The 512694-nt window shown below is 39.0% G+C and overlaps 8 protein-coding genes across 44 annotated transcripts; 6 read left to right on the plus strand and 2 right to left on the minus strand.

The window, feature by feature from the left end:
- The first annotated feature begins 234 nt into the window (after nt 1-234).
- On the plus strand, nt 235-155141 carry LOC113433351 (phosphofurin acidic cluster sorting protein 2-like). 4 transcript variants are annotated; one of them, XM_087931919.1, is made up of 25 exons: nt 236-541; nt 101940-102027; nt 127622-127711; nt 128117-128242; nt 128428-128590; nt 129495-129586; nt 130510-130590; nt 131536-131595; nt 133963-134114; nt 136871-136964; nt 137534-137605; nt 139891-140018; nt 140568-140700; nt 141151-141255; nt 141749-141855; nt 142225-142379; nt 142659-142769; nt 142892-142994; nt 147125-147157; nt 147805-147847; nt 148312-148354; nt 151119-151260; nt 152145-152368; nt 152572-152685; nt 153043-155141. In XM_087931919.1, exons 1-25 carry the CDS (start codon nt 336-338, stop codon nt 153156-153158), a joined length of 2781 nt encoding a protein of 926 aa, XP_087788045.1. In that variant the 5' UTR covers nt 236-335; the 3' UTR covers nt 153159-155141. The 4 variants fall into 4 exon arrangements, with proteins under 4 accessions (XP_026551683.1, XP_087788045.1, XP_026551681.1 ...); XM_026695896.2 differs by lacking the exon at nt 147125-147157 and having other exon boundaries at nt 242-541; XM_087931906.1 differs by lacking the exons at nt 136871-136964; nt 137534-137605; nt 139891-140018 and having other exon boundaries at nt 242-541.
- Nucleotides 155142-157174: 2033 nt separating this feature from the next.
- Nucleotides 157175-189909, minus strand: LOC113433350 (cullin-9-like). Of its 4 annotated transcripts, none has more exons than XM_087931876.1 (31): nt 189781-189909; nt 186953-187561; nt 184667-184821; nt 183579-184076; nt 183100-183235; nt 181589-181773; nt 180628-181003; nt 177216-177414; nt 175736-175943; nt 174913-175112; nt 174448-174656; nt 174251-174328; nt 173917-174142; nt 172548-172653; nt 171576-171803; nt 171091-171181; nt 170811-170982; nt 170380-170485; nt 167280-167375; nt 166968-167143; nt 166330-166463; nt 166045-166221; nt 165613-165728; nt 164353-164535; nt 162904-163061; nt 161946-162171; nt 161622-161793; nt 160462-160607; nt 159694-159802; nt 159270-159466; nt 157175-158608 (listed from the first exon to the last, which is right to left on the minus strand). In XM_087931876.1, the coding sequence occupies exons 2-31, from the start codon at nt 187542-187544 to the stop codon at nt 158324-158326; spliced, it is 5940 nt and encodes a 1979-aa protein (XP_087788002.1). In that variant the 5' UTR covers nt 187545-187561; nt 189781-189909; the 3' UTR covers nt 157175-158323. The 4 variants fall into 4 exon arrangements, 3 of the variants coding, with proteins under 3 accessions (XP_087788002.1, XP_087788010.1, XP_026551680.1); XM_087931884.1 differs by having other exon boundaries at nt 186953-187558; nt 189781-189900; XR_015743344.1 differs by having other exon boundaries at nt 158081-158608; nt 160493-160607.
- Nucleotides 189910-191471: 1562 nt separating this feature from the next.
- MRPL2 (mitochondrial ribosomal protein L2) lies at nt 191472-206249 on the minus strand. Of its 4 annotated transcripts, none has more exons than XM_087932060.1 (8): nt 206139-206249; nt 203956-204047; nt 203061-203226; nt 196930-197071; nt 196085-196200; nt 193478-193588; nt 192292-192365; nt 191472-191734 (listed from the first exon to the last, which is right to left on the minus strand). In XM_087932060.1, the coding sequence occupies exons 2-8, from the start codon at nt 204022-204024 to the stop codon at nt 191522-191524; spliced, it is 891 nt and encodes a 296-aa protein (XP_087788186.1). In that variant the 5' UTR covers nt 204025-204047; nt 206139-206249; the 3' UTR covers nt 191472-191521. The 4 variants fall into 4 exon arrangements, with proteins under 4 accessions (XP_087788186.1, XP_087788185.1, XP_087788184.1 ...); XM_087932059.1 differs by lacking the exon at nt 206139-206249 and adding an exon at nt 205656-205675; XM_087932058.1 differs by lacking the exon at nt 206139-206249 and adding an exon at nt 204730-204806 and having other exon boundaries at nt 203956-204044.
- Nucleotides 206250-206356: 107 nt separating this feature from the next.
- On the plus strand, nt 206357-263193 carry KLC4 (kinesin light chain 4). Of its 21 annotated transcripts, none has more exons than XM_087931960.1 (18): nt 206357-206439; nt 207988-208067; nt 230140-230235; nt 231455-231719; nt 232596-232826; nt 233113-233191; nt 233395-233620; nt 233854-233941; nt 234593-234694; nt 235934-236107; nt 236228-236327; nt 236740-236792; nt 242658-242725; nt 243945-244053; nt 245838-245996; nt 260204-260328; nt 261096-261153; nt 262322-263193. In XM_087931960.1, exons 4-18 carry the CDS (start codon nt 231471-231473, stop codon nt 262397-262399), a joined length of 1899 nt encoding a protein of 632 aa, XP_087788086.1. In that variant the 5' UTR covers nt 206357-206439; nt 207988-208067; nt 230140-230235; nt 231455-231470; the 3' UTR covers nt 262400-263193. The 21 variants fall into 21 exon arrangements, with proteins under 21 accessions (XP_087788086.1, XP_087788120.1, XP_087788069.1 ...); XM_087931994.1 differs by having other exon boundaries at nt 245838-245969; XM_087931943.1 differs by lacking the exon at nt 207988-208067 and adding an exon at nt 209919-210054.
- Nucleotides 263194-267544: 4351 nt separating this feature from the next.
- On the plus strand, nt 267545-278243 carry LOC113433348 (heme-binding protein 1-like). Of its 5 annotated transcripts, none has more exons than XM_087932061.1 (7): nt 267545-267646; nt 269736-269880; nt 272557-272717; nt 275021-275106; nt 276188-276329; nt 276464-276647; nt 276988-278243. In XM_087932061.1, the coding sequence occupies exons 3-7, from the start codon at nt 272573-272575 to the stop codon at nt 277160-277162; spliced, it is 732 nt and encodes a 243-aa protein (XP_087788187.1). In that variant the 5' UTR covers nt 267545-267646; nt 269736-269880; nt 272557-272572; the 3' UTR covers nt 277163-278243. The 5 variants fall into 5 exon arrangements, with proteins under 5 accessions (XP_087788187.1, XP_087788193.1, XP_026551673.1 ...); XM_087932067.1 differs by having other exon boundaries at nt 277907-278243; XM_026695888.2 differs by having other exon boundaries at nt 269736-269812.
- Nucleotides 278244-286122: 7879 nt separating this feature from the next.
- Nucleotides 286123-373293, plus strand: PTK7 (protein tyrosine kinase 7 (inactive)). Its single transcript, XM_026695877.2, has 20 exons — nt 286123-286305; nt 340138-340431; nt 342833-342935; nt 343914-344104; nt 344746-344896; nt 345298-345428; nt 345667-345936; nt 346292-346425; nt 348125-348260; nt 348825-348944; nt 351510-351659; nt 352516-352666; nt 359457-359584; nt 360024-360227; nt 362835-362990; nt 365686-365918; nt 367002-367082; nt 369664-369815; nt 369912-370090; nt 371916-373293. Exons 1-20 carry the CDS (start codon nt 286272-286274, stop codon nt 372074-372076), a joined length of 3159 nt encoding a protein of 1052 aa, XP_026551662.1. The 5' UTR covers nt 286123-286271; the 3' UTR covers nt 372077-373293.
- Nucleotides 373294-382886: 9593 nt separating this feature from the next.
- On the plus strand, nt 382887-453198 carry SRF (serum response factor). 3 transcript variants are annotated; one of them, XM_026695875.2, is made up of 8 exons: nt 382937-383651; nt 411092-411358; nt 430241-430502; nt 431109-431294; nt 444130-444249; nt 446870-447061; nt 448511-448587; nt 449303-453198. In XM_026695875.2, exons 1-8 carry the CDS (start codon nt 383127-383129, stop codon nt 449396-449398), a joined length of 1725 nt encoding a protein of 574 aa, XP_026551660.1. In that variant the 5' UTR covers nt 382937-383126; the 3' UTR covers nt 449399-453198. The 3 variants fall into 3 exon arrangements, with proteins under 3 accessions (XP_026551661.1, XP_026551660.1, XP_087788207.1); XM_087932081.1 differs by having other exon boundaries at nt 431112-431294; XM_026695876.2 differs by lacking the exon at nt 431109-431294 and having other exon boundaries at nt 382887-383651.
- Nucleotides 453199-457589: 4391 nt separating this feature from the next.
- Nucleotides 457590-510044, plus strand: LOC113433344 (cullin-9-like). 2 transcript variants are annotated; one of them, XM_026695874.2, is made up of 41 exons: nt 457590-457681; nt 460656-461255; nt 462677-462831; nt 468990-469523; nt 471590-471728; nt 472773-472963; nt 473799-474171; nt 474352-474544; nt 475113-475320; nt 477539-477732; nt 478082-478290; nt 478776-479013; nt 479789-479894; nt 481986-482213; nt 482606-482696; nt 482791-482962; nt 483565-483670; nt 486576-486671; nt 487336-487511; nt 488190-488323; nt 488422-488607; nt 489241-489356; nt 490839-491021; nt 491165-491322; nt 492026-492275; nt 492426-492597; nt 494633-494778; nt 495637-495745; nt 496048-496244; nt 496331-496590; nt 496687-497050; nt 497365-497505; nt 499186-499350; nt 499440-499603; nt 500780-500873; nt 501208-501282; nt 501704-501814; nt 504441-504558; nt 506823-506956; nt 507123-507214; nt 508542-510044. In XM_026695874.2, the coding sequence occupies exons 2-41, from the start codon at nt 460670-460672 to the stop codon at nt 508747-508749; spliced, it is 7572 nt and encodes a 2523-aa protein (XP_026551659.1). In that variant the 5' UTR covers nt 457590-457681; nt 460656-460669; the 3' UTR covers nt 508750-510044. The 2 variants fall into 2 exon arrangements, with proteins under 2 accessions (XP_026551659.1, XP_087788218.1); XM_087932092.1 differs by having other exon boundaries at nt 457604-457660.
- The last annotated feature ends 2650 nt before the right edge of the window (nt 510045-512694 follow it).

Here is a 512694-nt window from a genome sequence, read left to right on the forward strand (position 1 = left end):
GTGTCACTCAAGTTCTTTCCAATCCTTAAAGTCTGTTTCCCCTCCCTTATTTAAACTCTTCTTTCCCCAGGCCACGCCTCGTCAAGCCTTCCCCTTTTTCAAAGCCTGCCCCTCGCGTCGGAATTGGCTGATGCTGTGGAAACAGTTTCTCCCCTCCACGCTGATTGGCCTACCGGCGCGGCAAGGTTTGGCTCCGTCGTTCCCGATTGGCTGCTTCGTTAGAGGCTCCGCCCCATTCGTGCTGTAAGGAGGGGATCGGGGCTGGGCCGAGGGTCCCGGCCGCCCCCCACCTTCCCTCCCACCGCACCCAGTTTAGGTTCCAGGGTAGCGGCGCGATGGCGGCGGCGGCGGCGACGACGACGACAGCGGGCTCGCTGGGGTCCGGGTCAGGGCCCGGGGGGGCGGCCAGTAATGCTTTCCCCCCGATGGGCACTTGCGCGGCGGCATCGGGGGTCTCTGGGGGGCTCGGGCCGGTCCCGGTGCCCATGAACCTCTTCGCCACCTGGGAAATCGATCGCTCAGCGCCCAGCTGCGTGCCCAGGTAAGATGGGCGGGATCCGCGGGGGGGTCCTCGCATCTGGAAGGAAGGGATGTGCGGTGCGGGGTCCGGGAAGGGGACGGATGCAGAGGAGAAGCCGGGCCGTGGCGGGCTTCACGGTTTGGGGGAGATGAACATGCTATGGAGGCGTGGCGCGGTGCGGCGCTGACATAACGGGGTGTTGGAAAGCGGGTGGAGGGGAAATGAGGAGAGCATCATCTCGGATCTTCGTGGGATAGGTGGGAAGCATGGATGCAGCAGATGTGGACTGGGTGGGGTGGACTTTAGATGTGAACTCAGGGGGCACGCTTCCAGGGCTTTTCCTTTAAAAACACACACACGCACACAGACACACACACGCGCGCGCGCGCGCACCACACATCACTGGAAAAAGAACGTGCACGTTGTACTTGCCCAATGGAAAGCTGAAGCTTCATTCTGATCTTTTGGGGTTCTTCAGGAAGTTTGGGTAGGGTTGGGTCTCTCTCGAGGAAGACAGCACCCTGGTGTGTTCCAGCCTTCTCCAAAGCTTAGTATCTTTTATACATGTTAGACTCCCCCTCCTATGCAAATGTAGTTGAACATATCTGGGAAGACCACCATGTGGGAACTCAATGTGAGAAGTAAATAGTTTGGGTGTTTTCAATCAGTTGTTTTGTCTTGAAGAGACTTCATGGATTCCTGCCTCGGATTCCAATGAATGTGAGAAAATCCTGACTCTAAAGTGGTGGTATATGACCCAGAATTATTCTAAAGACAAAACAATAGTGTGGATCAGCAGTTAGACTTTGTGATACTCCATTGGATGTTGGCTTATAATTCTCAACACTTTGTCAGAGCAGCTGCCCAAAAAATCTGGTAGCAGACAATAACGTTTCAAGTAATATTTCAAAACCTTGACTGGAATAGAGAGGCATTTTGAAAAGTTCTCTTATATTCAGTATTGATCCTTAATTCCATTCCATTTTTTCCCCTTATGATTCCCTAATCATCTGCTTTAAATTGGCTTTTCCTAACTTTTATGTGAGACTACAGAATTAGACATTCTTGCCCAAGGAACACATGCTGCTAATAAATATTGGTGTAAATTATGTAGATTGGAAGTGGAGGAGGTGATATTACTGCATAATACTCATGTGTTCAAATAGTTAATTTTGCGCAGCATATTCTATTTTTGTATTGGATATCCCACCTCCTTGTGCTTCCTTATTGGTATGAAGAAGGCCCTGATGTCAATAAAATTGTTTCTTACAAGAGAAAATATTTTCATAAACATTTTGGTTGCTCAGTTTGTCTGAAAGAGAAAACATGACATCTATAAGTTCTTTCTCCAATGTTTCAGCAGAATGAATGAGCATGTGTTTAAACATAAAAACGCTTTAGACACACCTAAGTCTGCATTAGGAAACTAGGGTATTTGGAGTTCCTGTCAGGTTGCTTGGCCATTTACTTGAAAGACAGCAACTGTTGTGGCTGTTCTAAGATCAGCTGTGTGCACATTGGGGATTCATTTGGATGATTAACATAGCTACAAGTCTGTTTGAGCTGTCCATAGCTGTACTATATTCGTTGTAAGAGAGTCGCAAACTGGATAAGGTGTATCTGACTATATAGGAAGTAGCCTTTTATAAACCTGTTAGAAAAGTAGAATCCTGTGTTTCTCTTGGATTGGTATATACAAGTCTGCTACCATTAATGATAAAAAGAATTTTTCTTCTTCCATATTGTTTGCTATTAACTAGATACATTTTTGGAGGAAACAAGTGAATAATAACAACAATAATAACAATAACCAACTAATTTTATTATGAGACAGAAATGAGCGAGAAAGGACTAAGTGGGTAAACAAGTGCTCATGTAAATGCAGAAGAGGGTAAGCTACTAAGGCAAGCTGCTTCTGAAAGGGTTTGTGTATCCATGGGCTCTGTGTCATTCCATGGCAACTGATGGCAACTGTCTCTAAGCAAAAGAAATCATGACTTGGAATCCTGCTTGTAATAGCAGTGTGAATTGTTATACTCTTGACTTGCTTTTCAGTCAGTGTGTCCTGTTTCGTAGTTTCCCTTTATACAAAGGAAATACTTTTTTAAAATTAATGTGTTGTATGCTTTGTTACTGTCTTTGTTAAGAGAATTAAAGTCATGAAAAGTAGAAAAAACCCCCAAGAAGATATCCATCTAAAGTTTTGTTATTCAACACGCTACAGCTTCCTTCAACTTCTTAAGCTTCTGGGAAGGATGTGAGGTCCTTCATGTAGATTAATTTAGCTCAGTTTTGGACAGGCAATTTATTTACATGAATGTACTTTATAAATATTTGAATGATATTTGGTCTTTATAATTTATGCTTTCATTAATGGATCTGGAAAGTGCATGTTTGAGCCTCATTGCTGTAGTTTCAGTGAACAGTTTGCAGTGGTCTATACTTGATGAAATAGCTGTTCCTGTTTCTACAGCAGTTAGCTGTTTGGCAGGTAAACATGTGTCACAACATAAATCTGCATGCTTACTTGCTTACTGTTTTGTCCCAATATTTGTTTTTGGAACTATAGGAGACTTCTCTAAACTGTTATCCTCCAAATATATTGGGATTATAGGAAACCTAGGTGTTACCAGAGAAGAAAGCCAAGCTTGAGAACTGGGTCTGCTTTTGCAGAAGATTGAAGACGTTGTTTACCACTAAGCTGGTGCCTAAGCATCTGACCTCTTACAATGTGTTCTCTTTCTTCTTCTTGTTGAAAGATACAATGATACGTTGCTTTGAATTGTACGTGAGAACAGATTCCTTTTTATTGTGGTGGGTAAATGAGTCTTTTCTTGCTTTTGGGGGCCTTTTTGTCCAATCTTTTGTGATCAAATTATATTTGTTTGTTTTGTTTTATCAGGTGCTATTCCAGTGCTTGAATTAACACAAACTGTGATGTTTGAAGTACTGATATATTGGAGCACTTCAGGTTCCTTAGAAACAGGAGAAAAGAAGACCAAGAAAGAGTAGGGGGTGTCATATTTTTTTCAGGGAAGACAATCTTTTCTGCAGTCCAAGACAAAGCCAATATTAAGTAGCCTGTTGAGGTGATCCACACACCATTGGAGGAAAACATCTTCATCCATCCTTGCATAACATGAAAGCATATCCTTCCACTTCTTCTTTAGCTTCCCCATTTCCTCCTCTCTAAAAGCTCAGGATTGGAATCATTGCTTAAACTTTTGCAGAGGAATTCAGAAGAGGAAAGGGTTATATTGAGAATGAAACTGGAGAGGAAAGAGATGTCGTCAGAAACCCTTTTTATATTGTGGAATACATAAGTATGTAGACTAATAAAAATTTGGGAACATGAATGAAAGGAACTTGTGGGGAAGGGTCAATTGTTTTGAGGTTGTCCACAAAGTATGTGACACTATTAATCCAGTCTGGCATTATATAGTGCTGTAATTTCCCAGAATCTTGCTATCCAATCCTTCATCTGCGTAGTTTGGAGACTTCCCTGAGTCTTTTGTTTAACATGGGCATTTTCTTATTATTATGGAATGGTGCAGAATAATGGATGGATGGAGCTGGTCCTTTGTGATCTATGTGAGTTTTCTGTGTCTTCTTTCATTAGCCCTATTCCTGTATTAATCTGTGTTTTTTATTTTTTTAAAAAATCTCTGACAATTCAGATATTAGTGTATAAAGCTGAAAACTGCAACACATCAGTTGGAGAAATGTTGAATTGTTAGGATAATTGTGTTCTATGCATCGTTAGGAATGTATGGGTTATGTTAGTATCCTTTCAAAATGAGGACCTAATTAAATTCAATTTTTTGTCTGTGGCTCATATGATACATAGCTACTCAAAAAGATCATTGGATATAGAATAATATTTAATGATTATTACTAGTGAAGGTTCCAAAATATTACTCTAAAGTTCTTTTATAAAAAGATAGTTGAGCAAGTTGTTGAGGTAATTCCCCATTAGGAGAATGAGCGCATACAGGGAGACGTATAGAGAGTAGTGTTTGAATAATACACACACAGTACACAGATACACTGTACAGTAAATGTAAGTTTTTACTTCCAGACAGTTTAAGCAAAGTTCAAGATAAGCAATCCAAAATCATTCACAGGTAGATCAGTCAGTTTTTTTCAATCCAGGGATAATTCAATAACAAAGCCCAGTGTCAAAAAAACCAGTATCAGACTTACATCAAATCCAGTAATAGCAGTCAATTAGGAAAAATGGAGGAACAGTAATACTTTCCAACAGAAGGAAACAGAGACTTACTCACACTCTCTTCTGAGACTAAGACCAAAACAACCCAGGTTTCTGGCTCCATTTTATGGCAGTTTGAGTAACCACACCCAATTGCAGTTTTTAGCATGCTCTTAAAGAGACAGTATTAAAATGTCTATCCTGGTTTATATATTTCTAACCCAAATAGCTGTTAGGTGACTCATATTCCTAACACAAGTGCTGAAATTTCAAATTATTTTTTTAGCTTAGTATAGAAAGCAGTATATATTGTTTGTAGGAATGAGGATAAGTTTGTTCAATTTTCACTTTAACATAAAGTGATTCAATTTGTATATCTCTAACCAGTGTGTAAGCTATAGCACAATTATTGTTCACATTTTAGCATATTTCTGCATTTCATAGTACACTTTTCCAGAATCAAAAGTACACCAAATTCTTATGGTAAAAGTACCACACATTTACAAAAGCAAAAATACAACTATTAACAGGTATTAGAAAAATGCATTGGGCTATACTATATATTATGATAAATGTGTAAAAACTATATTTTTGTGACCACTTCAAAGCTAAGGTAATATTTGAAAAGCATAACTTAATGAATGAAATGAAAGAAAAAAGGTGTGTTCTGAGTCTATGAAAGTAAGAAAAGGATTATTAATTAAGATGATCTGCTTTTGAGTGGAGTTGATGAATTTATGAAAAGTCAAGATGTACATTTAATGATAAATGAAAAAACTAAAATATATGCTAGAAAGTAAGTATTGATAGATAACCTAGGTTAACTTTTCATATGTTTGTTATGCTCAGGTGAATAGTGTAATAGAAAAAATAGAGAAGATTTTTTGGGAAAAAACAACCAATATTTTGAGCAAATGTTAGGGGAGATGAATAGATGGTTGATAATAAGGTGAGAATAGTAAGGGAATGTGATTGAACTTTATGAAGACCAAAAATTAATGAGAATGAATATTGATAAATATCTATAAATATAATCCTTAGAAAAAGGATTATCTCTTTCAAGTATATGGCTTAAACACAGGTCTATTAATATGTGCACATGACAAAGGAATGAATATAAATCCAAATGAGCAATTGATTTGATAGTTTAATCATGAAAAATTAGAGAATTAGTGAGCAAGCTATACAATATAAAAGCATGAGTTTTTCTGAATATGAGGCATATTATTTCTTAGTAGCGTCAAAAGTGGATGTTGGGAAAATGGACACGGAAAAATGTGAAAATAGAAGGACTACAGAAAGAGAAGGTAATATGGCAAATTTTTAAGAAACTAGATTAATCTCAAAATGAAAAAAAAAAGGGAATGTGGAAAATGCCTGGAAAAGGTGAAAAGAATTATGTAATAGTGTCACAGATTGTGTTGAATTATTTAATTGGAAATATATAAAAGGATACTTCATGGAGTGATAAAAAAGCCAAATAATTATTGCTGTAGAAAAGGTGAATAAAATAAGTTGGTTAATATAGAGATGAAACATAGTTTCAAAGAATATAGTCAAAGCAAGGAATAGCTAAGATTACACTCCGATTTTAATAGAAACAAAATTGTTTGATGGAAAAATGTTGATTTTGATTGGAAATACTTATTTTGATGGAAACAAAAAATGGACTGGATAAGCAGGGAGTCTTGCAAAATGAGTGGAAACATGAATAAAGATCAATATAGAATTTTAGATGAAATTGAAGTGAAGGAATGTTGGGAGGAGTGTTGTAGAGATCTATTTTGGAATGTTAGTGATATTTTTAAAAGAATTGAAACAAATGCCCTGAAGATATTATTAACAGCAGTCATAAATGCTATGAAAATGGTAAAGCTACAGGTGCAGGTGGTTTAACTGAAGAAATACTAAAAGTAGGATGGAAAAGTAGATAGGATTTTCCTGTAGGGTAGCCATGAAATTTGTTCAATGTGTGAGAACATTGAATCTGTTGAAGAATGCCATTATTGTTCCCTGTACAAATTGAAAGGCAACAAGAATGAATGCAATAATTACAGTGGGGTTAGTTTCTTAAGTATGCCTGAGAAGGTGTTTGTCAGGCTTCTTGTGGAAAGAGTACAAGAAATGGGCAAAATTGGAGAAAACATCCTAGTTTATTTCTGCTCTTCTTCATATCGAGACATGTAATACATGAGCATTGGATATGTCCAGAGAAATATTAAAGCTAAATGCCATAGGGATGAGATGCTTATGTGTCTGTGGTAAAACATGATTTATATTTCAGAATGAATGGATGCTAAATAAATGCAAACAGAATGGGAGTTGAGAGCATTATGCTGGATGAACAGGATGAAATCCTCAGAAAGGACAGGGAGCCATAAATGAAGCAGCGTGTGAACATTGTGAAAGAAAAAAGTACTTTGCTAATACAGAAATGTTGAGGTACAATGAAAAGTGTACTAAATTATTTTTAACTATTTTTTAAAAATATTGTGCCTTTGATTTCTTAGATTTAGTATTTAGCCCAGAGTCATTGATAGTTAACATACAAGTGACATACAAGTTTATTTATTATTCCTTTTCTGTGCTATGCATATTGCTTATCCCAAAAAGGAATAGAATGATACATATGTAAGTATGTCTTTCATATTTCATATTATAGTCCTCAGCAGTTTTGATAGAATCTTCTCTTGATTTTCAGCATTGAATAATTTTCTGGTGGTAACAGGTAAGAGAGGTATATCTCCGTTTATTTGAATAGTAAGCACTCCTGAGGAAGATTTTTTTAAAAAATAATCAGTTATTTTGCTTAAATATGGGCAATGGATGGCCAGATGTTTATAATTGGTTTGTTCATTTCTCTTTGAGTCTGATGACTTCTTGTTTTTTGCTGCTAGAACAGTTTTGACCTAGATTTAAGTTTAGATATTGTTAGAGTTCCTTTGCTTGTAAGCTCTTTTACTATATTTTTAAATATATATCTAATTCAAAGCTCTGCCTGTTAATGAATCTTGGGGAGCATAAATATTAAGCTTACCTGAATGTCTTAAGTGTAGAAAGAAGGAAGGCGTTTGACCAGAATTTAGCACTGTTTATAGAACTATAATTCCAAGATCCAACATTGCCAAATACTATTTGGTCCTTATCTGACTACTTATATCAATGTTGACAATTAATGGAGAGAATATTCAGATGATATTTGATATATTTCAATTTTCTTGACTGGGTTCATGTTTGTACTAAATTGCAGTGTAGCAATCTCATTTTTATACAATTGGACAGTGAATAAACTATTACCTTTTTAGGGAAGTAATCATACTTTGATTAAATTGTTGACTTGGTATTATATGCACAGAATCTAATCTCTCTGCAATTTTCTGGCTTATTTTGTTTTGTTTTTTAATATTCTGCCAAAGATCCTGAGGAATTCCAGAATTTCAGGTTAAGAGCACCTAAACAAAAGAAGGGAAACAAACTAGAAATTAACAAGTAATCTTTGAATACTTTGCTTGCCTACAAAACGTACTTAGGTGGGTTTCTAATTTGTTTGACATATTGCAATCAAACAAGCCATGCTTAATGTGTTGCTCTGCAAGAAATCAACTGTCAACTGACTTTAATTCATCTATGTTGTTGCAAAACCTTGGCATTTGTCTTTCAAGATCGTTCATATGCCTTTGATTAAATGCATCCAGATTTTTCTCCAAATAATTTTCTGTGAGGGGAAGGGTCAGCTAAGCCACTTACATTTGCTAAGAACATACCAAATAAAAAACCCATTGAAAGTGAAGCAACTTGTGAATTGCAAATAAATGGTGACATCTTACTGCAAAGCTTGAATGCCTTTGAAGATTAAGACGATTATTTACTGCTGCTTGGAAAAGACTGTTTACCTGGTGAATCTAACTCTTTTTGTAATGTTTAAGCAGAGCTTCTCTTCCTACTGTAGCATTTGCTTCCTTTTATTATTATTCTTTGTTTTTTCTGCTGGAAAGAGAGAGTTAAATACATGTATTGGTTTCTGCTGGGGGTTTTTTTGGCTTAAGGCTTCTAGCAGAAAAAAAAGTCACGCACCTGGCCCTTACAGTACAGGTATACATACACATTCCTTGAGGGAGGAGGAATTCTCCAGCACTATTTTCCTTTGTCATTGACAACCCAAAATTAAGAAAGCTGGAGGGCACTGTGCAGGATTCTTGTCTCCTTATATTTTCCCCCCTTTACTCTTCTTTATTAGGGGAGATTTCCTAAATTCTAGGTTCCCTACTTTCTGGATAAAAGTGATACTTCAGTTAAATACTATTATTGGCTGCTGTTTTAGATCCACTAAATTGCAATGTAGCTTTCTGTCTGCCCCTCCCCCTTTTTTTCAGTGCCTGGTACTTCTCGTATTTATTGTTTCTAGTTCTTCATTTTCTTCACATCTTGTCCAGAATGTAAGGAGTGAATATTAAAGTAATTATCTCATGACAGAGAAACTTACTTCAATTTTAAAGCTTGATAAAGCCAATGGTTTTACCTGTGACCACACATTAACACATCAGGTGTGATTCAGTGATTGATGGATGGATAGCAATAGCACTTAGACGTATATACCGCTTTATAGTGCTTTACAGCCCTCTCTAAGTGGTTTTACAAAGTCAGCATATTGCCCCCAACAATCTGGGTCCTCATTTTACCCACCTCGGAAGGATGGAAGGCTGAGTCAACCTTGAGCCTGGTTGGATTTGAACTGCCAAATTGCAGGCAGCCGGTCATCAGAGAAGTGGCCTGCAATACAGCACTCTAACCACTGCACCACCAGGATGAAGTATAAATAATATTCAGAGGCAGAGGACTATTAAAAACCTATTGTATTTTAGTTAGCTATCACACACTATCACACTCCATGAGCTGGCATACACTATACAGGTAGTCCTCAACTTACAACAGTTCATTTAGTGACGGTTCAAAGTTACAACAGCACTGAAAATAGTGACTTATGACCATTTTTCACAGTTACGAAGTTTGCAATATCCCCATGATCATGTCATCAAAATTCAGATGCTTGGCAAGTGGTTCATATTTATGACTAAAGTGAAAAGGGGATTTCATCCTGAGGTTTTTAGAAGTTATTTTTAAAATATTAAAAATCCACTGGATCCGAGCGTGTTAAAAGAAAATATTGCTGGGAAAGGCAGTTGGAGAAATGCCATCTTTCTCAAACATGCTTGTATTCCTCCATTCTTTTCTCCTCTCCGCCTGCCAGCTCTCATTCAAAGTAATATGCATGGTAGGTGTAAGTAGATTAGGTTGAGACATTTGTAGTGACGAACACAACTCTGACTAGAAACAAAACTCAACAATCTTAAAAAAAACTGTGAGATACGGTATTTTAGTACAGAAAGTTATGTGGCAAAAATAAATATTTCAGAAATTAGGAACTAAAGAACAGAAAGCTGTAAGGATGTACTATGATTATAAACAGAAAATTCTGCTGACTGTGAAGTTGAAAAGCAGAAATTGTCCTTGGTTCCTTTTAACAGTGCTATTGGGTGGGAGGGAATGTTGAGGATCAAGCTATCTCATTTAAAAGATGAGGGGGATTACATTAACATGACTTCATTGTTTCATTGAGCTCTATTCTTGTTAAAGGCATTAAAAACTTTGTATTCAGAAATGGGCACAAAGGAAGAAGTGAGAGGGGGGAATGCCAGGAAACTATGAATCTGTGTGATTTTTTTTTTTTTTTTTGATCATATGAATCAACCCCTTCTTTAGAAACTCTTGGGATTTTAAAAAATGGACTAAATCCCATCTAACCTTATACACGTCAACTTATAACCACAATGGAGCCCACAATTTATGTTGCTAAGTAACATTTGTTAAGTGAGTTTTGCTCCATTTTACAGAATTTCTTGCCATGCTGGTTAAGTGAATCACCACAGTTGTTAAATTTGTACACAATTATTAAGTGAATCTGGTTTCCCCATTGACTTTGCTTGTCAGAAGGTCACAAAAGGGGATTACATGGCTCTGGGACACTGCAACTGTCATAAATGTGAGTCAGTTGTCAAGCATCTGAATGTAAATCACATAACCATGAGGATGCTGCAACAGTCATAAGTGTGAAAAAATGGTCATAAGTTCCTTTTTCAGTGTCATCATAACTTTGAACGGTCACTAAGTGAACTGTTGTAAATTGAGAACAAACTCTTCTTTCTGTCTTTTGTTATTTGTTCTTTCTAAGAAGTGCCCATCCAACAGTCTCCAGGCTAATCCACAAGACTCCAATCTTTTGGGCCCAATCAACAACTTTGGAGTTTTGAGAAACAATTGAGAGCCATCACAAAGTGATGCCATGGGATAATGCTACTTTACAAAATACCTGTTGTGGTACCTGCAGCCGGTTGCAAAATACCTAACATTCATTTCATAGAAAAACAAGCTGGTAATACTAGAAAGCATACAGTATAATTAATTACTCAGAACAAAAACCCTGAACAAAAAGCAGAACTAGAGTCAGATCCAAAACAGAAAAAAATGCCTTTGAATCAACATTTCTTCTTGCTTATATAAGCAGGTTGGTTGTTGTTTTTTTCTTCTTTTGGCTACACTCTGGAGTACAAAACACACTTGTGTTAGTTATATTTTCCTCTACAACTTCCATTTTTTAGAACACTCCCTTGGTATCTCTCCCATCCCTTTTTAAATTTTCTTACACAGCTAGTATCTAGTATTTTAATATTGTCTTCAGCAAAACTCTTCTTTTTTCTTCATGGCCAGTATGAAAAAGAAGCGTACCAACCTTTTTTACTAAGCTAATCAAAAGAAGCAAAAAGAAGCTGACAACTATGCAAGCTTGGTGGTATGTGGAATTATTTACAAAGCAATGTTACATTTTAAACAAAGAATGATGGTACAAAAAAAGCTTTGGAGAAAAATAAATATAAAATGTTATCTTCAGTCTAAAGAATGTATGGCATTAGAGGATTTATTATTGGAAGAGATATATATTTGAAACATTTTTCTCTCTATTGAATCATATAGCACCTGAAGATCTGAAATTCTTATGCTTCTCCCCAATAAATGCAGGGTCCTCTTTTTTTCAGATCAACTAAGTATTGATCTATTGGTTGCAACAAAATTGACTGTCCAGCTTGTCACCGGAACCTGACATCATGGATTGAGAGAAAGTGATTGGCCCAAGTCACTCAGCTAAGGCTGGACTAGAGTTTATAGTCTCCTGGCTTCTAGCCTGATGCCTTAGCCACTAGACCAAACTGGCTCAAGATCTTTACAATCGGAGAATATTCAAAAGAATAAGGACTTTACTCCTATTGATTTTGTACTTTTATTTGTATAGTGGGATTTTAAAAGTAAGTAAAATTATTTAGGGTTATTTTACTCAAACTTTGGTATTTGAAACAAAAGTCCTGGCCTCTGTGGGAGATGTATTTCATGAGAAGTACAAGTTTGTTGATTCTCTTGGACCTGTTAGTAGCTTTAGTAGCTACCTCTGTCAAGGTATTCCTCTAGAATCTGGATCAGTTGTTGGAATGGGTAGTGAAGAGCACAGCTTTATTTAATTTACTGCTTCCTTAGGAGGGTGGTAGAAGATGATAACTTTGCATCATGGTAGTTGTGTCATAGAATGCCTCAAAATTCATTATTTTCCATGCTATTTGATATCTGCATGAAACTAGTGGGATTGTGCTGAGTAGTCATCAATAGGAGGATGAAATTTATCTGTCCTTTTCATTAAATGAAGCAATGGATATCCAAGGCATTAGGATTGCAAACAGCCAAAAAAAATGAAGAAAAATATGAAATGATCCAGCTAAGTAGTATTGTTGAAAAACTATACTTACCTTGAAAGACCTGGAATCTTGTTTAGAAGTACTTCTGTATCCATCACTGACATAGGAGACATGAAGCCTTGGTGACTAAGACTGTATTTTTATCAACTTGATATACTAGCAGCAACAGAATATCAGTATATTTCAGAGTAGGGATAACTAGACTGATATAGCCTGTTATACATGCTTTGGCAAGCTCTCAATTGCATTACTGCAATCCTTGCATGGCAGCTACCGTACAGTATAGTGTAGAAATTAATTCAGAAGGGAACTGTGAAGCTAACTGAGATTGCCAAGATGATAAAACTACCAACGTGGTTCTTGATTTGACGCTGCTTTTAAATCCATTCTCAAGAATTGCCTTAGCATAGAATCATTTTCATGGGGGGATTAAGATGTTTTTAGCAATATTGTAATTCTGTCGGGGTCATTCGGGTGAAGAGAGGAGGAAACTACCTTCTTATGCATATTACTGAATTACTAGGTTGGTATTTTCCTTTATACTGTTTTTTTGGTGAATAAGACCCTGGCCAAATTCATATATGTTAAGTCATAAATCATGATTTACATCCCACAATAGCAAGTTTGCACATACGACAATAGCAAGTTCATACAACATTTCTAACTAAATGAAATTATTCTAAATAAAAATTACAATATGGCTTAATGTAACGTGTGCTCTTAGCTAATGAATCTTAGATTGTGCACTATAGCTATAAATACTTTCAAATGTCTCCTTGGCAGCCCAATTTGAATTTTCTCTTTGTAGTATTTTATTCAAGTACATTTTCACAGCATGAAGGTATTAACACATTGGAAAACATTCTTCACAAAGACAATTGCTTTTGTTGTGTAAAATTTGCCAATAATTCAACATTACAAATTTAGCAAATGCAAGGGTGATCCATTATAAATACTGAAATCTTAATTGGTTTCTCGGAGTCCTTATGAACTCAACTGTTTGCTTGCATTGCAGTGCGATCGACAGTTATATATACTTGAATGTGGAATCTGGTTTTATTAATGGTTTTATCACTTCGCTCATACTTAATTCAGCTTTTTTCTTTGCCAAATAACACATGCATATTTTTAATAATTCATCATCTTATTAATTAGTTTTGGTAATACCTATGTTTTTAAGATCTATTCTAATTATGTGGGAGGAAGAACCTTTTTAATAACTTAAGGGAGAACAGCCAATTTATGCCTTTTGACAGCCAATTTCTCCTTCAAAGTTACCGTTTAGTTTTCTCCAAAGGTGCAGCTACCATCATTCTCAACTTTCGTTCTGAAGGAGAAAAATGCATTTGTCTTCAACATGCATAGCTTTAATGTGGCATGAGCCCTTCCAAATTTGTCCTACTCCTCTCCATTTTTTTGCCTCCATCTTCACTTAAAAGGGAAGAAGAAAGCCCTGTCCACTTTTATGCTATCCGAATGCCAGATTTTGCACTTTTTATGTCAGACTTCAGTTTTTGTGCATGGCGCTTTAAAAGACAGTGCAGTTCACCCCTAGAGGCCCTGAAGAACTGGGAGTTGCCCTCTTGGAAAGGTCAGTTATCTCATCTATTCCAGGACTGCATAGGGTGTGTATTTGTGAACTAATCATTGCATCTCAGTCGTTAAATGTAAGCCTTCACTTGCAAATGCAACTAATCAAAAAGAGCTTTTTGTCGAATTGTTACACTGCCTGTAGTTTGAAAGGGTCCTTGCTCTCACACAAATGAATGGGGTGAACATCTGTAAGGACTTTTCTCCAACTTTAGTGGACTGACTCAGCCTGGAGAAGATGTCCAGCCCTTTTTCTCTCAGGCTGATTCTCCCATGCTGCAATTCTTTTGTCTTTTTAATGGAAAGCTTAAAATTTTATTTTAAAGCAGAAATGAACAAGTTACGTAATTTTGGACCACATAAAGATCTTGTCGTGTTCAGTGTAGTGTGTGTGAATTGTCAGTTCAAACATCCAGCACGAATGATAATATTTCTCTCCCCACTTCAGGCCAGTGGAACTCTAGAAGGACGTGATTCTAGCCCCAGTTGCTCTTTACCTCCACCAGCTAAATGACTTCCTGAACCACAGGCAGCATATTTGAAATACCAGCTGCTGAGGAGATCTATTGTCCTCTTGTTCTTCTTTATGAGCTTCTCATATACTATGTGTGGTAAAGAATTCTGATCCAAGTGAGCATTTGGCTTGATCCCATAGGAGAGCTGATGTTTATTCTGAAAGACAAAAAGTGTAGATGAAGCCAACATAATTTAACAGGCATTTGTATTTATTCTGCTATTCAACTTGAAAAGCTCTTCAAAGCAGCTTTGTAGATTAATAAGCATGAACCACTGGACACAAGACTTCCAATACTCAATACAAGAGGAAAAGAAAGAGGAAACTTGAAGACACATATTTAATTTTAAGGTTATTATAACTAGCTGAGATGGAAATACATTGTTCACAGTTCTGAAACAGGCCCCTGAAAAATAGTTTGGCCTTTCTAAAAATTTGAGATAGAGTTCTTGGCTTTAGAATCATAGAAATTTCAATTCTTCACCCTTGAGCCCAACTGTCTGCTTTAGGAGTGAAAATTAAAGCATACATCTTTAACTGCTTTTTTAAATAATAAGTAAAAGAAAAAAAAACAAAAGTTGCAGAATACAAAAATACATATATGATAATATATAATTGTACTAGAAATGAATACACACACATATACAGATATCTATACATACTTGCAAAATGTTTGCATTAGAAATATAGAATTTACTGTAATGACATATAATTTATATTTTGTTTTTTTTCTGTGCATTTTTTGCTTGATTTTAAGAACTTGTTATTTTTTTATTTTGTATGCATTTTTGTTATTTATCTGAAAATTAAAAGATGCCTGCCAAGCCATTGTCTCCCTTTCAGTTGCATACATCCAGAGAAGGGGAGCATTGAAATATTTTTTGGACACTTACATTTCATTTTGTTACCTTCAGCCTATAATCTAATCTGTCAAAATCACTGTTTTATGTCATGTATAAATTAGATATATTTTACCTTTCCTTCATTGTAAATTGAAGTGTTGAAGAGTACTGGCCAGGTCTAAGGTTTGTTACACCTCATTGGATACCTCCCTTCAGTTTGATGAAGATCTACAAGGAGCACTCTATTGATAAGTATAATTTTTGAGCCTGCTGTCAGGCATAAGAAACCAGGAACCAGGGTAGAGTTCAGAAGCACTGCAAGTTAATTCCATGCAACATATATATAAGAATCTGATCGACTAACAGTCAGGCCAAATTGGTGCTAGATAAAAGTCAACAGATTTTTGGGTGGCGCGTGGGGACTCCAGACTGACGTTGCATGTGACCTGCCCTCTTGGGCTCCGCCTGGCCATCCCCTATATCTGTATGTGATATGCTACTGAATTGTCATGTTCTCCAGCCCACATCAATTTAACAAATGCAATGTCACAAATAATTTTGTCCATGAGTTATAGAAAGATATATTATATACATATCATTTCTACAATCTATTAAATGTTGTCCAAGATCAGGTTAGTCTGGCAAGATTTGTTCTTGACAAATACATGCTATTTTCTGGAAATCTTGGCATTTTTTTCACTGTCTGATTACTGTATAATCTGCTGCAGAGTGTTTCTAAATATTAACTTCAGGCTGAGTATTCTGTAATGTTGAAGGATTTATTTCTTTCCTCTTTTAGAAGATGAAAGATATGGTTTGTCTTCCTCTAGTCATCTGGCATTTAATCTGTTCTCCAAGATTTCTAAGAGATGATCGTTTACTCAGACCATTAGATAGTATCTTCAAGATAGTAGGATGCAGTTTATGTGGTTTTCTATATTCTGCACAGTAGTGGATTTTTAAGCTGTGCAGATGCATGCCTTGTAGTAAAAGATGGTTATCTCCTAACCCATCTCATAGCGATAGAAAGCAGCTGCCATGAGTTAGAAAGTTCAGGCAAAAGTGAGGAAAACTCCCCCCAACCCATGGAGGGTTAAATTAGTGACCAATTGGGATAACAGATGAGGCCACTTGACATGAACTACATTTCCCAGGATAACTTTAACTACATTTACCATGATGCATTCCCTTAAGGGGACCGCTCATAATTCCTAAGTAACTATCCAATTCCCATAGACTGGCTGGGACAGCACATGTGGCCTTGGAGATTTAAACTTGTTCAAAGTAATTAATTTTTCCCTGACTGCATGTTTCTGTCAGTTCCAAGCTTCAATTTTTTCTTTGTTTTATTCTGTTCTTCACAACTGTATATATTATTGGAGATGACTGAGATGAAACGGGAATTAAACTTGCTGTTATAATTTTTTTTGCACTTGAGCAGCTGGTATATAGCTTCTTTTCATCTTTTATACATATCTGAAGAAGCCTTTTTTTTCTTGTCATTCTGCACCACTGTGAGTTTAAACTGCTGATGTTCTGTCTAGAATTCTGGAGATATGTATTTACATGCATGAATGCACAAATGCGCATGTACACATTTCTATTGTAACCCTCTTTTTATGCTCTATGTGTGAATTTGTTTTCCTACTTTTATTTTTTTTCCTCACTAGGTTGTTGGCAATCATGCTTTTAGTTTTTTCAAGTTTTAGGTGCTGTAACTCAGCTTGAGCTCCTTTACTCATTAGTTTTTCCTGCCTCTATTGGTGGTGTCCTATTTATTGCTCTGAGAATATTAACATCTTTTGAAGTCTAAAATTCACATTTGACTTCACTGATCTTTTCTTCAGCGTTACGTGGTCACTTTTTCCTAGTTCATTTTTTATACTACTTCCATTTTATTAACTTTTCTGGTGGACTATATTAAGTTAAGGATAAATGATTTGCTTGTGCCTTTCCTTCATTCTCTGATGGATAAAAACATTGGCAAAACAAATCAGGAATTCCTTGAGAAAACCATGTTTTGCAAAGTTTATTTCATAGATATTGGGTCAATTAAAGTCTTCTCCGTTATTATTACAAGTGTTATTTGGTTTTGGAAGGCATCATTTATCTAATCTCTGGAGTAAAATGAGCTTTGGTAAGCAGCAACAGAAGTCAGTAATTCTCAATGGCAGCCCATATTCTGTGAAACAACTTGCCCACCCTCCCAAAACCATATGATACTCTCCCACTATGTAAGCAGGCAGTATAAATGATGCTGTTCAGGATGGTTAGATCTTATTGTTGGGAGACAGCTCTGCTTTATAATTTTGCTAATTTAAGGTATTGCTAAATGTTTGGTGCTGTTTTCTGAGAATGCAAGAGAAATGCCGCAACAGAAAAATAAAATTAGGGTGTTGACTAAGGCCATGATTTTTCATTGTGTGAATAATAGTAACTCACTTCCTTCCTCACATAGAGAACAGATCTTTAACTAACTCCCTTACTTTAGGGAAGGCTACACCAGGTATTCCTTTGGGGCCTACAATTATTTTTAATTTATCAAGTTGTGGGAGCCTACTTTAGGTTATTCATTTCTAACCTCTAAAGATCATGATTAGAAGACTCTCATGTTCTACAAGTGGTCCATCACTGAGATAACTTAGAACTGCTGAAACATTGTCAGAAATAAATCTAGACACATTTCTCACAAATCTGGACATCGCAAGTAAGAGCAAAGAGAGATGAAATTAGCATTACCTCCTGAGGAAATTGTTTTCTTGTTCTTCTTTATCAGGCAACCTAACTAGTAGAAACAGCAACAAATGGAGATACTGGGGCTTGCTATTGCTTTTGCTCTTTTGTGCAAGGCAGTTGGTTCAAGCAACCTTCCACAGTGGTGTCAAGCATCTCTGACTTGCAATTTGGGGAATTGAAGTTCAAAACCTCAGGAAATCTCCAGGCTGGGATAAGCTGACTCAAGGCATTTACCAGCTCCTCTTCCTATTATGTCCCAGTGCACAGCACTGGCAGTTATGTTTTTGATGCATTAATATTTTATGTTAACTCTGAAAAATGAGGGGGAAAAGAAATGTCAAGTGTTGACTTTAAAAATTAAATTGTAATCATAAAAGTAATTGGCAGAATTGATTGACAATCTGATATGAGTCCCGTGCAATAAACTTGGGTTGTAAAAACTCCTAAATGTCTAGATGTTTGTTTTAGAATGAGGAAAGAAACAATGAACTCTATCTTTAATTATAGAGTTGCTATCACACCTCCTGTAAAAATACATTATAGCCTTAATTAAAGGCTGTAAAATTTAAATTCTTGGAGTTAGGGATTTCCAGGAGTGGAACAGCGAGGAAGTGAGAGAAAACATTGTGAAAGCTACTATTCCTTGGAAGTGCTTCAACAGTGATGATTGTAAAGTGCTTGGCTGTTTAATTTAGTAATTAATAAATTATAGGATTCTTGAATCCAGGCAAGAAAGCCTGTCCTTAATAATAGAATTGCTAAGAGCAAATTATAGATTAAATACTGAGTTTTTCAGTACTGCTCGTTTGATGAGTATAGAAATGCTAAAAAATGCAAATACATTTTTTATGATAGAGAAACTCAGCTTATGACTTGAGATGTAACTAATTTGTAAATTATAGTTGGTATACTGTTTTTCTGGTCGCTTGTATCTTTTTTATATGCATTATTTTCTTTTTATTTTTAAGTCACTCAGAGTCAGCAGAGTTGAGTTGCTTCACAATTTGATAGGTAAAGAAAAATAAGAATGCAGTGTTCTCGTTCAGATTTGTCTAAATGGGGCAGCTCTTGAAAATCATCTGAAACCTTTGATATATGTAGCATGCAGCAATCCAGATAGCTAGAAGTATGCCTGGATTAACCTACGTAACACCATAAGAGATTGTATTAACTGTCAGTCCACTTCTAGATACAACTCAGATGCCAGTTGTCATCATGAAAACCATACTTGCCTCAGGGCCTGGATATCTTTGAAACTACCTGCTCTGGGATGAGTATGCCTGTTCCAATAAGAGCTGAGATCTGCTGAGATCTCTTCTCCAAAGGAGTGCCATTGACTGGGGCCCCATAGCAGAGCCTTCTTGTGATAGCACCTCTTCCATGAAACAGTTTCTCTTGATATCCAAACTACCCTATTTCTTGGCGCTTCTGAAGAGCTTTCAAGATATGACGCTTCAGGAAATCATTTGAGGACAACGAGAATTAATGTATTCCAGTTGGGTTGCATTTAGGGAATATTTTATGATTTCATCAGCATGGTTCTGTTTTTCATTTTGTTGTTTGATGTAAGCCTCTCACAGCTGTTGGGAATTGAGCAGTATATAACAATAAATTAGGATGCATTTTGGTTATTGCAATCTGGGGATGAAACATTTGGATGGTTGCCTTCGCTTATGGTCAGTTTTTGAGCATTTCAGAAGCATGCTACTTGTTGACAATAACATGCAAGGTTAAATCAACAGTCCTGTACTCATTATCTCCAGTTTATGTACATACCCGTCTCTAAGGAAGATAATGTGGTGCCTTCCACATATTTTGGATATCAGCTCTCACCGAAAACATCTTATTAGTCCCAGTAAGTATGGCCAGTGACGTTGGCTTATAGGAACTGAATCCATAATAACTTGTTTTGTTTCCTTGTTTTAAAAACCAGTAATTATGTAGAAGACGAAGATGAAGTAGCTGCTTACAGGTTTTTTTTTTCATATTGTCCTGCTTAGAGAAAATAGGTCAACCAAGACCTTTCAAATATTGCTAAAACACCATCCAAGCAGCAAATTTGGCTGACCTTTGGATATAGAATGGGTGTATTATCTTAGTTTCTTATGAATTACAGCCATAAAATGGATTACATATAGACCAAAGGGGCAGTCCAAAAGCTTCATGCAATTATCCTACCACAATTTCAGCCCATTCAAGATCTCTGTATCCTTAGATTAGGGTGCTGAAATTTGGGCCATTTTGGAAGAGAGGGTTCTAGTGGATTTTTATGGAGAGGAAAGATAGCAGTTTGACTCCCAGAAGCCTCTCATTCTCATGCCTGCCCTTAAATGCACCTTTAAAGAACGGGGAACTTTTGTACCTGCATTTTTCATACTATACCTGGTTTTATATTTCTACAGGTAGTCTTCAACTTACAACAGTTTGTTTAGTGACTGTTTAAGGTTACAATGACACTTCAAAAAGTGAGCTGTGTCTGTTTTTTCACGGTTACAACCGTTGCAGCACCCCCATGGACATGTGATCAAAATTTGGATACTAGGCAATTGACTCATATTTATGATGACCTTCTGACAAGCAAAGTCAATGTGGAGGCCAGATACACTTAACAACGGTGTCACTAACTTAGAGATTCACTTAAAAACTGTGGCAAGAAAGATCACAAAATGGAGCAAATTCACTTCATAAATGTCTCACTTAGCAACAGAAAATGTTGGGGTTATTTGTGGTCATAAGTCAAGGACTATTTATACAGGTAGCCCTCGACTTATAAGAGTTTGCTTAGTGAGCGTTCAAAGAAAGAAGCGACTTACGAGCATTTTTCAGTTACACCATTTCCAGAATCCCCGTGATGATGTCATCAAAATTCAGCTGCTTGGCAACTGCTTCATATTATGGCTGTTGTGTCCCAGGGTCATGTGATCTCCTTTTGCAACTTTCTGACAAGCAAGGTCAATGGCGAAGCCAGATTCACTTAATAACCAGTTACTAGCTTATCCACTGCAGTGATTCACTTAACATCTGCAGCAAGAAAGGTCGTAAAATGGGGCAAAATTCACTTAACAACAGAAATATTGGCCTCAATTGTGATCATAAGTAGAGGACTACCTGTGCTTAACTCCAGATAAAAATAATTGCAGATACTGTAGAGTTTCTCCTCATTTTACCTGCTTTTAAATTATCATCCTCAGGTTCCCAGTCTGTTTCCAGATTCAAATCAGATGTTAGTGATGATTGTCTTTGACCCAGAATAGGCGTTGGTTCTTACCTGACACGCCATTTCTCTTCGAGCTGCGAGGATCATCCAGAGAGTGGGAGGTGCTTCAGTCCGTGTTGATTGTAGGCTGAGTTTAATTATTGAGGAACGCCCCTCCCTCCATCACGTGGCTCCATCCAGGCGTTCCCCAGTTTATGCGAAGTCGAGAGGGAAGAGAAAACCGTACTCTCATCTTACTAGACTTAATGATTCATTGGCCGAAACAAGACCCCACCAGACGGGAAGGATAAGGGTGGGGCTGGATGATCCTCGCAGCTCGAAGAGAAATGGCGTGTCAGGTAAGAACCAACGCCCATTCTCCTTTGAGCTGCTCGGATCATCCAGAGAGTGGGACATACCAAAGCTTGGCTGTCCTACGGGAGGGACCCCGTCTGTTTCAGGAGCCTCTCTGGGTCCTTGAGGACCCGCCACAGGACACGTCTGCCAAACGAGACCTTAGCTGAGACAATATGTCGATCTCGGAATGCCTAATGAAGGAAGACGGAGGAGTCCGGGTGGAGGCCCGGCAATTATCAGTGATAGGGGCCTGAGTGACCCAAGTTACCGGTGTATCTGCCTCTCTGATGGGATGCGCTGCAGTTTCACTAATACTGGCAAACTTGTGACAAGCGAGATCTGGAGATAGTAGCTCTGATCCAGGGCCGAGGGTTGGAGGGAACACTTTGTGGTCCAAAGACTTGGGTTGAAAGGAGGAAAAGGGATTCAGACCTCATGAAGGGCTGGGAGCGCGTAAGGTAGATGCGAGGGGCACGTTACAGGTATCTCTCGCACGAGGGTTGGGCAGAGGTTTGGGAGAATGAGATCCCTTGCCTTGCGAAAGGCTGGGTTGACCTTGGGCAATAAGGCAGAGTCGGGCCGGAGAACCACCCGGACGACGAGGGAGATGCAGAGGTCCTTTCTTACCGATGATGCTGCAATCTCCAATATTCGACGAGCCGAGCACTGGCCACCAGGAATGGAACCCTGAAGTTAAGAGCTGGAGGGAGAATTCCCTGAGAGGCTCAAGAGGTCCTCAGTGAGGGACAAAAGGACCCTAACAAGGTCCCAGGCAGGGTATGAGGAAAAGTTGGAGGACACAAGTTAGTGGGTTGTCTGAGGGATGCCTTATTACAAGGGCTGACCTGGGATAGGTGACACCGCTTGCAGAGTTATTTCGGGTGATCTCATGGGTTTGGATGGTTGAGGATCGTCTGGAAACCAAGATGGGGTCAATAATCTGGTCAGGGAACTTCTCGTTCTCTTTTTTTTTTTGATTGCTTGTTTGATTGTTCGTTTTTAACGGTTCTGCTCAAGCTCTAGAGGCTAGCTAGAGCCAGGGGATCCGGTGCCGAGGGGCCCGTGAGAGGGGGAGATCCCCCCCGCGGGGGGATTTTCCAGAGAGGAGCTACTGATAGGTTGTGGAGGACCGCCAACCAAGGGCGCCTGGGGCAGGGGAGAGCCACCGGAAACAGTTCTGCATTCTCGGGATCAGCTCCTGTATGACTCTGGGAAACTAGTGCTAGTGGGGATGCAGGGGGCCCCTGGGAGCCGGGGACAACGTAGGGCGTCATAATCCTAGGCCCCATGGGAGGGGAACCTTGAGGGAAATCAGGGGTGTGTGTTGAAGGGGATGTAAAGAGATCCTCGACTGGCAGGCCGAAGAATGTGATCGCCCCTAGAACAGAGACGGGAGAGACGCCGTTCGGATTGGTCGACCATGGCCCTGTCCAACCAATCCACTTTGGTGATTGACACTCCTGAGATGGCTCTGCTTCAAGGAGGAGATTGCACTCCGCCCCGTGGCAGAGACGCTTGGCTTCTCTCATTAACCGAGAGGTCTGGGTGCTCCCTTGTCTGAGACGTGGCTTTGGCGGTGACACTGATGGTGAGGAGGACGCGGCGCCCGCATACCTGAAGGTGGAAGCTGCGCGGGGCCCGGAGTATGACGAGGAGTTCCACCCAATTTTATATTGCATACCCGTTCTGTCTCCGACAATCTGCCCCGTGCCGAGAGAGGGGATCTTGCATGATACCACTATACCCGCGGCGCCCTTCGAACGAGTGGATAGAGTGCCCCAGTCGGGCAGACAGGCGACTGTGGTGAGGGAGGAGCGTTGGGGCTCCCTGCAGGAGTGGCCCTTGTTGATTGCGGGGTTGTATTGCCGGAGGAGAGGGGTAAGGCCCCTTGGAGGGACCCTGAGCGTGGATTTTGGATACTTCTACCAGGCATTCGAAGAGAGCAGAAACCACTGAAGGATTCTGGCGAGAAAACGGGCCCAGGAAACAATAGAAATGCTTGAGACCAGCCTACCCAATAATTTAGACAATTCTACTAGTGTTGCCTTTTGAGCGCCGGATAGGTTTGACGGGTCCTTGTATGCTAGGAATCTCTCCGAGGAGAGAACTATTTTTCCCCTTTTAACCAAATGAATTACGGGCTCGAGTTGGTTTATCCGGTTAGATGGCGACAGTTGGTGCTCGTCAGGTTATGAGGGGCCCATGGTCTTGGGGGGGCAGAGAGAGAGCTCTGGGGTCCCTCTCTGCTGGACGTCTGAGGAGGGGCAGGATGAGGAGTCCCCGATGTAAAGGTGGATATGAACGGGGAGGTTCCTGAGGGGAACCGCTAGAGCTGCGAGAACCTTGGGAGGTTCAACTCAAAGGTTGGTCCGCCTAATGAGAGTGGTAAAGGTTGAAACAAAACCCGCGGAATTTGGGAGGGAGAGCCCGGAAGGGGATAGGTAGAAACGTTTCTGGAAGAACCATAAGAGAGAGCCGGTCCCCTTGCCTGGTACCCAATGGGGAGGACTGCAAGGTGTACATCTTAAGCCTGCGGGGGCAGGAAAGATTAGGTCGTTTTAGGTCTAGGATCGTTCTCCATCCACCTGAGGGAGTGGGGGCCCCAAGAGGTGGGAGCAAGGCGCCGTCCTCGATGAGGGTGGGACGGGTTGGAGCCTGTATAAGGGGTGTGCGTTTCCGAGTCAAGGCGTCGGAAGAGACTACAGCTTGATCCCCTGAGGGGTATCTTATGGGTACCGCCCCTTCTGATCCTGTCGCCCAAATCGGCTTGATCCTGTGGGATGGCCGAGAGGAGGGGGGGGGATCAGTACCTGGGAGGGGAGAGAGGCTGGTAGAAGGGTCGGCGGACCCTCTCTGACATGGCTGGGGGCTCTGTGCTCTGGCCTCCACAAGAGAGGGAAGGATTTTTGCTTCGGGACTCCACTAGCGGGGGTTCCGGAGCCGAGCCGGTGATTTGTCTCCCTTGATGGGAGCAGTAGCCAAGACGGAGTTTGACATCCGCCTGTCGGTGTTTGAGCCAGGGAGGCGGGGGCTGTGACAAGAGAGGTTAGGGCACTACTGGCGAACTTAACTGAATGAATGGTAAAGTGGCGACGGCCGAGGATTCTGCCACGCCGAAGGTCAGCGATGTCCTGATGCGCCCTTGAGGGGATGAGGGGACATGCTGTTAAAGTTGACGGATCCATCGGGTCGAGGACCCAGTGAAAAGGGGAAGTGGCAGAGCTGATCTGATGGCCCAAGCATAGGCTTGGAGAGCCCGGAGGCTAGTTCAGGCCTCTTGTCCTCAGTTGACAGAACCTCCAGAGGATCACGGGGAAGAAGGAGGATGCTAAGCCAACAAAGGGTTCCTCCCCCTCAAGGGTATTAGGTGGGTTAGAGGATTCTGGATTGGGGATAACAAACCCCTTGTCCTGGCTGGATGGGGCAGGGGAGGCCCCGGTGGGGGTCAGCTGTTTTAAACCAGGTCAGAGAAGCCGGTCAGAGTAGCCGAAATCACTTCGGTTCCCACAACGGGCTTCTTGAAGTTGCCATCCTCTGAGCCCACCTCCGAGGAAGGAAGGACAGAGGGAGACTGAGTGAACAGGCCAGAGATGCTATTTGGGAGTCTTAAGGACAAGCGATTGAACAGGAGTGGCTTGAACAAGCTCACCGAGGAGGGATGGTCGGGAGTAAGACCCTCATCCTGGGACATCTCTCCCTCCGTGAACATTTCCAACGGGTGCACTGCAATGAGACGGCCCCAGTTCGAATTGTTCCTCCTCCCTGAATTGATCTAGTTACCTTCCTCGTCCCCCTGTTCTCTTTCTGGAAGAGGACAGACCCTCTGTAAGGTACCTGACCGTGGTAGAATCCGATCCAAGCGGGGACCTGACCGATGGCGACTCGTGTTCGGGAGTCATTGGGAGGAAGCCGGGTCAGGAAATCTGTTGGAGACCTTCTACAACTCCCTGGCGGGTAGCCAGCTCCATCCATGACTTCATTTATTCTTGAATCTCGATTATGTCCGGCTCCTCTTGGCACAGACCCGTGGTCATGAAGTAAGTGTAGCTTCGAGTGCCCGTCTGGTCAGTGGACCAGGGCCTGCTGTCCCTGGGGAGAGCTGCGCCTGAGGAGGGAAGAATAATCTGGAAAGAAAGGTGAGGAGGGGGCTGGGGGCACCAAAGGAGACCCCCTGGATCGCCTGAGGACTTCCTTCTCCAATGCTTATGATGCCTTAAGGTGTCTCATACAGTCATAGTGCTTATGTATCACATTGTAGTGCTTTAGAGCTCTCTGTGAGCAGTTGACAGAGTCAGCATGTTGCCCTCAACAATCTGGGTCCTCCCTCTACCCATCTTGGGAGGATGGGTCAGCCTTGAGCCCAGTGGACCCCGAGCTGCCAAGCTGCAGGCAGCTGGCTGTAGAGTAGCTTTGGAGTGTTGCACTGTCATCACTGTGTCACAGGGGCTCCTCGGAGGCCTTTGAAGTTTCCTTAGCCTGGCTGCACAAAAGGTGAGACTTAATTGGCCTTCAAGGAGGGCCTTAGTTGTCATCTGCCATTTTAAAAGGTAAAGATCATACAGAAGAATAATAGAGGCGGTTGGCTCGCCTAGGATTCAGCCTATGTCAGAAGGCCGGGTATCCTTTTGGCTGGTCCGCATCCCCCTTTTGGAATTTGATGTAAAAATATATGATATTGTTATTATGATTATGACAGGGCTTTCCCATGTATTTAGATTCCATTTTGTTTCATTGTTGCATATGCTTAGCATGATAGAAGTACAGGGTCATTTGCCATTGTACTATTAGCAATGCTCTGAGCATTGTTTATCTGTATGAAAATATACATAAATATGTATAAACAGTGTATATATCCATATATTATTGTTTAGTTTTAATAATTTATTTTTGTTTTGTATTTGTATTTGTATTTTTGTTTTCATTTTTTATTTTATTTCTTATTTTTTATTTCTTATTTTTGTCACATAAAATCCGATCTCAATCTGTGGCAACCCAGGCAAACTTATCGAATTAGTCAAATGAACGCCTGAGGCCTCTTTAGGCACTGGGTTGGAGAGGTGAGGCCTCCAGCAGCTTTGCTCCCAGACCACAACCGGGAATACCAAGAGTGCTGCTCTACTTCGCCCTGAGCGCTGCTGCGGAATAGCCAACGATACCAAGAGGAATAGAGGCTCTGAACAAGCTGGGGAAGTCTGTAAGGCGAGCTAGAAACACTCGCAGCGGTCATTGTAATGGAGATCGGAGAATTGATTAGCTCCCAACCACGAGGCAGCGCCCCAAATGGCGGCTGCCTACCAGTCTAACGTCGGGGCTGCTCAGGGCGGAATTAAACCCCTCCGGCAAGGCTAGGAGGCCGATAGGGGCGGCGCGGCGTTCGTGTGCGGGGAAGAACCAGCAGCGCTTTAAAACGCAAGCAGAAAGAGCCACTAACAAAGAGCGGCTGGAAGCGGCAGGAATTGAGATCGAGGCTGGGGGGGGGGTTAGCGCGAGAGCGCTCAATACTGCCCGTTTTACTCCCCCCTGAGGGGGCAAGGAACGCTCTCCCCTTTCTCTAGAGACACAGCCAGATGCCCAGAGGCTAAGAAAAAAACAAATTAAGGCAAATCTTAAGCAAATATGCGAAGTCCTGAAACGGCCAAGGAGGGATAAACAATGCAGCCTAACTCTCACAAAGGCTGAGCATAAACTGGGGAACGCCTGGATGGAGCCACGTGATGGAGGGAGGGGCGTTCCTCAATAATTAAACTCAGCCTACAATCAACACGGACTGAAGCACCTCCCACTCTCTGGATGATCCGAGCAGCTCAAAGGAGAATATTCTATTTTTACCTGCCCAGGCATTTTGGTTATCTTCTGAAGCCATCCTTTAATTTTTTTTCTTTCTGATGGTAGGTAAACAGCTATAAGGGAATGTGCTTAAAATTATGGAGCTTTATTTATGATATGCTATCCCCAACAAGGCTTTTCTAATACTTTGTGATGTCTTCTTGATGTTGTTAATACATCTTTCTTCTCCCATCATTTTAGTGGTGGTATTTATGTTTTTATTTTTGCCTGTACTACGTATACATCTATTAATTGTTTTTCATGATTACCTTTACTATCGCTTTGAATATTTTTAAAAGCTTTATAATATACTTAGGGAATTATGGATGCTGAGCGCATTAGAAATGCTGCTGATGCTAATATACTTGTAACGATATGTCTTGGATGCTCTCAAGAAATGACCACCACAGTTGTCACAACACATTTATTTACCCACTCTGTCAATGGGATCTTACTACATTTTAAAATTACTTTCATTTTGTTCTAATGTTAAAAGAAGTTCAGCATTATTGTGCAAATCCAAAGGTGATATGAGCACAAATATGAAAATAATATTAGTGTCAGAGGAAGTATATCTGATCTGCAGGGTCCACATTTTTAGTTTCTAGTTTATAATTTAAAAGGGTATCACAATCATGGTGCAACTGTTTAATGCAAATATTGCCTATCTATCTATGGTAAGGTTCAAAAAATGTTAAGTTCACCCAAAAAGTAATCTACATCTTAAGTTGCACAACTGTGGCCTTTAGTCTCACAACTGGAGAGGATGACCTAGAAGGAGTAGAAGTGGCAGCCAAATTGGGCAGAAATGGAACACACATGAAATGTTTTCTCTGTTTCTTTTCAAGGTTGGCGCTTGATGGTTTTTTTCCACTTTTCCTAGAAAATTCTAGGAATTAGGGAAGAGTATTATTACTTTTTCTACCTAAAGACAGTGGGAAACTGTCAGTGGTCTTTGGAAATAAAATTACAGTATTGTTAGAGAAATTTCCAGGGGTTTAACAAACAGTTATGGGAGAATAGACTCCATACTGTCCATATAAGTCCTGGTGAAGAAGCTACCAAAGGTTGGTTTAAAACTAATTAGGGAGAATCAGCAGGCTTTTAGAATTGTTCTTGTAGTTGGAAGACAGATGTGTAGCTAAGGTTGATTCCTAACAAGCTGCTGATTACAAAAAGTCAGTTTCGTTGATTACCTTAATTATAGATGAAACCGTGAGCAGTACGTCATCATATTTGCATAACATTTTCTGTTATAAGAAACTTCCCTCATCCTATTCCAGTTTATTTTTCTGGATGAGTGTTTCTGATGGCTTTTTAAATATATTACAGCAGAAAATGGTCCAGATGTTTTTAAAGAATGATTTCAAGGGGAAATAATATTCCCTATTTTTATATGTAAAATATTATATTTATATTGGTAATGTCTAAATTATATATTTGAGGTTAGAAAAAAATAAATGAGGTGAATCTGTTGTTAGATTATAAGCAAAGGAAGGATTCCCTACTTTTATATGTAAAATATTATTATATTTATATTGGTAATGTCTAAATTATATATTTGAGGTTAGAAAAAAATAAATGAGGTGAATCTGTTGTTAGATTATAAGCAAAGGAAGGATTCCAGTCCAATTATGGCTTCCATTTTTCTTGATGAAACTCTAGAGAAATGGTATGTAATCAGAAATTCAGAAAGTGAGGAAAGATGCACTTATTCTCCTATGCACTGTTCAGAGCATCCAGTAGTAGGAGGTGCTTCAGTCTCTGCATCCATAGGCTGAGCTTTAATTGAGGAACGCTCCTCCTCCACGTGACTCCTCCATGCGTTCCCCAGTTTTTGCTCAGCCCATGCGAGACAGGCAGTGCTTTTCGACGTTCCTTGACCGAGAGAGGAATTTTAGCTCGTTTTCATCAGGTTTGATCGCATTTTTCGTTTCTTTTATCCTTAGCCTTCATTCTTTCCTATTCTGAGAGTTGCTGTTAGGGGAAGTGCCGTTTGCACCCCAAAGAAGGTGGCAGGAGGTCCTTGGTGTTGCGTTGCACACCCCCCAGCCAAAAAGTTTATTCATTACATAGTTTTCTTTTGCAAACTGTGAAAACAGGTTTGTCTTTTGAAATTGTTTGTATGTACATTTGTCATGTTACTAATCTAGACTGCAATCAGGCACAAATGCAAGAAATGAATATGTAGCTCTTTGTTTGGCCTAACTAGGGAAGAAAAAGCCAGAAGCTTTTGAGTACTGTATGTCAGCTACTTAATGATAATAATCCATCTGACCTATATCTAGGTCAGATATTTTTTCCCAAAATTTATATCATTGTTTAATAAAGTATACTGGGAATATTAAATATTTGAATTCATAGTGGAACTATTTTGGGCTCATTCATACACATAGGGGTTAGAATATATATTTGATAGATGTCATGTGACTGACTTGCCCATTTTGGAGATAAATCTCCGTCACGCTGCTCTAGAGTCCAGCATTGGGTATAACTCTGCCCTCATGATGTGAGCTGAGACTGCCACTATAAAAGGTTCACCTCTGCTGAAAGCCCCAGATTTTCGACTCTTGGACATAGGAGCTATTGTCTCTGGACTCTGAATTAATTAGCATTCCTCAAAACAAAAGCATTGAAAAAAAGAAAAAGGACTCATCAAGATCGGGAGAAACTCCCGGGGCTCCAGTAGAGCTTCACTCACAAGGAGAGTGGGGATCCGTTCTCCTCCAGTTGCCTCAGCAAGGCACTGACAAGCAGACAGTAAGTGCGATCGGCCAAAACGCTGCAGAACCTCCCTCAGACTTGCTAGAGGCTAATTAACATTGCAACAGCCTGCTAGGCAGCTTTTCCCTGGGCCACGCAGCTTGTAAAACCCCCCGAGGCTGCACAATTCTTCCAGAGATTTATTAAGCCCTAAACTACCAAAGTTTTACGATAGCTGCCCTCGTGGTCTTGCAGTATTTAGGCCCGATCCCAACCAACCTCCCTTCTACTACTGCATCAATTGGAGGGGAAATCTTCCTTCTGCGAAGATATTAATCTGTCCATTATAAATTGTCAAACAAAGGCCACAGCACAATGTCCCAGGGATTCAAACGTGCAACAGGGATCATCAAAGGCCTCAAGGCCCCTCGCCTCGTGGCTGGCAGCCATTTTGTGATTGAATTCCTCTGGGCGCCATTTTTTAGTGGATCCCGAGGCAGTGATCCTATCTCTCTCCTGGCCATCTAGCTCGGAAAACACCATCAGGAGGAGCTGACAGCACCTCCGGTGTTTCTTCCTTGAGCAATGGAAATAGATTGGTTCCAGCCAGGACCATCAGGCATTCAGAGCATTCAGACCTCTCAAGTTCCCAAAAGGGTTATGAAAAGAAAATGACCATGAGTCCATTCAGCCAACAGGGAGGCCACAGTAAAGATCAGGGCCAGGGCCCTAGCCCCTAAGAAGGCTTCCAAGTCTGAACTTAGGACAGAAAAAAGAAGACATGAGGCTTTAGAGAAACAATTTGCAAAAAATGCTCAACAATTACAAGAACAAGCTGTAGGCATAGAGAGGGCAGATGGAAGTCCATCTAGCCATCTACAGAACTGAAAGGCAGGATGAGGACCTTCCCCAGGACCTGAGTTTGTCAGGCCTTTCTTACAGGCCACCTACTTGGAACACAGCTACACCTAACCCTCAGCAGGCTTTGCCCCAGGGGTTTACAGGTTTAGGGAGGAAGCTAACCTTATCCCTTCTGTGACGGGGCCCCAGATGATAGTTCCTCCCCGGGAGAACAGGTCCCAAGACATCCAGGAAGTAGTTTTGGTGGCAGTCAAACAGGGCATTGCTGAAGGTCTCAAACATCTCCTCTACCCCCCAGGTGGAGGCTCGGGTATCCTTTCTTCCTTCTGTCAGGTTAACCCTTCCCCACGGAGGGAGGTCCCCACTTTGGAACCCATGTACGCCTCTCATCATTTTTATAGCTGGGAGGGACAGAATGGCAAGGGATCCTCTTACCACTCTGAATGGGGTAGTTCTTCAGAGGAGGAAGAGGGGGAAATTAAAGACCCCTTCCTCTCCAACGAAGAGGAAACCAAACCAGAATAACCATCCACAATGGCTGCCTTTAAGCCCTCCTTGTTCTTAATCGAGCTGCTCCGAGCATCCAGAGAGTGGGAGGTGCTCTAGTCTTCACCAATTGCAGGCTGAGCTATAATTGAGGAACGCTCCTCCCACCACGTGGCTTCTCCATGCGTTCCCCAGTTTTTAGCTCAGCCTCGCAAGAGACAGGCAGCTATAGATCATTCTCCTTGGCCGTTTCAGGAATTCTGTTTCACTTTCAGGTTTGATCGTTTCGTTTTGGCTTCTTTCCTTGGTCCCTGCGCTTTTGAGTTTTAGTTGTGTGTAAAGGAGCGAAGTTTCGCCCCTCAGGGGGGAGATAGAGGGTTTTTAGAGTCTTTGCTCCCCCCACCCCCCCTTCCCTTTTTCCTGCCTTTTCAAGCCATTCCTGTTTTTAAGCAGAGGCTTGCTATCGTGCTCTCCTAGCACGCGTTGTGTCTTCCCCCCACGAATGCCTTTCCTAGCCCTCATTTGTCCAGCTCAATCTTTTTAGCTGACTGCCTTTTTCTTAGGGCTATTCCGTCTCTGAGCCCTGCGTCCAGCCCGGTAGCCATTTTTAGGCGTGCCTCGTGGCGGGCGCCATTTTGCCCAGGCTCAAATTGCTGCGACGTTGATAGAGCCCCATAGCAGGCCCTACAGGCCTGTGGGAGCTTTTATTTCAGAAGGGGTGTTGTGGCTTTGTGCCCTGTTGCCCATTTTAATTGTTGGCATTCCGCAGCCTGCTCAGAGGCGAAGACAGGCACCTACTTCCCAGGTTGTTGGGAGGCAGCCTCAGAGGCCTTTACAATTTCTTTCCTGGTATATTTTTTCGTGTTTTAAGTTTGGCCTCAGCGTTCATTTGGTTAAATTTGGTTGTTTAGAGATAGTTTTTCTCATCTTAATTTTTCCCTATTTTTTTAAAAAAAACCATTTATATTTTATTAATAATTTAATTCCTTTTTTTGGTCATTTGGTGCAGTTTTTTATTGTATACCATTAGAGGTGTTTTTTTCCTTTTTCCAAAAAAAATAAAAAATAATAAAAAATAATAAATATATATATATATATCGTTATCTAAAAATTTTTCCAAAAGGGGGACGTGGCTCAACTATAGGATACCTGGCTCCCATTGTGGACCGCATTCCTAGGCGTGCCAACCGCCTTCATATTCAATATACCTTGTTTCTACCTTTTGGTTATAATGGCAGAGGAAAATCCCAGAGGGCCTTCCCTAAAGGCTAAGTCTAAAACTCACCATCTGCGCAAAAGGGCCAAGGAACCTACCACAGCCTCTGAAAGGGATGCCCTGAGGCGCCACAGAGCTCTGGAAAAGGAGTTTGATAAGCGCTCCAGGGACTCTCATTCTGTAATTCCAGCTTCTATTCCCTCTACCTCTAACCAACCTCCCCCTTTGCCAGAACAACCTTCTCTCTCCAGGCACAACACACCTGTCCAGAGCCCCCGGGCCACTCGAACTCCAGAGGCGACCTTCACCCCAACCGCTGCTGGCCTATGCCCAGAAGACCCTTCAACTAGCATCATCCCTGACAGCGTTAAGGAATGGATGCAGCTTGCCATCCGCCAGGGGATCGCGGAAGGTATGCAACAGTTGTCCAAGACAGCCTCTCAAGCAATGGCACCCGAGATTGATTCTGCCTCCGGAGAACCTCTACCCAGACCGGTGACTCTCCACAGACAGGTACCTTCCCAAGGGGACCCTCCTTTCCCAGAAGGGGAGGAAGAGGAGGACGAGGAAGAGGAAATGGCCTTTGCACCCTACGGGACAGAGGAAGGGTCAGAGAGGGGGCCCCTCCATTATTCTGAGCCCTTTTCTGAGGTGGAACAGCTGGAAGGGGACATGTCGGAGGATGAGGGCATCTCCCCCGACCAGCCCTCCCTTGTAGGCCTGTTCAAGCCTCATTTATTTAAGTCCTTGCTGTTCAAAGCAAAGAATATCTCAGGCCTAACTCCCCAGCCATCTTCTGATTCTTCGCCAGCAGCCTCTGGGGCTCCAGAGGATGCCATTTTCAGGCAGCCAGCGGTGGAGGCTGAAGTTGTGCCAGTCCCTCCAATCTTTTCCGATCTAGTGGCGAAATAGTTAGCCTCTTCCGGTCTCCCCTCCGCCCCTTCAGGGCAGGACAAGAGATTTTTTAATCTCAACGCAGACTTCTCCACCATGCTAGACACCCCCGAGGTGGATGACCCTATTATCAGACCGGCATCCTCGTCTAACCCCACAGACGCTCTGGAAGCCTTAAGGCCGGTGGACAAGAAGGCGGAGATGGCGCTGCGACGGGCGCACCAGTTTGATGCTTGGGCCATTCGGTCTGCCACCGCCTCATCCTTTTTTACTAGGTCGTCTATTAGGTGGCTTCGACAGCTGAAGCAGCATGTTCCTCCATCTAATACTAGGGCCCATCAAGATATTGCAAAACTAACAGCAGCAGCTGAGTTTGCGGCCGATGCAAATTTTCACTCGGTGAAGTTCTCCTCTCGGGCCATATCCTCTCATGTTACGGCCTGACGGCTGCTTTGGCTTAGGCATTGGCAGGCCGACATTAAAAACAAGTTGAAACTGGCCTCAGCTCCCATCTCCAGAAATAAATTATTTGGTCCGGCCCTGGAACCATTGTTGATGGAGAGCCGGAACAAAAAGAAATTTCTTCCGGCTCTTTTTCGTAGGCAAGAGTCCGGATCCTTTCAGCCCTTTCGAAGGGGCTCCTTCCGTACCCCCTTTCAAACTCCCTTCTCCCCCCGTTATCAGAGATCTCCAACCTTTCGCCCGGCCTATCGAGACCGGGGCGATTCGGGAGACAGGTCCAGAGGGGGGGGTAGTTACAGAAGACCCTTCCGGGGTTCGGCAAGTAAGACTCCCCGCCGTCCAAGATAGGTTTTCAGCCCCCTTGCCCATTGGCGGTCGCCTTAAATTCTTTGCGAGCCAGTGGGAAGCATCTACGTCTGATGCTTGGGTTAAAGACACGGTCCAATTGGGTTTTTCCCTTCAGTTCCAAGTCCTTCCACCCGAACACTTCATGGTTTCTCCCATTTCCAGGGATCATACCAAGCGCGCTCTCCTAGAGACCGCCATTAAACATCTGTTGGATATTAAGGCCATACAGCCCGTGCCACCTTCTCAACGAGGAGAGGGATTCTATTCCCTCCTCTTTCTAGTCCCTAAGCACTCTGGGGGTTGGAGGCCCATTTTGGATTTAAAAAGGCTCAATCGTTATATTGTTCATCATAAATTCAAAATGCATACCCTTCAGTCCATCCTACAGGGCACCAGGGAAGGAGACTGGCTCACTTCCATTGACCTCTCTGAGGCATATCTTCATATACCCATTCACCCTTCCTTTTCTAGATATCTGAGATTTTATTACAATGGCTGTCATTATCAATATGTAGCCCTTCCCTTTGGGTTAGCCTCGGCTCCCAGGACCTTCACCAAGGTTTTGGCAGCCTTAGCAGCTCACCTCAGACAACTCCCTGTCCGTATTTACTGCTATCTTGACGACATTCTCATTCTTTCTCCAACCCAAAGCCAAGCTGAGAGGGACACCAGAACCACTCTTTCAGTACTTCAGGATCATGGTTTCCTTGTAAATTGCGAAAAGAGCCAGCTTACCCCTTCCACTCGAATAGTTCATTTAGGGACGGTGATTGATTCAGTTGAGAGAAAGGTTTTCCTCTCCCCGGAAAGGTTTGCTAGCATTCAAAATTCGATTAAGGCCATCAGGCAGGCAAAGAAAGCTTCATTGCTGGACCTATCTAAATTGCTTGGGAAAATGATCTCATGTATATCCATTGTTCCCTGGGCCCGATTTCATTCCAGGTCCCTTCAATGGTTCCTGCTACCTTATCAACGCTCAAGAAGGAGCAATTCAAGATTCGTAGTAAGGATCCCTCCAAAGGTTCTCACCTCGCTACTCTGGTGGACCAGACCCACTACCAACAAAGGGCATCTGTTCAAAGAACCCCAGAGAGTCACCCTCACAACAGACACCAGCCTAACAGGTTGGGGGGCCCACCTTCGTTCGCTGTCAGCTCAAGGAACCTGGTCAGTAAACGAGCGCTCTTGCAGGATAAATTGGTTAGAGCTCCACGCAGTATATCTGGCATTACGCACCTTTGTTCCTCAAGTTCGAGGGCGTCACGTCTTGGTCTTGACGGACAACACTACGACCAAGGCCCACATCAACCGGCAGGGGGGCACTCACTCCATCAGGCTCATGAAAGAGGCCGAACGGATCTGTCGATGGGCAGAGGACAATCTGCTATCCATAAAGGCGGAGCACATCTCGGGGGCCTCCAATGTTCAGGCAGACTGGTTGAGCAGAACCGTCGCCGACCAGTCCAAATGGTGCCTGCATCCCTTCCTTTTCCGGGAGGCCTCAGGGAGGTTCGGGTTTCCACTAGTGGACCTGTTTGCGTCCCCATCCAATGCCCAGACACCGAGGTTTTTCTCCCGGTACCCCACCCAGGGGGCCGAGAACCACGATGCCCTGTGTTGCCCTTGGCCCTCGGGGCTCCTATACGCTTTCTCCCCCCTACCGCTGCTGCCCAAGGTGATCCAAAAGGTAATCCTCGAGAAAGCAGAACTTCTTCTGGTGGCCCCATATTGGCCCAGGAGGCCCTGGTTTGCGGACCTTCGCAACCTGTCAGTGGCTCCTCCTTGGAGGATTCCACCGGACAAGATTTCTCTTCAGCATCCGAATCCACAATGGCTTCAGCTGACCGTTTGGAGGTTGAGCGGGACCGTTTAAGGAAGGAGGGCATGTCCGATCTGGTCATCAACACTATTCTGGCAGCCAGGCGGCCTTCAACCACTCGCATATACAATGCCACCTGGAACATATTTTGTAAGTGGTGCCACAAGTTACACATTAATCTGATCTCTCCATCAATTGCACAAATTCTGGCCTTTTTACAGGAAGGATTGGGCAAAGGTCTTTCCCCCAACACTTTAAGAAGGCAGGTGGCGGCCCTATCTACAGTTATCTCTGGCAACCTTTCTGGCCCGCTTTCCCACCATCCTCGCATTAGAGCTTTTCTTAGAGGTGCCACTAATTTGCACCCTCCAGTAGTTCACAGATACCCGACCTGGGACCTCAACAAGGTTCTCTCGGCGCTAACTAAGCCCCCCTTTGAGCCTCTAAGAGAGACGTCAATCCAACTCCTCACACTCAAGGTGGTTTTTCTTGTGGCAATTACATCGGCTCGTCAGATATCTGAAATAGCAGCTCTATCCATTAGAAAGGAGTTATGCATTTTCCACGGTGATCGGGTGGTCCTGCGGCCAGATCCCTCCTTCATGCCCAAGATAAACTCAGCCTTTCACAGATCATAGGAGCTTGTCCTTCCTAACTTTTGTCCAAGTCCTTCTCAAGAGAGAGAAAGGCAGTGGCATACTCTCAATGCTAGACGGGCACTCCGTATCTATATCAGTCGCACTCAGCCTATCTGGAGGTCAGAGGCTTTGTTTTTATCTTTTCAACCAAAGACTCTGGACTGCAAAGTTTCCCCGTCTACTGTTGGCCGTTGGATTAGAGCTACAATATCCAAGGCCTATTTGTCACAGGCGCTTCCTGTTCCCAGTGGAGTAACCGCTCACTCTACAAGGAGTGCTGCTACTTCTGCAGCCTGGGCTACTCAGGCTCCTATTCATGATATTTGCAGAGCGGCTACCTGGTCGTCTCCATCTCCATTTATTCGCCATTATAAAATCGATGTTTTTACCTCGGCAGAAGCCTCTTTTGGCAGACGAGTCCTTCAGCAAGCGGTGAGAGATCCAGAACATGCTCCGAGCCAGACGGAGTCCCCCCCGTAGGACAGGCCATGCTTTGGTATGTCCCACTCTCTGGATGCTCGGAGCAGCTCGATTGAGAATGGGCGTTGGTACTTACCTGACACGCCATTTCTAGTCAAGCTGCGTAGAGCATCCAGCCCCACCCTATTTGGTCCATCTGGTGGGGAATCCTGTTTCGGCCAACGATTCATATTGGTTTTTTTTTTTTGTAGTTAAGTGTTGTTTATAGTTAAGATGAGGGGATAGTTGTTTGTCTTCTCGTCTTCGTAAAAACTGGGGAACGCATGGAGAAGCCACGTGGTGGGAGGAGCGTTCCTCAATTATAGCTCAGCCTGCAATTGGTGAAGACTAGAGCACCTCCCACTCTCTGGATGCTCTACGCAGCTCGACTAGAAATGGCGTGTCAGGTAAGTACCAACGCCCATTTCGGCCCTTACTATAGAAGGCTCTGGTTACAGGTAAGTTAAGCCCAGAAGAGGTGGCCCTGGAACCACAGGCTGGCCCCTCTAGCCAAGGAGACACACTATTCTCCAAACCGGTGGTCCAAAATGAGGTTCTCCCATCTTCCTTGTTCTTGGATGTAATAAAGGACCAGTGTGAGAACCCTCTGTCAGGGCCTTGCCCTTCTTCCCAGGACAAGAGGTTCTTCAATATAGGTCCCTCCTTGGCTAACGCATTAGCTCTCCCAGCAGTAGATTCCCCGGTGGGAGCTACCTTTGCTTCCTTAGGCACCCCTACGGAACCGGAGGATGTTTTACGACCGGAGGACAAAAGGTCGGAACAACCTCTGAAATGCACACACCAGACCGCAGCTTGGGCCATGAAAGCTTCCATTGTGGCCTCATTTTTTACCAGGTTGTCTATTTGCTGGTTGCGTCAACTTCAGGACAGAGTTCTCATTGCCGATGTTAGGTCCCACCAGAACCTCAACAAAATAATAGCAGCAGCCGAGTTTACCGCTGACGCTACTTTAAACTTGGCCAAAGGCAATGGCCTCTTCCATGTCTGCCAGGTGCCTGCTGTGGATGCGCAACTAGCAGACCAACTCCAAGTGTATGTGGAAGTTGGCGGCGGCCCCTTGCTCAGGAGAAAACCTCTTTGGAGCAGCCTTAGAGCCATACATGGTGGAAACACGAGACCAAGAGAAAAGTGTTGTCTACTTCCTCCAAGGGGTCAGATTTTTGATGCACCATGTACCCCAGAATGCAAACCTTCAGGCCGGTCAACACCCCTCACTTCAGTTGCAACCAGACAACGTATCCCCCTCATTGGGAACAACAGCAGGACCGCCAACCCAAACAACAACAATTCTCAGGTAAGAGGCCCTTTCGAGGGGGAGGAGGTCATTCGTATGTCCCAATGCTGGATTCTAGAACAGCGTGATGGAGAAGGGGCATTGGTAGACTTAACAGTGAACGCCCTTTCTAGACATGCTGCGATAGATCCAGCCCCACCCTGTGGCCGTCTGGTCAAGTATTCTCGGGTAGGGGGGTGGTTGTACGCTCATTCTGTTTGTTTATATTCCAGAGGCAATCCTAGTTAGTCAAGATACTTCGCCAGAAAAGCTGGGGCTCTCAGCAGAGGTGAACCTTTTATAGTGGCAGACTCAGCTCACATCATAAGAGGGCAGAGTTATACCCAATGCTGGACTCTAGTGCAGCGTGTCTAAAAAGGGCATTCACTGGTAAGTCTACCAAAGCCCCTTTTCTTCATGGTTTGCAATTTTTTTTCAGTTTCTGTGAGACTAAATAATGTATTGTCTTCATTCTTGGCCATAATAAGGTTTCTGAGTAAGGACATATGGCAGTTTAGTTGCCCTTGCAAGCATTTCCATAAGCATCCAGTGAAGATCCATGTTCAGGCAACAAGCTCTTGACTGCTGAAATTTTCTCTGGAAATGGAGAAATTGTGAGATGATCTAGTTGTGCTCTGGATAGCTGCTTCTCACAAGGAAACGACAACAATCGAATTGCTTGTGGTTGATTGTGAACAGCTTGGGAGCTGAGGAAATAATACCACACTCAAAACCTACTATGTAGCTTTTATGGACACATTACATGCAAAACTCCATTTCTTAAATACTTATGTATGTAACTAATTTACAACTTAAGGGAGATCTTCTAAATAACAGGCAAGAACAAACACATTTGGTGAGTCACCCTTTCAGAATTATGAAAAGAAAAAAAATCTTAAAAGATTTTGACTTAAAAGCAAAAAGCTTAACAAAATTATGATATGTGAACGTTTGTAATGGATAAGATTACAAATTCTATAGAGAGCTAATTGGGATTAAAGTCTTAGACAGAAAAAAAAACAAATTGGGGCAAAAAAAGATTTATTTTTATTTTTATTTTAACCCTAGTATTTGACATACTTTATCGTCCACTATGAGAAAAGTAGAAAAAAAGGAGAAGGAAGGAAGAAGTTCACTAGAACAATTTACAGATAATGGGCATTTATTATTAGAGTTATTACAGAAAATGTTTGAAGAACTTGGCAAGAAAATGACTGCAATAGTTGCCAAGAGTTTGAATGCTTTTAAAAAGGAAATGCTAGAAGGATTTACAGGGTATATGAAAGAAGAAGTTGAAGAAATTAAAAATCTGTAGAATAGTTGGCTGGAGACATAAAACAAATTAATGACAAAGTGAAAGTTTTGTAAAGTAAGTCAGAAGTTATAAATACAGAGTTGGAGAAAGATTTGAATAACTTGGCATTATTGGAACTGAGAAGAAAAAGAATTTTGTTTAAGATTTAGAGCAAGTCCAGAAGACCGAGATCTGAGGGAACATATTGGAGAAAAGATTTTTAAATTTCTGCCTAACCCTAACCCTAACTTTTTCTGTTTGGATAAAGTTGACACAAAAACTGATAACAATGAAGTTTATAGGTTCAGTACACAATTTACAAAATTACAAAGAGATATCCTTATGCCCTTTGTTCAGAAAAAGATTAGGTGTCAAGTTTTACAGCAGTATTTTAATCTACATTGAGGATCGATATAGATGTAATAGTACTTAAAAAATTCCAATTAGAATACTCCATAAGAGAAAGGAATATTTCTTTCTAACAGACTTAAACAGAGGACGGTTCTATTTAGATGGGATATGTTGGAATGAGTTATTTTTACTTTAAAATGGTAGAGGTTTAAACTGAGCTCTGTGAAGAAAGCAAGATATTTCCTGGGAAAATTCAAAGAAGAATTGGAGGAAATGCAAATGGAAGTGACAGTGATAGATGTGATTAAACAAATGCCATAACAGATACAACGGGATGCTAAAGATGCTACCACACTGGGCACTTTAGAATATCAAGTTTTCTAAAATCTTGGTTTAACTATGGTTTATAACATGGGATATAAATAAAGTAAAATACTCCTCAAAAAAGAAAAAGCTAAAACAAGATGTGACTTGCTTAAAAGAAACGCATATTGGGAAAAAAATATAAAATATTTGAATAAAAAATGTGGGTAAATAATTTATTTCAGCAGGATTGGAAAAAAAAGAAATGGAATTGTTTTGTATATAAATTATCAACCATATCCATGATAATTATGGCAGATACATTGGGGTGAAAATAACTCTATAAGGATTAGAATATTAATACTGATATTGGAAATTTATGCACCAAATGAAGATTAAACAGCATTTTATTAAAAATCTATGGATAAACTATTGGAATTTTTAAAATAAAAATTAGACTTTTCTGAGAGAATAGAATAAGGTGGTTTCCACACAAAAATATAGAATCTCTTAGGGAAAAAATATTAAAAAATATTAATAATAGAATCAAATTAAAATATTTATTTGACACAAGACAAACTACCAAAGTTTTTATCTGACAGTATACAAGTTAGAGCTTGTTGATATATGGAGATATAAAAATGGTAATTCAAAAGAATAAGCTTATTTTTTTTGAAAGAAATAAATATTTTTCAAGAATAGATTTTGCATCTCTGAGACTTATTACCAATGACACTCTCAGACCACATTCCATTGATTTTAGTTTTTAAAAGGAAAAATTGCACTTTTAGAGGGAGATTGAACGAGATGTTATTGCATAAGGAAACAGTAGTGGAGAACTGGAAAAAGAAATTAAAAGGGTTTTTTAGAATAATCTTCAATAAAGGCACAGAAGGAAGAATGGTTTTGGATGCAAGCAAAGCTTTTATAAGCTTTTATACAATGTAACAGTGAATTTAAAAGAAAAGTTAAAGAAAATACAATTAATTTTGGATGAGTTAAAAAAAGAATAGCATTATATGTTCATAATGATATTGATAAATTGTACCTGCCGATACAAAAATGGAAGCAGAATTTACTTCAGGTCAAACAAATGGTTGAAGAAAAGCATGCATTGTCTGATTATGTAAAAATGGCCAAGAACAAGCATTGATGCAAGTTAAAAATTGAAACTTAGTGAATGTACAGAAAACAAAACATGAATATCAAAGTAATGTGATAAAAACACGAACAGAATGCTGGCAAGGTAAAGTATTACATGGTCAATTTCTACAAAAGATCAAGGGGAAAGTGAATAAAGATAAAACCTGGCAATGACTTACAACTAAAATATTAAAAAAAGAAATTGAAGGATTGATTTAGGCTATGCAAGAGCAAGATCTTCGAATTAGTGCAATCAGGGCCGAAATGGAAAAATCATCAAATAATTCAAAGCGCAAATTAAGCAAAGAAGAAGAAAAAAGTAGAATTATATATTCAGCTATGCAAGAAGATTTCATAAACTGGTTTTAAACAAAAACATAACACAGTTGCCAAACGATTCACAAGGATATCTGTAAAAATCACTAATGAAAAATTGGTGGGAACAGAGTTGAAAAAAACAATAAAAAAAACGGGCAGAGGATTTTCATATACAAAATGATTAAGTCTTATCTCATAACACACCAGATTTAACTGTGGTTGAAAAGAAGAAAGTGTGGATAATTGATGTGGAAATACCAAGAGATAATAGAGTAGTAGAAAAAAATGGACAAAAAGACATTAAAATCTGAAAACTGAAGTTGAAAAATGGCATAAACTGGACCAACTGGTTATCAGCATACAAAAAAATCTTTGATAGCATTTAAGAAATGTGAACATTCACACAGTTTCCACCAGTCAATTGGAAAAGGCCACAGTCCTTGAATTTGCGCATATACTATGCCAATACATCATGACATTGTAGGTTCTTGGGAAGAACTTGATGTGTGTGAAGGCCAAAACCCCAGCTAAAGGATTAGCAATATTGACTTCATATTTTTGTTAACATATACGATAGTAATACATATTTCTTTATGATGGTAGTTGTAGCTATGGTGATAGTTGTACCTATCTGAAAAACAGTAATTAGAGCAAGTTAGTATAAGGAAAATAATAAAGGTGGGATACAAATCAATAAATAATTTCAAACATTGATGATGGTTTGAAGGGAAATAAAGGTGCGATAGGGTCAAAACTAGTGTTTGCTATACAAAATAAATAGAAAAAAATTAACAGAGTTAGTTAAGAAGAGGAAGCTTATTTATTTTTGATTAACTATTTAATGTGCCATTACTTTTTGGATGGAATTTTTTTTAGTGACTCTTATTTTTCTTGTTCTATTAAAAAAGTAAATTACCAGAAAATGGACAGATTGTAATATTTTGTGATAAGCATTTTAACATATTTCAAGAGGATTTTCCAAAAACAAAATAGAATGCTGAGAAGCAGCTGTTGTCGCCCCAGAAGCTGTGCTCTTCTTTCAAGAGAACTGTAAAGTGGTACAGAGAATTTCAAACATTTGTGCTTCTTGGTCATGTTAGCTCATTGGCACATTTTGCTTTGCATATGGAAACAATGGCTAAGTTATGTAGCAAATGGTGTCTCATCTCAGCAGGTTAGCACTCCAAGCTGGCAAACATCACTCTAGGCCCCTCGTGTGATTGACTATACTGGGGAAAGGGCAAGTTACTTATTGAGTCATGCAAATCTCTGCCAAATAATCAATTTTGCTGAATTTTCCTTTAGAAAGTCAAACCTATGAGGGCATGAGATTTAAAAATAGATAAAGGGGCTGAATGTTAGCCTTATAGGTTTGTGAAAATGAATACGATAATAAACAACACAGGTTGGAGAATAGAGAACTTTACCCCCACTCCCACCCCCAAAAATGTGGAGAGTCCACTTTTCTTCCGGAGCAGTTTCTGAGAAAAGCTTTGAATAAAAACATACAGTCCTTGAAAAAAAAATTGCTGAGTAATCTTTCCCATGATTGCCAGTCTGCAGTTAGTTCTAATTAGAATCTGCAAATAATATGCAAATACCTTGGGTTTAAACTTTGCTGTTCTTAGGTTTTCTCTTTTGGATTCCTGATTGTTTTTCAAAATATGCATCTGTGCTTATGCATTTCTTTAGTTACTGATGTAGGAAGACAAAGCTATTATCTTTTTATCGTAGTTTTCCTTGGGATGTTTTAAGCTGTTTCTCATCACCCACAGCAGCTTTTATTCTGAATTCAATGCACAATTTACTTTTAGTATCTGCACTTTGGTGTTGGTTTAGTTCCATGGGAAAATAATGGAGAATGTTTGTAATTCAGGTGTGAGCAGACTTAAGGTTCCTGCACTGTATGTTTCGCTAGCACTTCAAGATATGTTGACTGGTCCCAAGGAATTTTATTATGGCTCAGTGGGGCAGGTCAGTTGTAATACTTAGCATTTTAAAGGGTAAAAGTTTGGTTATTATTTAAAGACTAAGCTTTCAAAAAATACAGTACATTTATTACACTGATGTTTTTTATTTCTCTCCCCCAACATTTTCTTTGTTTAGTTTAGTTACTCAAGAGATGTAAATGGATAGATTTTTAGAAATTAAGAAGCCTTGTTGTTTTCATGAAAATCATCCTACCTTTGGATCCCATCCTTCCTTTAGCTCACCTTTGCTCCAAGTAAATCTAAAAAAAAAAATGAAATTAATTTTTTATTGAAGAATTTTTTTACAGAATAAAAATATACATTTTAGAAAGGAAAGGTTGAGAAAAGCAGTAAGAAAATAAAGGCAAAGGACAGAAAATAAAGAAAGGAAAGGAAAAAAGATACAAAGGAGTAGCTTCTGATCATAAATGCATCATAAATGCATTTATATTTTGCTCTTTCTCTTTAAGATTTAAGTTTTAAGTTACATCATGGCTTCTTCTTTTCATATTCCAAACTTTCTAATAATCAAACCCATAAATCACACATTATTTTTTATATTTTCAGCAAAAAATGTCAATAAAGGGCTTCCAGTGACTAACAGAAATAATTATTGCCCTTTCCTTCACCAAACAAGTCAATTTTGCCATCTCTGCAAATTCTGCAATCTTTACCAACTATTCTTTCATTGTGGGTATTTCAGAACCTTCTTATCTTCGTACGTACATATATATATTTCATTGTAGTTATTATGTACAAAAGCAGTCTTATAAGTCTTTTTTTAGATGTCTGTCCACTAGTCCCAGTAAGAGTATATAAAAATGCTGGATGCTGAAAATATTTTGTTTCCTGAAGTAGAGCCACCATATTTATAGTAAGCAAAAAAGAGAATGGTAGCACATTAAAAACTATTATACCATAAGCTATTGTAGACTGGAATCTGTATTTCAGCATTTGTAGCCGCTCTTCTTAAAAATATCAGTGGGAGTCTCCAACATGAAATTGCTGTACAAAGTTTATCAGGGCACTAGTGCTATTGCTTATGGCCTAAATCAAGGTCACAGGATTTAAGTGCACTACAGATTTTAATTGGTTTTGACAGCATTTTATACCATCAAATCATCATTTTTGCCTTCTGCATTCTGTTGATCAATATAGTGTTTCATTTGTTTTCCATTCTTCCATTCCAGTTTAGCAATGGTGACTGTGTGAATTTGGAAACATTGAAACTGCCTATTTTGTAGGATTGAATCAAGCTGCTAATCCAGTGTCAAACGTAGTGGTGTTCCAGATTTTATTCAGTACAGGATTGGCATACGTGCTTGGATTTTAATTTTCCTTTAGGCCATGACAAAAAAAAAGGAATTTGTGTCATACATAAAAATTAGAAACATTATGGAATAAACTTTCTTGTACTGTTTACTTAACCAGATTCAGTAATGTAGTTGGTGTTGAACCATACATTGATGTAGGAGAACCCGATAAGTTTAAAGAGCAACTGAATGTATGAACTACAATCTTGTGACAATTCTGCGCAATATGTCAATTTAACAGTGTGACTACAACATTAGTAATAGATGATTATATATTATTGATGTACTTGGAGCATTTAGACACTGCCCAGTAATAAAATTCCTGTTGTTTGCAGTAATAAAATATTAGCATACAAATTAAAGCCATAAAATCAAATCTAAAATGTAACAGAAAGCTTTGCAGCTGAATAAAAGCAATATTGTCAGATTATTAACAGTGTCAGAAATAAGCAGAATTTAAATATTTCTAAGAATCTTAACAGGAATATTTACTTTAAAAACGCTGGAATATTTTTAGAGCCTAGTATACAAATATATACACTGCTCAAAAAAATAAAGGGAACACAAAAATAAGGCATCCTAGTTCTGAATGAATGAAATATTCTTATTAAATACTTTGTTCATTACATAGTTGAATGTGCTGACAACAAAATCACACAAAAATTATCAGTGGAAATCAAATTTAGCAACCCATGGAGGTCTGGATTTGGAGTTACACTCAAAATTAAAGTGGAAAAAAACACTACAGGCTGATCCAGCTTTGATGTAATGTCCTTAAAATAAGTCAAAATTAAGCTCAGTAGTGTGTGTGGCCTCCACGTGCCTGTATGACCTCCCTACAATGCCTGGGCATGCTCTTGATGAGGTGGCAGATGGTCTCCTGAGGGATCTCCTCCCACATCTGGACTAAAGCATCCCCCAACTCCTGGACAGTCTGTGGTGGATGGAGCGAGACATGATGTCCCAGATGTGCTCAATTGGGTTCAGGTCTGGGGAACATGCGGGCCAGTCCATAGCATCAATGCTTTCGTCTTGCAGGAACTGCTGACACACTCCAGTCATATGAGGTCTAGCATTGTCTTACATTAGGAGGAACCCAGGGCCAACCGCACCAGCAAATGGTCTCACAAGGGGTCTGAGGATCTCATCTCGGTACCTAATGGCAGTCAGGCTACCTCTGGTGAGCACATGGAGGGCTGTGCAGCCCCCTAAAGAAATGCCATCCCACACCATTACTGACCCACTGCCAAACCAGTCATGCTGGAGAATGTTGCAGGCAGCAGAACATTCTCCACAGCGTCTCCAGACCCTGTCACGTCTGTCACATGTGCTCAGTGTGAACCTGCTTTCATCTGTGAAGAGCAAAGGGTGCCAGTGGTGAATTTGCCAATCTTGGTGTTCTCTGGCAAATGCCAAACGTCCTGCATGGTGTTGGGCTGTAAGCACAACCCCCACCTGTGGATGTCGGGCCCTCATACCACCCTAATGGAGTCTGTTTCTGACTGTTTGAGCAGCCACATGCACATTTGTGGCCTGCTGGATGTCATTTTGCAGGGCTGTGGCAGTACTTCTCCTGTCCCTCCTTGCACAAAGGCAGAGGTAGCAGTCCTGATGCTGGGTTGTTGCCCTCCTGTGGCCTCCTCCACGTCTCCTGATGTACTGGCCTGTCTCCTGGTAGTGCCTCCATGCTCTGGACACTACGCAAGCCTTCTTGCCACAGCTCTCATTGATGTGCCATCCTGGATGAGCTGCCCTACCTGAGCCACTTGTGTGGGTTGTAGACTCGTCTCATGCTACCACTAGAGTGAAAGCACCGCCAGCATTCAAAAGTGACCAAACCATCAGCCAGAAAGCATAGGAACTGAGAAGTCGTCTGTGGTCACCAGCTGCATCCCCCTTTATTGGGGATGTCTTGCTAACTGCCTCTGCTTTCCACCTGTTGTCTATTCCATTTGTACAACAGCATGTGAAATTGATTGTCAATCAGTGTTGCTACCTAAGTGGACAGTTTGATTTTACAGAAGTGTGATTGACTTGGAGTTACATTGTGTTGTTTAAGTGTTCCCTTTATTTTTTTGAGCAGTGTATTTTCAGATGCTGAAAGGACCTTACACAAGTGCATTGTGCAGTGATTCTCAAATAGCAATTCATGGATTATTAGAGGTCCAAAGGGGTCCACCAGACGGCCTATCCTGCATTCATCGAAGTCTACATTTGAAATTACTTTTTTTGCTGGGGTTATTTTAGCTCAGATTTAGCTTACATTGACATGCTTTCCATTTGCACTGTTGAATAAACTTACATGACTGGAGGGAGAATAGGTAAAGTTCTCTGCTTCAAACCATTGGTATGTTTTCCCAGACCTTAGGAATATATCTGACATGTACCCCTGGAAAGATATGGAGATTTCTGAAGTTTCCAAAAACATAACATTCAAGAAGATTGGCTTGCAGTTGTATATGGAGCCTAGTCCAAGACCACTAAAGATGTTTAGTGTTCACCATTGGGTTCATCTGAGGCAATTCGTTAGACTGTAACTCCAAAAATTAACCACAAGCTTATGAATTCCTTCCTCTGCTATAATGTATAGCTGCATTTCTTAAATTTGAGGGCTGTACTTTGATATTTGCATTTCACTGTTGCTTCCATTTCTTGATAGTGGTTAGCATTGGTTCTCGTTCTGATTTTCAGGAGTTATGATTAACTGAGATGATTGCTGACAAGGAAATAATTTATTTCCTTGTATAATTTAGAGAGTATGAGAGGGGATGTGAAATGCCTGTTATATTTGTTTGATTTCCCAAAGGCACTTTTTACAAGCTGATATTTACTCTTTTTAATTTCCTTGCCAGTGGTAAAGTTGCTGCACAGTCAAGGCAGTGATGCATAGTGGTTGGGGCTGTTTCTTTTGGGGCTTTGTTGGAGTTTTACTCTGGAATAGTATATAAGGATTAAAAAATAATAACCCAAAACCTCAGGTGCCAAGAATAAATAATAAACCTGCTCAATGAACAACAGCAGAACTCATCTAATCACCTGACTCAAATGTCTGAAAAAAACAACTAGGTTGATGCTGACTTACAAAATGCTAAAGGGTTGGGCCATCTAAATCTCCAGAGGGATGCCCTTCCATAGGGCAGGTGTTGCCACTGAGAAGGCACAGATCCAGGATCCAATAAGATAATATTGTCTGATAGAAGGGCTAAGATTAAATATAAAGAACACTAAACTAATGACAACAGGTATAGTAACCAGCTCTAGAATTTGTCAGTGAAGCCATTGAAAAGCTGGATAGCTGCTACTTTTTAGGTTCAATTGTCAATAGTAGAGGACCCATCAGTCAAGAAATAAGCCACGGACTAGCACTTATAGAGTAGCACCAAAGATCTTGTAAAGGATATTCAGATATTGCAACATGTCTATGCCTACAAAGATCAGAATCCTGCAGGCAGTGGTGATGCTGAGTCTTAGACTGTTGAAGTCTATAGCTTGGCAGTTTGAGACCCAAATGCCATGACCTAGCAGTTTGAAAGCATGCAAATGCAAGTGGATGAATAGGTACCACATATAAGCAAGTGGGAAGGTAATAGCATTCCTGATGCTCTGTGTAATGTCATGCCGGCTATATGACCACAGGAACATCTCCAGACCACATCGACTCCTTGGCTTAAGAAACAGAGATGAGCACTGCCCCTTATAGTTAGTCACAATTAGTGGGATAAAATAATGGGGAAATGTTTATCAAAATTGGATCCAACAAGAGGGGCATACTTTGGGTTTCTTTGGTTAAAGAAAATCATCTTTCACTAATAGCACCTACCATTGGAACATGTTACACCCCCGCTCCTTAGGTTCTGATACTGGATGTGTTACTGGGCCTGGGAGTTGGGAGATTAGATGGCCCACTAAGAGGTTTCTGTCTGTTGTTTTGTTGGGTTCATCCTTGGTGACAATATTGGATTTTTATGTTTTGCTCATGTTTTATTGCTCATTTTTTATTGCTTTAATGTATTGTTGATTGCCATTTACAAGCTCCAGTTTATAAGATTGGTGGCCAATAAAGTTGGATGGACTCAAACAGTGACAATAAATGCACTATTGGAAGATCTGAAAAAAACAGGTTGGGGAAACAAATTAGTTCCAATAGAAAAGAATATGTGTAGCTCAAGATTTAGCTGTGCAGTCCTTGATGCTCTCAGAGCTTGATTGGTTGCTTGCAGACAAACATTTGTAGTGTTCCTTTTGTAGTTGAGTAGTTCTTGGTGGTAGTAATTACCACTAAGGGGGTAATTTGGGCATATCCTGTGAGTAATGGCGCTATTTTGTTAGTTGAAGATTCTATTTGCAATTGCTGTGCTAAGATGCTTGTGTAAAACAACACAAATCTAGTGTAGAAGGGTGTTTTGGGGGTAATGATTTTTTTTGGGGGGGGGTGTTCCAGCACTCCAACAAATCAGCCTTCAACAGGCACAACAATATTTACATAGCATTCAATAAAGAAGAATAAAAATATTAAAAGGCAGAAAAAAGAACACAAGTACGCACACCCTCACCAGCAAGCAACACCCAAATAAACAGGGATTAACATCAGGATTAACAGCAGACAAACACTCAAGCAGTAAACAATACCCTAATCAAGAAGCCACCAACAATGAAGCAGTAGACAACAGCTTAATCAAGGAATTGCCAAGGACAGAATAACACTCCTATCAATACTGAACAGGGCAGGCTGCTCTGTGTAAACAGAGACCGGTTGCTACTCCCTTCCATCGTTGAAGATGTTACCTAATCAGATAACTAAATTTGTGTAAGCAAACTACCAAATCCTTGGTACTTAGAGAGCACCAAGGACTTTGCTGGTATCTTCTTCACTTGTATCTTCTTTTCTGTAGATGTAGTGAACTGCAAACCTCATTTTCCCTTACCAAAATGCTAAAGTTGGAAAAGCTATTTGACAGTATAGACTCAGTTTAATAAGGCCTACATAACTTTTAGAATCTGAGCTTATCTGGTTAGACGTATCAAGTTAAACTTATGTGTCGAGTAATTTGTTTGCTTTGTATATATTAACTTACATTATTAAAATCACTTCCTTAGATATAGTTAGGTAAACATAAGCCAAATAGAAACAATGTGCTTAAGACTTTTGCATTTGCAAAAACTTATATAAGATTATATATCGGCCCAGTCCTTTGATTAGATTTCTAAATTGCTACCATCATGATATTCCTGTAAATGGTTCCATTTGTGCAGGAAAGAGAGCAGATTTGGTAGAAGAAGAATGGATTTTTAGAATCCACATTAATGTCAAAGAAGCTTCAAAACAGCTTAATGTAGACTGTATAATATGCAAGGGGATGGTCAAAACAAACAGGAAGGGGAATGAAATGTGTACTGCAGTATTTTTTAAACTAGGTAACTTTAAGATGTTAAGATGCTGCCTGATGAATTCTGAGATTTGAGATCCAGGTGTAGTGGGAAACAAGGGTATATGTAATTGACTGATTTCTGTTGTTTCTATTCCATATATGTATACATATATATAGAGAGAGTCATAGATTCACTTTATGTTAAAAAACAACAAGTTTTTACAGCCATTCCATCCTTCATATGTCAAAAAAATAAAATCTGACTTGATTGATGGCATTTTTTAAATTAAATTCAGCATGTTTATTTTTCTATATTGTTACACATATACGGGCAGTTGAGTTGGTGAGCTCAGTTTTGGTGCATCATTTTCATTGAACATTTCCTATATTGAACCTGCTGGGTAATATGTAGGCCCTCCATCGACCTGTAAATTCTTCCCTACTTCAAAAATTGTCCCCCACCCACCCATCCCTGATGATGCTATTGCCTACTAATAAACCATCAGGTACGTAATACAATTTTATAGCCTATTGTTTTTGTCACTGCAGTTTAACCTAATGCCAAAAGGTATTGGGATCCTTGGCATCTGTTAACTTCAAAGGGAAAGATCTGTCAGTGATAAGCAGCCACATAGAGAAGATCTGATTAGTTTTTCCCTGATAAAGACGCCACCACGATATCATCTACTTAGAACATGGCGAAATGGCAGTAGATCAGTGGTGGGATTCAATTTTTTTTACTACTAGTTCTGTGGGCGTGACTTGGTGGGTGTAGCATGGGAAGGATAATGTAAATCTCTAGTCAGAGGTTGTATTTGCCGGTTTTCTGAAATACTCAAATTTTCCGCTACTGGTTTTCCAGAACTGGTCAGAACCTGCTGAATACCATCTCTGGAGTAGATTATGCTTCAAGTTTTGGGACCCATAACCATCAAACATTTTAACACTAGGCACCAGCTTCCTTGAATTGAGTAGAATAATTGAATAAATGAACAAATATATTACTCCATAATATGTCTTGGATTTCTCCTTTAAAAGTCTTTAAATAAAGCCTATCATGCTTACTTGAAAGAAAGGCAGCCTTAAGTTAAGGATTGATCTCCTCCCCTAGAATAGAGGGGGTGGGAATCTACAGAGAAAAATGTGCTACAGTGCCCATCATCCTGTTGGCCCAACATAGCCAACTATACCACTTTTGACCAAATAATCCCAGTTTTGTGCTAAGTGCCATCTACGTGTACCAACTATTCTCACACTAACCACTCTCTCACACAGAAATGCAAGTACATAACACACACTCGCACACTCAACATGTACACACGCAGACAAATTCCCTTTCCTTTTTCTAGCAAATTAGAAAAAAGAAAAATCAGGATGGGACAAGGAAAGAAACAAGGCCAATCTTCAGAGACAACCAGACTGCAGCAGTGATGCTTGCAACCGTTTGCATTTACTGCTCAGGTCTTTCTTTTCAACACTTACTGTGCTTCTCATCAGTGAATGTAATGACCGTAAGAGCTTTCCTCCTTTTCAATACGTAGCTAATTATTTCAGCAGAAATAGCAGATGCCATGAGTTCCATTGTGCGCTATACAATATCTGGGGATTATGTATGAAAGCTGAGAGATACTAATGAGATTGGGACAGATTGATTGACCTTTCTAACACAGTCAGCAGTATCTTCCCTTCCAGGGTGGACCGCATTTAATGGGAAAGAGGAACATGTGATTCCTTTTTTATGTTCAATATAAAACTGCCTGGAATTTGCTTTGTAAAAAAAGCAGTTGCTCAGCAACTGTGCCTGTGCATAAAGGGTACCTTACCTGGAGTATCAAAATATCTACGCTATATGAAAACATTGGCTTAAAACAGTCCAAGCAATGGGAAGCAATGTTTTTTTTAAAAAAATCAGTTATACTGAGATAGATAGAAAATGATTGCAGAGAGAATCTTTTGAAGTCGATTGACTATTTTGGAGCACAAAAAGTTTCTCCAACAATACTAATGCACACATCTATTATTTTAAATAAAGATGAAACCATGTGGTTTCATCTGTATATATCAGGAAAAAAAGCCAGTAGGGAGAGCTGAAGAAATATTTCTAGGCCTGCAGACTCTAGCCTGCAGTAACCTTAGCTGCAGATATGAGCAGCATTTGGAGGAGTCACTCTTCACTTCTAAATAGAAAATCCATGTGGTGTCTTCCTCAGGCAAGCCGTATCCTTAGAGATCTTTCCTGCTGACAGTCTCTGCAGTCATGTAGTGCCCTGAACAGGATGCCCCAGTTTGTGGGTAAACATTAAATATATACTGTTTGTGGCGTCAATTGAGAATAACAGAAGCTTGGAGTTGAATTGCAAAGTTGGAAAATTGGCAAACTGACCAAGGGCACCTTGGTGTGAAAAGAGAGTAGAATAGCTCCCCCCCCCCCCCAGATCCCTCCTACAATTTTGGCAAGACATGTGGATGGGTGGATGGATCAGAATTTGGGAGAGGCTGGAGAAGTGAGTGGAATGCTGATGAAGCTTATACTGATTTTCCAAACCATGCGCTTGCTTCTCCTCCTGACACAGCAAAATGAATGGCTTAAAACACTAAATGTCCAAACTCTACTTCCTTTTAGTCTTGTTCTGTGCTGAGGCCAATTTTATTCTTTTTTTCTCCTTGTACCACATGACACTCTCACCAAGGACAACTTTGGACTCTTTATTCTGGTATTTTGTTCTGCACCTCCTTTGTTTTGGCTGTTTTAAAGTGTTTTTCTCTGTGTTAGTGATATTTTTATGGATAAGCAGTGTGTTATTTTGATCAGTGCCAGTGAAATTGCTTCAGCCTACATAACTGGTCTGGTAACCTTTCTTTACCTTGGAAAGCATAAGAGCAGCTCCCCCCAAAAAAAATAGTGTTTCTGTGGGTGGGGTGTCTTTCATCTGTCAACTGTTGATCAGGATGGATGCTCAGTTACTTGATAAATATATGCATACTATTTTAATGCACTTGCAGAATCTGCAGCTATAATTATCTATACACTTATATTTACCTTTTTGGAAAAGTAGTTCTATGAAGCTGTGCAAGATGAGTTTTGTTGCTATCCCAAAAGCTGGAGGAGAGAAAAAAAATAGTGCCTCGGTGACTCATCCAGAGCTTCTGAAATGTGATTTAGGGTTGAGGACAGCATTTAATCAGTCACTCTTGGCAGCTTTCCTTCTCCTACAGAAGGACTTTCTTTACTTTCTTTCTTGCTCAGTGAAATAGAGGAGGGAACTCAGTTGTCCTTCTCCTTCCTAATTAATTTTTTAAAGGGGAAAAATTGATTTCTTCCTCTAAATCTCTTCCAGGTAACATCTTCTTTATTTTCTGGCTCTTGCCCAAGGCTGTCAGTGAATTCATGCAAAAAGTTACTTAGGTGTAGATCACATTGATTTAAGGTAAGTGGACATGGAGTTGCCAGGCAAGACAAGAATAAAAAGCTATGCTCAAATGATGATGGACGAGATATAAGAGAGATGCCATCATTTTATGTCCAAATACTGAGAAACAGATAATTCTTTTTGGTGGAGATGGAAAACAGGAGAGCATATGGTTGGAAAAGGAGAAGAAAACTTGCTAAGAATTTCTGCTGCTTTTGAAGCTGCCAATGAAGAGAATAAGGCACAAGGAGAAACAAGATGGCGTACACAGGCCTACCTGAGAGTCTCTAGAAACATCACAAATAAAGCACATTGAATTCCTCCCTGGTGAAGTAAGTGGCAGAAAGTGAAGTAGTTCCTATGGATCAACAGAATAAATTGCAGCTGTAGAGTAGCCCTCTTTACCCAAAAAATAGAACTGTGTTGTGTATGTGTACATTCACAGACAGTTTACAATTACTTCCCATTCCTGATGTTATACCAACATTGCCTTTGAGTCAGTGTTGATTCCCAGTGACTGCCTAGACAAGTCCTTGCAGTTTTCTTGGCAAGGGTGATGTGCCATTGCCTCTTTCCTAGGGCAGAGACCGTGTGACTGGCCCAAACTGGATTTGTGCCTAAGGTGACACTTGAACTCACAATCTCCAGGTTTCTGGCTTGAGGCCGTATCCACTCTGCCATACTGGCTCATACTGTGACATTACAAAGCAATAAATGGTACCAGCTCCTCTTAGGAAATGCTAGAGTTTCACTTATCTAGTTTTAGAACATTTCTTGTGTAGTTGCAGCACTACACCCTGGCATATAATTCAGTATTATATTCATTAAGAAGTGCCATTCAGAGATTGCATTGTCAGATATCGGTGAGGAGCAGTGATGTCTCTTGTTTCAGAGGCAAGGCTCATAGTGTATATTACGTTCATTCTTTTGCTTCCTGATATAGTTTACTTACTAGTACCTCAGTAGCCTATTAAAAATAGGTTTACAAAAAGTTGAAGGTAAAATCAGTCAGATTTAAGTTAGATGTTATAATTATTGAGTTGAGCGAAGCACCTGCTCACTGAACCGGTTGTTAAACTGGCAGCATCCCGCCACTGTTGGTATCCATCTCATACCTAGGATGGTTGAAAGGTCCCGAAATCATATGATTGTCATTTGTAATCTAAAAGCAAAGAAATGAAGAAGCTGGCATGGATGGCTGCAGGTCACTCCTGTAAGTCACACCCACTGCTTTTTCTTCCAAGGAGCCCCATTTTTCTTGATTTTGCTAATCTAGCTAAGCTTTGTACACTTCTGTCAATGAAACTATCCTCCCTTTTGTTTTAGGCAATGCAAAATGTTTTAGAATGGTCTGTCAAGGAATGAATATAAAGGTTAGGTAAATATTGTGTCCATACACACATTTAAAGTACCTGCAAATACCTCTTTTGGGGGCATATCAAGATTATGCTCACTAGACTTGAATTATTTTCTTAGGTAATTTTATTTTTTAAAATATGATTATGTAGAGAGGGAAAGGAAAAACATGCTGCTGTGCAGCCCTATGATTTCTGATACCCTCTTTATAAAGATGCATCTAGGGCTCATATAAACTCTGTAAATATTCATAAAAAATATTAGATGGCGAATGGCTTCAGTATACGGAATGGAACAATTCAGCCAGAGGAGCTTGATTAAATAAGGAAAGGATTGTCCTTATAAATTTGTCTTCCAATAAATGGGTGGTTGTTAATTTGACAGCTGACCCCATGGGGACCCTGTTGAGAAATACTCTCAACATTTCAAATGCACCCCAATCCCTCCCCACTTTTTTTTCAAAGGGTCAGACCATCATGAATTTAGTGTAGTACTGCATAGAGTAACTGGCAGTAACTCCACTAAATTTCCCATCCCTACCAGAGAATTTTTCCAGAGATGTTATTCAATTTCTTTTTAGCTAAAGCTTTTCAGTAATTGTATGCTGAGATTTTCTGCATACAATGGTGTTGCTAACCAAAATCAGCTAACTGTTCAGCCAACAATTGCTTTATTTGGTATGCAGGTTTTGGAATTTTCTTACAGTGTTGCTTTTGACCTACAAATAGAAAACATGCTATGAGTATTCATTCAGATTTTATTCAAAATAAAGTATTTCTGGGGCATCTTTAAGACATCATATGATTTTTTAAAAGGATATAAAGCTTGCTGGTGGACAACTTGGAATAATGTTGCCTTCCTACCTGTGACCCACTGGTAAAACTATTAAAGTTGTATGAGTTAGGATTCTGGAGGTTTAATTATTTAGTTATTTTTATGTGCAGTACACTGAAAGCTAGATCATAAACGCGGAAGAGATTATTTCTACGATATCTTTTAGCACATGGTGAATTTTTGTATGAAATGTAATTATGCAGATCTGCAATAAGGTATTTCAGCCATGCTGATGAATGATTCAGAACATGTTCAAATATTTCCATTTGATTATTATTATGCATAACATAAATATTTATATGTGCTTTAAAGCATTTTATTATGCTGTCCTAGCCCTGTGAACCCTGATTGCCTTAGATACCATAGATCTGATAATTGGAGCAACTAGACCTAATTGTACAAAAATAAAATAAAAATTAATCTTCCTGTATGTATTCTGAAATTGATTTTAGATGGTTTTTGAAAAAGAAGTGGAAAAAAATTCATACTCTGTTTCTATATCCACTGGCCTAGCTGCTTATCCCAAATCTTCTACAATTAAAATAAAATTATTCCCGACTTAGGCTACAATCATTTGTTCTACATACCAAATATTTTGTAACCATTTTTTAAAAATTTGGGAATCCATTATATTACCCTCAGCATTTTTAAAAAGTGTTTTTTTATTAGGATGTAGAAAATATTTTTTGGATCCATGTCTGTAGAATGAAACTCTGCCTTTTCACTTGTGCTAGTGTGAATTTTAATGGGAATTATGAACAGGCATGGAAACAAATAAAAGAGATCACAAAAGGAAACAATCGAGAGGTCTCATCTGAGTCACAAATGACCAGGTTCAAATTATCATATTTCGGGAACATTATATGAGAAATCATTTATGTTAGGAAAAGTGGAAGGGATTGAAGAAGAAGATGACCAGCAGCAGGGCAGGTAGTCCAATTACATTGGTGATGGGTTGCACTATTAGAAATCCTGAAGGACCAGGTTGAGGATGGATTATTCTGAAGAAGTAATGTTGGAGAGTTTCCTGCCACCACAAATGTCTGTTGATATGATATTATTTAGAGATTAGAGATTTGGGGAGATGCTGATTATTGTCAGGTAAAGGCCTGACAAACACACACTCCCAATGTAGAATTGTGGCTCTGAATACTCTTCTATGGCAACTGAGTTACTATTAAATTAGTTTAGATCTATGATGCCCTTAAAGTACTTTTTACAGATAAGTAGGTTGTGTTTTAGTTTTTCTCTACAGCTTCTTGACTGTTTTGTAAAGTGCAGATATGGAGGAATTTTCTGTTTTACTGGGGCCATGATAATTAAAAGTTGTGGGCAGATTGGAAAAATCTTAAGCGATGGTGTCTCTGAACTCCCGCAGATTTCCCTACCACCACCAAGTAGGAAATGCTATATTATTTTAGCCATATTGATTGAAAAATATTGAAAAAAGTATTTGTATCTCTCCATGAACTGAGGTTACATATTATAGACCTTTTTCAGTTACTTCTGTCCTCTGAGGTAAAAATTCCATTTCTCTCTCCCCATCCCTGTACTGATAGACACATCTTAATGACCCATGTAGGAGAGTTCTGAATTTGTCCCCATCACTCACTAGGCTTTTGATTTGGAGAGCAGCAGGAATTGAAATAGAGATTTATTTTATTGTCATTGTTGTGGATATTTACATTGCATTTTACTGTTGTTGTCAAATATATTTCAAAATAATTATATTTTTAATATTATGGTAATAGAAAACTGATATAGCAAAAATGGCATATTTTCTAAAACATTTGCATTTGTGTGGTTTGGGGTGGAAAGAGGGGAAGATGTGCTTGCAAATGGTGCTTTTAAAGAACGTGCTCTTTGTTAGGAATATAAGTCACTTAACAGGTATTCGGGTTAGAAATATATAAACCAGGATAAACATTTTAAAACTGTATCTTTAAGAAAATGCAAAACTGTAATTAGGTGTGGTTTCTCAAACGGCCATAAGATGGAGCCAGAAACCTGGTTTGTTTTAGTCTGAGTCTCAGAAGAGAATGTGAGTGTATCTGTTTCCTTCTGTTGGAAAGTATTGCCCTTGCTCCATTTCTTCTAATTGACTGATATTACTGGATTTAATGTAAGTCTGATACTGAACTGTTTTTGACACTGGAATTTGATATTTGGATTATCCCTGGATGAAAACTGACTAATTTTACCTGTGAATGACTTTGGACTGCCTATTTTGGACTTTGCTTAACGTTTCTGGAAGTAAAAACCTACATTTACCGTACAGTGTATCTGTGTGCTGTATATGTATTATTCAAACACTCCTCTCAAATATGTCTCCCTGTATGCGCTCATTCTCCTAATGGGGAATTACCTCAAGACCCTTGTTTGAAGTCAATCTGAGTTTCTTAATTCAATATGAAGGCACCTCCGGCAGCTGTTTCATGTTTCTATTCACTGAAATCTAAGAAGATTTTCAATGGTAATCCTTAGTGTTATTGAGCCAAACATACTGCATAGTTTTTCCATATTTCCCCCTCAACAGATGTTCTCTGCTAAGTGGGTAGGGAAAGATGAAGAATTGGTATGAAAGCACAGGATTGTTCGAAACGAAAGTTGATACCAAGCCTGGACAACCTGTAAAATTCCATGAATGGGATAGAATAATAAAGGCTTATCTGGAAATGTCTCTAGCATGGGATGTAATAATAAGGATAAGGATGTAATAATAACAGTTTTGTAATTGAGAGCCTGAAGACATATTCAATAATTTTGAGACATATCTATGTGGTTTGGCCTATTCAGTGACGTTGCATAGGATATTTCAGATCACATTATACCTCTACAATCATGTGAAAAAGTACCTTGGTCAATATATCCTGTTAAAATTTTTGGTGTTCTCAACGTTGATATTTGATCATTTCAACAATATTGATAGAGAAAAGGGATATGTCATGCACCACTTACATTTTGTAGTCCTTTGTGTAATTTAAAAAATATGAATGCAAATTTTGCTACTGGAAAAAAAAATAGTCTTACATTTATCACTACCTCAAATTCCTAAAATTAGAATCAGGTGCACCACATCAGGTCCAAATGATTAGAATATTATCTGGGAAGAATCTGTTTTATTGAAATCTCAGGCACTTCATTTCATTTGTTTTTAAGAAAATGTGTGGTATTACCACCTCTCTCTTTGAGGCTTTCAGAAAGAAGGCTATAAATACGTATGAGTCTGGAAGGGATTTGAAAAGTTTGCCAACAATTTGACATCAGTCATTCCACTGTTTAGAAGATCTACAAGTGGAGAAGTTTTCAAACAACTGCCAACTTGCTCAGACCAGACCAGACCATTCCAGCAAGTTCAGCCCAAGAGCAGAATGCAAGAAGTTGAAAAAAGTATTTAAGAACTTCAGAATTTCATCATGTTACCTACAATTATCTCTCACCACTATTGATGTCAAATTATATGGGTTAACTATTAGAAAGAATTTGCAAAAATTAGATCTAATGAGAGGTTACCAGGGGGGAAAAATCTGCTGTCCAGAAAGAACATCGGGGCAGGATTAACATTTGCTGATTAGGTCTTTAGGCAAAGACCTGGGGTTCTGGAACAGTTCTGACAAACAAAGCAAAGATAGAATTATGGTCACAGTACCAGAAGACATGTTGGGCGAAAACTTAAGAAAATATTTTGCCAGAAGAACCTTATACCAACCAATGTTGTGGTTTGGGACTGCTTTGCTGAATCGGCCTGAGCAGTGCACCATCCTAGAACCCATTATGAATTCTTCAGTGTACCAGAAAGTTTTTGAGGAAGTTATGAACCATCTGTTGAAGGATTGAATCTCAGTTGAAAGTGAGCATTGAAGTATAACAGTGACACTAAAAATTTTAGTAAATCCACCAGTGAATAGCTGAAAAAAATAAATGGAGGATTCTGGAATAACCAAGTCAGAGGTCAGTTATAAATTGCATTGAATTGGTGTGGTGTAGTTTGAAAAGGGTTGTACATGCAAGAAATCCTTCAAACATCACACAGCTGGAAAAAAATCTGCATGGAGGTGTAAGGAAAAAATACTCTCAATTGCTTTCAGAGGGTTATAGATGTAAGAAGCACAAAAGGGACAATACCAGCCAAAGGTGTATTTTTTCTACAGAAGGAAATGGCGGTATTTCTTACGTTTTTGTTGAATAAATTACTGTAAAGACAATTTTAGTTTTTTTTAAAAAAAAATTCAGTTGTATCTCCTTTGTGTTTTGTTTAAAATAAAATATTGGCAAATCTGCATATGTTAAAAAAATTGCATGGGGTGTACTTACGTTTTCACATGTTTATTTGGGAAAATTTAGTGTGTCATACTTTCTGTATCTCTTGTTGAATTCAGTAAAATCTAGCTGTGTTCCTTACCCAATTATTATTATCTATAACAGTTCCTCAAGATTTAACTATGGCCTGTAGTTGACATTTTTCCCCCTTTTACTGCATTTGTTAAATAACTTCAATGCAATTTTGACTGAATTGTTTAGAATGAATTTTATTTTGATGACTGTTGTGTAGAAACCTTCTAGTTTGCCACACCTAAGAGATGGAAATATTCATCTCTATATAATGGAAACCTTCGGTTTTGGAATATTTGCAAATCAAGTATTTATTAGGTCATAATCTAGCTGAGTAGCTATTATTTGCATGCAAAACTCAGAACACATTGGCCCCACTTCATAAAATTCTGCAAGCAATAGTGAGGCAGGCAGCATAGTGCCACATAGTTACTGTTATTTTGGGCTTGAGCATCAGATGTTAGGTGTACACCAAAAATAGAACATACATTTAATCTATGTATGTTTTGTTAGTGCATACTATTCAGGGGAGTTTGATTGCAATTCCTTGATGCTGTTTGACTTCCAACAATATTTGATAGGAAACATGAGGTTCAATTTAAGTGTAGAGTGGACTTAGAAAATGTTAGTGCTTGCTAAGCCTTCCTGAAGATTTAGAACTACAAGTACCCTATGGTATTGATGTCCCTCCATCCCTATGGTTCATTAATTTGGTTGAAAATACTGCCCCTGCCCCCTCCTCCTCAGTTGCCATATATAACGGTTAGGGACATTTGAGACTATATTCTGTTTTTCTGATTTGGTCCTAGAAAGCAAAAGGCTGAAGTCAAACAGCATCAAGGAATTGATGATGATCGTTCTATGCTAACTCAGCCAAGAGATGGCTTAATTCCTTATCTGCAATAGTTTCTTGGGTAAGGAAAACTCTTATGTCACCTGGGCTGGCTCTTCGCCAGTAGCAAAACATGACACTAAATAAATTGTGTACTTTATAAAATATTGCACAAAAGTTCAGTGTCATGCCCCTGTTGGAATCTGATTCGGAGAGGGAGGCCGAGCAGTTGACAGGGAGTGGGAGTGTGGCTCCATTGGCTGTGAAAGAAACTGGGGAAGGGCAAAGTCCAGCTGGGCAGAGCAGGGGAGAGGTAGAACAAGGGAAAAGGAATTTGGAGGAAGATCCAGGCACACCCCCTCTTCATCCTAGGGCACACAGGGAAGAATGGAGAAGGGAGCAACATGAGTTGCGTGGCAGAAAGGGCCCTGATTCCCTTCGTTTAGCTGCAGCTGGGAACACAGTGCTTTAAAAAGGAAAGCTGCACACAGCAAGTTGTTGGGAGCAAATCGTGATTTATCTAGTATCCTTGAGGCTTATCTGTGTTCCTGTTGTCTTCCCAGCTGTATGTGTTTTGCTGTGCTTTCAAGTCTGCAATTCCTTCTCCTTCTCCTGCCCTGTCAAGTTAATTACGACAGCATGGTTTGTTTCGATTTTTAGTTACAGTTTGTATGCTGTTTGTTTTCAGACTGAATTTCCTCCACTTAAAGACTGTTCCTGGGAGAGTTTTTCTCCAGCCGAAGGTAACCTGGACATTGGGGGCAAAATTGGAGATACTAAAGGGACTCTTCTTGCTTATTTGACTGTGTTGCCTTTGTGCCATGTCCCTTCCCCAGTTTCTTCCACAGCCCAATGGAGCCACACTCCCACTCCCTGTCAACTGCTCGGCCTCCCTCTCCAAATCAGATTCCAACAGGGGCATGACACTGAAGTTTTGTGCAATATTTTATAAAGTACACAACTTATTTAGTGTCATGTTTTGCTACTGGCGAAGAGCCAGCCCAGGTGACATAAGAGTTTTCCTTACCCAAGAAACTATTGCAGATAAGGAATTAAGCCATCTCTTGGCTGAGTTAGCATCGAACGATCATCATAGTTCTCTGGGTTAGAAAAGAGAGTCTTTTATATTAAATGTTCTCAAGTGATATTTATTGACTTGCCTGTCTGTGATGTTTTTTTTAATGTCTTGTTTTATGCTGGTTTCTTGAACTACTGACACTAATCTGCTACTAATGTTAACTGCAGGGGAAACACAAAGTGAACTTGACAATGGAGAGCTGCTCTTTGACAGAGTTGCTGCATTGATTTGCAGGAGGTTATGCTGAACGCAAGTGTGAGCCATTGCAGTGTTGGTGTATTCTATCAACTAGAAATAACCATAGAGGCAAGCAGCTTTTTACCCAAACTCTGACAGGAGCACATGTTTCTGTGAGAGGAAGAGTGGTGACAGATGTCAAAAGATTGCAGTGGAGATATTTGTTTTCTGGGGCTCTGGTGTGATTCAATGAAGAAATGATAGAATATTGAGAGGGCAATAGTGCCATAAACTATAGCATCTTGAGATGGAATGCTGTTTAGTCATTGTGGTCTAATGGAATAGTGTCTTTTAGACTGTTTCTAAGAATCATAAATCACCTAAATTGTTAGAAAGATGTGCCTTCTTATGGAATAGCATACTGTTTTCTTGATATATCTTGGACCTGCTCCTATATTGCCCACATGTTGCATTTTAAAACAATAGGGATAATAGAATTGGAAAAGATCTGTTGTTCTTTGCTTTAGATCCTGGAGATTCTCAACTATATTAGATAATGTTGAACTATGTGGATCGTTATTTTCTTTTGGGATCTTTCTGTCACATTCAAATTTTAGGAAATCTCTTATGGGGTTCATATAAAAGTATTACAGTAACATTTTTCTCTCACACTTTAGCAACTGTAGTATTGCTGAAAGGACCCCAAATCCTTTCAGATTAGGGCATTAAATACCGAAATAAATAAATGAATGAATGAATGAATGAATGAATGAATAAATAAATTACATACATACATACATACATACATACATACATACATACATATATACATATTGTCACAGGGAACAGTTTCTTTTGGAGATGTCGGAATTAAGGATACCTGTCCAGAGTCTATTTCTGAAGTCGTGTCCGAAAAACTTTAAAGTGAATTCTCCATGTTTGGATATGATAAAACTTGTTGACCTTAGGGATATGGTGTGGCATTTTGCAAAGCAATGTATGCTGTTGCTTCTGCCTTCTAAAATCAATCTGGCTTGTTTAGCAGTTCCCTCTGCTTTTGGATACAATTCCAAGTGCCAGTATTGACTTACAAAAAATGTAAGTGGATTATAGTCAGGGTGCTATAAGGATAATCTCCTCCCATTAGTTTACTGAGTATCCTAAGCTAATCTTTAACTGCCCCTATTTTCAAAAGTGAGACAGAGGCTTATCGAATATAAGATTTCCTGGTGATAGCTCCACAGTGTAAAAATAGTTATCCTAATTCTTCCATCCATTCTTTCTTGTTTCTAAAATTGTTGTATTTGAAAGAGCTCTTAATAACTGAAAGCTAAAATTAAAATTAAAAAGCTAATAAATAAAACTAAAATTGTTGCTTTTGAAAGAATTTTTAATAAGAGATGCCTGAGGTTCTGTTACAAGTTTTGGGATTTAGCTGTGTGTCTTTTGCATGAAAGGAAAAACAAATGAAGAGGATATTTTTGGAAGCTTTTTAAAAGTTTGCATTATGATTCTTTCAGATTTATAAACACATTATAGAATAACAGCACTGAAATCTTTGCAGATTTGAAGTTCTCACAACAATCTCAGCTATTTTTAAAATGACGGTACTACCTACTATCAGGGGTATTTCAATTTGCCAATGCCTGAGACATCAGAGTGAAATTGATTCATTTTAATCTTTCACTTTGTTGAGCTTTCTATGTTCAGGTTTGTACATTTCATGTTCTTGCTATAATTCTGTCTTTATAGCTCCAGAAGTTATTTTCTTGTACTGAAACAACAGCAACTGACTATCCTGAAATCTTTAATTTAGCTACCTCATAAACACCATCATGTTTTGAAAAATCTTCTGCTCTTTCTTGGCAGCATGTTAAGTGCTGCCTATTTGAGAGGCCCATCATTTGGCATTATATCATAAATCACTTTACATTGTTTACGCATGTGGTTTTTGTGGTAAAATGTGGAAGTGATTTAATATGGCCTTCTTCTATGCAATATCAATTATTGTTGTTACTAAAGTGACCATTTGCCTTAGCATCTTCTGTGGTGTTAGTGCCCAATATAGTATCTACATGTTTTACTTTAACTACAACTGGAATAACCTTTACACTGGGAGTGACCCTGCTGAGAATATATTCTCTTGACACTTCCAATGTTCTTCATTGGAATTCATAGATTTTGTCTTCAAACCAGAAGAAAAATGAAATTTTGACTTTTGACTTTGCTGATTAGATTAGTTCGTTGTTATAGAAATGAGTAGTACTTTACTAAATATGTAAAAGTAACAAATTGAGACTGTAATTCTATTTTGCATGTTACTGCACTAAAAAAAAGATGGAAGTCAATTTTTTCTCTTTTCTCTGTTACCCTAGATTTTTCTTTCCTCTTTCTTTTCCTTTTGCATTTCTCTACCTTGTATTTTGTATTTTAATCTCAATAAAATTTATATATATAAAAAGGGGAAAAACTGGCCAATAGCTCTGTGTAGGATCTTAATAATGGTACAAAATCTTTGAACACAAGTAATCACTTTAACGTAGATCTATTAATGATAGATCTGTGAAATAAGTTTTTGAATTGCTTATTTATGGTCATGTATTGCAATATTGTACAGGGTTATATTTTGAACAATGGTTTCAGAATAAACATCTGGATATTCTTGTAGGCAATTTAATGTACCTCATTATTTAGCTGTATATTTCTTGTCACAAGAAAAAGATAGGAAGAAAATAGCTTACTTTTATGAATTTTTTGACCTTTCCTGGTATCTTCCAAGGGCTCAGGCTCAACAAGAATCTGCCAAATCTATAATGGCCAGCCAGTTTCTTTCTTTCCTTCTTGTTTTGAAAGGGAAACAAAATGATGAAAATCCAAATAAGCTGTTCTGTGCAGTGGAATTGCTCAAATTAGAGAGAAACTTAATAGGAATGAATGTTTAATGCAAGTATGGCATCAAGAAGACAAATTGGGTGCATTTTTTACTATCTGCCATTAATGCAAGAGCAAAGAAACATTAAGTAAAATTAGTAGGTAGTGGATCCCAAGTGAAAAAGTGAGACTGTATATAGTATCTTCATTAGCAATTTTTTTTGGATGAGTTGTCACTGATATCAAAAGCTTAATAAAAATTAAAGTCTATGTAGACATTTCAATTAATGCAAATATGTTTTGTAACTCTATAGGTAAGATATCTATAAGATAAAATGTAAGAACATTAAACCTTTTTAAAAAAGTTTTATTTGTTTTATTAATATAATATATAAAAATTCCATTTGAATCGAACAATGTGTTGTCTGGATAGAATTATGTTTAGGCAATCATAATCAAGCTGTATACAATAAGATGCATCATAATAACATTAATACTGCAGTAACAATAATATTTTGTTTGTCCATTTTAACAAATTTCCATTTTAACACTTATCCTTTTTATGTCCCTTTCTTTCTAATTTCTGTTTTTATTGTCTAGCCATTGATAAAAATAAGTTCCATGTCAAAAAGTATTTAGTTTCTTCTTTGTCCTTAATTGTAAGCGTTAGTCTATCAATTTCTAGAATATTAATCCTGAATTGGGAAGATCCTACTTTCAAATACTTTTCAAAGCTTTACTCGATATATTAAGATCAGTCATCAGAACATCTTATTACATAGTCACAGTCCAGAATAGGACCAATTTTCATCTCTGTGTCTAATCTCCCTCACAGATTGATCTAATAATAATACAAATAGTGAATGTAAAAGCACATAGGGATACAATCGAGATCAAGTGAGGTACTAATACCACTCTATAAAGCCTTAGTAAGACAACACCTAGAGTACTGCATCCAGTTTTGGTCACCACATTATAAAAAAGATGTTGAGACTCTAGAAAAAGTGCAGAGAAGAGCAACCAGGGGACTGGATTAGGGCACTGGAGACTAAAACATATGAAGAACGGTTACAGGAACTGGGCTTGGCTAGTCTAGTAAAGAGAAGGACCAGGGGAGACATGATAGCAGTCTTCCAATATTTGAGGGGCTGCCACAGAGAGGAAGGGATCAAGCTATTTTCTAAATTACCTGTAGGCCAGACAAGGAATAATGGGAACAAGGACAGATTTAACCTGAAAATAAGGAGAAACTTTCTGACAGTGAGAACAATCAACCAATGGAACAGCTTGCCTCTGGAAGTTGTGGGAGCGCCATCAGTTGAGACCTTCAAGAAGAGATTAGATGCCATTTGTCAGAAATGGTGTAGAGTCTCCTGCTTGGTCAGGGGGTTGGATTAGATGACCTATAAGGTCTCTTTCAACTCTGATTATCTGTTAGCTGTTAGCACAGGTAGTCCTTGATTTACAACCATTCATTCAGTGGCCAAAGTTAACAAAGGCACCAAAAAAAGAACTTTTGATCAGTCCTTACGATTGTCATAGCATCCCCCAGTCATGTGATCAAAATTCTGGTGCCTGGAAACTGCCATGTATTGTAGTGTTCCAGCCATATGGTTACTATGTGCGACCTTCAAGCCAGCTTTCAGTAAGAAAGTAATGGAGGAGGCAGATTCAGTTAACATTCACTTAGCAATACCAGTGATTCACTTAAAAACTGTGAGGAAAAATTGAGTTTGACTTACAGTAACAATTGCTTTGGTAAAATTGAGTTTGACTTACAGTAACAATGGCTTTGCTTAGAAACAGAAATTCTGGTTGTGGTTGTAAGTCAGAGGACTACCCGTAAGGGCTTTAAATGAAACATTCATGGGAATGCTTGGTGATAACTTTATGTTACATTACAGGGGGTTGTCCTACAATTGAAACAAAACATTATGGTGCAGGAAAATCTGGATTATATAGATGGGAATTTGACTTTTCTACAGCTATCCTGTGGAATGCTTTTATCTATAGCTTTTAAATACTTTGTTTCTAAAAATGACAAGTGATTCCCTCTCCCCCTATTCCCATTAGTTAGGTTCTATTGGAAACCATTGAACTCTCTTGCCAAATGTTAACTCTTCTGAACACAAGAGACTAACTTAAAAAACATAAAACTCTGGCCAAACAGAGAAGCAAACAAAAAATTTGGTTCTCTTTGAACAAAATCATAGAGTCCTTGACTTCCCATTCCCAACAGACACACATAAAAAAGAACTAAATATTATTATTTTGGGGGTGGGGGGGGGGGGGTGGGGGGTTGAACCCTATGCTTTGCTTTCAATTGTCAGAAAATAAAACTTGAAAAAGAAGAAGGAAGAAGATGCCCTTGTTTGTTGCTGGCTAATAATAGATGCTTGGGGGTGGGGAGCTTGTGGGAATTCAGTATATGGAGAAATAAGTGTGAAGATTGTGGAGTGGAGAGATGCAAATCAGAAGAGAAAGGAGATGAGGCTAAGATGTGGAGAACTGTTAAAATGTATTTGATTATCTAGATCTGCAGAATAATTCAATAAGAAAAGGAATAAGAATGAGATCTTTATATATTCAGTTCTTTGTAGCTTGTTGGTGGGCTTCCTTTATTTTGCAATTTGAAGTATTTCATGTGTAAAACTGTTTGGTGGTAGGATTGTCTTGCAAGGCTACCTTTCCATATTGAATTAGGAACATTATGGCTGAGCTTGAACCTTATCATCCTCTCCTTTCGTCTGCCTAGTTTTGTTTTATTTTCTGTACATTGTACACCCATCGCTTAAGAAGGGGATGAGTGTGTCTGTATATTCAAAAAGCAATATGGAAGGCAAGCTGTTCCATTGATTAATCATTCTCATTGTCAGGAAATTTCTTCATATTCCCAGATTGGACCTCCCTCTGACAAGTGTCCACCCATTGCTTCCTGTTACTTCTAAGTAGTTCTATTGATTATTATCAAACAACCTTTATAAGTATATGAAGCATCGTAAACTTGACTTCATTTGATTCATTTGCTTTCTGCTACAGCAGTTTCAGATTATTAACACTCAAGAGCTTCCCTACAGATCAGATATCTCTTAGTTTTCACAAATATTAACAGCAAGCGACAACACACACACATCCAGTTTTTTTTTTCTTCCAACAACCATGCTGTATTTTATGAAAGTTTTTAAGAGGACATAGGACAGTAATTTCTCCAGAATATATAGGGTCTCCTGCTTGGGCAGGGGTTTGGACTAGAGGACCTCAAAGCTCCTTTCCACCTCTGTTATTTATTATATGTCCGGCAATCCATTAACGTGATTTTTTTACGAGTCGTGAAAAGGATGAGATACAATATTAAAAATCTGAAAAGCAGCATGAAAATAATTATTTTTGGCTAAATAACAGAATGGAACAATCAACAATGTAGATATGTAATAAAATGAGGGTCATTGTTGAGAACCTAAAAATTATAAAAACAGAACATGAATTGTTCAAATTCCCCTCCCTTTACTTTTGGACTGATTGTGTGTTTCAAAGAGTCTTACAAGAATCTATAGGATACAGATTCCTTAACAGAACCCCTTAGGTTTTCTAGCAGGGCATCTCTCAGTAAAATGCAACTCAGTCCAAGACTTTTACAACATGTGGTATCCCTGCTCTTATAAACTTGAGATTTGTTTGGATAGAATTATATTAAACAGTCTTAGAGTACTGCTCAACTGTCTGGAATCCCTACCATATATCTGACATCAGTACAATAGAGCAGGTTCAGAAGTATTTTATAAGAAAACTTTTGCACTTTTCTGTACGTAATAGAATTCCGTACGCTACTAGGCTTGAAATTCTCAATGTAAACCGTTCTAAACTTGACTGTAAAGAATACGATTTTTGTAATAGAATTGTCACAGTCTAGAATGCTCTACCTGATCCAGTTGTCTCAGCTACAAATTTTCACAGTTTTAGTTGCAAATTGACTTATGTGGACTTTTACCTCACACTGAAGAAGTTCATAAAGGGGGCATGCATAGGTACACAAACCTGTCGATTGTCCCTGTCATTGATTTTTTTAAATATATTTTTTGTTTCTGTTTGACAAATTATTATATATATAGAGAGAGAATTCTGGCTTTGTCTGGCTGTCTATTTCCCTGGGTAGGTTCATCAAAATTGGAAAAAGGATTATTATAGTATCCTGCTGATGGATGGGTGGAGTTGTTTCTAAATGGAGAGTTGCAGCCATATCAGTCTCAGTTCATTGCAGTGTATAAATAATACTGTGAGGAATTTAACAATAGCATTTAATTCATACTGTCTGGTGATATAATAGAAGTTACCAGCCTTTAGGGGCCAGATGAGATATATGGAATATTGAGAACATAGTTGGGAATCTCCATGTTGCACACAGTGTATTTGTTGCTTATGTGACTCTTTTCAAAACGGCAGTCTCAAACATTTAAATTCTGTTTAATAGAAGACAAACTTCTGAGGTTGCTTCTTGCTACTCATTTCAACATTCCAGATCTCATTTCTTCCACTAAACCTATTATTGGCTTTTGGCTTTTCTCTGGTCATGAGGGCATATTTCGAAACAGTATGTTATGCTGCATTCATCTAAATTTTTTATGTGCTAAGAATATCTACAGGGTCCCAACCATCCTTGGAAATAAAAATAATTCTACAGGTTTTGTAGCACGTCCACTTACTTTTTTTAATTAAAGTCTTTTATTAAAAATTAAACAAGGAGAGGCAGAGAGCATGCAGGTGCCAAGGGTGGAATTTGCAAGTGTGCTAGCGATCAATTGCACCACACCAGCGACTTCAGCCATATAAAATGACTCTAGGCTACAATTTAGATTGGGCACTGGGGACCAGGATTAGCAAAAAAAAACAAACCCTGGTTTTACTACAGGCATACTTGCATTGTTATTCAAAGTCTTGGGTTTTAATTATAAACCTTTGAAATCTGCAGTTCCACTTCTGAGCTCATGCTGTTTTTTTAAATTGCTGTTGTGTATTCCTTACTTACTATGTGACATTTATTAATTGCTGATAATATTTGTAGGAGCTGTGCATGAAATTTGAATTTAGCCAGTGTTTTACAGATGGTTATCTATAGATGTATACAGGTAGTCCTCAACTTACAATCACGATTAACCCAAGATTTCTGTTGCTAGGTGAGATAGTTGTTAAGTGAATTTTGTCCCACTTTGCAACCTTTCTTGCCACAGTTGTTAAATGAATCACTGTAATTAAGTTAGTAACTTGGTTGTTAAGTGAATCTGTCTTTCGCATTGACTTCATTTATGAAAATTTTGCAAAAGATGATCCCAGGACACTGTGACAGTCATAAATATGAACCAAACATCCGAATTTTGGTCACACGACCAGAGGGACGCTGCAACCAGTTTATGTGTTGTTATCCAAAGAAAAATCATTTTTACTTTATTCTACCTATATAAACTTGTCAACTTACACACATAAAATTTGAATGACTCTTTCTGGGTTTCCCTTCCTAGAGCAATCTTCTCCCTGCCATCAAGAACGATTAAATCATTTGGGGATTGCACATAATGCAATTGACTTACTTAATTGTATTATCTCTATATATAAAAGCGAAAAAGCACTCACACGTCCATCACAAAATCTCCAGAACCGTAAAGGCTACAAACTTGAAATTTGGCACATATGTTCCTCTTGGTGCCCACTAAGAAAGGATTTTTTGAAATGACCATCAGAGCATTAGTATTTTGTATATTACTATTAACACACTTTGATGCTAAGGAGTTCTACTCCCCCTCCTCATCTGAAAAGAAATCTCTTCCAAATGCAAAACACAAGAGGAGAGGAGTTTCAGTTTCAGTTTTAGTTTCACAGCACCAAGCAGCTTTAGTACAGAACTCTTGAGCTAAGCCATGCCAACTCCTTGCTGCCTCCTTCTTGCTCCCACAGCAAATACTGCTTAAGTTTCCAAACACTCAACTTTCTCACACACTGACAGGATGCTAGCCAGATGAATACCAATGGATGCTTGTAGGCAGAGGCTGAATTCCCTCCTGCCCCTTATTTTCCTCCTCAGTTCAGACAAATGTGTTCCTTCTACTGTAACACCAGTTAAAGGGAAAAGAGGCAAAAAAGCACAGAGAAAGATGTACAGAGAAAACACAAGTAAGGGAAGCTGCATACAAGTATCATCAAACTCATCCCCAAGTCAGTAGACAGGCTGTAAAAAAGTATACATCTAATAATCCCTACGTTAATCAGTCACAAATGAGATCAATGCCTTGGACTAATAAGTATTTGTCTGCTTTTCAATATGAACCTCAGATTCATTATTCTAGAGAAAAGATTGTTGATCTCGGACCTCGGTTATCTTGTGCCTGGTGCTGTCCTCTAAAGTGGCAGGATGAGAGTTCTGGGATGTGCTGCAGTGGCGGTAAAGTCTAGCTCCCTCCCCTTCAGCCCTACCCTGAACCATTACACAGCCTTCTCACCCACCAGCATCCAATGGCAAAGCACTTTCTTTCTGCTATCCCGAAGTATAACGGATGCTTCGAAATGACACCTTTTGCAGCCAGAGAGGTGAAGGAGGAAAATTTTATGCCAACATTCAAAGTGCAGGGGCAGGTCTACCACAGGATAGGGGCTCAGCAGCAGCCTTCATTTCTCCAGATATACTTTGTTGGTGATGATGACAATGAGAGGGACATTTGTTGTGGAATCTATATATATAAAAGCTAAATACCATTCATGCATCATCACGAAATCTTAAGAACCGTAAAGCCTACAAACTTGAAATTTGGCACGTATGTTCCTCTTGGCTTCTAGGTGCTCACTAAGAATAAGATTTTTTGAAATGACCATCAGAGCATTGACATTTCCTATATTATTATTAACATGCTCTGATGATAAGAGTTCTACTCCCCCTCCCCACTTGAAAAGAAATATCTTCCAACTGCAGTTCAGCTAAGCCGTGCCCAGGCTCCTTGCTGTCTCCTTCTTGCTCACAGCAAATACTGTTTTGGTTTCCAAACAGCCCTCACCTCTCTCACACACTGATAGAATGCTAGCTAGATGAATACCAATGGATGCTGGTAGGCAGAGGCATAATTTTCCCCCTTTATTTTCTTCCCCCCAAACGAAGCTTGACCACATAGTTTTGTAGCGGAGCATGGGTATCGAGCTAGTGTTATCATATGCATGTAAATACTAAAATATTAAATAAGTATTCTATTTCATATTGGAGAAAAAATATTGAAGAGGCTAGGAAAACCATGCTGGATTGTCAACAGACTTATCAGAAAGTCCAATTTCCTCTTGAAAAAGTACTTTTGGGACAACCATGACATGGATGACTGAGAATCTCCATAGACACCATGCTGGATTCTTCTCAATCTCTGGATCTACAAGTAGAGACCCACCATTTCCTAATGGATATTGTAGCAAACATCACAGAAGGGCAAGTAAAGATGTGCCACATTTTTATATCATTATATCATTTTCAACTGCTGGAAAGGTTGTACGTGTTGAGCTTTTCTGAGAATGATTGGTTGAGAGATCCTTTAGAAATTTGTTAGGTATAGAAAGTCCCAACTAATCATTTCTCTAGTCTTAAGGGAAATGTTCTAGTCTTAAGTGTCAGCTGTTCTTTAAAGCGGTTTGCCCAGAAATCTCTGAAAGATTTACCCTGTTCTTTCCTTTTTCTAGACAGCTTAATTTTCCTTTTGCACAGTTGAAGACACATTTTTTTTCTTTATCATGGTGAAAATAAAGATATTCAAATAATACTTTTTTCTAAAGATGTATATTTACTATTTCAGAAAGTGAACACAACTTATTATGTGTTATATTGTCTATAGAATTTTATTTTTGGTTCCTGGACATATATAAGTTTGAAGATAGATGTGCTTTGCTTTGATTATATGTGTGCTCTGTCTTGACTATTCATAAATGCCTGTGATCTCTAACATGAAGTATTGTCTCTCAAGTTTTTGGGTGAGTGATTGAGCAAAGAATTATCAAGCCCCCCAAAATGGTACAGTATTCAATTCCTAAACCCTGGATTAATGATGCATTTTATGAATGGATAATGAAGCTATATTAATGTAACAACACTAGGAAACTAGCACAAAACTGTATCAAATACAGCGTGTAATATTTAGGATGGAGATACACAATATAACAGTTAATCCACGTGAAAAAAAAATCTTGATTTCCAAGGCCATGCCTTTAATATTTGGGGGGCTTTAAAGGGCTGTAAGAGTGAAATCCAAATTTTGCAGAAGCTGAATTCACCTATTTTCCTTTCACCCTTCATGGGAAAATTTTGAGAAGGTTGTGGGCTTTCTCAGGGGAGAGTCTGGCTCAAACTTTTCCATCTACTTTGATGGAAGTGAAATACAACACTAATCATATACTTCAGTTTATCTGTGGACAATTAATACTGTTTATTCTGCTGTTTAGAAGCTGAATGCTTTTTCTGACTTTTGAGATGAATAAAAGCAATTTAGAAAGCAGCTGTAAATCGGTTACTATGCACTGTTATCCATTCTCTTTTGTAACTATACCCATCATTTCAAGCCTTCAAAATGCTGCTTTGCAACTTGAATGAACAAGCCCTTCAAATCTAGCCAGAGCAGCAGTATGTACATAGCTTGGAAGCCTTTGTCTGTTCTGAATATACAGCTATCTCAGTGTTTTTGTTTTTTTTCCTGTTCCCCAAAATTCAAAGAAGTTCCATTTGAGATACATAACTTCTCTTACACGATGATTTTGTTCTGCTCAGTATGTTAAGTAATAAAACCAGCCATTTCCTTGGGGACTGGAGTCAAGAGACTACTAATATGGCCTCTGAATATAATATCGATGGGAGTTGTTCACATATTTACACGCCTATAAATCTCTTTTTAAAAATTCTAACTTCATTTACGCACAGACATGCTCTGTAACTTAAAGCCTTGCTGTGGTTAAATGAGTACAAGAGAAAGGATTTAACAATTGGCTTCTCTCTTATTACCTGTTGTAATTATATTAATAATTATACTTGGTTCACATTTGTTCTGGTGCTAAGGACAATTTGTGAATCAGAATATTACATCCCTGGGCTGATCTAATGGTACATTTTAAAATAAATAAACGTTATTTGTTTTTAAATTTGTAAGGGGCCTTATCAACTACTTTCTTTAATTCTGTTTTAGTTGATGCTAGAAACATCAAGTGGAAAATGGTCAAAGTCAATGATTCTGTATTTATACATTGAGTGTTCATGGGAAGGCTGCAAACAACCTACTTCAGTATTTCTGTTTTTATTCCTAACCAGTATTGAGCTGTAGAAGGCTCTTCTCCCTGTAGAGGTAGACTATAGGGAAGCTTATTAGAATTCACATGGTGTAGTTTTCTTTTGGCAAAGTAGGTCAGGGAAATACGTCTGCCTGTCAGGAAAATTGGCTGGTGCGGGTGGATTTGAGGAAGGTTAGAGCATAGTCAACATACCTACTGTCCATTTGTTTGTGAAAAGTCACAGATGCTTTAAATGCAAATGGAGAAAGCAGAGGGATAAGGTCTACACACTGATAAATTATTATCTATGTGGACTTCCCATTTCTGTTCCCTGAGAAGCATGTTGTAGAATGATTGTTTTGTTAGGTTAGTCCATTGGTTGGTCTAATTCATGGATGTCAATCTCGCAGCTTCATGTTGCTGTCATGTGATGTATCACAACATTTTTTTCCCTTCTTGGAGCCGCGGTGGGCGTGGCCTGCATGTGATACATCTGGCCAGTGGGCCGCCTCTAATTCAATTTTTACTACAGTATCTAACAAAAAACACCCTGCATCCTCAGATTATGGGAACTGAATCTGTAAGTGACAGAATGGAAAACAAATGCTATAACATGGAGCAATTTATCTTCTTCAAATTAGAATATGTGGACATGGGATGTGTATATCTTTTAAAGATCCTCTTTTTTCTTTTGTGACATCTTGGAGTATGAGTACAAAAGTTTAAACAGGAATCCTGTGGCCCTTTCAAAATTGATGGACTGGAATTCCCATTAATCATTAAATACAGATCATGTTTGTGGCTTTTGATGATAGTTGTACTCTTATAGCATCTAGAGTACTACAGGTTCTGTAGTTTTAATTTACGAATATTCTGAAATAACTTTCTGTAAACCCCTCATTTTTGCCATCCTTTAAAATATTTCCCACAAAATATTAGAGTATGTGTTTATAGCTTTCAAATCCTTGAGAAACTAATAAACATTTCATTGTACCAAAGGTAATTATGGGTTTGAAGAACATAAGAGTTCAAAGTCTGGAGGTAGAAGGAACCGGTAAGAATAAAAACTCAGTGAGCTGCAGCAAATCTAATTTTCAGGCACTACAAGGTTCCAGTAAGCCTTGGAGCTCCTTTGCGACTTGACTACTGGTTTGAGGAAAGGAACCATTTGTATTATATTACCATCATTCTGATATAATGCCCAGTTGCTTTCCTTAGCATCCTCTGGATTGATTTTAGGACCTGTTCAAACTTACCTGGATTTCATTTTTGAAATAGCTCCAGTTTTATGCCAAAGAACATTTTAACAACCTTCTTCCCTGCTGTGCAGAAATGGCCTTTTGTATTAAATCCATCTTTCAAATGAGTAAGCAAAAACATCAAGAGTTCATAGTGTCCATATTAAAAAAAGTAGACAGTTGAACATTCCATTTTTGGGGTAGTTATATAATAATGTTTGGGCTATCTGAACATATCTACATAACTTTACTGCATCTAATTAAACACTTTGATATCTATCTGTCTTTCTTTTATGATTATGAAGTCTTTCCTGTCAGCTAAATATATTTTCCTTTTTTACAGGAAAAATATTTGTTGGATGCTTTCTGCAATTTATGCTAGTGAAAATATGAGAGGATCATAATTAGCTTATAGGTATTATTATTTATATATTTGTTCTTCGATATGAAGGCCCATATATATCAGAGGTCATTGTATTTCTGATTTTTTAACAAAAAAAAAATCTACTAACCCATTGTGCATAAAGAAGTAGAAAAATACTAAATATAAAAAACCCAGAATAATATGGTGCAATAGTTAAATTACTGGCCTAGAAATCAGGAAATTGTGAGCTTTAGCCCCAGCTTATGAATGAAAGCCACCTGATTAACAGATTAACAGATAATCAAAGTTGGAAGGGACCTTGTAGGTCATCTAGTCCAACCCCCCCGCCAAAGCAGGAGACCCTACACCATTTCTGACAAATGGCAGTCCAATCTTTTCTTGAAAGTCTCAAGTGATGGCGCTCCCACAACTTCCGAGGGCAAGCTGTTCCATTGGTTGATTGTTCTCACTGTCAGAAAGTTTCTCCCTATTTCCAGGTTAAATCTCTCCTTGTTCAGTTTCCATCCATTATTCCTTGTCTAGCCTACAGGTGCTTTAGAAAATAGCTTAACCCCTTCTTCTCTGTGGCAGCCCCTCAAATATTGGAAGACCGCTATCATGTCTCCCCTAGTCTTTCTCTTTACTAGACTAGCCAAGCCCAGTTCCTGTAACTGTTCTTCATATGTTTTAGTCTCCAGTCCCTTAAATCATCCTGGTTGCTCTTCTCTGTACTTTTTCTAGAGTCTCAACATCTTTTTTATAATGTGATGAACAAAACTGGATGCAGTACTCTAGGTGTGGTCTTACTAAGGCTTTATAGAGTGGTATTAGTACGTCCCTTGATCTTGACTGTATCCCTCTGTTAATACAATTTAGGATTGCATTAGCTTTTTGGCTGCTGCTGCACACTGTTGGCTCATATTTAGCTGGTTGTCCACTAGGACTCCAAGATCCCTCTCCCAGTTCCTGCTATTGAGCCTGGTTTCACCCAGTCTATATGTGTAGTTTTGGTTTTTCTTGCTTAAGTGTAGGACTTTACTTTTCTCTACACTGAATTTCATTTTGTTAGATATGGCCCAGTGTTCTAGTCTGTCAAGATCCATCTGGTTTTTGAGCCTATCTTCTTGGGTGTTAGCTATTCCTGCCAGCTTAGTAACACCTGTAAATTTGGTAAGTTCCTCTTCTATTCCCTCATCTAAGTTGTTAATGAAGATATTGAAGAGTACTGGGCCTAAGACGGAACCTTGTGGCACCGCACTGCTTACTTCCCTCCATGTAGACTTAGACCCATTAAGGACTACTCGTTGAGTATGGTTTGCCAGCCAGTTGCGAGTCCATCTAGTGGTAGTGCTATCTATTCCACTTTTTTCTAGCTTACAAAGAAGTAGGTTGTGGTCTACTTTTTATTTAAAATAAAATAAAATACATTATTTTTGCTGGTCTACTAATTTAGTCACTGTGTTGAAGAATGAAATAAGATTGGTTTGGCAAGATCTGTTCTTAACAAACTCGTGCTGACTGCTAGTTATTACCTTACTTGTTTCTAGATGTTGGCAGATCTGTTTTTTTTTTTATTATCTTTTCCAGTATCTTCCTGGGTATTGATGTTAGGCTAATTTGTCTATAGTTTCCTGGGTCTGTTTTTTTTTTCCTTTTTTGAAGATGGGAACCACATCAGCTCTTTTCCAGTCCTCTGGTAGTTCCCCGGTGCTCCAGGATTTTTGAAAGATATGGTGCAGTGGTTCTGAGATGACCTTTGTCAGCTCCTTTAAAACTCTGGGATGTAATCCATCAGGCCCTGGTGATTTGTTTTCATCAAGATCAGATAGGTGTTCTCTTACTATATTTTTGCTTATTTTAACTTTTATTTCTGGTCTGTCTTTTAAAGTTATGTTTTTAGTGACTTTGAGACCGTCTCTCTCTTACGGTTCAATTCACCTTACAGAGTTGTTGCTGAGGAAAAAAGAGGAGGAAGGAATATTATGTATGTTCGCTGATTTGAGCTGTTTAGAATAGAATAGAATAGAATAGAATAGAATAGAATAGAATACCTTTATTGTCATTGCATTCAAAATACAATGAAATTTGAAAGCTACTCCAGCACAGTGCCCCAAACACCACATCACAATCACACTACACAGTATTTAAAAAATAAAATAATTAAAGTAGTAGTAGTAGTAGTAGTAGTAGTAGTAGTAATAATAATAATAATAAATAAATAAAAACCTAGTCTAAAACCTATTTAAAACATATATTAAATTAGATAGTTTAAAAATGCCACTTTATATATAGAACTAAATCACAAATGTACTGTTTGATTCAAGACAATTATTGCCTTGGAAAATAAACTGTTTCTCAGTCTAGTCCTCATTTTAAGACACCTATAACGTTTCCCTGCTGGTAACAGTTCGAAATATGAATGACCAGGATGAGAACGGTATGTGGAGATTTTTTGTGCTATAGAGCAGGGGTCCCCAACCACCGGTCCGGGGACTGGGACTGGTCCGTGGAACAATTTCTACCGGGCCACCGGTTTGCTGAGCGCCGCCATCTTGTTTTGATGAAAAAGTGCTTCCGGTGAGCTTTTCCGGGTAGAAAGCAGCGTTTGGTTGCTGAAAGAATCCTTGCGCCTTAGTTTCATCGGGGCGGCTTCGAACAAAACTAAGGCGTGAGGATTCTTTCAGCACGCATGGCAAGGCGAGCCGAGCGACCGTCCCGAAGCTGTCGCGAAGCCCATCGACACAGATACAAAGGAGGAGTTGAAGGTGGTGGGGAGAAGCGGAGGTCGGCTGGCTGGCCAGTCGCTTGGCTCACCTTGCCATGCGTGCTGATGCTGGTACCAGGCCGCAGATGATTTTGTGATGCCGGTACCGGGCCGAGGCATAAAAAAGGTTGGGGACCACTGCTATAGAGAGTCTGGTCTTTGCAATCTCTTCCAAAGAAGAAAGAAAGCAACCGATGATTTTTTTGTGCTGTGTTTATAACTCTGGAGCATCATCTTATCTACTACAGAGCATCCAGCATACCACACCGTTACACAGTATGCCAAAATGCTCTCAATGGTAGAACGGTAAAAAGTAACCAGCAACTTCTCACCCAGACCACTCTTTTTCAGCAGCCTCAGAAAGTGCAGGCGCTGTTGGGCCTTCTTTGCAGTGGCCATAATGTGGACCGACCAAGTAAGGTTGTCAGAAATATGAGTTCCTAGAAATTTAAAACTGTGAACACTTTCCACACAATCTCCATTGATATATAGTGGGAGAGGCTCTGCTTTATAAAGTAAAGGTGGGATCAAAAAATGTGATAAAATAAAATAAATGCACCCAGGATGCTCTGGGTTGGAATTCAGAACTCTAGATCTAGTGCTTTATCTAGGATGCACACTATATGTCTTGATAATATAACTGCTTAAAATCAGGAATCAGTAATTTGGATTTGTTCATCAAGTCTTTTAAAAGTGTCCAAGTACGTTATTACTTGGAGTCAAATGTCAGAATTCTTCCTGGGAGACAGAATTTTTTATCCTGTTTTTTTTTCTGCTGCAGAATAGCTCTCCCATTCCTTGAGATAATAACAATTTTTATTAATCCTTCAAATTCTAATGGAGGCTTTCCAGGCTACCTATTGAATTATGTCAGTCTCCTCTCTCCTGAAATGTCAGATAAGCTTAAACATGGTTTCCCTTCAAAGATGATTCTTTCTTTAATTGTCTTAGATAGTTGCCTTCTACAAGTGAGGTGGTAGGTTGGAATCACAATTTTATGAGATCAAGCACCATTTCGTTTTTGCCCTGCTAGTTGTACAAGAATTGCTCTGGGGATGATTAATGTACAGCAGTAAGGGTTAAATAGGAAGGGTTTAAAAGTGAATTTTGTTTTGCTGTGTAGCTAATGTCTGTAATGAAACCATAGCTGAGAGGGTCAAGGCAGGACTGAGAGTGAGCTGATGAAAAAGATTATCATTCTTGATGAATAGCCAGCATTGTGGGTGCACACACTCAGAATGCACAGTTGCTTGTAAAGAATCCATTGTAATTTCTTGTAAAGAATGCAACCTCTGTCTATTTTCAAACTTTTGCTGGCTAAGAAGTGATGGACTGTGGTGCCCATTTTTTATTGGGGGGTAGAAATATGGATTGGCGCTTTGTTTTGTATTTTCAAGGCATGAAACCAATCCAGTTTGCTTTTCTAATTGTGGAAATCTTCTATCAAGTTCCTTTTCTTGATTTCTGATTTGCTTGTTAGTTGAGGCGGTATTTCAGTAGCAGAAGCAAGTCTAGTGAATTCTGGATTCAGCCGTAAGGCTTCAAGAGGAAGACTTTGATTTGGAAATCACCTCATGATTGTATCTTCTCCACTTCATCTTTTATTTTTAAGCAAATCTATATTGTCACTGGTGGATAAGACAAAAATGCTAGTCATCTTTCGTTTAGTTATTTGATACATTTGTATACCCTACATTTTTTTCTAAGGAACTTAAGATAGCATGCTCTAATCTTTATTTTGTCCTTGTGACCCTTTTGCAATTTAAGTTAAAGTGGAAGTGGTATTTCTCCAAGAGAAAAACATCATTGTCCAATGGTATAGCTCATGTGTTGCATGCAAAAGATCCCAGGTAAATACTAAATGGAGTTGTACCTGAGAATATCTGTTTAGAGAAAATTGTTATTAGGCCTGTCAACTATCAATACCAGTCAACTGACTTAATCAAAATCATGGTGCCCTCTTCCATATGTAGTCCAGCAGACCTTGCTGTGGTTTGAACTTCATATCCTCCGTCCTGAACCTAACATCTTAACCAATTAGCCCAGGGGTGTCAAACTGGTGGCCTAGGGGCTTGATGGGTTGGCCACGCCTATTTCAGCTCCATGGATGGGGAAAACATCGTGGAATGTCACATGATGGCAATGTGACACCGCGAGTTTGACACTTGCCAGCCTAGAATTCTGGGAATCTCAGTGCATTGGTGGACACCTAAATTGGTAAAGAAAAGAGTTCCCTGGGCATTTCCTTCTGGTGACAAAGCTAATGAGAATAAGATGCTAAGTTGCATACAGGTAGTTCTCAATTTATGTCTACAATTGAGCCCAAAATATCTGTTGTTAAGCAAGACATTTGTTAAGTGACTTTTGCCTCGTCTTACAACCTTTCTTGCCACAGTTGGTGAATCTGGCTTCCCCATTGATTTTCCTAATCAGAAGGTCAGAAAAGATTTTATCACATTACTGAGGACACTGCTACCATCATAAATATGAGTCAGTTGCCAAGCAGCTAAATTTTGATCATGCGATCAAAGGGATGCTGTAATGATCACAAATGTGAAAATTGGTTATAAATTACTTTTTTTCAGCAACGAAAGGTCACTAAATGAACTGTTGTACATTGAGGACTACCTGTATATTGGACTGAGGCCAATATAGGAATCAACATAGGCTTCTATCAGCAGTATTTTGAATAATATTGAAAATCTCCTTAAGGTACCACATGGCTCTTTTGTTCTGAAAAAAGAATTGGTTGTGGGCTTTTTTTTAAAAAAGCAAGTATTTTCAAAGCTAGTATGACTTGCTGCCTTGCTGTCAAGATGAAATGTAGGTTGTTCTGGGTTGTTATTTTTATTTTCCAATGATGATCATTGGTTGGTGCAATCCCTTCTGCTGTACATGAGTGCAGTGTGCATGATGCATGAACAAGCAGTGGGATTTTGATAATCCAGTCAAATCCACCATTTTGAAGTCAGTGACCATTACCGCAGATGCGCCTGATTGTTATTTCCACGGCTTCAATAGTTAAAACTGACAACTGCATGGGAATATATCAGAGTCAAGAATAGTGTGTTGTTCAGCTAAGATGCCAGTCCTCAAAGCAATAGAATAGCGGGATCTGTTCTTTTTCTGCAAAATAGCCTTCTTGGTTGTGAATAAAAGCTCCACTGTTAGCAAACTTGAAAAATGTTCTTATTGTGCCTCAGTTTCCCAATAGCTACTTGTGACAGTTTTTTCAATATAGGTTTCTATAGATAGTGAGCATAATAATATTGATTATCTCATGTAAATCTTTATCAGCAGTGATAAAATAAATAGAAATTGTAAAGTTAACAACAAAGCCATGTCTTTCCAAGTGTCTGCCAGAAGTGTCTTAATCTTCCTTGGCAGAAAATGGAAAGAATATAAATGATATTTTCATAGCCCATAGTGGAGCATTGCATAGATATCATAGCAGTCCTTATACCTTCACTGTAGTATAGAGTCTATATTATAGACCAGTGGTGGCAAACCTTTTTCGGCTCCCGTGCCAATAACTGCGTGTGTGTTAGTGCTCTCGCGGTCGCATGCCAGCATCCAGAAGGCAATACATGTTGCCCCCCCGTGCCTGGCACGCGATCCCCTTGCTGCACACTGCAAGTCTGCACATGCGTGTGTGTTTCCCTTTGCTGCACACCATGCGTCTATGCATACATGCGCAATCCCCCCATGCTACATGCCTGTACATGCACGCGCAATCACCCCACCACGCGCCGTACACCTCTGCACATGCACGTGTGATCACTCCTGTGTGCCATCCATTTGCGCATGTGCGTGTGATTCCTCTGCACATGCGCCCGTGACCCTGAGCACACACTGTGTGTCTCTGCACATGCAGAGTCTGCATGTTTCCCGCACACCCCTGCTCCCTGCGCATGTGCGCCAGATACCCGACAATTAGCTGTTGGGCGGTGGTGGTGGTGCACGCGCATGTGCAGTGGGGCTCTTCTGGGCAAGGTCTTGCGTGCCGGGGGAAATGGCTCTGCGTGCCACTTCCAGCATGCGTGGCATAGGTTATAGACTGTTGAATCAGGAAGACCTTTATTGTGCTCTTCTGGACCAGATGACTGAAATTTCAAGGAGGAAGAGGAACATAGGGAACTGCCATCATATATCAGGCGTAGTCATGTAATTTTTTTTTTTTCACGTTATGACTACATTCCTTAGCAACAAAGTTACTGGTCCCAACTGCAGTAAATAAGTCAGGATTACCTGTAGTCCAGAGAGGGAAAGTGGAGGATAATTATATTTACACACTAGATTGCATCAAAGTCAATTTCAAGAAGCTTAAAGTATTAGACAAGATTCTATGGACAGAAGGTCTCAGGTCAAAGGAAGTGTAGATGACTTGGAAATTTCTAAAAATTGACATGTTAGAAGTACAGTTGCACACCATTCCAAGGAGGAAAAAATCAGGAGCAGTTTATGAAGCAATTTTAAATGCGTAGGGAACTTTTGACTGAGCTAACAACTACAAGGGAGATGTATAGGAAGTGGAAAAATGGATGTAATCACCAAAAGTACGGACTAACAAATGGCTAAAATCAGAAAGACTACAGCAACAAAAGGAACTTAGGCTCAAAAAGGAAGCTAAAACCAACCAACATTTTTTTTTCTGATATTGTGCAACAGTTCTTTCAGCCAGCCATTGATGTCCAAATTCAAAATTTATTGTATCTCCATAGATTCCAAATATTAGGCAGAGGCAACAAAAAGGTGTGTATTTTTAACTCACAGTGATCAATCTAAAGTTGTATCTGTCAATTTCAATGCAAACTTTGACAACTCCAAACTTTGTATTCTAACCAGGTCTCAGCTAAAGCTATAAAATCATCATCTCATTTATCTTGTTTATCTTGTTCATTTCCTATTCTCTGAGTGTTAGATAGACAATGAAGGCTGAATTTTACAAGCCCATTTTTTTTTCTGATTTTTTCCATGGATAGATTAAGAGGCCATGTTATAATAACAACCCCATATTCTTATTTTGTGCAGAATGTTTTATTTGAGGTGCTTCTGGGCTTTTGTCTCTAGTCCCCCATAAGATTTAACTTAAAGCTACTCATTGTGTGATGTGTAGTACTCCGTTTCCAGATAACTGACTGTGGTGCCAGAAATCCATCCTTCCTTCCTTCCTTCCTTCCTTCCTTCCTTCCTTCCTTCCTTCCTTCCTTCCTTCCTTCCTTCCTTCCTTCCTTCCTTCCTTCCTTCCTTTTCCACCCTCCCTCTCTCCCTCCCTCCCTGTTGTTAGGCCAACCATCTTAAATGTGAAACTGTAAATGCAATAAAAAAATAGAATTAAACACAGCACACTGGGGTAAAAAGAGACCCACCGATCACAAATTAGGATAACCAATGTGTGGGCTCAGTCCCATCTCCTGACTCCTTTTCTTATTAGCATCAGTAGCATAACCAGTTATATTTTCAGCATTTTTCCTTTAAAAAAAAATCTCTCCCATCATTGCAGAGTTGAATGAAAATACCACTTGAGCTTCTGGTATTTTAAATATGATTCTGCAAATCACATTTGGAATTAGGCTTTTTTAAAATTGTCATATAACATTTTTCACATTTGAAATTTCTCATTCATAGGCTGGACAAACAAGTTGAGTTCCAAAGGGCATAAAAGGTTTTATTTTAAATTCTTTCTGATTCAGTTGACATTCTCCAGAGCTATATTTTGAACTATTTATTCTTCATGTAATCCATTTGCTTTTTGAGAGCACAATTTTACATTGATAGCAGGACTGTAGCTCCATGCATTGTTCTGTCCTCATTATTTCTGAACTTGTTGATATGCTTCCTAGCCCACTATACTTCAGTGAGCCTTCTGCTGCCCTCCTTTCCACCACGGCTTACTCACTAAATCTAGTGAGCCTCATTAATATATTCAAGAGTGTTTAAATGCTAGCTTTTGTTACTTTGTATCTGTAAATAAGCATCATGGGCAGGGTTATACCCTGCAGGTCAGTTGGATGCTTGTTTGCCCCCTTGGCTACAAAATGTCTCTGAGAATAGACTGAAATGAAGATTTCAGATGAGCTTTTAGAATCTAAAAGTTGTGTTGGTATAAACAGATACCTTTAGTTCAACATATGACATTTAGGGTTTCCTTAGGGCAGGGGTGGGCAACTATGGTCCCTTTACGACCCATGGACTTCAACTCCCAGAATTCCATTTCCAACTTCCATGCTGGCTTAGGAATTCTGGAAGTCCATGGGTCGTAAATGGGCCATAGTTGCCCACCCCTGCCTTATGGCAAATAATCATTACATTTTAAGTTCATTTCTCTTTTTGCTTCCCTAAAACATTGATCCTCTGGAACACTTTCCATGCGCCCTTCCTAATTCTTATCTGGCCCTATATAAGCAGCCTAGCAAAGGAGGCAAAGATTTCTGGTTTTTTTATTTAAAAGGAGAGTGAAAGCATCTCTATCAGAATTGCTTCCTCGGTGACACTGATGGCATTATAGAAACAGCATTTAATGCCATTTTTTTTCTCCTAATGCTATAGGTAAGTGCACAAGTTGAAAATAATGAGAAATAAACTTTGTCCTTGAGCACTCAGGTGTAGGAAAAATGATCATTGTGCCAGAACTTTGGCTTCTGATGAGAAGGGCCTGTGTTCACTTTGTGTGTGTGTGTGTGTGTGTTTGGTAGGTCAAGTTATGACACAAAGTGGTTCCATTAGACTTGGTACAAGCTGAGTCAGAGTGCTTATTAGATATGATTACGAAGGCTGTTTAACCAGCAGTCATTTGTATCACTTCAATTCAAAGTTGTTCCCAGTAGAGAGACTGCCATCTTTAATTTTTGCAAGGGTTCTAGCTAAAACACATTTTCTCCCTGGAGATAATTACCTCTGTTCATGTGGGGACATGACCAAACTTGATGACTTGAAATGTTTCTGACAAGTGAAGCTGTGAGACCTTGGTAATAAATAATTTAATTTCTCCCAGTGGATGGTACAGAATATTGGTTTTAACATTGATTGTCTTTGCTGCATCAGTACCACCTTTGCAGACTAGCTGTTGCCTTTAAGCCCCTTGAGGATTCTATTATCTTGGACAAAAATTCTCCTTTCCTGAAAATGTTTTTTTTTAAAGGCTGGAAGTTGGAATATAAAAGAAATTAAAAAACAATATAATAAATTTGATTAAGGGTAAAAGTTTGGTTTGCATATGACTAGAAATTAACAACATTAATATTTTATAAGTTCAAAACCAAATACAGTGATCTTTTCTGCTCTTTAAATTTGGAGGTGCAGTTCTACCAGATAATATATAAAAATTCATAACAACAACAACAACAACAACAACAACAATAATAATAATAATAGTACTGTAATGATGTATTAAATGTGTACACATATTGATCCCAATGACTGATAGTATACTGAAAGATAGTACACAGTGACTATACACAGATAGTACACAATGACTGAAAGATAGTACACAGTTAAAAAAAACCCTACAAACCTTCATGAATAAAATGTATGTATGTGAAATTAGTTTTTTAAACTTAATCTCTTCTAACAAAATGAAAGAAATATAATTAAAATTATTTTATTTCTTCAGTAAGATTATTCAGCCAATTATTTAAAGATGAATTATTCTAGTCATGTCTCTGTAATAGCAATAGCACTTAGACTTATATACCGCTTCACAGATTTCACAGCCCTCTCTAAGCAGGGCGTCAGCCCCCAGCAATCTGGCTCCTCATTTTATCGATCTTGGAAGGATGGAAGGCTGAGTCAACCTTGAGTCAGCTGGATTAGCCTGCAGAATTGCACTCTAACCACCAATGGCTAAAAATCATTTAGTGATTATTTAGAAAAACCCATTAGATTATAAGATTACAAGGCCCGCTGGTTGGCGACCACTGCTATAGAGGGCTTTGTAAATCATTACCAGCACTTTAAGAATATCCATTAAATCAGAAATGTGGAAAGCAGAAATCCTAGAGTTTCAGCTCTGAAGCCAGGTTGTGACAGTTATACCCAGTGGATAGTCAAATTTAATGTTTAAAGCTTCATTCTTGTTTGCAGTAAAGTCTAACCAAATCATGTCAGAGAGTGAAGTCTGACCAAAAGTGAATTAAGTGTATCTCGAGAATTGAGATTGATGGTTGAACTCTGGTATAAACTCAGAGAATTATTTTTTTCCTATCTTTTTCCCATCTTCAAGTTGAGAAGCCAAAAATATATGTCAGTTCTTTTCTATTTGCATGGTGCATAAGGGATCAGTTGTCATGAAGTCAGTGCCATTTTACTCTTTCGTATCAGTTTTATCTTTTTCACTGTGGTGTATTCTGAAGGTTTTTTAAAAGGACAGTCTGGTTCTTAACCTAGCTTATCACATTCCTGCTTATCACATTCCATTTATGTTTGGCTCCACCAAATCAGTTTTCATGAAACTACTTTTTAGCAATTTAACAATACTTCCTGCGCTGCTTGGATAGTGTTTTCTAAAGCAGTAGTTGCCAACAAATGGGCCGGGGACTACTGGTGGTCCATGAGAAAATTTTGGTGGTTCACAGAGAAACGTCACCCCCAAAGCACCCCCCAAAGCAATTAACCCAGGCTAACCGGGAACACAAGGTTGCGCCACCCACATGGCCCATGGGAACATAAGGCTTGCATCGCTTGCATTGCAAACAACACAAGGTAGTGAGGGGAGGGGGGAAAGGAAGGAGGGGGGAACTTGCCCCATTCGTCCCACTGGGCCTTGCTTGGCTACCGGGCTGCTTCTTTCCACTTCTTTCTTCTGCTTTTGGTTGCATGCAAAGAAAGCAGCAAAAGTCTTTCTTTCTCTCCCCCAAACTCTGCCAGAAATGAGTCTTTGGGACCCCGCAAGGCATCCTGCTACAAGAGGCTCCGCTGGCGCGACAAGTCTCACAAAGACTCATTTTGGGTGGAGTTTGGGGAGAGAAAGAAAGACTTCTGCTGCTTCTGCTGCTTTCCTTGCATGAATCCAAAAGTCTCTTCCCCCCCCCCCCGGATTGGAGCTGAAGACGGTATCCTGTGATCCCAAATAAAGAATGATTGGTTGGTAGGAAAATGGGGTTTGGAATTTTCCTGAAGACTGTTTTGGGGATTTTTCCAGGGTCTCTGGTCCGCGGGATTTAAAATTATGAGTTTGGTGGTCTCTGGGGTCCAAAAGATTGGTGACCCCTGTGCTAAAGCACTCTATGTACAAATTTGCTACTAAACAACACAAGTCACAATTTTGTTTACATTCTTTCCAGAACCATGAAAGAGGCAAATGCTATAGATTTATAAAATTATGTACTCTGTGGATAGAGAAGAATCCTATGTACTTCCTCTTTTAATATTAGAATACTAATTTAGTTGGGTCACCCATCTAAATTAATTGGCAGGGGACATGATGTATAATTAATTGATGGAACTCTCCACTATAGCTATTGAAATTATTTATGGCCTGAATGATTTTTAAACAAATTAATGGATGTCTGGCAGTAAACTGGCAGCTTATCGGAAGCTTATTTGTCATAGAGGGCTTTCTTCAACATGGAAGCAACCAGTTATTTTTAATTCAGCCCCATTTCCTCTTAACTGTTTGAAGATCTGCCCTGCTGGGATTTTTATATATCAGTATCAAGAAAGATCTCTAGGATGGGAAAACATGTTTTAGTGTTGACCTAGCATTAGGATCTTATGTTTATGGAAGATAAACTCTACAATCACAGAAGATTAATATTATATCTACATTCCTTATCTTATTCAGTAAAAATATATAGGTTGTTTCTGGATCAATACATCCCACAAAACAGAGTATTCAAATTTTGCAGCAGTTTACTTTGAAGGTCAGACTTGATAACTATATTAATTAATTAATTAATTAATGAAATAAGCAAATTTTAATATAGTGATAATAATGGTGAATTCATTATTGATCGATCAATATTCTTTTCTTTATCTATGTCTCTTTTTTCTTTTAGACAGCTCCTTATTCTGCTCTTTAAATGTTTTAACAAATAAATTATTAATTTTTTAAAAATATGAAGAGTTCCACTGCTGAAAGACAATATTTTAAAAGCTTATAATCTTTTTTATATATAAATGTTATCATTTGAATCCTGTTAAATCTCAAATTCAAGATTAACTCTATAAATGGTGTAAACTTACACTGCTCTGCACTACAAACTTACTTGTTTTGATATTTCTGGTACATTCTGGTACTGATTAATATGTAATTTAAAAGCTGGCAATAAAATTAACATGAATTGGAATTTATAGATTCCATTGCCTTATTTAAAAAAAGGGAAGCATGTCTAATAGCCACTTATTTTCTGAATAGTGTATAAAACAATATAAAATAATTGTATATGCATGCTACCAAAGAAAATCTGCTTTAACTGTGTGATTTTTCATGCAATACAATACTGATCATTATTATTTTCATTCACTTTGTACTGTGATAGATTTTATTGATAAATTGTACTCTTTTAAACTTATCTCAAGAGATAGATTGTGGAAAATCCAGGTTCTAGTATTTTCCATTTTTTTTTTGAGCAGCACTTGCTAGAACAGAGGTTCTCTGTGAAGCTTAATAGTGAGGCAACAAAACAGATAGTAAGTAAGACCTCTACATAGAATATATGTTAACAATGTGAATTCATTTTTTATTACAATGTGTAGTAAAGGTCATCCACTCAGCTACTTTAAAGTGTGTAGAAAAATTTACAGAGAATAATACTTAACACTATTAATGGCCTCTTGTCATGTATTACTTCTGGTATATCACCAAAATATATTTGAATGCTAGTTGCTAAGGTACATGAATAGAAAGCTATTATGCTTTTGTGTTCCACTTGTGGCTTTCCTGGAGGCCTGTGTAGGCCACTAATATAGTCTTGCTGTGATCTAGCAATCACATAAACTAATTTTAGAAGAACAAAAAAAAACCCCTCATGTTGCCATTTTAGGAAAAGTTGCCAGATATCAGGATATATAATTGTCTTACTATTTAACTCTCAAGTTTTTATCCTGTATTTGTAAGAAAAAAAAGGCTTGCATTAGGAATTATTTCATATGAATTCCATTTTTTATTATTCCTTCAATCCAGTTTGGAGCACTAAATTAATTCTTAACATCTTGTTTTTTTGATTGCTTCATTTTTAATATAGGATTGTTGGAAGAAATATCCTTCTAGGTTCAGTTCCAAGTGGGGAAGAAAGACACTGGAAACATGGTGACTGCTTGGAAAGATGGTTTAATGGTGGACAGGATCACATGCCTTGGGTGAAGAAAATGAAGGGCCAAGATGCTGAGAGACGCTTAGTTATATACCCTCTGTTGGGCCCCCACCTTAGTGTTTCCTGTTCCTGTGTAAGAAATGTATCCCATTGGCAGTCAGACTCCCAGGGGCGGGTTTTTTAGCTAACTTTGTAGGCTTTGTCTAGACCACATGGCTTCACCTAAGTGCTGGCTGATGCAATCTTCCCAGGCCAGGTGGTGAGATGGATAGAGGGCTTTGTTATGTAGAATACTCTGGCTCAGGCCTTAATGGTCCGCCCATTAATAAAGGTGGAGGTGAGCTTCTGCTTCTGAGGTGAGTTTCTGCTTCTGAGTTTCTACTTCTCTTTTTAGGGGAAATATTCTGCCTTTTTAGTATATCCTAAAATATTTCATTTTCCTAGGAGAAGGGTGGGTTTTAACTTCCAACAGGATTATAGCTGCAAACTTGATTTTTAGGGAACTGTCATGGAGGAGAGAGGCAGGCTTTCCTCTCTGGGGGCCTCTTTCTGCAACAGGAGAGTAGGCAAAAAAGACTTCTTTCAGACAGATGGATAGAGGAAGGAAGGAATATAAACTCGAGAAGTTGCATTTTTGCACTGGTGTATAAAATACTCTTGAAACACTTTCAAGAATGGAGGAGAGAAAAAAGAAAAACTTTTGAAAAATTTGCCAGGAAAAAGGAGACCATATATAAAGCAAGATAGAGAATCTCTGGCTTTCCAAATGTTCATGGACTTCAGGTCCAATTAACTTGTTAATCTACCCAGTAGTCAGAGAGTATCAGTTGGCTACTGGTTATTGTCTCTCTCTTCCATGATTGGTTCATATTGAATACACTTTTAGATAACTAATTTTATGTAAATGATTAACTTGGTATTTTTAATGCTGTGAGGAGTTCGGGCAATAATGTAAAAGTAATATCCAGGCACTGAAGTCCACCTTCGTTTGTGTTTGTGTCAGTTTGTAGCAAAACACTAATATGCTTACAGTATACAACTCATATTTGTTTCTTGGTTACAAGAATCTTTAGTGTACTTTTAGTTTACAATTTTTCCTGTGTTGAATAGACCATTATCATATTATAAAACAACAACAAAGGTTAGGAGCTGCCATGGTTCCATCTCTTGGTTTTCCACACCAGTGTTAGCTTGTATTTTTATTTCAAGTTAGAGAAGTCCAAATTTAATCATTCTTGTCTAGGCAGATGTTCTCTCTCTTGAAGCCTGTCTATAACCAGATGACATTCTGTTCAGACTGTGTCAAATTAAATAGAAATTATAATTAAGTAGAAATCAAATAGAAATTATCATTGTCGGTCTTAACTCTAATTACTTAGTGTGTTAGTTTTCTAATTGCTTTCTGGGGAACTCTTAAGTTTCTTTGGAGCTGATCAGAATTCCTGAAAACCAGTCATGACAAACAGTTCCAAAGAGCTTATTTATTGTTGCTGTCACACCGCCCATGTTCCAGCCAGAGCAGAGCACAGGATTCTGTTCCATGCAGGGGCACATTTTCTCAGATAACGAGGGATTGCAATGAGACAGGAATCTCATAGTGAATCTAATAGTGTGCAATTGAACATGACTTCCAAATCCTCTGCATTGAGAGGTTGCCACAAAGAGGAGAGGGACAACTTGTTTTCCAAGGGCAGGACAAGAAACAATGGGTATCAACTAAACAAGCAGAGAAGCAACCTGGAATTAAGGAGAAACTTTCTAAAAGTGACAATAATTAACCAGTGGAGCAGCTTGCCATCAGAAGTTGTGGGTGCTTCTTCACTGGAGATTTTTAAGAAGAGACAGGACAGTCACTTGTCTGAAATGGTATAGGGTCTACCGTTTGATCAGGGGGTTAGACTAGAAGACCCCGAAGGTCCCTTCCAGCTCTTTTTTTTAAATAAAGTTTTATTTGGGTTTTCACACATAGAAAATACAAGTAAAACATCTTTTTTGAAAATAGCATGGCCCCGGGTTGAACTTCTTTATACAGATGCAAAACTCAATTTCATGCTCCTTTTTGTATTCTATTCCATATCTTATACTATTTTACATTTTCTATATAGTTTTTCCCCTCTTTTAATTTTCTCAATTTTATTTTGATTATCTCATCTCAATTCAAATCATTATATTTATACTTTTGTCTGTTCTGTTTCGATTTCATATTATCTTTTCTCATTAAACAAATTTTGTCCTGTAGTTACTAATTGGAGAATGGCACCTTTATATCTTTTAATTACATCCATTCAACTCTTATTTAAACTTCAATATATACCTTAAGGTTATGACCTTCAATATAATCCATAATACATAACTTCCAATCGAATTCTGCTTGGTACATTCTTATAATACACACTATATTCTTTAAAAATAAAGGATTATAAATATATGTAATTATACACCCTCATTCCATTCCAATTCAGTTCTATCATTAATAATCATTAAAATCTTAAACATCTTTAACATTTCTTTTCAATTAAATATCGTAGTTCCTTAAAGACACATATAATCTCCATAATTAATTTTTCCCTTATTTCTCTTCACATATGTTTTGTAAATCATTAAATATTCATTTTGTTACATTTATTTATTGACAAGCATTCCACTGAATTACGATAGCTGTTTTATCAGACATTTTAATCATACATTGTTTCATATTTCCTAAAATTATTTCTATTTCTAATATAACAATACTATCGTATGTACCTTTGCAGAATCCCTTTTTCCATTAGATTTTCACCCATTATCTCTAAATAGGCCCTGTTTCTCTATATTTTGTTTCTGTCCTTTATAACTTCTTTTCCTTTCTTTCTTCCTTCTCATCTTCTCCCTCCCCTTTTTACCCCCTTCTCTCTCTACTTCTAATTCTCTCTTCTGCATTTCCCTCTTCTGTTGTTTTCTGATTTTATACTTACTTTTCACTCTATTTCTTTTGGAGTTGTTTTTCTCAATCTTAACTTTCCATTCTCTTTCCCCCCTTTCCTTTTTTCCCCCCACCTAAGATTACTTGTTCATTAAAGATGGCTTCTTCTTTGTCACAATCTTCTTGTTCTGCAGGCATTTCTTGTTGTTTCTCATAGTTCCAAATCTCCATTTCTAAGAACTGAAATACGAAGCCCAAAGAACTTCTCCCTTCTTGCACATCTTCTTTGTACTTTTTAAGTTCCATTTTCAGTTCTTCTAAAAGTGGAGCCATTTTAAAAAGTTTTAAATAACCACCCGGTTGATTTTAGTCACTCAAATACAATAACCAAAAATCCAGAGATGATCAAGTAATCCAAATAGTCCCAAACTGTTTCTTCTTATTTCTTTTTCCACTTTCTCTTCCTGGGGTTTTACTATTTTGTTGCGATGTTTTAGTTAAAATGTATCTTTTGGAAGTCTTGTTGAGATTTTGCTGTAAGTTCTTTTTACTTCCAGGCAGTCTCCTCCCTTCCAGATCCTACCCTTTTATTCTTTTTCTCTCCTTTCCTGTTTTCAAAAGCTTTTAATTATCCAGAAATCTTTATTGTCCCTTTGATGTTTTATTTTCAGCATTAAATGCCTATTAATGTCAAAGTGGATTTTTTTCCAATTTCTTGCTTAAGTCTCTTAGCTGTCAGTATAGGAAAAGGAGGGGGAAAAATAACAAATCTTTTCCCTTTTCTCTCTCCTTCGCAGCTTGAAAATCTTAGGAAACAATGTTATTGTTTTTTTAATAGTTTCAATTCCAGGGTACCTTATTTGTTGCTTTTGCTGTTTGACCCGGTCAACCAAAACTTTCTCTTCTTATCGTCCTCCTACACATTCTTTTCTGGTCAAGTTCTTCTTTATGGTGGGCATTTCTGACCACCGCTACAACCGGCTTCGGGAAAGGGAGTAATGGCCAGCTGGGGAGGAGAGATGCGGCTCTCCTCAACCCTGCAGGCAGCCTCCCCCTTCTTCAGCACCTCTACGGGGTGGCTTAGCCCCGAAACCAGCCAGTTTGGGGTGCTCCAGCGGCGAGCACAGATTGAAACCTCGTAGAGACAAGGTTTCAGTCTGTCACCGAAGAAGCTCAAACCGGAAGTCCTTCCAGCTCTTTTTTGATTGATTGATGACAGATTTGGCATATCTCAGCAGAAAATTCCAGTGTTGAAAATAAAAAAGGTTTGCAGTCTAGTGTCTGCTCTAAGCCTTGCGTTATTTTTCCCCAACCCGTTTATCTGTAATGTGCCTAAGGGACACTCTAAATCAGAGGTGTATTTACAGATTACCACATCTCATTTGATATTTGAACTGGATATAGTCCTTTCTCCATTTAAGAATATTTGAACAGCCCAAGAGGCTTAAATTCAAGTTCTCCGTTACTCAGCATTCATTTTTCACAATAGCCAGCTAGATTAATGCTATTGAGTAGCCCATATAATGGATTTTAGGGCAATAGTCCTGACTAATAACTAATTTTCAAAGGCACACCTACCATATCCCAATTGCTAATTTTTAACTTGAATTTCTCCACTACCAATTTTCACTGAGCACCAAATGCTTTTAATTGGTGTAAGAGCTAGAGCTAACATATCTATTGCATTTAATTTTATCCAGCATCACCTTTCATGTAAAAATAAATTTGTGCACAATGTCTGGTAATGTATAAATATGTTTGGTACATTTTACAAGTTGGGAAAAGGATAGGTTTCAATATAACAGTGTATCATAGTTCACATATTAATTTGGAGTGCTGACTTAAGTTTATGTTGTAGTTGTTGTGATTGAAAGGAAAAAGAACATGGAATCTCTAAATAGGCCTCAGGGACATATTGGGAATAATGCCAGGCAAATGCAGAGGGAAGATGAGGGGGAGGATTCAATTATTTAATATTTTGCTTCATGGATTCCCAAAGACATGTTGGTGAGATAACTAAAGCATACTTTTTTTTTTGATGTTGTAGGGTGCTCATGTCTAATGACTAACTTTAATTTGTGGCTTTAAGCTACACCCTATAAAAATCTGAAACGTTTTTCAGGGATGGGGTAAAAAGTTTCTGAGTTCCTTTTTGTAATTTTGTCACTGAGTTCTGCCATTCAGTGTGGTTGCTGTGATCTCTTTTCCCCTCTCCCTCCCTCTCTCTCCCTCCCTCTTATTCTCACACTCCCCCCCCCCAGGCCCCCTGTCTCTGGGCATTCCTTCTGGTTTGCCTTTGCAAAGTCATATGCAGAAGAACTTGGAAGGAGGAGGAATGCAGAGGCCAATGATGGACAGACGGACTAAAGGGCAGGACTGCAATTTTGGGAGTCAGGCAAAACCATTCAGTTCTTGGAAATGCCCCGACAAGCTGACATGGCTTTAAGGAAATGTAACTGGAGCTATCACTGCCTCAGTCGAACTTGAGGGATGCTTAGAAGCTTAGCCGGTTTCTTTTGTTAGCCTATTTTACACCTTTCGGTTATTTCCACTAAGGGGAATTCAGTAAATTGATGAGAAAGCCGGATGGGCTGATTACTTGGGGGATTTTGTCTTGTGGCTCTGTTTCTTTCTTGCTTGCTTGCTTTCAGGATGGCTAGTCCTGGGAGTACTGCCAGGAAATCTGCTGGTTCCTTAGAATTTAGGTACTTCTAGTATTCTGGAAGTAGTTAGCTTGGATTGCAGGAAGCGGGTATTCTGCACAGTCACAATTAGGGCTACAGTATAGCAGTAAAAAAGGGTGGGGAGAGAGGTGGCTGAGTGCAGAACCTTGAATGCCAGATTATTCTTAGCTCTATTTAGCAGTCACTTAGCAATGTACTTTTTTCACTCTTCCAGGACCTGCTGGAGTTTATATAGAATTTGTTACATTTTTCCAGGTTTCACATTGTTTACTAGTTATATACCTTGTCTGTTATAATTAAAGTGTTTTTGAGAGGGATAGGACAGTGAAAGACACAGAACAGCTCATGCACAGATTTTGAGAAGTGCTGGCTCTTATTGACTGTCAATTCTTTTCTGCCATTTAATGAGATATGAAATGGCTAAAGTAGGAAACCGGTGCCACCTAGAGGACATTGCAAGCTATCAAAATTGGTTTGATACCCATTGGAGCTAAACAAAACCTTGGGGCAATGGAGTGGGGGGGTGGAAGCAGTTAGATCAGTGTTTTCAAGATGTGTAAACTTCAGTATTCCCTAGCTAGCATGCTGGCTGCAGAATTCTGGGAGCTGAAGTTTTAAGATTGCTAAGCTTGAGAAACCCTGTGTTAGATTGTCAGATAACGGCCACTGGGTATATTGGGTGGTAGTGGAAACCGGTGTCTAATATAGCCAATTTGAGGAAGTCTGGATTAGAGTAAATAATATGTGGATGAGAGATGTTTAAATTGATCACATTATTATTGCGGTCAATAACAGGTCAGTTGCCAACTTAGATTTTTCATTATTCAGATGTTATATTTGTACTATCACATTTTCATATTAATATGCAAAATTTCTTGTTGAGGATGCATGAAAAATTATGATATGATGTCTGTGAGATAGGTAGCCATACAAGAAGACTAAATAAATAATAGTTATGATGCTTGTACTGCCGCCAGAATAAAAAGTAGCTTGCGTTAAATATGAATTGCTAAGCAACAGCACTGAAGGAAGGTTATCACTTTAAATGTCCTGCTAATTTTTTCAGTTCAAGGTGCCACCTTTCATTTTGTCTTCACAACAACAATCCTATTTAGTAGAGCTTAGAGCTGAGAGAAAATAATCAGCCCAAAATTTCCCAATGAGTTTTTATTTCTGAAGATGGATTTGAACCTGGATCTCCCCTATCCTAGATTAACACCTTCACCATTACCCACATTGGTCTCCTAGCTCTTCTTCTGAGTGCATTTCATTGCTCAGCCTTTGGTTTAATCTATGGCATGTTTTGTAATACTATAACTTTTCTGCAAAATTTTTTCCGTAGAATGTATTTTATGATCTTTCTCTAAACTGTTTTGAGATGGACCAGTGATCTAAGGCAGGTTTTTATATCTCATATCAGTTAGCATTTGCTTTTTTTCTTTATTTTACTCTGATGGAGATCTATATTGCATGAAGATTGTTGCCAATAAGGGTTTGTAATAATATATTGCTGGAGATATCTTTAGTGGCTAAAACAGTTTAAATAATTGATATATTTAAAGGCTGCTAACAGTATTGTGGCATCTATTTTTATAGATTCATTTAATCCATAAGACCGACAATACCACTAGAGTGTCTACAATGGGTTCCTGCAGTCCTCACATATCTTGTTAAGTCCAACATTATTTATTTTCTCTTGGCATAGCAAGTTGTATGAATGCAACAAATTATGATTGATTCAAATTATACTTATATAAACCATTGTTTAATACAATATGTGAAGCCAGCTTAAGTGTTCTATAACATGCTATAACATTAAAGCATGAATAGGAATGCTCTATTACCAATACAATATTATGCAGCATATAACTGAATAAGTATAACTAGAATGATTATGTCAGCTTGGATTTTATACATCTCCCAGCATCTCAAAATATTAGGATTTATTAAAGAAGTCTTCTATAACAGGTTTGATTAGCAACTCTGCTAATCAACTGGTAAAAAAAGTTTTGATAAAGATATAGTTACAAAGAAAAAAAGAAAGAAAAGAGAAAGTAACCAAATATGTAAGCTGTTGAACTGCATTTCTGAACTTCACTGCTGAAATTATTTGCTTCCCCTGACAATTGGATGAATAAAAGCAAAATGCTACTGGCTTATTATGATATGAATGTAGTGAGCCAGCTTTTTAAATTTTGATTTAAATGACTTCAATAAATTATGTTCAGTGGAAACATTAAGAGAAGTTGGCCCATATTTTATTGCATTCTAATCAGACTTAACAAAATAAAATATGTGCAAAAGTTGCTCGTGGGTATAAGAACAAATAGTTGAAAACTATTACAGTAATTTTATGTTGAGCATTTGAAAAAATTAACCCATTGAAGAAATACAATTTTGAAGTAGCTACATATTTATATAACATGTAATTATATAAGGTAGTGCTTCATCTTGTAGATAAGATACTATTATCCTTAATATATATAGCCAACTCTTCCTGTTTTTAATGTGTAGCTTTTGCTGCTGCAATTTTAAATGTTGTACACATCTGTTTTAGGTTCATTGCATTTATTTTTATTTAAATGTTTTTTGTCAATTGTGCCTTGAACAGAATTTTCTTGTGAGCCAGGATAAAAATATTGCAATAGAGATGCTATAGATAGTTCTGAGGAACTAAAAATGACATGTTTAAATTATAGAAATGGGGTCTTAGCTTTTCTACTTTCTGTGATGCCCTTAGTTAGGGAAAATGCATGCTAATAGTTAAATTGTCCTGGACTGAATAAAAATAACATAGTAATCCAACAAAGAGATAATTGTTGTGGGCTTCTGTTTTTTTCCCCTACAGATATTAAGCAGTGGAAATTGAACTGGCAGAAACTTGGGAACTGATGTACGGAGATGTGTTTGCGTACATTTAGGTAGCTGTAAATATTGGTGACTTCATAGGGAATCAAACTTTCTCTTTAGGGATATGTTGCTGGCATCAGGACTAATTTATTGTGGTCAGTTGCAGACCAATTAAATTTAACAGTCTGTGACAAAGGTATGATGCATGTAAAAGAATTTGCTGCTATTTCTCATCAGGTAAATATCCTCATATGTATAGGGGAGATCACTATTTGCAGATCATAAAGAACACCTATAGCAAACTCTGTAGCACTGATGACAGTACATAGATATTATATAATGTAAGGCTACCCTCCAGGTTGAGGTCAAGACCTGATGACTACATGCATGTTTCAGAAATATTTAGAGTATATGGGGCAGAGTGTCTATCTTCCAATCTAATCTGTTTCCCTGGAAGTAGATGGACATCCCCATCCAACCCTTAAACAGGGCTAAATCTGCTTTGCTTTAGAAATTAGCCATGGTTCAGCTAGATGTTGCCACCTGCTGGTTTTTTTTTCTCTAGAAGTTGAATGTTTGGGAAATTTTAAATGCACAGAATATGTTGCTGCATCTTTAGCAATGAGCCTGCTGAATTCTTGGAATGCTTCTATGGTAAATGTCCTCTAAAGAATTCAAAAGGTATTTAGTGTCTATTCTATCAAGGAGACCCTAGGAATAAAGATTTCTTTTCCTTGAAAATTTAGTATAGAAAACCAGATGTTTTTGCTGAATGGTTGCCATTCTGCTGCATAATTAGCCAGCAGGATAAAACATTTACTTTCCATTTTTCATATTTTGGACAGAAGGACACGGTCAGCTTTCTTATATGAAGAACTTCATGGTGTAGTTCAGGGGTGGGCAAACTTTTTGGCTCGGAGGCCTCGTTGACTTTTAAAATTTGACAGACGGGCCGCCACCTGGTGTCAAAATGCCTGTCATTACAAGTCAAAATCAAATGAATGCAATCATTCAATCATTCACATCAAACCTTAATTCTGTACCAATCTTCGGCAGGCCGGATTAAAAAGACCAACGGGCCGGATGTGGCCCACGGGCCGTGGGTTGCCCACCCCTGGTGTAGTTGAATAATAATGGAAAAAAATCATCTGCGAACAACTACAGAGTAGAATTGAGGCCATGTGCTTGATTCTAGTATTTAACACCTCAGTCCAAATACAGCCTAGTGGCAGGCCTTAGGTCCATAGTGACAGGTTGGGGAGATAGGGGGACACAAAAGATAAAGAATTCTATGTAATCCATAGCAGTAGCTCCAGATCCCCCTCAGCAAAATGTAGGATAGTTTGAAGTAATTTGCATTCTAAAAACTTGCGTGCCTTTTTTGGTCAGCTGTTATATCTGCGTAGATAGCTAGGCTTTTTATGATATACAATTAAAGTATCTGCCTCTCTCACATATTCCAGCAGTCTCTTTTTAATAGTGGTAGAGGATTCACAAAGCCAGTACAGGAAAATAGTTAACATATGTACTGCCACTGCAACTGGAAAAAATTGAGTCAAGGCTGACCCAAATTTTATACAAAGGTTTGCATTTCGGGAGCTTTATGAATGATGCATACTGCATATGTTCAGAAATGTTTCTGCTGGGCTTGTAAAGGGAGAAAAATAGCAAATTGTACCCTCCATTCTGAGGTCTGCATATAAATCTTTTTGATGAATTATCAGTTGTATGTGATCCTTTTTCTGGGGAAAAAATCATGTCATAAACTTTGGTCTAAAAGTAAAAAAGTGTTTTTAGATAAAAAAAGGTGTTACATTTTTGTTCCCAAAACAATGATGCTGAAGGCATTTCTTGGAAATATCTGAACTGAATTTATTGAATTACTTCTGGTATTTGACTGGGTGAGGGTTGGAACCTCAAAAAAACATTGACGATGTCTGTAATGTCTCATTCCTGACTTCATGCAGTGTGGGTGGATCAGGAGAGGACTGGGCCACAAGGAACTGCTTTGTTAATAAAAAAACTACAAAAAGTAGTAACCAGAATTTTTTTTACTGGACTGCTTAGAGAATTGGATGTGTTTTCCTGCTGAATGCAAAAGAGGGGAAGTGCTCATCTTCAGGGCATATGGAATGCAAGATTCTAGCTTTTTAGAACACTTAATATTAATAATAAAAAGGTGTTTTTCAACCCTTGTTAATGTCCCATAAAACAGGCAGACTGGGAAAGAGGGATTCGTGTTCCTTCCTTCCCATTCCTCTCCTTAGAATTCCTGGTTGAATAATGACTAACGGTCGTTTAAACACCAGACAGTACTAGTCTACTACCAGTGCTAGTAAAGTGATTCAGAAACAAGGCAGTGGGGATCAAATGGGAAATAATAGGATTCACTGAATAGGATGATTTGAGTGTACAGAGATTTAACTCAATCTCATGTATTTACAGTATCTGCTGTTGCGCAACTTAGTATTATTTGGGCGTTGTTTACTATCCAAGTAATAAATAAGCAAGGAAAAAAATTCCTTTGGTTTACATTAAGAGCATGATACTGCAATAATTATAACGAAATTCCCCCAATCATTGAAGTGTGTCTGTACAGAGCTGGCACTGGTTTCTTTTTGGGCAGGGATTTCTCCTCTGTGTGCTTTGCAACTTCCTGCTTTGCATAATCTTCTTAATCCTGCTTTAGCTCTATTAATTTTCCTCCTTTCCTCTTTTTCTGATCCGCTTTCTTCTGCTGCATGAATTCAGGAGTTCCTGAGCTTAGGGGAGCAACTCGGGCCCTGCGGTGGTCAGCCATATCCTGGGTTACCCCCGGAGCGTCTAGTATCATGCAGCAGGGGCCCTGGGATGGTGGTGCCTGAATGTATCCCATTCTCTCTGTCTTACAGGCTGTGCAGCCTTCGCCTGAAAAAGCTGACCGTGCTGCGGGAACTAGACAAGGAGCTTAGCTCTGTGCTCATTGCTGTGAAGATCCAGGTAAGCTGCTGATCTTCTGTACTGTATTCACCTATCTTTGGGGAGGCCTACTGGGTCCTGATCAGAGATGCTTTTCTTCACTGTACCATTGTTATCGTCTCATTATTGTTGCACATTTGCCTTTTCCACAAACTGCCATTGCCTCTGAAGAGAGGAATCACCTTTACTGTCTCTGCAAAGCTTCTTGCTCTTTAAAAGGTAGCCATTTGATATGTAGAAATATATATTGCTATATAATAGTAGTATTACAGACGAACGAGACTATGTTTATATACAGGAATGTTCACAACAGATTATAAGCTTGCCAATAGTTTTACATAATTGCTAAATATATGAAGGGAAAATAAAGATCTTACTAAAGGCCATGTGCTTTTGTCCTAAATATGAAGCTAGAAAAAGAGGAAGGCCCAAGGCCTTTTCTTCATTAGTAATAATCAACCTTCCCTAGTAAAAATATGATCTAGGTCATCACATATTGTATTAGATCGTGTTTTTTTAAAACCATCGTTTACTGAAGTAATCCTGATTAGTTGGATTCTAAGAATATATTTTGCCATTATGCAATTTGTTTAATTAGAGGTGGTCCGGTTTTCTTTCTTGGGCTTCTAACAAATAACACTAATTATTAAATACAACAGAAATATAAACAAGCAGATCTGTGCAAGCTATATCTGTTTCTGAACTTCGACTGGGATTCTCCATTCTCACCTCCATTCTCAGATTAAATAAATACGAGCACATCATAGATAATTTCAAGAAACAACCGGACCAAACCATGACATCAGAACACACAAAAATGCTGACTACCATCAAGACGAAGCGTGAAGCAAAGCGCACGATTAGCGAACCGGTTCCCACCACTGCCTGGAAAGCTAGTAAAAGGAATTAGACCACCTATAAAATACCTTTCAACGAGGTGGATATCCATACCACTTCATTAAAAAATGTGTGACCACTCAATCCATACATACATCCTTTGGATGCCATACTTCAAAAATATCTCAGAAATTACTAATAAGCTATTACAACCACATGGCATCACTGTAGCATGCAAATCTACTAAAGCCCTCCCAAACATTTTAAGTAAACTGAAAGACCCAGTAACTAAGAAGAAAAAATAAACAGAAGTCATGTACTGTACAACATACAGCGGAAAGTTAGAAGACATGATGAAAACTCCTTAATCTGTACATGTACAGACTCAACCATAGTTTCAGCTGTGAAACTGTGACCATCCTAGATCAAGGTAAAAACAAAAAATGCTAGGAAATTATTGGATGATTGGCATTCAGACAAATCAGCTATCAATAGACAAATTGAGATAAACCACATTTATACACTATTCAAAAGAGAGAGAAAAAAGCTAAGAAGGAAATAAAAAGACCAGAACACATCCTCTCCAGCAGACACCAGCCAGATAAGCAGGGATTAACACTAGACAAACAATCAAGCAGAAAACAATACCCTAATCAGGGAACCATCAAGAAGAAATTCATGCTCCTACCAGCACCAGCAAGCAAGCTACTGTACATAAACAGGGAGCAAATCCCACACCCACTAGCATTGATGATATTCCCTAACTGAATCATGAAATGTCTGCAAGCAAATGACTAAGATCAGAGAACACCAAGGACTCCATAGTTCAACCCTGATTTACAAATGTTTCTTTCATTAGGATTGTCCATTCTGAAATACAGTCTACAGGTAGACCTTAACTTACAGCCACAATTGAGCCCAGAATGTATATTGCTAAGTGAGTAATTTGTTAAGTGAATTTTGTCCCATTTTATGACTTTTCTTGTCACATTTGTTAAGCGAATCACTGCAATTGTTAAATTAGTAACGCAGTTGTTAAGTGAATCTGACATTCCCATTGACTTTGCTTGTCAGAAGGTCGCAAAATAATGGTCACATGACCCCAGGACATTACAACTGTCATAAATACGAATCAGTTGTCAAGCATCCAAAAGTAAATCACATGACCATAGGGATGCTGCTATGCTCATAAGTGTGAAAGATGGTCATAAGTCACTTTTTTCAGTGCCGTTGTAACTTTGAATGATCACTATATGAACTGTTGTAAGTTGAGGACTGCCTGTATATGGTTTTCTTGCTGGACCATAAGAACTGAGCTTGTCTTTCTGACGACAACTCCAAAATACAGTCACCTTCTTTTGTACTTGCCTCAATAGTATATTAGGAGACCCTTACATTGTCAGGATTTTGTCCCATAAATTAAACTGTTGATGATTTTAAATAAAACATTTACCAATTACGTGAGAATTTTCAATAATATTGTCAGGGGCATCCAAAACTTCAGGATTCTTGAGGAGTTTTCTTTTGGATACTTTCTATGGAGAGATCCAAATATGCTTTTTTCTTTCCTTTGAGAATCATAGCATTCTAAATGAGGAGTCCCCAAACTTGGCTACTTTAAGACTTGTGGACTTCAACTCCCAGAATTATGGGAGTTGAAGTCCACAAGTCTTAAAGTGGCCAAGTTTGGAGACCTCTGTTCTAAATGTTAAAAAACAGCAACTTGATGCACATTAAAATAATGTATAAATACAGTTGTGCCACTAACCACCCCATTGCTACGGTAGCAGCGGGTTAGGAGTCATTGATAGCTTAAGCACAATGGGATAAAAAGAATACTATTGTAATATATCCATTTTTGTAAAAGGCTTTTAATTATAACATATCTAAATATGACTATTAAAAAACTGTAACTATTGCATTTAAAATTTAACTGCATGAATGAGCAAACTTGGCTGAAAATGCATGCACTGTATAAAAAGCCATCATTGGTTGCCTGTATGATTGAGTGTTTATTTGTTGTCAATATATGAATTGCAGGATGCTTTGAGGCGCCTAATTCCTTTGTCTAAGAAGATGGCTCCTTGGCTATTATTTTTAGAAAATTATTAGCAGGGGCATGTATTTGTCTAAAATTGAAGAGAGTTAGGGTGAGGAGTGATGAATTTTCATAAAGGGCCTTTCTAGTCCAATAATTTGTGCTGAGAATGGAGGATAGAATTTACTGGTTCAAATGGATTATGATGTATACATAGATAAAATGTCTTTAGAAATCAGAGTAATCTTTTTCTTTGGAAAATTGTTTTCCTTATACCAGATCAGGAATTTAAACCATTTGTTTGGCCCTCTAGGTTCCCTTGGGGAAAAATATTCACAAGCGAACCTAGAGAGGTATTGCCCTTCCTGTGCCCTGTTCAGCTGTTGGAAAAGCTGCTGATGCCACTAAAAGCAGGCTGGGGAAGAGGCAGAGAGAGCTTTGCATTCTCTCTAGGCAACCATTAGGATTTAAATCCAGGATTAAGAATTGAAGCTGCTGTTTTTAAAGTTGCTTTTTGAAAGCGTACAGAGTGATCTACATAGTGCAAGTTATACAACAGCAAGAGGCACTGAACTGTAGTCCACATGGTTTCTCTAACGTGATAGGCAACTATGGTGCCATTCAGGGGTGGGATTCTACCAGTTCGCACCTATTTGCTAGAACCGGATGTTAACATTCTAAGCAGTTCGGAGAACTGGTTGTTAGAAGAAATTACTGGCCTAATCCTGTAAGGAAGGCAGGAAGGAAACATTCTGGTATTGCTTACAGAAACTGCCTCTCCGTTAAGCCTTATTACATTCTTGGCAGGACTAGACTTCCTGTCCCAGGAATGTATCTGGAGTTTTTTTCCCCTCCTTTGCTGGTACTTCGCTTCTGTGGAGTGACTTTTCAAAGTTGCAATGTCACTGAAAAAAGTGACTTATGACCATTTTTCACTCTTATGACTGTTGCAGCATCCCCACAGTCATGAGAGGCCAAGCGAGGAGATGCGCACCTCAATGTGAATGATATTGAGTTGGTCACGCCCAGCCAATACCATGACCACCAAGCCATGGCCACCCAGTCACATGACCACCAAGCCACGCCCACCACCTAAGCCACGCCCACAGAACCGGTTGTTAAAAATTTGAATCCCACCCCGGTGCCATTCCCAGAAATTCTTTATTATAGTATAGATTATTGGGAAGCTTTACTTACAGGTAGTCTTTGATTTACAACCATCCCCTTGAGGTTACAACGGCACTGAAAAAAGTGACTTATGACGAGTTCTAACCAGTATTGACTGTTGCAGCACCTCCATGGTCATATGATCAACAGGCACTCGGCAACTGGAATATATTTATGATAATTGCACTGTCCCAGAGTCCTGTGATCACCATTTGTGACCTTCCCTTTAATTGTAACATTTCTAAATATGACTATTAAAAAAACTAACTATTGCATTTAAAATTTAATTGCACGAATGAGCAAACTTGGCTAAAAATGCACCCATATAAAAAGCTATCATTGGTTGCCTGTACTATTGAGTGTTTATTTGTTGTCAATTCACGAATTGGGTGGTGTTAGAAAGGATAACTAAATCCAAAGACGAATCAGACTTTGGGGGAGAGGGAAGAGTATCTTTGGGATTCCTCTCATTTTACATTACTTGACATTGCTTACTGTAGTGATATCTGTAGGACCTGTACTCTGTACATCAGGTAGCACAATGCCTATCAGTTCATGAAACACAACAGGCTGCATTTCGTTACATGCACCACATTTCATAAGTGGTTTGAGCCAAGACTATTTAGAGGGTCTGTGTGTGTGTGTGTGTGTGTGTGTGTGTGTGTGTGTGTGTGTGTGTGTGTGTGTAAAAGCCTAGTGTCAACCCTTTGAGATACTCCAGACAAGAAGCATGACAATAAATACTGGCTCTATCCTTATTGTAAGGTTATAAGTTTGAAAGCATTTCTCATGTTCCCTTGCCTTTACTTTCCAGAGAACTAGGGATGGTCTCTTCTGAAATGCCTCCATGCCCCCATTCCTTCTTTGGGGTGAGATACTTTGATCATTTTCCAGGCTGAAGCTTTTCTTCATGTCATTTTATAGTCCATTACACCAAACCACTTGGAGGAGGAGGAGGATGGGAGCCACAAGGGGATGTTTGTGGTCTATATCTGGTTACTCAGCTATACTCATCCCATAATTGTAATAAAGTCTCAATACTGAGGTGGCAAAACGTTGGGAGGAGCTGTGTAATACACAGTTGTGACCCCATTTCTGTGTTATTTTCTGCAGTTTTCAGGAAACTAAGAAGGCTTAGTTGATGCTGAGAATGAGAAATGGTTTTTAAACAATAGGAAGACTGCACCTGCAGATATAATATTTTAATTGTGTAGACCAGCAGTGTTTAAATCAAAGAGCAGCCTAAGAAGACGGTTTATTATCTACCACATTGATTTTTGAGATTTTAATTCAGAACAAATCAGCTAATTTCTGAAGTAACTGTTGTAGTTGTGTATTTCTTCTCTTCTATTAACATAGAGGGTTTCCCCCACACCCCAAATCCCATTAGAACAACTGAGGAAAAAGCCAGTGTGACATATAGCCTTATACGGCTTGGGTTCTCATTCTTTCAAACAAGCAATGGCTTTCTTGTGAAACTTGGAAGGCTCTTGTTTCATTTTCTTTTGGCCCCTGGAGTCTAATTTTTCAGTAGTTATAATCAGGTTTTTATGTGAATTGCTTTCAGCATTTTCATCCTAGAGCGCAACAGTTTTTGTGTTTAATGCAGAAAACAAGCACATATACCTGGATGATTGTCTGGGTTTACTTAAGCTTGGAAGAGGGCAATATTTTTGCCCTCTAGGCCTAGAAAATCAATTTTATCCAGATGTACCTGGACTCCAGGGATGAAAAGAAAACAAAACATGAGCTTTCTCAGTTTCACAATTGATTTTCCAATGAAAGTAATTTAAAATTTATATGAAATTGTTTCTTAGTCTGGTCTACTTTATAGGGCTGACAGCATTCATTATTTTATGGTGAACCTCAGGATTCTGTCTTATTGTCAAAACTGATACGTATGCTCAAACTGCTAGAGGAGATTATCAGGGGCTTTGGGGAGACATGCCATTGGTGTGTTGATAACACCTAATTCAAACCTTAAGTAAGTGATTAGTACCCTTGAAGCTTAAACTCAACACTAGGCTGACTGACAGAGATTGGTTTTCAGCAACATTGCAATTTGCTCAGGAATTGGTGGGATGGGGGTACTTGATAATGGATTCCTGCAATGGGCCGAAAGTTGAACTAAATGATCTCCAGGTACCCTTCCAATTCTTCCATTCTATGACCCTAAGAAAAAGTTTATAATTGCAATCATTTATTAAATGTATATAACTCTCAATTTCTAGCAAAAGTAAATTAAACCCCAACAAGGCAGTGGTACTGTTGATAAGGAAGAAGCTGAACTCTGAGACGGATGTGGAGTCTATTCCGAATGGGGTTGCATTCCCTGAGAAATAAAATTGGATATATTTTTTAACTCTTAACTATCAGTAAACTTGAAGATGGTGGATGTGGCAAAGAACACATTTGCCCACTATGCTTAGTGTCCTAACTGCAGTCTTTCCTAAGCAACCGTTAGAAAAGATTTTTTTCCACACTTGGTTACAGTCCATCCAGGGGTGGGATTCTACCGGTTCAGGCTGGTTCAGGTGAACTGGATGTTAATTTTACATCCAGTTCAGTGAACCAGTAGTTCTGAAGAACAGCTAGCCCCACCCACCCCTCCCCTCCCCTCTCCTCCCAGGAGTCCCCACAAGGCCCGTCTGGCTCCCAGATAAGTGTAGGGTAGCCTCCTATGAGCAAAAACAGCGTGTGTATGGGGGATCCAGTGCCGCCGCCCCACACATGCTGCTTTTGCTCCTAGAGGCTCCAGGGAGGCTTGCTAGGCTGAAAAAGCTGATCCCTCACCCCGTTTTTGCTCCCAGGAAGCTTGCTAGGCTGAAAATGGCGGTGTGTGTGTGTGTGTCTGGCGCTACTCCCCCATGCCCCGTTTTTGTTTTTGTTCCCAGGAGGGAGGCTTGCTAGGCCCCGTTTTGGGCCTAAGAGGCCTTCCTGCAGCCTCCTGGGAGCACCCAGCTATCCAGTATGCCTGGATTCAGTGTTCAGCCAAAAGAACATTTGGAGCTAATACAGTATTGATTACTGCCTTGGGAATGTTCTAGGTCAGGGGTCCCCAAATTTGGCAACTTTTTTCATATAAATTTTATTGAATTTACAATCAAAAAAATAACATAACAACATTACATAAGAAACAGAGAGAGAAAAAGAAGAAAGAAAGAAGAGAAAGAGAGAGGGAAAAAAAAAAAAAAACGCTCGGTCTTGCGACCGAAAAAGGAGAAGAAGAAGTATAAAAGAGAGAAAAACAAAAAACAAAAAAACAAAGAGACGGAAGAAAAAAGAAAATACGTTAAAACCAGACAAATATTCTTTTTGACAGTCTACAAGATCCAGCATTCTGGAAGTTGAAGTTGAAGCCCACAAGTCTTAAAGTTGCCAAGTTTGGAGACCTCTGATCTAGACTTACAGAAATATTTCAGATTATTTTCAGAGCTATGGTCATGCCGACTTGTAAGAAATGTGTATGTGAGGTCTTGCAGTATACAACATTACATGTTTGATCTGATTGGGTGAATCAGCATTTGGAACATCAGTGTTTTCACATGAGTCCTGTTACATAACACGGGCAATGTCTGGTTTCTCAACATGAATTAGATACACGTTAAGCAAAGTAGCTCTTGTTAATTTCCTGCTTCCCTCACCTTTTTAAAGTTCTTTCTTTATTTCCTGGGTGTTATTATCTCATCCTTTTAATAGCTGGTTATAACACCTAAATAGTCTCCCACAAATTGAATTAACAATTGTTTTTGTTCTAAGGCCTCTATAATTATTCTGGCAGGAAGCATTGTTTGCTGTGGAAATGGTAAATGAGACTGGACTAGTCTTGGCTTCTGCTATCTTCTTTGGCTATTTCCCCTCATTGCAAGAAAGCTGAATTCTTTCTTTCCTTCCTTTTTTATTGAATTTATACCCTGCCTTTCTCTTTATTTCAATATTCCAAAGCTTAAAATACAAGAATATGAAACATAATGGATTCATTCCACTTAAAAACCAACATTAAAAAAAACCTTATAATTTATGTATAGGAAATATTTTCTTATTACTGAGAAAATGAGAGCTAAATGTATATCCTTAGGGCACACATCATAGCTGGGTACTACACAGAAGACAGCCTTTTCGCATATACTTCATAGTCAAGTTTCTGGCAATGGGGCATCTTTGAATTAAGAAGACCTTTCCTGCTCATCCAAGTAACCAAACAGTTTCATAGCAAGACAAGCGATCTTAAGCTGCTTGGTATTTAAGTCAACACCAGCTTCTTAAACTGTGCCTGAAAGGCAACTGATAGTAAGCATAGAGCTGTCAAAACAGGCTTTAATGGTTTCTACTCCTTGCGCTTGTCAGCAGCCTGGCCAGTTACAATTTCTGGATACTTTTCAAGCATAATCACACATAAGGCGCACTGCAGCAGTTGGGATGGACTCAGGGATGAGATTCAAATTTCTTAACAACTGGTTATATGGGCATGGCCTAATTTATGGACGTGGCTTGGTGGTCATGTGACTGGCTGGGTATGGCTTGCTGGCTGGGCGTGGCTTGATCACATGACTGGCAGAGCATGGCTTACTGGCTGGGCATGGCTTGGCGGTCACGTGACTGGCTGGGTCAAAAGATAGAAACTCACTTTAACAATGCTCTTGGAGCGGGGTTGGACTAGATGACCTCTGAGGTCCCTTCCAGCCCCGGATTGCTGTGCTCTTTCAAAGCACCCTCTGAAGCTGCGTCTAGTGCCAGGATTTGTGGTCCTTCCTTCCTCTCCTTTTTCTTTCCCTCCCTTCCTCCCTCCGTTTATCCATCCATCCATATCTCATTCACAATCCTTTCCCTTCCCTCTTTCTCCCTTCCCTCCCTTTTTTCTTTTTCCCATCCCTCTCTCTTTCTTTTTCTTTTTACTTTTAAGAGAAAGAAAGAAAGAAAGAAAGAAAGAAAGAAAGAAAGAAAGAAAGAAAGAAAGAAAGAAAGGAGAGCTACCATGCATCTCTATGCTATTCATGGTATACTTTCAGCTGGAACCTCTTTCTACTTAAATCAGGGGTCCCCAAACTAGGCAACTTTAAGACTTGTGAACTTCAACTCTCAGAATTGTCCAGCCAGGTCTAGATGATGCTTTTTAACATCTCTGGTGGTTTGTAGTGAGGTTTTTAGGTTTATAGCAAATCTGTCCTTTACCTCTAAAAGTTTTTTTAAAATCACTCCTGGGAAGCACTGGCTTTGATTCTAACATAATTAGAATTATGAATGCTATAAATACATTGCTTTTGATTTTTGATTTGAAACATGTTTTAAACTAAGAATTTGCAAATTTGACTTTTGATCGGATCAGTGTTAGATGCCTTGGAGTTGGATCTTTATTGTTCTCCTCAGAGCTGCTCAGAGCATCCATTAGTGGGAGGTGCTTCAGTCTCTGCATTCATAGGCTGAGCTTGAATTGAGGAACGCTCCTCCTCCTCCTCCACGTGACTCCTCCATAGCGTTCCCCAGTTTTTGCTCAGCCTCGTGCAAGATAGGCAGTGCCTTGACGAGCTCCTTGGCCGATTCAGGAATTTCTCTATTCAGGTTCAATTTCATTCGTTTACAGGTTGGATTGTTTCTCTCTCTTCCTTAGCCCTGCACAATTGTTTAATCTGGACTTCTGTTTACCCCAGGGAAGCGTTTTTATGCCCCCAGAGGGTGGCAAAGGGGAGGGCTAGCAGTGCCTTTGCACTGTCTCCCATAGCCAAAACTCCTTACCCTGCCGTTTCTTCCTTGCCGCCTCGTTTTCCCTTGATTTTTTTGCTAGTGGCTTGAATTGCCTTTGCCTGAGTCGTTCCGTTAATTCCCCCCCAAATGCTGCCTTGACAGGGAAGAGATAATCTCTCCCTTCCCTGCCCCCCTCATTGTTTTCAAGCCTTGGCTTGTCCTTGGGGAGGAAGATCCGCCACTGAGAGGCCTGAGAATCCCTCACGTTGTAGGCGGTCGCCATTTTGGGAGCCTCCTTGTGGCCAGCCGCCATTTTGTTTTTCAATATCTTGCTGTGGTGTAAATTTAGTTTGACGATACAGGACCCGTAGGCCTTTTTCAGAGCTGTTTCACCTCATCTAGCTATACTTAGCACTTGAGGCTGACCTATTTATTTCAAGAGTTGTTGGCTTATCCCACAGCTTTTTCTCAGCGGCGCAGTAGCGCAGCAACAGCACCCGCCCAGTTCCGCCTGGGAAGGAAGCTGCTGGAGGCCCTAGTTCCTTTTCTCATTGGGCCTCATGCGTTCATATTTGGCTGATTGGACTACCTGCTTATTTTATTTTATTTTTATTGGCATCAAACCTCTGTTATCTTTGGAGCAAGGATTCAATCATATATTACCAAGATAACAATTTTATCACTCTCCTGAGCAGTACAATACCTTTATTATCAGAGTAATATTACTGCAGTACGACTCAGTTTTTCATATTGATATATCCATATATCCATATATATATATATATAATAAAAAAATTTTTAATATAAAACAAAAACAAAGGGGGACGTGAAATAATTATCAGGGCACCCGGCTTTGTTGCAGGTCGGTCCCTAGGTGTGCCAACCACCTCAAATTGACTCTTATCATATCCTGCAATTTACTTATTACTTATCGAAATGGCAGATGGTAATTCCTCCAGAGGACCTTCTTTGAAGGCCAAAGCCAAAACCCATCATTGAGCAGGCAGGCTAAGGAGACCTCCAAAGCCTCCCAGAGGGATGCTTTAAGACACCACAAGGCACTGGAAAAAGAGATTGACAGACGCACCAGAGAGTCACTTACAGGGCCTCCGGTCCTCTAACCCTCTACTCCCTCTACCTCTGCTCACCCCCCTCCTCTAGATTGTTCCTCCTTATCCAGACGCAGCTCACCCTCACAGGGACAACAGGCTCCGATTCCTGGAACACTGGCTAGATGGGCCCCCAAAGCCACCTTCACCCCTACAGCCGCTGGCCTATGCCAAGAGGACTCCCTCATAGACAAGGTTCCAGAGAGAGTGAGATCCTGGATGGAGTTGGCTATCCGCCAAGGGATCGCGGCAGGACTCCAGCAAATAACCAGGGCCGGCCTCTACCCGATGGCCCCTGACCATGAATCTCAATCTGTAAGATCCTTGCCTAGATCGGAAGAACCCCATGGCCAGGTACACTTGCAGAGGGACATCCCCCTTACAGAACGGGAGGAGGAGGAGGAGGAGGAAGGGGATCTGGGTCAATTCAGGGAAGATGAAGATTTCGATTTGGGGTCTATGCAGTACAGCGAGCCCCTATCGGAGGCGGAGCCATTGGAAGGGGAGATATCCGAGGACAAGGGTCTCACCCCCGATCAGCCCGCCTTTGTGGGCTTATTCAAGCCACACTTATACAAGTCCCTACTATTCAAGGCCAAGAATAACTCAGGCCTAAATACGCAGTCACCCTCTGACCCCCCTCCTACAGTCCTGGAGGGCCAGATGACTCTATCTTTAAACAGCCCGTGGTGGAGGCTGAGGTCATCCCAACTCCACCCATTTTCTCTGATCTGGTGTTAAAACAGCTGGCCTCTGCAGGGGCGCCTCCAGCCCTGTCTGGCCATGATAAGAGATTTTTCAATTTGGACCCAGAATTCTCTAAACTACTGAGTACCCCTGAGGTTGACGAGCCCATAGTGGGCCTAGCCTCCTCCTCAACCCCGAGTGACGCCTGCCTTAACCAGCTGAGTGACCTTGTGCCAATCACTTTCTTTCAGCCCTAAGAAAGAAGCAATGGCAAACTATCCCTCTCCAAGAAAATTGCAGGGACTTCTCCAGGCAGTCTACAAAAATTGGACATGATTAAATGAAAGAAAAAAAAGTTATATTGAGAAGCATTTAAATGAAAAATCAAGAAACTGCAAAAATTTGGCAGTTGGTTGCCCCTTTTCTTAACAGAAATTTCAACAGAATTGTAATCTTCATGGGAAATTTCTTATATTGAAAAACTTCTTCTGTAGGCACACTATTTTGGCAAGGTATTAATTTCAGCCTTTCTATTGAAGTTTGGCAAGGCTAAATTAATGGTTATATACAGTTCTTATGCATTCACAGACTGGTCTTTTTGAATGATTAGATGTGACTTTATGATTATTAATGGAAATAATTAATAATTATTCCCAATTAATCCCAAATAATTATCTTCATACAGTTAGACTAGTTGTCACTTTTCTGTTTTTTTCCTTTCTATTCCAATATTGCTGAAGTCAGTTATAAAGTGGTGCTTCAGTATGTTACATTTTCCAGTCTGTTTTATTTTTCTTGCTGACGATCTGCTGTTTTTGCTGTCAAAGCTGATTTGCTGGCAGTGCTGCTCCCTGGAATTGTAAGGGAACACTTAGGAATGACCCAAAGTGACTTTTGGATAGCTGTGGACCCACCAGGGAAGGGGAGCCTTGAAGATTCCACTTCCCTCTGGGAGCAGTCAGAAAGTCATTGAGCAAATCCACCTCCCTGTCAGCAATTTTGTTTTCTAAGCGAGCCTGGTTTTTAACTTTCATTTTTGAATTTATTGTTTTACTTTGCTTTTTATCTTTAAAAGTTGACCAGCTAGTTGAATGCTTATTTATATAACTCTGTTGGGCTCTAGCTGTTTTTTCTTTTTCTTTCCCTTTGAAAAGAATGAATATGTATGTATGGCATTCAGCTTTGTTCTGGTATTTTCCCACATCATTGTAGTTGTGCTTTTAAGGTTGTAGCAACGTTTCGGCAGAATCTCATCTGTCATTATCTGCCGAAATGTTGCTACAACTTTAAAAGCACAACTACAATGACGTGGGAAAATACCCGAGCAAAGCTGAATACCATATATATATATACACATACACACACACACACACACACACACACATATATATATGTGTGTGTGTGTGTGTGTGTGTGTTGTGCAACTTTAAAAGCACAACTACAATGATGTGGGAAAATACCCGAACAAAGCTGAATACCATACATGTAAATACCCACGAAAACTTAAGAAAACACACACACACACACACACACACACACACACACATATAAAGCTGAATGCCATACAGGTAAGTACCCGCGAAAACTTAAGAAAATGCACACACACACACACACACACACACACATATATATATTAGATAGATAGATAGATAGATAGATAGATAGATAGATAGATAGATAGATGTTTTGAATAACCCTCCTTGTCACATTTCATCTTTTGGGATGTTGAAGTGCTTTCATTTAATTTACATTATTATTATGAGCTCTCACTGCATGATTTTTTATTTTTTGTATTTGCAAAATATTTATTTCTTTTGCTTATTTCTTTTGTATTTTTATTTGGATCCAAATAAAGTGTCCAAAAAATATCTTTCCTGTTTCCTTCTGCTTCACTGTTCTATGATTCCTGATCAAGTTTCCCAGAGTAACAATATATCAGGTTACAGACTAAAATAGGTGGTTGAAATCTATCAAGAGACTTTTTGGTAACATGCAACTTTTTGCTGAAAGGTTTTTTAAAAAAAGTTTGATGGGATTATAATGACTATGGAAAATATGCAAAGGCATATAGTTTTGGATAAGTTAGATTCACAAAAGGACTCTAATATGAAAGTTGCAGACAAAAAATATATTTATTCATTTTATTTATTTATTTTGATTTGTCAATCGTTTACAAGATAATAAGTATAAGTATATACATAGTTATGAATACATGAAATGGGCACTCCACAGTACCCACAGGACTAACTGCGCTGATCTTATGCATCTCTTTGAAGTTCAAGCCTGCATTTCTTTACAATACTAGAAGTCTGACCGAATGGGAAAGTGAGAAATGTTTTTTTCTTAAGAGATTGAGGGCCCATATAGAATATGGATTTTGTTGGGAAGATAGAGACACCACGGAGACTGAATTAATTATATTTAATTAGACAACAATTAATTAGAGATGGTATTAAGAACATGGATATTTGATTATGCTTAACTTTGGGGGTGATTTAAGATAGATAGATCGATACAGTGGCAAAGTTTCTATGAGTGGATTATAATAAGAGTTTGTTAACAGAGTTTTGAAACCTTAACCTTATCTTTTTTATTATTATTCTTCCTGTTAACTATTTCATCATTAACATACTGTATATAAGATAGGTGAATAATTTGAAAATAGATTTACTAGTTTAAATTTTTTTGGACTTGTTTCACAAGAGGTGGGAACCAATATTGTAATAATGAGTTAATCAATATTCAATTAGGGACAAAACATATGTATATGTATTTTATTTCTTTTCAATACCCTTTTTTCTTGATTGTTTTGTATTTTTGTATTTTTTATTTTTTTACATTTTTTTGAGATTTGCATTTTAACTTTCTTTTGAATAAAATAAAAAAAATAGAAAAACAGAATGTTGCATTTTCCTTTTTAAGAACAAGTCCTTCATTACTGAAAACCAACACATGAAATGTCTATGTTTACAGTTGTCTGAGGAATGGACAAACTAGGAAAATACTCCCTGGGATTATGGTGGTTTAATTTTTTTGTTATAGATCAAATCATGTTTATTTGTACTGTAATATTTTTAATAACTGTTATCTAACTTATTCTGGCATTAATTCTACCAGGAATTTCATTAATCCAGATTATGATCTTAATATTTTGATGTACAGTATTTGCAGAAAATCACATATATTTTGAGAATAAAATTGAGAGAAGTAAGGAATCAAATATTAAAAATTGAGAAACTGAGGCATAGATAGTATCTTATTGGATCTCATTCTCTGTCTCTCCCTCTCTCTCCTTCTTCCTTCCTCCCTCCCTCTGTGTGTGTGTGTGTGTGTGTGTGTGTGTGTGTGTGTGTGTGTTGTCACATTCTTAAGAGGATAAATAATCCATATTTATAATGACAGCCAGCAGGCTATTTTTTACTTTTATCAGTGCTAAATCTGGGGTGACAAATTGCTTCCTGAAGCTGGATTCTTCTTCTCTGCAGGTGTCAGGATAAAAATAAAAGTAATCACTTATCAAGACTCTTAGATCTATGACAAGTCTGTTAGAAGTTTATTGCTACCAAAACATAATGGGACCCTTCAGTTAGATTAATGCTCATTTTCTTCCTGAAATACCGTGCAGTCAACATAAAGAAAACCAAATATTCTTTACATTATTTTTTCCTAAAAGCTGTTTGCAAATAACAGCTTTCATTGATGTTGGTAGAGAACCTCCCTCTGGAAGTTAGACTACTCCACTGATTGCTTTTATGAAGGAAAACATTGTGTCCTTGCCATGTTGCCCCTCACTTACTGGCAGTAGTTCAAGCTGTGAGCCCAGCTGAATTGCTGTTTTTTGTTAATACTTTTTTAATGTATGTTTTTTGGAATAGCTTATTTTTTATAGCTATATTTACAAAACCTTTTTGTATTTGTTTAAGTGGGGCAGAGAGAGAGAGAGAGAGATAATGTTTATGAAACCTAGAATCACTCTGAAGTTCTGAAGATGATTGTTAAAGCTATGTGGTCATGGAATCATAGAAAATTGAGACAAAATCCAAAACAAGGAGTAATGATGGACATCCAGTCCTCCAGGACGGGTCTCCAACCGTGGCCACTTTAAGACTTGTGGACTTCAACTCCCAGAATTCCTCAACCAGCAAAGTTCCAGGGTGATGTTCTTAGAAGATAAAACATGCTATTTTTTTTCTCTTGAATACCTCACTAATAGCTTCAGTAACTGTTCCCAAAATGTTAACTCTCCCAGTTCCTGGCAAAACCTCCAGCCAGAACTTGGTTCAGTGACCCCTGTCTACGTGCTTATTATTTCCTGCATTTTATTAGGACTACTTGAATGGTTGCTTACTCAACCCTACAGCCAGGAAAGACTGTTCCTTTTCCTAGAAACAACTAGTTTCCTTCCTTAGGATGTAAGTAATGGTAAATTATTTAAAATAACACAACAGTCACTTTTTCCCTGTCAAAGGAATCTATAATTGATTAAGTCATTGAGGAATAGAGTTTCATAATTGGGCCTTCTTTAGTGGCAAAGTAACTAAGACACTGGATTTGGCACTAACTTAATAATTCTTAGAAACGAAGACCAAAGGATCCATGTTCAGAAATGTGCATCATGAAACATCTATCTTCAAGAGACTAAGTTCTATAGTACCTAAATACCCACACCACAAGGATTATCAAGGTATCAAATATTCACATATCCCTCTCATTTCTGCTTGGAAGCAGTCTTTGAAATAGTTTTATCAGTCTTCCATATGCAAACAGAGAGCTGAGATAGAAGAATGATTGATTGTGTGAGGCTGCTCAGCAGCTTTTTAATAGATTGACTTTTAAATACATCCTTTCTAGATCTTGATCTAACTAACACCTCAGCCAGAAATTTGCTGTTAACTTACAAGATATGCAGCCATACACTAGTGTAGGCCTTGTAGTAGCAGATAAAACTCTTCTTTCTTTCAGCACTTTCTTGCTTGGCAGACACACTTCTCACTCATGTTTTCTGGCAAGCTATTTCATCTGTTTATCTGGTTCAGCATTGTTGCATGTTACGCCTGTTAGTTCATTCTGGCCCATCCCAAATTAGTCTTGAAGTGAATATCCATCATTTTTCCTTTTTTTCCTTTTGGCTTAGCTTTTATCTGGATTATGCACAATGTCAATATCAGTGGTATGCTGCTAATACCATAATTTAAAAACTATGTTTCTGCTTAGCTTATTCTATAAATTTTGTAAAATTTTGGAGAAGCTGAGGCTTGTGGCTTAATAGAGGCAATGGGACATTATTTATAACCTGGATTTGGTACAGACATATTTTATCAGAATAGTTTAGTCTAACTAGAATTATGCTCAGGAAATGTGACACTTTGTTGAGGGTTTCCCCTTTCACACAGTGCTCCAGGCTATCAGCTGTGTGTAGTGCAGGCTCCAAACATTCTGAATATACATCTCGACCAGGGATGGGATTCAAATTTTTTAACAACCGGTTCTGTGGGCGTGGCTTAGGTGGTGGGTGTGGCTTGGTGGTCATGTGACTGCATGGACAGGGCTTGGTGGTCATGTTATTGGCTGGGTGTAGTCAACTCAATATCACTCACATCAAGGCATGCATCTCCTCGCCTGGCCTCTCATGACTGTGGGGATGCTGCAACAGTCATAAGTGTGAAAAATGGTCAGGTCACTTTTTTCAGTGCCATTGTAACTTTGAATGGTCACTTCACACAAGCAAAGTACCAGCAAAGGAGGGGAAAAAAACTCCAGAGACATTCCTGAGACAGGAAGTCTATTCCTGCCAAGAATGTAATAAGGGTTAACGGAGAGCCAGTTTCTGTAAGCAACACCAGAATGTTTCCTTCCTGCTTTCCTTACAGGATTAGGCCAATAATTTCTTCTAACAACCAGTTCTCTGAACTGCTTAGAATGTTAACATCCGGTTCTAGTGAATAGGTGCGAACTGGTAGAATCCCATCCCTGATCTCGACCTCAGGCTAGAGAGATTATGCTCTCTGCATGTAGCCCACAAGACAGTGGTGGTAATCTATCGGTTTGCCCTGGTTCTGCTGAGCCGGTAGTGGTGATGAGCAGCAGAGACCGAACCAGTTCTCTCCGACACTCTGTGTTGGGTGCACCCACCCATCCAGATTCCCATACTAACCTTTATGTCCTGCTTTTGAAGCGCAGCTTTGCGGCAGTTGCTGAAGCATCAGGGAGAGTAGAGTACAGGACTCAAAACGCCTCTGTGCCTGTGCAAAGTGTGGCGCACGCACAGGTGCAAAGTGTATGCGCACGCGCAAAGCATGCCCACCAAGCCACGCCCACCGAACTGGTGGTAAAAATATTTGAAACACACCATTGCCACAAGGTCTTCACAGCTCCCCTTTGAGGAGAGGAAATATTTTATCATTTTATAATCCAAATGCCAGTAAGAGGAGAGGTGAGAGACATCGACAAAAAAGGACAAGTTTAGAACCAAGGCTGAAAAGAACAGTTTCAGAAATTACTGTATTTGACTAAAATCATCAGAGATCATCTGAATGAGAGATCCGGGAATAACAGAGAGAGTTTTACATTGAGAAAGATAAATATAAAGGTCTAGCTGGTATTATTTTATAACAGTAATTTTACTTTGAAATATATGCAATTATTTAAGCTTTAGGATATCTGATATATCTTGTCCTGGATATTAATGGAACCTGGTATCTCTTTGCAATGAAGTTGCTTTATATTATTAGCAGATCTATCACCTTTTATCTCATCTTCTCTTTTGCAGTTTTCTGTGAGAGATTTCTTTAACATGCTAACTGGTTTTAACAGCACTTTACTTTTATCTCCTTGCCATAGAATGTTTTTGCCAGCGATAACTTAATGCTGAACAGGGAATTTTCCATCTTCTTTCCTTTTTTTAACATATAGTAGTAATTTGTCAGATGGAGCTGTTGTAACAGTGTGAAGACCAGGAGGTAGCAGTGTAGAATTTATTTCATTTTTATCATCTTTCGTTTCTTCGTACTTGCCAGTAAGACCACGGACTGTGGGATTCTTATCTGCCTCACATGCTGGGACTGGGGAGAGAATCCTAGGATTCTCCAGGAGGCTTAAGTTGAAGCAGCAATATCTAAGAGGAGAGATCGTTGGTGCTTTCTGAGCTTGGTTGTTTTCTTGTAGACGTTTCATTACCCAATCTAGGTAACATCATCAGTAACTAGAAACCAACCAACCTCATAGAGCACCGAGCACCTCTCATTTCAATCCTGAGCCGCACATATTCTCCTTTGTCGGCAGCATATCTGTCAAGAAGCAATATCTGTCAAGCAGCTTCATCCAAGCAAGGTTAGGATGTGTAAACCCAGGAGATTTGGGGGAAAGAAGGGTTGAGACCTCTAGCCTTTTGCCATATACAGGTAGTCCTCAACTTACAACCACAATTGAGCCCCGAATTTATGTTGCTAGGTGAAAAATGTGTTGAATTATGCCCCATTTTTACGACTTTTCTTGCCACATTTGTTAAGTGAATCACTGCAGTTATTAACACTACTAGCAGGGTTGTTAGGTAAATCTGTCTTCCCCATTGACTTTGCTTGCCAGCAGGTCACAAAAGGGGATCATATAACCCCGGGACACTGCAGCCATCATAAATGTGGGCCATTTGTCAAGCATCTGAATTTTGATCATGCGACCATGTTGTAAGTCACTTTTTTCAGTGCCGTTGTAACTTCAAACAGTCACGAAATAAACTGTTGTAACTCGAGGACTACTTTTTGTAAATCGGACTTCATCATTTTAGATTGCTGTTGTATTCATATGTGTATTTCTACATGTGAGAAACTGGAAGTCAAATTTTATATTACAGGGATCAGGTCTAATTAGATTTTCAAAGTCCAAATGCACAACTGGCATTTCCTTAAAAGTTTACTAAATAGCAGATGGATATCTATCCATACAAAGCAATTTAATTATGCTAAAACTACTATACAGTAGTGCAAACTGCCCCCCCCCCTTTACCAATTTCAATATGGGGATAGGTGACTTCCGGTTTGAGCTTCTTCAGCGACAGACCGAAACCTCGTCTCTGCGAGGCTTCGATCCGTGCTCACCGCTGGAGTGTCCCAAGCCGGCTGATTTCGGGGCTAAGCCACCTCGTAGAGGTGGTGAAGAGGGGGAAGACTGCCAGCAGGGTTGAGGAGAGCCGCATCTCTCCTCCCCAGCTGGCCATTACTCCCTTTCCTGAAGGCGGTTGCAGCGGTGGTCAGAAATTGTCACCACAAAGAAGAACTTGACCGGAAAAGAATGTGCAGGAGGAAGATAAGAAGAGAAAGTTTTGGTTGACTGGGTCAAACAGCAAAGCCAACAAATAAGGTACCCCGGAATTGAAACTGTTAAAAAACAATAACATTGTTCCCTAAGAAGATTTTTAAGCTGCGAAGGAGAGAGAAAAGGGAAAAGATTTGGTTTTCTCCTTTTCCTATACCGACAGCTAAGAGACTTAAGCAAGAAATTGGAAAAAAAATCCACTTTGACATCAATAGGCATTTAATGCTGAAAATAAAAAAACAAAGGGATAATAAAGATTTCTGGATAACTAGCTTTTGAAAACAGGAAAGGAGAGAGGAAGAATAAAAGGGCAGGATCTGGAAGGGAGGAGACTGCCTGGAATTAAAAAAGAACTTACAGCAAAATCTCAACAAGACTTCCAAAAGATACATTCTAACTGAAATATCGCAACAAAAACCCCGGGAAGAGAAAGTCGAAAAAGAAATAAGAAGATATAACTCGGGACTGTCTGGATTACTTGATGATTTCTGGATTCTTGGTTATTGTTTTGAATGACTAAAATCAATCGGGTGGTTGTTTAAAACTTTTAAAAATGGCTCCAATTTTAGAAGAACTGAAAATGGAACTTAAAAAGTACAAAGAAGATGCACAAGAAGGGAGAGGTTCTTTTGGCTTTGTATTTCAGTTTTTAGAAATGGAGATTTGGAATTATGAGAAACAACAAGAAATGCCTGCACAGCAAGAAGATTGCGACAAAGAAGAAGCCATCTTTAATGAACAAGTAACCTTAGGTGGGGGGGAAAAAGGAAAGGGGGGAAAGAGAATGGAAAGTTTAAGATTGGGAAAAACAACTCCCCCCCCCAAAATAGAGTGAAAAATAAGTGTAAAATCAGAAAGCAACAGAAGAGGAAAATGCAGAAGAGGGAATTAGAACTAGAGAGACAAGGGGGTAAAAAGGGGAGGGAGAAGATGAGAGGGAAGAAAGAAAGGAAAAGAAGTTATAAAGGACAGAAGCAAAATATAGAGAAACAGGGTCTATTTAGAGATAATGGGTGAAAACTTAATGGAAAAAGGGATTCTGCAAAGGTACATAGTATGGTTATATTAGAAGCAGAAATAATTTAGAAAATATGAAACAATGTATGATTAAAGTGTCTGATAAAATAGCTATCATAATTCAGTGGAATGCTTCTCAATAAGTAAATGTAACAAAAGGTATATTTAATGATTTATAAAACATATGTGAAAAGAAATAAGGGAAAAATTAATTATGGAGATTATATGTGTTTTTAAGGAAGTATGATATTTAATTGAAAAGAAGTGTTAAAGATGTTATGGTTTTAATGATTATTAATGATAGAACTGACCTGGAATGGAATGAGGGTTTATAAATACATATATTTACAATCTTTTTTTAAAAAGAATATAGTGTGTATTATAAGAATGTGCCAAGCAGAATTCGATTGGAAGTTATGTATTATGTATTATATTGAAGGTCATAAACTTAAGGTATATATTGAAGTTTAAATAAGAGTTGAATGGATGTAATTAAAAGATATAAAGGTGTGATACTCCAATTAGTAACTACAGGAGAAAATTTGTTTAATGAGAAAAGATAATATGAAATCAAAACAGAACAGACGAAAGTATAAATATAATGATTTGAATTGAGATGAGATAATCAAAATAAAATCGAGCAAATTAAAAGAGGGGAAAAACTATATAGAAAATGTAAAATAGTATAAGATATGGAATAGAATTAAAAAAGGAGCATGAAATTGAGTTTTGTGTCTGTATAAAGAAGTTCAACCCGGGACCATGCTATTTTCAAAAAAGATGTTTTACTTGTATTTTGTATGTGTGAAAACCCAAATAAAACTTTATTTTTTAAAAAAATGGGGATAGGCATGCTTTGCTATATCATGTTCTCTATAATTGAGGGCCTAAATCTGTGCATGCAGTTTTTCCCCATCTTTGGGCTGAACTAGTACTCTCCATATGCTGTGATGTTTGCTTTTTCTGAATATGTTTCTCTAATTCAAAGTGAGCCAAAGCAGCACTATGATTTTTTGGCAGTCAAAAAATAATAATAATTCCTGGGAGGTGTTAAAGAGAAGATGACATCTCCTTGACAAAAGACTGCATGGAGTATATCTGGATGTTTGCCCAGAATACTTGAGGTGAAGATTATCCTTCTAGGTTCTTTTAACCATTAGGTTAAAACTGTTCCATGTGTTAAAAAGCAACAAACAAACAAAAACAATGGTTGGTTGGGTAATTTCAATCTTGGATGGCCTTTTTTAAAAAGTATTTCTTGCTCACTAGCATTCTTTTTTTTTCTTCTGTGATGCTTCCAGCTTTGAAATACAAAGTAAATTGTCTCGGTAAATTAATATTTTAAAACCGATCAAAAAGGTGTCATCAGTTCAGCTCTCAGAGTCCTAATGAACACATGCAAAAGTTATTAAAACCGTCTTTAAACCTTGCGGTGGTTAATCCTTTTCTTTCTCTGAGGCGGGCCATGTTGCAGTTAATCCTGCTGGAATTAAGCCTCTCATCAAATAATATCTGTGTCTGGATCAAGTTTATTTCTCTGTAATTTAATGAAGTAAAGTGAACAAGTGATGGGGGCTCACTATTTTTGCCTAACCTTATCATTGGCCGTAAAGGTAACTTTTCTGCAGTACAGTATGGGAAGATTTCTTCTGGATCTATTGAAAAGGAGATAGGTTCTTGAGAGCATCTTGCCAGCCAAAGTTGCAGGATAGCATATATAAATATCAGGCAAACTTTCCTTTCCTTCTCATGATCCCCTCTAACTTCCAGATTAAGAGTACAGAGCATCAAGAGGCATGAATAAATGAATACTGTAGTACAGATTCCATCATTACTAATTGTTGTTCATTCTGGTGGGGCAATGATAGAAATTGGAGTCCAACAACTTGTGGTGAGCCACACATTCTCTATCCTTTTTTACGAGATGGTGCTAAGCATAAGACGAGCATCTTGCCTTTGTTTCTGTCCATCAATGTCAGAATGTACAGTACATGGCAATGGAGAATGAGGAGGATTAGGAACCATGATAAAGATCACATAATCCATAATATTAATAGGGAAAGCAGGTGAAAGCAATCTAGAGAAAAGAAGGACTAGAGGTGACATGATAGCAGTATTCCAGTATTTGAGAGGTTCCCTCAAAGAGGAGGGGTCAACTTATTTACCAAAGCACCTGTAGGCAGAACATGAAATAATGGATGGAAACTAATCAAGGAGAGAAGCAATCTAGAACTAAGGAGAAACTTCCTAACCGTGAGGACAATTAACCAGTGGAACAGCTTGCCATCAGAAGTTGTGGGTGCTTCATTACGGAGGCTTTTAAAGAGATTGGACAGTCACTTGTCTGAAAAGGTATAGGATCTCCTGCTTGAGCAGGGGATTGGACTAGAAGACCTCAAAGGTCCATTCCAGCTCTATTCTGATTGATTGATTGATTGATTGATCATTAATCTTCACTAATGATCATCACTAGCGATCATTAATATTAATGGCAGCAATTATAAACCCAAATAATGTAAAACAAATGCAGTCTCTATTCATAAAGCAGACTTAATAATATAAACATTATGGCAATAGAAGGCTAATTAACTCCTGTAGTGGAGTAAAGAGTCATTATTTTGATTCAGGTCGCTTATGATAGAATCAGATTTCTTAATTAGTTGTGATTCAGTGGTTTACTTGTGGAGTTAGCTTTCATTTTCTTAAATCTTCCAAATAATCACTTTAATGACAGTAGCAGTTTCCTTGGGAAGTTCAAATATTTTCCCAATTTATTCTGAATGTTGCCATTTCTGCCCTTGGATCTGTATATGTCTAATGTTTTGTCTAAATAATAATTATTTGATGTTGAACGCAGAATGCAGTTGAGAATATGCTGCACTGGAGGATTAACTGTTAACAACCTTTGATATTGGTGCTGACATTATTACATCTTGTACTGCTGCCAGAGAAATTATCTAGAATGTATAAAAGTACTCCAAATGTATTTTGGAAATGTAAACAAGATGAAAGGACATTTTATCATTCTTGGTGGACATGTAAAATAGCTGGAAAATATTGAATTCAAATTCATACTTTGATACAGACAGTGTTAAAAACCAATATTCAATTGAAGCTGGAACTTTTCTTTTTAGGATTAATGGATAAACAGGTAGAAAAAAGCCATGGAAGATTATTTCAGTATATGATTTACTGTGGTGAGATTACTATATGCACAGAGATGGAAAGATTGGACACTACCCAATACGGAGGAATGGTTGGTGAAGTTAATCGATATTGCTGAAATGGATAAATTAACTTTTTTGAATAGAGAAAAGATATTATCTAAATTTCTTGGAGACTGGTGGCCTTTTTGTGTAAAAATGGATTTGTGATCTCTGCTTTGATAATTAAACATAGTAGGTTATGGAAAGAAAAACAATATGCAACTTTAGAAAAATATTAAAATATATTTGTACTTTTAACTGCTGTGAAGAATATCAAAGCCATTTCTTTGTATCTTTTTTATTTTCTCTTTTCCCTCAACTTTTTTCTTTTCTTCCCCTTTTGGTTTTTCTTTGATTTCTATCTTTTTCTTTTTTATATATATATATAAAGATGTTGTAGTATTGTTGCCTGGACAGTTGTAAAAGCATCTGGATTTATTTATTTATTTATTGCATAATCTAGTCCTGTGGTAGGTGGGGTCTTTATTTTGTAATCTGATGTGGTGGTTTTAGGCTAGGAAAGTAGTCTGGTGACAACAAGAAGTTACTGATTTGGAAAGGGAAGTATGCTTGTTTTTCTGTAATTTTAAACGGAAGCCATGGATAGCAACAAATTATGTTTTGTCATATTTCTTCTATGCCTGACTTATAACAGATTACTTCTGGGTATTAATGTGCCATTATTGATCTGTAGGAGTAATTCGTTTTTTAGTGCTACATCTCACAAAACTTGCATTTTTATATGCTTGTTTATCTGTGATCTTTTAAATATCCAGCATCCTGCTGTGCCTGCGGAATGTGCAGTTTGACAAAAATGTTCCTTCAGAAGCATTTTAAAGTTGCAATTGTGAGATAAGGGGCTAGGTGATTTGATTAAATAATTAAATAAAGCGAGCTGTTGTTTAGATGCTTGGCATCTCCAGAAAAATTCCATGGAAATAAGATGTAGCAGGGAGACAATCTGAAAGTTAAAAAAAGAAAAGAGTGGTGGACCCCTTTACCAGAATAATAGGAAGAGGAAGTGGAGAAACTAGTTTGAGATGAGACATGCCAGGAGGCAACCCAATTTGGGAGAGAAGGAAGGGAACTGGGGTACAGGCTGGAGATGGCATCTGAGGACAGCAAGAATTTGGGTGAGAGAAACCTAAGCACAGAAATAGGAAAACAAAACTGTGGTTCTCTATTTGAAGAGGGAGTTTTTGAAAAAGAGAGGGAAATTAAGGACTTTTAAACTATGTCTGTGATTTAGTATTTAATTCTCCACCTCTAATTGTTACCAAGTTACTTAGCTGTTATGAATAATTGTAGCTCCTAATAAGAAACTTATTATGTATCATATGTAATGCATGTTGAATGGGTTGGTATGAGTGTGGCGTATGTAGTGCATGTATATATAACACATAAATACAGTTTTAGAGAGAACTAATCTATCTACTGGAAGGTATGTATGTATGTATGTATGTATGTATGTATGTATGTATGTATGTATGTATGTATTAGGCTTTCTTTATGGTAACTGAATTGAAGTAATGATGTAGTGATTGTTCCTGGACTTGTTACAGGGCTCAAAAAGAGTCTTGAGATCCAATGAATATGTTTTACCACCTGGAGGCTTGATGGAGACTGATCTGGAGTTAACATTTTCACTGCAGGTAACTTTAACTTTCTTGGGCAGAAAAAAAGAATTGTGTATCAGTAAAAGCTTTCTTTCTCTATTTTGAACAGAATGTATTTAAGAATAGCACTTCAAGTAACTATGTTATGAATTATTAAACAGTACTTGCCTTCTATTTGTAACTTATAATCAATATTCTTAAAGCATAATCCTGGATATATTTATTCTGTGTTCAAAGGATCTTATTTTCATAATTAGTTTATTATGAGTACAGTCTAAGCTATTTTCCAATCACATTTGTGCTCTAGTTATAAAATGAAGCGTAAACGAAGGAATATGGAGGCTGCTTGAAAGATCTGGTATTCCTTCTTCACCTCTCTGTGAATGTTTCACCAGAAGCACCTTAAAAATGATCTTTCAGGTCAATACTCTTTTTTTACAGTATCCACATTTCCTGAAAAGAGATGGTAATAAGCTCCAGATCATGCTGCAGCGCAGAAAACGGTATAAGAATAGAACCATTCTGGGCTACAAGACTCTGGCAGTGGGCATCATTAACATGGCTGAGGTAAATGGAACTACAGAAATATTGTAACACAGCTATCTGGGAATTGATGGGGAAGAGGAAATCGTTATTTAGGGTGTTGATTTAGGACCAGAATATAACACTGGCTGCTTTGTACATTGTCCAAGAAAAACATGGAATGGTATTAGTCTATGCTAGAGGACTTTTGTGTTGTATCCTCTACTCAGGTCATGCAGCACCCCACAGATGGAGGGCAGCTTTTGGGCCTTCACAGCAACATCAAGGATGTGAGCATCCGGGTGGCTGAAATCAGCATCTACTCACTTTCTAGTCAACCTATCGATCATGAAGATGGAAATGTCCCCTCTGGTCCCAAAATCAAGGCGTCTGGTAAGGCTTTGTTTATAACAATTCACCCTGCAGGGTTTAGTTGAAGTGGTTCACTGTTTGCCCCAAATCCTTTGGACACGTCTGGATTATATTATTATTCCATCTTGAAGTATTTTTTTCTTCTTCTGTTAATCCACAATAATGTTAGTGATCCTTCTTCTAACGTGTGGCTAAATACTTGCATACATTGTCCAAAATCACAGTAATTGGTCCCAGTTTGGGTATCTTCAAAGAGGAATTCCAAAAATTGTAACTATAGGTTACCTCTGTTATCTGAAGCATTTTAGTAGCACCTGCTTGGAATACAGCCAGAAGGGTGAGAACCAAACACTTCATAGTAAAACTAAAGAATATGTAGACTGTATCTCACATTAAAATAAGAACTGTAGAATATTTCAAATGTAGCACAATTCTACATTTAAAATTGTTGTCTAGAAATGGCTTCCAAATGAGATCACATTGTAGATCACATTTACTTTTTAGATATGGATTTATTCTAGACCTTGAGGCATAATCTTCCAGTTTTATTCACCATTCATAATTCACCATGCGTAGAGGAGATCAGAGATCTTTTCCATTAAACAGCATCCTTACAGCTATTATGTATAATGTTAAATATAATATCAGTTTAGTATGTTTTGAAGAAATGTATGGTTTAGTGAGGTTTAATAAAAACACCTCAGATTGTAATGGGATAACAACTTTCAAAATTTGTTCTTTTCTGAGATGAATTGTCATTATGTTCCGTTGTGCTTTGTCACTCTTCTCATGAACCTTGCAGTTACTTCCTTCCATTAGCTTATAGCCTTCCGTTAGAAAATCTAGTGCCTTATTGTTGTATTTTCTTCCATTCTTCTGTATAAATTCATGAGTGGCCATGGTAACCATCTTTTTTCCATTCTAGATCGCTCTCCAGATATTGATAACTATTCTGAAGAAGAGGATGACAGCTTTTCCTCTGAACAGGAAGCCAGTGATGATGCAGTACAGGGCCAGGTATTTATCTATCTATTTGCCTTTCCTTTCCTGTAAGACAAGAGTTCAAAAGCTGGGAATTTTTCAGGTGTATTTGAGTTACAAAAGCCTCAGTTCTTGAGGATGATAAGACTTGTTCCACAATATTGATTACTCACTCTTACTAAAGGAGATCATGAAGAATATATCTTTTTTGAGTTACCCTTCCAGCTGTCAAGGATGGGATATATTTTAGTGCTAAATACCAGGTATAAATTGCTAGTTTCTTTCCTCCCACTTCAGCAGCTAATCTGTACCCAATTTATAATAGGCTTAGGGGAGGGAGGGAGGGAGGGAGGAAGAGAGAGAGAGAGAGAGAGAGAAGGAGAAGGAAGGGGAGAGGGAGAGAGAGAAAGGAGGGGAGGAGGAGGGAGAGAATACAATTGATTAAAATAATATTTAATAGATGATAAAATATGAGAGTGCCCCAAACTGAGAATTGAGATGCAATGGAGTTTTGTCCTGCAATTTAAACAGAGGCATGTAATAAGTGATTAAGGTTTTTTCCTCCTTCACTTACCAGAAATAGCCGATGTTTTTTCATTGTGGATGGATCCTTGTGGGAGAAATGAAAGCCATTAAGAGAGAAAAACAGGTTTCTAGCAACAGGGGTGAATCTATTGAGATATTTATTAGGGAACAACTAATAAGTATCTGGAATGCTACTGTTAAAATAGTTTTAATGAATCGTACACATTCTTTTGACCCAGAATAAGCTAGCTCTTAAAACATACCTTCTGAGAAAATTCCGCATCTCAACTTTCTATTCATTGATCATCAGCCATGTAATCTCTTATTTGTTGCTCTCTAAAACTCTCTAATTAATATCCAAGGAATCACCAAGTTCACACCACTCCCTGAAACCAGATGGTCATGACAGTTTATTGTCCTCTCTTTCTATTCAGGATTTGTATGATGAAGAGGATGAAATGAGGAAGCCAAAGAAAGCCAGGCGGAAAATGATCCGAACTACATCAATGACCCGAGTAAAGTCAGCCCTTTTTTTTTCCTGGGGGTGGATTTCTGTGGGCTTTAGGTGGGAACAGGAGCAAGGGCACTCCATAGTAAACCATGATTGCAAGTCCGACTTTACTTTTCCCCTTTCTTCCCACAAGGTGCCATCCATAAATAAATTCAGAGAGAGAGAGAAATTCATGTAGTCTTCCATCAGCATAGATTTCAGGGTTAGCTATGTTATAGACTTCTTTCTGGATTCAGATTCTTTTTTTTTTTAAGAATATAGCAATATTTTCTATTTTTTGCCACGAAAGCAGAAATAAATGCTTAGGATAGCCACATATTAGGATATCTGATATCTTATTACTTAAATCTATCACATAAAAGATGGGATTGATTTGTTTCATAATACAGGATAAGTAATAATGGGTTTAAATAACAAGGAAATAGATTTCAGTTGGACATTAATGGTAAAGGCTATTTGACATTGGAATAGACTGCCTCCAAAGGTGGTGGACTTCACTGAAGAGGTTTACATTTATGTTGGATGGGAAGTCATTATAGTCAATTCCTATGAAAGATAAAGGTTGGACTAGATCAGGGGTGTCAAACTCGCGTTGTCCTGACGTTGTCCCGTGATGTATCTGGACTTTTTTCCCCTTTGCTAAACCAGGCGTGGGCGTGACCACCGTGTGATGCATCTGGCCCGCGGGCAGGGAGTTTGACAGCCCTGGACTAGATGATCAAGGTTCCTTGATGGGCCAATTACAGAATATGTTGTAGTGGATCCAGCTGGAGCAGAGGTCTCTAAACTTGGCAACTTTAAGACTTGTGGACTTCAACTCCCAGAATTCTCCAGCCAGCAAAGCTGCCAAGTTTGCCAAGTTTGGAGACCCCTGAGCTAGAAAGAGGTAGCAAGGAAGACTCTTCCTCTATTATTAATCTGTTTCCTTTCAACTTCTTTTATACTTTAGCAACCAAACTTCAAGCAGAAATTTGTTGCCTTGCTGAAGAGGTTTAAAGTGACAGATGAGGTAAGGAAATTGATTTTGGATAGATGGGGAGACAGCTATTTTCCCTCCTCACTCAATATTTGTTGAACACTTTTACTGAATATTTTAAAAGGGGAAAAATCATAAACCTAAAGAAGAGGACAGGGAAAAGCATGAAGCAAACAAATAAGAGATTTTTTTTCCTACCCAGGTTAATACTTTTTTACTGTCTTCATTTAACATTCAAAATTTGCCGCAACAGTAATACCAGTGCCATCAACCTGCTGTTTTAATGCCTTCTCCTGAACACCCCCCCCCCCCAAAAAAAGGGAAAATTGGGTGCAAGCTACCCAGCAGCCAAAGTGCTACTCATTATCTTATTTATTATCCTTTCCATTTTGGTTCCTGTGCTGGCCTTAGGTTGTCAAAACTTGAAAGATTTGAGTGACTGAAAATGTTGACAGATGCGGGCAGCCCCTCCCCCCTGCATGACATTGTTTCATAACAGCTGGCGGCACTGGGTATGCGTTGCAACCCGGGAAAGGAAACCATGTAGCATAATCTGGTTCTGAGTTAGTTAAAAGTGTTCCTTTGATCCCAGAGTATTAGGAGACATGTTCTGTGTAAACTATATACACTATCTCAGGAGAGTAGAAGTACATTCTCCCAGAATTATTTGGTTATTAGCGATTCTGTAATTTGGCTTTAATTAATTCAGTTTTGCCCGATGCTGCAGAGCGTAAAGCAAATCCTTTGCTTTGGTCATCGAGATAAAACTCTGATCCCGTAGGACTCAATTTCCCAGTTTTTTCAGGAGGAGGGAGCACTCCTTTTCCCCAACCCGATGGCCTGGTTTAAGCTTCTGCATGCAATCCCTCATTTTCTCTCCGTGTCTCTATTTTATAAATACTTGCACTGTGGAGTGCTTGGCAGAGGATGTTGAGCTGGGTAGGTTTGGGGAGGCTCCTTCAGGATCAGAGGTATTTTATTGTATAGCATAAAGGCTTGTGCTTAGCCACCGTGGGATTGATCGGTAACACTTTCAAAATATAGAGAATGTCAAAAACGTTTATAAGATTAATACACTTAGGGAACAAACTATTTCTTCCTTTTTCTTTAAGAGCTTCTAGAGAACTATAGTTATGTGAGACATTTTCAGGAAAACCAACAAAGAATTCTGTGGCACTTTAAACATTTTTCTCATGAGCCTTTATAAATCATAGTCCACAACATTAGTTGCTCTGCAGAGGCCTGTTCCCGTTTCTGCCGTAATTTCCCAAACGTGTAAAAAAAAAAAATTCTCTCCCTTCATAAAGCGTCTCTCTATAGCCTCTAAATGATCAGGAAATGAAGTTGTGTTTTGCGGCCCACAGCCTTTTAAAAATTGTCCAGTCCTGCTTTGTGATTAATTTGAGAGACTCAAAAAGTATTCGGATGACTCTAAAATTAAGTACATCCACTCTCTCCCTCTCTCTTTTTCTCTAACACACATTCATCTCTTGACTACTATACCCTCAAGTGACATAGGATAAATGAATCATTACTCGAGATGGATAAATATATGTAAATCTTGAATTGCCAAATAGTCTATAAATGGAGGAAGTGTCTTTTCCCAAAGGTGTTTTTTCAAAGTGATAGCTGGACTTTCTTGTGTTTCTTTGATGATGTTTTGCTTCTCCTCCAAGAAGCTTGAGAGCTGAAGAAGCTGAGAAGTGAAACATCTTCAAAGAAAAATAAGAAACTCCAGTTGCCTCTTGGAAAAAGCACCTTTGGGACAACCATGACCTGGATAACTGAGAATCTCTATAGACAGGAAGGAAGTGTCTTCTATATAAGTCCAAAAATTCTCCTTTATCAAATAAAGAGGCATACCCATTTGTAATGAAGCTGTGTTTAGGCCTCTTCATCTGTTAAAAGAGGTACTAATTTTGGATCGGGTGGTACATTTGGTAGGATGGTCCTTATGATATGGTATTCCATATTGAGAATTGGGGTAAGATTGAGTTTCGTTGGCTTCTGTCACTACTGTCCTTCCTTAGAAAAGGAATATAGGATCATACAGCAATCTTAATTTTATTCTTAGGAGTGCTTACATTTATTTTCTTTTAGTAATAAATATTAATGTTCTGTTTTTCCCCATGTGTTTTAGAGACACATCAAGGCTATAATGTTGTTATTAAAAACTCCAATTTTTTTAAAAAAATGATTTCATAGTGGTCAATTTCAGTGGCTCAGATATATATATAGTTGTATTTATCCTAGTGCATCAGCAAGGAGAATTTTAATTTTGGGTATGGTTTTTTATATGTAATAAAAACAGGGGGGAAAAGACACCATGAATTAATGGATTAAATTAGTATTTTATGTTGGTGTACCATTTTCTTCCTCACCATGGTTTGGGATCTCCAGGTTTTGGATTCTGACCCAGTGGATCAGACCCAAGAAGTGGAGGAAGACCTGGGTTTGCTCTATGACAGCCTTGAGGAATGCAACAATAGTGACAGCGGCCCTGAAATTGAAGATAATGAAAGTGTTCATAGCACTCCTAAGCCAACTTTGAGGTAAGAGCTCAAAGATGAAAAGCCACTGAATTTGGCTTGGTGAACTGTGGCAGGAAATATTTGTCCTTCAAAGCTTTCCTTTGGATTTCAGCCTCTCAACATTGTCTCCAAAATTCAACTAACTCCACGCCCAGCCAGGAATCCATTGCACGTCTACTCCAAAGCAAGCCCCAGTTGAGGCTCAGTCCCAGAGAGCTGCATTTAGCTCAGCAGCCCTGACTTTCCTTCTTCCTCAGTGCAGCTGGGCTGATGACTTGCAAGACACAGTTTCCGCATTTGTGATTCATTTGCTGGGAAAGGGAAGACTTGGGATCATAAAGTAATTTGGTGATGGATGGGGAAAGCTTGAGGCTGACCTTAAATGTGACAGGCTAATAAAAGAGCCCTGCGTAAGCCACAACAGACCAGCAGGGATTGATGAAGTAGCCAAGCTCCTCTGGGGCAGTTATGCTGAGCCTGCCTTGCGAATGACTGGGTAAAAGAAGAAAGAGACTGGTGGTGAATTTTGTATTTTAGTGCTTGCTTGAGGAAGTGGTGAAATACCTCTTTAAGTGTTTTCATATGGTTTTTCTTTCACGGGGACAGGCTTCCAATTTTATTAATCTTTAGGAGGATTTAGTGGTAATCTGAGAGATGGAATAGGTCTACAGTTAATCTGTATCTCTTAGTTCTGCAAATGACACTATTGGGAAAAGTGCAGTGGACAACCAGAGTATAGATGGAATTGAATATTGTTTTACTGAAAAGGAGAAGCAGACTTTGCTGACCTCTGGTGCTTTACAAATGGGTTCAGCTGTAACTCCAATGCTTGGGAATTGTAGTCCCGCACTGTCAACAACAATTGACAACGTTCAATTTTTATTTTTATTTTTTTGATGGTAGAAAAAACTTTGGGGGAATATCTGACTGCTTGTTTACAAAGCGGGAAATGGGGCTATATTACTTTCTTGGAGCATCTCTGGTGGTGCCAGCCCTACTTCTCCCAAGGCAGCAAAGATTTTAGAAAAGGTTCTCCTCGTTCCTGACGGTCATATCTGCACAACTTCCTGTAAATTTGTTTCATTGGTGGATGAATGTTCTTATCTGTATCACATTTGAAGCATAGATAATGAAGAAGGTGCATAAAGCACATCTCAAATCTCCAGGAAAATGGCCCCGCTGATCAATCCACAAGGAAGGTTGTGTTTGTCCTATAAGTTTGAGAATGTTCTGCGGTTCATCAGTGACCTGAGAAAAGGGGGAAGGTGTCTCCCTCCTTTTCCATTTGAGAAAAATTCTCTATCTGTTCAGTGCAGGTAGTGATATGGTAATGCAAGCCCCTTTGGCGTTGGTTTTTTTGCTATTTGAGATGGTACTTTAAGACAATATCCTTGAAATTAGCTCCACCAGAGATCTATTTGCCCAGATGCTTCCATCTCTGAAGAACTGTTGGTTTGAGCTGAGTGAGTTACTGTTAGAGTAGTTAGAAGCACATGAGAATTGACAGTTGATGGCACTTCTCCTTCGAGTATATTAGCTTTCTTTTGTTTTACACTAAGATTGGTCATCCATAGAGCTTGCCTTGAGGTTATGGTCCTTTGTGGGTATTCCCTGACATGCATAGTATTGTTAGAGGGGTTATGGAGACATATGTGCACAACTATGCATATCCCATTAGTTTTTATTTTTGTTTATAGATCATATTTTGGAACTGCCATGCCCCTCGCAGAGAGACTCTAGGCAATTTACAGTACAATATTAAAACATAGAAACAATATATAAAGATTAAAAAGTAACAGGAGACAAGTTCCTTGCAAAGGTCTTCGAATGACTTTTGCAAGGAACTTGTCTCCTTTTACATTTATTTAACATTTATTACATTACATTATTACATTACATTTATTTACCTTTATTTAACCTTTGTATGTATAATGTGAAATCTGAAAAAAAAAAATCTTAGCTACTTTGGGTGATTCCACCTTGTGTAAACAGTACCTGTGTTCACCAGATATTTTACCCCGCTCCTTTTCAGATACTGGAAGTGCAAGATCTTTACAAAGAATCATGTAATCTGAGTTCTTGCAGGTAGCTTTGAGTAAACACCCATATCTCCAAACTCTATTTATCTTCCGATAGAATTGATACAACTCAATCTTACCTAAACCCAGGAATATACTTTAACGCTGTGCCAAAGCTCAGACTTAGACCAATCTGCAATGTAGATCTTATCCTTTAGTCGTGCTGTTGGTGCATATTTGTTACAAAATAAAGTTGCAAGCTTGAGCCAAAGCAGACTCACTTAGTTTCTCATCCTATGATAGAAATCATAGGAAGGTAACAAAGAGTTACCTTTCAGTTTTGCATTTGAGGTTTTTTTTCCCCCCAGACATTTCAAACCTAACGATAGATCTGAACAATAGCTGCCCCCTTTCTTGTGCAGATTCAGTTACTTTAAGAGAGAATCTAGCTGGTTGGGGAGAATATACTTGTTCTAGCTGGAAGTAGAAGTGCTTTGGTCTCTTTTATTCCTTCTCTGTTGAAGGTGACACTTCAAAAACCCCTTTGCTCACAAGGATCGGCCCTCCCTTCCATCCAGCCATCTTTTTGTGTTGCTGGAAGACCAGGTCTTTGGTGATGGTTTTGCTTGTGGTGCTCCATGGGGATAGAGAATGGGGTGGAATTCGAGCTTTGGTTATGGTGACTTCACTTCTCCCTCGTTTCTCTTTCTGTCTGTCTGTCTCTCTGTCTGTCTGTCTGTCTGTCTGTTTCTTCTGCAGGCGCTTCTTTGAGGGCGTCTCTCACTCTGGTTCCCAGACTGAGATCAGCAGTCTGCACAGCCAAAAAGGGCAGGAGCGAGAGTCGGGCAGCCCTGTGAGTTGTTATTCCTTCCTTCCTTCCTTCCTTCCTTCCTTCCTTCCTTCCTTCCTTCCTTCCTTCCTTCCTTCCTTCCTTCCTTCCTTCCTTCCTTCCTTCCTTCCTTCCTTCCCTCCCTCTCTCCCTCCCTCCTTCCCCCGACTTTCCGTTTTGCCCATCCAGAAACTCTGTGCTTTAATAACAATTCCTGCTACGTGCATTTGCTTTCTTCTTTCTTCTGTCTTTCCTTAATGAGCTTCCTTTTTTCCAATTTAGAAGAAGTAGGATAAGAGCAAGCCAACCAAACTTACTTAGCTGGGCTCCTTGGGTTCCTGCAGTGACCAAATGAAATGGGGGGGGGTGGCTGTTTTCCCCTACAACTTCTTCTGTGGCCCTTGGGTCTTTCCCCAATATTCTGGACAATGAGAAGAAAGCACACTGCCTTTGGACATGTGCCTGTTCTTCCCCTGTCTGGAATAGCCCTGCTTCTACTCCTGTCTTAAGATTTCATGGGTTCAAAGTTGTCACTACTCACCCATTTTCTTCTTCCCTCCCCCTGCCTGCTTGCTCTCTGCCCACTCTCCTAGGGAGAAGCAGAGAAGTGGAAAGGGGGTATCCCACGCACCCAAGATGAGGCTGCTGTGGAAAATGCAGCTATGGTGAGTCCTCTCCTTTCCTAGCTGTTTTATGAAGTTTCTGCCACCCTCCCAACTGACCTGGCAGTTTATCCAAATGAGTAAATGGTTGACTTCATGTTGCTACTCTGATCCTGGTTGCCAGTGGCCATCAGTTTGACACTGATCCTGGGCAAACGATAGCTATTCCATTGGGAACAGAACAGTCTTTGGGTCCAGATTTCCAAAATATCGTACAGTCGAGTGTTCCTAAGATAAACCAAAGCTGCCATGTCTCCCACTGCAAGGATTCTGAAATGGTTGGCACTCACCGTGTAGATGTGCCCAATCCTTGCCACTTATACTCATGGGGCCCTGCCACATATGGTCCCGCATATATTTTGTTTTTGCTTTGACCCATCAAACTCATTAGCTCACAACAAAGAGATGCTTTCTCTGGCTGATTTGTTATACTGTTTCTCACGAGCAACCATATGTATGGGGACTAGACTAACTATTTGGAGAATTTTTAGAACAGTAAACTGAGATCTAGAAGTTAAGCATTTGTAAGTGGTTGGTCTAAGCATCTTCCTGCTTCAGTCTGTTCTAATGTCTGTGTGAGCAGCAGCTTTAGAGGTGGTGGGAGAAAACGACTCAAGGAGCCCTTGAGATACATTGGCAATGTTGGGGGAAATTCTAGCAATTAATCTTTCTTTATCAGCGCTAGATACACTAGTCATCCACTCTGTATATTCCGGGTACTGCTCCCCAATACTACATTCACACGAAGAACAGTACCCTATGCTTTCTTCTACTCTATAAACATCCACAGTCCCTGTGGGTACCAAAATATTTGGAGCTCTTGCTAGCATATCTACATCCTGGAGCAGTGGTGGATGGAATGAAGGGAATCTAGAAAGTACCATGTTGAAGGGAGTTTTGAAAACACAATGGTTGTACATAGCTCTGTTTGGTTGATACTTTGTTCTCAAGGGCTACATTCTGCTGGCCAATTCAGTTGTTGATTCATCCCACCATCTCAGTGCACAGTGGAATCACATATTCTTTAATTATACGGGTAATCCTTGACTTACGACCATTTGCTTAATGATGGTTTGAATAAATGGTGGTTTTGGAAAGGGTGCAATGGGGCCTGTAAAGCAATTCTGACCATTGCCAAATATTGCACTACCAGTCTCATGATAGTGACCTGACTTTTTGGCAACCAGTTTGCACTTACAAGCAATCATATGACTGCCATTTGCAGTCTTGTCTGCTGGCTTCCCCAGAAAGTCATTGCGGGAAAGCTTGCAAGCCTGCCGAGAGGACTATTTCTAATCTCGGAGGACTGACTGAAAGAGCTCCCTGCCAAAGGATTTCAGCTCCATGCTTGCTTAGATTGTTGAAATCCACATCCAAATTCAAAGGGAGACTCTACTGAAATCCAAGCAGACGTAGAGTTGAAATCCTTCCGTAGGGAGATCTTTCAGCCAGCCCCCAAAGACAAAGAGAACCAAGATCAAAGCAGGGATTTCAGCCCCCGAGCAGAGAGGCAGCCCAGCTTAAGGTAAGGAGCCCAGGGTACCCCTGAGTGAGGAAGGCCTTCAGAGACAGGGTCAAGCTGCCTGTGGGTGTCTCTCTGCTCAGGGGCTTAAAATCCTGCTTAGATTTTTGGCAGGGAGGATTTTCAGTTCCTGAACAGAGAGATGCCAGGTTCTCCCAAGAGCCCCCCCGCTCCCCCGACGCACCAGGCACTGCTTATATAGGATTCCCTCGGCTTTGTGATCTATGAGATTGCTTAACGACCTCACTCAGGAATGCCAGAATTGTGGTCATTGAATGAAGCAGTCGTATGACATCTAACTTTTAACAACCGCTTTGCTCAACAACCAAAATTCTGGTTGCAGTTGTGGTTGTAAGTCAAGGGGTACCTGCAGCTTTTCAGGCACAGTCGAGGATTTTCTCCCCACCTTCTAGAATCGTGTAAATTAAATGTGGCTCTTTTTTGAAAGTGTGGAACAACTCCTAATTCGACCTTCCCGTTAGCATTCTTTCCGCTTCTGTCTGTTTGGCTGGGGTGAGCTACAGAGGTGGCCCGTCATGGTGTTAGCAGTGGGAGTAGAAATGTGCATTAGTGAATTGAGGTGTGGGAAGAGGTTGAAGAAAAACGTTCGCCGGTGGGTAAGAGGCACGCCAATCAAACCATTCCATTTGACATTCTCCTGGGGCTCCAAAGCAAAACGCATCCACAAACTTTCCAATGCTTTCTGTGCATCATCATTTCTTTGGTTATTGGGCATGTTGGAAATATAATAACCACATGATCTCAGGAGCTGGAGGCAAACGATTCCTGTCCAGGAGGAGCAGCTGAGACGGTGTTGAAGGAAAGCAGCATGGATAGGCTTGCCCAACTGAGCAGTGTAAGCAAGCCGGAGTTCCCAGCCACTGTTTCGCCCAGGTAAGAAAGGCCCTCATTGGCGATGGGCAGCTGATCTTGCATAGGTAGCAGCTACGTTGGCCATGCAGAGGAGGATTTTAGAGTATAAAAAAGGTTCTTTCCCCTTGGGGCCAGTATTCAGGTAGAAACCCTAAGTCTGCTGTGGCTCAGGCAAGGATTCTTGGCCTATGATTTCATAAGGTAATTGAATCAGTAAATTCTTCAAAAACCTAAGATGTTTTCCCAGATACCCTTTCAATCCTAAATTGGCATAGCATATATAAATAATCAAAGCATAGGTGGTGGTACACTTAGTCGATGTTTATAGACTTTGACAAACAGTATTTTTTGTTTTACAATGTCCAATTAATCCCTGCTGTAAGTGTGACTTGCTTAGCCGCCCCTCCCCCTGTTCAGTCTCTATCTTTGGGTCTCGATAGCCATTGGTGACTTAGAAACTCTGGCTGCTCATGGCATTTGCTCACTAGCACAGCAGGGACTTTCTTTGGACATCTGAGACCTGGCTACCCTCCCTCAACCTGTGCTGATAACCTGCCGTTTGTCTTTCAGCAAAGCTGAGAACAAGCAGCTCTGGCGACCTCGCAGTATGTCTGTCAAGGATAGACAAAACTCCAAGAGCCACAGTGACCGAACCGGTAGCCTGGACAGTGAGGGCTCCCCAGATTCCCGGCAGAACAGCCAGGTTAGGCAGTGGTGAGCGGGATGCTGGCTTGTGGGGCGAGAAAGGCTCTTTCCCGGCACCGGGGTGGGGGTGGGGAGAAGGGGCCCCAGAAATGCCTTAAATGGGGAGTGGAGAAACAAAATCAAAGCAATGGAGACATTTGGAACTTTCTCAAGACAGCCAAAACCTCTCCTATCTTTATGGTCTTTGACGATGCAGGGATTGGAACTGTCCTCAACTTGGTTGTCCCAAAGGTGCTTTTTCCCAAGTGGCAGTTGGGTTTTCTGATTTTTCTTTGAAGACATTTTGCTTCTCCTCCAAGAAGCTGAAGAAGTGAAATGTCTTTAAAGAAAAAGCAGCAAGTCCAATGCCTCCGGGAGAGGAGCGACACCTTTGGGACAACCATGACCTCGATGACTGAGAGTCTCCATAGACATTTGTGCTGAAAATGGTTTTCCTTTGCTGCTGCAGGTGCCTCGGAAATCTGTGTACGATCAGCTCAACCAGATCCTGGTCTCAGACGAGCAGCTGCCTGAGAGCATCATCCTGGTGAACATCACAGAGTGGCAAGGCCAGGTGAGGAAGCCCTGAAGGCAGCTGATGGGACAGGGGCTGCATTGAACTAAGCCCTCTGCTCTGAAAGTGAAGGGAAACTTGTGAAAAGCAGATCAGGGGTTTACAGAGCACGTTGGCCAAAAAGGGAGGGGGGAAATATTTAAAACAATTTAAATGTACATTAAAACTACAGAGGAGTGTACCAAATCAGATGTATAGATAGCTGCAGATTCATGAATTATATGGCATCAAATGAGAGTAAGAGTCAGGCAATGTAACAATCTAAACTTGCTGAACATTCAGGTAAATTCAATATGCCGTGTCTTGGTACAATTTTGCCTTGTAAAAGCATCATAAAGCATCAAATCCCAAATAAGTCCTTCTTGTTACCTCAGGAAGAGTTCTCCTCCCATTCAAACCACAGAGCCAAGAATAGGAGCAGAACATTGAGACCAGAGATGTTGCGTATTTGTTTTAGCTGCTTTTCTCTATGTTTCTTGCTTTATGTTGGCAGTACTTATGTGATCAGCTCCAAGAACACAAGCAACCCATGGTCTCCACCTGCTCCATGGCAGATGTCCAGGCTGCCTTCAACACAATTGTTTCTCGCATTCAGAGATAGTGAGTATAGTCAGCTGAGGCCATGGTGAACAGGTTCTGATAGGTTTCCCAAGTTAACCGTGTGCCTGAGAACTTTGGTACTTGGTTGTGTGGACCCTGAAGCCTCCCTGGTTGTAGCTTCAGAGATGGGAATTGCTTTTCATTTGGTCCAGCTTTCCACGGCCCACTGCTTTCCAAGGCAATGATGCACAGCTTCCCATTCTCTCCAACTGAAAGACTGTTGGCTAGTTGGGAAGTCTAGGATCTTCCAATAAGGTGAGGGGGGGGGGTTAAACCAGAGGGAGTGCTGGCAGTAGGTTATGGGGGATTTGGTGTTGCTCTCCTGGATCTGCAGCCTTCAAACCTCTCAGAATTTCTCTTCCTTCACAGCTGTAACTGTAACTCCCACATGCCTCCCCCAGTGAAAGTGGCTGTGGCAGGGGACCAGAGCTACCTGAGCATCGTCCTGCGCTTTTTTGTGGAGCAGCTAGCCAGCAAGACTCCTGATTGGCTGAACTACCTCCGTTTTCTCGTGGTGCCCTTGGGTAAGAGTCTTGCCCACTGGCGCCAGTTCTGAAAAGCTGTGGCATATTCTAAATCAGGGGAGCCCTCCTTCCTTCCTTCCGTTAGCATGCAAAAGCAGCTATGCCAACCAGCAAAAGGAAACATGGGCTAGAGAAATGTGTGGAGGTGAGGCGATTTGCTATTCATGTATGTGTGCTCAGACCTTTGGCTCAACTTTGTAAGGAGAGGATGAGGAAATTATCTGGTTTGTGTCCTCCTCTTTTTCTTTCCTTTATTTAAATGCTTTGTATCTTTCCCAGGCTCTCACCCCCTGGCCAAGTACCTTGGGTCAGTTGATAATAGATACAGCACTCTGTTTCTGGATGCAGCCTGGAGGGAGCTTTTTAGCAGAGTTGAGGCCCCTAGTTCAGGTAAGAGCTAGAATGGGCTGTAGCAATGCAGACCAATCATGGGATATTTGATCTAAGTAGTTCCTGGGCCTCATTGGTGCTCTCTGTATCCCCTCCAACCCCCTCTCTCCATCTCTTTCCAGATACTGTGGACATCCCTGGCCGGGTTGCTCAGTTCATTACAGGTGCCAATGTATCTCACCAGCTACCCATTTCAGAGGCCATGTTGACCTACAAACAGAAGAGGTAGGACAGCTTGCAGTCTCCCTTCCTTTCATCTCTCCTTCCTTTCATTCCATTACAGGCCTTGTTCAGTAACAGGATTATTCATTTGAACCCACATACAGTAATGTGGAGCCCATCCCTTGTGGTGCATGGCTGCATCCCCATATTTCTTGGTGTGTGGGAGGGTGGTATGCTGGGCTGGGCATTGAGGCCTGATAAGAGGAGGAAGACTGTGGTTTGTTTTCTGCCATGTCGAGACAGGACACACACAAAGCATACTATAGTGAATGCTCAAAAATAGGCCTTATATGTTTACAACCAGAATCATCTCTGTGATGCTGCCAAACCAGGAAAAAAACTGTAGGTGCCTATATGTTTAACAGCTCTTATCTACTTGATGTCGTTGGTCTACCCATTAATGACCTGATATCTCTCTGCCTCCCCTGGAACCCACCCCCCCTCAAATCATCCTTCTGGGAGCACCAGGTGGTTGTTGCTTCTACTTTACATGATCTCTTTTCTATGTGTTTCCAGGGAACATGTCCAGGTTTTGCTGTGTTTTCCTCATACAGCTCTTAAAGCAGGGGTCCCCAACTACCAGGCCACGGACTGGTACCGGTCCGTGGAACATTTCCTACCGGGCCGCCGGTTTGCTGGGCGCCGCCATCTTGTTTGACGAGAAAGTGCTTCCGGGTGAGCTTTTCCGGTTGGAAAGCAGCGTTTGGGTCCTGAAGGAATCCTAGTGCCTTAGTTTCAATGAAGGGGGGGGCTTCGAACAAAGCTAAGGCGCGAGGATTCTTTCAGCACCCAAGGCAAAGCCAGCCAAGCGACCGTCCTGAAGCCGTCCCGAAGCGAAGCCCACCAACAAAGGTACAAAGGAGGAGTTGAAGGTGGTGGGGAGAAGCGGGGAACGGCTGGCTGGCCAGTCGCTCGGCTTGCCTTGCCTTGTCATGCGTGCTGATGCCGGTACCGGGCCATGGATCATTGTGATGCCGGTACCGGGCCACGGCACAAAAAAGGTTGGGGGCCACTGCTTTAAAGGACAGGGCAACCAGGAGAAAGCAGAATAGATAGGCATTTTTTTCTGCTTTTGCCCAGGATAAAGTCTGGTCTGAACAGTCATTTTGGGATTGCAAGTGCTGTTTGCGTCGTTCCTCCTGCCACCGTTCAAGTGCCTGGGGTACATCAGGCCCCACCGTCCTCTGCTTTTCACTGCAGCCAAGGGGGGACTGGCAGACAGTATATACAGCTGGTTTGCTACACTCAATGGGGGAGCTTCTGGGGAAGTCAGGAAAGGACTCTGCTCTTTGCTGGGACATTCCTGGACCGAGGGAAACTCTGCCCTCCCCAAGCAGACTGTCCTTGAATTGGAGGCATGGCGATGTTTTCATTTCTATAAGCCATTTTTAAGCAGTGTTTAAAAAGAAAGTTGTGTGTCTCAAAGGAATGCCCGGCCTTCGAAATCATCTTTATTTCCAAGGATGCATTCAACTTCCACATAGGTCCCACAGATGTTTTCACAGACTAGCAGTTACAGACCTTTGTTTTAGATCTGCCCCGCAAAAAGGCCGATGGCATCCTGGGAGGCCAGAAAGGACAGCAGGGGGGCAACCTCACCAGTTTGCTTCCTGGTGAAGGGATGTTTTCCATCTTGGCAGATTCTCTGTGACAGGTTTTCCCTCAAATAACCCACCAGCCTCCAGATGCTGAGGATGCCTTGCTCTAAATCAGGGGTGTCCAACCTTGGCAACTTTAAGACTTGTGGACTTCAACTCCCAGAATTCCTCAGCCAGCTTGGCAACTTTAAGACTTGTGGACTTCAACTCCCAGAATTCCTCAGCCAGCTTGGCAACTTTAAGACTTGTGGACTTCAACTCCCAGAATTCCTCAGCCAGCTTTGCTGGCTGAGGAATTCTGGGAGTTGAAGTCCACAAGTCTTAAAGTTGCCAAGGTTGGACACCCCTGCTCTAAATTAACCTCTGCTGATTTGCTCCGAGGAGCAATTCTGTGCTAAAGCCCCACCGATGGAAGAAGAGCATGTGCCAGGAAATGAAACCTTCCTTGCGGCACTGAGAGAGGAAGGGGAGGGCGGCGAAGGGGGGTGGGGCAGGGCTGTAGGTCATAAAGAACCGACTTAGTTATCCGAACACAGGACGGTTGTGAGTACAAGAACTTCTTGTTGTTATATAATGCCAGCATTAAAAATGAGCCAGTTCTTGGCATTGCAGACTCTGCAATTATTGTAAAGAAGGGAGCCTGTGGGCTAAAAATGGTCCCTGAACCCCTTTTGGGGGGGACTCTTAGAGATCCTAAGGATGTGTCATTGAAATTTAGTTAAGAGCTGTCAGTTTATACGATATCATTTTTTTATTATGGAAAGCAACAAAAGAGGTGCTTTAAGCTTCTAGTATACTTGAATGCACCTATTTTACTTTATTTTTTTTTTTTAAAAAGGCTATTTAAATTCGCTCTGATGTCGTCACTCTATATCCCCGGTGGCCTTAACTGTCAAAGACAGGAGGGAAAAAGATAGTGCTGTGTAATTCAAGGAACTCACTACTCAGATAACTGAAGGCAAAGAAATCAAACTATGAGTAGGAGGACAAGGCCTACATATGTATTTAAATTTTCCCCCATTATTAAAGTATACTGGTATTCAAGTCAAAAATTAATGATGAAATGAAATGCTGACATTTTCTAATACTAAATTGAGCCTAAAGAGCTTTGAATAAATCGTTTTTATCTTTTCCCCGCCTAAACTTTCTAAAAAACAGAATAGAATCTTTCCAATACTCCAAAGTACATAGTAGGTGGAGAGAACCTGTCTTTGGCCTTAGTGAACCATTCATACATTTGTATTTCTTCTGGTATTTCTCTGACAACCATTCCTCAGAGAGAGCATGCATTCTGTTAACACATCTCACCTCATAAAGCGGAGCCATAGGGAGACATGGGGTGTGGCATTGGATGGACACTCGGTTAATGTGTGAGGACAGAACCCAGCCAACATCCCGGCTGAGCAGGGAATGCACTAGCATCTCCCTGGTGAATTGCTTGCAATGCCTGGAGTTCCAGGTCACTTCAGATACCTTGTTGTTGTCAGGGAAAACAATTAAAAATAATTTAAGAGCAGTGGCAATGATTTGCAGTTTTTTTTTCAATGTTTTTCAAAGTTTGTTTGGTATCTGAATGGAGAGGACATGAGCATTCATACCAAATGAAGATGTCTGGATCTGTGAGAGCATCAACACTACAATCACACAAAACGAACGGAGAAGGCCTGTAGCAGAAGTTGACGTGTCCCTCTTTGGCTGCGGTCTCTGCCAGGCAGGAGGTCCATTGTGGATGACAAAGAAGGCCTCTCTTAGGCAGGAAACCACATTTTTTAAAAAGCCATTCTTTTAATTCACTGGTGGCAATAGGTTTATTTGATGGAACAGTATGTTTTTAATCTTTAAAGTGATTGGCCTCTTCTCCACTACTGCTAGTTTGGTATCCTCACTCTTGTTCCTCAGCAAACTCTCTCCCCCATGTCTCTTTCTCTTTCTTTTATTCTCATTCTCTATTTCTCTTCCTCTCTGTCTTGTTTGAATTCTGCCAGATTTTACATTGTCTCTGTGTTCTGACTGTGGCTTATAACAACTTATCCCCCAAAAACTGGCTCCTGGGCCTCTGGTTTGTTGTCTGGGAAAGGGCAGGCAAATGGGCAAAATGTGGAGCCGGTGCTGGTACCAGTGTTTTGTAAGACAGCTCTCTCTTTCTCTGAGGCATGTTGTGAGCACCTGCAACATAAATACTCCAAAGTACAGTAAGTATGTTAAGTGGGAAATTGTTGAAAAGATTTGAAATCTTCCTGTTCCTCTTTGTGGAGTTTGAGCTAGCTTCTGCTGAAAGCTAACCAGGAATACCTTGGAAAGGTGGCCTTGGGAAGAAACGTCCTGCTCTCTAACCACTACTTCAAAGGCCACGAGGAGTCGCACTGGGCCTTTCTTCTCTCCCCTTCCTTCCCCACGTTGAGTACAATATGGTTCTGATGGCCCAGCCTTGCCAAGTGAGATAGGCACTGTGTTTGTCTCCCAGCGCCAGAGTCTAACTGCTTGTATTCAAGTAGTGCTGACGCCTGTCCCTCTTCTTGGTTTTTGGCATTCAAGGAAAAGAAGCCTCTATTTTGATTTTTATATCAGGTATTGGACTGTGGCTTGCTGCAGTATTGCCTTTCTCTTCTGTGTCCGTCCGTCTCATCTCTTTGTCTAGGAACAGAATGAGTGCTTCCCCTGCCTGTCTTGCCTGAGGCCAGGCTGCTGGCTGTCCCTGGTTGCATGTGAGAACTCCCGCCTGTGGAAGTCGCAGAGAAGGAAGCTGGCCTCTCTTCCTTCCTCTTGAGTCTCTTCTGCGTTCTCCCTTTGCCTTCCCACCTTTCCTGCGCACTGTGATCCTGTGCTCAGCATTGGGGTTGCGCGGGGGAGGAGGGGGGAGTTTGCTATGCTATGTGAGAGTGAGGGAACCATCCCGCTTCCTTCCACCTTCCCGAGGAAGAGACACCATTGCTTGCCTCTGCAATAGCTGCTTGTTGATTACATCAGGCTTTTGCTGGGGTTGCCTGGCCTAATCCTGGAGTCAGTCCATTTCTCCCAAAGCTGCCCTTTCTGCTTGTGTCCAACGGCACTGCAAGGGGTGGGGCCAGAGCTATTCGACAGTGGTTGGTAACTTGACCAGCAAAGGATGATGGGAGGCAAAGCTTTGGGTGAGCTCCACTTCACAGGTGGCCTTTGCAAGTGGAGGACTCTTCAGGGGCTTGCCATTTGTAATTGCCTCTGTTCCGTTTTTACAGCCCAGATGAGGATTCCTGCCAGAAATTTGTGCCATTTGTTGGGGTAAGTGCGTTGGAGTGCATCAGCCAGTAATTGCTAGAGCAGAGTTTTCCAACCTTGGGAACTTTAAAATGTGTGGACTTCAACTTCCAGAATTCCCCAGCCATTTCCTTTGCTTCTTGAGATGCCTGCAGAAGAAAATTGAATGTGTATGCCTTGCATGAATACACATGAACTCTGTTGCAAGTTGGGGTTTTTTTTTTTGTTGTGAAGCTGTAGGTGGGCCCATCCGGGAGGTTCTCAGGGTGTGGCCAAAAAGTCAAGATGGCAGACATGATGGTGCAATGAAATCTCCATCTGTGATGCACATAAAAAACAGGCAGCTTCTCTGACTTTTTGAACCCACACTGTGGACCCCACTCCCACCCCCCTGCACCCATCCCCCTCCCAGATCTACCTGTCAGGATGGTGGAATATATTGCCTGTTGCAATTTCTTGGTTTTGAGCAATTTTTTCCTCCCACACAGGTGGTGAAAGTGGGACTTGTGGAGCAATCCTTCAGCACTTCAGGTGAGAAGTGGGCACGGGGGTGTGTGATAAAAGTTGGGTCTTTGAGGCAACCACCTTGCCTCGTTTTCACTCCTGCTTTGTGTCCTGCAGACGAGGGAACACTTGGGGTAATTATGGGGCAGAGAGCTGAAGTCATGCTATGGCAACTTGCCTCAACTATAACTTCTTCTGGTTTTCCACATCACTGAGGCCTGGGCTTTTGAGAACAACAACAAAAACAAGAAACAAGAGAGGCAAAATGAATCCAGGCCTGGTCATTCTTCAGTAGATGATCATGGCAGTTCTCACAATTGACTGTATTGATATTTGGGAAGCTCCTCTTTAAATCCATTTGTCCTTTTCAATCTTTTCCTGATGCCATTAAGGCTTCAAATTGAGGAGAGCTAGGACCCTTCCCCCTTTTTCCTCACATTCTGTCAATCTCATTCTCACTCCTCAACCGCCATCCATTTGGCTGGGAAGTCTGGAGGGGAGTCATTATGGCTGCATCTGTTGTCTCGTTTGGTTTTTGGATCTGCTGAAAACTGCAGTCATGTTCAGGGGAATGTGATTACATCTCTCCTTCATTACCAAACCCATCATATAACATTGAGGAGAAACAAGGAGGTGGGGGGAGAAAAACGTAGCGAATAGGCCGATGTCCCTCTACCTTATTTTTGGCGTTCAAGCAAACATCTGAACATCAAATGGTTCTGAATGCCCTCCAAGAGAAGCATTCACCCATACCCAGTTACGGCATGCAGAAACAGCTCCATGTTTTAATTATTGTACTTTTGTTACTTTTATTATCCTATGGGTGCTTTTAATTGGTTTTTCAGATCATTTTTTACTGTTTTTGTTCTCTGAGGTCTTTTGGGACAAAGAAGGTGTTTTGCCAAGTTTCAGGGTAGTCCAGTTAATAGTTCTTTTGGGTCTTGAGACAAGAAGTATACAATGAATAAGGAGGATTTAAGCTTTATTATTGACTTAAGCAAACAAATTTAAAAGCATAACATAGAAAGCCTATATTGTACACCAAGCAAGATGATGCCAAAATCTCTTACAAGCTATCAAGAGATCCTTAATGACAGCAGATACCCCTCCAAGGTCTGGCCAATTTCCCCAGTACCCTGTGCTAGGCTCTGTGCAGAAGCTTCCCGCTTAAAGGCCGGGAAGGGGCTTGTGAGCCCAGCTGAGCCTCGACCAGGCAGTGACGAGGGTCTCATGGTCTGGGAAGGGCGCTTGCCTGGAGAGGCCGGTGGATGGAGCCCCGGCAGGCCGTTGGCCCCTCGTTCTCTGCCAAGAACTGCTTGACCCCAGTCATCGTAGGCCATGAGAAGGAAGCGTTGCCTGGTGCGAGCTCTGCTTTCCTCTGTTGCGGGCAAGAGGAGGGGGCTTCCCTTTTCCTCTGGACATCGGTCTTTCTCAGAACGCTTCTAGATGCTGCTTAACTGTTGTGGGTGCCTGCGATACAAAAATGCTATTTTAACCCCCCTCGAACGTGCCACTGTTGCAGGAAGCGTAGCCTTTAATAAAGGACTGTAAGCAGCCAAAAAAAAAAAAAAAAAAAGGCCAGTATGAGGTTTTCATTAAAATCTGGCGCCATGACTTCTAAGGCTCTGCTTCTAAGGTCAAGAGACTTGAAGATCTGACTTTGACAGGGTGGCACATGACTCTGGGATGAGCACTGGCATTCTGGAACTTTCAGAGATAAGGAAAGCTTTGCAGCTATGTAAAGACTCCTTTATTCCGCAAGAGTGTAAAGCAAATAGGTTAGCTCAAAATCAGCTCTAAACTTTTAAACTTTTCTTAATATGAAGGAGAAATCAAATTAGGTCACTCAGCTCCTCAAAATACAGTGGTATTCCGCATTGCCACTACAGAGAGATACAGTGCTTCTTCTTGTTGTTTTGTCTTGTGACTTGAGAAGCGGTGTCGTACCGTTAGAGGAAAAAGTGTTGTTTTGACATTTGTCTTTGAGAAGACTCAAAAGGGCAAGTATGCATTGTTACTGAGTAAAATTAAATGTCTCTCCCTGCATTCTCCCTCCCTTCTCTCTGATAAAGGAATAGGAATCAAATAATAACACTTGGTAGTTATTGTGGCTCTAGGGCAGAGGTGCAGCCAATTTATTTGTGCACCACATTTTTTACCAAGACATTGTGCTGAAAATACTTGTTCAAACATAAATATTACTATATCAAATGTGTCCAATTACATGAATTCAATTACAGTTCACTTGGAAAATACCAAGTTTAATTAAGCATAAAATAAATCATGTACATTAATCATGTCTAGTAATAATAGCACATTCAGTAGTTTGTATCTATAAAGACCAAACAGAAAAAAGACTGGAAAACGAAGCATAGAAAGTGGGAGAACGTGGGGTTTTTTTTTCAGCCAGGAAGAAATTCATTGGAATCCTATGTCCTGAAACCACAGAAGAGGCTCATCTTGGATTTCCCCTTCAAGCTAGCTAGCGAGCAGGGCATCAGGAATCTCCAGATGCAATGCTCTTTTGGTTGCAGGTGTGGGGAAAAGCAAACACATGCCAACACCATGGCATGGTTTCTTTTGCTGAATGTTTCCACATTGTCTGGGAACATAGCACATAACTGTGTCCTTCCATAGCAGCTACCTTGGTAACTTTTATAGGGTAAGGCATATGGAAGCAGCCCAGCTCTGACAGCAGATAGAAATCTCCTTTGCTCCTCACTCCTCCCCAAGTGCTCTGGGCAAACAAGAGATATACCGTAATCAGGTGCTTTCTCACAATTTTTCCTAGTTGATTCTGATGATGCTACCATTTGCTCCACCTCACTGCTGAGCTCATCATCTCCCTCTGGTGGAGGGATCCCTTATACCAAGGAAGCTATAGGAACCCCTCCGCCCTCTCCCTCTGTCAGCAGTGGGCTCTCAGGAACTGGGTAAGCACTTTTCAGTTTACTTGTGGGTGTTTTGTGATACTATTAACTGGGTAGAGTTCTTTCGTTTAGCAATTTTAGGTTGGCATAATTTCTTCGGTTAGCACGCTGCACCAGGACTTACGTAGCGTTACAGGGTTGCCACTCTAAAACTGGAATCAGAATTTCTGATTTTGGACCAGAAACCCACTTTTGGTGAGGGCATAAAGCCTTTACAATGCTTAAAGCACCATTTCACTCCTTAATCTTTCTTGGAGCCCTCGGGGAAAAACGGAGAGAGGAGAAGAGTAGAGTCAACTGCATCATTCTTAAGGAGGCTCAAGAGATTACAAAAGGATACGGTGTTTTGCTAATTCAGTTCTTCCTAGAAGATTGAATGATTTTAAGACAGAAACAGATGAGCAAAAGAATGTACTCATCCAGTGAGTATATTTATTGTAGAAATGCTGGAGGTATTGCCAGAATTCTTTGTTTGGGGACCATAACAGTATTGGCACAGAAATGTGGCTCCATGAGAAAAGAAAATCTAACAAGAAAATTCAACTGTTGAATGGCTGGAGACCACTAAAGGAATGAGACAATATCAAAGACTGATTACAGTGACCCTGGGCTGTAAAACAACAACTTGGAAAATGAAAGGGGGAAAGTCATTCTATTTATAAAGGTACATGAATTGCAGCATTTTTACTCAGAGGAAAAACACTGCCGAGTGAAAGTCAAAAGCAAATATTAACAGCGCATGAGAGATCAGAACGCTTCAGAATTAAACTAAATAACAGCATGTTGATCTCTTCTTCTCTTCTAGGCTGGAATGGTACAATGCCATCTTGTCCTGCGGAGGAGTATACAACTTAATTCCGATGGTTTTTCTTTTTCCCTTCTTTCAGCAATTTGAGCCCTGGTGTGGAGGTGATGGGTCTGCAGGTGGACTACTGGACAGCACAGGGGCCAGAGAAGAGAAAAGAGGCTGAAAAGCGGGAAATAGGCATCAAGAACACCCTGAAAAGCAACTTCCGCTCCCTGCAGGTCAGCCGCATCCCTAGTCCAGGAGAGCTCGCCCCACCTAACACCATGGCAATGACTGTGGTCACCAAGGAGAAAAACAAAAAAGGTAGTCAAATCATTTTTTTCCCTCAGGTTGTCTCACCTTGTTTGCCTTTAGTCACCCTGAATGCCCTACGGGTATAAATTAACATAATTCATAAAAAAAATGCTTGTGGCTTGACATAGACTCTGGAATTAGCTACTTCGCCCATTAATGGCTTAGTAGAATTTGGACTTAGCTCTGTTTGAGCCATGATCTTTTCTTGGCAGTGATGTTCCTAAGCAAGAAACCCAAGGAGAAGGATTTGGAACCCAAAAGCCAAGTGATCGAAGGGATCACTCGCCTGATCTGCACAGCCAAGCATCAAAACACCATGTTGCGTGGTAAGTGGGTCGGCTCAAAAACTTTTCCAGTTTGGGACCTATCTGGGCAGAGTTCCCCTTCTACTTGACAAGGTCAGAGAACAGGTCTCCACGTGGGTCCGTCAAGTCTGTACACTTGCTTTCCCCAATCTAGTGACCTCCAGATGGGTTCCGGTCTCCATATATCTGAAGACTTTCAGCTTGAGGAAGATACTTCACAAAAAAGCTAGGGTTCAATTCCTTCACCAGCACCAGCACGCAGTTTGTTTATCTAATATGGCTCTTTTCTCCCTTCACACATGCTCTAGAGCTTGACCTAGATATTTATCCTGCCTTTACCGCTCCTAGAATGATAATGTTCTGTCATCTTTCTTACAGTTTGTATTGATGGTGTGGAGTGGAATGATGTGAAGTTTTTCCAGCTGGCTGCACAGTGGCCAACGCACGTCAAACATTTTCCAATTGGCATCTTTGGCTACTCAAAGAGTGTGTGATACGAAACAAGCCGTATGGAAGAGCCTGGGCTCTGCCAGATGGACCAGGAGGAGGAGCATCCGCTTCCTTTGCTTCTGAAGACTGATTGCCCATATACAGCCGACTCTGGCAAGAGCTCTACTTGCTCCATTTGTTCTGTGCAGGGAGCATCCCAATTTGCTTTATGTCTCACCCATGAGTTTTTTAGTTTAATGTGAACTTGGGTTGTAGGAAAGGGAAGGAAGACAGATGCACACACAAAAACACAAGAGAGAAATGGCTTTTCCACACAGACTCTTGGGACTAGAATATCAGGCCTGTCTTCTCTGTTCATGTGACATCAGGAAGGAAAGAGGCTGAGCAGGGTTGAATAGCTTCCCAAGTTGCTTGTGGAAGGTGGGACAGAGTTCCTTTCCATGCCTTGTCTAGCTGGCTTGGGCAAGAAATGGGAAGGCAGGTCTTCTTTTAACTTGCTGCTACCTTGTAAATCTCTAATGGGGAAAAATGTGTGTTAACATCCTTTTCCTAGAATTGCTTAGCCAGGCTTGCCCAGAAACATTCTGGACCAGTTGACCTCTACCCATAAGTGCCAATTGGCAGTCCTCTATCTCAGAATTCACTGAGGGCTATGGCATCTTGGCATCTTGCAGTTTCTTTTTAACATGAAGCCCTGTCTCTCCTCTTATTTGGAGTGGAGCTGGCATTGTTCTCACACAATTAGAATGTGTAGAGCAGAGTATCTAACACAAAGAGTAAGGAATTGATAACTGAGACAAGCACGATTTCTGGATCTGCTCCAGAGGCTGCTTAACAGGAGGTGGTCTGCGAGCCGTTTTGTGTCGTTCTTACCTTCTTAAGCAGCTAGAGGAACCGTTTCCTCCATTCATCAGCTGTGAGCACAACAGAAAGAAGATGGCACATAACTGGACTTCAGCCAGGAGAAAATGGTCCAGGCTGTGCCATGAACCAATAGACAAGAGTACTCTTTTTCCAGCCACGTAAAGGAAAGAATCGTAGACTAGATTCTGAATGAACACCCTGTCAATAAAATAGAGGGGGAAAACTTTGCTAAGCAGTATTGGGGCGGGGAAGATGGAAGTGGGCAGGGAGCTGTAAGCTCTTCTTCAGAGTAAGAAAAGGTATCTGGAGGGACGGGGTTAGGCCATTTTCTCCCCAGAAGTATTTTAGCTCTGCGTAAATGTTGCATATTTGTTTCCTTTGCCTGTACCACACTGCTGTGCCCTGCTGTATAGGTAAGGCGAAGTACTAATATCTAAAGCGAGGTGGAAGTGGTGGGGCCAGCTGGGCCCCTCCCACCTCTATTCAGATGAAGAAAAAGGTGCTCTTGGGTGATGGAACCGGCTTATGAATCAATACACTCCATTTATAGCCAGTAAGAGTGCTTCCTTCCCCCTTTCCCCAGATCAGCACTTTGCCCGGACAGGTCTCAGGGTAGCTGCTACATCCACAAGTTGTATCCAGTTCCACCTTTGCTGTGGTGTTGTAATAGATCTGTGGCACTGGCAGACTGATGAAGCTGGCAAGTATGAAATCCACTGGCAAGGTCAGGTGCAATGATGTGCAGTAACAGACCTTTAAAATTGCTGAAATTGATCAGGAGAAATCGAACAAGTGAGTTTGCGAAAGTAAGAGTGTCAGAAGGCAGCTACTAGTGCCTCTTTTCCTTCCCTTGTTGGATTCACTAATGTCCCCATCCATTCTCTTATCCCTGAATCATGCAGGCTCCAAAGGCCAGGACGTCTTACCTTCCTGGAGCTTGTGTCACTAGAACTGCCAAACCAACGTCCCCTGCCTTGAAAGTGTGTCCTACCGAACTTAAGAGACCTAAACTGTGGTATTGCGCCTGCCTGGCGAATGCAGCTGCTCATGGTTAGGAGAGCAGGGATGGTGGGTAAATCCCATTTTTTACAAGATTCTATTTTTGTTAATGTAAGGTTGCTTTCTGGATTAATTTTAATAAATTAATGCTGGTACCATTGTGACCGAGAGCATCAACTTGATTTTATTCTGTTTGGAATTGCATCTTGTTCTTCGTGATTTAGACGCACAAGGCATCAGTCAAAGGATTTCGCTAGTTAAGAGGTCCTTACTTGTGGAATTGCTTGGATACTTGAGGCTTCCCCCTCCCACTAAAATACAGTCTGAAACACACAGAGAATTTAAGACAGGCGTGAAAGTGGTGGTGGGGAATGTCAACCAGAAGAACACAGCACAATTCAACGGGCAGCTTTAGGTCTTTTGTGTGCAGTTAAACAACTCTATGCCCACCTACTGTGCCTATCTAGGCATCCCTATTCATTGGGAATACAGTAAAAATATATAGCCTGTTATCCTAGCAGCTCCTGACAGAAGTGAATGACCATATTTACCCCATTATATTTCCTTGTCTGCTTGTTTATGAACCAGGATGAGGGTATTTAGTCTTGAACTATATGTCAGGACATGACAGGATCATGATCAGAATTGGCAGAATCAGGACAATAATTACAATTAATGGGGCTGCTTTCCATGTTTTAATATTTTCTACCTTTAAAATTACAGTTCAACAGCAATTTCTGAATGGAGTTAAGAGCTAAAGCAAAGCCTTTTTATGAAGCTCAGTGGACTCAGACCTACATACCGTTGTAGATCTATAAAATCAAGCATCATTGGGAGTCAGGCAGCATATAACTTTCATGAATAATAATTAAGTTTTACATAGTACTGAAAAGTGTAATGAAATCATTGCAACAATGGTGGAAATTATGTCTATGGAGATACACAAGCCTCCTTTCATAATTGACTCATCAAACTGATGGGGTAGCAGTCTGTCTCTCTGGGCAGAGTAGAGAGAAAGAGAAGAAAGGGGGATGGAGCAGGATGTTCCAATCTTTGGATTATACTTTGCCTGCGCAGGTTGCGGTTCTAATGCCAAAGAAATGCGGTCCTCCTTGGAGAAAAATGCAGCCTATTCCTGCTATCACTATCATTACTGATGTAAAAAAATACTGTATAAGGTAATAAAACACATATCTGGTATTTGAATTTTACCCCTTGCACAGCATACAATTTGTATGGCAAGGGAGGTAGAAACTGTTTTGAAGGCAAGCCTACAGTATTTTCTTTTTAAAATCAAATCCTGTAGGATTTTGCACTACAAATGAAGGCAAATATACATGTCCCAAGATAACATTGCAGGAGCCAATCTGGGTTGGTCACCAAGGCCAAAGATTTAGTCTTTTACATTAAATCATCATACTCTCCAATCCCTTGTAGTCCCTTTTGGCTTCCTCTTAGCCCAATCTATCCTGTGGTGGAGCTTCATATTGCTAAAAACCATTTGCAAAGGAAGGAAAAGTGTGTCAAGAAAAGTACAACTGAGTGGGAAGATACGAAATGAAAAAGGTCTGTGGGCCGCACAAGAATTAATCATATAGGCACAGCTGAAAGTTGCTTTTTATAAATGTTAAATACTTACAGTACTTCCACCATCTAAAGAATTGCCTTTCCAGTTTGTGATTGTAGAAAATGGGAATATGTGCAAAAGGTTCCCTGGAGCATACAAAGTAAAGTAGATCGTATTTGTGGTTTTTAATTTATTGAAGGTGGAAGTGGGCTTACTAGTTTATGCTAAATCATGCATAATTCTGGCTGTAACTCAAAATGCCACATTCTGTATATTGCCAAATTTGTCTTTATTTGGAATATGGCAATTGATGCATTTCCAAGACTTTGGATAACACATAGAAAAGAATTGAAGTGGAAGGCAGCTGCACTAGATAATTAAGTAGCTCAGCACATAAACCATGGAAATGTTATCATAAATATTGCTGAGCAGGAATTTCCATTTCTCATGTTTACATCTCAAGCAATCTACCGCTGTAAGGGGAAAAAATAGAGTCCCCAAGCAATTAGTTGTCATAGTGAAATAAGCAACTATTTGCTCATAATGCGCAAAATGCAAGTAGGTAAACCATCTGAAATCATATGCCACAAATAAAATATTTTTTAAAAAATATTTTTCTTAATTTCAAGGTTAAGGAAATGGAACAGGTATCTCATTTTTATTTTGATCTAAAACTTCCTTTCATCCAAGTTTTATCAACTATTATTGTCCAGGGATGCAAGGGTCTAAATAAGAAACCCAGGTGATAATAGAAATCCTTCTTTACTAAGGACTGAAGAGTGTTTTTTCTAGTTAAATAAACAGGGATTACAAAAACACACTCCTTGTTGTAAAGTTGACAAGGACTGCAAATAAATAGAAAAAGTTCATTGCTTTAAGGCAAGAGTCATGCATCAAAGACTCTAAAGATACCATCCATCCATCATATAACAAGGAAGTTACAACTACATCCTTTGACAACCCAACAGTCTAGAACAGGGGTGTTGAACTGGATTTCTTTGAGGGCGGAAGTGGAATGTAGTTCTCTTCCGCAGGCTGGCCAGGCATGGGGGGGAGATGGGACGGATTCCCTGCCATCCAAAACAGCACCCTGCTGGTGAAAATGGGGTGGGCATGTGCACACACACACACACACACACACACACACCCCGTGGCCTGTTCTCCTTCCTGTAGCACTTTGCTGGCCAAAATGGGGCAGCCGTCTAGGCCAAAAATAGGCTGTGTGTGGCCCCCTGTGCCCCGTTTTGGTTCCCAGAGGCACTGTGGGCCGGTCCTTTGCTATTTCCAGGCCGGCCCCGTGGGCCAGATTTAAGAACCACCCCCACCCCCCCGGGGCCTTGAGTTTGACACCCCTGGTCTAGAAATAGGCAGATACATGTCGGCGGCGGTGGCGGGGAGAGAATGTTTTGAACTGTCTGGCCTTTAGAATTGAGCCACCTTGCTCAGGCTGTAGAAAAAAAATGTGTTGAATTATTCTTGAGGTCATGTCCCCCCAACTGCAGCCTGGCAGTGGAAGAACAGAGCCAGTCCTTTTCAAGGAAGGAAAAAAAAATGTATTACTGGAAAACTGTTCTGTGCAACATTTGGTTCTGTTCTTCTCCTTAGCTTTTAATGTTAGAGCATTCAGTGCTACATGTAGAAAACCAGTAGGAAGGACAAACACAAGAAACTTCCTACAGCCATACTAACCAGAAATCAGTGCTTTTATAAACACCTTCTAGGCTTACCTCCCTAGTTTGTCTCTCTCTCTCTCACACACACACATAGCAGGAGCCACTTTTACCTAAATGTAGAAAATGTCTGTTTCTTCTCCATACAAGTCATGCTGGGCACTTTTTTGATTTTCATAGTCTGAAATACTACTTGAGACTGGTTCTCTGGCACTGCTGGGGTTGGAATATCCACACAAACACACTGTAATAGTTGTGGAAAATTTTCCTGGCGCTGGACAAAACCCTGATTTAGCAAATACAAGATACAAGAGAGGACATCCGCACTGCTGCAGATGTTTCCCAAGAAGCCGGAAGGTGAACCATGCCTCTGTTTGTGGTAGGAATCGATTACCTGGAAGAGGAAAAAAGAATGAATGGAATTACAAGTAATCCTTGGGTTATGACCACTCATTTCACAACATTCAAAGTTACGATGGCTCTGAACCAACTAATCACAAACTGCAGCCATTGCAATGTTCCCAGGGTCAAGTGATAGTGAATTAAGTGCTTGACAATCGGCTCCCAATTACAATTGCAGCATCCTGCGGTCATGTGATGTGCCGTTTCCAACTCCCTGCTGCAAAGTCGAGGGGAAAGCTGGCAGGAGGTTGCAAGTTGTTCTTGCCACTTTTTGGCCTGCCCACCAGCATTCCATAGTATACACCTACCTGTGGCACCCTCCCAGCCTCCTATAGCACCTGCCTGGACTCTTCAGCACCTACCTGCAGCACCTGCCCACAGTCCTTAGTCCCCTGCTGGCCCCTAGTCCTCACCCTGGCCTGCTTGCCTAGGATTCCCGCCTCTTCCCATGTTACATGAAGTCCTCAGTTAATACCTTGCATGGGCCTGGAAGTCAGAATTGCTGGCATTGCCATCACTAAGCAATGTCATGTACACTGCACTTTATAACCATATCATTAGCATTAGCAATTCCAGTCTCAGTTGCCTATTATAGTGTTTCTTTGGATTACCGGCTGGGCTGATTAAAAGGGTCAAATCCTTGTAATCTATACCTTGAATACCAGGCTGTCGATATGTATCTCTTGCTCCTCGTTCAGGATCTGGTTGAGGAGGCGGCAGATGAAGTTCCTTTTTTCCTCCAAAGCGTGGCATATTTTTTCTTCCACATTCAGGTACATCGATTTGGGCAAGAGGCACAGGCGCTGACCAGACACATGTCCTAGTACCTCCTCATTCAGTCTTAAAATACCTAGCAAAAAAGACTCAGCCTCAGAGGAGCAGAAATGTGGGTCTTTCTAAATTCAGGGGCCTCTGTCCCACCTAGTCAGAAAGCTCTCTTGTTTCATAACTGAAGCTTGTAAACCAAGTGCTCCACGGGAGCAGCCCAAAGTCAAGATTTCCACCCAACCTATTTTGAGTTAATTTTCCAAAAGGACAAAATCCTCACTCTCTTTCAGAATATTCCTCCCCACTTACTCTGTCCCTGGGAGAGGATCCCATTCTCCTTTATCAGGGGTTTCAGTGCATGACCTAGGAGGACACGGGGGAGACCTGTGACTTCTAATAGTGTCTCCACAGAAACTTCCTGAAACCAATAGAAGAAAAAATAGCTGAGTATGCAGAAAGAGGGGAATAACACTTTTAAACTTCAAACTGCAGATCACGCCAAGATTGTTAAGATTGTAGGACACTTCAGGATTCTCAATTGTCTGAGAATAGACAAACTCTCATTAAAATTGGTTTTGTGAATCTAAACATGTTCAATTAATTTGGAGAGCAGCTTTAAAATAAGCCTGAATCAAGCAAACCACCTGGCCGAATACAAGTTACTTCTCCTCATTAGGGATTGAAGTCCTTCGCTTATAAAAAAGAAAACTACATTTATCTGCATAATACAGAAATTGCCTCAAATTGGAGTATATCCCAAGTCAATTTACAACTGCCTCCTTTTGGGTGTGTATCACCTGGTGACTGTTGTGTGTATCACCTAGTGACTAGTCCCTGAAGTTTTCTTGGCAACATTTAGTTTGCCATCACCTTCTTCCTACAGCTGAGACGGGTTGACTGGCCCAAGGTCACCCAGGTGGTTTCACACCTAAGGTGGCACTTAGCTTATGTATTTGCAATTTATTTCTATACTCACGTTGTGGTGCACAAATTTCTACTTGGTTTGGGAAAAGCTGCATAAAACATTTTTCTCACACACATGCAAAGTGAGAAATTAGAGGAAACACTGGCCAAGACCTGAGCACTGTTGAAACACAGAAGAATGTACATTTGCAGGGTGGACACTTGCAGGATGCAGCCTTGGTACTCCAGCTCTGCATGGCCCAACCAAGTCCACTGTAAGCGTGGTGACTTTGTATGCTCCAACCCAAAACAGCTCTGCCCTGCAAGAGATGAAGGGATTGGTGACCAAGATACACCAGCACAATTGCCAATATCGATCCCCTGCATACTGAAATGGCTCATCAAGAATAGAAGCCTAACCATTATAATGTCTATGGAGATTCTCAGTCATCCAGGTCTCAAAGGTGCTTTTTCAAGAGATAACTGGACTTTCTGGTTTTTCTTTGAAGATGTTTCGCTTCTCATCCAAGAATCTTCTTCAGCTTTGGAAGAACTGAAGAAGCTTCTTGGATGTTCTTGAAGAAGAACTGAAGAGAGCTGAAGAAGCTTCTTGGATGACAAGCGAAATGTCTTCAAAGAAAGATCAGAAAGTCTAGTTGCCTCTTGAAAAAGCATCTTTGGGACAACCATTGTAATCTTTTACCTCAATCTTATATGTAAATAATTTCACAATGGCTGGGCAATTTCACCCACATGTACAGTTTTCAGGTAATCAAAGAGCTAATTCAGGAGTTCTCAACCTTTTGACTCAATTGCAACATTCAGAATGTTGAGTCCATGTTATAAATACTTTCACAACATGGAAAGTAAAGCACTAAACTACACCCATCCGCTATTTGATCTTCTAAGAATAGCCGGCTTCTACTACATGGCATATTATACTATATGACCCAGAGATATAATTTGAAATAAAGATCCACCTAATGTACAAACTTCCCTTTTCTTTAATTAAGAACATTTTTTAAAAAAGAGATTAGGGCACAGAATTCAGCAGATGCAGTGTGCTGGCAGGCATACCAAGACCCTCCGTTATTATGCTGGGCCTTGGGGACTAGGCCATTCTCTGCTCTTCATATTTACTGGATATCAGGATTCTGGTCCTGGATCCAGACAGAAAATCTGATGTTAGCTTGGATCTCTAAAAATCTGCCCCAACTCTGTCTTTTCTCTATCATCTTTGGGTAAAGTGATATTGATTTTCTTGCCATCATCTAACCCAGAAAGAAATAGAAAGGACCCAACAAAATTTGGGCTGAGGACAGTGCCATACTCACTCTGGGTGTAGAAATCTGCAAACTTGCTCAGGTGCTGACTGAGAGACGAGGGGAAAGACCTGATAGGATCTTTCAAGTAGCACAGTGGAGGGATAGCCCAGCAGAAGGGAGACAAGAGCAATACCTTCACCTCTGCCTCTGCCTCTGGTGAGAACGACTTTTCCTGCATCACCTGGGAGCAAAACATATCTAGTATCAGATTTATGGCTTCTGAAGGACAGCAGAACATTCTAGTAATTTATAACTGGGAAAAAAGATGTGAGAGGGAAAAACACTTTGACTTTGGAGATTTTAGCCTTAGAAGAAGCATTCTATCCAGCTTACCTCTCCCTCTTCTTTCAAACTTCCTTGCTGATCAACTTCCAGAAAATGTTTGTCAAGCTGCTGGAGCTGAAAAAGGTGAAACTCCTGCTGCTGCTGCTCCAGTTCCCTCAAGTTCTTCAGCATCTGCTGAGGGTAACGGCTGGGGAAGCAGAGTCCAATTTGCTCTACCACAGCAGACTCCAGCCATGTATTGCCCAGAGATAGAAGACGTTCCCCTAGATAGTATCTGAGGAGACAAGCAAATCTGGGTGAAATTTTAAAAAATCCAGAACTCTCCCATCAGCCTACGCTCATTCCCATACCTCCACTGACACCCTGCTTCTGAGATATAGAACTATCTACATGTCTGTGGAGATTCTCAGTCATCCAGGTCATGGTTTTCCCAAAGGTGCTTTTTCAGGAGGCACCTGGACTTGCTTGTTTTTATTTTTTTGAAGACGTTTCACTTCTCATCCAAGAAGCACCTTCAGCTCTGACCGAGTGATGGGGAATGGAAGGATTTATACTCCTTGCAGACAGCTGGTCATTTGCATTCTTTTACAACATTGTTGAGGCCACTTAACCTCCAAGTGGCCTCAACAATTCTCTAAAAGAATGCAAATGACCAACTGTCTGCAAGGAGTATAAATCCTTCCATTCCCCACCACTCAGTCAGAGCTGAAGAAGCTTCCTGGATGAGAAGCAAACCGTCTTCAAAGAAAAAAAACAAGTAAGTCCAGTTTTCTCATGAAAAAGCACCTTTGGGATAGGCCTATCTAGTTCTGCAAGAACCAGACTGATCTGCCCATCTGGCCCCATTATCCTTCAGAACAAAATCTAGTACCACACTTGTATTTTTGAAGATGGTTTCATGCAGACTAAAGTGCTTAGCGACTACTGCCCAAGAACTTGCAGCATGAGATCAGTCTCCGTTGTTTGCAGATGCAGCAAACGGTTTACTTCCTTTCCTTTCCCTCACCGATAGAAATGTTCAAAAATGTTGGCCAATTCCAATTCTGCCAGGAAACTGATGGGCTCAAGGCTCTGTTGCAGATGCTGCACATTCTCTGTGTTAGTTGAATCTGTCCAGCTGTCTCGGATCCATTGGTCAATGTATTGGGCAAACTTCTCGCTCACCTGAAGTCATAGAAAAGGAGGTGCCAAATGTCGGTAGCTAAGTGATGTAGCCATTAAACAAGTCACACATGACTAGATCCAATTTTACAACAATGTTTATCACAGTCATTAAGCAAATCATATGGTCATTAAATGAATCATGCACTGGTTGTTAAACAATTCTGGCTTGTCCAGCTGGCTTTGCCGATCGGAAGCAGACTGGGAAGATAGACAATTGTGATCATTTGATTGCAAAACGTTGAAACTCATAAGTTGCCAAGTGTCCTAATTATGATCATGTGACCAGGGAGCTGGTGCGATGGTTGTAACTTCACGGATGGTTGTAAATGACTTTTTCCAAGGCAGACCTAACTTTGTACCATCATTAAATGAACGCTCATATGTCGAGAATTACCATATTTCCTTTTGTGTCACATTAAAAGTTACAATTTAATTATAACAAGAAAAGCATCGCCTATATCATTTTATTTGTAGGCATGAATTAGTTAAACCAAAATAGAAACAAAATTCAGGAAAAAGCATTTTGTCACACAATTCTTAAAAGTAGCATCTGACAGCTCATTTTACAGAACATATAACTCTGATATCTTGTATCAATGGAACTCAGAGCAAGGAAGACCTATAAAATGTGGTTTGTTAAAAGTACAAAAATATTTGATTCTTAAATAGGTTCTGAAAAATCACAGAAAGCTGTTAAGAAAGATAGTGAACAGATACCTAGGATTGTCATTTTCCCTATATAAAGTTGTCTCAGGAAAAAAAAATTAATATTTTTATACAAGAATTTGAGAGAAAATGATGTCATCTCAAGCTATCTATTCATAAAGATTTGTCAAGGATGAAATAGGAACAGTTATGAGATTGGGAAGACTGTAAAATAGAAAGTTTCCTGAAGCTACCTTGCTTTCCTAAACAAGCAGTTCAACAATTCCTTATTCGTGTGTGGTTCAGAGTTAGAATAAATAATTTATATTCCTTGTAAAAACACTGCACTGGTTATATATGAGCATGGTACATTCAAAAGAAACTTCATACATTACTGGAATTATTTTTCCTGTTTTAACATATAATAGAATTGTATTTCAGTCAATCATCCTGTCTCGCAGTATATTTTAAAGGTAAACAGTTGTATTTAAGGTGACAGAGATACACAGGTGTTCAGGAAGGTTTATTTAAAGTCCAAAATATACCCTGCAATTATTTTCAGGGAGCAGATCTGGCCTTGAGCCTCAAGTTCCCTACTCCATTTTAGGGAGACGTTATAGTTCCCAACCATCAATCCCTTACTCACATGGGCAGCTGACGAGAAGGGCAGCTGTACCAAGCCTTCCGAGAAGCCATCGCGCAAGGCCAACAAGAAGGACATCTTCTGCCCAAACAACTCCTCCATGGCAGTACGGAGGTGCTGGTAGATGCTACAGTATCGCTCCACAAAGTCAGGGGCCTGCCAAAAGGACTTCAAGAACTGTTTCACCTGGAACCAAAACAAATGCAGTACTTTAAAATCATAGCCATTCTATCCAGTTCGGTGGAACCAAACTCAAGGTAGCCTTTTGCAGTGCCAATTTTTTTTTCTCACGCAAGACCGATTTGTTTTACAGCTGACTGCTGTTTTGGAATGTTTTACCAACATGTCTAATTTTCTATCTTTCTATAAACCCAAAGGCCTAAAGAATGCACTGAGTTTTCATTTCAACAATAAAAATAAAACCACCTAACTTAGTGGACAACAGAGCCTAAAGAAGACACACACATTTCCTCTGAGAATTTGGTGCCCAACCGACCTTTCTTATAGTCTCTGGATCCTGATGTAGAGTCCTAAGAACTCCTTCACTTTCAACAACACACACACACATACGCACTATAAATAAACATGAAATATACACAAATTGCTTGACTGTATAGGTGTCATTGCAAAGCCCAGTTTGCATCAGCAGACGTAAAATCCCTGTACCATATCATCTTTCTTGGTTCACACTCTATGACACCACACTTGGTAAGACCACACTTAGAATACTGTATCCAGTTTTGGTCACCACAAGGTAAAATAGATGTTGAGAGTCTAGAAAGAGTGCCGAGAAGAGCAACAACAAAAATAATTAGGGGACTGGAGGCTAACACATATAAAAATGGTTGCTGGAATTGGGTGTATGTAGCTTAATGAAAAGAAGGACTCGGGATGATATGATGGCCGTGTTCAAATATCTCAGGGGCTGCCACAAAGAAGAGAGAGTCAAGCTATTCTCCAAAGCACCTGAAGGCTGGACAAGAAGCAATGGATGGAAACTAACTAAGGAGTGAAGCAACCTAGAACTAAGGAGAAATTTCCTGACAGTCAGAAGAATTAACCAGTGGAACAACTTGCCTCCAGAAGTTGTGAATGCTACAACAAGTTTGTGAGAAGCGACTGGACAACCATTTCGCTGAAATGATATAGGGCTTCCTGTGTGAGCAGGGGGTTGGACTAGAACGCCTCCAAGGTCCCTCCCAACTCTGTTATTCTCCTCTGTTTTGTTCTTGTTGCTGAACATCATCTTTCAGCCACCCTTACCTGCTGCAGCACAACATCTTTCCAGCACTGTGTGATGCTTATCAAACTGGTGGATTTTTTCATGGTGGCCTTTAGAGTTGCTGATCTCAACTCCTTATGCTTTGCATTCCTCCTATCTGCAAAGAGGAATTTATACAGCATTTAGGAACACTTCTGGGACAGAGAAGCGATAGAGAGCCAAGTAATGCTCTCCAATTTTCTGAGTCCTTGAAAGTTTTCCTCTGATCAAGAATGGCTTGCTACTCCACCGTCCCATCACAGTCCTTCTCTAAAGAAAACTGTCCACCCCAAAATTCTGCCTGTTCTTGTTTTGCCAGTATGACCGTACAACATATTAACGGAATTCCCATTTTTGTCATCACCCCTCTCTTAGCTTTGTCCGGATCATCTGCCCGTTTCATACTTTTATTTGTTCCATGGAAGAGGACTCACGGCATTGAATAGGAGACATCAGTTCTATGGGCTCAGGGCCACTGGAATCTACATGTACCAGCAGATGGCTCAGACGCCGAACACGGGAGTTAAAGGCAATAGACTGGCTTGTAGCTACCTCCAGGTTTTCCAGGTATTGGCTTAGGAGCCAAGACAGGGGGCTGGTACCATCGGGGCCTGGAAAACCAGAAAAATATATATCAAAAGAACAATTCACAAGTTTGCTGAGGAAGAGGAAGAGGAAGAGCAAAGGCTGCCAAGACTTGAGAGGAGAGAGAGCCATACCTGGAGAAGTGATTCTCTGCACCAAGGGAGTGATCAGGGATTCCCAACAGGTCTTGCCTAGAACCTGGGCAGCCTCATCATCAGGAAGGAAGCGATCGGCAAATAGTTCCTCATGACACAAGGCGCTGTTCAACCTGCATTCGGAAAGGGGTGCAGACTGAGCTTTTTATTTGGGCGGGAGGGGGGGGAGAAACAACCAAGAATGGGCACGTATAGATTCCGTAAAGCAAGTAAATGTGGAGAACGGGAGTTTGGACAATATAATAGATATTAATAAACAGGATAAGGAGAGGAAAAGATATCCTGAGAATAGTGATGCTCTCTCACTAGTCACTTAGGTGAGTTTCTAGAACAGAAATTTGAAGAGACCACAAACACCTGAGGTTGCAGGTTGATATGGCATCAGGGGCATTTCTACAAACACAACATTTTGAGCATGTCCCAATGTATCAGAATATCCCCAACAGGCTGCTTAAACAAAAATCCAAAGGCACAGAAACACAAGCTGACTGATCAGCTTACAGTTTGTGATCTAGGAAAGTGCTTTGAGACAGACTGTTTGCTGACACACACACACGCGCCCCAAGCCAACTCCCCACCTCCAAAGGACAAAAGTCTTCCATTAGGAAAAGCCTGACCTGTTAAAAAGTTGCAGCAACTGCATCTGGTCTGCTGAAATTTCCTGGCCCCAAGTGTGTGCTTTGGTCGCATAGAAGAGGTGCGTGCGCTGGCACAGCTGCTCCCTGAAGATGGGCCAGAAGGTAGGCTTGGGGCCCATCACTTCGATGCCACGCACACGCGTGTCAATGCCACCCTGTGGATAACACACGGTACTGCTCTAAATCAGACTTCCAACCTGGCATGCTCCACGTGCATCATGTCTACCTCCTTTCCAACTAGACAGTTGCTCTCGCTGTTGGAACAGAAGGAAAGCACACCTACCTACCTACCTGCTGGCAACGTTTAATCTTGATCTGTATGATAGGCCAGAATCGGGTCAGGTTCTCTAATAGGATCACTCTGGTAGATAAAGGTGGGACATTTACCTTTGTGGAGAAAAGAGAAAAAGTGTCAGCTGTGTTAATGAAACTTTGATGATGATGATATGGGGAAAATTCCTATTCTTCAGGTAGAAAAGCAAGAACAAGGATCCAACTCCTGACTGAAATGGTATGAACAAAATGTCCATTTACAAAAGTCTTTAACAAACAGGGCTTTTAGAGTAAAAGCAAAAAGTCACTATCTTTGACAGAAATTTGAACACAAAAATCTGAGGTTATAGAATGATATGGCACCAAAGACCTACAAACACAACATTTTGAGCATGTCCCAATGCATCAGAATATCCCCAATAGGCTGCTTAAACAAAAATTCAAGGCCACAGAAATGCAAGCTATCATCAATATTTAAATGAATTACATCTGAAGTTAAATGAGCAGTGAGATGGATAATTTTACTGAAGATACCAAATTATTTTATCGAAAGGAACAGAACTCTAAACTCGTCTCTTCAAACTTAGAGAGGTTTTAAAATACTAAATGTGATTCCATGTGTCAGACTTCACACTAAGACACAGCAGTGAATCCCAGATCTTCAAACACAAGCTGTTAGCCAACAGGTTGTTTATTTTGGTAGAAGATTCTCCATCTGGATTTGACTAACTTAAAATCTACTCTAAAGGCTGGAATAAACATAGCATACAACATGATTTGCTTTCTGTGGTGCAAGGAAATCAGACCTTATCTATATCAAAAGTGCTTTTTATTTTGAAAGGCAACTGGACTGATTTTTCTAAGGGAATAATAATGACCTGGATGATTGAGAATTTTCATAGCTTATTTATATGATTGCGTTCCAGAGTTTAAACTGTAGGTGCTTTCCTTGCCCTCACAAATTAAAGAATATTTGGGTGTGGTATAGCTAGACCTGGCAGACAGCCAAATTGTTTTAAAGACTGATTCTCTGTACCTGGAAATGGCTGGTTCTTGTTTTCTCTCATCTCATACATGGTGGGGAAAAGTGTAGAATGATGGCTGAACATTCTAACTTTGTATAGTTACTGATGATATCTAAGTGAGGGCTTAATAGCCCAGAATGGCATCATGAGATAGAGTGAGCAGTTTAATGGTAACATCAATTCAGCACACATAAAAACAAATCTTTTGTGCTGGAAATAATCAAAACTATGACTGTCAATATATAAAGTCTCCCCATAAATGCGTAATCTAACTACCATTAAAAACTGCTCTGACTGTATCCCTCCAAAGGGTGTAACACACTAACTAAAACGATAAATGAACTAGGAAGGAAGGGGACAGCTTATAAAAAATAGTAGGTCAAGGGCAAAAATGGAGATAGCGAACACTATATATACACTCAAACTCAGGGTAAACCTTCTAAATGATTCAGCACAGATAGCAGGAAGAATTCACATAAGAAATTACTGGTGCCAGATGATTTTGAAGGGGGGTTAGACAAACCTACAGAGGATAAAGCTATCCACGGTTGCCATTAACAAAGGCAGTAGCAATTTGCTTTTTGCCAGTTGCTGGGAAACATGAACTGAAATATGCTACGCTTTCACATCCTCCTTGTCAGCTTTTTCCTGGCAGCCAGTTGGCCATCTGGGACAAGGCAGGTCTGTGTCTGATCCAGAGGGACTGTGTTCACACTTCCTGCTAATCTCTCAAGGTGTATTTAAAACAGCTAAATAGATTCATTTTTTGCCTTTCAGCCTCACTGCCAAAGCCAAGATTTTTTTTCTATGAACAACAATAACTAACAGCAATCACTAACTTGCAGAAGAGAAAAAACAAGCTGCCCCATGAAAAGTAGCTGGGGGCGGTATGGAAGTCCACCTGGAGAAATAGCGGGAGCATTTCTCACCGCTTTCTCGATTCTCCGTTCTCCAGAGATAGAGAAATCAACATTTTGTACTTGACTGTTCAAAAGAAAATGTATTCTCACTTCACTTACATATATATGTTCTCTTTGCTTCTTCTTCCTCTGGAAAACTTATATTTTAGGTGAGTTGATAGCTTTAATCATAGTTTGTTGACCAGGCCTCAGTAAATGAATTTACATATTGCATAAAGAATAAATCATGGTTGCCATACCATCTGGAGTTATACAAAAATCAAGGCAAGCCTAAGTGAATTATACTGGAGTACAGCATCACAAATAAAGACAGCATAAGTGTTATAAGTGGTTACACAAGCGTGGCAGTCATTTTTAGCATTTTACAAAAATGCTAGCTGTGGTCATGAGACATAATCACTACAAATCTTTTATCTGCCCAGGCAACGGTCCTCCATCAATCTGCTATTTGTTCCTGTTAAATGGTTGGTAGGTTAGTCTGAAACTGGGATGATCCAGATTCAGATCTCTGCATTCTTTAATGGATAATTTCTGACAAATCATTATGTGTAATTTACACTCTTACAGAGTTATACCTTCCATCTTGGACATTTAGATTAGATGCCTGAACGTGATTCTGGTGGCTCACAATTTAAAATAAACAACAATATACACAATGTCGTACAGACAATATTCCAAAAAACGTCAGCCATCCAGACAACACACTCTAAATTCAAAAGCCCATCTGACAAAGATTTGGCTCTAGTCAAGACCCAGAAGAACAACCAGGTTTTCCAAGTTTTGGGGAACACCTGAGAGGATCTCATTCCAGTGCACGGATGCCATGAGGCAGATGGCTTGTGCCCTGGGTCCCAATAAGTGACATTGTTTAATTGAAAGTACCCAGAGCACCCAATTATGCTAGCTCTTGCCAGGTAGGTAGAAGTCATGAAGAGATTGGCTGTCCCTCAGAGACTCAGGATATAAAATGATATGATGATCTATGCAAGCTATATGGGATACTGATATAATGAATGAGGGACTAAATCGGGACCTTTCTCCAAACTTCATGAAAAACTACAGCCTTTCTGCTGAAAAGTATTCCTCATAGTGGGAATCCTTACAAGGCAGGCTGAAGAGCTTTGGGCTCTTCCTGTGGAAGCCTAGGTTATTTGGGAAGTCCACAGGACTGACCATATTGAGCTTGGTGTTGATGCTGGAACTGTTCTCTCCTGCCATAACTATAATCCGGGCTGGCATATAGCTTGAATCCTCGCTGGCCACCAGTAGTGACATCTGCCTGTACAAGCCAAGAAGAAGAGTTTCAAAGTAAGAACCAAGCCCCAGCTGAAAAGCCCCCATCTTTCTCACAATTTAAAGGCTAAACAGGGAAACCATCATTCCATTTGGCATCTGAGCCATCACGATATTTTTGTTGACTCAAGACCTATTAGATATTTCAGTAAGGAAACACACACTTATTTTTGTGTACCCTTTTCTCTTAAGGGACATAGACAATATGACAGAAATGATTTTTCCTTATTATGCCCCTACAGTTCAGGGGCAGAAAAAAACCCTTTACCCAAATTTTGTTGTTTCAAAGCCTAGTTCATGCATACACTCACTGGATTAGGACACCATGATGCATGTAAACATTGATGTAGTGGGATCCAGTGGTGCCATTTGACTCCCAGTAGGTTTTGACATTTCCATCCACTAACTTGTTGGTCTGTTGAGAATTGGAGGAGACTTCTACTCTCTCCCAACACTTGTCTTCCTTTACTTCAGTGCTGCAGCCTACACACAAAAGAAAACACTGGAAAAAAAAATCCGGGCGGAGGAGAAGCTGGAAGAGCTTCTGAAGGAATAAGGTATCTAAAACTCCAGCACTAACAATATGCTCACCGTGACAAAGATAATGCAGAAATACATCAAAAAATGGAACATTGATAGGTTGATGGCTATGCCTGTGTTCTTCTATCTGATTTAGAACCATCTGTAAAGTAGGTTGGAAAAGAGACAAAAGGGGAAAAAAAGCCAAGGTATAGAGTTAAGGTTGGCTAAACATTGTAGCAGAATTACACTAGAAAAAAGAACCCCATATTTAGACTGAGCGGCGATGCTTTCTGAATTGTTGGACTTTCAGAAGTATTGGACTTCACATCCCCTCATTCCTAGCCAGCACTGCCAATGGTTGTTCCGTATAAGAGCTAATGTGACTTATGTGAAGAGTATCCAGTTGGGTAAGAGTATCTGAAGGCACTGTGAGATTGTTTTAGATTTCCTTTGGATAAAAGTAAATCTGAGCACCATATATATTACCAAGAAACTCTGATCCTCAGCCTGGTCCCTGAAATTAGACATTATCTGCCAAAGAAGAAAAAATTCACCTGGATGCAACCAGCCAGGATGGTGGCTGTCATCTTCTGATAGAGGCTAGCTGGCTTCTCACAGTTATTCATGAGGTCCCTCAGTTCTGTCACTTGAGAAACGCTGGAGCTGTGTTTCTCCAAGACTTTGCTCAAGGCTTCTTTCATGCCAGAAGAACACATTACAACCGCACAGTCTTTGTTGACGAAGGCCAGACGGTGCAAGAATTTAATGAACTCTTCCACAACCTGCAAACACAAAGTATGAATTTAGTCCCTGAAGGTTTTCTGTGTGGCTTTAGTGCCTCTTTCCCCAACTCATTCTTGGAGGATGGAATGTATGTGCTGTACTAAACAGCTTGGGCCCACTGCCCCTCAGAAAACAAATCCTTCTAAGCAAAGGTAAGGAACCTGTGGCTTAGCACAAGTGGCCTATTTTCAATGACCAACAAGCATTAAGGGAGTTTTAGTTCACCCTATGACCAGCTCCAGACATCCATTCTAATGAACGATTCATTAAAAAGGAGATTTTAAGGAATTACGGAAGTAAAATTTTGAACAATATATTTTTTCTGAATTTTTTAAAAATACATTTCATTTCTTATCTTTTACATTTCATTTATTTCAACAATTCTTTCTCATTTTTTTTAACAATTGCCAGAACTGGCAACTATAAAACTTAACAAAAACCCATTTAAAATATAAAAGCCAAAAACAAACTGCAGGAGCAAAGCAGAAGCAGAAAAGCAACTTCAGCAATAAATACAACAAAAGCAAGCAGAGAATACAGTGTTAGTTTTCAGCATATTAAAAAAAAATCACTGGTTGCAAAAGATTGGAACAAGGACAAAGAAAATGCAGGGTGCACTTCTTTGGTGAACAAAACATGCATCCAAATGCTTGGAATAACAAGCTTATAGATAATGGTCCAGCTATGCAACCATATCATATATGTGAATCCTGGCTGGTACGTCTAGATTACCACTGTCTCACCTCTCGATCATTTATATGGCTGTTTATGGAAGACAAGCAAGGCTCAATGCATTTATTCCAGGATACTACATCCTTCCATGAACTATCCAAACACTTGTTCAAAAGCCTGGATAAAAAAAAAAGAGAAAATTAACTTATTTCAGAAGAAGCACTTTGAAAATACATATATACATAAAACAAAAGTGACTTATTCTGATAGTAATCATCTTGTAACCTAACTGAACTCTGCAGCCATCAAAAAGCATTTTTCTGTTTCAAGAAGTTTTGATGCATGTGAAGTTCTTTAGAACTTCAGAAGGAAAAGCAAAATGCAGCCAACTTTACATTGGTTGGATGGGCTTTTCCCCCCCCTTTTGTTGGTTTCCAGATTGTTCCAAAAGATTTTCCTTTATTCGTGCTCTAAAATGGTTTGCATTTTGCAAAAGTCATTCTCACCATATTTGCATGATGGAAGCAGCTTAATCTTTCCTGATAAACAGAGAATAACAGAACTGGGACGGGACCTTGGAGGTCTTCTAGTCCAACCCCTTGCTTAGTCAGAAAAGCCTATACCATTTCAGACAAATGATTGTCCAATCTCTTCTTAAAAACTTCCGGTGTTGGAGCACCCACAATTTCTAGAGGCAAGTCCATAGGAAAGAGTTTGATTGGAGCCATGGTGCCGCAGTACATTAGAATGCAGTATTGCAAGCTAACTGCCAATAGTTCGATTCTCACCAGCTCAAGATTGACTCAGCCTTCCATCCTTCCAAGGTCAGTAAAATGACAACCCAATTGTTGGAGGCAATATGCTGATTCTAAACTGCTTAGAGAGGGCTATAAAGCATTATGAAGCGGTATATAAGTCTAAGTGCTATTGCTATTATTTCTTCTGTAGCTTTAAATTGTAGCCTAAATCAGAGAACTGCATTTATTTGGGGAACCCTCGTGATACATTAATTTACCAAGTAATGTAATTCTAAATGTGATCACCAGCAAATGAGCATACCCTATCCCCTAACAATCTTACTAGTCCAGTCTTCAATTTCAATCAGCATAGTCAAAGGTATGGCAGTTATAGTCCAATATCTGTAAGGCAACAAGTCACCTCCATATCTGAAGAAAACTGCTAAGGTGGGAACACTAGACCAGATGGAATCGAAGATATCTTGTACTAAAAGGAGAGGCACCTTTGTTGCTGTAATTGTACTACAGTACAATTGTTGTTAGATTACATCATCTGTAATTTTTGATCATTGGCTATACTGGTTGATTTAAGGAGATTCAATAGCTGGAGGTCCATTTATTGTTCACTTCAACTCTAGGAATTCCAAGTAGGAACATATAAACTTAAAACATATACACTATTACTGAAATATAGTAGCCTTACCTTAACATTCCCAGTTGTATCTCTTTTTCAGAATCCTGCTTTGTCAACTCTTTCTGAATTGGCACATTTGCCAGAAAATCATGGCTAATTTCCTCAAAAAAGGCACCATTGTCAGAGAGGAAGCTTTGCAACACCACTGCCATCTCCTTCCAAACACTGTTTGTCTGCAGACTACTCAGTAGCTTTATGATGTTCGTGTCATGAAAATTAAAGAAGGCTGCAGAGTCTGGTTGGGGAGGTAAAACATTGGAAGGACATAACTAAAATGCTTCCTGGTCCAGAAATTTTGTTTTGGAAAAAAACAAAATATTGGGAAGGGGGGAATCTCACTCACTTCTCTGACCAAAATCCCTAGAAGTACCCCCAAAGTGATGGTGACATTTGTTAGCCCTTCTAAAGAATTGTACTATATCTGTGAAAAGGGAAATTGCGCCAATCACAATGGTCTTTAGAATGCAAAGGAGAGTTCAAATATCACAATATTCCTAGTTACTGAGAAGGACTGACACTAGAGACTGGGATGTTTCATACCTGCATCCTGTTTGTTCCCTGGCAGTTTATGTTCAGGCAGATGGGTGAGCATCTTGTCAGCCATGATTGCATCTGAGCTTTGGCCCAAGTGACAGAAGTTCCGAAGGGCACAACGAAGATCAGAGTTTTCTAGTTGTTGTGCCAGGGTCTTATCATAATCAATCAACTTGCTGAGCACCAGAAGTCCATCTTGAACTGCTGCTGAGGCTCTGGGAAAGAAAGGTAAGGATTAACACCTAATCTTAAATCATCCCGTGCTGAGAGGAACAGAAAGTAGAAAGGAGTATAGTAAAATTCATTTTCCAGGCAATGAAGGCTAATTATTTAGATATCAGTTAATAAAGATTTTTTTTAACAAAAAAGAAATTGAAATTCTTGTCTCCAAAGCTCAAAAACATTTTCTCCCTAGTTTGAATGGCCTTCAACTGCTATACAGTTATAACTCAGATTCTCACTTGAGCTTACCCAGGCGTGCCCAACATTTTCTCAACTGCAGCAGGGATGACACATAGTAAGTTGCCAATATCCTTGCTAGAAGCAATCGATGAATCAGTGCTGTCCAAGACCTGTTGCACTGTCTGGAATCCTGAGTTGTCCACAGGTTGGGGTTTCCCACAGGCCCTTGGTAACTTATAGTTCTCCACATCCAACAGCATCTTCAGTACCTGGGAGTCAAATACAGCAGCTCAAAAGCAAGAAAGAAAAGAGGACAAGATGTAGATTGCGATCAAAATCTCCAACAATTCTCTTCATTCACAAAAAGCAAAGTAGGTGCAGTTAATATTTCACCATTTATACTCATATGCTTAGAAGTGATCAGCTTCTGATAATGGCACTATTAAATCTGAAAGATGGAAGGAAAGATGCTGGGTCAAGGCAAGGAAAGACATTGAAGCAATACTTACTGATACATCCACTGCAGCTAGATACCTTTGCAGCTTTGAACTGGACTGTTTGAACCACACCCAGAAACTCTACAAGGGATAGTGATTTTTCAGAAAATGGCCCATATCTGAAAATCTGGAGATTTGGTTCAAATATCTCATAAGTGAGTTTTTAATAAAACAAAACAATAAGCTTTGTGTTTATCCTTTTAGTATTTTATGCTTCTTGTGTTGATTGCTGCTCAGTTTTAAACTGCTTATTTAATTGCATTGTTTTAAACTGCGGATTGTAAATTGTCTTGTGACTATGCTAGTCTGAAAAAAGTAGAAATGTTTTTTAAAAAAAGAAATAAGCAAGCATTCCCCAGCAATGTGATTCCAAGGAATCTCTGCATCCTACTTACTGCTAGACCAGCCTGCTGAACCAGCACAGATGCGGAGTTCTCCTTCATGCAGTGCAGCACACGATGCAGCCCCCCTCTGGTTGCAATGAGCACCTGCCAATCATAATCTGCCATGAGCAGATAGAGCACCTGGAGCCCCAGTACTGTAAGCAGGTTTTCCTTTACGTGGTGTCTCAGCAGGTCCATCAGTGCCTTCACAATTCTCTCCCTACAGGTAGTAAAGAGGCAAAACCACACCTGAGTGCCTTGGAAGACGATTAGCTGACAAGTCACGTAAGACTAGAGATGAGAAAGCCCAGGAAATAAAGTGGAAATATTTATGGGGGAAAACACATTTATCCATCGCACACTAACACTTTTCCAAGTCCTTTCAGAGAAAAATAGTAAACTACTGGATTGTAAAACATTTTCTTTTTGAAAGAATCATCTAAGGATTGCTGATATTCGGTTCATAATGGTGCAGGACCAGGCATTCTCTGCTACGATGATCAGAATACAAAGCAATCTGCCCACTTGGATTCAGTGGACTTCCATAGTTTAGAAAGTTTTCACCATCAGTGAAGACTTAGACACCAACTACCCTACCAAAAATTTAAAGAACAATTTTGAATTTTTAGAAATGTTATTTATTAACTTATATGTGTTGTAAGTGCAGATTTTACAAAATAAAAAAATTGTATATAGTTTTTTTCCCCACAAAAATATAAGGGATAAAAAGTTCTGAATGCCCATATTTAATCTATATAAGCTAATTACCTTATTTCCATTAAGATATGAATTATGATTTCATTCTTGATCATTGAATTTTTGGTGCAAAAACATCCATCTAGCTAAATTTGGAAAATTAGGATTCAATCATATTTTAAATGTAATATTTCAACTATGATCACCTATCAACTATAACATGTTTCAACTATGAACAAATCAAATTATACACAATACAAAAGATGTAAAAGTTTTTTAAAAGATGTTTCAAAAAAAATTATAAAAGGTGTTCCAAAAATTATTTCAACTTTTCCAAAAATTCTGGTCTTATTTAAAAAGAAAAAAGTTTCAAAGGTTCTAGAATTGTAATCTCTGTCTACCGAACGACATTGTAAGCTTGAACAAAAATGTGCCAAGCGATATCTAAGGATCAGTGGAAGCAATATGCTCTAAATGAAAACATGCTGATATCTGTGTTTGCATACAGCATCACCACCACAGGTCTTACATTTTATTTATTTAGCATTCAATTCATTCTCATCCTTCAAGGAGACAAATGGGTGTGTATCTTGTTTTTGATATGTAACAGAATAAGAGAGTTGGAAGGAAACTTAGAGATGTTCTAGTCCAACCCCACATATGTATTTTGGTTTTGGTTTTGGTATGCTATTGTAATCAGAATTTACTTAAAGGCTAATTAAAACCATTCTTCAATATTCCCTCTGTTGCTCAAAACATACCATAATGATTACAGGACCTAATGAAAAAAGCTAACCTAATGGCAAATTCACTCTCTGCTATGGCAATCTGTCTCCTTTGCCCAGATTCCTTTTCCTCCTCCAAAATTGCAATGATAAATTTAAGACCCGCCATCTTCAGCTCAATGTCACAGCTGGACTTCTGGATCATCTCCATGGCATCTTCCAGCTGCTCCACGGTGCTCTTCTTTCTGGCCACCTTCACACTGCAGAAAGCTGAGCAACAGATCTATCAGCACAATTTTGCAATCAGTTTCCCAAAAGTACCCTCCTCATATCTACTTGCTATTCACCCAGTCAACCAGAATACAAATCCCCCTACAGGTATGTTAGCCTTTTCTTAGCAACCTTTTCCGTCTATATTGGATATCTGGAGAGAATCTTTGGGGATTTCCTACCATATGAAGCATACATGCTGTAAAAAGAGCACGAGGCAGATCCAGAAGATGATGGAAAGACAACATCAAAGACACGCTACAGCAGCATTAAATAACAAAATGGTTGAAGCAACAAGAAGTGCAAGAACCAAAGCTCTGTATCTGTCTCAACATTCAAAATGGTAAAAAAGGAAATAAAGAAGAAGATTGGATATAACAATCTACACCAGCAAGTATCAGTGAGGAATACTGTAAAACAATAGGTCTGAATGCCAAACAAATCTTTCCAATTTCAAAAGTGAATTTAAAAATTAGGTGATCATCTCTTGAGGAGGGACGTATTACCACTCCTTTCAAAATTGGTAGGATCATCTCTTCTCTCAAAGAGGCAGATATCACAGAATGGATCCATCCCTTGGTCGCCTCCTGAGTCACCTTAACAACTCAAGAGGGGCAGGATTTAACAAACAAGTGGCTCCACCAACAGACTGGAGGAATTTGTCCATTTCCTTGTGAGACACAGAATCAGACTCCATCTGGATAACTTCACAAGACTGTGCCGTGGGCAACTCAATTGGTCTTCTCCAGATAGAGTTCAAATCCAAATAAATCTGAGCGACTTTATCCACCAGATAGCATGAATATTCATCACCATGGTTCTGCAGATGATCCTACAGCTCTCCCCTCCACCAAAGAGGGAGTATGTTACTCTGAATAGGACCACTGAGCAGCTACTGGTATAATTCAATAATAGCAGTGAACTAATCACATTTTACCCCCTTTTTTACCATGATATAGGCCCATGAATGGGCTTTCACTCATGTTTGGTTCGATTCACTCTTTGTCTTTCTTCAAAGACACTCTAGGCATCACTTCCTGCATTTCATCTTCCGGAGCTCCTTGAAGAACCAAGGAATCGGTGCATAGAGAGAGGCTGCATAGAAGCAGCCCAATCCAGATCCTGTCACCTGCCTATTCCAGGCTGCAATTACAGCTTCAACTGAACTGTTGACAGACCTTCAGGGAAAACCCAAAGCTTCCTCTGAAACTTAAGTAAGCCCATCAGACACCTGAGGTGGGCCAATCTAACAAAACTATCTTCCCGCATAGGTGGTTGGCAGGGGTGGGATTCAAATTTTTTAACAACCGGTTCTGTGGGCGTGGCTTAGGTGGTAGGCATGGCTTTGTAGTCATGTGACTGCGTGGACATGGCTCGGTGGTCATGTGACTGGCTGGGTGTTGCCAACTCAACATCACTCACATTGAGGCACGCATCTCCTCACCTGGCCTCTCATGACTGTGGGGATGCTGCAACAGTCGTAAATGTGAAAAATGGGCATAAGTCACTTTTTTCAGTGCCATTGTAACTTTGAATGGTCACTCCACACAAGCAAAGTACCAGCAAAGGAGTGGGGAGAAACTCCAGAGACATTCCTGAGACAGGAAGTCTATTCCTGCCAAGAATGTAATAAGGGTTAACGGAGAGGCCGTTTCTGTAAGCAACACCAGAATGTTTCCTTCCTGCCTTCCTTACAGGATTAGGCCAGTAATTTCTTCTAACAACCGGTTCTCCGAACTGCTTAGAATGTTAACAACCGGTTCTAGCGAATAGGTGCGAACTGTTAGAATCCCACCTCTGGTGGTTGGTCCCGGTAAGCCAAAGAGCAACCAGAATGATCTATTCATGGCAATGAACTGATGGCAATGCCTTTCAACCTCACAGCACACTGCAATTGTCCTGAGACAAAAACTAGATTTAACATGCAACCCACAGTGTACATTGGGCTCTCTATTATTTAAGACAATATTACAACTGATCTTCAAACTGATATAAATGCTAAGTTACCTTCTTGAAATACTCAAACATTATTTACAGCAGAACAGTTTGTATTTGTAGTCATAGCATTTCTTACTGCGTTATTAAGTAACGCTTCCTCATTTACTTCACCAACCTATTGCTTTTGCAACAATGTTTGTTCTCTGCTATCTTGAGTTTGTTTATATTGTTCCTTGTTTTTTAAATGTTTTTAATAATTTGTACACCATCCAGAATTGCTAGGACTTGGATGGCTATACATTTAATATGTTATTGTTGTTATTAATGGAGTCTCTAAAATTGCAGTCTGAAACAGCACTGTGGGAATGCCTGTATACCTAAGGCCACCTTTCTTCTACTATATTCCATGGCCCACATGACTCTATAATGGCCATGGGATGGAGGGAGGTCTCTAGAAAATGTGAAGCACCATTATGGTAAATCGGGCTTCATAACTGGCTAAATTGGATATGTCAGACATTTTGTGAAGTGGGAAACTCAGCCCCAGCAGAAAATTTGCTCATAACATGTTCTCAAAATTTGAAATGTGCTTTAAAATAATTGTTGCACATTTTCAGTCTGTTCTAAAATTCTGCACACACTACAACAATGGCCCCCAACCTTTTGGGAACCAGGGACTGGTTTCATGGAGAAAGGTTTTTCCGTGGATGGAAGGGGGTGTGGTTTTGCATGCTGCCTGCATCCCACGGATGGGGTTTCACTGGTATGCCCAGCCCAGTTTCTGGCATGCCACGGACCGGTCCTGATCCATGGACTGGGGATTGGGGGCCCCTACGCTACAGGAAACAAACTGAAGTTTATTTAGGATCTTTCTAACTCCATAAATTGTGAATCTGTAGCGGGACAACAATTTTTAATTGGTTTATTTTATTTATAATTTTGTATGCTGACTATCTGACCAGAAGGGGACTCTTTAATATCAATCATTGCTACTTTCTGTCATTTGCTGTCAATAATGTGAAGCAGAAGTGGGAAGTACAGAATATTTTACAAAACATGTTTCATTGGCTGCTGATAGCCATGAATCCTGATTTATCAAATCAAGTTCTCATAGCAACCTTGGCTATAAAATGGAAACCTGTATGCTAAATCATTACATTTTCAAGTTCAAAGCATAGATACATTTCATGACAGTGACAGTTAGGAATTCTCAATGAAGCTAAGTTTTGAAGTTCCTCTAATCAATTAATATGTCTGATACTGCCTGGCACTTACCTTTGACTTTCTCATCCAATGTGTCTGGAAAGAAGAGCCCTTCTATTTTGGGAAATGTGTTAATCAGCCGTCTGTCACTTTCCTTTGCTGCAAATGGAGTTGGAGAAGACACTCTATCAGGCAGTGTATCTTCTTTTGTTTTTTTGGACTTCAGGGCTTCAGAAAGGTCACCATAATTTGCAGAGAGCATTTCTGCATTTGGGCAGTTCTGCTCTGTACCTCCCTTGCTAAAGAGATATTTGAAATAGACATGGGAGTTCTGCAGATCAATTTGAGTGGTTCCCTGACAATGCTTGTTCAGGAGCTGTAGTATTTTCTGAGCCAACTCTACTGAAACACACATCTGGATCAGATCCTCTTCATTTAGTCTTGATAGCTTGAAATGCAGAGAGAATAAAAGCACAGCGTTCCTATTGCAGTTTATTACCAGAGTTACCTAGAACCATACCAAAAGCCCACAAAATCAGATTGGGAGAGTTCACTAATTCCACTTGGAAATTTGGCCCTTGAATTTAGAGCACCAAAGTTATCTATGATTTGCCAATTTGGATGACATTTGGAGGTAACCTAATATCGGCAGTTATTTTGAACTTCAATTCCTATCATCCTCAAGCAAACTGTCTGAAAACTGGACCTTTGCAAAATTCAAAACTGTATGCAAATAATTTGGAGCTGGTTTCTTAAATTAGCTTCATTGACTCTGGATCTATCCACATGGATCCAGTTTGCTTTGGGGCTTATCTTGAATATTAGATATTTAGGGCTCTGTAACTATCTTTCTGATTACAGAATATAATCCCAGGCACACAGAAATACTTTTCAGGTATGGTGCATCTGATCTTGTAATACAATTACTTTTTTACAAGCAATGCAGCCTATACAGTGTATGAGTTCTCATATCAAATTAAGCAATTAGCTTGAAATCCCTTTCTGGTTGGATTGATTCTTCTCAGTGCTTTACCTTCTGATTCTGCTGGATGAAATGAACAACTTCTTGATGCTTATGGACTTCTAGCTTGTTAATGAAGAAGAGTAGTTCCCACCATTCAGCTTGACTTAAAGTCCCACCGTCCTTATTCAAATGATCCGTAAGGCATGGTAAAGTGTATAATTCTTTGAGTGGTTGGCAATATCTTGGCTGGTTAACTGGAAATAAACAAAAATGACTAAGAGATGTTATATGTGGTTTCTTGACACACTCAAGTTAAACGGTGGCATCAAAACAGAAATCTCATAACAGAGATTTTGCTACATGCTAATAGGCAACTTAATACTATAGCTATTGCAACTTGAACTCATATATGTCTACTCAAAAGCCCCATTATATTCAATTTGACTTATTCCTGCATAAGTATAGGATTACCCTGTTAATATACAATTAGAGTAGCAGCTAAGAAAACAATTGTTAACCCTATACTTATTATTTACTTATAATTAGTAAATATATTCATATTTTAACAATCAATTACATTAATGAATTCAAGTGGGCATACCTCATCCATATTCGAGTTACAAAAGCATTTAAATAGTAAATATATCAAAGGTATATATCCTAAACAGATTAAAAAGTAAATATATAAAAACATACACTACATTATTAATATGATGATACGGAATTTTGTCTTGATTAGGTAAGTTCATTGAACTTAATAACTAAGTGTAAACTACTCCTCAAAGTTACTAATATTGTGCTCTTCACTTTTTGGTCAGTATTAAATTAACTACTGTGTCAGCTCAAACAAAGAAAATACATTTTCTCATCTCAGCAGGGAATGGAGGCTGAGAAGATCATGGATTTCCTCACAGCTTCAGATAAAAGTGTGGCATTCCCAGGAAAAAAGGGAAAACCGGAAAGAAAGAAAGAAAGAAAAATATATTTTTGTGCTTCGGAAAGCCTGCTGTTTTGGGAAGAAACGGATAAATACTCTAGCCTAAATATCTAGCTGTAGAATTTTAATTTTTATGTGTGGTTTATTGGTGCTGTGTAAGACACCTTGTTTTAATCTTTATAACATTGAAAATTATGTTTAAAAGATTTTGTTTTGCTGTTATTCATTTATTTTAAATTTGGTCTGTTTCCCAAGAAAAGGCTGAAACCTCATCATACACCTCCAAGTACGAAGCCAAGATAGCTGTGATGGGAAAACTCTGCCCTGTCATCTGTAACCTACCCTCTTTTCAATTTGCACAGATATACTGCATTTGTTACAGGCAAAACACATGTTCTATCTCTAAACCATTATTCCTCCCAATAATGGGAGACAGACAAGAAAACATTATTTCAGCATTTCATCTGCTTAAACAGGAAAGTAAGCGTGAGAAAACTGAAATCAATCTTGGCATAAATAACAAAACTGAAGCTCAGAAGCAGAGAACACTCCTAAAGTAACTTAGCAACTGAGTGAAAGGGTATCTAAAGGGTATCTAAAAGGGTATCTTTAGAGGGTATCTAAAAGCCCAGCAGAATCTTACCTGTGTTTTGTCTCAGAAGCTCTCTAAGAGTTGATACCTTTTCCTGGGCTTTCTGCTCTGCATTTCTTGATGAACCAACAATCTCAATCATGTGCCAATGAACCCAGTATGTACGGCCCAGAGACTCCCAATAAACCTGGAAAATTATAGAGTTATAAAATGCCATGAATCTGGAAATTACTGCGTTGTTTTCAGGGTGCTTACAGATCACTTCCTTTATGATCCAGTCTAGAATCATAAACTCCACACACACGAAAATTCTTCTCCTATAAACAAGAGTTAATATACCAAGCGCCTTATACAACAATTATCAAATAAGCCACAAACTTCCTTTGAATATAGATTCACTTCTTGTGCCAATCTGGGAAGCACAATCGTTTGAGAAACTCAATAGGATTCCTAAAAATCAAATATCTGTATCACTCCTTCACCATCATATCATCACCTGGAGGTCCCTCCCCTTCCCCACACTGTAGTACCTGCACAGGCGGTGTGCCATTGTTGCTCTGAAGAAACTCGCCTTCATCCCCTGCACAGACTTTTTCATAATTTTCCAGCATCCGCACATGCATGCCACGCACCAACGTCTCTCGCACATATTCCACATAGCTCTTACGACTAGGAAAAGCTGAGTGCAACTTGAAAGCACAGTTTTCTTTCTGGGGCACCTCTGCAGCTGATGGGACGGTTGGAATTTGGTGCTGGAAGATTGACTGACATCGTTTCTTTTGTCTGAGTGAGTGAAGCTCTTGATTCTGATTCCATCCCATAACCTGGATTAACTCTGAAATGAAGTGGGCCATAGCCATGCTGAAGTCAAATTCACATTGCATTCTCTTCTTTCTCTTTGAATCTGAACTGGAGGCCATGCAAGGTTCCTGTTCATCTCTCCACTCTGTGATGTTGTTGAGTTTGTCCATGAGAGAGGTAGCACATAGATAACGCTTTACTAGAGAAAACAGCAGTTTTCCTGGAATCTGAAACAAGAAGATCATTATCTGTCCATTGCCAATAATTCTGCTATTGACTCAAGGCAGCATACCTTTCAGCTTACTCCATAAAAAGTTTCACCTTTTAATATGTATCTGACATATTCTTGAGTTCTAGTAGCTTTCCAATCAAATGTCATCAAAGCTTATACAGTCTTTTCATCCCTCCATGTATTAGTTTTACTCACTACAATTTAGGGAGAACATGTAGAAGATAGAGAAATCCTAAACTGTTCTCCTTTTAGTACTGTAACTGCAACTATTTTACATCCACAAGATGCTAGCAGCAGAAGTGCCAGCCATTTATTTTCAATCAGAGAATGGATACCAGTCATTATAGGTAATGAAAATTCAGAGATAAAATTGTGTCATTTCTTTATCAAAACTGATTTAGCCACATTAAGCTTGCCAATTGAAAGGCAAGATAAGCACAGCTTCTAAATTTATCACCAGCTGCTAAAAATTACATGCTCTTCACAATTGACTCAGATTCTTTCTAATTCAGGTTTTAAACTGAAAATGCCTCATCAGTAAAGAAAGCCACACTCCCTTGCCAAAACCTTTTTGTCAGTTAGTACCTGAGGAAGAGGAATCCCTTCAAAAGATATGTAATGCTCTTCAGATGATGTTGTTTCTGCAAACAGCTCAAGAAGGGTATAGCGACTATCAAAGTCCATGTGTTGTTCAATACCATCTTGCTGGCTCAGGGACAGGAGAACATAGGCTCTGCTTCCTAAAACAGAAAAACGTATATAGCTTTTTCCTTACTTGCTCTCCAATGGTCTTAAAAATCTAATCCCATAACTGGGTAGAAGCAACTTTTTTTAGCCCACAAACAGGTATCCGGTAATCCATTAACAAAGCCTCATACTATAAACAAATTTAAACAGGATGACCTGCAAGTTAGGACCGAATAACAGAATAAAGTTGAAGGGAATTTGGAAGTTTTCTAGTCCAATCACCTGCTCAAGCAGCAAATCTCATTCAATTTGAGACAAATGGTTATCTAATCTCTTCTTATAAACCTCGGTGATCAAAGTCAGTCCTGGAAGAGATCAACCCTGACTGCTCTATAGAAGGCGAGATCCTGAAGATGAAACTCAAATACTTTGGCCACCTAATGAGAAGGAAGGACTCACTGGAGAAGAGCCTAATGCTGGGAAAGATTGAGGGCAAAAGAAGAAGGGGATGGCAGAGAATGAGGTGGCTGGATGGAGTCACTGAAGCAGTAGGTGTGAGCTTAAATAGACTCCAGAAGATGGTAGAGGACAGGAAGGCCTGGAGGAACATTGTCCATAGGGTCACAATTCGTCAGGCAGGACTTCGCAACTAGCAACAACAAACCTCCATTGATGGGAGCACCCACAACTTCTGAAGACAAGTCTTTCCACTGATTAATTGTTCTGTTAGAAAATTTCTCCTTATTTCTAGCTTGTCCATGGAGATTCTCAGTCATCCAGGTCATGGTTGTCCCAAAGATGCTTTTTACAAAGCACCTTTGGGACATATTTCTAGCTTGGTTTTCTCTTTGATTGCTTTGTGGAATAGCTTGATCCTCTCATCTTAGACACTGGAACATTGCTCTAAAGCCACTCATAGTCCTTTTTTTCATTAATCTAGACATACCCAATTTCTGCAACTGTTCTTCATACTTTTTAGCCTCCAGCCCACTAATTATCTTTGTTACTCTCCTCTGCATTCTTTCTAGGGTCTCAATATCTTTTTTTACTGTGGAAACTAAAACTGGATGCAATATTTCAAGTGTGGTCTTACCAAAGCATTATAAAGTGGTACTAACACTTCTTGAGATCTTGATTCTATCTCTTTGTTAATGCAGTCTAGGACTATGTTGGCTTTTTGACAGCTGAAGCACACTGCTGGCTCATATTTAAGTGATTGTCCACTAGCACTCCAAGATCCCACTGGTACCATTGGGATTATAAGTCAGCACTTCAATTACTAGCATGTCTTTATCAGCACAGAGTTTTAATAATTCTGCTCAAACAAGGGAGATACTTTTATTCACCCTTTCTGCAGTGTCAAGAAGCTGTCAGTGTCAATGTCGTTGATTCTTTGGGAAGATGCTTCTGATCAATTTCGCCGCATAGAGACTTAGTAATCCCCGTGCCCAAGGCTATTAGTAGTGCTGTACAATTCCCATGCCCCAGCAGAAGCAGCAGCTGATCTTGTTGTACAAAAAATGGGACATGCGGATTCAGAAATGCTAAAACAAAAAGCGTCCCCCTTCCCACATTCCTCAGGAGTTCAATCATTACAAGCACCAGTTTGGAATTTAGAAACCTGCTCAAACATAAAAATAATCTGCAACCACAGCAAAAGGGCAATCCTTGACATCAAAACAGAAGTGTACAATTTACTGAATGATTTAAAAAAGCCTCCCCATATATGAGAAAATTTATAAACTTATACTTGTGATACATTTATAACAATTAAGAATGCTTTACTTACTTTGAACCAAACAGAAACTTCTTTTAAAATTAAAACAAATTAACATTTGTAGTTTTAATCTGAATTGACTACCAACTTTATTTTATGAATATATCATCTGAAAACGTTGATGTATGTTCATCAACTATAAATTAACTTTTAATAGGCAACAGTTTCTCAAAATTTGCCCCAATGACTCAGTCATCACTCTGAAGTATTTATCAACATCTAACCAGTTAGGATTTCTAATTATATTAAGGATGGGATTGGAGGTCTATTCAAATCAGTAAGAATAATGGGTTAGCACTGACTTTCTGTATTAATGAATGTGATTTTCAACTAAGCATATCTAAATACTTGCAATCCCACAGGCAGGAATTTTATATTAGTTGTGGGCATTTCCTAATATGTCATACCTGCATCATGACAAGCCAAAGCTCTCAGCATCTTCCCAGCACTACAACGGATTTGCTTTTCCTCATTGCACAGCATCTTCATCAGAAGAGTAAGGGCCCCGGTCTCCTTGAAAATGGTCATTAATGAGCCAATACTGGCATAAGCACTGAGTATATGGATGGTATTCAGTATGGATGACTGTGGAACAGGGATGCTTGCTAGTTGCCAGGAAGCTCGCTGCACCAGGTTCCTGACATCAGCTTTCATCTCTGCAAGAGAGGCTTCATCTAAAGTGTCTTCAGGAGGGAATAAGTTAGGTACATTCTGTTCCACCACTTGTTCCTTGGGCTTCCTCTTGCCTAGTAATATTGGGCAGTTGGCATATATATCCTCTGACGACATCCACATCAAGATTGTCTGTTTTTTACCTTCAGCTGAAGAGGTTTCGACACTGTTTTCTTTATCATTATCCAAGCAAAAGATGTTCCAGCGGATCAAGTACTCAGTACAGCCATTGTGACCACGACGTTGCCGAATTAACTCCTCAGGATAGGCTTGACGTTTGGGTCCAAGATGCACCACCACATCCCCATTTTGCCTTTTAATCCTCATGACAGGGAATGTATCTGCTGGTGTGATAAAAGGCAGGTTATGTCATGAAGAAAAACCAAAAAGGATTTCAGTCTAATAGCCCTGAGAAGAAAAATGCAGATGTCAACCCAGAGGACATCTTGGAGGCTTCAGGGTTGCCACACCACAGAGGGGAGGGGAAATAGTTAGGCGGGGTTTTGTAGCCCAAACAATAAAGTTTTCCTGTGGGAAACAAGGACATTCTCACAGGTGGCTGGACAGAGGAGGAGTGAAATAACTAAGTAACTGGCCAGCAACTGGACTGGACAGCATGACCAGTGACTTGAAGGAAAGGGGAAACTTTTACTTTTTAATTAGGGGAAAGCCGCAGGAATTTTAGACTCGGCTTTCACCAGTTGTGCCAATATGATGCTTCGAATAAACTGTTCTTTGAGGAACCTGCTTGCCTCAGAGTTCTCCTTTCTATGGGTACATTACTTGGAACGCTGACAGAAGGAATACTTGCTTTGGGATAACTATAGATTGCTATAAGAAAATTTGCCCAGCTAAGGGAAAGTTCATCAAGTAATTATTTCTGTTGGAATCAGAACTGACTTATCCATTAGGCACAGCAACTCAGTGCCAGTATTCTTTTTAATCATAAAGTCTAAATGAATACATTGTACTTATTTGATGCTTTTCAATAAATAAAAGGCAAGATATACATACAATTTGAACAGCAAAACAATGATATAGTGCGAACGGTAAAATTTAGTAACTTTGATGAGATATAAGAAACATAATTAATCAACAAGCTAATAAACATATCATTTACTATTTACAAATGCAAGAATCTGAATCTGAGCTGGTGTGAAACTTGGTTTTTTAATGCAGTTTTCAAACTTCCTGTTTAGGAAACATTTCTGTCAATCTTCCTCCATTCTGCTATGGGTCCCCCACGCATGACAGACCATTCTGCAATTGTTGCAGGGCGCTGTCCAACGTACTGGCAATCAAGACCCAGATATGGGTAACATACAAGACTGAAATAATGTTACAGTAGCACCACTTTTAAAGTTGTTCAAAACAGAGGTCATAAAAGGATGTACACATATAAGGTAAACGCTTGGTGTTCTGTTAAAGAGAGGACTTTAGCAGGAAACAGCTTTCTTTACTCTAGATGACAGATTCTTTTTTATAATACATTTATTATAAAGAAATTGTGCATCTAGATACACATAACCAACAAAAGAGCACCTCCAATATTGGTAACTATAGTTCTGGTAGATTTAAAGGGCTATATAAATTCTTTTATCTTTATAAAATCAGATCTGGAAAAAATTATGAAGTGCAATAAGATGAAAAATAGACACAAGGCATTTTTTCTAAGATTCAGCTATGCTTATCTGATGCTATTTATACAATCCCTACATCTAATTTTAACCAGAAAGGACAGTATCTGAATATTTATGAGCACTTCACATTATCTGATAAAATGCAAAAAACTAGTGCCTTTCTCAGTTTAATTCAGTCCAACTTGTGGGACTGCTATTTCCATCATCCATACTGAGATATGTTACAGAGGATAGATCAAAGTCTAGACCCAAGACAGCTTCTAGTTAAGAAACATGAAAATGTGTGATTTCCTGAGTGGTGACCATATTTATCTGTGCAGCATTTAACACGTTTCTACTTCAGATTTGGGGGGACTTTAAAATTCTTAAGGCTGAATTCACGCTGAACATGGCACCCACGCTAAGATAATGCTGCAGACGGAGGTGGTGGCCTGATGGAAAGCGTGCATAATCTCAAGTATCCAAGCGCCAGCCTTTCACACATGAGATGTCAATATATAAAAAGGACCGCTATTGATCGCTTTGTTTCCTTTTGAATTGATTTATTTTTCCTCGTTCTAGGCCAGGGGTAGGGAACCACTGCCCCCTTTATGATTTGTGGACTTCAAGTCCCAGAATTCCTGAGCCAGCCATGCTGACTCAGGAATTCTGGGATTTGAAGTCCACAAGTCATAAAGGGGCCACAGTTCCCCACCTTGAACAGCCGCCTCATGCCCAAGGTGCTCACAGGATTGCGCACCGGCTCGAGCCTATCGGTAACAGAGGAACGCAAGTCTCGGGGGGGCGGGGAGGGCGGAGCTTAAGGGCGGCTCGTCCTTCCTTGGAATGAAGAAGAGAAGGAACCCGCGGGAATCTTTTCCACCCAGACCGGGAGGCACCCGTGCAGTAGTAGCAAAGCCCGAAAGTCTTGAGCTTCAGCCTACCTTAAACGCGGCTCCAAAACTTAGCCGTAAAAGCAGCAAATCGCCGGCAAACCTTGCCTACCAACTTCCATTTATTTACCCTGCCCAGTCGCTGTCTCATCCACTTGTTCTGCGCATGTTGCCTTATTATTAAAGATGGTTACGGGTCCTCCGATAGGACATAATTATGCCAAGATCGCTTTTCAAAGGGGGCGGTTAAACTCAGGTTCTTGGAAAGAGATTAAAGGATTGCAGTATTCTTCTCCAGGCACCAGCGTTAGATACATTCTCGGAGTGTGAAATCAGATTTTTCTTTCCCGGGTCTTTTATTTCTTTCCAAGTTCACTAATTTGCGTTTGAACAGGAACTCCTGTGTGCTGATGTGCTACTGTAATGAAGTTAATACATTTTTATCAAAGAACTAGAAGGCAAAACATGCAACAATGGACGGAAATTAAATTGAAAAGCAACCTAGAACTAAGATAAATTTCTCAACGATGAGAACAATTAACCAGTGGAATGCTTTGCCTTCAGAAGCTGTGGGTGCCCCCTCACAGGAGGCTTTTAAGAAGAATCTGGACAGCCACTTGTCTGGAATGGTAGGGTGTCCTGCTTTAGCAGAGGTTTGGACTAAGTAACCTCCAAGGCACTCGCCATCTGTTGTTCTGTATTCTAAAATGGACTGTTCAGCACCCATCCCAAGAACAGGCAAGATAACTATATTTTATTTTAGTGAAAGTGTTAGTAATTCTTTAAAGGAGGTTTTCAAAACCAATTAAAACATTAAAGCAGACAAGCAGAAAATAACCTTGAATATGTGAATCTAGAGAAACAGCTGTGGCATCAAAATTAATTCACTTTTTATCATATTAGGTTTTGTGGATCTTAGTTCATTGTACCAGATAAATGGCATGAGCATAATCCTGAAAGGACAATATATGCAGCTGTTGTGAGGAAGGCTGAATAGTGAAAGGACTTTGAGACAGAGATGCTGCAGGAAATGGATATCTATTCTCCAAAGCACCTGATGGCAGGACAAGAAGCAATGGATAGAAAATAATCAAGGAGAGAAGCAACCTTAGAACTAAGAAAAAATTTCCTGATACTTAGAGAAAAATTAATCAGTGCCTTACACTGGAGGTTTTTAAAGAAAAGATTGGACAACCATTTGAACCATTTGAAAGAGCATAGGGTTTCCTGCTTCAGCAGGGGATTTGACTAAAAGACCTCTAAGGTGCCTTCCAACTTCGTTCTTCTGTTCTTCTATATAAAATATATTTGCTGTTATAACTGTATTCAAATTATTGAGTTATTTTCTTTGTGAGTTTGACAATGTATAGCAAATTTAATGAGAAAATACAAAAAGCCATAAAACATTTTTTTCTAAAATGGACTACAAAACAAGGAAATCAGTTTTATGACATTCCAAAACTCCTGTTTTGTGTACTAGTAGAGTTAAATTGTTTCTCAATAACTGGAAAGGATTAACTCTTTAGTGTAAGAATTTGAATTTCTCTGAAACTATGTTAGACATCAGAGTAAGGGACATCTTCTTATAGAGCTTTTAAGAAGTCTAAAAACAATTTAAAAGCCTTAAGCTCACTAACTCTGTGTAGGGTTGGACTGTAACTGTACCAGCTTCATACCAATAAGCTGTTTTCTCAATAGATTTCACCAATATCAAAACAAGAGGGGAAAAAGAGTAGCTTTGCCAAGTTTGATAATACACTTTATTTAACAGAATCCTAAAGAGCTACTAATGTCAGCCCTCTGAGGCTGGCACTGGCAGGTTCACATAACTTTTTATTGCTGGGAGGGGCCTGATCTTGCGTCCAGCCCATCCCCCTTTCCGCTGCCATAAACCACTATCTGGTCGCTTTCCTAGCCACCGGTTCCGACCAGCTTTCCCAAGGATTCGTTGGTTATGCTCAACATTAGAAACTCGTCCCACTGTAGCCATGCATGTTTCCAGCACCTGTAAAAGAGGAAGCAGAATATTCCAGATATTTGTAGGCACCAGGCACAATAATTCTATTCTTTGTGCTTTCAATAGCTTTTAAATGTTCAAGATCATAGGTGAGAGAGAGGAAGACTGCCTTGAAGTCACTCCAACAGAACCATCCCCTTCTAACCCAGAGTCATTTCTTAACATCCTCCCTGTGAGAAGAAACCTAGTAACCTGTTTTATATATATAATCATAGCATCATCATCTTGATTTTTGAAGGCAAGTTCTGAACAATTTGATTCAACACAGAAATATTCACTTGATGAGCCCACATAAATTTCCCCACTACTAGTATTTGCAATGGAGCAAGGTACGCAGAGTAATACAAGCAACATTTCAGGATCACCACACAAGCTCCCCCCCCCATCATCTACATGTGGCACCTCCCAAAAGATGCATCGCTTGTAGGGAAGCACTGATGAATAAAGCAAAACAGATGATGTTCTTCCCCATCAAGACAATTCTAGGCATCAAAGGAGCGTTGCCTTTTATCTTAACTAATACTCCCACACTCTAAAGGGCTTACCTGTATTTGCCTCTTGGAGGGCAACTGTATAATGACCGTTCCACTCACTTTCCTCAGTAATACCCCACAGGTGCCTAAAAAAGAAAGTGTCAGCAAGACTGCAATGTTTTGACTGAACAGAACACTGAATTAGACTAACAGAGAAATCACCCAACCACAATCTTTTTTCAACCTATTCCAATAGGAACATCAATCCAGGATCTGCTATAGGCCAGTTTTGCCTAATGTGATATCCTAAAGCTGCACTGGCAACCATCATACAAAGTTAGCATCTGGCATCAACCCCTTGGCATTTGAGGTTGGAGTCATTATATAGTATCTTGTATCCAGTTCATTGTGTCGGATATGAATACATTTGCATGATAATCTGAAACTAGACTGAACACAGCATCAAATTAATACTCTTGTTGTGTGCATTGGACCTCTATTAAATATCATCTCTGGGTTTCCATCATCAGCATAGATTTAAAAACTAAAACACATTCTGAAGATTATGTTCTATAATACCTAATGTAGTATATTCACCCTCTTTTTAATTAACATAGTTAGAATTGACTGGCATGAGTGCTGATTGTAATTTATTTGCTGACTGTGTGAACATTCCACATTAATTGAACAAAATGATTTAGGAAAGGTTCATACATACATAAGAGTTTCTCCTATCCCATTCTGGAATATGCAGTACTTTTTACCACTTTTTGTATTAGGCATCTAAGCCTAATAAAGGCTAAGAAAGTGTGGTTAAGCTAAGAAAGTGTGGTTGAAGGGATCTTTGACTACCCTAGGTTTCATTTTGCCATCTAACACTTACCAGTTGCAGTTCGTTTGCTTTTGTCAAACATGATTGCTCAACAGCCAACATAGTAAGAGTAAATCTTATTTAAAGATCAACTGCTAAGTAGGAAGAACAATATGACTCTCAAGAAACTGTCAGTATTCTGTTGCAGGTTTCAAAACCAACATACAAAAGTACAATTTTATTGAATGACCTTCAGAACACCTTCTAAAAAGAAGTCAAAACAGGAAAGAAAATAGGAAATGGACTCAAAACACAAAAGCATCAACAGTTTTGGTAAATTGGACTGGAAAGAAACCAAAGACTCCCAAAGCCAGGACTGCTATGGTTCTGACTGTCCAGATTTGCTTCATTCTTCCAAACTGTTTCTGGCTTCTACTAGATCCTGACCTGCTGCTCGGATATATTGTGCTCCTTTTCCAGGATGACTCTCCAAGTTATTTATGAGGGTTCCAAGTGGTAGAGCTCCAACTGGATATGAATCCCCCTCATTCGCAGAGACTGAAAGACAAAAAAATAAGGATATTGAATATAAACACAGCAAATAAACGTGGCAAGAAAAGAGTAGTATACCAGAGAAAAATAAATAAAATCTCTGCAAAATATTGGGGAAGAAATGAACTTAGCTCTTATGCAGGAGCTAAGTACCAGCAGGAGGACAGAAGGGGAAGCAAGGAGCTGCAGCCAAATGTGTATATATTCATGCACATTTTTAGGGAGAGATGCATAGATTAGGCTCAAATAGACAAGCCTAAGAATAAGACAGGATCACTTAATTTTTTTAAAAAAGTCACAATTAATACTTCTCAAATATTTTTGGTCTACAATGGAGTCTTTCATGCATTCTGATTTGGGTTTTGATGTGCAGACATTTCATCATCTAATTAGGTAACATCATCAGTGCAAGCAAGTGTAGGTTTGCTCCCTGTTTGGATGAGAAAGTTTTTCTCATCATCAGAATGGTTTTCTCCCAGAACACAGAAAGATGCTGACAACCACTATCAAGACTATACTTCTATACACATTGACAAAAGGAAAACAAAACTCCAAACCAAATTGGTGAAGCTAAACTCCAGAAGCAAAGAGATACCCAACTTGGTAATTAATATGTCCAGTCACCCAATATCCACCACAGAACACAATATCCTCCAGAAATATCCCAACTATAGCATAGAGGATATCAATCAGTAAGAATTCTTTGCAGCCTGGGAAGCAGCATTTAAAATCACAGGACTTGCCACAGTGATTCAAGAAAACATCTAGTACTGATCATGCTATCTAGTTTGATAATGAAACATCGGCAAGAAAATAACCAAGCTCAGAAAGCACCAAGAATGCCACAGTTAAAACTCTGAATTACAAATATTCTCAGTAAGAAAACATATGGCAGACATACTACAGACCAGAAAACAGAATCAGAACTAACTTAAAGCAGCACTTTGAGGCAGGACACAGCAGCACTCAAAAACCTATAGAATGATCAAAACCATCATTATTCTCTCAGCAGACAAAGGCCATACCAAAGTTATCATGGGCAGAACACAATACTCATAAAAAGCCAAGGAACTACTGGAGGACAAATAAACCTACTTCCTATAAACACCAACTCAATCCAGAAACGGAATAATCAGATCAAGATAACCCTTAACAACTTAACCAAGAAATGTCAAATAACAAAAGAACAGTGGCAGGATATTTTGGAAGGGTATTAAAACTTGGATTTGTTTATTGGCTTGGGGCCTTAAGAGCTGCTCCCCACTGGAGGTAGTTGATGGGATAAGAAGACCTCATCTCATTGTCATTCGTCGTCTTGGGTCTGCTTTTTTGCATAGTTTTAAATTTGTAATGTGCATAATTTAAAATTGCTTTTCTTTTTATCTTTATCTGATTTGTAAGCTATCCAGAGCCACCTTATAGATGCATATAAATTTAATAAATAAATGTATACACGCCCAACATATCACTTCATTCATAGATCCAGAACTAGCCAAAGAATCCTTTACTGCAGTGCTACACAACACCCTGGCCTACACAAATACACTATGATTGAAATTTCCAGATTCATGGATCTCCTCAACCTCTGCCTCACAACGTACTTTCAGCTTGACAGACAAATATACCAATAACTCTCAGGAAGCCCGGTAGGATCACCATTCTCAGAATTCATAGCACAGACCATAATATAGCATTTAGAAGCTGCAGCACTGTCATACACAAAACCAAAAGTATGGATCTAATATGTAGACAACACTTTGTCATAATAAAAAAGGAACAACATGAAACAATCAACATCTTCAAAGAAATATGACAAAAAACAGCACACTATTTTTCCTAGATATTCTCATCAGCAGAGGAATTGATAGCAAATTAGAAATTCAAGTCTATCAAACTCAATCAACATTAATGCTCCATTACCAATGTAACAACCCAGCCTCTCACAAGAGCTGCTATGTAAAAACATTATTCAGACAAGGACAAGCACACTACAGCAACCCAAAAAAGCACAAATTGGAATTAGACCACTAAACAAATGATTATACAACATCTTCCAAAAAACGCAAACCCATGAAAGTTTATCAAAAAGTGCCTGAACACTCAACCCAATATAGCACAACCAACACAAACCATGAAAAGGATAACACTTTATAAACATGTCAAAAACTACAAAAAGACTGTTATGACTCTATGACATCACTGTAGCACCCAAACCTAGGTTACATAGTAGACTGTCAGGGTTCCAGCGATTGCCCTAATTAAATCAGCCTCGAGCCAAGCTTCAAAAGAATCCAAAAGATATAGCCAATCCTTCAATATTAATACTATCAGCTTGTAATGTGATGCAAAAAGTCTACCTCAATTTTTTTTGCTTAACTTTAGGTTGCCATATAAGATAATCATAAACTGGGAGTATCTTAGTAACATTTTAGAAGAAGTAATATATCTTGAAACCTAGCCATACCCATCTTTAGTAGCTTAAGTAGCATTTCAAATATTTACCTGCCATCCTTTCTATTTTTCCTGAAGTCTTGATGATGTCACCAGCCACCATGTTTTCAGTTGCAATGATCCAGCGTTTCCGCTTCTCTCCAGCCACTAGAGCTATATGACCTGATCTTCAAAGGGAACAAAATAAATAAATCAATAAAAGATGAACCGTTCCAAGTATTAGTTTTATTAGCTCAAAATAAAAAGTAAACTAGCTGGGCAAGAAAGATAGTGCCAAACATTTTTGTACAACTGTTTAGAGATCAGCATTCTAAGCTAATCAAGCAGATTGCTTGCTTCTCAGTGAGATTTTGGAGAGAAAGCTGATACCCATTCCCAGTTACATCAAGACCTTTGCTTTATATAGGCTGCTCTGACTTCCATTCCTGAAGACAATGAAAAATAGCTTCTTGATATGAACCATGGAATGACCTATTTAGACAATAAATGCAAAGTGAAAAATAGCTTCTTGATGTAAACTAGAGAATGATCTATTTAGATAAAAATGTGTTTAAAAGTACACATCTTCTACCAGCTGTCTTGTCCTAATGCTCCATTTCATTAGTTTCTCTATAGTAGTTTAGTTTCCTTACAGTGATCAATTACTTTTCCAATGTTACTTAACAAACTCAATCTTGATAACGTTCTTTTCATGGGATTATCTTTTCTCCAGGACTTTTTCGTACTAAGAATTCCGTATACAGTGTTTTAAGATTATCAAATTGGTCCGAATCTACAGATACTTTCCTTATGTTTGGCTGTTGCTGTCAAGCAATAATAGTATTTACAAAATCAAGATGAAATTGAAACTCAAAAAACTTTCGATCTGCTTGTCAACTCAGTTGCCTATTACTTACCTACAGGGATCATATCGGACCAAAAGTACTTTTTCCTCAAATGGACTAGGGTCTGCTGCATCTGGATAGCGCAATCTTTGGAAATCAATCATACGATAGCATTGTTTATTTCCTCCTCCAATTCCATGCACACGAATACGACCTTATGGTGGAAACAGTACTTTTTAACAATCATGTATTGCACTGAAACACTATATTCCAGCTTCAAGATTTTCTTTTTACAAATCTCAAAAGTGAATGGAATGAGAATTCATTGTTATCACTGAGCTCACATAAGATATTCAAGCGAGAATATCTTAATTTCACAAAATTTGGCGATTTTACAAGAATTTTGCATTTTCACTTTAATTAATTTGGAGAGCCTATAGATAGCATTCCATGAGGGTTTCTGGGAATCATATTCCCAAACCCTGTTATATCAAATAAATGGTTTAAAAAATTAATCACGGAAGAATCTCTAGCAACCCTATTTTCATGAAAGTTGACAAAAATTATAGAGACTAAAGATAAAAGTCCAAAATGCCTATTGTTTTATGTTGGAAAAGAAATATACTTGCTTTCAAATTTATGTTAATCTGGAGAAAAAGATGAAGAAAAAGTTCAAAATATTATTTGGTATTTCGTTTCTTACAGTAGATCCAAGGCCTAATTTAAAATTTTTTTATATCTGTTCCTTGTTTAGCAATGAGCTTGGTTAGAAACCACTTGCAAATACAACAGTTATTAAACATTCGTTTTCTGACCAATATTCACATTTACATCAAATTTCATGCACCTGACAACAATGCACATCAGAATGAGAGTAATACTGGCACAGTATTAACTGAATGAGAAACAGCAGTCAGTGATCTTTGCAGCATGCCTTTCTGTCACATTAGCGACATTTTGCTTAACGATCAAGTCACTGGAAGAAATTCAATCACTAAACTGGGTTTAGGTAATTAGTATAAAGATTTAATATAAAATCATTAAATATAATTAATAATATAATTAAATTATATAATCAACATGTGACTCAGAGCAAAGTATATAAATAATATGCATCTGGGTTCAGTTCAAAGTGCTGGTGATGTCCCCTAAAGCAGGGGTCGCCAACCTTTTGGACCTCAGGGACCACCAAACTCATAATTTTAGATCCCAGGGACCACTAGCTGGTTCTGTGGGTGTGGGTTGGTGGTCATGTGACTGGCTGGGCATGTCTTGTATGTAAATATTATAAATATTTATATAACTATTGAATTTTTTATGAAAAAAGAGCAACTTTTACCCAAAATCAGGCAAAGCAAGCAGGCAGATTGAGTTGCTCACAGAATCACAGCTTCATTCAGAAATCTATCTGCCATTGGTTAGCTCAGTCTGTCACATAAAATTTGCTTGCAAGCAAACTCATAACATTTACTAGCAAGCAAACCCACAAGATTAACTCACAACACACCATGCATGTAAATATTGCATTTTTTATTTTTTTTAAAGAGCAACTTTTACCCAAAATCAGGCAAAGCAGGCAGGCAGATTGAGTTGCTCACAGAATCACAGATTCATTCAGAAATCTATCTATCTGCCATTGGTTAGCTCAGTCTGTCACATAAAATTTGCTTGCAAGCAAACTCATAAAATTAACTCACAATACACCATGTATGTAAATACTGAATTTTTTATAAAAAAAGAACAACTTTTACCCAAAATCGGGCAAAGCATGCAGATTGAGTTGCTCACAGAATCATTCAGTGATCTATCTATCTGCCATCAGCTAGCTCAGTCTCTCAAATTTGCTTGCTGTGAGTCTGCACTGAATTTGCTTGCAAGCAAACCTTCAGTCCTAAGGGAGGTCCGGCTGTACTAGCTAGAAAGCAAGAAATCCAACCATTTTCTGCTTCCTAGCTAATCTAAATCTCCCAGCACAGCAGAACAGATGATGGTCGGAAAAAGGAAAAATAGAAATTTAGCAGGCAAGTTTACTGGGTAAGGAGTGGGCGGGGAGGGCTCCTGCGGGCCATGTGGGTGGCACAGCCTTGTGTTTCTGCGCAGCCTCGATTAATTGCTTTGGAGGGGTGCTCTGGGGGTGAGATTTCTCTCAGTGGGCCATGGCCCACCGGTTGGCGACCGCTGCTCTAAAGCCCTTCATGGAATGGGACTAGTTATTTCAGGGACTAGTCTCCCTGGTTACATCTATCTATCCCATTAGTTCTGGCAAGGGAGGCATGTTCCAGGTCCTATTTACTAAGGAATGCAATCTGACAGGCCCAGGAGGAAAACTCTTTGGTCACCATCCCTCAGACTCCCCTGTACTACCGGCCTTTCATAAGTCCTTAAAGATATGGTTTTCTCACTGGGCTTTGGCATCCAAATGTGCGGGACAGCCTGTACAGTGGTTGAGTTTGATTAATGTTTTTATCAGGATTACTGTTTTTATCAGGTTTAATTGTGTTGAATGGGGTTTTTTATAGCTTTATATCCTTTTCATATTGTATTCCTTTTTTATATATTTTCAATTGTTGTAAGCCATACAGAGAAATGTGGGATAGCTCTGTAAATTACAATAAATTATAAATTCAATTAAAAACTGATCTATTGTTGACACTTCCGGTTTGTCGGCTTCGGTGACAGCAGGGATTCGCTTTTCTCCGCGATCCCTGCTGTGCTAGCCGCCTTGGTGCCTCCGATCCTGATGGATTTGGAGGCTAAGGCTGCCCTGTTGGGGCAGCTGAAGAAAGGGGGGATCCGGACAGGGGTTGAGAGGTATCGCAAACCCCCTCCCCAGCCGGCAATAACCCCCTTCTCTCAAGACGGTGGAGCGGCGGTCTTTATGGCCGCCATAAAGAAGCCGGCAACTGGATAAAGAATGTGCAGGAGGAAGAAGAAGGAGTTTTAAAACGAAAGTTTTTTCTTGGTCGAACTGGGACCTTAAGGACATATTTAACACCTGGGAAAATATTGGCTTTTTTCTGGACGCTACAATGTTCCCGACTGATGTTTTCAGCGGTGAAGAAAAGTGATGAAAAGGGGAAGTTACTCTCCCTCCCTTATGGAATTAACAAATGGACAAGGGAAACCTGCCTTTTGATAGAAGGTAAAACCTAAACTCCTTTGTTATAAGTGGGAAGGGAGAGGCTTGGAAAAAAAAAATTTACTCTAAGACTTTGCTGGAGGAGATGCCTTGAAGATAAAGAGAATAGAAATTAATTTTAAAAAAGATTTAAAGCACAGACTGGATGTTTTTTCTTTCCCTAATTTGACTTCACCCCTAGAAGAGAAATTGTAAAAAGAAGAAGTTTGTACTCTGCCTGGACTGTTTGATGATTGCGGGATTTGGGGACTTTTGGGAACTGTTTTAAGTTTGGAAATAACTGATTGGCTTAATAATAAGAAGAGGATACAGAAAAAGAAGAAGAAACAGTTCAAAATGGCTCTATCTCTTGATGAACTAAAAAAACAATATTTAAAAATAAGGAAAGAAGGCAAAGATGTTATGGGAGAAGCCCTTTGTTTCCTAGATATGGCGCTTGTCATGTGTCAGCAAATTAAACAACAGCTGGAAGAAGCCGAGGAAGAAGAAGCCATTTTTAATGAACTAAATGGTGTGACTAAGAAAGAAAGGAGAAAGAGAGGAGCGAAAAGGAAGGACTTAAGAAATAAAAAATATTTATGAAAGAGAAAAAGAAGATGCAAAAACAACAGAATGCTAGAAAGCAAAAGGAAAGAGGAATGCAACAGAAAGGGGAAACCAAGAAGGCAGAGGTTTGGAGAGGAGGGGGTAAAAAGTCTAGGGCGGGCTAAGAAGGAAAGGGAAAAGGGGGAAAAAGTTACAAAGGTATAAAACAAGATGGAGAAAAGAAAATTTTTTTTAGGGATAATGGGTAATGTATGGGGTTTTTTTAAAAAAAAGGGGATTCTGCAAAGTACACATGAGTATTGTAATAGTGGTATTTGTATTATAAGTAGATAATCAGAACTTTTTAAGATCTAATAAAAGACTAAAATATTAAGGTATAAAATGTTTAATAATGAATGATATTAAGTTTTAATAAAATACTAAAGGGAATGTTTAAAATATTAGTTTAAATATAGAGTTTAATGGATTAATGTGTTGACTGTTATGGATTTATTATTGTAGTATTGGTTTCTGAAATAGTAGAATGTACTAAGCAGAATCTGATTGGGTTTTAGGTGTTATTTTAAATTTTAATTTAGGGAATGATAGAAAGGCATTATACTCTGATTAGTGATTCCAGGGAAACTATTCTTTTTATATTGGAAATGAGACAGATGTAAATGGAGAAATGGACAAAAGATATAAAAATATTTTTCTTTAAAGCAAGATTAAATATATAAAACAGAATTAAGATGAGGCAAAAGTGGAGAGGAGTTATATAATAGATATAGAATGGTAAACAAGATAGGTAATGGTATATAAGAAGAGCATGAATTCAATTGAAGTCCATAGAAAAAGAGGTAATCTGGGGCCAAGTTACTTTCTAAAAGAAAGTTTTATGTTTTTATGTTTATGTCTTATGTGTGTGTGTTCAATTAAGAATTAAATAATAAAATCTCGGAGGAAGACTAGATGAGAATAATTATAAACAAGCCAGAGGAAAATATAAATATGATGATTGAATAGCAGATAAATTAGAAAGGAAATATGATTGAATAATGATTAAAGAGAAACAATGTGGAATTTGGTAAAGGGAATTTACGTGTTTATATGGAAATGGGATAAATTATAAGTATGTGATATAAAGCAATGTGTTACCTGCCTTGTAAAGATTTACAATGGAAAGAGGTTTTATGTTTTTAATGTTTAATGATGTTTTGTTTTGTTTGTAAAATCAATAAAACTTGTTTAAAAAAAACTGATCTATTGTTGAATACTATTTTCCTTTGCCAGATAGATAATAGTTTTCATGTGGCTGATTATTATTTGTTCAGCTGAATAATCTATTTTACATAATTCTTTTATTATAAAATGATAGTTTATAATAGTTAATTGTAAACTGTCCTCATTAATATGCATTAGAAGTGTGAAATCTAAATCTTCAAATAAATGAATACAGAATACTCATAGTACTGTAGTACATGAACTCTAAATATACCATTTTGTGAATGCCGTGGTACTAAACACAATATCCTTTGCAAACATGGATTTTAAGCCATTAAGAACATTATCACTTATGTTCACACAGCACACCTTGCCATATGTTTTTGTAACTCACTCATAACATATACTGCAAATCAATGGCATATCCATACAAAATGACTCCATAGAACGCCAGAAATGGTCAACTGATAGAATTAAATCAGACTGAATTAGCCACCCAATGAGATCAATGGACAAATCAATAGAATTGCAGCAATTCTCATGGAGGATTTACAAATCTCCCCAGAAATTCCATTGGCTGTTATCTAGAGTTCACAGCTAGTCACACCCATTATTAATAAGCTATAACCAATACTCAGCAAAGAGACTATTTTGACAGGCATTGGATGACAGGCCCATACGTACTGATAACCACCCAATCTGCAGCAAGAACAAGAAATAACATAACAATGATACTAACAAGGAACAAGACACTGCAACAAATCAAGACATCTATTTTGCTCCCATATTTATACCACCAGCATTATCACAAATTCCATCAACTTCACATACATGATAAGACCCCTTCACATGCTTTTCTTCTCATGTAAGATATATCATTATTTGCAGTGCCCTTCTGGATTCAATATGGGACTAAACAAGCAATGCTTTGCACAAAATAATACTCAGACATCAAGAATCAAAATACAAAAAAAGTAATATTTGAGTATTTCAAACTTCTAGGCATTCCATTCCTGATATCAAAGTACTCATTTTGGATACAAGAAATTTCACTAGTACATCATGCAAAAGATTGTTGAGCTTACATACAATGGAAGGTTTCAGAACAACAAACAACAAACACAATGAATTTTTAACACATTATAATCATTGATACAATACTTGTTCCAATGTAACTGGTATCAGCATAACCAACCTACCTCTTTCCCTCTTCTCCTTTCCCTCCCAGTTTAAATCCTACAACACTCTAGTCACTCCTTTGCATTTGATGAAGTGAAAAAAACCTACAGAGACAGAATTGCAGTTCAGAACGTACCTGTGTGATCTCGACCTCCTGTTTTTGGTTTGGGAATTGGCTTAATGGTATACTTTGTCCTGCATTTCCATAGAGGATCTCTAGCTAACACAGAGGTAGAAGTACTGATTTCACGGGATAAATCAAGTTGGCTAATAAGATAAAGCGGGCGGAAAGATGCAGGGATCTAGTAAAGGCAAGAAAAGCAAACAACAGGATATGATGAATTGTAAATGTTTAACTGTGGGGGCATAACTGGATATAACATGAACAAAAAGATTTCATCTTTGTTGTTTAATGTTTTAAAAAATATACCTTCATATACAAAGACAATTTAGCAGCAAAGTTCTAAAACATTTTGTTATTATATGTTAAATACAAAGCCATTTTTGCAGGTTTCCTACAAAATGCAAGCTGCTTCCTCTAAAAATCAATTGCATATAATAAGCAAGGATATTCAAAACTAAAAATGTTAGTCAAAATAGATACCTGATTATTAAATCCATTAACATTAATTAAGATGTTCACCCTATTTATGTGTTTGAATCAGGAGCATTTATTTTATATTAGAGGAGAAAAGGCTTCTGCAAATGTCTACAAATATTTACACAAACTGTTCTCAGAATCTCTCAAATATCAATCTCACTGAAAGATTGTGCCTTGAAAGTTAAAGCTTAGTTCAGGTCTTTATATGGCAGGGGGGAAAAGATGGTATAAAGTCCACTAAGTAATTCTACTCAGAAAGAGAATATTATGTTTCTATCCCACTTTTCTCTTATCAGTTTATATAGGAGCCTTGAGCTCATATGCGAGTTATATTAGAGATATTTGCCTGGAAGAAGAGCACTACTACAAGAAGATCCAGAATCCTCTATGATTTATAATCCATTTGGCCAAAACATCAAAGTGAATGTACCTGTGGGAAATGAGGACCCGAAGACAACAGCAGGGAACCAAAGGTCCTGATCAAGTTTGATATTGCCATTAGGAATAACTACTTGTTTTCTGCTGCAAACAGAAATAAGACAATGACAATTAGAGTTAACACATACATCTTAACCCTTTCATTTCATAAGCAAATCTACACCTTCAATTCCTTCCATATATTCATGATCTTCACACAATCATACTACTTTTATTCAGCTCTATCACAGTCTTCCCAGTTTCTCTTTGTTTGACACAGAACACATAGGCCGCTGGAACCAGCAGACCAGGTTGTTAATGAAAGCATTCACATAGAATTGTATTATTAAAAGCACAAGCAGGGGAAATGTATTTTATATTTGTAATATTTCTGTTTGACAGATTGCTGTACAGGACAATTGCAGAGGATGAACTGCATTGTACTCTAAAAGGCAGATATGAAATAACAGGTTTATCCTTAAATCATTTTGCAGAGGATCGCGGTCATATTTGCAAAAACACATTTCGCTGCCATCTTTCTCACTTTATTTAGCTGAAGTCAGAAGATATGGTTTCTTTTTTTTTAGTCACAGATCATTTGAGACCCGCTGACTTTGAATTAGTTTCTCCCTCTCCCCTAAGATCACGCACAGAATGAATTGAACGAGGATGTTTTTATAACTAGAAAATGTTTACAGAGCTGTCTCTTCTGGGATACAGAAGGGATATTCCGGTAATAGTATTTCTTTTTGGTGGAGTGAAGTTCTCCCGATCTGCCCGCACCTACCCACAATCGCACCTCACAGCGCAGCCATATCGCGGTCTCGTTCTGCCTGCTCCAAACCGAGCATGCGCACTCTGACCCGGAACAACAATAAGAAGAAGCGGAAAGCTTTGCCTATGCCGCTGGTTTTCACGTAGAAGGGATCTGGCTTTCATAAGCTTGATCCCCAGATGGGGTTGCGTTGCAATTCTCATTGCCCCGGCCAGGAAAGCAATAATCGAAATGGTAGGAACTGAAGTCCCACTTGGAGAAGGAGCTGCTTAATCTTTTTTGTTACCATACATAAGACTCACAACCTGTGCCCCTCCCCCTCAGAATGCACGTTCAAGAAATGTAGACTATCCATTTAAAATGGGTTGGGTCTTTTCTTATTCAAACTTTTCTTGGGGGGGGGGGATAGTGGCGTAATCTTCTGGCGATCTACCCAGAACTATTCGATTTATTAAACATTATTTGCTTGAATATGGATTATTTTTTTTTGTTCTCCGGCCTTTAAAACTGTTGGTGGATAGAAGTGAAGTTTCCGATCTCCTATATCGGAAACAGCCTGACTTTAATTTGTTACAATTAAAAGACATCGCAGCCGTTTCGATAGATTCTCCTTGGCAGTTAGTCGCTTGACAAGGTGATCCTTAGTCGTGGCTAGACGATTGCGCCCTCTCTGGCTCTTTGGGCAGTAAAGTTCATTAAAAAAAAAGCGACCAATTCTCTCCCCCCCCCTTTTAAGGGCAGAAGCGAGGCGCCACCGAAAGTGGGTTGCAAAAGTCCTCGCAATCGCTAGGTAGCAGCAAACCTATTTACAAGTTCTAAAGCAGGGGTCTTCAAACGTGACAGCTTTAAGACTTATGGACTTCAACTCCCAGAATTCCTACTCCAGTCATGTTAGCTCAGGAATTCTGGGAGATGAAGTCCACAAGTCTGAAACTTGCCTTGTAAGCCTTACGCTTTTCCATGCTGTACGAGCCGTATGGAGTTTTGCAGCCCGGAGCCAGTAATTGGAATCACAATTGATAAAAGAGGGGTTCAAAGTTTATCCACGTGGTCGTGAAGAGTAGACAGCGAATTGATGACACATAATTAATCAAAGTCTATCGAAATTCTCAGTCATCCAAGTCATGATTGTCCCAAAGGTGCTTTTTTTCAGGAGGCAACTGGACTTTCTTGTTTTTTTCTTTTGAAGACATTTCGCTTCTCATCCAAGCTAAATGAAGAAGCTTCTTTGGCTGAAGAAGCGAAACGTCTTCAAAAGAAAAAACAAGAAAGTCCAGTTGCTTCCTGAAAAAAGCACCTTTGGGACAATTAGTCAAAACCTAGCTCAGTGTTTTTCAACTTCGGCAATTTTAAAAAGTGTGGATATTAATGTTGCCGAAGTTTAAAAATTACTCAACTAGCTTATAAATTACACCACGTACAAGTCCGCGCCCTCTCCCCTCGTTTCCCCCTTTAAAGGGAAAAATCAGCTCTCCAGATGCATTTCGGGACGCCACCGGCTATCGGCAGGCGGCCATATTGGACTTAAAGGGGCTGCGGCAAAAAGGGGAGGAGCCAGAGTGGGAACTGTTGTTCTTCTTTCAGGAGCGGCTTGGGGAGAACGGGAGTCTATTAAGCGCATGCGCGCTTCCTCCTCCATCCTCTGATTCTTCTCGAGACCCGAAGGAGGCCCAGGTAGGAGCTTCTCCGTGCCTCTTTCTCTCTTACGGAGGCGGGGACGTGGTGAGTATCTTCGTGGAAAGCGCCCATCTTGGCCCGAGAAGCACTTAGCCTGTCTTGACAGCCGAGCATAACAGCCGGTTAGAGAGGTTGTGGTGGTAGAGGGGGGCTCCAGAGTCTTCCCCCTTCCCGGCAGGAGCGGGTGACCCTTTCTGGAGAGAGAAAAGCTACAATACTGGCTGAAAATAGCAGTTTTTGCATAGGCGTTTATGTAATTTTACACTTGCGTATGTTTTACGGAAGAGACTCTCCATAGACATGTTTATGGAAGTAAATGCAATTTAAGTGACCGAGCTAATCCATCTCCATTTGAAAAGCTTCGTTTTCATTCTTATATAGGGGAATTAGGAGGAGCCTGAATTTTTTTGCCCTTACAGATACAATTGGATGCGAGGGTGAATCCGGGCATACATTTAGCCTGGAGGCACATCATTAGACATTGAGACATAATGTCTCAAATCCTGCCTTTTCTACTCACCACCATCACTCACATGCACACAATCCCTGTGGCCAACTCCTTATTTGTGGTTCAGTTGTCATTGTGTTTCCTTCTGGAAGGGTGTGTCTCTGCATTGCTGGCACAGCAAAAGGCAAGTCTCCGGGCTGTGGGGCAGGTGCTGCTCTTTTGCTGACAGGAGTTGTCTAATTTATGAGAAAGGAGGAGCCGATCAGGGCCAGTGCTGTCTTTTCTACTTCTCCACCTGTCTAAGAAAGTGATTCAAAACAGCTGCTATTAGGATAAGTTTTGGATTCCTTGGGGATGTTGGATACGGGTGATGTCTTTATCTTCTTGGAATATTATTACGTCTGAGCTGTACACGTGAATTGGTTTGATATCAGTCTGCTGCATTTTTTGTTGTTGCAATATTTCCCACCAAATTGGTACTGTAAAAGTTGAAGTATTTAGAACCAGGGATAAAATTATGGGTTAGACATCATTAATCTGGAAGTAATAACTACAAGTCCTTCTTGTTTAGTGTTTTCCTTCCCCATTCTCTTCTCTGATGTGAGAGAACTCTTTAACATATCTGCTATATTTTCTATGGCTACAGTGTGGTAAAGTGAATCCTGTGATGTAATATTTTTATAATTCTGTTATTGCTTATTTCCTTTATATAAAGATTTCAGGCCTATGTGATAATCTTTTGAATGGACTTCTGTTACAGTTCACTCTTTTATTAATCATTCAGATGACTGAAATTTTGATCTTTGAAGCCAGTTTTGGGAGGAGGAAACGGCGTGCTTAATTGCAAGGTTCCATGTGTATGTGGCACTTTCTATATATATAATCATGATGCTATTGCATTTGTGTGGCTGTGGGCTGTGCCATCCTGCAGAATGGAAATTTAATGGATTCTTCCATGCTAAAACTTTAGGCAGCCCTTTAAAAATAATTATTGTCAGATGTAATCATATCCAGAATTAGATATATGTAGTTTATGTTACATATGATGAAAGTTTTCATCTTTTGAAAGTCTTTTTTTAACAAGATATCAAAACAAAAGATACTTCTGTTTCATCTTAAGTGTAACTTTTTGTTACATTTAACAGAAGATGGAAGTGGTGATGATTATCAGTTTTGCCATCTAAGCAAGAGTTGTCTCCCAACTCCAGCTGGCTAGATGCTTCTGGTACGTTTATTATTTATTAAATTTGTTTGCTGCTAATCTCACCAAAGAGATTACTATGACTCTTTTTTGTACATAGGTTCTATATTGATACCATGTTGTTATTTCTTGAACGTTTAGAAATTGACTTTCAAATATATTGGCCTACGGTTCCAAGAGTATGCATCATGTAATAGTGGAAATGAAATAATAATAATTAGAAACCAGTACTACAGGAGAGCAGCAAGGAGGTGCTTTAATACAATTTTTTTTTCTAAAAGTAATATTGAGTCAAACCTTGAATGTATGTATATATATGTGTGTGTGTGTGTGTGTGTGTGTGTGTGTGTGTGTGTATACTCTATTTGAAGAAACAAACATGTAAGTTAGGTAGCCTAAGCATTACTTATTTTGGCTTGCTTCAAAGGAAAGAAAGATAAATAAGATTTTATTTTTAAAATAAACATTAGTATTTCAAAATATTGATTATTACTAAGGTTGCAGTCCTCAGCATAGCCAATTAATAGCAGGAATGATTATAATAATTTCAAAAATATTTTTAAATGCCAATTTTAGTGTTGTTAAACTATTTGTTAAAAATGGATATAGCTCAAATATATGATCATGGATATAACTTCTAATTATATTCTGTTTGACTTATTAATATTGAAATAAGTTAACCAATATGGTAAACTTTCTAAAAGTGAGAAAGCAAAGACAGACAAAAGAGAATTTGAGGTAATTAAATAATACATTTATAATCTCATAATTGTTTATCAGCATTTTGTTACAAAAAATATTTTAAAGAGTAAAAGAGCTGGAGACTTTGGCTCTAAATTGCAATATAATTGCAAACTGAAATCAAACTGTAGACATTTAAATAATTCTCACCCATCTCCTCATATCAGAGGAAACAAACCCTAAGTTTCAAAGGGATGCTTGTACATACAACCATAGCCCAACCAAACGCATCCCTCCAATAGCAAATACTTTCAAAATAAATAACAATGACAGCATACCTGATTTCCAGACTCTGCTGTCAAAGCATTCATGCTATAGCAAAGCTTGTGATCATTTAAAATTAATAATGGCTATGGTTAATATTGAACATGTATAAAATGGATGATTTTTTATGAATAGAATTTGCAAGCCAAAATTACTGTTTCACTATTGTGTGTAATTAATTTCCAGCATTTTACAAGACAGAGGAAACACAAAAGCATGAAAATGTTCTAAAGATGCAAGCTAGAAAAAAGCAATATAAAATGAAAAGAAATATTGAACAAAAGATAACATTATTTTAAAGGGAAGGAAATACACTCTGACTGGCATAATTTTGATAAATCATCTATAATATTAAAACTTCAAACAGTCAAGTGGAAGTTAAAATGAGGTTAGAAGGAAGGATATATTGAAGTTGAAACTTAAACACACTCAGGATTATGAGAAGATTGAGTATATAGTTTCATTGGAGAAGTCAAACAAAGATATATGGTCATGCATATCAGTATCATCAGAAAATAATCATGACCCATAGATTGGGACTTCCTAATGATAGGAAGAAATGTGATTTATTCTCAATCATAAATTTTTAAGTAATTTGAAACAAAAATCCTTGCTCATGGCTTATAAGTAAATTTAGTTATTATAAAGAAAAGGGGAAAAATAAAGATTAGTCTATGAATTGTAGAAAAGGACCAAGATAGAACAATGCTGTCCATTCTTATTTCACATATTATATCTGTTTGGGCTATAGTAGAGATCCAGTTTGGTGTGATTAAGGCATCAAGTTAGAAACCAGAAGAGAGACTAAGTTCTCATCCCCGTTGGGCACAAAGAAAGCTAGATGGCCTCAATTTAGTCACTTTCTCTTAGTCCTAGGAAGGAGGCAATGCGGTAAACCAATTTTGAAAAAACTTGCCAAAGAAATTACAACAACCTGCTGAAAACTGCAAGAATTGGACATAATTGAACAGAAGGAAAAAAATTACAGTTCTTCAGTGTTGATGAGGTCATGTACTATACTATATTTTAGGATAGTTTAGGAGGAACAAAATAAACTATGTGATACACATCAGTCTCCTCTGATATCTTGATGCTTATCTTTTAGATCTAGAATATGACATCCAAGGAGCTGTCTCATCCTTTTCCCCATATTTTCCAGGTGATCAATGGACAATAGCCTGAGCAACTGTAAACTATTGACTTTGGCATCAAACATACAGAACTGAAGTCTTAAACATACAGAACTGAAGTTATTAAAATATGTTTTTTCTGAGCCTATTGGAGCTGGGAGTGAAATAGCAAAAGTTGCAAATGATACTGACTTACAGTGGTCAAGCAAACTTCAAATTGTTATGTAAGCAGTTAATGGAATTCCAAATATGATAATATTGATTTGTGATTCACTGAAACCTCAGATTTGTTACTTCGCTAGCAAAAAAGAACATGAATATTGCTGTGAAGGGCAATAAGTATAAAATAGTAATGATAATTTCTGGTAACTGCTTTAGCCACATTTCCCAAGTAATGTTAATTAATGAATCAGAAGCTGAAGTAACAGTGTAAGTTATATACCAGAGTCCTTGTTTTACATCATTTTATTGTATTATTTGAACCTTGCCCTATTATAAATGATTGAATTTTAGCAAATTGCAGCTTTTCATAATGTAGATGCCAGTGTATAAGTCCTTAAACGGTATACTGCAGCACATCAGGAAGGCATTATGTTGGGCGAGTCTGGCTTTGAGAAGTTTAAGTTGTTTGATATTAAAAAGCCCAGATTCATTATAGGAACCAATCTGCTAGTTACGGTAAATTGTTGCACAAGCACAAAGTGGTTGGACTACTATTAATTCATGTTTCCAAAAGCTCAGGGATCAACGTTCCCAAGGAACTTTGGAGAATTACTATAGAAAAGTGAAAATCAGATTGAATTAGAGATCTTACAATAGAAAACGGGTGCAGGCGGAACGATATAAGAAAACCTCACATTTTCTCAAGGTTTCAGTGTACTACCAAATAAACAGTAAATTGGTTGGAAAAAGTATATTTGTACTCATAGTCTTTGTACAAAAGATTCTTATTTGAGATGAAAGCAAGAGGGGTGATTAATGCTTTAATTTGCAAGTCAAGCGCACTGATTGAAAGTCTCCTCAGTATTTTCTCCTTAGATTTCTTTTTTTTTTAATTCTGAGAATTTCTGTCATAAGGCTAAAGCTGCCTATATAAAAGAAAGACTTCTAAGTATTGAGTTGATTTAAATATTGCTTTATATTATATCATTCATTCCATTGCAAGTTCTTTACTGGAATTAGAAAGAAGAGAGCAGGTTGACAGTCATTTACTGAATTAGATTTCAAGAGACACTATTATTAAATGACATATATAGCACACAGTTCCAAGAGGTTTGTGAAATAATTGATTTTAGATGTACATTTCTAGGTTTTAAATTTTAGGCATTTTAAAAAATACTGTAAGGGTAATAATTGATCTTTGTTATTTTAAAGCAATACCCATATATGCAAGTGTGTGTGTGAGAGAGAGAGAGAGGGAGAGGGAGAGGGTGGGAGAGAGCAATGGTTGGTAGAACGAAAAGTGAAAGAAAATTGCTGAAGGATGACTGATAGCGTTTTCACTGGATGCTAGCAATGTTTCAAGATGTTCAGATTGCTATATCTGGTATGATTGACAACTTCGTTAGCTTATATTTCCATTTGATGCTGCTGGCCATTCACCGGCAGCATGGCCTTGCAGTGGTAGTTGATCCATATCCAGGCTGGTGGTAGGATAATTTCCTCTTGGGAAATTCAGCATCACTTAATTACTCTCCCATTGCTGATGCAATTAGACATAGCTTCCAGGTAATTTCTGTTCTTCCTTGTTCTTTGTACTTCCTATGGCTGTGCCAAACAGCAGCAGTTGGTTTGTCTTTTAGAATGTATATAGTGACTTTCTAGAGTTTCTGCAGTCTATTATTTAACTGGCTTGGAGGAGAAACAGACAATTTAAATTAAACCTACATCAGTATAGGTACCAAGTATGGCTAAATCACTGCTCTCCTTTCATGTGATACTAACTGTTCCAAATTGCTGCAGGGGGCTGTGAATGGATCATTGTGCAGTAATCTTGTGGTGTATTTTGGCTTTTCATTTTTCTGAGTTGCATACTTGAGCATATCGTTGTTTATCTGAATAATATTTTCTAAGATTACTGTTAAAGCTGTTTTCCCAGTGATATAACTACTTCACAGCCAAAGGATTGTAGTATTTCTTATGTTTTAATAGGAATTGTTGATACAGGTTGGTATGATGTTGACAGCATGTGGGTGCCTATTCCTGCCTAACAACAGAGCTACTATTGTTCTGTGCAGATTTAGAGGCATTTCTTCTGTGTCAAGCTGTGGAGATCTGTATGGTCAGCATGAATAAGTTTTGTGAGGAAAATGGGCAACATAAATAAAAACAATAAACTATCCTCTTTGTACTTTTGAGAGATTTCCCAGATCTATTGGAGCAGTCTCGTCTGGCAAGATTTAGCAGAGGAACAGGCTTTTTCAGATTTATTTATTTTATTTATTTGTTTTTCGAGCATGTATTAGGTAACAAATATAAGTATAAACATGATTATTAATACATGAAATGAATACAAATAAAAGGAACATTAGGACAGGGACAGTAGGCACATTGGTGCACTTATGCACGCCCCTTATTTTATGTTGCCTACCTACTCTAATTTTAGGCTATTTCAGTGTTTCACAGCTGGCTGGAGAATTTTGGGCATTGAGGTTCTCATATCTTAAAGCTGCCAAAGTTGAGAAACACTGGGTTAAAGTATTTCTTTTTCTCCATCAAGTATGGCAACTGAGTTTGTAAGAGGGAAAGGAGGAAAACAAATCTTCGTTTTATGGGGAGTACCATGATGTTTGGTTGAGGAATAAATGTTGTTTCTACATGTTGTCTCTCTAAGCTCTCCAGAGCATCATTTGGGCTTTTGAAAGTGCAGATGGCCTGGAATTATATCTTACTACATATTTAAGGCAGATGGCAGATGAAAGCCTAGCACAATGCAATAGTATACAAAACTTGAGTTGAAGAGACATACTGTAATTTATCTTTGCATCTGATCTTGAATCCATTCAAGGCATTAAATCAGACAGGATACTTCCAAATGTAAAAACTTAAATATTTGACAAATACACATTCCTATCAAGAGCACTTTTTGTGGGCATTCCATATTCCTTATCTGTAACAGAACATCCTATCCCTTTGAAGGCAACATATGGATCAGGAGTTTTCAAATTTGTTTATGCTGCAGAACTTATTAGTTTAAAAAAATCCCAATTAAACAAAATTCTAGTGATAGAAAATGGGCTATGTTTGAACATTTCTTTTGCCCATACACACACACAATCCCATCCACTTCTCCCAAGTTTTTCCTAGGATTCCACAGAACACGGTTTGAAAAATCCTGATATAAAGCATAGAAATAAGTTAGGACAATTAAAGCCATGAGATATTGTTCTTTAAATTTGACCTTTTTTTACTATCACTTCAGCAACATCCAAATATTATCTTCTTATTTTCCCCTTCATTTTGACACATTCAGTATTCTTCAATATTTTTGTTTTACCACCTGATTCTCATTCATTCTTTTTAAATGATCACTTCATTACAAATCACTTCTGTAATGAAATCACATTTTTGGTACCCATTCAGCCTTAATCCTGTCTTTTCTTGTTTTACCATACACATGTATTCCCACATCAATAAACCTACGTCTATATTTCCTCTGTTATACCCAAAAGTTTCACTTACATTTTTCTTTCCATTTGACAAAAGTACAATTCTTTCAATAGATTAAATACTGCACATTACCCAACAAAAAGGGTAATGTGCAGTATTCCTTCTATTTTTTTCATTTTCCCATCTTTAATGAACATTTTATTACAGTGTAAAAATTCATGTATTTTCTCTAGGATTTTTCCACATGTATAATTTGCAATCGTTCATTGCATGTTCCCTGTCATATAGTAGAAAAATGAATACTGCATCTTAACAGGGACATGAAAAGAGCCCTCAACTGGGCAATATATATGTATGTATGTATGTATGTATGTGTGTGTGTGTGTGTGTGTGTGTGTGTGTGTGTGTGTGTGTATATATATATATATATATATATATATATATATATATATATATATATATATATATATAAATATATGAGTCTTTGGTTGTTCGGGTTTTCTCCCGCGTAAGATTCGAAGTATCTAGGCAACGTTTCGATGAAGTCTCATTCATCATCTTCAGGCTTCTGTCTTCGGCTCTGTGCTTCTCAGAGTAATGTGAGCTTGCAGCTGCTTCTTTCTTTTAACTGCTAGTGGGGGTGGGACTTGATTGGGTGGGGGCTTGGCTGTGTTCTGATTGGGTGAGGTGTGTTCTCATTGGTAGGGGTTTGGCTATGTTCTGATTGGTTGGGGGTTGGTCGTGTTCTGATTGGCTGGAGGCGTGTTTTGTTCAGGTGGGGGCTTGGTTGTGCTCGGGTTAGTCTTAGTTGCTGGGGGATTTGAGTTGGTGAGCTGTGATCTTGCTGTTTGGCTTCGAGTTCGTGGTCGTGCTGCATCTTCATAGTGGGTGTCAGTTTGCTTCATGTATGGCTCGGAGGGGTTTGAAGTGGGTAGTGATGCAGCTGCAGTGCAGCTTCTGGTCCATGGTCGTGTCTCATCTTCTGAGTGGGTGTGAGTCTGTTTTCTACATGGAAGTGTGGTGGTGGCATCTTGTGTGGCTCTCATGGGTGTGGGTCTGGTGTCATTCTTCATGTTAGGTACTTGTCTGTTCATGAGGGCAGGTTTCCAAATGGCTGGAAGGCGGGAGGTGTCATCTCGTTTGTTCATGCTGTGTGGGCGTTTTTCTACCTCTATGGCTTCTCTGATTATTCTGCTGTTGAAGTGTTCGGTTTTGGCGATAGTTCTAGATAGACAAACAGAGGAGAGGAGTTTCAGTTTCACAGCACCAAGTAGCTTCAGTATAGAACAGTTGAGCTAAGCCACGCCCAGGCTCCTTGCTGTCTCCTTGCTCTCACAGCAAATACTTTTTCATTTTCCAAACAGGATGCTAGCCTATGGACGCTGGTAGGCAGAGGCACAATTTCCCCCCTTATTTCCCTCCGCCAAAACTAAGCCTGACCGCATAGTTTCATAGTGAAGCACAGGTATCAAGCTAATAGCATATAAAAGTGTATGTTTATCTATGTTCCCAAACAGTCCAACTATAAGATTACATTTATTTTTTTAATATATACACATACAAATAAGAACATCATACATTTTTTTTGCTCATTGCTTAGTGTTGAATCAGTTGTAAGAAAATATAATTATTACTGACTGGAAACCCATATGGACTTTTCTCCCTCGAGATGCTCGGATCATCCAGAGAGTGGGAGGTGCTCCAGTCTGCGTCTGTGTAGGCTGAGCTTAATTACTGAGGAACGCTCCACCCTCAGTCACGTGGTCCCTTGTAGCATTCCCCAGTTTATGCTCAGCCTTCGCAGAGTTAGGCTGTGTGCTTTTTTGTCTGTGCTTCCACTCTTGGCTGATTCAAGCAGGATAATTGTATAATTTCAGGTTTGATTTCAGTTTATTCTTTCCTTAGCCTCTGCTCATCTGAGGGTGCCTTGGGACCCAGGGGTGTGCGTTTTCGCCCCCAGGGGGCTGAGCGGGCAGCTTAGCAGAGCTTAGCGCTAACCCCCCCCCTCTGCCGTTTATTTCTTTCTTCGTCCCTGCCTTGCCGTCCTTGTACCTTTCTAGAGGTCGGGGAAGTAAGTGCAGCCACTCCCTCCCTGGGGGGGGGGAAGGCAAGCTGCCTGAGGCCTTGTATTTCTGACGTTGATTTGGCTAATTGGCTTTCTTCTTTCTACCAACTGCCAGGTTGTTATTCAGTCACCCTAATACAGAATATTTTCATATTTCTTTACATTGGTGATCCAATCTCATTCAATTGGCATTTATTCTCTCTCAGATTTGCTTAGAGAGACATAGCCTCCCATCACTGCCTCTGCAGTGTGTTTTTCCTGGATCCTTATCCCGTTGGGATATAATTTGTACATTAAAAGTCTATATCTGTGGCAGTTAAATTTTTTTTCCTTTTTTGGTCATATTTTTCAGATTATTCATTGCAAATTCCAAAAGGGGGTGCGGGCCAGTTTCTGGATACCCGGCCTTACCCAGGTCGTATCCTAGGCGTGCCAACTGCCTGTACACACACACACACACACACACACACACATATATATATTCATATTGATTCATCTATTGTTTCACTATGGCAGATGACAACCTCAACACCCGCCATTCTTTGAAGGCAAAATCTAAGTCCCATCATGTGCGCAGACAGGCTAAGGAAACCTCCCAGGAGGCTTCTAAGGCCTCCCAAAGGGACGCCTTAAGGCGTCATAAGGCACTAGAGAGGGAGTTCGATAGGCGCTCTAGGGTGACTCAACCAACACCCCCAGCCACCCCTTCTACTTCCTGGCACCACCCCCTCCAGTTTGTTCCCCTCTCTCCAGGCACAGCTCATCCCAGGAGTCTCACGCCCCTGGACCAGCAACCAGCCGGATGCCTGAAGCCACCTTCACTCCCACGGCCGCTGGCCTAAGACAGGAGGACCCGCCCACGATCGAGATGCCTGAGTACATGAGAGCTTGGATGGAGCAGGCTATTCGACAAGGGATAGCTCAAGGCATGCAGCAGATGGCCGGACCAAGCCTTCCTCAGACGGCTCCTGCACAAGAGCCTGTGCCAACTAGGTCCATGCCCACCCTGGACCCCGCTCCTGGTCAGGTACCCTCCCGGGGGGCCAGCCCTCTCCCAGAAAGGGAACCAGAGGAGGGAATGGAAATTTTAGACCAATACAGGGAGGAGGAGGAGGACCTTGAATGGGGATCCACCTTCCATGGGGAACCTCTTTCGGATTTAGATCCGATGGAAGCAGAGCTGTCGGAGGATGAGGGCCTTACCCCCGATCAGCCTTCTTTTGTGGGGTTATTCAAACCCCACATGTTCAAGTCCATCTTGTTCAAGGCCAAGAACACCTCTGGCCTGGCCACTCAACTCCCCTCTGCCCCCCTCTCCTCTGGGGAGGAACCGGAAGACGCAATGTTCAGGCAGCCCATGGTGGCCGAGGATGTGATTCCAGCCCCTCCCATTTTCCACGATCTGGTTTCTAACCAACTGGGCTTTACGGGGGCTCCTCCGGCCCCATCCACTCAGGACAAGAGGTTGTTTAAACTCGAACCGAGTTTCTGCTCCCTCCTCAATACCCCGGAGGTGGACGAGCCCATTGTTGGTCTCGCCTCATCCTCCTCCCCGAGTGACCCCCTGGAGGCCCTCAAACCTGAGGACAGGAGGTCTGAGTTAGCCTTGCATCAGGCTCATCTAGCCGACGCCTGGGCCATTAGATCGGCCACCGCAGCCTCCTTCTTCACCAGATCCTCTATCCGGTGGCTCCGTCAACTGAAGTCTCACATCCCTCCATCCAACGGCAGAATTTTCAGCTGACGCCACGTACCATTCGGTTAAATTCTCCTCCCGGGCGCTAGCGTCTCAGGTCACTGCCCACCGCCTACTCTGGCTCAAACCATGGCAGGCGGACGTGAAAAATAAGGTCAAGCTGGCCTCCGCCCCCATTAAGGGGGAGAAGCTTTTTGGGCCGGCCCTGGATCCCCTGTTGGCCGAAACTAGGGGAAAGAAGAAATTCCTTCCTTCTCTTTTTCGGAGGCCTGACTCCCGAACCCCTCAGCCCTTTCGAAGAGGGTCCTCCCGGTCCTTCTACCAGTCCCCCTTCCCCCCCAGATACCCAAGGCCTCCCTCGTATAGAGCGCCATATCCCCAGGATCGTTCCGACTCGAGCGATCGAAATAGGAGGGGCGGAGGATTTAAGCGTCCCTTCAGGGGTTCCGGGGGGGAGACCCTTCCGGCGCTCCAAATAAATCCTGTCTCTTTCCCCCCATTGGTGGTCGGCTGAGACATTTCGCCGACCTATGGGATTCTACCACTTCCAACAAATGGGTCAGGGACTCCATTAGGTTTGGGCTTGCTCTGGAGTTCAACTTCCAACCTCCCGAGTTTTTCATGTCATCTCCTCCCTCTAGGGACCCCTCCAGACGCAAATTGATGGATTCTGCCATCTACCACTTACTCTCCATCCAGGCCATCCAGCCAGTTCCTCCCTCTCAACGAGGCCAGGGCTTTTATTCCCACCTCTTCGTGGTTCCCAAGTCCTCGGGGGGATGGAGGGCTATCCTGGACCTCAAACGACTCAACCGCTTCCTAACCCTCCGCAAATTCAAAATGCACATCCTTCAATCCATCTTGCAGGGCACCAGGCAAGGAGATTGGCTCTCTTCTATAGATCTCTCTGAGGCATACCTCCACATCCCAATTCGGCCTTCCCACTCTAAATTCCTTAGATTCTGTTACAATCACCATCATTTCCAGTATGTGGCCCTTCCCTTTGGGTTAGCTTCCGCTCCCAGAGTTTTCACTAAGATCCTCACGGCCTTGGCGGCTCGCTTAAGGGACTACCCGGTCCAGCTCCACTGCTATCTGGATGATATCCTCATCCTGTCCCATTCCCAATCCCAAGCAGAGCTGGACACCAAGACTACCCTCTCTGCTCTCCAGGCCCATGGGTTTCTGGTCAACCAAAAAAAGAGCCAACTGGTCCCTTCTACCCGAATTGCCCACTTGGGGGCCATCATTGACACGGTGCAGGAAAAAGTGTTCCTTTCTCCGGAAAGGCTCCAGAGTATTCAAAATTCTATTCAGGTTATTTGACGATCAAAGAGGGCTTCTCTATTAGAATTGTCTAAATTACTGGGAAAAATGGTTTCATGCATCTCTATTATTCTTTGGGCCCGTCTTCATACTAGGTCCCTGCAGTGGCTCCTGCTCCCGTTTCAAAGGTCCGGCAGAAGCAACTCAAAATCCTCCATCAAGGTACCTCCAAAGGTCCTCTCGTCTCTCCTCTGGTGGACCAACCCTGCCATCAACAGGGGTCATCTCTTCAAAGATCCCCAGCGTCTCGTCATCACCACAGACGCCAGCCTGAGCGGCTGGGGTGCTCACATCCAGTCCCTTACAACGCAGGGCAAATGGTCCCAAGCAGAGCGGGCCTGCAGCATAAACTGGCTGGAGCTCCACGCCATCCACCTGGCCCTGCGCCATTTCCTGCCTCAGGTACGCGGGCAGCACGTCCTTAATCTCACGGACAACATTACCGCCAAGGCCCATGTCAACAGGCAAGGCGGGACCCAGTCTATCCGGTTGATGAGAGAGGCCGAAAGACTCTGCCGTTGGGTAGAGCGTCACCTCCTCTCGATCAAAGCAGAACACATTTCGGGGGCCTCAAACACCCGAGCGGACTGGTTAAGCAGGGCCACCGTGGACCAGTCCGAGTGGCGCATCCACCCATCCCTTTTCAGGGAGGCGACCATGATCTTAGGTCTCCCATCAGTGGATCTCTTTGCATTCCCCCGCAACACCCAGCTCCCTTGGTTCTTCTCCAGATTCCCTTCCCCCGGGGCAGAGAATCACGACGCACTTCGCTGTCCGTGGCCCCCGGGACTCCTGTACGCCTTCCCCCCGTTAGCTCTACTTCCCAGAGTCATTCAGAAACTGATCCAGGAGAAGGCAGAACTGATTTTAGTGGCTCCCTATTGGCCCAGACGGCCGTGGTTTGCGGATCTCCGCAACCTTTCGGTGTCTCCTCCGTGGAGAATCCCTCCGGACAGGATCTCCCTGTCCCAGGGGCCCATTCAACATCCGGAGCCTCAATGGCTCCAACTAACCGTTTGGAGGTTGAGCGGGAAAAGTTGAGGAAGGAGAATTTATCTGACCAGGTCATTAACACTATCCTGGCCGCCAGATGGCCTTCAACCAATCGGATATACAATGCTACCTGGGTCAGCTTCTGCAGGTGGTGCCATTCCTCCATGGTCAACCCGCTCTCGCCTTCGGTGGCCCAGATTTTGAACTTTCTCCAGGATGGGCTCAAAAAAGGTCTCTCACCTAATACCTTGAGACACCAGGTAGCGGCCCTCTCGACCGTCGTCTCCGGCGACAATCTGGGTCCCCTCTCTCACCATCCCTGTATCAGGGCCTTCCTCAGGGGAGCTACTAACCTCCGTCCCCCTGTCGTGCACTGGTACCCCACTTGGGACCTTAACAAGGTCCTGGTGGCCCTAACTAAACCTCCTTTCGAGCCTATTAGAGAATCCTCTCTCCAAACTTTGACCTTTAAGGTAGTGTTCCTGGTGGTAATTACCTCAGCTCGCCGAATTTCGGAGATTGCTGCCCTTTCGGTGAGAAAGGACCTTTGTATCTTCCACTCCGATCGGGTGGTCCTACGCCCCGACCCGACTTTCTTGGCCAAGGTCAATTCTGCCTTCCACAGGGCTCAGGAGCTTACACTCCCGAACTTTTGTCCCAATCCTTCGCGGGAAAGGGAGAAACGATGGCACACCCTAGATGTGAGGCGGGCCCTCCGCATATATATTAACCGCACGCAACCCTTTAGAAGGTCCAAGTCCTTATTTCTCTCCTTCCAGCCCAAGTCATTAGGCCACAAGGTGTCCCCTTCCACCATCGGGCGATGCATCAGAGCCACCATCGCCAAGGCTTATTTGTCTCAGGCCTTGCCAGTTCCCAGCGGGGTTACGGCGCATTCCACCAGAAGTGCGGCCACCTCTGCGGCCTGGGCTACCCAGGCTCCAATCTCAGACATTTGTCGGGCCGCCACCTGGGCTTCCCCCTCCCCTTTCATTAGGCACTATAAGATTGACATCTTTGTGTCAGCGGAGGCTTTGTTTGGTAGACGAGTCCTCCAGCGGGTCATCGAGGACCCAGGGGAGCTTCCACCCCAGACGGATTCCCTCCCATAGGACAGCCAAGCTTTGGTATGTCCCACTCTCTGGATAATCCGAGCAGCTCAAGGGAGAATGGGCGTTGGTCTTACCTGACACGCCATTTCTAGTCGAGCTGCGAGGATCATCCAGCCCCACCTTTTTTAATTTTTTTTTTCCGTCTGGGGGAACCTTGTTTCAGCCAATGATACCTTAAGTCTAGTTAGATGAGAGTTAGACGACTTTCCTCCTCTCTCGACTTCGCATAAACTGGGGAACGCTACAAGGGACCACGTGACTGAGGGTGGAGCGTTCCTCAGTAATTAAGCTCAGCCTACACAGACGCAGACTGGAGCACCTCCCACTCTCTGGATAATCCTCGCAGCTTGACTAGAAATGGCGTGTCAGGTAAGACCAACGCCCATTTTGTGTAAAACAAAAAAAATGAACTTAACAATTTGTGGTTTTGATAATTAGATAGGATAGATTATTGAAAGAACATGAGTCAATAAAGAGGTAAATTTACAATTGTTCTTATAATTGCTGCAAAGAAAATGAGATTTTTTTTCTTTGACACTAATAGTTAAAAGGTTTATTTCAATTTCATTAAAACATACTACTTTTATTTCCATATAAATCTCTAAAATATTTCTCCCCTTTTCTCTTTTTTTACTTCTTTCAGTTTGATCCCAATTATTTTCAATACTTTTATTTCTATTCATTCTGCTGATGACTGACACCTCACTGTCTTTTTTATCTTTCCACTTAAAAAAAAAGTCTCAAAATAACCCTACATTTTATTTAAAATAGGCAGACAAATGTTTATTTCTCTTTTTGACCCCTGTTCTTTCCAACTGTTTTTTTTCCACACAAAACACATTCTATATCATTCTTTTATTCTCTCCACCACCCCACCACCCCAAGTTATTCTCTTATGGAGTTCTTGGTTCTCTATGAGCTTGGTTGTTTGCTTGTTCTTTACCTGAATAGGTAACAGTGAGTGTGGACTTTGCTCTCTATTTATATACAATAGTTTGCCCTGCCAATATTGATGAGCTGTGGTTTTCTCCTTGGTAATTCTTGATTATGTAATTGTTTTCTGCTTGGTTATTTCTCTGTAGTTAATCCCACTTATCTGGATATAGGGTGCTAGAGGGCATGTGTTCTGGTCTTTTTAAATTTCTTTCATAACCTTTTGTTGTCTCTTTAGAATGGGGTGTAAATATGGTTTATTTCTATGTGCCTATTATGGTTTCCAGGAATTCCCAGGAATTTTTGTATTTGGCTTGATCCAGGATGCTCACAATTTCCCAGTTGAGACTGGCTGGATATATTGTGAGATTAAGGAGGCTTCATTGTGTCTTTTACCTGCCTATTCACTCTGCCTATCCTACATAGTGACTGTGATCACTATGTCCTTAAGTGTCCTTTTTCATACCTTGTGTTAATCTAATTCCACAAGCTTCTTTGGCACTCTGTAACATAATTTATATCAATGTCTAAATATTTCCACATACTCAGAGCCACTTTTCATTATTCTATTAGGTGTTTATTTTCTTATTTTCACATAGACAATTCATACAAGAATCTTTCTACCCAGACTCCCCTTTTCTTCCATTTGTTTTGTTTCACGTTCATAGCTCAAAATTAAACACGGAAATAAGTAAATGCACATATACATGAAAAAGAGAAGGTGCAAAAAAGGACTAGAGTTAAAGAAAAGGGAAAAAAGAAAATAGTGTTCTAAACTGCAACTGGAATTAGATAATAAGCATGTGACTTGCAAATGGTAGTTTTCAGTTATTGTGGTAAGGGAAAATGTGCATCTTAGCTTTTAACTACTCAGGAAAAGATGATATTATAACACTTCAGATACCAGCTGTTCCATGTTGATATAACAGCTAAGTTGGTCCATTTCTTACCTCAATTTAATATTATGCTTGTGAAATTTATTGTCAAGAAGAGCAACAAAATATTAACATAAAGTCGTAAACAACATATAACTTTCTTTTATGCCAGTTCACCTTCTACTTCAATCCTTATCAAAAATCCTTAATAGCAGGGCTGGGCAGGGATTCAGATTCAAAGTGTAAAGTGTTGTTTGGAGTATATGTGTCCATGTGGACGCAAAGTCTGCAGGAACACTTTAACCAAATGTCTTTTCCCAAGATTGCTTGCCAATTTTGGGGATGTATTCTTCAGTCCAAAGAAAAGGTTCATCTGCTTTAAGGTGTTCCTAACTGCTGTGTTGTGCACATACATGTGTTGCAAATCACATTTTGCCCTTTGAATCCAGATTTCTATGCAGCCCTGCTTAGTATTTATGTAATAAATATTAATTTTTATAAATAACTTGAGTCCATTTACCTGAAAAGCAGGTTATTAAAATAATATTGATTGTTATACTAAACAGGATGGTGCTGCATTTTCGGATTGATCGTAGGGATATTAACTGGAGGATATGTAGTCATAGTAACAGAATAAAAGAGTAACAGAGTTGGAACGCATCTTGGAGGTCTTCTAAATAATTCCCTGCTCAAGCAAGAGACCCTATACCATTTCAGTCAAATTGTTGTCCTGGGTCTTCCTAAAAACCTCCAATGTTGGAGCACCCATAACTTCTGCAGGCTAGTAATTCAGAATATTAGAGGAATACTCAACAACCCATGACCCATTGAAATATTTCAGAAATATTTCCTTACCTAAACAAAGAAACAAAATTATGTTCAGGTGGCAAAAATGCAGAATGGAAGTAATTACTCAATTTCTGCCATCTTCCCATTGACTTTGCTCATTAGAAATTGGCACGGAACATCAGAAATTACAATCACATGACTGCGAATAACCGCAGCAATGTTGCAGCAGCCACAATTTTCTGAACACAACTGTTGTCAAGATCCTGGAAATGTTAATAACACGGAAGTATTGGGTCCTGGATTTGTACACATTCTTTAAATTAACAGATTTGAGGTAGTTGAATTAAATTTTTTTTTTGCTGTGATGCACCATTAACTGAGGATTACAAATAGACAGGAGAGTTTTAGTAGCATATAGATAGCTTTGACCAGCTTGCACTTATATGCTACATTAGCTTTCCTTTTTCCCTTTGCTCTCAGTCCACATTTAAATTTTAATATCCATTAATGTAACCTCCTGCAGTTCAGCATGCAGCTAGTTAGAGAAAGCCAAAATGCATTAGCAGTTGGGTGTGGTTGAAACTAAGCCATATTTGATATGAAAGGGCAGAGTTAATATTTACTTAGCAGTAGAAAAAAAGTCTTGTGTTTCCACTCAATCCATATAACCAAAAAACAAGGCTGTGTTATACTTGGATGTTATAGTAACCTATCTACTACTTGGAACAAAGTCTAGCTCTGCCTTCAACTTCTTAAAGCTTTGGTTGTGCCTGTATTTCATCAAGGTCCAAAATATATTATAATCCTGCATATCACCTGAAGATGTGTTTATATGTTAGAAAGTGGCAGCAGAAGACTGATATATGTGTGTCTTGGTCTTGTCATGTCTTCAGATTTGAGGCTTCGGCTTCATGGATTTATTTTTTAGTTCATGAGTTTAACAAGAAAAAGAAGGGAAGATATGACCTTGCTTCATAAGAAGATAGACTCTATACATCAAGAGATAAACAATTATGCTGTCGAAGTATCCAAACAATGGGTGAAAGTCATCATGTGGAGAACTTTGCTATAAACAAAGGCTGATTGCAATCTCAAATAGATCCCTAAAAAGTTGTTGTTTCTGCTCAAAGTACTTGCTCAGTAATGAGATTCTTGATGAATGGAGTATTGAATAACATACTGAAGTGGTCTTTGAAGAACTATAAATGGCCTCTGCTGGAAGAAAGGAAGATAGCTGTGAAGAGGCAAGGATGAACTTAATAGTAGATACAGGATGGGCAGCCTAAAAGGATGCTGATTTCTGCTTCTTAGTTTTCCTTGCTATCATAGAGATTAGTACCAGTATTTATCTGGGCATATAGGAGAGCATCCACTGTTTCTTAGCAGTCTATTTTGCCAGAAAGGTTGGGGAAGTCTGCTCTAAGACCCTGGAAATGAAAACACGTGGCAATCAGGGTGTGAATTATAGTTTCTAAGGCTCAAATAGAATCACAACTGGCTCACCAGCAGGCAAGGGCCTCCAGGTCATGGTTTCCACTTTCTTATCCAGCAAGTGTTTGAATCCAAGGGGACTCTCAGGTTGACGATCTGGTCTGCCAGGGGGATAGCAACAATGTTCAGAGCCACTACCAGGATCTGTCACAAAGTGATGCAGTTTCTGGACAACAGTTGGCTGAGCTTGAAAGTAAACTTAAGACAGGAGCTTTCCTATACCTTGAGATGACAATTCCCCTGTGTATGATGATGAGGGAATCTCAAGAACTTTGCACACTAATTAAGTAGTATACATTACTACTTCTCTATTTTATCTTGATGATTCTTCCCTAGCCAACATATGTATAGAAATAAGGACGAAGGACATATATTTTATAGACCAGCTTTACAAAATGTAAACATGTCTTTTCCCCTTTCCATACCTATGTTTTAATCATAGGAATCGATAGCCTAAGGATGCAGAACTAAATTGGAATTCAAATAACCTTTATTGAAACATGTATAGACTAGTTTATTATGTGAAAGGATTTGTTTGACTGGATTGTGCAATGGTGATATGATAAGCCTATTTTAATATGATTCATTGATTATTAAAGCAAAGTTGAATGCCATATGTATCCAGATCATTCAAATTATCAGTAAGCCTTATGAGACTTTAAAAATACATTACAATTAGTTAAAATAATAAAATTATAAGACTTTTTTGCCCATTCAGTCATGTCCAATTCTTGGACATGTCCCTGCAGTTTTCTTGGCAAGATTTTTTTAGAAATAGTTTTCCATTGTCCCCTTCCTAGGGCTGAGAGAAAATGACTGGCCTGGGGTCACCCAGCTGGCTTTTTGTCTAAGGTAGGAGTAGAATTCAGTCTCTCGGTTTCTAGCCTGATGCCTTAACCACTAAACCAAACTGGCTCACTAACCTAACTTTTAAAACCATGTAATGAAGTAAAATAGTTTGTAAAGCCAAGACAAGGCTTTATTTGCCTTTTATATTTTTTTGTTTGGAGATCAAATTCTAACCAAGAAGTTTGTACCATGCATAACACAAAATATGCCAATTTGCTATCTCTAGTCTAATATATAATAGAACACTTTATAAACAGTGGTGGAAAACATTTTCAGTTCAGCTTGCTGTGAATATTTCTTACACTTTAAGCAGTTATACGTAGGGGGGAATCTCATAGGTTTGATAGTGAATGCAACTCACATTTTGCCTACAATCGCTCCTGGATCATAACTTCAATAGAATTTTGGATTCAATAGGATTTTCTCTCAGCCTTAGGAAGAAGGTAGGGGCAAAATCACTTGTTGCCAAACCTTATCAAGAAAACTGTAGGGACTTGTTCAGGCAGTCATTGACTCCAAGTCTCATAAGAGCTATACATAAGGCACGTATATGATCTTATGTTGTACAACGGTTCTCAAGTGGTTAGAGAAAAGCAATCTGATGTCAAATCTAGCTGTTTTCAAAATAGATTAGGCCTCCCACCCATAGAGGGTTCTGTAACCCAGGCCCCCAGCCCCCTGGCGACAGCCCACAACTGGGCCATGGCCTATTCAAAACCGGGCTGCACAAGAGATGGGTAAGTGCACGCGCGTGAAGCTTTGCTCACGCAAGTGGAGGGCACTTTTGGAACTTCACGCATGAGTGCAAAAGCGACAGCCGCTCACGTGAATGGTACTTCACAAGTGAGAACAAGCACCCTCTATTGCAGTGGTCGCCAACTGGTGGGCCGTGGCCAAATTTTGGTGGGCTGCAGAGAAATCTCACCCCCAGACCCCCCCCCCCAAAGCAATTAATCCAGGCTGCACAGAAACACAAGGCTGCACCGCCCACATGGCCCGTGGGAACCCTCCCTGCCCACTCACTCCTTACCGGGTAAACTTGCCTGCTAAATTTCTATTTTTCCTTTTTCTGACCATTATCTGTTCTGCTGTGCCGGGAGATTTAGATTTGGATTTCTTGCTTTCTAGCTAGTCTTTAGATCTTCGGCTCTGCTTTTAAGTACAGCCGAACCTCCCTTCGGACTGAAGGTTTGCTTGCAAGCAAATTCAGTGCAGACTCACAGCAAGCAAATTTGAGAGACTGAGCTCGCCGATGGCAGATAGATAGATCACTGAATGATTCTGTGATTCTGTGAGCAACTCAATCTGCCTGCCTGCTTTGCCTGATTTTGGATAAAAGTTGCTCTTTTTTGATAAAAAATCCAATATTTATATAAATATTTATAATATTTACATACAAGCCATGCCCAGCCAGTCACATGACCACCAAGCCACACCCACAAATTAGGCCACACCCACAAAACCAGTTAGTGGTCCCTGGGATCTAAAATTATGAGTTTGGTGGTCCCTGAGGTCCAAAAGGTTGGCGACCCCTGTTCTATTGAGTGGAGGACATACGTACCCACTGCTTGCACACATGGAGCTGTGTGCCTGCCACTCACATCACATATACATTGGTGCCAGGCCGAGTTACCAAACTGGAAAGGTTGGGGATTGCTGCTCAAAACAATTTATATAGCCCAGGCAGGCAGAGTTTGATTTTATTGTAAATGCTTCCTGGTCTGAGGGATAGTGCCTATAGAGGAGGATGTGGTGTGATAGATCTCAGCAAAGTAGCGGTTTTCCAGAAAGAAGGGAATACATTCTTTGGAGAAGGACGTGACAAGACGCAACACAGTTTGGAGTTGGATATGAGACAGAAGAAGAAAGGATAGCCACTTCCTAGAATACCTCAGGGTATATCCATCAGGGTGAGAATAGTAAAGATTTAGTCTGGCAAGATTCTATATATTTCGTATCAACAAATAAAAAACTGAACTTTGGCTGAATTTTTGTATGCCATTCTTGGGTTAGGCCTGAATCTTGCTCTTGATGTACAATGTCTGGAATTTAAGTGCTGTAGAAAATAAATACATGAATAAATTAGATAAATTACTTACCAGACGTTCCTGAATTATTTTGTGCCTATTTTATTTGTTTTAGCCCAGCCTGAACAGGGGATGTCAAACTTGTTGGAATATCCATAGTAGAAAAAGTTATATGAAAGAATGCTTCAAAAAATCTATTACATTGTACAAACATTTGGACAAATCTTCACGTGAATTTAGGAAGATAATCTTATAATTCTTCTTCTTTTGCATATCTCCATTTTGCAGCATTCAAGTTTTTCCTATTATTTTCTGTTTATCTTACCTTCTGTTGCAAAGTTTCTTGTTCTGGCCACTTTTATTCCTTTTCTAAGGCAGAGTCAAAAGTTACTAAAAGCTGGAAACTTTTCCAGATTTCCAGATCTCATGAAAACTGATGGTAAATTAAATGTTAGGAGGGAAAGTAGAGTGGACATACTGATGCCTGTATATTTAAAGCAAAATGTAAGAGCAGGTTGTAGACATTTTGCAGACATTTATATTAGGTTCTGCTATAATACTTTCAGCTTGCTTTTAGGAGCCTCCCAAGAAATGCTAGGAGGAAGAGAAAAATCTAGAATGGCTGATTTCCTATTTTTTAAAATATGAAATGGAAATCTATGGATAATGCATGGATACCTGCATTGGCCTCAGGCTAAAAGTTTGTGCCTTTTTTTAACTGTTTCCTATCCAAATGGAACACTGAAAATAAATTATGCCAAGAGCGTCAAGCCGCTGCCCATCTGGTTGCTCATCAGCAGGAAACTGTCAAACCTGGATAGAATGGGACCAAATCTAGTATGGCAGAAGAAACCAGCAAAAGAAAGTTTGAATTTGAAATTGAACTGGATCCAATCAGGGTCTGAGGAGGAAAAAAAAATCAGAAAAAAATTCCAATGTGTCCCTATGGGAGGCGCATTTCTGCAGTAACTTTCAAAGCTTCTGATTGCTTCATTCTTAAACACTGTTTTCTTCTTGTAATGTGACCCAGAATAGATAGAGCTTGTCTTAAGGGGTCGGGGAAGTTTCCAGAAGCCGTGCTCTGCATGTTTTTCCTAAGTTGTTTAGACTTTCTAATTTATTTTAAAGGCAGTCAGCTTCTAAAGGTCGTCACAAAACAACACCCAGCATAATCTTCATTCCAAGAATAGGCTGCCTATAGGGTCCCTTAAGTATTCTTGGAAAATAAACGCAGTGGGTGAACTAACACCACGTGCTGTGTTTGATTCTGAAAGAAATATATAAAGTAAGCTGGAGTGTTTGAAAGCATTTTGCAGGAAGAGCAGCCAGATGGGATATTGAGAAATAAAACCTCAGCACTTTGCCTTCTGGCAGATGTCTGTTTTGTGATTACCCATGGACATTGTGGCATGCACTTTTGGAATGCACAAATCCCTCCCCCATCAGTCCAATGACAGCTAATTTAGGAAAGTGCCATACCCTCAAAATGCAAATGTATCCACAGTAGCCCAATTAAGATTGGATGTCATTGTTCTAAAATAACAAATTCAGCTGTTAATTTGAATGTCGTTCTGTGTTGTACATGGAAGATTCCCAGGGAACTTACAGTAACATCTATTGGCTGTATAATACAGCACTCGGAACCACCAGGCTAACAACCTATGCTTACTGTGTTCCTATAACAAGCTTTTTCTAAACAAATCAATCATATGAAGGCTTAATATGATTGCTTAGTTTTTAATTACATTTTTAAGGTACTTTGGTTGGTTGTATGAATCCAATCATTCTTCTTTCATCAAAGAAAAGGAGTTTTTTTTTTTCCTTTCCTCAAAATGTCATGCAGGTTCATTTTTATGAACACACACACAGAGAAATACACATGCATCTTTTTTCTTCCTGGGGGAAAAAAAAATACCCAGAGCATCTCCATCCCTTTCCTTATAGAAAAAAAGCTCTGGCTTTCTTCTGAGCAGCAGGCAACTGTGCTAAGGGGTTTCCAATTATCCTTATGTGGTTTGGGTTTGTTGTTATTGAGGGAGATTTTCTGTTGGTCCCACCCATGAGGGGGCGGTGGCTGTTGCCTGGCAAAGAATCCTGAACACACAGAGGTGGGACTACTGGAGAACAAAGGCAGATCTGCTGATATCTTCCTCTTTCTTCTCCTTTTCTCCTCCTTACTGGTCTGGCTGCCTTCAGTAATAGCTTGGCCTGCTGCCAACAGATCACGTGGCCCAAGTTGTCCCCTTTGTATGTGCAGCAACTGGAGCAGGTTGCTCCAACCACTGTTATGAGGTAAGTTCCTTGCTAAAACATGCAGCTAGGTGCTTTGTATGTTGGGAATGTCTTGTCTTTAGGGTGTGGATGAATCGGTCAGCCTGGGGCATGAGCTGGATAATTTCTATGTGTTTTTCACTGAACCGGGCAATGGCTTGGCAGAAGAAAAGAAATCTAATTTGTTTGGGATTTTAATAACAAAGAATAGAAGTCTTGGTGAGACTGAGCAACACTTTCCCCTGCAGTGCGTGTAATCCTCTCCTCTGAATCTTCATTTGCAAACTTTATTTGCACAGCTAGATAAAATTAATATGTTCCATTGTGTGTGTTTATGAAAGTTTACCAGCTTTTATTTGTTGAATGGTATGTTTCCGGCTTGTTTTCTTTGCGTCACTCTCCTACCAGCTTGCTTTAAATTTCAGGTATGTATAAATAGAGTTAAATATGCTCTCACGTGGATAATAATTTTGAAAACCCTGTTATAGTAAGACGTAGCAATTATGTTTTTCAAAGATGTTCATAAAGATGCATGTTAATGACAGAGTCTAGATTGGAAACTGGATCATTTTATTCTGAAGCACTTTGAACAATTAACTATCACAAATCCTAATGCTAAGCATTTGCCTCCAAACCTTTTGCTCTTCAGTAATATTCTTGCTTGTTTTGGGCTGTGGTATAAGGATCAGGACCACCACCACTGCTATTTCTCCTCTTCTTCCCTTTTCTTTCCTAAATTGTACTTCTATTTCCTTAACCTCAGAAAAGTTCTCTAATGTGGAGATTGCAAACAAAAAGAAAAAAAAACCTGAACTGTACGTTCTGTTACTTTACTGGAAATATTCATTCCTATTCCTGTTTGTTTATTCTGGATCTCTAATCACTGGAAAGGAAGTCTTAATTCCTTATAGTTTTTCCTATGTTTTTAAATGACAGTTAAATCAGCCTTCTAGATTCCTAGGGTTACGGGGGCGGTAAGAGAATGTCAATTTTGACGTAACTGCCATCTTTACCTCCATCTGCTCTTCTCAGTAACATACTGTTCACCATATTCCCATTTTTACAAGGATGTGCAGTCTTCAAGTATGGTGGGAATTTCCTTCGTTTCTACTTTTCTGATGAAAATGGGAGTAAGATCTTTATTCATAATATCATTTTGTTGGTTTAATGTTTCAGAATCTATTGTGCAAGTAACCTGTGGTCTGTACTAACCCCTTTGTTTTTTCTTCCTTAAATGGAGGTAATACTGAAAGATTATGTCCACTATGGTGTACCCCAGGGAGGAGAAAATGGACAAGCTAAGCCAAGAAGAGATTATCTCCAACACTAAGCTGGTGATGCAAGGGCTGGAGGCCCTTAAAAATGAGCATAACTCGATCTTGCACAGCCTACTGGAGACTATCAAGTGTCTGAAGAAGGATGAAGAAGCCAATCTAGTACATGAGAAAGCCAACCTGCTGCGCAAGTCAGTGGAGATGATTGAGCTGGGACTTGGAGAAGCTCAGGTGAGCTACAGTTTGTACATGAATTTTAAAAAAAGCAACCAAACAGAGGCAATCAAACATAAGGATTCAAATACACTGATTAGAACAGGCATGCATAGTAAGTAAAAACATAGACAAAAGCATACCATTTGTCTATAAAGTTCAGAACAGTCAAACTAGCAGGCACAGAACACATTGGTAAATACTGTATTTTCCGAGTGCTGGTTTTTAGTTTTATGATTGTATGTATAGAATTGAAATTGAATAGAGAATTGAAACCTGTATATATAGTAATTGATACTTGATTATGAGTGGAGAGGACTTCTTTGAGTTTTCACTTTTTGCCCACTTGCCCAAGCATTGGCTTCTTTTCTCTTTTGATTTAGGAGAAATGGGATTAATTGTTCAGAATAGCAAATATATGTATCTATCCAAATTAAGGACATCAGTATATTAGGGGTTTAGCCTTTGCAAATGTAGACTACGCCCCTTTAGCCACCTATGTACAATGCAGGGTTTTCAAAGTTGATGTGAATGAGATGAAATATCCAATTATATTTGTTGTTCCTTTTCCTCCTTTCTGGCAACATTGTTCTTCTCTTTTTCCAAACAAACAAACAAAAAAGGAACAGGCATCTAAGATACTTTATGTTATACAGCACTGGTTTATGATTCAAAATTTCATTATTTTGTAGTGCTTAAAAACCAGTTCTTTGTTCAGTTCTACCCTTGGCTTATTTTAAGACCATTAAAAATATGCTCACTAATTTTCCTACAAGATTTGGAATTCTGTTTTGTGGGTGTGTATGTTTTCTTTTTTGCTAAGATTGAGAAGTTTGATTAAAAAAAAAAACTATTTCTCAAGACAGACATTTCTCCTTTTTTCTCTCGGACCAGGTCATGATGGCTTTGTCAAACCATCTGAATGCTGTGGAGTCCGAAAAGCAGAAATTACGGGCCCAGGTGCGCAGGCTATGCCAGGAGAACCAGTGGCTACGAGATGAACTAGCAAACACTCAGCAGAAGTTGCAGCGCAGTGAACAAACTGTGGCACAGCTTGAAGAAGAAAAAAAGCATTTGGAATTCATGAACCAGCTGAAGAAATACGATGAAGATGTATCCCCATCGGTGAGAATCTATAGGGTAGAGCATCTGTGCTTACTGGAAGTTACTACATAAAAATAAGCTAGTAATAGCTTTCTCAGAGTTCCTATCTACTACGTTAAGTTTGTCTCTACTGGCTATGACAGGCACAGGTCACCTACTCTTGTAATTATTATCTTGAATTATCTACCTGAGAAAAAGAACAGTTTATCGTTTTCATCAGTGTCGGGCATAAAAACCTTGCATTACTAATGTATAATGATCTCTCTTTACCCCTTTCTGTTGGTGCTTTTCTGTATTAACATTTCAGGAGGAGAAGGAAGGTGATTCCACAAAGGATTCTTTGGATGACTTGTTTCCAAATGAGGAAGAAGATCAGGGACAAGGATGTACGTTTCATTCTTTCATTCTTCTTATGCGGACAGCAGACACAAATATTGTATGCTACTGAACTTGACTTCTTCCAAATATTCCATCTGATTGAAAAATTAAGGGTGTGCAAAGGAGTGACAATTCTTACTTGTATGAATAAACCATAATATAGCATTGCATGCTGTGCTTCTTTATTTATTGATGTGATATATATTTGCAGTGCCTCATCAACACAGCAGTGCTGTAGCAGCTGCTCAGCAAGGTGGTTATGAGATCCCGGCACGCTTGCGTACACTACACAATCTGGTGATCCAGTATGCATCACAGGGACGCTACGAAGTGGCTGTGCCTCTTTGCAAGCAGGCCCTGGAGGACTTGGAGAAGACTTCAGGACACGATCACCCTGATGTGGCCACCATGCTCAACATCTTGGCCTTAGTATATAGGTGAGGAATAGAGAGGTAGAAGGTACCTGCTTCTTGCGGAGGTGGAACAGCATTTCAGGAACAGAAATGAAAGAGAGAGTACAAGGAGGTCGGTGTTGTCAACCTCCTATTGTGGCAACCTCTATTAAGACGGGATATTATGTCTGTGCAATGTAATTTCCCTATGTTTGTGACATGTTTATATACATTATTGTCCCTCTACTTTTAAATAGTATCTGCATATTTTGTTGCAGGGATCAAAATAAATATAAAGAAGCAGCTCACCTGTTAAATGACGCATTGTCTATTAGAGAGAAAACTCTTGGCAAAGATCACCCCGCGGTAAGTGGCTATTATTTCTTTCACTTCAGGAAGGAGGATCCAAATATATACAAACTGAAAAGTAATTGTTTCATTGCCTGATCAATTCTTCTGATTCCCAGGCTAATCCACATTTTAATCATAGTAATTGAGGATGATGGAAACATTGTATCTAGAGGGCACCAGATTGAAGAAAGCTGCTTCCACACACACACACACACACACACAGAGAGAGAGAGAGAGAGAGAGAGAGAGAGAACACACAAATCCTAATAAATAAATCACAAGGAAGGGAATCTTACTAACCTTATAGCCTTATAAGGAAATCCAAGCATGTGATTATGGTAGTGACATTTCGGCCCAAATGTATATATACAGTAATTGTTTTATTTTATATTTAAAATATCAGTACATATGTTGCTGTACATATTGTTGGCAAAAGAAATATGTGACTAAATAGAACAATGTGATTTCTTGAAATAGTATCCTGCTGAGAAATGGTAACACAATTAGGGCTCTGTTTCAGATATCCAGTTACTGTTGCTGTTAATGCTGCCAGTTATAACGAATTGGCTCTGTAAGGAGTATCACTTTTTATGCCCTATATTAGAGTGAGTGTAGGTTTTGATTCTTCCTTAGTTCTCATGTGATTGCTTCCACCTCTCTTTGCAGGTTGCTGCAACCCTAAATAATCTAGCTGTTCTGTATGGCAAAAGAGGGAAATATAAAGAGGCAGAACCATTATGCAAGCGGGCCCTGGAAATCCGGGAAAAGGTATCTTTCTTTCAGAAGCTTTGAAGGAGGAAGCCTCAGGCTATGGGGCCTCTCATCACTGAGGCTATACAAAAACTTTCACTGCTGGCGATTCCTACAATAGAAGCCTGTTTCAGAAAAGAAACCTATTTTGGATGAACTGTATCCACAATGAGGCTAATATGCATATAATGTGAAGCCATGTGTACAAAATTCAAGTTTCTAATGGTATTTATGAGACAGTTTTCTCAGGGAAAGAAAGGTTTTGCAGAATTCCAAAAAATTTATAAATTATTCTTTTTTTAAAAAAAACAATGTTATTGTTTTTTTAACAAACAAACAAGTAGACAAAACATAAAAACATCAGCTCTCATCCATACTTATGTACAAACAGTGTGTCGGTTGGTTCATCAGTTTTGTGCATACGTTTCGTAGTCATAATTTACAATTACCTTACATAATAACTCTTATTATCAATCCAAACTTATCTAATATCATTATATAAAAAAAGATTTGACTATACTTTTATTCGATCATGCCTTATGAGATAACTATGATTAAAATAATTTATTCTGTAACAAATCATATAATCATACCAATTCTATCCTAAAAAAAGAAAAAACATTTTATAAATATAATATCAGATATCAGAAAAAAAAAAGGTAAAATCAATAATATTCCTCATTGTCTAACATTCCAAATATTCTATTTTTGTATTTCATCATCCAACCATTGATAGAAAAGGTCCCAAATTATATAAAATTGTTTCTCTTCTTGCTCTCTAATTTCAAATGTCAATCTACTCATCTCAGCACATTGCAATATTTTCTTGATAACTTCCTCCTGCAATGGAATTTTGTCATTTTTCCAATTTTTTGCAAATACAATCCTAGCCGCAGTTAATACATTCACAATCAAATATTTCAAATCTTTACTATAAACATCTGGTAGGATTCCCAATAAGGAGAGTTCCGGTTTCAAGTCTATATGCTTCTTTATCATTTTTTCCAACCACATGCGAATTTTGGTCCAATATTTTCTAGCAAGTCCACCACATATGGTAGTATGAACCAGGTTTCTGATGACATTTCCAACATTTTTCCGATTTGTTCTTGAACATTCTTGCTATCCTTGTCGGGGGGAAGTGCCACCTGTAAAACATCTTATACAAGTTTTCTTTATAAGCTGTAGACATTGTCATTTTAAATTAAATAAATAAATAAATTTTAAATAAATTATTCTTACCTGCTTCATTTTCAGGTTCTAGGCAAAGATCACCCAGATGTGGCCAAACAGTTAAATAACTTGGCTTTACTATGCCAGAATCAGGGCAAGTATGAAGAAGTAGAATATTACTATCGTCGAGCGCTGGAGATCTACGAATCCCGCCTAGGGCCTGATGATCCAAATGTTGCTAAAACAAAGAACAATCTGGTGGGTCTGTTTGTTGATGTGAAGAATTATGGAGGCAAATAGTTATCTAAGATGAGGGGTGACTGGCTATGGAATGGTTCTTTTGATACTTTTATAACAATATCCCTTATATTCTGCCAGGCCTCCTGCTACCTGAAACAAGCCAAATACAAGGATGCCGAGACCCTGTACAAGGAAATTCTCACCCGTGCCCATGTGAAGGAATTTGGCACTGTTGATGGTATGTACGTCAAAGAAGGAGGAAGCAACATATGCAAAGAGGCCAGGTCTTAGGAGGAGATTGAAACTCTTGAATGTTAATTGTGAAGGTTTCTTGAACATTTCATAATTGTTGGGACAGATGTGTGTGGAAAAGAGAATTTCTTGAGAGACATAAATAAATGAACTATGATCAAGAGCCTATTTTTTCTTTGGACACATTTTGATAAGTAAATGATATACAATCTGTAAGGACTTTTCATTAGCGGTGAAGTTTACATTGTCTAATCTCTCGTAGCTTGCTTATTAAGTCTTTGCTTATTTATTTATAAACAAGGGGAAAGGGACCTGAAAACCAATATATCAGAGGTTCTTCTGAAAATACCATTAGAATGCATACAGAGACCTTTTCTCCTCTTATCTTTTCTCTACAGATGAACACAAGCCTATATGGATGCATGCAGAAGAAAGGGAGAAAATGAGCAAGGTGAGGACGAGAGCAGTGCTCTCATAGGCATTGCAGTGCCCTCCTAAACCATCAAGTATCTGAAGGAATTCCTGAATAATAATTGGGAATAATTTTAGATTAGAAAAAAAAAACTTACTGAAAAGAGAGACACAATCTTATAGTAAAATGATGCATAGTTTAGAGAGAGATAGAAACCTTCTCTCAAAACACATAAGAGCCCAGGGTTATCCAGGTAAGCTGAATAGGTACAAGATAGATAAAAAATAATCACTTGCCTTTCTATTGTGCTTAGGTATACCTTGCTGTTAAGAGTTCCAATTCTAGTGGGACTGTAGAACTTCTAAACTGGGTCACATGTATGCCTTTTGCCAGCTTTAATTGATATGCCAACTGTAGCCTTTCCTGTGGGAAAAAACTAGCTCAGCAGTCAAATTGATCTGTGAAAGACCTCTCCAAGATTCCATATTACCCTTGTGTCTGAAGCATTGCATGCTTCAGACTTGTCAGTTTATTTATTTCCAAGTGAAACATGAAATGCCAGATGTTTCTAGACCTTTATTGCTTGGGCCTAGGTTAGTGGGAAGAATGCTTCTTTTCTATAGGATTCCCCATCCTTCAGGAAATCATCAATTGTTGAACTGTGTGTTTGATGGCTAAATCTTTTTAGTACCTATTCCAGGTCTTTGAAATGTACTGCCTGATGAATAGAAGGACCTATTATTTTTGTTTTTCTTCAAAAAAAGATCTCAAAGCTATATTTTTTCAAACATGCAAAATGTATGTTTAATAATTAAATATAAGTGTGTTATAAAAAGAGTACAGATAGAGTACAAATAGAAGTTTTTGAGAAGGTTGTACAAATTCATAGAGAATGTAACCATTAATAATAATAGATATAAGTTAACTTCAGGATCAGGGCCAATAGGCCTCAGAAACAGTTCTTGTCCTGTTCTTCCCATGCCTTGCATATTTTTTCTTTGTTATAGTGGATTCCTTAGGACGTACTGGAAAATGGACGATGAAGGGATATCAGCAGGTTCTGGGCCACAGACATTTCAAAAGCAGAATGCTAAAGTTTGCTGTTTTGAAGGGCCATCTTTAAACTTCTCAGATTTAGAAAAGTTAATTATTAATGTTTCCCTAGATTGGGAGGAGAGCTAAGTTGAAAAGCCTCTGCATACTAGAGCGACAACAAATCCAAAGTCCTTGGCTTTGAACTTCTACACCTCACTCTGTACAATCATTGATACAGTACTAAGAATAGAATAGAAATTTGGTAAACTTCTGGGACATTTTGGGCTAAAGTACTGAATACATTATAGCAGTTCTCAAGCAGGATGACTTCATTCTCTGTTTTTGTCTTGTGAAAGCTATTGGATTTTTTGTTGTTGTTCATCTAATCTAGTGACTGATAACTGCTTCCAGTAGTAGATAAAAATAGAGATCTATTTCCTGGATTTTAGTACTTTACAGTACTTAGTTTCCCAAATCATTGCTATCACTGCTAAAAAGAATTAGCACTGTTTATCTTATTGCTTTCCATATGTCTTTCTGCACATTGCTTTTCTGTCAAATAGGTGGTTTAAAAGAGGTGAAAAGGACTACATGTGAATGTTCATACACGTGTACTAAGTGGTACTAGTTAAAACGTGTCAGCTGTTCTTAATTTTTGCCTAGCAGTGCCTTGTTACTACTCATTGGTTACATTTGTTAACTTGGATATATCCTATCTGCTGACTTGGATACGAAAGCTGACTGTACCCATGCTGAGAAGTCTCTGAAATTAAGAACTCTTCATTGAAAGACTGTTAGTTTTGAATTGATTTTCCCTGAATTTTCAATGGAAAAAGATCTTTCTTCATTTCTGGCATGTGTGAGAATTTTCCTGATACGAAAAAAAATTACACCATTAAATCAGAAGCCTTCTGAGTTCAAGGGATTGGTTTGGACTCTTTTGTGTTGTGTGATTTTATGCATTTGTCATTTTATACTAGCAAGCATCAATTTATCTTCTGATCATTTTAAAGTACTCAGGTACTTTTGCTTCTACCAGCCTTTTATGTCATATTTTTCAAACTCATGGAAAAAGATGCCTACATGAAACATGATATTGACACCTTCTTCCTGAATACAACTAATGGGATTTGCAATCATATGCCATCCAGAAAGCAAACTGGATAATTTGATAAGGAGAGGAAAAACAAAGACAATTGTTATGAATGCAAAAGGTTTATAAACAGCAGATTCACCGATTGTCAAAAGTGAATTTAGGTTGTCATTTGTTGAAGCTTAATAAAATGCCATATAAATCAATCCTTTGGAAGAAGGTAACAGATGAACAGTATTTAGCAATTAGTGGAACAACTACAGTTAGATTTATTGTGAAGTATTTATCTTGCTAGAAAATATTTCTGAGAAATATTTAGGAAAACAAATGCAAAATATTCAGATATTAATATCCGTCCATTTGTCTATGTAGATAAGTACCCCTATGTGATGCAAACAATAAACTTTCCACCTAATAACTCTAACAGCTAAGTTATATCACTTTTTCTTAAACACAGAAATGAGATAGAGCACTTTAGCATGATAATCCAAAAGATATCTCCAAGCAGTAGAAAGAAATTAGATTGTATGTTGTTTTTGGAATAATAGAGCATTATTTTAGTAATGTATTTATTTAGTTTCCATTGTCTTGAATGTCTTCTCCCACTAGACTACCTGATTTTTGGGTTGTTTCATACTATTAAAGGGCATAAAAACCATTTTACTAGAGCATTGCCTTTGTCACATTTAATCTATATAGCCTGGTAATATCATAAATATGATGCAGTCCCAAACAGAACTAAATTCCATCAAACATATGGAATTTACTTCCACATAAATGTGAAAAGCTTGGATTTCTGTTCATTTCATTTCCTATAGGAAATTTGGGAATTGTAAAAATAAAATCAAAATAGTTAGCTACAATTCCTGTTGGAATGTTACATAAATAAATCTTGTGGGGTTTTCAAATTACATTTTATTAAGTTTTTTTAAAGAGGAGTAAATAAACATATAGTGAATAAACATTTAATTTTCAAGTATAGTAGAATAAGGTTATCTTTTTCAAAATGTCATTCACTGGTTTTAAATAACAGAATATGTAGTTTTATGGAAAATAATGAGTCATTTTATAATCCAACAATGTATAAATATTAACAGCAGTGGTCAGCACAGTATAAAATAAAAATAAAAAATTACAATAAACTTTAAGCAACTGAAGATCTGTTCTGGTTTAAGAACTTACACTTTGAATGCTCTGTTAAGAGAAACACTAATTTGAGATGTGGCACAGGCCCACATATAGAATTATACTTAGAGCAGTTTCCAATTTGAGTAAAATTCACAGATTTATTTTTGAGATTACAAAATTATTTTGGTCATTGAACCATATTCTCACAACTTAATTAGCCATTCTGCAATTATTTTTTTTTAGTTGGAAGTATAGAGTATTCTTGCAGCACTTACATGTATAATGCAACTTCTGAATATTTTGTGGAAATACAAAATTAATGATCATTTAAAAAAAATAGATTGAAAAGAAATTCAGCTTTTAGGATTTGTTTCATTCTGGCATAAATTATTCACCAAAATTGTTGCACTTTACAACACAGCCATCCAATATGAAAAAAACGATCTGACCTGACTGTTAAATTCCCAATAATTTTTAAAGAAGGAAAAATCCATTTTAGTTATTGAGATGAGAATTGTGTAGGAGAGGTAAAATGCCCTATACTAATTTCTCTATATTATTCAAGTAAATTTACTGTACTTTTTCCCCCATTGGAATTCCCCTTGTTACATATGAATTACTCTGTCTAGATTCTGCATTCATTTAATCATACAGTGTTTAATTTGGTTTGGTTCTGAGTCATACATAAAAAACGTTTTGAAGATAACTGTAATTATTACATTTATAATCTTGGAAGATTGTTGGTATTATGAAGCTACTAAGATGGAGAACAGAAATCAACTGAGGAGAAAAAATACATGTATTGCAAAAATATGTGGGTGTCAGCTCCTTGCCCTCTCTGCGCAATGTTCTGACTTTGTGTCCCAAATCAGCAATGAATAAGGCTGAGTATTGTTGATAGCCATAGTTCTTTTTCTTCAAATTCCTTTCCTTCCAATCTACCCTGGGATTTTTTTAATAGCACATATCTAGCTGCAAGTACGTTTTGGTGTCCTGTGCAGAAATATATAGGCTCTGATCTGCCTTTGCCACTATACTGCTTGGCCTACAGAGGAGTAGCTGAAAATCAAGTTATTTTATGAGGGAAAGATGTGAGAGCTTATTTAAATTGTGTGTACTTAAAAATGTTAATATATTATACATCATCAAAATAAAATATTTGATTCTGGATGAAAGATGTTGCCTGCACTGAAGACTCAGAAAGCAGCCAAGTGAAACATATATAGAATTAATTGCAGGTTTTAAATGAGCAAACATGACACAATAAAGGTAACATCCACTCTTATTATTTTTTTGTCCCAGCAAGTGGGAGGACATCTTATGAACTACCTGGGTCCTGGTCCTGTTGGGCTTGTAACAGGATTCAAAAATGGAATTTGACATCTAGGTTTCCTGACAAAACCTGATTTCATTTTCATAATATATGCATGTCAGAGTACATACATAACTTCCCAAATCCAGTCCTTAGCAACTCCATACAGGACGCCCTGAACAACTGCAGTCAATAACTGAGCTAGATAGAACTATATGGCAACTACCTGTGTTTCTAACTTATCTGCCCAATATATTTGACATTTCAGTGTTACACTTAACAGGCTTAGAAGCATCCAATTATTAGGGAATCACCTTGCCTGAGGGCATTCTGAAAATAAAAGTTGTAAGCTATGGAATTGATGTCTGAATTGGAGTCCTTTCAGAAAAAGCTAAGGGTACAAACAATTGTCAGTGATTCAGGTATAATTTCAGTGGAAAGTTGCATGACAGGATTCTTATGCCCCGAGTTCACGCTTAAAGGAAGCTGCGTGCTTAGCTAAAATCCCACAAGTTTCTCAACCAACTGGATATGCGTCTGAGCAGAAAATGTTCTCATCAAAACATTTTATATAACTTTAATGTTTTATGTGCAGAAGCTAAGAGAACCAGCTTTGTTTTAAGTATCAATTTATGCCACACAATCTACTAATTTTGGGGGGTGGGTTTGTTAGGCTGTATCTCTACTCTCAAATGCACTCCTATAATACATGAGCTTAATGATCAAATTCTTTGCCATACTTATTTTTATCTTTGTACGTCTGTTTTCATAATTGGAGTTTTGCTGCAAATCAGCATTTGTAGTATCTCATGGGAAATTTGGGGGGAAATTTTAATCCTGCCATACTGACCTCTGAAGAATGGAGAATGCTTTCATACCATTAACATGCCTAAGAGCTCTTGCTGTGGAGCACTAAGTATGTCAGGAAAATGTTCATTATCTACTTGGTCAAGACATACAACTCATCTCCAGATAACTTTTTTCTTCTGAGATCAAGATGGAGCCCATCCTCAGGGCATATTTATACTATCATGCTTGTATGAGTCTTATTAGTGTGATCCTCAGCCTGATTTCTTTCATATGTGTCATATCTCAGTTCCTATAATTGCCACCCATGCTGGCTTTGGATTCTGAAAGATGAAATCCAGCACAGCAGAGGGCTCTAGAAAAGGAAACTTCTTCTAGTTGGAAAGTTAGAGAAGCTTATTTCTCTGCCAAGGGTTAAGTGCATTATTGGTTTTTTTTATTTCTCCCATGCATGCAAACAGAAACAGAAACTCACTCTTGACTCTGATTGTTCTAATAAATCTTTCCCTCTTGCCAAATTCTCTTCCAGAGTAAACATGGAGAAAACATCCCCTATGCAGAATATGGTGGCTGGTACAAGGCCTGCAAGGTCAGCAGGTAAGGCGTGGAATTTGCTTATGTTTCTGAAGCTTTTTGTGTTAATTTAGGGTTCAGAATCCTTTGTGTTCCACATTTGTTCACCAAAGGAATGTGCAAAGGTGACAAGAAATGTGAAGGTGGGGGAAAATATGTATAGGTTCATGAGGACAGGAATGCTCTATTTCATTTGTCTGCAGATGACTGAAAGCAGAGGATGACAAGCTACTTTATAGAGCAGCTTTACTGGGCACCCTTTGTCCTCACCCCACTCCCTCCCCCTCCCCTTTCAGGAGCTGCCTGTCTGGTATATCCTCTCTGACATGCACAGGGTTTAAATCCTTCTGATTCAGAGCTTGGGGGGATGGGATGGGTGGACTGCTTTGTAAAGCCATTTGAATCAGAATCCTGAGTTCAAAAGGAGTGTAAAAAAAAAACCCTCTTAGAACAAGCTGCATGCATTCTTCTTTATTCTACTTCATATCATGCCTCCCCTATATTCTACTGACTAGCCATATTGGGAGGGGTGTTTTTTTAATATGGGACTGTTGCTCTCTTACGTATTAAAAAAATTAAAAAATCATTTGAGATAGGAGCTCCTTCCAACTTCTTCCCATGCACACCTTCTATGACCTGCCAACAGATTATATTGTTTGTGATTTTGTTAGATTTTCAGTCCTGTGACCGAAAAAATAAACTATGACACGTCTGCTCTATGAATGCCACGTGCTTAGTGTCTCTTGCAGCCCAAGCTGAAATGAATGTCCAGTACCTAAGCAATGGAGCTGGGTGATCACAGCAATCTAAAGTAGTCAGTGGGAATTCAGTAGATCCCCTCCTGACCATTTCATGAACCTTATCATCGGTGAACTCCCCACAGTAGGCTGGGGATGTGATGGAGTTGTATCATGTCCCTTAAATACAATTATCATGTTGATACTTAATTTTTGCAAACCTCCACCTCACATCTTGTTTCCACAGAACAAAAATGATTGCCTGGGCAGCTATTTGGGTGCAGGAAAAGATGCTACTGTTGTAGTATCCTCATTACATATAAGCTCACATGCATTCTGTATCAGGTTTTGTCTTCAATGAAAATACAGTAATATAACTGTAGGAGCTCTATAGACTGGCATATTCATTCATCAAAGATAACCTGGGCTTTAGTGATCAAGTTACTCCAAAGGTAAAGAAATATTTGTTAATTTCAGTTTTCTACTTTTTCTTGAATGCCCCTCAGCCCTACAGTGAACACCACTCTGCGGAACCTGGGTGCGTTATACAGGCGTCAAGGCAAACTGGAGGCTGCGGAAACTTTAGAAGAGTGTGCACTGCGTTCTAGGAGACAGGTGAGGCCGATAGTGACCCAGAAAAAAATGCTGGCATTGTACAAAGTGGAGAACAGGTAGTCTTCCATATAAAAGTTATTTTATCCTCAATTTAATAAATTCCAGAGGGGAAAAAAAAGTTGCGGTTATATATATAATCTGGAATCAAACATAGAAATTAGATTAGGCCTAATTGTACCCACCTTTCAGAGCAGTTGAAAACCATTTTTTCAAATAAGCGTTTGGGACTTGGTGCCTGCTTTTCTGGATTGATTTTTCCTATACTTCTTTTGTGAATTAAAAAAACAATCTTACTGAATATTGGATATGTTATGTTTTTATTGTATTCTTGTGAAACTACCAAGAGTCTTGTGGGAATCCAACAGGGAAGGAGGGAGGGGTAGAAGGGAGGGAAGGAGAAAGGGAAGGAAGGAAGGAAGGAAGGAAGGAAGGAAGGAAGGAAGGAAGGAAGGAAGGAAGGAAAGAAAATTCAGATTTGAATGGTATCTTCAAAGCATCTTGAAAGAGCCTGAAGTCTGGTGAAATTGTAACTGTAAAATGCTATTAGAGTTTTTCTTGATAATAACCACAGTGGTGTGGTTAAATGTAGTTAGTGTGATCTTCTTTTTCCTGGAAAGTTGAAACTGCTTAACTTAATAGCAGTTCTTCCCTTTAGTCAGCAAAAACCACAGAGCATAGACAAAGTTGTCTGGGTTTATTTTGTTTTGTTTTGTTTTTTGGCTAGTCTGAAAGAAGCCAGCTGCAAAGATATAGTCTGCTAACTGGTTTACACTAACATTGAGACTCATTGATGCTGTACTGTTATTCTGCTGCAGCTGGTTAGATCCTGTCTATTATCCTTCTTGATGGCCATTTCCTATATTTCCAGGATATCAGCTGACCTCTATATATTCCAAGGGAGATTTTATGAAATGGAATTCTTAATGTGCAAAAATCAGTATTATGAACACTCTATTTTCCATTTTTATTTTTTCAAAGCAAACATTTTAAAGCAAATTTCTACATACTGAAATGATTACAATTTCCACACATTACATTCCTTTCTTAATGGGTTGAATAGGCTTAGTAAGCCCAGATATCTACAAGCTTAACATATAGCCAAAAACTGCCCCTTTTCTTTTTGCTTCATTTTTTTTCTCTACATGGGAAAAGAAACATCAGTTAACCCACAATTACCTGTTAATGACTTTCAAAACAAGCCAGGAAACAACTTGATTTTAAACCATGTTTTCCAGTATCTCTTTTTAGAAGTTATTTTTATTTCTCAGTTTTGAACATAACAGTAAGTAATGACAACTACAGCTTCTAGTTCACTCGCTTTAAAAAGCAAATGTTAAAACAAGATTAAAGCAGCTATACGCAAGTGCACATAACTTGGATGTACTTTAATCCTTCCTTGTTAAATCAGGTTTTAGTTCAGCAACATTTCCTTAAAGAATAGCATCTTTTCTTTTGCTGCAGAATATTCAATAATCCGTGGTGACCAGGAAGACTGTAGCCTTTCTCTCTCTTTTTTTCTTCCATTCAGTCAGAACTCATTTTCAGAGACTGTCTGGACAAGTCCCTGTAGATTTCTTGGCAATTTTTTTTTAGAAGTGGTGTGCCATTGCCCCCTCCCTTGCACTAAGAGAAAGTGACAAGCCACAGTGTCTCAGCTGATTTGGCTCTGTTTCCAAATTGGCTTTCTTTGTTCTCTCAAAGCGGCTCAGAAAACCTTCTTTGTTTTCTTGCCAAAACCATGTCCAGAGTATTATTGCTTTCTTATGGTTGTTTTTCTCTTGCAGGGTATTGACCCCATTAACCAGACTAAAGTTGTGGAAATTCTCAAAGAGGGCGATGGCTCTGAGAGGAGGAGGAGCCGAGACAGCCTGGGGGGCAGCATCAAATATGAGAATATCACAGATGGTAATGAGGAAGTGAGTATGGGCGTGGAATGGAATGGGGTAAGTACAAGTCCACCATCAAGAGCCACCTAATCCAGCCAAGAGAGACAGGGGGCAGTGACTCCCTGAATGCTATGCTTCTTTGCTGCCCCCTGGCATCTCAGGGAGCTGATAGCCTGTCGTGGCATGCCCACCTTCATTCATTCTTCTGCATGATCTCTGCCCATTCCTCTTATCGCCACTTAGGTAGAATCAGGAAAGGTCCTGCCTGGTTTTTTTTCCCAATAATTCAGAAGTGCTGAGTATTTAGAAGATGATGATGACAATGAAAGAACAAAAAGTAACTGATCTTAGGTACTTTGACCTTCTGTACTATGGTTTCACAGTAGGAAATGGAGAGGGAAAGTGAGAAAAGTGATGTCTGAGGAAGTACTTATAGTTTGGCCTGTATTACAGATAAACTGATAACTTTAGGAAATTGGTACAGAGATAGGGACAGCAGTGTTTGTAGATGTACGTATGAATGGTTGCAAGATACTGAAAAGAGGTGGAACGAATGGGTCAAATTTTATTTTCTTCAAAATAGCAAAAGGCTGCCTGTATCTTATTCATATATTCACTGTTACATAAGATATACACGTGGAGAAACACTTGTCTGCCTTTGTTACAGGAGGTGCTAAAGTAGATGTCACTCTCCTCTACCCTTCTTCTTTGCTGCCCTTTCTAGCGTGATGATTAGCTTCTTTCATTACAGCAAAATGTTGCAAAACCAAGTAAGGAAGACTATTGAGCTGGCTCAGAATATATCACAAAAAGTTTTAGTCCTTGAAAAATAATGGTCTCACTTCCAGTGTCGTAACATTACACTCAGTTCATAAATGAGGAAGCCAGATATTGATTGAAAAAAATCAATCTGTATAACACTAGTTTTTGGATGAAAAACATAACTAAATTTGTTTACTACTTTTCTGTCCCCCAAAGTTGGTTCCACCTTTCAAATTCAGAGACGGGTATTTTGATTAACATTTTGGAACCAAAAACTTGAGTTGGGAGGAAAGAGTAGGCATTTAGCACATGTTACCACATTTGATATGTTTTTTCTAGGTTTTATTTTAAAAACAGATTGAGCAGCAAATAATTTGATCTCAAATAATTGTGGGAGGTGTGGTAATGGATCATTCATTGTTTCTGTGCTTTGGTCATACTAACAAACACTTGCTTGATTGCTCCTTAACTCTTCACACTCTACTCTACTGATCCCATACCTGCATGTGCTTCTCTATTCCCCATCTATCATAAGCAAATTGCCATGACAGCCAATCAGCATCCAGGTGTCTTGCAGTCTTGATTGTGGATTGTACCTAGCAGAAACACATTTAAAAACTTGCTGTAAAAAATACCTGAGCCTCCTAGAATTACATAAAACAGCAATATATGACATTCCAGACCTTAAAGACTTATCCTTTGCTTCTTTTATAAAGAGTACTTTCCAATTGGACTGGAAACCCCTATGATATATATTAGACCAGCTGAATTAACCACTTTTAGTTTCTTCTTATTGTAAGATCTTTGAAAAACATTTAAATGCAAGTATATAATATTTTCTTCTTTCAATTCATTTTTCTAATAAAAGTGTGAGGAAAAGGGCAGTTTCTAAATTTGATAAATAAAATAAATAGGAAGTACATAACAATATCATAAATACTGGTGAGGCCATAGCTATTAGTACCGTAGTTATTTTCAAACTGAAAAACCAATGTTTTATTTGCCCCAGGATACACAAAATATATAATTTATAAAAATGCATAGATAACATTTTGAACTACTCTCTTCTTTAAAGGTTACATTTCTTGAATCTTTGATTAATGTCCCTTATCTGCTTCAATTGTGTGTGATTCATCTTAGTTATTCTATGCTTGAGTAAAGAAGGATTATCTGCATGCATCTTTTAGAGTTTGCTTTTTCCAGGATTCAGGGTAGACATCATCCCTAGTGAAAAAGCAAGTAATTTCAGATGATAACTTCCTCTTTATTTGAATGGATGTAGTGTCCATACTACATCCCATGTTCTTGCCCACTTTATTTGCTACAGAAGCTATAATCTTGTTCCAGGAATCCTCATTTCAAAGTATCTTGTTTAGATTGAGCCTCAAATGATGATAAGGCTGTGGATATGCTAGAACATTCCCTCCAATGGAAGGCTGGTGGCACCATATGAGATATCTATGCTATATTATGGAAACATGATATGCTATCTTATCCATACAATGCACAAATATGAGTTGAAACTGTTCCCAGACTCTCCCAAGTCTTTAAGAGGAATTTAAAAAGTCCCTTCTATGTATCTGCCATGTATCTACCTCTAATCCAATTATTTTCAAACCATGTTTAGAAAACCTGGGTTGGTTTTATTTTGGAAAACTTATCAAGATTCTTCACAGAGATGAGAAAACTGTTGCAAAGAAATCTTTCTCACTCTTTCCAGTCACCCGTAAAATGCATTTCCTGTAATCGCACTTTTAACTGGAATGGCAAAATGCTGAGATCCTGTAGCATTGCCCCCCAGTAAATTGAGTATTTTCCAGATTATTCAGCACCAGCAGAAGTTATGGTGTGGTCATGAGTCAGCGTGAACAAATGGATCGCTATAATTACAGCTCAGTACAGTTTTAATTACAGGAATTCTTAAACCCCGATTTACTTTTCCCATAAGCCCATGATATTTAAAGTATCAAGACATTCACTTGAACTTCAGGCTGTAGATTTGAATTTAATCTTAATCTCTCTCACTTGTTTGTTCTATCTCTTCCTTGGACAGTTAGATCTACACTTATGAAGCTCTTATATTTGCATTCTATTCTTTTTTCCCCAGCTGGTTCAAATTTGATTGACATTCTCAGATTTAAAAAGTCCCCAGCTAAAACTATTGAATCCTATCAACCCTTGTCTATATTTTCCAACAGCCTCAAAGGAAGTTTTTAATGCATGAAAGTATAGGGCCCAACTCCCAATGTATTCAGTAAAATATTCTTAGATAGCTAAAATCTGAAACCAGATAGGTATGAGCTAGGTAAAACAATATAACAATTTAATATTATGCCATTTCATGTATGTAAAGAGCTCCTCTTGCCCTACTCTGAAAGATTACCCCACATGAATGATCCTATTATATGAAGTTGTCATTGCCAAGAAGCAAACTGTTATGTATTACTGCCAGTTTACCATCTCCAGTTTCATTTTGCTAATGAATACTTATTGTTCAAGGGTTTTTTTTTTCCTGTTTTCCTTTGTTTGGGAGTAGGATGCTCTTTTAGAAAGAAGAAAGCAAATTTTACAATGTACAAATTGGCCGATTGTGGCTAAGAAAAGGTTCTATTTGTGTTGCTAAAAATATCTTCACATAATAAACAGAACATAAAGGAGGAAAACAAATAAATGATGTGACCTTAGCCATTAAACCTATTAAACGTTTGTGCTAATAATCAGCTTTTCATGCACTGCATTTTCCCAGTTTTCATGTATGTTTGAATTAAAATGTTAGCCAACTGTAGTTTCTCTGGGTGGATCTTGGATTGGGGGAAGTAATTGTCCCCCAATAACTGCTCTGGAAGATTATTTAGGAAATAGTTCCAAGGGGAAAAAATGTTAATTAACATTCTTCTCCTGTGCTGTATTCTTATTTTGAATATGGGAAGCCACCCAACTCATATTTCACTAGCATTTTAAGGTGACCTCGATCTAGATTGTACTACATATTTTTAAGAACTAACTTAAGGCATGCTCTACACATGCATCAAGACTACATAGGACTCTTTCCGATTGCAGGTGTGAAGAGATCTTTTTATTCCTCTGCATAATTGTTCTCCTCTAGCTTGCATTTGAAAGTCTAATTCTACCAATTTTGGTAGAATATTTGTTGTCTGAAACAGTGTCATGCTTTTTCATAATGCTGCTTGTGTAGAACATGCCTGGCTTTCTTTTTTCCAGCTTGAATACATTTTTTTCCTATGCCAAATTATCCATTTTAAGTTGCTGAGATTGTGGAGATGGGTTTTTTTTTCTGAGAAATAACATTTTATCCTTTTATTATTTGCCACTAATTTTCTTTCTTTTCTCTTCTACCTCTTCCACACCATGCTTGATTGGTTGAAGCAGTGGGACCATGGAATAAATAAAAGAGTTTTCCCTTACATGGCCATGCTGTGTATTGGACCTTGTAATAGGTTTAATTCTTACCCCAAAATTGTGCTGGTCAAATAGTGGTGTTTCTACCCAAAAGCATGATTAAAGAAAGTTTGTATTTTGAAATTTTCAAAGCATTTTTCACATTAGCTAAAGGGATTTGTAAATCCTGTTAAGACCTTCTATATGACTTTCTACCCCTCCATAATTCTTTGGCCTCCTTGTCTAGACTGTTAAAATATAGCTCTATTCCCTCACTGTCACTCTTCAGGATACTATGCATCCTCACCGTGGCCTTGTACATTGTGTCTTTCTCCTCTCTGTGCACTAGGCTTAAATGCCTCCTGAGACTTCTCCCCCCTCCCTTCCAACACAATCACCTGGATGCTTGTGCAGCTTCTTTGGACTTTTTCTTCCAAACCATTCCCCTCCTTCCACTGTTCCTGCTTTCCTCATCAAGGACTCCACACCCATCCCAAACCAACCTTTCATCCAAAGTGAGCACCAAGGAACACAGCAGAAGAATATTCAACTGGCTGCACACGGCTCTACTACAGCACCAATCAGCAAGAGAACAGGAAGAAACTCTACAAGATGGCCTCTCCCCACTTCCTTTGTCTGCCAGAACAGGACTTTTCCAGGATTCCCTGTGGCTTCCTTTGTTCTCTTTTCTGTACCTTAACCAGGGAAGAGGTTGATGTTTGAGAGTGACCTTGTTCCCTACTCTGGGGACACTACATTCACATTTGCCCATCTTCCTATAACTTGCCTTCCCCTTTTGCTGCCTTCATTTGAACAATATGCCCCTTCCTGATCTTTCATGCTGCTTCCGTTTTCTTCCTCCTTCTTCAATGGCACAAAGTACATAATTAAGAGATAGAAACAAACACCCTAATATCTCCCCCCCATCTTTAAATTGTAGATAAGGATGAATGGGCTGAATAAATCATGCTCTTAATTGATGGCAACATGGTTTGAAAGCTCACTGCTGCTATTGTACAAGGCTGGTTTCTACCTTAAGCAGTATTTAAGTCCAGAGGCCCATAAAGAAAGACACAGAAACAATTCATCTGTGTTCTCTGGTATCCGAGGCCCTTTAGCTTCAGGATATAAAAGGATTAGAGACAAAAGCTTGAGCTGTGCATTCTCTCTAAATCATGCTTTCCCAAAAATGAAAATAGGATAAACAAAGGCATTAGAAATAGAAAGACAACAGCAGAAGGCGTTATTCAGAGAGCTAACATTAAGTCATTGACTGATTAATCCCAGTCGGCATTTGCTTTGCCTGTTACACTTCAGAATGCTAGCATTTCACAAGAAAATGCTTCTCTAAAATCACAACCTTGGGAATAATTTTCTCCCACAGTTCCTTTCTCACAGAAGGAATAGTAATTGCTGAAAAAGATGGCGAGACTGCCACTTTTTCCTTACTGTTCTGCCCACAGAGCAAGAGGGGTGGGATAGTTGATGGAGTTTCATCTCCAAATTTATTCTCATTAATGTAAATTTTTAACAATGCATTGCATGTGTGGCCCCAGCCAAATGCCACAAAGCAAGCATATAGAAGATTGGTGTGTTAAGTGATAATGTAGCACTATAGCTCTGCTTATTTAGAAGCATGTCAAGTGAGCAGAAAAGAAAATAGGAATTTGCACGCCCTGTAAGAGAATGATGAAGCAAGGAGTCTTGCATGCAAGAACAAGGAGCAGAGACAATAGAAGGCAGAAGTTTTAAAGTGGGAATAGGTTGGCCCACTGAGATTGAGCTCTGGAGGAATTTTACAGATGAAGACAAGGCTCTAGTAGAAATGGATTTTCAGTAGATAGCGCCTCCCTATTTGTGTTTTCTTACAAATAAACGCAACTACATTTAATTCTGTTTCCTCCCAGATGTCTGGGATTACCACCATGTAGAAGTTGTCTTTGGATGAGCATGTTGCCATAGAGTGAGCTAAGACAGGTTCTGGGCAGAGGAGGAAAGGCTGATTCCCTCAGGAATTAGGCTATAATATTTTTATAGAGTGGGGATATGACTCCAAAATACAAACAGGATACATTGACTTAAAATTGTTGAGAAAGGGAGAAAAAAAACCTGACGATATTCCAATCTGAACAAAGTAGTGACATGTTCTATATAGCAAAGTAGGAAAGCAACCATTTTAGAGATCTGGGGATATATTGAAAGAAGCCTTCTTTTTCACCCAGAGAAAACTGGATGTTAAGATTTTTAGGCTATGAATCTAGTTTCTAAGATAGTGAGTTTCTTTATTATTTACACTGGTGCTAAAATGCGTGTGGGGGTTTCATTTCTGAGAGATAGCCTGATGCTTTAATCTACCTCCAGGGCAAGCATATGTGAAGGAAGATTTTTTTCAGCCTGTCTGTGGATCATACTGTAGTTTTAGGCTGTGTGTATGTAACAGGGGAGGGATTAATGTAGGTTAATATCTTTGTGAATACAGCTGGTTTCTGAAAGTAAGAAAAGATTAGTTAAGTTTACAAATTAGACTAGGCATTAGATAAGACATAGTTTTTGAAGCTGTGAGTGCTGGAAAATGGAACTGAATAATAAAAAGTATGGCATGATGATTTTGTGTGGCTTTTTGAAGTACCCATGCCTGCCTCCTGCTGGAGGAGCAACAAACCAGACCATTCAACCCAGGAGGATTGTACTCAGGCGGAGTTTTGAAATATTTTTTATGCAGCTCCTTTGGGAAGTCTTGTGGAGCTGTGGTGAAACCTTTGCTTTTGGCTATGTCCTTCGGGAAAGAAGTATACCTGAATCAGGGCAGCTTCTGTCTTACCCTATGGCTGAGGTGGGCAATATTTGTGATCTGTTACTAAAAACCTTCCCCTACTTTCATTGGCTGTTATGACTCTGCCTCGCCCAAGAAGGAAAGGTAACTGATGATCCAGTGAAGAAGCCCCTGGAGCTGAACCCAGATGCTGCTCTTGCATCTTCCTCATAAAATGTGACCAGCTCTCTCATTCCCGCTTGACTTTCTCTGTTGCAATGGCCTATCTGCAAGTCTTTTTACCGCGCTGTCTAGGAGAGGCTGAAATTCTGTGTTCTACTCTCTGCCTTTGAGATCTACATGGTACTTTCCTTGTCGCTGTGAACTCATTCACCTCTAATTAAAGGCAGAAGGACCTGAACCTTTGCTTCCTTGTGCCTCTTTTCCATACGCTGTCTGTTTTTATTTAAACCAATTTATTTTCATCAAACATAAATATTTACATTACTGTACACTACAAACAATCTGGGTGTTTTTCTTTTTTTGTTCACTAGAAGGTCAGTAAACAGGTGTGCATGTGTGTTTGTATTTAAAATATGAATGCTTTGTATGGCAATGGTGCAGAGAGATGAACCTCCTTTAGAAGAGAGTCATTTCTTATATAGAGTAGCTTGGAATTTAATAACTCTCTAAACTGAAAGGAAACACAGAAAGTTTTAAAAAGATGTGTTTTTGGAAAGCTGTATCTGTAGGATGTTTTTAGGGTCTGAGATTCTAGTCTTCTAGGAGAAAATGACACTGAACAGCACTTCAAGAAACAATAACATAAATCATGTCCCTTTTCTACATATCCATCTCCCCTTCCTAAAGTCCAGATATGTTGGACTTTGCACTTCCAGATACTTAGGCACTCTGTGATTCTGCTTGCTACAGCTTGTGAAAGTTTATATCCAATACATTTGAAGGGTATCAGATTCAGGAGGTTGACTATATTGTATCCCCAAATACTGTTTCTTCCCACAAGAAAGCAAATTTTAGGAATAATGCACAGGCTAATGTTTATTTTCTCCTAGCTGCGTAATTAAAATATATTTATAATTGGGAAATTATGTAAAAATACAACTGTGCATCTAATCTTTATAATTAAGATATTTGTATGCAAAAGCATATGAAAGTACTGATACATTTTTTTCTTGCAAAATGTCTGAGTTCTTCCAAAATGTAAACCTGAGATGTGTTACAATCAAGTTAAACACAAGTAATGGAAAACTAGAACAAGTAGATGAACTTTTACACTTTGTTATGATTGTTATTAAAATGGGTAAATAAGTGGAGAAATTTTAAGACACGTAAATAACATTTAGAAGAGTTGTGGATAGTGTGCAGTCTGTTTCAAGGAATGAAGGTTTGCTGAAAGGAGCAAAAACAATTGTGTATAACAATGTGCTTCTGCCTACTTCATTATGTGGAAGTGAGTTAGGTATGTTAGGAGAAACCTAAGAGTTGATTATAGTGGAAACAGCTGTACAAGATGTCTGCTATAAAACAAAAAGTTTCAGTCAATGATTGCTGAATGAAAGTGGATTCACTTTCTCAGCAGTGAGTAACCAATATGAAAATAGTATGTTGAGATGGTTCAGTGATTCATGTGGAGAACGAGTACTGAGTTACAAATCAAATATAGGAAGGAGATAGGGCCAAGAGATAGTCCAAGGAATTAGTGACTGTATGGAGTTGATAAATTTTTTAAAGCACCATCCAAGTCAATGGGGAAGCCAGATTCACTTAACAACTAGGTTACTAACTTAACTATGATTCACTTAACAACTGTGGCAAGAACAGTCGTAAAATGGGGCAAAAGTCACTTAACAAATTCTTACTTAACAACAGAAATGGTGGGCTCAGTTGTGATCATAAGTTGAGGACTACCTGTATTTTGTGCGAACCGACCACTTTTAATTGATCAGTGTGCTTTAGAACTGATCTACATCTTATTTTAGGAATATAATAGCTATACCAGAATGGGTGGCCATTACTTCCACGATCACTTTAGACTGATCACTACAGTTCGATCAGAGTTGCTTAAAATATGATTCAAAAACACATTTGTATTTTTATCAAGCAATACACATCACTACCTAAGGTCACATAAGTAATCTTTGTATGATGATTAATGTTGGAAACAACCTGACAAGATCAAAACACAAATGCTATTTTCCGTGACCGATTTCTTCACAGTCTTATCTCAAAACTCCTAGATTAATTTTATTAAGAGAGTGGGCAAGGCTTCAAAAGTCTCTTATTCTGAATAAAGCATTTGTCCCATGCAGTAAAGCAACTCACATTTTCCTTGAGAATCTTACTTGCCAAAATGTTTGTCTAGATATGTACAAACTCTATTACCATTCTAATATATTAAGAACCTCATCTATTTCAACTGTGGAGAATGAAATCAGTCAAAAGGGAACCTAATTTTTTTTGTTGGGCAACAAATATCTCCTGTAGCCTTTCATTATCTGGTCTATTCCATTAGTCTTTCAACAATCAGTTTTTGACTTCTGGTGACTACATCAGCTTGGCAAGTTTTTTGGCAGTGGTTTACCTCTTTCCTAAAACAGAAAGAGACTGGCCCAAGGTCACCGAGCTGCCTTTGCACTTAAGACAGAACTAGAACTTACAAGCTTCTGGTACCTAGCCTGGTGCCTTAACCACTATACAAAACTTGTTCTCTATATCTGTATGCATACAGCAATAAAAAGAAAAAAAAATTCCATGGCAGGTAAAATGGTAAAGATACTTTTAAAATGAACCTTGATTCACAGGGCTCATATGAATACATTATGTAGAAAACATTTTCTTAGCATCTGTTTTTTTCCTCTACAATGCTCCTTTGCATTCCAAACAACTGAGAACATTTAAAAAACAGTATTTTAATGCCTAGGGTCATTAAAAGCTATACAGTACTCAGGCTATGTCTCACTAGGCTACTGCTCATCTCTGTAGAACACAGGTGCCAAATTGAATTGTGTCATGTGACTTATTGTGATGGATCTTTTTTGCCTTTGCGGAGCTGGGGTGGGCGTGGCCTGCACATGATGCATCTAGCCCACGGGCTGCCAGTTTGACACCCCTGCTGTAGAATATTTTCTCAAATGTTGTAGAATGCCTGTTCCTATCCATATTAATTCCACAGAAGAAAACCAATATTTTTAAAAGGATTTTCACGATTCCAATTTTTGTTTCACGTATCACATGTCTGGGATATAAAAATGTAAAACTTATTTTTTAAAAAGATGCATAGTTGATTTGAAATACTGAATCTGCTAAAAATGTGGACATTTTTTTGTCCAATTTACATAACCACCCATTGCACATGGCTCTGGGTGGCAGACAAAAAATATGTGAATTCTTCCAGTGGAATAAATTGTTGAGGAATAAAGTCCTCATCTACACCATGCAGCTTAGCTATGATTAATTATACTTCTAGGTCATTGCTTCATCAAAGTATCAACATTTATCCAGTAAGAGTTATTTTGTATTGAATGCATTTGGTGGCATATAAACTGGATGGAATATCTGTAAAGATGTTTTCTTCATGTAAACACCTCTCCAAGCACAAACTATAATTCTGCACAACTGATATTGGTTGAGTAGCATGTGCTATAATGTTCAAGTAATGAGGTGCCTTTTTAAATGAAACAATACAGATTACATAGATCACACTGTCTTTGTAAATTCCATGGCCAAGTTTATACACTGTGCTAAACTTTGGTTGGCTGAATAAACCATAGACAGGGACTGAATTCACATATTTAGACATATGTGAGCATAGCCAATCTCATCTCTCTCTCAGGAGCTTCTGATTTGAATGGGTAACTGCACAGATTAGTTTAAGCCCATTCACAGCTGCTGTTGCTGCTGTAATTCCAGCAGGATCCAACATGAGCTAGGCAACTAGGATCCATTAGTGTATATTCCTACCAGAACATCAGTCACTGTAATTTGGTGCTTTTCCCACTTTCTGGACTATTAGAATAATCATATGTTGGAACAGTGTATCAAATTGAGAAGTATTCTGGGCAATAATTACCACATGAGAGCCAATCTGGTCTAATGGTTAAAGCACGAGGATAGAAAGCAGGAAACTGAGTTCTAGTCCTGCCTTAGGCATGAAAGCCACCTGGGTGATTTTGCACCAGTGTCTCTCAGCCCAACTCGCCTCACAGAGTTGTTGTGGGGAAAAGGGGGAGGAGTGTTAGTCATGCTTTACCACCTTGAGTTACTTATGAACATAGCAAAGGTGTGATTAAAAAAAAAACCCATTAAATAATTACTGATGCCCCATCATCTCCATGGAAGCCTATAGGAGTCAAAATGGTCTTCACATTGATTTTGCCTCCAGCTGCTTACATGTATTACCACTTGCACTGTGTACTGCTAAGCACACATCGATCACAGAGAATTGCTGGCCTTTTAGATGTTGAACTACAACTTTCAGCATTCCTTATGTTTGACTCATATCATAGTATGACATGGGCATGAGTTCTAGAATCTAAGAACTCAAAAAAGATTGTGTGAAACCAACGGTCTTTTACATTAATCTGTAACATAACATAATTCTTCAAGGTTTCAGCTAATGACTATGAATTTGTGTTTCTCCAGCACTGAGAACACAAGAGTTTAAAAAGTTAACTGTAAAAGAATAGGGGCCTGAGTCTATCTCCAGCTCATAGCTTTCTGTGAAATCAAGGCAAACACCAAGAAGAGGACTGATGTGGCATTTTTACTTTTTAAAATTCAGAAGAGAAGCCTGTTTTAGAAGCATTTAGCTTTCCCTGGTATTCTGGAAGGAGATAGTGTATACCGAAGAATCTCTTCATTCTGAACAGAGATTTTTATTTTTGAGAACTTACTATTTTCACTTCAGGATTTGGAAGATGTGGTTGATTTAGATTAATAAAGGTGCAATATTAGAATTAAAGAAGACAAGATCTCTTCACAACACAGAAGTGGACTGTCTATGGGGCTGATGGGTACACAGTATTTTGAAAGCATGTATCCTTTGAATTTGAGTTTTCACAAAATATGTTCCCATAAATATCTCTCTAGAAAAAGCTAGCAAGTGAATGTAAGCCCTTCTCTCTTATCCTGTCCTCCATGCTTCTTATCACACAGTTTACATTTTATTTTTGGACTCATGCATACTGTAATTTTTTTTTACTGTTCTGAAAAAAATTACCTATATGTGTTCAGAGGCATTCTTGGAAATAAAGTTGAAGCTGAAAGCCCATGTTTTGCATTTTTTAACTCTTGTAATTTTAATTAAAAATCGAATGAGACCAGAAACTTCATAGACACCAAGGAAAAATTCATACACTGCATATATTGGTATTCACAAAAAAATGAGATTGTTGCTCACTCTTTATGTGAGGTATAAGGAATCTTTTGGGAAATAATAGTAACTTCATTTTCTATCAGTTGGAAATCTAATTACTAGATCTAAAAATCTAGAACACTTCCTGTCTTTTCCACTATAAGAGATAATACGTTCAACCTTATGAAACCACAGAGAAAAAGCCAAACAAAATGCATAGGATGTGGTATAGAAAAGTAATATAAAGTATTGTATAGGAGGTAGAAAAGTAATATAAACTGAAAACTATGTTGGAACTGACAAAATCTAGTATCACATCCTATTTTTTAACATTCCTGATTATCTAATACTAAGAAAGATTTGGGTTATGAGCCCAATAGTTTCCTCCTGATGGTGTTCCTTAGCAACCAATGTTGCCCAATGATCGAAATATACAACATAATGACTCATAGCTATTGACAGCCTTATTCCCTGGGAAATCCATTTGAAAACCACTTAAGACAGCATATTCTTTTTATATGAAGTATTAAAATATTTTGTATCAACAATTAGATGCCAGCAAAACAAACTAATAATTGAAATAGGGATAAATTTTTAAAGTAACTTGGAGCAGATAAGATTTCCAGATTTCTTTTTCTTTTTACATGAAATTCTCACAGTAGTATTTGCGACCAATGAAAAGACTACAGAGACCTATTCCCAAAGGTGCTTTTTCAGGAGGCAGCTGGCTTCTTTCTTTGAAGACATTTTGCTTCTCATCCATGCTAACAGCCTGCGCATGTCTTCCACAGTGAAAGGACACAGGGCAGAAAACTTTCTGCAGCCAAGAAGGCTCCAACACTTTTGCACTGCTCATATGACTCTGAGGACACAGATAAACCTCCAGTTGGCCTCAGTGACCCTTTAAAAGAATGCAAATGACCAATTGTCTGCAAAGAATATAAATCCTTCCATTCCTCACCGTCCAGTTAGAGCAGAAGTCCACTGTCTCCTGAAAAAGCACCTTTGGGACAACTATGACCTGGATGACTGAGAATCTCCACAGACTTATAGAGAGCTAGACTACACCTATTTGATTTCAGTTAATACTTGCTGCATCTGTAGCATCATGAGCCTCGGTGGCACAGTAGTTAGAGTGCAGTACTGCAGGCTACTTCTGCTGACTGCTGACTGCAATTTGGCAGTTCAAATCCCACCAGGCTCAAGGTTGACTCAGCCTTCTACCCTTCCAAGGTGGGTAAAATGAGTACACAAAATTGTTGGGGGCAATATGCTGACTCTGTAAAACCACTAGAGAGGGCTGTAAAGCACTGTGAAGCAGTATATAAGTCTATAAGTGTTACTATCTCACTAGGAAACTGGGTGCTTGAAAATCTGGAGAGGGATACAAATTTTATCTCATATAGCAGTATAGATAGCCTTGAATTTTTGTGACCTGGTTTTTACTTTCAGAAAACTCTCATATACACATACATATACAAACATGAATTTCTTTACTGACCTTAAAGCTATCTCCATTTCCCCTTCCCCCAGGATATATTTATATTAATAGAACCATATAAACACATCACTCCCCTACAGATGTATGTGGGAGGAAGGTCTCTTTAAAACAGCATACTGGTGGAATGTGGTATGCAAATCTGAAGACCACATTGTCCATCCAGTAGAATCAAGGGAGAAAATCTTTAGCTAATTGTATTTCAGGTTATGGGAAAAAATAACATTTTTTAAAAAATGACTGTCCTCAAAAAGAAGAAAATTCCAACACAAAGAAAACGTCTGGTATAATCATGCTTTATAGTGTATAAACTAATTTAGAGTTTAATAAAACTGAGATGTATACCTGTATTTGTTACCTTTTTTTTTTAAGGCAAAACTTCAGTATATTGCTATTACTACAATTTAATTTGGAATTCTATATTCTAGAATACAAAGGCTTCATCCACCATCTCGTCATATTTTTATCTTCCTTTCCAGGATGGTACTGGTGCTCTTCAACGCACTGGTTCGCTAGGAAAAATTCGAGATATGCTAAGAAGAAGCAGCGATATTCTGGTCAAGAAACTTCAAGGGAATGGCCCATTAGACCCACGTAGTACTAAGTAGGAGGCACTTCTTGGGTTTATGTATATCTGTTGCCTGTCAGGCCTGTCCCTTTCCTTACCATAGACTGCATAACTCAACTTTAATTGGCAATAAAAAAACATTTTAGTTTCTATTTAATGTATTTGTGTGACACATAATCTAACAATTCTAGATGGCCTATATTGTAATAGATGATAGGCTGATTGCAGTGCTTTAACTTCTTTGCTGTACTAGAATGAGTTATATTTATTAAGCAAAGGCACATTTCTGAAACTTCTCAATGTCATTGCTTAAAAGCATGACATGACAAGACTATGAACCACATAGTTCCCATGATTTTTTACAATGGTGATACCATTCTATAGAAAATGGCATCACCATTCTTAGTTCCCATTTGTTTAAGGTACCTTTTCCAATTGTAATATTTTTTAGATGGATTAAATTACAATACTTCCACCATCATGATTATCCCAGCATGTCTATTGAGAAGAGTGTATGTCTCTAAGTCTTTCTGATAAAATGATGCTAGCTTATAAACCACCATATATTCATTCATTTCAAGAATAAATAAAGATACAATTCCTAATTTTTATTGATACAATCAAGAAATCAATTTTCAGCTTTAGACATGTAATCTTGAATATTCTCTTCTGGCTTTCCCACCCCCCCTAAACTAAAACAGGAGTTTTGATTTTTTGTTTTGTTTAATATTAATCTGGATCAAAGCAAAAGTAAATCTGGAGACAGCGCAGTAAAAATAATTTATTTCTCCCTACTTTATTAGCATGAAACGAGCTGTTTCGTTGAACTACCTGAATAAATCCAGTGAGGATACTTTCCAGGTAAGAGCATCATTTGCCTTATTTCCTAAATTGTAGTAACAATGAATACTTTTTGCATTTATTGTCCTGCTAATCCCAGAATGAGAAGGAATAGGGAAAACAAATAGATAAACAAAGGAGGCATGTTCAGTTAAGGGCTGGATGTGGTTTTTAGTCATGAACATTTATTCCTTATTTCATTTCTTCATATAACTTGTTTCAATGCTCCCCTTTTCCAGATAGTTACAAAATGAGTGAACTTGTGGACAAATTTCCAAGTGATTGTTTCTGAGATGATAATCTTAGCAACTTGAAAAATTGCCACCTCCTTCCTCAAATAGATGTTGTATTCTGGATTATGCAAGGTTATGGCATAATGCTAGAGGAATACACAAAATGAAACATAGGGAATGAAGTATGTATGCGTAAGACAGGGAAAGAGGAAAAAGGAATTTGTCTCAAAGATTCATATGTTTAGTTCAAATCTTTTCAGGTTTATTGCAACATGGTTTACATGGGGCTGCTCTTGAAGAACATTCGGAAATGTTGTTCATACAAGTTAAATCCCTGCTGTTTCTTTCCAGTGCAATTCAGGTTGCCAATCATCATTTTTAAAGCCCTGAATGATACAAGGCCAAATTATTTGCATGACCATCTCCCACTAGAGTAGCTGTGCTTCGGATCCTTTCCCTTAAACGTTGACATGTAGGAGGATCTAGGCAATGTGCCTTCTTTAGGGCCATCCCTGCCCTTTGGAACACCCTCTCCTGAGATCTAGCGGATCCCTACTCTCTCAACTTTCTGAAAAACCTTAAAGACTTGGGCGTTTCTCCAAATGTGTGAGGCTGGACCAGAAACATGCCATGTGGATATGTGGAAATGCATTGTGGTTGGGGGCACTGGAAGGTTTTAGGGGGTGTTTTTCCCTACCATTTTTTAAAAATTATTTTTACTGCTGACAACCACCTAAGATTATGTTGTATAAGATGAGTGATGATTTGGGATGATATGAGATTGTGAAGGAAGGATATTTTCCTTTACCGTCTTTGGGAAATACAGGATTTACAGTCTAATATACTTTGCTGGATATAAATTTGAGCATGCAATAGATCATTTTAAATGCACACTGGGAGACAGACTTGTACAGATTGGCAGATTCAAATTCATAAAAAGAGGATTTGTTTTTCAGGGTTCTCAACATCTTCGAGCTGCGAGTAGAGGCTTCAGTGCAAGCAGTGTGAATCTTTCCTCTCATACCTCTGACTGAATCTACCCTATTGCCATTTCAGATATTACCTGCTTCTCTTATTATTTGGATATTTCAGTTGCAACCTCTTCACAACTTACCATATTCTCGTGTTGATGAGTAGCTATGCGTTGATAGAGCTCTCACTCTGGATGGTACTAACCAATGTGGAGCCACTGCCAGATGAGATAAGGAAGCTCTCTTCAGTAATTTGTCATGGACTTTGTACCCTGGCTGAATGCACTTTCCAGGTTGCGTTTTCATGATTGCACAGAATGTGCTCCAAGAGCTCTTACATGAAGTATTGGCTCTCTGAAGTGCAAAGACATAGCTCTCCCTTAAGAAGAGCTACATTTCCACTACACAGTACTGCTGGGAGAAGTACATCCCCAGCTGGATTCTCATGCTGACTTATTCCTTCAGTGCCTACCTCTAGGCTTGACTTTGATAGGACTTAGTTGAATTTATTTTTGCACTCTAACAACCGTTATCTTCATCCTGCAGCCTTTTATGATGAATACCTTTCCAAATCAGAATAGTTGCTCCTGAATTTCTGAAGCAGGCAGGAAGTTTTGTGGGAAATTACTTTGTGTAAGGGATAAAGTTGAGGCACATAGATTCTGCAGAGGTTAAATATATGTTCTCTCTCCTTTCTACAAGCCCTGTCTGCATCTTGACTGGTGCAGACTTGGTGTCTGTCTTCAAATGAACAATGGTAATACAAAGCAATGGACATACATTACCCTTGATTCACTTCTGATTGTTGTTGTTTTAATTTAATAAAATGATCACAAGGATTGATCACAAGAAACAAACTTGCCAGATGCTTCCAGTTCATTTCATCTGTCTTTGACGTCTATCTTCACTGAATAACAGCTATGACAATAGAATAAGAGAAAGAGCAGTACTGGGCACACAAAAACTGTCATAATTGTAGCAGAGAAAAATGGAGGCGCTTTACCATTTTCTTATGGAGAAGAGCAAGAATAAACATCTGCATTGTTGAACACAAGTCATAATTATACCTCTATGAGAGGGTGACTTTTGGCCAGTCACTCTCTCAGTACGACCTATCTCATAGGAATGTTGTTGTGGGGAAAACAGGATGCAGGATTATGAGGCATGTTTACTGCCTTGATTTGACCAAAATGCATATTTAAAAGGTGAGATGATGATGATGATAATAATAATAATACTGTGACCAGCCATAATAATAATTGCATTGACAAAAATTTTATCTGTCAATTACTCTGTATATATTACACCAAGAGAGTTATGATACCTTCGGTCCTGGGGAAGAATTCAATGTAAATGAAAGCCACTATTATCTAAAGAATGAGCAGCCATGATTTCATATTTTTGCATATATAATAATGATAATCTGAAGTGTTATGAAAAACCAGAAATTGAAATCTGGTCATTGAGAAATACTATAAGAATTTTTAGCAGAGATATAGCAATGGAATTTGTTGTAGAGATAGGTGCTACCTTAGTAATAAGTCACGGTAAAAACATGAATAGTAATAGAATTTAAATTGCAAATGGACATTTTGAACTATCAGGAACCATCATTTTAAAGCCTCTTTAGGGCTGCCTACAGTTGGATAACATCAAGGATGGATAAATTAAAAATGTGATTAGTAAACAATAAAAAATTGGTAAACAAAAAGAAAATTGCTAAAGACAAAATTGAATGGTGGAAGCGCTATCAATGCTGTTAATACCTGGGCCATACCTGGATATAATACCCTGCTGGAATTATTAATTGGACACAAGCCAAGTTGGATGATCTGGACTGAAAAACAAGAAAGCAAATGACTATTCATTATGCATTATATTTCCATAATGATATTGATAGATTATACTTTCTACACAGAAATGGAAATAGAGGTTTACTTCAAGTCAAACTCTTGAAGAAATACATGCATTGGCTGATTATATAAAAACACCCCAAAACAAGCGCTGATGTAAATTAAAAATGTGAATGTGTAGGAAACAAAACATACCAAAATAACATAATAAAAATATGAATAAATTGCTGGCAAGGAAAAGCACTATATGTCAATTTCTAGAAATAATCAAAGAGAAAATGGATAAAGTTAAAAGCCAACAATGACTTACAACTGAAACATTACATTTAAAAAAAGAAGATTGATTTTGGCTGCTCAAGAGCTAGCTATTTGAACTAATGCAATCAAAGCCAAAAAAAATCATCAAATGATTCAAAATGTAGATTGTTCAAAGAAGCAAAAGAAATAGTAGTCATATACTCTGCTAGTGCAAGAAGATTGCACAAAAGTATTATAAACAATGACATAACTGTTGCCAAAATGATTCACTGGTACAGCTATAAAAATCATCTGCTAGTAATGAATAGTTGGGAAGGCAGAGCTGAAAAACTTGTCAAAAATGAGCAGATTAAAGTACTGTGGAACTTCTAAATACAAACTGATTAAATCTGGGTACATAACACCAGATTTAACTCTTGTTGAAAAGAAGTGTGTATAGTTGATGTAGCAATAGCAAGGAATAAGGTTAGGATTAGGGACAAAGACAATTGACAAGATCACAAAGTGTCAAGATCACAAAGTATCTGAAAATTGAAGTTGAAAGTCAATGACATAAACCAGCTGCAATGATTCTAGTAGTTATTGGTTCACTGGGTGCCATATCAAAAGAACTTGGACCGCACTTGGAAAATCTGTGCATTGACAAACTTTCCATCTGTCAGTTACAAAAGGCAACATACTACAGGTGAAACTCGAAAAATTAGAATATCGTGCGAAAGTTCATTTATTTCAGTAATGCAACTTAAAAGATGAACCTAATATATGAGATAGACTCATTACATGCAAAGCAAGATAGTTCAAGCCGTGATTTGTCATAATTGTGATGATTATGGCTTACAGCTCATGAAAACCCCAAATCCACAATCTCAGAAAATTAGAATATTGTGAAAAGGTTCAATATTCTAGGCTCAAAGTGTCCCACTCTAATCAGCTAATTAAGCCATAACACCTGCAAAGGGTTCCTGAGCCTTTAAATGGTCTCTCAGTCTGGTTCAGTAGGAAGCACAATCATGGGAAAGACTGCTGACCTAACAGTTGTGCAGAAAACCATCACTGACACCCTCCATAAGGAGGGAAATCCTCAAAAGGTAATTGCAAAAAAAAGTTGGATGTTCCCAAAGTGCTGTATCAAAGCACATTAATAGAAAGTTATGTGGAAGGGGAAAGTGTGGAAGAAAAAGGTGCACAAGCAGCAGGGATGACTGCAGCCTGGAGAGGATTGTCAGGAAAAGGCCATTCAAAAGTGTTGGGGACTTTCACAGGGAGTGGACTGATGCTAGAATCAGTGCATCAAGAGCTACCACACACAGATGGATCCTAGACATGGGCTTCAAATGTCGTATTCCTCTTGTCAAGCCGCTTCCGAACAACAAACAACGTCAGAAGCGTCTTACCTGGGCTAAAGGAAAACAGAACTGGTCTGTTGCTCAGTGGTCCAAAGTCCTCTTTTCTGGTGAGAGTAACTTTTGCTGCATCTCATTTGGAAACCAAGGACTCAGAGTCTGGAGGGAGAATGGAGAGGCACACACTGCAAGATGCTTGAAGTCCAGTGTGAAGTTTCCACAGTCTGTGTTGATTTGGGGAGCCATGTCATCTGCTGGTGTTGGTCCACTGTGCTTCATTAAGCCCAGGGTCAACACAGCCGTCTACCAGGAGATTTTGGAGCACTTCATGCTTCCTTCGGCAGACGAGCTTTATGGGGATGCTGACTTCATTTTCCAGCAGGACTTGGTACCTGCCCACACTGCCAAAAGCACCAAACACTGGTTCAATGACTGTGGGATTACTGTGCTTGATTGGCCAGCAAACTCGCCTGACCTGAACTCCATAGAGAATCTATGGGGCATTGCCAAGAGAAAGATGAGAGACATGAGACCGAACAATGCAGAAGAGCTGAAGGCCACTATTGAAGCATCCTGGTCTTCCATAACACCTCAGCAGTGCCACAGGTTGATAGCTTCCATGCCACACCGCATTGAGGCAGTAATTGCTGCAAAAGGGGCCCAAACCAAGTACTGAGTACATATGCATGCTTATACTTTTCAGAGGTCCGATATTGTTCTATGTACAATCCTTGTTTTATTGATTGCATGTAATATTCTAATTTTCTGAGATTGTGGATTTGGGGTTTTCATGAGCTGTAAGCCATAATCATCACAGTTATGACAAATCATGGCTTGAACTGTCTTGCTTTGCATGTAATGAGTCTATCTCATATATTAGGTTCATCTTTTAAGTTGCATTACTGAAATAAATGAACTTTCGCACGATATTCTAATTTTCTGAGTTTTACCTGTAAGTTGATATATTACAGCATCTTAACTTCTTGGGAAGAACTTAATGTATATGAAAGCTAACACTAGCTAAAGAACACACTGCTGTGATTTCACTTCGTTGCATAGCTGGCTGGAGAATTCTGGGAGTTGAATTTGCCAAGTTTGGGGACTCCTGACCTATACAGTTACAGTGTTGAGACAGGCCTTGCTTTGCAATATTTTGCCAAGTTGTGATTAAGAAAAGTCCCTACAACCAAATAAAAAATGAGGTTAGGCATTACTGTGTAACGATTAGATACTGAACAAGTGTGTCAATTGAATTTTTATCCAGTTACAGTAAAATAGAGAATACTGAAAACTCCACAATCTGAACAGTTATTAACTTTATTGTAAAATAGGGGTGAAGTTTTGGCATCCAAACTACTATTATGGATTACAGATCCATTTGATTTTACTGCTTGTTTTGAAGTACCCAAAAGCACCCTTTGGGAATTATACCAGATTATCCATTAAAAACACGTTGCTCTTCTTTTCCCCTGAACTTTATAGTTTAGATTCTATGCTTGAAAACACTATACTGTAATCCAAAGGAACCTAGAACACTCTTGCGTTCCAGTTAATTCCTTAAATTCTTCATCGGTTTTGATTCAAGAAACTAAAACGGCTGCCCTTCTGGGTCGACTCTCCCTATCGCTCCAGCTGGCCTCTGCCCTGGCTGGGAGGCTTCGATCGGAACCACGACCACCCCCACCGACCGAAACAAGAACCACCGGCGGAAGGCCCGAACCTCAACCCACCCGGGCGTGACGTCATCCCTTTCCGAGCCTCTCTTGCTTGGTCTTCCGCCCCTTCCCCCCCGCCCGCCGCCCCTGCCTGAGAAGACGGAATCCATTCCGGGTCGGAAAAGGTACCGGATGTGGCAGGTAACCCACTTTTCCTCCTTTCTCTAGCCCCTACCCCCCCAATAGAGAGGAGTGGAGCGCGGACCCCGTCCCCTCTCCCCTTTGGCGCTGGGCACGCTCCCTTTCTGGGCGGAGTCGAGGCGGGACCTGATGTCAAGTTGCCCCTGGTCGGTCGTAACCCTCGTCCCGGGTTGGATTCCCTCAGCTCCCGACTTACGGGTGTCCCTCCACTCCACCTCAACCGGCACTTTTTAGAGTGATTGGCTCTGCGTCGGTGTCTCGCCTTGCCCGCGCCTGGGGGGCGGCGGGGGGGGGGGAAGGTGTCGACCGGTGCTTTGCCAAGTTTCCCCCTCCTTTGCCCTTCCCTGCCCCGCGATTAAAAGCGCATTGTGCCTCTGCCGTTCCAGCCCTGCTTGTCGGAACGGACCGTCTTGTCACCTCAGTCGAGGAAGCTGTGGCTTAAAAGAAAAGCTTTCCTACACTTCGCTTTTCCTGCGCAAGCCGTAAGGAGCAAATTCACCCAGGCGCAGCTTCCCCTTTACTCAACTTGCTAGCCCCTTTAACCTGTTGAAACTGCCTGTTACACAGGAGGTAGAAGGAAAAAAGTATATTTTTTTTAAATTTTGCACGATGTCGCCATAGTATTCCCAAATGTCAATGAGATAGATTCTTTATTCCATAATAAAGGAGCCAAAGTTCCTGCTATTTGAAATTTCACTTGCCCTCTTACTTGAAATAGAAATCTACCTTTCATGGAACATTAAAAATGTGAGTTTTTTTTTTAAATGAACAGTATGGCAGAAAGTTGGCAGTTTAGTTATAGCATTTACCTATGTCTGACCCCTCTGAGCTAAAGTGTATAAATGCTACAAGGAAATGCTTTTGAATAAAGCAGGCCCACTGCAGTAATTTCTAAGGGGCACATAAAAAAAGTGTAAAAGCCAAATTGATAGCTGGTAATAGTTATAATTAAACATTCACAGATTAATTTTAAATTATAAATATAAATATTGTGTTATACAGAAATAACCATATATAACAATGAAGTCTACTTCACTGTTAGAAATTTTGAAGGTCTTCCCAACTTTCCAAAACATTTTGTTTATATAAAATATTGTTAAACCATTTGGAAATTATCTTAAATAATCAACAACAAAAAGTAGGATAGGAAATAACAAAGTAACATGAAATAGGAAATTTCAAACATCTTTGCTAAAGTTGAGCCTAAAACATTGACATGAATTAGCAATATACTTTTTCCCAAAGGAAGTGAAAGCAGGATAGTTGCAATTGTACATGTACAATTGCTACTATCCTGTAATAATTCTGAGTTTAATATAATGTACAATGTTTAGTACTCGTGATGAGTAAATATAACTTCAGAATCAAATGCAACTTTTTTCTGAAAATTATTTATATGGTAGAATAGTTTGTCATAGCTGTTGTCTTCATGTTCTGCTCAACTTGTCAGAGAAATCCAGCTAGCATTTGTGTGGCAAGAGTTAGTTGGACTAGATCCAATTAAAAGTTTTTTTTATTTCTAACCAGTTCAAGAATACTGCTGGCTTATGTATAGATAGATAGCATTTACAAAATACAATATTATCTCCAATCTGTATGCATTTTATGCATTTATCTATTTATAAACCTGCAATACATACATACATACACAGATACGCACATTCCTGCGCTCAGTTATATAGAAGTTTTGGTTTTAAATTAAAAGCCATAACAGAATTAGCAAGTGCTATATGTACACTATATGAAGTTGTTGTATATGTTGAATATCTAAGATAGATATTTCTTATTATGTACATATATATATATAATATTCTAAAACGGTTAAGCCTGGAATTCAGGGCATGCTTACTTAGGAAGTTGACTAACTGAAATTCAGAAACTTGCTTAAGATTAGTTTGTGCAATATTCAGCATATTGTAGGTGTTTCAATATTACTAGAAAGAATACACCTGTGTAATTGATCAGTAAATAAGTTATCTATTTGTGTGTGTGTGTGTGTGTGTGAGAGAGAGAGAGAGAGAGAGAGAGATTCCCTTTTATGAAATGAAAAATAAAAACAGATGTTATTGGTTCTTTTATGTACACTCAGGTTAGTGGACTCCAAAACCCAGAGGGTCAACACAAGCACACCTGGCCTTGAGACAACATACCTACAAGTACTCAAAGGCTAGTGCTCACCGTTTATTATATTGCTCTTTCCTAATTCTACTACAGTTCCTGTTCCTGTACTTCAGGTAGTCTTCAATTTACAGCCATTCATTTATGACCATTAAAATTAGATCAGCACTGAAAAAAAAGTGATTATCATTTTGCATACACAACCGTTGCAGCATCCTCATGGTCACATGATCAAAATTGGCAATTGACCCTTGGCAACTGGCATGTATTTATGATGGTTGCAGTATCCCAGGCTCAGTTTATCATCTTTTGTGACTTTCTTACCACCTTAGTCAATGAGGAGCTCAGATTCATTTAACCACCATGTTACTATCAACTTCAGTGAAACACTTAAAAACTGTTGCAAGGACGGTTGTAAAATGCAGCAAAATTCACTTAATACTCTCTTTCTTAACAGTGGAAATTTTAGACTCGATTATGGACATAAATCAAGGATTACCTGTACTACTGTTTGTGCGTCCTATTTTTGTAGAACAGTCAATCTTCTATTTGCCTTAGGCTGCTTTAGGTTGTTTTAGTTTCCCACAGAAACAAAACCACCATCCCCAGCTGAGCTTTTATATCTACCGGTTGCTGGGCTGGCTAGAGAGAGCTCTTAAAGGGACAGGGTGCAAGCAGCCTAGGATGTTGACCATTTTGCAGCAACAGCAGCAGCAGCAGCCTGTCCTCTCACAAGCAAAAAGGAAATAAATTGTGAGCAAGTTAATGGTGCTTGCTTCTTAAGAGTATTTGCACATTCCTGTTCACTTACTCTTATATAAATGCCCATACATGCAGTACAATTAAAAGGTAAAACAATAACGCTTCAAAATAAATGTGGGAAATAAACTATTTTCAGATATTTTTTGTTTTTATTTAATTATCTAGTAGGAATTATGATTGAAATCCCTCTTACAAGATATATTCATTACATGTAATATTCATATGTAATAGCCATAACATTACCGTAGTCACCAGGTATGTATTGTCAAATGTTTGTCCATTTAACAAATCCAGACTGAGATACTGAATTATAGATGGTATTATTTTCCTGGCTATTACTGCAGTTAAGACTTTTGCACCCATAGTAACAGAAGAGAGCACAAAGTCTACAGCTTGTGCATATTGTGAGATTTTTCTGAGGCTTTAGTATAACTATAATACAAAGCCTCATGAAATGAAAAAAAAAAGAAAGATTAAATGATTATGCATTTCTAACAATATGGGTGCTAATAAGTCAGTAAACATTCAGTGCCTTTGGTGGAATAAAGGCCAGAATCACAGGAGGGATTATTAGCAAAGAGACAAAGAAGTTGGAATCTTTGGTATGCAGAATGAACAAAGACAGACTCCCTCTAGCTGTTCACAGGATATATGTGGTAGTTAATGCAGATAGGTCTCTTAGTCTGACAAGATTTCTAACTACAGATGAGCAACAATGAATAAAATTCTTGGAAGTAACTCCTTGTATCCTTCTTGGTTCTTTGGACTTGACTAGTTTCATAGAATGCAATGTCTCTGTCATGTCAGTGACCTTTTAATGTGACATCAGAAGATTAATAATGCAGTTACAGGTGTCCTTGGTTAACTGAATATAAAAATCATAAAATCGAGATTCTGTCTTAGTAAATAACTGTCCATCATCGGCCTGAATTCTATGTGTATTTCACACGACAAGTCAATACCTTTTAGTTTTCATTATTGATTTCCACTATTTTCTGATTAACATTTTTCAAAGTATTCAAATTATTCTGTGTTGAAGCTCCAATTTAGGCTTTGCTGCTGTAAATGTGTGATATGATTCATTCGTGGTGTTAATAAAAGTGGATCTTTAATCACCTTCTGTAACTATATAAAATTACAGACTCTGAGTTTCTCTTTTACCGAGGTAAAAGCAATTATGGAATTCATAATGGTTATCTTAAATGCATCCCAGAGAGTTAATGTATTAGTAGAACCCTGAGTTGTTTCAAGGAAAGAACAGATTTCCTTTTTAATATATTTCACAAAAAGAAAATCTCTTTGGGGAGAAATATTCAAATATATAATGCCATCTAGAATTGGCTAATTTATAATTGTTAAATTGTGGTAGCGCAGTAGTTGGAATGCAGTCGTCAGGGTTCCAAGTAATAAACCCACTGCAAGCAAGAACGCCGAGGCAGGTGAATTCCTCAAAGAATAGCTTATTGGCACATATTAGGTGAAAACCAATGGAAAATACATGAAAAAAATAAAACAATAAATCAGACATTCCAGACTAAAATAGTCTTATAAAAAACATAAATGAAACAAAATAGGTCCTGCAGAAATATGATAATATATTGAAGCTCCAGAAATTTTAAATTATCCTCAAAGGTTGTTATTCTATCTATGCAAATTAAATGATATATTTTTGTTTCAAATCATTTATAAATAATTGTACAGTATGGCACCCAGAAAAAGGAGGAGGCACATATTATCTTTTACTTTGGGTTTAGATTTAACAAGAAGATTGAGTGAAGGCTATCCAGTTTCCTTAGACTTATGCACCTTAGTTTTCCTACTACTTGACATTTATACTAATTTCTTTTTTATTTTTTTAAAAGTATTTCTGTATTCATCTCCATGGATCAATACCTTTATAATACCTACAAATCTCACAAGCAAGCAGGAGGTCATCCTCCATACTGTGTTTTCTCTACAAATGATATGAAACCATTGCTTTGCTATCATGAACAATTCAGAGAATATACATTGCTGTTGTTTTTTTGCAGAAGCTGAGGTGTTAATATGGCTCGTATCACCCTTGAAGAACTTAATGAAATGGATGATGAGATCCAGGATGAAGAAGAAGAACAAAATGAAACTGAACAAAACCAGCTGTTTTCTATGTGGGAAACAGTAGCCAACACTCATCACGTGATGCTTCCTCGAGGCAAAAAAATGAATCTCACTTTTTATTAGCTGCAAATTGATATACTGTGCTTGCAAAGTAGAAAGAGGGTAGAAATTTTTCACCAACAGGGCAAAGTCAATTTGTATAAAATAATTGATATTGATTTAAATTTATTTTTTGCAGTGTTTTTATTCTCAATTTCTACTAAAAGATACCCAGAATTAACAAAAACAGTAAAAAACAGTTAAAATCTATTCATTCCCTTCCCATAAAATTCTTCAAAGCTTTAAAAACAACCCTAACCTTAATTAAAGCTTTATAATTCTTTGTAAATCCAATATAGGAAAATCATTCAGATCACTCTTTTGGTTTCTTTTCTGTATACGTTTTAATTGTTATCATCAGCTAGTTTCTTTTGTATGTCTAGTTCAGCATTATTTTTCATGTCATTCTTCTAGCCTGCTATTTTTAAATCCACTTTCAAATGAGTCTCAGTCTTGTCCAGTAAACATCTTCCATATTTTAAACACAGTATATCTACAGAGGCAGACACTCTTAAAATTAATTTAACCATTGTTCAAAATATCCTTCAACATGTCCAGTTGGTTATGTTAAAATATTTTTGTTTATTAGTCAAATTTAAATTTTCTGATCCTTTAATTCTTATCTTTAGTTCCTTCTGCTTTCATCTAATGCCCAGTCTTCAGTTTTAATCTACTTTTTTTAAAAACAAAAGATTTCCCATGGTATTAATTAAATAATTGCAAAATCTTATTTCAATTTCATGTAGACCTTTGATCCATTTATAACTTACAAGAATCAAAATTTTAATCAGACTTTTGCTGTTTTTGAAGTACTTAAGATTGCTGTCTTGCAGTCTCCTTGCAAAGAGCGGTTGCATGGAGCATTTGTGGGTGATCTTAAGTCCTTTCCTTGTCTGGAGAGAAATTACAACAAGCCAGTCTACTCACCAGCTCTGTTCCAGTGCATTCATCACCTCCGCTTTTGAGAATTTGAAGACTAATTTATGATATATGATTTGATCCTATTTTGTTATGGCTATCTTCTGGTTTCAAGTTTAAAAATTAAAACAATGTGTTCTGTATTGATTTTTTAAATATATTGTAAAAATTAGAAGATATCAGTATATTTTTTCTTACAGTATTGAGTTAATTATTAATATAATATTCTATATGGTTTTACCTTTTTATTTTTTCCTCTTTCATGTTAATTATACATATTTTAATTATATTACTATTAATTTTTGTTTGTTAACCTCATTATAATCTATGAAATAATTAAATAACTTTAGAAACCCAGTAATTCCTACATATCAACAAATGCTGAAGGAGCTCCATTTTGCAACTGCATTGTAGGTAGTCATCTATTCAACTGCTCTAGTTATTTCCTCAATTTTATCTGTGGAAATCAACTTTACATGGATCATTTAGTGGAGAGGATCTGAAAACTTCAAATTACAAACTTGGAAGAATTCCTTCAATTCTATTAGGAGTGGTTGATGGAGGAAGAATTGAAAGAGATCTTACCCTTCAAAGCAAGTTTAAGATCCTGCAGCTGGGGCATGTCTTTAATGGCAGAGTGCTTGAACTTGATTCCCTGCTGAGCGTAATATTAGTTCAAAAGGCAAATGCAGGCTGCTTTGCAACACCATTATAACTAAGTCAGCTACTTTGAAATGGTAATTATAGCTATCAGCACAGCTGTGGAGTTGTCATCAGAAAATATCATTGGTACTAAATAATCCTATACCGTATTCTTATTTACCTGTATTGTGTTAAGCTATAAGCACTAAACACTCTATACACTAAAAATTACTATTTCTACTTTAATTCTTTAATTACTTTGAAGAAGGAAAGATTGGTTTTTGTTGCTTCAGACCAAAGATCAAAAGAAATAATGCTGTGAACTCTAGAATATGGAATAAAGGAACTCAATTGTTTCTTTAATTGACTTTCGCTGTTATCATTCCAGCACTCAGGTAAAGAAGAATGAAAAATCTGATACAGACAAAATCCAGCATGCTTATTTCTATCCTGCTCCACAGGGGTTGGTTTTTTTAAAGCATTTTTTTCTGTCTCCATAACTTAACACCCCCTCCCCACAATTCCCAGAGCCTCAAAGTCTCAACCGCTTTGTTATGCATGGTTGGAGGCATAACAAATGGAGGGCCACAAATATGCAGGGGCCACCTGTGCACTACTTTTCACAGTGGACTACCCACAATAAATAAAAAGCATTTTAAGTTAGGTTATTTGGAAATGCAGTTGTATACAAATGCTTTAATCCTTAAAGTTAACTTTTCCCAATTTACTCTGTTTCAGACATGGCAGGTCCAATACTACAGATGACTCATCATAACCATGTGCGAGAGCCTGTGCCCTACACTGTTTTATCACAGCATGAGAAAGTAAGCAATCATATTCATGTAAATATTTATTGCTTAACAGGCATAGACACTGTTTCTGAATAATGTAACATGTATATAGCCGACTGTCATATTTTTTGATATATTGAGAAAGAATTGTAGAATAAAACCATGCAATGTTCCTGGTTTCCTTAAGTGTCCATTATTTCACCCAAACTATAGTTTTAGCCATCATTAACTTTCTACCAAATTTGTCTTTTGGATGTTATTTTGAGGATATTCCTACTCAAAAGTAAGCCTCATCATGTGCAGTAAAACACTAGAGAACTACCACCTAAATAACTTACCATGCAAATTATTCCAGAGTAAGAAAGCCTAATAATTTTCAGAATTCAAATCCTGCCAGGCTACTTTACCATTTGGAAAGATTTATTAGGATTGTTAGCCCAAAAGGATGATGGGTAGGAGTTGCATTATATTATTTCCCATGAATCTGCTTTTTTATTGTTTATTATTTTTAATGATAGCAATGTTTTTAAAGCAGTTATATTTGTAGCCTGTGTTGACTTTGCTTTAGTCTGTTTATATTAAGAAAACATGGTGCCTTTTGGGATTCTTCTGGGCCAAATGTATAGTGTACATTGTTGCCAAACATGTTATCCTCAGAAACGTTTCTAAAAGGGACTAATGAAAAACAAAAGATTAGTTGTCTCTACTTTTAGATGCTTTGCAATTTCAGCTTATAGTGATAAAAATTAAAATGAATTATTAGGAAACATATTTTGCATTTAATATGCACAAAAAATGGACACATACGCAAACAGACGTGCACATCAACGCACACAAAATTTTATTTAAAACATTTACATCAGTAATGCATATTGAATATTAATATTACATATGGTTAAATATTTCCCCAAATTTGTATTTATCTTTTAAAAAATGTGAAAAAGCAGCTTTTACTAACATAACATCAACACTTCCAAAATTTTATATCACTTGTAAAGGTATCAAATTTGTCTCCAATAATGTAATTATCTAGATTTTAAAACTCATAAATTTTGTTACACTGTTGATATTTCTTCCCCTGGCAGTAAATCACTTCTCTTCCTTCTTGGTTCAGTGCGAGGAAACAACATATGAGGAACGCCTATACCCTGCTGGGAAATGGGCATGCATCACTAAAGGAGAACCCAAGTATGAGCAGAGCATCTCATTGGGTTTCATGAAACTTATAAGATACATCTGCAAAGAAAATTCCCTAGGTGTGTATGAGCAAGTGCCATGGGGAGATGTAGAAGTTTACATGACCAGAATTAATGGGGTTTGGAAAAACAAGGAATGGATTTCCCTAGATTTACCTTTCATGACTGGTATTTCTACCCATATCTTTATCCAGGCCAGCACTTGGGGATGACAGTACCAGTGATTAATGAGATCCACCTGAACAAGGAGGGTACTGAATTGGTCCAAGAAGTTATCACTGCTTATTATCTTCCTCAGGAATTTCAGCTTAATCCTCCTCTCCCCATGGATCCAGAAATCCAAATACTAGAAAGATCACCTCTTCAAGTTATCACCAGGTAAGTCCTGATGGACTTGGGCTATGCTTTAGATGCAAACAGCCTTTTAACTAAGGGAGGAATCAACTTGCTTTTTATTCTTAGGTAGAAAAAAATATATATGCATGCCCGGGAAAATAGTTTCTAAGTAAAAGAAAACATGCCTCTGGTTATATAATGGAAAAGGGAAAGGATCTTGTGGAGAGACTGGCTTTCTTAGACCAGTTTTTCCTGTATTTTAAAAAAGATTAGAAGCCATGCACTGATAGATGGGTAGGTGAATGGTGAATAGATGGGAAGGAAACAAGACATTAAACACAATATATTTATGTAATTGTTTTGTTGTTAACTTTCTGTAAAGGGAGTTTTATGGGCCAGCTACTGAGGAGACAATCCTGCGTGAGATTCACTTTCTTTGGGAGTTATTGGGTTCGACAGATAATGTGCTCCGTGAAACGTACTTGGTGGCTGCATATCAGAACCCTAGTATACCCAATCGTCGCAATGAGATATGGTTTATCCGGAGAACAGACTGAAAGCATCATGGATTTCTAACAAGATTGTAACCCAGTGAATTCAGTTTAGATGGCAGTTCTAGCCTGAAGGAGATGAATGCACTTTCTAACTTACTCTAGAACTGACCTGATGACCCATTCCTTTTCCTTGAGGGCATTAAGGACTTGTATTCCCTCCTATGAGTTCAGAAATAGGAAAAAACAAGAACATGGAAAAGTAGTATGGTTTTCTAATGTTTCTGGAGGGAGCTGGCACTGGAAGAATCTATGGATATCTGCTTCATTGACTTTGAAATTTGTCTACGCACACCTGAGTCAAAATGCATCAGCAATTGCAACTGTTCAGCAATCCACATCTGGTATTTTAAACATTCTGAATTCTTCTGGAAATGAATTTGGAGTGCCAGCCTGTAGCTGGATGGGGGCATAGGTCATAGTTTTACTTACTTAGAGAGAGAATTTAATTTCTGGGCAAGAGGCTATATCATTTAGCCATGTATACTTTTAATCACCTCTGTTCCAGCTTGACGTGGAATAATTTCAGACTTTCTTAACTGGGTTGATTTGAATATATCATAGAAAGCCTTTCCCAGGAACAATCTCACCTGAAAGGAAGGTCTGAGAATTGGAGATCAGAGAAATCCTCTTCTGTTTTTTAAGAGTGGTATAACACCTGTCCCTCTGTGACCTATCCACCAACTGGACTTGTATCCATGGATGCTTCCAGACTGTTGATTACTGCTTTCATTTTTGTCTCCTCCATAGACATTTTTCTATTAATAAAAGTAAATGGAAGCTACAGTGAAAAAATATAGGACACTTATCAATGAAAAACGTGATTATATGGATCCTGGACTTCTTTTTATTCTTTTAATGAACAAGGTAATTGTAAAATAAAGGCCATATTGAAAAGCATCCCGTCATTTTGCAAGATACCCATTGACTAAGCCATGTATTTACTGGAAGTTATAATTGTATGCATTGTTACATTGCACTACGTTATATTCTGATTGGTTGATTTCATGGCCAAGAAGGAAGCTGTTTTCTCTGAAGGAGGATAATAGCACAGAGCAATTGTGAAATAAAATCTAGCTCAAACCTCTCTGATGCTTGTTATTGAGTTACATGGCATCTGGTTTATTAGATTTTTATTTCACCTTTATAAATAACTAAAGACAGTGAACATACATAATATTCCTTCTTCCTCCTCTTTCCTCCACTACAACAACCCTATAAGGTGGGTTGCTCTAAGAGACATGACAGGCTGAGTCACCGAAACAGCCTGTGATGACCCAGGGCATGGCACAAAGGCAACACAGTTACATAAGCAAGAAAAGTCCCTTTAATAACTCCAACTTTGCCCACAATGTCCAGTTACCTTTGGCTGGAGAAAAAACTCTCCCAAGAACAGTCTTTAAGTGGAGGAAATTCAGTTCGATAACAAAGTACATATAAACTGTAAATAAAAATCCACACAAACCATGCTGCAGCAATTAACTGGACAGGGCAGAATAAGGAATTGCAGATTTAAAAGGCCAACAAAACACACACCGTTGGGAAGACGCCAGGAACCCAGATAAGCCTCAACAAAACAAGATAATACACTATTTGCTTCCAACAAGTTGTTGTGTGCAGACTCCTTTTTTAAACACTGTGTTCCCAGCTGCAGCTAATGAAGGGAATCAGGGCCCTTTCTGCCACACCACTCACGTTGCTCCCTTCTCCGTTCCTCCCTGTGTGCCCTAGGATGAAGAGGGGGTGGGCCTGGATCTTCCTCTGAATTCCCTCTGCCTTGCTCTACTTTTTCCCTGCTCTGGCCAGCTGGACTGGGCCCTTTCCCAGTTTCTTCCACAGCCAACAGAGCCACACTTGCACTCCCTGTCAGCTGCTCGGCCTCCCCCTCGGAATCAGATACCGACAGGGGCAAGACACAGCCTTTATACCTAAGACGGGACTAAGACTTCATGGTCTCTTTAACTACTGCACCAAACGCTCTGATTTTGATGACAGCTTAATTTTTTTTTAAACTCCAGAAATAGTTGTTACATAAAGAACAAATGATAATGTTTGAAACAGGAATTTTACATTGTGACTGTCTATTCTTCTTAAATGGCTATATTCCTGAAAACTACTTTGGAATGTATCTTGATTTCTTATATATTCCTAGTGGAAATCAGATGAGGTCTAATTAGATATAGTGGAACGCTTTCTGTCATCAAGGGTGATAAAATATACTGTATGTTCTATTCATCTACAGTATATGACAGAATCCATATATAGTAGTTACTGATCTGTGTAACTTCCGACGCCATAAGCCCTCAAATTCAATTTATAGTACTTCCCTCAGTTGTAAATGAGCATGTTTTATATTTTTAGAAACTATAACTTTGATTTTAGTTGTATTATATGGATATTCACAGTTGTAGAAATTAGTATGTGTTCTATCACTTTCATTCAATCAGATTTAATAACTGTGCAGCTATAAATCAGCAATATCTATAATTTTTTGGTGATAAAGTATCCTGTGCTTATCTGGAAATGGTATAACATAGATTTAATAAACCCTTTGATCATTTTGCCAAGTATAGCAAAACAGCAAAGTAGTTTATTTTTAAACTGGTTTTAAAAACTTTTAGAAGTGCAATATTTAAAAATGCTCAGGAGCCTTTCAGAAACTGAAATTTCAGATAAAATGCATTTGTTTAAATGATGATTAATCAGAGATCTAACAGGAACAGAAAAGGAGACAGTAAAAACATGCATTTTGCAAATACAGAAGGGAGTAGAAGATACGTTGGGATTATACTGAAAGCAACAATGCATACAGAATGCAGAAAATAAATTATTTTGCTATATTAGCAAATACCAGAGATACTTAGTAGAAACAATGAAATAATCCAAGAATTATCTGTTTTAGGTGAGTAAAATATATGGATTACTTCAAGATTTTTAGGTCTATGGTTTTAGATAAATATTAATGGAGGAATTATTTTGGTTCATATGATACACTAAACCAGTGATGGCAAATCTATGACATGCGTGTCAAAGGTCACAAGCTACAACATTTTGGGTGATATACCAGCATTCACCGACACCCAACAACTATTCTTGATAGCATGCCCTTTTTTCATGCCCTTTTTGGAGGCTGCACAAGAATGGGGTATACTCTTATGCAGCCTCCAGAAGTTGTGTGAGAGGGTCTTGTTCTCTGAACCCTCTGAAAATCACATGGGAATAGAGCAGGCTTTCCACACTTCAAGAACACACTGCCTGAAGATAAGTGGCGCACGGCATAACCTGCGGATCACGGGGCCATGGGGGCATTTGCACCATTCCCAAGGCTTGCGTACCTGGTAGAGGCATTTGGGCTGAAATCAAGGCCTGGTTCTCAACTTCAGGCCCAGTCTCACTGAGTGCCACTGGCCTAGACAGCAGAGAAATAGAAAATTGTCTAGGGAGATTCTCAGTCATCCAGGTCATGGCTGTCCCAAAGATGCTTTTTTCCGGAGCCAACTGGACTTTTCCAGAGCCAACTGAAAGTCTTCAAAGAAAAACCAGAAAGTCCAGTTGCCTCTTGAAAAAGCACGTTTGGGACAAGATAGAAAATTGTTTCTCTTGTTTGGCAGGAAGTTGATATGCCAGCCGAATCAAGTTAAGCATTTTCCAAACTGCCATGCTCCAAAGAATTGCCATTACTGCCCTAAACTATAAGCTAATTACAAGGATTTAGTTTGCAAAATGTACTAGGCTAAAGTGTAGCTGACTGATTTAGGGTTAATTGTTTCATGCAAACAGCATATATGTTTGCAAAAAAACCAAGTTCGTGTCACCATTTTGAGGTAAGCAATTAGGAGTAAAAAATGCAGTTAAGCATAACTACATATTCAATGGCAGCTGGAGTAACACTGTATAGAGCAGGATTAAAATATTTGAAATAAATCCACCTCATGCTATAACAAACCAGTCCAAGATGTGTCTGATTACTCTGAATTAGTGAACAGTCCTCTGGCTCTAGGTTATTTGTCTGTCTCTTCTCACTGGCTGAAATTCTAAATTCTTGGAGACTGACTAGACAAATCCCTGTAGTTTTCTTGACGAGGGAAGAAATGGTTTGTATCTGTCTAAAGCCCATTAACTGGAAGTCCTTTTTAAATGTTTGAGATGTGTATCTATTTTAATTGGAGGTATAGATTTCCACAATTATTGATGGTTTGCTAATCATAGCAAAGAGCAGCAAATCTTGGAAATAGAATGATATACTACTGTATATTAGGCATTTAACCCACTATGACCCTTATATACTTGATTTAACAGGTTCCTACCTTTATAAAACTCAATGTCTTCATATATCCATTTAGAAAAAGATTCAAGAAAAAGAAGCTTCAGCTTACAAAATGCCCTTATTTTCTATTTACATTTTATAGGATGCAATTAAGGATATTGTAAATTTGTTCTTTGTTATATGAAAGAGAAGTAAAGGGATTCAACAGTAATTTTCAAGTTGTTAACATATTAGTGTGAAATTCTAAACTGTAGTGTTCTGGAAGGAAGAGGAATCAAGGCTTGTGAACCATTGACTTTACTTCACCCTTTCATTGCATCCTATTTCAACACAGCATTACTATGGAAGATAGAAATATCCTAATAGAACAAATAAAGATGACCCATTGTATTAAAATATTGGAATGAAAATCATATTTTGCAAGAAATTTTTACTTTCAGAGTGAATGATTTGGCTCTTGAGACAAATTAAACCATTGTTAGCAGCAAATTGCATTAAATTACCTGGCCTAGAGAACAGAATCCTTATATAGAATTATAGTCAAGCTACTTAGTGTATTCCAGTCCATGACAGACATACCTGAAGACAAAACTAATATGAGTAAAAATTAATAGACCTTAAGAAACACAGAGTTGACCAAAATGCCTTTGAAACTCTAAAGTTCTTTAAACATAGAGATTTTACTTCCCATTATTATCAAATATAATAGAATGGGCAGGATGACTATGGCTAAAGGTTGCTGCAATACAGTCCACCTGAACAATTTGAACAGCAGAAGCTGCCTTAGACCAGAGTTCTTCAAACTGTGTTCCAAGGAACCACAAGATTCTGTAAGAACTTGATGCAGTTGAGTGAAAGGCTAAGGGGAAAACCCAAAGGTGCTTTTTCCAAAAGGCAACTGAAGTTTCTTGGGTTTTTATTTGAAAACATTTTGTTTTTCATCCAAGAAGCTTCTTCAGTTCTTGAAGAAACTTAAAGAAATTGAAGAAGTTTCTTGGATGAGGAGGGAAACCTTTTCAATAAAAAAACTAAGAAAGTCCAGTTGCCTTTTAGAAAAAGCACCTTTGGGACAACCATGACCTGAAAGATTGAGAATTTCCAATAGCGCTAAGGACAAGGGAAAGTACAGTTTCACATAGCCAATTTTTGGTCAGTACAGCTTTTGTCTCTTGATGAGGGTTTCTAGGAATGGTTTTCCTTTAACAGATTCCATGGGCAGAAAAAAAATGAAAACTGCTTTAGGCCACCCTTCCTTTTATATACCTTTGCAAGAAAGGCCTTTACATCAATTGCTCTGAGATCAAAAGCCCATTTCTCCTTTTCACATAGGATTCAAAATGCTTCTTTGCTGAATATGTGACTTTTTAAAATATTAGCTAGTAACAATCGAGGATGATATTCCACTACTTCCCCTCCACTAACAGAATCCATTCCACTGGAGGATTTTTCCCCACAAGCAATGAATCCAACTTTTCCAGTTTGACAAAGAAAAAAAAGATTAAACAAACAGCCACTAATTTATTGCATAATCATATTGATTATATGATTTTGTTTATAGTATAGCAAATCTAAAATTATGACACATGGTACTAATTGCTTCTTTCCAACAGGGAATGATAATCCTTAGATGAACATTAAAATAAAAGCTATATCCTAGTTGTTGTTAACTACGTATTACCATGGAATATATATTTAATTTAATAAATGAATAAGTAAAACACTGTTCCTCTGCACTTTATAACAGAAAAAGAAATATTACAAATTTGTAAGCAAATGACCCTTTATTCTACAGTTTTCCAAAGCAGCATGTGAATTCCCTAAGTAACAAAGGCCATTTACTGCATGGTAAGTATTTTGTGAAAACATGAACAAGGGTTATAATCTTTATTGCCTCTTCCCTAGTTGCAAGCCTGGAAAGGAAATAGGGTTGTCACCAGCCGTGCTGTTCTCAGCTTGAGATAATAAAGAAATGAAATAGGACACAGAAACTTTTGATGTTCCTAGCCAAGTGATCAGAGGGAAAACCTTTGGGGGCCTGGAGGCTAGTTCCTTTCATGAGTTAGCAGTCTCTTGCTAAGTGTCCTCAGAGAAGGAGACTGCAATGTCATGTAACAGGCTAAACAATTCACCATACAGGTGTGACATGAATGTTGTAATACAGAGTTTTAAACATTGATTTTTTGACAATAACCAGATACTTTTATTAAATTGTAGTTTTTTTAAATAAAACTAATGGCCATTATTCTACATTTGAACAAATAATAAACCAACTCTGTTCGGTAGTATGGTACAAATTAATTAACTGCATATTCTAGCATAACATGTCATAAGAACACTATAAATTAGCCCACCAACAGTTATATGTTACTAATGTTGAATGTTTAGCTTGTCAATATTTGGAATTCTTGTTATAGAAGAATAAGACTATGAACTAGAAAAAATGTTAATAGTGCTAATAGCATTACTTATCAGATGATTGAGAGGAAATTAAAATGTTTTTATTACTTCCTCAAGGGTTTGTAGTTTCCTTCTCCAAAGGACCTGCTTTCCTTTTATCCCTGATATAAAAACTAGACCTAAAGTCTGTTTTTCTTTCAAATAGTGATTACATGTGGGCAGTTCTTTTTTTTTTAAAGTAGCTAGTTCTATGTAAATAGTTCTTAGTACCAATACGAAGTCATTGTAATTTTCATTCTTTTTTCCTTGAAATAAAAAAAACACAAATATGAAAAGTATAAGAAAGTTAAAACTGGTTGTGTTTGGACCCTCTGTAAAATTAATAAGTGGCATGATTCCATAATGGAAGCTTAATCTAGGATACACAAACACATATACAATTATGTTTTTCACAGCATTATTCCTAAGCATGTTAATATTATTTAAACCACTGAATAAACAATTATGATATAACTTGTTTGCATTACTTTGGTGCACAGCAATTCTTACATTTATTTACATTCCTTGAGCTGCAACTACTCATCAAGAGCAATTGTGTAGGTTAAAGCTACATAAATGTACATTTTTAAATCTTGCCTCAATAAACTGATTTGTAATAAGCCCAAACTAGAGTTGCCAAAAGGTGAAACTCATTAGCTTTATCACTAGGAGTCCCCTCAAAAAACTATTTCCCTGCAACATTTATGTACTACTGTATCCTTGAAATTAAACTGTTTATTTACAACATTTGAAAAGACTGCCCTGCATTTCTGAAAGTAATAATGGTATCACTAAGAAAAAGAGCTGAAACACTAAGTTGTAATTTAATCAAATAAGAACAAATCTACAGTTTTATTTAGTCACATAAAATCTATCTACACTTGTGAGTCATATATTTGCATCACCTCACACTTAACATCCATTACTAAATTTTCAGCGTCCATTATATTTTCAGGTACTTGTGGCTTATTAAAAATTAAGTCTTGTAGTATTGAAACACATAATTTTCTAACTGACAGATATACAGAGTATGTAGTCACATATACTAACCCAATTTAATCATGGATTTTGAATAAACTGCAAAAGACTGGGTCACATGTTTGCCCCAAACCAGATAAACCACATTATGTTTTAGCTTGATGTATGATCCATTGAGACTGTTAAACTTGAAATGAACAGAAATAAGGCTGTTTCATGAATAAATTAATGGAAGAGATAGAGGATGACATTTAGAAGCCAGCCTTATGCATCTTGTTTCATGGGGAACAAATTATCTGGAAAAGGTAGCAAATAATTTTATGGCAGTTTAAAAGCTAACTCATTTATTAAGGTACAAATGTTTGCAGGTACAGTCCCATTCATCAACTGCACGGAGTAGAATCTTGAAAGATGGAAGTGTGTGTGTGTATACCTATATTCATATAGGTATATATCTATTATGTGCCCAGAATTTGTTGGAGTTCTTTGATGATGTACCATCATATCAACTCTTAGTAACCATATATAGATTTTCACCATGGGGATCTGTCCCCAATATGGTCTTTCAGGCTTTTCCATGGTGCTCCCATTGTCACTGTGAGTGAGTTCATTGTTCCTTTGGCTGCTGGTCATTCTTGCTAATTTTTTCCAGCATTAGAGCCTTCTCCACAGACCTGGGTTTTTGCTTAATGTATCCAAAACAAGAACCTAGTCCCTTGTATCTGCAGGCAGCACCCCCCCCCCCCTTGACTCTCCAGGAATTCTCAGAATCTTCTCCAACACCAAAGTTCAAAAGCGTCAATACTCTTTCTATCCTTCAAATCTCTGTAAATCAAGCAATAATTAAATGGGGTGGTGGGACGTTACAGCTGCTAGAAATAGTAAGATTAGGGCGAAATGAACAAAAGAAAATATAGACCAAGATTAAATATACTAAAATAACTCTTAAGTAAAACTATCGGATTGAAACATTTAGTTACCTAGTATTAACTAAGGTGAAGCATCTACCATTATTTTCTGGGGTGTCTAGGTAGGACATCCCGGAGAACCTTTCTTTTGAAATAATAATTGAAGAAAAAAAAACCCGTCGCATCGGCTCTCCCATTTTAAGAGCCCACCAAATCCAGTCAGTAGAGGTCGCCCGCCAACCGGACAGGTAATCGGAGAGGCGAGGAGAACTAAGTCGGGGCTGGTGGTCGGCAATTAGGTTCCGGCCTGCCTTTTGCCGGAGCGGGATCCTCCTGCCCGGAAGCTCCACCTTGTCCCGGGTGTGCGAGGCGAGGGGTGGGGCGGGGCTGGCTTTGGTGGCTGGGCTGGCCTGGGCTAAGAGGTTTCTGGAGCTTTTTCTGAACAGCATGGAGTGAAAATTGGTGCCAAGGCCGGAGTTGGCCGGGCGCAACCGAAAAGCAAACCGGTGCAGCGTTGACCGCGGAGATGGCGAGGGGAGTCCTCCTGCTGCTGCTTCTTGGTGAGTGCTAGAACGAAAAAGAAAAAAAGACCCATAACCCTGACTCCTCGCCGCTTGTTCTTGTGCGCGCCCGCCCTCCCGCCGGTCTGCCTCGCGAATCGGGCGTCCCGCGCGGGGGTTCTTTCCCTTCTAGTTTGCTTGCGCTGGAGAGAACGGGGGGAGCCCCCATTTTATGCCTCCGTCCGGAGGCGGCCTGGGGGAGCGAGGAATGTTTGGGAGAGAGCGGGGAAAAAAAAAAAGTCGGTCCTCGCCCTGCTTCTTGAGCCGGCGTGGATGCGCTTTCTTCGAGGCGCTGAAAGGCGCTCGTGGACCCCCAGTCCGGCGTGGCGCGAGGGAGCTTGTGTGGCTGTTTGGGGCTGTGTTAGAAAGTAGCAGCTCTGCTGCTGGGGGAGGAGTGTGTGTGTGTGTGTGTGTGTGTGTTAAAAAAACGCCTCAGCACGATTACGACTAACCACCCCCTTTCAAGGGGTTCCTTTGTGTCCGCGGGAGATGTTGGAGGGAGCTGGGAAGTGGATGCCGAGAGTCGGTGTCTCTTTCCCGCTCTCTCTCCCCGCAGCCATTTGGTGCCAAGACCCAATCAAGCCCCTCGGCGTCCGTAAGGGGATTTCTTTCCATCGATTGCCTCCGCTGCCACAACAGCGTCTCCCCTTTCTCCTCCCCTGTTTCATTAGACCAGGCCCAGCAATTGCTCGGTGCCATTCAGACTGAACAGCGGGATCTTTCTCAAGCTGGCAGGCAACATTTCTTCTGGCTCACTAACGTGCTGGTTTGAAACTGCTCCAAGGAGGGCGAGAAAGGAGTGACTGGAGGAATAGATTGGGGGGGGCGGGAAATGCATCCAAGTGCCTTTATTTGCTCCATCGGCGTCTTCAGAGAAATTTTAAAATTCCATTCTTGATTCCGATAATGAATCTCTCAGCTGCCGTGATTCTGAATGGTCCTGAGAAATAACTGCAAGATTAAATAAAGCAGTAGTCATTACTGGACAATCCTACATGTGCTCTTTCATATTGAGTTTTCTAAACAATATTGATTTTTTTTACTAAGAAAATTTTCCTTAGTAAGAGTTGTCAGGATTCTGAACTTTTGCCTAAGTTTTCTGAACCACTGCCATTAACAAAATAAAAGTAAGCTTCTAAAGCAGTTGTGACAACTTTCAATCTAATTTAAACCTTAATGATAGGTGCTGAGTTTCAGACTATATCCTGGAATGTAAATTAACATAGTTCCATATATGGTGGAATCAGACTATCCTGGCTGAGAAATTTGGCTAATGTTGTTTAAACCCATGGAGAGGTTTAAAGTCACCTTTCCTGTCATAACTCCCATTGATTAATTAGAAGTGCCAAAATGTTTGTTAAATTATATTGGGTTAGCCATACATACATACATACATACATGAAGAAATTATTGGCAGATTTGTGATCTAGTTTTGATAGAAGATTGTGAATTTGAATATGAGTGAAATCTCTGAATATGTTATTCACATAGACATGGTGTATCATGCCAGATTAGTAGCTGGCATGTTATATATCTGAATTGCCTTTGCTCTATGCAATTTCTTGATATTAAGAATCCAAGGAAGGCCTCGCAGCAGTTTTGATCTTAGACATGATAATCTTAACTGAGAGTTGCTTCACATGTTAGAGAATATCATGAATATCACTCTAAAATCCTAATAATCACTAATGTATTTTTGAAATTAATTAGATGTTAGCTGATTTTTTAAAAATAAATTTATCAATTCAATGCAAGGAAGCAGAATTTGCTTTTCTCACAAATATCAATTACAGATTAAACCCAAGATTTAAATATTTGTTTAATTTCAGAAGCAAATAAAAAAGTATACATTAGTAAACAAAATAAATAATTTGTATTCACATCAATAATTTAAAACCAACACCGGAAAATTTAAGATTATAAAAATGTTCTGGGTCAGGATGTTCAATGAGGTAGTAGTTTGACTTGGGCACAGCATGGAGTGAGAAGCTGGCTGTTATAGTTTGTAATGATTTATCATTTTATGGTTTACAACATTTGGTCCTAACTGTAGTTAATTCCATACACCATACTTGAACAAATATGAAAACTCAAGTCAGAGTTTTCCAGAACATGGGTCTGAACTATTTCCCTCAAAATGCCTTTCTTTTCAATTCACAAAACAGTTCTATTTGCTTTCAGATGTATTTATTTATTCATTTATTAAGGCAAATTCTTCCTGAATGCCAAATCACCCACTGATGAAAAATCTTAAAAGTTTAAATATAACACATGACAAAAATCTTCACAGAAAAATATCAATATTTCTTTAAATTTCACAATTTCTTCCACTGTATCTAATGAGTATATATTTCATATTGAAATCAGTTATATTATAACATAACACTTGAAGAGAATATTAAACATTAAATACAACTGCTATTTTGCACTATTATTTCAAATTAAAAATAATCTTGATTACTAGAATTCAACATTTTGACAAGTATACCAACAGTGCAAGTTTTTAACAGAAATTGCACATTTATTATGAAATTTTATTGCTCCTTGGAGGATAAAACATTAACAATATTAAGAGTTTGTTTGCCTTATTTTGCACATTAAATTACTGTACCAGAGAAGTTCTGGATTTAGAAATATTCTTTATCCCTTCAGAAATTATTATTATTTATTTTACAGTGTCTCAGTTTAGAACTGCAACTTTTATAACATTATGTTTCTTCCTTGCCTGTCATATCTAGTACTCAATTTCCTTTGGAATATTATTCCAAATACATTGCTAAACTGCAGGGAATCATAAACTGTTATGATTACACCAACCCACTTCTTAATTCAGAGAATTAGATGAAGTTCAGTATCCTCTTGCAGCTGTTTTGATTGAGGAAATATATTGCACTTTAAAAAAATGTTCTCTCTATATGAAACATGTTTGATAAAAGTTATGTGACTATCAAGTGAGCAATACAAATATTTGATTTCAGATTATTTAAGAAAACTATTTTAAAATATGACGAAGATAGATAATAGACAACAGTGTATGTTAAAAGAATAATGTTTAATTTGTGCAGAAAACATTAAAACAGATTGGAATCAGAAGGTTTGTGAAACTTTGTCCTATTGTGTCATAGACCACAGTGGAAACTAAATAAAATCCAGGGATCTGGTGGATTAAACTGCTGACTTTATTGAGTAGAGGAGATCATCTACAGCATGTCTGAAACTAATTAAATGCATGTGGCCTATGGAACAAGTCTCCCTGAAGAGTGATTTTCATCCATCAAGCATGCAGAACATTTGTATAGGAAAGTGCTAATTAGTGTCTCCATGCTTTAGGTCTTAGTATTTATATTTCCAGCAAATACCGATAATGCACCATGGAGCTGAACACATGACATTTCTTAAGTACTTAAATATCAAGCTGTTCCTCAAAAGAGATGCCAAGGGCAAGTAAGTACAAGAATAACCCATGAAAGAAGGCAAGAAATGCATGAAAATGAACCTGGTATGATTAGTTTAAATTATAGGGCAACAATGTGGGCATGCTGGATGGAATGGCAGAAACCTTTGAAGTAAGGTAGCTGTTAAATTGTGAAAGCAGCCTTTGTGCTACCTCTTCACTGGATGCAATATCTGTAGCATGGTGTAGGCAAACCTCAATCCTAATGTGCCTAGTCTGTTTGGCATATTGCACTTTGTTCTGCAACATTGTTATAATAAATGTATATTTATTTAATAAGAAATAAATTCAAAGACACAGCTTACTGGAGGTCTTTTAGACTGAATGGAATGAATGAATGGTCAACTCTGTGTCAATTGTATTGGAGATTTGGCCTTCATTTTGATTATAGTGTAGATTTTTACTAAAATACAAGTAAATAAAATTAGGAAATAGGTCTTTACTTTTAAACAATCTATGCTTATATCTACTTTATATGCTGTGATAGAGCTGTTTATAATTTTCTATAACTATAAAGTCTATAATTTCGACAACAATAATAGACACTGAAGTTGAATTCAGGAAGGAATCTTGACAATAGCTGATAAGACAATATTGATGAAGTTAAAAGTTCATGTACTTTTCAACATAATTATAATTAAACATGACACTATATGTTATTATATGAAAGTATTGATATCAATGTGTTTTGAATTAGTTATCTAATGAAGAAGGAGCTATACTAATTGCTAAAGAAGTCCTATGAAGTTTTGAACAAAGACTGACTATATTATATGTTGAGGAAAGCCTAATCCTCTCCTCTTTTACAAAAAAAAAGGTTGGTTGCACAATCTGCCAGATATTTAGGCTGGATTTGGCCTTTTGTCCACCTATCCTTCCCAAGGAGCTGGAATAGGCAGGTGTTGTTTGAGGTATTAAAGGTATTATTACAGGATATAAGCTGTTCCAAGTAAAACTGCCTTTTGCAACTGACTGATAGTAATTTTGTCAATGCTGGTGCTGTTCATGGGAAGCTCCAGATATTTTGGAATTGCACACAAAATGTTTGTTATTATAGTCTTTGTTTCTTTTGCTGTGGTCATCCTACTTCTATTTGCAGGTCTTCATATTTTGTAATTTTCTGCAGTTCTTTCTTTTATTCTACTCTTTTCAGGTATTGCAATGTTGCAATCCATACTATTTTGTCTTTCAACAATTGCCAAGTCTGGGCTGTTGTTTGGCAGATGCTTCTGTGTTTATCCTAGAGCAGGGATATCAAACTCACTTTGTCATGGTGGCATCATGTGACATATTGGGACTTTCCCTCTTTGCTAAACTGGGCGTGGCCAGCAGGTGATCCATCTGGCCCATGGGTTTGACAACCCTGTCCTAGAGCAATTTAGCTTCTTCATTTCCTATTATCTATTTTGTGGTCCTATCAGTTTTTGCTTTCAGTAAAATAGTATTTCTTTCAGGTATCTTACCTTACAATTTATGATGAGGATGATTTTATTTTATGATTATGATCATGATTTATCACTTGTTACTTATATGGATACTGAGATCTCATGCACTGGAGAGTGTCCAATCTCACTTGGCCAATAAAGAATTCTATTCCAGTGCATCTTTGTTGCTACTTTCTCATGTCCTTGTTGTAATCAGTTTGTATGATCTTTTTGTAGCATCTAACTAGGTAATCTACTTTTTCTTCAACTTTGTTGCAGAGGCATTTGCTACCAGTTGTCTCCTTCTCAATTCTGGCTTTTATATGCGTTTGTTCTTAAGGCTTGGTCTTGTGTAGCCAAAATTGGCCCCTCTATCTCTTTAATTTTTCTGCTCTTAGCCATTGCCAGGTCTTGTTGCCATCTACTCTGCTTGCTAATTTGTGTGTGTGTGTAATGTTGATGTCTCTTTTCTATTCTTCATTGGGTCTTTTTGTAAGCCTGATGGTCTCTCCGGTATTCAGTATTTCTTCATGGTGTACTAACTTCAATGCATCTTCTTCACTGTCCTTCAGATATTCTTCCAATACTCTTTTTTCTATCCTTCAACTGTCTGCTGTATTTGCAACATTCCAAGCTCCCTGGGTTTGGCTTGCTGGAGAAAAAAGTGTAATGTCATAAAAGATATTCTTCTCTTCTTTAAATAAATAGTGTTTATTGGTTTACTTGTAAATTATTTAGGCAACATTTAGTGTTCTTTCTCTGACTCATCTATAAACCATACATAGCCAAATTTGTATCTTTGCTTTCAGTGGATCAAAAGAAAAACATTGTATATTGATTCTTATTTTTTAGGACTTATCAAAACAATGCTTAAATTAGTTTGATGTGCTTTCAGTCAAAAAGAAGTTGCAGTATAAAACCAAAAGTAAAAGCTGTTCTTTTTTTTTTCATTCTGTGGTATCTTAGATTCTACAATGCATAGTTCCCAGTCTAAAATCAGTTTTGTCATGTATTGTAAATTGCACAATAATTTTCCATTAAAGTTCTTACTACTGAATGACAATATTGTGAACAAATTTTATTTTTTCTTAAGGGAGAAAAAAGTTATTCCCATTAAATTTCTCTCTATGCTAAATCTTAGGGACTCCCTTGTTATTGTTTTCAGTTCCATGCACTCCACAATGTTGTGGCTTAAACGATCAAAGTATTCTTGGCTTTGAAAACTAGCATTTCTTCTAAGTTAAAGGAACAACAACAGAGAGATAAGTTCCACAATAAATATTTAGTTTTTTTAAAAAACACATACATCTTCAGACAGAATTGTTTCCTTTTAGGACATACTGTAAATACAGAAGCGTCTCCCAAATTCAATGGAGAACAACATTTTTATGAATTACAAAACAAAAATCTATGTAGAGATATGTTTTCACTGAAGATTATTCTTTTGCTTAAGGCTTTGAGTAAGAACTATGACTTTGTATAATTAACTTTTGAGGTTTTTTTTAAATCCCACAATTCTAAGAAGGTACAAACTGATATTTCTCTAAAAACGTTCTTATATTATATTTTCCTTGAGTATAAAAATACAGTGTGGTTGACATATTAGGGAATTCTCAAAGATCTGGTTTATACTTAATAATAAGCTATAGTGGAAAGAATCACACATGCTAGAGGAAACCCAAATATTAGAGCTATACATATTAGACATTTAAATTTGGAGGCAAATATGTGCTTTGAATCACATATGGATAACAGAGCACCCAACTGCAGTTTATTAAAATAGTTGTATCTTTTCTTTGAACAATCCAGCTGGCTGCTAAAGCTATATGGAACTGAAAATAAAATAAAAGTTCGTTTATGGAACTGCACACAAGTATCTTATCCTTGTATGTAATTGTATTCCATCAACCCCGTTTTTGATATGAGCCTGAATTGCTACATTGTCCAAGTATTAGAATGTTGTTATAATGTTAGAATTTTGATTATAATAGTAAAATCTAACACAAAGTAAGCTTAAAGAAACAAAAATAAATAGAAAGAAGTAAACATAAAAATAAGGATATATCAAAGAGAAAAATGTAAACAAATTTAGTAATTCTTCATTCTATCTTATCTCTTCAGTCAACATTATATCTCTTATCTGTAAACAAATTCATAAAACATCATCTTTTCATATTAATGGAAAATTCATAAAGGGTAGCTAGAAGTAACAACACATCTAGCTTTCAGTTTGATTTAATTAAACTTCCTTCTTTTAACTTATAACAGTCTTCATTTTTAGTTGATTCAAGTAGTTGATTCTCATAGGATTTGATGTGTCTTCATTTCTTCTTTGTCCCATCACATACTCCTTCAAGGTTTTCCCAAACCTCTTTTATAAATCCAATAGGAAAAAATTATCCAGTCATTCTCTTGATTTGTCATCTCTATGTATTCCCCTATAAATATTAAAACCTCAGCCAGGTTCTTTTGTGCATCCAGTGAAACATTTTCTAAATCATCATGTTGGCTTGCCAGTTTTACATCAATTTCAATACCATCTCTAACTTGTCAAATAAAATTTATTCCACATTTGACATTTCTTTAATAGTATCTTTTAGATATAGTCTATTCATAGATATCAACATTACTGACATTGGCCACTATTTTCCCAATTCATTCTACTAAAATTTCCTTCAATATTTTTACTGCTGGAACAGTTTGTGTCATCTTACAGGCCTTTTTATCTTTCCTCTACCTAAAATCTTTGGTCTCTTTTTTCAGTGCCATTGTAACTTCAAACAGTCACTAAACAAGTTGTCTAAGTTGAGGACTAATGGGAACAGAATACTGACATGTTGGACACTAACATGTTACATGAATACTAACTATTCTTCAGATAATTCACATTATTTATTAAATTCAATTGCCACAAGGTGACTCTGGGCGGCTTGCACTATTAAAAGAATAAAACATTATAAAGAGTTTTGCATCCTAGCATGTTGAATTGGGGCTGGAAATGAGCCAGCTAAATTCATATAGGATTTTAAAAATTCCATTTAATATTTTTGCTGCAGTATTTTGTATTAACTAAAATTTGCAGACTGATTTTAACAACCTACGATACATGCCTATAACAGATTTCAGGTTCCCATAGAAGAGAATACTTGAAGCTCAGGGTTGAACTGGGGAGCCCTAGATATCTATTTGTTTTCTTGCCAATGTTTCATTACCAATCTAGAAGGTAATGTCATCAGTGCCAGTTTCTCTATAACTATTTCTCAGCTGGTTGTGAAGCACATAAGTGATGATCACATGATTGTAGGACACTGCAGTGGTTGTAAATGCTCATCCATTTCAAAATACCCAAATCTCAAAATACCCAAATCTTAGTCACATGACCACAAGGATGTGTGACAGTTATAAGTATAAGGATCAATCATAAACTTTTCAGAACTACTTATATTTCTTTGGGATATTTTTCAATTTCAATAGTCTACCCAACAATGCTAAAATTTTCTCTTGGGTAATATAAAGAAAGTAGCAAAATTAAATTAATATTGAAAAGGGGATAAATACTAGATAAATTAAGATGAATTTATAAATGATTAATGGAATGATATAATTTGATAAAACTTGCAAATATGACGAATATAAGGAATATGAGTAATGAATATAGAGATTGATTAAGAATATAGAGATTGTTATAAAGTAATGTATGAGAATATAAAATGGAAAATTGGTAATAGGTAATGATACGAAATTAGATAACAATGTTGAATATGTAATTATGGTCACGTTTGTTCTAGAATGTAAAAACTTGAAATCAAACTGTTCACCCAAAAGATGTATTTAAAGAAAAAAAAAATAAAGTATTGAAAAAAAAAATTCTGCTAGTCTTCCATCTGGTCACTATGTGGCTCTTGGGTTTCAGGTAGTCCTTAACTTACAACCATGATTGAGTCCAAATTTTGTTGTTGTTAAGTGAAACATTTGTTAAGTGAGTTTTGCTCCATTTTACGACCATTCTTAACTGTTGTTAAGTGAATCACTGCAGTTGGTAAGTTACTAACCCGGTTCTTAAGTGAATCTGGCTTCCCCATTGACTTTGCTTGTCAGAAGGTCACAAAAGGAGATCACATGACCCCAGGACAGGCAACTGTCATATCAGTTGCCAAGCATCTAAATTTTGATCACATGATTATTAGGATGCTACGAGGGCTGTAACTAAAAAACAGGCATAAATCACTTTTTTCAGTGCCATTGTAACTGAATGGTGACTAAATGAACTGTTGTAGGTCAAGGACTACCTGTATTTTGTTTAATCCAGGGGTGTCCAACCTTTCACCTTCCCTGGGCCACATTAGAAGATGAAAATTTGGTTTGGGCCGCACATAAAATAAAATAACAGTAACAATACCTGATCATCCAAAAAACCCATAGAAAACATAGTTAACATATTAAATTTATTTGGAAATGAAGTTAGTGAGATGTTTTTATTATTAATTATTTATTAAAAATTATTTGTTTTTTTATCACGGTTTTTTTATCATGGTTTATTTTCCGGCCAAATTTTGCGGGGGGGGGAGAAAGCTCGCCCGCCTTGCGCCTACCTCTCCTCCTGCAAATGGCCCGGCTGGATGAGGCAGGACTGGAAGGCAGAAGCAGCAGCAGCAGCGGGGGCAGAAGCAGTGGCGGGGGCAGTGGCGGCGGGGGCAGAAGCAGCAGTGGTGGCGGGGGCAGAAGTGGAGGTGGCGGGGGCAGAAGCGGCAGCGATGGCAGGGGCAGAAGTGGCAGCGGGGGCAGAAGCGGCGGCGATGGCGGTGGTGGCAACAGCAGGAGGTGGCGCTCTGACGGCGCCTGCTTTTTCTGTTGCTGCTTGGCCTGACGCTCCCGTCGCCCTGCCTCGCGCCTGCTTCTCCTCCTCCTCCTCACTGGCTCTGGCACAAAGGTTGGGGTGGGCACTGGGCCGCATTACAAGGTGACCTGAGCCGCATGCGGCCCTTGGGCCGCAGGTTGGACAAGCCTGGTTTAATCAGATGAGATCAGGTTAAGTGCTATTACCTGCCTAATCTCACCACAAAGAAGACACACAATGAGTCTCGGTGGTGCAGTGGTTAGAGAGCTGTACTGCAGGCCACTTCTGCTGACTACCGGCTGCCTGCAATTTGGCAGATCGAATCCCACCAGGCTTGAGGTTGACTCAGCCTTCCATCCTTCCAAGGTGGGTAAAATGAGAACCCAGATTGTTGGGGCAATATGCTGACTCTGTAAAATCTCTTAGAGAGGGGCTGTAAAGCAATATAAAGAGGTATATAAGTCTAAGTGCTATTGCTATAACAGCTTGTAGTTTTATTCAGTCAGATTCAAAAGTCCTCTAACTGCTTTGCAGTGTCTCCCAACTTGCTTAATTTGTGCTAGCTTCATAGGCCCCATAAGGCTGGAGAAGATAAAACAGCAATGTGTTTAACTGCCTGGATTGTTTCTATGTTCTATTCAGTTGACTTTTACAGGAGTCAAGGATTTTTCTCAAATACTTTAAGGTAATTATTTATAATACCCCTCCCTGCTGAAAGGAACAGTCCAGGATAGAACAATAGATGTGTAATCTCTCAGATTACTATCCTCCTGTTGAGTACAGAATATCCAGAGATGGCCAGCTCCATGTGTTGGGCCAGACAGATACAACTTTAGTAAGATTCATGATTAATATGTAACCCTATGTTTGTTGTAATGAATTTACTGCTTTTGTATTTTCTTTGTTGTATGTATTTGTGGACACATCTGCTACCATTTATGTAAATGACTGTTTAGAGGATGCTAGAGAGGAAGGCAGCTGCATATATAAAGAAGAATTGGCCGTAGAATACTACTGTAAGGTCTCGTTTGGAGTATGTCAGTAGCCATCTGCGTACTGTAGAGCTTTGGAGGGATAAAAAGAAGGAAGGTTTATCTGTTTCCTACTACAGCAAAACTCTTTCCTCCTGATTTCCAGTAGTATACCAAGGGTTGATCATATGTTTAGATGTAGTAAAAGGATAATAGAGAACAGAGGCTAAGTGACTGAACATCAAGCCCATATTAACTTTCTTGATGTTGGAACTTTTAAGAACTATACCAGACGGAAAGAAATAATGACATATGATAGATTATTTGCTGCTGTCCTGTTGTCCTGAGTTCCTGTGTTCAGTAGTTTTAATGGACCCTATGCTCATTTAGTTCATGTATTAATAGTTGATAATAGCATTGTATTGTTGCTGTGTTTCACAGATAGGAAATATCAACGTGATAATGACCTTAAAAAGTTGTAATGCATTATTGAAACAGATTTACATTTAAAATATTAATATATTTATTGTCCTGATGTATTTTTACTTTTAGATATTTTTTGTTTGCTGCATTCTCATTTAAAAAGAAAAGCAAACAAGTCAAAACAATAATAGGCATTTACTTAATTAAAAGCTGAGAAGACTTCTACTGGAATTGTTTTTTTCAGTATTCTACTGAAAGGCAAGATAAAGAAAAAAAAAGAAATGGGGAATGAAAGGGAGGGTCAATTTAGTGTAATGAAGTTCTACTTTTAATTACTAGCATGAGCAGACATATTTTAGGAAAGTGATCTGCTTTTACATTGGCGTAAAGAAGAGTTGCTGGGCTTTTCAGTTATTCTTTTAACAGCAGGACCCATTCTATATAAAGTGTATGTGGAAAATGAAGAAATAGCATGCAACACACAGTGGAGAGTTTAGGAGCATGTGAATTTTTTCAGATACACTTTTGTTTATGAAACTGCTTTTTAACTATCTTTTCACAAAGGTGGGGTTTATTTATTTTTAATTAAAGCTATTTCAAGGGTGGAAATTGAAGGAGAGACATTTAGTTACCACTATTTTACTGTGTTCAAGTATTGAATCACACATTAGTTCATTTATGTGCCAATCCACTAATTGATGAATAATTGTTGACAAATAGGAAGTGACTGTAATTCAGGTTTCTCAAGATGGCCACCATATGACTCTTGCCTTTTTATGCTTTCTCATCAGTATGAGTGGATATAGTAATCCTAACTTTGCTTGGCCTCACTTGTTTCTAGTTAGGGTTAGGCTATGCATTTAATAGCACAATGGTAAATAATAGATGCACATCACAGAAGTTTTATGTCTGGTAAATTCAGGCAGTGGGAGAGCAGTAGTATCTTTTAATGGCAATTGAAGAATTCTTTAAGGCAAAGATATGCAGACAGATATCAATAGAAAAGAATATATGTAGTTCTTGGTTGAACAGTGAGGTCCTTGTGCTCTCTGAGCTTGGTTGTTTGCTTGTAGACATTAGTATATAATTAATATAACATTAGTGTTAATGAATGTGAAGTTTGCACCCTGTTTATATACAGTAGCTTGCCCCGCCAGTGTTGGTTGAGGTTGCCATTTTCTCCTTGGCTTGATTAAGGCATAGTTTTCTGCTTGATTGTTTTTCTGATGTTAATCCCTGCTTATTTGTATTTTAGTTGCTGGAGAACACTTGTTCTGGTCTTGTTTCCTTCTAGGCTTTTTTTTTTTTTAATTATTAGAGCACTTTCATCTTTCTGTCTGTCTCTTTCTCACACACACATACACCCCACATCCATACCAATTTAAAAGTATTGGGTCACAAAATTTCACTTGAAGCTACTTAAATGCATTCTTATGTTAGTTGGCCAGTTTTTCTTATTTAGAAATTTCAGTTGTTAAAGTTCAGCCCTTCCACCCCCCCTGCCTCCCCCAATATTGCTAAACTCATTAAAATATTCAAGGTAAGAAAACAGTAGTTTGTTTTTCTTTTAAAAAGATGCTACTTCTTAATCTAGTAATTCTCCCTCATATTTTTCTTATAACTGATTAGTTACCAACTTTTCTCTCTAACATCTGCTTTAAATATTTAAATTGGTGTAGGTGTTGGGTGTATATACCAGTGATGGGATTCAAAATTTTTTACTACCGGTTCTGTGGGCGTGGCAGAGGAAGGATATTGTAAAATCTCCGGTCAGAGGTGGTATTTGCCAGTTCTCTGAAAGATTCAAAATTTCCGCTACTGGTTCTCCAGAACTGGTCAGAACCTACTGAATACCACCACTGGTATGTACCTATGTATATAATGTCTGAGCATATTACTTGCCATGTCAAGTTTAAATGTTTTTGATTTCTAGCTCTTCTGAAGACTGATATTTTTGTATGATGCCTCATTACTAATTTGAAGAATAAAGTGAGGACTGCTATCTCATATAAGATCCATTTTTATTTTATATTCCACTCTTCTGTGGGAAATGAAAATTGTAAATTAAGTATGTTTCTTTTTAAAGAAAACTACATTTGCTAATGTATGGCTATCATTTGTAGATAGATTTGAGGACGCAGATTGTTGGGGGCAATATGCTGACTGTAAACTGCTTCGAGAGGGCTGTAAAGCACTGTGAAGCGGTATATAAGTCTTAAGTGCAATTGCTATTCATTTTATTCCAAGCAATTTTTGAATCTATGGAAAATAATTATTAAACATGTATGCCACTCAACTCTTAGCAACTCTTTGTGTGCCACAACAAAAAAAATATTACAGTAAAATCAATAAAGCATAAAAGTTGGCAAGCACAATGAAATGAGGAGTCTCGCTCTCTCTTGCCATAGGTCTGGGTGAAAAGCCAAGACGTCTGAATAACAACCGAGTGGGGCTGTGTGGGGCTGTCGGGGGCTGGAATGGTAACCTTGTTCCAGAGAGCAGGCATCCCAACAGAGAAGGCTTGGTTCAGAGGTCGTACAAGAGGGCATTGTTTGATGCAAGAAACCCAGAGTGCGCCAACCTTCCAGGATCAAATTGGCCTGGCTGATGTTATGGGAGACAAGTATTCCCTCATGCCATGTAGGGCTTTAACAACCAGCACCCTGAACCACACATATTCATTAATCAGACCAATTAGTGTTTGGTTGTGTATTAATTTGAAGAATTTTTAACCATACTTATAATGATAGATTTCAATTTTTATGTTTTTAGAGGGGATAGTTATGGAAATCTTCTCACTCTCATGTTAAATAGAACCAATCACTTATGCTAATACTGCAAAGTGGCACAAATGTTAGTGCTAATTGTCCTTGCTTTCAGCTAAAAACCAGAACTATGCTATACTTGAAGAGATTGATGTTTTGTATCCCAATTTCTCATAGCTCACTCATGCTTTTTTCTTTCCTTTGTAGCCCTTACTTTCATCACATGTAGTACTCCCACCTCTCGCAGTATTTGAGTGGTTTTTGAATGTCTGCCCAATATTAACATAGGACCGTTAATTTATTAAAGAAATCTTAAAAATATGAGCTAAATTGTATCACATTATTGGATCAGACTATTGAAATATTTACATAGACATGGTCTGATTTACAGATGCATATGAATCCTCTATTGGTTATTAGGCTATTAAAAATTCAAGTAATTTTGGAACACAGGGCAGAGTTGGCACTCATGTGAAGGCTATACTATCTAAGGTCCCAGAGGTTGATTTGAGGATTCCAGAAATTCCTGTTGATTTGGGAAAGTTAGAAACACCCACTAGAGGTGTGCATGCAACCAGGCAGAAATGCTGGAACGGCAGAACCCATTTTCTGAAAATTTGATTTTGGGGTCCTATTTGGGGGGGTCTTAGGGAAACCCTAACCCTAACCCATAGTATAATGCACCGTTATATGTGCATTTTATGGCCACATAGCAAATGAAGACTTTAGTATACAAAATTCACAATTTTGATCAAAACAGAAAAAGCTTCAGTATTTCCAGCTGTTGGTTAGTCTGTTATGCTCAATAAATAATTATTTTGGTTCCAACTAAAATTCCACTTTGTTTCACTTTCAAAGTATTTTCTTGGAGTATAATTGAAAAATGCTCTTAGTTGAAAATTATTTTGAAGCAATCAATTTTTGTAATAGAAATGTGGGCCTGCAAAAGCTCTGTTTAATATGAGGCAGTAGGGATAATAAACTTTATTATAACTTGAACTGTGGCTACTCATAAAGGGAACTTCGAGAAACGTAACTATTGTATGATATATTGAATGAATTTCCTGTTACTTGGACGGCTTGCCATTCTGATTCTCAAGATGAAAGCCCAAGGTTATCAGGTAAGGCTGGCTTAAGTAAACAACCTACTTAATAACAAGTGAGTAAATATTTCCAATTCTTTAAATACTTGACATTGAAACTGGAATACTGTACAAACTTTTCACTTGGAGACATGAAGTATGAGTTTCGTGTGCATAAAAATATTAAAAGTATTAATTTAGTTATTTAGTTGTCTTCTTACAGATATATTCTATAAGAAAGCTCATATATATATATATATCAAAGATCTACACGTGGAACAAGAAGATCTGCTTGTAAGTTTCGATGTGGTTTCACTATTCACTCAAGTCCCGATAAAAGAAACTCTTGAAATCATCAAAAATAAATACCAACCAGCTAAACACCTCATGGAACTAGCAGAACACTGCTTAACCAACACATATTTCATATACAAAGGACAAAGATACAAGCAAATTGAAGGAGCCCCTATGGGATCACCACTGTCACCCATCATTACAAACCTGTTCATGGAAGAATTCGAATCCAGAACCCTAGCCAATGCCACCCACAAACCCAAACTATGGTGAAGATACATCAATGAAACATTTGTGATTTGGCACCATGGAAAAGAAAACCTAAACAATTTCCCAACACACCTAAACAGCACACACCCCAAAATCAAATTCACCATGGAAACGGAAACGGAAACAAACAACTACCATTCCAAGATGTACTAATCTACAAAAAAACAGATGGCACACTAGGACACACCATATACCAGAAGAAAACACACACCAAACGCTACCTCAACGCCCAAACCCACCACCACCCAGCACAGATAAAATCCGTGGCCAAAACACTAATTGCCAAAACCAAATGCCTGGCAGACAAGACACACATAAAGAGTGAACTATGCACCCTGACTAAAGTACTGACAGCCAATGGCTTCCACAAAAGCAAAGTCACTGGCCTGATCCACAAAAACACACAGAAACATAATGGAGACCTAGAAGATGAACAGACCTATGGAACAGCTGTCCTGCCCTACATAAGAGGTACTACAGACAAAATCAGTAAGATACTACACAGGCATCACATCAAGACTGCCTTCAAAACAGACAGAAAAATAGCAGCTATCCTAAGAAACCCCAAAGATAAAATTGACCTGGAAAACCAAGGCATATATGAAGTCCCCTGTGCATCATACCCTGCCACATACATTGGACAGACCAATAGAAGAATAAGTACCCACCTGGATGAACACAAACATGCAGTAAAAAAGCTGGAACACACTTCCTCACTAGTCCAACACATGAAAGCCACAGGTCATAGCATTGACTTCAATGGCACCAAAACCCTAGCCACTATGGAAAACCCCAGCTACAGAATTATCAGAGAAGCCATAGAGATTGAAAAAAAGTCCTGAAAGCATGAATAGAAGAGATGATTCCACCAGACTGTCAATTATTTGGAAGCCTGCACTCACAAACAAAAAAATCTCCACACCACAAGCCAGGCAAACACCTGGGCACAAACAGATCCCCCCTGATACCTCCAGCTCAAACATACCCCAACCAGGCACCCAGATGAAACCTAGTTTCCTAATAAATGATAGCCATCCATTTACTTGGAGCCAAGCTGCACTAAAAGCCTCCAATACAGGAAACACAATGTTGCCAGCCAATCAAAACAAAAAAAGCCACAAAACAGACAGAGGATATTAGAAACACCAATCAAGCAGAACACAGCGAACTCCAAGACCAATAAACACAAACCAAGACTCCCAAACAATCAGGATGAAGAAAAAGCCATTCTGGCACAGCGTAGGCTAGCACCAAATTTAAGACAGAAACGGCTGTGAAAGTCTGACTCACAGACGAACATAATACAGAAGCCTGATGATGGCAGATGAGATTCTGCCGAAACGTTGCTACAACTTTAAAAGCACAACTATAATGATGTGGGAAAATACCCAAACAAAGCTGAATACCATACATATAAATATCCGTGAAAACTTAAGGAAACAAATATATGTGTATGTATGTGTGTGTGTGTGTGTGTGTGTGTGTGTGTGTGTGTGTGTAGAGATAGATATAGATACAGATACAGATATAGATATAGATACAAATATAGATAGTCCTTTACTTAGTACCCCAATTGAGTCCAGAATTTATGTTGCTAAGTGAGAAATTTGTTAAGTGAACTTTGCCCTATTTTACAAGTTGATATTTTTCTTGCTACCTTGGTTAAGTGAATCACTGCAGTTATTAAATTAGTAACATGGTTGTTAAGTGAATCTGGGTTCCCCATTGACTTTGTTTGTCAGAAGGTTGCAAAGGGAATCACATGACTCCAGGACTCTCCAATCGTCATAAATGTGAGTCAGTTGTTGAGCATCTGAATGTAAATCACATGACCATAGGGATGCTGCAACAATTATAAGTGAAAAATGGTCTTAAGTCATTTTGTTCAGTGCCGTTGCAACTTTGAATGGTCACTAAATGAACTGTTGTAAGTCAAGGATTACCTGTAATAAAGTTGAAAGTATATGCACGCTTGGGAGAAAGCGTTTTGAATTTTGGGTCTGATTTTCCAGTCATAATTCCTAAGACTAAGTCATAAGTATGTCATAAGGTTATGTTTTCTTTTTTGATAAATGTTTAACTCAAATATTTCAGTCTGCAATGTTACAAATCAAATATGATTAGATTCTTGGAGGGTGAAATTAACCCAAATGTTTGTCTGTTCAACCTGCTTTATTTATTCAGTTTCTATAGCTGCTTATCTAAAACAAGTGACTGAGCACTGAACAATACCTATTGAAAGGTGGGTAAATTGATTTTTCCTATCTCTGTCTGCAAGTTTTCTTGATGCAGCTTTAGTCTAAAATGAGAGGAAGAAGGCAGTAGAAAAACACTAAATGCAAATGTATTTGTTTCATCATAAGTCATAACAATTAGAATAAAAGGATCAACATATATATAGAATCATATTAAAGCTGAAATACCCTTTTTATTGACCACATATAAACCCCCAAGTTACAAATTTAGTAAAACATACTAAACCTAATTACAGATAGTTCTTGACTTTTCTCTGGCAATTAAATTGGAATTTCTATCACTAAACAATGTTGTGCTTTACAACTACAATTGCTTAGCAACAGCAACCGCTGCAGTTCTAGTTGCCATCATTAACTGAAGCTCATGGTTGTTAGGTGAGGCAACTTCCTGCTAGCTTCCCATAACCAAAGTCAATGGGGAAACTGTCCGGAAGTTGCAGGTCTCAGCTCACAGGCCAGTAAGTGGCTAGGAGGAGGATGAGTGGCTGTTGGCCATGGGATGGGCAGGGAGGACGCTTGAGAGGAACTGTGTAGTTCAGGAAAGGTGTGTGAAAGGCTGCCTGGGCTGGGGGGGCGGGGCACAAAAATATCAAGTGGGACAAGGGATGTGAGAGAAGTGCCACATGGGCTGAGAAGGTGATGCACAAGAGGCACTGTGCAGGTTGGGCATGTGTGCAAGAGGTGCCACGCAGCGTGGGGAGGATATGCAAGTGGTACCATGCAAGTCAGGGTGGGAGTGCACAAAAGGTTGTGTGCAGCATGGAGAGGTACACGAGGGTGCAGGGAAGGCACTGCATTGTCAGAAGGGTGTGCCAGTGACTGGTGTCAGTGAGGAGGGAGGGGAAAGAGAGTTACCCCAGCAACATGCGATTACCTCTTCAGTCTTCCTCTTGACTTTCTGGGGAAACTGGCATGGAAAATTTTAAGTTGGGAGGCTTGAAATGGCAATCTTATGACCATGGGCTACTTGGCAACTTGTTATAAGGGTAAACAGGTTGCTAAGTACCCAGAGCTTGATCATGTGGTCCTGATCACCCTAGGGTGCTGAGACTGGTCATAACCACAATTCATTCAGTGCTGTTGTAATGTTGAATGATTGTTGAAAGAATGGTTGTAAGTTGAGGACTATCTGCATAAAATTAAACAAGTTTTTGCAGAATATTAAAGTTACAATGAGAGATCATCACTTCAGTGCTGTTGCTAGGAAAACCAAGCATCATGCTTAACCCAAGGGAGCATTTCTTAGTCGAAAACATTTTGGAAGTTACCGTCTGCTTATTCCTCGTCGGGAAGATATTTCTCAGTCATCATCATCTGGAAATTGAGCTGTAACCCAAGTACGATTGAATGCATTGTTTTATAAATATTAAGTAAAGTGTGTTATGTTTATTAACTAGATTTTTCAGTAAGAATTAAAATTCCTGCTACAGGTAGTGAGGTGCTTTTCTTTGCTTATTGTTGCCTCAGTAAACCCTGTGGCTGTTAGACTATGAATATGTTTTTGTAGTGTTTCAATGAGAAATATTTAAAAATATAAAAATATAAAAAAAACTTCTTCAAAATGATTTTAATTCCAGAATCGTGTGTACAGATTACTAGAATCAACTGTATGAAGGCTTTTAGTCATTTCTTTTCAATGAATTTTTCAAGACAAAATCTACAAAAAAAACTGTCAACTATTAATGAAATAGTTCCATGTTTTCTAGGTTAAATGTTGGAATTGGAGCAAGTTACCTTATATTCACATAAAACTGATTCTCTTATTTTCTTTAGTGGGAGTATGCCTCTCAGTTGCTATTTGCTGAAACTACTGTAGATTTATTGATTGTTGCACAGACGCATTACCTGCCAGTAGGAAAGGTTGAAAAGGGAGTATTTCCCTGTTCTTAAATTCCTTGTGAATAATTCCTTTTTCTCCACACCTTGAGAACTGGGTATATGCTTTAGTAATAACTTTGTACTAATGTCAATGCAAAAAATAAGTGCATTGGAATGCATCAGAATATCTTTTTTCACAGGGAAACAGCTCTGCAAACAAATATGAACAGAGATAGCTGGAAGCAGCTTCCATAGCCATTGTTCTCAATGTTTTTCTTTTTTTTTTTTTAAGAAAAATGGCTAGAAACAAGAATCTTAAAAGAAAAAAAGGCAGTTTATCAATGAAAAGCATTACATGCTAGAATATAACAGCAATGTGTAAGACATCAATGCAGAATCCTTCTTGAGAAGAAATAGTGATAACTTAGGTTTTTATAGTTTTTTCTATTCAGTGCTAGAAGGGAGTAGGGCTTGCTGTCATTTTATGTAGCATAGGTCATCCTTGACTTACAACATTTCATTTAGTGACATGCAAAGTTACAATGGCACTGAAAAAATGACTTACGACCATTTTTCACACCTACAACAGTTTCAGCATCCCCATGGTCCCATGATCAAAATTTAGATGCTTGGCAACTGATTCGTATTTATGACTATTGCAGAATCCTGTGGTCATGGGCTTAACTTTTGTGATCTTCTGACATGCAAACTCAATGGGGAAGCATGTTACTATCTTAGCAACTGCAGTGGCAAGAAAGGTCGTAAAATGGAGTAAAACTCACTTAAGAAATGTCTCACTTAGCAACAGAAATCTCAATCTCAGTTGTGGTTGTAAATTGAGGGCTACCTATAGTGGCTTACCCTGTCAGTGTTGGTGTTGTATAATGACATATATACTAAATAAATGCTGATACCAACATTCAGTCCATAGTTCAGTGAAGCAAAGAAATGAACAAAGCAGATTCAAGAAATGTAAATGTTTTCTCAAAGGAATGTCATATATATATATGCCTGCTGCAGATTTACATTTTTGCACAAATCAGATTATTGTATTTATATTTGTGAGGAACTCTGTATAGCAGTTGTTCTGACAGCGAATAAATATTTATATAAGCGAAAAAGAGAAAATGGTCTTCAGTTTAAGAAAAAGCTGCAGGTTAGGAGGAACTTTATAACAGAACAATTCAACGTGGAGCCAAATGAGGTTTTGAAATGTGAATACATTATTGGACATGTTCAAATAGAGGCTAGGCAGCCATTTATTGGTGATGCTTTAATTTGAGTTTCTCTGCTACGCAAGGAATTGGACTCAGTGGAACTCAATGATCTCTCCCCCTTCCCCCCCTCCCCAGGTTTCATTAAATATATAAACATACAATGAAGCACACACTAGAAATCAGTAAATAAAGACTAACAAGTATAATTATACCAACCAACTGAAACAAAACCTAGCAGCAGTTACATAAAACCATATGCCAACTCTTGCCTATTGAAACGTTACATATTCTGTTTTATCAGTATTAATTTGATGTTATTTAAAACAATAAAAGCATAAAAGTCCTCGAATAAATTTTAAGAACCTTTATGCTAAAGCATTCTGATCTATTTGCTAAGTGAACATCTCCTGGGAAGAACATTCCATAGTTGTGGAGCTGTTACATTAAAGTCAGTCTTAAGAATCTCTGTTAACAATGTTAATATGTAGGCATGTGCTTTGATGTTTTGCAAAAAAAGTTGTTCTCATTTGCCACTATAAAGGATTGTGTGGAAAAATGATTCACAGAAACTATGCTAGTTTAGAAGCCGCCCAGAGTTACCTTGAGGTAAGATAGACAGCCTATAAATCTTACAAATAAATAAATTGATAGTTAATTTAAGTATAAAAGAGGAAAGCAGCGAATTCACTCATACAGAACTTAAGCTATATAAGTCTGTATTACTTAAACATCATTTCCAAATATAATTATAGAAAGATATAAAGAAAAAGAATACAAATACAAATTTAAAAGATTATAAAAACAGGGATCAATTTAAAAAAATCAGAAGTAAAGAGTAAAATGAATGCAGATAGCCAATAAATAAATGGCATTACAGATAAGTTCTAGTCCAGGGGTCTACAATCTTAAACACTCAAAGAGCCACTTGGACTCATTTCCCACAGGAAAAAAAAATCTACTGGGAGCCACAAAACCTGGCTGGGCATGGCCAACTTGATGTCACTCACTCCCACCCATTCACATGACCTAGCCACGCCTACCCAGCCACAAAACCACTCTCTCTCACTCTATATCTCTCCTCCTGTCTCTCATCTCTGTATCTCTCTACCTCTCTATCCCCTCCCTCCCCCCTCTTCCCCCCCTCTCTGTATCTCTTCCCCTCTGTATTTCTTCCCCTCTATCTCTCCCTTCTCCCTATCTTCCCTCCTCTCTCCCCCTCTCTCTGTATCTCTCTCCCCTCTCTGTATCTCTCTCCCGCCTCTCTCCCTCCCCTCTCTCTGTCTTTCTCTCTCTCTCTGTATCACTATGTGTGTGTGTGTGTCTTCCCCCTCCCCTCCCTCTCCCTCCTTTTATTCTTTCTGGAAATCTGATCGCCAACCATGGCAGAGGCTTCACTTCGGGTGACCCCCTCCCCCACCTCTCGCTGTGGTGGGGCTGAGAGGGTTTGCTGCGCTTTGGCACTCTCTTAAGGAAGGTCTCAGGAGCCTCTCCTCAAGTGAGTGCCAAAGCGCAGCAAAGGCGTGCGTGGGGTGGGCAGCCTCTCACTTGAGGGTCTTAATAGGACATGGCTTCTCTTCTGCACTAAGGCTCGAGCGACCCTCCTCTTGGCTATTCCTTTTATTTCTTGTCTTTTGAAATCCAGGCTGGCTGAGGAACGATTGCCAGCCACGGCAGAGGCTTCCCTCTTTGGCTCAGGCAAGGGGCACGTGGGGTGGGCAGCATATGGGGCGGGTGGCTGCTCATTTAAGGGGGGGTCTCCCCATGTGTGCGCACTCTCCCAGCCCTGCCACAGCCGGCTGAGGGGTCACGAGGAGAGGAGGGTCCTCCGAAGAGAAGCCTCTGCCACGGCTGATGATCGTTCCTCAGCCAGCCTGGATTTCCAGAAAGAAAAAATAAAAGGAATAGCCAAGAGCCCTAAAGAGAGCTTACACACACACACACACACACACACACACACACACACACACAGCCTGACCCCCGGGGTGGGCATACAAGGTTTGGCAGGGCCAGCCCGCTTTCCCTACTGCCCTGAGTTTAAAGCCGTGGCTGGGCACTGCGGGCCTGTCACAATTTCCGACATTCCCTCCTCCCGAATCAATTCCCACCATGCCAGCCCTCGTATTAGTGAGGCCAGCATTGGTTGCGGGGCACGCCTACCACCAACAAGGGTCGGAAGGTACACCCAGCGCCAACAAGCAGCAAGAGTAAGGTGCTGGAGAATCAGCCCCGGCCACTTCTCCATCCTCCGCTGTCACCATTACCTTCTAAGGCTAGGCGAGGGAGGGCAAGGGGCAGGGCCAGCCAGTGATGGGACAGGAAGCCACAGCAGAAGGTTCAAAGAGCCACATGTGGCTTCGGAACCACGGGTTGCTGACACCGTTCTAGTCCATCATTAAGATTTTATAATACTTAAAAAAAAAATTCAAATCCAGCGGGGGGGTGGGTGGGAATCTTAAATGTTAAATTTAATCGATTACTTTTTCCTCCTTTTTTTCTACACTATTTGTGTGTGTGTTTTATTTTTGTTCTTAGGATTGAATGTATGGTTTTTTTCATTTCATTTGTTTTACTGTTTTATATTTTTTTCTATGATAAAACAAATTTATATAAAAAGAACTTTCACATCTATTTTTAAATCAGTTATCTATGACACTTGGAAGGTATTTTGTTAATACAATTGAAGTCATTAAGGAAGAAAAAGAAGAAAAAATATAGGTGATAACAAATTAAGACAACACTGTAAATTATATGTAGAGTCCATGTCAGACTATCAACTCTAAAAGTCAAATTTTGGATATGATACAATTCCATATATAAAGTTAGTTTCCAAATAGAATTGAATTCTACTTCAGATTTGCTTTTCAAATATGAAGTTACTCTAGACATCAAAGTGTACTCCCACAATTTAGTTAGCCATTCTTCCATATAGGGAATTCACTTTAATTTATTCTTTCCTCCTAGCTGCCTGATATTATTGCTGGGCATTTTCTCTCGTGATATACATTATGTTCTTCTGTTGATTGATTTTTTATTTTTAAAAAAATGTCTCAGGAAGTGCTTAGATATATTTTATTATGCAAATGGTTTTAATATGTTTGGGTGGAAGGGTAAGATGAAACAGTATTTGAAGTAGAATTATATGATGAATAATGCATGAATGTGGCCAAACGTCACAATTCTTCTCGAGTTGATCACCATTTTTGTGGCTTTTAATGCAGGCTAACTTGCATATTTATATTATCCAATGTATGTCTAAGCTCTTCTTCATCCCCTTTAGCTATGTGTTTATAAATAGCTGATCAACCACATTGTATCAGCCATATTTTGTGCATTCACCCTGGCTCCCCTGGATCTTTCAGGGGCTTTTGAAACCATTGATAATAGTATTCTTTTCAATTGACTTAGGGAGCTGGGAATGGACGGAAGCTTTGATGTGATGGTTCTCCTCTTTCTTCCAGAGTCAGTTCCAATAGGGAGAAAGAAGTCTAGTCTTAGGTTCCTTTTATGTATGGTGCTTCAGTGCTTAGCTATCTTTCTATTCCTATTTAACATCTACCTGAAAGTGCTGTGCTGCACAATGTTACTCATCGGCACAAGTGAAATATCAGTATGTTGATGATTTTCAGTATATATCTCCACTAATTCCATGACAAGTGATCCCATCATCACGCTCGCCCAATCCCTAGAGGCTATATGAATGGGAAAGATTAGGCTGTAAGTCAACCCTGGCAAGTGGCGCTTTGGTTTTAGAACCCTGGATCTGGAGATTTGTTACTGTTAACTCCTGATGAAGAAGCACTCCCCGGGAGAGATTTGGTGCCCAGCTTGGAAGTCTTCTTCGACTCAAAGTTTTCACTTGGAGGGCAGGTTGCATCCATAATTAGTGGGTGTTATGCACAAATACATCTTGTGGTCATGGAAATTCTGCTTATGATCGCTCGTGTTTACCCATTTCCTGATTAGACTACTGGAACTGGCTGAACTTCAGAAGTTTTCAGAAGCTCCAGCTGGTCCAGAATGCAGTGCTACAGACAGTTCTGGGCATACTAAGAAACCTAATATGGTTCTAGGTGCAAGATACTAGACGTTGCTTTTCAAGACCTGCATAATCACAGATTATTTGTGGGATTGCCTTTCCCCAAGGGTTTTACTACCCCACCAATTCCAACAGGATGAGTATGCTTTCATGTCCTTCTTTTAAATAATAGCAATAGGGCTTAGACTTATATACCACTTTATAGTGCTTTACAGCCCTCTCTAAGCAGTTTACAGAGTCTGTAAACCTCAGAAGGATGGAAGGCTGAGTCAACCTTGAGCCTGGTGGGATTTTGAACTGCCAAATTGTAGGCAGCTGGCTGCAGAGAAGTAGCTTGCAGAACTGCACTCTAACCACTGTGCCTAATATCATCTGATAGGATCCAGAAGATGTGTCTTCTTTGTCATGTTTTCTTTCTAGGTAGATAAAATTAGGAAATAAAATACATTGGAAAATTAAAATTTAATTGAGGTTGGAACTAATAACAGATTCTTGTTAAATGTGATTGTGCTGTATCTCCTCCCTTATTCAACAGCAGTATCTGCCTAAGCTGCTTCTGATATTTTTCTGCTTCTCTGGATTAAAAAAATGATCTTCTTTTGCCAAGTAATAGTTCTTGAGTATTTCTCTAGTGATGGAGCACTCAGAACTCAGGGAAGCAAGCTATTTCATTGGTTAATTATTCTCACTGTAAGAAAATGTCTCCTTTGAGGTTGGATCTTAGTTTAACAAGCTTCTTATCCATTACTTGTCCTTCCCCTTTGGTGCTTTGGAGAATAAATCAATCCCCTCTTTTCTGTGACAACCCTCAAGTATTGGAAGACAGTTATCGTGTGTGTCCATGTGCCCGTGTATCCCCAATATTTCTTTTGCTAAGCTAGACATAACTTACTCCCTCAACTGTGCATACAATTTAGCCTCTAGTCTAGACCCTTTATAACCTTTGTTGTGTCTACCATGAAGCTGACCTGACCGAAGCCATCTTGGAGCTTCAGTATTGCCACACTGGAGCTGAGGGATAGGGATTAGAGATAGGGGTTTTGTAGCCAAAACAAAATGCTTTCTCTTGGGATCCAAGGACATTCTCCCACCTGGTCAGAGGAAGGAGGAGTTATGTCACCAGGCAACCAGACTGCACCTTGATTGGACCATGTGACTGAGTGTTTGGAAAGGGGGGAAACTTTTAATAGCTGAAAACCTCAGGAACCTTCAGAGGCGGTTTTCATCAGAACTGTGCCAATTTGATATGTTCAAATAAAACTATTCTTTGAGGAATCTACCTGCCTCCGAGTTTTGTTCACCATGGATATATTACTTGGAACCCTGGACATGTTGCTCTGTTTGTCTTATTTCTGCCAAAGTCATCTTCCTCTATACCAATAGAACAAGCATAAACAAGGAACGTTCTTTCACATTTGCACAGAAGCTAGGAAATATTGGATCTGAAAATCAAAACTGAAAGATTATGGTTCCAGTGGTTATCAACTATACCAAATAGTCTTGAAAACCGTTTAGAAAATATGCTTATTTACAAAATTTCCATCTGTCAGTTACAAAGGCCACACCACTTGGATCTGCACATATACTATGCTGATGCATTATGATATCCTAGGTTCTTGGGAAGAACTAGATGCACATGAAGACTAAACCAACTAAAGGACTGGCAGCTGTGATTTCACATTGTTCTGTATTTAATATTAATTTACCCAGGGAAAGAGAATTTGGTAAGTGTCAAAAGAGATGTTCATAAATTCACTGCTGCCTCTGGGTGGCTTTTGGGGTCTTATAATTGCTATGGCAAATGTGACTGCTGTATAACTTTCAAAAATGTTTCTTAGAACTTTGGCAGTTCACCGCCTTTTAGACTAAGCCTTCTTAGAGTGTTGTGTGACTAGAGTACTCTGAGCTGCTTTTAAGGAATGACAAATTGCAAATGTAGAACAAAATGTAAACAGTACAGAACAAAGTTGTTTATCTTTGTTAAGATACATTTCCCTTTATTATATAATGTTCTCTCTGAAATTCAAAAGCAAATTATTACTAGCTTTTTAAGTGCATTGTCATAGTCTGGTGTATTGAAAATACTGCATTACCTTGATGTAACTGGTTTTCCCAATAATGTGTTCTAAATGAATCCTTTATCTAATTTTTGTTTAAAACAAATATGAGGATTGATTTTATAATATTCTAGAGCCACTCCTGGCATTCAATTTCAATTAAGTTTTCCATTTATAAGATTCCTAAAATGAGAAACTTAAAGAAATGAAGGAAAATGTATGCAAAAAAGATCTTAAATGACTATAACAAGTCCAAAAGAATGCATCACATTCCTTACTTTGATTTGTTTTTTAATGTAGTGATTTTTATTTAATGATAACTTTTAAGATTGGAAAAATCTGACATAAGGCAATAAAGATATCAAAAACATGGTTTTCATTGTTAATCAGTGCATTGAACATAGAAAAAGAAAGAAACCTGAACAAAAGCCAATCATTTGAAGTTTCTTTTGGCATCTCTATTATTATCCTTTAGCATTTGGGGGAAGGGAAGAGAAGCTTGGTTGAAGAAATGAGACAAAAATAATTTTTATAATCACAGAATATATTGTTTTCAATATTGGAAAAATAATTATGTAAATATTTTTAAGATACTTTAACTTAGAAAAGAGGGAAAACATTTCTGAAGAGCTCAGCAAAACCAGAGATCCATGTTAAAAAAAAAATCCACTAATAATTGGCCTTACTACAAATATCCTTGTGAATCTGTTGAATCATATGGTGTTCCCTCAAACCCAGAAAGGCAGAATACAAATGGGACTTCTGCCAGTCAATTCTTTTTTTTTAAAAAAAACAACTTTTTATCCTGATTTTATTATTTTTATAAATAATTCAAAATATGAATACACACTTCCTCCTCCTCTATTCCCCACAACAACTTTGTGAGGTGAATTGGTGTGTGAGAGCGTAACTGGCCCAAGTCACTCAGACAGCTTTCATGCCCCAGGGAGGACTAGAACTCTGTCTCATGGTTTCATCTTCTGCCTGGGTACTGTTGTACTTATTATTGCTTATATTATTGTACAGATTGTACTAATGTACATAATTTCTTTTGGTGCAAATGTCATCCACCATGAATTTTTTGAGCAAGGTTTCATAATAAGCAGGGTTTCATAATAAGCAGTATGCATGAAAAGCTGCTTGTAGAAACAATAAACAAAATACATTAAATGCATGCAAGAAAACCTAAGCAGTTAACAAATTGCAGATATGCTTAACACTGACACTTTAAAGTTTCAGTTTTTAAAAAATGGATATATGTTTTGTATTTTCAATAGAAATACAACAGTAATAAAATTTAAAATTACAGTTAAAACATAATTAAGACATATCAATAAAAAAAATCCTGTTGTTCCACTTAAAAAACAGAGGCAGGCTGATTAAAAAAATCTTTGTCTGCCAGCAGGACATCTGAAAAGTAATTAGGCTGTTTTTCTTTCACAGGGGAGCCTAAATGAAGCTACTAAAAAGAAGGCTTTTCTTCTGGGGTTCTGTCTTGCATTCCTGTAATTGTTCTTTAGCGCAAAGGGAAGGTGGGGAGAGAAATAGCTTTCCCCAAGAAACTTGAATAGGGATTGGAAAAACTATCCATGCACAAATAGGGAATCACTGATTGGATTTGCATTTCAGTTGTTTGGGACCATGCACGGAATACAACTGGGTTGTGTTCAGGGGTGGGATTCTACCAGTTTGCACGTATTCTCTAGAACCAGTTGTTAACATTCTAAGCAGTTCAGAGAACAGGTTGTTAGAAGAAATTACTGGCCTAATCCTGTAAGGAAGGCAGGAAGGAAACATTCTGGGGTTGCTTACAGAAACTGCCTCTCCATTAACCCTTATTACATTCTTGGCAGGACTAGACTTCCTGTCTTAGGAACATCTCTGGAGTCTTTTTTCCCCTCCTTTGCTGGTACTTTGCTTGTGTGGAATGATCATTCAAAGTTACAGTGGCACTGAAAAAAGTGACTTATGACCATTTTTCACACTTACGACTGTTGCAGCAGCCTCACAGTCTTGAGAGGCCAGGTGAGAAGATGCGTGCCTCGATATGAATGATATTGAGTTGGCCACATCCAGCCAATAACATGACCACCAAGCCATGTCCACCCAATCACATGACCACCAAGCCACGTACACAGAACCGGTTGTTAAAAAATTTGAATCCCACCCCTGGTTGTGTTGTTCTAGGCCTAGAGCTTAAGGAGCATGTCCACCTAGACCAGGGGTCTGCAACCTTAAACACTCAAAGAGTGTTTCTTGCCACAGTTGTTAAGTGAATCACTGCCCTGAGAAGAGAAGACAATGGCAGCAGATGGAGATTTGCTCCATATTCCAGAGCGGGAGTGAAGCGCCCCTCTACTTGTCTCTTTTTCCTGCCCTTGTTGGTGCTATGCGCACCTTGTGCTAAGTTTAAGTGTGCTGTGCGAGACGCTGCAAGAACAGTGAGCAGCCATGGAGCAGTGAGAGGGATATGGGGAGATGCACAACCTTCTCTCTGCTCCAGGACACCAGCTGGGCCGACTGTGGCTGATCCCGCTGATCTTGCCACCTCCATGGCTGCTCGCTGCTCTTACAGTGCCTCGCACAGTGTGCTTCACAATGGGGGAGACTGCATCCCCTCCTCCTCTCTTGGAGCCCATTACAATGTGGAACATCAGCTGCAGCCAGCCCAGCAAGTGTTTCGGGGTGGAGAAAAGTTGCATCTCTTTCCCCCAGTGGCCACGGTGTGCACATCACCAACAAGGGCTGGAAAATGAGGCAAGCTCCCGCCCTGGAATACGGAAGGAGTCGCTGCCGTCACCCTTCTCTTCTCAGGACAGACAAAGAGTGAGAGGGGAAGGTGAGGGGCAGGGTCAGACAGTGGTGGGAGCTGCAGGAGTGGGCCCAAGGAGTGGGCCTCTAGAGCTGCACATTGTTGATCCCTGACATAGACAGAAGAGATTTGGGGGTGACGGGAGACCAGCAAAAAGCCTAGGCATATAAGCAGTGATGGCTTAGAGGAAACAGGAGAAGAAGGCAGATGCTGAGAAGATGTGGGGTGGGGAGATGGCAGGCTAGTGGTTGGAATACATACTTCACTGGGAGCTGCTGAGGAAAAAAAGGGAAGAGGTGACATGCACCAGCCTTTCTCTCTTTGTCCTGTAAAATCAGGGACACTTCTGTATTTTGCTTTGTCTCATACCCCAAAAAGAACCATAACATTACAGGTTTTCTGATTAAAAACAGTGAGCAGAACTTCAAGAATTCAATGGTTCTGGGTTTAACACAAAATATATTTTGCACATACTTCTATGGGAGAATAGTCCTGATACAAAGGAAATTACATGTATTTATTTCTAAGCTTATGGTAAAAATTCCTGGTTTCCCCAAAATCTATTCCCATTATTTATTGTTGAAAATCTAGGACAGAAATTTGCTTGATTGAAACAAACTTCTAATATTGATAAAACAGGAAAGTGCAAGAAAAAGAGAAAAGAAGTGGATATACTTAAACGTAATTGTTTAAACTATTTTTGGTACCTTCTCTTAAATGTCTATAACCTATGATAAAATGTAGGTGATTGTTGGCCATTTTACATCTCTGCTTGAAACAATAAATTATTGTAACACCTGCATTGCCAGGAGATTCTTTGAAGTGATTTCTCTGAAAAGGTATGCAGGATAAAGAGTTTTAAAAGTCCTTCTAAACCCCTAAACAGGAAGAAAAAATGCTGAAAGAACAAATACTCTGAAATATCTAAGGCGGAATTTCAACACTGCAGTTCTGCATTCTTTTAACAACTCAGGTCCACAAACCAGTTTGAAAAGAGGCATAGGAACACTTAGACTGTCTGCACTGTGATGGAATAATAAACAATAGAGCTCACATGCTGAGTTAGGGGGTGGACAGTTGATTCTTATGGATGCTTTTGTAATGATTGCATCAACAATTTCCCAGATGAATACTTTATGCTGCAATTCCAGTGTATCATTTGAAAAAGTCTAGCGGTGGTTTAATAACTCTAGATGGCTTATATCTTCCTCACAGAATTCCTTATCCACACAAAGTATAGTGGATACCTTCAAATGTATCTGTTCCGGTGGCTACAACATTCTGTTTTAAATAACTCTGAACAGGATCCCAGTTTTTAAAAAATATAGTGAAATATCTGTCTCAGATTCCAGGACAAACATTTTAATAGGAATTTTAAACATTGACTTTTTTTTTGCAAAGTGAAATGCTTTTGAAAATTTGAAAAGAGATCTTTTTTACTATAATACTTCCCAGATTCTTTTATTATAACTGTATACATTCTTCAAGAGAGCTGCTACAGAATGCATGGAACGTGTTCAAAATATCTCTTTTTAAATTGTTAAAGAATTTTCCTTCTTTTTCTAGGCTCAGACAGATGCTTTCTTTCCTAAAAGTAAAACATACATTGAAAATAGGGAATGCCCATTATTTACTTAAGAAGATCTTGATTTGCCAGTTTCCAGGAGCGCAGTTTTCATAGATACCTTAGATACTGAAAATCTGAATATAAACACTATAATTGGTGTTTGACTTGTATTTATACTTAATAACACAGAAGACACCCACACATACACTAATAACGGAATAAATTTGATTAGACTCAGAGTTCAAGTTACCCAGTAAGTTGAACTTTCAATACTCTCACTTTTCCATTCAGTTGTTTGGGATCATGCATGGAATGGAACTGGGTTGTGTTGTTTTAGGCCTAGACCTTAAGGAGCATGCCTTAAACTAGGGGTATCAAACTCATGTTGTCATGGTGGTGTCATGTGACGTATCGGGACATTTTTCCCCCTTCGCTAAACCAGACGTGGGTATGGTCAGCAGGTGACGTATCCAGCCTGTGGGCCAGGAGTTTGACAGCCCTTCCCAAGACAGAAAAAAATGGGGGTGGGGGGAGAGCAGGAAAAAGCCTAGCACATAAGCAGTGATGGCTGAGAAGAAGGAACCGGAGAAGAAGGCAGGCGCTGAGAAGATGTGAGGTGGGGAGATGGCAGGCTAGTGGGTGGAATAATACTTCACTGGGAGCTGCTGAGGAAAAAAGGGAAGAGGTGACATGCACCAGCCTTTCTCTCTTTGTCCTGTAAAATCAGGGACACTTCTGTATTTTGCTTTGTCTCAAACCCCCAAAGAATATTACAGATTTTCTGATTTAAAATGGCAAGTAGAACTTCAAGAATGCAGTGGTTCTGGATTTTTCCATGACTGTGGCAAAGCATAATTGTCAAAGATCAGTTTGATAAACAAGAGAAAAAGAAATTGAATTTGATTAGAATAAGTCAGCTATGTGGGGGAAAACCAAACAAAAAAAAAACCCTTTTCATGTATTTACAATATTTCAATATGCCTAACTCTTTGAAATAATGTATTGTGTGCTTACATAGTATTTGAGATTTTGTAATCTAAAAACCTTCAAATATATATATGTGTGTGTGTGTGTGTGTGTGTGTGTGTGTTTTCTTAAGTTTTCATGGGTATTTACATGTATGGTATTCAGCTTTGTTCGGGTATTTTCCCATGTCATTGTAGTTGTGCTTTTAAAGTTGTAGCAATGTTTCTTCAGATGAGATTCTGCCGAAACATTGCTACAACTTTAAAAGCACAACTACAATGACGTGGGAAAATACCCAAACAAAGCTGAATGCCATACATGTAAGTACCATGAAAACTTAAGAATATATATATATATATATATATATATATATATATATATATATATATATAGTATAAAGTCAGCTTAGTAGATATTTCTTTATTCTATTTCCTCTTTTTTATTAGAACCTTATTAATTTACTAATTTAAATAACTTAGCTGCACAACCCAGACTCTGACTGCCAAGGATAAAAGGATAGAAGATAAAAATCAAAATAATAGGTGCAAACATCCAATAACAGCACTCATAATTATGACTTTTTATACTTCTATTGTTTGTTTATGTGTTTAGAGAAGTTCATAACACTTATAATCTCCCACAAGCCCAGATAGTCTGGATGTTGTACAGCAACAAGAAAAGCAGAAAGGGGAACCAAAAACAGATTCAAGACAAATACTTGCAACAAGTCATTTTGGCCAGACAGACTGGAATAATACTGCTCTGTTTCAAAATCTGTTTTTGTAGCAGTAGCAAAGTGGAGGCTGAGAATACTCTGCAAGAGGGTGTTTCACAAAGTGGAGGCTGTCACTGTTAAGGTAGGCTAGGTCCCTTCAAGGTAGGCTAGATCATGAAACCGACACCACAAAGACTATTGGAACTCTGTTGGTGTAGGCCAGTGGTGGAGAACCTTTTCAGCACAGAAACGGGAGCCCACATGCACCGGAAACCAGAAGAGCACCTCCCTGGTCTTCTGGTTTCTAACGTGCATGTGTGCGTGAAGATCAGGAACCTGGAAGAGCAACGTGTGACAGCTGGCGTGCCTGGAGAGATGGCTCCGCATGCCACTTCCGGCACACGTGACATAGGTTCACCATAACAGGTGTAGACTACGTAACAGAATCTTGAAAGCCTGGCAGTTTCCCTCTATCCCTTCGTATCTCCCCTCTCAGGGCAGAGTAACATTGAGTTTCTTTCTCATTCCCTCCTCTTTCTCATGCTGAGCTGGTGTTTATTTAACTGCTCTTACATTCCTTCTTCAAGGTTATCATCATACCCCTTTTCTCCTGCAGGAAAGGGTTACCCTCTGGCCCCCACCCCCTCTACTTTGAGAGGAGAGGGGATTTTCAGCAAGCTGGGTGACTGAACTAGATGAGCAGATCTGGTTTTGGCAAAGTGTTGCCTGATATATCCCAGTGCTGTGACATTTACAATTCTAAAAGTAGTCGCCGGCACTAGAAAAAAGCAGTATTAACCCACTTCCATATAGTTGACAAAAAGCCTGCATGGGCATGAAAGACCCTTAGAAGATCAGGAAGATATTATTCTATCCTTGGGATGAAGTTCTCCCTGAGATTTCAATTGCTTCTGCCTATTGTTATTTCCAAGGGCCTTAAAGACCTGGCTCATTTGCTAAGTCTTTGAAGTGATGTGTTTTGTAAAATTCTTGGACATGGTACCAAGTACCCTGATGACAATGGGTGTCAAGCCCCAATCGGCTTGCCAAACCTGGGAGGACAGCGGAAACGGCTGCAGGAACGGCTACCTGCTCTTACTTGCCAGCTGACCGGCACTGATTGCGCAAAGCGGTTGCATGCCTTCACCTAGCAACAGCTGACTGACACTGACTGCAAAGCAGCCGGAACAGCTGACTGGCGCTGATTGCGAAGCGCCAGGGACTGGGAGGATGCTGGGAGGAGGCCTGAAGGATACTGGATGCTGGTTACGTGGGTGGGGCTGTGCTGTGGGCGTGCCTATGGCTATTTACAACGCTGGTAAGCTATTTCTAATGTCAATCTAGTTGACAATAAAAATCATAGATATTTAAGATGTAATACCTCATGTTATATGCTTTCTTATTGTGCTACAACAACTGTATTATAGAATACATTCTGTGGATTTGTAGTTAGTAAAATGGTTTGTAGAGTCTGACTGAATTTGCAAATATTCCAACTTATTCTAACCAAGGCAAATCATCCTAAACAGTTCAAATAATTATTGGGTACTAGGAACCACAAACTTCTCTGAACTCCTGCTTAAAACTTCATGCCATCTACAAAAGCTGTAACATTAATGAGATGCTTCTCCAATCCAATGGTTTCAGTGTTTCCAATTATAGCTCATAGTTTCCACTTTGCTTTCAGTGGCAGTTTAACAAATTCTACTGCTCTGCTGCTTTATGGAGATAATTCTGTATGTTTGCAGATTAGTTTGGAGTATCAGAATTTTGTGCAAGAATAACTCTAGTTAACATTTGATTCTATGTAGAGTTAGATTTGTTTTTTCTCACAAAATCTCTGAGACTCAGATAAGGTTGGAAGAAAATCTCCTGATCTTTCTACTTTTAGCTTGAAGCTACCAATGGACCCCTCTTCCCCCCAACTCCCCCCCCCCATCATTACCTTGAAAAAATACTTGGCGTACTTGGCGCTTAAGCTTACTACATCTCTTTATATGTGACTGGGAAGCATGGGGAGAGGTTTTGTTCACCTCCCCATCCTCAGTACTTCCAGATTCAGAGAACACAGCTCCCAACCTTTAACAATAGAACAGGATTCATAAGAAAATGAAACGATCAAATCTGTGAGATTTGGAGAAAACGGATTTTAGTGAGCTTCGCTAATAATTGTTCAAGAGGGTAAGACAGGAAGGCCACATCTACATACTATTCAGAGGTTAATCTCCACTTAAAGGGTTTCCTTTGGTAGAATCAGTCTTATGTCTCTCAGGATTATTTATCTTGACCAGTAATGGCTTTCAAAATCTTGGAGATTATTTCCAGGACTGTACTTTTGCTGCATAACACCGTAGTCAACATGGGCCATTTCTATAACTTGATGCATGTGCTGCACCAGTATTCCCACTGCTTCCTTATTTGCTTTGGTCACCACATTATAAAAACGATGTTGAGACACTAGATAACATACAGAGAAGAGCAACCAGGATGATTAGGGGACTGGCATATGAAGAACAGTTACAGGAACTGGGCATGGCTAGTCTAGTGAAGAGAAGGACCAGAGGAGACATGATAGCAGTCTTCTAATATTTGAGGGGCTGCCACAGAGAGGAAGGGGTCAAGCTATTTTCTAAAGCACCTGTAGGCAGACAAGGAATAATGGATGGAAACTGAACAAGGAAAGATTTAACCTGGAAATAAGGAGAAACTTTCTGACAGAACAATCAATCAATGGAACAGCTTGCCCCTGGAAGTTGTGGGAGCGCCATCACTTGAGACCTTCAAGAAGAAGAAGCTTATAAGTCTCGAAGGGAAGCTAGTGAATGAAGGCACACCTAAGAATGATGTTGCTTGCTTGCCCAAATGCTTTTATTAGTTCTTTTATTGGAGACGTAATCAACATTCAGATGCTGGGCAACTGGTTCATATTTATGAGGATTGCAATGTTCCCCATCATGTGATCACCTTTTGTGACTTTCTGACAAGCAAGTCAATGAAGAAGCCAGATTCACTTTATAACTGTGTTACGCACTTAACTGCAGTGATTCACTTAACAACTGCGGCAAGAAAGGTTGTAAAATGGGGCAAAATTCATTTAACAAATGTCTCGCTTGGCAATATAAATTTTGGGCTCAATTGTGGTTGTGAATTGCAAGATAAATTCCAAATCATTCTCTTTTTCTTTAAGGCCTAAATATGGAAAGGAAGAACAAAATCCTTTATAATGAAAGAACAGCCAGGTTTTTCAAGTTGTAGATCCTGATATTATATGAAGATATTTTCTGTCAATCAAACATACTTGTACTAGCTTTTACAAACTGGGCAAATATTTGAAAATTGGAATTTGTGAAAAAGGTAAAGAGAATAAATATTAATCAGAAATATTCAGGAAAATGTGCTGGGATGGTTGGGTAAAGCTGTATGTTGGATATATAGAAAACTAAAAATAAACAAGAAATTATAGGAAGTTCTAAGATCTTGTGAAACTTTTAATTTAAATGTAAATTCATATAATGTGGTATTACTGTATGCAATAGAGAGTTTGTTCCATATCTTCATTATATATCTAAATATACAAATAACTTCCATTGCTTCTCCTCTATACTGAATATTAAAAAAAACCTGTTTCTCATAGTAGTAAACTGAGATACAACCTAAAGTGCCCTGATATTAAGGGAATGATTAAAGAAATAGTGTTCTTCATCAAAGTTAATTTGCCATTAATCAGCTCCAGTTGTAAGAAGTACATTCTAATTTAATTTCTGCTTGATTAGCAGAAGCATGTGAAAGTGTTTCCTATACAATATTCTTAGGGAAAGTTCTTTCTTTACTAAGTGATTTCTGAGCTTTTCCAGATTATTGTTCTTTGTGCCATTGACAAATGTCTCTGACTGCCACTTAGGATTGATTGTGTGATAGCATCAGTGGATTCATTAATAGTATTACAGTTGTTAGAGAATTGGAATGATATAACCATGATCTGAACCATTTTCAAATTTTACTGGTAACCGATTAAGACATTTGAAATTGTTAGCACAGTAAAAGAATGTAGTATTTCTTCTAATTTTTTTCATATATATTTGCCCAAACAAATTATCTAAGTCACAAGTGAATATTAAGGTGTGCCTTCTTCTTGGTTAAGTATATATAAAATTGAAGGAGTCAAATTTAAGGCAAGGGATATTTTACCTTTATGCACCCCTACCGTCTTAAAAAAAGTTGTTTTTAGAACCTCTTGTAATAAAGAAATTAAATTATATAAAAGAGAGAAAAGCATAATGTTCTTTTAATGAAATGTTTTATGGAGAAACCAAGAATTTCTACTACTAACCTCATTTCATTAATATATGAGTTTAAGTCCAGTTATTCTATAAATTGCAGCATTTATAGAAGCAGTTTTAACTTTTATAATAGTTTATAACTATTCTAAATAGTTTATAACTATTTTTATATAAAAATGAATAAAGTTGAAGATTGAAGTTTATAATTTTGTTATTTGTTTTTCTGAATTTTCAGGCAGCATTTACAACTATAATTTTAATTTGTTTCCATGCATGTGTAAATTACTTCCTAAGTTTGATTATTTGAGAAATACATTTGTTTCATTACAATATTTTAAATACTTATACAGGTTATTGAATGTTTCTTTGGCAAAAGTTTTTGAATTTTTCTTATATAATTACTATACAAACTTATAGCTTTGCTTATATTCTAGTTTTGGTCCTTCGGGAACAATTTTCAGAATTAATCTTCTCATTGTGCACAACTTGAAAGCATCCAAAACTGCAGTTTTTTTTAATCTTTGTTTGTATAGTGAAGATTCCTGCGCTAATTTTTAGGATCTTAAAATCAGATTAATAGCAGTATTCCCCCCAAACCTTCGTGTATTTTGGACACTTAGCAGAATTTTAATATTGATATCTTGCTATTGGAAATAGTATGTGTTATAGTTTTATTGTTATATTTTGGAAATTAATTAACAGTTGTTAATATGACCATCAATACAGATAGTCCTTGACTTATGACTACAATTAAGCCCAAAACTTCTGTTGTTAAGTGAAACATTTGTTAAGTGAGTTTTACCCCATTTTACAATCTTTCTTGCCACAGTTGTTAAGTGAATCACTGCAGTTGATAACTTAGTAATCTAGTTGCTAAGTGAATCTGGCTTCCCCATTGACTCTGCATGTTGGAAGGTTGCAAAAAGTGATCACATGACCTTGGAACACAGCAACGGTCATAAATATGAACCACTTGCCAAGCATCTGAATTTTGATCACATGATCATGGGATGCTGCAAAGATCATAATTGTGAAAAATGTTCATAAGTCACATTTTTCAGTGCTGTTGTAATTTTGAACTTATGTAAGTTGAGGATTATCTGTAACTGAACGTTAAAGTTGTATGTGTCCTTAGTTATGGCTTTAGTATTTAGAATTTATCAAGGGATAAAGAACTTTAGATTTTGGAAATATAAATGCTAGCTTGAAAAGAAAAACCTTCAGGTAGTTGAGGGGTATCAAATTCACATCGTCACGGCATTGTCACATGACGTATTGTGACTTTTCCCCCTTCGCTAAAGTGGGAGTGGCAGCATGTGACACATCCATCCCGTGAGCCGTGAGTTTGACCACCCTGAAGTAGCTGGTCAGTCTTTTTTCTGTAGGTAATAATTTTACAAACATTTTTTCCTTTTTCCCCAGGACAGTTAATTTTGGGATATCATTACATGTTTGCTTCATTTGTATTTTATTAATAAGCAAAACTGTGCTCTTTTCAGCAAGTTCTGTAAAACCAGAAGCTACAATTAGAAGTTTAAACATTGAAAGGTACATGGAAGTATAGCCTAATATACTGTATTAATAAAAATGCAGAGGAATATCATATATCATTCAAACTTAGGGGTTATTTTGGCATATTTTTCAATAAGACTGTTTTTTTATCTCTGCAATATATGGAGGCAAATTATTTATTTCTGCTTGCTGATTGTGAAACTATAGTATTATAAATTATTTAGCTGTGAAATATTCCAATGTACTCCAGAGCTTTGAAGGAAAAATGCAGCCAGATATCTTGTAAGCCTGCTGTCAAAAAGAATTGGTTGACTAATTGAAGTCAATATATAAATTCAGTCTCTGATTCACCCTATTTCATTTTGGGCCATGTTCCCAGGTCTGAATGCTGCAGAGGTGGTAGCAATTTCAACTATTTGAAATTAGGGCTTCTCTCCTATACTGTTTTTAGTAGTAACTCTTGTTTTGTTCTTCTGTAAATTTCCAACATCTGTGGTGAAAAAATAAAGATCCAAATTATACATATAGTGTGCCCACTTATACTAAAGAGTGAACACAATTGTACTTTATAATTGCATGATATTTGTGTAACACAGTGCCGAAGCAGGGGGAAAAAGGCAGCACTGCATTGTTAGCATTTCTGGGGCCTGTTCCTTTATAACATCTGTCCAAAATATAAGCAACATCTGAAATATGTTCTTTGTGGACTAGTTTTTATTGATTATTTAAAGCAAGGGCTCTTTCTTCTCTTGCTTCTATCATGTAAACTTTAGTAGTATTGCATTTTGAATGTACAAAGAAGAAGAAATAATTCCAAGCCCACATGAAGTCTTTGTATTCTAAATTACATTAGTATTTAATTCTGAATGTGCAAAATGATTTAAAAATTACTTAACACCTTGTCAATTGACTCAGGCAGTTATTTATTTTATACCCCACCTTTATTGCTTTTACAAATGGTTTAATAAACCAACAAAAAGGTATCCACAGAACCTTAGTGCAACAGTAATATATTTATTTGTCAATTGACTCTTCTGTTTATGTTTGGTAGGTTTTTTTCCCCCAAGAAGCATTATAGATAAGGTTGGTCACTGCAGAGACAACATGGAGCCCTAGTGGATTGTCTTGTGGAAATAGTTACATTCTTCAACTATGTCTGTTAGAAAGTTGCTGAGACAAAAATAATCCAATTGCTTCAAGATGTGGTCATAGCTTTACTGCCTTGGCCTCTGCTTCTGTCCTGAAACAGATTAACCACAGTTGTTCATAGGCTTGCTAATAGGTTGGAAGATAGTGTACAGTCAACGAAAACTGAGAAACTCCTTTAACATTAGTGATTTTAAGGAATTTAAGAGAATCTTACTTACAGATTGCAACATCTTCCCCGAAGAAAAGGATAGCGGCGAAAAAAATATTTTAGGAAAATATGAACTGAGCCTGGAATGAACTAGGAAGGCATGAGAAAGAAAGTCAACTTTGTTTCACCTCCCTTTAATACAATACATTTAATAAAACAAATGAAAGAGGGAGGGAGGAAAGGAAACGCTTCAGGCTTTCACAGTTCTGCCAAACTAGTCAATGTAGATTACTTTAGAGTTTTGGTATTTCTTGTACTGACTTGGTCTGCATTGAAGGATGACCTGATGCTTTTGTCGTGTATTGAAATATAATCACTGTTCACCCAGCCCACTCCCCACCAGCAACAAGGACTTAGGACTGCTGGAACTGATGGGGAATTCTATTACAGTATAGCTAGAGGACAGAAGTTTTGGTGAGACTGATCTAAGATTCAGAGATTAAGAGAGACTCATGCAATGAAACAAACTGAATTTGAATCCTAGCAAGGCAAAGTTGTTATTTGTCTAGAAACTATTTTAGAGGGCAATGCTGGTTTGGGACATCCCCCTGTCTTTGATAGTTCTTTTGGATTCACAATTTCTAGCTGACTAGCAGTTAGGGTCATGTCCAGGAAGCCTTTTTCAACCTTGGTTGATGCAATCCTTTTGGGTTAAGAGATCACACATATCCATGCTTTATCCATGATTTAACACATATCCATGCTTTCATTACCTTGAGATTGGATTACTGGTACTTATATACCTTACTATATTCACTATACTCATAAATGCCTTAGAAGTTTACATGAAAGCTTAAGTTAGTGCAGAACATGACAGCCTGCATGTTGCCAAGTGAAAGAAATAGCAAAGTTACACTATATTGTGAGCACGGTGTCCATTGCCTTTGTGTTTCTGAGTAGAATTTTAAATGTTGGTTTTGACTTGTGAAGTCATATAAGTTTGGAGTCTATATTACTTGTGGCATCATCTTTTTCCAAATGGAGTCTGCCTTCTCTGTTGGTCTGCCAGGAAAAGAATTCAAGTGCCTCTCCTTTGGGTATAAAAGAAATGTGTGTTCAAAAGTAGACTTTTTTCTGTGGTAGCCTGGTATTTTGGAACACACAGTTAATCACTTGTAAAATAAGATGCCCAATTTATGAAAATTGTAACCCCCTCATCTGAATGTTACAATTATTGTCTCACATATACATGATTTTCTCATCAACAATACAAATTAGACATTGTAGCAAAAAGAGCAAGCCAAGGATAAAAGCATAAAATGAGGTAAGTGAAGGGGAAGGAAAGAGAAGAACAATGCTGGATGGAAATGAGAGAGAAAGAGGAAACAGTGAATGAAAAATAAAAAAGAGGTATTGTCTAGAGGTTTCTTTTTTCAAAAAAAGTTTAACAATTGAGGGATGCTACAGCCATTTGCTCTAGCATCTTGTTTTTCTCTGAATAAAAGAATCTCCTCTGTAATTCATAGGCAAATTCTAGCTGTGATTAAAACTGTTGATTTTATATTAGAGAGAAATTCATGTTATCGTTTAGAAAGTATTTAAGATGAGAAATTCTGTTCATTTTTCTGCAATAGATAAGTACTCAGATGAAATTGCATAGAAAGCAGGAATCATAAAGATAGCTTGGTGTGGCTAGGTAATTTTTCTGATGGACACAGGAAATGTAATCTCAAGGCTAAAGGGGGTTTTATGTGGGTGCCAAAATCAGATTCCGTGCCATATAGATAGCCAGAAACTTTATGCCCGAGTAAAACACCTGGATGCAGGCATGCCTACCTTATAACTGAACATGTATAAAAGTCAGAAATGTTAAGCAATAGACATGAGATTGTTGAACATTCCTGGAGTTGTTTTTGTATGCTGTGGACTAGAATGCTATCTCCAGCAGGATGAAGGAAAACAATAGAAAAAGACCTTAGTGGCCCATTGAGTCTTGCCTCTGAGTCTTTTTAATTTTATTTAATTTTTTATTTAATTTTTTGGTATGATGGATTACTGATGACTGATCTCTGCTGGAAATTGGTTCCAAGCTTCCACCACTCTTTCTATGAAGTAATACTTTCTAAGGACCCTCCAGAAAGAACTAATGAGCAGATAGGCTGGTGAAGAAGGCTGTACATTAGAGGACAGAACAGACATCAGTGAGAATCTAAAATGTTCAGTTTGGAATTGTCTGAATAGGACTGTATGTATTCATAGCTTGTCCCAAAGTTGCTTTTCCAAGAGGCAACTAGACTTTGTTTTTCTTTGTTGATGTTTTGTTTCTCATCCAAAAAGCTTCTTCAGTTCTCTTCAGAACTTCAGTCTTCTTCAGAACTGAAAAAGCTTCTTGGATAAGAAGCAGTCTTCAAGGAAAAACAAAATCCAGTTGCCTTTTGAAAAAGCATATTTGGGACAATCATGACCTGGATGACTGAAAATCTCCGTATATGCATTTAGCTTCTTAAGCCAAGCCCTCTTTGTCTGTTTGAAATACATAACAATTATTTACCTAAAAGAACCATAGGAAGAAGTACTCAAATTTAGAGGAGAATAATGTGTGTGTTTCTGGAAATTTGCTGCCACTCTTACCCAATAACGGTGTGATTTCAGATATTGTCTTCTTCAAACAGGTTTTCTTTGTATTTTCTGCTTATTCTGATGGCCAACATACATTTCTAAATACAAATACATCCAACAAAACTTACTATCTGAAAGTACTAATGATTCCAAATAGCAGAGAAACCTTCCTAGGCTGGTAAGACTAATGAACATGATTATTTTCATGATTGTTCAGGAGGACTTTTCTCCAGATTGGCCCGACACCATTGATTTTGGCTTTCCAAAGATCCCTCAACACCTGATTGTACCAACAAGCTAGGGACCGCAGGGAACTGCTGAACTAGTGAAGCGGCTGTGTTATTACCGGTATTAGCACTTCTTTGCCTATTATTTGCTTCTTCACTGTATTTTTATAGTTTTTAATTGATTTTTAATTGTAATTGTTATTTATTAATTATTGCTTTTTAGCTTTATTACATGCCACCCAGTCACTTGATTTGTGAGATGAGTGGCTGTATATGTCACGATCCATGTTCAGGACACTGGATTTGCCTATTTCCTCTCTTAGCTATTTTACGAAGTTGCTTTCTGATTGTTAAGAATTTTCTTGAGGGTAAGTTTCATCAAACCGGGAGAGTTTCCTTCTGCCCTGAATGAAAAAAGTTTTATATAAGAAAAACAAATGATTGTGGATTTCCAATCATTCAAGATATGGAATCTCTGTCAATGTAACTGTATCCTATTACAGCTGTCGGTTGGATATTCTGTAAAATATATTCTACAAAAGTAAATTTAAATATATAAACCAAGTAAAATAAAAAGAGACAACACGTTATAATATCAGTGTTAAAGTTAATGGCAAAATGCCGTTTTAAAGCATGACAATGCAAAAAAAAAAAAGTATTTGCCAATAGCCAAAATGAGTAAATATAGAAAAGGCCAGGACAAAAGACAAGGAGATTTTCAAATTAATGAACATTTGGAAAGTCTGAGGTAATTTGTGTAGACTAATGAATGTGTATAATTAGTGTACATTAGTCTTACTAGCCTTGAACTGTATATCCATACACAGTGTATAGATAGTGCACTGATGTTGTTACCTAGTTTAGGTAATGAAACGTCTGCAAGAAAATAACCTCAAAGAGCATCAAGGACCCCTCATTTCAACCCTGAGCTACAAATTTATTAATTGAACATAAAGGCAAAATTCCAGTTATAGTACATTTCCCAAATCTGCACGTATGCCTACATTGCTTTTCCCAGAAAACACTGGAGAATTGTCACTTCTAAATATTATGACATATGTAACATTAATTGTAGTGTTTTGAGTATCTTTCATTGTTCTGCCTGGTTTGTTTTAAGAGGCGGTAGAATCTGAATACAAGTGTGCATTGTTAAAAACACTGTAGCAGTGTGCTTAATTTTCTTGGAACTTCAAACCCAGTGTTAAAATCTAGTACTTCTCAATATGTACTGAGGCAATGCAACACTTTCAGTTTAAAGACAAAAAGTGTTTCAGGGTATATTGGAGTATTCGTTTAGCATTTTCTACAACTCATAATTGAGTTATGATAACTGTCTTCTAGTACTTGAAAGTTTGCCATAGACAAAAGGAGGTTTACTTATTTTCCAAAGCACCAGAGAACAGGCAAGAAGGTGATGGAAACTTGTTAAATAAAGAAAGCCAACTTAGAAGTAAGGAGAAATTTTCTGACATTGAGTACAATTGATCAACAGACAGCTTGTTTCCTGGAGTTGTGGATGCTCCATTATTGAAGTTTCAAAAAATAGACTGGTCATCCATTTGACCTGAATGGTATATGGCTGTGATGGTGAACCTAGCGTGCCACTCAGAGCCATTTGTGTTGGCACACGAGCTCCAGGCAAACTTACCTCACTGTGCATGTGCGCGCCTCACAGCTGATTTTTGGCCGGTTTGAGGCCTTTTTCGGCCTCCCAAAAGCTCGAGGAAGGCTTCTACAGGCTTCTACAAGCTTTGTAGGCTGAAACCTAGCCCTGTTTCATCACTTCCGGTACTTTCAGAAAAACAGGAAGTGACAAAACGGGGCTAGATTTTGGCCTAAAAAGTTTGTAGAAGCATGCAGAAGCCTTCCTCAAGCCTTTGGGAGGCCGAAAAAACCCCAAAGCAGCCGAAAATCAGCTGTGAGGTGCAGTGCAGGTAAGGGGGCAATGGTGGGTAGGTGCGATTGTGCGTGCATGCGTAAGGGACTTGGGGAGCGCTCATTGCCTTCTGGTGCTGGCACACAAGCGCGTGCGTGCAAATGCGCAGACAATTTTTGTCACAGGAGCCCCAAAAGGTTAGCCAGCACTGGTATATGGTCTCTTGCCTTGAGCAGGGAGTTGAACTAATAAACCGCTGAGGTCCCTTCTGGCCCTAATGATACTGTGTTTTCAGTGGGAAAGATATATTTGGTTTAAAGAGTTGCAGGCAGAAGCTATGTGTCCCCACACAGTTGAAATACTTTTTTTACCTTTGAATTTGAAGTGTTGCATAGCTCTAATACATTTTAAAGCATGTTTTGCAAATTATATCAAAGAAAACAGAAAGTGAGCCTGTGCCCCAAAGGGGGCCATGTTTTATTTCAGAAATAGATTGAAACGGAGAAACAAAAATTGGAGGTTTGCATACTGTCTTGCTTATGTAAGCAAAATCAGCAGAACAGGTAAGGTCCTGTTGAACTAAACTGGGTGTAATTTATGGTAAACAGGAAATAAATATTTGTAAATGTTTTTCTTGCTTCCAAAAGCAGAGAAAAAATATGTTCAGATAAAACTTGAGTAGCAATCTTTCTGCATGGCCCTTTTTGCTGTTTCATCCTCTACCCACCTTGGCTCCAGGTAATACCCTGAAATAATTTACAAAGCTACTTTGCAAAGTCTGGAAACCACTTTGTTGCCTAAAGAGATTTAGGGATTTAGTGTATATTGTGCATATCCTAGTTTATTAAACCAGAATATGATCATCTGACTATAATCCATTATCTTGGAGTATCCTTTTGGTTACAGTATAATATGTTTCTTGACTATCTAGTTTGTTTTCTTCCAAAATACCATGGGATTTTAATTTTTTTTTCATATAGACTAGTGATTTTCTACTTTAAAACAAACTCTTCCCTTATTACCAAATCTAGCAAGGAAATGTTCTTGCATAAAAATCAGATTATGAAGATAATCTTTGGAACTGTAGAGGCTTGCTGTTGCTTGAAGTGGAAAGTGTCCTAGCATCTTTTCTGCAGTCTTGGAATACTGCTCAGTTACCTCTGATTTTTTTTGTTACAAAATCTCTAAGAAACTTTTGAGGGATTCTGATGTTCTCTGGACATAATTTTAGTGGAGTATTCCTATTGTAAGAAATATATCCTTTTATTTAGTCACTGCTGTTTCTCATAAGATTAAGTTAGATATTTGATTCCATTATGTTTTACTGGCCAGAAAAAGACATATGAGAACTTGTTTTTCTTTTGAAGTTCATAGTTTTGAACTTCATATTTTCAAATCTACTTTGTGATTTTATTTGATCTTAATTTAAACATATGTTTTATTTCCTTTTTTTGAGAATGAATATGTATGTAAGACTTCCTTGATACTTTTCTTGGAGTGTAAAAACTGATCTGTTTTAAAATTTAAATCACTTGTTAATGGCATGTGATTCGAAAAGTCTAGAAAAAGAGCATTTATTTCAAAATTTGGACTTGCTCTTAAGAAATAATACTTTTATTAAAAGGAGCTGAAACGATACAACTTGGAGCAAATACAGTTTCTTTGCGGGTTAAACAGTAGGCTCAGATATATACATTTGTACATCTTGATAATGTGCAAAGTAACATTTATTGCAGTGCCATTGGTCAGTTATTGCCCATTATTTTTAATTTTTTATTAAATTAGATGGCAAACATTTTGCTGCATTAAAATTAGTATGGAAATTGATATGCTGCACTGCTGATTTCACATGTGTATCTTAATATAGGAACATGTGTTTCCCTTTGCTGCTTAGCCTTGAGATACTTAAACATCCTTTGTTGTTCAGGCAGCAGCTGTTATGAATTGATGGATAAACAGGGCGTCATTGTAAGTCATTATTATGGCAGAAGAACAGTTGATGATGGAAACTGCCTCTGGCATTCTTCTGCAACCACTAAAAGAAAATAAGATGTGTAGGTTGGCAAAAATTAAATATAAGAAATATTGAATGTCCAGGATTTTGAGTTTTTGATAGGTGATTTAAATACATTATATATTATTATATACATTGCGATCACTTGATTATGAAGGCTACATCAGCGTTGTCAGTTATTTAGTACAATGATAACTTGCTATTCAACTGCTTTGAAACTCATCAAATTTGGTACTCAATGCATTTTGACATGAAAATTTTGTCCCAGTACTCATCGTTTGTTTGGTAGTCAATGCACAAGTTAGAACTTGTCAACATCAGGTAACTTGTGACTCACTACATTATTCCTTATGAGAAATATTTTTTCGGTATTCATTGTTTGTAGTACCTGGTCCTGGAACCAATTAACAATGAGTACCAAGATCCCACTATATTTGAAGGCTATAAGCTGACCAGGGCAAAAATGATAGCTTATTCTCCTCTCTCCATTCCTCCCTTTTCACCAAAATGTCTAATTATAAACAGTACTCATACATTTCTGCTGCATCACAGGCCAATACTTTCATTCTCCAAAATAGGTTTAAATCAGCTGTGCAATTATCTTTAGCCCTACTGTTCCAAAAGTGCTTTTTCCAAAAGGTAATTGGACTTTCTTGGTGTTTTCTTTGAAAACGCCTTGCTTCTTATCCAAGAATCTGCTTCAGTTTAGTTCTTCAGAACTGAATAAGCTTCTTGGGTGAGAAGCAAAATGTTTTCCAAGAAAACACCGAGAAAGTCCTGTTGCCTTTTGGAAAAAGCACCTTTGAGATAACCATGACATTGGGGGTCTATGACAATTCGCCATGGCCAACTCACCATGGCTAACTCAGCCAACTTGCCATGGCCAACTCACTGCAGGACAATTTGCCATGGCCATTTTACCACAGGACAACTTTTGCGGGACAAGAGTTACACTAATAAAGAAATGGTGGAATAGAATCATTAAAGAAAAGATGCAAAAGGAGGGATAGAATGAAATGTGAATGGCAAAAATTTATTTTTTAAAAAATAATTAAACAGAATTGTAAAAGTATCTCGCCGTGAGTAGTCCTGCGGCGAATTGGTCCTGATGAGTTGGATGCAACAAGTTGGCTGTGGCAAGGTGTCCTATTCCCATGACATGAATGATTCAGAATCGCTCAATTCTCTATAGACATTCATCCTTATTGATACTAAAATGCTAGGAGCTGGCAAAGAATATTGTAGTCATCCAAAGTCATGATATCGGTAGTTGGAGGTAGTCTATGAACTCCATAAACCCCATTAATAAATACAGAGTTAGCAAGTGTTTCCTTTAGCTTGTGAATAGGAGATTGTAAAAATCACCATGCTGTCAGTGCCTTACTGTCTGTATCACAGCAACTATTGGAGTATAAAAGTATGTTGCCCTGGCTTCATATAAAAAAGGGGGAAATAAGTTGCCAGCCTCCCTCCCCTATATTCTCAGTATGTATTGAATGTATTTAGCTGTCTTATACAGATTCTGAGTTTTAGGAATGAATTAAAAGACTGTCAAGACAGTTTTCTTCCTTTATCTACCTTCTTGTTTAAAGCTATAATAATGGCAAGACATCTTAGTTTTGCAATCAGATGCTTTTCCCAGTGGTAGAAAAGAGGGCTGCAGGCTTTAGTGAATAGTTTTTGTATAAAGTAAAGAGGGCAATGCTTTGCTGGAGCCCAAAGGAAAAAGGTTGGCATTTAAATGGCAGGCAGAGTGGGGCAAGGGTACAACAAATGCTCCAGGACCACAAATTGTGAAAGAAAGGTTTTGCCATTTGAGTTGTATCACACTTGAACCAGAAGAAAATGTGGTTCAGCTTCCCAAAGTGAGCCACTTTATGAGAACACAAAACTTTATTTATTTTATTTTGTCAAGCAGTTATAACAGGTATAAGTATAAACATAGTGATGAATACATGAAATGGATATGTATAAGAAGAATAAAAAGAAACAATAGGACAGGGACAGTAGACAAGTTGGTTGGAATGAAGATTTGATATAGGAGAGGCACTATTTGAAAATGTTATATGGTTTTCATCTGATACACTGATCTATCTGTGTATTAGGGAGAAAGAGGCTCATAAACATTAAATGTATATATCCATTTCTGAAACAAAGAAATCAGACAGCTGCAACTTAGAAGACTGATTGCTTGGCAGTATCCAGAATTAAAATGGAGGAGGAAAAGAGTTAATTGCTGATCTTCACCAGCTGTTATGAAGATCTGCATACTCAGCATTTGTGTCTCTGATGGAATACTTTAAATTGCTTTCACACACTTCCCCTCTTCTCTGTGTTTAGAATTTCAGAGCCTTTAGTATTCACAGATGAGCTTGCTAACAACAAACAGAACCATTTACTGCAACAAGCCATGGAACTTTAGCAGTAGAGCATGAATCCTAGACGTTGTATTTTTGTCTTTTAAAATGACTGATTTACATACATTCCTCTTAGCATCTGTCTCCTATCTGACTGATCTTCAAATTCCAAGCTGCTTTGACCCTGTTCCACATGAGCGCTCACTCCTGGGGACTAAATTAGATGAAAAGCTACAACTGTTGAATTGCCCATTGTTTCCCTTTCTACAGCCAATGTGTAATCTGAGGAGTATAAAAAGTCAATTATTTATAGATCCTGGCTCACGAGTACTAGTAGTGAAATATCCTAAGCAGGAAGCTAGACTAGTCCATTCTAGCTAGATGCACCTGAAACAATTCCCACATGGAGATGAGTAAGCATGGGGCTTCATGATCCTTTTGATCTCTGTGTCAGCAGCCTGACCAAGAAATTGCACCTAGGATGCTTATTGAGGTGCAACTTATGCAGGCTCTCCTTCCTGCCGTTCATTGTCATTGATTTTTTTCTGACTCTCTTCTAGCTACACTCACTGATTGATACAAGCAGAAACATACCTGAATCTATTTTGTTGATGTCAGGGGAGTACTAATGCAATTAAGAAATCTTAATCTGTTCACTGACATGATTTAAGACAGTTTATTGCTGAGTTATTTGGTAGTTTAAACATGGATAATTATTCACTTTTCAGATCAGGAAGAAATCTATTGCATAAGAATAGATTTGATTTTTATTTATAATCTAAGAAAGTTGGCTTTCTGCAAGATGTTGAAATGTAGTTCTTCCATCAAGCCTTGGACATTTGTTCCTCAGGATATTTCTTCCTCCCTTCTGTAGGGAGGTTGGAAGGGAAGGAATTACAAGAGAGTAAGCAGGCACACAATGGGGAATCATTGGGATGTTTGCATAATGCACTCAGGGCTACCAGCACCACTGTATTACTTTCAATGTCCCTATTGTGTGCCTGTTTACTCTCTTGTAATCCCTTCAATTTCTCTGCTTAGCAAGGAAAAAAGAAAAGCAAGGCAGGTACTGGAAAATAATGTGCTGACTGTAATGGGGATTATGTGACAGAGATACTATGAAAGTTGTAAATGAGGGTATCATAAATTCTCATCACCTTCAACTGGGTGAAATGATGCTTCATAGGGCAACTATTTATTTGTTCAGCTCTGTTGTAACTTTGAATGGTCACTAAACAAGGCAGTCAATAAGCAAGGATTATCTATACTGTTTGATTGTGTTTAGAGCCCTGTGGTTATACATCTTCCTTGCTATATTTATTTACTACCTTGTTTTACCTTTTGAAAGCTTTATTTCTGTTAATCCTGGAGTTAAAATCATTCTTCTGCTGCATCATACAAACAAGAGGGGACTCGCTTAATTTTTTCAACAAGCAAAATACAAGTCAGAGTTGCCATTGTTCGGCTTTCCAGATTTTTCAATGACGACTGTTCTTTTGCTTAAACATCTTTAAATGATTCAAGCCTATGTAAGTGTTTCAGAGTGCAACAAATATATCCCCCTAATTTCTAAATTTTAAATTTCGTATCTGTTGTGCATTCTGATTTTGTTATTGGCATATGCAAAGAAACTTGGCCAAAATATCTCCCCAAACATACTTTTTTTTTCTGTCTTGTGCACAGTGAAGTACTAAAGCATGCTTTTTTGTAAAATAAATAGCACTGTAATGAATACACACTATATTGATCACATCAAATAGCTTCAAACTTGCTTTTTCCAGATGAGCATCCCAGTAAGCATTCATTTTGTATATGTAGTGGAACATAAACATATTTGATTTATATATAAGCATTGTGTGTATGTGTGTATACATATATGTATATGTCCATGGAGGTAAGTACTAAATTAAAATTAGAAATATACATTTGTCAAACCTGCTACATTAGATTCCAACTTATTTAAGATATCAGATTTCTTTTACTTATTTTCTGGAACACTCTGCTATTGAGTAAAAACAAGTCTATCTCTTCCCTTTCGCAAACTTCTTGCAAAGGGGAGGAAATACAATTGTCCTTTGCTGTGTAGGATTATCCGAATAAGCCCTTGAAGTCTCTTTGTATATGTCAGATGTGAGTAATGGAGATACTAGTCTGTAAATGTTTAATCTACCAAGCATAAGAAAATGATCAACAACTTCAGCTCTGGTGCCCCAGCCTTATAAACCTAGCTGTGTAAAGGAGCCAACTGCTGAGTATGGCATTTGTGTACAATTAGTACCCTGGTGACCATAAGCATTTTACTTATTGTATGTTGTTAAGGTATACGCTTAAAATAAAATTATTTTTATACATCAAATTGTTCCATTTTAAATAGACTGGTACAAGTTCGAATGGAATGTATAAATGTCATGTTATACCAATATTTCATACATCTACTAGGAAGTTAATGTGCATACACTGTATTGCAGAAAATTATCCTTGTAGCGTGCTTCTAGACTGTTGTCAGGTTTGGGAGTTGATTACTGGGTGTAAGGTGAGTTTGAGTGTATTGCGTTCTCCTTTCTGAATAGACAATTCTAATCAGTGAGGGATCAAGGATCCAACTTCTGCCCCTTTTTGTTTAATATCTATATGAGACTGCTGGGTGGTTCACTGGTTCATAATTCAAGTCTTATCAATATGCAAATCATACCAAGTTGTACCTATAGACCCCAAGCTGGCTAACTGATGCCATCAGTGCCCTGGACTAGTGCCTAGAGCTGTGCGGGCCTTGGATTGGAAAGAACAGACTTAGATTCGATCTTGCCAAGCTTGAGCCGCTATGGGTTTTTAGGCCCCTTACATCTGATGTTGTAGATGGGATTGTGCTTCCCAATCTGGAGATCCTTCAGACTCAAAGAGCAGTGGCAGCTATGGCCAAGAGCACATTTGTACATCTTCATTTGGAGTTCTAGTTGTAACCGTTCCTGGATCAGGTAGCCTTCCCTTCCAGACAATCGTTCTTCTTCTAGTCATCTCATTGTTGGATTGTAACAATATGCTGCACGTGGATCTGCCCTTGAAGATCACTCAGAAACTACTGCTGGTCCATAGTAGTAGTGTAGGCTGCACTAATAGCAGTGCAGGCAATGTTGGATAGTGTTGGTACTTAGATCTGGCCCACGGAGACACCTTGGAAATAGCAAGGGACCAACCCGTGGTGCCTCTGCCAGCAAAAATAGAGCTTGCAAGTGCTGCGTGTGGCCCTTTGGAGCTCTGTTTTCACTGACAGAGAGTTGCAGGAGGCCATCCCAGCCAAAAACAGATCTTACAAGAGCTGCACATGCCTCCCGAGCTCTGTTTTCGCTGGCAGAGGGTTGCAGGAAGCTGTCACATCCGAAAACAGAGCTCAGGAGCCCATTTTTGCTGGCAGAGCACTCGGGCCATTACAGGCGCACCCCAACACAAGTGACATGCTGGCCACTCCCAATCCAGACAAATCCCCTGAGGTCAAACACAACTGTGATGCGACCCTCAATGAAATCAAATTTGACACCCCTGCTCTAGATTAATATCCATAGTGTTCTTACTTTGACAAAGTTTCAGAAGTCTTTAAGAACCTGGGTGTACACCCAGACCTTGGGGTAAGGCAGCGGTTGCCAACTGGTGGGCTGTGAGAAAATTTTGGTGGGCCGCAGAGAAATCTCACCCCAGAGCACCCCCCCAAGCAATTAATCCAGGTTGCGCAGAAACACAAGGCTGCGCCACCCACATGGCCCACGGGAATCCTCCCCGCCCACTCCTTACCCGACAAACTTGCCTGCTAAATTGCCATTTTTCCTTTTTCCGACCATCATCTGTTATACTCTGCCGGGAGATTTAGATGAGCTAGAAAGCAGGAAATGGTTGGATTTCTTGCTTTCTAGCTAGTCTTTAGATCTTCAGCTCTGCTTTTAAGCACAGCTGAACCTCCCTTAGGACTGAAGGTTCTATTATTCAGTGCAGACTCACGGCAAGCAAATTTGAGAGACTGAGCTAGCCGATGGCAGATAGATAGATCACTGAATGATTCTGTGAGCAACTCAATCTGCCTGCCTACTTTGCCTGATTTTGAGTAAAAGTTGCTCTTTTTTAATAAAAAAAATTCAATATTTACGTACAAGGTGTGTTGTAAGTTAATTTTGTGAGTTTGCTTGCAAGCAAATTTTATGTGACAGACTGAGCTAGCCAGTGGCAGATAGATAGATCTCTGAATGAATCTGTGATTCTATGAGCAACTCAATCTGCCTGCTTTGCCTGATTTTGGGTAAAAGTTGCTCTTTTTTATAAAAAATTCAATATTTATATAAATATTTATAATATTTACATACAAACCATGCCCAGCCAGTCACATGACCATCAAACCACACCCACAAATTAGGCTACACCCACAGAACCAGTTAGTGGTCCCTGGAATCTAAAATTATGAGTTGGTGGTCCCTGAGGTCCAAAAGGTTGGTGACCCCAGGGGTAGGGTGTTTTTAGAATTCTGATTGATTGGATAATATGTGCTTTATTCAGATATTTGTTTTTATTTGTGTTTATTTTAAGTGTAAGCCTCCCAGAGTTGTTCTGAAACCAAGCAGCTTCTAAAGAAATAAATAAAGTATTGTGTTAAGTTGGTTATTTAGTTAATCAGATGGTAATATTTTTCTTTTGCTCTTTTTAGCTGTTGGGGCGCAAGCAAATATATCTTTCACTAAAGAGCCATATTCTCAGGATGCGTTGCATGGTCGTGGTGCCATTTTGCGCTGTGAAGTGAAAGACCCCACAGACATTGAATTTGAATGGTTACAGAATGGGGAACCTATTCAGGACACTGAACGGCGTTTCAAGGAAGGGAGCAACCTTCAGTTTGCATCTATTGATCGTCAGCAAGATGGCGGGAACTTCCAGTGTGTTGCCAGGAATTTAGTTACTGGAGAAGAAGCTCGGACAACAAATGCATCTTTCAACATAAAATGTGAGCATTATCTTTGTTATTAACTTATTTTGATGTTTCATACACCTATCAAAATGGAGAGAAACAAATGTGTTCTTTAAATAAGCCAACTTGACTTCTGCAGCAAATGCACTCATGCACCAGGAAGCATTGGTTAATCATAACTCTCTAGTATCTGCATATGAAAAATATTGCTTTGGATGGGCTTTAGAATCCTTTTGTGGTAAAACTTGAAAGGAGCATTGTTCATGAAGAATATAGTCTATTTACCATTTCATAGTCAATGTCTTTTCAGTATTAGGCAGTTAATGAAGACAGTGCTAGTAATAAAGTACAAATATAAGGTTTGATACATGTCAGATGTTACTAAACTATATGCTTAAATTAAAAGGGCACCATTTACATAACTGTAATTAATATGTAATTTTTAAAAAAACAAAAGGATGGAACCCATAAAGTAAAAGCGGAAAATGCATAAAAATATATAAAATATTTATGGGCAGAACAACTCAAAGAAAAGTATTGTTTATTTTATTTATTATATTTTTATCTAATAAAGGTAACTCAAAGTGGCGAGCATACATAATACCCCTTCTTCCTTTTATTTTCCCCCACAATATCAACACTCTGAGGTGGGCTGGCCTGAGAGAGAGTGACTGGCCTGAAGTCATGCAGCCAGTTTTCATGTCTAAGAACTGGTCTCTGGGTTTCTAGGCCGGTACCTTAACCACCACACCAAACTGGCTCAGATCTATTTTCTTGTACTAACTTTTAAATTGCATTTAACTGCTTACACTACTACTATGGGCCAGCAGTAGTTTCTGAGTGATCTTCAAGGACAGATCAACATACAGTTCTAATGTTGACTAATAATAATGTAATATATGTCTAAGAAGAAGGGATTTCCCATTTTTTTTACTTGGAATCCTTTTTTCCTGTAGATTAGCCAAAACAGTTTTTCTTTATTGTACGCTGCCAATTATGGCACTGTAACTACTTGCAAACCAACAGACAAATATTCTGAATGTTATGATACATATTCAGATATGTGCCTTAAATTAGTTTGGAGCTGGAGTTCTTTCATGTACATTACAGATATACTTAAGGCTTATTCATAATAGTCATTATTATATTAATAAATTAAATTCAAAAATATATTTAACTTATAGCTAGAGAAAATAAAATGGGAGAAACTGTTGTTCGTCCTCAAGACAGCAAAAGCTGTTATAAAATAATATGTCTTCTGTTTTGGTCTGATCCAGAATTTTCTCAGAAGATGCATATTAAAGTAACCTTGTGGAGGATGAAAACATCTTAATTTAATCAGAGTCTGGATGCTGCCTGACAGCTTTTAGCTACTGAAAGAATGTTTGCTATAGATAAAATGTATGAATGTCATGATGTCCAACTGCAGAACTTTCTCAATGGCAGGCAGTAATTTTAGAATACTGTTGCATCTTTTAGATTTTAAAATAATATTGTGTATGGCTTTATTTTCAGTAACGCAGAGTATCTGAAAACCAAGGTCCTAACTTGGGCTGAGTCAGCTCTTTGAGTCAGATCAGTGTTACATTTACTGTTAATTCCATTCTTTCTTTAGGGTGAGCTAAGCTAAAAAAGAATCATGGGAGATTTTCAAAGATCCAGACATAAGCAAATGAGTCAGTTCTGCATCTTAGCTGTCAGTTGGGTTTAGCACTCAAACTGTAATTCCTCCTACTTGGTATAGTTAACATTTGTCTTTCTCTACTCTTTTTCCCCCAGTGCCTTAACTCTTTATTTCTCAAAATTGTAAGGAATATGGTAACCCATTTAATAGTTAGCTGTGTTTTTGAAATGTCATCCCATTGACTATATATTAACTTTCACCTGATAGCTCTTATTTCATATTGTGACAGGAGAAAGTCAGCCTTGGGGATGTTCTAGGACTCAGATGATTATCCCCCCAAAAGAGCAACTACAACAACTGCCAAATACATTGATCAATATTGGTATTGCCAACAGATCCTAAAGCTCATTTCATCTCTCACTATGCTAGGGAAATACATATTGTTTTTGTTTAGCATATGGTTAATTTCTCTTCTGTTATCATCATAGTTTTCTGTTTGCAAATGCTAAATAGGAAAGATTGCATTTTATCTGATTCCTTCTCTGTAAGGGTTTCTTTAATAGTTACATAAATACTTTTTTATAGTACCATATAAAGTTATAGACAGGCAGTAATGTTACCATTTATGTAAGCAAGAGCAATACAAGTTACAGCAAAACAAATAATTCACTTGATTTTGCTTTTACAGTGCCAGGCATGTGCAGTCACGCCAGGGTGAAAACAATTTTGTACTTCTATAGTGTCTGATGATTTCCAAAGTATACAAAAGGGCTGCGGTCTCAAACTGACTAATTTTCACTGTATTTTTGAAAGGGATTGAAACAGGAAAAGTTGTCTTGAAGAATCCTGTCAGAGTGGAGGATATACAAAGTTCTTCTCCAGTAACGCTGCATTGTCATATTGATGGGCACCCACGGTGAGTCCCTACTTTGAAGGAGTCGTGCTTATTTTGGGTAACTTTTCCTCCTCCATTCATTAGTATAACTTATATCTTCAATAAAATCTTGGCTGAATTTGAGTTGTTTATGCTCTGGTCACCTCCCACATCTCCTGCAACACACTTGATGGGACTACCCTTGAAGAGTATCTGGAAGCTAATGCCACTGCTGGTGGTGCTAGTCTACTTCCTGGTCCAATTCAAGGTGTTATCACCTTTAAAACCCATTTTGGCATGGTCCAGGTATCTGAGGAACAATTTTGCCCCAGTGGGATTGGCCCCTCTCATTCACTCCAGCAGAAGAGGGCTACATTGGGTTATGTCTGCCAAAGAACTTTGGCTGGTGGGATCCAGCAGAAGATCCTTTTCTGCTGTAACCCCCCTCCTTCCCAAATATTCTCCTGTCAGAAGTGAGGTTGGCCTCCACCCATCTGGTCTTCAGGAAGAGCCTTAAAACCTGACTGTGAGGAGTGGCCTGGTGCCCCAGTAGCAATGCTCTGTGCTACAGGTAGCTGAAGAGAAGATCCCCATCCCCATGTCACCTATCTTCTTGGCTTTTAATCTTTAATACTTCATCATTTTAATTTTTTGTATTTTTATCTTGTTAGCATTTTGTGGCAACAGTGAAATGGGCTGCATATAAATTTCATTAATTAAATAATTACATGCTTTGAAGAGTTGATTAGTGCAATCCTGAACATGAAAAAAGGAGGCAGTAGCACCTCTGATACCTGAATGCCCTTTTCTAATGTGAAGATGACACCGGTTGGGAATGCACAAGGTTATTGTTTAACGCAGTGTTTGCTAAAAGTTTTGTTCTACATCTATTAATTTTCATTAAGATACCCACATCCATATCATAGATTTTGGTACGAAGAGGTGGTGTATTTATTAGTTGTTTGCTAAGTAATTGCTCTTTTCAGGATGCTGAGCTTTTTAATTGTCTGTGTTTCATAGCCCAACAAGTCAGTGGTTCCGAGATGGTACCCAAATTTCAGACGATCGCACTATTTACTCAGTCAACAATAAGGAGCGGACATTGACCTTTAAGAGTGCCAGCCCAGATGATAATGGCATTTATTACTGTTGTGCTCGGAATGCTGTGGGCACTGTATGCAGCAGAAACAACTTCACCCTCAGTATTATAGGTAATTGGCATTTGTGTTCTTATAAATGTCTAAACTTAAGAAAGTCTCAAGTGTTTTTGTGTTATATATGCTTCATGTTGGCAATCTGTAGATTCAAGCGGGTTCTGCCTTGTTTTATTTGGGACCATTTCCTTCAGTTTAGTCTCTCTCCTACCACTTCTTTTGGCTATAAGAAAGGCTGGAATTCCAACTTATACAGCCAAATTTTCTCATTTTAAATGTATTGGTCAGCTGGCTGGTTTAGAAAGCTTGATGCCATGAAACTAACCAATTTCTTTCTGGATTAATCATGTAGTTTAAACTGCGAATGAAAGAACCCAGCTCTTGTAATTCTGTAGCCTCTATGGTTGGGAATCTCCTTCCCAATGGCTGCTGCTACTATCAGGAAAGCCTTATTGTGTATTAAAGCTGTATGGACAGTGGCATAGCATAAATCTGTTCTTGTTGCATGGTAAGGGCATACTGGGGGTGGGTGGGGAGATTAAGAGTGGCTTGGTTTTTTCTTGGCTCTGAGGTGGGAGGGGAACATGGCAAAGCAGGCATGCAAATGTGGTTTTCTTTCCATTGGAAGAAAAATGTTGATTTGAAAGAGAGAAGCCAGATGATGAATTGATTGATTCTACTCCTTTTCCCTGTCATAGATGAAAGTTTCCCTCACCCAGTGATTGTTCCTGAGAACCAAATTGTCAATAAAAATGAGGAGGCTATGTTCCATTGCAAGTTCCAGGCTGTGCCACCACCCACCCAAGAATGGCTATTTGAGGATGACTCCCCAATTCAAAATCGGAGCAGGTAAGTAGCTCATTTAAAAATGGAAGACTGTGGGGAAAGAAGGTAACACGGCAGCTATATTTTCTTGAAATAAAAATTAATTGCTATTATTTTTTGGTATCTCTCATGCTTTTTTTGTTACTATGGGCAAGGTTTTTAGGATTGGCTCAAGAGTGGTGCTTTCAATCACATATTTGGCAGAAAGGTGAATCTGCTGGTGGCCAGAATGGTTTCTAGTTTTTAAAAATTACTCAGCATTGCTTATTTATCACTTTATCACCAATAAGTTATCTATATCAGTAAATACTTTGATGAAGGTTGTCAGAATAGTGAATAGAGCTACTTTATGGAGGCATCTGTCAATGCTTTAAGTCTTTTTATTGTATCAGCTCAATTCATGTTTTCTCCCTTTTCTTTCAAAGGACCATCATATTTTCCAATGGTTCTTTACTAGTAACTCAGGTGAAACCACGCAGTGTTGGAGTCTATAAATGTGTTGGCCGTGGACAGAAAGGAAAACCTGTAATCCTGGAGGCAACCCTACAATTAGCAGGTATGGGCTTGTATCTCTGAGAGATGTTGTAGAGTTTGGTAAGTTTGGGGCTGAAAGTTCTTCGTTTTACCATATTTTCAGGATGGAAAGAGCTGGCTACCAAGGAATTTGGGTATCATAGAAATGATAAATTGTTGGATATTGTCATATTCAGATATGTAATTAAGGCTTATCCTGTTGTCCAAATCACCCATCAACATTGCTGGATTCTAAAACGTACATTCTGTTTTTTCCCCAGAAATTGAAGATTTTTCTCAAGTACTTGACCCCAAAATTGTCATAGCCAATAAAGAACAACGTGTAACCTGTGTGGCTCCTCGTGGAATCCCTGAACCCCATATCTGGTGGGAGAGAAACAATGTTCGTATCCCCACTACTGGGAGAGTTCACCAAGCAGCAGGGGACCTTGTCTTCACCACTATTGTAGAAAAGGATACTGGAATATATACTTGCCATGCAGTGAACAAGGCTGGAGAAAAAAAACAAAATCTTTCCATTACAGTAGCAAGTAAGCTTGGTTCCATTATGAATATGTTCGAGAGAACAGAAAGTGCAGTGAATTTTCAATATTCTTTGAGTTGGGAGGGTAGTTAAAGAGAATGAAAAATCCACTCTAAAACCTTTGAAGAGAACTTGGCAATCAGAAGGGACATGGTTCTCAAAGCTAAATGAACCTGATGCTGCAACTTGGATTTATGGTCTTCATCATTCTGTCAATTTGGCTTAGGACTTTTTTTCAAGAAACAAATGAAAGCATCTGTTCAGCAGGCCAGATTAGATGGCATGTGATGCATACCAGAATCTTCTGCTAGTGAGTCTTAATTCTGATTAGTAATCTTTCTTTTCCTGCTATCACTTTCCAGCAAAGCCAGAATGGGTGGAAAAGCCCAAGGACAGTCAGCTAGAGGAGAGTAAACCAGGATACCTTCATTGTCTCAGTAAAGCTTCTCTCAAGCCCACCGTCAACTGGTTTCGTAACGGCAATCCTATTTCAGAGGTAAATTATTGAAGATCTTTTACTGTCTGGTTGAACAAGTTGTCTAGTTATTTTTCTGCTTAATCTTTACTCCTTTTTGTTACACTTTTAAGGCACCTCAGGTTTCCTCTCCTATTAACACAGTTCTCATAGAAGCTTCTGTTATATTGAGAGTATGACTTTTCTGTCTATATTGTACTTTAAATTCTCTTGATTTAACATCATGTTTCTGTATTTGGCATTGAGCTATGCCTTTCTCTAAATCATAAGGAACCCTGGTGATGCAGTGGTTAGAATGCAGTATTGCAAGCTAAAACTGCCACAGCCTGGAGTTCGATTCTGATGGGTTCAAGGTTGATTCAACCTTTTATTCTTTTGATGTTGGTAAAATGGAGGGGCAGATTTTTTTGGGGGGGCGGGGCAATATGCTGACATTGTAAACTGCCCAGAAAGTGTTATATAGCACTATGAATGGGGCGAGATATAAGTCTAAACACTATTGCTAAATCTAGCATTCTATTAATTTTCACATGGACCCATGTGAATGTGCCTCCTCCTGATCTTTCTCAATTGTAGTTTTCTCAAAATGCCCAGGGAAGATGTGTAGGCTGAGCTTTGCTTCAAGGAATGTTTTTGAAAAAGAGTTATAATAGTAGACAGGGCTTCTCTGAATATGTCTGTCTAGCTGTAGCTGTTCCTTGGAGCATGTTCCAATCCAAAGAGTCTGTTCTTCTGGTTGGCTGGTGCTTTTCCAAGACAGAAAGTTCTTCTGTTACTGGAGTTGATGGAGAATAAATGATGAGAGTTGCACCTGATTTTCTCTTCTGTTTTCGGATAAAAGCAATAGAGAATTCTGGGAAAAAACAATTGATAGACACGAAACCTATCAGCACATGTGTGGATATATCTAGGACTGTATTTAGCTTAAGGTACATTCATGTGTATCAATTATGTTGTTGTTTGGGATGGGGTAAATGTGTACCCACAAGAAAGCTAGTTCACACACACATTTCGTTGTTACCAAGTGAAAAAAAGACACTAGTGATGTTGCCCCATTCAGTTTCTATTCTCTCTCACATACATGCATATTCATTTAAACAAGTGTGTGGTCCTGCAGTTAATAGTGGAATATGTCCTGTGGTTTTATAGATCAGATTCCACTGGCTTAATCCCATTATGCAATTAAAACCCTTTCATAAAACTATAACAAAAGGGAGATGAATTTAAGCATCTGACACAGTGCTTAAAAAGCAATCATTGCAAGTCTCCATTTTAATTCTCTTCTTTTTCTGTGTATGAGATACATCTGAAAATGGAGTCTTATTCTTGCAGACAAGAACTGACTAGAACCTAATTGCAGAGAGGAAAGTGTGCTGGGTAGGAACCAGACACTTATGAAGGCCCTTTTTAGCATTCTGTTTCAGGTCAAAAGGCTGTAGACTGGATTAATACTAATCTGCCTATAAAGCAGAATTTCAAGTTTTCTGTGTTTCACTTTTTGTGTGCTAATATAAGGATTTGATATTTGAGACTCTTTTAATTATTTAAATTTTGCATTCCCTATTGTGAGATGTGTGAAAGCTGCTTTAAATCAACAGCTACAGTCTCCTATCCACTAGGAACAACTTGAGCATATAGCATGTACCAAAAGCACTTTGTAGTTGTGTTGTTCTTGATGTAGAAGCTCAAAGTAGTCATGCTTTATGTCTTCACTGGGCAGGATTCCCGCTTTGAAATTGCTGAGAATGGGACACTACGTATTAACAGTGTGGAAGTGTATGATGGAACAATATTCAAGTGTGTAACCAGCACTCCAGCAGGAAGTATTGAAGAACAAGTCCGTGTACATGTTCTGGGTATGTGCTAAGTATAACGCCTTTGCTTATTGCATTTGAGGTTATGTCTATGTGTATTTGTTAATTCAACACCAAACCATATAACATGGAAACATTTGCAATATATAACTATAAAATACAAAATATAAAAAGACAACAAAGCACCATAACAAAGCAACCAAAAGGGAACCCCCCCTTAACTGGCCCCTTGTGGTTGAGGGAAAAGCCAGCTCTTCACAACTTTCCTAAAGACAATCAAGTGTTGGAGCCTGTCATATATTTCGGGGAGGGAAGAGATCGTTCCCGAGTACAAGGGCAACCACAGAAAAGGGAAACTTCCAAAGTCCAATAAGATGACAAGATTTAAAAGAAGATACCTGGAGCTTGGCTGTTATGTTTAGCTCTTATATTCCTAATGCTGCCTTGAAACGGAGAGTCTTTATAGACTTTGAAACTTCTCCTGGCCATACTCACATTTCTGTAATCCATGGAAAGAACACTTCCTTGCAGAAAATTTTTAGGAATGTATTCTTTAGATGTTTTACTTGTCTCTTGAAGCCTCTGACAAATGCAATTTCATTTCAGAAAAGCTGAAGTTTACTCCTCCTCCTCAACCCCTGCAGTGTGTTGAATTTGATAAAGAAGTCACTATTTCCTGCTCAGCTACAGGGCGAGAAAAACCTGCAATCCATTGGATTAAAACCGGTACAATCTAAACATTAAAAGTTATGGGTGGGGATCCATGTTACACAATGTTTGCTTTTTGCAATAGATTTAATAACAAGAGGCACCTTTAACTTCTGCTTTGGAAAGAAATCCAATTGAATTGCCTTTTAGATTTGCTTTTTTTTAATGTAAATTTTATTTGAGTTTTCACAAAGAGAAAAACAAATACAAATAAAACATCTTTTTTGAAAGTAGCGTAATCCCGGGTTACATTTCTTCATACAGACACAAATTCAGGTTCATGCTCATTTTTATATTCTATGCCATATCTTATTACTATTTTACATTTTCTGCATAGCTTCTCCCCTCTTTTAATTTTATCAATTTTATTTTAATTATCTCATCTCAATTCAAATCATTGTATTTATATTTTTTGTCTGTCCTGTTTCAATTATCTATTATCTTTTCTCATTAAACAAAATTTCTCCTGTAGTTACTGATTGGAGTATGACGCCTTTATATCTTTTCCCTAAAGTTGTAACATTCAGTATAATACATAACTTCCATTCGGATTCTGCTTGGTACATTCTTAAAATACACACTGTATTCTTAAAAAAAGAAAAAATTATAAATGTATATAATTAAAACAACATTCCATTCCAATTCAATTCTATAATTAATATTAATATTCATTAAAGTCTTAACATCTTTAACATTAGTTTTCAATTAAATATCATACTTCTATGGGAACAATTATAAGCTTTCCATAGTTAATTCCCCCCCTCACTTATATTTTATAAAACATTAACTAATTAAAATGTTCCCGTTCCTTCCTAATTCAATTTTCTCATTTATTTTATTTCACTTATTTTATTCACAAACATTTCATTAAATTACACTAACTATTTTATCCCTCATTTTAATCATACGCTGTTTCCAATTTTCTAAAATTATTTCTATTACTAATATAACAATACAATCTTATGTACCTTTACAGAATCCCTTTTTCAGTTAGATTTTCACCCATCTCTAAATAGGTCCTGTTTTTCTATATCTTGCTCCGGTCCTTTGTAACTTCTTTTCTTTTCCTTCTTCCCTCTCTTCTTCTCTCTCCCCTTTTTACCCCCTTGTCTTTCTACCTCTATTTCTCTCTTCTGTATTCCCCTTTTCTGTTGCTTTCCAGTATTATACTTATTTTTTGAATTATTTTTCTTTTCTTTAGTTGTTTTTTTAAGTCTTAAATTCTCCATTCTCTTTCCCCCCTTTCCTTTTTCTTCCCCACATAGAATTGCTTGTTCATTAAAGATGGCTTCTTCTTTGTCCCAGTCTTCTTGTTTTGCAGTCTTTTCTTGTTGTTTCTCATAGTTCCAAATCTCCATTTCTAAGAATTGAAAAACGAAGCCAAAAAACCCCTCCCCTTCTTGTGCATCTTCTTTGTACTTTTTAAGTTCCATTTTCAATTCATCCAGAAGTGGTGCCATTGTATAAATTTTTAAACAACCACCTGATTGATTTTAGTCATTCAAATATAATAACCAAGAATCCAAAGATCACCAAATAATCCAAATACACACAAGCTGTTTCTTTTTTGCTCTTTTTTTTCACTTTCTCTTCCTGGGGTTACTATTTAGTTGCAAAGTTTCAGTTAAAATGTATCTTTTAGAAGTCTTGTTGAAGTTTTACTGTAGATTCTTTTTAATTCCAGGCAGACTCCTCCCCCTTCCAGATCCTGCCCTTATTCTTTTTCTCTCCCTTCCTGCTTATGAAAAAGAAAATTTTTAATATCCAGAAATCTTTATTATCCTTTTGGCATTTTGTTTTATTTTCAACTTAATTGCCTATTGATGTCAAAGTGGATTTTTCCGATTTCTTATTTAAGTCTCTTAGTTGTCAGTATAGGGAAGGAGAGAGAAGAAGAAAAAAGCCAAACCTTTCCCTTTTCACCTTCCTTCGTTGCTTCTGACTCTTCTTTGGGAGCGATGTTATTTTTTGTAAGTTTAAATTCCAGGGTACCTTAGTTGTTGCTTTTAAAATTTAACCCGGTCAGCCAAAACTTTCACTTCTTATCTTCCTCCTGCACGTTCTTTTCCAGTCGAGTTCTCTTTTGTGGTGGCCATTGCTGGCCACCACTACAACCGCCTTTGGGAAAGGGAGTAATGGCCAGCTGATGAGGAGAGATGCGGCTCTCCTCAACCCTGCTGGCAATCTCCCCACTCTTCACCACCTCTATGGGGTGGCTTAGCCCCGAAACCAGCCGGCTCGGGGCATTCCAGCGGCGAGCCCAGACAGAAACTGCGCACGATCGCTGATTTCTGTCTGTCGCCGAAGTCCTTCAAACCGGAAGTCCTTTTAGATTTGCTTTTTATCTTTTATTAATGTAGTTTTGAAATAAAATACTTTCCTACATCTATTCTATAAACTAAATAGCTTTCTGCAACCTGGCATTCCACTGTCTGGGAATTGGGGAAGTTGTAATCTAAACTGGGTGACTGACACTGGATTAAGCATAATGAATCTGTTCAAGTCATTGCTTTCTATTTAGTGCACTCTGCTTCTTATGATCCCATTTTGAATTTATTTATTTATTGTTTTGCTCCTGGCCAGATGGGGGAAATTTGCCAGCCTGGGTCAGTAACAATTCTGGAAACCTGCACTTTCATAAAGTGACACGAAGTGATGCTGGAAACTATACATGTATTGCTTCCAATGGTCCACAAGGAGAGATCAGAGCAACAATTCAACTGACAGTGGCAGGTAAACTTTGGGTGATAGAACTCCATGTATCACTAACATGATTAGCAATATGAGTGACCTGTTTAATTCTCTACAACGGTCTTCAGTCCATTTATTTCTTTTCATATTACAGGTAGTCCTTGACTTACAACCATTTGTTTAGTGACCATTCAAAGTTATAATGGCACTGAAAAAAGTGACTTATGACGTTTTTCACACTTACGACAGTTGCAGCATCCTCATGATCACATAATCAAAATTCGGATGCTTGGCAAACTGGTTCATATATATATGATAGCTGCAGTGTCCAGGAGTCATGTAATCACCTTTTGTGACCTTCTGATGAGCAAAGTCGATGGGGAAGCCAGATTCACTTAACAACCATGTTACTAACTTAACAACTGCAGTGATTCACTTAACAACTGTGACAAGAAAGGTCATAAAAATGAGGCAAAAATAACTTAACTGTCTCGCTCAGTAACATAAATTTTGGGCTCAACTGTGATCGTAAGTTGAGGACTACCTGCACCATAATGTATATGTGTGGTATATGCTCAATCTGTAAATGAAATGTTCCTTTCTCTAAATGTGAAGAGAAGAGGCTTAAATTACTGTTAAGATATCTCAGGTAATAAAATACATGGGGAATGTTTGGGATGAAGAGCATCTTTGTGAGCCTTGATGATAAAATGTGGGAAAATGGTTTTCTCTCCTGCTCATCATAACTACCACTATCTGATAATATGGTGAGTGTAACAGTCTCTGCTAGCTTGATGTTTGGGCAAGGTGTTCTTCAAAGACAGCTGGTCTCTCCTCAACGGTACCAAGAAACACCAGAGTCTAGTGGTGTGTAAATAATTTCATTTTCTCCTTTTAGTGTTTATAAGCTTTAAACTGAGGCCAGATGACACAACTGTATATCCAGGACACACAGCCATGTTTCAGTGTCAAGCTGTGGGTGACCCATTGCCACAAATCCAGTGGAAAGGAAAGGATAAGATTCTGGATCATGATGAATTTTCACCCAGGTATGGCTCTTCTCCAGCCCCCCGCCCCCTTTGGCTGATTAGCTTACTTAAAATGTTAAATGAATAAATAAATGTCTGAAAAAACGAGTGTGTATCTATACACACATGCATTAATTCAGGAAACTATAAAGAGTTTAAAGTTATTTTGGAGCCTGGCTCAATTTTCAATGTTCTGAAGGTTACAGCATTTGCCTTTGCTCAGAAGAAGCTTCATACTTTTATTTCAAACACATGTTTTCAGAATATACTTGCAAATAGTTGGAGAGGCCTACAACAAGCATAGGCTGCAATTTAAACAGCTTCAAATACAAAGTTGTTTTCAAACTTAGATCTGTAGCACTTTTTTTCTGATTTCCTTTGTATATTATTTCTGTCAGAAAATATATGGAAATATGGAGCAAATATGTGTATAGACTGCAGAGTAGAATATATGAGGAAAGGAAGGATTCCTATTATTAGAATCTTACAGCATCTCAGTCAGTATCGTGGATAACCATCCGAGAATGACCATTGTCAGCCATTAGGATTAGAAAAGCCATACTTTTAGGAAAAATGGGAGAGGTGGCTTGGAATATCTGAATTTTATATGGGGGTTATTGTAAAGTTTTGAAAAATAAGATTACAGTGTTGTATAGGTATATACCGTATTTTTTTGTACCGTAAGACACTCGAGACCATACGACGCACCTAGCTTTTGGGAAGGAAAACAAGAAAAAAAATCTGCCTCTGCCTCCCAGCAATTTGCCTCCTTGCAGCAAACAGCCTGGTCACCTTCAGCACTACCTGATTTAGCACAAGCAGCTGATTGGCGGTTGGATCGATCTCCCATAATACCACCAATCAGCTGTTCCAGGCTGCAGAGATTGCCTCCTATCACCTTTGTACGCCCCATTTTTGGCCCGTTCCAGGCGGCAGGGATTGCCTCCGATCTCTGCCACTGCCATTTGATGGTGAGAGGAAGTGGCGGCAATCCCCACCACCTGGAACGGGCCGAAAATGGGACGTGTAGTGGCTGGAAATGGGTGTGTGGAAACCGAAAATGGGATGTGCAGTGGCTGAAAAAGAGGTGTGTGGAGGCAGCAATGATCCCCACAGCCTGGAACAGCTGATCAGTGGTATTCAAGGAGGCTGATCCAACTGCTAATCAGCTGTTCATGCTAAATCTGTGCTGAAGCTGACCAGGCTGTTTGCTCTTTGCTGCGAGGAGGCAAATTTCTGGGAGGCAGAGGCCAAAGGGTGGGGGCCTGCTGGCAGGTGGGGCTTCAGCAACATTTGTTCTATAAGATGCACAGACATTTCCACCAACTTTTTTTGGGGGAAGTGTGTCTTATAGTGCGAAAAATACGGTATGTTATTCATTATATGTTATGTATGTATGTATCTGTTGATACAGCATTTCACAAGTTCCATTCTCTAACTCTGTCTTTAACCCAAATTTGTAGTTGGATTGGTACTTGTACTTACAAACACGATGTCTGTTAATAAAAATGGCAGGTGGTGTGTACCCTGAGTTCCTAAAACCTGCCCAATGCTTTTAGGAACTGCTGAAGCCAAACATTTTTAATATGTAGCTCATGTTCATCGGTTTTCAGCGGTTCCTGAAAGCGGTGCACAGCTTTAGCACTTTGTCAGCTTGAGGAAGGAGAATTCCATCCATCATATTTGGTAATAGGCTTCCCATTTGTATCTAGGGTTTTCCTTAAGTCGGACTGGTCCTTAACCTGTGGACTTCCTGAATCCATAATACATAATTTAGCATTTAAAATTTCTAGCTTTTACATTGTTCTTTAGATATTTTTACTTGAAAAAATGTAGACAGTGACGTTGTTCAGTGGAAAAATAGAATGAATGATGTAAACGATACACAAATACTGTATATTGAACTTATGGAATATATGCAAGTGGCAGAAATACATGCATAAACATTTGTATAGCAACCTGTAATATCCTTGAAATTCATGCAATTGCAGCAGCCAGTATGAAATGCAAGTTCTATAAATAAGACCTCATAAAGAGAGCATAAGAGAATGTATTTCAGGGAGAGAAGTTAAGCAGCAACCATAAGAGCACCCTAGAAAACCACATCATCATTGCCAGAGTATTTTTGTCTATTCATTCTCTCTTCCCCTTTTCCTATCTTTAATGTGTAGATTTTGCTCTTGAACTGCTGTTCTTTAAAGGAAGCTCTTTCTTCTGTTTTAATCACCTTCAGGCCTTACAGATAACAGATAATCAAGAGTTGGAAGGGACCTTATAGGTCATCTAGTCCAACCCCCTGCCCAAGCAGGAGATCCTATACCATTTCTGACAAATAGCAATCCAATCTCTTGAAAGTCCCACAACTTCCAAGGGCAAGGTGTTCCATTGCTTGATTGTTCTCACTGTCAAAAAGTTTCTCCTTATTTCCATGTGAAATCTCTGCTTGTTCAGTTTGCATCCATTATTCCTTGTCTGCCTACAGGTGCTTTAGAAAATTGATTGATCCCTTCCTCTCTGTGGCAGCCCCTCAAATATTGGAAGACCTCTATCATGTCTCCCCATGTCCTCTTCACTAGACTAGCCAAGCCCAGTTCCTGTAACCGTTCTTTATGATTTAGTCTCCAGTCCCCGAATCATCCTGGTTGCTCTTCTCTGTACTTTTTCTAGAGTCTCAACATCTTTTTTATAATGTGGTGACCAAAACTGGATGTAGTACTCTAGGTGTGGTCTTACTAAGGCTTTATAGAGTGGTATCAATACCAGTGGTGGGATTCAATTTTTTTTACTACCGATTCTATGGGCGTGGCTTGGTGGGTGTGGCAGGGGAAGGATACTGTAAAATCTCCAGTCAGAGGTGGTATTTGCCGGTTCTCCGAACCATTCAAAATTTCCGCTACTGGTTCTCCAGAACTGGTCGGAACTTGCTGAATACCACCTCCGATCAGTACCTCACTTGATCTTGATAGTATCCTTCTGTTAATGCAACTTTGGGTTGCATCAGCTTTTTTGACTGCTGCTGCACACTGCTGGCTCATATTTAACTGGTTGTCCACTAAGACTCCAAGATCCATCTCACAGTTACTGCTATTAAGCCTTTTACATCCCCTGTTTGCAGTTCCTTCTCCACCTCATGTTTTGTGAAAAGAAGTTCTCTCTCTAGCTTCCGGCACAACTCTTCCCAGAATCTCACACAATAGATGAACAATTAATTGCTCTGTCTCATTGCTTTTTCATTACTGTCTCCTGTATGAAGCCATAACTAGTATTTACAGTTGATCAAACATTAGGCAGGTGCTTCTTGAAAATGCCTCAAAGTGCTGCATCATGGATATGTTGGCACAGAAAAAAAAAATAACATGTGCCTCACATGTCATATGCTTTTCAACCTCTGTTGCTCCCCCCAAAATTGTGATGCTTGAAGTTTTGTACTTAAAACTTTGGAGAGCATAGAACATTGAAATGGTAATCATTGTGCAAAATAAATCACATTTGTGGGAAAGTTTGGAGATTGGAATTTATAGAATAGATTAGATCCATTGTTTGGACACAGAGCTGGAACTCAAGATTTTAAGCTACATGAAGAGAGAGAAGAATTAGAAATGTAGAAAGGGGTGTGGCAAAGGAGACCTTGTTCCCTATTTGTGTGTGTGTGTAGTGTATGTGTAAGCTTGCCGTGTTCCTCTGCTGAGGCCACCTGTGTCCTTGAGGTGCTTTGTGTGTTAAAACCACAGGCTGCAAGAGTGCCGTCTTGCATCTGTAGCTGGGAACATCCCCTGCATCCTTCAGCATCTCCTCCTGGTCTTGCTATTCTCCCACCTAAATAAATATAATGACCACCTCCCCAAAAAGAAATGTAGAAATAATTTCATTTTCAAGCCGATGAGGCTTCTTTTAAAAAGTCTTCAGAGTTTCGGATTTCCAGTTTGAGCTTCTTCAGTGACAGACCGAAATGTCGTCTCTCCAAGGCTCCGATCCGTGCTCGCCGCTGGAGCACCCCGAGCTGGCTGGTTTCGGGGCTAAGCCACCCCGTAGAGGTGGTGAAGAGAGGGGGGACTGCCTGCAGGGTTGAGGAGAGCCACATCTCTCCTCCCCAGCTGGCCATTACTCCCTTTCCCAAAGGTGGTCAAAAATGGCCACCACAAAGAAAAACTCGACCGGAAAAGAATGTGCAGGAGGAAGATAAGAAGAGAAAGTTTTGGTTGACCGGGTCAAACAGCAAAAGCAACAAATAAGGTACCCTGGAATTTAAACTTAACAACATTGTTCCCAAAGAAGATTTTGAAGCTGCGAAGGAGAGAGAGAAGGGAAAGGATTAGTTTTTTTTTCTGCCCTTCCTTATACTGACAGCTAGGAGACTTAAGCAAGAAACTGAAAAAAAATCCACTTTGACATTAATAGGCATCTAAGCTGAAAATAAAAGTCAAAGGGATAAATAAAGATTTCTGGACATTTAAAAGTTTTTAAAAGCTGGAAAAGAGAAAAAAAAAGGAATAGAAGGGCAGGATCTGGAAAAATGGAGGAGACTGCCTGGAATTAAGGAATGGAACTATAATTAAAAGGAACTTACAGTGAAATTTTAACAAGATTCCTCAAAGATACATTTTAATGGAAACTTGGTAACAAAATAATAGAACCCCAGGAAGAGAAAGTGGAAAAAAGAAGCAAGTAGAAACAGCCTTGGATTATTTGGATTACTTGGTGATTTTTGGTTTTTGCATCTAGATGACTAAAATTAACTGGGTGGTTGTTTAAAAGTTTTTAAAATGGTATCACTCTTAGAAGAACTGAAAACGGAACTTTAAAAAATGGAAAGAAGATGCACAAGAAGGGAGAAGTTCTTTTGGCTTCGTGTTTCAATTCTTAGAAATGGAGATCTGGAACTATGAGAAGCAACAAGAAACACTTGCAAAACAAGAAGATTGGGACAAAGAAGAAGCCATCTTTAATGATCAAATAATTTTAAGTGGGGGGAAAGAAAAGGGGGAAAGAGAGTGAAAGGTTTAAGATTAGAAAAAACAACCAAAAGAAGAACAATTTGAAAGATAAGTATAATATTAGAAAGCAACAGAAGAGGGGATTACAGATGAGAGAGTTAGAAGTAGAGAGACGAGGGGGTAAAAAGGGGAGGGAGAAGAAGAGGGGGAAGAAGGAAAGGAAAAGAAATTGTAAAAGACAGAAACAAGAAATGGAGAAACAGGGAAAAGATATAAGGATTGTAACCATAAGTTTGTTTAGAGATAATGGGTGAAAATTTAATTGTAAAAGGGATTCTGCAAAGGTACATAAGATAGCTTTGTTATATTACAAATAGAAATAACTTTAGAAAATATGATGATGGATAAAATATTTATTGTAATGCAGTGGGATGTTTGTTAATAAATAAATGAATTAAAATGATTGAGAGAATTAAAAGGGAACATTTTTAATTATTAGTAATGATTTATAAAAATATAAGTGAGAAATATGGGGAAAAAAAGAATTTAAGTGTCCCCAAGGAAGTACGATATTCAATTGAAAAGAAATGTTAAAGATGTTAAGATCTTAATGCATATTAATGATAGAATTGAATTGGAATGGAATGTGTTTTATTTACATATATATATATAATTTTTTCTTTTTAAGAATATAGTGTCTATTTTAAGAATGTACCAAGCAGAATTCGATTGGAAGTTATGTATTATATTGAATGCTATAATCTTAAAATATACATTGAAGCTTAAATAAGAGCTTGAATGGATAAAATTAAAGGATATAAAGGTGTCATACTCTAATTGGTAACTACAGGGAAAAATTTGCTTAATAAGAAAAGATAATGTGAAATTGTAACAGGACAGACAAAAGTATAAATATAATGATTTGAACTGAGATAATTAAAATAAAGTTGAGAAAATTAGAAGAGGGGAAAAGCTATGTAAAAAATATAAAATGGTAATAAGATATGGAATAGAATATAAAAATGAGCATGAAATTGAGTTTTGTGTCTGTATGAAGAAGTGATAACCTGGGACCATGCTATTTTCAAAAGAGATGTTTTATTTGTATTTTGTTTTTTGTGAAAACCCAAATAAAATTTTCAAAAAAAAAAAGTCTTCAGAGTTTCACTGCAGGTAGTCCTTGACTTAAGACTATACTGAGCCCAAAATTTCTGTTGCTAAGTGAGACAGTTTTGCCCCATTTTACAACCTTTTTTGCCACAGTTGTTAAATTAGTAACACGGTTGTTACGTGAAACTGGTTTTTCCCTTGACTACTTGTCAAAAGATCACAAGAGGTGATAACATGACCCAAAACGCTGCAACTGTCATAAATATGAGGTGGTTGCCAAGCATCTGAATTTTGATCATGGGACCATGGAGATGTTACAATGTCCATAAGTGTGAACGATGGCCATTTCACTTTTTTCAGTACTGTTGTAACTTTGAATGATCACTAAATGAACTGTTATAAGATGAGGACTACTTGTATCCTGTGAATGTTGTATAGTGATCATAACCTTTGGAAGTCTTAATAGGAAAAGCCGAGAAGGTTTACTGGATTGTTTTTCTTTTTACTCTGAAACACAAGAAGCTATACGCTATTGGTTAGCACTGCATTCTTCTTTTTAAGTCTGTTTTTTTGGAAGAATTGTCATTTATCAAAAAATATAATTGGCTGCTGCATTTTGGTTTCAAACGAATGATTGCTGGCAGGGTGGCATATTTGGAAAAGATGGGTTTGCCTGGCACAGGTCAATTAAAGTTACTAGCAGGCAAGATTATAGTTTTATTATATGAACTTTCCCTACTGTTTGCTTGCTTTTACTTTGTTTGCAGGATCCAAATTATGACCAATGGCTCTCTAATAATATATGATGTCACTACTGCGGATTCTGGCAAATATACCTGCATTGCTGGCAACAGTTGCAACATAAAGCACCATGAGGCCTTTCTCCATGTTGTTGGTAAGGATTATAGGTTTGATGGTGATCGGGCTGTAGCATTTAGAATGCAAGAAGGTGATTCCTCTGTCATAAAATCAGCATCTCCCAAGTAAAGTTTCTGAGCTCTTCTAGAAAGGAGTCATAATTTCTGTACCTACATATTGTGGGTTTAGCATAGTACTATTATCGATTGTGGAATGAGGCCAGAATATTATACTAGACAAGCTGGAATTTAATTACACCTAACACTTTTCCTAATTATTTAAAAATAAGAAGTTTCCACATTTTATTCTGTGTTTATATGTACCTCAGAGATTTGAAGGAGAGACATTTGCCAAGTGATTTTTATGCATTGTAAGACAAAAACATGTCCAATTGTGTGGTGGTATGTACTTAGTCAGCATGTATATTTTAATAATTTGATGGCACATCTCATGTAAGGTTGGCATCTTATTTCCAGATTTACCACTTACCAACCAAGGGGGTGTACCCAACAACCATACCCCCTATAAAATGATTCAGACCATAGGACTATCTGTTGGTGCTGCAGTAGCATATATAATAATAGTGTTGGGCCTCATGTTCTACTGCAAGAAGAGGAGGAAAGCCAAGAGATTGAAGAAGCAGCCAGAAAGTGAAGAACCAGAGATGGAATGTCTGAATGGTAAGTTACAGGATCTTTTTCATACCTTGAATAGAATGGTAGAGGTTTTTCATTCAGCTTAGGTTTCAGGGATAAAAGATGAATTAATTATTTGGTATGGCTGTTTATTATTATTATGAAGGTAAGAATTCAAATAGATCAAGTAATACAATTCTGTAGTTTAAACTAACATATTGCATGGCCAGAGAAAATGTTTGAGGTTTTAAAAAGAACCTTGGAGGTCCAAAACAGAAGTTAAATGGAAACTGATGAAAGAGGATAAGAAGTATCCTAAATGCATGTGATTGTCGATTCATCCCAGTAATACTTTATATGATTTTTCAGGGCAGTTTAATATTCAGATGAAGAGTTTGGGTGGAGTTTATAGACCTGCTAATTTGTAGTAGATGCATCAGCCACAGTTTTCCCATGTTTGATTTTGAAAATAACTGGTTTCCAGAGTAAACTGTAAATTGTTCTTCTCTGGAAACACAAAATAAATTTAAAATAGCTTTAAATTCTTTTATTTGCAGGGCTGGCCATAATTTAAACTACATGATATTGATTGAGGGAGTGTCCCTTTAAATTATCCTTCAGTTTGGAAAGTGGTTAACGAACCAGGCTAGAGAGGAGAATGTGAGTTCTAGTCCCATCAGCCATGAAATCTAGCTGGGTGACCTTAAACCAGTCATGGCAATAGCAATAGCACTTAGATTGATATACTGCTTCATAGTACTTTACAGCCCTCTTTAAGTGGTTTACAGAGTCAGCATATTGGCCCCAACAGTTTTAGCCCTCATTTTATCCACCTCAGAAGGATGGAAGGCTGAGTCAACCTTGAGCCTGGTGGGATTTGAACTGCCAAATTTCAGGCAGCCGACAGTCAGCAGTAGCCTACAGTACTGCACTCTTAACCACTGCGCCACCGAGGCTTCGTCATTCTATCTCTCCACCCCCTCATGGGGAGGGGTATTGTGTGGGAAATAGGAGAAGGGGGGAGTGCTATGTTTGCCACTTTGAGTTATTTATTAAAATAATAAAGGCAGGATAAATAAAGTAATATTGCTATGTGGATAGAAGATTAGCTGGATTTTTTTTAATTACTGCACCAGCCTTTCATATATTTTAGATGTTCCTGCAGTCTTTCTTGTAAAGGGCTAATTTGAGTAATTGGCCCTCTGAGATTCTAAGGGCTGTCCAGAATATTCTATTAGTTTATCACTGGTAACCACAGTAACTACCTACTGCTATTAGAAATTGTGACAAAATTCTGACCTGACTACTGAAAATTCATGAAATAGCCACAAGGGGTCTCCAGCAGCTTTACGCATGTGGTAAAACAATAGCATTGGAGACTATTCAGAGTTCAAGCACACATTTAATGGGTGTTCTAAATCAGGGCTTTCCAACCTTGGCAACTTGAAGACTTGTAGACTTCAACTCCCAGAATTCGTCAGCCAAGCTGACTGAGGAATTCTGGGAGTTGAAGTCTACAAGTCTTCAAGTTGCCAAGGTTGGAAGACCCCTATTCTAAATCATATGTTTAGATGGCCCTCTAGTGACTAGAGTTAACTGATGTTAAGAATGGTAGTTTTGCAAATAAATACATTCTTACCTACTTGCTCTAAAATTATTTAAAGGATTTTTAATATAACAATAAATTTTCTCCTATATTTGTTGCAGTTCATTTATTTTATTATACTTTAAGCCAAATTCTGAAAAGTAATTATATCACCCAAACCAGATTTACAAATAATCCTTGACTTGCAATCATTTTTTTAGCAACCATTTGAAATTAGGACAGCACTGAAAAGCATTACTTGCAGCCATTGCACCATCCACATAGGTGCCTAAATATGATCCCAGCTTGGCAAATGTCTGGTATTTATGGGTCATGTTATTGCTATTTGTGTACTTCCCAGCCAGCTTCCAACAAGAAAAGTTAATGCTGGGAAGCAAGCAGGGAAGGTCAAAACACAATCATGAGATGTCTGACTTAACAACTGCACTGATTCAGTGAAGGACTGCAGAAAAAAAAAATATAAAATTGGGTGCAGTCACATAATGCCTTGATTAATACTAAATTTTCTGGTTCTCAAGGTGGTCATACATTGAGGACTACCTAAGTGCTATTTATAAAGATTTAAGAAACATATCAACATATCAAAATAAACTTTTCTGGATGACATGAACTGAAATGAACTGAAGAAGTAATGGCTATGTCCACTGTTGGTATCCAAGTTGGGCATTGAGGTGGATTAGAGAATGAAGCAGTGGGATAGGTAACCTGGTACCTCTAGGTATCAATGTACTTACTCCCAGGCACATTTCTTGCGCCCTGCTAGATTTCCTGTTTTATTTGACCTTGAAGTTAAATTAAAAATAAAAAGGAAGCTTCTATGCTGGAAAATAGAGCACTAACCTCTAGCATAATTATTTATAGGAATGTTTTAGGACCCACAAAGATCAGGTTTCTCTGAAATTTGTCTTAGCTTTTAATGCTGTACATTTTACAATCAATACTTTGTTTCAGGAGGATCATTAGCATGGAGCTTTTAAATTCCAAACATATGACACATCCCGGGAAGACTTTGGCAAAATTAAAAAAAACAAAACATTTTCTTTCAGGGGGCACTTTGCTGCAAAATGGACAGACTACTGCTGAGATTCAAGAAGAGGTGGCTCTGACAAATATTGGCAACAGTTCTGCAGTCAACAAGAGGCACAGTACTAGTGATAAAATGCACTTCTTTCGGTCTAGCCTGCAGACAATCACTCCTCTGGGTATGCTGTATAGCAGTCATTCTACTTCATATTTGCTTGCAGTACACATTCTGACCTCTCTTCTCTTGTTCCCAGCAATCCAGAATGTACAGTGATCTGAAGTGGGATGTCTATGGCTTTTCTGTCACACCTCTAATTTTCTTTCCATCATCAGTTGTTTAACACTCTTGGGTCTATCCCAGTTCTATATTTTTATCGAATTATTTAAATGTATATGCAAATGAAATAAATTGTTCTGGCCTTGCTTTATTAAATTATGCCTAGATATATCATGGATATAATTTTGGAAGGGACATTTTCCCTATATGGGACAAAAGGGAAAATCCCTTCTGTTGGGCTCATTGTTGGAAGAGTTTCAAATTATATTAAAAATCTCCAGTTAGTTCAGAGTTGTTTTACTGATTAGTTAATACCACACCACACATTTTCATTTTGCATTCTTCAGGCAGCTTTTGGAAAGTGTCTTTGCCTTGTAAGCAGTTAGGTATTGACTGATTAATCTAAACAGAGCTTAATCCCTAAATTTCTATGGGTCTAAGGAGATCACTCAAAAAATACTAAACGGAGTAGTGATCTGTAGTAATTTAAGTTGTACATATTTAGGTTTGGTTACATGCTGGTTTATAATTAAGCATAAGAACTGGCAGTTAAGTCAAATATACCATGGAAGAGATAGTATCTAAGAAGGAAATTAAAGATGTATAATGGGGGGGGGTACCATTCAAATATTGGAAGAAGCTGTTTCATATATTCAGGATGCTGAATGAGAAGAGACAAAAGGCAACCAAGTTCTGTAGCACTTTGTTTTATTTCTTGCTGAAATAAGGCTTAATATATAAATGTTGATCTTTAAAAACCTTTCCACCCCTCACTCGCAAATTCCCAGCACTTAGTATTCCCACTCATTTCCAAGCACTGTGGGTAGTATTGATTCCTTCAAATTCAAATCAGTCTTGTTCTACTTCAGTAATTGCAGCCAAATGCTGTTTTATACTTTGCCATATTTTTTCTTCAAACATCTATATATTTTCCATTTGGAAACATTTCAAATACAGCTGTCCATTTAGTCACTATTTTATAGCAATGTATTATATCCTCACTGTCAATTGATTCTTATTTCTGCCTTTTATTCATTATTAGATGGCAGAGTCATTTTAACAATATAGATAGTTATTATAATTGGACTCAAACTTTAACTTTTGAAAGCATAGTATTCTTCCGTATACATTACATTGCTACATTTTAAATAAATATATTAATTTATATTATAGTGTCTGTGCTATTCTGTTGTTCTATAGAATCATTTAAGTACCTTATATAAATTGCTATTAATTTTTATCCCCAAATTCTTAAACTTAAAATTTTATCTGTGTGATATTCCTCAACTTACTACATTTCCCTGACTAAACAGTACGGCCATAAAGCAAAATTGCATTGCTTAAATGCCACAGTCATAAATGCCAAAACAATGAGTCACTAACGAAGCTGAGGAAGTTGTAAATTCCAGGAGCAAGGAGATAGCTGGAGGTGTGTGCAGAATCAGAAGAGGTGTTGGGTAAATTGGGGAGTGTGCAGGAGAGGCACTGTGTGGGTCAGGCTGTGCATGATAGGCCAGAACTCTGAGAACTGGTCGTAGCCACCATTCATTCAATGCTGTCATTGACTATGAACAGTTATGGAAGCAATTGAGTACTACCAGTATTGTTATATATGTTATGAATGTAAGTCACCTAACAGCTATTTGGGTTGGAAATATATAAACCAGGATAGACATTTTAAAACTGTCTTTAAGAAAATGCAAAAGTGTAATTGGGTGTGGTTTCTCAAACGGCCATAAGATGGAGCCAGAAACCTGGCTTGTTCAGTCTTAGTCTCAGAAGAAGTCTCAGTGAGTCTCTATTTCCTTCTGTTGGAGAGTATTGCTGTTCCTCCATTTTTCCTAATTGACTGATATTCCTGGATTTGATGTAAGTTTGATACTGAGCTGTTTTTGACACTGGACTTTGTTATTGGATTATCCCTGGACTAAAAACTGACTGATCTTACCTGTGAATGACTTTGGACTGTGTTTTGAACTTTGCTTAAACCTTTATTGAAAGTAAAAAAACCTACATTTACTGTACAGTGTATCTGTGCGCTGTGTGTGTATTATACAAACACTACTCTCAAATACGTCTCCCTGTATGTGCTCATTCTCGTAACGGGGAATTACCTCAACAATATGATTTTATAGCTCATTATATTCTAGTCAGTTTCTGTGCTATATAAGCTGCATTGATGTTCAGCAACTTAAATGTTACTTCTTTTGTTTTGCTGGTCCATGAGTGAAATCAGATGACTTATTGATTGACCAGCATTTCTATTCTATTACTTCAGAAACAAAACAAACAATTTAAGAGGCCACACTTCTAAAGCATCAAATGTATAGCCAATGGGTTCTCTTAGATCAATTTTTGTCATTACAAACACAAAATATATTTGTGTCATCCAAAACTATCCATGACTCCCCAATAGATAAATGGGGTGGGGGGCAGGGGGGGAGTAGGTGTCAGCATCATACTCAGCCAACTCTGAAATTTTCTTTGCAGCTCATGGCCTCAAATTTTTCAACAATATCCAAATCTATATTGTACTGTATTCTGTATGTACTGTAGAGATGGTTAGCAAAGCTGCTCTATTTTTTTTTTTTTTTTAGGGAAAGGTGAATTTGGAGATGTTTTCCTGGCTAAGGCAAAAGGCATTGAGGACAATGACACTGAAGTGCTTGTTTTAGTCAAGAGTCTTCAGTCAAGGGACGAACAACTGCAGTTGGCCTTCAGGCAAGAATCTGAGATGTTTGGCAAACTGAACCACAGCAACGTGGTGCGATTGCTTGGCTTATGCCGGGAAGCAGAGCCTCACTATATGATCTTGGAATATGTGGATTTGGTAAGAAATCTAATCAAATATTCAATTGCTGTAGCCGTGGGTTTTTTTGTCTGTTTCTTTTTTAACACGTATACAAGGCTGAAGCTGTATACACTTTATTTACTGTTAAGAGAAGACCTGTTGATTGAAATAAGTACAATAATGGATGCAGAGCTTGTGAGTAAACCTGTGTCAGTTTTGCTGTGGTTAATGAACTGATTATGCTTCTTACTCTTTACTTTGGAGACAAAAGCCAATGGGTTTATATGGAAATTCCACCCCTTTAGATTGGAGGCTGAAGAAGCTGATCATTGGAAGGGACCTATATTGAATATTTATTTATTTCTCAATTTCAATTAATTCACTCAGGCAATTTACAGCAAAAACATACAAATATTCATGATAAGGAACAATAAAACATCTATAGTAACACAACTCAAACAGTAGCAATAGTACTTAACTTATATATGGTGTTACAGTGTTTTACAGCCCTCTCTAAGCAAGTTTACAGAGTCAGCATAGACAACATTCAAACATCCCTGGTGGGCTTAAAAACACAATATTTTAAAATTTAAGACATGAACCATTACCAAAAAGCATGATGGTATCCATTCTATAGGGAAAAAACTCTATGGAATAGCTCCATATCTTATTGATTCCCGAATCTTGGCTGGGCTAGGATGGTTGAGTAGGGAAAACTGAATATTTCTATGGCCCTGTTTCAGAAAGACATTTATGCCCAGAAGTCTTAAAATCATTGTCCTTGGTAACAAATACAGAGTTTTCAATGGTGAATGCTGACCTATTCCCCCATCCTCAGTCCTGGCTTCAACCCAAAAGCTGGGAGAAGCAGATCTTGAATAAGGCAACGTTGTCTTCACCCAACTAGCTCTTGAGAATGAAGGCTAACTCTGCCTGCCGATCCACTACTGAATACTGTATGAACGTGGTGTTATTGCAGACAATCCTGGTATTTATTATTAGCATCTTAAAATTATTTTATGTGATCAAAAGAGAATAAGAGATAAGATGAATTGGTCTGGCTTCTTTTTGTCTTATTATACTTCTAAATAGTTCTGAAGAGCTTTATTTCCTTTCTGCTAGGGAGATCTGAAGCAGTTCCTGAGGATTTCCAGAACTAAAGATGAGAACCTCAAACCCCAGCCCATTAGCACGAAACAGAAGGTAAAATGGTACAATTGGAGAGTTAGTAGTATCTGAATCTAAAGAAGGCTGTAATTGTAGAGAAAGGAGTGAGTTAATTTGAAAGAGTCAATAATTATATCATCCAATTTGGTGTGGCATTTAGGCTGCTGTGAAGATGCCTTATCTTCCAGTGTTGTTGCTAGGGTTATTTAAAAACAAGCCTGTATGTTGATTTTTTTATATAGAAAGTTGTTTACAGGTAGAATCTGGCTAATTGTAGATCCCAAATGGACAATTTGCAAGCCATTTTAGGTCTTGAAGTTCTGTTCTACAACCATCTATTAGTGACCTACGATATATTCATTTGTTTCTTTATTTAAAAAATAAAGCATATGGCCTTCCACCTGGGAGCACAACTCTGGAAAGTTCACAATAATGAAACTACAAACCATAAACATAAAAAAAAAACAAAAAAAAAAATACCAGTGCCACAATCATCTCCTAGGATGTTGCAGCAACTATCTGTAGGCTCCAGTCACTCTAGCTCACTGCCTGGGGGAAGAGCCAAGTTTGATGGCCTTCTAGATGTCTAGAAGGATGGAGTCTGCTGAAAAAGGATGTTCCACAAGACTAAGACAGCTATGGAAAAAGACATGCTTTTTAAGCCCCTCTACATGGTAATATTTCAGGGGAGGAACCTGGACTGTACCTAAAGTGATGTAATGTGAGCAAACCTAGAGGTGCTCAACACTCTGCATGCTATTGCATTCTAGATCAGTTGTAGCTCTTCAAGGGAAGCCTCATGGCAGCCTCATGGTTCAGCACATGGCAGAAATCTAAACAGGAAGTGATTATGGCACGAGTGACCATCAGCAAGGCCTCCCGGTCCAGAAAAGGGTAGAACTTTATAGGTCACTAGGCAATCCATTACAGAGATATTTACTTATCTAACAGATAAACAGAATGACCACACGTGTAGGAGAGAAATTGGCCAAATCAGGGGAGGAGTCAAGTGGGGATTTTGTCTAGAATTCCTACACACGTTCAAGGAGGCAAAGTCCAACCCCCTCCCTTAAATGCCATTGAGTAGTATCTAGTCTCAGGTGCAAATTGTTAGTCTGAATAGATTCTTCTGTATAGGCTTGAGCAATAAAGCAGCTAATTGACTCTTAAAAGTGTGGGTCTGGTTGTTTGTATCTGAAAACAGGTGGGCAAAAAGCAGTAGGAGTAGAAATTACTAACGAGTTTCCCCCTTGACTTTCCTTGTGAGAATTGGCAAGGAGCATCAGAAATCCCAGTCATGAGATTATAGCTGATGGTTGCTCAGTAGTGTTGCAGGGGCCACAACATTGCCAATATAACTGCTTTGAAAATCCTTGAAATGTTTAGTTCCACTGAAGCCCAGGTGTCAAACTCACCGCATCACGTTACTGTCACGTGACATTTTGCCATGTTTTTCCCCTTTGAGGTGCTGGGATGGGCGTGGCCTCCATGTGATGCATCTAGCCCATGAGCCACCAGTTTGATACCCCTGCTCTGGAGTAATGAATCCTAGATTTTGAACACATTCTTTAAGTTAGCCATTTGAGGTACATTGACTCAAAAGTGTTGCTCTGTGATGCCCAGGAAGCTTTTAGTACTATATAGATTTACCAGTATTCTTGAATTGAGCCTGGAAACACACTGATAACCAGTGCAACCTGGAGGCTAGAAGTGTAATGTATGCTGATCAAAGAGCATGCATTTAGCACCAGTTATAGCTTCTGGATACTTTTCAGAGCAGCTCTATGTAGAGCATGTTACAGAAATCCATTTGGCAGATGACTAGAATATGAATGGTCAGGAGTACAGCCTCCCAGTTCAGGAATGGGCACAACTGGTGTACAACAGAAATTTGAAAAATCTCCTGGCCATGGCTACTACCTGGAGATGAGTCCAAGAGGACACCCAGATTGCACATTTAGTTATACTTTAATTAATTGTACTTGTAATTTAATCTTCTAATTGCAATGCAGTTAAAATTACAGTTCTTTTTCCTAACTTTCATTTGAAGGAAAATGCATTTAAAATAAAAAATTAAAAATCTTACATGTATATCTATGATTTGGAGTATTCACCTGAATAGATTTGCTTTAGGTTTAAAATACCAGTCTGCAGAAATAAAGGATATTAAAAGAAATAAGAATCTGCAGTTATTATTTCATTGATGTGTGTCCTTTCCAAATTGGCCCAGAGTTTGGAGAGGCAACATATATGTGGCCTGAAGCAACATTTAATATTTGGGAGAATGTTAGCTGCACAAATAAAACTAGTCTGTTCTTGATTTGGAGATAACCTTCCTGTTTTTAAAACTTTGTTGAACCTCAGGTATTACAATTTTGTTTCCTGACTCAGTGGTAAAAAATTATACCACCAGTGATGCTGGTCAGAGGGGGCTCCAGGGACTGCAAAGAAGGGACTTAGGGGATCCTTGTGGCAATAGGGAACTCATTCCTGTTCTAAGAAATTTTGCAAAATAGAAAATGCCTGTCCTTTATACTCCCCACTCCAGGCCAGTTCAGAGAATACTTAGCTTCACATAGAATGCTTCCTAAGCTTTTATGCATCTGGTATTTTTCAGTTATCTTTCTGCTACCAAGTGGCACTGGGGATGGAACATCTCTCCAATAGCAGGTTTGTTCACAAAGACTTGGCGGCTCGGAACTGCCTGGTCAGTGCGCAAAGGCAGGTGAAGGTGGCAAAACTAAGTCTCAGCAAGGATGTTTACAACAGGTAAGATTGCTTAGATCTCTCTTAGAGGATGCTCCAAAGGCCATGTTTAGAAGATTTGGACAGAGCTGATTTATCTTTTGCCTTCTCCATGTTCAGCGAATACTATCACTACCACCAAGCCTGGATTCCACTTCGTTGGATGACCCCTGAAGCTGTCTTGGAGGATGAATTCTCCACAAAATCGGATGTGTGGTCCTTTGGGGTCGTCATGTGGGAAATATTTACATTGGGGGAATTGCCACATTCATCACTGGTGAATGAAGAGGTGTTAGCAGGTATATGAACCCTTACCAAGTTTTTCCTTATCTAGTGAAATATATAGAGAGAGAGACTGGAGCAATCCTGGGCTATTGTAAAACAGCTTCTTTATTAAGTGGCTAGCTTACTATAAAAGAAGTAAAGGAAGGCTGGAAGGAGCTGCTCAGTCTGGTGTTCCACTTGGTTTCAGATTATGATTGAAGCTGCACCATTAAGTTAGAACATAGAATAATAGAGTTGGAGGGGACCTTGGAAGTCTTCTAGTCCCCTACTGTTGAGTATTAATAACTCAATTAATTATTACTGTAATAATGCTTGAAATCAATCAGATGCATTTGATTAATTGAATCAAATGAGCTAACTTGCAGAATGCGCCCCAAATCTGAAACTCATGACTCCTGTAGAATTGAAATTTAGCAAATTTTATAATTTTTTTATGATGTAAAAATCATAATAAAACATTGTATGACTTTATACAAAATGTCACAAAGCATTTCATGTGGTAAATTTCTGATGTTTGACTGCTATATAGTTCAACAGGGGGCTATCTTCAAAGCAAATACATCTCTGAATATCTTCCTGAATTTTAATAACTTTTTCTAGTGAAGGCAGTATATTAGAAGTTCTGATCATTGTTGAAGGCCTTAAGGAATCTGGCAAGGAAATATCTCTAAAATAATGACCCACTGGATCATAGGTTGTATAGTGTTTATCAAAAACTGCAAATAAGAAAAGAATAAAGATCTTGTAAGGTGGAGGCCTGGACTGAAGCGGAATTTCTTGCTGAATGTGGGAAAAGAACCAAGCCTTCTCTTAAATGATGTCTATTTCAACATTTGCTTTCATCTTATATTAAAAAGAGTGCTTATTTCTTTTCTCACGTACACATTTAATCAGGGTGATAGTGCTCATAATTATGCTTATAACCTGTGGTTCTAATTAGGAATTATTAGCATACTTCTAAGTCCAAACTTTATTTTTACTAGTTGTTTTTATAAAGTAAATAAAGTAATAATCTTATTTTTTATGTAAAATAGGAACTTGATGATAAGTGTTGTTGCCTATATCACATGATACATTTTTGGGGGGTTAGAAAAAACAAGGCAGCCAGAAGAAAAAATTTGAACTGTTCTAAGCCTCTGACTTCTTGAATTTTGTCACACAACTACAGCTGATTAACAAACAAATCTGTGAAAGCTTTATATTGCTGCAAAAGCAAGCAAATAAAACATCCATATTGAATTATTTGTATTTTATAACATATACAACCTATTTATAGGTTGGATGATTCTTGAAAACTAATATAAAATGAAACAACTATTTATCAGTGGGAACTATTTCCCAGACAAGAATAACAGTACCTCCTTTTGGAAGAGTAGGGATTTTTCCTACCATTGGAAGAACTGAAATCAGACTCAGCTTGGAAAAAGATTGATGTGCAGCTACTGGTAAAGGAAACATGTTTAGCTTACAAAACTTTACTAGACAATTGTGCTACTGTTGTACTTTATTTAATAAAGAGATTTTATTACAATCTCTTCAATACAATTTCAGACAGGATGGAAAAAGAGGAAAGGTGAATGGGATGGAATTGGAAGAGATAATTGACGAAAAGATAGCATTGTTCCTCTTAGCATTTTGATTTAATAAATCTTCTAAAACACAGATCTATTCTATGAGATTTTAAAAATAAAAATTGTCACAAAATTATTAGATTATCTAAGCTGCTACTTGAAGGCAAATAATTAAGGAGCTGTACTGTTCCTGAAAGGTTCATTGTACTAGAAAAAAAAAGGGGCGGGAAAGCAGTTCTTAACCTGTGCTTTCTTTTTCTCTGTTTAGGTTTACAGTCTGGGAAAATGAAGCTTCCCCATCCAGAGGGTTGTCCCTCCAAATGTTACAAGTTGATGCAGCGCTGCTGGGCCCAAAGCCCAAAGGACCGCCCATCTTTCAGCGAAATTGCTAACATGCTTGGAGAAAGCCCATCAGAAAGCAAGGCCTGAGTAGGAAACGCCCACCCTATTCAGAGGTTGGATTGGGATGAAATCTCATTTTGGTGTTTTTTGACTGTTACCGATTTTCAATGGGACCTAACAGAACCAAAAGGGACCAAGAACTTTTACACTGGTGGATGAAGGCTGTGGAGGTTTTCTTGATCTGAGATGTCTTCACCAGGCTGTGTTCTCTGTGCCTGACCAAGGCTGCATTCCTCCAGGGTCTACCTCTGGCTTCCACAGGATTAGATAAAAATATCTTAGAAACGAAGGGAATGCTGGGAACGACCATCTTAGGATAATTTCACAAGGAAAGCCTGTAACAAGTTTTTGGGACTTCTCTGTCTTGGCACATTTAACCTTTTCTTTACTTTTCAAATCCTTTCATGGAAAAGCACAAACAGGTTCCTTCTGGGAAAGGGTTTTGGTTTGGGGGTGGGGGTGGGGGTGGGGAAGGGCACATGCAAAGAATCATGCTGCTCAGTCATTAATATTTTTTGGCAGGAGGCATTAAGACAGCAGCAGGGAAACTAAACTTGACAACGCCTGTTGTTGCTTTTATAATTTTTGCAGTAACTGGATGTATCTTGTGAAGCAACCAAAAGTAGTGCTGTGCACAATAGCAGCCCCATTCCAAGCTCATCTTTTCTTTTTTTTTTTTGATCCTGCAATCATTTCTCACTTGACTGGAATCAGAAAACTTCGGACTGCAATTATTTTCATCCTGAAGAGAGCCAGTGACTTTTTTTTTTCCTTGATCATATCTCTGCAAAGGAGATAAGGAGGATCTTTCTTAAGACAAGGAGGAAGCTGCATATTTATTGAACAATGCTTTATTTCTCCTCCTGGTTACTGTCAAGTCTGCTAGGCCTTCTGCTGTCTCTACATGCCCAGAAAAAAGCAACAAACACTTAAGTGCCTGGCATATGAAGGAGACTTTCAGTAGCTTTCCTGATTATCTAATGCCGCTTTTTTATATGATTATTTTGGGGCAATGTTTGTTTTTCTTACTTTTTTTAAAAAATGTTGACACTTTGCAGCCTAAGTAATTCTTTTATATGCACACATACACACACACGTATATATATATATATATATATTATTGGAATTGCAGCCTAGAGTCAGTTTAGCTTCAGTTTGTTTGAGCAGAGCAGTAGAACAGCCAAGGTTTTTTTTTACAAAATAAAATACACTGCTTGCAATAAAGAGTCCCTCTCAAATATAAATTGCAAACTGTGTTTCTTTTCTGTTTCTCTGAATAAAACCATCTAGAAATCCTAGAAAGGATTGTGGTATACAAGCAATAAATGCTATCATATTAAGGTTGCATGGACAGTCGTAAATCAGTTTTACTTCATATTCTTCTAAAATGCTTTTACTCGTTGAATTTATCTCATATTTTTCCATTGTCTGGGTTGATTCATGACTAATGCTATGGCATTATTCATATGTCATGAATAGAAAACAACCCAAACTCGTGGCTGAGTATTACTTGTGAACTTAGCAGTTATTTCTAAACTATTGTAATTTGGGTCTTTGGTGAAGACCATGTTATTCTTGAGATATAGCATCTGAGTTTCTTCATATGGCATATTCTCCCATTCCTAATTTGATCATTTAATATACAATGGGAATCTTTTTAAAAAAATAAAAAGGCTAATTCCATTACAGCTCTTTCCCAATACAGCACCATGATTAGTCTAACAAATTCAGACCTCATCTGTTTGAATTTAAGAAACCTAAAAAATAGTGTTTATTTTGTATTTAATAACTTGGGAGATATGCTATACAGCACTGATTATTATATTGCAATGTTTCTCAAACTTGGCAACTTGAAAACAGGTGGACCAATTCCCAGCCAGCCTTGAAGCCTAGGAATTCTGGGAGTTGAAGGCTGCCTATCTTCAAATTGCCACGATTAAGAAGTACTGCTATAAAATCACATTATAAAATTAATTCTTGTGGGGTGTAACGTTTATACAGTGACCATATTTTCACGGAAAGAGTAAAATGACAAACTTAAAAAAGGAATAAATCTGAAAAAAGTTCATAAGGATTAAAATGTTTATGTTTATAACTTTGCTTTACAAAGAAAAATTAAAAAGCAAAATGAAGAAAAAACTTATGAAAACATGTATTCTAATAAAATATGTAAAGTCAAATAGTATATGTAAATTTATTTTAAAAAGACAATTCAGTTTCACATAATGTGAATGACTAAGCATTAAGTGGTACCATTTGTATGGTAAAAATTAAATGACTATAACAAAGGATAAAAGTGATGTTTTGAAAAAGAAATTTAAAGGACAGATTTCTGAAATAAAAGATTGTCCTTTATTGTAAAGGATGTATGGTCACTGTAAATGTCTAGGAGCTATATTCCAGAATAAAACAAAAACAAGCTATAAAACTCACCTGCAATTTCTGAAGATTACGCAGGAGGACTGCATAATAAATTAATATTTATATACTGTATTGCCAGATAAGCACACCACCACACTCAATGTACATTAAAATAAAAGAAATGGCTGTTGGAAAAGATTCCTTCAGCTCTTAGTAATCCCTGCCTAAATTCATGTGTAGTAGAATTGGGCTCTTGCACAGACTTTTCAAGAACCTAAATTTAAGATTGCAGCCCTTCAGAATCTTATGCACAAAAGCTTAATTCTCTGTCTTCTGTTTTTCAGTCATGACAGCCATTTCCAGGATTCTTGTACGACATTATTTTATCGTGTTGCTGTTATTTCGCTATTCCATTGTTTTTGTTGTGCTGGCCTTTTTTTGAAGAAACCCACAGACATGATGACAAATTATTTGCTCTGAATGACTAAAACTGCTTCTTCTCTCCAAGTAGAGTATCAGGACTGAAAAAACTCCAATCACTTGAATCCAACTGCCAGTTGCAGTTAGCAGTATCAGTCAGCTACCACTGCCACCAGGCATTGATGTCAGCATCAGTGCCACCACTGCCACTAAGAAATGCCACCTCAAACCCCATACCACAGCCAGACACTCGAGCACCATTCTACCCAGTCTCAATTGTCCTCACAGCCCTGCACAGTTTAGTTTAGGACCTGCCATGCATTGCTTGCCTTCAGCTGTTTTTCTGCAGCTGCTGACAGGCCCATATAACCTCTTTGAGGCAGCTTTTCCCTTTATCAGGCCGCCTCACCGAGGCTGCTTGATGCCATTCTTCAAGCCAGCATCCAATTCTTGCAATGGTTCAGAAGCCTCATCCCATACATTGCACGCACCATTTTTTCTCCAAGTCATGTGATGTGGGGAATGAGGTTTCCAAAGTATCGTGAAAATACTGATGCCCACCATGCCAGCATCCTCTTCTCATTGGAAGAACTTCTTTGGCACCAAAGGATGCATTTGGAAGAGACAGTTGTTATTGTCTGGTGTTCTTTCTGAACTTGTTTGTAATAGGTTCATCATTGCTGTTTAAATGAGGAGCTCATTAAATAGAGGGTACAAATTGCCAATTATGACCCTTCCTTTCGTAACAGCAGAAATTGTCAGTTTCCCAAGAGAATAGGAAGACTTGATATTAAGGGCAGACTTTGGCCATGGTACAAACATCAGAAATATTACATTGTGGAAGTTTTGTATTTGTCTCACTCTTTTTCTGTCGAGGTTTTGTTGCTTAAGGCGGGTACTGTTGTGTTCAGGAACTTTCACAGTAATTAGGGTTTGCCACATTCTCGGGTTGATCATCCCTTTCCTCTTCCATCTTTGTTTGACTCCTCATTCTTTCATTTTGACTCTTAATCTATGAACCTCACAACCCCGTGGATTGACGGACAAGCTTTCTTCAAAGCTCTGATGCTCTGACTTTTTCTGCTCACAGTTTTGAGTGAGTTTCTGCTCACTCTTTAAGGCAAACCTGTTAAAGTTTGGGGAAAACATGTCTTTCTATTGCATTTGTATGAGTGCACTTATTTGTTTACTTGATTGCTTATTTACTTAACAGATGCTAGTGTGGGGGAGAGGTATGACATACAGACTAGTTGTTACAGATGTTAAAGTACTGCGGGGATGTCTGAGTTCAAATTACCACTTGGTCACCAAATTCAGTGAATCCACTCTTTTATTTTCTCTTCTTTTTTGTATTTTCTGTGCAATGCTATTGCAAAGAAGTTTCCCATTTTTGTTGCACAAATCCTAAAGCTCATCTCTGGGAAACTGTGAAGATATATTGAATTAGACATGCATTTTTCTAGTTTAATCAAACCACATGATTGTTAAGGTGTGTCAGGGCCTTATCTAATCGTGTAATTCAAATATTATTTTGAATAAGTGTGAGATAGGAATTTCAAGGGAAGACATGAACAGAGCCACCTAACCTGCATTCTCTCTAAGCTGCAAATAAGCTAGGTATTCTAACCACATTTACATTCACAGTCCAACCAGATGAGTGTGATATACCATAAATGGAAAAAATAGGAGGGAGTGAGATACACAAGAGCAGAAGATGCCTGAAGGCAAGGAGTAACTTTGTGAAGGTTTCAAAACTGTTTTGCAAATTAATTGAGCAGCAATACATACCAGCTGCTTTGCTTGCCTGAACTGTCAGCCAGCCTAACCTGGGGCATATTTCCTTCCCAACCTGCAGTAATTATGAGTTCGTCTGTGGTAGTTAAAACAAACAAGACAACTTCAACTGACTGCTAATGTGTGATGGAACTACACTGCTCAAAAAAATAAAAGGAACACAAAAATAAGACATCCTAGATCTGAATGAATGAAATATTCTTATTAAATACTTTGTTCATTACATAGTTGAATGTGCTGACAACAAAATCACACAAAAATTATCAATGGAAATAAAATTTAGCAACCCATGGAGGTCTGGATTTGGAGTTACACTCAAAATTAAAGTGGAAAAAAACACTACAGGCTGATCCAACTTTGATGTAATGTCCTTAAAACAAGTCAAAATGAGGCTCAGTAGTGTGTGTGGCCTCCACATGCTGTATGACCTCCCTACAACGCCTGGGCATTCTCCTGATGAGGTGGCGGATGGTCTTCTGAGGGATCTCCTCCCACACCAGGACTAAAGCATCTCCCAACTCCTGGACAGTCTGTGGTACAACGTGGCATTGGTGGATGGAGCGAGACATGATGTCCCAGATGTGCTCAATTGGATTCAGGTCTGAGGAACGTGCAGGCCAGTCCATAATATCAATGCCTTCGTCTTGAAGGAACTGCTGACACACTCCAGCCACGAGGTCTAGCATTGTTGTGCATTAGGAGGAACCCAGAGTGAACTGCACCAGCATATGGTCTCACAAGGGGGCTGAGGATCTCAGCTCGGTACCTAATGGCAGTCAGGCTACCTCTGGCGAGCACATGGAGGGCTGTGCAGCCCTCTAAAGAAATGCCACCCCACACCATTACTGACCCACTGCCAAACTGGTCATGCTGGAGGATGTTGCAGGCAGCGAAACGTTCTCCACGGCGTCTCCAGACCCTGTCACGTCTGTCACGTGCTCAGTGTGAACCTGCTTTCATCTGTGAAGAGCACAGGATGCCAGTGGCAAATTTGTCAATCTTGGTGTTCTCTGGCAAATGCCAAACGTCCTGCACAGTGTTGGGCTGTAAGCACAATCCCCACCTGTGGATGTCGGGCCCTCATACCACCCTCATGGAGTCTGTTTCTGACTGTTTGACCAGCCACATGCACATTTGTGGCCTGCTGGAGGTCATTTTGCAGGGCTCTGGCAGTGCTCCTCCTGTCCCTCCTTGCACAAAGGCAGAGGTAGCGGTCCTGGTGCTGATGTTGCCCTCCTATGGCCTCCTCCACGTTTCCTGATGTACTGGCCTGTCTCCTGGTAGCGCCTCCATGCTCTGGACACTACACTGACAGACACAGCAAGCCTTGCCACAGCTCACATTGATGTGCCATCCTGGATGAGCTGCATTACCTGAGTCACTTGTGTGGGTTGTAGACTCCGTCTCGTGCTACCACTAGAGTAAAAGCACTGTCAGCATTCAAAAGTGACCAAACCATCAGCCAGAAAGCATAGGAACTGAGAAGTGGTCTGTGGTCACCACCTGCAGAACCACTCCTTTATTGGGGATGTCTTGCTAACTGCCTATGCTTTCCACCTGTTGTCTATTCCATTTGCACAACAGCATGTGAAATTGATTGTCAATCAATGTTGCTACCTAAGTGGACAGTTTGATTTCACAGAAGTGTGATTGACTTGGAGTTACATTGTGTTGTTTAAGTGTTCCCTTTGTTTTTTTGAGCAGTGTATTTTATTGTGTAGCTCTATGACAAGAAAATGAATGAATGGTCTTGGTGCATAACAAGAAACTCTATAGTTAGGCTGTAATTGCAGGATCCCCAAGGTTTTTTTTCTCTCTCAACCTATTACATACTTCTGATTCTAATTAATTTGAATTCACCATCTTTGAGAAGAACAGAGCTTACAGCAAGTGGGTGGCAATCCAATCTGAGCTGATGGTGATAGGGAAAAATCTTCCCTAGAGGCCTATTCTTGCTAAAATTGGTGGGTCAGCAGCAGTATTTCAACTGCTGTGAAGGTTCTGCATGATTGAAGCTCTCAAGTAGACACTCTAAATTCTGCCCATTGTCCCCTTCTAAGCAAAAGGAATGAAAAGCAATTGTTCCCTGTCTCCTAACATCAAAGACTGATGGAAAGAGGCCACACCTCATTAGAGCTAAAGCCTTTTCAGCTTTCAAGACATGACGACTTGGGGTGGGGTTCATTCATGAACTATCCTTCTGAACATGTCAATTTTATTAATTGAGCATAAAATGGATCTGGTATTAGTAAATCTAATGAAACAGAGGAAGGCAAGGACTTTGCCTTTATTTTAGGGCAATGATTTATTAAATTGACAAAGATGAATCCTGTAGAGTAATTATGCACCCTCTGAAATACTTCTTTTTTTGTCTATCTTAAACCAACTGTATAAACACCACTGATAGAATGATAAAATCGTATGAATTTTAGCAATCCTATATGTGAGTTTTTAGCCATAAACAAAATAAAACATAATTTAAATCAATTTAATATCAAGGGAAATGAACTTTGCAAGATGAGCTCTTAAGTCATTAGTTACACAGTCAAACAGTTACATTCAGTTCTATTTTGGATAGTCCCATCTCTTGATCTTGGGAAGAGTTAGAGCATCTATCAGCCTGGTCAGCTACAAAATCCCCTTCCCTTCCAATTTTCTTATGACTTCTTCAATAGAACTGGAGCTATCAGAGTCCATGTAGCTTCCCAAGTAACAGTTGAGAATGACTATGCTCAAAATAGTTGAAGAGCTGCTGGAACAAAATGACCATCACATTTTAAAATAGCAAATAAGCACCTCTGAGCATACTTTTATATGCTTCTTGTGAGTCCATCTTTTACCAATATTATATTTTAAAATGCTGACTTATTTAGTCTTGTGATAATATAAATACAGGATCATTTTCTAATTTGTCTTCCCTTCTTCCTTTCCTTTCCTTTCCTTTTTTCTTTCCCTGCCCTTTCGTTTTGCAAAAATCATGTTTTGGTGTTCTGGTAATTTATTCATCCCCAAAGACAGTAACTGCAAAGTTTTTTTAAAAAAAGAGCAATAGGATTTTGGGACAATGTCCCTCTATCAGCCATATACAGTAGGAAAATATATTTGAACTCCTTGGAAATGATATAGTTGGCTACAGCACTAGGGAATTTATATTGGGAGTAAACAGCAGGCAGGTTAGGAAGCAAACTTTCTTGACTTCTTGTTAAAAATGTGGTATGAATGCCAGTGATGGTTGCTTGTAACTCAATATCAAAACTTTATGCTAAGGCTTTATATATAAGATGGGCAGCTCATTAAATAAAAAACAAATATCAAATCTTTACATTTGAATTTTACAGAATTATCTATGATTCTCTCCCTCTTTTCTTGCCATTCTTTCACCTAGTAAATCTAGATAATTTTTAATGTGATGAACTCCATAGATCATGATACACTTTGCAAAAATATTCATCTGCAAGCCGAGAAGCACCATCTTTATTTCCCATCACATTGCTCTTGAATTGAGGTTTCAAAATCACTATTTTTATTTTGATAATATTTACCTATACTTAATTGAACCTGATTTATGAAATTAACCCGATTGTAGGTATTTATGCAATACTGCGAACGAAAGTATGTTAGACTTTTTGGCTATTTTTGGTTTCCTAGGTCACACAGACGCAGCTACTGTCATTTAAAAGCTGAAAAAGCTGCCATATTGTATTCTGGATGCTGTATTTTAGGGTTGTCAGAAGTCACATTATTCATATAAACATATTATAATTTGAAGGACACAGTAAGTCTGAACATTAAATGAATTTGCAGTAGTGGAAAAAAGTAAAAATGGCACATATTCTAACTGCAAGTGCTTTGCAAACACAGCCCAGGAACTACAGACATCTTCCAGTACAGAGGATAATGCCCAAATGATAAAGGTCAATCACCAGACATAAAATAATGAGTTGCAGAAAAGCAAGTTGTGATAAATGTGCTAGATTTGGGCTGGGAAGATCCGAGTTTACATCCATGAAATAGCATCAGGTTCATTGATCAGCTTTAGACCATTCACTGTCTAATTTACATCCCATAATTATAATGATAATGAATATAAAATAACACACTCTCTCGGCAACCAAACTTTTCTGCCACTGAAGAAAAAGGGTCTTTAAAGTAGTGTTTCTCAAGATATGTGGACTTTTAAGTTCCAGAACTAGGAAGATATGCATAGCTGGTGAATTCTGGGAGTTGAAGTCCACACATCTTAAAATTGCTGAGGCTGACGCTGCTCTAGATCTCCTTGCCAATCAGCCAGTTTTTTGTTTTTGTTTTTTTGCACCAGTCAGTTATTACTATTATCAAAAATGGATGTTTTGTGACTTTTGTGTTTTGTTGTTAGTTCGATGGTGCAACTGCAGGATCTAAACCCCACACCTTCACCTTGATACTACCAACTGACCAGGTTTGTAGGTCAACTGCATTGATTTCCCGGGTACTTTTATTAATGTTAAAGAACAAGGAAAGCCTCTTCTCGAGCAAATGAGTTTGCAGCAAAATCCGCTCCTCCTTTAACACAGCAGAGGAAAGACTCCAAAGGGCGGGAGAGGGCAGTGTAGTCCCCATTCCTCCGCACGCGGGCAAGAGAGAAAAAGACTAACAGAAATCGTGCCTACCGTCCCTGTCCTATTGTTCCCAATGATTAGTTCTTATTTCTTGTATTTAAACTTACGTTTATTCTTGTTTAAGTTGTATTATAAGCTTTTGACAAATAAATAAATAAAATTAAAATAAACAGAAGGTTGTGGCAGTACAGAACCGGGAGAAGTAAATACACCTGAGGCGTACAAAAATGTCCAGGGTTAGCAGTTTCCTCCTCCCTCAGGGAGGAACAGAGATGTGCTGGGAAACTGATGGGATGCCAAAAGATCCCAATCGCTGGGGAATACATAGCAGTGCAAATAAAGGGAACTCCCGACAGCCTATTTTTGCTTCTCGCTCTCCTTGCAGCCGACGCTTTGCCTCTACTACGGTACCGATCCGGGAGGGGGAGGAGTGGGATCGCCCCCTCGGCTGAGCTTGAAACGCCAGAGGCCTCCAAACTTGGCAACATTAAGACTTGTGGACTTCAACTCCCAGAATTCTCCAGCCAGCTATGCTGGCTGGAGAATTCTGGGAGTTGAAGTCCACAAGTCTTAACGTTGCCAAGTTTGAGGAACTCTCTGTTGTAACCGATCTGACTCTTATCTCCACCAAAGGGGGGCTCTGAGTTTCCTAACTCCTATTGACCTCCTAAATCGAGCAGAGCAGGGACACCCCTCCACCCAATCCCAATAACTCCAGCACGTGGGCCTCCAAAGCCAGAAGCGAGCCATCCCGCCTTCTCCCAAATAAGCCGTGAGGAGGAGGGCCGAGAGATACGCCTGGCCTAACTAAGATTCTTGCCAGTCCAGGGATTTGGGGGCTTTAGCGCCTTGTTTTCACCCCTCCCCCTCTTCCTGTCGGTGTGAGGGCCTCACCGGCACCTAACTTCCGCGAGATGCTCGGGCGCTCCCGTTCCCTTTTCAAACCGGCGGCGGCTTGAACCGCCGCATTTCCGGGAACGCCGCATTCCCTTGGCCAGTCCCAGAATCCGTCTGGCCTTCACACCGAGTTTGACCCAGACTTGTTGTGGGGGAGTGGGGGAGGAGTCCGACCGTCTGCCAGCTCTCGGCTCTGAGACGTTTCGAACCTCCCCGACCTGGAGGAGCCCTCAAGACTGGGACACTATTAACCTCGCGCCGGCCTAATTGACGGTTCTCTCTTGAAGCAGGGAGTCTCCAACCTTGGCCTCGAGGACTTCAACTCCCAGAATTCCCCAGACAAGCATGGGGAATTCTGGGAGTTGAAGTCCTCCAGGCTTAAAGTGGCCAAGGTTGGAGACTTCCCTGCTCTGGAGGAAAAGGCCATAGGTTGGGGTCGTGATCCGTTCTCTTGCTCGATCGGCTCATCGGATCTCTTCCTCCTTTGCTTCCCCCTCCCCACCCGTCTCCGGTTCAGGACTGATCATTTGAGACTTTCGGGCTCTCGTTTGAAAAACCAGCAGCAGGCTCCTTTCCCTTTAAGAGCTGCGCCTCGGGGGTGACGTCTCAACGAACGCAGCTCTTTTGGAATGTATGCAAATGAGCCCTTGTGTCTTCGACCAACGAGAACCCAAGCCCGGTCCCCTACAGCCAACGGCGTGCAAGCGCTGCTAGGGGGAGGCCAATAGATGCAAAGCGCCGGCTCTCACCATATAAGGAGCGCCCTCGCCATAAAAGGCAACATTGTATCGCTTTATATGGGGGAAAGATAGCGCGCGGGGGAGGGAGGGGTGTCCCGGGCCGGCGCGGATCCTGACTCCGGTGTGAGGGCCAGGAAGGCGGGCGGAGGCTGGGTACAGGGCGAGGGGGCCGGGTCGGAGCAGCCGGCGCTCGGGCCCATGGCAGGGCCGGTGTGACCCCGACGCGTTAGCCCCACTTGGAAGGAAGAGGTGGCGGCACCCGGCACTATGTTACCCAGCCAGGCCGGGAACGGCGCTGCCGCCTTGGCCCGGAGCGCGGTCATGGGCATGGCGCGGACCTCCTCCGGGCGGCCAGGTGCCGGGCTTCCCCGTGGGGCGAACGGCGGCGGTGTTGCTGCTGCAGGAGTCCGCGGGCCCGGCAACGGGACAGGCCCGCCTATCGGCCAGGGGACGATCGGCGCTCGCTTCGAGCGAGACCGGGATGTAAGCGCGGCGGCGGCGGCGGCCAGCGGCAGCGAAGGCGATTCGGACTCGGCCGAAGATGAGGAGTTGGTGGGCGAGCGCCGCGGCATCAAGCGGACTTTGGGTGACATGGAACTGGGGGTGGGGGGGGCGGAGGCGGTGGCCGCGGCGGCAGCGGCCGGGGCTTACGGCGGAGTGAGCGGAGCCGTCAGCGGCGCCAAGCCCGGCAAGAAGACCCGCGGCCGGGTTAAGATCAAGATGGAATTTATCGACAACAAGCTGCGACGCTACACCACGTTCAGCAAGAGGAAGACGGGCATCATGAAGAAGGTAGACCGCGCGGTTGTTGGGCCGGGTCGGGGGTGGGGTGGGGGAAGCGGGGCTCCCTTCCAGGATGGCCGGAGACAGCGATCGGAGTGGACGCGGGGTCTCTGAAAGGAAGAGGGGGCAGGAGGAGGTCTTCTGCGTGCGAGAAAAGAAAGGGGTCCGGAGCCCAAAGCTGCCTCTCGGGATGCGAGAGCGAGCGCCCTTTAACCTGCTTGGGGCGGACTGCTCCTAACTCCACGTGTTCTCCTGACATTTCCAGCAGCGGCAGCGAGTTGCTTGTCCGGTGCGGCGCGCTGCCTGTCCCGAAGGATCGGGCTAGTAGTATTGATACCGGAAGGGAAGACGGACGCGGGCCTACCTATCAGCCGCTCTCGAGCCGGAAAGGCACGCCCCGTTCCCGGCCCGGATTCAGCCCCTGGGGTGGGGGGAGGGAGAGTGTGTGAGAGATCGTTAGTTTAAATACCGCAAAAAGGCGAGAAGGGTGACAAGCTGCCCTCCTTTTAGCCCTAGGCGAACCAGGGGTCTTGGTTCCGAGTTCAGCCCATTCCCTTGGCCTATCCTGCACAAGAACCGAGTCCACTTCACACCTTTCTCGGTATTCAATCCGGGAAACTTGGGCAACGCACCCCGCACCTATAGAGAGACCCGAGTTCCCATTGAGATTTAAGGGTTGTGCTTCTTTCTGAGTATAAAGGGGAAGAATGACCGGCACGTTGGAAATGCAGCAGACCCGTCGTTCTGAGGGAAAGGACTGAACGCTAAGTATGTGTCCAAACCAGTACCTTCGCTAGTTCTTTAACTTACCATCAAATAGATTCTCACTGGATTAATGTTGAAGATATCTTTAATCAGACCTGTACCTTTGTTTTGTTTTGTTAGAGGATCTCTACATCCAGATCAGAGGGCATAGGATGGCAACCAAGAATTGAACTTGCAATGGGTTCCACTTATGCTTATGTCAGGCTGTGTGTATTGGAAGAATTGTAAGACTTCAGATGGTGTTAAAACTGACAGCTGTGTGAACATTTATCTGACAAGGATTCCAGTATGTCACTATTAGACTTAATAATAATACTTATGCCAGTATGTCACTAATAGACTTAACAAACTTAACGTAAAAAAACATGCTAAATGTTTCTATGTCCAACTAGATAGGAAATAGTTTTTGTCAAAAGTATAGCTATTGTTGGAACTAAATAACACTAATATTTAGTTTACTCTTTGATTGGCCAAATGGTCACCCGTAAAACTTTCAGACAAAAAAACTCTTTCAAATATGATCATTTTCTGGAAGTTTTTGGATTATAATCCCAATTGTTTGCAGCCTGTAGACAAAAGTGCAAGGAATTGGAGACTTCCAGATGTATTGGACTATAACTCACCAATGGCTATACTAATATTTCTGAGGTTGATTTTATAAATTTCTTCGATAGATCAGCATGGTCATTGAAGAATGTTGACAGCCTTTGGCAACAGTCTGCCTGGCCCAGAATTTTGCTAGATGAAGACACTGTTTAGCCTGCTCCTTGCCAGGAATAGCGTAAAAATTATGTGTGCATATGCAACTCTGCATGCATATCACAGTAGAATTTGGATCACTTTAATGCTGCAATTGCAAATTGCACTTCTGGGTGCACTTTTAATGAATTCTGAAAATCTAATGTCCAGTGCTTAGTCTGTATTTCTGGGCATTTTGGCTATTACTGTTTATAGTGTCTTGGAGACAAAATAAGAATGTATAATCTAGGGTTGTCCAAAGTTTTTGGTCTTCTGCAAATCTGATTCTTCATTCAGTTTAATTATCATTGATATTGGCTTCAGCGAAAGCTAAATCATTGTTTAATTAGGGATTTTTAAACCAGAATTGGCTGAATTTACTTAATGCCAAACAGCATTAAATTAAAACCAAATAAAATAATATTATAGCTTGATGGGTTAGTGAAAGACACATTTTTTGTTGTCATGAAGCCACTTCCTATTCATACCACGGCTTCTGCCCTCTTAGAATTTGGAAAGAAACCTTATTAACCCTTTGATTGCCCCATTGAATGGAGGTGGGGTTCCAACATCCAACACTGAGGTACTCATAGTCTCTCTGAATTAGGCTAACTCTAATTTTCCCAATATCATTCCCTCTCTTGATATTTGAAAATTATTTGGTTGGGGAACTCTGGGTTAGCTTATATTAGAAGCCAGTGAAAAACATCCATTCCATTTATTTATGTTTATTTATCAAATTATGCATATTTCATTGTTTTATCTCTATCATCCAGAGATGGGTGCATAAATTTGATAAATAAATTAAAAAAATTAGTAAGATAAAAACATGTTCTAATGCTGCATTTATCATTTTTGGTAGCCTGGGGATTTTAAAAATCAGCAGGCAAATGTTTTAAATATTTCACATTGACTTATTCATTAAAATAATATTGTATGAGCACAGCTACTGTTCTGTAGTTTGAAAACCATAATTTGTGGCTTACTACATATGCAGCTAGCCATTTGGGGTTGTTTAGCAAATGATGAGCAAAACAGGTAGTGTGACAGTTTTCATCTGGTGTGCTGTGGCACGTTGGTCGTGCTGCAAAAGATATGCAGGTGTGCTGCATCAGCCAGAAGACTGCTTCCTGTGACTTCACCAATGGCAGATTTCCTCCATGTTTCTTCACAAGTCCCAGCAATGAGTGACATCATGGGACTCCTGGTTTAGTGACACAGAAGTTCTACCTATCAGTTGTGTACTGTGAGATGAAAAAGATTGAAAACCTCTGGCATGCAGTAGTGTAATATACCAACTCGGCTACAATATGTTGTTTCTTATGTTGGGTCAAAAGGTCATTTGCAGATATTTTATCTTGAATCAATATATACAGTTTAGCACCATGGTGTGGTGTTGCCAATGTTAAAAACACGGAGGAGGTGCACATATGCAACAGCACCTGTTGGGTAATCATCTTGCATAAACCTGTTGCCTGCAAGTGTGCAAATTTGTAAAGTCTCGATGCTTTCTTGCCAAGATGAAGGGAAGACAAATATATCCTTTCTAGGACTACCCTGAATGACCTACAGTTGGGAGATCTCACACTGTTGATTAATTTAGCCTTCCAACGTACTTGGGCAGCTTTATTTTTAAAAGCAAAACAGTTTCCAAAGCAACTAAAAATGATTAGACATAACTAAGACCCTGTCTGCAAGCTTATGATCTAAAAGAGAAAAAAGGAAAGAAGGAAAAGAAAATGCAGGCATTATTTCTCAAAATGTTTGTTCGTAGTAAAGACTCAAAACTATTCATAGAGTCAAATGGAATGGCTGCTATCAAGGTGTCAAGAGCCACAGGATGGTATAAACTGTAAGAGTGTAAAATTCTCAGCCATACTCTAAAATAGGTGGGCTTTAGTTTGGTTCAGGGGTTGTATTTGAGATTTTGAGGTGAGGGGAAAGGCTGCAGAATAATGCAAGGTTGAGGCAGAATGGTGTATGTTGGCATGACAGGGATTTTCTGCTTTTTTCCCATAGCTTATAGTGCAATCTTGTAGGGGTGTGATCTTTGTTTTGAAAATATTATGCATAATTTAAGTTTTTTGTTTTCCATCTTGAAAAATCAAGGCTGTTAGTTTTCAAGAAACTGTAAAGAAAAGAGGTTGCAATGTCATTTTGGCTTTAAACTTACTCCATCCACATAATCCTGCTGCTGCTGCTAAATTTAAGTGGTTTAAATGTAAAACACAGCGCCCTTGACAACAGAGGTTCCTGGATTCCATGAAAAGCATGAACTCTGGTCCGTAGACTCATAATTAAACTTTCCATAGAAGAAAGTATATGGAAAGCATGAATATAACTTTAATGGGATTTCCAGGAAAAAGCAATGCTGGGTAGTAAAATGCTTGAGCACCTACATTTGGCTTTTGTTTTTCATGTTAAGTCATATACAGCCAACAAATGGAATGATGGCTCAATTGATGGCATTCCTCTTAGCTCCGAGGCTAAATAGGGTCAGCCAAATTAGTTCTCAGCTTAGAGACTACCTGGGAGTACCAAAGCTGTCGCTTAGACTGGGAAGCTGGGGCCATCTTGGAAAAAGGCCATGGAAAGTCGCTTCTGTATTCTGGCCAAGAAAAGTACATGATATCACCAGGAATTAAACAAAAGAAAAACATTATTTTTATATAGCCATAAATTATATGGCAAATTATAGAAATCACATTGGATTGCAACAGAAAAGGAATGACATTTGGGTGATCTGTCTGACACGTTCACGTTGGCAATTAAACATTTCTGTAGTGAGCTTTTGGATTCCTTGAAGAAGTAATACCACGGAGAACATACAGATTTTTCAGTGCCGTTCTAGAGTCCATTTTTCCAGAATTCCATGAGGGATGATTTGTTAAAAAAAACTGGTTTTTGTTTGTGTTATAAGTGTACCCTAGGTTTTTATTAGATTTGTGTGCCACCCGTCTCTAGAGGTAACTAAGTTGCTATGCATAAGTACATCTCTTGATTTAATTGTTCCTGCTTAGGAAACAGTAACAAATTAAACAAATTGTTAATATATCTGCCTAAAGTATGCAAGTATTAGATTCTGGATCATTATAGCTATGTATTTTTACCTCTGTCACAAATATACAGTGACATAGCCACTACACTGTTCCTTTTCAGGGTACACAACATGCAAGGCACAGAACAAAATGAACAAAGAAATTAAAGACAAAACATTTTTAAAAAAGGAAACCTAACTTTATTTTTTTATTTATGCCATTTGTTGTACCTCTCTACCTTTTTGCCTTTGCAAACTTTACCTGCTTCTACTACATTATCAGCATGTATTATTACATCTCTTTCTTTTTTAAGACATCAATCCAACTGAGCCATTATTTTTTTGCATTTTCTTCCTGACTCCATTTATTTTTCCTTCAATTCACACTTTCTGTATGATCCAATCACCTCAACATCTCTCTACCTGGTGGCTTTTTTGGTGGGGGAGGGGTATTTAGTCCATATTAACTCTGCAGCAATCCATTCTGGAACCAGTCTTATTTTATAATACATAATCTTTAAGTGACTCATTCTTGTTGCTCTCAACTTTATATTTCTTTTATATTCATTGCTTGCTTCATTGCCCAGAAGTATGTCTTATGCCTAGCATTTTTACTTCCTTTGACAAATGTGTTCTCTGACCTGTATAACAGATCACATAATATACCTTTCTACAATAATTTGTTTGTCTTAGAGTTTGTCTTACATTTATGTGATCTAGCTATTGGAATATAAGCAATAACCTTTTAGCTTGCAGATAAGAAATCTTAGCTTATGAGTTTGGGGTCAAATTGAGCTTTGGTTTCACTTGTGACATACTGACCAAAATAGCCCCCCAAATTACCAATACTTCCTTAAGGCTAGTACGGAATGTATCACATGGCACAGATACAACTAGAGCTAATAACCTAGTGTGCTCTTTTCCTTTCTTAAATGCAGTATACATGTTTCTTTCAAATGAATACAGTTGAAGAATAAGGTCAAGCCAGTATTCCAATGTCATGTTTCTAAGAGTGGTCAAATAGTTGCATTTCAGAAACTATCATTCCCCTTCTAATAGATATGGGAGGGTGTTTTTTTAATGGAAAATATTGTGAACTTATACAGAATCTCATTTTGACCTTTACCTCCTGTATAAAAAAAAGGAAAGGAAAAACACATACACAGAGTGCAAATTTTGTGTACTGATGTACACCTGTCTAAGTGGCATTTAAACCACAAACAGTTCCAAAATGTTGTTTGAAATACTTGTTAAAAAAATTCATCTCGTGTTATTTTTAACTGCTATGAGACAATTTCGGTTGGCATTTAGTTTTGATGAATTATAAGTTTGATAATATTTTATAGATATTCTCACAAAACTGTTGTTGGGTAGGCTTCCCATTCCCAAAATGACTGTAATGGATGATGTTGCTAATTACAAAATATTAATTTAACTGGATGCCTCTTTGTCAGATTTTTCTAGCAACAATCAGGAGTCAGAAGAACAATTACCTTGAGTACAGATTAATAGATTTATTAGGGAAAGATTTCTTGTAAGAACACAAGGCCAACTTCTGTGTTATGGTGCTGTTTTTATTTATAGGGCATTCCTCTCTGCAAGTTATGTTTATAAAACTGTGCAGTACTAAAATCATGAATTGGACCCAAATGTTCTGTTTTCTGAAAAGACCTAAAAATCAGTGGGTATTATTTTTATTCTAATGCTTTTTAACATTTGGATCATCTTCGTCTTAAACTAATTTTAAAAAATAATAAAACAATTGAAAAGGACGATCACCAACAGGTACCATAAAATACAGGTGACAGTTTTTTTCAAAAAACGTGGTAAAGATGGAAGAATAAAGCAGTCACTACATGAAATATAAGACTGGATTGTGACATGACTTGGGTTTAACGCTGTGAATGGGTATCATCATCACATATGAACTACTCCACCCAGAGGAAGATCCAGATTGAAAACCTAAACCAGCCTTCTGTCTGATGTCATTCGAATGTGCTGGAACCCATTCACAGTCAGCCATGATTGGCTGGAAATGAAGGGAGCTATCAAATGAACATTGGCTGTGACTGGATCACAGTAGTGGCTGAACTCAGTAGGAGAACAGGACCATTGAAGATTGGGTGATGTAAGTGAATAGGTATGAGCAGGCATATATTAAAAGCTGTTCCATAGTCAAGCAATTGCTGATAATCAAAAGTTTCTTGTTCCGTATTTGGATAGCAGTTGTCAAAACATTTTGGTCTCTGGACCTCTTCACCTTCTTTAAAATCATTTGAGGACTTCAAAGAACTTTGGTTTATGTGGGTTAGGTTGATTGATGCTTATTGTATTAGGAAATAAAACAGATTAAAAACATATTTATTTGACTTTGCGAATGCCCTAAAATACTGCCTTTACTTTCAGATAGTTCTCATTTAACAACTGAGTTATTTAGTAACATTTTGTAGCCACAACAGTAATGAAAAAGTAACTTTTTCTATAGGTAACTAATCCTCACATTTAGAACCTTTGCAGGTTTATAAAGCAAGAAAAAGCTGAAGATCATAAGCACTATGGCAGTTTTATTTAGCAATAGCTTTGTATAACAACCAAATTGCAAGTCCTAATTTTGGTCACTAAATGAAGGCTACCTGCATTTATATCCTATCAAACATTGCAGCATTTGCTAGTGAAGTGGTCAGTACATATTGTCATTTGTCCCCCTGGACATATTGGTGGCCCCCACAGTAGGAATTCTTCAACTAAAGCATATCAATGAGGAATGACTCTGAAGCTTGTCTTATTTATTAACTTTGTTATATCTAAATTGGGCCAGTGAATCCTGTTTCATAGATTGACCATTTTATTGCATAGCTACTATTCTGATTGTTTCCAAAATATATTTTAATTATGATAAAAGGATGTTGCTTTGATTTTGATTACACTTTGATCTTTTCAAATAAACAATGTAGTAGTTTTTATTCACCCTGGAGTCTCACCAGGTCTGTGAATGTAATGGGTGGGTAAGACTTATTTAGGCTGTTAGTTGGATGCCACAGCTTCCTGGGCTACAGATATGGGGTGAATTTTTGTCCAGGCCAATTATTGCATCTCTTGTCCATCCAACACACAAAAATGCATTTGTAGAGAACTTCAGGTAAATTCATTCTGATGTGGTACATTGCAGACTCCAGGCCATTCACACGAAATTCTCAGGATGGTTAGCATATTCTAGGAAGCATTGCAAAATGGGACCTGGAGTATTATTTGCAGCTACAGTAGTATTTGTCATTCACCCTTTGCATTAACACCCACCCACACCCACCCACCACCAACCAAGTTGTAAGATTTAGACTGGTGCTGTTGCAAAAAAAAAAATGCATTGTATGATTGTAGACTTCCATATTTTGTCTCCATTTGAGAAACAGCTTAACGGTCTTGCTTTCCCCATGCTGATGAAATGAAGATCATGGCAGCTGTTTCTCTGAGACAAAATTGAATTGCTTCTTTTTTTCCCTCAGCTGTTCTGCTTTCTGCATATATTGCTAGAACTCCAAGTTCTTATAGTGCACAGGTGTCAAACTTGCAGCGTCATTTTTCCTGTCACATGACGTATCGCAACATTTTGACCCTTCGTGGAGCTGGGGAGGGTCCACGCATCTGGCCCATGGGCCACCAGTTTGACACCCAGAGTTACAAATAGTTTAGCTAAATAAGAATGAAGATGAGTTAAGTTCTTGGATGGGAAGCTCTCTGTACAAAACTCTACCTCAGTGGTCTCCAAACTTGGCAACTCCTCAGCTATGCTGAGGAATTCTGGGAGTTGAAGTCCACAAGTCTTAAAGTTGCCAAGTTTGGGGCCCCATGCTCTACCTAGTATCTGGGGGATAGTGTAAGATACTATCAAGCAGGTGTAGGGAGGTAGCAGCTTCTTGCCATTAGTAGAGTTGGCTTTCTAGAAGTTATTGACCGTTGTTCAGTAATGGGGCCAATGAATGCTAAGAGGTTGCCGTTAAATCCAAGGAAAAGGGGTTCCTCAGGTTTAGGATTTCAGTGTATTTAAGGTGGAGAACCATTTGATCTGAAAGAGCAGCTTTGTGGAATTGTCTTTGATCTCACCTTTCTCTGGCTCTCCAGGTGGCAAGCAGCTGTGAAGAAGATGCAGTGATGCAGTGTATCTAGAATAGTGGTGGTGATCATTTTTGAGCCGTTTATATCTTGCATGCCTTACTCCAGGCTTGTCAAACTGGTGGCCCGCAGGCCAGATGCGTCATGCGCAGGCCACATGCACCCCAGCTCCACGAATGGGAAAAACATCATGAAATATCACATGATGGCAACATGATGCCTCGAGTTCTGATACCTGTGACTTACTCAAAGCCATTGGTTATGTCATAGTTTAACTACTGCAGCGTGCTCCAGGTGGAGCTATCCCTGAAGCATAAGCAGAAGGCAGCATCTAGGTTTCTAATCAATACATAATAACTGGGATTACAGGGTTGTATTGAATGCTTTACACTAGATGCCAGTTGCTTTCCAGAGCAATTCAGAGTGTGGAATCTCTAAAGCTATAATTATCTGAAGGCTTGAGCATTTTAAAAGGACCTCTTTCAGTTAAGATGCTAAAATCTGCAAAAAGGGTCATTATTAGTCTTTAATTTCAGTGCTTGTTTTAATGCCTTCTGGATTCTGGATTGCTTCCAATTGATTGAAGGTGCTTTCCTGGTACAGGTAGTGCTCCACTAACAACTATTTGTTTGTGACCCTTTGAAGTTACAGCGACGCTAACAAAGTGGCATAACTGTTTTTCACGCAACTGTTGCAGCAATCCTTGTTTGTGTGATCAAAATTTGGATATGCTTGGCAACTGGCATGTATTTATAAAGACTGCAGTGTCCGAGGATCATATGATCCCCTTTCGTGACCTTCTGAAAAGGCAAAGTCAACAGAGAAGCCTCTGTTCACTTAACGACCATGTTACTACCTTAACTGCAGTGATTCACTTAACGAGGTCGTAAAGGGGCAAAATCACTTAACTGTCTTGCTTAGCAACAGTTTTGAACTCAATTACGTTCATAAGCCAAGGACTGCCTGAACTGTTAGTCCCACTATTGGTAGTCCTCAATGACCACGATATGGACTGGATAATTTGTTAAGTAGAACAGTTGTTAGTGAGGCACCATGTCAGCACAGCTGATTTTTACAATCTTTTTTGCTGCAGGTGAACAAATGGCTCAGCGTTGTTAAGTGAGACATCACATGGCTATGGCTTGTGACCTCCTGCTGGCTTCCCCGGTAACGTTCCTTGTTGGAAACCAGCTACGAAGGTCAGGAAAAGAGATTGCATGCAGCAAGGGATGCTGCAACCATTGAAAATGTGTGACACTTGTATTATGACCGTGGGGATCCAATGGTCGTAAGTGTGAGGACAGGTCACAAATACCTTTTTCAGTGCCAGTGTAACTTTGAATGATTGCTAAATGAATGGTTCATAATTTGAGGACTATCTATATTCTCACCTTTGGGGGGCAGGTAAAGGACACGATTGCCAAATTTAATCAAGCCCTTAAAAATGTAATATTTTTGTCGCTTGTCATTTTGTCTGCATTTTACTTTTTTTTTTTTACTTTTTAGCACCTAGAGTAGAAAGATGTAGAATAAATAATAATTAATATAGAACGCCAGGATTGGCAGAAGTGGAAGATTGAGTACCTGCCAAATTGTATTACACATTGATTGGATTGTCCTTGGGATTAAAAATGCCTAAGCATTTTTATTATCAACCACTTATGTACCAGAATCCAATGTTGCTTTATCTCTAGTAAATGCCATTTTAAGGGTTCCTTGACATGGATAGAGTCAGACATATGACTGCAACAGGCTACAAAATACAAACTTTAGAACACCTTGTTAAAAGGCCCTGGTGTCCAGGATTGTTAGTTTCATTGCTCTAGAAAACAATGTAACGTTGCATTGATTTCAACCTGTGAGTATACACACATGCCGTTTGCTCTTTTAAATATGGCTGTATTTTGATATTTCTTGTGGACTTTGTTTTACCAGTTCCTTCTACTTTAAGCATTCCATTCTGGGCTTAGCTCCCTTTGCTTTTTTTTTTTTCCTTTGTGACTACTTGCTATGAGTTACTGTGAGCTGGAATTGTCTGCAGCGGTGCTTGAAAGCTAGGCTTTAGCATTCTCCAAGTGGATAGCAGATGTGTGTTTTTAAGAACTCACCCTCATGAAATAATGCTGGCAAGTTCTCAACGTATCTTGAACTAACGATTAATTTTCTGTAGCTCAGAGTCCTTAATGTATCCAATCTGATGCTTTGGCTACTAAACCTGTTTACAAAAGCATTGGCAATAAGTATTGGCTTTTGGCTATTTGCACCACTGAGCATCTCTTGCTTAGTTTTGAGTACTTTCATCTTTGTTGTGGGTTGAATAAAGTTTTGCAAAAAATTCTGGCTAGATACACCTTCATGAACTTGAGCCAGGGCACATGCCTGAAGGCTCGACTTTTGACTGCTGTTTTGCTTTCCTTTTTCCATTTTATTCATTGATAATAGAAGCTGCCTGCTTTATGTTCTTGAAATGACCTGAATGCTTTGGCTAGAGACAAAATGTTCTGCATATGCAGGGATAAATTATAATATAATGATGGTCAGTTGCATTTGTCCCATTCTTTACACAAAAAACACACTTGCTTTTGCACTGACATATTCTCACCCAGTTTATTTTGGTCTGACTGCGGCAGACTGTTTTGCGTTTCATTCAGCCTTAGGTGCTTTGATGAGAAATGTGGGCAGAGAACTTTGGAGTAAATGAACTGTGGTGGTGCAGTAGTTATTTTGCAGTATTGCAGGCTACGTCTGCTGACTGCCAATTGCCAGCAGTTTGGCAGTTCAAGTCTCACTGGCTCAAGGTTGACTCAACCTTCCATCCTTCTGAGATCAGTAAAATGAGGACCCAGATTGTTGGGGGCAATAGGCTGACTCTGTAAACAGCTTAGAGGGGGCTGTTAAGCACTGTGAAGTGATATATAAAGTCTAAGTGCTATCGCTATTGCTAAACATTTGATAATCAACTTTGTTTGACAACTGTACCAAACTTTTTACTGGTTTGTTAGAAACCAGCAAAGGAAGAGTGGACAACCCCATTTCTGTTCCTCCAGTTGGTTATCTTTTTCTGATCAGCTAGGAGGAGGGGGCTTCCTTTCTGTGTCATTCCACTTTGTTTCTGTGATGGTTACAGAAATGCCCCATCATGAAACTGTGGCAACCTGCTCACTCATCTGTGCATGTTATGTCAGCAGCTCACCTGCACGTTGCTCCTGGCTGCTGGTGAGTGTTTAAATCAGAAGTATGACAAATCGGTTCTCTAGTATCCGTTTTGCAATATGCGGCACCTTTTTCAGGGGTGTGGAATAAAATGGGTGTCTTAAAGCTCTGCAAGGCTTAAAAACTCATTTTATCCATAAGCCCCCTTCCCCTAAGTAGACCAAAATCCCACCCCACACATTTTAGGAGCATAACTGTGGATATACCCTGTGGGTCTTTAATTCACTAGAAGTTGTTAATTTCCTGCATACTTTGTATATTTCTTGGGATAATGCTGTTTGTAATCATAAGGGTTAAATCAAATTTTCTCAGTTTTAGTGGTGAGATGGTGCTTAGAACCCTGTTGGCTACTGTTGGAAGAGAATTGCTGGAGTAGTGGGTTCTTTATAGTATTTCCCAGCAAGGCTGCATGTAAGTCGGGCTTGTGCAGTGAGGGGTGAATTTTTCTGAACAGGAAGATATACCAAGTAACCACTAGATGTATTGCTTTCCTACTCTCTGACCTTGCCTGCTTCCTTTTGTTGAATGATGGTCTGTGCGAGCTGTCAGTTGTAGTCTGTTTCTGTGTTCCTCCTGCCAGTTGCTTTGGTTTTAGGACAAAAGATTTACAGTAAATGATTTGGATGAGAGCAAAGCTCAGAGAAGGTCATTGTTGGGTGGGGCTTTGATACTGGTTATCCTTGTTGATGGTGGCGCTGGGGAGTGCAACTCTTTGTGTTGAATGTGTATGACCTAAGCAGAAGAATAGGAGGAGTGGTTGGATTCACAGTTGTTTAGTGAATCACTGCAATTGTTAAGTTAGCAACATCATTGTTAAGTGAATCCGGCTTCCCCCATTGACTTTGCTTGTCGGAAGGTCGCAAAAGGGATCACATGACCCCGGGATACTGCGACTGTCATAAATGTGAGTCAGTTGCCAAGTGTCTTGAGTAGCAAAAGCATAGCATTTAGCCTTATGTATGTTGAGCAGGTGACTATGGGGATGTTGTAACAGTCGTAAGTGAGAAAAATAGTCATAAGTCACTTTTTTCAGCGCCATTGTAACTTTCAATGGTCACTAAATGAACTGTTGTAAGTCGAGGACTGCCTGTATTTATAAAAGTCAGAATTTTGTCAATTTCATGAAACTTTGGCATTCACAGTCTTGATATGCTATCTAATAATGTCAAAACCTTGTGAAACCTTACATAAAAACACTAAAACTTTGCAATAATTGATGATGCTGTGAGACTTTGCCACATGTATTAAAGGCATTCATTCTATGCAAATAATAGAATTATAGGGCTGAAAGGGATCTTGGAGGTAGTCTAGTCCAACCTCCTGCCAACGGCAGAAATCTTATTCCATATTGTGCAAATGGTTGTCCAATCTTTGGAAAAAGTGTTATTGTCTGCTATTTATTAAAGCAGACACATTCCCAGGCTTTGTTGTGAACCTAACATTGCAATAGTTTATATAAGAAGCAACTGTTTAAAGGTATCGGGACATTAGAATGCTCATAGGCACTATGCTGTGCTATTGATCCTTGGTATGTTGTTTTATTTGATTAATTGGCCTGGAAAGTAATGAAGTTTAGAAGATTGCTGCTAGCTGCAAGATAATCAGGACAAAACAGATAGAAAGAGAGAATCAAATGGCTGGGGAAGAAGTTTAAATTAAGGATTTAGTTTGGTATTTGGAAGTTGGATTAACTGGAATAATAAAAGGCTTTCTGAGTACAAAATAACACGTCTCACTTCTGTGTAGTTAGAACCAGTCTCGCACAGTTTTAAGGAGAAGAATTGTATGGAGGATTAGAGGCAGTGATAACCTTGGAATGTGTTTGAATTACAGTTCCCAGAATTTCCTGTTCACTTGGTGACTGGAATAAGGTACAATTGCAATGCATTTGGAGGACTCCAATTTGGAGAAGAGAAAGGGCTGTCACAGTTTTCCATCCCAGAATTCATTTTGATGCAAAAAAAATGCCAAAAATCTGTGGCGGAGTGTAATGAGAGGAGGGAAGGGTGAGCATTCCAAAGGAATAAGAGGCAACACAGTCCAGGTAGTATGTGTGAGGAAAAGAGGGTGAAGACAGTCCCCACCTTAATAGTTCCCAGAGTATATTGTAGATGCAGATAGTAGAGTCTTTAGTCTGGCAAGATTTTGCCCATCGATATGAAACAATGAAGAACTCTACTTGGAAAAATTACTACATATTATTCTTGGTTTGGGATCTGACAAAATCTGAATATAATCTTGCAGATAATCTGAATGAGAGCTGGTACTGTCTCCCCTTCTTCTTTAAAATAAATATACCTTTTGAAAGAGGCTGTGGCTGAACATGTGTATACATATATAATAAGTCTGAACCACCTTTACTAATGCGTGAAGGTATGGTCACAAGTGACAAAATCTAGCATGAAAATATATAAAGAACAAGTCTTGCTAGAATAGTTATTACTTTATCTTTCCATTGGGCAACTTCTTTAGATTCTGGGCATATTATGGATCTCATACATTTTGGTTTTAGCAAAGCAAAGTAGTTTAGTTTAACAAAGTAGCCTGTCACATTCTGATCAGCAAGTTCTCATCCACACTGTGCCGATAGTCCATGATGGGTTAGACTCCTCCCTGTGACATAATAGAGATGAGTCTGCCACTATATAAAAAGCCAGCCCCCAGCTTTGATTCAGCTCCTTGTCTAGTTGAGCTAGGGTCTTGGAAGCAGTTAAAGTAATCCACAACAGAAGATAGCTAGGAAAGAGGAAAAAGAATTCCTTTCTCCTCCATGTTGCATCGAGAGCCCAGGATGAGATGACTCCTTCCTATGATGTCATAGCTGAGTCTGTACTAAGATATAAAAGCCAGCCCCAGGGAGAGACCCCAACTTTTGACTCAGCTCCTTTTAGTCAGTAGCTGTGTCTCTGAAAGCATTCTGTTAGATAGCAATCACCAGCAATCTTCAGTACTTTTTTCCTTTCTTCAAGCAGCTCCCAGGAGAGCAGGGCTCTCTCTCTCTCTCTCTCTCTCTCTCTCTCTCTCTCCTGCATATTGGGAGCAGCTTTACAGAGCTCTGTGCAGGCAAGCTGGGCAGCGTCCCCCACGCCTGTGGTTTGGAGTGATCCTAAAGATTGGCAAACTGATAAGAGCTCAAGCCAGCTGATCGTGTAGCTGGTTGCTGTGTTTTTCCCTTGCTGACTTCGCTCGGGGCTCTGTATAGCCTAAGGAGCGATTCTTCAATCTTGGAGCCTGTTTTCCTGTAGTCAGCGGCCATCTTGGATTCAAGCCTTCCATCACGAGGTGAGCAGCCATTTTGTAAGCCTGGGGGCCATTTATACCCTAAGAGGCTTAATAGAAAAATTTCTAAACAGCTTCTTTCCAACGCAAGTGCCTTTATTTTACAAATGGAGCAAGATAAGGCTCTGGCAGAGCTTTCCCCCCCAGTGGAACAGTCTCTTAAGCCCAATAGGAGAAAAAGACGTAGGCAACACACCCAATCAGTCCAGAGGGAGGTGGCTGCTAAAATCAAAGCTAAGAAGGCAATTCAGGCTGAATTGAGGGCAGAGAAGCACAGACATGCAGCTCTAGAGAGGCAGTTCAACAGAACTATTCAACAGAAGGGAGTGCAACTACAGCATGTTTCAGGTGATACTTGTGGGCCCCAACCAAGCCCTCCCAGGGAAGAAGTTATCTATGAGCCTTTCCATCCTCCATCTTGGTCTCCTGAGGCTCTTGCAGTACAGTCAGATCCTCAGGATTTAAGTAGATCTGGGCCTTATTTCCAACAGGCTTCTGTGCCCTATGCTCCTCCCCCTCCCTCCAGGCCTCGAGCCTCTCCTCAATCTAGGCCTGAAGCCACCTTCACTCCCACAGCAGCAGGCCTTCTGCCTTCTGCCTCTACCTTTGAGCATAAACCAAGGGATATCCAAGATGTAGTCTCATCAGCCATTAGGCAGGGATTGGCTGAAGGCTTCAAGAAAATTCTTCAGCCTCTGGAAAGTGTTCAGGCCCTTGTCCCTTCTCAATCTATAAGTTTCTTGCCTCATCATCCTGATTTACACAGGCCTCAGGACCTCAGGGTCCATTCTTCTCTACCAGAATGGAAGGAGGTTGATGAGGAAGGAGGGGCTTCACCATCTGAACACAGTTACTCCTCTCATTCAGAGTGTGAAGGGGGTGAGACTTTTGACCAAAATCTTTCAGAGGAAGAGGATTCTTGCCCAGAGCAGACATCCTCTGCATTGGTCTTCAAACCTACTCTCTTCAGACCATTACTAGCAAGGCCTTGGTCACTGCCAAGCTGTCGCCAGAGGAAGTGGCTCCCGAGCCACAAGGAAATCCCTCTAGCCAAGGGGATTCACTCTTCTCCAAGCCTGTAGTGCATGCAGAGGTTTTGCCTTCTCCCATTTTGTTCCTGGACATGGTCAAGGAACAGTGCGCTTCTCCTTCAGCAGGTCCTCGCCCATCTTCTCTACATAAGCATTTCTACTATGTCAGCACAGCTCAAGACAATGCCCTGGCAGTGCCTTCTGTTGACATTCCGGTTCTGGCCTCGTTCTCATCTTCTGGCACTCCCACGGAGCCAGAAGATATCCTGAAACAGACCCTCAAGCGCAATCACCAGGCTGCTGCTTGGGCTGTTCGGGCTTCAACAGCAGCATCCTTCTTCACCAGGGCATCCATACGCCAACTCCAGAATAGATTGCCTGCTTCTGACCTTCGGTCTCACCAAGACCTTAATAAGATTATTGCAGCGGCGGAATTCACTGCGGATGCCACTCTCAATTCCGCCAAATTTGCATCCAAGGCCCTGGCATCTTCTGTAGCAGCAAGAAGACTTTTATGGCTCTGAAATTGGCAGGCGGAGTCACACCGAAAATGGAAACTGGCTTCCTTTCGCAGGCGATAAGCTTTTTGGCAATGCTCTGGAACCTTAACTCATCGAAACCAGAGATAAACGTAAAATTCTCTCTTCCTCTGGGAAGAAAGCCGACTATCGCCCTGCTCCTTACCGCCCTCCTGCCTTCCGAGCGGAGACCTCATCTCACTTCCCCCGCTCTCACAGGCCATACTCGCAACGCCAAGACCAACGGGCCAAAACATCTGGCAGGCAACAACCTTCTACTGGTAAACGGCCCTTTCGGGGGGGGAGGGGGTCGTTCCTTCCATTGCTCTAAGTAATCCCTCGTTCTCCCTATCCATCGGAGGTCACCTAGCCTTCTTTGCCTCCAAATGGGAGGAGTCAACGACGGACGCCTGGATGTTCAGCACTATTAGGTCAGGGTTACAATTGGACTTCCTAACCCCACCCCACCCAAAATTTTTTGATCTGTCCTATGTCACGGGACATTTCCGGGCAAGCCCTCATGAATCAGGCCATTCAGCACCTTCTTGAAATCAGGGCTATTCAACCTGTTCCCCCATCTCAACGGGGACGTGGGCTTTACTCTCACCTTTTCATCGTTTCCAAAGCCTCGGGGGTGGCGAGCCATCCTTGATCTAAAATTTCTCAACCAATTTGTAAAATACAGGCAATTTAAAATGCAGGCTCTGCATTTTATTTTAGAGAGCGTTCGGAAGGGCGACCTCCTCTCTTCCATTGATCTAACTGAGGCTTACCTCCACATCCCAATTTGGCCTCATCATCGCCAGTTTCTCCGTGTCTGTTATCAGAATACCCATCACCAGCATCAAGCATTTCCCTTCGGCCTCTCATCGGCTCCAAGGGTCTTCACAAAGGTTCTGGCAGCATTGGTGGCATCTCTGCATTCTATTCCAGTGAGGATCCAATGCTACATGGATGACATTTTGATTCTTACCTCTTCCATCCTTGCGGCCCATCGGGATCTGCAAATTACCCTGTCATGTCTCCAGAGCCACGGATTTTCCATCAACACCAAAAAGAGCCAGCTCTCTCCTACAACCAAATTGCAACACTTGGGAGCAGTCATCGATACCATGTCGTGCCAGGTTTTCCTGTCCCCAGCTCGTGGAAAGAGCCTTGCAGAGATCATCAGCCAGATCCAGCAACATCAAATTGTCCCCCTGTCACTGTTGTCCAAACTTCTGGGGAAGATGGTTTCCTGTATTGGCATTGTCCCGTGGGCTCGGCTCCACTCCCAAGCCCTCCAATGGTTCCTGCTTCCCTACCAACGAGCAGGAACCAGCCACTCATCCATCAAGGTCCCACTCCCACTACAAATCCGGAGATCTCTCAATGGGTGGCATTCCCTATCTATCTGGAGGGGACTCCTGTTCAGGGACCCAGACAGGCTAGTGATAACCACCGATGCCAGCCTCCTGGGATGGGGTTCCCATATGCAGGGCCAGATAGCTCAGGGCATTTGGTCCAGATCGGAACAGACCCTTCCCATAAATTGGCTAGAGCTCAGAGCCATTTTTCTGGCTCTCAAACATTTCAGGCAATCAGTGTCCTTACGGACAACATGGCTGCAAAGGCTCATGTCAACCGGCAAGGGGAGACAAGGTCCAAAGCCCTCATGAGATTCCCAGCAATCTGGAGGGGTCATCTGTTCAAGGAACCAGACAGAATTCTGCTCACCGCGGATGCCAGTCTCCAGGGCTAGGGGGCCCTTCTGGCTGGTGAGATAGCCCAAGGGGGTTGGTCTCTGTCCCATAACCTGTCTGGAACTCAGGGCCATCTTCCTGGCACTAAAATATTTCTGGACCAGGGTGGCAAGTTCCCATGTGTTGGTGATGATGGACAATATGGCCGCAAAGGCACCCGTCAACTGACAAGGGGAGACCAGGTCCAGGGCCTTGATGAGGGAAACCGAACGCCTGGGGCAGTGGGTGGAGAGGCACCTTTTGTCCATCAGGGTGGATCACATCTTAGGGGTTGACAACTTCTGGGCCGACTGGCTGAGTTGGAGCAAGGTTGACCACTCCGAGTGGATTCTCCACCCTTCCATATTCAGTGATCTTTCCCTGACGTTCGGAACTCCCACGGTAGACCTTTTTGCCACTCCCCTGAATGCTCAGTTGAGCAGATATTTCACCAGATTTCCTTCTCAGGGAGTGGAGGGGACTAATGCGCTTGGGAGCAGATGGCCCCCAGGTCTCATGTACGCCTTTCCCCCTCTTCCTATCATTCCGGCAGTCATTCGGAAGATGTTGGAGGAAAAGGCAGAGCCAATTCTGGCACCTCATTGGCCTAGGAGACCCTGGTTTGCCAATCTGGTGAACTTGTCTGTAGCCCAGCCGTGGAGGATCCTGGCCCACAGGATCTCCCTCCATCAGGAAGGGCCCTTACGGACCCTCAGTGGTTCCACTTGACCATGTGGCACTTGAGTGGCAACATCTGAGGGACTCTTAACCTTCCAGGTAGGGTAATTCACATCATTCAGGCTGCCCGTAAACCTATGATTCACATTTACGATGCCACCTGGAAGGTTTCCTGCAATTGGTGTTTGAAGGAAAACCATGTTCCCACCTCAGAATCTGTAGCTGACGTGTTACTATTCCTTCAGGATGGGTTAGATAAAGGGCTCTTGCCCAACACACTTTGCTGCCAGGTGGCGGCCCTGTCATCAGTTCTACACTGGGAAAACTTCTCTCCCCTGTCCCATCATCCATCAGTTTGTAGGTTTTTAAAGGGGGCCTCCAATCTCCATCCCCCGGTGGTTCATAGGTACCCCACATAGGAGCTCCCTAAGATGTTGCAGGCCCTTACGGGGACTCTGTTTGAACCCCTCAGATCGGTGTCACTCCAATTCATGACCCTTAAGATGGTTTTTCTAGTGGCCATTATGTCAGCCCAGAGAGTGTCAGAACTGGCAGCGCTCTCAGTCAGACAGGATCTCTGCATTTTTCATGAGAACAGGGTGGTCCTATCTTTGTCCCAAAAATCAATACCTGGTTCCATCGGGCTCAAGACGTTGCCAGATTTCTGCCCTCAGCCACACCACAAATTGGAGCACAAATGGCATACATTGGATGTAAGGAGAGTCCTATGCATCTGCATCTGTGTTTTGAAAAACTGAGGCTATGTTTGTGTCCTTCTCTCCAAACTCCTTGGGGTGCAAGGCTTCTTCTCCTGCCCTAAGTAGATGGATCAGGGCATGTATTTCCAATGCTTATCAGACCTTGTCCCTTCCGGTGCCCAAGAACCACCAGAAGCTCAGCAACTTCTGCTGCTTTGTCCACTCAGGAATCTCTCGAAGAGATCTGTAGGGCGTCTACCTGGGCGTCTCCGTCACCCTTCATACGACACTATCATCTGGATTCATTTGCTTCAGTGGATGCAGTGTTTGGCAGATGGGTGCTACAGAGAGTTCTGCAATCTGAATAAGCAGACCAGACGATGACCCTCCCATGGACATGCAGGCTTTGGTATGTCCCATCCTGGACTCTCGGTGCAGCATGGATGAGAATGGGCATTGGTATAATTACCTGAGAATGCCCTTTCTATCTATGCTGCAAGAGAGTCCAGCCCCACCCTTGTTACGTGTGATTCTGGTCATGGAGGGGGTTGTTTCTAATTGCTTTTTTTGCTTCCAGAGACATTCTATGTCTGTCAAGTATCTTCGTCTAAAGCTGGGGATCCAGCTAGGGGATCCAGCTAGCTTTTTATATAGTGGCAGACTCAGCTCTATGACATCAGAGGGAGGAGTCTAACCCATCCTGGACTCTCTTGCAGGGTAGATAGAGCGTTCTCAGGTAATTATACCAACGGCCATTATGTTTTGTTTTGTTTGTTTATTTATTTCCCACCATTATTTTTACAAATAACTCATTTGAAATAAATTGGGTTGACAGAGGTGACTGGCTCAAGGTCATTCAGCTGTCATTAAGGCTAAGGCAGAACTAGAACTCACAGTCCTGTTTTCTAGCCTGGTGCCTTAACCATTAGATCAAACTGATTCTTATTGAATAGGCTGACTGGCATATCTAGTTTGCATATCCAAAGATAATTTAAAAACAATACCTGACATGGGCATTAATGTTTTGCTTATCAAATCTGCAGAGGGCACATACATGGGTAGGATATTAATATGGTTGTAGAGGAAACAATATTCAAAATTATGAGAAAAGTGGATTGAAAATAGCAGTCTGAAATTTAACCATGGCATATAATCTTTTAGAACTGCTGGGACATTGATATTAATTACATAAAACACTGACGGAGTGGCAATGCAACAAAAGAGTGAGTGCATTTTTGCATAGCAAAGCAGTGCTGGGAATCAATCAATTTCTCTCTCTCTCCACCTTCCCTCCCTCCCCCCCTCAATAAATTTGTTGATGTGCATCTATTTTTCAGAACTTTAGAAATTTCTAAAACTATGAGTGTGGAAAAGATTCTATCATGAGAACTTTTGACCCTGAGCAGGCCACTCCCAAGTGTTAAGAAAATGGTCTAAGCCCAAAATGCACATTGTAAGTATTCTAGAAATAGTTGGATTATTTTGGATCACTTCTTGAATATTTGGAATAACTTATTCTAGGGTGACCACTTTATAGGCGTTCAGAAAACAGCTCTTCTGAGGATAGAATGGTTCATTTTGGGATCTTTCTGATGGAACATTGAGAAGTTGCCTTCAGAGGTGTGTCAAAATCACTGTTTATATTTCAAAGTAGTTGTAGTATCAACAAAAAGCCAGAGACTAGTGCTTTTGTGTGCCCATGAAATTACGTTCTTGTTCAATGTAGATATATATGTATAGTGAATAATAGTAGCTTCCTCAGTGTCGATAATGTTTTTGGCATCATCTGAAACTGACTGACCTTGGGTAGAGTAGTGCTGCTTGAGCAAGGTACCCCTTTCCCTCAATTCTGTCAATTTCTCCCTTCTATGTTGGGCTCCAGGACCACATTCTGGTTGTTCTGAGCAATCCTTCAATACGCTATTGTGGAATTTTAGAGTAAGAGGATGTAATTCCCGCTATGTTGCTTTTGGATCACAGCTGCTATCTTATCTTATCTTTGTATTTATGCCTGTGTGTTTGCATCCTTTTTTTTAATGTCAGGCAACTTGGATCAGGAAGTTTTGTTTTTGTTTTTACTTGAAGGGAGTCAGCTAGATAAAGAAGAGGAGAAAAAATAAGGCATATCTGATTGAAGATTGTGATCTGAAGATTCATTTCCTGCCTTTTCATCATTCTTTAAGTGAAATTTGTATGGGTTTTTTTCCCTCATTTTATGTCCTGTAGATTTCAACCTGTTTCAAGGATCGTATTTCTACATCACATCCATATCTTGTGTTCTGTCCTATAAATATTTAATGGAAGTAGGTACATTGATAGCCTGGAAAGCGTCATCTTAGCACAATCTCATGTTTTGGAGTACAAATCTTGGGTTTGAAAGTGGAATCTGAATTACCAGTCTTCATGCTTTAGTATATCCTATTTCTTGGAGTACATCAACTTTCAATTTCCAAACATTAGGGGTGGTCAAAAGTTATGATATTCCTTGGGTATTATAAAGATATTTTGGTTACCAGTATTTTAATATAATTTAGATGTGCCTGGTAAATAACTACATAAATATCATAACTTTTTAACTTTTTTTGTTTCATGAACCTGATAGACCAGTTTGGAAAACTGGAAAAACTCCAAAAAGCTTTGGTTTGTACATTATTGTCTTGGAGAGGTAGTGAATGGGCCAATAAACAGCCTGAGGCTTATTAGATAAGAGCATTGTGCACAGCTTATATTTATTTATTTCTACTATATAGCATCTGTTGCACTTCAAGAAAATAGGGGATGCATTGTAGCTAAGGGGAAAAGCCCATGATTATCACAAGGAAGATCCCTCTTTGCAATCTCTGCATCTCTGAGTACATTAGAGAAAGCCCCATGGGCTGTTGCCATCAGTGTTGATTATATTAGTCATTGGTTTAATATTGACCATGCATTGCACTCTCTTTGTTCCTCTAATATTTGTCATGAGAATTGACAAAGTTGGAGTATGTTTAGTTTGGAGAAGATGCAAGGAAGGCATGGTAGGGTTGCTGATTTCAAATATTTGAAGGATTGTCAAATAGATAATGAAGGAAATCTGTTTTGTTTGGCTTAAAATAATGGTGGGACTTGATTCAAACAACTAGAAGAGTTTTCCATTGAACTTTAAGGAGAATTTCTTGATTGTTCTTAAATGGTGCATGTTGTTTGAGTTTGCAATAAACTATCCCAAAAGGTGTCAAATTCTTTTTTCTTAGACAGTTTTAGATCAAGGGTCTTCAAACTTGGCAAGTTTAAGACTTGTGGACTTCAACTCCCAGAATTCCTGAGCTAATATGACTGGAGGAGGAATTCTGGGAGTTTAAGTCCACAAGTCTTAAAGATGATCTTGATGGCTGCCTAGGGCTGATTTTTGATTTTTTAGGGCTGATCCAGCAGATTTTTCAGCACGTAGGGAGGAAATGATTTATATAGCTTTTGAAAGTCTTTCCAATGGTCTATTACCTTTATACTGTGCTTTGTAAGTTTGCTTATGTTTTTGTTTGGGTTATATTTATGAATATTTGTCATATTAAAAATTAAAACTGAACATATGTAGAATATTTATTGAATCTTATAAAATAATATTAAACTCGTTAGATATTAACATATGTAAAATATTTTTCATGAGAAGTATTCCATATGTTACATTTTTAATATTTGTTAAAAATATAAAAGAAGAAGAAGAGTGACATTATTTTAAATTTCTGCTAATATCTTCAATATCTGGCAAATAATTTTGGTTTCAGAGAGCCCTGAGAAGGTCTTAGAGGATCTCCAGGGTTCCTGAGACCACACTTTAAGAAACATTGTGCTACAACATTGACAGATGCACATAGTCAGTCTCTGAAGACCTCAAGTACTGTGAACTCTCCATGTCATGTGGCAGCTGGTTTCACTGGCTGATGACTTGCAAAGTCCGAATGTTTTTCTGATGACTAGCTTGAACTTCCTTATAGTTTTAATTCTTTGGTTTTGGTCCTACCCTCTGGAGCAAGGGTCCCCAACCTTGGAAACTTTAAGACTTGTGGATTTCAACTCCCAGAATTCCTCCTCCAGTCATATTAGCTCAGGAATTCTGGGAGTTGAAGTCCACAAGTCTTAAAGTTGCCAAGGTTGGAGGCCCCTGCTCTGGAGCAATAGATGTAAATCCACTCACTTGTCAGTCTTTCATATATTTGAAGTCTGTGGTCATATCTCCCCTTAATTGTCTTTTCTGTAGGCTAAACATATCTCTATCTTTTAACTGTTCTTCACAGTTTGAATTCCAAATATTTCACCATCTTGGTAATCCTTCTTTCAGCTTGTTTGTATCTGTCATGGTCTTTTTTGAAAAGTGATGCCCAGATCAAGATGTCACAGTCAAATAGAGTCTGACCATTACAAACTAGAAAAAAAAAATTCCTTTGATCTGGATTTCGTGTTTCTCTTAACTGATTCCAAGACAGCATTTGTCTTTTTAGCAGGCACATTACATTTCTAGTTTATGTTTTTTGGGGGGGATGACAAGGACACCCAGATCTTTTTCACAGGTACTACTGCCAAAGTAGGTCCTTCCCACTTCCTCCCATCCTGAACTTGTGTCTTACATCAGCTGCCATGTCAAAAGCATTTTTGCAAACGTAGCCTGATGAATAAACATTCATGGCCACCCACCTCATATTCCAAATCCCTTCATCAAGCCTAAGAGCACTGCTTCCCTCAGGATGTGCCTAATCCTCTAATCACTCCTGGAAATACAGGCCAGTTGGTTGACAATGAAGTGTCCGTTAAACATTAACACTCAGTTGATAATTCTTCAGCCTGTCTTCTGTCTACCCAAGGAAAAAGGGAAGTACAGTGCACTAGCAAAGCACATTGATTGCATATAGAAGATCCATTCTGTATATTCCAAAAGGCTCTGTCCTGGACTTTCTAGATTGTGTTTGTTGGTCTGAATAACAATGCTGTGCTGGATGGACCTACTATATATGATAGCATCTGTGTTGAATATTATCATGCACTGGAAACACTCTCATGCCTATTCTCCCACTCTTTTTTGGCCCACAAAGCCACAGCAAGATTGTTAATTGTCCAACATGTTAAAGATGCATTTATCCTCGAAAGCTAAATCAGAATTATATTCCCAGTTGAGATTCAAAGAAGTAAAAGCATAAGGTTAAGCAAAGACAGTTGTTTTTAGTCCAGAAAGAAAAGATAGTAGTTTATGTCAGGGAATTAATTTTAGCACTGTGCTATCTTGAGGTGGGGCTAAAATACTGGAGCTCTTGGCCTCCAATTGATCATGCAAAACCTCCTCAGTTCTGATTATAAAAGCTAATCTATGTATCCCTGAATGAAGCCAAGCACTACCTTCTACCTAGAGTCTGGCTAAGTGATTGGGCCTCTCCTTCAAATTCTGTATTTCTGAAAGCAGAATTGGTTGTAGTGGAATACATTTTTTCTCACCACCGGAACTTGACTTGAGCATCAAGTGTAATAGGTGCCTCATCATGTATTCTTCGCCCCATATGAAGCCAATCACAGATTACAGGCATGACATCCAATTAGCTCTGTATTTTGAAGAACTATTTGGAGAAGAATGAGACTTGAAGAAATTGGCAAAACAGGTTAGTAGGGCCTGAGGGATGCGGGCGTAGCAAACATGGTAGTTAAAGAGAGAGCATGACATTGCCAGGTGGTTGATAATGTTGCACAACATGTAGAAGAATTGGAAAGAGAGAATTTACACATGCTTTACCAAAATGAAATTTTTTAGAATTGGAGGCTACCCATTTAACTTGCATGTTTTAGCTTAGAACCTTTTTCATCTTTATTTTATGTCATCCTACTCCAAGTAACTTTTTTTATGAGATTGCCTGTTTGCTACTCTTGTCTTCAATATGGCATACACTTTATTTTTAATATTTTTTTTACTTTCCCATTTTCAGAAATGAATCTCTGTCCTGAGTGTTCATCCTGGAATTAGAAAGTGGAGCAAAGTTTCCTATAATCAAGCATAACTTTCCCAGGTTATGCAACTGTATTTCTATTATTGTCATAGGAGAAGGTTTGTTGGGAAAAAGAACAACTGGAAGGAACCAAGTTGGGAAATGAAATTATGGTCAGAGATAGATTTGTGGTTTGGTATGCTGGCTGCTGATTTTTATTTCTATGCAGTTACTAATTAGTATTTTCTTCTTAACCGCCAAATCTGGTTTCAACTCTCTGGATCAGTATTCTGTTAAACCCCCCCCCTCAAAATGATAGTTTTATCTGTAGTGCATTCCATTGGGCAGTTTTCTGAAGTATAATTGTGGCTATTTTACCTTTTTTACCAATAAGAAATATTGTGGTTATTTAACCCAATACATTTGTTAATGCACAAGCTTTTGAGACTTGTAGTTGACTTCATTGGCTGTGTGATCTGGAAGGCCACATTGCAAGCTTAGCATACCGTGCATTATGATATCTGTAATGAATGAAGAACAAAGCAAAATTAACACACCCTATGAACTATGCCATTATACACAGGTAGAACTCAACTTACAGCTGTTTGTGTAAGGGTGATTGAAAGGCACAACTGTCTTGGACAAAGTGCTTTGCAACCTGTACTTGCACTTAGTATAACTGTAGCATCACCTCCACAGCCATGTGATTGTACTTAAGAGTGCTTGGCAGCCAGCTTGCATTTATGGCCGGTTGCAGCATCTTGTGGTCACTTGATCACTATTTGCTAAATGACTGGTGATTTGCTTAATGACTGGGCTAAAAATCATCCTGAAATCGAGTCCAGTCATGTGATGGTTCAACTTATAACCATACTGATGTGTGACTGAAATTCCAAACCCAATTGTGATTATAAATCAAGGACTACCTGTATATAGACCTAGAATTGTTGAAATGGCATTTTCGGGTTGCAATTGGAAGGAACTATGCTTGTGAATGATGCTACTATGACTTTCTGCTCATAATTGCAGGATAATGCAGTTGTCTACTTCCTGAGCCATAAGGTCTATACTTTTTCAGTGTTTCATGTGTCTCACTTCAAAGAGCTTGCTGTTTTAAATGAACATAAACCTCCTTGGAGTCAAGGTCAACTATTAAGTAGCTGCATGGAGATTTCCATATAATTTTCTTGGCAGTAAAACAGAAGTGGTTTGTAGTTATCATCGTCCAGGTTATTACTGTTATTTAGCTTCCCAGTCTAGTCTTTAGCCTGCATTTTCCTCATGGTCTTTCATCCACAGAGTAACTAGGTTTGACTCTGCTTAGGTTTCTGACATCCATCCAAGATCAGCTACTGCTGCACCTAGCACATCAATACAGTAGGAAAGCTGTAATTTATCCAGAACCACCCAAATACTAGCAATAGATCCTAACTTAGTCAATTAGTATTATTTTTAAGTATTTTGGAATGAAGGCGAAGAGATGTCCATGTTAGGTAAAATCATGTATATTCCCAGCCATGGTTTGTTTTAACTGTGGCTTCTTGAAAACCTCATTATGGCTTATGTAACCCATAATCAACCCAAAAGGGTATCTCATGTCCTGTTGTGAGATGAATCCAGTTGTACTTCCTCTTCTTACTAGTAACATTTTTCAGAATCTGTTCCTGACTGTTCCTTTCCTTCACCATCTTTTTTTCTTTCTTTTTGTTACCCTAGGCCTATGAACTTTCCACCCTTACGGGCACTCAAGTTTTGCTACTTGTGGCCAGTGAGACAGGCCACGTCTACACTTTCGCCACACGGAAACTGCAGCCAATGATCACCAGCGAGACGGGGAAAGCACTGATCCAGACATGCTTGAATTCTCCTGACTCCCCTCCTCGGTCGGACCCAACCAGCGATCAGCGCATGAGTGCTACGGGCTTTGAGGAAACGGACCTTACGTATCAGGTGTCTGAGTCGGACAGCAGCGGAGAAACGAAGGTATCCCCAACTTCTATCTTGTCAGTCTTTGGAGAGAGAAAGAGCTACCAGCATTGTTGCTCTCTGCATGTGCTTCAGTGCGGTAGACCTGTGTGTTGCCAGATTAACTGCAAGGACCAGACTGTTTCCTTTGTTGCATTTTCCTCTGTGGCGCAGTGGTTAGAGTGCAGTACTGCAAGCTACTTCTGCAGCCCGCTGCCTACAATTTGGCAGTTCAAATCCCACCAGGCTCAAGGTTGTCTCAGCCTTCCATCCTTCCGAGGTGGGTAAAATGAGGACCCAGATTGTTGGGGGCAATATGCTGACTCTGTAAACTTCTTAGAGAGGGCTGTAAAGCACTATAAAGCGGTATATAAGTCTAAGTGCTATTGCTATTTTGCACCAATGAAATCTAGCAGTGTAAGAGTTAATTCCCATAATTTAAAGTTGCAAGGTTAACTTTAGAAGGGAAAAAATGAGGTGCTCTGTGGGATGCAGTAGATTGGGAGCTGTCAGGACCTGGATTCTGCTGTTGGGCTTTGATTTTGGGAGCAGCAGTGCCCCCTTGATTCCCAGCAACCCTCTCTGTGCACATGTTACCCAGCTTCAGTAAAGTGTGGAGAAAGTGGGGAGAAAGGCTGAAGCTGACGGACAGTGCTTTGATTGCTCAGACTTATCTAGTGTTACTTCTCCTGGGAGGCTGTTCTCCCTTCCCCCACCAAATTCCCTGGGACTGGAGTAGATGGGCTGGATATCTGCCAAAGTGGGATGGGAACAGCCCATGTCTTGCCTTCTTCTAATGGCAGCAGGCGTTGGGTGGCTGCGCTGGGCTGGGCAGAATGTGGCAGGTGCTCTTTGCTTTCCTGCTAGGACCTCCTGGAGCAGCTCTGTTTTTGGTTATCTCTGCCTGGGCGTCTGTGCTCCCGCTCATTGATAAAAATTGGATTCTGCCTCCATGGCCATATAAGGCCTGGTTTCCTTCCCTGGAGTCCCTGGCTGGGCCCCTCACATTCCTTATAAGCTGCAGCTGTCTCTTGCTTGGTGCTGTTTTGGAAGGGGGCAGGGAGGACAGGGGGAATTGAAACACTTGGCTGAACAGACTATTCCTTCTCTCTCTCTCTGAGTGTCCAGCCAAATACTCGGCTAGCTTAACTCTTTACTTTCTCCACAGCAGCTGGAGCATTACTAGAGGAGTGGGGTACCTAGAGGACAGTATGTGTGTGTTAGTGTGTGTGAGGGAAAGAGCGGGTGGGGGAAGAGAATATCTGCCTGTCTTGGTAAGAGAGATCAGTTGTTTTGTTATCTCCAAGATGGAGAAAAGTTATAAGTGCTTTTCTTCAGTACCAGCCTTAAAACATTAGGCGTCTTCATACCTCTTAAATTATCCCTGTAAATCTGTGTCACAAAGTTGTTGTTTGCTGCTTAAAAGATGATCCAAGCCTGCTGGTGCCAATAGTCATGTTACCTCAATTTGCAGACTAAAGAGGCAGTGTTTGGCCAGATCCCACATGATGAATTCTATGTTCTTTGCTGTTTCTTCAGAACTTCACCCTCTTTCCCAGTCTTCATTGCTGTGGCCAGCACAGCTCTCTATGTACCTGACTGTTAGTAGGAGATGCCAGGAGTTGAACCCAGGAACCTGAGAATACTTTACCCCCAAGCCAACATCCTTCTCTTCAAACCTGAAAATCTTTTCTTATTCTCGGCAAGCATGTAGGCAGGAGATAGGAAATGAAACTCCTGTAATAGCTTTTTCAGATCCCCCACAGTTGTCTGCCTTGGCTTGAGACAGTTGTCAGTTGAGTGAAGCAAATGATTCCTCTAAAACCAGCCCTACTTATATTGCCTCTTGCGACGGTTCAGTGGAGATCCCCATGTTGAGCAAACATAAACTTCATTTTCAGGCTTCTCCAACTGGACATCATATCATGTCCTACACACTGTTTTTTAAGTTTGGAGAATACAGGTACGAATAATCTCAAAGGGGTTATTTTTTTAGCAGTGATTTTGCCATTGGTGCATTATTTATGGGGTGGGGTGTGTGTAGCAGCAACCTAATTCTTCTGTTTGTCCTTGAAACACAGCATTAAAGTAGGTGGCTTGTTGCAGCCTAGCTCAGGGGTCCCCAAACTTGGCAACTTGAAGACTTGTGGACTTCAGCTCCTAAAATTATGCTGGCTGGAGAATTCTGGGAATTGAAGTCCATAAGTCTTAAGTCTTAAAGTTGCCAAGTTTAGAGGCCTCTGGCCTAGCTGATAATCCCTGCTTCTTGCATTGCCTTTTTATTGGAGAGGTTTTCAGGTACAGTGCAAGAAAAGAACTCTCCTTCCCCAATATCCCAGTTCTCTCTATCTTTGTCCAAAGCCCAAACCAGCATCAGAAAATGGATACCTACATATCTGCCTGTGTGCCTGCCTACCTCCCTAAATACTTTGATGCGTTGCCTAATTTGCTATTTAAGATTTTTTTTCCTTTCCCATTTCCTGTAATGCTACAGTTTGAACTCCTTCAGACTCTGTTTCAGATCAACACAGTTTTGGAGCACATATAATAGGTCCAAAAACCCATTTTCCTCCTGGTCCAGGATGTTTTTTAAACAAGAGTCGTTAGGTTCTTATAAGTTAGAACTTATAACCCTGGACTTCCATTTAATATGTTTTGTTTCAGTTGGCATTTACTATGAACATGAGAGATGATTTGTGGTCAGATTTTGGTTCTATTAAACAATGGTTAAAGATTTTATAGTCCCAACAGGAAGCTCAGTGTTGGGGGAGGCTTCTGGGAAGAAACAACTTGCAGATATTATTCAAAGGTTCCATCCCTTTTGATCCTCAGCCATGATTTGGGGATGAAGATGTGGGTGAAGAGTCAATTTGAAGAAGAACCAAACAGACCATGCCTTCTGAGGAAGAAGCAATCTGGGATTAGCAAAGATAATTTCTAAAAAGGTGATGTGTCTTACTTGCAATATGTCTGGTTGATCCATAACTCTCTTTGGGGATAGTGGGCTATTAGAAATACAGATGTAACAGCTTAAACCTGAATGAGGAATGCCCATGTTCCTTTTAAGAACAGGGGATGGGATTTTATCTTAGCTTATATCATTATGGGTCTGGCTTCTCTCTGCAGAATCAACCAGTTGGGCAAGAGTGTCCCCCTTGCCATGGAAACACTTTTCAACTAGGGATATCCTGGCAGACAAAACAGCCTAGCAACAAAAGCCTGCAATTTGACAACAGGCAGTGCCTGCTACAGTATCGAAATTAAAGAGAGAAAGTAGAAAGTGAATGGGAAACTTGAAAACTAACTTGCAGATTGATTGGATTGGGGGATAAGAATCTGATAGCGTATTCTTTCTGTCATGGTCAATATACTTGTTTTAGATTAGGATGGATAATAGGGCTTTGTTCATATAGTTAAGATACAAATTTACTGTCCCTCATTGCTGGTCATGCTAATGATGATGGCAGTGGTTATTCAGCAGCATTGATTTCTTTTATCAGTCTTCCAAACCCAGAAAGTTAAAAGATAAGCAAGGAAAACTAGAAGTACTTTGACTTATAGTCATATCTAGACTTTATGAACACTTTTTTCTCAGTTTTCCTAGTTTTTGCTTTATAGAAGACAGTAAAGGGAGACATAATGACCGAAATAATACGGTGAGCTAATAATAAGAGTTAATAAAAATAATACTAAGAGTTAATAAAAAATAATGTTTCTTCAGATTTCATTAAACATTACTGAGCATGAGGTAAAATATAGCTTCATTGCTGACATTCTTTTTTGCCTTTTTAAAATCAGAAATCCCTTTGACCCAAAGCTCAGTGCTCTTCTATTATAGCTTGCCTGAGATGGAAGTGTGTTTGTGGATATGTACCTCATGTGCAAAGTGATGATGAGATGAAGAAAACTTTCTCTGATCTTGGAGAAAGCAATTTCCCCACAGTGCCTCTTTAGTGAAAGAGAGGAATAGGGGAAGTGCAGAAAAACTATCTTTATACATTTCTTCCACTTTCCCTACATCCAGGGGTGGGATTCTACCAGTTCGCACCTATTTGCTAGATTCAGTTGTTAACATTCTAAGCAGTTCGGAGAACAGGTTGTTAGAAGAAATTATTGATCTAATCCTGTAAGGAAGGCAGGAAGGAAACATTCTGGTGTTGCTTCCAGAAACTGCCTCTCCATTAACCCTTATTACATTCTTGACAGGTCTAGACTTCCTGTCTTAGGAACCTCTCTGGAGTTTTCTTTCCCTCTTTTGCTGGTACTTTGTTTGTGTGGAGGGACCATTCAAAGTTACAATGGCACTGAAAAAGTGACTTATGACCATTTTTCACACTTACAACTGTTGCACAGTCATGAGAGGCCAGGCGAGGAAATGTGTGCCTCGATGTGAATGATGTTGAGTTGGCCACACCCAGCCAGTCACATGACCACCAAGCCATGCCCACCAACTAAGCCATGCCCACAGAACCGGTTGTTAAAAAATTTGAATTCCACCCTGCCCACATCTTACGCTTTCCTATTTCTTGCTCATATTTCATGTCCAACTAATATACCACCAGCATTACAAGTAAACATGACCAAAATTTCTGTTGCCTAAGTGAAATAAATTCAATGAATTTTCCCCCATTTTATAACTTCCTTGCCAAAGTCATTAAGTGAATCACTGTGGTTGTTAATAACGTGGTTCTTAAGTAAATCTGCCCCCCCCCATTGATTTTGCTGGTAAAAAAGGTCACAAAACATGATCCTGAGACACTGCAACCATCTTAAATATGAATCAGTTGCCAAGCATTTGAATTTTGATCACATGACTATGGGGATGCTGTAATAGTCGTAAGTGTGAAAATGGTCATAAGTCACTTTTTTCAGTGCCGTTGTAATGCTCTCATTGTAGCGGTCAATAAATGAATTGTTGTAAGTCGAGGTCTACTTGTATATACATACACAATAAGCATAATGCAAGATACTTGAAAAAATAATCCACTATTAATAAATGGCCAAAACATAAATTGCTCTACACTTGCATTGTACAAATGAAGACTGCTGTCATTTTCACTTGACTCAGGCAACAGAAACTTCGGAGTAGTAATCTCTCAGCTGCCCTCAAATGTGATAGTTCTTGACTCTCATAATTTTTGCATTCCATGGGATTATGACTGTTGAAGTCCAATTTATTTGGAAGTTCCCAGATTGGAGACAGCCATTTTTAAAGCCTTTTCCTCTTTCCAAATGATTTTGGACGGGATGAAAAGTTACAGGACTAATTCTCCTGGTAGCTTGGCTAGTAAAAACAGATATGTGAAAACAAATGACTGAGAAATGGGCCCCATAAGTAATATTTTTGAATTTTAGGTAACTATTACTGTGAATAGGAAAAGTGGTAAATATTATTGGATTGAGAGGGGAATATTACAGCTTAATAGAATTTGGATGCAATTGATCATAGGGAGAAAAAAGACTCACTGGTTATTGAAATTCTGAAGGTGGGTTTCTTCTTTGACTAACAGCTGGCACTGCACTCTTTAAGAACATTTCTCCATTATAGACAGAAATGGAAATATAGTATACTTTTATGAAGGGTAAGCTTTGCATATACCTATGTAGCAGAACTGATATTTTTTATAGTAGGAAGAATATAATTTATTGCATAGCAGAATGAGACTCTTTAGATTTCTAATAATCTTGGCCAGCTTGGGCTGTTTATCTTGGAATTGCCTGAGGTGTAATAATGCCAGAAGTAAAAATACTGGAATTGTCTCCTCTAGATTTGTCGGAGGTGTATTTCTAACAGAAAACACAGATAAAAGCTTCACTTTTAGAAGCCTCAGCTCCTGTTTCTAACTCTGTATGAGCAGACGTTGAGATGACTCTTTTCCCTCCCAAGTCCTTATTCACTTATGTGAGATGCTACCAGCTTTAGCTTTCCTGTTGAGAGAAAAATATATTTCTATATTTATTTCCTCCTTCATCTTCATACTATCATGCTGGTGATGGTAGATAGGACTGCTTACTTTTGTGGGGTTTTCTGGGTATCACTAAAATGATTTTCACTTACAGCAAAATCAAAATGGCTGAAACAAGCATATATAAAATAAAATGGTATGGTAATTAACTAACATTTCTCCTTCACTCCTAACAGTGAAGCAGAGAATTACTAGTCACTACCCACATACCAAAATTAGTTGTCAGGGTAAGTTTATGATCAGTGATAGACCTAAACATTTAAGCATATCATTAGAAGACAACACAAAGGTCATCTAATATAGTCTCTTGCACTGCAACTTATCTAGTGTTACAACATTCCTAATATAGCTATCCAGACTTTGCTTTAAAATCTTTAATGATTATGATTACAACTCTTTCACTTTCTAAAACAGACTGTCCCCTTCTTAAACAATTAATTCTCTTAATTGCTTTCTAATGTTTTCCTGAATTCTTTCTCTTGTAATTTGCTGATACCTAAACTTTGCTTGGAAGCAAAATGATTTCATTGTATGTGAACTATCCTTCAAATAAATGATATATATCTTTTTAACAGCTTCATCTCCAAGTGAAACACAGCAATTCTGTCCAGCTTTCCTAATACAAGTTGGCCAGGAGGAACCCAGTCATTTTTGCCTCTATGCTTTGTCTTGTTCCTAAACTATTGTGTCCACTGAAGTGAAAAGCAGAATAACATAATTTAACATCTCATGATTGAAATGCAGCCTTTTGTTGATGTAGCCTATAGCGTGCAGAAAAATCAGTTTTCTAAGGTAAGAGAGAACAGTTAAACTGGAATGTTCTTTTATTTTCCTCTTGTTTACATTAACATAAGTTGATCATTTGTTACAAAAGAACAAAGAAAAATATCAACAATAAGACGAAGAGGAAAAACACAAAAAAACCCACTTTTTTATTATTCAAAGACATTACTCTGTCTTTCAAGTCTTGGAAAGTTCAACAATTTTAAGTTCTAGAATTAAACAGGCTAATAGGGAGCATTACATGAGAATTAGACCCTTAGTTCAAAGGCTTGGGAGACTGGAGCCAGTCACAATGGCTTCCCTTAAAACTGCATGACCTAGCAATTGACCCAAATGTCCACAAAAGTTGCATTGAAGTGTTATGTTGTCTGTGCCAGGGCAATGTTTGAAAGGTGCTGCATCTTTCCACTCTGTCATCATTCATATGCGCTTAGCATGTTGACCCATACGCAGTGCCTAGGTTAAGAAAGACTGGTGAAGCTGTTGAACTTTGATGAGCTCCAGTCAGCACGATCAATATTCAGAATTTATAGGCCTTGAGCCTTTCCTTATACAGTACTTCAATGGGTAAGCCCTTTTTAGGAATCCCCATTGAATCAAGGTTTAAAGCAGCTTCTGAAGTCTGCTCTTGTGTTAGTTTATCATTGCAAAAAGCTATTCACAAGTCTCAGATATGAGCAGTCTTTAGCAGTGGTCCCCACCTTTTGGATTAGGATTTTCTATCCAAATTCTGCCTCTTTAGATGGTCCTTATTTTACAGCAATAACTGGGATTGGGATTTCTGCTGTTAAGCTATGTGTCAGGCTTGTCCCAGTTTAGGTATTTATTTCTTAGGAAAAAAAGATCCTTGACTCCATTGTAGCGAAAGATATACTTTTACAAAAGCCAAGTGATTATGGTATAAGCAAAACTGGATCTGAATATTCCTGCTCAAAACCTGCCTTTTCCCCATTTCCCAGGCCCTCCCCCACTTGACGAGTTCATGAGTGTCCAATGAAATTTGAATCTGGTGTTTTAGTAATGTAGTTTTGGTGCCTCTTTGGTGTACTTTTGTTCATTCTGTTCTCACGCTTGTGTCCTTGAATGTGCTGGTCTTTTCCGAATTGGCACCTCTGATTCCTGTCATCCAGTCATTCCTCCCCCCTGCATTTCATTCTCCCCCTCCTGCATTTTATGGCAAGATGCCAGCAAAGCAAAGCAGGCTGAAACATTAACAGTGGCACACCTGATACAATGCATTTGTAAAGCATGATCACTTCTCTGTTGTCATTAAATGAGAATTGTGGGTGACTAAGTAAGGACCCAATGTTACTTTGCAACTTCCTACCAGCTTCCAACAAGCGAAGTCAACAGGAAGTTGCAAGTCACGGTCATGACAAGACTTTCCTTAGGTGGCTCATTAGTATGCAGGTGAGTTGTATGGAATCTGCCCAGGTTATTATGGTCGCCATGTGAGTGTGGTTGTGGTTGTTATGTGAGTGTGGCTGAGGGAGGGAGGTGGTGCTGTGGCATTACAGTTCTCATACTCTCATAGCCATAGTGTTTCAATGGTTAGAATATACAGTGTGCAGGCTAATTTTGCCGACTGCCAGCAGTTCAATTCACACTGGCTCAAGGTTGACTTATATCCTTCCAAGGTTGGTAAAATGAGGGCCCAGATTGTTGGGAGCAATATGCTGACTCTGTAAACCACTTGTTTACCGAGGGCTGTAAAGTGGTATATGAGTCTAAGTGCCATTGCTACTCTCTAGTGAGCTTCTTGGGACAAAAAAAGTGGGAGTAAGTGACTTACCACTTTTCCAATTGGCTCCCCATTCTCTTTGCTTGTGGGAAATTGGTAGGGAAGTCACAAAACAATAGGATGCACAACTATTGTAAGTGTGAGCTGGGTTCCAAGTGCTTAAATTACAATCATGAAACTATGGGGGTGCTTGTAAGGCCAGAAAGTTGAATGGTCAAGTAACAAGTGGTTGACTGTCTATGGAGATTCTCAATCATTCAGGTCATGGTTGTTCCAAAGGTGCCTTTTCAAGAGGCAGCTGGGCTTTCTTGTTTTTCTAAAGACGTTTCATTTCTCACCCAGGAAGCTTCTTCAGCTCTGACTGGATGGTGGGGATCTGGGATTCCTGGTTTCTTCAATATTCATATGATATTCTTCTGTGTTTGGTGGACAAAAGCTACTTAGCCCTTCTGATGTTTTTGGTTGAACATGGGCACAAGGTTTCTAAGTCTTTACTCCAGTTTTGTTATCTTGGCCATATCCTATTGTGAAAATTCCTACAACCAAGAAATAAGTCCAGGGTGTTTTTTTAAAGGAATGTTCAGTTTTTGTTACCTGGATCCCTAACTTTTCCACCCTGTCTCCACTCTTGATTCAAATTAACTACCATTCCCAGTCTTGTTTCTTGGTTTGAGGAAGAGAATTATTCTTTCATTAGCTTGAAGCAAAGTCTGTCAACTACACCAGCATATACAGTACATTCCATAGTTATTCTAAATCCTTTTATATTATTGTCAAGCTTAGCAGGGCATTGCCTCAGGAGTACTAATTCAGTTTAGGGGACCCAAGCAATGGCCTGTGGATTACTATTCTTTGAAACCTGATCTGATAGCAGCTGGATGCCCATAGTGTTTGCAATTGGTAGCAGCTGCTGCCCTTTAGCTGGGGGTGTGCTCAAGATATTCTTTTGGACCATTCCATGACCTTGCTAGTTCCACAAGCAATAGAAATTTTGCTGCTTTCTCAAAACACCCAATATATCTCTGCTCAGTTTTTACTCAGTATGAGAAATTTCTGTTGCTAATGTGACTCTCAAGCTCTATCAGATTTTAAATACGGCTCCCTCCTGATGGCTTTCCTCCTGATTGCGGGGCCGTAGTAGTAAGCACTGTTTCTACTTCTGGTCTTGACCTCATTGAAGTTGCATTACATCATCTCACCTGGGAGCTATGGGTCATCTTTTTTAAGAGGATGGTTGATCATTTTCTGACTACTACGTTGCCATCAAGCTTTTGTGATAGAGGCTCATGCTTTTGCCACAATCATATCTGCTAAGATTACAGAGCTTGTTGCTCGTATTTACACCCTGGCAGCAGGTTTCTCAGTGACCAGTGGCCATCTACACTACAGTATGCTTTTGGTATTTAGTCAGATTTGAAAATAAAGGGGTTTCTGTTTTCTGGATACCCCTTTATTAATACAGCTGTGACTTTCCTCCTTCAATTTCTGTTTCCTCTTGCCGGGATGACAAGGACATCCTATCTTTAGCATAAGGTAACAATTTGGATTACGCTGCAGCCAAAGATCTGCTGTTTCTGGGTTTTTTTGTTTGTTTCCCCCTCTCAGTCTTTCTGCTGTTGAAGTTTTGGCCTTTTCTTCTCCAGTCTGTCCTTTTTCTGGGACAGTGCCTTCTGTTTCCTGAAGACACTGCTTGAAATACTTGGGGGCTCCCCCTTCTGATGGTATTTAATGGATTGCTCATGCCCCCTCCCCTGTACTTCTTTAGATTACACTGCAAATTTTGACATGTTGGTGTGTCTCAAACAAGACATGTTGGTGTGCTTAGCAAGTGGTCGACAGCTGTGGGGTATGTGCAGAATTCAGCCTACACCCACTCTTAACTGCTGTCAGCAGCACTTCCCCTTGGATGTATGGACCATTCCAATCTTTGCAACTTTATTTAATGTATATGCCTCTTTGAAGATTATATTGCCACCTACTGATTGTAATGGGCACCTTTTCAAAAGAGCCTGAAGATATGGACAGTGTAGTAACAGTAGTTAAGTACTTACAGAAGAGATCATTCCACAATATGGCTGCTCTTCCATAATAAGAGTGATGGTGGTCTCTTAAAAAAAGATTATCCAAGGCTTTGGGGACCAAGAAGAAGCTCTACGCTCCTTATTACCCAGTTTCTAATGAATTGATAGAGAGATCAACTGACTGCATAAAGACTCAATTGATCAAATTCTATGGTGAGATGGGATTAAATTGGGTAGAGTGCCTGCCATATGCTCTCCTATTCATGTAGCCATCAAGCCAAATAATGGATCTCTTTATTTGGTAGGGTCTTGCCACTAGATGCTATGTACCGTGAGGTTGTACCTCTCTGCTGGGAAATGTATACTTGCCAGAATTTCACAGCCCAGTCTGTACCCCTCAATTAACCCAGTGCATCCAACCAGGTGTTTGGTTCTGCTTAAGAGACGCTGCTGCAAGATCTTTCTGGAATCAAGAGGGGAAAGGTGTGTATACCTTGTTCTGCTTATCACCAAGACTGTAATAAACATGCAAAGGAAAGAGGTCTGGCGCAATGGGGCCCAAATGAAAAGGATTAGCTTACTGGCAGGAAAGATGCAAAGTAAGATGAAAGCCAGCAAATCAACCCTAGAAAAAGCTGACCACCGGGCATTCATTAGTTGTAGAGACAAGAACAATGTGGGAATCCTGTTGATGCAAAACGGGCTGTTTTATATAGCCCATATTTTCATCTGCATAGTGACCAATGCATAGTGACCAATGCATACAACCACAGATCCTGGAATCACCTTAAGAAAAAAAATCAATGATTAAGCAACCGTGTTATAATTCTGTGTCTAATTGTATTCTTAGTAATTATTGCTACCTTTGATCTTTAAGACATTTGCATTAATCTGCTAACTTCTTATCATGCAAGCTATTTATTAGATTTTTTTTATCCTGCATTTATTATTTTATAAGTAACTCAAGGAAGTGAAGAAAACCTAATACTCTTTCTTCCTCTTATTTTCCTCACAATATCAACCCTATAAGGTGAGTTGGGCTGAAAGAGAGTCATCCAGCTGGCAAATTGGTTTTTCTCATAAATTGCTGGACTACTGGGAAAGGATGGAGTCTAGAAGTCTTTTTCATCCATAATCTTAATAGATAGCCTACCAACTGATTGCTAGGCAAACAAACCTTTCTGTTTATTAGTTCTGCAACAAATTATTAATATAACTGTCATACCAGCATTAGGGCAGTATCTGACAGACCATTTATAGCTATAGCAGCCTCTCTAGATTATTTCCAAAGAAATAATCCAAGGTTCTTTCTCAACTCATAAATTACATTTTCATAATAGTACCCATGGGGGAATCTATATCAAGATGCTCCTGTAACCTATTTAAGATGGGTCAGTGCTGTTGCTCTGCTTTTGAATAATGAAAGGATGTGTAGAAGTGGAGGATAAGGAATGTGGGTGGTGGTGGTAAGGAATGCCAGGTGATCCTAACTTTAATTAAACCTATGAGGTGTAGAAGCCCTTGGAAAGAACTAATAGTGCTCTAATCAAAGATTACATGAATAACATATCTGTAGCATAAATTCAGATAACTGTACTGTTGTATAGAAGAGGAGGGAGGAGTATTAAACTCAACAAGCTTGTAAAAAACTTCAAACGGTCATAAGGTACGTTATGAAAAATCAGAATTATATCAGACAATTTAACAAACATAAATAACTTTGTTCCAACCCTTAGATCCCAAGAATTATGTTTATTTAATGAATCTTCTTGTCTGTACAGCACTGGAGACATGCTATAGTTCGTTCGTTCGTTCATTCATTCCATTTCTGTAGCTGAGACTCAGCCAGATGACTCAGTGTGGCTTACAATTCTAAAATTACAAAATAATTAAAAACAATAAAACATCCATACAATAAATAAGTACAAAGAGCAGCCATGATGAGTTTTCAACTAACAAATAATTGAATCCTTAACACATTCTGAGCCCCAGGCCTGTGTTCATAGTCAAGTTTTTAAAACTTTGCAAAAGGCAAACAAGGTTGGGGGCATTCTAATTTCCAAGGAGAGAATATTCCATAAGGCAGAAAAAGTCCATCTTCTAGTTCCTGTCAGTTGATACTCTTTGGCTGTTGGGATCTGGAGCATGCCCAATCTGCGTGGATAGAAACTCTTGGAAAAAGAGTTAGGTAACCCTCAGATAACCTGGTCCCAAGCCATGTAGGGCTTTAAAGGTGACAACAAACGCCTTGAATTGCACCTGGAAACACACTAGCAGCCAGTGCAGTTCATGGAGGAGAGGTGTTAGTGTGTCATAGAGCCGGCACTATTTATTACTCATGTAATAAATATATAATAATATATTGCATTATAATATATTAATATAATATAAATATGTAGCAATATAATACATGATGTAAGCAAACACGGTGACCTCCATGTAATAGCTCTCCTTCAGGTCCAGAATTTCCACAGCATACATGGTGGAGGACCAGGTTGCACCTGCAACCTATTCAGCCCGGAATATTTTTTGTCTGCAGACTGGGAAAGGTATATACTGCAGCTGTACCATCTAGCTGGAAAGGAACATGCATTCTCAGATATATTCTGTCTGGTGTGTGTGCAAGAAGGAATCTAACTAGCGATGAGGTATTACATTTGGGAAACTGGCCTCCTTTACCTTGAAAGAGAAAAAGACCTTTGAGGATTTTGATGGCTCATAAAACCTTTGATTGAAGGATATACACCGAAGGTAAGAGGAAATCAGCAGGGCATGCTTTGGAGTGGAATGGGGGTATTACAGACTTGCGGGAGACTTTTAGAAATTAATCCTAAAATTCTAGAAAAGGTCAAATAATTCCATTTCATTGAGAATTTCAAACCCATACAGCATTGCGGGGCCTATGTCAACACATCATGAGAGGTAGAACTGAATGTCCAGAAGACCAAAAAAAAAAAAAACCCCAAACCCAAACCCACTGTTAGGTTCTGTTATCAGTTAGAAAACTCAACGCAAGGCTCATTCCCATGACATTGGGATTGAGATAAATCTTGAATAACCTGACCTCCATCCCTAGGTTGATTGTGCCAGTTGATAGTTATTGTCATTGTACTTATTACATTTACTTTTGCATCTTTTCTGCAGTTCTGTTGCTCTCTTTAAAACTCACCTTTCCAGCTTTGTCCCCATATTCACTCAGCTAATTTAGTACAAGCCAGATCAGAATGGATGGCTCTAAGGGAGAGAACTTTCTAAAGCCAAATGAGTGTAAGGGATGAATAGAATGTAAAGAACAAGCTGTCATACTGTAACTATGTTTGATATTTATTTAAAGAGGAAGTCCAATTGTTGATAGTTCAATTGCTGATAAGAAGGTGCTGATGATTGAAAAACTGCTAATAGATAATGGCATGACAGGATGGAGAAGGAAATAGAGGGGACAACTGGGGTCCAAAACAGATTGGTGGAAATCTGTATAAATACCGTGTATTTTGTTCAGGGTCTCTCTGTTTTATAGGAGTTTTTTTTTCAAGTGCAAAGAAAATAAAGTTCACTATGCAATTCTTGGTCTGGTCTGTTGGTTTTCCTGGTCCAGCAGACCCATTGTCAGATCTAGGCTAGATGCATCCTGCTAGGGCCAGGAGAAATCCTGTGATCCCTCAGGTTAAGAAACAAGGGACCTTGTCATGTGGCTGGTTTGGCTTTGTCCTCAACAATAGGTCTGTCCTCTGTGATGAGAAGGAGGCTGCAGCTGAGATAATGGAAAGTTAATTTGCTCAACTGTGCACCATTATCACATGCTTATCCTAATTCCATCTACACAGTTCTTGGTGCCAGGGCTGGAGAGGAGCAGAGAGGCAGGCAATTGCTGGCTGGCTCTCCCCTTTTCTCCCCATCCCGCCTTCCCCCTCCTCTATGCAGCAGGAAGGGTGTTCTGGATTTGTTGTCTGCCTTTCCTTTTTTAGATGTTAGTTGAGCTGTGAATTCCTTGTTTCTGGCAGTGTGTCAGGTCAGGAGCCTGGAGAAGCACATGGGAGTGCCTGCCGGCTGGATCTACATAGTAGTGCTGGGAGTTGGGGTGGGGGTGGGGGGTGGAGCTGGCAGCAGCAGGAACACTGACAACTTTAATGACAACAAGACATTAACCCTCCCTAGACAAGTTAAGATATTTCAGACTATAGAGTTCAGACAGAAATAGCTATTCTAATCCCAGAAGACAACACTTTCTCCAGTTTAATAGCCCTTAAAACATGACTACCGTATGTATGACTTCCCACCTCCAAATAGTTTTTTAAAACAACTTTTTATCAGGACACTAAAGCAGGACAGGACTATGCAAGTGAAATATGCTTCATTCCCAGTGGCTGGAACTCTGTCCCGAAGCTCCAAATCTTTTGATGGGAAGTTGGCCAGAGTTGGTTAGAAGATGGGCAACTACATAAATGATTTAAGTAAATAAATTAAACAAACAAATAGAATTGGCCTTCACTCAGAATTAGCCTATTATATTTCTCATGTAAGCAGATGGTTATTTTTACTCATATGGGGACGTCAGATACTTCTTTTGTAATAAGGTAGTTGAAAGTGTGACTTGAATCTAGAACACTAGTCAATCAAACTTGCAGGGAGGGAAAACTTGATGTATTTTGAGTACAAAGAAAACCCTGGTGCAGCTGTGCCTCCTGTCAAGCCTTTGCTGTATGGAAACATCACCGCCCTTCCAATAGTCCATTTCTATGCAGACAATAGTTTGGCAGTCCCTACTTTTCAAAATTATATATTTAATTAGATTTTGAAAGAAAATATAATTAAATATATATTTTAATCTTATTTTTATATCTGTTTAGAATCAGATTTGGAAGAGGCCATTGAGACCATCAATGGGGGATGTGACATGAAATGAACACCTCCTTTTTAATAAATATCTTTCTGGTTGGCTCATTCTCTGACCTCCTTAATCTGGATTCCAGGCTTGAATAACCATAGTTTTCAATATTGAATGATTCTACTGTATAATTGTGGCGTATATCTGGGAAAGCCATGGAATTCATTGTCTCCATTATAAAAGTGGCTTGTTACAAGTGATTTCTAATCCGGCATATCCAAGTGGTCATATGCTAGATCTCTGTTTAACTGAATATGGAGGGCATTACTTTTACCCTTTACTTGGATTGGATCACTTCCTAATCTAACTAAGATTAATTACTGCCCAGGATCTCAATGGAAGTATAGCAATAGCACTTAGCAATAGAATTTAGACGTATATACCCCCATAATGCTTTATAGCACTGTTTGGAGAGTTTACAATGCATTTGCATATTGCCTCCAACAATCTGGCTCCTCATTTTACTGACCGCAGAAGGATGGAAGGCTGAGTTAACCTTGAGCCCTGTCGGGATTGAACTCCAGACTGTGGGCAGAGTTTGCCCGCAATACTGCATTCTAACCAGTACACCATCGGGGCTGTCAGAGTTTAGAGAGAGTATCTCAAGCATCCAATAGATCCAGAGATTTTCCAGCGGCCTCTTTATCGCACTTGAGAGTTGCTCTCCAAATCCTGGAAGATCTAGTATGTGACTTACTATCATAAAGCACAATTGCAGGGTTTACATTTTATCCTAAGTTATGGTTTGCTTAAGCATTGGTTTTTGAATAGGCTATAGTTTCCTGAATTCATATATGGTACCAAGCCTTATATCAAAGCCAGAATGGCTCAGATCACATGAAATGCAAAATCATTGTTGCATTATGGCCTCGTGGGATGTCATGTTACCTGAACCTGTCATCTCCGGGCTAAGCCATCTCTTAGAGGTAAAATTTACAGTTTATAAAAAGGTCCACTCTGTAGAGTTACATATTTGTATAGTGCCGTGAATATGCTGACTTTTGATAGCATGGAGTTGACAGTGGGAATTTGTAGTCAGTTCAGTTTATGGTTCTGGTCACAAAAAGCTTCTCAATAAATTTACCGATCAATTAAATTAACAGAAGTTCACAAACTTAAACATCTAATTAACAGAGAATTAAGGTTACACTGACTAAGATAGATGCTTCCTTGCTTTTAGACAAAATTTACTCATGGTGAGTGATAAGGTATTTGTAGCAAAACAACTCTGACTCAAATGAGCTGATAAAATGGATAGTTTTGTACTTTTATAAAACAAAAACTTTCTCTAAGTACTTGGAGAGATAACCCTTCAAATTGCTCTTCAGACCTCTCTTCCAGGAAAGCTAGCGGTATCATACAAGATAGTGAATATAAACAATCCTCAGTAGTTTGAAATATTGCACGTTTTGGCTTATTAACAAAAGCTAAATAATCTCAAACATTGAAGATGAAAGGCATTTTGTGCATTGAGATGCATTTGTTCATATTATTACAAAATCTGATTTTATTAGATTTACATGGAAAAGCACTAATGGTAAAAAAAAAGCAACATTGTTCTTTTATTTGCATTCAGTTTGTGCATTACATATTGACCAATATGAATTAATGACATGTAAGCAAATGAATAAACAAGAAACTCAACACAAAATCAAAGCATAAATTTGAAGACTAAACTTGATTCTACGGAAACCAGATTTGTGGTTAATCTTAGGAGTGGCATAAACCAAATCATTGGAGAGATCATCTCGACGTTTTCTAGGTGTGAAAATGTGAATATCATATAGAAGCTGAGCAAGTAACTTGGAACTGAAGTAGAACATATAGGAAGCTAGTTAGGGATTTAAAGAATCGGTATCATGTAATCAGGGTTGGGTGAATGATTGTAGCAGCAGAATACTGGATTACAGTGAAGACATTAGGACATGAAGAACGGTTGCAGGAACTGGGTATGTCTAGTTTGATGAAAAGAAGAACTGGGGTTCCATGATAGCAGTGTTCCAATATCTCAGAGGCTGCCACAAAGAAGCAGGGGTCAAGCTATTCTCCAAAACACCTGAGGGCAGGACAAAAAGCAATGGGTGGAAACTAATCAAGAAGAGAAGCAACTTAGAACTAAGGAGAAATTTCCTGACAGAACAATTAATCAGTGGAACAACTTGCCTCAAGAAGTTGTGAATGCTCCAACACTGGAAGTTTTAAAGAAGAGATTGGATAACCATTTGTCTGAAGTAGTATAGGGTGTTAGGGTTTCCTGCCTAAGCAGGGAGTTGGACTAGAAGACCTCCATGGTCCCTTCCATCTCTTCTCTTCTCTTCTCTTCTCTAAGTTATTTGAGAGATCAATATGAAAAGATTGCATCATCTAAGATGCCTGCACCAGGTAAATCTTGAGTAATGCATTAGCTTCTGGGTACCATAATTTAAGAAGGATTCAGACAACCTGAAAGGCATTAAGAGAAGGACAACAAATATTCCTAAAAGACAGAAAAATGATTCTTTGACAAGAGATTGAGAGAAATGGGTATGTTTAGCCTTGAAAAAAAAAAAGACTCCAGTGGGATATGAGAACACTTTTGAAGTGGTGTCATATAGAAAGACACAATCTATGTTATTCCTAGAAGACAGGATATAGAATTGTGGACTTAAGTTATAGGAAGCATGTCCAAGTGAAATGTTAAGAAAAAAATAATTTCCCTGGTTAGGGTCCTTGCTGCCATTGGGTCTCAGGTTTAGCATAAACTAGGCCTGCCTGAACAGACTGAATATGTATCTTGTTTAGGCCTTTTGTTGCCTTCCCATGAAAGTGTTTGGTAAGCTACTCAGACTGCTGATGGGACTCAACCATTGTGAAATATCAAAGAAGAATGAATATCCTTGGTTTAGAATGGGGAGAAGGGAAGGCGGGGATCCACCAGCTGCTTTTGGATTTGTTAAATTCAGAATAGGAGACCATGGCCAGGGACATGGAACTGCATTAATAATGGCTTAGTGTTAAAGAATAAGGGGTTAGGATCCTGAGTCTTGGAAAATGATTGAGTAAAACTCCTGCCCTTATTTATGAGTGAATCCATTTGAGTGGGATGTTTGTGAGTTGTTTGAATTACTTTTTCCAGGCTATGTAAATCAAGGGCTAATTGCCGTTTTTCTTGATAACCTGGCACTGAAATATTGATCTGCCATTAGTAATATTTTGAAATACTTTTCAGGAGTTTCTTTTATGGCTGGCTGGGGTACTCTGGGTGTTGAACGCTACACTTCTTAAAAGGCAGACGAGTTTGAAAAATAGTCGTCTATACCAGTAGCCTGGGAGTAGACAGGGCAATAGGAATTAAATCCAACCACATGTGGAGTAGTATGGTGATTTTGAGAGCTTATTCACTTATACATGTTATCTTTAACATTTAGATGTAGATACTGCCAGATAGTCAGAAGAGAAAAGGCTCTATTCAGCTCTGGGCAGTGTGTTTGGGCTTGGCTCTTCCTACTTGTGCTTCTTTTGCAGGACTCATTGAAGCCAGCCTTCACTGTCACCAACCTCCCAGGGACGACGTCCACCATCCAGACAGCACCCACGACATCCACATCCATGCAGGTCAGCAGCGGACCCTCGTTCCCTATTACTAACTACTTAGCACCAGTCTCTGCCAGTGTGAGCCCCAGTACAGTCACCAGTGCCAACGGAACAGTACTGAAAACCACTGGAACCAGCGCAGTGGCCTCTGGAGGACTCATGCAGATACCTACCGGCTTTACCCTCATGTCAGGTCAGTTTCTCTTTTGCCAGTTGAAGCATTTTTGCAATAGCTGCTGATTCTTCTGCAATTACACTGATCATGCTCGGCCTTCACCCTTTTTTGACTTGTGAGAGGCTGGAATGGAAATGCCAAAACTGTATTCTCTTAAATACGATGGTTTCATGAAGGAATATGGCTGAGGCCAGAATAATAGCTGGTCAAGGGATAGGTTCTACCAGGAGAACAGGAAGTTTTAGGGAAATGGTAGTGTTGCTGTCTCTGCTGCCAGCCTCCTTGTTCCTTTGAGGAAATGGAAAGGTCCCACTTTGACATTTCTGATTGTGAGAATTGTAGGGTTTGGAACTGGGACATGGAGCTTGGTCAGTGCCTTCCCTCCTCTTCCTCCCATGAAAGATGAATGGCAGCCTCCCTCAACTGGATATTCCGTCTTCCAGAATTCCACTCAGAATTCTGGAACTCATAGTTCACAGCTCAATTGAAGGCACAAGGTTGGAGAAGGCTGCATATGATGATAATCTGGGAGGAGAGAGATTAACAAGAATCCAAGAAGGAATGAAGGAGATTTTAAAAACACCTGGCCCTGATAAAAAAGACTTTTTTTCTCCCTCCTTCCAGCAGGTGCTCCACTCCCTCCTGGGACCCCTACCATTCCTCTCACTCAGTTACAGCCGCACTCGCTGGCCCTCTCCAACCAGCAGGGCCAGGCGGCGGTCGTAGGCATACCTGGACAGCTACAGCAGGCACAACAGACAGTCTTCCGATTTCCATCTACAGCCGGAGGGCAGATTGTGTCTCTGACAGGTCAGCTGCACTCACATTGCTGCTTGCACATGGAAGGTTGGTGGGAATGCACGTTTTCAGGGCAGCTGGTTGACCTGTCTGGGGTTGAGTTGTCTTGTGTTTTGGGGAAGCCCTCCTAAGAGCAGTGATAGAAAGTTGGGAAAAGTTAGCTTCTAAATCCAAATGGAGGTGTGCTGAAGCAGGAGGGGAAGGTGCAAATGCTGTTGCTTTGTCAGCTGAATGTGAGTGATAATTTATTTTAGGAGGAATAAAGACAGATATGACTAATAACTGGTAATATATCCCCCAAAATAGAAGCCAATTCTTTCAGCTGTCTGAAAGGTAGTCCTAAGAACTTGCCACTTAGCTGAGACTGATCCTTCTAAATCTGCAATCTCAGGACCATGCCTGCCATCTTCATTTTTTAAACATCTAACCATTTTCCTTCCTCTTTTGTTTGTCCAATACTGCTTTTTAAAATGATTGTCTATTTTATTGCCCAGTTAACAGACATCCACCTGTTCGCTCGCTCTCTTTTTTACTTGTTTAAAAGTCTGCCCTTATTTGGTGATTTGTAGTCTTGAAGTATTGCTTAAATTTGTATTTTTTTTCCTGCTATTATAAGAAATAGTTCTTGATCTTTGGTTTTTCATAATTCAAATTGTGATGACAAGAGAAGACACTCAACTTTCAAAGCCTGCAGGCATGGCTTAAGCACTCAAACCCTTGACTGAAGACAGTGCCTTGTAAAGGAGAAGCCTAGATTGAAGAATTAAGACCCTGTGTAGCAAACACTTTTGAATGTGGAGACTTTTTTTCCTTCTGGAGATGAAGGAATATTTTAGGGCAAATATATTTATTTACTGCAACTATAACTGTCCTCTCTGGGACAGCTGATACAAGGTTATTAACATGAGGTGTTTTCTTCTCTGAAGCCACGTAATAATGTTCTTCTGGGATGTTAGTCTGTTTAGGAGAATAATTCCTTTAAAATTTAAAATTGCTGCTCTTGTGGTGCAGAGGTTCTGGAGAACTGGTAGCAGAAATTTTGAGTAGTTTGCAGAACTGGAAAATACCACCTCTGACTGGCCCTTCCCCCATCTCTTCTCTGCCTCCCGAGTCTCAGCTGATCAGCTGGGTCTTCTTTTGTTGCCATGCACAGGAGAGCGGAGCTGGAAAGCAGGATAGTGGGGTTGGGAGGGAATGGGATTTTGCAGTAACCTTCCTCCAGGAGTGGGAAGGGAATGGAGATTTTACAGTATCCTTCCCCTTCCATGCCCACCAAGCCACACCACACCTACCAAGCCACGCCCACAGAACCGGTAGTAAAAATTGTTTGAATCCCACCACTGTTGTGGTGATATTCTGTGGGGTACATTTTTGCTTTGGGGAGTGATGTTTTGGGGCAGTGCAGGATGACAAAGCAATATTGGTTGTGACAGAAGTTTCTATTTCTCCTGAGTTGTCACTGGTAAAGTTAAATAAGGTGCATGCTTACTAGGAGGGAAGAGAAGGAGAGAAAGAGAGAGAGAGACCACTCACTTACAAGTGATGTAGTGGAAAGTAACTAATCTCTTTCATAAGTGCTTTTTAAATTAATTTTAGTATTAACTTTATTTTTAATTTCCCCCATTTTGCATTTATTCTCTGATGTAGCCCATGCTTTGTGGAACATTCTCCCCTTCAGGATTACAATGGGCCAAACCCCTTGGTTTTTTATAAGGCTTTAAAAACTTGCCTGTGTGCGAAGGCTTGGGGCTCATAATGTGTTAGGGACCCATTCCTTGGTTTTACAGTTAATTGGTTGTGGGTTAACCAAAATAGTTGTTTAACTCTCTTGGCTGCTGTATGTATTTATTCTTTGGATTGTTTGTATTTTTTTTAATTGTTTTACAGTTTTATAATTGTAAGTTGCCCAGACATTAGGCTGAGATGGGCAGCTATACAAATTAAATAAATAATTAAATAAATACTTTTAATTGCTATTTCTTGTCCTAATTATGTAGTTGAACAGACCAGAGATATGGAGGGTTAAAAATCAAGTAATGAAATATCGGTACTGAACTCCATAATCACTTTTCCAGCTCTATGTTCCACTCAGTGGCAATGGTGGGCTCTAGAGACAGCAGATTGCAGGTTCTCCCTATAGCTAAAAGTATCAGTGCACAATTTTATTTGCACACTCTAGAATAACAGATAGGGGAAGGACAATTAATGAATGCAGGAAGAACAGCAATCAGCAATAGCAGAAAGGTAGCCTGAGATTTGGAGGCAGTGGTCTCACAAGATTCAGAAGGCAGGATAGGCCAGCTGGGGCATGAGTTAGGCCTTTGGGATTTCCCATTCCTTACATGCAGAACATTTTTAACCTGCCAAGTACTCAAATTAATATTCCAGAGGCCTTGGTAATGCCTTTTCCCCTGCTGCATGTCAGGCCTAGCAGAAAGTGCTTTTCATTTTAGTTCTGATTTCTGATAGAGCAAAAGAGTTTGATCGGTTTTTCTGCTGTGATCAGAGTAAGTCTGAAATACATAGTTAATGTCCCTGCTGATATGGTTATTGTTAATATCTGGTTTATTTCTTTAAATTATTTTATGGTTTACATGCTAAAAGTAATATGATATTAGTACAAGTAGTCCTTAATATACAACTATAATAAGGTCTGTCCATTACGGTTTTTTGCCATAATGGCTGTAAAACAGGTTGGTCATGTGACCAACCTAGTTTTATGGTCGTTTTTTTTGTAGTAATTGTTAAGTAAAGTGGCAGCCCTGAAGAGTTTTACCAAAAAACCAGAAGTGCCACTTTTCTGCAAAACCACCACAAAATTGTGGAACATCTTGCCCTCAGAGGTGAGGAAAGCCCCCAGTCTTTTGGCCTTCCGCAATGGGGTCAAAACGTGGGTATGTAGCTTTGCATGGGGGACACAAGGACCCAACCAGTCCTTGGACTAGTTGGCCCCGTGAAAATTTCCCCCCACTCACACCCCTATATTAACAGCTTCTTGGTCACCATTTAGGAACTCTCCCTCATTTGCAATTTTATAATGTTGTTTTACATTTTAAAAACATTAATTTTGGATTATTTGGTTTTAATGTTTTATTGATTAAGTAAATTGGGTTGGTCAATTAACCCTTAACAAAGGGATTACTTCCCTTGCCCCAAGTAGGTGAACATATCTAAATTCCTGTTGACAGGAATGAGCTGCATGTAGTTTTGGTGAAATAACTTCATTAGGTAGATAATTGACTAATTTGCTCCTGTTTTGGTTCTTCTTATGCTTTCTTTACATTCATATTCCTTTATTTTTGTTAAACAGAAATGGCTTCTAACAACTACTGAAATAGCAAATATTCTTTTTCTTAACATTTCCTTTCATTCTATATTAGTTTGCCATCTTTTGAACAGAAGATAGCAAGCTTGGGGCTAGCAACAGCTTATACTAGTCTCTAAATCTTACCTCATTTAGTTTTTAAACTACAGCTTTATCGGATTCCTTATGGCTTTGTATCTTGTATGAAACCAGCCACTATGGTTTGGAAATTAAGGGCTTGGCATTTATGGTATGAAGTCAACATACAATGGTTGTTCAATAAGGTAAACAAAACTCACTGTGCAAAAACCCTGTTCATTTATTTCATTTCAGTCAGTTGCTCCCATCTTGATCAGGTCCTCCTAATTCTCATCACCTGCTTTTTGTAGAGTGATAGAGGTTGTCTGGGGTTCTGAAACACCAGCCAAGATAGCAAGACCTTTTCTGATCTTGCTACATGATATCTGCCTTAGCCAGGTCATGCTACAATCAGAGGAGTCCCCCATGGCAAGACTCTCCCCTTAAACACTAACATAGAAGGAGAGACAGATGTATTGATTTGGGTCATTTAATCCAAATCCCAGGTAAAGAATCTATCATAAGTAACTAATTAACTTCAATCCTAAAAACATGCTTTGCAGTTCCGAAATACGTTTTGCAACGGCATAATCACTCATTTGTGCTCACTAGCCAATTTAACGATAATGGCACTCAGATAATGGCCATATTCTATGACTACACCCATTCCATTCCAAAAAGGAAATGAAACATCCTTCCCAGTTTGCTACTATTTTCATCTGACATACATTACCAAACTGTTTGGCCCCAAATCACATGCAGAACACAAGCCAATTTTGATATAATTGTCTGCAGGGAGACCTGCTGGCAGGGAAGGAACATCTTGGGATGACATTTCCATACTGTGTAAACTGCAATCTTTATGTTAAAAATGCAATAAATTAAACAAAGCATGGATTGATTACTCGTTACTTGTGGCTAGAAGAAGGCAACATGTATTTTGCATGAACATGTTAATAATACACAGAAATTCAAAACTGGTAACTGGTCCTGGGTCTAACATAGCTGTGTAAGGCAGGGTTTGGGGAGAGGGCCTGAAAAAGAAAGGCCTAGTAGCCCTTTCACACTAAAGACTGCCAGAGGGGCTATAAGTTTCTCTCAAGTTTCAGAACTTTATCAGGGAAGCACAATAAATATCTATGCCAGCATGCCATTTATCATACTACAGGTAGTCCTTGACTTGTAACAATTCATGTAGTGACTATTCAAAGGTAAAATTGCACTGAAAAAAGTGACTTATGACTGTTTTTCACACTTACGACCTTCGGAGCATCCCCATGATCATGTGATCTAGATTCAGATGCTTAGCAACTGGTTAATACTTATGGCGTTGCTGTGCCCCAAGGACATATTTCACCTTTTGCAACCTTTTCATGAACAAAGTCAATGGGGAAGAGCCAGCTTCACTGGCAGGAGAGGTCATAAAATGGGGCAAATCTCACTTAACAAATGTCTCACTTAACAGCAGAAATGTTGGGCTCAATTGTGGTCGTAAGTCCAGGACTACCTTAAGCACTTTGAGTCGTCCCCTATCTCCTTTGCTACCACACTTGCTACTTTGCCTTTGAATGAAAGATGAAGTTCTGATAAGACTTCCAACATATGATTTCAAATTTTAAGAAAACCAAGTTGTTTATGAGAGTTAGAAAACATCAATTAGAAACATGAACCAAAAGTTCATGCTACTGATTGTGCAAACACGGTTGCAACGGCCTTCCTGCTACCTCTTCCCCCAAATCTCTTCCTTTCCTAAGTTTCATATACTGACAGTTTTCCACAGAGGTGTCTTTACAGATTTTCTACGTGATTAGAAAATAGGAATTGAAAGCAGGCAATACTTTTTGAGTGCTCTCCATAGCCTGGGAGCATCTCAAGAGAAGTCTTCTCCTGAAGATTGTAATGTTCCTAGACACAATTTGCAGCATCCACAGCCACTGCAATCAGTAATGGAGTATGTCACAGATGATCCATCTGTAATCTAATCCAGCTAAGTGCAGGATCTACACAAATACAGCTAAATGCTTCCTACAGAATAAACACTTTATGATATGACTTGTTTTATGAATGAAAATACTTTACTATGGGAAGGTTTCACGTCAGGTAAAGCAAACACCTCCCCCACACTCCCATTGAAGTTGACTCCTGGTTTTCTTGTCAATAATATGAAAGTCGTTTCCCGCTGCTCTTTCTGGATTTATTTTTTATATCTAAACCTTATATACATCTGGGTATTTCATGGTAGCCCAAGTACTATAACAGATCTCATCCTATTTAACTCTTTCAAGATCAGACAAGGTTGGCCAAGTGCTGCCACCTTGTGTGATTTTCTCCTAATTATTACCAGAATTTAATTTGCTACAATTTTCATTTTGGGGGTTTCCCTTTGGAAAAAATAAAGCAGTGCAATGATGCTTGGGTTGCCATGAAACTAGAATTTTTGGATGACCTATTTTCTGTTCAGTTCTGCTGCAGGATGTAGTGACCCTACATTGTTCTGCCACAACCTGAGATTGAAGTTCTGATAAAAGACATAAAAATTTCTCCTGATACCAGATTTAAGAGATTAGAAAAGAAGTTCAGTTATATTAGCCTACCCTGGGAGGCTGTAACATTACTTCTGTGGTAGTTTGAATTAGGAAAAGAAAACTACTGAGTCAGTAATATGTTCAACGGAGCGTAATGAATCAGATTGGGAGGTCTAGAGAAAACCCAAGGGAAGAACTGGTGGGTGGAGCTAAACAGAATAATGGTGTGTGAAATTTAGGGCCTAGGAATACATTTTATGTAGGTGATTGGAACAAACTCACTCTTAAGAATTTGTCTATCTGTCTCTCTATGGGGGTGTAACTTTGGATTAACCTGGCAACAATTTAAAGCAACCACCCTGTTAGATTAGATCATTCTCACTTTGTTCTGGTGTAATAATTTTTTGTGAACTTAAATGGATATTCATACCTGATTAACCCTTAGATTGAGCACCTTTATATATAGGTAGGACAGAATGAGAACATCATTTTACGACACACATGGGCAACTTAAAGCCCTAGGACTAAATTCAGGGCCAGAGGCATCTCCAGGAGAGGCGAAGAAGTCAAGATAGTGGCCATATGATTGAAACCCTGCCACACAGGTAAAAAGAGGGAGATGCTTTGATCATGCAGTCTCAGTTGCTATCTTAACTTTTAGAATGTTCCAGCTTCTGAAGCATCTTTTTTTATACTAAAAGAATAAAGATTTTTTATTGAGCATTGTAAGTTGCATTCAGTAGCCTTCAAATACATCACACCACAATCAATCCACAACAGTCAAACCCAATAGTAGTTCATTCTTGCACAATCCATGAGTTGGGCAGAACTCCCTTCAACTTACATTAAGATACCTACTTAGCTCTTGAAGGCAGGGAATGGGGAATTACACCTCATTTCTGATCACTAATGTGTGATGAAGAGCATCAGGAAAATCATATGAAAAAGAATATAAAGAAATGATTCTGATTCTGAAGTACATTAAGCTTGGAAACACTAACAAAAACATTAAAATGATATAGGCATATTTGCTTATACTAAATTCTTGATGGGAAAGTTATCAAGAACAAGCCATTTGTTTCCTGCTACAGGGGTATTTCTTGAAGATCAAAGCTTTTTTGTGTTTTTCCACAGAATTTCATATTTGCTAATATGAAGTCATAAAACAGCTACAGAGAACAATAATGCATACAGCAATGAGTACACCAGGGTAACATTGATATTCAAAACGGCTAGCTATTTTTTTTTGTTTTAGAATAAATGCAACAGAGGTCAATAATCACACAATTTTAAGGTTAGAGCAAGATCAGTCAATGACTAAACATAGTTAACATCTTTTATAGGACTATTACTGATTATTAGCTTTTTTGTTTTGCAAATGGGCACAGAACTTGTAAAAATGAAAGAAAGAAGACAAGAACATGCATAATATTAACTATACACTTTAAAATTATGAACCATGCAGAAGTTTAGCTCAAATAGTAGTACTAATGGTCTATGTCTGATTCAAAAGCCTCATAGTTCATTGATCATGGATACATGGTATTAGTCACAAAAATTATCAGAACACATTGTGTTCCTTTTGAAAAGGTCATTTGCATATTCTATGATTTTCAAATTAAATCCATTTTAACTTGCTTGTAAAGTATTATGATGTATATTTAAAATCAGAAGAACTCCAATATTATCTATATTTTTTTTTGATAGTTTGCACATTTTAAACATTAAAAGAAACCACATCAACGGTGATGAAATTTAAGAAAAGGACTGTGGTTGTGCCTTTCCCCCCCATAATCATGAAATCAAAGCCTTAAGGAAAGCCTTGTGACATAGTGCAAAATCAAATATAATGGCATATATATGGTGCCAAGTACTAAAAAATATATTTTAAACTATATATACTGAAAGACTGCCAAAATTTGTTTTTCTTTTCCTTTTTAATATATTTCAAGAAACAAAAACTACAAGCTTTTGTCATAACCAGTTTAAACTTTGTGTACACATCATTTTAAGTGCGGGAGTCAAATGCTCTTCATTCTCTTTCATTTTAATTGTATTGTAGCATTTTGACTACAACTGGTTAAAACTAAAAATGTTCTTTAAATCTCTGACATCCAAGAGGGATCCGAATTTCCAAGTCCTCATTTTTCTCTTACGGAAAGGAAAAAATGCACGTAACTGTAGGCTCTCTTTCTTTCCAGATATTCCTAATCCTGACCCTTCCAACATCCTTTATCCTCTATAAAAAATAAATTTACTCTTCTTTTTTTAAGACACGTAGCCTCAAGAGTATAGTCTTAATTGCATTTAGTGCATTTAAGTGAGGATTTGTATTGCACATTTTTGAGTCATTACTCAAGGCACTTTCAGACTGGTTGATTGGTTTGTACTATTGTTCACAGTTGCTAAAGTGGGTGACACATTTTGAACTACACCTGTAGGGTAACCCTTCAGCCTTAATGTAGTTTTATTTTTAAATAAAAGGACAAAGTACTTTCTCAACCCAGACAAAAAGGGAAAACTCTGCCTACTTTCTGTCATCATACTGCATTTTGTATCTGGTTACTAAAACTCATGTCTCTTCTCTCTCCTGTTCTTTGTGCTTGATTCCAAGCATTTCTACAAAATATAATGTCACCAAATTATTCCATTGTCTATTATAGGGATAGACAGAAACCAACTTTACATCATGTGCTTTTTAAATCTTTTCTGCATAAATCAAGGCGATTGGCAGCAATGAAATATATAATTGTAGATTATTTTTTAAAATATATTCTAATTTACAATCACATAAAATAGTTCTAATTTAATGCAATTTCTGCAGTTGATTATCTCACCTAAATTCTACAAAGGGTAGAATTGTTTTTACTAACCACTAGAAGAAAATAAAAGATAAAGTCAGTGTGAGAGTCAGTTTGATAGAAATATTAGGCTGGGGGAGAATGTAGGGGGATTTTACACTCACTTTACCCAGTCTTTTTAGAACAGAGGTGTCAAAGTGGTGGGTCATGGGCCGGATGCGTCATGCGCATGTCATGTCCACCCCAGCTCTGCAAAAGGGAAAAATGTTATGACACATCATGTGACGCTGCGAGTTTGACCCCGTGTTTTAGAATGTGCATGTTGATTCTTATGTCGTTGCTTGTATTTTTATAATGTTACATACACATATGGAAAGATACACAGAATTGTTTTGAACCTGGGATCTGTTCTCTACACAAGACCCAAAACTAGATAAAGAGAACTATAATTTCCCTTTCCAAGGAACTGATAACCCTAGATATTTTAGAGGGGGTGAGTTTTAAACTCACTCACTGGATTCCAGCCCACTGCACCATTTTGTCAAAACAATTGAAATTGATTTTAAGCAGGGGTCTTCAAACTTGACAGCTTTAAGACTTGTGAACTTCAACTCCCAGAATTCTTCCTCCAGTCCTGTTAGCTCAGGAATTCTGGGAGTTGAAGTCCCCAAGTCTTAAACTTGCCAAGTTTGAAGACCCTTGATTTAAAGGGTCTCAGTAAATAAAATATTTTTTTATCTGATTCTTGTAAAGAAAATAAATTTGGTGTTGTTTTAGTCTTTTGGGAAGGTAATTCAGAGATGGGGTAAGAACAAAATAAAGCATCAAAAACTTTTGTGCTTCATATAGTAAACTAATCCTAAATCTAGGTTAACAAAACACAGTTGCTGAAATCACATAATATATTATGCTTAAAGAAATACATCATATTAATGTTTAATGTGATGATCTATTTATACAACATGCTAAGACAATGGCTGGGTTCCCACAATTCATCAAAAACAATTCAGACCATTTTTTAGCCTAGCTTTCTGTGTGATGCCAACCAAACAACAGAGAAATTTAGAGTGGTTTGGAGAATTATCTTTCTTGTTATCCTCTTCTTGACATAGAATAAATACCCTTTAGGGCCACCAAAGCTATCTTAGGCATAACTTCTAAATATAAATGTGGTTGAAATGGATCCAGGTTATTGGTGATAGCCACTGAGAAACCGCTTGCTTGAGTAAAGTTCTGACTATTTGGCATAGTTGTGAGGATTGAAAAGTATATATTTTATGAATAGCTGTATCGTAGCCTATTTCAGGTTGCAGCAAAAATGGTAAGTGGCACCAAAAGCACCAAAAGTGGAAGTTGCACATTGTGCTTAACTGTAACATGTATGGATATTTCAAGTTTGGGTATTTATATAAACCCAGCCATTATTCAATAAATCATGGTTAATATAATCATTTTCATTTCTGAGTATGAGCCTGCTCAAACTGACCTTTGGCATCTGCCAAATTATTTCATTCATTACAGTTAGTGTTTTCATTACTTTCATGCACTAGAAGTCAGCAGACTGCAAATCAGCATTGACTCCTGGCAATCCCCTTCACAGATCTGTGCAGTTTTCTTGGCAAGGTTTTTCAGAAGTGATTTGCCACTGCCTCCATCCTAGGCTTAGAGATGGGATTGACCTAAAGTCCCCCAGATGGCTTTGTGTCCGTGAAACTTGTGGTCTCCCAGTTTCTAGCCCACTGCTTTAACCGCTAATACCGTACTGATTGTCCTGATAGCCCAGGAGAAAACAAACTGGTACTTTATAGATTTTGGATTTTTTGCTCTCCATGAGCCCTTGTCACTGTAGCCGGTGATTATGGATTATGGGAGATGTGGTTAAATAAATGAAGAATTCTCAGATTGCCTATTGCTGGTATTAGCTTCTGTTCATGGTAGATCAGTTCATGTGGGTAGTAATGAAATACAATTAACAAAATTCTAGAAGGTTCTTCTGGAAAATGCAAGCTGCATCTTTTCACTAAGGATTATTATGGGTCATATGAAGTGAGCATCCATTAAATCTACTAAATTTGTTCTGTATAAGTTTTTTTTCTCCTCAAGATGCTTTTTAATTTCCAAATCTAGTTCTGTTCTGGGATTTCCTGGTAGTTTCTATCATGGTAGCAGATCAACTGAGCTTACCTAGCTTATCCAGATCATTGCAAGTTAACCAGGTGCTGCTGTCAGGTTGGGACACTATTTTTGCACAAGATGCCAGAAATTGAATAAAGTTAGTTTAAAAGTTAACTTAGACCTTTATACGGTTTTATGATATGCCTTGTGTGATTTGCTGATATTTATGTACTGCAGGAAATACCCAGTTGACAGCCCTATTCATATTTGCCAGATCCTTTTTCTGAAAGGGAAAAAGAATAAGAGAGCAAAAGAGTCCTAAAGACCCTCATCTTTCTGTGAGCATGGTATATTTGTCTTAAAGGCTGTTTTATAGTTTGATAATATTAGATAATGGAAAGGCTACAGTGGATTGAAGATTTGGACTAAAATAGGTAAATAGGTAAAGACAAAGGAAATGTTGTAGCCAGTGATGTAGACACTTAAACCTGGAAATTTAGATTTGCATGTCCTGTCTACTGTGCTTGCTGGGAAAGAGAAACCCATGGTGGCGGCAGCTAACCAAATGCTTTACTAGGAGGCCCCTTACACTTGGTCTTATACTTTTCTCCTTCAGTGTACATTATTTTGGATGCTGGTAAACAAAAAAATCCCTTTGGATAGGCTGGGGGGGATGTATAAATATTATTTTAGCTATATTTGTGCTCTAAATGGATTAGAAAAGAATAAGAAAGCATACTGATGCAAAAAAGAGGGTCTGTTATCATATTTCAGTTTTGACTTATTCCTGTGTAATACTGCTTCCTCGCACAAAATATAATTAATATAGTGTCAGCATATGAATACATTCTCTCTACATGTAAACATACACAGAGACAAACACAAGGTTACATACATACATTATAGAATTAATAATACAAATAAATTCATGGACATAATTACTCATTGCAGCCCAATGGATCCTTTCTGTTCATGGGTACTACAGCTTTTGGATTCTGAATTGCTCAAGAGCAAGATATGATAGCTTTCTTTATACAATACTTATTTGGTGGTTTTTCCCCAAATCTGGTTGAATCCTTTTGGAACAGTTCTTTTGTTACCTAGTGCTTGCCAGAAGTCTTCTGACTAAAATATTCACCCAAGAAAGTCTTAGCCATATTTGCTTGAATCTGAAAGTTATAGTTAATGGTAGTTATAGGTCCAATATTTCTAAACGGCATCAGGTTGGAGAAATGTAATTTCCCAATATTTAGAACCTGCCCATCTCCCTCACAGATTCCCCTCTCTTTGGGGGAGTTATTTTTATTTATTAGGTATTTCCCACCTTTTGTTCAGGAGCTTAAGGAAATATTAATAGTGTTCCCTCTACCCATTTTGCCCTATGGCAACAACCCAATGAGGTAAGTCTGGCTAAATGAGAATGTCTATCCCAAAATCATCTGGTGAACTTCCATGCTGAAGGCTGCCAGTCCAACTTCTTAAGCATTATGTCACACTGCTGTGTTTCTTAAATTTTTAAAAGTCCCTCTGTGAGGGAGATGGGCAGTTTCTAAATGTGATTGATAGATAAACAAACAAACTTCTTTCATTGTATCTAATGTTTGCATGGAATTACTGTTAAAACTGCTTTTTCTTTCTTGTGATGATTTGAAGATTAGTTTCCATATTTCTTGGAAATGTTTTACATTGCTGACTTATTAGATACTGCATGATCCTAAATAACAAAAGTCATCACTTCTTGTACAGTGCTTTATTTCAAATACAAAAAAAAAGTCCTACAACTCATCCTATTTACATTGTCTTACTTAAATTCCTCCCTCATTGGCTTCTAACTTCTAACAGTGCTGTTAGAAGGCAAAATCATTTGAATAATTTCTTAAAAATATCTTTGAAAAAACTGCTGTAACAAAGCGGAGGGGATTGCATGTTGCTGTAATAGTTTGGAAAAAGCATCTACCTTGTCAACTAAAGTCAAAGGGTTCAAGCAACAGCAGATGCTAAGAGCAGCTTGTCTTGCTTCCCAGGTGGTGCAGTGGCTCAACAGGTTCCTGTGCAAGCCATCCAGGTGCATCAGGGCCCCCAGCAAACGTCTCCTACGAGCGACAGCAGCACTGACATCACACAGACCTCTTCCAGTGGGACAGGTAGGCAACTAACCACCCCTAACACTTTCTCTGCAGCTACAGATCAGGAGTTCTTCAGGGTTGTCCACCAGAACTCAACATCAAGAAGCTCAATGCAGGTAGACCTTGGATTATGAAATTCAACTGGGACTTGAATTTCCATCACTAAGCAATACAGTTATAAAGAGTGATGTGACAACATTGCTTAGTAATAGCAACCCTGGTTGCTTGTTGTAACCCCAGGACTATGTGGCTCATTAAGCAAGGATCTCACATGACTGCATTACTTAGTGACCCTGCAGTCATAACCTCAGGATATTGCATGTCATTAAGCAAAGACCTCATGTGACCTCTGACATGGGAAGAAGTGGGAGTCCCAGGCAAGCAGGCCAGTAGGTAAGAGGTCAAACAACTACTGTGGGTAAGCACTATGGAGGGTGGCCATAGAGAGCCTGGGTGGGCATGTGAAAAAATGGCAGGAGTGGGAAACACTTGTGGAGCGACTTTGGAGACTCCTGCTGGTTTCCTCATTGACTTTGCTTGGGAGAACCCAGCAGGGAAGGTCACACATGGCAATCACTTGATCACAGAACACTGTGAGTATTGTAATTGTGAATTGGTTGCCAAGCTCCCAAATTGTGATCACGGGGGATGCTGCAACAACTGCAGGTTAGAGGTCAGTTATAAGTCCTTCTCATTCAGTGCCATTGTTACTTTGAATTGTTGCCATGTAGTCAGAACCGGAGGACTACATGTAACAGTGGTGTAATTTTCTGCTGACTTTTTGCAGAAAATTTTAGACAAAATGAGCAAAGCCTCCAGGAGATTAAGCACATATATCTGAGTTTTAAAAAACTTCCTATGCCATCCCCACATTGTCACAAAGTAAAATGAGTTGGATCAAAACTGCCCTGGTTTCAATCACATTTATTCAGTTCCCATGTATGTTTAAGACAATACGTCATCAGTGTTTCCTAATTCCTTAAGAAGGAGGACCAGACTTCCTGTCTTTTGCGGCAAAAGATCTGTAATCAGTGAGTCAAAATTTCAAGATAGCAGATAACTCCTAATATGGTTTGATGATGGAATCTAGAAAATGAAGGACTCTCCTTTGCTTGAGGCTGAACCAGATTATCTTGGTTATCGTAGTTGATGCATCTCTTCCAATTTTATAATAAGAAGCTGTTTTCTCCCTGCTCCTGCTATGGGAAAGTAGGGGTATTCTGCAGAATATGCTATTTAATCTTAGTGTTCTTACAATAATAGGAATTTATTCTACACTTATTCTTGTCTTGGGTCAACGTTTATTATTATCCACGAGGTTAGGATTTTTTAGGTCAGCAGTACCTTGACTAATTAGTAGTGATAAGTCAGCAAAAAAAATAATAATAGCAAATGAGATACAACTTTGGTGCCATCTAGTGAAACTAGTAAATTCCAAAAATATTTCTCTTTTTTGAATGAAAATTATTTTGCAAGGGTGAATAAACCAAAGTCTATTTTGTGTCAAACTTGATTCCTGTGGACTTTATAGATATATGTGTAGTTTTCATACCAACAACACAGAAGTGATTCGTTGTCTTCCAGGATGACATTTGGGTATTGATGTTTTAATTTTTCAGTGTAATCTATTGTCCTGAGGCTTCTAGTGGTTTCTTAACCAGATATAACCAAGATCAGACAATCCCAATTGCGTGGTGATGTTCCTATATGATTAGCTTTTCATAATCTGGTGCAGATCAGAAAGACTATTTGATTTTCCCCCCCAAACTATTTTATTATACAAAATTAAAGTTCTGTTCCTTACTTCTAATCTTAATTGGTAGTGCTATTTTTTCTACATTAATTATTTTTTTAAAGTTGTTCTTATTTCCCAGGTCCTCAGTTCTTTTTGCCAGTTTCAGTCCCTTTGCATGTAAAATCTGCTTTTACTCTTCTACTACAGATTTGTGAATGGGGCTTTTCTTTCCCCATCAGCACTCTCTCTCTCTCTCTCTCTTCCTCTCTCTCTCAAGGTTCGTTATTTGTGTTGGAAGTTTCTTTCCCCCTTCTCTGCTGTCTTCCTGATTTGACTTCTGGTCTATTTTATGGGACAAACTCTCCAATTAAGGAGAGGGTAGGACTGTTCTAACCCTGCTTCCCGAGGAGCATCAAAGCTCTGGATCCCTTGTTGTATATTTTATACATTGATATTAAGGTTTTTAGAAACAATTTTCTATCCGTGTCCAAAAATAATATGTTTTTTAAAAAATAATTTTTGGTTCCACTGAAAAATAGCTTTATCCCCACCATTCCCCCTCAATAAAGGAAAAGAGATCTGGGAATATGAAAGAGCAGCCTGATTTTCAGCCATACATTACATCTTTTCAGAAACACTGAACAACTGTAGAATCTGTATTATGTCATGTATCAAGAAGCCTTTGGACAATTTTGTCTCCTGGCAGTAGGATTCAGACTGTGGCAAATGTACATGACAAATTTTTACTGGCTCAGAGATCCTCTAGATTAGGTTTTACCTTGTGACTGTGCACACACACCTGATGGAAGCATGAAGAGGTCTTGCTTCTACAGGTGAGACAGCAAAGGGAAGCCAATGTAGCTTGCAGCTATTTCAATTGTGTCTTTTCTTTTCTTTTGCCAGTGACCCTGCCAGCTACAATCATGACTTCATCTGTGCCAACCACTGTGGGAGGCCATATGATGTACCCCAGTTCCCATGCAGTGATGTATGCGCCTACATCGGGCCTCACGGATGGTGGGCTTGCAGTTCTCAATGCCTTCTCCCAGGCCCCATCAGCAATGCAGGTTTCACATGGGCAAGTCCAGGATCAGGGTAAGACTGGATCCAGATAAGTTAGATGATTGAGCAACCTACATTGCTTACTGCCCATCTGATTTCTCTTTCTCTACCTATACATATATAGAACATAAAGCAGCATTTGGTTCTCAACCAGCAGAGCGTTTCCAGTTCAACATGGATACCTTAACTGTATCTGTCAGAAACTCTTTAAGCAATCCATAATTTTTCCTTAGCTGGCACAATAGCCACATGAACTCAGGAAAATAGATGTTAGAGATGTATTGCCTCTCCAATAGCTTTGTCTTTCGGCTCAAAAGAATATTTTACTGAGCCTAGAAACAGACCTTGCTCCAATGGTGGTATTTGACCGGTTCTGCCTGGTTCTGGAGAGCCGGCAGGTGCGATGAGCAGCAGAGACCAAACCTTTCTCTAGGCTGCTCTAATGGCTCTGCTGTCGGGCCCACCCGCCTACCCGGGCTTCCATACTCATATTTATCCGCTGAATTTGAAGCGCAGCTGCTTTGCGCGGCCCAGGATAGCGCCATGCGGCAGCTGCTGAAGTGACCGGGATCGTGCAGGCTTGCAGGAGGCAAATTAGAACACCTCTGCGCCTGTGCAAATGCCTCTGCGCCTGTGCAAAGTGCATGTTTAACACGTGCACACAGCGCACCCACCAAGCCACGCCCACCGAACTGGTGGCAACAATATTTGAATCCCACCACTGCCTTGCTCTCTTCTCTATTTGAGGAACAAATTTGCTAAAATGTGACAATCAAAAGTATAAACAAGGAAGGAAATCAAGAAAGAGGATCCTTTTCAGTTGGCCTCTTTAAAGTTTAATACAGATGAATAAGGGATGTGATCTGAGAGAGGAGTAGCTCTGAGTTTTATGCAACAATTCAGGATAAGCATTTGATTGAGGCTTTCTTATCCTATTTATGGCGGTCACAATGGCTTCCTGTCCCAATTTTTCTAAAAACCACAACTCTTGAATCCCCAAAAGGAGATGCTGATTATTGCATAGGCTGCTGGGATATACATTATAAAGGAGGGAGATAAAAAAAATGATTTCCAAATCACTTCAGAGTCTATTCTCTTAGTGAGGTTTTTATATGAAAGGGGAGGATCACATAGCATATTAATGCATGAATTATTTAAATTTCGTATATTGAATTAATTCCAATCAGCTAGATCCAATATATCAACACTAGAAATCTTGCTTTACAAACCACAGTGGCTGGGTTCAGATAACACATTAAACCTTTTTTTTTTTTTAAAGCCAAGCATATTATTGTATAGTACAAGTAAATTCTGTTTATCTATACACTATGTTTTTTTGTTCTGTAAAAACATAGCTTGCTTTGTGAGTTATTTGGTTTTGATAGCAGTAGTTCATTTTTTAAATTTATGCCTGCATAATCTAGAGTGATTGAGGCTAATTTTGGAGGATGACTAGTGTACATCTGTCATTTTCTCTGGCAGGTGGAGTCCCTCAGGTATTCCTGACAGCTCCGTCAGGAACAGTTCAGATCCCAGTCTCAGCTGTTCAGCTTCACCAGGTAGGTACAAAACAACCTTGTATTTTTCTTTTCAACCTTTACCCTGAGACTGCAGTCATTTTACTGAAAATGAGATATACTTGCTGGAGTCATAAGTATGGTATAAAAAACTACTTGTAATTATGCTTGTAATTATTTTGCAGCGTCTGATTTTTTTCCCCTTAGTTGTTCAAGACATGAGGATTTCAAGCTTCATGTTCCATTCACAGAAATATTGCGAGCAGATGTTCATTTAAAACAGGGGTCTCCAAACTTGGCAACTTTAAGACTTGTGGACTTCAACTCCCAGAATTCTCCAGCCAACTACTGGCTGGAGAATTCTGGGAGTTGAAGTCCACAAGTCTTAAAGTTGCCAAGTTTGGAGACCTCTCATTTAAAACATGTGACTGCTAGCAGAAGCCTCTCAGTTTATTAACAGTAGCTCCAGTTAAATATATACTGAATCTCTGAGCTTGCGTGGCATGTGCTGCTCATTGAATATATATATATAAACATGGCTTTTTCGCATCGGTGTCATTTTGTGTGTCACTGACTTTTATTACTTGTGATATGCACAGTGAGGTTTCATATGCTTTGAAATACTAAAAGGTAGTTTTGAAATGTTAAGTGAAGAAAGTAAGCTGGGATTACACCTTTGGGAGACCCAGGAGCAGAAGAATATTTGGTGTTTGCTCATAAGAGGCTGTTCCTTTCATCGGTTCTTTTCTCTCTGCAGATGGCTGTCATTGGTCAGCAGAGCAGCAGCACTGCCAACCTGACAGAGCTGCAGGTGGTCAACTTGGAGGCATCACATAGTTCCAAGAGTGACTGAGCAACTTTGGGAGGGACCTGGTGAGGGGAAGGGAAGATGTGTGTACCCAGCACCCCAACATGAACCAGCAGATGCCACCGCCTCCACCTCCAGCTTTATGCTGCATCTGGCCCTGGATCTACGGCACTCCTCAAGCTGCACAAGGATCTTGGCAGTCCCTATTTTTGTATGGACTCCATCACTTATTTATTGTTGCCTTTTACACGTTTTCTCCTCACACTTTACACACTGACACCCCCACCCACAAAAGCACCCACAGAAGTACATAGATGCATATTAAAAGTGGCTGCAAGGCCAGCAGCAGGAAGCTGAGCCTGGGCTGTAGGGGGACTTTGTTACACTGCATTTACTGTTCTTTTTGTTTGTTGTTTTGTTTTCCTTCTTGTTCCAGCCAAAGAAACTTTCTCTCATGAGTGGGAGAATTTGCTCTGCCATGTATAAATCTTTCCCTCTGTTTTCATTGCCCGGGGAGGGAACTTTTCTCCCTCTTTGCCTTGCTGCTTCTGATACATAAGAATGTCCTTGAATGTCCTTAGTTTGTAACCTCTAGGCAGAGCAATTGAGGCTGTGGGAAGAAGCTGCAGTCCAGAAGGCTGCAAAGCCATTCTGAAAAAAGGTCGTCTCTTTTCAGGCATAGCCCTGATATCCTTACACACACACACACACACAAACACACACAGAGCTGGGACAGTCACCACTTTCTCCTCCCCCATTCCAGTTCAGGTCACTTCCTGGCTGCAGCTTTGTGCCTTCAAGCAATCCATGATGCATTGTGGGTTGGCTTGCCTTTATTTTTGGCTGGCAAAGAGAGGATTCTTCCTGTTGGCATTCCAGCTGGAGCAACTAAGCATCTTGGATTTCCTTTTACCCCTAAGGTAAAAAATTACCCTGGGAATTTTTTGTTGTTGCATAGGAACTGACTGGGAGCAGCGTTCTGCCCATTTAGTCTGGCTGTATACACATCTTACAGTCCAAACAAGAATTTTTCACCCACCTCCCTTTTTTCTTGGAAACACACTCAGCCACTCATAAGCCCAGTAGCAGACTTCATTTTGTATAATGCTGGAGTTTTGCTGTTTTTTTGGTTTTTTTTCCTGAGAAGGAAGAGCTAGAGTCATGTTATAATTATTATTATTATTTTAATTTTGGAAGGAATAAAGCAGCCTTCCCCACTGGTGCCCTCCAAGATGTGTTGGGTTCCAAACTCCATATCCACTAGCTTTTGGCAATGCTGGGAATTGTCGACTAAAAGATTGGAAAAGGTTGATGAAGGCTAGTGCTAAGGAATGAAGTTGGAAACAAATAAGGGTCGTTTAAGAAAAAAGTATTTAAACGTAACTCAACAGGCTTTCCCAAGGCAATTGCATCCACGAATGAACTATAACCAGGCTTGGATACAATAATGTAACATAGCCTATGACATTTGTTTGATTCTCAGATTGCCCTGGAAATGAGATGGTATGTTGTGTCACAATCACAAAGCATGTTTGGCCTGCACCTGCAAGACCTTCAGTCTGGGGGGTGGGTAGATGGGGTGGGGCAAGCTTAACCATAGAGCATTTGTGATAAAGGTTCTTCCCATTTCTTTATGAAACCACTGCTGTGTCCACGTTCTTTAGAAAACATTTTTTTTTAATGATGCTTGAAACAGGAGGTTCTGGAATGAACAAATACTGTAAGACATTTAAAAGGGGAAGCTGCAGGATTGCTAGTCTGTAATGGAGAATGGAAAGAGATGCAAAATAGAGAGAAAGGGCTGAGTTATTGGATCATTTGTTTGCACACAATCATGCATTTCATTCAGCCCAGAACAGGTCAGTGGTTCTTATAACCCCTTGAGCCCCCCCACCCTGTCCCCCAAAAGGGCCAGCTTTGGATTAAGGAGGCTGCAGACTTTTAGAGAAAGAAAGCAGCTATTGTAACTCCTTTCTTTCTTTTTTTAATTAAAAGACAAAAGAAGCCTTGAAAAAAAAAATACTTTATTTTTCTAAGTGTTAAACTCAGTATTTATGTAATTCTTAAAGGAATTAAAGTCTGGCTCCTGTACAGTTTTCATGGGGTTTGTAATGGGGGGGGGGGCATGGGGAAGGGATGGAAAAAAGGAGGAGAAAGGGGCCTTTTAAATTTGTATTGTAATACTCTGAAATTGTTTCCATGAACATTAGCGTTTAAACATGTCTCTGTCTCTAGCACTTGAATCATGCTTTGGTGAAAAGGTTGCACCAGTGGGGAGGAGAGGGCTATACTAGGTGTGCAAAAAGTACTACCTGGCAGCCACATGCAACTGCATCAGCATTCCCTTTGTAGTGCCAGAGTCACACTCAGAATAGATGGAACCAACGTGTGGGTCCATTTGTCTGGTCTTGGGGCAAAGTGGAGCTCTTTATCCCTATGTATGCTTAGGGCATCCATTTGCCACCTTAAAAAACTTGCATTGCTTTCTAAAACGTGCCATGCCCCTTCCACTTGGGGATGCAGAGATCAATATGCCACACAAATCCTAGGATGGCCATCAAGCCAAACTGATGGCCAGCAAGCCAAACTTTCGTTTGCATCTTCAGCTCACATGGCCACATTTATGAAAATGTGCCCAAGCTCCATCAAATCTGATTCAAAGAGAAAGTTAGGGTAACTTGTTTAAAACCTTCCCTAATGGGTTACATTTAATTTTTTTTCATTTTTGTGTTAAATGTCAGAAAACATTGAAAAGTATAGTTCCCCAACTAGTTGCAGTTTGAAAGGAAGTGGTTTATTAAGGTTTTTTTGCTTTAAATGTATATTACAACCAATCTGAATTTAGTGCTACTTCTCCAGCACTAACTTCAGTTGTGAAGCTTCCAAGACTGGTACAAAATTATCCCTTTATTTTAACCCTCATTCCTTTTTTAGTTAAGATGCAGATTTTTAAACATCTTCATTAGATCAGTGACATGAGAAAGAAAGGCAGTCAAGGCAGCTGAATGATTACTCTTTGCCTTCTAGCCCAAAACAGATATACCTTATGGCAAAAAATTGCTTGGTTAACTGTCTTCTTTCATTGCCAGCAATAATGGAAAAAAATGATTTATATTCAGTGATGTCTATCCACCGATGAAAACTTTTGGCAGCAGAATAAATCTTCAACAACCCCTGTTTTCCCCCCCAATTCTGATGTGGAGTATTGAAGGATTTGCTACGCAAATGGAACTTTATCTATACCGTGATGGCTGTGTTTCTCTATGGAGAATTTTTTCCTTCAAGAAGGAATTTCTCAGCTGTTACTAGGAAGTTGGTTGGGATAAAGGCACACCTGCAAAACAGTAATTTTTGAATCATGTTGCTAATTCAAAAAAATCCCCTGCTTAAATAGAGAGGAGGCTAAAATTAAGAATTATCTATTTTTTATGATACTGTACTAATTTTCTGATTGGGGATTCCACACTTGATACTCATCCTTCCCCTCAAGGAAGTTCTTCCTCCTACAAAAAAAAGCACCTGCAGGTTAAAACGCTAATGTTGCATGTGATTAAAGTGTTGAATTGTAAGAACACTTATCAGGGATGAAATGGCATTTATTGTGTGGTGACATTTTTAGTTCACTTTACCGATTGTTTTTGGATTTTGTGTGTGTGTGTGTGTGCACGTGCGTGCGCATGTATGCGCGTGTGTATGTGTGTGTGTGAGTGGCTGTGTGTGTGGTTTGTTAATTTCCAGGGTTGTGTTTCTGGAAGGATGTGACAGTAATCGCAGTACTATGTACAGAGCTTTCTTTTGTATTAAAAAAAATAATCTTTCAATAAATGTATCATTTTGTGCACAAACCTTTGTGTCTTAAGTATGCTTCTTTGACCAATAACTGCCATGAGTTCTCTGGGAGTGTGCCAATGGAGAAATATGATAAATAAAGCCTGGAAACAAGTAACCTCTTGCAATGATCTGTGATGTAACAGCATGCTAATAAGAAAAATGTTTTCATAGTAGAGGACAAGGAGATTGGTTGAGATCTAGGAGGTGGATTCTGCCTGGCTCATACTTAAAGTAGTGTGAGATGAGAATCCGTAGGTAATAGGTAAAGTTCCCACATTAAGTTTATTTCTGATCACTGCACGAATGTATCTGTGCTGTTTCCTTGGCAAGAATGTAGAAGTGGTTCACAATTACCCCAGTTTGCTTTTCAATCTCCAGCTTCTGAGGCGCAATGGTTAAGAGTGCAGTACTGCAGGCTATTCTGCTGCCTGCTGGCTGCCTGCAATTTGGCAGTTCAAATCCCTCCAGGCTCAAGGTTGACTCAGCCTTCCATCCTTCCAAGGTGGGTAAAATGAGGACCCAGATTGTTGGGGACAACTTGCTGATTCTAAACTGCTTAGAGAGGACTGTAAAGCACTATAAAGCAGTATATAAGTCTAAGTACTATTGCTATTCTACAATCTTGGGGTCAGCTGTTCAAGACAAATCAAGGCACAAAATTGATACCATAAGAATTCTGTGATTCAACAGAATTTTGAAAGGCTTATAGCATCTCTTCTGCCGCCTCTTAAAGCAAAAAAGAATCAAGGCAGCATTATTCCTGAGTTTATTTTGCACTGCCTCTTCCTTTCCAGATCTTTTGATAGCTTTGCATTTCCTCAAGTTTAGCTATGTGTTCTTCCACTCCCTAATTAGATTTATTCTCTTCTTCTGCACATAAAAATGACATAGCAAAGTTGCTATGGGAACCAACTATAGACTTGCTCCCCCACCTACTCCTGTTTGCTTGACAGCCTCCTCCCACTCTGCCTTATTCCAGGTCACTAAAGAAAACTTGCCACACAGATAGAGTTGGAAAATCTCTTTCCCCCCTCTCCCCCTCCCCCACCACACGTCATTTATAGTAGTGGCAGATTACAGGGAAGGACTGAATGGAAAAAATTCAGAGGAAACCAATGTACAAGATATGGAGTGTGGACATCTGTTGTACTTTCCCATGACCTTTTAGATTCAGGGTAGTGAATAAGATATTCAAAACATCTGTAGAATACATTCTACTTCATATTCTTTTCTCCTGTTCATCAGGATGTGGGGAGAATAGAAAGGGACAGTTTTGGAATGCAAGGGGCATGGGGGCTTCTCATGAGCAAGCAGTGCCTGATGGAAGAAGACCAGGCGAATCCACAGAAGCTTGCAATGACAAATTAAAGGCCACTAACTTAATTTACAGGTAACAAAAGAAGTCAAAAACTGGAGTCCAGCTTTTATAGATGGATGGGTTGAAAATAAAGAATTAGTGGAAAGCCACACCAAATATCCCCTGCCCTGCAATTTTGATACACTTGCTTATATGTGTCTGTGGCCTACTTGCATGCAGATTTTGGCAAATATAACTGTTCCTGTAAGATAAATGCCTGTCTCTTTGTATGAAGTCCAAGTTACAAAGAACAAAAGCTGGGGTCCCAAAAAGCAAAATACAGGGGTAATAGCCAAAAGCTGCCTAAAAGGAGACATGCCTGTGGAGGAATGTACAGTTGTTACACCCAAATTCTGCAACAGCCAATAGTTAGCTCAATTGTTCTGGTAAGAGATACAGCATGTCAAATACTGTTCTATATTTGGTTCACCTGCTCCATTTGCCCAAGTATTACTGGACATGAAATACCAGTAGTATAAAATATAGTATATATACAGTATATAGCAGCATTTAGAAAGTCTGGTAAAAATTTCTCGCTGTCCTATATATGCCAAAGAGAAAGAAAAGCAGGTTTATCTTGTTCCTTTTTACTGTCTCTTCCTTCCCCCTTTTAATCTAATTATTCTTGAATTCCTTCTTCAAGGTTATCTCGTTACTCCTTTACACTTGGGACTTCCTTGGTGAGTTCTCATCTATGTATTAATCAGAGCCACTCTGCCCAACTTTTACTAAAACAATTAAGATTGGCTAGATACCATCACCTGCTATAACTATATCACTACTACCTAGTATATAAAACTATTTACAACTATATTACAAATGAGAAGTGTTAAACAAAATCACATTCCTCCCACGTTCTTTTTTGGGGGGAAGGGACAGGGATTTATTTGCTAGAGAATTTGTGGATTTGTGAAAATTTCCAGGAATTCTTTTCTGATTGATTTCCAGTAAATGTCATAGATTGGCCAAATGTAAAAGAGGACAAAAGTAAGAGTTTGCCATGTAAGTTGAATTTCTCATTCTACATAAGTAGTAAAAGTACAAAAAAACACAATTATCTAAAAATGTACTGGTTTGGAATACTTTGAGGTTTTATATTATAAACTGCCTCTTTTTGGGCGGATGACAGATTTGGTCATTTCTAGTGAAAGTAGACACAATTCAATCTGGCTGGTTATAGTTAGATTCTACTTACGGTAGGATATGTGAAATTTTGTTAATTACATTCACCTCTCTTTAAGGTATGGTTTGCCTACCTGTGTATACCTGGATAAGCCACAATTAGATTCACATGTTTATTAATTGTAAGGGCTGGATTTATTGTTTAATGTTTAATTATGTGCTTTCAAGATGGTATTAATTCTTTGCAACCATGCATGTATAACTTCTCCATGATCTGTTCCTAACTTGGTCCTTCAAGTGTTCCATTGATGCATCCATTATCACTGTAACAGAGGCCAACCACATTTGTCCGCTTCTTTTCTTTCCTTCCACTTTCTCACATTGTGGATTTTTCAAGGGACCATGTAATGTATCCAAAATATGGTAACTTGAACATGATTATTCGTGCCTCAAGTGAGAACTCAAAATTGATTTGTTCTGTTATCCATTTGTTTCGTTTCTTGGCTTTCTATGTGTTTTCAAGAGTCTTCTCCAATACCAAAATTCAAAAGTGTCATTATTTCTCTCCTTCTTCCTCAAAGTTGAACTTTTGCTTCCACAGAGTGTCATAGTGGCCTATCCAAGTAAACACAGAAAACCTTTACCTGGACAAGTCTTGATTTGTGTAGCCCTTTCCAAGCTTTCATTGTTATTCCATCAGTCCTAGCCTGTGGTTCATTTCTTGAAAATTGGTTCCTTTACTGTTGATAGAAAATCCTAAAAGGCAGAAGCTACCCACTGCTTCAGTGAAGCTTGGAGATCAGTTGGTGTACTTGCCATTGCTGTAGTTTACTAGGAAAAAATCCAATATTCAGTCTTTACTGTCTGAACCTGCATAAGGTGGACACATTTTTTAACACAGTGCTCCATAAAGATACTATCTCAAACAGCCACCCATTTAAATTTCTCTAGCCATTGGATATTAGTCACTAATTAATTAAAATAGATGAAAAGAGATGATACTTAGGCATTCTTGACAACAGCATTTATTAATAATTACTTTGGAACTTAGTAATTACTTTTGATAACATCAGCAAATATTGCGGGACCAATTGGCAAAAGAAAGCTCAGGACTATAGTGGTTGGAAACATGAGAAAGAGGCCTTCATCCTGCAGTGGATAGACAAAGGCTAAAATGACAATGATGACTTTAGTACATCCAAGACTGTTGAAGCATAAAGCAAGGATTAAAGGATATAGAAAACTAGAGTGATTTTCATTTCCTTTATATCACTTATTTATAACCATATATTCTCCTGTTGAGCCCTGACAATGACATTATGATTGTCAATCGATCATGCATTATAGTGAGAGAAAGGAAAGAGCACACTGCTACTGTACCGCTTGTCTTTTATACTTTCTTCGTAATTTAGGAAAGTGCTGTAAAATAAACATTCCCATCTGTCAGTTTATGCCTATAACTGGTTATTATATAATTCAAAGTTTCCATATTTGTTGACTTTATTAACTACAATGTAATGTTCCAATAGTTATTCTGTAGTTCAAAGTTTCCATATTTTTTTGACTTTATTAACTACAATGTAATGTTCCAAAAATGTCGCTATCGCGTTTACTTGTAATAATCGGCGTAAGTAATAAAACAGCTCCTGCAAACTGTCAACCACCATAGCCTTTTTCAGCGGGGACGGCCGCGCCCGGCAGCGCGCACGCTTCTTTTCAGCCACAGCAGCCCAGACAGAGCGAAGTATTGAGGAAGAACTGACTCATCAAGGCCATTTCCTTCCACGTTCTACCCTCGCCCGCTCTTTCTAAACCGCTCCCAAACTGTCCCTCGCATGGATCCGTAGAACGGCCGACGGAAGAGAGCCTACAAGAGTCGGATCCGTGCGTGCACAGGGGGTGGAGTGGGGAGTGTTGCGCATGCGTTCTAATCACCCGGAACTCGCGAAGCGGTAGAAGTGGCCGGCAGAAGGAGCAGGCGGAGCTGGGAGAGGCGCGTTGCTGCCCTCGAGAGTCGGGTAAGGAATGGGGAGGGGTGGGGGGGGCGTACCAGAGGCGGCTCGCTTTCTTTCCCGGCTTTCGTTCCTCCCCCGTTGCTTGTTTCTAAGATGGTCTCCGCTCGGCGACCTTCAGCGTTAGGCACACAAAACGGCTCCTGGCTGTATGCAGCCGAGGGTGGTAGTGGTTCCTTTTCTTTCTTCCGCTTTTCCCGCCCTTTTCCTCCTTCCCTCCCTTCCTCCTTCCTTCCTTTTCCCATTAAAGAAAGGAGTGTGTGAAAACGGAAACTTAAAACGTTGCTCGTTTTCCTCTTGATAACGGGCGCGGGCTGGGAGGTTTCTCTGAATACGGGAACAAAAAGGGAGCGTGATGAAAATTCCTACTGCAAACGAAAGAGCAAAAGTTTGCTTTTTTAAAATACAGGCGTACATTTTCTTGCTTCGTTTGATGAGTCAGAATCTATTTCGTATATTACGTCCTCGCATTGCATCTACTACTGTGTAAAGACAGCGTATCAATGGCTGCGAGGTTTCCCCCGCCCCCACCCAGCTCCGTTTGCCAGATGAAAGGATGAATAGAGGCAGAAAGGTTTTCCATTCATGTTGATATCAGACATTCACTGACTGGATGTGCAAAAATCTTTCTTGAACCTATGCTGCTAAGATTAGAGGAGATGGGTTTATTTCCTATAGGTTCATGAGTTTTGTAAATTATATTTCTTACATCATTTGCTGTACTATTCATATGAATCTTTGCTTTTCCTTAATTGGGTCTCTTTGGCAAACCAAATGTCTGTCTCTACTGGCTTTTGAAATTTGAGCTAGTTTAGATAAATGCAGTTTAAAATATGGAGTACCTAATCTATATATGTAAAAGCGAAATACCCCTCATGCATCATCACAAAATCACAAGAACCGTGAAGCCTACAAACTTGAAATTTGGCACTTTTGTTCCTCTTGGCTTCTAGGTGCTCACTAAGAAAGGATTTTTCCGAAATTATTATTAACACGCTCTGATACTAAGAAGTTCTTCTCCCCCTCCCCACCTGAAAAGAAATCTGTTCCAAATGCAAAACAAGCAGAGGAGAGGAGTTTCAGTTTTAGTTTCACAGCAACAAGCAGCTTTAGTACAGAACGGTTGAGATAAGCCACACCCAGGCTCATTGCTGTCTTTCTTGCTCACACAGCAAATACTGTTTCAGTTTCCAAAGAGCTCTCAACTCACACACTGTCAGGATGCTAGCCATATAAATACCGATGGAACCTGGTAGGCAGAGGCACAATTTTACCCCCTTATTTTCCTCCCCCCAAATTAAGCCCCATCACATAGTTTCGTAGCGAAGCACGGGTATAGAGCTAATCATAGATATCCCTGAGGAACTAATGAGATGCCAAAGCAGTTGAGTAGCCATCCAATGCATCATCCTTGTTTGTAATATATTTTTATACTATAACCATCTCTGTACATTTCGTTTCTTAATTTTTGATACTATTCTTTATTAAATTTGTTGGCCATGATTCTCATGATATTCCAAATTCCTGATTCCATCTGATATATGGGCTTAAGTGATCCCTTTCTATTGAAGTTCAAAGTTCAAAGCACTCAGCTGAGGAAATAGAAGTATGGGATATGAATGTGCAGTGCAGAATTTGCTTTTCAGTCTTATGACTACATACCCACCAGCTGTCTCCAAGCTTTAAGGAGTACAGATTTGAGTCATATGTTCCATTGTTAGTGGAAGTCCTTATTTCTTCTTATATGTTAATCTATCCTCCATATTAAGTGCCACTTCATTAAGTTTAGTGTTGAATATTCCTCTCTGTCAGCTGGAACCATTCAACAAATAGTATAGTAGTGTACTTTTCCCCCTTCAGCCACTGTAATTGTGACACAATTTTGTCTATCAAACATAATCTACAATTTAACTGTAAAAAGCAATGATTTTTAAATTGACCGAATCATCCTTTCCCCCCATCTTAAATAATGGCATTATCTATACAAAAAACAAACCAGACTCTGTTTTACAGAAGTGTCTCAGCAGCAGTAGTCTCAAAATGTATCCTAGACTCCCAAACAATTACAAATTGCTCCATTACCCCCAGGATATAGCCAAATTATCTCTTTGGAGTAATTAGCCCAGTTTAAAAACAGCTGCTTTAAAATCAAGCCAAAGTAAAATGAACAAAAAATAGTCAAAACATCATGAGAAACTCCAAACTATTCATTGTTCCTCCTGTAGGTCCAGACAGGGGTCTTTAAAGGTTTTTCTTTGTTCTTTTCTTAAATGCCAAGTCACTGTTCCTAAATTCCATTTTCCTTAGTAGACTAGGCAGTAAAATTAGTAATCTGGGTGGGTCTGTGACTTCAGTGGGGATAGCAGAAGTAAAGTAAAATAAAAAAGGTGGTGGGAAGATTTCAGGTTAAACAAACTGAATCATCAAAATTGGAAAAGCGAAAGTGCCCCTCTTAGACAACTTCCTCAGTGCCATTTTACTGGAGTTCTTAAGTATATTTTCAGCTTTTGAAGTTGCTGTGTATTTTCTAATCCAAAATTAATTAATTAAATGAAATTTAAATGAGCCAGAAAGAGGAAGAATTGGCTTCATACAATTGTGTACTTTCTTAGAAGAAAGTTAACAATGAGATTTTTCAGGGTAACAGTTGCTATTACCCTAATTATGCCAAATATTTCTTTAAAAAATAATGCAAAATGGTTTGTTACTCTAGAGTTCCAGGATAGAAATTAAAAGAACTTATTAGCTTGTTTAAAGCAAAATGTTTATATAAGAGAAAAAAATGAGAAATCTTATAATGTCTTTTTAATCCGAAGGGATACATACCTCTGATGTGTTTTGCAGCAAAGTTACTTATGCATTTGAAATAAATGAATGCTTCTCAATATAACAAGTGAATGTTAATTATTTGAAAATTCCTTACTTGGTTTTCTTGGTATTTTTTAAGTTGCACTTTTAACTTCTTACACTTTTTTCATAGACATATTTTCCATCATGGTGGGGGAAAAGAGGAATGGGAATCTTGGGCCAAAACTACAAGCTTATGCTGAGGAGCTAATCCGCCAACGTCGTGGACACGATGGACGTACTGAATATTTGATTCGCTGGAGCATCCTGAGTTTAGATGACAATGTAGAAAATACCACCACCCATGCTGCTTCAACTGAGAACAAAATGGATAACATTCTTATGTGGATGTCAGCAGAAGAAGTTTATGCTAATTGCCCTACACTATTGGGCAAGAGGAAGCCTGAGGGGCAGCGAGTAAAGGAGGAGAAATCACCTAGCACATTCCCATCTGATGTTACAGTGGATGAAGCTTCCTTGCATGAAATGAAGGCTGACGTCAGGAACCTGGTACAGCGTGCTAATCGACAGATGGCCAGGACAAGTGGTCCAGAGTCCTCCATCCTTAATACTGTCCATGTGCTCAGTGCTTATGCCAGCATTGGCTCATTGACAGGTGTCTTTAAGGAAACAGGTGCTTTAGACCTACTGATGAAGATGTTATGTAATGAGGAGAAGCAAATTCGTCGTAGTGCTGGCAAGATGCTGAGAGCTTTGGCTTCTCATGATGCAGGTGAGTTAGCCTAATGAGGTGTATGATCTTTCTTGCAGTAATTCAAACTGTTTTTGAGTCTTGTCATATTTGAGAGATATATCAAGGTATATTATCCTGGAAAAAATCAAAACTTTTCCTACTTGGCATATCTTTCCACTCTGCTAATGAACAGGTTCAATAATTTTTATAATAACAAAGAAATGGTGCAAAACTCCAGTGAGTTCTTTGCTGCTATCTGCTCTGTAAGCATTTGTTTTTTTAGTTTCAGTGTCTTCAAATCAGCATTGATTCCTGGTAACTGCTCGGGCATGTCCCTACAATTTTCTTGGCAAGATTTCATAAGAGATTTCCCATTGCCTTCTTCCTAGGGCTGAGAGAGAGAGCAATTGGGCCAAGTCACCCAGCAAATCCATGCTTACTCAAGATGTGAATAAAATTGTTGGAATTAATGGAAAAAGTTAATCACGAATAAGGCCTTTTGAATCCAGTGTCTATTCTAGGGCCTCTCCCAGATTGGCTCTTTACCCATTCAATTACAGTACATGTTTTTGAGCAACAGATTATTTAGCAGTGATACAAAAATATTAGTTACAAATATAGTTTTTCATCTAAACGGCTGGAACTTGAAGGCAACAGTTTCTCATTGGTGGGGAAAAAAATCCTTTCTCATTTTCGTGAACGGCTGTTTTTCACATGTGATCATGGCACCATTTCAACAGTCTTTATAAGTGAATAGGGCATTTTTGCAGCCCTATTCATACAGACCCAAAAATGACTCAGTCATTTTTAAAAAAAAAACATAAATGCGGCATAAACTTAGAATAATTGGCTGGCTGCTGAAATCAAAATTTCATTTTTTTTCCTACCTCAAGCACAAAGTCCACTCCACCTACAAATCTCAGCATATTGTGTCTTTTGGACATGCTATTTTAACTATGAAGGGGACATTGGAGCTATTAAGTTTCTCAGTTCATTTAACAAGTTAGTTTCCTCTTAGGGTATTAGCTATCTCTAATGTCATCTATGAGGAAATAACTGAGCTCTTGAAATTAAGAAAACAAATTTGTAAACATGAGACCAGTATATTTGAAATATTGAAACATTAGACTAGCATATTTGAAATGCTATTATGGTATTTTGGTATTAAGTGGTGGTATGACATGATTTTAAGAGGATTGATTGCAATGCCATTTGTCTTAGTCACCATTGCTAGCTAAAATATTATGAAAAATAGGATGTTTACCATAAATATTAGTCTTACCAATTTCATGTAAATTATATGATCTGTATTTATGACATACCTTCAGTTCTCTGCTGTGTCAAATATTTTAATATACTGCATGTCTAGAGCTGAATAGATTTTCTGTATGCAAATAGGTAATCTTGGAGAAATAAAATTTAGTGAAGGATCACATTAAGCATGGCTATTTTGGTTTCAGGAAGCCGAGCCTATGTTCTTTTGTCCCTGAGCCAGCAAGATGGCATTGAACAGCACATGGATTTTGACAGTCGTTATACTCTGTTGGAGCTTTTTGCTGAGACTACATCCTCTGAAGAGCACTGTATGTCCTTTGAAGGGATTCATCTCCCTCAGGTACTAGCCTTTGGGTTGGCATTGATATGGGTATCAAGATTTCTTTTTAAAGGGGTGTTTGCAAAAGATAAGGCTATATATGAATGTCTCATGAAAGAAGGGTAGTCTAAAATCAGTTAGGGGAAATCACATTCATGAGATGACGACCAATTGTACCTATTCTTGTACCAGAAATCCTACTTGCTATCCCTCACGTTTTTCATTTGTTGACTGGATTACTGCAAATGTTTTACACGGGGCTGTTCTTGAAAAACATTCAGCGGCCTAGACAGTTTGCCTAGGTTATATCATCATTTTAGATGCAGCACTGGCTCTCAGGATGCTTCTAAGTGCAATTCAAGGTGGTGATTGCCTTTAAAGTACATGCATTTGTGGGGCTGCCTTTCTCTGAGGGTCTCTGCCTACCTGACAGGTCTTTCTTGAACAGTGCTACCTTGTGGGACTAAGAAATTGCACCTGCCCTATGGAACAGGGCCTTAGCTGAAATAGCCTGAATTTTCCCTGGGTGCCAAACTGTATGGATGTGGTTGGTGTGGGTGATTTGTTATGTGGTGTCTTAATTATAATATTTTGATTTTTAACTCAGATTTTTTATTTGATTGATTTATATAGGTTTATTATATTGATTTGATTGACTGTTGGTAGTCATGCAGCATTCGTGGGGTTGGCCATATAATCCCTCTCCATGTAAATATATAAATACACTGCTCAAAAAAATAAAGGAAACACTTAAACAACACAATGTAACTCCAAGTCAATCACACTTCTGTGAAATCAAACTGTCCACTTAGGTAGCAACACTGATTGACAATCAATTTCACATGTGTTGTGCAAATGGAATAGACAACAGGTGGAAAGCAGAGGCAGTTAGCAAGACATCCCTAATAAAGGAGTGGTTCTGCAGGTGGTGACCGCAGACCACTTCTCAGTTCCTATGCTTTCTGGCTGATGGTTTGGTCACTTTTGAATGCTGGCGGTGCTTTCACTCTAGTGGTAGCATGAGACGGAGTCTACAACCCACACAAGTGACTCAGGTAGTGCAGCTCATCCAGGATGGCACATCAATGCGAGCTGTGACAAAAAGGTTTGCTGTGTCTGTCAGCGTAGTGTCCAGAGCATGGAGGCACTACCAGGAGACAGACCAGTACATCAGGAGACGTGGAGGAGGCCGTAGGAGGGCAACAACCCAGCATCGGGACCATTACCTCCACCTTCGTGCAAGGAGGGACAGGAGGAGCACTGCCAGAGCCCTGCAAAATGACCTCCAGTGGGCCACAAATGTGCATGTGGCTGCGCAAACGGTCAGAAACAGACTCCATGAGGGTGGTATGAGGGCCCGGCGTCCACAGGTGGGGGTTGTGCTTACAGCCCAACACCTTGCAGGACATTTGGCATTTGCCAGAGAACACCAAGATTGGCAAATTCACTGGCGCCCTGTGCTCTTCACAGATGAAAGCAGGTTCACACTGAGCACATGTGACAGGGAATGGAGATGCTGTGGAGAACATTCTGTTGCCTGCAACATCCTCCAGCATGACCGGTTTGGCAGTGGATCAGTCATGGTGTGGGGTGGCATTTCTTTAGAGGGCCGCATAGCCCTCGATGTGCTCGCCAGAGGTAGCCTGACCGCCATTAGGTACCCAGATGAGATCCTCAGACCCCTTGTGAGACCATATGCTGGTGCGGTTGGCCCTGGGTTCCTCCTTATGCAAGACAATGCTAGACCTCATGTGGCTGGAGTGTGCTAGCAGTTCCTGCAAGACGAAGGCATTGATGCTATGGACTGGCCTGCCCATTCCCCAGACCTGAATCCAATTGAGCACATCTGGGACATCATGCCTCGCTCCATCCACCAACGCCACATTGCACCACAGCCTGTCCAGGAGTTGGGGGATGCTTTAGTCCAGGTGTGGGAGGAGATCCCTCAGGAGACCATCCGCCACCTCATCAGGAGCATGTCCAGGCATTGTAGGGAGGTCATACAGGCATGTGGAGGCCACACACACTACTGAGCCTCGTTTTGTTTTTTTAATTTTTTTTATTTTTTATTCTAGAAAAAAACATTTATTTGACATACATTTAAAACAGACATATATATATATATACACACACATACATACATACACACACACACACACACACACACACACACACACGGCATTCAGCTTTGTTTGGGTATTTTCCCACGTCATTGTAGTTGTGCTTTTAAAGTTGTAGCAACGTTTCGGGAGAATCTCATCTGCCATCATCAGGCTTCTGTATAGTGTTCATCTGTGAGTCAGGCTTTTACAGTGGTTTCAGATTTAAAGTTGGGGCAGCCTATTGCTGTGCCAGAATGTTTTTTTCCTCACCCCGATTGGTTGGGAGTCTTGGTCTGTGTTTATTGGTCTTGGAGTTTGCTGAGTTCTGCTTGATTGGTGTTTCTAATATCTTCTGTCTGTTTTTTGGCTCTTTTTGTATCTTGATTGGCTGGCAACATGGTGTTACTTTATTGGAGGCCTTTAGAATCATCAGAGAAGCCATAGAGATTGAAAAAAGACCTGAAAGCATGAATAGATGATTCCACCAGACTGTCAATCATTTGGAAGCCTGCACTCACAAACAAAAAAAATCTCCACACCACAAGCCAGGCAAACACCTGGGCACAGACAGATCCCTCCTGATACCTCCAGCTCAAACACACCCCAACCAGGCACCCAGATGAAACCTAGTTTCCTAATAAATGATAGCCGTCCATTTACCCGGAGCCAAGCTGCACTAAAGGCCTCCAATAAAGTAACACAATGTTGCCAGCCAATCAAGATATAATTTCTAATATTTCTCCAAAACTTCTGAGCACATGGGCAAGTGCACCACATGTGAAAATATGTTCCTTGTGCATAGTTACATTTCCATCAGTTGGGTGGTAGGTTGGGGAACATCTTAGCCAGTCTCACAGGAGGTAAGTGCCAACAATGAACCATTTTATATAAGTTTTCTTTATAGGAAACTGACATGATTAATTTGTAATTTGTTTGCCAGATGTGTTCCCACTTATCTAATTCAATACTATGACCCACGTTTTTAGCCCAAATTGTCATAGATTCTGTGACTATTTCTTCTTTTAATTTGTAATCCAAAAGATATTTATATGTTTTACTAATTGTTTTCTTTTCCTCTCCTAGCCATATTTTATCTAATTCTTGTGGGATCATATTAAAGCCAATTGTTCTCTATCTGTTTTATAGTGGGTTTGTATTTGTGCAAAGAGCCACCATGCTATCTCCTTTCCTTGAATTTGTATTTGGTTCCTATTTTTAAGCTCTCCGGTATCATATAGTAAATCTTTATACCTGACAATATTTTCATAATCCAATAGATTTGGATATGTGACTGCTTCCATTGTAGATACCCACAATGGAACCTTTGGGTAGTGTTTTTTTTTAATCTTTCCCCAGATATTGAACAACACATTTCTTACATGGTGCCTTTGGAAATATGAATGTTGTTTAGATTTTCCATCCCACATGAAGGTGTGCCAGCCAAGTTGGAGATCAAAACCTTCTAATACTAATAACCTTCTATTTTGTAATTTAACCCAATCCTTAAGCCAGTTTACTATAGCAGCATCATAATATAATTCAAAATCTGGAAGGCCAAATCCTCCTTTTTTCTTGGCATCCTGTAATAATTTATATTTCACTCTGGGTTTTTTCCTCTGCCATATAAATTTAGATATACATTTGTTTAATTCTACAAAAAAATTCTTTTCCAACTTGACTGGCACTGTCTGAAACAGGAACAACAGTTTTGGCAAAATATTCATTTTTACTGTCGAAATACATCCCAATAGCGATAACTGCAATTTGGCCCAATTATCTAAATCTTTATTTGAGTTATTAACTTATCATAGTTATCTTTTTTAATCGACAAATATCTAGATCCCTAAGTATTTTACTTTATTTACCACCTGCATACCTTTTATTTGCCAGTTCTTCCTTCTGCTCCTTTGTACAGTTTTTTGTTAACACTTTTGTTTTTTCTGTGTTAATTTTTAACCCTGTCACCTTTCCATATTCTTCTGTTTCTCTTAGTAGTATAGGGCTTGTTTCTAAGGGTTCTTCTAATATAGATGCCATATCATCGGCGAATGCCTGGAGTTTATATTCCTCTTTTTTAATTTTTAGTCTTCTAATCTCTTGATTTTGCCTAATTTGTGCTAAGAGAGTCTCTTCTGCCAATATATACAGTAGAGGAGCTAGGGTGCAGCCTTGTCTTACTCCCTTATTTATCTTTATGGTATCTGTATTTTCCCCATTTATTAATATTTTTGCAGTTTGCATGTTATAAATTGTCTTAATAAATCCTATAAAATTTTCACCAAATTTCATGCCTATCAGTTGTTTAATAAGGAAGTTCCAATTCAGGTTGCCAAAAGCCTTCTGGGCGTCTAAAAATATCAATGCCATTGTCTTGGTTGAGTGTACTTCATAATATTCTAATATATCCATAATGGTTCTTGTATTTGTTTTTATTTGCCTATGGGGGAGGAAGCCATTCTGATCAGTGTGGATAATTCTACTTAATACTCTCTTTAATCTTTCCACCAATATTGTAGCCATTATTTTGTAATCTACATTTAAAAGTGATATTGGTCTATAGTTTTGAATTTTTTGTGGGTCTGATTGTTCTTTATAAATAAGGATAATATATGCTTCCGACCATGATTTAGGCATATTAGCATTATCCAGGGCTTCATTGTACAAGTCCATCAATATCTCCTCTGTTGTTTCTTGGAATTCCTTATAGAATTTCGAAGGAATTCCATCTGGGCCAGGGGTCTTATTTGCTTTTTGTGTTCCAATTGCCTTCCTAATTTCTTCTATAGATATTTTATTATTCAAATTTTGTTTCTCTTCATCAGTAATTTCGGGCAAGTTCTTTTCATTCAAATATTGATCAATAGATTCTTCTGGTATTTCTTCCTGTTTATACAATTTCATAAAAAACTCCTTAACAATTTCTTTCTTTTCTTGGGTCTGCGTGCATAATTTCCCTTCCTGATCTTGGAGAGCTACGATCGTTCTCTTTTCTTCTTCTTTTTTAATTTTATGGGCCTCATTTTGATTTGTTTTAAGGACATTACATCAAAGTTGGATCAGCCTGTAGTGTTTTTTTCCACTTTAATTTTGAGTGTAACTCCAAATCCAGACCTCCATGGGTTGCTAAATTTGATTTCCATTGATAATGTTTGTGTGAGTTTGTTGTCAGCACATTCAATTATGTAATGAACAAAGTATTTAATAAGAATATTTCATTCATTCAGATCTAGGATGTCTTATTTTTTCCCTTTATTTTTTTGAGCAGTATATATAAAAATGCAATGGTCACTATTCACTTACTGGAAACTAATTTGTGATATGTAATGAACCTGGGATTTGATGCTATCCAGATGTTTTATAGTACAAATAATTCTTGTTTATTAATGTAATTGGGACTGTAAACTCTGTTGCTAAGCAATGCAGTTGTAAAATGTAATATGTGACTGTACCAATTTATGGCAGCAGTTTCAGTAGTCCCAGTTGCTGTTAGGTGAATAACAGGCAGTTGCAACATACTACAGTCATGTAATCACCACTTGTGACCACCTGTTGGCTTCCTCATTGACTTTGCTTGTTGGAAGGTAGCAGTGAATGTTCTAAACGGTGATCACTTGACTGCGGGATGCTGCAACGATGTAATTGTGAGCTGGTTGCCAAGTGCCTGGATTATAATCGCAGCTATGAGGACCCGTTGTAAGTTCTCCTCATTCAATACCTTTGTAGCTTTGAATGGTGGCTGAACAAATGGATGTTAAACAAGGACTGCCTGCATAATTTCACATGGAATTTGACAATTTGTCTAGGGTTGATGGAAATGATCCACAATATTTGGAGATAATTCCATTACTTAAGCCAGGGGTGTCAAACTCGAGGGCTGAATGCATCACATGCTGGTCACGCCCACCCCTGGTTTAGCGAAGGGGGAAAAGTTGAGATAAGTCACGTGATGACAGTGTATCATTGTGAATTTGACACCCCTGACCTAAGCCTTTCTTGGAATCCAACTGTATTGCTTACTGGGATAGAATTGTAGAACATTTTTGTTTTAGTTATCCTGATAAGCTGTATTTATTTCAGATTCCAGGGAAGCTGCTGTTTTCTCTAGTGAAACGTTACCTGTGTGTCACTTCCCTCATGGACAAGTTAAACAGTACCACAGAGCTGGGAGGGGATCATCAGGACTCTTCAGCACCCAGTTCAACCTTTGGGGAAAAAAGCCGGGTACAGCGAGAATTTGATTTCAGCATGGCCATGGCTAACCTGATTTCAGAGCTAGTCCGGGTCATGGGCTGGGATCGCAGCCAAGAAAGGGAACTTCTGTCTCTGACGAATGCCCAGCCTCGAATTATTCGATCCATCTTCCAGCCCAAGGGTTCCACTTGTACTGCTGTTCAGGTACCTTTAGTAACTTCCAACCCTTCACCAAGAAAAAAGGAAAACCTACCATTTATGACTCTGTCAGACTTTTCCAGTCGCAGCAGCTATGTTGAGTATGTGCAGGAGAATCTCAAGCCAGGAATGACTGTGCGGATGCTGGAAGAATACGAGGAGATTGATGCTGGGGATGAGGGTGAATTTCGTCAGAGCAATAGTGGAATGCCTCCTGTGCAGGTAGGTTGAGGGGTAGAGCTTTCTTTGAATTCCTCCAGTGCCTGGGTAGTTTGGTTTTGTAATACTGTTTGGTATAAAAGTTAAAAAAACACCCATTTTTATTATTAAAGGAGCAGCCAGCTGCAATTCAACCAATGCTTGTTGTTTATAAAGCCCTTCATGGCATACGGGCCAGGCTATTTGCAGCAGTACTTGTCTCTCATTGTCCCTTCCTGTCCAATAAGATTGAGAAGAGTAGGCACGATCAAATCCCATCTTTTAAAGCCATGTCATCTGATAGGACCTAGGAGATGCCTTCTCTGTTGCACTGCTTACCCTCTGGAATAGTATCTCCCTGGAGATTCAAGTTGCCCTGGCTCTGCTGCTTTTTTTTAAACAGGATTTGAAGACCTGGCTTTTTTTTTCCCCACAGGCTTTGATTTAGGAATGTATCCCTAAGTGAAAACATGTTAAAGTTGCCTGAAACTTTGGTTATTGCTATTTGTTTTAATGTATTGGGTACAATTTTTAACCCATATGCTGCCATGAACTAGGTGACTTTTATTACGTACATGAGATTGAGAAAGCTGAATCATCAAAAACTATTCAATAAAGAAAAATGGATAGCATTAGCACTTAGGTTTATATACTACTCCATAGTGCTTTACTGCACTCTCTGTTTACAAATGTCAGCCTATTGCTCCTAGCATTCTGGGCTCTCGTCACCATCAGAAGGATGCAAGTCTGAGTCAGTCTAAAGCCACTGAGGATCGAACTCCTGACTCTGGTAAAATGAGCCCGCAATACTGCATTCTAACTACTGCGCCACCATGGTGCTTTTGAAATGTACCAAAGAAAATTTTGTAATACCTTAGACTGCAAGAAAAGTAAATCATTCAATATTAGATGAAGTAAAGTAAAAATGTTTATTAGAACTACTAATAATGAGGCTAGAGCTATAGATAATGAGGCAATTAGAAAAGAGGCTGATATCTGGAAGGGTAAGTATCACCACTGAGGTTACAAGAATTGAAAGAAGCAATTACTGACAAAAAGTCTTGACAAATAATATCCACTGGGATTATGATGATTTGGAAATAATTAAACAGGAATACTGAATGGGTACTGAATGAATTGTACAGGAATGCATTTAAAATGAAACAAACTGTATAATGATGCATTGTGACATTTATGAGCTTAACATGAGCAGTGCGTCTTCTCAAGAAAGATGAATATAATGTACTTTATTTAATGATGCTCTTATCCTTAAGAATGTGCTGCAGGAAAAAATGCTCCAGATTTTAGAAGTAGTAAAGAGAAACTGCTGGTCAGCCTATAATGCGGTGGGCAATTCATCTGATGAGTTGGTCAGAAGAGAGAGTGATTGCTAATTGTAGAATACCAATTTGCTAGGGAGAAACTGATTTTATGCTTTCTTAGTGCTGTTCTAAAAAATACAATGCTGTTATGTGACTACTATCATATAGAGTTAAAACTCAATTGCTTGATTACTACTAGGAGACAATATGCCCTTAATCAACCCCCCCCCCCAAAAAAACCTCCAAAAACCTGTTGTGGTGGAAATAAGAGAATGTGCTGCCTAATCTACGTTTCCTAAAATTGGTTCCCTTTAAATATTGCAGTACTGGTTTTTATTTATTTATCTGTATGTATTATGCCTTTATGATTTTTACAAATACTGAAACTCAAGGCAACGAACTTGTCCAACACTACTTCCTCCTCCTCCTATCTCCCCACCCACAACAAAAACCCTATGAGGTGGTTTGGGCTGGGAGAGAGTGACTGATCCAAAGACACCCACCTGTCTTTCATGGCTAAGGCAGGACTAACTCACAGTCTCCTGCTTTCTAGCCTGATGCCTTAATCACCGGACCAAACTATATTATTTACTGATATTAAAAAGTGATTCAGTTTATTTTGATTATTAACATAAATGAAATTGTAAGTACTTCTGTCCCATACAAGCTGGGTAGTGTTCGTTTTTCTTTATTTCAGAGCTTCTATTTCACGGCATGGAGAATTTGAGGGAACAGATGGCTTTAACTATGCAGTTCATTGTTTCACAGGTTTTGTGGCAGTCTACTGGCCAGACTTACTGGGTACACTGGCACATGATAGAAATTATTGGCTCTGGGGAGCAAAATGAAGAGGATGCTGCACACGAAAAAGTATCTAGTTTAACAGAGAATCTGAAACTACCCACAGGTGAGATTAGAGGTGCTTACAAACTAAATTATGTGTAATTTTAGTTTGAATTATTGCATGCTATGAATTCATTGTTGTTGCTTCTTTTTAACTAGTGAGATAATAAATGTTAGATGTGTTTACAGAGAGAAAAAAGTTTACTTGGCTAATGTTACACTTTAGGTCAGATTGTAGATTATTATTGAGATTAAAATCAAAGATGATACTTATTATTAGATAATCTTAGGTCTGCAGCCTTATCCATTGTCATCTGAAGAAATGAAATATGGTGAAATATTGAAAGTTGAATAGTAGCAGCTATTTTGTGCCTTATATTTTTCACTATATTATTTTCTCTGAGTTGTATTAGAGATGGATTTATTTTTTTTGTTTTATTATTTATTTTATTATTGCATTTTTATCCCATCTTTATTTATCCCATCTTTATTCTTTTAACAAATAACACAAGGTGGTGAACATATTTATTATTTATTTTATGTCGCTCATTTCTCCTGTAAGGTGATCCAACCACAACTTCCTCCTACTTTCCTCACAATAGTAACCCTGGGATTGAGAGGGCTGAAAGAGAGTAACTGACCCAAAGTCACCAAGCTGGCTTGTGCATTTTTAGTTGAAAAATTCACATTCTTCTGCAAATGAATCATTGTTTGCTTACAGGAGCCTGTAGCCCTATGGTAAGATAGGCACTAAATAAATTTAACAAATATCAGGATTGAGCATATTTTTTCTGTAGAATTCTAGAGTGTCTACAAATGAGAAGTTCTTGAGGAAGAATCCTGCTAGCAAATTAGTTGGAAATCTTCATTCCTTCTTCCCTGATGCTCCCTCCAAATTTGCTCTGATGATTTGGAAGACCATCTTGAATAATGGAAATTGCTGGTATCGGGGACTGGAAAGGAGAAGGGAGCGTAGTACATATAACCTCTCTTTGCAGAGCTGGGAACTATTCCAAATGTTATCCTGTTTTCTTAAGCTATAGCCAAATGACAGTCAAGTCCTTGAGTTCAAAGTTTGTTTTTGCTTTCTCTCTCTCTCCCTCTGCAGCTACTCAGACCTTTTACTGCAAACCTCTTGGAGGGCTTTACTGCCTGCCGTATTTAGTGGATCAGCTATATGAGAATTCTGGAATGTTGAACCGGGCTGAATGGTGGGAGCTCCTTTTTTTCATTAAAAAGCTAGAACAACATGAACAACAGGAAATTGTTCAATTCATCCAAGAGAATCATGAAGAACAGGTAAATGGAACAAATTTAACTTGGGAGGAAGAGAACAGAAGACGAAACAAGCATCTGATTAGGAAAATTTGAGCCATGGTGGCGCGGTGGTTAGAATGCAGTACTGCACTGCAATCTAACTGACTGCTCACTCCAGGAGTTTGATTCTGAGCGGCTCAAGGGTGACTCAGCCTTTCATCCTTTTGAAGTCAGTAAAAGAAGGACCCAGATTGTTGGGGGCAATATGCTGACTCTGTAAACCACTAAAGAAGGGCTGTAAAGCACTGTGAAGCAGTATAGAAGTCTAAGTGCTATTGCTATCTCATTAGGAAAAATGCAATGGCACCTCCAACCATTCCTATTTCTTGGGAATTAAGAACTGTGAACTGATAAGCAGGAAGAGCAGGTCCTGTGTTCTTTTCCTAATGAAGACATAAACATCACTTGTTCCCCCTTCCCCATATCATTTAGAATTGTACTGCTGAAAGTTAGAATCAGACTGACCACATTCCCATGGTACAGTTTTGCAGACTTAAGAATCAGTATGCACTATTTTAAAAGGGGTTGGGCTTAAGTGTAAGAACGGTAACATTTTTACCTTCTTATCACAACCATGTCCTGCCACTACCATTTTAATTAAAAACAGTCTGAAAAGAATTCCATATTCTTTCCAGTGATTCTTATACATTGGATTCCATGATTCTACATAGGGTCAAGAAGCTTAAATACCTCCAACTGCTCAAAATATGCTCTTTCCTTCCCTAGTGTGTGTGTATGTGTGTATATATATATATATAACCCTAACCCTAGTATGCGTATAGACTTCTGATTACTAAATTGTCTTTTGTATTTTAAGCTGTCTGAACTAGATGAAGAGGGCCTGATTCAGCTGTCAATATCAGTAGAATTGGCTCAGAAACTCCTGCCACTCTTGAGCAAGTACTGTCAAGGCTGCACCCAAAATGACCTCCAGAATTCCCACATCTATCTCAAATACACCCTCAGCAAGGGAAGTTCAGAACAAGGTTGTCAAAGTGGAGGCATGACCTCTGCAAAAGATAGTGGCTTTTCTGAAGCCATGGCTTCCCCAAAACCAAAGGAATCCCTTTCTGCTGAAATGTCTTCTCCAGTGCTGTCCACAACAGAGAAGACTGACACACAGTTGATTAATAAACTTCTTCACGTGGAAGGACTTTACTTTCCAGACATACCAGATGAAAAAGCTAAAGGTAAATGCCAAAAAGATCAGTTCATTTAAGTCAAATAATTGTAGGAAAGTAGGGGGGGGGGTGGAGTTGAAAAAATCAGAAACTGTTGTGGGAAATTAAGAATAAAAGTTTAACAAAAATTTTGGAATTGGATAGTTACTAAGAGACCATTTTACTGATCTGTCCTTTAATATTGATCAGCTTTCTTCAGTGGAAAGGTGTCAGGAAAGAGGAACTCCTTGGAGAAGCTTGCAGATATTGTAGATACAATACAGAAATCTAGTTCTGAGGTTGCACTACAGGTGGCTGGACTCAGATTCATAATCAAGATCTTAGAAGATGAACCTGGTCAAGAAAGACAAATTATTAAAGTAGAAAGTGGACCCTCAATCAGGTTAGTTTTCTTCTTTCAATATGCAATAGTTAGAGTAGTCCTGTATTTCATTAATTACCATGGATTACCAGTTAATACCATGGAAGTACAGATAATTTAACTAAAGACATAGTGTTTAGTTAAATTATCTGTGCTTCCATGGTATTAACTTTGCTTTCTTTTAACACAGTCATTCTACTTTTCTTTGTAGTCTTTGTAGCTTGTGGTTTTCTCCAGTTCTTTTTCTTCTATTCTGTTGTCTCCAGGTCCATCCACTTCCACTATCCAAATCTTTTTGTCTTTCTTATCAACAGTTGTTAAGTCTGGAATCATTCCTTGATAGTTGTATATATAATTATATATTTCTGTCTCTTTCACAGAAATATACCTTTGTACGTAGTTTTTGAGTTTGTAGTGGCCTTCTCTTTATGGAGCTCCACTCCAACTTTCCTGGTTTGATTTTTATCTGGTTTTAATAGCCTTTTTATTTTCCTTAGGAAAAACTAGAGGTAGCACCTGGGACTTTTATTTGCTCAGCCACTTATAAAGACACAACTATCGATTTTAAAAGCTTTTTTGTGCTCCTCAGAGAGAAGATGGTGAAGATGCTGGTGGAGCTGCTGAGCAACCAGCTGAAGGAGAAATTGTTGATGGTGACAGCATTAAGACTGCTTTATGTGTTAATGGCAAAGTACGACTGGCGAATCCTTTTTGCCACAGAAGGCGGGGTGCGTGCTGTGCTGGGCTGCATGCAGGAATATTCCACTTCAGCATTGATGCTGCAGGCTGGCTTGGCGGTAAGTTGAATATATAAATGACAGAAATAGATGATCGGAATTTGATGTATGTGTGTATTTGTTTTAGAAGAATTTTCCATTAACTCTTAAAGGAAAAAAAAGGTATATATTAAACAATAGTTAATACATTAAAGTACCAGAGCAAATAAATATGCACAGAAATTAGATCTATGTAAGAATGTTTCTCAGAATGTTATTTTTATATAACATTCTGTAAATAATATGATAATATTTCTTAATCCCACATAAATGTAACTCTCAACATGAAATTCAATTGTTTGAATTAGCTTTCAGTCATGTATTAGTGATTACTGGGAATCTTCTCCAGCATGAGGAGAAAATCCCTGGAAGCAACATAGGAGTAAATTAATTTCAGATCTTCCACGGGCCTAAAAATAACAAGCAAAACCAATAATTCACTATGAAAAGGAAGGCTATGGATAACCAGAAATGGACAGTGATATAAAAGAATAAGAAAATGAACCATACCCTTTCCAACATAGTGGAGAATTAAACCTTAAATATGAAATAAGAAAATGAAAGAAGTTAGTATGCTTGAATAATGAGAAGCTATTGGTTTATAAGGTTGAAAAATAATTCTTTTTTATAATTTTATTAAAAATTACATTGTACAGATGAAATTAATGCAAAGTATATATATATTTTTAAGAAGCATGAAGAAAAAATAAAAAAGAAGTCAATTCCTTCATTGTCTCAGCAATGACTTTAGCAACTTGTTAAAATACAACAATCTCTTCCATCCCATACCTCGCCTCATTCTTTGAAACAAATCTTTAAAACCTCATTATCTATCTTAATCAGCAAAAGTCTGTCAAGGGTTACCAGAAATACCTGTCTGTCTATGCTTGATCTAATAAACCCACCTGAATTCCATCCTTGTGTGTCCATTGTTAACAAATCTCTCTCCTTGATAAAAGATTTTGCTCCATTCTGCATTATCAGATTGATACCAATAAAGGAGAATATTTGTAGCTCAGGGTTGAAATGAGGGGTCCTTGGTGCTGTCTGACCTTGGTAGTTTTCTTGCAGCAGTGATGATGTTACCTAATTTGAGTAATGAAATGTCTGCAAGAAAACTACCAAGCTCAGAGAATACTGAGGATCCCTCTTTAGAGTAGAGTAGAGTAGAGTTAATTGAATTGAATTGAATTGAATTCTTTATTGGCCAAGTGTGATTGGACACACAAAGAATTTGTCTTGGTGCAAATGCTCTCAATATACATAGAAGAAAAGATACATTCGTCAAGACTCAAGAATAATAAGGTACAGCACTTAATAATAGTCATAGGGTACAATAAGCAATCAAATCATACTGGGAAACGGTCAACATATAAATCGTAAGGATACAAACAAATTTTTTTACAGCCATACAGTCACAAGTAGGAGGGAATGGATAAGGAGTGATGAGAAAATTAATAGTAATAGTAATGCAGACTTTGTAAATAGTTTATTCTTTTCCTTTAATTATAACACTTAATTCTTTCTGGTGCTCTCTACTCTCCAATTTTCAAAATCCCACTTTATCATGTTGTTTTTCTTCTGGATGTAAGAACATGGATCATTTTCCATGGGAAGGATTCTTATATTTGATTTCAGAATATTATTAAATGCATCTGCTGCCCAAAGTAGCTTTTAATAAGATGGACAGATATATAAATTGAATGAATGAATGAATGAATATGGATCTTTAATCAGTTTATAAAATCAATATTCTAATCTCTCTTTTAGTTTCAATTAAAAAAAAGTAAGTTGTTAAACTTGAAGCTTCTTTTCTGAAAGATTGAAGAAAATTGTCTCAGTGATTAAGAAATGAGGATTAGCTGAACCTTAAAGGTTACATTATTAGCTTTGATGGAATCCCTGATTTCTCACCATTCAACTCACAAGCACAACAATGAGGAGCCACCTATGAGGCTGCCACCTATGAGGAGCTACTGTCCAGTATATCTCTGGGTGATCTCACAAACTCTTCTTTATCCTGAGAGATTTCATGGGCCCAGATTCAGCATCTAGCCAGCAATTTCAGCTGTAATGTCCTTACTTTTTCAGAAATGTCTTCAGTTCACTATGTCCTCAAAAGTCCAAGTTGAACAAGATTTCAAACAGCTAAAATATAAAGTGGTGCTAATGAAATACTGGGATAAGGGGAATCAGTTACTTATTTCTGATCTTCATTTTCTGTTTTTGGTTTTTGTAGGCACTGAAAGTATTGGTGGGTGCTGGGAATTGCGAGCTGATTGGTACCAGTGGGAAATCGTACCCTCTGAATCATTCAGATGCTCAAATGATGCGGGAAATTTTTGCCAGCATTGGTTCTGCTTCCAGCAAAGAATCTGATAATTTACTCTGTGTAATTTGTACTGCTATTGAGAAGATGTTGGCTACACCTGGGTAAGATGAAAATGAAATCCTGACCAAATAACTAAAGGAACATAACTATGTTCAAAGAATTAACACTAAACAAGGATAAGGAGGGAATGTTGAGAATTCTTTTTTTTTCTTTTGTAGAATTTGGTGGATGTCTCATTTTGATAAGTTTTCTGTCTTGTACTTTGAGATTGGAAGCAATCTGACAGACTTATTAATAGTATTACTGTTATTTCAAAACATGTAATAATTTCTTGGAACTGAATAGGATTATTAATTGCTTAGTGTTGGAATATTATGTATTCCAATAATTTTCCCTTCCACATCCTCCAGCGTTGCCTCAGTTGCTTATGCCAATTCCTCTTTTCCTCAGAGCCTCATCAGCAGTGCAGAATGGGCTGTTGGTATTAAACATGCTGATCAACAATCACAAGGGCCTGGCAGAACAGTTGGGAAGCTGTGACCTCCGTTTGGTCTTGCAGAGTTGTTGCCAAACAGGCCAGAGCTCCAATGAGACGCTAGCTCGAATAGTGCTCAATCGTTTGGCTGAGCATAAATTGCCATTGAGCCAGGAGAATGCAGGTACAGATTGCTTTTAAGTTTCCAGTTGCTTTTCTTTATCCTGTTGGCATTTTTCTTTGCAAGGGTGTAATGGTTTGTTTTATTTCCACAGAGTGCCCTGTTCTGAAGATCTAATAAGGTCTTACCTCTCCGTTATGTTGGAAAGGGATGATTGCCCAAGCACGCAATAATTTTCTTATTCTTCAATATCACTAAGTCTTTCTGGTTATCGATAGGCTTCCTTTTAATAGCAAATCACAGGAGATGGTTTTCACTTGCTGTATGTTGGATCTTGGAAGGGCAGAGGTTAACTATCCCCATGCTGCTTCCAGGGATCTTCTCCTGCTGGAGAAGGGGCCCTGCTGGAGAAGATGCCCCACCCCTTGTGGCCATTTATTGGGACATGATTAGCATCTGTTTCCCCCCCCCCCAACTCCATAGCCTATTTCAGAAAATTTTGTTTTGACATAGAATGATCTTCTCCTTCCCTCCCCTTTTCTATATAGAATCTGAAGCTTCCTTTGAGTTCAAAGATATGGATGTACCAACCCTGCTGAAAAATCTGCATGAAACCAGCTTTTCAAAAGATGTAGTGCTAGCATTGGAGCACTGCCTTTGTGATGAGGGTGTTTACCCTGAGAGAAACGGAACAAATGTTTTGCCAGATCATGAGCATTTCTTGCTGCTCTTGAAAACCCTGGAACAGTTGGGAGCTGAAAAGACTGTCCAGATGGCCATGCTGAGGTAGAATGAGGATGTATTTTACCATCATGGAATGTGGAAGATACTTTTGGAGGAGTATTTGGATTCAAAGAAAGTGGGGTGGTTTGAGCGGTGGTTTCTTAAGGTGGGGCCGCTCACTCTTCTGGATAGGTTAGCACAGAAGCTCTGAAATAGGTAATTTATCTGTAAATAATGTAACTTTCTGACCTGCATCATCACAAGTCAGTCTGTACAAGACAATGACTTGAGGCTTGTGTATACCATAAGCTTAGGAAACAGAACATTGCAGGAAATTGTTTGAAATGGGAATAATTTATTGTTATAAATTTTGGGATACTGCACTTTATAGAAAACTGTCACTATCATAGAGGCTTAGAATTCTGGGAATTGCAATCCTAAAACAGCACTGAGCTGGATGAAGTGCCTGTAGTGTTTTGGACTCTATGTGAGAGAATGAACCACAGCACAGAAACAGCTTTGTGATCAAAATCATAAAAATGAATATTCGGCATCAGGCAATACAGAAAATGCTTGTTGCTAGCGTTAGGCCTGTAGAGAATGCAATTCGTCCCAAATGGTATTGGAGCATCTTAAATTGATGAGAAACAGAATTGTATTTTTTTTGCAAGAAAGTGTTAATAATGAAATATGTATGCAACAAAAACCTGAAATTTATTGTATATTTTACATACAGTTATTAAAATAATCCAGGCAGTCATCTTAAGACACTAAACTCAAGACTGCTGTTGTTATTAAATTGAATTCTGTATTTATAAGAAGTATCGTCTCTTTGCAGGATTTTGAATAAGTTTTTGGATATTTCCCAAGAGGATGCATTGCCCTGGCATGAGTGCATTGAGCCTTTCCTTTCCTCAATGAATACCCACAATAATGAACGGGAGGTAAGGGATTAATTGCAACATAAGTTGAAAAGGAGACTAATGAGAGGCATTTGAAGAAGGTAAGAAAAACAGTGAGGATGTTGACCAAATTGCAGATTTTTAATTCAAGCCAGTTGTGGCTGGCAAAAATCATTTGTCATCCCTGCTGGCAAATAGATACGTATATAAATGAAATTTGGATTGAAAATTGGATAGAATTGGGTCAGGAATTGGGTCAAAAGCATATGCAAGCAGTCCTTGACTTGCAACCACAATTGAGCCCATAATTTCTGTTGCTAAGTGAGACATTTGTTAAGTGAGTTTTACAGTACCCCATTTTTACAACCTTTCTTGCCAGAGTTGTTAAGTGAATCACTGCACCATGTTAAATGATGCCTTCCCCATTGACTTTGCTTGTCAAAAAGTGGCCAAAGGTGGTCCCATGACAACAGCAACCATCATAAATACAAGTCAGTTGCCAAGCACCTGAATTTTGATCATATGATGTTGCAATGGTCGTAAGTCTGAAATGTCATAAATCACTTTTTCAGTGACATTATAACTTTGAACATTCACTAAATGAACTATTGTAAGTTGAAGACTACCTATAGGTATATTTGCACATATAAAACAAGCATCACTAAGTTCTTATCAGTCTAGATAGAATGATAGAGATTTCCCATGAGATTCATCAATAGGCATAATCTTTATTTGAAAATTTGATTACTTTTCCAACAGTAATCTCTTTCCAGTTTTTACTGAAACACTTTCAGAATGATCAAATTAACGGGTTTATGCTCAGAATGCTCAAATTTGAAACCTTTAGGAAAAACTAAAAAGTTAATTTTTAACTAGCAGTTGATTACAGTCAAGAATTCCTCCCTATGCCTTTGAGTAGGTTCTAAGACCGTGATGGCGAACCTATGGCAGGCGTGTCGGAAGTGGCACGCAGAGCCACTTCTGCCGGCACGCGAGAGGTCGCCTGAAAGAGCCCCACTGAGGATGCGCGCCTGCCACCTACCCGCCAGCTGGTTGTCGGGTATCTGGCACGCATGCACAGGGGGCCAGGAGACACACATGCATGCACAGGTGCACGGGGCACACAGGGGTTCTCGCACACATGCACAGATGTGTGGCACATGCAGGGGGATTGTGCACGCATGCGCAGAGGGAGCACGCATTGCCTTCGGAGTGCTGGGAGCCGAAAAAGGTTAGCCACCACTGTTGTAAGATGTTGCTTAAATGTTAAGTTCTTGTGGGTAAATAGAGTGTATGCCTGGAATTTCTTTATAAGTGGCAAGAGAAAAAACTAGAGATTGCACACTACATCCATTGATGGCTTGTGATCCACAACATGTTTGAAAAGAGTCAATTTTTTTCCATTGAGCTGAAATAGGCCTCATACCCATGATGCATGGATTGATCAGGTGTTCCTGAAGAGACATTGAAGAAGGGTTGTAATCGGGTGGGATTCAAATTTTTTATCAACCAGTTCTGTGGGCATGGCTTAGTTGGTGGGCATGGCTTGGTGGTCATGTGACTGGGTGGGCATGGCTTGGTGGTTATATTATTGGCTGGGCATGGCCAACTCAATACCACTCACATTGAGGCACGCATCTCCTCGCCTGGCCTCTCATGACTGGGGATACTACAACAGTTGTAAGTGTGAAAAATGGCCATAAGTCATTTTTTTCAGTGCCATTGTAACTTTGAATGGTGATTCCACAAAAGCAAAGTACCAGCAAAGGAGGGGAAAAAAACTCCAGAGAAGTTCCTGAGACAGGAAGCCTAGTCCTGCCAGAATGTAATAAGGGTTAACGGAGAGGCAGTTTCTGTAAGCAACACCAGAATGTTTCCTTCCTGCCTTCCTTACAGGATTAGGCCAGTAATTTCTTCTAACAACCGGTTCTCCAAACTGCTTAGAATGTTAACAACCAGTTCTAGTGAATAGGTGCGAATTGGTAGAATCCCACTCCTGGTTGTAATCCTCTGGAAGATATGGCTAGTGATGAGGGACAAAAGGAAATACAGATTGAAAAGGGGAACTGATTTGTCAAAAACTGTTTTTCTATACACTTCCTTGCTGAGATTTTATTACGCTTCTATCCACAGGTTGTGCAGGAGTTCATCCGTTTCCTGCATCGTTTGGCTACCACCAACAAAGATTGTGCAGTTGTGATGTGTCGTGTAGGTACAAAGGAAGCTCTGACGAAAGCTATGGACAAGCACAACTCCAACCTGTTATTGGTGACAGAGTTGCGGGACCTTGTGACTGACTGTGAGAAATATGCTAGCCTTTATAAGAAGATGACAACCAGTATCCTGGCTGGTTGCATTCAGGTAACTTTGACCCGTCCTGTGTGTGTAGTTAGGTAGTTGGCCCAGGAACAGATAGATAATGAGTATCAACAGACTGGTCAGATAATCTGTAATAAAAGCAGAGCAAACAGGCAAAAGCTAAATTTGGTCAAAAACATCATTTTTAAGATTATGAGATTCTGTTCTCTTTTTTTATATAGAAATAAACAACTTTCTGATCCTTGTGTGTGTGTGTGTGTGTATGAATATGATTCAGTGCTATGTACAGAGGGTGGTAGTTTAGAGAAGCCTAGTAAATTCTGTCCAGTTGAATAGCTTGCATTATAGAATCAATATATTTAAGAATAAAAAAATTTCTTTAAATCTTAAGCTTTATTAATGAATATATTCTGCTATCTACCTTGCTTATACAGATGGTTCTAGGACAGATAGAGGAACATAGACGAAGCCACCAGCCTATTAATATCCCCTTTTTTGATGTTTTTTTGCGCAACCTTTGCCAAGGTAAATGATTTGCGCCCTTTGGAACCTAAAAATTGAAAGATTCATGCATAGATCTGCTGTAAAGAGAGTAAGTAATTTCTCCCTCGCTCCCTAGGTTCTAATGTAGAGGTGAAGGAAGACAAATGTTGGGAGAGGATAGAAGTCTCTTCTAATCCACATAGAGCCAATAAACTGACTGACAAAAATCCAAAGACTTATTGGGAGTCTAATGGTAGCACAGGTTCCCATTACATCAATGTCTACATTCATCGTGGAGTGGTAGTCAGGTAAGTGGAGGCAATTAGCTAATTGGCTTTGAGAGTTTCTAGGCTGCAGGATAAGAGAGAGCTTTATGATCAAATGAATTAAGCAGATAGTTGATCAAAGTCATAAAAGTATGCAAACTTTTCAGTTATTGGGAATTCTATACTAGGCCAAATGATAAAAGTAAAAGCAGGGAGGAGGGATAGATAAATTTGCATCTAATTTCATTATGGTGGATTGTGAGATTAGCAGATACCAGATGATGAAATAATTTCTCACAGTGACTTTTGAATTGAAAAAGCAAATTAAAAATCCCCCCGTCTTTTTTTTTGCACATTGCTATGTTTGCAAAAATGCAATATCATACATTTAACTGTAAAATGGCCTAGAAAAAGTTGCCCTGATTGATTAGTTACATTTGGGGGTTGATTATGACTGCATATGTAAGTCTATATGTCAGTGTTTATGTCTATGTAGTAAGTTCTTCTTTGAGAAGAATATATTAGGGGCTATTTCATGAAATATTTTTAGTTACCCAGGTAGACTTTTATCTCATGCTTTAGTGTATATGCCAAGACGTCTGACATAAATAGAAAGAAACAAATTTTCTTTGTTTTTAATGCAGGCAGATGACTTTAATAGTAGCTAGTGAGGATTCCAGCTACATGCCAGCTCGGATTGTCGTGATGGGAGGAGAGAACCCATCTAGTATCACTAGTGAACTCAATACTGTGAGTGCTTCATTTTTTTCCTCTAAAGCCAGTCTGCTTTTAGAAACCTTCAGTAAGGAAGGTTTTCTGCTATACTGCTAACATACTCAGGGTTCATAGACCTTCTACAAAGAATATGCAGTTGTTTTGAGCTGTCCATGCTTGATTTGATATCCTGTTGGAAACTTGCCATTTCTCAAATTATCTATGCTTCATTCTCTGATACAGTTTAATTAATTTATTCTGTTGAGGTGTCACACAGCTCCAAATGACACTAGTGTCCCTCACAATGTAGTAAGACAGATGAAATGCTGTTGCAATTAAACATAAAAGGTAATAAAGCATTAACTAAAAATCAGATGATTAAGATGGTGATTCTGACCAAGAACAAAGATAATGATGGTCTTTAACTACCCTAGCCTAAAGTCTGGGAAAAATGACAGGCCTTCACGACCCCCCAGAGTGCTTTCAGAGTAGGAGCCACTCAAGTGGCAAGAGAAATTGCATTTCAGAAGACAGGTGCCATGAGGTCAGGAAGGTGCATCTTGGGTCATGAAAGATGACACAATTTAATTGAAGTGTTGTTGGTTTGTATTAGACAGGTAGACATCATGATAGACAAGAGGATCCTTCAATTAACCAGGCCCTATAATAAGTAGGACTTATAGGTCTTAACCAGCTCCTTGAATTACACCTGGAAGTAGGCGAACAAGTACAACCAAGGCCGCCTCTGCATTAAATCCCAGGGTGAAACGTGACTGAAATGGGTCTAAATAGTATTTTTCTTCTAAAGTCCTCAGCATTTGCAGTCTAACCACCTTTGCAACACTATTCCCTAAAAAGAAGGTTGAAGATAGGACAATCGTTATCCAGGACTGATGAGGCCTCTTGAGAATGGGGTGGACCACCGCTTTCAAGGGCGAAGGCACCACCCCTCAAAAAGGCAGACACCATAGCATGGAACCTCCCTAGCCACTTTGACACCCTGCCAGGGATTTGTTTCTAGCAATTATTGAGTGAGCTTACAGGAGAGAGATCCCTGACCCACCTTAGCTACTTTTATTATTGGGTGTTTGGTAATTGTAAGGTAGAGAAGCAGAGACAACACAGAACCCTAACCCTTTTTATCATCTGCCATTGGCTCTTAGTGCCTTTGAGTTATTGACTGCCACTTGGTTGGATCTGTCTCTTGTTCACCTATATTTGCTAACTTTCCTTTGGCTATCAAACGCAAGAAAAGTATCCCTAAAGTCACTTATTCCCACAATAGCAGAAGAAGCAGAAAGAAGCTGAATGCTGAATGAAGCAATTCAAGGTCCAGAGAAACTGCAGGTAGTCCTCGACTTACGACCATAATTGAGCCTAAAATTTAGGCTGTAAGGCGAACAGTTGTTAAGTGAATTTTGTCCCATATTATGACCTTTCTTGCCACACTTGATAAGTGAGTCATTGCAGTTGTTAGGTTAGTAACATGGTTGTTAAGTGAATCTGGCTTCCCCATTGACTTTGCTTGTCAGAAGATTGCCAAAGGTAATCACATGGCCCCGGGACAAGCGTCAGAATGTTGATTCATGACCACAGGGATATTGCAACAGTTATGAGTGAAAAATGTTTATAAGACATAAGCCACCATTTTCAATGCCATTGTAACTTCTAACAGTGACTAAACGAATGGTTGTAAGTCAAGGACTACCTGTTCGTAATTTTAAGGAGCACGGGAACCCATGTCTAATTAAGAACCTATTTGTGCATGTGTATAAGCAACTTTTACATGATTCATTCTAAGGACCCTCCAAACCATATTTAGTTTCCTCAAATTACACAATTGAAATTTTGCATAAAAATATGTTTGGGACATAATTTGATATAGCTTTGTCCTCTGCCTTTGTCAAACAGACCAATATATTGAGTAAAAACATTTGTCTGGCTTCCTATTGCTATATTGACCAGCACTGGCACTCAACAATTCAGAGATAATTGTTTCTCTCTGAACTGCTACCTAATCAATGAACCAGAGCGGCAAATGATGGAACTTCAGAAGCAAATATTGTTACTTAGCCACTGAGATGTACCCGTGCATGGTTGAAGCTAAAGTTCATTAATGTGGAAGTACATCTGGATTTTGTACACATATACTTAATGCTCGCATTGGTTGATTCTCGAGGGATAAATGTGACAATGGAAGCATAATTTCTTAGACATCTAATCATATCTGCCAGCTTCTTTTTTACTGCTTCACTGCTGATATATATCCTTGTAATTTATAACTAGTTTTTCCTGGAACTTGACATCTGGTAAAAATTAGAATAACCAAGAGTTTCTGCAAGCAAGAGGGTTTCCCTCTCCATTATTCAGTTAAGTAAGGTTGAGCCTGCATTATTGCCACGTTTTAAATGCCGACATGTAGCTCAACGTGTATTCCCAAACTTTTTATGGTAGCTTTACTGAAAGTTTCTATGTGATTCTCGGCACCCAGTGCTAGGGCTCAGAAGATACAAATATAATTGAAGGGTTATTGGTGGTAGAGAAGATTTAAGTGGATGTGTTTTGTACACATCTGTTTTTGTTCTAAGCTACCTTCAGAAATAATTGAGAGAAATCTCCCAGTTCTTGATGAAAAGGATATTCTTCTGTTGATAATGGATGGTGTTCTTCCTGTCCCTAAAAACTTCAGTTGAATGGAGAAGGGTTCTTTGATTTTGTATTTACAAACTTTCTCACTTCAGACTTAAAGGAGTGCCCTGTTATCCTGCCCTGCTAGATGCATTTATGCTGTTCTTATAGGGTGAGCATTATAACCTGCCATACTTTTATCTGTGCGGTGGAGAAAAGCTCATTACATGCTTGATTTGTGGTTGTCTTCAGCACAAAAGGGCAGGTTGCTGTCTCCATTTGCATTTCTTATCCTATGCTCTTTTTCTAACAGGTGAATGTCCTACCTACAGCTAACAGAGTAGTTCTTCTGGAGAATATGGGCCGCTTCTGGCCAATTATACAGATCAAAATTAAGCGCTGTCAACAGGTAAGTCCTAATGTTGTTTCTTGAAACAAAGCAAAGACTAAAGAGCTGTGCTTGATTATCCCAACTGTTTTTGACACATTGCTATAAATCCCTCATTAAAATGGGTCTTTCTTCAGATTAATGAGGCTTTTCATAAATGCTTCATTTTCCATACCGTAAACTGACATGTTATAGTTTATATTTGGAAATGCTATGTTACTTAAAGAAAATAGGTTCATTGGCTATGTGAATTATAATTGCATGAGTGCCTGAGAAGATATAAATTTTGCTATACAATATGATGGATGACAAATTATTTTCAACTTAATCATGATTTAGGCTGCCTTTTTGCATGGAATTTTATTTTCTTTGGGATTTTTTTCTTTGAAAATATTCACCTTCTGGCATTCCTTTATTTCACAGTTCATACAGTTAAAAGTAGTTTTAAAACCCCCAAAACTGGTTTTAATAGCATAGTAGCCGTTCTCCTGCAAAAAAAAGTTATTACAATATTCTAATTGATAGAATACTGTTTTTTTTGTTAGTGATATGAGAAGTATTGTTCAACTCTAAAAACTGAATGCTCTGCAAATTAAATACAGACATTTTTGAAAAGCACCTGCATATTAGACTGGAGGTTACTTGAAAAGTATTTCCCCATTGGAGAAAACTGTGTTATTTACAGGGTGGCATTGATACACGTGTGCGTGGCATTGAGGTGCTAGGTCCCAAACCCACCTTCTGGCCCATCTTCAAAGAGCAGCTGTGCCGCCGTACGTATCTCTTCTATACCACCAAGGCACACACTTGGTGCCAGGAAATCTTAGAAGATCGGATGCAGCTGCTGCAACTTTTCAACAGGTCAGGACTCTTCTGAGAATAATTTTTTTGGTCCTTTTCCTCAGGGCTGTCCTAGGGATTCAGAGTCTGCCCCAGAGCTGGCTTTTGTAAATCAAAGAAATGAGCACTGGTACAGACCAATGTTCCTAAGATACCCGTGTTCCTTCTTGTTAATTTGTGTCACCACTTCAAGTTAGATCAAAATAGGACTATGAGTTATGAATGCTGCTGTTTTTAAAAGTTTATAGTAACAGAATCTTGTAAAATCTGAATGCTCGTCCTCCCTCCCTCCCTCCCTCCCTCCCTCCCTCCCTCCCTCCCTTTATGTTTATGACACTTCCTGAAGTTACATTTCTGCCCCAAACTTAAATTTTGTTTCTTTGACTTGCCTTGGTTGCAGCTCCATGCATTATTACGGTTCATCACACAGTCAGTTGTTTAGACTGAATTTGGCATTCTTGTTCATGTATTGATTGAGTCCTTCCCAAGGATGTGGGATAGGCAGATGCTATTATTAATATTAATAATTTGATTTGATTTGTATGATCACTCATCTCATATAAGTGATTTTGGGTGACTCACAACAGATAACGAATGTATCATGGTATCCAAGTTCCTATCTCCTCATTGTATCCCTTTTTTATATTATGGAATTTATTTGTTCCAATCCAAGTAAGTTGTATCTTTTTCCTACTGCAGATTGAACAGTGCCTTGCGCCATGAGCAAGTATTTGCCAATCGCTTCCTTCCTGATGACGAGGCTGCCCAGGCTCTAGGCAAGACCTGTTGGGAGGCCCTGATTACCCCCTTGGTGCAGAGTATCACCTCTCCAGGTACTGATTGTTTCCTTGCACAGGTCTTTTGATAACTAGGTCTTGCTTATGCCTTCTCATCCCAAGCAGATGTGTTAACTGTCTTTCTTTCTTTCCAGACTCTAGTGGCATAAGCCCCATGTCATGGTTACTAACTCAGTACTTGGAAAATCTGTATGCAGCCAGGAATTCCATGAGCCGAGCTTCCATCTTTAATTCCCGTGTTCGGCGCCTGAGCCACTTGCTAGTGCATGTGGATTCTGCTGGCCCTGAACTTGAAGAGCTGAAGCCTCCTGTTAAAACGAGTGAGTGTCCTCCTTTGGGGCAAATAAGTGAAAAGGTGGCAAGTCCTTCTTCCAGTGTTGACAGAATGGTAACAAAAGGTTGTGTCCTCTTGGATATATTATATGATCATACTGACAAGAACACATGTCATCGGTAAGATTTTAGTGTAAAGATTGGTGGCATGGAATTATTGACTGGAGAAAAGTTCTAAAGTATTTGGGAAGTTGAAGACAGGTATTTGGGGACTCTAGTAGCTCTCTATCCCAGAAATCTTCCTTCCTACAGTCTGAGAGGAGAAATAATGTAAAATATCACCTCCTGTTTTATCTTCTTTCTTTCTATTTTTTATTTAGTTGAATGCAAAGATCATGTGAAAAGCAGTATCTTTAGGGAGACTGTTGCTTTTCCCATATCAAATACCCTGGCTATAGCCAAAAATCTGAAATTATGTAGTGTCTAAAAACCCACTTTTCTAATGGGCCAAATTTCCATTTGTTGTACAATCGTATATGGAACAGACTTTTTGAGAAACAGTGGTAGAATTCCATCTGTTCAGGAGAGTCAATTTGTCAGGTGCTTTAAGTGTTGTGGGGTCATACTAAAAATTAGGGATTTGTAAGGCTCTCTAATATTGTGTAACATTCAATTTGCAGATGGGAAGAATGGTAAGAACAAGGAATCAAGCTCAGGAGTTATCAAGCCAGCAGTGAATAAACCCTGTGGGATGACAGGCATCACACAATGCTGGAAAGATGTAGTACAGCAGCAGGTAAAGATGGCTGAAAGATGATGTCCAGCAACAAAGGGGTGAATGCATGCATGAAGCAAGGAATTGTGATATTAATGCAGGCTTTGGGGTTTTTGTACTGACATCTTCTATCATAAGCTATTAGCCAGTTCATCATTGATGCTTCTGTAGAATTCATGGTACAAGTTAAGAATCTTCAGAGAACTGCATCAGGAGTGCTGAGGCGTCAGAGAGAGGCTGATGTGAAATCAAGCTCTCAGGTGAAAAGAGTATGCCTATTCCAACTATGTTATCTGCTAAGCTAGGTAGAGTTTATTGTTAAATTTCCAGCACATGGCTCCTGGTTGCTTTTAGACTAGGGGTGTCAAACTCAAGGCCCATGGTCTAGATTTGGCCTGCGTAGTGTTTAAATCTGGGCCATGGGGCCAGCCTGAAAATAGCAAAGGACTGGCCTGTGTGCACCCCTCATGCCCTGTTTCCGGCCTGGATGACTTCCTGCAGCACTGTGCCAGCCACTGTTGCTGGATGGGTGTGACCATGGTGGGCATGGTCTACTGGAACTTCCTTTTTTCGCCTTCTCAAGAGTCTGGAGGTCTCCCCTGGGCCTCTGGGAGGGCGAAAACAGCCTCCCCTGGGTTCTGGAGGCCCTCCGGAACCTGAAATAGGTCTATTTCCCGACTTCCGTTTTTTCCGGGAAGGCTGTTTTTTGCCTTCCCAAGGGTCTGGAGGCCTCCCCCGGGCCTCTGGGAGGGCAAAACCAGCCTCCCTAGGCTCTGAAGGCCCTCCAGAAGCCATAAACAGGTCCATTTTGTGACTTCCAGTTTTTCGGGGAGGGCCGTTTTTTGCCTTTCCAACGGTCTGGAGGCCTCCCCTGGGCCTCTGGGAGGGCAAAAACGGCCTCCCTCAGGAAGCTGGAAACAGGCCTGTTTCTGGACTTTTGGAAGGTTCATTTTCCCTCTACCAGAGCCTCTGCACAGACCCTGCACTTACCTCCATTGAAAATGGGCCATGTGGAGACTCCTGGGAGGGGTGAGGTAGGATGGGCGGGGCCAGCTGTTCAGTTGAAATACTGGTTCAGTGAACCAGATGTAACTCTTAACATCCGGTTCGCTCAAACCGGTCTGAACCAGTAGAATCCCACCCCTGTGAACAGCCTCTTGTAGCACTCTGCTGCCAAAATGTTTTGGCTGGCAGGATGTTGCAGGAGATGTCCGTCCTGTCTCCTCACCCCCTCCACCCCAGCTGGCCCATGGAGCATAACTAATGCTGATCCAGCCCTTGAAAAAATCCAGTTTGACACTCCTGTTTTAGACAATTATTTATATAAATAGTTATTTAAAATATTTAAATTGAACATCTTGAATAAATAACAATTGGTCCTGAAATTTGTTTGAATCCAATGAAGAATTGTTAAGCCTTCCTTAACAATACTTCCTCAGGTGAGATCCCATTGAGTTAGATAAAAAGGTTGAAATGTGCCTCTGCCTCTTCTCTGTTGTCCAGGTGAAATGTTTCTTGGAGTCCTCCTGGCAGGCCCCTGATTTTGTGGAACAATATTGCAGAACCTACCAGCGCCTCCGAACTGCCATGGAGGAGCTTTTTGGACAACAGATTTCCTTCATGCTGGCCTTATGCCATGGTTTCTCTGGAGCCTTATTGCAGCTTTCCTTCCTGACAGCAATGCATGTAAGTCAGAGGTCAGGTAGATATTTAGCATGAGGTTACCCAAGATTTCCAAAAGTAGTTATTAAATTGTAGTTGTTAATATGGCAGAAAGAAATATATGTTAAATAAATGCTTGGCAAGTAACATTTTAATCTGATTTCCAGGTGAGTGAGCAGTTTGCCCGTTACATTGACCGGTGGATTCAACAGAGTTGGGCAGATTCGGGTAACGTGGACACCTTTCAGTGCCTCCAGCAGAGCCTGGAACCCGTCCTCTTCCTAGCAGATCTGGAGCTGGCCAACACTTTTGAGCGATTCTACCGGTGAGGCTTTTGTGGAGAGGAAACAGGAAGGGAAAGATGAATATACTACTTTTACTAATAGAGTAGACAGGTTTCAGGTAGGAAGCTTTTTGGCAGTAATGATAAAGCATCTTGCTGGTCCTTCAATCCAGATGAAGTTGTCTTCAAGGACATAAATATGGCTTTGTTTTAATGAGTTCAGTAGTTCTCAACTTACAACCATTTGGTTAGTAACTATTTGAAGTTACAATAGCACTGAAAAAGTGTCTCACAATCGTTTTTCACACTTAAAACTGTTGCAGCATTCCCATGGTCATGTAATCAAAATTTGGACACTTGGCAACTGGTATGTATTTATGATAGTTGTAGTGTCCCAGGGCCATATGTGATCACTTTTTGTGACCTGACAAGCAAAATCAATGGGGAAGCCAGATTCAATTAATAATCAATAAAAGTTAACCACATAACAACTGAAGTGATTCACATAATTGTGGCAAGAAAGGTCATGGGGGACAGAATTCACTTAACTGTCTTGCTTAGCAACAAAAATGTTGGGCTCAGTTGTGGTTGTAAGCTGAGGACTATCTGTACTTTGAAAGGACCTGGCTCCTTCTTATGAATCAAATAAGGCTATATCTCCAGACATACTGTAAAGATTGAGAATAAGGGTGGCTGGTGGATGACCCTTGTTCTGAATTTGACCTTGAACACCTTGCCTCTCCAGGTACTATTTAGGAGATCGTCTTCTATCTCAAGGAAAGACGTGGCTGGAATCTGCTGTAGTGGAGCACATTGGGATCTGCTTCCCCAACCGTTTTCCTCAGCAGATGCTAAAGAACTTGAGTGATATGGAGGAGCACCAGCAACAGTTTCACCTTTTCCAGTTGCAGCAGTTGGACAAGCATCTGCTGGAACTAGATCAGCAAGGAAACCATGAGGAGGAGGAGGAGGAGGAGGAGGAAGAGGAAAATGAGGTGAATAGGTGAAAAGAACAAAGCTAAAGCAAAAGTAGTCCTCTGACCTAAACAATACTTTTGTCTTCTCAAGTTTCTTATTTGGTTGATTGCTGACAAGAATGTCCTTTTGTTAGTCACAAAATTATTTTGGATCTGTTTTGATCCCAGATGATGGAAGGTGAACCATTTTCTCAGGAGAAAGAGGCAGAAGTGAAGGTATTGGCTTTGTCTCCACGTTGTTGGACCATCTCGCCCCTCTGCTACCTGGAAGACCCTGCCAAATTTTTCCCATCCTCCCTCAGTCAGCAGCTGAGAAAGTTTGCAGACTTCTATACCCAGAGTGAGTATGAAGCTATCCTGAGTCCAAATTGGGGTAGGAAGGAGTGTTCTTTATAGGTCCCACTGCATCCTGGTGTAGTTGTTGGTAAGCAAACCAAAAATTTCACCCAGAGACTTTATAATCAGGGAGGGTTCACAAACCTGGTAACTACTAGTTTAGATTTCCGCTAAAGAAATTTCAGTAGATTTTTAGAGAGGCCATCATAAATATTTATTATCTTTGGAAGAATTGATCAATTATAGGACTAAGGAATGTAGGAGCCAATTACAAGGAAAAACATATTTAGTTAGTATAGCCATATCTTACAAGTGAAAAATTATAAAGTGCAAATGACGGCAAAGAGTTATCTAGACCCTACATTTCCAACATGACTAACATCATGGGAATATTGCCTGGCACTTGCCACGTTTTGTGCCTACTTCATTTTATTGTTTTAAATAAGAGATGATTGGAGATTTTAAAAAATGAATAGGAAACTAGAATAGAGGATTGCAAAATGTACACTGTTTTTTAGTATAATATTTACTTCTAATATCTATGGAGTTTCTCAGTTATCCAGGTCATTGTTGTCCTGAAGATGCTTTTTCAAGATGTGACTGGACTTTCTGGTTTTTCTTTGAAGATGTTTAACTTCTCATCCAAGAAGCTTCTTCAGCTCTGTTAGTTGTGCCTCCTTCATAAATTCTGTGACCTGTTTTAATACTTCTGTTGGTAGAAATGATTTCAGTTCTTGGAGTTTGTGTTCCACTCTCTCTTTCAAAACCTCAGTTGTGAAATTAATCAGTTTTATTCTTTCATTGAGAAGTTGGAGCTGAAGAAGCTTCTTGGATGAGCAAAATGTCTTCAAAGAAAAGCCAGAAAGTTCAGTTGAAAAAGCACCTTTGATTTTCTTGTAATAATGTTTGTAGTTCAAAAAAGATCCAAATGGTATTCTTAGAAAAAGAAATGATGGAGGGCTGCCACCAAGTTTCCCTTTCTTCTTGACATACTCTTTCTTTATATGTGTGTTTTGTTCTTCAATCCTCATTTTCTTTGTAACCAAACCACCTCACTGTACATTTTTCATAGTGGTCATTCAGTTTGTATTCAGTCAACATTCATTCAACACCCACTCATTATTAACACTATCCGTTCTTGTTTACCTCACAAACTCCTTAATTTAATCTATTCTCACTTCATTTCATTAAACTTTTTCCTTCAGACATATCAACATTTATATAACAAAGTAGGCAAAAATACCGTTTTCAACTCTGGCCTTTTTCATTTTTTTGATATTCATTTCTCAGAATGTCATTCTCCAAGTGTTTTGCATATCTTAAAATTTATTCTTATTTTTGTCATTTTTTAATATTTAGAAAACAATCATTCTTTCAGCCTAACCTACTTCACAGAGTTGGTATTGCAGGGAAAACAGGAGTGAAACATTATGCAAAAAAATTCACCTTTACTTGTACAGAATAATGGCAGGATGTAAAACTTACCATCATTATCTACAACCTCTGTTGTACACCAGCATACTGTTGCCCATTCCCCTCCATTAGTAGGGATAAGTAAGGTACTCAGTGACCATGAGATGATTTAATTAACTAAATTTTATAGTAAGGCTCCCCAGTTCAGAACAAGCTGCATATAATATTAGAAGCAGATAAAAATAATTATCAAAATATGAAGCAACACAAAAAGGTTGGCATTTATTCACGGTGGGAATACTCTTGAGGATCCCACCATCATGCTGTCTTGAGATCTGGGAGAGAAAAAAGGGTTTCAGGAATATTTAGAATAGGGTCAGAATGTGGGGGGCATACTGACTACTGCTCCAGAGGGCAGCACTACTGATGAGTGATAGTGAAAGTATGGTTTCTGCATCCCATTAGATGATGGGATTATCATTATTGGCTTATATGATTATTGTTGCCATCTTAAAAAGGAGAGTTCGCAGTGTCTAAATAATTGCCATGCCTGGGTCTGAGGGCTTATAGAAATGTTTTGGTGAGCTTTCAGTGTATTTTTCTCTGACTTTTTTCATCTCTTTTAGGCCGGAGCCATTTTGGGATGGAACATACAAAGCCACAGCGTTTACAGTGGACATGGCTGGGTCATGCTGAGCTAAAGTACCAGGGCTATATCCTGCAGGTGTCCACCCTGCAAATGTACATTCTTCTGTGCTTCAATCATGCTGAGGTTCTGACTGCTTTGATTTTTACTTCATTGACATCCTAGGAAATTGCTTCATACCTATACTTAGTATTTATCCATCTGTTTTAGTTTTATTGACATTGATTGGGCTAGGAATAAAATAATTGTTATTTAGCCTCTCCAATCCTTTCCCCTGTTTCTGGCTTGTGGAAGGGAAAGCATGTTATTGAAAAATGGAAATGCATATCCTTGCATTTTCCAAGGATTTGTTTTGTACTGAGACATCAGTGATAGGGAATTCGGTGTGAACATGCTCTATTTAGATCTTTGTTTGATACAGATGTGTATAATTTGTCTGTTTCATAAGATAAGGATGTTTTCTCCTTGATTAGGGTGACTAGTGGCATAATGTTGGATCAATGAATTTTGTTTATCAGTTTGTGTTCATCCAGCTAGTTTGCCTGATTTAGGCTGGAGGTGGCCTTTTATTTACTGGTATTGTTTATAAAGAGAGAATAAAAATCTGATAATTAAAAATAAAATAAATAAATTTAAGCTGTATAGAATCCCTGACAGTTGTATAGAATCCCTTTCAATGAGACTACCTCTTCTGAAAAAAAAATAGTATCCTGACATTTTCTGCAGTGTTATAATCTTAGTATGACCCAACGTTATTCTGAACGGGATGATTGTGCTGAACCGTTGGTGATTCTGGATTGATTCTTTCTGTTCTGTACTGGGAAATTATCAGGGTCTCTTCTACTTGTCAGTAGCACATATCCCTGCAAATATATTGGGGTCTCAGAATGGAAGTGTTATTGCATTTGTAATATTATTTACAATAGGGGCATTGTGTCCGTTTTTTATATGTTTAACTTTATCTTTTTCGTTTATTGGTTATAGGAAGTTTCTGTGGAGACACTATTAGAAGTCACAGGTCTTTCCCCTGTCCTACTTAGTCATGCCCTGAAACCCCTGACAAAGGAGAACGGGATCCTCACCCAGAGGCAGAGTAAGTAGAGAGGACATTCCTGTAAAAGGAGAGGGGATAATGAGAATATGTTAGTTGGCCTGAAAATTAGGATGGGATTATGACTTTTATTTGTCTATATAATATATTTCATCTTAATCTCTTCACAACAGAATCATTAAATAAGCTTTTAGTTGATTTCATGACTCAATGATGAAGCTTCATTTCAACTTTAGTGATGAATTTAAAAGAATTTTCCAAGCCACGTGTCACAGAATAGAGCTGAATTTAGAAAGACAAAAATATCTTAGCTCTGCTCAGTTCCTATCTTCTCTGACTGCTAGGTCTTTTGAGGCTGAATGAAGGGACACAATGCCAGGCTTCCGGTCAGCGCCTGTGGCTCTTGCCCAAACAGATGTATTTGAATGTGGAAGAAAATGAGGGCTGTGCACTAGAGAAGAAGAGGAATACCATTTGCTGTCTCCTTGTCCAGATCTTGAAGGCAGAGAAAGAGATGCATATTGACAACCTGGTATTTAAGGTATGGAACACAAAGACTTAAGCCCCTTGCTGAACTCAGCTGGCAGTCAAGAAGATGATTTCCTTCATTCTTTCTACCTTGTTTAGGTGATTGATGTCTGCCAGAAACGGGAGTCTGGTAGTACCCAGAAATTTTTGAACTTTTGCTGTAGTAGCACAGATGTCCTCTCTTGCATCCTGCATCTGCTGAGCCAAGGCTACATCCAGCGCCAGGAGGATAACCCACATATCCTGGAGTACATTTCGGCAGACCCCACCACACCTCACCGGGGTCAAGCCCAGCTAATTTTTCAAAACGTTAATTGCCAAAAATCAAAGATCGCTTCTGGGACAGATGCAACCAAAAGGTAATGCTGTATGTTAATGTGCTGTGCATATACAGTAAAAACTGAAAGCAATCCCTTTTTTGTTGTTGTTGTTCTTGATAAGGCTTTTCTTGTCAGATTGGATACCTTTGGCCTTGATACAGAACAGGTTCTGATGGAAACGGTCCTCTTGCCTATGGGACGTACAATGAATCAAGAAGAAGTTGAGCTGCTGATGACCCAAACAGTGGAGAAGGTGTCAGACACTCTGAGCGTGACTGCAGATATAGCTCAACATCTGCTGATACACTGTAAGTGGAATGTGGATGTTCTGATTCAGCGATACACAGAAGACCAAGAGTCGATGCTGTTTTTCTCAGGGCTGCAAGTGAGAAATCCTCAGCCACCTTCAAGTCCTGTCACCCACTGTCCTGTGTGTGTGAATCCTCTGAGTGAAACAGATGATCTGCCTCTTCTGTGTTGTATGCACTACTGCTGTAAGGTAAGAGCTTCCTTACTACTATGATAATAGGTATTTGGGAAGGGGAGCAATTGCTTTCATTCTGTCAAATTAGTAGCGTGTTAGTCGGCCGTCTTCCTCTGGAAGCCTGAAACATCTTGTGTTTCCTTCATCTTTGTTGTTTGGACTTTATTCATATCCATGAAAGAACATTGCCAGTATTTAGAATTGGTTTCCATTCCTATTCTCAAATAATTTAATAGCATTTTCTTTTACAACCTATGGTAAAGTGCAATTGAAATATTCCCTAATTCTATCTCTGCCTTCAATTTTATTTTTATTTTTTTCTTAACTAGTCCTGCTGGAATGAATACTTGACTACTCGAATTGAGCAAAACCTGATTCTAAATTGCACTTGTCCCATTTCTGATTGTCCTGCACAACCCACTACTGCCTTTATCCGCTCTATCATTTCCTCCAAAGAAGTCATTGCCAAGGTAAGCAGGGTAATTGAAAAACTGACCAGTCCCTTCCAGAAAGGAAGCTTATTCTTATGAATTGGATGCTTGCTATATCTTAAAGCCTTAAAGTTGTCATAGAAGGTTAAGCTGTTAATCCATTATGCTAGATATGCTAAACTTCACATTAGTAGAGACTCTCTTGCTGTATATGACTCAGGTGGTTGTTGCTTAATGTCCACAGTTGGGCTGAGAATTTTGGACCTGACTTCCTTTTATGACCATTTTTATGATAATTGTTAACCGAATCGCTATGGTCATTAGGCAAGCCATCTGGTCATTAAGAAATCCAACACACCCAACAGGAAAGTGGCAAAAAATATTGCAGGTTGCAGTCACGGGACCCTGGGATGCTGCAACTAGTTGTAAATGTAAGCCTGCTGCCAAGCTCCTGAAATATGGTCTCTTGATCATAACACAATGTTTTACAACAGCCAAAAGTTGTGCAGTGAATATTGGTGGAATCTAAAGAGTACTTGGTCAAAGTACTTGGTATATAACTTTATAGAGAGCCATATATGAAACAAAGTCAACGGTAAAGAATATATTTTTATCCATATATACTGGTTTGCATACTGTTGTATTTTCTCTTGCATATTATGTTATAGTAAAAATAAAATTTTAAAAATATATCCAGATATAATCCCCTAAAATGTATTACTGGAGGGTGTCTGTATATTTTTCCAGCACCTCTTGCCTTCAGAAGCATTCTATGTGTTAGTTTTCCAGGCAGAAAACTAGTGAATGTGATGCTTTTGAATGTTAGAGGCCTCTTTTTAGCCTCCAGAACGACCTTAAGAAGAACACCATTTGTGTGAGCGGTGAGTGCGTGCACTCACCTCTCATGCAAAGGAAGCTTCATGTGCAAACGCCGGTACCTGCCGCTTGCATGAGGCGAGTTTCATGTGTGAGTTTCAAGGGGAGCTTAAGTAGAGCTTTGTGCATGTTACGCCACTCACGCGGCCGAGTTCCAAACAGGCCACGTAATGGGCCTGGTAGTGGGCCATAGCCCTGGGGTTAGAGACCCCTGATTTAAGGCACTACATTAATTGTGCGTTTGCATCATTTCCACATTAATCTGTTCATATCTTTAAAATGGATTTAAAGGTAATCTGTTAATTCCATCTCAAGTTAGGATTTAAGAGCTTTTCCTAGTTAACCTAGTTACAGAATTTCACACAATGACACACAAACCCATTATCCCATCTCAATCAAGACATTTAAATAACGATTTTCTGATAAATGGTTTGGGTAATGAAGGAAAAAGTTTGGGAAGCACTATTCTAGTTGGTTTTGCTGACTGTTTCATTTATAACATCATTTCATCCATCTGCATTCTTCAGAAAATTATGAAACATATTACTTAATATATTACAATTATGCAATTACTAAATATATGTCTTTATTGAGAAAAATATTAGATTAGTTTGTGAAGGGATAAGTCTCATCTCAATAAATTCTTAGAGAATAAGGTAGTTTATTTTTGCACCCAACGTTAATAATATTAGTAAGGATTAAGGTGCTCTTTTATAAAAATAAGAAACCTGTTGAAAACCTGCTTCTTTTGTTAAGAGATTTATAATATGCATATAATACAAATGTTTCCTAGATATTTTTGATGAGAACTCCAAAGCTAACATTCATGCATTTTTAATACAGTATGAGAAAGCCCTTCTAAGAGGTTATGTTGAATGCTGTTCAAACCTAACTTGGTGCACCAACCCTCAAGGCTGTGATCAGATACTCTGCAAGGAAGGCCTTTCCTGTGGAGAAGCTTGTTCAAAGTGCTCTTGGATCTCCTGCTTCAGCTGCAATTTTCCTGAAGTAAGGTTAATATGAAACTTGGTGGTGGTGGAGAGCTCTCTCTTTTTAGGACCATTTACCACATACTTTATTCTCTGGATTCTTCAAAGGCCCACTATCCTGCCAGCTGCAGTCACATGTCTCAGTGGATGGATGATGGTGGTTTCTATGAAGGGATGACTGTGGAAGCCCAGAGTAAGCATCTGGCCAAACTCATATCTAAAAGGTGTCCAAGCTGCCAAGCTCAAATAGAGAAAAATGAGGGCTGTCTACAGTGAGTATGTTTTTTGGTACACTTTTGTATAAAGAGGAAAAAATATATAGAAGAAAACTTCAGTAATTTATAGTTTGTTCGACAGATTGGATTATTGTGCCTTCTTTGTCAAAGGCACAATTGATTTGTGTCTTCCTTGTGTCTTAGAGGCAAGAGGCTGCAAGTAACACCCAATTTGATCACCTTTCTCCATCCTGATGCCCTTTAGATATGTGGGAACTACCATACCTGAACCATTCTCTTGTTTTGGGGCATTTTCCTTATGTAGTTTTTGTAATATCAGTCCTATCTCCATTGTCATTTAAGGAGTATTCTTCTCCCTTTTTAATTACATTGATGTATGGGTGTTATTTGTCATTACTGCTAACACTCCTTTGAAAAGTTAGAATGGAAAACTTGATTTGTTGGACAGAAAGTAGTCTCTAGGTTTCCTCCTTACATATTGGTTTGTGGTGTCTCTGGGCACCTTGACTCAACATTTGCATCCTTAATTGCTGCTCATGTGATCTAAAATCTCACAGAGCAAATAAATCCAAATAAAGCTTAAAGAATTATCTGTTTATCACTTAGTGTTTTCACTGACCATGTTTGGATGTGATGCTACAGGCAGAGCATCACCTGAATCTTACTATTTATCATTTTTCAGTAGAGAAAATGTTCTCTAGTATTTGCTTTTATTTTTATCATTAAAGCGATGCTTTTTCCGTTTCTTTTTTTAATACTGTGGTGCCATTCTGTATGGCTTTCCATGTTTTATTTATTTGGTCAATTTATGTGGCCCCCATCTCACAAATCATAGAAAACAATAAAAACATTACTCCACTCCCATAATTTGCTGGAGAGTACATTTAAGTTCCTACCAGTAGAGCCACTTTGCAAGCTCCATGTTACTAGATTCCCCAGGCCAGATGGAAAAGCCATGGCTTAAAAGACCAATAAGGTCGGGGCCAATCTGATCTCAAGGGGAATTAAGTTCCAAATGGTGGGTACTGTGGCAGAAAAAACTTTCCTATTTGGATCCCATCAGATGACGTTTCTTTATGGAGGAACCTGGAGCTTACTCATTAGCGTGTACTTAGCTGAAACAGCCCTTGAGTTACTTTTCACAATGATGATCCAAAGAACGAAGTTGGTGGCCATATCTTACTAATGGCCCTCATCCCCCATTATATGCAGTATGACTTGTGCCAAATGTAACCATGGATTTTGTTGGCGTTGCCTGAAACCTTGGAAACCAACCCATAAGGATTACTACAACTGCTCTGCCATGGTGAGTATTTATGTAAAAGACAAGTAACTTTTCCAATAAAGGAATATTCTTTTCTAAGGAAATATGTAGTAATATGACCTTTTTTAGTGTAAAGCAAATCCAGGTATTTTTTTATTTATCCTGGCATTTGGTAAAAAATATTACTTTTGTTTTTTATCATTGTACTGTATATCAGTTACCAACTTTTATGTTTTAGAAGTATAATTACATTTGTAATTTTGGAATTCTTTTCCAATATATGTATAAAATCCACATTATATGTACAGTCTTAAGAAATTTTAAAAGAAATGTTTGGTGTTACTTTGAATAACTGCATTCAATTTTTCTCCTTCAGGTAAGCAAAGCAGCTCGACAGGAAAAGCGTTTCCAAGACTATAATGAAAGGTGCATTTTTCATCATAAAGCAAAGGTTAGGATTACTATTCTTTAGTTGAACCTGCATAATTAACCGTGTACTTTTATGCATTAGTCATCTTAGAATATTTAGCTATAGACCATTCTTGCCATTGAGAACAGTAATATGTCATCACTTCAATCACGTAAAAAGGCAGTTTAGGAAGATTGATTGTTTTGTTTCAAAAATAATAAATTAAATTAAGCCAGTTTACTAGAAGAGAAAATGTCTTTCCCTCTTACTTTCTGCCTTTTAGCAGGAAAGTAGAGCTCATGCCCTTTTTCATTTTGTTGTAAATACTCTGCAAGTAATCCTCCTCAATGTTGTTCTTTTGAATGTAACTAGAAGTTTTATATACATAAAGGGACATTTTTTTAGTAATGTAGTAAATAAGAGTAGACATCAGGAAAACTGATGCAGTTCTCATCAATTTCAGGAATTTGCTATGAACTTACGAAGTAGAGTTTCCACCGTCAGTGATATGCCACAGATTCGGACCTTGACTTTTGTTATTGATGCCTGCAAAGTGCTAGAACAGGCACGAAAAGTAAGTCCCACCGTTCAGTGTATGCTCCGTTTTTCTGCATCATTGTTCCTTTCTTTTCAATTCTGCTTTATTTATTTTATACTTTTTATAGCCCCACAAAGGATGTAGAAAGTGTAACAGAGGAGGTCCACATCATGTGCATAGAACTATAGTGGATGGTCAGCATGTAAATGAAAGAGTAGAAATAAAAGTATTTGGAAAAAAAATGGGATGGGAGAACTATGTAAAATTAAGAGGCTAAAATGTTATTGCAACATGATATTTTAATTCAGTAGAATGCAGAATTATAAGGTATTTGTGGACACTTTCATTCTGTTCAAAGTCAAAATAGTATTTGTCAAATATACATTCAGAGCATAGTAACATGAGTGTGTCCTGATTTATTCTGAAACAATTCAGCCATTACTTTAAATTTGTGATACAATTTTCTCCCTAATTTTTTCAAGATTATTTCTCCACAAACTTCTAAATCATTCCTTCCTTCCTTCCTTCCTTCCTTCCTTCCTTCCTTCCTTCCTTCCTTCCTTCCTTCCTTCCTTCCTTCCTTCCTTCCTTCCTACCTACCTAGTTTAGTTTAGTTTAGTTTAGTTTATTGTCATTGCACCTTGTACAACGAAATCAAACACCACCTTCAGTGCACATCATGACCATGAAAATAAACACAAACACACATCCTTCACACTCTACACATTGAACCGAAAACCCCCAACACCGCACCAACACTGCACTATACAGTAGAATTCAATAGAGTTACTGCCCTGGGATAGAAGCTGTTTTTCAGCCTATTTGTCCTTGCTTTATTATCCTGTACCGTCTGCCAGATAGTAATAGTTCAAAAAAAGGATGCCCAGGATGAGATGGATCTTTGAGAATGTTTTGAACTTTCTTAAGGCAGCGGGAGCTATAAAGCTCTTCCAAAGAGGGGAGAGGGCAACCAATGATCTTCTGGGCAATGACGTTAACCCTCTGGAGTTCTTTCCTATCTGCCACTGTGCAATTGGCAAACCATACAGAGGTGCAGTAAGTTAAGATACTCTCTATGGTGTAGTGATAGAAGGTCACCAGCAGTTTTTCATTCAGTTGTTGTTTTCTGAGAGAAGTCTCAAGTAGTATAATCTCTGCTGGGCCCTTTTGACCAGTGCTGTAATGTGAGCGCCCCAAGTCAGGTCCTCTTTTATGATAACACCCAGAAACTTAAAACTGGCCACTTGCTTCACTCGGTCTCCATTGGTAAGCAAGGGCTGGGTGTCTGATCTGTTCCTTCTATAAGCTCCTTGGTCTTATATTGGTGTTGAGGACCAAGTTATTGTCACTACACCATGAAAGCAACTGGTCCACCTCATCTTGGTAGGCAGACTCATTTTGTTCATTTCAATGAAATTTTAAAAAGAAATGCTATGATACCACATCTTCTACACAAGACACAAGTGTTTTCTCTGTAGATTTACATAAGGGTTCTACTATTTTAGTTGCTGTGTTTTCAGTTCTCTGCCAGTAATTCCAACCTTGGGATTTGTCTGGGTTGAAATTTTCATTGAGCTGTCCACAAACCTTCCATGGTCGGTTTTGAAATCAATCACTGCTTGCTTAGTTCCCATTAAAATATTAAAATGTAGTACTTCTAATCCTAGCCAGGGACCTCATTTTGAAGATCTTCCGTTGTGAAGATTTTCCATTTATTCCTACTCTATTTTCTATTCCGTTACCGTTACAACATCTGTCCTCTTAGGATGTAGATTTTAAGGTTGCTCAGGAGCCTTTGGTAAGGGTCTGTATTGAAACTTGAAAAATCCATTGGGGACCCTCTTTCCAACGTGCTAATTGACATTCCAAAAGAAATTTTGATATTTAGTGAGCAAATTTCTGCACTGGTGTTCAATGTCATATTCAACATTGTTCTTATGTTACAGAAAATGCATTTCTTTGGAAGTTCCAAAGATGTTTTTTCAAGAGGCAACTGGACTTCCTTGTTTTTGTTTGAAGACATTCCGCTTCTTATCTTCACTCTCACTGGATGGTAGAGAATGGAAGGATCCAGTCAGAGGTGAAGAAGCTTCTTGGATGAGAAGCGAAACATCTTCAAAGAAAAACAAGAAAGTCCAATTGCTTCTTGAAAAAGTACCTTTGGGACAACCAAGACATGGATGACTGAAAATCTCCATAGACATTTCTTTGAAAGATACCTTAGAAGAATCTTTCAGAAAAAGAAAGAAAAACCTCTCCAGAATGCTTTTTCATTCTTCGGGTTTTTTTTTTTTGGGGGGTCTTGTTACAAAGCCTTTGTCATTCTATGGGTGATCCATAACTATGTTTATAAAAGAAATAATACAAAAATATGGAAATTTACCCTAGCATTATTTTTCTCCAACTCCAAGCACCTATGCTTTAAATTTGAGCTATGAAATATTCTTTTTCTCTCCTGCTCTAAGTAGGAAGATGGTACTATGGTTCTTCCAATTACTTCATTCTAATTCTTTTCTAGGAGAATATCAGAGGAGAGGAGCAGAGTTGTGGGAATGAGGGGTCATTACCTTTTCTCTCTGCTTCTAGTGAAACTATTCCCCCACTGAAGAGGTCTAACTGGAATCTGTGGTTTATATGCATTGTGATACATGATGTGTTTCAGGTCCTGGCGTATTCCTGCATCTACAGCTACTATAATCAGGACACAGAAAAAATGGATATCATGGAACAACAATCTGAGAATCTGGAACTGCATACTAATGCTTTGCAGATCCTTTTGGGTGAGCCATTATTGCCATGCAAACAACTGTCATTTCTTTGAGACAAGTTCAAAGAATACTAGCAATTATTCGTAGCAATATTGGAGAGCATTAGTTGTCATACCAGTATTTCCTTTTTGCTGCCTGTGCAGCTCACCCAAGTTCCTCAGTATGCTGAGACAGTAACTATAATTAATCATTTTGCATAGTTCTTTTAAACTGATTAAAAATTCATTGCAAATGAAGTAGAATGAAAACATTTTTCACCTTATAACAGTTTTGTTGGTGCAGCTATAAACTTTAGATTGTTAGTATTTAAGCTAGAGCTCTTCCTTTTTTAAAAAAATAATAAAGTAGTTTTAAAAGTATATCATCACTAACAAAAGGGATAGTTAATATAGTTAAGGAAAAATGATTAATGAGCAAAATAAACTAAATTTGACAAAATAAAAGCTAATAGGAATAATAAGTAACTGAGTAAAAAAAAATTTCAGTCATTAAGCTTATTAACTCTGGACTACATAGCAACATATTCCATCTCTTTTTTAGAACACAGACTTTCAGAATTAGTTAAACTCACCCTGGATTCATTCCTTGAAATCAAAAATAAGTTTCTTTTCAGTTGCATAAAATTCTCCTCTGCTGTATTTCTAGGCTTGGAGACTTAAAGGTCTTTGCTTTTTTACAAAAATGTATTGCTGTTTTCTAAAACACATAAATAGAAAAACAATATTGAAAAACAAGAAAGGGTAATATATAAAATTAATTATAAAATAATAATACCAAGACAAAAAGAAATATTCAAACAAAAAGAAAAGTTAAGCAAATAAACAAAAAGAATTCTCCAAAATTAAGATAATAAATTAAGACAAATCACCGAAATATATCACATAGTCACTCATATACCGTGTTTCTCCAACAATACAGCCCCCCCAATAGGAAAACCCAGCATGTTTTTTAGGCATAAAATGAAATTAAGCCCTCCCCCCAAATTGGGGGGGAAGGTGGGGGGGGAACTTGCCATTAGTGCCCCGTGGGCAGCTACGCCTCACTATCAGCTGCTCCTAACAGCCAATCATGGTGGAGCACGGAGGGCTCCCTTACCCGGGTCATCAGGCAGGCGGCGTCGGCATGGATGTCCGGCAGCGTTTCAGCCACTTCTCAGGCCTCCGTAGCTTTCACGGTTCCCAACCATGCTGGCGCCTTTCTCGCCAGCGCCGTCTCCAACAACAGCATCTGAGTCGCTCCCGCTTTCCCCCCGTCCCCGTAACAACAGGAACAAAAAAGGATTTTGAGGTACCTGGGAGCGCCGCGCACTGCGTTTTGGTTTAATCCGGAGTGGCTGGGTGGGCGTGAGAAGAGCTGAGCGAGTGTCACTGCTGCTGCTACCCTTGGTGCTCTAGCCTTGGGCTCTGCAAGTTTGCAAAAGTCCTGGTGCGCAGCCCGTTCCTGCATTCCAAGCGCCCAGGCCGAGCTACAGCTGTCCCTCTCTTGCCAGTGCCATCTCCAATAACAGCGGCAGCAGCGGCGGGAACTGTGGAAGCATTTCAGCCGCTTCTCGGGTGGGGCAGCCGCCTCCGTAACTTCCTTGGTTCCTGCTGCCGCTGTTGTTGGAGACAGCGCTGGCGAGAGAGGGACAGCTGTAGCTTGGCCTGGGCGCTTGGAATGCAGGAATGGGCTGCGCACCGGGACTTTTGCAAACTTGCAGAGCCTGAGGCTGGAGCCCTTGAGTTAAACCAAAACGCAGCGCGCGGCTCTCCCAGGTACCTCAAAATCTTTTTTTTCCCTGTTGTTACGGGGACGGGGGAAAAGCGGGAGCGACTCAGGAGCTGTTGTTGGAGACGGCGCTGGTGCAAGGGAGGGGGGAGAAATTAATTCACCCCCGAAAAGACGTCCTAGCCGTTTTTTCGGGGCTCAAAAAAAAAAAAATATTTTGTGAGAAACACGGTAATAATAACAATATATGAAATCGTGCAGATGAATTTATCTTTTCTTGAAATATATGAAACCGTTAAATGGAAAATATACTATTTTTAATTACTAGAAAAAAATAGCTATTTCAAAAAGGATTCCAAGGTTCCTAAAGTTTCTACATCCTCAACCCTGTTAGTAGTATAACCAGTTGTTTAGCTTCATCCTCTGCCTTTTGGAATTGTCTGCAAGATCATAAATCTGTTGGATCTCTTACTTATTGCAGAATATGATATCCAGTTCATATCAGAGTAGCTTAAATTTCTCACTCTCAGTGTGGTACAGTTTGGAAATGGATCTGCCTTTTCTTTCAGAGGAAATGCTGTTACACTGCCAAGATCTTGCCTCTTCCATTCGGTTGCTCAAAGCAAAGCATTTTAATATCGGTTTAGAGTTGGTTCGAAGGATCCAAGAACGGCTCCTATCAATTCTGCATCATGCTACTCAGGTAATACCTGCCTAGACAAGATATATATAGTAGCAGAGGTATTTTTGCCAATTCAGTATTAGATCAAAAAGAAATGTGCTATTTAGATTCTTAATGGTTCCATTTTCTTTAAGAGAGCAATCTCTGTTGCCAGCATCTTATCCTTTCAATCTTTATTTTATTGCAGGATTTCAGAGTGGGATTCCAAACTCGACAAAGTTCCGAACAGGGAGGGATTAAATTATCCAATGTACTTAATGGCACTTCTACTTATAAACAGTAAGTTTTCTTATGGGGATATGTGAATAGTAAGCCAGGTTTCAGATTTCTAGTGAGAAGCAGTCTGGCTAAGAGGAGCCTAATTCAAGCATGCCAGCAACTATTTAGATAGAAGGTATTTCTCAGCGGTCCTCATAGAAATCTATTTATGACCATAGTGGAGTCTACCAATTACAGTCTTGTGATAGTCCTAAAGTGGGCCAGCTACATGACTGATCTGATTTTATGTCATTTAATGTGATGATTGTTAAGCAAAATGCTGCAGTCGTAAAGCAAACCCATTGTTTGCTATAGGCTGACTTTATTGAAAACCTGAGGTAAATATCAGTTTTCAACAAAACTGTCTCAAAACATGTCCATGTGACCGTTGGATGCTGCAAATGGCTGCAAATGCGAGCCAGGTGCCGAGGGCCGATGTTTGATCACATGACCAGAGGGATGACTGTCAGAAATGCAGAATTGGGTTGAAAGTACTCCGAGGGAGATCTGTTTAACTTCAAACGGTCACTATGCAACCAGTTAGAAGTTGAGGATTACCTATACCAAAGTACTTTCTGTCAACCAGGAGATTATTTCCGTCTTCTACATATAGAATAACTGTGTTTTCCATAACAAGTCAGGTAGATTTGAATGCCAGGTATTTAAATCAGTGATCTGATGTTTATAGATTTGGAACAAACAAGATACTTTTGGGAGTAACAAAAGAAACCATATTTTTGCTGCTCCTTGAGTAATGTAATGTATTTCTCCAGTTCTTGGTAGTGTCAGTGTAACAGTAACCTCTTGCATCTCTTAAAATAACATTGGTAAAAACAAATGTGGAGTTGAATTCTGTTACAGTTTAGAAAATCTGGTATATTAATTGTGAATGTTAACATTTCAAGCAGAGGCAGGCAGTCTGTTTATATTTATGAATTATATGACTTTTGAGTAGCCGAAGGCAGTGTCATCAAGTCATGTAAATGGAAAGTCCATGTCTTGCTTTTTGTTTGCCCAATTTTAGGAAATCTTCAAAAAATTGCTTTATATTCAGTAAGCCTACCCATTCTGTAGTTCACTAGTCCCTTGCTAAAAATCAGTGGAAATTAACACTAGTGAATTTTAACAGCAAAATCCAGGGAGGTTGTGGGGGGGGGGGGAACCACAAAAATATGATTTAGGGGCCACCAATAGCTAATCAAGAAATTCCTATTGAGGAAAGTCCTTATTAGCTCACGTCAAGCATCTTATGGTATAAGTCAAGCTTCATTCATAAGTATCATTTACTGGAATGTAGAATACTACTGTAATCCAAAAGTGAAATGACACAAAATTTGTTTCTAAACAGGCTGATTTTTTGTGAAGGATCTGATTCACCTGATACAGATGATGGGGGCAAAGAGGAAGATGAGGAAGATGAGTATGTTCCAGAGTGGCAAGAAGAATATGATGATGAAGATCTTGATGATGATGATGATATTTCCTATGATGATGAATCAGAAAATCTAGAGAGAGATTGCTTTTTTTTTGATGATGAAGATGAACCATTTGATTAGGGTTCACCTTTGGACTTCCCAAATTCTGAAGAGGAAGCTTCAGGCGACCTCGTCCCTGCTAATTCTGCTACTATCATTGTCACAAATGGCAGGGAGAGGATTTCAGTTAATTGGGAGTCAATTATATGATCGTTTACAATTAGGGCACCTTTTCTTTGAGATAGATCTTTGTGGCTGTTGGAAAATTCACAGTGCCTGATTACATACAAAGTTCATTAGCCAAATAAACAAATGAAAAAGCTGGGGAGCAGTGAGGCTGCAGGACTGCAAACTTTCTTAGGGAATAAGACTAGGCTCCAGTCTAGAAAAAAGACAATTGCCTCAACTCCAATGCAGGCTTCAATTTTAAGAGAGTGCTGTATATCATCAATTTATGTGAAAGTTTGCACATCATCCCTTCCCATATTCCCTGTACCTTATTGCCCATTAGCTAATACTTAACGCAGAGGTTTTATTTGATAGATATATTTGACTTTATTATTTTGCCCAGCATTGAGTTAAAGTTCTAGGAACTAATAGCAATACAGCCTTATTTATGAGTCCCAGTTCAGTTTTGTTCTCCAATAGTGATTCATACAGTAAATACATGGAAGCATGAATGTGTGCGCGTGTATGTACACAAATATGCAAAGTCTCTAATGGGCTTCTTTCTGTCTGAACAATTTTCATTTCTATTCTAACACAGCTCCAAAACAATGAACGGAGATTTTTATTTCATTTCAATATAAATTATTCTATAAGATTCAATGCCAGGGACAATGATATTCTCTAATTAGTGAAAAGGCAACTTAGGACATTGATTGTGTGTGAATCACTTGAATTGCATCTTATTTGGGCAAAAATTGTGTGTGCTTGTGTGCATGCGTGCAGTTGCACGCTTGCATATAATGCTTGCTTATGAATGTTGATAAGCTGATGTTTTTTAAAAAATTAAAACAACTTCTAAATTCAGTTAAAATGCCCTACTATGGCCCTATTGGATAAATCTGTAGGTTGCTTATGTTCTGAACTGAAATGGTTTTGTATTTTGTATGGAACTCTTTCATGAAGAGATTTTTTTTCTTTAATGTTCTTTTTTGCCATTTTGGAATGCATTCTGCAGGTGGGAATTCCACAGGATATAGAAATTTGGGGGTTCATATATACAATATAAACATATGTATACATACATCTATGTATGTGTATGCAGGAGCTAAAATTGTTCTGAGTATTACGCTTTCTGTTTTCTTGAAAATGAAAAAGAACCCGGAAATTATACAACTTATGTTTATGAAATAAACTGTTTTTCTTCTGTTGCTCTTTTTATATGCTTTTCTTTTATTCTGCTTTGCTCTTTCTTAGTTTAAAAAATGTTAAATGGGACTGGGAAGGTTTTTGTTGGGAGAAACCCCATAATCTTGAAATGTTAAAAGAAACATTTGCCACGATGCCATTTTATCAGTTTCTCCAGCTTAGCTTATAGATTTCTAATACATCATGGTTTACAGAGAACATGATTATTTGTGTGTGCAATGTCACAATAACCATCTTTTATGCTCTAGACTAGAGCAGGTGGGGTGTAATCGGATGTAGGAATGACCTGTGAGATAGGAGGAAGAGCCACATATTACACAACCTTCATGCAAAAGTCCATTGAAGCAGAGGAAACAAGGGAGGTGTTTTAGAAGCGACTCTTCCTAACTTTCTGGAGAGTAAAAGAAAAGGAAGGGTGAAATACTTCCAGACTTGCAAGAATCTGTTAATGCAACCTTACAATAAAGATAGAGCTTTATTTATTATTTATTCATTATCATGCTTCTTGTCTGAACTATCTCTGATTGTACCCAAAAGCAGTTTTTAAGAAAAAAACAGCTTAAGTTTCCAAAGTGGAAACAGTTTTGCACTAGTGAATGTCTATCAGTTATGAAAACTTATGAATACATATTTTAGTAGTGGATATTGGATTTTACGTTTCTTTTAATTTGAAATAGTTGTCATGCAAAATATTTGTTCTCTGTTTTTATATTTGCCATAGCTTAAATTCACTGTGCCAGCAAATGTACTTATTACTATTGTTTACTCTATGTTTGTATATCGCTTGTCAGCTCCTAAGGAGAGAAGGCATTAGTCATAGGTAAAACATGGATTTGAAATATTTTATATGTATGTATGTATATGTATATGTATGATATTCAGCTTTGTTCGGGTATTTTCCCATGTCATTATAGTTGTGCTTTTAAAGTTGTAGCAACGTTTCGGCAGAATCTCATCTGCCATCATCAAGCTTCTGTATTGTGTTTGCGAGTCAGACTTTCACAGCCATTTCTGTTTTAAATTTGGTGCTAGCCTACGCTGTGCCAAAATGGTTTTTTCTTCATCCTGATTAGTTGGGAGTCTTGGTCTGTGTTTACTGGTCTTGGAGTTTGCTGTGTTCTGCTTGATTGGTGTTTCTAATATCTTCTGTCTGTTTTGTAGCTTTTTTTGTCTTGATTGGCTGGCAACATTGTGTTTCCTGTATTGGAGGCTTTTAGTGCGGCTTGGCTCTGAGTAAATGGACGGCTATCATTTATTAGGAAGCTAGGCTTCATCTGGGTGCCTGGTTGGGGTGTGTTTGAGCTGGAGGTATCAGGGGGGATCTGTTTGTGCCCAGGTGTTTGCCTGGCTTGTGGTGTGGAGATTTTTTTGTTTGAGAATGCAGGCTTCCAGATAATTGACAGTCTGGTGGAGTCATCTCTTCTATTCATGCTTTCAGGTCTTTTTTCAATCTCTATGGCTTCTCTGATAATTCTGTGGCTGGGGTTTTCTATAGTGGCTAGGGTTTTGGTGCCACTGAAGTTGATGCTATGACCTGTGGCTTTCATGTGTTGGACTAGTGAGGAAGTGTGTTCCAGCTTTTTTACTGCATTTTTGTGATTTTGTCTGTAGTACCTCTTATGTAGGGCAGTATTTTTGTCTGTAGTACCTCTTATGTAGGTACTACAGACAAAATCAGAAAGATACTACACAGGCATCACATCAAGACTGCCTTCAAAACAGGCAGAAAAATAGCAGCCATCCTAAGAAACCCCAAAGATAAAATTGACCTGGAAAACCAAGGCATATATGAAGTCCCCTGTGCATCATGCCCTGCCACATACATTGGACAGACCAATAGAAGAATAAGTACCCGCCTAGATGAACACAAAAATGCAGTAAAAAAGCTGGAACGCACTTCCTCACTGGTCCAACACATGAAAGCCACAGGTCATAGCATCAACTTCAATGGCACCAAAACCCTAGCCACTATAGAAAACCCCAGCCACAGAATTATCAGAGAAGCCATAGAGATTGAAAAAGGACCTGAAAGCATGAATAGAAGAGATGACTCCACCAGACTGTCAATTATCTGGAAGCCTGCATTCTCAAACAAAAAAATCTCTAGACCACTAGCCAGGCAAACACCTGGGCACAAACAGACTCCCCCTGATACCTCCAGCTCAAACACACCCCAACCAGGCACCCAGATGAAACCTAGTTTCCTAATAAATGATAGCCGTCCATTTACTCAGAGCCAAGCCGCACTAAAAGCCTCCAATACAGGAAACACAATGTTGCCAGCCAATCAAGACAAAAAAAGCTACAAAACAGACAGAAGATATTAGAAACACCAATCAAGCAGAACACAGTGAACTCCAAGACTCCCAACCAATCAGGATGAAGAAAAAACCATTCTGGCACAGCGTAGGCTAGCACCAAATTTAAAACAGAAATGGCTGTGAAAGTCTGACTCACAGATGAGCACAATACAGAAAGAAGCCTGATGATGGCAGATGAGATTCTGCCGAAACGTTGCTACAACTTTAAAAGCACAACTATAATGACATGGGAAAATACCCGAATAAAGCTGAATACCATACATATAAATACCCACGAAAACTTAAGAATATGTATATATATATATATATTGTACATTAAAAAAAATAGAAA

The sequence above is a fragment of the Pseudonaja textilis genome, chromosome 1 (genome assembly GCF_049901715.1).
Source record: "Pseudonaja textilis isolate UNSWEBS1 chromosome 1, rPseTex1.2, whole genome shotgun sequence".
Classification (NCBI taxonomy): Eukaryota; Metazoa; Chordata; class Lepidosauria; order Squamata; family Elapidae; genus Pseudonaja; species Pseudonaja textilis.

Excerpts from the sequence above, each read along its gene's own strand:
- LOC113433348 (XM_087932061.1), top strand. The coding sequence starts at position 272,573 with ATGGCTCGTATCACCCTTGAAGAACTTAATGAAATGGATGATGAGATC. Across the intron at positions 272,718-275,020 it reads TCACGTGATGCTTCCTCGAG|ACATGGCAGGTCCAATACTA; the intron begins GCAAAAAAATGA and ends ACTCTGTTTCAG. Across the intron at positions 276,330-276,463 it reads CTGCAAAGAAAATTCCCTAG|GCCAGCACTTGGGGATGACA; the intron begins GTGTGTATGAGC and ends ATCTTTATCCAG.
- KLC4 (XM_087931967.1), top strand. The coding sequence starts at position 231,471 with ATGTCCACTATGGTGTACCCCAGGGAGGAGAAAATGGACAAGCTAAGC. Across the intron at positions 236,108-236,227 it reads CTAAAACAAAGAACAATCTG|GCCTCCTGCTACCTGAAACA; the intron begins GTGGGTCTGTTT and ends ATATTCTGCCAG. Across the intron at positions 236,328-236,739 it reads GGAATTTGGCACTGTTGATG|ATGAACACAAGCCTATATGG; the intron begins GTATGTACGTCA and ends TTTTCTCTACAG.
- SRF (XM_026695875.2), top strand. The coding sequence starts at position 383,127 with ATGTTACCCAGCCAGGCCGGGAACGGCGCTGCCGCCTTGGCCCGGAGC. Across the intron at positions 430,503-431,108 it reads CGGCTTTACCCTCATGTCAG|CAGGTGCTCCACTCCCTCCT; the intron begins GTCAGTTTCTCT and ends CCCTCCTTCCAG. Across the intron at positions 444,250-446,869 it reads GACCTCTTCCAGTGGGACAG|TGACCCTGCCAGCTACAATC; the intron begins GTAGGCAACTAA and ends TTCTTTTGCCAG.
- LOC113433351 (XM_087931919.1), top strand. The coding sequence starts at position 336 with ATGGCGGCGGCGGCGGCGACGACGACGACAGCGGGCTCGCTGGGGTCC. Across the intron at positions 129,587-130,509 it reads ATGATGCAGTACAGGGCCAG|GATTTGTATGATGAAGAGGA; the intron begins GTATTTATCTAT and ends CTTTCTATTCAG. Across the intron at positions 142,380-142,658 it reads TTTTCTCGTGGTGCCCTTGG|GCTCTCACCCCCTGGCCAAG; the intron begins GTAAGAGTCTTG and ends TATCTTTCCCAG.
- LOC113433350 (XM_087931876.1), bottom strand. The coding sequence starts at position 187,544 with ATGAGGATTAAAAGGCAAAATGGGGATGTGGTGGTGCATCTTGGACCC. Across the intron at positions 167,376-170,379 it reads TCAACACCAAGCTCAATATG|GTAAATGTCCCACCTTTATC; the intron begins GTCAGTCCTGTG and ends TTCTCCACAAAG. Across the intron at positions 163,062-164,352 it reads CCTTCTCGTCAGCTGCCCAT|GTGAGCGAGAAGTTTGCCCA; the intron begins GTGAGTAAGGGA and ends CTATGACTTCAG.
- MRPL2 (XM_087932060.1), bottom strand. The coding sequence starts at position 204,024 with ATGGCAATATCAAACTTGATCAGGACCTTTGGTTCCCTGCTGTTGTCT. Across the intron at positions 203,227-203,955 it reads CGGGTCCTCATTTCCCACAG|ATCCCTGCATCTTTCCGCCC; the intron begins GTACATTCACTT and ends TGCCTTTACTAG. Across the intron at positions 193,589-196,084 it reads AAAAATAGAAAGGATGGCAG|TCTCTGCGAATGAGGGGGAT; the intron begins GTAAATATTTGA and ends TTTGTCTTTCAG.
- LOC113433344 (XM_026695874.2), top strand. The coding sequence starts at position 460,670 with ATGGTGGGGGAAAAGAGGAATGGGAATCTTGGGCCAAAACTACAAGCT. Across the intron at positions 462,832-468,989 it reads AAGGGATTCATCTCCCTCAG|ATTCCAGGGAAGCTGCTGTT; the intron begins GTACTAGCCTTT and ends TATTTATTTCAG. Across the intron at positions 479,014-479,788 it reads GTCCAGATGGCCATGCTGAG|GATTTTGAATAAGTTTTTGG; the intron begins GTAGAATGAGGA and ends GTCTCTTTGCAG.
- PTK7 (XM_026695877.2), top strand. The coding sequence starts at position 286,272 with ATGGCGAGGGGAGTCCTCCTGCTGCTGCTTCTTG. Across the intron at positions 345,429-345,666 it reads GGCAACCCTACAATTAGCAG|AAATTGAAGATTTTTCTCAA; the intron begins GTATGGGCTTGT and ends TTTTTTCCCCAG. Across the intron at positions 367,083-369,663 it reads CCATTAGCACGAAACAGAAG|TTATCTTTCTGCTACCAAGT; the intron begins GTAAAATGGTAC and ends GGTATTTTTCAG.